Genomic DNA, 421,119 nt, shown 5'->3' on the forward strand with positions numbered 1-421,119 from the left:
AAAGTTTGCCCAGCAGGGCTACCACGTTTGGAGCGATCACAAAAATCACGTTACAGCCTCAGAGAAGCAATGTGTTGGCATCACCAGGCAGCATTTTCGTGTTCACACTGCACCTAAGTTCATGACACGCTGGTGGAATCCTCAATAAATGCCCTGTATGTTAATTTTTTGCAAGTTTGAGAAGGGATGCCCAGCATGGCGTTCTGGGAATGCCAGGAACGTGCCTGTCCCGCTGCTTTCCCAGTACCAATCCTGTGAGACAGCCATGCTGTTAACAGACATCCTTGCAGCCTGTGGCTGACCCCAGAGCCTTTTGAAAAGGAGCCACTTGAAGCTCACATTGCAGTTTACAGGGAGGCTGCAGCTGTTTTTTACCTTTGTAGAGCAGGCACGGAGTGTGTGTGACGGGCAGAAGGTGCAGGGCTCCCACTGGTCACACACAGGACACTGACTGAAACCTGCTAAAACAGCCCTGCAGAAAAGTCTGCAACGAGTAACAGTATCAAACAAAGCCAAAGTCTGAGCAGGTCTTGGTCAAAGAACTGTGAGAATGCAAAAACAAATGTATTTTAGGATATTTTTTCCCCTACACCATTCCACATTGGCTGAAAAATTTCCTCCCCAAAACAGGCTACAAGAAACCCCTTCACACATGCAGAATGTCTTTTCTCTCCAACTCCTTTCCAAATAGCTCTGGCAATATTGTCTAATAAGTGTCTGAGTGCCTGCACAATTGGTAAAATTCAATCACTTTGCAGATGTCTGCACAAAAGCCATAGTCTCCTGAGTGCACTTAAAGATTACCAACTCTTTTCCAATGGAAAAGAAAAATGGGACAAAACATTGCCCCCCAACCCCTATAACACAGATTTTTTTTTTAGTCACTAGGCTTTAAACTCCCTCTGCTATGCTCACTGCAAAAACAGAAATGTGAAATGTCTTTAAATAAATGTGATTTTTTTCCCATAAAGTTTGCAGAGGAAGTACCAAGAATCCTGACTCTTAAATTCTATGCATGTGCAGGGCCCAAAAGGTATCACAGCTCTGTACATGTGGAGGGAGAGCAGCAAATCTTTGGACAATGGATAAGCAGAGTTTGGAAACTTCTTACCTATAGCAGTTCTCACAAATGAAAGTGGTGCAAATTTTGCAAGATCATTTTCTTCTTGTGGAAAAGGAAAAAAAAAAAAAAAGAAGAGGATTGCTTCTGCAGCCACCACTGTGGATGGACACACATCAGACTCAAACAAGGCTGTAGCTGTTTGCTGTATCTGCAGACAGACAGTTCACTTTTGCAATTCAGAATTCAAAAGAATTGTGGGAGAATAATTAAATTTGCCTCATACCTCCATATTTTCCCGTTAACTGCAAGCAGCAGGGAAGGCTCAGGCAATTCTAATTCCCAGGTTCTGAAGTTTTCTGTTAGTGTCCTTCAGAGGAAGAAATTCTCCCGTGGAAGAAAGGCAAAACCAAATGGTGAGGGAAGACCAGAAGCCTTTCACTGGCACAATGTAAAGGTTCATCCACAATCCACAGTTTTCAACTCAGTGCTGGGTCCTGACAACATCTCTCTCGCTCCCAGGCTCTGCATGTAGCAGTGAAACCACCAAACTGAGGCCAGGATGAAGAGCAGACCAGCGTGGTGACTAAACCTCGGCCCTTGAGAAGCACAGCCAGCAAGCTCCAGACAAAACCCGCGTCCTCTGAGCACGGAGGGAGGAAATTCTGCCAAGCATGGATCTCTCTGGCCTCCTGGCTGGTATACCCTGGAGATTATCCTGTCATGCCACACCACAATGGCAGTCACTTCAAAAAACACATACCTGGAATGCCCATGACATTCTGACAGGAAGAAAAAAAGGTGTACTGGGGAGAGAGAGATCTGTGCGTTTTGACAGATGGTAAAGCCAAGGTAAAAGAGCATCAGGATCAGCCAGCCCGTTAGTCCGGCCACTGTCTCCGTGCCAGGGGAGGCTTTGGAGGCCCGGTGGATAAAGAGGGAAAGTACATTGGCAGCACATTCATAGACAGAACTTTGATGAATTGCCTGGCCTCTGTTTATTGATGAATGGCTTCTCCAGGCACACAGGTGCGCTGAGAATTACAAAAGCTGCAGAAAACAAAGGGACATTGGGACAAGCCCAGGCAGGGGCATTTCCTGGGGACAAATGCTTATCTCAGCTAGAAATGAGACATACAAGTGGGGAATATGCAAAAATGTGGTAAGAAAAAGAAAGAATGGGATTCAAGAGACAGTCCAATAAAAGGACTTCAGGGAGAGAGACTGGGGAAAGAGGAAAGACAGAGGAGTGAGGAGAGAAAGTGAGAACAATTTATGAAACCACAGACAGAAGACAGGAAAATTGAAAGGAAGTTTTAAAAGGGTGATAAAAATGGAGAAAGGAAAATCTGAAAAAGAAAAGGAATTGATGGGGCAGAAAGAACAGCTGAAAGGAAACCAGCTGGGAGAGCAAGGGAGACTGTAGTTCAGGAGAAGAAAAAATTGGAAGTAGCAGAAACAGGAGACAACAGTGAGGAAAGGGAATTAGCTTCACCATGGAAGGAGTGAGGTATGGGAGGACAGAAAAAGCAAGCAAAAGAATTAGAGAATAAAGGTCTGCAGCACTATCAAGTCTTGCATTTGTCAGTGAAAGTCTGTTTAGAGTGCAGGTCCTATTGAGTCTGGGGCAGAGGCAAGTGTGAACATGCTTGGAGATAAGGAGGAGGCTGGACTGTGCTTTACATATAGGAACCACTTCTGTCTTTGTTAATGAGACCGCTGATAGCAGGGGGCACTGGGTGCAGGGAACATGACTCACACATTTCAGCCACCCAAAACCAGAGGGTGCTTTTTAGTCTCCAGGAGATGAAACAGCACCCAAAGACACGGGGTTAACAGAATTCCTTGCTTACTCTAGGAATGAGTAAACTCTCATCTGCCTAGAGAGCACTGGCTGATGAAAACAAGATGGACTTTGCAAATTCTAGATCCAGAGCCCATTTTGGACTTTGAATGAACCTGAGAGCTCAACAACACTGGGATTCAGTGTTTTGGTTATAAACACTGCAAGAATTTTAAAACTTTGTTTTTGGACTGCAGTTCAGATTAGGAAAATGCTAATCCCAGGAAGTGCTTAAAGTACTGCATAGATTAGGATTAATCTATAGTGTGCAAAGAATTAAATATCCAAATCAATGTGCTGCTGAACATGCCAACAAAAAAATGCTGTGGGGAGGCTGCAATGTAATGGAACAGAGCTCTCCATATTACAAATCCAGCTGCTGAGCTTTGTAAAGCAGCAGACAGCGTAAAGAATGAAAACAAATAACAATTTAATAATGAATTACAATAATTGAGTCGAGAGGAAGCCAGGACATGAACCACGGCCTCAGAGCCCAGCTGAGTTAAAATAGTACAGAGAGTGGAAATATATAATTTCAGACAATCCTGGGTGCTTATTTCTAAAGGTGAACTGAGAGCTTTTTAAAATGACATGACCAGAGTGCAGGGCTGTGTATTTCTGCCATTGATGAAATAACTAACACCAAAATGGGGTGGCTCTCATCCTGCTTTAGAGAAAACAATGTGGTCACAGCAGTCCCTTCCTTCTCCTGATAGCAATAATTCCCAGTGCCACTGATTGAAACAAATTGCTGTTGAAGCCACTTGTGTTGTTGGGCTTTTAAAAATATATTTTGCACTACAAATTTCATGGTGTCACTGTCCTTTTTTGCTGGGAGAGAAAAAAAAAATGGGGGAAAAAATGCCATTCAAATTCTCAAAGTATCTCTTTGATTATAAAAATTTCAGGTTTATGAGCATTTCTCAGCCTGCTTAATATGCAAATGGCATATTTTGCTCTCTCCCTTCACTTCGGCCTAGATTTCTAATGGTGTTCAGATGTTTGATGTTAGGTGCAGGTATTTTTAATCCTCTTCAGTATGTAAGTACATAATTTATTTTGGTTTCACTGGAGTTTAGGTGGGAATTCTATTCTGGGTATTCTTCGTGCTTATCTAGACGCATGAACAATAATAATAGTACAAATAGCAATAAAAATAACAGTAACAATAATAATTAAGGATAACTTAATGCTTATCTTAACCACTGAGGTACCCTTAGAGGCTTCCTTTGGCTCATGGTTGAAATCTACATCCAAGGAATATTTCAGAGCACTTGAAAGCACCACCTGCTGCAAGATCTGCTGCACAAGGTCACTCCCAAGCATCCCCTTAGCTCACCAAAATGACTCCACAGGTTACTTCTGCAGGCAGGGGCATTCTGCCATCTCAACGCAAGAAATGGAAGATGTTTCACTAGAGAAAGTGCCAGGCAGCCTCACCAGGGACACGATGTGATCCTGTCGCACCAAAAGCAGCAGACACAGACTCCCCTGGCTGCTGCTTCACCTAATCCCTGGAAATGGGAAGGGAGAAGTTGCCATATGTTAGGAAAGGCTACCAACACCAGTGGACCACGAGTGACAGTGTCTAAAGTGGAAACAAACTGTCCCAGACATGAAAGAATTGTTTAACAGAACAGTCCTTATCCATACGAAACCCAAAGTGCCACTGGAAGTTCTGATGAATACAAACCCAAACTTCATGTGAGTGGCAGGGGTACCCAATACATGATCAAGGCAGGTAGGACAGATTGCACACTGGAGGCACAACTAGAATACTGTCCTCCTTATTTTACACTGATTTTTTCCATTTCTCCACTCATGCTGCAGGTAGAACCACACATGGTAAATAAAATTTAGAGAAAACAGAAGTGAGGAGGTCTGAGCTCTGCAGAGGTGTTAAGGGTGATGTTGCTAAGAAGGAAGAAGCCAGAAGATATCTGTCCTCTTGTCACACAGTCTTCTATGCCATCTGCATAATGAGACTTGCAAAAAGTACCCGAGTTTCTCACACTTCACTTTTTTTCTCAGTGTGTTTTCTTCTGCTCTAATAAAATACAAACCTGTTCCAGACACCTGCAAAGTTCAGGGTTTGTTCAGAACAGAGCAGGGGAGCTGAGAGAGCATGGCACCAGTTCTCAGGCAGTACAAAACTAGCAGGACTCTGCCTTTCCACTTTCCAAGGGGGAAAGAGGGAGAGGAGAGGCAAAGGAAAGGGGCTCCTACAAGAATGTGTTCCCATTTCCTGTTAGACTCGACTTTTTAGATGTTCAAGTGAGTATTAAAAGGAAATCCAAAGAGATGTAAGTCATTCCCTACTGCAACTAATCCTTGAAGGCCAGGTTCACATGGCTTTTTTTGGTAGGAAAATTACAAAGAGTAATTTGCAGTTGATTGGTAATGAAAGAAGAAAAAAATTACCTAAAGCTGCTGGAAAATCCTAATGGTGTGTGGGTATGCAGTTAGATGGGCTCACCTCAGAGGGATGAGAACACTGAGCCCAGTTTCTGGAGTGGCTATTACAGAATCTGTAGCAGTAAATATCACCATGTAAATCCCGACCTTTCCTCATCCCTCCCGGGGGGAACCACAACTGCTTTTCATCTTGCCGGTGTTTAGGAAGACAGTTTAGAAGCAGGGGTGAAAAAAGAGTCAGCCGAAGATGTAGGAGCCACTGGGGCTAGCTGAATAGGATCATCAAAAGGGGATCCCCTCTTTTTTACTTCAGCATCAGACTATCTCTTCTCTGACAGCTTCTTCTGTTGTGTTCCAGAAATGACAAACACTAACTGGACTGACAGTGTTACTTGAAATTAAAACAGTTTAATGCATTTAAGAGTCAGAGTTTTGCAGCTTTGTGAGCTCCAGTGGATAGAGTGGCTGCTATGAAGCTTAATCCTGAGTGCAAATGCTCTCTTTGTTCTGGCCTTTCTGCTCCCGTGCTCAAGACGTGTTACATCTCCTCGAGAGCCAGCCAGGACACCCTGCCAGGGCTTGGAGTGGCCCGTGGAAGTGCAGGAGTGCCCCAAAGCAGTGTCCTGCAGCAAGAGCAATGCCCCCAGCCCCGGAGAAGAGCTGTGCAGCCCGGGTGGCCAGGCTTTGCCAGCAGGAGCACAGGGATGGGTCCCACTGCTCTGCGAGCGCTCCCAGCCCAGGGCACAGTGGTGGCACAGGTAAGTGGGGCACACTCACACCTGGCAGTCACAGGCCCTCCAGGTGGTCATTAGAGAGCTGGCAGAGGAGTGCCAAACAGTGAGGTGATGTAATGGACAAATGTTTATCATAAACAGAGAGAATCCTGACCTCGTTTCACATGTGATTTCATCTTAGGTGACCTCACAAGCCCTGTTACTCCACCACCTGCACAGCCTTGTCTGTTTGATGCTTCTTTTACCCTCCAGATCCTGAGGAAATTAATTAATTTGTTATTTTTCATAATCAGTCCCAGATGGATGATAACTGTCAGCATTTTCCAGTTGCATTAACATTTATCATTTTCAAAGCACTCTATTCACACAAAGCAGTTCATCCTCGCACCACCCCTGTGCCCTAAGCATTAGTATTTCCATTTTACCAACTGGAAATTGTAATGGGGAGTCAGAGCAATCCTCACAGTAGCTAAGGTAACAGCAAATTCAGTACCATCCAAATACACCTGTAGCACATCAAACTTTCCTAATGCAAGTACACACACCACACTGTAATTTTTCTTTCTTATTTACATACAAAAATCCTCTCAGCTCTGGTAGTTCTTCCAACTTTCTGGGCTCTGGTAGAGTTGAAGAGCCAAGCTCCCAACCATTCCACAAATCAGGTTCCAAAACACTCTAAATGAGTACAACTTTTTTTGTGCCTTAAGATATTCTATCCCAAATGTATTCCAGGTACAACCAATAGTTTTAAAAAGTAATATTTCTAATTTATTCACTTACTACAAGGTCACAGAGTCATCTGAATTCCTTGTGGGTACAGAACTGAGGTTCACTGAAAATCAGGCCCCAGCTGAGCTTTGGTGAATTTTTAAAGTAAGCAATTAAATGGCTTGTAAAAGAGAGGTATTTCCAAGCTGACATCAGTAACTCCTGGAAAGAACTGAAACTCAGAGGAGCTGTGCTCTCAGTTGCAGTAGAGCATTCAGCAATGTGAAACTCTTTCCAAGCACATGCAGTGGGGAGTAGTTTGATTTATTAATAATAATGGCCTTACATACACAGCTGTAGGCAGCTGAAGGCTTTGGAGTCACTTTCAGCAGCCAAAGGCAAGTAAAGAAGAAACCCTGGCTAGTAGTTAGACAAGATTTGAAGGCTGTAACCCCTTCCTTGGGCAGTGTTTCCTCCTCTAATTTTGTCCAAAGGGCAGTGGTGCCTGGCTGAGCTCTGCCAGAGCACCCCCTGCCACCCCTCAGCACAAAAAGGTCCTGTGACGCCTCTGCTCATGCGAGTCCTTCGCACAAACAATTCCGTGAATAAAACCTCGACACAAGCACCTTTTTTTTTTTTCATGAGAATAACTTTTCCTTCATTGCTTTCAAAACTGTTTTCTCTGCTTGGCCTGTGTGAGCCCGGAGCTGGTGCTCTTTAGGATAAACCTCCCCGGCTCCGGGCGTCGCAGCCCGGCCCGACGCTTTCCAGTGGGACAATGCCTGGGAAGAGGCAGGAGCCCCACAGTGAGACCCAGCACAGGTAAAGGAGAGCTGCAGGGTACCAGCTGAAAGGGAAATCCTGAGCAAAGCAGTTGGAGGCCTGCCTTCTGCCAGCATAAAGACACTAGCGTGGCACAAAGGGAGGTGTTGTGCTGCTGGGACTGGGCCCCGCGGCCTCTGCCGAGGGTGGGGGTCTCTGATCTGCCTTTCAAACTGACAGATGGCTCTGTGCCTCACAGAGGGGAAGAAGGGGACACTGCCATCCGCTTCCTTGCAGCAAGGTAGTTAAGCTTCAGTCCACTCAGCACAGAAGGAAAATCAGGTTTAATGTCCTCCTCTGCCTAAGTCCGCTCCTCCAAGCCCCACGGAGGGAGCGCTGCCTAGCAGGAGGCAGAATAGCAGCTCTCCTTCAGAGATATTAATTGCATTTCACTGCACCCCTGCACAAGAAAGCAGTGGGTTTCTCCCAGAATTTCTGTGCAGGATTAGTATTATACCCAATAGTGGATATTGCCCCTTAAACTGGGACTGAAATGGGATGTAACCTCCCCTTTCCATGGGACCAGGAGCGTGGCCACCAGTGCACCTTTCAGAGAGGTAAGGGGGCTCCATCCATTGTGTGGCCTCAGCACAGCCTGGGTAAAATGTACTTGTTGGCTTCATCTGGACTGGAATTAGGCATTAATGTGCCTCTGCATTGTAACCCCTGCTCATTCTGCTCCTTTTTGCAATAAAAGAATTAAAGGTTGAAAAAGGGCCAGAGGCAATGGGAAATCTAAAGCCATTTGGAAGGAGCCACTGCTCAGAAGGAGCACTCATTGACTTTACCTTCTCAGTCCCTGTGCTGGGCTCCTTCTAACCAGGCATCATGGCAAAACAATGGGGAAAATAAACTTCATGGGATCGAGTTGTTTTAGTAACACATCAACATAAACATCCTACACGTGAAACACTGCCCATACCTCCTTGCTCTGTTTTCTTTTCTCTGGGTGACTGTTGTCTAACCTGCCTCATTAATTCAGGCCAGCAGAAAACAGTAGGTAAAAACAGTTTGTTTGAGACCTGGGCTTGTTCTGCTGCCCAGGTTTGAAGGGTTTGTGACTATTTCCCAACATCTCATGAGCACTGGCTCAGAAATGTGAGCCAGTAGCAGTGGCTTAGCAGGGCAATGCACATCAGCTGAGCTATGGCTGCTCATTATGTCAGAGCTTTCCATGGCATCCACGTGAATCCTGCAAACAGGGAATGAATCTGGCATCCAGGCTGCACCACTGGGGAGGGACTTCTATTTCCGCCTAATTTTTAATCTCCAAAAGCATGAAAAGATCCATTAAAGTGTGGCAAAGGGCCGACACGTGCTGTGCTCTTCTATGGCACCACACTAACAACTGATGGCTTATGTTATTGGGGAGGAGGAGAGCTGAGCTATTAAAAACCTAATTTACGTCTCTGTCTTCAGCATGTGACTCAAACCAGTTTTGCAATCAGTTACAGGTTAACTAGCCAGGGTTAGGCAGGGTGGGGCCTGCAGTAGATTGCAAAACTGGTTTATTCAATTCACAGGACGAGAAAACATCCTTTAAAATAGGCATTCTAGAGGAAGAGCAGATACCTTGCTGTCAGTTACGGCACATGCTGCAGCAAAGCAGATTTTCAGGCGCTGCTGGAGGCACTGCCTGCACCCCTGGGTGCCCCTGCACTGCTGCAGCTGCAGAGCTGCCCTGCCTGCAGCGCGGGGCTGTGCTCAGGGCACACCCTCAGCTGTGCCAGGGCAGCTGGCTAGAGCAGCACACATCACACAGCAGCCTGGCCAGTGCCCTGCCCACGGGCACGGCAGCACGGGGAGCAGCTCTGGAGCTGCCAGGAGATCCGCAGGGAGGGATGCAGGGACATGGGAAAGAGCTGTCCTGTTTTCAGCAGAAGCAGTCTGTTGTCTCCTGCAGGGTTCTGCTCTTTCTGAGAGGCAGAAAGGCAGAAGGTGAGAGCTGCAGGCTGTTTTTACCTGTACAGCCTCACGTGGATGTGGGATGTACCACAGAGCTGGCGTGTCTGAAAGCTTTCCTTAAGTGTTAAACTGAGGAAGATGCAATACAGAAAGCATGGGAAAAAATAATTAAATTGCATCAAAAGTCTCTTGTATATGTGCTAAATATGTGACAGTTTCAGAATCTTGCACCCTCTCTTGCTATCAAGGCAGTTCTTTTTATTGTTTCCAGACAATACAAATGTAGGCATTGTCCAACACTCTCAGAGAAAAGATGAATTACATGGTCTACTTTTCTTTATGCAGCCAATAACGTCATTGTATCTGGGAGTTTTTCCAGTCTATAGCCTTAGAAAAGTCCTCAGAAAATGAGAACCCTGCTTTCATTTGCATTAGTGGGCCTTTCATGTTGCTCCAGCAATGTGAAAAGGTCCTAGGTTTTCACAGGTATCACAGAGTATTCTGAGGTGGAGAGGACTCACAAGGATCACTGAGTCCAACCTCTAAGTGTAACATTGTCACAGCAGTGAACATTTGGTGTAGTGGGACACCAGGACAGACTGATGGCTCAGAGGAGCTTCCTTCTCAGGAAGCTTTTGGGAAGTTAGGATGTGCGTGTGCCAGGGTGGTCTGGGAGCATTTGATCACATTGCAGTGCAGAGCTAGACTGAGTGATTTTCTGAAATCCCTCTCAGTTCTGCAGTTCTAAACATTTCTGGTTTCCTAAGAGACAATTTCTTCATGTGTCAGTCAGTGTGGTCTGGTTCTATCCCCAGAACATTGCTCTATATTTTTGTAAAGGCTATCAGCTTACCCACTGTAGTAGTGAAAATTAAAAACTGCATTCCTGAAATTGGCCTATATCCTAACAACGTACCAAAGAAAATACACAGAAAAGGTATCACACATCACTTAATTAAGATTGTTTCTTCTGTGTTTACTACAGTGTAAACATATTTTCACTTCTTGCTCCCCAAACTGTCCAGCCCAGCTGAGTTGTGAGCTGTGATCCTAAGGACATCCCACTATTGTGCTTTTAAAAAATGCAACTAAAGATTCTTCCTTCCATCTATAGATCCCCCAAAACTGTTTGAAGTCCTGCTCTGTCTACATGGCAGACTGATTTTTTTACTCAGAAGATGTCAGTTTTAAAATGAGGCTGCCACCTTTGGTTCTGAGCACGGAAGCCTCTATTTGTTCCACAGTAACCTCTGTGGGAAGGCACCTTCACAATGCTCCTTAGTGAAACTCCAGATACACCTCCTTCAACACCTAGAAACAAAATCAGGTTAAGTGTTAATCCACAGCTCTCCTGTGCCTTGCCCATGGAAGTGGCCAGTTTTAAACCAAAGTTTTTCAAGTGTCCTCATGCTGCCCCACAGAAAAGGCATGAGAATATCCTCACTGGAACCTGCAGAGCAGCAGAGAGCCAGGAGAGCAATCTGGCTTGGGAGCTCCCTCACTGACCCCACAGAGCTCTTTTGCAGGGTAGCTAGCCCATGTTGTGGTCTGGGTTGCAGTATCTCTTCAGTGCCAGTGCAGCCCAGCTCCCAAATTTCCACGAGGAAAAAGAAACTTCAGCTTGTGTAGACGTGACTGTCAGCATTTTGTAGTGCCTTATTCATGCTAGAGGCATCAGTCCCAAGGGAATCAGACCAGAGCTGGCATTTCCCTGCCTGGAAGGGAAGCAGAGCAGCCCCTGGTCAGAGCTGCACTCGGGGTGACTGGAGTAATGAGGTTCTGCAGTCCATAACTTTTCACTGTGCATTTCCTCCCTAAGGAGTCACAGGCTGGTTTATTGAAATCACACACAAATAGGTCTCAGTGCACTTCTTAGCTGTAGACCTTGGGAAAAAAACCTCAGATAATTGTGAAATGCTCTTGTGGAACCTGCAGAAGTGTGGGCTTTATTCCTGGCTGTGGGAGCAGCTGGAAGATTGACTTCAAAGGAATCTTTTAACCTGTTTGTGTTCCAGTTCCAGAAGAGGGACAGTCACCTGCTCTGTGCTCCTGTCATGCCAGCATGGGCTGAGCTCCTTCTGGGAGCAAGGCTGGCCAAGCCCAGTGTGACCTCCCACCCTGCTCCCTGCTTCAGCTCCAGGGGCAGCCAGGAGCAGACCTTTACCAGCACCCTTATGCACAAAACAAGCAGGTATTTTTATTGTTGTTATGACTGCAGCTGGTTGACAGAAATCCCATAAAGCCTGAGGTTGTAAAAAATAATAAAAACATTTAAGGTTACAGAAAAGTTACTTTGATGCCGAGTGCCAAGTTGGCATGGCCAAAAGTGACTCGTCACAAACGCCAGCACTGCTCCTGCTCCCTGCATTCATGGAGAGGCTTGGGTCACTCTGCACAGACCCCCTGCTCCTGACACTACCTCAGCTCACCCTTCCCAGAGAAATCCTCAGCCAAGCCTTCCTCCACTCAAATCGGGCTGCTTCAGTGGCTGTACAAGTGGCTCTGGGCTGTGCTGCCCAACACCAATTCAGAAACTGCACTTGATGAGGCAAAAGATACTTTGCCAGCATCTCATCCTCTGCACCCTCTGCCCATGTAATGGCTGTATTTGATCATTTCATGGAAGCCAAGCTCCTAATTTTTAAACTGCTGCTCTGCAAGTCATCATTAACTTGAAGATCTGCAGTCATGGCTCATCTTGGAATGCTCTGTCATAGCATGTGATGTATTATGAAAGTCAGCATTTCTCTAGGGCAATAAAATCTGCCTTTCAGAAAATCTATGATGAAGAGATTTATTTAAAAATTAGGTAAAGTTTAGTTTATTTTAATTTTTATGATTCCTCTGGATGGCAGGACAGCTGTATTGGCTGCATGACATATTTTTGAGTAAGAAATATATAGCCATCTGTTCAGCTCATAACATTGTGTTAATAGGAATCTCAAATTTCAAATCAAGAAATAAACATTTTAATAAATAACATAACAGCAAGAAACTTGGGTTAACTGATGGAGACCTAGCTGTAGTAGTAGTGCATCTGTTTGAGTTACTCATTACAGAAATATTCAGGTACAAAGTACTTGTATGAATGGGACCTTTAGCTGAAAAGCATTAAAAGCCTGCATTTCCTGGAAGCTTGTGACACTAAAAAAAAGACCTGGCAAAAAGATTTCCAGGTTTGTGTTGACACTTGGATACATTTTAGAGAGATGAGAGACCTGTAGTAACCATTTACTCACCCAAGCTTCATAAACTTCTCCTACGGTCTTGGTGGGCCGGAGGCGATGCTTTAGAGAACTTCAGACCCAGCTGGATTTGGAGTTCAGGCCCCTAACTCTAGAGAAAGAAAAAAAGCCTTTGCAAAATACAAAAATTTAATGGTTAAGAGCACCATTAAATTAATCCCAAAGTTGTGCAGCCCCTGTAGGACAATATCCTGCTGAAGTGGTCTCAGTGCAGACAACGCTGAGTCAGCTCTGAGTCTGTTCTGAAAGGTGAGTTAGCACTGGGTGAGTGCACTGGGGAACCTTGCACAGGTAAGCATGAAACAACAAAGTAAAAGTGTGGTTTGGGGTTTTTTCTGCTTCGAAAAGCTCTTTTTGGTGCATGGTAAAAAGAAGTGCAAAGAGGTGTAACTCCAGGTCTTTGGTTGCCAAGATGAACAAAATGTCACTCTCAAGCAGATGGTGCTGCTGATGCAGAAGGTCAGAGACTTGGAAATTCATTTAAACAACCCAAAACAAAAGCAAGGGAATGGTAGAGACAGTCAGTTATTATGTTTGAATATTAAAAAGAGGGTTGAGGAAGCACAGCAGAAAATGAAAGCCAGTTTTTCCTTAGATTAGCTGCAGAAAATATATTTGACTTCCTAATAAGAACTCGAGGGAATCATAAGCCACCAAAACAAATCCTGGTCAGATCCTTGGACTGACAGGTGCAGATCTCACCCAAGTATGGGGAACCACAGAGGACACAGCATCACCATAATGAATGGTCTTCACACCAGGTTTCATTGCAGGGATGCATTCCACTTCCCCACCAACCACCTGGGTGCTGGTGCTGCTCCTGGCCCAAGATTTAATTTAAGCACTGGGAAGAACACAGAGCAGCTGGCATCTTCCTCTGCCATCCCCAGACAGCTTCCAACTCCAGCTCAGCAGACTGGTGAATTCCAGTGCTTTGTGGCTAGCACAGGTCAGATGTGACACTGGAGAAGTCACAGGAATATGGCTTTATGATTTCATAAAGTACCTTCACAGGAACTAATTAGGGGGTAAGTTATTAACGGAGAAACCACCAAGTTATGAATGAACTGTCAGTTGCTGTGCCAAGTGGCTTGCATCAGCAATTACAGCCCTAAATGTTCTGGGTAAAAGCACACTTAATAGGACCCTTTCACGGGCTGTGCAGTCTCTGTCACAGGAACAATTTAGTGGTTCCTTTGTCTGTGCCAGCCACAGAACGGCCTGGAAGATCTGTGATCTCTATTCAACTCCTGTGACATAAATTTGCACCCATCTTTGCTACTCATTAACCACTTCCCTCCCCTCCCCCAACTTTTTAGCTCTTATGCCTGGGGAGAAAATGTGATTCAAACATATTTTGGAACAGCAAGACCTCCCTGAGTTTGCAGAGAGCCTAATAAGATGCTTGTGAATGTAAACTGCCCTGTTCACATTGATCAGTGCCTTCACTGGTCTCACAACCACAGAACTGCTCATTTTTCAGCAATACACCAAAGCTGATTGAATTTTTCATGTGGGCTTTCCCAGAGACACAGGACTTTACACTTGGTTTCTGTACTCTGCTGCAATCTCCCAGCAGCAGTTCCTATTTCAGTGGTTTTCCTGGAAGCGGGAATCTGTGGGATTGTGGTCCATCACTCCCACTCCCTCCATTCAGTCAGGCAGCTGCAGAACTCTCCTCTGGCTCAGCCCCTGGTGGTGTGGCCACACAGAGGTGACACCAGGAGCCCACAGCAAAGTGACAGCTCCTGGCACCCACACCCTGCCTCCGGATCTCCAGATTTCCTCAGAAATGGGTATTCCCACGTGACAACCTGCCAGCCCATCGATCTGCAGGAGGAAAACCAAGCAGCGAGCTGTGTTTTTTCATGCTCTCCTTATCCCTAGCACAGCTTGTCAAAATCCAAGCAGCTTTTAACAGTTGCACAGTAAAACAGAAGCATCAACAAGCTTTTGCAAACACACAGCTCCAAACAGAAATAATTCCACACAAATAGCCTGCCATAGCTCAGCAGCACACACAGAGTTTGAAAACTCTTGCAGACAGAAAGAGACGTGGCATCTGACTGGAAAGAACAACTTTCTATCTTGGTTTTAAAATGGAGTTGAAAAAAAAAAATCTTCCATTTTAATTTGTTCCTTATTAAGAATCACATAAAAAAAAAATAAATAATCATCTTAAAGTTTTCTAAGTAAGAAACTGGCTGTTGGTGCAGTACTTCCTATGTGTTAGTATTCAAGTACTTCCAGATTATGATTAAAATATTATGAGCTGCTTTTATGAGAGCTGAAGTCATGTAAGGAGATTTATATAGGCTATTGCAACCTTCCTATCAACTGCAACTTTGCTTAAGGCTACTGTTTATGCTTTCAGAAAATGCTGGAGATATCCAAGGTCTGAGGCACCAGAAAAAAGGAAAAGGAGACAAGCATCTGTCATGCTACATGGAAAATGAATCCTTCTGGCAACTCCTGCCCAGCCCTAGATTAATATGGATTTACAATTAACATCATCAGTGAATCAAGCAGCGTTGTAATTGTTTTTGCAGCTATTCCAAAACTTTCTTCTGCACAGACATAACCTAATTCTAACTTAGTGAGACAGAACAGCTTGACACATTTGTTATCTAAAGACCACTTCAGCCAAAGAACATAATGAAAAAGCATGGGAACTTGACTCAGAAGCAAAGGCTCTTCTTTAATATTGGTTCTAAAAATAAAAAAGCCTCTCCCCCTTACAACTCTCATTATTTCTGATTCTTGAAGGTCTAATTTTGCCCCAAGGACTGCTTCAAAAATACATTCTCTTTGATAGGATTGCTTAATACTGCTCAGTCAACAGGGATTAGAGCCTTCTGAGGAAAAGAACATATTTCTTATTCATTTTCTTGACTAATTAGTAAAGATTACTTTGGGAAACCTTAGCTGTGGATGTATCGCACACCTCTTCTTCACAGTGGGGATTAAGAGGCAGTGGGCTCTTGCCCAGGAGCAGTGGCAGGCAGGGCTGTGGCACCAGAGCCAGGCTGGGGCTGCAGTCCTGCAGCAGCCACCCAGGGGTCCAGCCAAGCTGAACCCCTCTGGAGTCCTGCCTCCAGCCAGTCTCCAGGGAGAGCTGAGGGAACTCTCCTCTTATGCACCAGCTGAGGGTGGGGAAGACCCCTGGGCCCACAGTTCTGCAAGGAAAGTGACAGGAATATGAGCTGACAAGAGCAGACACGATGGCAGAATCAGTTTCATGTCCTTTCTCCTCTGTGCTGTGGCTGGACACAGCTCGTTTGTGAGAATTAATCACATTAATCATATTCCTCCAAGCTTCTTTCCTTAAACTCAGTGAATTTGTACAGACACACAGAGTAAATAAAAATAATGTGCCTGACTTTTTTCAGCTATGAAGCCTAAGAAGCAAACAAGGACTCTCACTTTGTGTGGTGCTGGGTTTTCACTGTGTAGTGCCCCATCAATACATTCAGGTACTGACACTTGAAATAAATTCTGATAAGGCTGAGACAAGACTAAATCAGACCCAGGGATCTGAGTCTGTAGTTCTCATTAAACCAAAAGCAGGACTGTTGTCTACATTTATGCTAAATAATGACTCAGCCCTTAAAAATCCTTGATGTTGACTTACATTTGTGATTTTTTATTTTATATACCTGGCTGTGCTTAGAATTCTATACATAAGACTAGAATAATATTATAACATTATACATTATACAAGATATAACAATAATATAATATAATATAATATAATATAATATAATATATATTATATAATATAATATAATATAATATAATATAATATAATATAATATAATATAATATAATATAACATAATATAATATAATATAATATAATATAATATAATATAATATAATATAATATAATATAATTAATATAATATATATAAAATATATTTAAATATCTATTATATATATTGATATATATACATATAACATTATAATAACATTATACTAGAATAAGACCTGGCCATTGCATTTCCTCAAGTTGATTTGCTGGAGTGTTTTTGTAATCCAGTAGGTAAAACTGTCAGGGCATGAGGCAGAAAAACAGGCTTTAGGAAAAAAGCATGAGACTAAGCTGAATGAACTTGCCAGCACGAGGAGAAAGGGGTTTTTCCTGTTCCTCAGCACCACTGCTCACCAGCTGAGCTGGGACAGCCACCCTGCAAAGAGCCACCTCAGAAGTTTGGTGGAGCCACAGGGCTACAGAAGGTCTCTTGATTATTTTGGAAGGCTGTAGCTCTAAAATTTATTCTCTGGCTTTCTGGTCTAACTGTGGAAACTGTGGGTTTCAGAGAGATGCTCAGAATTAAGAATACAACACAGATCCTGCAGGAGGCATTAATATTTCTTTTTCTTTTTTCCTTGAGAGGGAAAACTGTTCTAGAACAAAATCCCTACATTTAGTGGCACACTTTCCCTCTGAATTTCTGAAGAAAGGATTCCTTCCTTTGCCTGTGTGGTCATTAGAAACACACTGACAAGTGGTCTTTTCTGTGTAGAGACATATGCACCAATGTAGGCAACAACAGGATAACATGCTGGGAATTGTCACTTCCTCATGCCCAAAGAGCATTTTTCACTTGCTGGCAGAGGTCAATATATGCCAAAAAGAAAGAAAAAGAAAGAAAAAAATGGGGAAAAAAAAAGAAGAACCAAAAGAATCCAGGAACGTCATTCTTAAAGCACTGTCAGAGCTTCCACTTAGACAAGAGCAGTTGGGGTTGGGTCTAACACAGCAGGTGATGAAATCCATTTCTCTTCACTTGACAAAATGGAACCTGATCACAGGATTTAACTGCTTGTTTCTCTTTCTTGAAGTTTATCCTAAAAATAATGGTCTCTGAGCTTGACAGCATTAGTGATATTAATTCTGCCTGACAGTATTTTGGGACTTTTGCAAAGATCCCTCAACCAGAGCTGAGCTGTAAAAAAATCCTCTTTTTCCCTAAATGTAGCAGAATGTGATGTGTTGCCATGTCCACCAACTGCAGACATGATTTTTCAACAGCTCCAGGGATTGATGTAACACAGCTGTAACCATGAAGCTTCTGGGAAGCACAAAAGGACCTCTGGGACGCTGCAAGCCTCCCCGACACTTCCAGAGAAGGGTTCTATGTCCAGATTTCTCCCTCAGGGCTAAAACCACCACATCAGGCAGCAGAGAATCTGTGAAGAGCTTCCAAGCCTGAAAGATTGCAATGTAGCACTTTACCTTCCCCCAGAACATCAGAGGGAGTCTGAAGAGGCTGCTGAGCAAGCCCTTCACCAACACATCTGCACAAAGCAAAAGAGCATCCCCCAGGGAGGAAATGGCACAGCTCAGGGTGTGTGATGTCCCTGCAGGAGCCAGCAGCAGTGGGAACGGGCGCCTTTGGCTCTGCTTGGTTGCACACTCACCGTGGATGATGTGAATGGCTCCAGGTTTGCTGCTGTGGGAGCACAACTGGCATCTCTGGAGCTTCTGTGCCAAGGAAGAGGCAGCCCCTTCTCCTTGCCACAGGCTGCTGGGGAGTTTTGCAGGCTGCTGGTCCCTGGGTGTGGATGAACCAGGCTGGGGCAGGAGTAAAGGGCAATGTTTTTGCTGAACATCCTATGAAACTCACAAGGAGTTAAACGTTAGAAGACGTGGATGTTCATAGGAGGCCTTGGCATCCAAAGATGCTGAAGTAACAATCTAGAGGGCTGTGAACAAACAAAAGCCTAGTTCTTCAATTGCATTTGGGCAGCCAATTCCTGCCTGTACTGGCAGGCACTAGGCCACTACATCTAAGGATGTAGGACAGCAGTTCAGATTTCATCAGACCAGTGACCACCCCAGTCCTACTGCTTCAAGCTCCTGCTTGACTCTGCCTTGAAGGCAGACATTAGGGAATGCCTGACACTGGCAGTGAAGTGGGCATATCTGAAAAGCCCAAGAAAATTAGCCATGGTCTGGATGGAAACATGGTGGCAGAATAATGAAAGGAAATAATTTTATTGCTAGAGACATGGTTCAATGCCTAAACTTCAGTATGTACTTCATTTCAGAAGTCATAAGCAGTCATAACAGAATAACTAAACCAATCAAAACCTTTTCAAAATGTTTCACTGATAATAATGTAACTGTCTGGTTCCTTGCTACAACCAGAAACAGATGTAAATAAGAATAGTAATATGATTAATTGTTAATACAAAATGAAGTTAAAACAGTAATTAAACCCAAATCTCTATATAGCAATGTACATTTGGTTATTAATCTTGCTGGGACAATGTTCTGGTTAGGAGGCAGTTAAACTTTTGTATTTTGAATTTGATCTTGTCATGAAACGAATTTGAAAATTCTGTAGGTGGCATCTATTAAAAAAATTCCAGTCTGAAGCACATGCTTAGCACAGGACAAATGTTCTACATTGATATGCGTGAAAGATTTTGCCTCAAAAATTTTCCTTCAATCAGAACACTTTAATAAGCCCATGTTCTCTATGCGCCCGTTGGGAAGCAGGTCCTGTGGTCAGGTAGAGCACTCTGGGCAGTTTCACAGGAAAATGGTTAATGTGCATCACAACAAACTGTCACGCTTTCGGAAAAAGCAGCTCTGCCATGGTGTGCTCTGAATCACAGGCAGGCCTCAAATGGCCTCCAGATGCCAAGACACCAGTTCAGATGTCCCATCTGTCCCAATGTCTATTGCATTTCTTCAGAAATTTGGGCACATTAAAAAAAGGGGTTTTTTGGCGCCTCTCTTTTTCCCTCTCACCCTTCTCTGCCAACATCACGTCCTTTAGGATGTTAGGCCTCCAAATGGCTTCGGGGCAGCTTTTGCAGAGGAGTCCCACTTTGGATGCTGTTCAGAGTCACCACAGTAAAAGAAATAGTCTTTTCTTCTCCTCACACAGTAGTGGGCTCTCCTAATTTTGCAATACAGAACCCCTGATCCACACACATCCCTAATACAACTCTTCTGAAGTGAATTAAATTACTTCAAGAACTGTTTTAGCTGTTGATTTTAACACTGAAAAAAAGTGCTTCATCCAGTGAGAAAGTAGAAACTTAACACAAACCTCAGTGTGTTAGACAGCCTCGTCACCACAGCTCTCTGTTTGCTTTTGAATAGGTTTATTATCCACATCCGTTACTTCTAAATCTGGATATTGCATTTGTTACACAAAAAAAGAGAATTAGCTTAACTGCTCGAGACAGGGAGTGCTGAGACAGCTGAGTTCCAGCATATGTTAACAGCCCAACTGCCCTCATTTAAAGAGATATTCAGACCTCTAATAAAATGTTGGTTTTTGAAGGTTTCCTCTCCTAAAGTACACGTAACTACCATGTACCATTGCCATCTAGTGGAAAGGTAAGTAAGGACACAGGTTTTCTTCACTTCCTAGCTACCCGTGATGATCTCAAGATTATTTTAGTTATTTTGGAAAACCTCTAGGAAGTGTATTGTTGGAGTCCACACGTCTCAGCGCCTGTCCTGCTCCCAGGGAAATCAATACCTTTCCATTTTTCTTATCTTTTGGTACGATAAAGAGAAGTGTTTGGTTGCTGTTAGCAATCTACTGAAAAGATGGGGTTTTATTCCTGAAACAAGGGAAACGTAGCTTGTTTCCTTATCTTGGATTAAAAGTAACATTAATACCTTAACAGAAATACAGCATATTAGTGGATACCCAGGGTCGATGAGGATGTATTTCAGAGACAACTGCTATGACAGGGGAGGTGGTGGAACAGCAGAAATAGAAATAACACTGCAGTAATGCAGCTTCTCCTTGGCTTGTCTAAAGGAACGAAATTATCGCTGCTTTTGGCATTGAAAGAGTATGGAAGTTTTGGGAAGGCTGGCAGATTAAGCAGTAAATTGAGGAGTTTCTATACAAAAACTCGAGTCAGGCTGGAAGACTTATTTCTTGTAGCCATTTGTTTAATGCCTTTACATCTGCTGTAACATTCAAAGAAGTCAGAAGAGCTCAAGTGTTTGACAGCTGCTCTTAAAAACCCCAAGGAGGGTGCACTTTGCTCATCTTCCTCACAGCCTTTAGATAAGGATGAGAAATGTTACACAGACACACTGGAAAGCCTCAAAGGCAAAATACACGATATCTAGTTTTACTAGATTCTTATCATTTACAGTCCACCCTAAAACTCCCACACATTTGTTTCTTAATGTCCCTCATGCTCTGTTAAACCTCACTACAGCAATGTTCCCATAGGAATGTGGCCACTTGCCAGACTCTCTCATGAACATTTCATTAATCTTCTTGGCTCTCATACAAACTACAAAACATTATTTGTTAGTAATTTAACTGTTTTGCTCCCAAATGTGCCAGAAATGTGATCTTTGCTATGCTTGCATTCAAGAATACACAAGGATAATTACAGAGTAAATGAAAAGAGGGTTTTTGTACATTTAGCAAGACACTGTGCCAAGAAAGGTGAACTGATTACATCTTGTTTCTGGAATTAATTCTCATGCTATCCTAGATGCCAAATCACTCTCAAATGTTAAGATCTAACTGAAACTTAGCAAAGTACGTGTTTAGATACAGTTTTATTTCATTGCATTACCCAAATATCTCTGACTTCTTTGAATAATTCAGATCATACCATATAATCTACTAATTTCAGAGGATAATTTAACAGAAAATATAATTTCTGTTTTCCAGAAGTCTGGCCTGACCCATGCCCAGTGGTGTTGAGAAAAGACAATTGCTGGCTTTGCAGCAAGGAGGAAGAGTCTTGGAAAGCCTGCAGAGCTTTCAAAGCACACATGACTTGCTAATGAGAAGGAAAACGATTTAAAGGAGCTTCATCTTCTGCAGAACAGGGGAATTAATTCTAGACATGCAAATACACAACTTTTATTTCATAAAATGGGAAATTTCAGAGTGGGATCTGTGGATAAAGCTGTCCTCAGGTGCATATGACACTGTTAGGAAAGAAGTAAGTTTTATCAGTTTTATGTGGGCTTAAAACCCACAGACAGAAATGCAACTCAACTTCAAGTGAGAAGTCTAACTTCTTAATTTCCTAAGTTCCATTACCATCATATGTGTAAACTCCATGGGGTTTGATTTTTTTTTGTGTGTTTGTTTTGTTTTTTTTTTTAACTAACTTATAAAAAATACAATTAATGTCTCAAATCCCATGTTCACCTTTTAAAAATGGGGCTGTTTTCAATAATGTGCATCCATGGCACTGAATGCAAAGAAATGTGCATCAGCAATGGAGGGGTGAAGAGTAAAGAGAGAATAAGACAGAGAATAAGACTGCAGCCATTTAAATGGACAGGAACAGAGAATTAAAGGGATGGGGATGAACAACAGCACTTTTATGGGTCTGTTTTCTCTTCTGCCTTCTGGAATTGCACACAAGACACCAAAACACTTGGGAGGTATCCAAGCTCAGGCTCCTCTGAGGTTTTCCCAGCACATTTTGGATTTAATATTGTTCTGCAGTGTAATGGGCAGAGACATGGAGCCACACTCTTCATGGTGTGCAGGCACTAAACTTCAGTCTGTGAGAGCAGGCATGTATTTGACCAGCCATGAATGAAGCAATGCCCACAGCCTGTTTGCTGGCTCAGAATTTGGATATTCTCCTTAAAACAATCCTTAGGAGAAAAGAAGAAGGTATTGCAAATTATGTTGCAGGATGTGCTGGGTTGTGGCAAGAAGGGATTGATACAGGCCTTTCAATTCTATCCTTAAAATTATAGCAGGAGGATGAGTGAGAGATTGTCCTGAGTGTGTCCACAGAACGTGAGAGGCTGATGACAGAAATAAGAAGCTCTATCAGTTGTTACATGCAGTCAGAGGAAGAAACCTTTCAGAGTCTTTCATGTGGCCTGGAGAAAAGAAAGAGGAATGGCATGGTGTTCAAGAACAGTTTGGAAAGAATGGGAGTTTGCTGGAATAAGGGCATGATCAGCTGCATGGTTTTGATTGTTTGGATGGTGGGTTCAGCAGCTGCCTTAACCAGGGAGAAGGGACAGCTAGAAAATGAGGAAGGTGGTAAGGAACCAACAGATGAAGGGGGGTTGGGGAGCTGGGAATTTTTGAAGGGTTACAGTAGTGAGGAGAAATTAGGTACAAAGGCTCATACAAGATCTCAGGAGAGTCAGTCAGTCAGGAAATAACCAGTGGCACCCAGGGAAGTAGCTGTGGCTCTCAGATGGTGATGGGAGAGCTGCTGCAGCTCTTCTAGCAGGGGGCTGAGAGCACTCACCTCCAGCGCTGCGAGGGTTAAAAGCAGAGACAAGTCCATGTGGCTTCTGTCCATGTGCACCAGCCCAGGGACAAACACATTTGAAACTTGCCACTTGGAATGAGCACTCCCAGTTTAGATTTCAACCAGTAGCAAAGCCCAGCCAGAGCAGTGAGATGCCCAACGCAAATTTCAGCAAAGCTGTGCTGCTGTGCACTCCTGAAAGCTGCAGGACTAGGAGTCAATAGAGCATAACTGACCTCATTTCTTATTTTGATTTCATAACTAAAAACAACTCCAGGGAACCCTAAGCACAGAGTCTTGCTCAACCCACACCATAATTGGACTGGCTGATTGAACTAGCTGTTTTGCAAAAATTGTGTTCTGATTAAATTGTAAGACCTTTTCTCCAAATGGCAAAGCTCTCCTCCCTGTAATTCCTGAGAGATCTATCTGAGAATTACAATCTAAAGAAGAGAGTGCACAGTGTCAGGCAGCCTCTGTTGTTCCCCTCAGCAAGTTATAAATAAATATAGAATACTTACAGTGCTCTGTACTAGAGAAAGCCAAGATCAAGGCCAAGTGTCACAGTCCTCCCTGAAAATAATTGCAGCATGCAATATAATCCCACATGCTCTAGCAATATGCAGTCTAAATAGAAGTGAACAGCATAGAACTGGATTGTGGGTGGTGGAGTTGTACCAGACCTTGGGAATTTTATGTTAATTAAGAAATGCTGATTAATACAGAATGGTGAGTTTTAATAAGCCAATAATAAAAGAGAAATTGTGTTTAAATAACAGGTGTGTCTTGATTCCTTGAAACAAATCTTCTGATTTTTAATTGGGGGAATTCACCTAGTGGAAAATTTTGTCTGGCTTAAGAGAGCAGTTTTCTGTTGGTGTTTCATTCCCCATCCCAGAGGTCTGCCTGGGTAACTGAGCCATTGGGAAAAAAATCTTAGAAGCAGTAGAAGTTAACAGTCTTGACACCAAAACTAAGGGGTGAAGTTGTGTAACATTAGAGGAGAGAACAGAGACTCACACGACTTCTGGGGTTAAAGTGTTGAAGACCCAGCAGCACAAGATAATTCAGCTTAAATTCCTGTAAGTGCTCAGAAGGCAAATCCCAGGTTTGCTGAGAAATATTCTAATGAAGGTGCTGGGACTGTTGTGCCCAGCAAGATCCATCCTCTTTCTCACACCAGGGTACAAATGATTCTTCCCCCTTCTAGTGGCACAAGTAAACATTCCTTGAGTACAAAGTGAAGGAGAGCCCTGGATCTCTTCCATTTCTGAGCACACATAGTAACAGGAACATCCTGAGGTGTGATGCAGATTTCCTTGTACAAGTATCCCCAAAGGAGGGAGAGGTGACTGAGAAATTTATCCATTACTGTCAAATCATCACATCATTCTCTGCACCCTGGTGCAGATCTATAATGCTTTATAGATTATATGAAGGAGCTCTGTCCAATAGAGGGACATTACTACAAGCATAAAAAGGGAATCTAGACAGGTTTGGTATATCCAATCTCAACAAATGATGGCATAAGAAATCCACTGTAGCAAAGGAAAAATGAAAAGCAAGGTGTAGTGATAAGCAATGGAATTTCGGAAGTTAATGCTCAAAACTTCCAGCTGAGGAATGCACACATCCCTGAAATGCAGCATAACTGTTTACACTATCAACAGATAAATCTGTGCCCTAACTCTGCCTGCTACCACCTGGGTAACTTTCTACAGTGATTGGGAAGTGCAGAATGCAACAATTCACTGCCACACTACCTTGTCTGGCACAGGAGGACAATGTTCCCTCCAAGGCAGAAAAATCTCTGGGTCTGGACATGGAGCTCTGGCTGAATGAAGCTGAGCCTGCTACATGCCTTTAATTTCCTTGCCTTGATGAAAGCCTTAATGTCACCACTTAGGCAAGGAGAAGGTGAGTTAGGCTTTATCAGGACTAACTGGCAGCAGGCAGAGCTGAGGGCAGATCTCCATTAAGTGCTCTAAGCCACTGGAATTAAACTGTGGCACTGCAGACTCTGGGAAGTAGTGGTCCACATGCAAGTTTTCATTTCAGAGCACCCCAAACTCAGCCTCTTTCAAAACCTGACCTTTTCCCTCCAGCTCTCCTCTTCATGCTCCAGGTAACCTGGGCCCTGCCAAAGCACAAACCCAACTTACCATTCAGCAGACAGCTGGTGGCACACAGAGCCCACTCCTGATCCACTGATCACTCTGGGTTAGCTTGTGTCCAGCTGGCCCAGTGTTACATGAGCGTGCTGCAAACTATGGAGTGGTCACAGGAGGATACATTCCTCTCTCTTTCCCCTTCAGCCTCTCTGCTTTTATTCTGTGCTTGTTTCTTCAGACACTTGGTGCAGCCATCCCATCCCACCACAATCTCTGAGTGCCTGCTTCCCATCCGCATTCAGAATCCCTAAAGTGCCACGAGGAAAGTTTAGTGAAAAGTAAGATTCAAGCTTTGATTTCTGTCAGGATTAGAGAGAAGTGGTTTCGTTTCCTTGGTTTTATTTTGATTCTTTTGAACTTGTGTAAATATAATTAGTATCACTTCTGTTTTTACAGTACTCTAAGTAGTAGCTCAGATTACCCACTCTGCAATTTAAATTTGAGGAGTTTATTTGATTTTAATATTGATTTATAAAGAGAAGGCACAATGACCAAATTAGAAATGCTGGTAAGTATACTGACCAAATCTTTACATTTTATCTTAAAAAAGAAAGAAAGGCAAAAATCTCAGGCAGCAAAATTAGGAAAATCACAATGAGAAGTGCCACCTTAAGACTGTACTTCTATTGAAATTCTAATCACCACAAATTTGTTTTCCATTTATCTGAATCAAGACTGGAAATATTTTCCCAACGTACTAGAATTCTGCATTTCTTTCTTTTTTTTTTTTTTTTTGTTCCTACAGCTTTCAAAGCAAACAGTCCAACTAGAAAAATTCTGATACTTTAACAGTCTGTCAAATACAGCAGTTGTGTCACTTACCTTTCAGGCTACTGCATTCATAGGAATTTTTTTTTTGTAGCATTATCTCATAAAAATACACATGTAAGTTTAGCACAAACCATAAAAATGTGTTGTACACTTCAGCTAATCTAGTATCTTTCATTTCTAAGGAGGATTTGGGTGGAGGCCAAGTTAATTAAAACCAGAATAGAAATGGGTTCTATTCACATGAGTCATATACCTCTGACTCACAATGGAGCCTGTGCAGCTAATGGGTTAATTTGAACTGATAACAGAAAAAAATAAGCTGGAGGTTATGACTGTTTGGAGTGAGTGCTGGTTTCAGACAGTAGATGTACAAGGTTTTTATGCCATTGAGAACACAGACCTGCTCTAATGATGTCCTTTCTGTCTATTCAAGTGCTGTGACAAACAGTTCAGAAAGATCTGGAGGTACAGAAGGCTCAGAAAAGCAGGACTGACGCCTTCAAAGCTCTATTATTGTAACAATACGCACATGGAAGTGTTTAAGTTACTGTCACAGAGAGGGAAGTCTGAGCCACATGCAAGCAGCTTGTCATGCAGGCAAGAGGCTGATGGCCCTGCACACTGCAAGGGGAAGGATTCCTCCCCCAGGCCCCTGGGAAATCCACACACTTACCCACCTCTCCACCACAGAAATGTGGAAATCTTCTAAGCTAACAGCTTTCCTACCTCCTCTGGTCCCCGTGCCCCCAGGGACTGGCACCCACCCCAGCCTCACAGGTCACTTTTCAGCTCTTCGTTTTATGCCACAACTTAAAGGTAGAAAAGGGCACTGGGTCCCTAATCCACACCTATTGTTCCTATCATGAGATGGAGAAGTTCACAGCTCTTCTCCTCCTGCATTCCTGCAGGACTGTGGGCCTTTCAAGACAAGTACTTCATCACCATTCCTGTATTCAGGGTATCATTACATATCTACTATGCAGTGTCCTGGCAGAGAGGAGTGAAAGAAGAAGCTCAGCAGGAACCTTGCACTGAAACAGAGGCAAGACAGAGGTCAGTCTGTTTTCTCTTCAAAATTATGTTTGGGAATTTTAACACCTTTTGATTACTGAAATACAGAAGCAGGTCTTACAGGAGGCCCAGAAGACAGGTTCATTCCCCAAATCCTTTTCCACCTTTTCAACAGCTTAATCACCAGCTACACTCCTTCTTCTGCTCTCCTTCTGTCCCAGTTAATGTGGAGTTACTCTACACACTGAGTTCAGCTTAGGCATCAACAGTCCCCCTCCAACAATAGCAAAAACACTGTTTCACCTTCATTTCATACTACAGGTTTCTAAAAAGGAGGAGGAGTAGCTCCCATGGCTGCAGAAGGGTATTAAAGCCAGATCTTTTGCTTTCTGTGTGAACAGCAATGAGAAGATTGAGGCAGCCAGACTGTGACCTTTGTGTTCTACTGCAAGGTTTGAAGAAGAGCAAGTCTGCTTGTTCTTCTGGACAAAACCCACAAATTCAGCACAAAAGATCCAAGTGCCCATGGTGGGGGTTGAGAATGTGGCTCCTAAGCAAGCAGAATTGCTTCTACCCAGCCCTGAGTAACAGACTGGGATTGAAGACTGGCATTAAAACTCACCCTGTCTTTAGTGCTCCCTGTTGATTAGGCAGCTCTGCTTGGTGGTTTCAGCTTTACAAGCAGACCTAAAGATCAAACACCTGCTTCTGGACTCCAGCCAGTAATTCAGTGGCTATAAATGTCGATCTGGAGCACTTTAGATGCCTATATTTTGGACTGGTTCCAAGCTCCTGCATTAAAGGGTAGCAACAAAAACAAGTTTATACAAAAATAGATCTCAAAATCTTCCTAAACGCAATTATTTTCTGACACAAACAATATAATTTCAATGTTTTGCTAACATTTTGTTAGATTCAAAATTAACAAAATTGCTCTGCAGAGAATTGCATTCTATCCAGCTGGGATATCCCCACTGAAGTTCTCAGCACCACAAAGTTAAAAGTAAAGGTGTTCTTTGCTACTTTGAGTCAGAGACAGCATTTTCCTGACCTGCTGCTGTTAATCATTTCAAACATATGTTTACATGATTGCTTTTGCCAACCCACGTTCAGCTGTCACCAGCCCCCACAGAATATAATAATAAACACCTTGCACACCCACAAAGGGGTTACTGGAAAAGGGCTGGGTGCATGGAGAGGTCTGGAAGTTTCGAGAACACAAAACACACAGCTTTCCTCATTTTTCGTCAGACAACTCATCCTTCGACCCAACAACAACATGCAGTGTTGATTTTCAGGTGCAAATTTTATTGTGGATCATAACAAAAGGTTTCAGGAAAAGCACAGAAAAAAAAAGAGTGTGTCTTTTACTTACAGAGTACATATATTCTGTGAAAGCTACTAACTCTGCAGTTGAAGGCAATGCAGCTTAACTTTAACTAATAATTATTAATTTTGGATACATGTTTAGCAAATTTTCAAAATAGTATTTTTTCTCAGTTAGTTTGATACTGAAATTGAGGACTAAATGTTCCAATGACTCTATTTTTGTTGCAGCAGGCATGGTATTAAATTGTTAGACAGAAAAGAAAATCTCATTATTGCAGAAACAATATCAGACAAAATATTTTTAGAATACATTAAATTAGCCCTTGTAAATGTTGAATGACTCAAAACCTCTTTGGAAAAATCCATGGATTCTGAGGTATGCCTAATTTTAAAATTTTGGTGGTGCTATGTCAATTTTTCATGTGACAAATCAAAATAAAATATCTTCAGGCAAGCTAATTGTAACTTTTTACAAAGGATTTCTTCAGTCTGTAATTGTACTTTGACTGTGAAGAGAAAGCCCACACTAATTCTTACAATAAAATGACAGAAGCCTTCTACAGGTAACAGTGTAAAAATCTTGTAATTGGTCTTCAAGGCACTGTTTTCTCTTTGGATGCTTGGCCATTAATGAAGGTTGTTTTGAGAGGGAAACAAGAATAACAAAAACTAGACCTAAGGCTGGCATCTAGTACATTAAATATTACATATATATTTTTCTAATGAAATAAACTCTAAAAGCCATTCTGCTTTATAACACCGTGGCTTGCAGTAAGGTGTCTGCTAAAATAATCTGAAACATGAATTTAAAACCATACTTCCAGAATAATAAGTACAAAAGAACAAGAATAAAATAAAAAGAACAAAAGCCAACCAAGTGCCCCAATCATCATGGTCTGCTTGAATGCAACTTTCCCCAGCACTGCAATGCTCTGTAAGAGAGGCTCTGGTGATTTCCTGCCACTTGTACAATTCACTGCAGTAGATTAGGACCTTATCCAGCTCCTGCTGGTCCACCTGAATTCCTGAGCTATGGAGCTGCAAGGGCTGCTACCCTCTGTAACATGGAGCTACTCCTGACTAGGAAATGTAAAGAACTGCACATTCTGCAGTCAGCACATTTAATAGGAAACTTGGTTCGTCTGGACTCCATCAGAAATACAGAGCAATGCAATTCTGGGCTTTACAAGTGTGTCTTGGGTAAAATTTTGCAAAGGTTCCTTTTTATAGGATTTGTTCCTTATGACAAATAACAGCCAGTCAGCTGAGAAGGAAATCTGAAAGGAGCTGACCTCGAGGTATTAGGATTTTAGGTAATTATTTTCACAACACCTTATTGACACACTATGAAAAATCTGTAGTTCCTCTTTAAAAAAACCCAAACAGTAAGTTCTGTGTTTGAAAGAGCACGCCAGGATCCATCAAGAGGGAAAAGATGCCCATCTCCAGCCACAGAAGAAACCTAGATACCCTATTGCTGGATGTAAATGAGTCAGAAGCCACAGAAAATGGTTCTTTTGGGGGTCTCACCATGCCCCAGCAGCAGCCAAGTTCACTGCTTGACTGCTACTCAAGGCAGGCCAAGAATTGGCCACTTTTTGGTGGGCTCAGCTGCCTGTGGGCCTTTGTGTGCCACAGCACAAGAGACAGGTACATTGGTCTGGTGGGTGAGATCCCAAAACCACCACGAGATCCTCAGGAAGGGTCTTGGATTTACCCTAGCTGGCTTTAGGATCCAAAGTGCTGAGACAGCAGCCCTCAGACCACAGGCTCCCTCTGGGACCAGGAGAGGAACTGGCCTCTCCAGGTCTCACATGAGCCAAATCAATCCATTTGTATCCATTTAATCATTTTAAGTAATTATACATAAAGCTGGTTTGACTAAAATTTAAACAACTTCTATCTCGATATAAAGAGTGAGGAGAGTTCTGCTTTCAGCAGTATGTCAGGGTGCACTGCTGTGTATCAAGAATAAAAGAAATGTAGGTGTGGCAGAATTTGGCCTAGATAATTTTTCCCTTCCCTGGAGGAAAGGGCTGGCCTACACCAACTGCTGAAAAGCAAGCTGTCTATTCTATAGTAGTATTCTATATTTCTCTTATATTCTGAATCAAAGCAATAAATACTAGATATAATCTCTATATTAGATTTTGTATTTATCTGATAGCTATTTAAATCTATACTGTCAAAAATATAAGCAATGACCCACTCCTACAAGGCAGCATATACTATTTGTGTGTAAGTGTTAAAAACTATCACATGGATCTATATTTACATAGGACACTGTTGTTTATATAGCAGACTTTAATTTACATAAATTCTTACCATAGGATAGATAATTGTGGAAAGGTTGGATATTGTTTAAATGCTTCTACGGTTCTGCATAACAGCATTTCAGCATGAGGATTTAATAATTCTGTCTCAGTTTTATATGTTTTATAAGGATGGAAATGGAGGCTGACAGATAAATCTCCAATAATGTTATACCAATATAGCACAAGCAATACTTATTTGCAAGCCCAGGCAAAGAAAACTGCTTCAGTGTTCACTTTACCCATACAAATCTCCTCTTTAAAGAAAGTGCACTCCTGAAAATAAAGGCTGTCAAAATCTTTCATCACTGTTGAAATGTAAAAGTGTTGCAGATGAGCATGTTCTGCATAAAAAACATAATTTGTTTTTTAGTTAGCTATTACAATTACTACTAGGTGTGCAAATGAAAAACTTGCATGTTAAACATTAAAATAAGCTGAAATTGCTCCTGATATGTACATGAGAAGTTCTGCCTCAGTTTGCTCAAAAAAAAGTTTGGTTAATTTCTATTGTTTAGCTTCTCAGATACTAAAGCAATAATGAAAATTTTCATTTTCATTGAGGTCAAAATATCCAGCTATTTCTTCCTGTAAAGGGGAAATAACTGCTGTTTTCTGTACCTCTAGTTTCACAAACTCCGTTAAAAACACACAGGTAAGAAAATATTTTAATAAAGATATTTAGAGTGCTTCTTACAATCAGATAACTTCTGAGATCAGAGAACACCCAGGTATTGTCCTTTGAATTGAATACTGAGACTTTTCCTTGAGAAAGTTTGTATTATTTCTCAGGAAAATAATTTTGCAGCCCCCCCCCAGCAGAAGTCAGTATCACCTTATGACTAAACATCAGCTGGCGTTTAGCAAAGACAGAAAATAACTGCTGGAGTTCCCTCTGTGCTGATGTTGTACTGGAAAGCTCTGCATAAAAGAAAAATAAAAAGCCTGGAAAATGGAAAAATGTAATGCTTTACATCATGAGTAACACCCAGCTGTTACTGAGTGACCTTGCCAGCTCTGCCTTTCTCCTGGTGAGGATTCAAGCACTGACAGATCACTTTTCCTTTGACCTAAGCCAGCTCTGCTGTAATTGGATGGCTGTTAACAAGTCTCCTTCCTGCACTTAAGCACTCCCAAGATTTCTGAAGAGTTATCAAGGAATTTCAGCCTGAGGAATTTTTTTCCTGACTGTGTAAACGAGGATCCCAAGAATTTGTGGTTGCAATGGAACACTTTGTTTCAGAAGTGATCCAGACAGCCTCCACCAGCCTCCTCTGGTGCTTGGTACCAGTCTAAGGGAAGAATCAACTCCTATTTCCTTTTTGTGTCTTTGTTAAAGCTAAAACCAAAGAGATAACAGCTCAATTGGTGGAAATTAAACATAAAAAAAATCTTTGTAGCCATGTAAAGTCACCAAAGAACTTTATACACTAATGGAATCTTTGCAGATGGAAGTAGTTTTGACCATTTCTAGAAAATGAATCTTAATTTTTTGTGTTGAACATTATGCAGCAACATACATTCATCACAAAATCAACCAAAGGGACAATTCTAAATTCTATTTAGCAATCAATCTAAACTTGCAATCTGATAGTCCTGTGGTTAAACTGCAAAAATAAAAACAAGCCATTCTTCTACTTTCTAAAATGATGTAATAATACAAATATTATAGAAAAGCTGTATTATACAGGTGTGTCTTCCTGAAAAGTGTTCTTTGCAAAAAAGATCCCTTCCTTGAAAAAAAACAAGTGACAAGCTGCAAAGTGTGGTTCTGTGGAATGCTCAATAGCACATACTGAAGTCTGAAGGAATGAGTAGCCACTTCAGTTTGTACCCACAAAATTAAAGCCTAATAATAGCACTGGAACTATATATTCAGCAGGTTGTTTCTTCTTCTTAGTTGTCATGTGAGCAAGTGTATTTAACTGTTTCTCCCCATTCACAACTCTCTTCCTCACAATTAGAATGGAACTATCTTATCATGGATGGAAAATACTCTTCCCCTTCCCAGATTAAAAAAAGATATATGTAAAAAATAATTAAGTACTCAGTAAAGAATATTCCTATGATTGGCCCCAAAGGCTGATTTGAATCAAACTTACTACATTTTTTTGCATTGTTGCTTCACCTATTAAAAACAATGCGAAGACAACCAATACATGAATTCTCCCAGAAAATACCCAGATACCTTCCCCAAACCCTTTTTCTTTATAAGTTACATTAGTCTTAAATCTACCGTGAAAATAGCAGTGCCAGAATAATCAACTAATAACCAAAAATTCTTCAGGTAAATGGTTTTGTTCCTTTTAGGACAGAGATGCAGAGGAATACCGACGGAAGATATACAAGTTATGATGTTTTCTTTGTTAACACTGCTTTCTGACTCAAATCAATTCTTCACTCCACATTCCTGTATTTGGAAAACAGATTGTACAGTACTCTCAGCGTGGACTTCAAGTCACAATTTACAATATCTAGAAAAAAGACAAGGGAAGACAAATTAGTTAACTTCATTAGCTCCAAATGTTTTCCAGAGAAAAAGTGCCCATTCTCTACTCCTTTCCCTTGCTCACATTAGTAACTACGAACATTAGATCACAAGGATAGCAAAAAAGAGTAAAAGTATCAGTAAAACACAATTTTCAAACTGGCAACTCAAAATTTGGTGTTTTAACCACTTCTAGTTAGGCATATAAATAGCTATTGCTGCTGCTGACGAAACGTAGCCAAGCTCAGATGCTCCTGAGCCAAAGTGTGCCCAGGATTACAGATACTTCTATGACTTCACCTTCACACAGTTGTGGCTGGAAAGTAATGACTTTGAAAAAAAGTCATCAGTAACCAATGGAACCTTCATGTTATGTAAGAATTGTAGGACTTGGCACATTCTGGGCTGCAACATCCTTCACTAGGCCTAATTTCAGCAAGATAGCTAGAGGCAAGTTTAATTTTCCAGAAGATCTAAAGAAGCTAGGTATACAAGTGCTCCTTGAACAAACATCTGAAAATTCTTTGAGTTAGCTGACATTCATGGCTGAATCAGTCCTCAGAAACTCAACATCTAAAGTAAAGGATTTATATGAAACAAAAAGCTAATGAATACCTTCTGTTTCAAAGAGCAGTTCTTGAGAAAGTCAATATTATTTCACAAGAAATCTATAAAACAAACTGACAAGTACTACTGCAGCAGTCTACACTGAAGTCTACAGTGCTTTACTCAATCTCAAAGAAGGATTCAGAACTGCCCTCAGAAAGAGCAGAGTGGAATCAGAATTGTCCTATCTCTTTCTGCTGAATGCATAGGAACTCAAATTCCTAACTGTGGTTCTTGGAATTGGCCAAAACCTCCAAGTAAGCCCAGTCATCAGAGTTTAGCCATTATATTTATCTACATTAAAGTTTCTCACAGATTGTGAAGGGGTCACATTTAAATAACTAATCCAATAAAACCTATGCATGGTGTCCTAAAGTGGGCTAACTAAAGATATTGAATTTACATCCATGGACAAAGGGTGGAAACACTCAAGGCTAGACTTTATTCTGGGTGTGTGCATGGTCATATAACCAGAGGCAGCACTGATTTGTGGCTCTTGATAAATCATATGAAAAATACTTGGTATAAAATGAAGAGGAAATGCCAAAAGCTGCAGGAAGGGTGCACTGCCACCACAACATCCCACTGCAATCTGTAATACTGTTTGCATGCAACATTGGAAGTTTCCCCTTTCAGGCCAGCAGCAAGGTGCAGAATTATTTTTTTTCCAAATACCGAACTTCTATTATTAAAGAAGTAACTTTGTTAGGTATTGCAAAGACACCACCAAAAAAAAAAAAGATACCACCACCACAGCAAAATCCCACAGAAGGGCTCAAAGTAAAAGAAGCACACTCCCAGGGAAAGATGGATTATTTCCATTGCTACACGGGTTTGACCAACACATGTAACATTTTACCGGTTGCAAGTTTCTAAAAGAGAAACTTGAGTTTGGCTTTGATGTACACATTGCAAGGAGCTCTGAAAAAGCTCAAACTGCAAACGAATTCGTTATAGATTCAGCAGATTAATGTTCCAGCCATTTTTAAAGCAAAAGGTCACAGAAAGCTTTTTAAGACCTTTTTGATTATATTGCAAATAACCCAAATAAACTGTTGACCCCATAAAAATCATTGGTTTTCATACTCATTTATTTAACTGCATTCTTTTTTTTCCCACTAAATATGTTTTTCATATTCTAAAGCACTTTTCAGCATATTTTTTCCTCAAGAACCTCAAAGAAACAGTGTAGGAATTCAAAGAGTATTTAGTGTACACATTTAGGTTAAGATCCTTTTCAATACTCTTTTGCTCACTGGAAATTTTAAGTATGGGCATTGTGCCCAATGTAACAACACATAAAACAGATGTGTTTTTCCATTCACTTTGGGCAGGAAGTTTCATATTAAGCATTTCAATAATTGCACAAGAAATGTCTTATATATGCTGAAATATCCTTATGGCTTGATTTATACTGGAAAAATTAGCTGTCCCCTAGAGCAATAAATACCTGAAAAATTAAATGCCATAAGAATTTTAAACCATCCATGGGGAATAAGGGATCACAGATACTCTGTGTTTTACTTGGATCCCTCCATTTCACTGTTTCCCCATTCTCACTTTGACTGTTTCAGACATAAAGGCTTGTGACACACTCACCAGTGGTACAGTTAAGCATGACTGTGGATAAGAGTTCAAGCAGTCAAAAGAAGTAAAAAACCCAGGCTAGGTAGGTCCAGATTTAATGCACAGGCTCGATCCTGAGATACATTATTTTGTGTGTGTGTGTCTCTGTGGCTGTTATAACCTGGAAGCTGGAAGGGATGGAAAAAGCCCCGAATGGAGCAGAACCTGATTCAGCAACGAGTGCCTGAATCTCCCAGGAGCTCTGACTGTTAGAAGCAACACCCTGACGTGAGCTTATGTCAACTCCTCAGGGAATGACAATCCAATACTGTGGCAGGAAAAGACTGTGAGCACCACAGAATGTAAGCTTGAAATTGGTCTTGAAAAGACACAGCTAGGTTGATTATTGTGGCAGGTAACCAGCAGGAGCCCAGATATCATTCCTGGTGGGAAGAGGGGAAGAGAAGCTGCACACCCAGCTCCTGCAGGGTAAGAAGTAGTAACTCCTCACAGGAGGAGCTACAAGAAATACCCATTACTCTGGTGAGTGTCTCCAGCCTGAAAAGCTGGATTTAAACACTGTATGCATATGAACAAAAAGGAGTGGAATCCCAATGCTCCTAAAGTCAGCAGCAAAACTTTTACCATCCCTGAAGCACATTCTACTGTCAGTCCCCAGCTCTACATCTAATTTAAATATGCATTATTAGGTTCTGCATTCAAAGGCATGCATGGGAACATTTGAAATTCTTCTTCCACAACACCTCCTTCATTTGTGAAAATCTTATAAATTACTGGAATACTCAAGGTTTAGTGTGAAAATGTGAGATGGAGGAAAATTGACCAATTGAAATCTGCCAGTGACACCAATCACAACTGTGTTCCCTTTCTTTCAGGGAATACTGGAGTATTACTGCATATGTTTGGCCAATGAAGAAAGAAAGCATTGCAACCTTTGAAAAAGTGCATTTAAAACACAGAGTTCCTTGAGCACTACAAAATGTACCTTGCCTTTTGCTGCTGGATACCTTCATTTAGCCACCCTGAAACCTTGTAAGATCTGGAGCCAACACAAATTTTTAAGGAGATGCAAAAAAGGTAGAATAGGTACCTTCTGGTCTTGGCTTTGGTTTTTCCAATCCACCATCCTGCATTAGCTCAAATGCAAAGGATACATTGACAACCTGGCAATACAACAAAGGCAGTCACTCTTGTGAACTCTGTACAGTGCAAATGGTCAAGACAAGATGTATTTAAAGTTGCAGACCCAGATATTCAGAAGGAAAAAATAGTCAGGGCTCTGTATATCTGGTCTTTGGAATTCAGACAATTCATTGTTTTGCTGATTCTGTGTGATGGTGGTTGCAGAAAGATAAAGGTAATTGAAAGTTAACATGAACTAACACAACCCTCAATAAAATTACTTGCAAGTAAGCACAGCCCACTTTCTACAAGTTCAAAAATTGGAACATGATGGCCCCTGAAGTTCTCTTGTCTTGAACAGACAGATGAATTGCCTGGATAGCTGCAGACACTGATGTAATGTTGGTCTTAAATTGACACATTGTACATATATGCCTTTATGCTTCCAAAACCCATGAAACCTTTCCAACATTAAATTCTTGGATTTTGGACACACAAAAAAAATCAATTCCGTCATCAGTGCCTGTGTGTAATCCTATATATGTTAATGAACAGTAGGTCTTGTACAATGACAGCACCACACAATGGCTGCCAAAGTCTGTTAATACTTGCTAACCACCCCATCATTAATATAATTTTCTGGATCATTCCAGCTATGTATTAATACTGATTTTTACAATACTTGGAAATGGTTAGCAGTACAGTCCTTTCTTGATTTCAGCTATTAGCATCAAACTTATGCACAAAAGTTTGTGTTATCCTTCTACAACTAGACATAGTTACATGTTTGTTTTTAACAGAAAAATGAAATCTAGTTACCTTTTGCTCAAAACTATCAGGAGTCAAGAAAAAGCTGTGCAGGGGAACAAAATAGCCTTCCAGGAGACCCATTAGCAGGACTAAGTACACTCCATCTGCAAACTGTGAAAAAAAGACATTTCTCAGTACATTTCCTGAAAAATAGCTCACCACTTTTCCTATTGAAGAACGGAGTCCTGGAACAGGATTGCCCAGGGAAGTGGATGCCCCACCCCTGGAACTGACCAAGGCTGGATGGGGCTCTGAGCAACCTGGTCTGATGTGTCCCTGCAGGAGGGGTGGAACTGGATGATCTTTAAGGTCTCCTCTAACCCAAACCATTCCATGTTTCTTTGGTTTTGTCACAGGCCTCTCACTGTGGCATCAGGTCTATAGCAACCCATCAGCTTCCTGAGGCAGGTGATTTTCTTTCAACTGCTGGAAATACCACCTCTCATTTCAGGGAATGCTGTTTCAGATAAATGCTTAAGGAGTTTCTAGGTACCTTTGAATGCTTTCCCCCAAGATAAACAATGCAATGAGCAGAAATAGGGAACGCCCCTTTGAAAGCCTTTACACACAAGTTCCATCTAAATCTTAATTTTACCTTTGAAAAATCTCTATCAGCTTGGTAGGGGTGTAAATAAAGCAGAGATTCTTAATAACATGAATCAAGACATAAAATAAAGCCTGACCTGAAGACACCTGGGGTTTTTTGATAGTGCAGATCCCATCCCTTCCTGCCTGACCCCATAATTTTCTTATGATAACTGCTGCAATTGTTCACATGGGGAGGTATTAATACAGCAGGATTAAGCTTTTCTTTTAGCTTCTTTTCAGCCAATTTAGCAGCTGAGAACAAGACAGAAGAGCATGCAGCACATTATTTCTGTGGTGCAATCAAGCCTGCAGCCCAGCTGTACAGCTGCCTGTACACTTGAGCAGCTTTGCTCCCGAGAATCCCCGAGTTCCCCCTGAATGGAGGCATTGTGATCCCATGTGGCTGCGTGCTTGGGCAAAGGTAGGCAGGAAACAACTGCTCAGCCTGGCACTGGAGCAAACCAAGTGCACACAATTCCTTCCTGACCAAAACAAGCAGGTCCTCCTTACAGCACTTGGCAGCACCCATTGGGTAATTAATTTTTATGCTAATGGAAGTACAAAACTGTTTTAGATGCTTAATTGGTGAGGGTCTTCTTTTAGAATATTTAGAAATGAAGGGTTTCCTGCTGAAATAACATCTTAGAGCTCATTCAATAATAATTCAGTGAAATTTCTGGATAAAGCTGAAGGCATAGTGCACAACATAGTGCAACTACCCCTCCCCTTTAAGAAAGGCTATAAAATCCTACCTGTGTGTCCAGTTCAGTCACCTCTAAATTCAATTTATTCAGATGCTTGTTCACAAAGGTGATGAGAGTCTGAAATATGAAAACAGTGCAGTGAAGGCCTACTCAGCAGCACAGCATTTCAACACCAGCAGTATGAACTCCACTCAGAAGAGAATCCATGTGAGTGAAGAGACTGCAACACAATCTCCACGTTTTGAAATTGAAATGTGACATTAAAAATTGTTTTAAAATTATTTTTACAAGAATTAAGAACAGAAATAAAATTAATGTGAGATATATATATATAAAACCACTGTTAAAACACAGAAAACCCCTAAATTTTTAGCAAACTAGGGAGAAGTGGGTAATTGGACTCCACCCAAATCTGACAGCAGCCAAAATACTCTAGGATCAGACCTCTGGCAGCTGTAAACTGGATATCTCGTTGGCATCAGTATAGTCAATGTACCAGTTGGGTTCTACTCAACACACACTTTGTGAGAACTTTCCTGATGGAAACTTTGATAACTATATGTAGTTCCATGTCCCAAAGTTAAGTTTGTGCTGCTGAACATTAAATAAAAAGTAACATTATAATCATGACTTTGTGTATTTAAGCATAAAGCTTAATTGTATTTCATGTATGCAAAGCATGCCAGTTATACATTATATCCACACTCACCACATCCACACCATCTGATACATGCAAACATGCACATGAACACATTAGGTATTTCAAAAATAAAAAGCCTTCCAACCTTTTTCACTACATTGAGCTTGTCTGGGGCATGGTCAAATAAAGTGTCGAATGCATCTCTTTCTGAAAAACATTCAGGGCCATTAATATACTGAGCAGCAGTTGTTCCAGTGCAGAATAAACACTTCCTGAGACACACATTCATTTGAGACAACACAGTCAGCAAAACAGTTCAATATAGTCTCTGTATCCCAAGTACCAAGTAGTTTGCATACTTCTCTCTTTCTGTGAGCTGCTATTGACTTATTCTCTATTGTTCACAAAAAAGCATCATTTTCAGGTGGGATTTGGATCACCTAAAGACCCTGTTTCTCAAAAATGAGTGAAGAATAGCATCCTTATGCATGAGATCTTAAACAGCCAGATAGAGAGAGCCAAGTAACCAAATAATTTTCTGCAGAAGAACATGACTTTACATTAGTCACTATATCTACAGAGGAAGAATTCCTCCAAGGGCCACTGACTGCATTATTAAGCATCTCAAGCAGGTTTATGACTACACATCTGCAATACAATCCTTTGTACAGATGTTTTTGGCCATTCTCAGATGCAATTTAGGGCACTACCAGCAGGACAACCAACCTAAGGTAGCATGACTAGAGTGCTACTGCAGTCACCTTCCGAAGAAAACAGAAAAATAAATAAAAAAGGCACTAGAGCCTTTTCTGAGCAATTTGTGTTTCAACAGCCACCTGAATAACAGCAAATGACTCAACAAACATTCATATTCCTCAATTTAAGAAAAACTCCAAAAGCCAGAGTACATCCAAAGGCATTTGTAGAAGGCAGACTTTACACCAAGCCAGACTCAGGGGAGTGTTTTCTGTTGGCCAGCCTCAATCCTGGCAGTGAGACACAGGAGGCACAGGACCTTGCATGGCGTGCAGGCCTGCTGAATAATGACTCAACATATTTAAAGTATAAGCAGGTAATGGATGTAGAATGTAAACATTCACCAGCTGGTTCATGATAAGACACCATTTCACATTATGCTGGGAACTCAGGACCATCAATACCACTGCAGTAATGTTCTGGAGGTTAAACCATAAAGCATATGCAAATTAACAGGTGCTGAAAAGCAATGCAATGTATTTTAAAGATGGTCTGAGTGATTTTAATGGTTTTTTTCCCCCTTTTGTTAACTGCCACAACAGCCTGTGGTGCATATTTGCCAGGGCAACTTGAAATCCTTCCCTTTCTTGCCACTTGATCAAAGTGACCATTGGAGAACTCATGTACCCTCTGGCTGCCTCAAGAAAAGAGACAATAATCAAATGAACTTACCATGCCTTCCTGATAATGCCCTGTGGGTTAAAAAAAAAAAAAAAAGGAAAAGAACAAAACGGTTACATACAATTCACCTGCAGATATTGTGCTGCAACAAAGCTCAGCACACATGGTAAGATCTTCAGCTTGGTGAATAATGGAGTAGATCCACAGAATTAGGAGAATTTTATGAATAACTTCACCAAGATAGTCCAGGGTTAGTCTGGAGTCTATCAGTATAATATCTCTTGTCTCCATCAAAGTCTCACAAGAGGCCAGATCTCATATTCCCTACTTTGAACCAAATCAGCACACCTTGCCTGAGTAAAGAAGGCTTTTTCATGTTGATTTTGTGAAAACTTTCCCCTCTGCTTTGAAGATGCATCTACCACACCAACCTCAATGGAAAACCAGCCCAAACAAGGTTTGGGCTGTGGTGTCAAGGACTGCAGGATTTTGCTCCAGCTGATCCTTCATATAACTATCACACACAAATCCACACAGATTAATAATAAGTCCATAGTGCAGCTTCTCTCCATTCAATTAGAAACCTGGATATTCTACTACTGTTCCCTTTTGGTTTGGAATAGCTTTTCTGTTATGAAATGTTCAGTGAGATGGCACATACAAGGCTTACTACCATCATTTTACACACCTAAAGTCCTGCTTTTAGTTCCCCACCTCTCTATTTCCACCCCCTTTTGTATTTTTAGATGCTTGTTTGCAGCTCTTGAAAAGGCTAAAATACAGTCACTGGCTGATGCATCATCTTCCCTGGAACCCCAATACTGAAAGCTAAATATCAGCAAATGTTTGAATTTCTGAGACACATCTGTGTTCAATTACTGAACTGCTGGCAAATGTGGTGTTGACATACTCAGTGTTACCAGTTATTTCCTCTTGGATTTGTCGAGACTGGAGGATTCCTTCTCGTTTCTGGAAAAAGGAAAAAACCGACATTTTTCTCACTAAAGTTTAATGCTTAGGGTACAGTAAAAATTTGTGATCCACAAACATAATTAGATAAGAAACCTGCAAAATAAGAACTTCTCTTACACCAACTTTCAGTAATATATCATTTTACCTTGCAAGTATTTCAGAGAACTCTTTTATACATTACAAGAAACCTGAAACTCCACCTGTAGAAGGAAGCATTTCTTTTCCTTTCTCCATTGTTCTTAATTCACTTTTCTTTTAAAGGTCCCAATTCAGCGAGACATTTGAAACACCCAAACACATATGTAAGTATTTTAGTGGAGATAGGTCTAGGTGAGCCGAATTAAGCCCTGTATTTCAATGAACAGCTTGGCAGATGGTGCCCATGCTTCCCTTTTGCAAAAACCTTGCTCCCAGGCTATTTTTTTTTTTTTCTCAGTGTTTCCTTTCTGTGCAGACAAAGAGCTCTGTTGGCTTCTGACAGAAACCAAAATGGAGCTTCCATTCATACTCCTATCCTGGTCCAGCAGTGCCCTGATGTTTGTCAGATGGCAGAGGCCCTTCGTTGCTTTGTCCAGAGGCTGTGCCCAGCGTGGCAGAAGCCAACTCCAATCTCTGCTGTTTGAGTCAGCTGAAAAATGCAGCACTTGAAGAGTTTGACATTGTTTCAGTTTGCTGATCACACTCATCTAGGGCTGGTGTAAATACCACACATATGTTTTGCCTCTCTTTGTGCTCTCTCTGTCAGTCCTGTTTGCTGGTATCACCAAAAATTTGCAGTACACAGAGAAAAGTCAGGCAAATGCTGACAACAGCATTTCAAGTCTAGACATCAGGCAATTACTCATAATTCTTCACTCCCTGTCATACAAGGAAATGAGAAAAATAGATTTATGCAGGTCCTAGACTCATCTCTGTGGAAAAGACAAAATGAGAATAACCTTTTAGAAAAGTTCTTCATGGCATCTGAATTGGGGCTGCTGCTTTTCCCTTCCTTGGAGAAGACAGCACATCCCTACCTGAAGCAGTCCTCAGTGTGTGATGGGCTGAGGACTGAGACAGGCTTGTCTATTCCTTCCACATGCATTACTAAAATACATTTCTTGATATATTTTTCCTTCTACACTATATTACTAAAATATATAAAGAAATATATTTATTTCTGCAACAAATAAATGGGTCACTCCAGACTGGCACTTGGAGTAATGTGAACTGTCCTTGCAGCTAGATGACAGTTTCAGGGGGTTTCTGTGATATTTTTTAAAGTCCAGCTTCTAAGTATCTTGCACATGGTGAAAAATGCATTCAGGGAGGGCCTTGGAGCACTTAAAAGACAGAGGGGAGTCCAGGGTGCTCCATTGTGGAAGAGGGGGCACACACCAGCTGCAGAGGCATTGCCTGTCACACACCTTCAAAGTCTGGAGAAGAATGACATAGTTTAGGACTAACTCCACTTCCAGCTTGTGCAGACAGCAGTGAGTGCTGTCTCCAGTCCTAACTGAAGCAACTCCAAGTTACTATCTAGTTCATGCTAGCACAACTTGGAATTCCACTCTGTTTGGTATTTTTGTTTATTTTTCCCTTTGCTGCAGGGTGAAAGGAAACCTTTATTTCCTCCTCATGATGACTCTGACATGGCATTGATGCCTTATGCAGCAAGAACCCTGCTGCTCCCATCTCCCACAGGGGCTGAGCACCACAGCAATGCCATCTGTATTTTTCAGTGATCACACTGGGAATATGGGAACAGAAAAAGGTTTCTAATGCTCTACTCCTTCTCTCTGCAAGCACACAAAAACTGCCTGAAATATACTCCAGCACTGATATTAAAAATATTTCCTTTTTTTTATAAACTTCAGCTAATATATTAAAATTTTAAAATCTGCACATTAATCTTGTCGTTGACAATAGCAACAAAAACAAACAAAAAAAACCAAACCAAAATGATCCCAAGCCCTTATTTTGTGTCTGGCACCTGACCACTAACACTGATGGGAATTCCACACTGCCCAAATACAATGTGCATCCCCTGGACACTTATTTGACCAGCACATGTCAAGATAGACTTTCCTGTACTTTTGATTTGTAAAAAACGGGTGAATTCCCAAAGGAATGGACCTTAAAACATTGGTCTGAGCACCTTCTCTGAAGGCTTCCTGCTCCTTAAAAACTCTTCACTCAAAATTGACCCTAACACTGATGTCACCTATTGTGAGGTTTGTTTTATACTAGACAGAGAATGACACAATAGTCCTGAAAACACACAGAGGTGCTGCTGAGGACTGACAGACTGTGCAGCATGTTCCTTAAAGGCAACAGTGGCTAAAATTGAAACAACAAGCCATAAAAATCAACATCAACTATTTGAAAGTCCCTGAGAAAAGAGCTATGAATTAAGATTCCCCATAAAAAAGAAAAGCTGGACATGCATTCCAGTGGTGACAGAAGACCTTAATGAACAGGCTTGGCATTTTCTTCCCTCACAGCTGAAAGACTTCACAGAAGGCCCTGAAGATATTCCTAATCACTTGCCATTTAAAATTGGCAACTCCCTAGAAAAAAAAAAAATAAAAAATAATCTGAAACTAGGGTAGCACATCTGGAAATAGAAAAGATCTCATCTTATCTCCTCTTGTGTCAGCATTTTTATGTAACTGAGGGCCAACTGCTTAATTTCCCCCCAGTGTTCCAGTCTGAAAATCTTGCCATAATTTGGATGGCTTTTTGCCTATGTCTTGTTACAACTCATTTCACCTGGAGGACCATTTTTATAACTGCCCCACCAAAGTGAAATGCAGAATTATTCTGGAGCTTGAAAGACAAATACATTTGTCAGAGGTCCAGAGAAGATTTCATTGGAACCCGTAGGCAATGCTGCTCCCAACCATTTCAGACCTTCCCAGGTAGTGGTACCAATGATCTCTGATTAAGGTTGTGATTTACACACTCATCTCATCTCAGTAATTTCCTAGCTCTGCCTAAGAGGAGTTTATGCACCCCAGAACTGCTGTCCCAGAACATGCTGAAGCCATTCTGGCTGCTCTGCCAGTGCATTCTTACACTCTCCGATTTCCATCTCCTGGACACAAACAATCTGTCATCTAACCATTCGTGGATGGTAGAAATACATAATTTTTAGGAAGAGGCAAAATGATGACAAGACCCAGCTCTCCAAAAAAGCTCTCAGTCATTTCAGTAGATACGATCAAACAAAGCCTGGGTTTTGTTCAAAGTTATTTATTCTACTGTTATGGCAGGAAAAGAAAATAATAGAGTAGCTACAAAAGGTCCAACTATTACATTTTTTCCTAAATCAGCTTAAACCCAGATTTCATATCACTCTCATTGCTAACAGCTTTTGTACAAAACAGCCAAAGGAAACAAGCTTTCATAAGAACTAGGCTGATTACCTGTTGGACATGAGCACATTTTTTGTTTCACAAATATGTTTTTTTCTATTTCAATAAATGACATCCAGCCAACACAGCAACCCTCACGTTTTACGTGTTTCTATGCCTAACAAAATCATGAAATGAATTAAGGGAGTCTTTCTTAAAAGACTTCATAAAAGTACTTTGTTCTTTTACTTCTGTCTCTCCTGTTCTCTTTATCAAACCATGCACAGCAGAATTTTAAAACAGCTACTGCATATATGGTCTGTTAAGCTTCCCTAGGCTTGATCTTTCTTTACAGGATGCTTTGCATCCTGTAAAGAAAGTGTTTAGAATGTTTAGAACATGAGGTGTGCAAATCTGGCCACTAAATTAGGCATTAGGATCTGCTGATGGTTGATTAAAACTTTTGTGAGTTCAAAGGGTACACAATGCATGATACAGAATCAGTCCCACAGGATATCAAAGACAGATTTAAAAAAACCAAAAACGAAACAAAAAAAAAACACAAAAAACCCTCACCCACCATAAAATAAAAAAGAGAAATGTCTCAAACAATTACAGTAATTACAATTACAGTAAATATACTGGCCCCCACCCTCTGTTAATAGGAATCAGCAGAGCTCTGGAGTTCCACTGACTGGCTGTCACCAAGGTCAGGGTCTGCAGGACAAAATCTCCTTCAACATTACTTGGAATATTATTCTGGTGCAACTGCTTCCACTGCAAACCACTGGCGCCTGAGCTGCAGCTGTGTAACTAAGAGTGAGCCAGATTCTCCCACTCCTTATTGTTTTAAATTGGTTTATCTCTACTGACTTCAGTGGATTTGCTGTTGAACTACATTAGCCTGTTTAACAAGAGGACAATTATGCCCACTTATTTCAACTTGTCTGGAGGTATGGAATGACAGCAGAGGTTTTGGTTCTTTTTTTAAGGACTGTGTTATTTTTCTTATTTAGTTTTTCATCATAAAGATGCCCTGCTCACTGTACTCCAGATTTCTTAAGCTGGTTGTGGTGGAACTTTGAGATAAACCAGTGTAAATAATACATTTATAATAGCCAAAGGAACTATGTTTCTTTGAAGCCTTAGTCATGTTAGTGCAGATTCCCAGAGATTCTCCTTCATCATCTGTAGAGAAACCCATGAAGCAGAATCTGAGCCAATGAGTCACTACCAGACATCAGCGACACATTTACCAGAGACTCTCCTTCAGACTTCTCCCTAAGTAACAAAACTTGTCCTATTTGAATTCTAGAAGAGAGAATGTTTACTTTCTCAGATCTGTCTTGCAGATTTTCAGTCACACAAAACTTGAGCAATAGCTCTTTCACCCAGTTACTTCAGGGTAACATCAGTTAAAAGACATAAATAAAGGCAGTTGCAGTGTGAAAAATAAAGGCAAAGTTAATTGAGAGAAAGAAAAGCAGATTAAATGGGAAGAGGACAAATAAGATAAAGAAAGCACAAGTTCAGCTGAAAGAAAAATGATGAACAGAAAAACATGAATTTGAATGGATGAGGCTCTAATAAGGAAACTGACAAAAGATTTAGTTGATGGGGATTTTTTTGCATGCTTTTGAGAAAACCAACACTATAATCAGACTAAATTAGCATGCACAGAGCTGAAAAAGAAGTTAGTCACCTAACATAAATGTGAATGTAATAAACAGTGACAATTCATCATTCAGTGCCAAGAATAATTTGAATCTCTACACAAGTGAGAAGAGCATCAAAAAATGGGGAAAATAATAATTCTAGCGATCATTCTGGGTGATAAACACATTCCAACAATAATAATTCATATATTTTTACTGTCACAGTCTGGCCACTTCACAGTAAAAGTAAGACATTGTGAGCCACAGCTCAATCTGGGAAAGCACTGGTGCCTTTTTCTGGTGGAAGCACGGACAGCAGGGAAGATGCACGTGTACTCCTTGTCAGCCACAGAGACACACGCGTGCCTGCCCAATGCATCTCTCAAGACACCCCTCAGTCAACTTCACAGCACTACCAAGAGCTGTTTAAGGCCCCTCTTACCTGCACAACAACCACCTGAATGGACACATGGTCAGGGAGTCGGATTGGTGCTCGAAAATACTGAGACAATGCAACCAGAAGGTGAAGGATCGCTACGAGACTTTTAGCATGAACAGCTGAAATACACATTGAAAGCACAGGTTACAAACGGCAAAGTAACTAGGGCAGAGATTTTTACTTCTGTTTAGGATGTAGGGATTATGGGACTCTTTTCCTCTTGCCACCTGGAGCCAGGGGGCACCTTTAAAGCACCCCATCTGTAAGTGGTCTCCTGCAAGATGTGTCAGCACCAATGCACTACTCTTTGCAACATCTGAGTGGCACAGGCTCATGGAGATGGAAATCTAAAACTAATCCAAAAGCCAGATTTTATGTACAGCAGTTTAAATGCTGTCTCTTCATTCTCTTTGCCTCTCTTTTATTCTCTTTATTTCAATAAGGATTTATGAACTATCAGAAAGATATTTTTGTACTCATAACATGCACTTATTCATTTTTAAGTGTCACAATGTCTGCAGGATGATAAATGAGCCTGTTTTGGCACAAGCCTTAAGCAATAACTTATTAAACTCAATGACTCAAACATTCCTCATGAAGTTGTTCTAGTTCTGTTATTGAAGCTTTTTTGCAGAAGGTTTCATATATGGGTAGTTAACACTAACACAACTTAAAAGACATCAAAAGCCAAACTGTAGGAAATCCTTGATCAAGTATCAAATCACTGCCATGCATGTGGATAATTTCCAATCCTTATTATTCCCTTTCTTCTTCTATTTTGTTTTTGCACCCCCAAAGTAGTATTCCTAAAAGATCTTTGACACTGCTGCGCACTTAGGTTTTTTGTACTTGAACTGATCATTAAGTACTACCTTACTGCACTGCTGAAACATGATCAGATTCACACAATACCCTTCCTCATCATCTCACAGTGCAAGTCTCAGCTATGCCATGCAGATACACATTCATAGAAAATGTGGCATTGCTGGCAAACGCTGTGGTCAGGGATGAGGTGTTTTAGCAGAACACTACAAAGATGTCTGTCTGCCTACCACCAGTGTGTGCTACAGCTGGACACAGCTGCTGCTCTCTACCTCTACTCCAGCTCTAAAACACATGTAAAACATTACATTAAAAGTAGGAGTTAAATTGTCAGGCCACTCCAAACACCCCACCTCCAGCTGCATAACAGAGAATGGAAAGAAAACTCGGGGCAGGTTGAAAAAGGAAGGGGACAAAAAATTCAGCAGGATCACAGAAAGGGGAAAGTCAAATGGCCAAATGTTCACTCTTCCTCCCTTGAGAGATTTCTCTCCTTCTAACTAATTTGTTGTGAATGGAACAGGATACAAAACTGCTCAGCACAAGTCAGGTACAGGAAACAGGGAAAATGGTCAAGGTATTCACCAGCATGAAATGATTCTGAAAACCAAAATTAAAACAGATTAAGAGGCCTAATTTTTCTAAAACTGATAATCTGCTTTCTGCAATACATATCCACTGAAGTGTCTCGTGTTGGGCCACTGAAGACATTTCTGTTAGATACTTTTATGTTCATTCTTAATACGATAGAACAGGAAGGGTGTAGAATTAGTCTTGATTAGAGTTTTGTAAGCAAAACTAGTGTTCAGACTTTGCCCAAAATGATCAGAAATATTATTGATATCTATGTCATAAATTTCACAGAGAGTTCTAGGACCTAACTGTCCTTATGTCCATCTACTGCATTTCTGCAGGTACTTGCCTGTTTCAACAAACCCATTTACCAATACAAAACTTAAGTTGGCATGAGCCAGCAAAGCCACCACACTTGGACAGACTCTGAGAAGACACCTAACTGAAACTGAAGGCTGAGCACCAGTAAAGAGGACAGAGTGGCACATCTGGAAGTGCCTCTCAGAGCAGCTCCTGCCATAAATCCCAGGTTTCAGCCCTCCCTTACCACTGGGTATTTCAGAACCCCAGATGGCACCTACGACCTCCCAGCTGTCAACAAATGAGAACAGTATAGCAAACACAAAACTTACAGTCAACATTCCACTTAATGCTTCTTGGAGGGAGTTTAAGGGTTTCATTGATCTTTTCAAGCACTGTCTGTAGCTTCTGTTTCTGAGCAATTTCAGACTGAGTAACTTCTGCAACATTCAGCTTCTCACTTTCAAGCTTCTCTGAAGTGATAGAAGAAGGAACAGAGGGAAAAAAATTGTCAGCTCCATGAAGAAGACATTCCATACACCCAGAGCTACATTCAGAAGACATCAGACTTCCTAATTTTGTATCTAAGTTTTTTTCCAGAGCCACTTTCCCTCCACACTTCTGAGCTTCTAAAGATAAATTCACATTTTGCCTTTAGTTACACACTGACAAGGAGAAGGCCAAGTACTGCTCTGTGCTGCACCACTGGCTAACAAACATTTACTGCAACTCCCTTTAGGGAGCACCAGACTTGAAGATAAGGCAAATTACTTCTGTTGCTTCTTCTTGAAGGTTATTCTGCCTGCAAGTGGCTTGTACAGCAGACCATCAAACCTAGGAAACAGACACCAACTTTATTTCACCAGTCTCAGCTTCCCAGCTCCTACCTCAGATACAGGAGATAAAAATTTTACTTGGCCTAGTAGTGATAAAACGGAAGTGATTCCCTATTCATAGAGCAGAGGATGCATCAAAGAAAGGCAAACAAGTTTTCATGAAAACAACTAAAACCTCAGGCAATTTCTCTCCATGAAACCACAGCCATTTTCTGCACTCAAAATTTGCAGTAGATTTTAGAATACTTAATGAATTGGTTTGTTACAATTAGTATAGTTGCTATGTATATACATACATGGTTTATTGTTTACCCTTAAAGAGTAAGCAAAGAAAATATAGCATCTCCCTGGTGACAACACCAGAAACAAAATGCTTGGTCACTTATCAACCTACTTCTACAAGACTATCTTGTGAAGATTTATCTTATGTGGTAAGAGCTGATCTTGCTCCCATCAAAGCCAGCTGAATATCTTCCCAAAGCAAGTGAGCCTAAACCACCATCCTAAGAGACTGCTATCTCCCACTCCTACCTAAGAGACTGCTATCTCCCACTCCTACCTAAGAGACTGCTATCTCCCAATCCTGCCTAAGAGCTGCTATCTCCATAGGTTTCTTGCACCTCCTCAGAAATCAGTTTGTGCATAGTCTCACCACAAGACTGAAGATTTAGTAAGCAGAGACCTGATCCACAAGGAATTAAGGGTAATGGAAAAGATTCCTCTGAAATCAGTAAGTGCTAGATCAGTGTATGCATATTTACAGTCAAGCTGCACCTGATACACATTTTTTGAATTTTAGGTGAAGTCACTGGAGGTCTGCCCATGACAATCCAATTGCTCAGTCTGGGCATATCCAGTCCATCGCAATATATTCAACAGCTTAACCATTCATAGAAGGGAATAGTCTGTGAAGTCTTTATTAGAAGTGCTCACATGATGTTTCAAGATTCATTTAGGATACTGGAAAGAAATTTACTGGAGACTTTATGAGCTGTAATAACTACAAAAATGGCTTTCAAGCCAACAGTGTAAAAAGCACGTGCCAACTCTGCATTAGCAGTTTCTTTTCTCTATCTGTTTCTCAGCTGAAGCTCAGATTGCAGTCCACTGGGCACCATTACCTCAGTCATGTTAAAAGCCAGACATCAAACCAGAAAGAAATTCCAACTTTCCAGAGGAACCTTGCAATGAAGAAACTATAGCACGGAACGAGCAGAGATTAAAAACATCCACCATGGTACTGAGACTGCCCTTGCCTTCAAACTTACTTTCCACTTGTAACATGGTGAAGTTTGTGCAGCCCATATGCAGGTAATAAATTTAATAGGAGTGAAAACTGTTGCCAAGACAAGAGCCCTCCCTCTGCAGCAGCCCAGGTAGGCTTTGTGCTGTTCTCATCAGCTGCAGAGCACCACGCGTTGCACTGCAGCCACGAGGGCTGTGCATACAGCCCATTGCTCAGGGGTCTCATAACACAATGCTATTTTTGTATCACTTAGTGGCATAAATGTAAGGTGATACCAAGGCTCCTGGGCAGGAACAAGACATCCACTTCTTGACAAAGTGCCTCAACACTGTGCACGTGTATTTTTTCTTACCAAATAATTTCTGCAATACTTGTCCATCATACAGGTCTTCAGCCAAGTCTTTCACAATAATCCTCTCTCCTACCAACACATCATTAATCCAGTCAATTAATACCTATGTGGGAAACACAAATTTGGCAGTATTATACACTATTCATTTGCAATTTAAACCACATGTCATTTTTCTTAGCAGAAAGAATACCAAAGCTGCAGTGGCTCAAAATACAGTTTGACCTACCTTCAGGAGCAAACAGGAAAGACTCAGGAAGGACTCACCTGAGGTGGCTGTGCCAATGCACCACAAGGTCTACATAAACACTAATTGATGCAGTATTTTCTGGAGTGAAATCATTCTCTTGCTTTCAGTAGCATTTCAACATCTTATTGTGAAGCAAAAGGTGCTGAAGTTGATTTTAATGAAGCATCCTGCTGCAGTTCTAACTCCAAGAATCAGACAAGTGAAGATCAGCATGATCTTTGATTGGGGGTGGGATGGAACTGAGAGTCTGGACTCAGGATTTTAATAGAAGTTTTTAAGTGTCCCTGTGTCACATCTAGAGAAAGATACTGCCACAAATTACCTCCCCATTTCACTGGGATGCACGCACCACATGGTTCCAACTAATTAATATCTAACTAGTGCTTCCAAGTGTTCAAGTGAAAGAGGCAGGGATGGCATTAAAAATAGTTCCACTTTCCTGACAGGGTTTACATGCTTTCATTACCTTCATTAGTTCTTGCAATTTTGGATCATTTCTTGAATTTGGATCCACCATTGTTCGGACTTCATTTTCCTCTGGAAGGTTTAAAAGAAAAACATTAGAAACTATCCCAGGCACAACACTTCATTTTACATCAAGATTTCATGTTGAGATGTAAAACTTTTGTGAATTACCTAGCATAGTGTCCTCGGGGTCTAGTTCGAATGGAATGGGACTGAGAGGTAAGTTAATGGCATTTATTCCTTCTTCCTGTAATTCAGACACTAGGAAATAAAAAAAGAAAAGCTTGGTCAAAATTCAATTTAATTTTACTTACCATTTCACTCTCACTACAAGTAGCATTAATTGTCTTAGTTTCTTTATAAGAACATGACTCTATTAGATAAGCCACTGCGTGTAATTACAGCAATAAAGTAAAGCTAACAAAAATGGGAGGCCCAGCCAACAAACCTTTACTTGTATGAATACATTTTTCATGGATAATGGTGCTAGAACCAACACAATTACCTCAAATCTCTTCCAGGACATGGCCCATTGTCCTCAAATTTTTAAAAGGCTCACTTGCATGTTAATGGTCCTGACATTTTAACACTAATGAATCATTTCAGCTGAGGGAGCTGGTTATTGCTCTCAGTACACCACTGTGGCTCCGGAGATCCTTCAAGTTTAGCTCCTTGGGAAGAGCTGGTGTGGCTGTGCACCCACCCAGGAGTCACCAGGCTGAGGAACTGTTCTGGGCTGAAGGTGTAGCTGCAGCACATTCCAATGTCCAGGATGCTGATGGGTCTGCACTGGAGCAGGCTGCAGGATGCTTCTGGGCTGTGTTCCTGGCCTTTGCTCAGCAGAAATCACAGCAGCAAGACACAGTGTAGGATGATGAACCCACAGAAGGGTTCCCTTAGTGGACAGTCGAGGTTGAAAAAGAAGTTCACAGAGGAATGGGGAATTGATCTGAGACCCCACAGTCTGGAGATGTTCTCAGGAAATATGGACAAGGTCTTACTCAGCTATAGTCCCCAGATTCTGCAAAAATCAATGTTCTTGAGAAGAAAAGACGAGAAAGATTCAGAGAAGTGGTGTAAAGGGAAGCCTGTCACTTGTTCTGTCTTGTTCTGTACCCGGTACTTTGTTCATTCCTCTGGGTGACCCAGACTTTAACAGGTTGCAAAGACAAACCCCCCTTCACTGCCCAAACATGCCTCCCTAACAGAGGGCAAGAAATACCAAGAGGCCAACACACCATCCTGTGCTGGGCAAGGACTGCCAGCACTGAGCAGGGAGGGAACCAGAGCGGGATCACACGAGTTTGTACCTTGCTTTGTGAACAGTGCAAAGCTGATTTACCAAACCAGGAAAGGGGCTCACTGTCTCATCCATGACCAGGAAGTAATGCTGCTTTGACCACTCAACTTCCAGTGCACACACCCTAAACAGCACCGGTTGTGAGCTCATCTGCTCCAGTCAGAGTTTAAACTTAAATAACTTAATCCAACAATCCCACATATGGCCTAAAGATTCAGGCAGTTGTCCACAGCTTCTGACATGTACTGAAATATCTGACTTATGTGCAGATGCAAGATTCACCATCCAACAATTCAGATTTACCAGCTGATGCTTTCCTCAGTTTATTCTGAAAATCACAGAGACAATTTGGTTTCTAAGAAAACAGAGAACCACTCTAAAGATCTGTTTTGTCTCTGCCCTCATGGCTGCATCATAAGTTAGCTTTACTTCCTTGGTGCAATAAGTATAGCTAAATTCACATGAACACTGTGATCATCAGTCAGCTGGTGCAATAACAGGACTTAGAAATTTACAAGTATTTTCTATGCTTCATGAAATGTTTTGTGCCAGATGAAATGTTTCTACGCATGCTTCAAGGACCTGTGTAGCTGTATTCAAGCATCTATGTAAGACTCACAGCAATAATGGCTGCTAGAATGTTTATTACTTTTAATGGTACAAAAATAATTCTGAAAAATCCACTACCTTCAACACTGGCCCCATAACTTCACTCCATACACTCACCCTGCTTATGTATCTGTAACAGACAAATACTGAGCAGCTCTGAAGAGTCATAAACTGATGCTGACAATAATAGTTCCCTCGATTGTTGTATATTCTCTAAAACTGATGGCTGAAAGCTATGGACAAATTAATCCCTCATGTAACTCCACTGAGTTCTGAGGAGTTATAGCAAGGATGAAGTTGGTCTAGCATGTACAATCTCGGGAACTGCTTGCACATTAAGTAATGGCAATTGTTGAAACTGCTAGCACTCCTTAGAGAAAATCACTGTTGTTTCTTGGTTTCATTAACCTCTTTGATTTTTTTTTTGGGGGGGGTTTCAAAATGATTATGGGCAAATGTCAGTGGGTAGAAAAACTTCCCTGTGGAGGTCCTTCTGCTCTGAAATGTTTAGCTCATGGAGGACTACACACAAAGCTTCCTTTCCTAGGCAGAAAACGTGGGATTTTTTCACATCAGTCCCAAGGGGGAACATAGTAAGTAAAATCTATTCAAGCCAACTGCCTCCACTGAGCTCTCCTGTCCCAAAGGGCTGGATGCTCTGCTTGGGTGAGACACACTGGAGAAAGCAGCCAGCTCATTTTCCAAGTGAAGGACAGTAGTGAAAGCTTTTGGTTCCTCTCTCCAGGGAGCAGCCTGCAGGCAGAGCTTGCTGACAATTCTCCGAGGTGACTGAGTGGACCTTTCAAGGTGGAAGGTTATGTAAGGAATTCTTTATAAGGCCCACTGAACCTTGCCATACCTGTCCTCTAACATGCACAACATTCTACCTTGAATAACATGACCTCCATCATATTCTCAGAGAAAATAAGAGAAAGCAAACAAACTCCCGCCACATCTTTTCGTGAAAAGTGAACATAAAATACAAACACGACAATAAGAAATATACATGGGGAACTGAAACATTGACGTGTTCTAGAATGCAAGTGTTATATTTACTGCCCAGCAGGGGCTCAGCTCTGCTTTCTGTACACAGCTGTAAGCACAGACATTCTGCACACCTGCCAGAGCCATTTGCAGAACCTACCCACCACACCTCCAGATGATCCCAAGAGCCCAAATGGATCCAGTTTTTAGAGAGGACAGCTCCTCATCACCTTTGCTTTCTGCAGTGCACAACCCATGCCCCAGGCTGGTATTATTCCCATAATAAAGGCTCCCCCTGCCCTCCTGTCCCCCGCGAGCAGAAAACAAACCCTGAGACTAACATCATCTTTTTCATTTCTTTCCCAATACTGAAGAGCAGAGATGTAACTGCAGATTAGTAATACTACTAAACAGAGCAGGTAAGCACATGCATTATATCAAGCTGTATGTAAACTGAGAGAAAATGTATTATGTACTATAGCCTCACTTTCTAAGACTTTAAATCAAGAAAATACCATGACAAATCACTGCTATACACTTAGGTGTTTATAGAGCAACCACAAATATATGATTGAGGTTAAGAGTTTGCATACCACAGTTTCAGTAGAGGAGTCCATTTTTCAGCTGCTTTTCATTAATTTGTTTTAATTAATTTTCATGGAAATCACTTCAGCAACTTAGTATTTTACTAAAAAGAAAGAACACAGTATTGGGGCAATTTTTGCAGCAGCAGCAATTAACATAACATAATCTAATTTCTTGAACTACTTTGAGGAGTGGCTTTGGAGCATCATTAAGATCTGCACTCCAAGCCTTACAATGTAAGGCACCAGGAAGGGAGGAGGGGATGGGATGTACCTGCAGCAGCTCACCTCTACCACACAGGCTGCCAGGAGCCAGAGCAGTGCACTGGGAGCTGTGGCAGTTCCTGTGAAGGACAGCATCCAGAGCTGTGTGCTGGACACAGGGTGTGCTTGGCCACTGGACAAGACCAGCAATTGGAGCTCAGACCCCTCTGTGTTCCCACCCTCTGCTGTGACCCAGACCCAGCCCAGTTCACCAGCTACCAAGGGGCTTATGCTCATTGTGCTGGCATTGGGAAGATTAGGAACCTCATCCCTTTGGGCATGACAGCAAAATCCAGTCCTTCAGGGCTTTTTTTCAGTCACCATGCTGAGTGGAACTGGGGGAATGCATTTTTAAAGCAAGACCCTGAAAAGCAAGAGCAACATCTGGGCCAGACAAATCTCTGTGGATTGGCAATGTGGAAGTCCCAGTTTTAACTCTGGATGAGGAATGGACATTTCTGCTCAGACTTCTGATTCAGATCCATGTGCCAAATTTCTTATGATGTAATCAAGTGCAACACCACTGCTATCAGCTGTCAACAGACTTCCTCCCATCATGCCAGCACCAAATTTGGCCCCAGAGCTAGGGAGCCCTCGAGCCTGTATCAACAGCAACTACAGCAGCTATTTTAAGCTGGATGGAATTCTTACTGTTTTAGATGCTCTAGGATTACGAGGTCATAAACCTATGCTATCAAATCCAGGCGTGTGCTCCGAGCCAGAGCCTGCCCTGTGATGTGTGCATCCAACTGCCATTGGAGCTGCACATCTGAGAGTGCAGCACTGCCCATACGGCTCAAATTGCCTTAATTCCTCCAGTACATGCAGCCTGTTGCTCCACATTGTATTTATTAGACAGTTTCATTTGGGTTTTTTACTCATTTATTTTGTGTGCTTGAAGGCTTTTTGCTGCCCTATTTAGTATTCAGGGCTTAGAGTTATTCTGATTTGAATGAAACACATCTCATTATTTAACTGAGCTCAGCAATGCCACATCACCCAGTGCACTCTCTGTGGTTTAGATGTATTTTATATCCATCAGAAGAATCATGAAACAAATACAGCAAGATGCAGAGTAAAACAGCCTCTCCTCTGAGTGCTGCAGCCATGTCTTAGCCATGTAACTGATTCTGTACTTACAAAATTAAAATTACTGAAGTGCTACTTTCAGGAATGGATGAATCCTGAAATCATGCAATTCACTAGAACCAAACCATCATTTTGGAGGAGCACAATGCCACCCTGCTTCTAACCTCAATCTTTCAAATCCAGGAAGTTTAGATAGATGCATATTCACCTACAGACATATATGCATGCATAACATTTCTGCAGGTCTTCAACTGCCTTTCTTTCTCTAGCATAAGGGTTTTCCATTCAAATTCCCCAGCATTTTTTAGGTTTCACGTACATTGGGTTGGGGGTTTTTCTGTTTTGGTTTGGTTGTTGGTTTGGGTTTTTTTTTTTGGTGGTTGCTGACACTCACATGACTCCAAGAGTTTCAGCTTTCTATAAGAAAGTCAAAATCTCCCTGATATTTTAAACTGCTACAGCAGGCAACAGCTTTACATGTCATGTCTCTATCTTAAGCTATTTTTTCCTGGAACAAGCACCTTTTGGAAGGCTAGCTGCAGACACCATATTGCCAGAATAACCCCAGATATTTGCATGTATGCCCACATTCAAACATGCATGCCTATGCTACATACATTTAGATATGTAGCCAGAAATTACAGCCAGTTTAGAAAAATACTTATTTTCAGCACGAAATGTCTTTACTGCTCTTGTATAAGACAAACAATTATAGCTGAGCCAAATTTAGATGAATCAGCTTTGGTTTCACATTGCCTTTATTGGGTGCAAATTTCTGGTAAATACCCATGACCTCGATGGTTTGCTTTTGTAACCACTCGTGCACAACAGCAGCTTTAGTTCTACTGCCTTGATAGCCTGTAATGCAGACTTGAGTGTAAATGACTGTATCCACACAGATCTCAGTGGATTTGTGCTGATTTATACCAGCTCACTGGCTCAGCATGACTCCTGTTCCCCCTCAAATAATCCAGTTCTATAAACTGATATAATTCCAGTGGGATAATTCTGGATTTGTACTGGTAAATTAGAAAACTGACCAAAATTACTTAAGACAGCTAGAGAATGAGCGGGAAAAAAAAACAAAACAAAACCATTTTCAAAACGTCATAGTTCAGGCTTCTATAGAATCATATTATTTAGTCAAGCAAACTTACATAATTGCTTTCTGGGCCATCAATCCAAAATGTTAATTTCTAATACCTGTGCATGTGCATCCAATATGTACACAAAGGGAAAAGAAAATATTAATCTAAAATAGTACTGACTAATTTTCTGCAATACATAATTCATTAAACATGGATTCTGGCAGCTCAACTTTAACTCTGAAACAAAAGAAATCCACACAAAAGACAATAAATCTGCATTACACATGGTACTAAAATGATCCAATGGATTTATAGATGTTTACAAGTTTGCAGAGTGTGACACAGCGTCCACCAGAAATTTGATATTCACAGCACAAAACATCATAAACATATGTCTGCAACTACAAAAGGGCCTTTTTATGTGGGGATCATTGTTAAAATTGTCTTCAGAACATAAACCTTAAGTTGTAAATGCTACTCCCCATTTATTCTCCAAGACATAACAAATGAGGGAAGAAAAGCAGAGATATGTTTGTAATTGAAAATGTTTCTCAGGAAATGATCTGTACAGGAACATCATTCTCATTCCATTAACTGCTGACTCCAAGCCAACCATTTGTAAAAGTAAATAAATATGCAAACTGGCTGACAACAATGTGCCTGCCTTTAATGTTTCTGCATTAGTACTCAGTCTCCAAAAAAGAATCTATTTTCTTTTCTCATTTCTCCATTAAACCAAACATGGCATGCACACAAAAGGAACAGGAGTAATGCTGTTCACAATAAAAGATGGGAGAAATGCTATGATTTGATTTTCATGTATGCAAAACAAATTAAATGCCTTTTGCCTTGAACTTTCTCTGAAGTCCAAAGCCACGCTCAAGTACCTCACTGACTAGTTTGCTGTTCCTTTATTTTTTTTGCAATTGGCAGGGGAAAAAAAACCTCCACAGACAGACAGACGTCTGGTTTGGGTAGGTAAAAAACAATGAACCAGGAAGCAAACTCAGTCCTTTTTCAAAAGAGTACATGTGATTCTCTTTTGCCAGCTTCATTAAGCCTTCCATGCTTTCTCATTTCATTTGGGATGAAGGCTCTTTCTCAGAATGTCCCTCTAGCTTCTAAGAGGTAATAAGCAGTGAAGTGCCAAGCTAACACAGATGCCAATCATTCCATTCATTCCTTCTACATATCCTCTCAACACATCTTTTAAAATACCTAAGCAGTATCTGCAGACATTTTGAAAATCCTGTTACCCTACAGGAGTGTTTAAGACCCTACTGAAAAATCCCAAAAGGCAATTTTGGGAACAAATACAGACAAGAGTTCAATTGATGCTGATTCTTATATTCCCACTGAAGAACAAACCATGCATATGAGAAATGCTGAGACCATTCCAAGTCCTTATCAAAATGTGCTGTGTGGAATCTGATCCCAAAACAAACTCCAAAGAGCATCAGATACTTTGGCAGGGTGTTTGTGCAACAGAAACATGCAGGTTGTTAGCTGGTCTGCACGTGGTATCCCTACATGGAAAATACTTTATTGAAACATATCCTTTGACAGCAAAGTACTGTTTCCATCAAAACCCAAAAAGGATTTGATGGAAACAAATCCCCTGACAGCCAAGATTTCCAGCTTACTGAGATAGGTACGGAGAGATCTCTGAACTGATTTACTGAGGGATCTCAGAATAACACAGAGTACTTGGGGCCATACAGAGAGGAAGGGAAAGCATTTGTATCCTCCTCACTGACATCTTGATATTTCTCAAGTTACAACAAATCTGCAGGTAGCAATACCCAGAAGAGAAGCAGACAGACCTCTTGGTGCAAGTGGAGGCAATGGTTCTTCTTCCATGCTCACCAGCTTGCTGCAACAATTTTTTCCAAACATTATGGAGTGGAGAAGCAGATTTTACAGGGCTGACTTGCCTCATTTTGTGAATCACCAACCAGCTAAGAGCAGCTATTCCAACATCAACAAGAAACATTCATGCAGAGAAGACAAAACCAAGGATCTGTTCCAAGAAGTCTTTCCCAGCTCAACAAGTTCTAGCTATTCCTAAGGGAAAACCCAAAAATAGTTCTCAGGAATGTGAGGGCACACTAGTAGCAGGCTGAGGATTTCCTGAATTTCTTACTCTTTTCTTCTTGTGTATATAAGCCTGGTTTCTGAAGGAGAAAAAGTTAAGAGAGACCCACTGCATCTCAGTGATCTAGATTTCTTGAAAGAAATGGAAAAAAGACTACTTTTACTGGAAAGTTAAAGCTCCTTCTCAGAGACTAGAAACTGGTTTATGGGTCACACATTGTCCCCATTTTCAAACTGCAGTTACTAGAACTACTTGTGTTTTGAGATAAGCATCTCATCATCTTCAAGGAAAGACTCTGTAACAAAGGATTGAAAGATTTTTAATAAGTGGCCAAGCATTTCTACATCTCAGAAGGAAAAAAAACCAAAAACCCAAAACCATGTTAGTATCTTATGAGAGCTTCTCATGCTTCAAGACCTTTCTTTACTATCAAAATCAACCAGGATGAAGTCTGGGGTTGACTCCAAGGCAAAGCAGCAAACACAAGAAAGATGGGATAAGAGTCACCTGAAGAAATTAAAATAATAATGAATTCAAATATGTAGATATATTACTTATTTGCATAACTGGTAGTTTGCAGTCGACTTTTTGCTACCTTCTGTGTCAGTCCTGAGTATCTAACTGTGGTTCTCAGATTCAGCAGCAGAATTGACTTGCAACATCTAATTCTGTTTTTCCCAATGACTTTAAAGATTTTCAATTGCTTGCTATGTTTAATATTTGTGCCTAACACACAGATGGTTTCTTAAAGTCTCTGCAATATGTCCTAGGGAATTGGAGTTTATAGTCAAGGACAGAATCAGGATCTAATTTGGGAATTGGGATCTACAGGCAGGCCTTCAACATGGCAAAAACAGGCTGTGGCTTTGGCTGGATCAACAGAAACCCAGCTACATTCTGAAAGAGAAAGGGGTGGATTTGGTAAAGATTGCAAAATGAAACCTTAAAATGGAAGAAATGTATCTTCCAGCATCCTGAAGGCTAAACTGCCCTTCAGGGCTCTCTGGGCCAATGTAGAGGTTAACATGCCCTTGACAGCAGAAAAGCTTCAGGCTTTGACTGCTACAGCAAGGACCTGAGAAAAGGGAAACTTCCTTATCTCACATGAGTGTGCATTGTCAGGCTGCACACTCATGTGTGGAGCCCCTCTGCTTTTCCCAGGCATACAGCACTAAGAGCTAGTTCAGGGATGAGAAGGACATATTAAGGCTGTCTGTGGAAATCCCTGGCTAGAGGGAGGACTTTGGTCAGCTGGCATAAATCACAGTGTGGTGTGATCAATAGTGTGGCTGTGCTATCCTCCTAAAACACATTTACACAAAAGTGTAAGATGATGATGCAAGACAGGACTTTGGTAGCACAAACTAGAAATTGGGTTGGGCTTAGGAAAGCAGAATTTGTTCTCAATTTGCACAGGAAATAAATCAACACTTTCCAGCCTAGGTTTTCAAATCCCTTAATCAGAATTAATTCATTTAACACAAGAAAACAGCAGTATCCTCATTCTGCTGCATAGGAAAAAACCACAATTCTAGTTTAAGGAATACATCTACATGTTTCCTTTCTGGAGACAAACTGCACTTGTAAAATGGTAGCCTAGCACTTAAAATACAGCCTTAAAAGCTCATCTGTAATGTTACACTAGCTTGACAGAGCAGACAGGAATACCTGTACCTTTTGCTTTCCAAACCACTGTCATGGCAAAGAAAACACCCTTTTTTCCCTATAAACCTGTAGTAATGACTTTCATCCAGCCCTGTGGCTTGCCCTTCATGGCCCTGCCTGGTACCCTCTGTGCATTCCTAATTTTGCTTATTTCCTTATAAAATCAAACAGCTGCTCCAACTTCCAAATGCCCTGTCTGAAACGAACCACCTGCCTGAACTGTCCATCTGATTGAGGTGTTCCTGTGAAGATCAGCATCCTAAGGTAAAGCCCCAGCTCTGAACTGCACATGCACTGCCACTGCCTGCTCCCAGAGATCTCAAACACACGGGAATTTCAGAGCAGCGCCTGGTACACCTGTCAAGAGCTGTCAGACAAGGGAAACATCCCTGTGTGAACTCCTGCCTGCTGCATGCATTTCCTGGGTTGCTGTCATTGTCAGTGTATCAATTCCATCACGAGGAACAATCACAGCAACAGTACCCGTGGCTGTATTTCCTGTCCCACTTTGCAGGTGGGCATACCTAAACCTGCAGCTCAATCATCAACATAAATAACCTCAAATGGGTTTTACTCTACGGCACTAACACATTTGGAGCTTCCCCAAAATAATCTGCAGCCTTCAGCTTTGATGTTGTGAGTTTGTGCTCCTGTTCCTCTTAGAATGTGCATAGTACCATGAAGTTTTCATTTTAATAAGCATGAATATTAGAACTTACTGACTGCATAACACATAGTCCATTTGAAAATTTCTATCCCAAGCATGCATTTGACTACAAATGACACCTCGCCCTGAGTGGAAATTCAGCTGATAAAAATCACTATTTTCACATTGGAGCCAGTGTTAGCCAAAGAGAGTATTTGTACCAAACCAAAGCTAATAGAAACACATAATCTTATGAAACACCACAGGATGAAACAGCTAATTCTATTTCATGTTGCAGAAATACTTTCATGGAATAACATTAAATATTAACAGACTGCTGTATTTTCTTCTTCCTTTACCCAGGAAAAACAAAGTCTGACGCGAGTAACAAGAAAATAAACTCTCATTCTTATCTTCAAAATATTGCAAACCAAAAGTGACTACCATTGTAAAAATACAGGTCAGAAAGCAATAACCAGAAAAGCAAAACAAGCAGATGAGTCGGTCTGGGCTCCTACCTTTAGGGCAAAATGCTCCACAGCCCATCGTAGGGTCGCTGGGCCACCCTCATAGTGCATCCCAGGGGGAACTGCAGTCCTTGAGGTGCTGGAAGCCCCTGGCAGGGCCCTGGGCTGCTGCTCTTCAGAGGAGCTGGTTTACTTTCGAGCCCGTTTTCCACCAGAATGGTCCAAGCACATCACAACTCCTGGCTCAGAGCATCGCTTCAGAACAAGCGACTGACTGCCTATATAATTTAATATGATGCCACATGAGACTCATAGACCATCTGCAAAAGAAACTAAATCTGCTTTTTGCAGCTTGGTGAGTTGCGTTCTGAAGGCTGGGATGCAGTTTTGATTGTGTGCTTTTGTTATCAGTCATACAACTAAACAAAGTGCTCAAAGGGCAAGTGCAAAACACACGTTTTTAGCAATCCCAGTCTGTTTCTCTTCTGGGTAACTTGTACCTTTTCCCCTTGTAACTGAATAAAGTCACAGGTCCCCTCAAAGCACAGGAAAAATCTACGCATAGACACTGCTACATTGGATGGGAATTTCTTTCTCTTTTTTTTGTTTTTGTTTTGTTTAGTTTTCGTTGTTGTGAAACAAAGTCTGATCAACAGGAGTTACTTGAATCCTGTTGTCTGAATTGAGATGCACATATGATATTACCAAATATTACCAAATTCAGATCCTGATCACAGTATTCTTTTCTCTACAAATAATTCCCTACTGAAATAATTAGCAACACTCACATGGAACAAGGACTAAGCCCTGAAACAAACGAAAACATATTAAAAAAGCTAAAAAGCAGAGGAAAGGAGAGGTATGAGCCATCAAAAAAATAATAAACTACTGGTAAGAAATAAACTAGTTTTATGGTCTATGGGCTCTTCCAAAGGGGGACAGTAATGAAAATATAATCTAAAGCAATTACTTACTTGGGCTAAAAATCAAATTCCTATGAAATTTTCTACAGACTAAAACTTTTCAGAAGCTATAAAATGTCTAAGTGCTTGTTTCAACTTGGAGCACGAGGAGGGAACTGACACATCCCTTGCTCATTTCTAAGTCATGGAAAGTAGTTACCTTTCTAATTTCCAATGGAACTCCATTTAAAATACCTGTGCCAAAAGACAAGTATGTTGAACGGAGTGGTGTTTACTGTTTAGGGTATTCAGCTGTGCTACACAACATTCCTCCCCCAGGTTTCCTATCAGATGTGACTCCTTGCAGAAAAAGTCTCAGAGCTCTCATCAGTGTTCTGACACCACATGCCTTGCCAGTTTGAAGGAGTCTCTGATACACACTGGTCTGCAGCTTTTGGGTCACTCCTAAAAGCAGCTTTCCCTTCCAACATTTCTATTTCATGCTGCACTCACAAGTAGTAATGGGGCTCTCCATTCTCACTCCTGGAGTCCCATTGCCTTCTGGCACTGAAAACCTGCAGTGCTGGACTGCTGAATAACAGCATTCAGTTACAGACAATACTGAGCTGGCAGCTCTTTACCAAGCTTTCCTTTCCTTAATTTCTGAATAGAATCATAAGTGTCCCACATACTTTATTATGGCAATCCTCTTTGGGACACAAGTACAGCTAAAGGAAAACAATGCTTCACTTGAAATGTCAAGAAGGATGCTGAAAATTATTATATATTAAGAAAACTGATGAAGTCTGAAGTCACAGCTGTAAGTAACCTGCATCATCAATTAAATAACTTATTTTATAAGTGATTATTTACATCTGTTCATAAAATAGTATTTTTTTTTGCGTGCACAGAAGTAGTTATTTTACAAAAAATAGTAAATGAAATTTGTTTCTTTTATGCTGAGTTTTTATACCTACAGAAGCAGACAAAAGATCATGCCCAGGAAGTAGGTGAGGTTACAGAAGGGTAAGAAGGCTGCAAATTAGCTAAAGCAGAGCTCTTTCCTCAGAGGGTATAACATGGCAAGAAGCTGAAAACTTCAGCAGGTCTGAAGTGCACAGCCCGGGGACCCAGTACAGGAATTTCTACTCCTTCTCTCTGTAATTCATTTTCACTTGCCACAAACATAAACTCAAGCAGGGCTTGATTTCTAATTCCTGTAATATAACAACAACAACATCACCTTTCAAAAAGCCTGTGCACTTCTCCCTTCCTTTAGCAGAGACCACTGCAGGGAGAAAACCCAGCACACTGGCAAGACGCTTTGGGCCTAGAGTTTCCCAAACTGTTCCTAAGGGCTCATTCTCAACCCTGCAATTTTCAGCTTTGTAAAAACAGAAATACAGCCAGGGAGGACTAAAGTCTTATTCAAACCGTTTTGGCCATCAATACAGGAAACAATTCAAAGGCAACATGACACTGATAGCTTAATTTGTGAAAATGGATAAATACTGGATCTGCCACATAGCACATTAACCCATGTAACAAATAAATACAGAAATAGCACTGCAATACTTGGTTAAAAGGTTTTGGTTCACAGAGGAGGAAATTCAATTAAAGCATGTAATGTCAATTACTGTCATTTGTAATTTTATTTTGCTTCCCTAGAAACAATACAGATGCAGGATTCTAAAGTTACCTGCATGTTTGATGCAAATGGGATAAAATTATCTAGGTTCTGAGAAAATCCAGATAGTAGTAGGGAAAAAACCCACAGTTTTACCTAACCTCACTCGTGGATCTTCTTCAGAGTGCTGGCCACATGAGAACTGACAAGCCTTCCATTTAAACACATAAGCCAACAACCCAGACCTGAAACAGGACTTTTATATTTCAAAAATGATGTTAAGTCATCAGAAAGGCTGGGAGGAGAGCAGCTGCTTAATTCTCAGCTACTGCAAAGGGGCACAGCCTTACTAAAGGGTACAGAAGAGCACTGACTGATATCAGAGCGAATTCACCTTACTGTTTACACTGATTGATTCCAATTGGAAAATTACAGGCTCATGTCCTTAATGCTTCTGTCTCCTTCACTCTGCTCTGTGTAAAAGTGACAGAGACTAAAAGCCACGTGGAAGACTCCAAGCATCTCACCAGCACAGAAACAAACATTGCCAAATCTCATCAGTCCCTTTTTCCCTTTGCCATGGGAAATGTGCTGCAGCCTCAGCACCCAGTTCTATTTCACACCAACAGCTGTGCAGCAGCAGAGCTCAGTGCTGCACAGGAGCATCCTACCCACAGCACATTCTGCTGAAGTCAGGAAAGAACATAAAAAATTAATTAATTAAAGTAATGTTGGTGAAATAAATGCCAGGCATCTTTCTACCTTGCAAATGATGATATGAGCTACACCAGAACTAGCAGAAAATCTGCTGTAAAGACCTCCAAGCCATTTTCCTTCAAGCATCACTGCTTCTAAATATGGAAGCATCCTGCCTTTGAAAACCCATACCTTCCTCAATAGTGTAATGCTACAGTAAAATGATGATTAGAATGATAGGAAAGAGCTAACAAAAGAAAGACAAAATCAATCAGATGCTTTCTTATGCCTCTAAATGATACACATAAATCGTGTCTATCAGGTTTCCCCAGGCTATTTCAGGAGCAAGCAGAACACAAAATGATGCAGATTCATTACAAAAAGTCTAAATCTAATCTACCTGAATTTAAAATGCCAGGAATCATGTAAATGGAAGAAAAGATGACAGACTTTGCATGTTATACATAAGGAGAAACAAGATCATATGAACTGGGAGTCACACAAAGTGCTCATTTACCAAGAAATGACAGGTGAGATCCCTGGCAGTGTCAACGTCTACTGGTGTAACTGCAGTGAGAACAGACGTGTCTCCAAACTGCCCTTGTGCCTTCCCATACCTTCCAGAGCATGCCATGGCCCTGGCACTTGGGACTTCAGGGGCAGCACTGAGGGTATGGGTGACATTTAACCTCCCCTCTCCACTCACTAAAATCCAAAAGAGAAGAATTCCAGCACAGGCTGTGTGATGCAAAGAGAGAAAGTAGATACCAGAGTTATGTTTTTAGACATAAATTAAAACTGTGTTCTTCCTAAATAACACATACATGCTGACAAAAGTAATTTAAAAGGGTCAATCCCAACTAGATCTAGGTGGCAAATGCAAGAAAATGACACTCTTGAAAAATAAAATGCTCCTGATGTGACACAGTTAACCTCTAATATAACTGACATATGGCAAAAAATGCATTGACAAGAACCTGAGGAACCCCAGCTTTCCCAGAATGTTAATATTATTTGCAATGCACCTTGCAAGGTCCAAGTGTTACTCAACACAGGCAGGCCCATTGCCTTTTTCCCTAAACACACAGGAGAGTGATGTTATACCTATAAATACACACACTATTCTATGCCTCGTATCATAAACAAAATCTTTACAACAGCCATACATGCACACAAAATTGGATCATTTGGAACACTCCGTGGTACAGCCTCTCTCTCCTAAAAGGCCAGGCTAATTCCCTGCCATTAAATCAAGACACATTCAGGTCTAAAACCTTCACCTGGAGCCAACTTCATGACTTGCCATGTGTTGACATTTTAAACTGAATGCAGGAATAACTCTCCTCTCATTTTCTAAGCTATGCTGGATCAAAATCTAAACATCAGCAACACTCCTGAAAATACAATAAGAACCTCAAAGTCAACAGAATCTCAGCAGCATAAACCCAGTATGCAGATCAGACCTAAATCATAACTCCTGCAGATTTCTCTTGTGGCACAAAAATATTACTCAGCAACAGGCAACAGAATTGATTACCAAATAGTTTACTCAGTTTTATGTCATTATTTTTCAAGTGGAAAAAGTACTGACTTTCAGGGATGCACTAAATTGGCTCAAAGTTTGTGCTAGAGCAAGAGGAAAAAACCCTTGATTTATAGACCTGCACACTAACAAGTGCCTCTTTCTTGTTACTCTCTCTGCCTTCCATTTAGAGTTCAAGTTACTGGAGTTGGATTTCCTCTAGGCCTGGGCCCTATTCAGTGCCTGCATTACTACCCCAATTCCACTGGAGATTCCATTTCCAGAATCCTGCCAAGCTGGCAATATGGTTCCTGAGAGACTACTTTGCCTGACATGCAGTAAGCTATTTATTGACACACCACTGTTCCCATTCAGCTCTGCACCTAAGCACTGAACTGGATAGCAGTTCCATATGTTGGATCTGTTACACTTCTCTGGAAAATTATATTACTTTGGGTAAATAAAAAGCTAAGAGCAGCAGGAAAAATATCATAAAAATGCAGCCGAATTTGTTTCATCCTGCCTCCATCAGCAAATTTGGTCTATGACCTCTGCATATGAGTCATGCAAGTGCTTTAAAACTTGCAGTGATTTATATTTTCAGGATAGGAAGTTCAAGGCTTATATTTCTGCTCCCCTACCATACATTATTATTCTTTATACACAATTTCTTGATAATTATCTATCTAAAATATATAGGCATCTTTTTTTCCTACTTTGTGGTGCACATTAACCAAAACCATTCATCTCAATAACCAGTCTCTGGGTTCTTGGCAGAGCAGAGCTGAATGTGTAGGTTATTCCTGGAACCATCCTAGGCTGATGCTCTCATCACAGTTTTAGTCATGGAAACAGGCATCCACCGAGACAGGCATTGTTTGTTAAAAAGGAAATTCCTGGCATATCTGTGAGAAATGAGGAGTCATACCAGTTAAAAATATAATATTTGCATAGGGGTGTTCATTAGAAGGACGGCTTCAGTCTGCTCTACAAATCAGGTGATGCTTTTTGGAGATTTGGGCTCGTGTCCTGCTGAAAGGCCACTCTGTATTCACAGTCACTCTGCAGCACAGCTTTGGTCCATGAAACTTCCCTTCATACAAGAGCAACAAGTTCTCTTCAAGCTTTGAGGAGATCTAGTAAAAGAGCTGACTTTCCAGTTTCTCTAAGCATTTTTAGTGGGGCTTTTGGATCCACAAATCTGCATTTTCTACAGCCCATTTGACCTTTACCACAACATTTGCGAGGTTATGAGGAGGGTCTCACTGCCTTGAAAGGGAAAACTTGCTCTCCTTGTGATTCAGCCCCATGAGAAGCACAGTGCAGCTCTAGCCATGGATATGTGACTTCACCATGAGGGACCAACTCTGAATTGCTGTAGTGGTGAGCTGCCACTGATTAAGCACTCTTTGCCTGACTTCCTGTAAAATTCAGCAAAGAGTCCCTTCACTCAATAACAATGTAAAAATCAATCTCCACAGATAAATTTTTTGCAGCTCTGTGTCTTCAGCACTTGCCTCTGTAGGATATTTCAAGACAGCAAAAGCAAAGTGTCTCACTCTTGAGAGTCTGGGGAGTTTGTGTGACAATGGTGTTTATCCTCTTTGCTCTCTTGGATGGGTCCTGCCCAGACAATGAAAACCTTTTCATCTCATCTCTCTGGAGTACTAACAGAGATCAATAATTCTGCTTTATCAAATGGAAAATCTCTGGGGTCTTGTGAATCATGTGCTGGCAGCTTTATTTAGATGGAAATCTATGTTCATCCCTGGGAAGCCTTGCTTTATAAAACGATTTTCTGTAACATTCAGACTTCAGTTGATCTTTCAAATAATTTCTAGGCTGAATGAGTTAAAACACAGGTGAAGTTTCCCTGCTGAATGATCAGCTCAAGCACAAAACCTGACCTGACAGATCTGGATCAGTTTTAGAAGTCGGCTGCAAAATGTTACATCAGAGAGCAAGTTAATCCTAACGCAGGACCTGAAAGCTTCTGTTTTTCTTCAAATGTTTCCATTTTCATTAGTACTACAGGGCATGTCAGGCGAATCCTGCCCTTTGTTACTTGTGCAGCCCGATTGCAATTAAGCTAACAAGTCTGCTGTAGTACAGGATGGTGTCCAAACCCTTTTCATAGCTGTGGTAGCTCAGGAAGAAGAAAGCAAACCCTTAATTTGTCACTGAGGTAAGCATTTATCGACTGTGGGACCAAAGCAAGGTCAACACATCTCTGCTGTTTCAGAACTACAATGGCACTTTAAGCCTCCTGATACCACTTTGATGCACACAATGGCCATTATCACTATTTCATGAATATGAGAACAGACACAAAGAAAAAAAATGAAAGAGAATTTGCATGCAGCCTCAGAGCAGAACAGGATTAGTGCTCAGAGGCTGCTGCTCCCAGGCACGGGCTCAGTCCCCACATCCATCACTCTTACCCACATCCCTCTCCCCTCACCCACTGTCCTGATTCAAGCTGATCACCTCCTCAACGCTGCTCTCCCCTCCCAAGGCCCGTGTTTGTTATCTCCTTTCCAATCTCCCACTCTGGTGCTGCTCCTGCCACTTCATCCCCACGGCTTCCCCCTTCTGCGCCCTACTGCTGCAGGCACAGAGCCAGAGCTGTTATGTCCAAGTGATCTTGTTTTCCAGACCCCACAGGGAGCAGAACCAGATAGGTAAATGATGAAAAACAGTGCCCCATGTTGCCAATCTAATTTATCATATTTTGAATGCAGGTATTAAAAATATGAAAATTATTATTGACTCCCTCTTGTCCCATTAAGTGGCACCTTAGACTGATCATTTGAACTTTGCCTTAGAAATCTGTTTCCAGAGTTAACTGCTGATTTTACATTACATCCTAGATTGAGTATTTCTCACCATTATCTCCAGCCCTCTCTGTTCCCTGTGAAACATTGCTTCCTGTCAGCTTCTGAAAAGTCTTTAAACAATATTATGAAGATAATCTGATAGTCTGTGCTTCTAGAAACCAGTGTAGGCAGAACCAAATTCAAAAGCACTCCACAGGCACAAAAAAAAAAAAAAAAAAAAATTAAAAAAAAAATTCCTGGATCAATCAAAGCTTAGTTCAAGAAAGGGAAGATGCTGCCTTCAGTAGTGAGAGGAATCTAGCACCTTGTGAAAGAGCACGGGGCAGGCAAGCCGTGCTGCAGAGCAAAGAGGAGATTCTCAGCTCCCGGCCAGGTTTATACAACTGCAGCCCAGGGCAGGGGAGGCCAGGGCTGTGCCCCACCACAGAGCACCTGCATGCAAATGCAGCAGCCCCAGCTCAGGGGCTCCAAGGGAACCACTTGCCGTAAGTAAATGCACTTTGACAGCAGCTCCTAATAAGAGGAAGGAAATGAGGGAGAGAAAGAAAAGTGATAGGAGACAAAAGGACTTCATAAAACAGGGCTTTATTGCTTTCATTTGCAGCATTTTCCCTTTGTTCTGTTGAGCCTTCCAATTCCAGATACTGCACAAAAGAGATACCTGTCTAAAAAAGTTTATTTCAATCTGAAACTGACTTGTAAGATGCTTCACTAATTCAACAGCCCATTATCAGGAGTAACAATGAGCTACCTCTAATTAATTTGGTGCATCCTTTGCTTCTGATACCAATCAAATCAATATTAATGGGGAGTTTGTGCTCTCTCATTACAGCACAAAAAGGGTACCAATCTTCTCATGAAGATTTTTTGGACCATAAACTGTGTTTGAGGTCAGCATAGCTGGCTTCTTCCCACACCCTTTTTTTCAACCAGGATGGAAAAAATATATAATGACGTGCTATTTAGTACCTGGATAAAAATCTACACTCAGGCTGCCTACACCAAAAGACTGAAACCAGTTCAATATGAAGAAATCTCAGTCTAAGAAAATAAAGACTTTAGTAGCTCGCAGAGCTCAAATTAAACACTTAAATAGGTAACACTAGATATTTCTCATGCTGCCTCACATTTCTCTATTTATTTTTATCTGCAGGATCAGGCGTGTTAGAGAGGGAGCCTGGTAAGAATTGCCTCAGCCATCATTCTTGGTTACTTACATCTGTGGTCAATTTTCCACACTTTCTTCCATAAAAGGTAAACGAGGCACTGTACTTGCAACAGGATAATCTAAACAATATGAACAATGTTACTGTTGAAGACCATCTGGCTCATCAAGCACAGCTCCAGACTTTTAACTCCTTGAATAAAGTGTGGAACCCCGCAGTGGTTTGATTTTTTTTTTATCCAAAATTCATTTTTAAAATGGTAAAAGTTGAGGTCCTGGGGACATGAGGGATTCAGACAGGGAGAAAATTTCAGTTTCTGGTTTTATCCTTTTGGTATCTATGTATGTTGCAATCCAGGCTACATAGAAACACTCAGACGTCAAATTTTTTTATTAAAAAAGCCCTCCACGAGTAACTGGTATGTGTGGGGTTGGTGTTTCAGAGGGGAGGCAAGAGGGTTAAGTATTTCATAATTCACTTCAACTTAATGGCCTGATTCTACCACTTCTTAAAAGGTAATAAAAGTCAAAGAAGGGTCACCAGGAATTAGAGGAAAACAGGGGGGAGGGGTAAGGGTGAATGCGACCAAAGAAGGCTTTTGCTAATTGTACGCACGATTTCTTATCTGTAGATAAATTAACAAGTGGCTGCTCTCTGGGAGAAGAAGGAGAAAGCAGCGCAGGAACAAAACAACCTGGAGGAGGGCGAGCCAGCAGGGAGAACACAGCGATCCCCAAGGTCCAAAGAGCAGAAGAAGCACTGCAGCTGGCTGTGCCCCATCCTCCAGGGGCCAGCCATGGCTCTGTGCCTCAGTTTCCCCAGGCAGACACTCCCAGGGGAGCAGTGCCAGGGCTCAGCTCCGGAAAGGGCAGCCAGCTCGTGGCTTACAGCACAACAGACACACAGGAGTTAAATATTCTTACACTGCCAAAAGGCCACAGACTTCAAAACACGCTTGGTTTTCAACCGAGCAACAGAAAGAATTAGATTTTGTCGTGGGCCTCTGCTCAGTTTTTGCCTAGCTCCCTCATGTCTCAATTCTGTGATTTCTCTGTGCACAGAGTGGGTTAAAAAGCCCTGTAAGCGTTGGCTGTAACAGGGCAGGGCTTTGGTCCTCAAGAGGGTTGTTATCCTCCAAAGAAGTTTTAACGGCATTATAAAAACCAAACCAAAACAAAACAATAAAAACATCCAAAACAAAACCAAAAATCCACAACCAACTGGTTGTTGAAATACTTCAATGCTTTTTATTTAATTTCTAAACATATTTTTGGAAAGGAAAGCAAAGAAAATGAATTAGACCATAGTTGGATTTTTTTCCTTTTGTGTAAACACAAAAATTAATTTTCATATTCAGCGGTTCCTTGCTTTAAATTCTGCATCTTGCTTTAACTAGAAACATCAGCCTATCTGGTTTCTAGGTAGAGCACACACAGGGCTGAACCTTCCCCTACAGTAAGTTCTTCCAGCCACTCCCAAAAACATGTGCCCACAACCCTTTTTCAAAGTCTACTCTAATTTAGATCTAATTTTCATTGAAGCTAATATATCATAAGCCCACTGCAATATGTACTGACATACATATGTCGAATTCTTGACTTACAAAATAATTTTAAGATGCAAGAAGGACTTTTAAAAATTATTTTTAAAGAAATTGTATTTAATATATGCTCATGACTCATCAATTGAAAAGAAAAAGCAATGTTACAGTAAGCAAGATCAGGCAGTTTTATGATTAATGGGGTCAAAAAGTTAGAATTCATGTTTAAAACTTTGGTTACTCACACTGAAACAATTAACCCTATCTACAGAGCATCAGGCCCCAAAAAACAAAGCAAAATTTCAGAAAGAAGAACACTTATTTTGGTGTGTGCTCCTTCCCTTCAAAAACAGAGCAACAGATTTCACCCATTTATCAAGAGATTCTCTGGGTGTAACTCTTCCAAAACAAACGCTGCATGGAAGCCTCAGTGTTCGAGTACAATGTGGAAACTAGGCTTGCCCCAATGGCTATTTTGCTGCAAAAGCATCCTGTTTTCTGTGGTCCCAACTGGAAGTCCCTTTCCTCCTACCTGAGCTAATATTAGGATTTGAAAAATGAAAACAGAAGTCAATTGACCAACGAGGAATCTGCTGCCGAAACCTCCCGTGCACCGGTTACAAAAGCGCCTGCCAACTGCATCGTAGCACAGAGGAAAATCATTCCTTTCAATTTATTTTGCTGCTTACTCGACCGAGTGCTCATGATAGCGAGCATCAAATGCACTGTAAGCAGCTCCTGGATTTTAATTAAGAGCATTCCACAGGAATAATGCTAACACGTGCTGAGTGATAAACATATAAGCACTAATACTGTTCTGTAAAGCCTTAAATTGCACGCTCCGCTGCGCTGGATTTAAATCCTAGAAGACACTGGCACCAATTGCTGGGATTACAACTTTCAATTAAACCTAGAACTAAATTACTGGATTTCAAACCATTTCTTTAATCCACACCTGTCTGCTAAGCCTTTCACCACATTCACACTTAATAACCCTTAACATTTTTCATCAAGAATGCTCAAAGGTCCTTCCAAATTTAATCCCCATCACCGCTCCACTTCACACATCTGGAAACTGAGGCACACAATAATTAAATATCCCAAACTAATGCAGGAACCTGTGCCATGACCACTGCTTTTGAAAGGGGCAACTGCACCTTGTTCCAAACTTGTTGATCAATCTCACTCCCACATGATCACCATCTCTTGTGCAAGTATTCACGTGGCCTTATGGCAAATAATGCCAGGAAAGAGCTTCAGATTAAAACTGAGGGGTAAAAGGAGTTACATGCATGTAAATGAACACAGCTAAGTCTGTAGCCATTATTTATGAGGCACCTCTAGGCTAGGTGGGCACCTTTCTAGACTTTTTCTAGACCTTTCTATATTGACTCAGCACAATGAGAGCCTACAGCTGCCTTTGAAAATCTCAGTCCTGTTCCCATCTATTTGAAAAGAGATAAAAGAAGAAAACAAAACCAAAATATTTTTCCTCCTGATTCAGGACTATTCTCTATTTGAAAAAGTAGTTAATTGCTTTTCTAAATAATGTTAAGGTTATTCAGACTAAATCTCATCAAGCATTTAGCCAACATATGAATTTCATATAGCAAAATACTCAGATTTTCTTAAAACCTCATGCCCATACTCTTGTCCACACCACAGCTGAAGAGCTGCATGGATGCTGTGCATGGTGGAAAACTATGACACTGGGGAGAACTTTGCACCTGCATTTCCACACCTAGAGTGCTGTGCCCAGTTCTGGGCCACAAAGGTGCTTAGGGACCTGGAGCATCTCTCGTGAGGATGAGACCCAAAAGTCCCAAAGCTCTGGTGCACTCAGAGATTCTCCAACTCAGACATGTTGAGATTATTGAGAGAACTGGAGAACAGAAGCACAGAACAGGACAAAGAATCTGCTCAGCCATGCATACCCTCAACTATTCTCTACATGCACAGACATCAAATAACTAATTCAAATTAAAGAAATCTAAGCCAGATGCACATACACAAACACCTCATTCCTTTCCTGCACTCCTACTAGATTCATTTAGTAGCCTGGTAAAAAGTAGTCAATTGAACAAATATGCTCTGTCTTTATCCCGATGTTTGATATATTTAATTAGGTTGAAATCCTTGTAAACACCAGGAAGTAAATGGCCTGAGTATTTTGAGAAGTGTGAAGCTAACAGGCATCACTTCTGAGGAAAAAAATTATCCTCTCCTTTTCTGGTTGTCATTACAAAGTAGGTAGTAGTTTCTTGCAGGTGAAATCCCTGAAACTGCATACTCTAGACTGTACTCTATAGTAACTGCTTTGAAGCAAAAATAAAAATTCTTGGGTTGCAGCTTCTTGTGCTAAGGTTTCCATGTCAGTAACAATGTATGTAACACTTTTAAAGCCTGATGAACTGGAAGACAAGGAGGACTCTGCTAGCAAACACAATATCCCTTACAGTGCCTGGATAAGACAACTGAAGAAAACCACTGCAGCTGCTTATACTGTCTCTAGGTTTTGGCATTCATTATTTAAGTTCAGTGGAAACTGTTCAGCCTTGAAGTAGACTGACTCATGCACTTTAACTTCCAATTTCCTGCAAACAATCCATTAGTTTTTGGCAAGTTTCATACTGCACAGTACTTCCCTGAAAAGGGCAGCTCCCAAACTCTTCTGATTTCAGCAGCGTTTTTTCAGCTTAACGAAAGTAAAATTTGTACTTGTGCCCTCACAATACTGAGTATGATCCCCACCTGAGCATGTCTGACACACTTATCAAAGGCAGATGAATGACTTTGCTCAGAAAGATTATTTTCAAATGTACTTGTATAATCCTACTGGGCTGTACTGATGGGCATTTCTCAGAGCTTAAATGTGCACTGTTAATTTTTACCTGACAAGGAAAGCAAAAGAAATATTTTCACACTACCTACACCTCTCCGAGAAGTGCACTACCTACCCTTACACTTCTCTGCTTTTATAACAGCTGAAATGAGCTACTTGAAAAGTAATGCTAATTCTATCATTTGTAGCTACAACGGTTTTAAAATTTACCATTCCCTTCAAATATTTTGTCCCCAAGTAATATCTGAAATATGTCAGTAACTCAGAATGGAAAATAACTGTGGTATCTCCATCGCCACCAGTTGTTAACTGTATATAAATGTGGTCTAGTAAGCAGGGACTAGTAAAATAATTCTTCCATCCCCAGGATGCAATTATTTAAAAATGAGAAAAGAGATGAAAGAATCAACATAAATACATGTGCATACGGCTTTCAAAGTACTCAGTGGGATTCCAAATCTCCAGTTTAGCTGACACAGTAGAAGAGCTTTCCGTGTTAAAATTAAGTTTTTTTACTCTGTGCACCTTGCAGAGTGTGGTGCTAGAACCTTGCATTTATCCACATTCTAAAAAAGCTACAGTAAACAGCAGCACAGATTTTCTCACCTCAGCATATCAAATCTCCATCTACACAAGGCAAACATAAATAGGCTGCACAGTTCCATAGGTTTCATGCACATTCAGGTCCTCAGCCCTCTCTCCTGGGACTGTCAGCAAGCACAATTTAATAACTGAGATGTGCAAACTGCTCCACTCTTTATAAGAACGGACCCCAGCTCATCCATGGGATTTCACTTCAGCGACACAACCATCAAACGGGGAGTGGCCATCGCGGGAAAGTCCGTACGCAACAATCTAGCCAAGGCGGCCTAGTGACAAAAAAGTTTGCCAAATGTAGAAGTGAGCTCTAGAATGTTTTGAAAGGTTTGTTTGTAAGCATTTAAAAACACATTGTGACTACCAGATTTTACATATTGTGGGAACTTAAGTGGCTATGGCTGTGGAATTTAAGCACCTAGATCTGCTGTGTTATTTGGGTGTTCTAAAAACACCTACCAGTTAAAAATGAACAAGATAATAAAGCTCTACAGGTGCCAGCATTCCAGCTGAGAAAGTCCAACAGGTATTTCATTCCCTACTGCAGTACATGAGCACAGGCATACACCTGACTCAAACAGCAGGAGCTTATTTGCCAGCTTCCTTTCCCCAGCTAGACTGTGCACAGGTATTGCCACTGTAAATAAGATACTCAAAGATGGCAGACAAAAGTTGTAATAATTATTACTTACTGCTGAGGATACCTTCTTTTCTGCACAATTATGTGATGCTTCATAGGAACTCTAAGTTTGTATTATTTCTTGGTATGTGTGTTGCTATCCTCCACCTCTGAAAGAACACTCTCCTACCTTGCTGAAGCCCCTGGGAAGTAGCCCCAAAGACTGGTTAAGAGCTCAGACAATTAGCCAAAGCCTCATCCATCCATCCATCCATCCATCCATCCATCCTTCCTTCCTTCCTTCCTTCCTTCCTTCCTTCCTTCCTTCCTTCCTTCCTTCCTTCCTTCCTTCCTTCCTTCCTTCCTTCCTTCCTTCCTTCCTTCCTTCCTTCCTTCCTTCCTTCCTTCCTTCCTTCCTTCCTTCCTTCCTTCCTTCCTTCCTTCCTTCCTTCCTTCCTTCCTTCCTTCCTTCCTTCCTTCCTTCCTTCCTTCCTTCCTTCCTTCCTTCCTTCCTTCCTTCCTTCCTTCCTTCCTTTTTTGTAACAGACTCACATTTCCCCTCTTTTAAACACGTGCAATTTCTTGCAGCTTTCCTTAAGGCTGTCTGATAGATCCATTCCCTCTTTGCACTACATTTCCAAGCCTTAGCAGAGAATGTGCCTGATTTAGTCCTTAAGCTCTGCCTACTCTGACATGATGCAAGTATGCACCTCTGTGAGCCATGAATGGTTCCTTGACTTTCATCCTTGACTGTCTCCTCGCACGCTCATTGTCAGGGAGGGAATTAAGTGGTTTGTCAGACTGATCCCAAGTGCTCAGCATCTGAACAGCGTGAAGTTTTACTCCACTGAGTAAGAAAACATTTCCCAGAACTTCATCCCTCTAGCCATGATAAGTGCCACTTCCCTGACAAACGAATAAAATTTACAGACATTCTTATCTCCCTGGGATTTATTATTGGAACTGGAGACTGATGGTTTGAACTGGGGAAGAAAATGAAGCAGAGCTGGTACACCAGGCATGCAGGGGTTAAGCTAATTTGTTAGTGCCCTTGCTGTTTCTTGCTGTCAGCCACAGTGCATCCACTCTTTAAATTTTGAAAAGAACACCGACCTTTAATCTGTGGTATTAGTTCCTTTGACAAAATGGAAGATTATGTCTTTCTCCCACAAGCCTTCATGCGAAGCTTAGCCAGCTTCCATCTGGTCTGGCTAATTAAATGTAAGTTAACATTAAGTTAAGAGCCAGCTCCAGCCCACAGACCCTCTATTCTGCAACGGCAGATTTATTAATTGCCCAAACTATTTGAGTATTTAATACCAATTTTTGATTACTTCTATTTTCTTTGCTCTCTCACGAAAACAGGGAAATGTTTGTGAAGACATATTTGCATAATTTCAGTGCAGAAACAGAAAACACCGAGACGTGCTAATAAGATTCTGAGCAGCCGTAACACTGTCAGGTTTTTTTCTTCGGTATTTGACATGTTAATAAAGTACCATCATAACAGTGTGAAGGATCTGCCTATTATGCACAAGACGTGGAATCACTGGAGCTGTACACTTAAAGCTGGCCCTGACCCACAATCTGGCCCTACATGTACTAAAGCTACAGTCAGTTGTTGTATTCCTTATTCAGTCAAAACTTTCTTTGACCCTAATGGGCGTTCTGTCTGAATGAAGAACAAAGGGATTACATCTAATATGGGGAGCTAGTAATTAGAATCATGCCCACAGCTAACTTTTGATTAAAATTAATTTGTAAAGATGAAAATACAAAGAATGTACAAATTCAAAATTGTGCTTTGCACTGTTTTAACATTAACTCTATGTAGGTCTGGTACCTAATCTATTTCACTCTATTTAACATTAGCTGTCAGAGAAAAAAACTATACACTTCAAGAATTTTAAAATAAATAATACAAGGAAGATAGATTTATAATTTTTTTAAACACCTGCTAGTACTTTGAGAAAGACTGTTATTAAGTAAAACATCTTAAACCACTTAACCAAGCCTGCCTTCTTTGGGACAGAGTCAAAGATCACACTAAGAAATGTTATTTCTTCATATATCTATTTAATATAATTCCTGCTGCTACTGTATGTAAAGCATATTTAAAAATTCAAACCCCAGGAAACTTCTATGTACTTCACATATAAAAACCAACCCACAAACAAAGAAACCCAACTGGTAAAAGTTCAGTTTCATATAAAAATCTAAACTGTACCAGGACTCACATCAGAGAGTTCAAAAACCAACAAAAACTGTGAATGGCACAAAGCTGCCTAATGGAGCAAGACTAAACACAGAAATGAGGAGACCACTGCTTCCTTCCACTTCTTTGCCTGCAGAACATCACATGAGTAAATCAATTCACCTTTTCTGCCTCAGTTGCCCAAGCAGATGGTGCAGGGAGAACAAACATTTCTCATTTTCTGATCTCACCTTAAAATTCTCAGGTGTTTCAGTCAGATGAAGACGTTCTGTGTAAGGCCAGACTGTTAGCAGCTACTATGTTGGAAATAGCAATGGACAAGCAATTGCTTCTAAGAGACTCTGAAAACAAAACTGCTATTTTACAGGGTGCAAGGTCAACAACAGACACAAAGCACTTCTGACAGTGTCTGTTTATAATACGGGGTTTTCTTATCGACTTATTCTGTACGCTCATCTCTCCATTAAATTATAATGACCTATTGCCAAAAAGCCCCAAATCAAAAAGCCTCAATCCCTTCTCATTAAGCTTTCATTCTCTATTTTCTTACTTTACATCTGTGTTCTCACTGTGTACACCAACCCTGTTTGTTTCAACAGCTTACCCTGGGAATGCTGCTCTGCACAGAATTGTTACCTTTTACACGGGCAAAAGGAGAATGTCTGATAAAATCCACTGAGGGAACTCCTTCAGAAACGAAATACAAGACCCCAAGTGCAATCTGAATGTACTGCGCTGACTCTAAGGCCAGACACGGCTTTCTGCTAAAGGCCATTAAGATCCAGCTCATTTTCAGAGTAGCAGGCGCGCACACAGGCTCTGCTGAGCTCCATTCTGACACAGCAGCAGCCGATTCCTCTGCACTCATTGCTGGCACTCGGGCTGCTCACGCCAGCTTTCCTCGTCAGCTGGAGCCACCTTGTGCCCTACAGAGCACCTGCACCCAGCTGAGGAAAAACTGTTTACATGCTGGCTTCTTTTGCATGAGACAGCAACTCCTAAAAAACATTTATTCGGATTCTGCATAAACCATTTCATTTGGGAGTAACCGTATCAAATCGGTTAAAGATGATTTATTTGCGGGTAACTATTTCAAGTCAGTTAAAAATGAACAGGATAATAAAGCTGCAGATCAACTGGATGCTGATTATTTTTCTCCAATCCAACCCACCACTGCAGTAAGGATTTAAGAGTCATGCAAGACATTAAGTCACTTGGAACACTTGTGGTACAATGAGGAATACCACCACTGTTTTCCAGTTTATTACGTGTCCTTAGGTACGATCAAGAATTATAACAAAGCAGTGACAAGAATGCGAGACCACGAGCTGCTCTGCTGCCAGCTCTACTTTGCACTCAAACAGCAAAGTCTCTTCCTCTGCAGTAATGAATTTGAGTGCACAGCATAAGAATGTTTAAAAGTGCTGCAATTCAGATTTGGCCTCTAGCCATAAAATTCTAATGCAGCTTTCAAACACGCCTGAAGTCAGAGTTGAATTTTTTTGGTCTCATTATAAAATAGGGATCTCATGAATCAAATAGTTCTGGACAAACTTCCAGCAGCTACAGGGGCAAAGTCTGACCTGGGGCCAAATCTACCATATTCCTGTTCTTTTATTCTGACAGGATCAATATCAAATGTGTTGAGGATCTGAGGATACAGAGCCAATAGATAACTCCTTTCCTTCTCAAAGCAACAGTGATATTCTTTATTCCAAGTGGGCAGGACAAATGTGATCATACCTTCTAATAAAATTAATACTTATCATTTAAACACATGAGACTTGACATTTCTTCTTAAACCTGAAAGCATAGGCCACAAAAACCCCCAAATAAACCACAAAATCCAAACCCCTGAACTACATAGTTACAACAAAAAGTGTTCTGACCTTTTACCATTCTTCTTCTTCATGCACTCTGACGACAAGTTAGGCATATCATCTTTTGAATTCAGCTCTGCAATACATTATACTGCATTTACTCTGAGCACTCTGACATTATCATTATCTTCTTTTGTGCCCAACAGCAACTGCAGCTCCTATAATGCCATTATTGTAATTAAGAACAATCTGAACCATTGACAGCATTGCCTCGTTTGCTCTAGAATCCCCTGTGCATTAGTGTTCTTCTAAACCAATATTTCACTATTAATAGTTTGCTACTTTAGAACTGCCTAAGGTTAAAAAAAAAAAAAAATTAGGCCTCATCCTTACTCAGTGGCCAAAGAAAAAAACTGCTAAGAAAAAATAAATGAAAGGCTGTGCACCGGCAAACTGTTACACTTTTCTTTACATGTGCTGAAAATGGATTCACACCCTGCCAACCTATTCAGGCTGTTACCCAGGTGAGGAAGCTTATTTTGGCTTGCTTCAAAAGGACCACCTGTACAGATAGAAAAGAAAACATCTCTTCTCCCACTAAATGTACCCAAAGTCTAAACTCTAAATGTACTCTGTCTAAACTCTCCCCTTCATTAACCCAGCTCTCAGTTGGCTAAGTAGGGCACGGCAATTTAGGCACTCTTGTCTGGGAAATTCTGACCTTAACTCCCGGCCCTGCAGCACACGTGCTGTGCAGGCTGCCTGCACCCTGTCCATGTGTTTGCTGAGGGTGACACCTGCCTGTCCCTGGGCCAGGACAGTGCTCAGCCACAGCCCTGTGATCACCTAACACCCAGCCTTGCACTACTGCAGTTCCAGGGAAACCACCAAGCGTGGCCTAAAGCTGCAGGTGCAGTGGCAGGACAGCACTGACACATTAACATGCGCCTCCCACAACCCAGAAAGCCCAGAAATGGCCCCGTCATCAGGAGCTACTTCAATTTTCCCTCCACAGTAAATGAGAAGCTAGAGTGCTGAATTCTATCAGAAAAGAACCCAGCAATCATTACCTGCATGCTGTCTGAAAAGGGACCATTGCTGGTAACGTGGAGTTTTAGGTATTTTTAGCAGAGGTAACATAGGAAAGCACAGTATGAAAATGACCAAAGAAACATGGCTAGTGGAAAAGAGCTGGTAACTCCCAAGGAGATTTAGACAGATGGGGTGGCAGACTTTTTCTTCTTGTGAACACATATTCCATTAAAAAATTATCAGCCTTATGTTAAAGGAATATTCAGGAAATTATAATGTTTAGGATACATTTGCAATTTTTTATTCTTTCAAAGATTTTGCAGTGTAAGACTGTATTTTTATGTGCGGGAAATCACTACTGGGCTGGAGCTGCTTCTCTCCCCACCACACCCTTCAACTTCTGCCCAGAGCTTCTGATGGGGAACAGTGCTCACTGGCAATTGTTGCAGCCCCTCTCCTCCTAAAGTCCCTTTTACCAAGTGGGATTTCATAGGTTTCACTATGAATAAAGGCTAATATCACCTACCACTAGATCAGTGTCACAGACTGCTCTACCACTCCACTGGAAGGTCAAAGAACAGGAGCAACTCTATGCTAAGCAGGAATAAGAGAAGCCAGAGGGACTTAACCGTAACTGCAACTCCTGCAAATGACACACAGAAATTCATATTCCAGGTGTTTTCTGTCACAAAAATAATTATCTAAGAAAAAGTAACATATTGTCAACCACAGTACACTGTGTGCTGCTTGACACAAAGATCAGTAAGAAGTCAGGAAGAGAAGTGCAAAGATTAAAAAGGAAAGCAGGATTGCTGAGTCGGGACCTTTTGGATTAAATCCACATATATGATCAGAACATTTCATAGCACCACATGCAATTATTTCCCATGGACTACTACAAAACTGAAAGGAAACCAGAGCATTTGGAAGACTGTAGAGCCTTGTTATTTCAGCCTGCAATTCTTTAATACTTTGAGAAAGATCACTGCTTGATGAACAGTGGCACAGTCTAGAGCCAGGTGCAGGATTTGGGTGAACAGATGGCGGCTAATCTTCCTAATACAGCTCTGCCAGCACAACTCACTCTTGACCAGTCACATCCCTAGGTTTTTTCTGGCCCCTGGTTTTCTCTGGCCTGAGCACAGCTTTCCAAGGGGTAGTTGCAGAGTAGACTAAGGATTCACAAAAGGCTATTGATCTGATTTTGCTTTTGGTCCAAGACATCTTTTGTTTGTATTTCAGTTTGGTCACTAAAGTGAATTAACTCACTGGTGCACTCAACACACACACACACACCCAATTCCAACAGGGACAAGGGTATTCAAGCCAAATAATGTTATCTATCAGTAAGTATTAGCACACCAAGGAGAAAATGCATGATGATACATGTGGAGAGCAAGGCTTTGCTACTCAGTGCTCCAACACAGCCACACACACAAAAGCAGCACAGGAACTCCTACGAGCTGGAGAAGGAACACAGAACACACAGAGAGCAAGCTACACCTTCAGCCCCAGCCCAGCCCCACATTTGGAAGAGCTGCAAGTGAAAATGTGAAGCACTGCAAAATATCCTGCCTCTCTCAAGCAAAATGGAATAACATTGCTTCCAGCACAGCACTGACTGCACCACCTGTAGTGTCAGCTGGCCTCTCAGGATGTCTTCCTGTAGGTTTGCCTGCAGTTTAGCTGATAAAACAGCTTATTGTTAGGGATACAACAACTGTATTTGAATTGGAACTGGTGTGGGGAGGAAAAGGAACAGGACAGAAGAGTAGATGGAAAAGCAACATGATTTCAGGTACACCTCAACCACTGATTTTCTAAAGTTTCACTTCACAAAGAACTATGTCCCTGCAACTGCTGATTTCACCCTCAGCAACACCAGCATTTTGCTGAAAAAGACTGCAGAGCTCTGGATTAAGTTATTAGGAAGCACTCGATCTCAGATGTAGTGACATAACAAACAAACTGGACTGTCCTTATCTTAATCTCTGTGAAAAAGGCAGAGAGGCCAGTACTAAACTATTTGTTCTGCAGGGAGGGCATCATTTAATGGTTGTGAAAGCATAAAAGAAAGAAAATAAAAATTAGGATACATCCCAGAGATTCTGTCCAAAGCACAGACCTGTATGTACTTACAGGAAGCTGCCTTTAAGGTGAGGGGTTTCAGAAGATGTAAATCCAGTGAGAAATTTTCTCTTGGCCACTCTTGGCCTCTAGGCCTTCTCTTACCTTCAGGGCAGAGTCCTTTAAATGCTAAGGGAAACATCAGAGTTCTAAAACTCCAGATGCTCTTGACAGCTCACTCCCTTCACTGAGTATGAAAACTTCATCCTCAGTTGAGTACCTCGCATTTATTCTGCAGCATTACTCCATTATATCCACCTTCACTCTTCACTCAGGAGTGATGTAATTTTTCCTTTACATCTCAATCTGGAGATGTAAAGGAAAAATTAGCACTGAAACAAAAGTGCATCAATCTGAGCTGGTCCCTAGCTGGTTTTGGTTTGGCTTTTTTTTTTTTCTTTTCATGGCTCCATCCTGTAATCTGAAAGCACTGGAGGATCTTCAACCAATTGCTCAATGCATGTTTATTTTTAACTGAAACCTCAGCTCAGATGATGAAGGAATTATTTAAATGGGAGAAAGTCAGGAAATAAAAGGCATACTTCTACAGCAGCTGACTTGCCCACATAATTTAGGCTTTTGCAAGTGAAATGCAAAGACAGAGTTCAATGGCTCTGCTGCCCTCATGCAGGTAGTCAGAGAACAGTAGAATTCATGGCTGCTCTGGGTCACAACAGGGGATCAAAGCCCAGGTCCCTGGTACCTGCCAGAAATGCCTTCTTTACAATACTAACAGGAAAGAGCAAACCAACAGAATTTGGTATAAGCTTCATAACAGCTTCATAATGCTAACAGATGTCACAACAGGTATTTTATCATTTCTGAACACAATGGCACTGGAGACATGTAAGATCCACTCAGACTCACTTTTAGCCCCCACCCCCCCATTCCTTCTAAAAAACATTTCTGGCATCCAAAACACCCCACAGCACTAAGTTTCAGAAAATAATCATTCACAGTGTGGCTCTGTGCTCCATTCACACACATCCCCTCCCTGCATGGCTCCTCCTGCCTCCAGCGAGCCACCACCACGGGCTCCCTTGCCTCCTCCCTGGCACTGCTGTGCTTTGTTCATCTCAGCACTGCCAGCACAGTGTTCACCTGTGTGATCCAGCCCCTCTGCACCTGCTGGGAGGCACTCACACTCAGCTCTACCATGACAGCCTAACTCTGGATATACACTCCATAACGTGTCTGGCAAAAAAGCTGGCACCTGGGACTTGCGTGTTCCTGCAGAGCTGTACGTTAAACACACGGACTGAGCATAACTGGACTGGGCCCTGCATGAATATTTGGTTGAAACAATGAACTTTTAAGAATAATTTTAGGATTATCTTTTACTTCTGAGATTCAGAAACACATTCACAATATTTTCATGTCTTTCTCTGAACCAACTGGAGCCAAATGATATTACAAAAGGGGGAACAAAGAAAGCTCCACCTGGGCAGAGCCTGGCTGGGACAGATGCTGAACAGCCTGAAGCAGGGCAGAGCTGTCATCCACATTTATCCCTGGGAGCTGCATCTGCAGGACCACTGCCATCCCAGCCCAAGCAACAGGAGGGTGTTCAGCTTTCAGAGGTAATTCTCTTCCTTCCCACTGAATCAGTGAAGTGACAACAAACAAAGCAAGTGGACCTCCCCTCTATTTTTCTGTTTGTTGTAGGTCTGCTCCTTCCACAGAACAGAAGTATTTTATCTACTTAAGAGACCCTGCTCCAAGGCAGTAATTCCTTCAATGGTGATGCTAATAGGTTTTGCCCACCATCACTGGGGACACAGAAATGTGCGGCACAGAGTACAGGGCAAAGACTCTGAGCACATTCCAGTTGCTGTGCAGCGAGGTTGGTGGAGAAACACGTTCATGTCAGACAGCAAAACCAGCTGCTCAGCCACTCTGATGGCACTGGAAGGCCTGGGGGTGAGGTACTGTCAAAGGCAGAATGGCAGAAGCATTAATAAGAGTGACAATAAAGCCTTTCCCATGTCTCCCTTTTCACAGGAGACACCACATGCCATCCTCTAAACACCAGTATGAAACTAGCACCCAGTGGTTCATTTTCATCATTCATGCCCTACATCAGCAAACACAGATCAGTTCTTCTAGCACGTGCTTTTAAATACAACATCAGGGAAGAGCAGAGGAAAAGAAAAGCCTGCAGAGTGTTTCAGCCAGCCTGGAATCTCTCACACAAGAAACAGACGAGCACAAACATCTACTGACACAAAAATGAGTCATTTGCAATTGCTGTGCAGTAAGTTGCAGAAACAGGTCCGAAGAAAATGAGTGAATTAAAAATCCAGCAGAACACTTCTTCTATATCAAGAAATAAATTTATTTCATTGGAAAAGGCCCAGAGCAAGATCAAGGTATGATCTTTCTCTCAGTGAGCCACAGAGCAAAGCATTTTACTCACGGATTGCAGAAAGACAAACATTTTACGTGAAGCACCTGAAAAGCTTTCATCAGCCTACACTTACTCTTACTTTGTATTCTTAGATTTTTCTGATTTCATATTATTACATAAAATACATGAAGTAAAGATGAAGAAAGTTAAGGTTATTATCAAAACCCACCAGAATTTACAGTATTTTACACTGCTAACATACTCTTCCCTGAGGCACACAGAGAGGCACACTGCCTACCCCACACACCAAAATTAAGTCAAAACCAAAACAAGACAAACACAAAAAGAAGAAATATCATAAGTGGAGGACAGCAGAAAATTCATTCTTTCTCCTGCCCATCAACCCCAAATAAAGTAGGCAGAAGAGCAGTCAAATTACTGAAATTGATGTCACATCAATTGGAAAACTGACTGAGCCCATACAATTGCTCTCCACCAAATTCACGGGTTCAAGCTGTCTGCTTCCCATCTGCTCCTCTGCAATTTAAGTAATTCTGAACTTCACTCTCTGTACCCAAATGTGTCACAGATTTATCAGCATGTCAGGAGCCAATTCTTTACATTCTACACTAAGGTAAGCTATTAGGGGGAGCAATTTTTCTGTGTTTATAATTGCCAGGCCAGGAAAATTCAAGGGGGACAATCACACACGACCTTACTAAATCCACCATGAAAAATTCATTAGATAACACAGTCCCCCACCCTCCATCTTTTTTAAAAAGGCCATTTTGTTCTATTCTTACATGTGTTTAAAGACATGTTTAGTACACATTACAGAATACTGTAACAAGCTTACAAAAAAAATCTAATTTGTGGGGTTTTTTTTGCTTATATGATGAGCTCCATCATACATCTGAACTCCTGATAGACAAGGACTGGGATCCTTCACCAGCATATATGGGGTGACCAGTCTTTAAATGCTTTTCAGCAATGAAGGGGATGGAACCTTATTAAAAACCACAAACAACTTCTGCACACCGCAGCTCAGTTTGCAGACCGGCTGTCAAGTATTCTAGTCTTTGTTCACAATTCTCTCACTGCCTAAAAAGCTAATTTAATTAATTCCAAACATACTTAATTTGTAATTTTGCTACCTTAACAGAATGTATGCTCCATTTCAAGATGCAGCTGCAGATGCTGTCACAGGGAAGACCAAAGTACAATATTCTCATCCTGAAATTACACCACTGGTGATGAGATGTTGTAAATGAAAACCAGACTATGGCTCTACATGACAGACAACAACATAAACAAATCTGAGCTCCAAATTCCAGATTTTATCAAATACTCTTTAATAGTTAATGGCAACGTATTTTCCATATTAACCTATGTCTTACAGTATGACTAATCCCTGCTTACATCATGTGTGGTATCTCAAGTATCTCAGGTTATTCTTTGTTTTGGTCAATAAATTGTACTCTGATATTAGAGAATTCATTTCACTTGTCTGGACTACCCTCCCCTCTTCCACTGGTGGACCTCTTACCATTGCCAAGAACTTTGAAATGTATAAGCAAAGGTTTGCTATATTATATATATATATATATATTTATGCATATAAATTAATGTCAATACTGATATTGCATTTTATGTTGTATTAGAAACTATTTTTGCTACACCTAAAACTACATAAACTTTCTTCACAAATAATCTGCATTATTCTTCATCATAAAGTCACTTCAGATCCTAAAGGATTTTCATTTGGTGAAGCATTTTGGCACTGTCTCTGTTGTTGGAATATACAAAAATCAAAACACCTGTTGATGACAAAAATACAAAACTCGCAGATGTGTAATTGTGTATCACCTACAACAGTTAACTACATATATAGCAGAGATGGTACTAAAGTGAAACCAGCATAGTCCCTACAAGAGATAAAACATTTTTTGCATTATTAAAAACCAGTTCTTAGCCCTTGTGGTAGAACCCTGGAGTAAATCAGGATTCTTCTGTCCTCTCTGTAACAGCAGAACTTACACCAACTGAAAGACATGGAAATTTTCAGTTGTCCCTCTTTTATCCTGACTTACACTGAACATTTTCCTACACATCCTGTGTGTAAGCAGGTGAATAACGACGTGCACTTCTATGACCAAGACCCACCTCCATAGGAAACCTGCCATAGGTTGGTTAAAGCAGGAAAAAAACACACCAAAGCTCAGATCCTAGATGAACAAGCAATCTGACCTCTGAAATTCCTAGCTAGGCTTCAAAAACACTTGGAGCCCTACAAAAAATAATCAGCACGACTTAAGATGGAACCTACGTGGGCCACAGCCAGCAAGGAACAATGCTCATTAATAGTTTGCAAGCTTATATTTATTTTTAGCAGAGAAAAAATTAGGAAGTAAGCAAGAGGACAGGCTTCACAGTAAGCCTGAAGCCACCTGAATGTGTTAAAACCCATAAATCAATAAAGATAGCATACTATCAGTTTCACCTCTATATATGCTTCCACCAGAGAAATGTCAGTAATACACACTCAAGTAAAAAGGATACTAAGGTGAATTTAACACAATACATTTTTGTCCACCAGCAAGTAACAGTCCTTACCAAGTTAATATAAAAAAACCCAGCTCTCTAAACCAGTTACTTATAGATAGACCTTAGAAAATTGGGAAACACAAAAGACATGGACAACACAGTTTCAAAATTTCAAAAGGATAGACAATATGAAATGGCAGGTGCAGGTTTTTATCAATAAATGTAATACATTAATGAGAAGTATACAGAATACAGATTTTTGGAAGATTGCAAGACAGTGGATAAAAGTAACTGCTGCCTCTAACAGTTTGCTGGAGATTTGTGACTTCAGACATCTGTCACTAAGGAATAAAGCATTTAATAGCAGAAACAGCACTAACAATATAATGGACATACCCAAAGTGCCACAAATAGGCTCACTTAAAGATCTCCAAACATATCTACAATCAGAACTCATCAAAGAAGATTGTTGCTAGTTCCATGTTGCTAATAGTCACAAATACTCTAACAGCATAATTTTAAGAAGTAGGTAATTAATGGAGCTGTCATTCTTTACCATTTCATCTGGTCCATCTACAATGACCAGAAAAAGCCAAATAATGTGAGCACAATCGTGCAACATGGTTTTACTTGAAAAGCAAGGCTGTACATCACAGAAAGATGACGTGAGGGTTACAGAATGAGGAGCTGTGCTCTCCCAAGTGGTGTCATCCGTGTCCGCAGCACTGGAGCTGCTCTGAAACACTGCGTGCCTGGCTCCAGCGCCAGTGCACGCCAGGAGCAAGGGACTGCTGAGCCTCATACCCTTCTTCACACTCACAAGCAATGAATTTTGCTTGAAAAACTCTTTTGAAGTGACTGTTACGCTGGCTCTATTTGCATCATATTTTAATTAAGCTCAGCTGTGAAAACGATGTGTGAGCGAGGTGAAACTCCAATTCTCTCTCAACTCATGGGATTTCACACAGGAAAATTCAGCGGGGGGTGGGTATTAATTCACGCGTACGGACAAAGAACCAGACTGTTGCACATGCTCGGCGTTCCGTAAAGGTTCGCTGCCGGGACGCAAAACTCTTTTGCCCAGCATTAGGACAAACTGCGTTCCGAGCCGCTGAGGAGCGATCGCTGCTATGAATTCGTGTCAGGGGAGCGCACTACAGAGCGCTGCGGGCTGACCCACACACCGCGCTGTGGCCCACACCGCACGGCACCGCGCTCTGCGGTCCGCCCCAACTGCGGAGGCAAATCCCGCTGAGGGGAAAAAAACCCACGGGCGCTCCCAGGCCTGCGGGGCACGCCGGCCGCCCGGCCCGCGGCGGGCAGCGCTCCTGCCTTCCTTCCGTCCGTCCTTCCGCGGCCAGACGGACCGCGGAGCAGCCCCGCACACAGATCCCGCATCCTGACCGGGGGAGCGGCCCCCACACAGATCCCGCATCCTGACCGGGGGAGCGGCCCCCACACAGATCCCGCATCCCGACCCCGGGAGAGGCTCCGCACACACACACTGCCCACAGAGCGGGAGCGACCCCGCACACACACTGCCCGCAGAGCGGGAGCGGCCCCGCACACACACACTGCCAGCACACACACACACACTGCCCGCACACACACACCCGGGAGCGGCCCGCACACGCACACTGCCCGCACACGCACACCCGGGAGCGGCCCGCACAGAAGGCCCCGGCGCGGCCCCCGCGCGGTGCCGGCGGAGCGGCGGGGCCGGGGCGGCTCCTCCCTCGCCGCTCGCCTGCCCACCCCACCCCGCACGTCCTTCCCCGCCAGCCCCTTCCTCCCGCTCCCCAGAGCCTTTTCCTCTCCCCCCGTCTCCTCCCTCCCTCCCCCCACAGTAAGGTAACTCCCAGGAAATATGCAAACCTGTTAATTTTTACCTTCTTTGGCTTTTTTCCTCCTGGCCAGCGTGCCGCCGAGCTTGCCCAGGAAGGAGTCATCCTTCTTTCTGGAGGGGGGAGATTTCGGGGTGGGGGACTTGGGGGAAGAAGGGGACTTCTGCGGGGAGGTTGCCATGCTGGGCCAGCCGCCGCCGGCTGAGGGACGGAGCAGTCGGCTCCGAGGCCGCGGTGCCGTGGGAGGCTGTTCCCGGCTCTGAACGGAAGCGGAATTATTTCAAGCATTTGAGGCAGCTCCTGCTCCGCTCTCCCGGCTCTCCCGCTCCTTCCCTCCCTCCTCCCGCCCTCCCTCCCGCCGGGGAGGGCCCGCTCGCCTCGCTCGGCTGCCGGTGGCCCCGGGCGGTGCGGGAGCCGCTCCGCCGCCGGCTGGGGCCCGGCTGGAGCCGGGGGCACGGGGCAGCGCCTCGGCCCTGCCCTCGCCGAGGGGCCGGGCACATCGGGGGCTGGCTGGGTAGGTGACCCAGGGCAGGGTGATGCAGGAGGGTGCCAGTAACGTGGGTGCCCGAAGGTGGAGGTAGGTGTGCACACAGTGTCACAGCGCTCAGTTCATCCTCAGCTGCCCCACGGTGAAGGGCCTGAAGGGTAGGAGGGTCACAGCTGCCAGCAGATGTTTCTGCATCCTGTGCGCAGCACCGATAGAAAAACAGAATCACGGTCACGGTTGGAAGGGGGCTTAAAGATATTCTAGTTTCCAACATATTGCCATGGGCAGGGACACCTTCAATTAGACTTGATTGTTCAAAGCCCCATTTAACCTGGCCTTGAACACTTCCATGGATGGAGTGTCCAGAGCTGCTATGGAGAGCTTGTTCCAGAGCCTCACCACCCTCCCAATAAAGAGTTTTTCCTAATACCTTGTCTAAACCTACACTTCTTCAGCTTAAGGCTATTTCCCGTTTTTCTGTCACTACCCGACCTGACGTCCCTCTCCAGCTGTCCTGTGACCCCCCCTTTAGGAACTGTAAGGCTGCTAGGTGTTCCTGAAGCATTCTCCAGGCTGAACAACCCCAGCTTTCTCAACCTGTATTCATGGAGAGGTGCTCCAGCCCTCTGAGCACCTTGGTGATCTCCTCTGGACATGCTCCATCAAGTTCATCTCCCTTGTGTTGGAGGCCCCAGATCTGGACACACAAAAGAACTTAGGAAGTAATAAATTGTCCCTAAATATTTTCCTGCAAGTTAAAGTCCAAGCTTACTACAGACATTCCAGTCTGGATAAGATTTTGCAAAGCTCTTCTGCCTGCAGTTTTCAGCTGTGTCTGTGGTGAGAAGCAGCGGGCATCGTCATATCCACTTCTACAAAGCAAAACAACTCTTGTAGTCAGACCAGTATAAAAAGCCTGTGGAAGGAAAGGTGACTGAACATGATAGATTGCCTATACCAACCCTGCTTTGATTTGCAGATGAGCAGCTTAAGGGAGGTTTAAAACAGATAATTTGCTGTGACTGGTTCAGGAGGCATCCAGGAGTGGAACAGCATTAATGTCATCTGGATGCACTACTTTCACTTACCACTTAATCACTTGATTAACAATTCAGGCAAAAAGCCACACACACTTCATGCAAATATCTAGCTATCCATTAGGCATAATAAGTGAAATGAAATTACCGTGAGGATATTTCTAAATCAGCTAATAATTGTTGTGTTTTTACAAGCTGGTAACATTGGTTAGCTGATGAGGGATAGATATCAATGTGTATTTGTTGCATGCAGTCAGTATGTGCCCTGGAAAAAAACCCTCTATTCGTCCATCCTGCCATCAGTTACAAGCAAGAATGAGCCCAAGGCTTAGCACAATCCTTTCCTTACATTTGCTCTCTAGTTCTAGCACCAGTTATTGTCTGGGGCCTCTTGTCTACGAATTTCAGCCCAAATTTCATGCATAATTCTCTTTTTGCAGAAGTGCTGCTTGTACAGTGTATGTCTCATTTTAAAGAACATAATAAAAGACAGTTTCAAAAGGAGAAATACACACATCAAGCACTTTTAAAAATATGCCTGTAAATCTGTGGTATTTACAAACAGAGCAGTGACCCAGCTGAATCTCCATTTGGAGCCAAATGACTATACATGGATGTCAGAATAGGATTTTGTGGGCATAGCAGAAGAGAGAACATTTTGGTAAAGCACAAGTGCACTTGCCTTTGTACCACTGTGTTTGTGGTGAATACAGAAGGAAGAAGCCAGATGCCTCACAAAGAGCAACAGGTGCTGGGCTGTGCAGTACAGGCTAGTCAGAATTCAACATGCATTTGCCAACTCCCTCACAAAACTATTTCTCAACACTCAATATATGTAAATGAATGATAAATACAGTATTACTTATTTGATAGCCTCGTGAACTATGGGAGTTGGACATCACAAGAGGAAAAAAATTAAATTAAACAATGTGTTTAAGATGAACTTTGTCAGATCTGGAAACTCAAATACTGTGTGCATTTAAGTAATGATGCTAAAGCAACAGCGTGATCCTAAGTTTACAGTTTTGATTTTGGGATTTCTTTCAGGATTTATGTGCAATTCTTTGTGTGTAACATTACTGCAGTATTTTTCCAGTTGTGTTGTTTCTCTTTGACGATATTTAAAACATTTTCCCCCTGTATCTCAAATTTAGAATTACATATGCTACCTTTTTTTTTCTTTTTATGTAAGAATATATATGAACATACAGCCTTAAATTAATACTGTATTCATCACAAAAGGCTTTATAGATATTCACAAGGTCTAAGTTATGGCCTTAAATTAAGATTGCATTCATCACTAAAGGCTTTATAGGTATTCACAAGGTATGTATGCTATGGGCATGGAGTTTGCTCTATATTTGACAATAGAATACTTCCAGGATCCTGCTCCACAAGCCCAGCACAGGACACAGCAGTCAGCAGGCTGCTGTTCAGGCTGGGCCTGCTGCACCTGGCATAGAGAAATGTGGAGCAGACCATGAGAGCTCTCACCACGCTCCCTGTCAGCGCCTTGTTCGGCCAGATGAGCCAAACATTACATCAAATTAATTGTATCCTGCTCACATGTGTACTTTTGCCAGGCAATAAAAGGTGGCTAAGTCCCCTCCCCTCCACCCTTCAAATAATTCTCAATCACCTGCATGTCTGTCCATGCACAGCTGGTTTTTATTTCTTTTAATATGAGACTCAGGATGCTCAGGAGCAGTTTTGCTTCCCCAAAGAAACAGAAGAAGCGCGGTATATAATATCCCAACCACGGGCTAAGCTAGCAAGAAAGAGCAGCCAGGATGGTTAAGGCTGTGCAATAAATCATCCTCTTGCCTTTGAGTATTCCCCTGTCATTCTTCTTCTCGGTGTAGCTCTGCTCCAGCCTTTTGACCATTTGGTCATTTAAAGAATGGAAGTGGAATTTTTAAAATGATTTATCAACTTGCTGCTACTGCTGTGCTTGCCTACAGGAACACCCTTTGCTGACTTCAGGAGCAGGAGAGCTAGACCAAAGTCTACACGTTTTATTTTCCTGAGCACTTGCAGGCAGCCTTGTGCTGGCCTGCCAGCTCTGTGTGGTGAACGTGCCCACCCCTCCCTGAGTTAATAGCGCAGTAAAGGGGCCTGCTGAGCAGAGAAGGTGTTTCCACACCATCTCAGCGTGGCTGCCTTGGAACAGCAGAAAGCATCATGTCAAGGATAAAAGGGCTCCAAATTTTCATTGCCAGCATCACCTGAAACTCACACTTGAGGATAAATTTCCAGCTGACAAGGTGAGATTAAGATTGGACATATTTTTGTATGCTGGAATTTAAAGCACAGCTGTGATTTCTGCTCTAACTTCTTTGGTAAAAGAATATTCTCTTTAAATAATATAACAAAAAAAGATTGTTTTATAAAAGTAAGAGAGTATTTCCAAATAGATTCTTAAAACATGCAATGAATTTTTGTTGTGTATCAAGGAGCAAAACAGATAGACTAAGATGTGATGAGGAGAAACGTACATGAAAGATAAAAGAGAACATGTTGTATACAGTCACAGAAGTGAATAATTTGAAAGCTTCAGAGGAAAGAAAGTGGGTTTAAAACTTTTTGGTAAAATGGGAATGTCATCCTGGTATTCCCTACTTTTGGTAACATGTTGTTATATCAATTAGTTATTTACAAAAACTGGGCCAAGTTTACTTGCATTTACAAGTTCTTCTTGAGACAGTTTTAGGAAAAAATCAGTGTTATGATTTGTTTTTCCTTAAGAAGTTTCGGTTGTACCCTTTGTTTGGGTCTGTAGTTACATACAGGTGTGTTACACGAATATTCCAGCAAGCACAATACTGGCATGCAGGGCTATCAGGTCTCTGCATTGCTCATTGGAAGCAACAGAAGAAACCCCAATTTTTCTCATAAACATCAGGCAAAGAGATCTGGGTGAAATCCAGCAAATACCTTGCCCATCATGAAGTGTTTGCCGGGCCCCAGGCTCCTGAGATGTGGCTGCCACGAAGACTGAAGGAACAGTATTTGCATGCTACCATGGCAAACCCATTGTGCTAAACAATGCCAAAATGTGCAGTCCGTGCAAAGCCCAGCAGGGACAGCTCTGGATCTTAACAGCAGCAAAGTGGTAAAAGATACACAGAGTCTCCCATCTGCTATGCCACATCCTGTGACTTGCTCAAGTGTATATTTCTGGAAATTACTAATGTGAAAATCTCAGTTGAAATCAGACCTGCATTGGGCTACAAAGCAGAAGTTTCAAGGCACAAGACCTCTAAATTTGTTTCCTATGGTCAAACACACTGCAAATCAGTCAGGTGTCCCTTTACCTTGGAGGCTGATGGATTGGTCTTGATTCAAACAATGATTTACAAAATTGTTTTCCCAAGATTTTTATAGAATCACAGAATTGTTTATGTTTGAAAAGACCTTTAAGATCAAGTCCAGCTATTAGCCAGTACTGCCAAATCCACACTAAACCACATCCTTAAACACTGAGTTTCTTTGGACCTGTGATCTTTTGAAGAGGGGACAAGGAGGGTGTGTGCATGCACTGTGATTAGAAGAGCCTCAGTAAATTCCTGTGGTGGCATTTCTATTCTGCTCCTGGGACAGAAAAGTCCACAAGATGGAAGGGAAAGGACATGACAGTGAAAGGAAAATCTCAGTTCAAAGCTGCCAGAAATTACATTGACCTCTGAAGAGAAGCAGCTGTCCTGTGAGGAGGAGAGACCTATCAATCAGTCCAGAGTCATTGAGGAGGGGACAATCACGCTGGCCCCAGGCTTGCTTGTCCTCTTCTCTCCTCTGGGCAGCACATTGTCTTGGTCAGTAAGACTTTCCCACTGATAGAAAACAACAAAATTAGATGACCTGATAGAGGGAAAGTTAGTGGCATTTGAAAATTGACAGTTAATGGGCAAGTATGATTTTGATCACCATTTTAACACTTTTCCTTTGATTCTTCAAGGAGCTGTTATAATTTGTGTGTCAAGCCCAAGGAAATCATCTGGTGAATTCCTGTGTAAGCATGTGTGGAGGTTGTTGGTCTCCTGGGGTTTGTAATCTCTTCTGTTAGAGATGCCCCCTAACACCAGAGTATCATTATTTCTGAACTGCAAAAGGAATCTGTGCACTGCAAGATGCTGTGATTTACTTACCAGTACGTGAGTTCAGAAGATGATTTAATTTCTTAGCTAAAGATCTGTCCTCATCACACATTATTGCGCTGTCGGTGTCAGTGGAAAGAAATTTCTATGAAATTATCTGGGGACTTCAAGAGTGAGCCCGAATTTTATTCTTTCAAATAGATAATTTCTCACAACCAACCCATTTAGTCAGTACATTCCAGCACATCACATTATACCCCAAAATAACAGTGCCATGAACTTAAAAATTAATAAAACTGTTATAAATTAGTGAGCCAAGTTACAGAAAATATTGAGGAGCAAGATAACCAAACCAGTGTTTAAATACATTTCTAGTAGAAGCCAACCATATGAAATTGACCTGAGAACAGTGCACATAGCTTCTCTCTTTTTTTAACCCCCTTCTCTACTCTCACAATACACAAAGACCTGCTTTAAATGACTTAGGCGTTTATGATTTTCTAAATCACTTGCACAGTTTATTTTTGGATCTAATCTTGTGAGGTACTTAATATCAGGCAGGGCAGCAGTAGCCTGACAGGTTTTTCCACCCAAGAGCAGCCAGTTTTGGGCAGAACATGTGTAACAACCACAGGGCATCCAGAAAAGTGCTTCTTTAGCAAAGAATATTTTTTGATGTCCATAAAGTTCTGATGGCCCTCAGCTTCTGTAGACTCTGATACTCTCAAGAATGCAAATCTTTGAAGCTCTAGGGAAAGCACCCTTTGGAGTTTGGTTTTAGAGCTGAACAGGTATCCATCTGCTGTAAACTGAAATCTCAGGGCTTATTTGCAACAGCAAACACTATTGTGAATGGACTTCTTAATTGTAAAAGTGAGATGAGAAAACCAATCTTTGATATAACTGGAGATTTCTGCAGAATTCTGTGCAAAGGTCTAAGAATTTTGCTTTCAAACTTCTTAAAAATACCTTGAAATCATTATGACTTTCACAGAAAACTATGACATTTCCTAGGCTGTCTTTTTCTACAGGACTGCATGAGGGAGGATTGGGGACAGTGATAAAACCCAGAAATTTCCTCTGCCATACTGGAAATACCAGCAGATCTCAACAGAGAAAATTAAAATATTTATTTCTGCTCTGCCTCTCCTACTTTGTGTCAGTCTTAAGTAATAGAGTTTTAGTTTAAAAAATCAATCACTGCAATCCATCTCAGTAAAAATGTCATCTGAAGATCAGGTATGCTTAGCCTATGAATGAGAGGGGGGGGAAAAAAAGTCTGGTGCTTATTTTGTAACATATTTAAGGATTTCTTCTATGTCTTTTCACTGTGATGGAAGACAAAATATAAGTTAAAGCCCTGAATGCTGTGTTTTAAAGGTATCCCTTCAAGTTACGGTCACTGAGAATATTGTTTAAAATCTTAATTCATATTTTATTGCTAATTAAGTACCAAATCTATAAAGCTGTCTACTCCACAATGCACAGTCTTGCTGTACATAGCTGTTAGAAATACACATTTTTCAATCAAAATCAGAGAACATCCAAACTGTAAAATGTAACCAGACACTCTTACCCTCTCTAAACCGTCTAATAAATAGATATAAATAAATATTGCAGAGCAATAGTATAAAGCTTGCACCAACAGAGGTATATTATTTATCTGTGACCAATAGCAAAAACTTGCTTTTACCTTTAGAAAGGGTATTTCAAATTTCTTCCAATACAGAAACAAAAAAAAACCCAAAAAAAACAAAACCAAAAAACCCCAACAAAACAACAACAAACCAACCCTGAAGATAACTCAAATATTATTGTGACAGGACACAGTGTGTCTGTTACTTTACCAGTACTCACTAAGTGGTTTTTCAGTTTAAAGCTTTTTTGACAGGAATGCTTCCATCTTTGGCTGTACCACAGGCAGATGCTGCAAATTAGCACCATTCACAAAATAATGAGAACACCAAATCTTTTCAGAGCATGAGGTAAAATTATATTCAAAAAAACCCCAAAAACCCAGTTTTTCAGTTTCCCCTTGTTTTTTCCAGTTTGAAAATCTAGTGCATCACACATACAGTTGGGAATATTACCAATCTTAAATTGCAGAATTATCTCAGATTTAAGAAGTTACTTAAATTAGGAGAATATCTGCATGCTTTTTTGCCAATATCTACAAATGAATGTACAAAAAAGATAGGAGATGGTCCCTTTAGGCAAAAAAAAAGGCATATATTCTCAAGCAGCAGGATAAATGTAATTTAAATACACTCACAATATTTTCCATCGAATGTTGATATTAACAACTCAGCATTTTTTGCAGTCCTTTTATGGGATGATTGTTGGGGAGGTCTTTAACTGCTATACCATTTATCACACCAAACAATACAATTTGTGATGTATTTTATGAAGAAATTATAAAGTCTGCCCTATAGTCCAGTTGGGTCTGAATTACTACTTTTAAATGATCTTTTATCTTATTTTAAAGACCTTAATCTCTGATAAACAGAAACTTTTTTGAGCATGTAACAGCTGTAAGGATAGTCACCCTTTGATAATCCCTTACCATTTTACAAAATGCAGGGATTTAATATTGCTTTAAATTCTTGTTCAAAAATACACAGTGCAATAAAACTCATAAATACCTGAAAAATTAATTTCTGACATTGCATTTACAGTAGTTTTAGTAAGTGCTTATATGTAGTTATTAGTAAAACGACTCTTCCTCCACCAGAAATAACAACTAACCCTATTTTCATGAGATGCTCATTTTCTGACTTTTCTATAGCTGACCATGGCTCGGCTGTGCCAAAATATTAACAAAGCCACACAGAGATCCAGACAAACAGATGGAAAGTAAGGCTGTCTCAGAAATACTAAATGATGTCATCATGTTCCTCAGAAACTCTACTCTCAGCATTAAAATAAAATTCCAAGAGAATAATGGAGCTCTGATTTCCCTTTCACAGACCCTGGTGCCTGTCAGACAGGCACATTCAGTCCAAATCTGTATCCCAGTGATCCTTTGAGCTGACAGTGAAATAACTGTCTCTGGTCTAAGCAAAAGACCTGCTTTAAAGCTTTTGATAACAAAATGACCTGCTTCCCAAATAAGTTGATTTTAAATTTGAATTCCTTCATTTTCCAGAAGAGTGTATCTCCGTGACAGGGAATACTGCTGAAAGGATGTTTATTTGCATGTGGCTGTTTAAATCCTGCTCAGCTGATAACCTGTAGATAAAATAAGGCTTTCAAAGTGCTGGTCTTCTGCTCTTTCTTTCACTCTCTGCTCTTCTAAGGCACATACGAGTCTGTCCCTTTCTTCAACCACTCTCATCATCTCCGTAAAAATTTCATCTTCCTCGTTCAGATCCATCTCATCTTTAAGGCTGTCTAAAAGGTCACAAAAAAGAGCTTAAGAACCAGATCACTGTTTGCATTTTAACTGTTAGTGCACAGCTTGAATTAACATTATCATCAATGACAAATGCAGTCAACAGCAGTTAGTATTGTTAAAGTTACAGTTCAGGGAAATTTTCTCCTGAATTTCTCCCATTTGAAGTTGGCCATTAGGGTTCCTAGGGTCTAGAGTAAATTTTATACACAATTTAGACTGGAAGGGATAGGAAAAGCACTACTTAATTATAGAAGCAATTAAGCTGTAGTTTAAATTTAGCTTATAAGGTAAAAATCCCAACATGAAATGTAGTACCTGTAAGGAAATGGAAAGCATTTTTCAGAAAATGTACTGAAAACTGCCGTCACTTGCAATCCACATGCCTAGAACACAACAGGATATTTTGGGTTGCTCAGTGCTATGGAACCACTCTTCTCCCTGCACTGCTCCTCCCCATGCTCCTTTTCAAATCTCAAATGAAAGGACAAGTCCAAGCTGCAATCCCAAGTACCTCAAAGGAATTCCAAAATACTGTGGTAACCAGCAATGCTGCACAAGAGCAGACAACCTCTTCTGTTTAGGGGACTGAAGAAGTTACTTTCCATTGCTGTCCATCATCAGCTGGACACTGCTGCCTGGAGAGCACAATTAGTGTAATTACACCTGCAGTGCTTCCGATCCAGGTCGGTGTAGAACTGGCCAGGTCAGCTCAGCTGTCTTCACCAGCAGTCAGAGGAGAAGATCTCACATTTTGCTGGCTGAGCTGTGCTCAGAGGGAGCACAGGAGCCTCAGCCACCCTGGTTCTTTTTGGAGCAAACGGGGCTGGCACAGTCTGTCCCTGTGGGCTGGAGCACACTGTCCCCTTTGACTTACCATCAATGGCCATTTTCTCCCTCAGCTTTTGTTCCAGCCTGCTTTGGTGGTCCTCCAATTCCAGCTCTTGGGCTCTGGGTGCAGCAAAAAGTATGTTAAAGAAGCAGCTTTTCTCAGTGAAGACCTCTGTGTTAACATGATTTCAATTACGAGATCCTGTGTTCTGTTTATCTGGTATTTTCTCTTATTGGGCTGCCACAGCTAAAAGGTTTGCCTGTGCCAACATCTCCAGAGCAGCTCCAGGAGTACCACTGTCACCTTTTACATTATGTATGGGGTTAAACTCCCCCATACACAGCAATGCTTAAGGCTTTGGACCATCTGTGCCTTGCTGGTGGCACCCACATTGCAATTCTGCAGAGGGCTGAGCCCACACGTGAAGGGCCTCACCAGGCCTTCTGCACAGGAGCAGGTCCTGAGGCAAAGGAATTAACACGTGAACACATCCAGACAACAACATTTTGTGTCCTGCAGTGCTAAAAGCAGCCCACTGTCGCCTTTTTAACTCTCAGACAGTGTGAGAAAAGCATTGCTGCCACCAGTGACAAGGAGAGGGGCAAGAAAGGGCCAGCCCTGGCAGCACCAGCACAGCTGGGCAGAAACTGGGGTGCAGGGCCGGGCTGAGTGATATGGGAATGATAAATGGCAATGAGCAGCCTGCACAGGAGGGAAACCCAGAGGGGAGTGGGGACTGCGGAGGCTCCCATCACATTCCCACATTGCCCACGAGCACTGGAGGAAAGAGCCGAGAGTCACCTCTGCCTGTCTCGAGGGTGTCTGCAGGTGAGGGAGCTACAGCAAACATTGATTCCATCAGCCACAACAGTGGCACTGAGATGGGTTTTATTTGCTTCTTGTGTTGGTGTATCTGTTTGTTTCATGGCTGTAGTGAATTTCTAGGTCCTTTTTTCCTATGTCCAATAAAACCAGATGGATTTGTCAGACTGTTTTTCTTCCCAGGAGAAGGTGTGTTCATTAGACCACATTATGTGAAGGCAGAGCATCTCTGTGCCACACTGGCTCAGAGTATCATACAGAATTGAAATGTTTGAGCCACTGCGAGAGGGAAGGATGAGGAGGCTTCAGCTGCAAATCTGTGTTCAAAACAGGCTGTAGCTGCCCTGGATTTTGTTCCTCAGCTGTCTCAAATGCAGCACACAGGAAGGTGTTCAGGTGTATTGTGGGTTGTGAGTACATTTTTTCCCTCTCCCCTCCCCATCTTTAATACTTATGCTTGTTCTTACTTACATAATCAGGAGCTCAGACTCGTAACGCATTAATTTATTCTTCTCCATGACCAGCTCCAACCATTCATGTAGCATCTGATTTTCATCCTTTGTGCCTGAATCTGTGTGAAATAGGAGACTTCAGTGTGCTTCACCAGCTTTCTTTCCAATGCTTTTGCCAACTAAGTTGTCCTTCAATAGTCCTCCTGTGTAAGCCCACGTGGCTTCAAATGGAGATGGTTTTGCTGTATGTGACTTACCAAAGTAATGGCTGAGCACAACAGATAGGACATTTTTGTCTATTTTTGATTGAAAGTTGTGGCTCATTGCAGCTAAAGATGCACTGGATTTTAAAACACTTTTGTCCTGAAGTTTTTCCTTTCAAATAATCACATAGACTTTATTGGGCACTATTCCTGTCTCATAGCTTTGTCTTATCACCTCTGATAAGATTGTGGCTCTGTTGAAACTGGGTTTCAGAGCTGAACTGTGTCTAAGTGGATATTCCATTAACACCATCAGCCTTCAGGATGCACACACTGGCAAGGGGCAGCTTAATTCCTGCTTCCAGTGGACATCAGACACACCACCAAATCCTCTGCAAATTTCCCTTCACTTGTCAACTGGCCTCTAAATCTGCATCTGCTTTGAATGACAAATCTGTGATAAGTGGGTGGTTTTATAACACTTTGGGCCAGGGCATCACTGATAGACAGCCTTTCTCCCAAAGAGCTCACAGCTTGACTCTGCCTTGCTGAAGAAAAGGGTGGATCTCTTTCATCGGGTAAGGACCTTTACTCTCCCAAAATACCATCTGTGCAAGCCTCTTTGGCAATGAAGAACCCCTGGGTGTTTTCAAATGGCAAGTCAGAGCACATATGTATTTCTTTTCCTTGCTGTCCTTTTTAACATCCTCATGACTTCACATTTTCCATTCATTTTTTTCACAAAACAAAGCCACCCCACCTCCCTTCGATGGAGAATTACAGCAACGCTGATGGCTCTGCCAACACACCTCCCACATCTGTTCTGCCCATTCCTGCCTGCTGCCACAAAATGGTCATCACTTGTAGGAAGCAAATATCTTACACTACTGCAGGCTGAGGCTACAATCCAAGTGACACTCTGGCACCTTCAGAAGCATAAAGCCAACAGCCAGGCCGTGCTCCCGCCCCAGCCCATGGTATTTCACTCCCCATCACACATGGAAGCAGTGATAGCCAGATTTAGGATGAAGAAAAAGAAGTACTGCCAGCAGGCAGGGAAACAAGCTCTCTCCTCCTCAGTCCTTACATCACAATGCTAGATAACCAGGAATAAAATCCCCACAAACCAGCCTGGCTGTTTTCTGTGGATGGAAGAAATGATGAAATGATATCTTCTACTTGATGATTATATGATGATTATATGATCTACTAAATGATTATATGATTTCTTCTACTTTAAGAGAAACTGCACCTTTATTTCATATGTCTGAGAGCACTGAGACTTAATCCAAAAGATCTTTGGTTAAAGCTGCAGAGATACCAATTACAAGAGTATCATTAAACTGGATTACCAAGGGGAGAGACAGCCAGAGTCCTGGGCAGTTCAGCAGTGTTCCTGATGCTTTTCTGTTGTTATTTTGAAATGTGCTTCAGCGAGTTACCCTCTTGTCTCTGCAGCTCCAGCTGTCCCTCCCTCTAAGGTCACAGCCAGGGTCTGACTCCACTCAGAGCAGCAGTCCAAAGCCCACCTCCTTGGGGCAGCAGTGATATCACCCAGTGGAGCCCTTTCAGCCATCTGCCTAAGCCAAGGGGCATTGCTGGGTGTTTGGGATCACCAGCCCCTTGCATGCCTTCACCAGACACCGTCATCCCAGGGAGCCCAGGTCACCTCCTGCCAGCACCAGAGCAGTTACCTGGGCCCCAGCCAAGGACAGCAGTCATGCTGGCAGTTTGTCATCAGGACTTGACCCCAACTGGAAATTACCATGAAACAGGAGGATAAACAGTAGAAGAAGGCAGAGAAAGCACTCTTCAGTTCCTGCCTGATTCCATTAAAACTTGGCAGTAATGGATGTGTTCCTGTGGGATCTTCCAGGTCAGCAAGTGGTGATAAAAAGTGTCTTCCCAGAGTGACTGCGGGAGTGCTCCTTGCTGGAACATGCCAGCTTCTCACCAGTCCAATTCAGGGATGCAGCATAAGTATTCAGAGCCTTTGATCTTTGAACACCACCATAAGAAATGGTGGCTTCATCAAAATTTGATCTATTTTGCTGTCAGTAGAAGCACTGCAATTGCTGCTATGCATATGTGCTGCACAGACACAAAAGGTTACTGTTCCATTTTTGTTGTTTCCTTGTTTAGGCAAAAATAGTCCTTCTTTTAACGATTCCCCTTTACACTTTAAAAACTCTGTATCTCTAATAAAAGACTGTGTATTGTAGGTTGATTGAGGTAAGCAAAGATAATGCACTTTGCAAAGAAACATTCATTTTCACAAAATCCACAAAAAGATTAAATAAAAGTAGCCCTTGTTTTGCCTCCTCCTCCATCCCACAGAATGCCCCCTTAGTGTTCCCAGTGGCATTTTTTCCTTGAGCTTTTCAAATGTTTGTTACTAGCAATGTTATCAGACTTATTTAAGTCTGATGGAGTGCTTGATGCCTTCCAAGGGCAGAACAAACCAGAGAAGCATTTTGGACTAAGCAGCTTGGAAGATTTTTTAATAGGTTAGAGGGAAAACAGTTTGTGAGTTTGTATTGTGAGCCATCTTTGCTTTCCCCTACAGCATTGCTAAAGCAAACCTGTCCTCCTGGTTTACCCAAGTCTCCTCTGACTGAGATCCATTTGAAAGTCTGACATTCTTCTAATTACATCATAGGTATTTCTATTTTCATCACTTTTGAGGGAATTGTATAGGCTGTTGAGGAGTATTTACTGAACACTCTTTTCAAAACCTGAACCTTCTCAAATCGATGCTTCACTGTCCCTTCTTACAGTCATCACACAGTACAGGGATCTTGGCCAGTTTGCACCTCTTTAGGTACAGTTAAACCTCATGTTCCTTATTTCCACAGGCTTGCAACTGATTTCTTTTGACTCTGTTGAAAATTCCAAGACACCTCAGATATTTTTTTTGTGAAATCAAAAACTATCTACAACATGTGCAGATATTTATTCACCTTTCAAAGCATGGAGACATTTCCTAATGTTCTCTCAATGTAGGTTTTCTTCTTTACCATCATTGTTCATGACTTGTTTAGTCAACTGAGCCCTTATGCTAATTTCAGTGGAAAATGTGTTTTGAGATTTTTATTTCTGTATTTTCTTGTAGGCAGAAGCTCTCCATAAGCCTTTACAAATGTGAGTGGAAAACAAAGCAATGGTACATCAGTGATTTATTATTTGGTATTTTGAAGCAGAATAAAGGAAATAACCACCATGAGAAATTATTCATAGGACTGATATTATTTCTTCTAATTTTTTGGGGTGTTTTTTTGGGGGTTTGTGGGTTTTTTCCTAATGCATGAATTGTTGTCACTACAATTACAAGACCATCAAAACCTCATTTTGCTCATCAGTCTTCATGGCAGTTGTTTCGCACCCACGCATGTTCTCTTGTAATTCAGTTGAGGAGCTAATGAATAACTCCCCCTAACAAAGAGGCCATTCATCCCAGGCTTACAGAATTATTAGAGGAGAGTTGCGTAAATGTCACTGAAAACTGGTGTTTGCAGGCCTGCCTCTAAATTTGGTTATTCACAACCTTTGCAGCTCAATATTATTGCTGAACTGTGATCGTTTTCTAATTACCTTAATAATACCTATTAAATCACTTGAATTGCATAAGCGCAGACCTGCTTAAATACAACTTAACCTAATAAACACTGGTCATTCATTAAAAAGTAATGCTCATTATTTTTAGGAAGCTTGAACAGAATATTAAACTCACTAATTCCTGCATCATTACACATATGTTATTGCGAGCAGCAAAGCACTCACATTTTGTCTGGGAAGCTCACGGCTTCGTGCTTTTGCACCAGAAGAGTTATTGAGAGACAGTAACATCCTACATTTCAGTATCTGCCCTATTTGTAACTGGCCACCTACACACAAACAATCAACAGGGAGAAAAAAACAGTACTTTCACCTTAATGAGGGCAATCCAATTACCAGGGATGGTAAGAGAATGAGAAGCATCGATCTCTTGGCAGGCAGCCTTCTTTAGGAAATGCGATTGTCAAAACAGCAACAACAAGAAGTGGCTCTAGGCCATTTATCCTGGTATTCAGTGTCTACCCCAAGAGCTAGAAGCTTCTCGTCCCTCTATATTTTTGAGGTTTACAAAAAACAACCACCTTTATACAAATCAGAAGAAAAAAGCTCTAAACTCTCTAAATTCTCACAGCCTTTTAAGCAGCCTTTCTCATGGGCAGTAAAGGGGGGTGCTGTTTGACACAGGGTTATGATTTCATTTAAGAAAAATAGATTATAAAATTTAAAATAAAATTTGGAATAGGCTGACACGATAAATTCTAGGAAATTAGTTAATAAATATAAAAGGTTGGGTGACTGCTCTCTTGCTGAACTGATTAGTGCAGTGTCAGAATAGGGGTGAGAGCTGCTATGAAATGTGGCATTAAAAAGGCCAGCATGGAGGGGTTGGACTGGATTGCCTGGTTAAGACAACATCAAGATCAGGTGCCAAAACATATCTGGGTTTTCCATGTTGTGCAACTGCCTGTCAGGAAAACACAAGGCTCAGTTTTCTAAAGCGGAGGTAAATAAAGACACATTTGCATTCAGGCTGTCAATCCCTGCAGCACAGACCCACAGCCCCCTCTGAAGTCCCTTATGGCACGGCTCACACTCCCATCCCGCTGTGAGCCTGGCAGGAGCCCCCGGGGCTCCTGTCCCTCTGCTTCACCCCTTGTGTGCTGGGAGCAGTGCCAAGGCTGGGCCAGGGGCAGGATCCCACAGCCCTGGGTGCTTGGGAGCCCTGAGTGTTGGCTCAGGTGAGGGGAAACCTTTCCTCTGGCTGGGGCCAGGGGGACACCTCTGTCATCATCTGCCCACTAGGGAAAACGACGTGCTGTTGGGGTCTGTGTGTGTGCTGCAGGCTGCTGTTGCTATAGCATGGCCACTGGCTCTAATCATATTAATGGCATTTCACACTCCAGGAAAGTCATTAAAGACTCTGTTACTAGGCACAGGCTGCTGCTGGCTTGGTAACTGAGATACAGCTCCTGGAAACCTCACTGGTTCCCTCCACAAGATGAAATTAAGCTCTGGATGGGACTTAAATTTAAAAAAAAAGGGGGAGGGGTGTGGTGTTGGGGGAAATGTAAATTCACGTTCAATAGCATTGTCAATAATTCCAAATCTGTGATAACCAACAGAAAATTTAAAGCATTCAACGTAAAGGTGCTTGAGCTAACAGAGAGTTTGAGAAAATGGTTTATCAATAATTTTTGTCCTGCCAGTTATTGTTCCTTTTCAGATTTTGCACCAAACTATTTCCATGACAACCATTAAAACCCTCTGCTTTGGAACAGGTTAAAAATCCCACCACTAAACAAGCAAACTGCTTTGTGTACCTGCTTCTCCTCTTAGTTCTTTCTCCAGTTTGACACCAAAAATCTCCAAAGTTCTTTGTCTTTCCTCCAGTTCTTCTAGCTGGCGCTGGATTGCCTGCAAAAATGTAATGATAGGAAAGCTACAGACAAAAAATTCAGAGACAAAAGATGGTCTCAGTGCTTAGAGAAACAGCTTGGAAAGGTCTTGAAGGAGTCGTGGCTCTTGCCAACTCATTGAGTGTACCAGGCACCTAAGCAATTTAAAAATGCCACTAGGTGTTTATGACAATTTTATGTAAGTATCACAGGCACCAAAAGAACCTCAGTTTTTTCTGAGTTTTAGCTCTACCATTGTAAAAAAAAGAGATCATAACGTTTCTGTGTCTCACAAGGTGCAAAAAGCCAATACTTTTATATTCAGAGACATATATTCTGAGATATTACATTAGTAAAGCTCATATAAATAGGGAAGGTTTACAGCTAGAAAGCTCTGCTAGCTATTTTATTTTCCATGGGATTTTGTTTGGTTTGCTTTCACATTTCATCAGCTTTTGACCGAGAAATAAAAGGGTCTAATAGCTGTGACAATTCAGTGGCACTTCAGGAAGGATTTCTACATCCATTGTCCATTCCCTTTGAAACAGAGGTGTGGTGGGGATAAAAAGCATGAAACACCTTAAAAGGTTGAAATGTCAAAGACAGATGCTCAGCAGTTCCCATTTCAGGCTGTGTTAGGGCATTCCAAGCCAAGCCCTCAGCAACAGCCTGACAAATACAAAAGATCATTCCAAAAGTTTGGGCTTCATTGTCTCCACAAAGTATTAAAACAAGAGTAGTCACATATGCATCTAATGTTACCTGGAGATAATTTACAATTCTCAGATAAAAACCTAAAAATAGCTTCTCTTCCTGTGCATTAAGTAGGATACATTTGAGATCAAATTGTGCAGAAGTGCATTTACAAATCTTAAACTGTAATTGGAAATAATAACACACCAGCAGAGTCCAGAGCTTTCCTAGCATTTTCTGAATAGCAGGGCCTGTATAAAATGAAGTGGCTTTCCATCATTAAGGGGAAAAAATTATTCACTTTCATTGTTGTAAGCAGGGAGAGAACAAAAGCCATCACTGTATTTTTGTATCCTCCTGTAATGCACAGAGGTAATGGCTGAGTTTCTTACATTCTACAGGGTTGATGTTGTTTCCCCTTTCTCTCTCTTTCCCTCTTCAGTTCCTTTCTCTTATTGCCAGTCACTATTCCCTCTTGTTCTTCATGCACATTTACAAAATTATGACGGTAATTATGATGATCTCCAGGGACTGACATGGGTTTGTCCCCCAGAGAGATGCAGGGCCCTGGCACACGTACTGGCTGTGGGGATTTCAGCACAGAGGGCAGTGAGCCACACTGAGGAGTGAGGGGAGGTGCAGAGCCAGTTTTGGGTACCCCCATCCTCACAAGTCACTCTTGGGAGACAAAGGGGACATCTGGGAGCTACATTTTCACCTGTGCTTTGTGAAGCCTCTTCAGCTCCTCTTGTTTAATCAACTGCTTTGTCTCCTTCTCCAGCTTCCTTCTCTTTCTGAGAGCCCTTTTTGCCTATAAAAGACACAGAGGGAAAGAAAAAGGCAATCAAAGCACAAGTATGCCATTGCAGCTTTCCTCAAAGCTCCCCCAGAACCACGGAGCCATTGAGGTTGGGACTGACCCCTGGGGACACTCTGACCCCATCCCCTGCCCAGAGCAGCGTGAGCTACTGCAGGTGCTCAGGGCAGAAGGGAAACTGCCATGCAGGATCATTTACATGCATTTGCTATGCTGGCTTTAAAGCATCACAAGCTCCTAAGGTGGCCCTAAGTGGGTGTCAATAAAACATTTCCAAAGCACAAAGCTGACTGTATACCACATGCCACTATACACGGCCATACAGAGGCTGGGAAAAGCACCCATTTAAGGAAATTCAACCCATTTCCACTGCTATAGCTATAAAGTGGTAAATTCACATCATGGGACACTACCTAAGCCCTATGAAACCTTCCCTAATGACATTTCTGTGCTGCATTACAGAGATTTTTGCTTTTCCCCTGGGCACTTGTTGCTGCTGTCGGGAGACCAGGACAGCACATGCTGCAGGGCTGGGCAGGGAATCACCTCCCATTTCTCCATCTTGCCTTTGACCCAAGCTGTCCTGAATTGCTTCAAGGCTGTGCTGTTCCCATTTTTGAGGAGGCAGGATACCTGAGCACCATAGACCAGACAAAATTAAAAAATTAACCAGCCAGGAAGTCACTAAAATTTTTCCCACCAAGTTTTGCCAGATACAAATGGTGGCACTGGCAAAATAGCAGCCAGAACTGGCATGAAAAGGGATGGTAGGAGGCAGCTGAAAGAAGCACCCCGAGAGGGGAATGTGCATCAAAACTGAATCACTGCTAATGCCCATGTGCAACAGCTGATCCTTCTTCCCATTTCTGGCAGCCTTCCTGGAGCTCTGCCTTCTCCCTGCCTGGTCCTGCCCTCCCTGTGACTGCCTGAACTGCTGGGGGTCACTTCTATCCAGTTTGCTCCCATGTCTCCCTTCTTTTATCTGTTTTATTTAAACTTTTTTTTTAAATTCACCATAACATTATTGTACTACAGATTGTCTTTCCTGTAACAGGAAAGATGAATGAAGAATCCTGCCATCTCAGCACATCCTGACACAGAGCCACTGGGGACAAGTGCTGCCACACATCGCTGTGCTTTGGCTCCTCTTTTTCCACTCAAATCCCACTTGGCTTTCATATTTTTCAGTCTTTTTCAGTACTTTGCTTTCCTTCCTCTTCCCCCCACCCCCAAAGGCAGCAAATCAAAAGGCCCCCTCATACTGTAAATCACATTTACTGATACTCCGCACAGGAAAGAGAGAAACACATTTCTGAGGAGCTATTCAGACAACAAAAGCTGTTTCCTCATGTCAGAGCTGGGTGTGGAGGGTTCAGGGTGCTGTAGCCCCCCAGCTCCTGCTGTCAGCCCTTTTGGGGCACAGGGCCTGGGTGTGATTTTATCCCAATTAGCACAAGTGTGTGAGCCACAAACAGAGTGTTTTCCAGGCAAGCTGCCTGCAGCACTTCTCCAACGAATCCGTATTCCCCCAAAGGAAATCTGCATCTGTTTGGTTTATTTTTTTTCAATAGTTTGCTTGTTGGGCTATATATTAAGGCCACTTAAGAATCATCTTCAAAGTGGTTTCAGTGAAACATTTCTGTTTGTCAGATTAAGACCTCCTCTGTCAGCACTGGTATGACCAGGGGAAATTAAAGGTCCAAAGAGAAAACAGAATTGTTGATGTTCATCTGTCCTAATGTATTTTCTCTCCATGGCATGTAACCTCCTATGTTCCAATCCCCACTTGGAGGAGTTGCTGCATGTTTTAGATCAAAATCATATGATGAATTTTAAATACAGCCCAACTAAGGAAATACCTTTCTGTTTCCAGCTCAAATTACCTTGTGTGTTAATGAAGGCTTGGATTCAAATTCCTCATCAGAGGATGAAGTAGAATACTCAGTACCTTGTTTTCTGACAGGTAGGTGTTCATATCCTAAAACACAATAACAAAATGGTCAGTGAAGCAAAAAATACTGTTCTTTAACTTAAACAGACAGTTTGCACCTGCCCTGAGTTCTAATCAGCAGCACCTAGAGCAATTTGGAAATTCAGCTGACAACACTAATTAACATTTTTATCCCTGTCAAAAACTGTCTGGCTATATATTTTATTTTCTTTTTTTCCAGGTACTACGAACAAATAAATTAATTCCTTGAGCTCCCTGCATGTAGCACGCTGTTCTGAATGCACTCAACATTCATTAAAATGTATATCTGAAGTTAGCCATATTACCCAAATGATTGTATAAGGCTCAATATACAGTGTAATTGAATGCACAAAGTCTGAGCCAGCTCTTAAACAAATTACCCTTATGTGGCTTGTAGCATCTGGCACCCATTTTTACTACATGACATCTGCTCAGTGTAAAATAGTTGGCGTCAGAATGTCTGGTCATATAAAAAAATCACAAATGTAATCAGAAGCAAATGGACTAAGAGAACAGGGCTTTATCACACAGCCTCATGCAACATAAATATTTCATTAATTATGTCTAAACAAATGTCACTTATTTTTCTGCTTTAGGAATATTATCACATCATTGGGCTGTTGATTAAAATGCCATAAGAAGTCAGGAAAATCTGTACATCACAACAATACACTCCATAAGGGAAACTCAAAGTCTGCCTTTGGAAGAAACATGCTTTCAGAATTATAAATTAAATTACATTTAATTGCAGCAATTTTATCATGCCTGTTTTTCCAGCATCTTGTTTCAACTGGGTGTAAATATTTGAATTTCTTCTTAATTTGTCTAATGCGTAGCTTCATTCTCTTTAATTCAGAAAATAAAACCTCTTTTGGAACATCTGTCTCTCTGCTTCAACCTGCTACAGGGTTAATGATTAACAGCTGGGCATCTTGGAAATGTACATAATTTAAAGCTAACAGTGTTAGTTTTTCTTTGTATCTACAAGGCAACAGTTGGCTTTCTAGGTGTATTCAGATTAAAGTCTCCTCCCCTTCTCCCAGTGTAGATGTTTCTTCTTAGCCTTGCTCTGGGTCCCAGGGCTGAAGTAGGACTTTTGCCTCCAGCCCTAATTTAAGCTCAGGATCCATGAAACATGTTCATCCCAGACAGGAAAGCAATAAAAGCAAATCCAAGTAATTTGAGGAAGAAATTCTGATTTATTTTTTTTTCCAGTGATCTCAATTTTAGCAGCACCCAGTCCTTGTTCTCAGTGAAGCTGCAAGCTCAGAGGGCTCAATGGAGCAGACTTGGGTCCTGCCATCCTTTTTGGGTGCAGGTCCTTGGGCAGGGAGGTGCAGCAGCCCTCCAGGTGGGTCTCACAGGTCCTGCCCAATATTTATATTTATATATTATCTTGTAGATATTTTATTTATTTATTTATTTATTTATTTATTTATTTATATGTTTTTACACTGCACATTTCTTCCTTCAAAAAGATACATTTCTCTCCAGTTATCTAAACAAATATAAAGGCTGAAAGTCTATATATTTATTATTTATATATAATATATATATATATGTATTTTTATATTATATTATAGATTTTTAAAATACATTTTTATATATTTACACTACACATTTCTTCCTTCAAAAAGATTCATCTATCTCTAGTTATTTAAGCAAATACATGGGCTCCCTTCCCAGGTGTGGGGAGCATCAGCCACTGCTCCTTTTGCTGAGGAAACTCCCCCACCTTGCTTTTCCCTGTGCAACCAGAAGTTGGAGTAACTACCCTGTGGTACCAGTAACTACCCCGTGGTCAGCCCCCCAGAGAAACCAAATTCCACAACAGGCAGAGGGCAAACCTTGCAGCCTGGCAGGGCTGGAAACATGAGCAATTACACACTCCCTTTCTTCTCTCAGCTGGGCTGGGAATAAGTGAGTGCTCCCTCTGTCCTTCCCTTTGGGTGATACCCATAATTTAGGAAGTGTTACAAGGTCTGGAGGAGAAGCAGCCTGCTCCATACAATAAGAAAAACAAACAACAAAAAACCCCAAACCAAAACCCAAAAACCCCTCAAACCAAACAGGGTGGGATAGGCAGAACTGAGCCAACAGCTGTGAGAATTTGGACAAAACAAACACAACAATGTTCAAACTTAGGGACTTCACTGAGTCATTAAAATCTGAAATTTAGGACTGCAGTACCAAAGTCAGATGATAATCATTTACCTCCAAATATGACAAGGCTTAAAGCTTGAGCTGCTGCAGAAATGATCTCAAAAACATAGGTTCTTTTCCAAACACTAACTCAAGTCTTCTAGTCTTGGGCTTTCACTTTCCAGGTATCTCATTCCTTCAGACTGGGAGTTATTTATTACATATTTCTCATTTCCTAAGTACTGTAGCATCTCCCTCATTTCTAAATTAGCATATGTTAGACTAGAGCTTTCCCTCCCCATGGGACTGGATCTCAAATGAAAGTGCAATGCTTTTGAGAACCTCTCCCTTAACATGAACATCCAAGGTACTTGGATGTACTCATTTTCCCAGGAAACCTGAGGTTCTCTGGAAAGCAAGGGAGGTGTGAAGAGGGTAAGGCGCTCCCTTGTGTTAGATGTGGGAGCACCACTGATTGTCCTGGAGATTCCTAGGGAAAGCCCTGGTGCCAATCTGCCTGTCACAGCTCACTTCCCTTGCTTTCCTGGGGTGTTTTTGTGTCATGCAGTTACTGCAGCCTAAATACACAGAATGCCTTGGAGCAGGAGCTGTTCTGATGACATAATGCTGTATTAATCTCTTGGCTTCCTCCATAACTCTCCAAGATTGCATATTTTTGTAAAGTCATGGGATTAATCCTGACCACTGTAAGAACTTCAGTGTTTTTCAAAAGAGAGAGATAAAGTTACGCATATCTCCTGGGGCACTGGTGTCCAAATGAGATGGAAGCTGGTAGGAAATGGAAATGGAAAGGAAATGGAAAGAATGGCCAGTAGAAATCCAGAAGAATGATCAGCAGGAAGAGAGGACTTGGCTGTTTGGTTTCACATCTCTGCTTCTCCACAGATTTCTCATGTGGTCTTATGCAAGTAATTAATTTTCTGGTGCCTCAGCTCCCCTTCTAAAATACAAAATCAGTGCAAAAGCAGTGTCCTCACTGAGACTCTGCTGCAAACACACACTTTCTGGGGCACAACAATGCAGTAATGGGAACCTGAAACATTTACAAGCAACCCCTTCCGAGTCTGAGGGTGCACAAAATCAGCAAAGTGAGTTCACAGCACATTAAATTTTCTCATCAGCTGAATTGGTTATCCTGCTTAAAGTATCAGTAATTAACATGGCACTTCGGCATTTTTTTGAATTTCAAAATGTCAAGTAGGCTTAGGAGAGAACAGATTGAACATCATCTGATTGAACAATTTTATTGATCAGTTTTTTGGGGGGAATTTTACTGCAGGTTGAAACACAAAGGAAGCATCAGAGAAAAAAGACTTAAAGATATTTGTACAGTAAACCAAAAATCTGGAATAGCACTTAGGAAGTCCAGCATGGTTATTTGTGGACAGTTGTATATCCTACAGGCAAACTTTGGATTTATTTTTTTTTAACTAGTCTCTGACTGAAAAGTTTGCATGAACCTCCATTAATTCAGTGAGCTTTCTCTAGGTCTTACACAAGCAGTCTGTGCAGCTGGATTTCTGCACAGCCCCAAATTTCCAAGTGTCTCTGAACACCAGCTGTCATGAAACAGAGGGGAAGTGTTAGGCAGAAAGCCTTGAAATCAGGACATGGGAAACTGGAATGAGCCATATGGAAGGTGCCACTGCAGGTGTAGGTTTGAACCACAGGCAATCTGCTGCTAAGATTCTTCATTTTTGTGAAGATTACTTCTTCATGCTGAGCTTCAGCTGGGGGCTGAGCACGTGGCAGGAAGGGATGGGAGGACAGAACATATTAAATATCAGAAGTGGTTTCTAAGTATTTGGTTACTCCCCGAGGGGTTTTCTCTGTGATGAGCTGGCCCAGGCTCATCTCAAGCCCATGTACTTTTATCACCCAGCTCATTCTCTGGATCCACAAGCCACTGAGGGAGAAAACAGCAGTGCAATGCAATACCTACCATCCCTGCACAGAGCAAGTTTGACCCCAAACAGGATAGGAAAGCCCTACTGCAAAGAACAAAGAGGAGTATTAGGAGGAGTCTCATTAAATTGGTTTCTGCAAGTTGCCAGGAGTATTTTTTTCCCTTAAAGAAATTTTCTGAAATTTGTAGTAAATTTCAAGAGAGGAAAATAATAACAAGAAGCGTGGGCTAAAGCTTGTCATCACTTCATGACTAAAGTTTGCCAAGCCTGGGCCTCTGACAAGTGACTGTATGAGACAGAAATGCCATTTCTGAGACTCAAACAGGACTCAGCTCTTTACTAGCTTTACTATATATAGATTTACTCAAATATGAATGTTTTTAAAACTTCAGAGAGCTACAATGTTCAAGAAGAAGATAATAGATTACTGGGCAAATGACTAGATTAGAGCTTTTTAAATTTTTTTTTCTAAACAGACTTTGCATTGCCTATATTCAATAATTGTAATAATTTAATAATTTCTCTTCTGGCTTGCACAGCAGAGGAATGCAACACGTTACACCAGCATGTTATTTCAAAATATTTTCAGCATAAATAAAGAAGAGCATTATTCAATCTTGCAAGAACTTTTCCCATTTCAATATGAGCACAACATACCAATTACTGCAATGCATTTAGTTAAGAGCAAGTCAGGTTGGCTTAGTTGATGGGCAGTGATGAAGTACAGACACCGAAGAGGCCTCCCATTTAAGAACACAGTGAGATGTGTGAACTCTCTGTGGCTTCAGTGCAGTCCTCAACATCTTCTGGCTCAATGGGAGTGCCTGATTTTGTCAGTTGTTGGATAAAGGATGCTCTAAGGATCCAATCCAAAAACTCAGGAATGAGAGCAGGAGTTATTCTATCAGTTTGAATGAGCTCCAGATCCAGTGGCTTACCTACTGTATCTTTCTCACCGTGTGGCAGCTCTGAAGCAGCAGGGATGCAAAAGGGTCTGGCAGCTCACTGGGAACATTTCAGTGACCCCACATTCTACATACAGGTTTTATTGCTGAGGCACAGCAGCAATTTTGGGGTTACAGTTTGGGTTGCAATTTCATAAAGCAAGAGACAAACAGGCGTGTTGACAAAATTCAATAGTTAAGTTCAATAGTTTAGCAATTCAATAGTTTAGTTAAATAACTGAGACTTTCTGCAGTGGGAAGATGGATCACAGAGAAAGACAGGTGGGTGCAGCTCTCATGCCTCATATTTCACACCTGAATCTGTGCTGCACTTAATTCCTTCTGAGCCTATGCTCAGATCACTCAGATTACTCTTGGTCTGGCATCAATATTTCTTGGACTTGTCTGCAGTTTTAATACTAACTTTGCTCTTGCAAGCAAACGAGAAAATTGATGCCTTTTAATCACTGCCCAGATAGACTCACAAATGGGTCAGAGGAGGTCAATAAGGTGCTCTCTCCTCTCAAATTGAACAACAAGGGGATATTAATGACACTGAAAAGCTCCCAAAAGAATGTCCACAGCGTGGTCAGTCTGACAGCAGAGCTGAGGAGACACGTGCCGAGGAAGCACAAACACAGAGCAAAGCTTCTTGCTACTGCAACCATATTGCTTCACTCTCTGGTTCCTCATGGAGGGAAAACAAATGTACTCTGCACTGCAAAAACTGGAGTTTTTGGTGCTTGTCCTTCTGCTTGCCTGCTCTAGTTCCCCTTCCACAATTCAGTGTCACTGCAGAAGCTGCTCTGCCCAGCATGCCACTCTGCCTTGCCACCCCTTCCACCTCTTGAGGGCAATTCCCTGACCCAAACATGTCCCAACAACAGCCAGCAGCAAACCAAACTTCAGTCCATCAAGCTGGTTCTGCTTGCAAATCCACTCCACTCCTTTAAACCTGTAGCAACTCCTAAGCTTTAGCCACAAAATGTATTTATTAAATCTCCTTTTGTAGAAACTAACTAGAAATTAAACAACACACCACAAGACACTCACAGGTCTTTTAAAGGTTAAGTGCTATTACACAATAATAATAGCAATAGCAATAATAATAGTGATGATTAAAACAGTAATAATAATAATAACAAAGTTATTATTAAATAATAACAAATAATAATAAAAACAAAATTCCACTGTGGTCCTCACCTGTGAAAGGATAACACAACCTCTCTGGAGAATGGTCCTTAATGACAGGCAGAGATGACACCAAGGAATTCCGTTCCCTTTCATGAGCTTTGCTTCTCAGTCTATTGAAGAGTGACCCTTTTTGTGCAGAGTCATTCACACTGTCCTTGGGCTCTGGAGATGAAAGAAGAGTGGACTTTTTCTCATGGATATATATTTCATCCATGGGAGTCCCTAGAGGACTGTCTTCAAAGGTAAACTTTTCTAGGAGTCCTGGGACTTCCTCCATCCTAGTGCAAGCTGATTTCTGAGGCACATGGGCTGTCTTGGAAGGCCTGTGGGATGTGAAGGATACCCCCTCCCTGTAATCCCTTAGAGATGTCCCTTCTGAACCCACAGAAGAATGAGATTGATTTGAGTAAGGGCTCCCATCTCCTACATATTTTCCTGCCCACTCCGTTATTTTAGGGTCCTGTGACTGAGTGTTATTGTTGTTCCTGTTCCTTTGGCTTAGGGAATACCCAGGAGTGCTGGGGAAGCTGAAGAAGGCTTGTTCTGAGGAGGCTTTGGCTTTGCTGTCCAAGTCCTGCTTTAATCCTTCTGGAGCTGAGGTTAGAGGCTCCCAAATGGACCTTTTGATAGCATTGGCTATGAGCCTCAGCGGGGACTTTGGCTGGGTGGTTGCATGCTCCCTGGAAACCACATCTGGAATCCTCAGAGCACCCTTTGTGTCCACTGGTGAAGCTGGTGGAGCACCACCTGCAAATGAGAGAGGCCCAGGACAAGCAGAGTGTTTGAACCCTTCTTCCCTCCAGCCAGCATCCTTTTTCTTCAGAGCCCACGGGGCTCTGCTGTTTCCACACCCTGCACTGCTCCCACCTGGCTCTGACCTGTTAGAGCCATGCAAGGGCTGCTGCTGAGTACGAAGCCCCAGCCTCTGTTTTGCCTCCTTTAATTCTTGCTCAAGCTTTTCTTCTGGGTGCCTGGTATTTTTGCCATCTTTCTCTTTCGAATCCAGAGATGACAGTGCTTTTGCCTTCCTGTTAAAGTGCTCTGGTTCAGAGGTGTGTCTCCGTGTTTTGTCCTTCCAGTCCCAGGCTGAGCATGTCCCAGTGTCACTGTCTGTGTCTTCAGGCTCATAAAAATCAGCATTCCCAAGAGGGGTCTGTGGAAAACACGTGGTGCTGCTCTGAAAAGGACAGTGGGGAACATAGCAATGTGTGTCTTCAGGATTCTCCCTGGCTTTTTCTTTTCTTTGAAATACTGGGCTGCAGGGTTTGCAATGTCCTCTTGGAATTTCTGGTGGCTTCTTGTAAGAGGCCAACTGTGAAGTGCATTAAAAAAATATATATTTTAGGGATATAAAAACACTGGTTTGTGTAGCTTCTATTTCATAAAATATTTTATTCCATTTTAATCTTAACATAATAGTGATGAACATATTTAATTTATACAAATACACATGTAGATGATAATGTGAGAAAAGCTTTTCTCCTAAAGGGCTAATATTTCTTTAGGAGTAGAGATCTAATACTACTGGAAACTTTAATAGTCTGAAAATAATGTTTTTCATGCCAAGAATCTGTCATATCTTTATGAATTACCTTTAATATTTTCTTTAGAAATAAACAGTCCTATCTCTAGGAAAACAGAAGAGCAGATCTGCTCTATTCCCTGTGTGTTCCAGTTGCATCACCTTAGAGTTTTGAGCAAGCAAAAGAGACCATTATCCATCCTCTCCAAATGTTTTTCTAATATTGCATGTTTATGTAGTACAGGTAGGAACAGAAGTAGTGACCCAGGAAAGATTATAAAATGCAAAATTGTAGTTTTAAACAATTAAATTTGTTTCCTCTCATGATTATTTTTCCTTTGGTAAGGGTTTAAATTTATTACTCCAGCCACCAAAATCTTCTGCTGAAGATAGTAACAGGGATAAATACCCACTTTATGTAGCCAGCAGAACAAAACTGGAGTCCTTCCTTCCTTCCTTCTTGAAAGGGAGGCATTTTATCATCAGCACTATGTGATAATGGATGGTGTGAAGATTGAATTCCTGCTTCCACTTATGTGCCAGATACCCAAATTCACATGGGTGAAGCCATTAATCTGTCTGATTTTTCATTTCCCAGAAGCATCAGAAGTAAGGCAATAATGATTGCACTTTGTTTCACGCTTCTGTTTGATGACTAAAGTTGTTACTGGCCAGGATCTTGGATTTAAAAAAAAAAAAAGTAAGAAACACAATAAACAAATAAACACCCTCTGAATCCTTGCTTTTCAGAGTGAGAAAAAGGCCTCTGAGCAGTGCTGGTAGAGCAGGAGCTGAATGGAGTGGCCTCTCCTCGTGGGCAGGCAGTGCTGTGCAGCTCTGCTCCCCTGGGATGTTCCCTTTCCTGCCCCATTGTCCTGCACCGGATTTCAGCCACCACTGTGGATGTGCAAGAGTGGATTTTTTTCCCAGCACAGGCCCAGAGGTCAAGTACTTTTAGTCAAGTTTAACCCAAGGGTGAGGACAACTGACCAGGGCATGGAAGATGTGGGCTGGTCCCTGCTCCACCTGGCTCCAGGGACGTGCTGCTCTTTGCTCAGGATGGTCAGCCACGACTCCACTGCTGCACTCATGGCAGGCCCACCCTTCCTCATTCTTAAAAAATCTAAAAATAAAATCCTTCAGAAAATACCATGGAAATCCGAGGTCCTGAAGGACACAGAAGACGCTCCTGAGCAGTGGGAGATGTGAAATCCTTTTCCAGCCTAAACTATTCTGTGATTTTATGACTGATGCAACAGATTAGTGGCTAACTGCTCGTGATTGAGGCCTGAGTCTCACAGACACTGGATTTGGGAATGATTACATCAAATCCAAGTCTCTTCCCTACATACAGCACAAGTCTAACTCCATCCTCAGTGGTTACTGTGAGGACCCAAACTATTTAAAGGAGCAGAGACAGCCTGCTGAGAGCAGACATGGCCCAGCAGCAGTCACAGTCACTCTGCTCTGCACAATTCTCCTTCGTACCTGTGTTTGGGAGTGCTCCTCTGCAGCTCCGCTCTGGCAGCTGCCTGAGCTGTCCTTCCCGTGTAGCCCAGGTTTCTTGCTTGACAGCAGAGGAAAGCCTGCAAAAGACACAACTTTTACCTTCCCATTGGTATTGGCTCTGTCTAAAATGAAGTCTGCAATTGAAGAAGAAGAGTAGAGGATTAAACAGCCTCCTGAGTAGATTAAAGGTGCAGAACTGACCTGCAGCATTGAAGTTGATGGCCCCGCTCACACATGTGCATGTGTGCTGTGCCAAACACAGTCTGATGTTGTCAGCAGTGGAGCTGAACTGCTTCCACTTCTGGGCTGGATGTAGTGAAGCAGCTTTTGAGTTCTGGGACACTTTCTGGAAAGCCAGTCCTCTTTAGAGGGCCTTCAGGCCTCAGAAGCAGAGGCAGTCATACAACCTGTGACTTTTGAACTTTGGGTAATTCCAAGAAATTAAGAAAAAGGATGACTTCTGAGAGGGCTGTCCATCAGAATGGGGACAAAGTGGGAAATGCATCCACCTGCAGGCAGTAAGGACAGAAAAAAGTCTCCCAAGCCAGGACAACAGGCAGCATGAGGGGGCTCTCTTAGGATGAGGCAAGGTAATTAATTACTAAAGGAGGCAACTTGCACCTGATGGGAGGCAGGAGAACCTTCCACTACTTGTGCCTATGGGAATTTTACATAACAAATAATCTTTGGACAAACAAAAGTATCCCTGATCCAAGATATTATCATGTCCAGCTGTAACACAAGTATATTTACAGCTCAGTTATTAACTGCCAAACCCAACCATTAGGTCTGAAATCCATGCAAACTTTGGTTCTTCTACATGGGGATTAAAAGGTGCATAAGGACAAAAGCAACACGCCAGAGACAGAGAGGAGAGCTGCTGCATGTGGACTTCAGCAAAGCCAGGGAGGGAGCCTGAGTTTCCTCTCATTGTCTCACCTATTTGTATCCAATCTTGATGCAACTTGTTATGTTTGATCAAGACTGGAGAGACACACTGTGCTGGAGCCTGTTAAGGAGCTCCTGCAGGGATGGCAGCCAGGGGCTGACCTTTATATTCTGTAATTGAGCTACAGGAAAACATGAGAATGCACAATTAGGATAAAAAAGCCACTACCACCACCACCTGCATGAGTGAGCTAGGGGGCTTCAGCCTGATCCACTAAAGCCTTGAACCTCCTGGCAGGAGCAAACGTCATGGTTCAGGACACTGAGAGGAAATGCAAGTGCTGCAGCAGCGACAGCCAGAACACTGATGAGGGCACAAAACCCCCAGCCCAGGGGTCTGCTCATGCCCGTGGGGAGAATTTCTGCCCACCCCAGCTCTCGTGGGCAGGCTTACAAGGACAGGCCTGCACACGTGAGAACATCGCTCCACACAAAGCCACAGCTCCCCATCTGTCACAGGGAAAATAGTCTCATTCCCACCAAGATGCTGAACCTGTATTTTCAGCTTTGCTTTCAAAACAGGATTTAAAAAAAAAAAAAAAAAAAAAAAAAGTTCCCTAGGGCGCTATCACGATCTTCTTGGCCCAAAATCCCAAGATAAATTAAGAGCACAGCGTTCCCTGTGGCCATGCGATGGGGATTAAAGGTTTTGAAAGGTAATATCCTGCTCTGAGCCTTTCAGCCAATATAGCCATGACACTGATTTCCTCTCCTTGGCTGCCTACCCTGTGCTGTTTATGAAACATATGTGTTTGGAGAAATATGTCTGAAAAGGAGACAGAGGTTTTTTTCACGTGACTGATGATCATATGAATTCCTTTAATCAAATTGGATTAAATGTAGAAACTATGACTTACAATCTTCCTCCAGAGAGTAAAAAAAGCTTTTATTCTGCTCCCAGTGTATGCTGACTGTGCTTTACACCTCATTTTAACAGCATACTTGAGGTTCAGGCAGACTCATGCTGATTGCTTCCCTCTCAAAGGCTTTTAGCTCCCTCTAGAGCCCTTGAGGTACACAGAAGATTTTAACAATATTATAGAAAAATTACTTGGCAAACCACTAAGTAATGCCCCTGCTGAGAACAAGCTGAAAATCAGTCAGAATTAAGAGGGACACCCTCTCCAGTCTTCTCTGCTTTCCTCTCTAACAATCTTTCTAAGCCCACATGGAAACCTGGATCAAGAATCATTATTGACTGATCTTTTAAAAACTGAGATCAATTAAGGCAAGACTTTAAATCCAAGCCTGTGGTGGAGCCAAACTCTGATGTCTGTGCCAATTCCCACGTATTTACAGTACCCAAGAGGCAGAGCCAAGGCTGACAGGGATGCCAGGAGGCTTGGAGGACACCCTGTTCCACCTTGTCAGCCCAGGCATGGGGGAGCCCCCCCTGGGTGGGACACCCCAGGCAGCCTCTGAGAGCATGGCAAAGCCTCATGGCTCCTGGTGCAGGGAATCCCAGGGAATGCAGCCCTGTCCTGCCTGTCTGTCTGCCACAGCTGCCTCTCCAGGGACAGACTCTCACAGAGCTTGGTGGAGGCCTCCTCTCAGGAGCATGAACTAGCCCTGTGTGTGCTCTACAGAGATTTATCCCACATGTGAGGCACCCGGGGCCTCCAGGGGACTGTGGGTGGGCAGTGACAGTGCTCATGTGCACCTGACTTGAAGGCAAGGCTGATGCGTGGAAGGAGGAGGAAATGCATCTTATCTCATCACTTGAGATATAAAAATTCATCCCACAGTGGGTACTCGCAAAAAATCTCAAAGCTTTCTTGTGCATTCAAAGCAAGCAAGCTGAAATGCCTCTGCTTGAGCACTGGTCCCCTCATGTTTCAGAAGCAGAGCCATAACTACTCTGAAGGCAGCTGGGACACTGAGCAGCAGTAGAAATGTCCCTTGCTGCAGAGGGCAGCTTAGGGCAGGCTTAAAGAGCAGCTTTCCCCACCATTCCCAAATCCTGCTGTCTCTGTGCCCAGAAACTGTGGCCCTCAGTCCCCTGCCGCTGCTGCGCACCCGGGTTCACACTCCAGTGTGCCAACACCCCGGCTCCCAGACACAAGTGCACTTCTGGCAGAGCTCTGAGGGGCTCTGGGGCTGCTGAGCTCCCCCAGCCCCACTGCTGAGGCCAGTCCCAGCAGGAACCTGCCAGTCCTTAGGGCACAGGCAGGAAAGTGTGTGCCCTTGCTGAGGCTGTGCAGGCAGGAGGGAGATCCAGTCCCAAGCAGCAGGGGTGAACCTGGCTGGGTGTCCTGCCTGGGGACCCCAGCCCAGGAGGAAGGTTACCTGTGCAGCCTCAGGTGAGAGGGGTGACCACACACTGTGCTTCAGAAGTGAATAGAGCACAATCTATCAAAATCACTGCATTCCTGTGGGACTTCCACAGGGAAAGACAGGGCAGCCCAAACCAAGGGAAACTGCTGGAGGACAAGAACCACTAACACTTATTTTTACCATGTCACCTCTTGGGATTGTCTTTCTCCCTTTCACCAACCCAGAAATATCACCTGGGGTTTTTTTTTCGTTTTTTTGTGGGTGTTTTTGGTTTTTTTTTTTTTTTCCCAACAGAAAAGAGGTGACAGCACCAGTGGGAGTGTGCCAACAGGCACTTCCAGGAGCACCAGGTCAGACCCAGAGTCCCACCTGATCAAAAGCAATCAGTGCAGGAGGGCCAGAGTCAAAATATTTGGGACAGGAGTGTGTGTTCCCATCTGGAGAGCTGAAGTGGACACCACCTGCTGATGGGTATAGCTACACAGAGAACAGTCACACAGAAAGGGAGTTGGATCTTTTGATAAGAAAATGGAAAGAAACATTTGGTGTGTTTTCGACCTCTGTTTTCTCAACTAGTGACTCAAAATATGAAACTAGTAGGGACTAGTGACTCAAAAATACAAAAATTCTAAAGGAAAGGAGAGAAAACAGACAACTGAAAGACAGGAAAACAGCATGAATAGAAGATACTTCACTTCTCAGGCTCTACTCACTGGTTTGGATTTTTCTCCTCCAATTCTGATATTTATTTAACGCCGTGGACTGAAAACTGTTGGCTCTCTGGAGTGCTGGGCAGAAACAGAAGGGACACAGGGTCAGCTAATGCAGCAAAAGCCAGAGAGCAAAAGTGGAGCTGGGGAAAACAGAGGAGTGGAGGGACAGAAGCCCAGTTTCCCGGCGGCAGGGCTCCGTTTTCCCAGCAGCCTGCAGCCGGGAGAGGGCAGCGCGCACCCGGGATGCGGGAGCAGCTCAGGACCCTGCCACTGATCCCAAACACAGGGCATGGTGGCAGGAACACACCTCGGCAGCCAGGGATGGGGCAGCGTGAAACCGCGGAAGAAAAGGGATGAAATCCTTCAGTGGCTACATGGCTGGGCACGTTTTGGGGTCTGCTGCTGTCCTTTTGCCTTAAACAAGGGCTCCGTTATTCAAGAGCTGATTAAAATTGCTGTAAAAAATCCCCTCTTTTCTGCTTGGATTAAAAATGCATATATGGGTGTGGGGGTGGTGGGAGATGGGAAGAAAAGAATACTGGTGGCCTTTTATTTTCTGCAGAACCATGTCTTTGGCTGTTTTTAGCACATCTTTTAGTTCTGACCAGCTGCAGAAAAAGAGTTTCTTTCCATTTGAAGGCAGATTGTTCCCAAACCTCTCCCCACCTCCCTGCTAGCTATAGCCTTTCCTCCCTGTGCTTTCACTGGCTACAGAACCATGCAGTAGCTCCCTGTGGAAACCCAAATTGTTGCAAGCAGGGCTCTCTAGTGATTCCCAGCCTCGCCCTTGCCCAGGCAGTGCTGCAGATATGGCATTGCCTAACACCATCCTGACACTTTACTGGTGGGAAAACATTCACCCCACTCCTGCAAGCCAAGCACGAGACACAACTCCTCCAGGTTACCCTGCACTATGGAAATGGGGCTTGAGTCACAGCACCAAAAAAGCAGAAAACCCCCCAAAAAGACAACCTGGCCACACTGCAGGGAACACCCTCCACTTTGAAAGGTCTCCCCCAGCCCTACCTGCACCCTGAGAGAAGCTGCTGGAGCACCCCCAGGTCAGGATACTGCTTACCATCAGCGACTTTGGATGTTTTGGAGCTTTCCTCGGGCACCACGGGGCTCCTGAGGAGCGATGCCCACCTCTGGATGGGGCTGGAGCAGGCGGGCGGCGCCGGCAGCCAGCTCTGGCCTTCGCTCGCCTCCGAGTTCGAGGAGTCCCCGTTGAACTCAGACTCCAGCTCAGAGCTACAGGGAAAAGGCAAGATGGAAGTGGGACATTTCAGGGGGTGCCACAAGCACCAGCACAAGCCCTGACAGCAGTGTGGGTGTTTCAGAGGAAGAGGTGCCTGGCAGCCAAAGCTCATGTCCTCATTTTCCTTCTTTCATCACCACTATGACAGGACTGTGGTTTGCTGTAGGTGCTACCCAGCTGAGCTATCCCCGTTCCCATCAGAGTCTGGATTTGCATGCACAGCCACAACGTTCAGCACCTGGAATCAAAGCTCTGCTGAGAGGGACTCGGGGTGAAACCTCTCAAACAATGCACAAGGGTCAGAACTCTACACTTTTCATATTTTTCCTGCAGATTTGTGAAAAGAAAAGGAGAAGGGAGCCTGCAGGAGAGGCATGAGGACAGCCACAGGCCCAGCAAGTAAGGCTGAGCCAAGAAGCTGGAGAAATTGTAAGCATAAGTCTAGAGAGAGAGGATTGAGTGAAGCTACCTAAGCAGCCTTCAAATGTGCAAAAGGTGTCTGTAGGAAAGAAGGAAACAAACTCTCCTCATTCCTAGGAGCCACTGGGCCAGCCCATGTAACACTGAGCACTGCAGGGAGGCACCTGAGCTGCTCACAGAGGCAGATAATGGCATGTCTTTGTGTAAATGTAATTAAAAAGACACCACACAAACACCAGTGTGGATGATATGCACATCCTGACCTTGCCTCAGGGCACAACGACTTTGTCACCGGTTTGAGGTGATTATTAGCCCTTTTTCTAGTATTCAGGCCATTTCTTTCATCTCTGAAGACCAGGCTGTAGGAAATAGACACCGTCAGCCCTTCTGATGTGACCACATTCCCACTGCCACACACGAGTGCAGCAGGATCCCACTCAGCCTCTTTTGCATGCAAACAATACTGCCAACCTAATTCTTAGATTTACTGTGATGATGAACAGCTGTGCCTCAAAAGAAGAGGGGCTCACACCGTCAGCAGTCCTGCTGGCATGGCAGGAGAACGCTGCTCTGTGTTTACACAGAAGAAAGCAGGGTTGTGTTGTCACAGCCCAGGGCACAACCCAGGAGGAAGAAGGGGAAAGGAGAGGCTGCAGGCCTGTATAAAGGCACACTTTTGGGTAGCACCCACCAGTCCTGGCCCCCAGCTTCACCCAGATCCAGCCAGCAGTACTGGAAGGCCAGGGCAGGCAGGACAGCAGGGAAGTGAGCACCTCTCCAGGTGCACTGCTCTGTCAGCAGGCTGAATCAGACTGGCCTTGAATTTCATGCTAAAACACACTTTTTAAGCTGACTTTCAAGCAATGTCAACCATACAGATAGATGTAGCCATATATATGTAAAAGTATAAATACATGAAGGCTTTGATAGCTGAGACCCTGTGTGGATGGAGAGACACCACACTGAGATTGGGCAGAACGCCACACCAAAGGAAAAGAAAAAGCCCTGCCATGAACATTGATTGATATCTTTCTGTTTTAAAGAGCAAAACACGTATTTTCCTTGGCCAGCAAAGAGGTAAGTGCTCTAGTATGAGGTTTCTCCTCTTGTCTCTGCTGGAAAGGGGGTCATTATTCACAGTACCTAAAGCCTGAACTGCAAAGCTGTGTCACTGAGCTGGTCATTTTCCCAGTCCCACAGAGCTCCCTGCAGCCAGCTCAGCAGAGCCATTTGGCACTTGCTGTTTCTCTTTTCCCCCCTCTCAGGCAGGGACTGTCCAGCCAGAGCAGTCCAAGGCAGAGGGGGCAGTGGGACGTTCCCCTGGGAGCCACTGGCACCCGCTGTGCTGTCACCCCCTGTGTCACTGGCACCCACTGTGCCACGTCCTGCTGGCAGGGAGCCAGGGGCACTGCTGTCCAGCCCCAGGGGAAGGAGCTCATCCCTCAGATCAGGGGGATTAGCTGCCTCTCATCACTGCCTGGACACCAGGAGCTGCAGGGTGTTAGCAGGGGATGCGAGCACATGCTCTGCAGGGGCGCTGTCAAACAGGCAGGAAACCTTTCCCTGTGCTCTCCATTTCCTCATGGACAGGTTCATCCTTCCCTGTAAGAGCACACAGCACTCACAGAGCACAAACCCCACTTACAGCCACCTCAGGGACTAGCACAAAGTTGCATTTCTCAGAGCCAGGTTGCTCTCCAAAAGCTGCACACAGCACCACAAGTGGGTGTTTAGAGGATGTCAGGGATCTGAATGAGCTTCCCTGCAGAGCAGCAGTGTTTGCAACAGCTGGTCTCTTGGGTTTGCCTTTTTTTCCTTTTTGTTTTTCACTTCCCCTCTTACTGTTTAGTTCTCAGTAAGGCAAAGTGCTTTAGTCAGAGGATACCAATGTAATCTTTAGATGGAACAAACTGCCACAGAACCCTGCCCAAAAGCAAATATATTCTTGTGAGTATGTAGAATTGGGCTTCCTCTGACAGCTCCCCAAGGTTCATCAAATTTCAGATTTCTCAGGGATGGGCAGGCTCTCAAAACCCAGGAGAGGCCTAGGGTGTGGAGCTGCAGGATGAGGCCCAGGGTGGGAGGTGGCCACATCATAGGATGCACCTTTTGCCACAACACACCCATTGCCCAAATCCCCGTGTAACAAAAACTGTCCATTCCAAGAGCTGACCCCAAGCTGATCACAGCAATGTTTATCCCTCTGATTCAGGCCCCTGTGTGGGATGGGAATGCTTGAACATTTCCTGCAAAGTGATTCATGTGCCTTGTGGGGATTTATGGTTGCGGTTAAGAACAACTGTTCTTCTGAGCATTTGTGGAGGGGGTTTGTTTGTACATACACCCCCCCCCCCCCAAGCTGTACACACATCCAGCACTATATTTTGTCATGATTTTCTTTAGCATTCCAGAGAAAAGCAAGCTGCTCTTGTGGGTTCAGCTGCATTTCAAGTACCTGCTGGCATCGCTGGTGACCATGACTCGAACGGCGAGGAGGTTGTGCTCGGCCATCTCCTCCTCGGGGATCACCCTCACGATGGCCCACTCGGGGGAAGGGGGTGACAACCAGCGCTCCAGCTCCTGCTGCTCAGGGGTGCTCCTCGCCTTCTTGGGGGAGCTGGGCTCACCAGCCACGGGCAGGCAGCAGCCTGGGGAGGCACAAAGGTGACAGCAGGCTGTTAGGGGAGGAGGGAGTCCATGGGGCACCTCGCCCCTGCGCTTGAGTGGTCCTTGCTGGTGGTTTCTGCCTGGGGTCCTGTGCTGTCCCCAAAGGCACAGGCAAAGTGTGTGCACTGGCAGCCTGGCATGGCAGAAACACTCCTCCAGCCCAGTACAGCCCTGTCAGGGCTCCTCAGCTTGGATCCAGAGAGAAGGAACCTCCAGGAGCAGCCTCAGCTTCTGCAGCTGCGGGTCCTGGTGCTGCTCAGTGGGATGGGCATCAGCCTGGTGCCTGGTGGCAGCAGTGCCACACGTGCCAGCCACACAAGTAGGGATTTATGTGCTCTTTTCCAGCCCCTTATGGTTCTGTGTGTGTGGCAGGAGGCAGATGAACCAACCATGCTTAGATGGCTGAACTTTAAGCCTCACACTGCAAGTTTAGGTCAGTTTAGGACAGCGGGAGTGAGCAAAACAAAACCAGACCCTTCAGGTTATTTTTAATTGGGTACAGCAAATACAGACTCTGATTTGTGAAAAGGAGCATTCCAGCAGTTGAACAGCGCTATCCCTGAACTTCACATTCAGGCAGGGGAAACAAAGAATAAAGCCATGTTTCCCTGGCTCACCCCAAGTGATTAAGACAGGCGATCATTTCTCCCTGTGAAATCCTTCATTTCTGAGCAACCTTATCTGCCCACAATCTCCTACTCAAGCAGATGGATACAAACATATCAGCTGCAAAGTTCCCTGGGGCTGGGTGCAGAAGGGCCAAATGACAAGCTCCAGGAGAGTGGCTGTGCTTGGTTCACTGCCCATGTGTGGTGCTTTACCTGCATCCAATTCAACACTGGTGCTTCTAATTTACACCTGTATAACTGGGGGGGAATATCAAACTTGGGACATGGCTTATTTTCTGATCTGCTGGTGCAAACCATCTAGTTAACATCAATTAAACTCCTATTTAACTTGCAGTGCCTCCATTTATTGCAGGAGTGCACTCACCCCACTCCCTCTGAGGAGTGCACTCCCTTTGCAGGAGTTTTTAGCTTCAACATGCTCAGGCCCTGCATCCAGCTCAATTGAGGCACCACAGCAGCCACGTGTTTCTTGACTGCAGAGGTTTCATTTCCTCTGGGAGATGGGAAGAAATTCATACCTCTCTGATTTTTATGTCTGACTTCTATTTTGGCCCAACCAGGCCACCCACCCAAAGATGCTGTGGTTTCCAGCAGCTAAGTAAAATTGAGTGTTTTGAGCCTATTTGTAAACCCCAAATCCTTCAGCTCAACTTTCTCCTTAAAAGATGGTGCATTTTACATGAAAATCAGAGCAAGCAAATGCAAGTAATAGTTTGCCAGCTCTTTCTATAAATTCTGTACCCATGTTGGCAATAAACACTATCCAAGGTCACTTCAGGTGACTGCTAAAGAAAGTCAGTTTTGCCACTGGCTTGCACACTCATTGTGTTTCTTCCCACCTCACTCACTATGCTTTCCCTGCCACGCTCTCAGGAAAGAGGAGAAAACATGTTTATGACTAACAGACACACAGCTGGAGACCATCAAAACCCACAGACAGACAACCTACAGTGATTCCTAGTATGGTTCCTGAATGTGAACACATTTCCAGTCAACATGTCCCTCTGCAATAGCTTGCTGCACATCCAGTTCCCAACCATTAGGGACATGTAACAGTCAGAGCTGGCGAGGGACCTCAGGTGCCATCCAGGACACCAGATGACAGTGATGGATGGCACCATTACCTCTCTAGAGAGGTAAATTTCTGTGCTTGCTTTTTTTATCTTGTAAATTTCTTTCTGGCATCACAATCCCTCCCCTTCTTGAACTCTGCACCCAGGAGCTGACCCCCTCAGAAGGCTGTTAAAACAGCAAAGTCCTTTCTGAGCAAGTTTAGTTTACATCCACAGTAATACCAACCAGGTTCAAGAGCAGCGCTCTTGCCCATGGCAGGGGGTTGGACTAGTTCTCTGTAGGTCCCTTCCCACCCAAACCACTCTAGGATTTGAAGGCAAACCCACTCCTTACTGACATATTTTATCAGTATTTTAGTGAGACATATAAATTGAATAAATTATGTTGCACTCAGCTCCATAAAAGCAGAGACTGGACCATCTTGGTGTTTCAGTGCATGGGACACCCACATGGGCACATGAACTCCAGCACTGCCTTACACATTCTGCAGGGCATTTGGAAAGTTTAATGGCAGAACCTCTGTCCCTCATCACAGGGCTGCACCTTGGCTAACAGGCTCAAACAGAAAGCAGAGATGCTTTTCTTGTAGGCTCTGAGGATGTTTCACCACCTCCTAAGAAGCAGCAGAGTTTTCAATCCCTGAGGACAGCAGGGGTCCGGAGGAGCGAGTTCAGGCAGCAGGGATGTGCTGCTGCCAGCCTTGTGTAAGCACCATGGGGGGAGAGTGTGGCCAATCCAAGCAAAAGCCCAGAGCTCCACAGGCCTGGATCCCCCTGGCAGTCATCACCTGCTCCCCCACAGCAGTGCAGACACATCCAGCCAGCCACCCTGCGACTGTGCCACAGGCCAGCGCTGCCACATTTGAGGAGGATCCAGAAGCAGAAGTTATGTTCTGATACAAACAATGCATCCAAAAAGAAATCTGGGACTTCTTTACAGCTCCTATATTGCACAGTTACAGAAGGGCTGTGAACTAATTTCTGTTGAATGAGCCCAAAGGCTGAGTACTTACACAAAGGTGAGGCACACATTTATGCTCCTGGACAGATGTTAGGCTAAATTAGAAGCAGATCATTCAGAAAGTTTCAGCCTCACAGCACTCCCTGAATCCTGAACAGACACCCATCCTTGCAGCACCAGCAAGGTCTTCAGTGAGATGTCAGCACAGCAAGGCTGAGCAGGAGGACCCTGATTTTCTGGAATTCTGACTTTAGGGTGGAAACCAGACTGTAAACCTCAGTGCTCTGGTTCCCATCATAGTGCAGGTTGAGACTGCCAGGACCTCAGAATGCTAGTGAAGGACTTCAGGCTGCTGCTGCTGCTTGAGTCCTTTCCTAGGTCTGTGCCTGGTTCTTGAGTATCTCCAGTGAGGGACACTCCACACCCTCTCTGGGCAACCTGTCCCTCTGCACAGCCACTGCACAGTGAAGAAGTTCTTCCTCCTGTTCAGGTGGACCTCCTGTGCACCATTTTCTGTCCATTGCCTCTTGTCCTAGTGCTCAGCACCACTGAGCAGAACCAGACTCTGGCCTCTTTTCACCCTCCCTTCAGATACTGATAGACTTTGATGAGGTCCCCTCTCAGTCATCTCTTCTCAAGGCCCAAATCTCTCAGCCTGCCCTCATGAGAGAGATGCTCCAGCACCCTAATTATTTCCTCCCCAGGACAGGAGATTTTTGACTAGAAGCTAAGAGACTGAGTCAGAGGAAGTGAGCTTTATAAAAAGTAAAAGCTGCAGAGGTATCCTGCTGTGTGCAGGATGGAAAAGGCACAGCCCCGTTTCCTGCCTGTGCAGAGTGGTGCCATGCCGCTGACCTCTGCGCGGGGCCTTATCAGAGGAAAGCCCAGGACTCAGGAAGCAGTGCCTCAAAATAGCATTTGCGTAAGGCCTTACTTCATTTCCATCGTGCTCGCTCCACGCTTCCTACTCCCTGGGCCTCAGCACGCTGAAGACTTCCAGCAGGGAACCTGCCTGCTCCACAGCACGCTTTGGCCTGGAGGCCCGGCTAATCCTGGGCCAAAAGACTCAAGTGGCCCGCGGGAGGGGGCTGGAGCAGCAGGACAAGGCTCGCGTGGGAAGGTGCCAGCGCTGTGTCGCGGTCAGAGCAGCTCTGTCACCAGCACACACCACCAGTCCCTCAGCAGTGGCTCAAGTGAAACCTCCTGACAGCAAGTGCTGTGCCCTTTCTGGATGCTGGAGCTCGCCGAGCCAGCCAGGGAGAGCAGAGTGCGCTAATTCCCAAATCCTGGCTCTGCTTTGGGGCTGTGGGGTGCAGGGCTGAGCCTGGGGCTCTGCCTGGCCAGAGCTGCAGCTGCTGAGCCAGCACAGCTCGGGGTGTTCGTGCTGCTTTAGGGGCTGTGTGTACACAGCTCCAGCTTGCTGATAGCATTAAAGGAATTTATGTTTTCCATTCCTTCAGCTGTTGTTAACTCCCACCTTACTGTGCTGTTACCCACATATGATGATCCTTCTCATCCATAACATAATCCATAATTGCCCCAGTCTTTGACTTGCATTTAGAGCAAAGAACATGGCTTTAGAGTTTGTGGGGGTTTTTCGTTTGTTTTTTTGCTTGTTTGTTTGGTGGTTGGGGTTTTAATTATTTTTTTTTATGCAAGCAGTGAAGCTTAGCTGCCTTCAGCTACTTAAGAGCAGCAACACAGCCAGTGAATTGAACAGAACAATCACATATTCATCTGGCCTTCCCACTCAAACACAATGAAAAATGGGGATAAAAACAATTTCTCCTTTGTCTGCATTTCAAAACTCACCTCACCCTCCTCACATGGGCAGAGAAATGACTGTTTTCCTTACAGGGCAAGGATTTAGCTAAGCCCTGTGGTAACTGAGAAGTATTCCTAAGGCTTCAGCTTGCAGGGCTTCTACCTGGGTTGGCTCTCACCCAGAGGTCAGGGCCAGTCAAAACTCACTCCAACCCATGGGCATGGCCAAAGAGCCCCTGCAGACTCCAAGGACAGATACAGATACAAGCCCCTTTCCTTTAAAACATAGTTTTTCTCTCCATTAAGTGTCATGCCAAGTGTTTTAATTCAATGTTGTCCCAGCTCACCTTTGCATTTGAGACAGAAATGTCTGCACCAGGCCTTGAATTAGTCAGAGATGCAGCAGTGAGGGACAAAGACATTATAAAAGACCTTTCCCTCCATCTCTCTGGAGATGCTTTCCCTGGCTGAGCCCTTCAGGAAGCTCACGGGCACAAGGCATTGTCTTGCTAACCAAAAGCAGGCAAATTCAGCACGGCTCTTCTGCTCACTCAAAGTTCAGTGCAACCCTGATTCTCTCAATGACAGGCTTGTAAAATTCACATTGTTTACAGAGTGATAATCCACCATAACCTAAAAAGTATTTTTACCATTTTTCTTTTTTAAATAACTTTTTGTAACGGCAACCCCAGTCTGTATGCATTTCAGCATCTAACAGGACCTTTATGCAGCATCACTGTCCTGCAAAGGCTCAGTGCCCAAGGCAGGAACATGGCAGTGAAACCTGATGTCCCCACAGATGTTGCCTTTTCTAATGGAAATTCTTCTGAAACCGTGCCTTGGATCAACCCATTTGCAGAGCCAAAGTCATCCCAAGGTCCAGAAACAAGAATGGAGAAATCTCCTGGGATGTGGGATCAGGGACTCTGGGATCTCAAGAGGTTTTGCTAATACTTTGGGTTGCCTTTCTTCCTCAGCTACCAGAGCAAAGCTGACAGTGCAGCACAGCAGTGGAGAGATCTTTCTTGTCTGTATCATGCTGCCTGTTACAGACACGAGCTACATGGATATTCCTACAGCCCTGGAAGCTTGCAGTGACACCGTGCTCAGAGGTGAGATTAGAATGGGTTTTGCTGAGCTGATGAAAACACCCCGGGAGTCCCTGGCACGGGTCCCCTTCAGAAATGTGCCCAGCAGCAGCAGCATGCCACTGTAGCTGTGCCAAAGAAGCAGCCCTCTCCAAGGGGCTTAGCTCTACCCACCGGGACACCTCTGATTGCCATGTGTCAGGCGTTGATGGCTGCAGCATCCCAGTGCCCCAGCCTGAGCACCAGGGCCGGCACCAGGCACGAGCAGGAGATGCTGTTTGTGCATGGATGTGACAGCCTGGTCACAGAACAAGAAAACTAGATAAGTTTTCCCAGAATCATCTTGTGAGACTTTAGGGAGTTGAAGATAAACGATGATAGCTTATTATCATAAACAACCTGCAGGTGCTGTTTTCCTACTCTCTGTTTTCTTGTTTTTCTCAAGGACTGTTTATAAGAAAGGTGTCTTGTTAATTAGCCAATCAGGTGAAACGTATTGATTAATTGACCAAGCAGGTCTATCTGTATCGGAACAACGTATAAAAGAGGATCCCAAGTGAAGACGCACGCTCGATGCAAGCCAGCCTTCTGGTGAGTCTGTGTCATTTCTCACTCAACAACAACATTCGTGCAGCCAGTCCTGCCCCACGAGGCAGCCTGACTCCAGCCGGGCTGCTGCTGCTGCTCCTGACTCATCTGCCAAGGCAGATCACACTGCTGTGACCTGGCACGGAGGTGACACGGCCTTGGGAACCCGCCAGCTTCGGGCAGAGCCAAGCTCCTGCTGGGGCAGCTGGACCGGGTCAGCCGCTTCCTCCCCACCTCAGGCAGAGCACGTGCTGCCCACAATGGCACAAAGCCTGGCCTCTGCCAAAAAACATTCCCCTCCCCACCGGCAGCGCCGTGCCAGGCGGCTCGGACACCAGCTGGCCCAGGGCAGCCGGCTTTGATCAGCTCCTCTCAGGAGTGGCTGCTCCCCACGTGCCTCTCTGCAGCATGGACAAAAATGGTCAAAGATGCTCCACTGAAAATCCCCAACCAAGGCAGCTGCAGCCAGCTCCCCATCAAATGGATGCTGCTGGGCCACAAACAGCAGGAAGTGTTCACATTTCTCCTCCCTCCACCTCTTTAGCTGGTTTTAAGTCATGTGATGGGAATTCATTTTTAAGCAAATCCTGTGGGATTTCTTGGCTAAAGTGAGTCAGACCAAATGGGAGCCCCACATAACAAGAAAGGGGGAGTGAACCTTGCCAAGTCAACCAAAGTATGAAAACTCACACAAAGAACATCCCTGCAGGCAGATGAAAAGCATGAACAGAGCCAGAAAACAACAAATTAAAAAATTATATCTTTCTTCTTTGGCTTACAACACACTCAAGGTAGTGGTGGTCAGGAACAAAGTATTTGTGGGGAGGGTGGTCCAGAAAACAACCCCAAGAACTCCTGATCTGCCCAGGCTGGGGGTCCCCACACACCAAACACAAGGTCTGGTGGCTGACCAGGTGGAGACACCCAGCAGGGCCCTCAGAGGGGACAAGAAATTATCCCTCCCTGCTGCTGGCAGTGCAAGGGGACCCTGCCACAGCTGCCCTGCCCCGAGGGCAGACAGCTCCACCCCTGCTCCACAGCTATGGAAGAGCAGACAAGAAACAATTCCTGGTGGGCCCTGTTTGGGGGATAGGGAGGAAGAATGAAACCTCCTGCAATCAGTTGTCCCAACCTGCAGCGAGCATGTGATGTTTTGCCACTTCTGGCACAGCCTGGGGGCTGTGAAGCAGGAACAGTACAACAGTACTTACCCAAAACAGCCCCAGCCACTCCGGACTGGCACAGGGCTTTCTGGTCCTCAGGTGAAAGGCACCGCCAAAATCCAGAGTGCTGCTCTGGTCAGCGGGGTGTGGGTGCCTGGCACCCAGGGCTGGCAGAGGGCTCACCCTCCCTGCTGTGCAGCTGCCCCACACAGCACAGGGCCCCCATTCAAGGCTCCAGCCCAACTGGCATGCTGCATTCCCGGCTGGCAATCCTGAGGCTCTTGGCCTGCCATGACACTGTGTCACCTCATCACTCATTCACAGGGCGAGTGCACCCTGCCTGGCCTTGTATGGAGCTGCTGACTCAGGCTCTGACAGCAGTGGGCAGTTCTAAAGTGGAGTTACTCACAAACGTGGGCAGCTCTGATGGTGAAAGCAAACACCAGCTGGCATCAAAAACCAGCATTAGGAAACTCAGCAGACCACAAATTGATCTGTAGCACACCCAGCCCGCTTTACTGCCTGACTTCTTACTGTGCAACAAAAGAAAAACCAATCTGAGCCCAGCTTACAAAACAGCAGTGCTTGAGGAAAGCTGCGGGGACAGAAGGAAGGTGTGGTAACACCAGACCTGTGCAAGCACAGCTGAAATGAACCCGCTGAGCTCAGGGGTGACATCCCGAGCAGAAAGCACTGTCCAGGAAAGCACAGCCCATGTGAGACTGGCAGAGGGGATGGGAAAACACCTCCAGCTTGGTTAGACCTTGGTGCTGCTGAAATACAGGACTCAGCAGCCCACACGAGTGAAACCCAAGCTCAGACCTGTCAGAGCCTCAGTTGCATCCTGCAGCCTGAGCTCAAAACACACAAGGCTGCATGGGAGCACTGCCTGTGTCAGAGCTGGAAACTGAATGAAGACATGCCACTGAGGTATCCCACAGATCTGCCTTAGGAGCCTATCAGGCATCCAGCAGCATTCCCAAACTGATGTCCTGTCCCAGCATTGACTTTTCATCTCACCTGAGATACCACCAGGTAGGTTTTTGCCCTTGGAAAAGGATTCCTACGAAAGGAATGCATTTTAGTTCTTGCCACATCTCCCCTTCTTCCTCCTCACACTTCTAACAGAAGCAATTTCCACTTCGTTGTGGCTAACGCATGGCAGACACTGAAGGGAATTGCTGCTCCCATTATCCATGGGGTGGCACGAGCTTCCTGGGGCAGCAGGACCGGATCACCTGCCTGGCTTCCAACCACCACTGCCTACAAGGCTTTCCTGCCACCTCTTCTCCATCCCTGATGCAGGGATGAGCCCTGTCCTCCTGTCCCTGTGCCAGGAGACCATCTCCTCCCACTCTCCTGTGGCCCATGCCAGCACCTACACAAGTTCTTCAGCAGCAAAACACGTTCTCCAAATCACCTACTTTGTAAACAAACACTTCTGAATTCTGGCACAAAATAAAACCATGGAATTTGAAGCTCTCAAAGCCAGCCAGAGACTTCCACGATTTTCTAATGGATCTGAGGGGACAGTGCACATTTATGTGCTAATACAAACTGAACAAAAATTAACAAAGGAGAAAAAAAGAAACTTAGAGGAAACCTATTAGATATACTGAATATGTGCCTTTAAGAAAAATTGATTCTCAAACAAAACCTGCTATGATAGCACACTACTTCTATCATTTGAGAGTAAATATATATTTTAATTAGAGCAATCTGTGTTAGTCTGGTATATTAAGGCATGTATTAACTATGATTTTGGAGTGCAGCAACAACACTTTCAGTTTCCAGTGTCTGTCAAAATAGTATTTTTGGACACAGATTCAAAGCACCAAAAACCTTAAAACAAAGATGTGAATGAATGAATACCTGCAGAACAAATGCTGAAAGGGCAAATCCAATACTATAGCAACACGGAAATTTCATCATTTCACATTTCAAAAAAACATTTCAGAAATTCCATCCATTTCAAACAAGTTTGGAGCCCACCACCTGATGAGATTAAAGCCTCCCTTCTTTTTGTGTGAGCACAGTTCATGAAGGAAAGGAAAGAGACTTGGGGAAATATTTACATGACTGATACGTACACTTGCATCAGGCATTAATACATAATGTCTTCTTATCTTCAGTGACATGATCTTTCAGGCAAAAAAAATCAAGTCATCTGCAAACACATAATGTCTTTGAAAACATAAATATTAATGCAGAACTCAGTGCATTTCAAAACTCAGTGTTTTGATTGGAATGTGAGGAATGAGTGAGCCAGAACTGAATTAAAGCAAATTATAGTAACTAACTGCTATAATGCTGTGGAAAAATGCAGATCATAGTCTTTGCTTGAGGTTGGAATACACACCGAAGCAACGTTCACTGGCATTTTACAGCTGTAGCAATTTAGAAGAAACTCAGAGGAACAGAAATTACTCTTCTTGATAGAGTTAATGAAAGGCTGGTGTTTGAGCAATTTTAAGAAGTTTTGTCTGTATTCTTCTATTCAAATCAAGTATGTTTAAAACCTACAAGATCTTTTTAATTTTAAAGGCTTAGCATAATTATAATAAAGGTGGGTTACCTTTAGTGAATGCTGACATGTTTGATTTTCATTAACAGACACCTAGGCAGTTAATGCTGCTTGGCTTTGAGGATGAAAGGTTAGCCTGGCTTTTCAAAAAAAGAAATTTAATAAAGAAAATAGGCACATCTCTGTACTTATTTTCAATCCAAATGGCACTTGTGGCAACAGACAAGCTCAGAACCCATTTGAAGCAGTACAAAGAAGAGGAAAGAGAGCAGTTCCTGAGCCTGCCAGCACCACCTCTGCCCTTTTCATGCTGGAATGGCATCTGTGACATCAGGTCTTAGAGGGCATTAACTGGGCAAAGAGGCATTGGTGTTCCCTGCTCTGAAACCATGGGTTTTGGGGAGGCACCCAGTGCCAGGGCAGGGCGAGCCCAGAGGAGCAGCCTGCCTGCCTCTCATTTCAACAACTGCAGCTCTGCAAAGGGACACAGCACCCAGCTTGGGGGGCACTGCTGACAGAGCCCAGGCCCTGGAGAGAACTCCAGAGCACAGCAGGAGGAAGATCCAGGTCTCCTGCTCACAGGGAGCTCTGCTCACACGACAAGATAAGGAGTCCCAATTCACACATTCACACAGACCTTAACCCACCAGGCTCTCCCTCCAGCAGCACTACCAGCAGCAAAACAGGGAATGTGTGGTTTTATTGTGCAATAATTTTGACCAAGAGTGAGGGAACCAACACAAACTTCCTCCTCTCATGCTGATCTTTCTGTTTTATTTCTTATCCATACACTGTGTCCTGCCCTGTCCACGAGTGCATGGGCTGTCTCCTGCAAGGTATATCCCTCTGCTGACAGGACTGGCTAGTGATGGGACTGCTTGGGCCTTCTGCATCTCTGGGAGAAGTAAATCCAGGCTCAAATGGTACCCCAATTCCAAGTTATTGTACTGATATTTTAGCAGGAATGAGTAAAACTTTGTGAGAACACCATGAACATGCGATGCCTCTCAACACTTCAGTGCCAAACAAATCATCACCTTCTGCAGGCAAAAATACTTTTCTGATGTTTCCCTGTCACTGCCTCGGCCTAAAACTGTAAACTGTGCAAAGAGCAAATTCAGTTTCACCCCAATTGCTTTGTCTGTTACAATTAAGTGCCAAGTATTGTTCTCAGTGGTATTTGTTGCCCATGTTTTCATAATGGATATCATCTCTCCCTCAGACAGCAAACTTTAACTGTGCCTGGTGGCTTTTCCTTTGGCAGGGATTAATTCATTGAGAATAACATTTGCTCCTCTTTGGCAATGATGTCTTTAGCAACAATTTTTTAAAAACTCATTTCTGTCACTCAAACAACCCAAATGAGATTCAGTTTTAATTCATTTAAAAAAATAAAATCACACAATCTTTCTATTAAACTCTTGGGACTATTCTTTCTGGGATTTTTTTTCCTTGAAATGCAAAGGAAGAGATTATAGCTTAAGAATTACAGAGTAAGCAAAAGAAAGAAAATGAAGGGGAGGAGGACTTAGGAAAGCTCTTTTGGAGAAATTGCTGTTTAAAAAGAATTCCACCACCAGCTTAAAATACAAAAATTAAAATAAAATTTTAAAAAGTAATTAAATAAAGCAAGGCAGCTGTTAACAGGCAATGGGTCACCACCAGCTTCAGCTTCCAGGGGTCCATCAGGTACTGGGAATACTCCAGAGCCAGTAGCAAAGGTAAAGATTTATCCTGGGTTATTACCTGCTTTTCCTGAACACAACAAAAAATCCAAAGACATTAACTTATTACCTTTATGACATATGTTAATATGTAAAATAACAGTGTAAGGAAAGGTAGCAGAGGCCAAAGAGAGGAGGACAGTGCTGTTTGTGTGTGCCCCATGCCCACCAACACCAGCTCCTCATCCGCAGGAAGGGTAAATCCCAGCACCAGTCACCCTGGATCTGCAGCAAGGGGACAACTCCTCAGGGACCCTGATGTGCGTCACAAGGGACACGTGTGCAATGACACCACCACAGTGAAACTCTGGGGCCTCTGGCTCAGGCCACAAGCAGGGTAGCACCACAGCATCCACCACAAGAGGAAGGTGCAAAATCAGCGTGAAGTCACTACTAAGTCTCTGTACCCAGGAAATCTTTATAAAAGGAAGAGATGAAACAAGGAGACTTATAAAGAACTACATTTATTTTTGTTTACAGCAGATATCATAAATAAAGCTAAAACAATTTTCACCATGTGCAAAATACAGAATTTCCATGTGAAAATTTAAATACAGAGTTAAAAACTATTTAATAAAAATAATCAGTTAAGATTATAAAGTAAAATGAAGACAGAAGATTTAGGAGGAGAAGGACAGAATCCTCACTGGGCAGGAAGAACAAGGAAGACTCTGCAACAGAGAGTAAAAAACACAGCAGTAGGAAGTGGTTTGAAATGGCAGACCTTTATGTCATGACCTTCATATTAAAGCATGCAGAGCTTTGTAACAACACACTGCAGCCCTGAAATACACTGGGAGTCACATCCCAGCCATTTGTGCAGGAAATGATGTTTGAAACCCAGAGAGATTCTGTGTGGGCACAGCGTGGGGACTTTCAGAGCCATCAAGTCATTTTAGGATACCCACACAAATAAATACAATCGGCTGAGTTGTGCAAATGTACAGACCAGCAAGATAAGGAGCCTGGGGCTCTGGCCCTGCTGCCTTCCACACTCCTGGCTGAGGTATGTGAAACGGGGCAGATGGCAGAGGATGTTTGGCCCCTCCTAAAACGGCTCCTAAGATCCATTCCCAAAGGCCCTTCCCTTTGAGAGGGGTCCTTGGTAGGGACAGCTGGGTCATGACCCCCTCAGCCAGACCTTCAGTGTACTTGCTGGTCAGCCTGAGCCCTTGATTATGCTGGGATTCATTTCCCCTTCTAGACTGTCACCTAGGGATTATGCAAACTGGACCTTATGTAAACAATACATACAAAATAATGTTGGGAGTTGGTCATGGAGAGGGGTGGCAACGTCTCGTGCAGCAAGAGAAACCCAATCATCAGAGTGCCAAGCACGGCCCAGGTAATAAAACCACTCAAACCAAAGCACTCTGGCACGTTGATAGTTCAGCCTGAGAACCACATGCACTTTTAGGCCTGCCTCTGATGTCACTTGGGGTGGAAGGCTAGAACTTGCATAGTTTTGGCTACTTTGTCTACAGAACCTTTCATTCCACACCTTTCCAGTAGGAAAGCAGGGAAGTGCTCACACACTGCTTGCTCACTGCCTGTGTGAGCTCGATGCACATACGTGCTCATGTTAACCCAGAGAATCAGCTGGGTAATCACACCCTGACCTTATTTTAGTTCTTTCCTTCAGTTCTCTGACAGAAATAAGGCTTTAACAAGTTCTTTCAAGAAACCCTTTACTTGCCTGACTTACCTTAAAGGCACAGGGAAGCGCACATGCACAGACACAGAGAGAAAAACATTACGTTTTCTAGAACTGTGAACTCAGCAACAGGTTAAATAATCATGCCAAAGCTCAGTTAATATACCAGACACACAGATTGCTCCAACAGTTAAAAAACCCCCAAAACACACAATGAAATGCTTTCAAACAACAGCGTTAGTCATGTAATTTTGGAACTGGAAAAAAATCACCTGAGAGCAGAAAGGCTTCAGCCAGTGAGCGGGTGCAGCACCGGAATGTTGAATTGGACTAAAAGCAATGAGGGAGATTGGCAGAGAAGACAGCAGGGAAGAAAACACAGAACTTCACTTGGTTATGTAGGAAAGCATCAGGAAGATTACACTGGTAAAATGAATAACTGGCCAAAATGAAACTGCCTTTTTTTCATTCAATTATCCATGAGGACAAGCAGCTATGAGTATTACTAGCAGAACAGTAAGATACAGAAGTCAAAAAATTGACCAGTTGGAGTGATACCAATAAAACAGCCCTCCCAACAGAATTACCTGCAAAACCCCAGTGGAATATGCATGGTAATTAAGATTCCTCAGGAAAACATTTTCATTATGCAAGTTCCTGAATTCTGTTGTGGAAATGTAGGGATTTATGCCCTGTTATACAAATCTATATAAAACCAATACAAATTTTTAAATTTTTTTAATTAAAATTTTATTTTTTTCAATCTTATTTAAAGATTTTTAAATCTTCTTTTTACACTTTTTACTAGGAAGATTAATTTGGTTTATGTTCATTGGCCAGATATTTCCAAGTTTCTTACTACACCACCATTTTCTCTACATTTACCATGATGCTCTCTCTGCCGTAGCAAACATCAGGAGAACACTTAAAGAAGAAGTGTTCCTAAAGACTCTCCTATTGACAAACTGAAACCAAAATTGATGGCAGCCCAAATTTGGAAACTTGACTGCCCAGCAGTTTGCTGTGTTGCAGGATTTACCACACTGCAGACTGCCTCCTTTTGAGGGTGAAACAGTTACCATCATTAGAAAATTATTAAAAATAGTACAGGGTTTCCAAGTCAGGTTTTTAAAATGCTGTAAGGTACAGATACATTACACATATACAGATGGCCACTATGTAACTCTAATTATTGTTGTGTCCACTCAATGTCATAGCAAAGTTTGGCTGAATACATATTTGAGCATTAAAGGCAATTTATGTCAAAGGAATGCTACCTTATATCTAACGATTTTCTTCAAGCACTTTTTCAAGTTCTGTGCATAAAAATAACAAATTTTTCCCCAAAATACATAACCACTCTACAATGTGAAAAGTTCATCCTCATAGTTTAAAGAAAGTCAAACTATCTAGAAGAAAGATCCAGTTTGTCATTTATTTTAAACAGCAGACACATTTCATTTTCATATCTAAGAGGCAAAACAATTCAAATCATCTTTTCCCACATTATATTAAATCAAATCAAAAGAAAACAACAAACCCCAGGACCTGCCAGCCTACAGGCAGCACAGTCATTTGAGACCACTGGCAGGTGACTCTCAATTTTGCTACTAACTGAACGCAACAGTATTTCCTATTCTTTACACCACATTCTCCTGGCTACAAATAAATGCTACAGGTGCTTTTCGTTTTAGGCGACACATACTGGATTACCTATTTCCTCGTAAACTTCTGAATATAAATAAGTACTTGAAAGGCAGGGAGCATGCTTACCTCGCTGGCTAACTAGGCTGAAAGTAATGAGCATTGGGATGTCACTGTGTCCTTGCTGTTTAATAGATTATGGTACACCTTCTGATAAAGGTTGAGGGACATCTGAAAAAAATTTACTCATCTGCTGCTCCAGGTAATAGAATTTCACCTTTCTGCCACCAGCTGCACGCATTGAAATGAATTACCAAAGTAAGAAGTTATCGCCTAAGAATATATTTTTAGGCTTTTAATGTTCCTTTTAAACCTGCATTTTTAAAAAATTCCAAAAGAGACTCGGAGCAGTGCCTGACCAGAGGCACGAAAGGAGTGACTTCAGTTACAGAGGAGTGCTCCATAAATTGATATGCCTCATATCAGCCACCAAATGAGGAAGCCTTGACTTGAGGAATGTCTGGTCTACTTCTTTCTACCAGTTCCTTTGACTTAAAATTTCAATCAAGCCTTCACTCAGCTATCATTTGCTCTTCAAATTTATTGAAAAACTTCAAATAAATTAGAACAGATAATACCCACTATCAACAAAAGGTATCCATCACATGTAAATCAATGTAGAAGGCATGACTACGAGCAATGTGAATTACGTACATGATTTTTTGGAATCACATTCATGCAAGTAAAAATCTCATAACCTAGAGCAAAGATGAAAGCAAGAAAAAAAAAAAAAGCTACATGCCATACTCGGGTTTCAAACCCCAGACATTTGTCAGAAATATTCCTGAAAGAACATACATTTTTTCATGGTCTAACTGAAAAAAGAATAAAACTAGCTGGGGAGAATAGGAAGAAAAATGGTTTCAAAATGTACCATCTTCTCCAATGGTCTGACCACAGAATAAAACAGGTGGGGAAATAATCTAGAAAATATCCTTCATCTGACTCCATGTTCTGGAAATGTGTCTGGACACTGTCCTTCATGCTCTAACATACAGTACATTTTGTTTTGAAAATTTCAACTGTACCTCGCTGCTATGAGAAGGAATCCACCATTCAATGAAGTCATGCGTCACATTGCAGGAAGACCAAAAACAAAGCCCTCCAAACCAAAAATTCCCCTCGAGAAAGCAGCCAGGCCGTTAATTTTGAAAATTTGAAAGGCACAACTGAGCAAGACCCACAGTAGGGTTCAAACCCTACAGGAATCTTTTCACCCATTCAAGCACGTTTTCAAGTGAGAGCTCTGCTTCCCGGTACATGTGAGCGAGTACCTCTAGGAGAGCACAGAGGAGTGGCACCCCAAGGCTCAGGAGTTCGTACAGGTAGGTATAGTTATATGCATTGTCCCTGAAATGGAGGAGGGTAGCGTGCAGGAAACCATGCATCCAGTTAGACAGGCGGCTGGGAATGTCAAGCAGATCCCTGGTCACCCGCAGGGGCCAGCTTAGCGTGCCCCGTAAGAAGGAAGTCAGGATACCTGGGGACCTGTCCTCTGGACTGCTAGCAGTGGACAAACTGCTTTCTGTGGTGATCTCTGTGGGTTTGGCTTCCACTTTCTTCCATGCATCTATCGCCTCCTTAGGAAAAGCATTAAAAAATAAAATGTTAAATGTGATTCTAAAGTGTGTAAGTCCAGTTTCTGCTACCGTCTTCAGTTTTTATATACATTTTCATTTCCAGTTCAACTGGAAATGAAAACTTTATATATATTCAAGTCTTTATATACATTTTGCTAAGTTCAACTGTACTTTGCACAGATTCCATTGAGAACCAGATTATAAATATGCCAAACTCACAGAATGAGGTTTGTATTTTAGCACTGATTTTACTGCACATGAGGTAGAAAACATCCACACACACACAAGTATTTCACCCTGCCCCAGATAAAGCTGCCTCAATATTGCATTGGCAATAAAATCACTCCATACCTTTCCATGGATCTGTATTGTTGCCCTTCTCTTTCTGTGTTTCATACTGGTTTTGCAGTGAGTAAAATGAGGTTTACAGTAAAATTTACCTACAAGAGGAAAAAATCAGTTACAGCATATGTTATTTATTCATATATGGACAGAAAAATCACTGTTGCATCTATTAAAAAAATGAAACCAGGATAATGAACAGTTGGGCAGCAAAAGGAACAGGAAACCTGGCACTCATTCTGACTAACTGCTCTGAATAGGTTTCTTTTACAGATTTGCACATTAGTCCAGTAAAACAAGGTCATTTATCTACCTCTCAGATATAAGATTAATAAACAGCAAGAAAACCAACATCCCATAAATACAAAGTTACAAACCAACAAAAGACATCAAGCAGAAAAAAAAGTCAATAATCTGCTAAAAAATACATCTTTGCAGTTTATCCATACTGAAAAAGAACCAATTTGACCTTGAATCTTTAATATTTTTGCAGAGGGAGATCAGGTTAATACTCTGATCTACTCAAATACTTTGGAAGGGACCAGGGAATTTCAATTTAGTTTGATAATTCCATTCCAAACTAAAAAAAAAAAAAAAAAAAAAGGAAGGAAAACCCCAGAGGATTTAGGTGGGATGAAGCACCCAAGATCTGAACCACTTGTTCTACAGCAGCCTGGAGTCTGAAATAAATCAGACTGTGCTTGGTCAGTCCTACTGCTCTCAGCTCCTGACCATAACATTGTAACAGAAATAACCTACGTTCCCTGCATCCATGTAAATCTGCCACTGCTATGGCTTGATCCTTATAGATCATGTTATTTAATGGCCAGTTTTAAATGGAGATAAGAATAACTCTATATTATTGGAGACACCTCACCCCTTTTTCCCCCCTTACTTCGACCTGTGATTCAACAGAGTGCATTTTGCACACTCAACTTATTTTCCACTGAGGATTTCTTCATTTACAGCTCAGGTCTGTCATAACTCAACTTTTTTGAAAAACTAGGACTGCAAGTACAAGGACTCAAAGATAGCAGGGACACAAACAGCACACTTGGCAGACCTCCTCCTGACCGTGCTACCAGGACAGACCTTTCCCCTTCGCTCCAGTAAGAGCACCAATACTCAGACATTTCAAAATACTCCTAAATAGCTCCTACATTACCTTCTTCAACATCAAAGGCATAAATTCCTAAGCGGAGTGTAGTAGAACATATTTCACACTTGAAGCACTCCCTGTGAAAGAAGTGGCCTTCTGCACTCAGCCGCTCCATGACATAGACCCGTTTCTTGCAGAAATAACAAATGTCACTCCCCCCGATGGACTTGGGGAATTCTTTTCGCAGAGAACCCTGTTCAAAGATAAAAACAGAACATAAAGCTGTGGCTCCACACCCAGATATAAATCCTTATGAAGGGGGCAGCTGCTTGAAGGGTTGCACAGCACCCTCCAAGCAAAATTACAGTAGGCATCAGTCAGCTTTTTAATTACTCATTATTGCAATTCTATAGGTTTATGCAGAAATTAATAAATCAGACATCACAAGGACTTTAAAGGGGTGACTTTGATGCTGGACTTGCATCCAGTTTCCCTCTGGGAGTTCACCAACATTTTGGTTACTCAGGTCCAAGAGCAGCACCATCCCTGAGTGCTCCCTCATCACCCTGCACCATCCTGGCTCCGGGACTCGTGTCTCTCTCAGAAGGTGAAGACAAACCTCACCAGCCTCAAACAGCAGACTTGCATCTGCAGCCAAGCAAAAAAGCACCCTGAACTCTCCGTTCAGACACAATCTGGAGGACAATACAGGCTTGTGCTTTAAGTTCCAGGAGGAAAAGCAGACAGTCAGTCTTCAAAGCTGCTGTCTGAACCACCCTTCCCATTGCCACAGCCGTGCCTCCCCTCTCAGCTGTGTTCCTCCCGAGACTACAGCCCAACCTGGGGCTTGGTTAGCTTTAAAAATCACTTTGTTTCCTACCACGCACATTCAGAACATCTTCAATGCATTCAAAATACAATCCATATTAACCACATGAAACTATTTTCAAAGTCTGTTGAAATTAGGCTGGTAATTAACATTCTTTAATTGCCACGAATCTCATCCCCTCTTACATACACATGCAAGGTACAGAAAAGTGAACTAGAAATTGATTAGATGCCACTGGACTTCCCTTTTCTTATTAGAGGCAGGTTGAGGATGTTACTGTGCATTACTGTATTATGGTTGGTTACAGGTTGGTACAGGTGAGCGTGCTGTGCCCGCCACATCCATCACCACCTCCCTCCCCTGCCACTATCCCTGCTGCCACAGGAGAGGTAGCACACATGGGATGGAGGAGGAAAAGTCCAAGGCACATTCAGACAGTAGCACACAGTCCACACAACTCATCTTTCATTTGTGAGCAAAAGAAAGCCTTGGAACCATTTTTTAATGTTAAGTAGAACTCACAATTGTCATTGTCACATAGTCTTGTGCTCAGAAGTTGAGAATTCTATTCCAGATCTGCCATTAGTAATCAATTTTGCTCCGATGGATCATTTTAGAGCATGAATCTTTCCAAACAAACAACCATGCAAATGGAAAACCACACAGATGTGCTTTTAAAACCATGGTATTAAATAGATCAGATAGTTACAGTGAAGCTGAAACAACTGAGTTTAGTGCTGGCTGGTAAGTAAAGTGTCATCACCACACACAACACCTTACTTGGCTTCCCAGTACCTGACAGCTCTGAGTGGTGGAGGCAGCAGATGGTAACTGAGGAATGGGGCAAGAACCTGCAGCTCTGTCCAGAGACCGCTTCTGAATTCAACACAGAACAGTGTCAGAGTTGAGAAACAGTCCTCTTCAAAAGGAGGCACGGTGATTCAACACTCGAGTGTTAAAAATAACTCCATGAGCATGTACTGCACAAAACTTTCTTTAGAAGCCACCCTAAGTAATAATTGTCTTCTGTTACTAATTCTACAGTGATTACATTTAATAAAAGCCTCCTGAAGTTTTAATTCACACAGTCAAGTAACAGAAATAGAAATAGAAGACGTGGAGAGCAACATTTCCATCAGCACATTGTGCCGATGTGCACTTGATTCTTTCATATAGTGTTAGACCTTTCATAAGGCTTCAAGTGCTCCACAACTGGGCTCTTAAGTCAGGATGGCATTCTGGGAACATTACCCTTAAGTCAAGTTACTGTTTCTTTGTGGGTTTAGTCTTACCAGTTCAAGCTGTGGCTTGGGTCTGTGATCATTCACATACAGATTTACAAGAACTTCAGCCACAGCTCCAATTGCACGTGAGACCTTTCCTACAGTCGTCTAACCAGGAAAGGGAGGAAGATGAAGAATAGAAGGAAGAGCTTTAGTTACCCTTGAAAGAGAATTTAAAGACAAAAAAGGACAAGAATGATTTGGGCATGCAAACATTGATACAGGGAGGCAGGAGAAAGAGCAGAGGGGAAGCCCAGCAGAGCACAAGCATGTTCATGCGTAACCAGCGTGGGGCCACAGAAGGCTTCTGTGCAGCCCACAGACTTTTCCCTGAGGATGACTGAGAAGTTCCTGATGGGAGCAAATGCTTCTCCTCAAGGCTTCTCAGCTCAGAAAGGGCTGAGCTGGGAGCCACTGCCTGGCTATCTGAGCTGGACATTGGACATTAAAAAAAACCCCTATTGTTCACTTCAACTTCTCTGGGACTTGGCTGTTACATTTCAGAACAGGGGTGGGTTTGACCTCCATATTAACACTCCCAAACTGTGACATTTCAGGGAACATTCTATGCAAATGTATGAGCCAAGCCCCACACAGAAATGTTTTGTTGGTGCTCACAGGGCAACCATTTGCCCTCTTCCCAGTGACTCATTGCAATGCCAGAGAGAACTGGAGAAACCACGCTAGTGAGAGGGAAAACTTCTCCTTTAATCTGCCTCATCACACTGCTACAGCCATGAAAGTCAGGCTATTTTTAACCAAACGTATCAATCAGGTCTGCAAGGAGCCAGCAGTGGCTTAGGCTTTGTGGCTCCAAATGCAAGTGGACAGACCAGTGACTGCATGGTCTGTGCTTCCCTGCCCAAACACCTGCCTGGGGACTGGAACAGGGGAAAAGTGTGTGTGCATGAGTGTGTGAGTGGCAGCAAGTAGGGAGGTACTCTGCTCCTGGAAAACAGACAGTGAAGGCTTCACAGATTTACAGAAATATCTTCCACTATAAATCAAATTTCCTGTATTGATTGGGATTTCAGCTTTCTAGTCAATGTAAGATCCCACAGCCTCTCTGGTAGCAAATGCAGCAAGGGCCATCCTGGTCTGGCCAGGGGTCTGGTGCTCTGCTTCTGAACTCAGGGCACTGTTTTTTTCCATTATACGTATGACACATGATATCATAGCTAATACTCCATTTGCCTCTCACAGAGCCCAGATCTCAAGGAAGTCACCCTCTTCTCAGTGAAGTGATTCGTCTACTGCCACCACACCAAGTCCTGCTAATTGAAGGTTTTAATACACCAGAAAGTTGCCATAAACAAAGGAGAAAAATATAAATGCAACGGTATTTGGAATACTTTAAAACAATCTTAAAGCATTTTCCATCAAGTTTAAGAACACTTATAATGCACTGTGGGTGTGTTATCAAAAATTATTATGGATAAAAAAGTTCAAGGGAACATGCTCCCCTTTATAGCTCCCCTTATCTTTTGAGAGTCATCTCATAACTAACCTGATATCCAGGCAGGTACAAGATATACACATTAAAACTACAAAGGCCATTTAAGGGACAAATTTCTATCCTGTTTGGTTTTGTTTAGTATAAAAAGACTTTAAAATATTACTCAATACCTGGACAACTTGTGGGTAATAACTGCAAAGTTATCTGCTGATTACACACCACAACGCTGTCCCAAGTGGCACAGCATTTTATAAACCACTGCAATAAGTGCTACTTGCCACTACAGGAAAACTACATTCCTTTGATTTGTTTAAGAACATGGAACAAAAAAAAAAATTTCCTCCCCAAATTCTGCACCTCTGAATATGCTGGGCAATTTCCAGGCCATGTTGTACACGTACAAGTAATGTACAAGTTCTTGTCCACAAGATCCAAGGTAAAAGATAGTGTTCAAAGTCAGTTGAAGCAGAAAGTTTTCCTTGAACTAGATAAATACTGGAGCAATCAGTTAAATAACAAGGCTGTGCTTAAAGTGCAAGTAGTTGAATTTCAGGAAAAGTATCCTTGAACCTGAACTACACCTTGAAATTCATCAGGTTGGCTGATTTCTGTTCTCCATCCATTGGAACAATCTATGTAAACATTAAAGCAGTCAAAACAAGAAAATTGCATGTTTATACACACTTTAAAAATGTTACTAAAAAGCAAATGTTCCTATAATGAATGCGAATTCACATTCCAAGTAAAAGCAAGTGAGATTTCAATTTAACTTAGCAACAATGCCCTTAAAATCATGCTTTAACTTTTGGTCAGCCCTGACTTGGTCAGGCAAGGGATGTTTGCTGCACATCCCTTCCAAGAGAACCATTCTGTTCTGTTCGAGTGCCACTCAATCACCAGCCAGAAACGTCAGGGCAGGATGAGGATGCGCCAGGGCAGCCCCAAGAGCACCTGCCACCCTCAGAAGCACTGAGACTACTGAGGTTACTGCTCTACTGAAGTCACACACGGCTTTGTAATGCTGGGGCCACTGTCTGCATGTACCAGGCTCACAGTTCAGGCAGCTTTATGCCAGCAGCTTTAAAGCCTTTGCTGAACAGCAATCCTAAACAGTTACCTTACACGGTGAATTTCAGGGAACAACCAGAAAATACTTAAAAATCCCAAGTGTTTGTGATTTCCTCACACTGTTGAGCTGTCAGTGGCACGATGCTTTCCAGCAGGTTGACCAGGGTGGTTATTACCATGGGAAGAGAAAGCTGCCTTCTGTATTTCCCTGTGTTATTATTCAGAGCTGCACAGCCAGCCAAGTAAGCCTCAGTGGCATTCTCATAAAACAAAGGAAACATGCTCTCTGCCTCCAAAAGCATACAATGCTTTCCCTTTGTTCTTTCATATCCTTAATTATTTTCCTGGTCTTATTTTGCTTTGAGGGTGATTTATTTACTTTTCATACAAGCTGCTACGTATATTTTCTCTCTGAGATAAACAACATTTGAGTAATAAGTTACTGTGTGTAGGAAACACCCCAGCCCTGCTTACTGCTGGCAATTAGAGTCACGTCACTGAAGGGAAGCTGTTGGTCCAAGCTCTGCAGGGAGTAAATTGATTGCAAAAACTTCCCAGTTCTTACGACACACGGTGTGGATTCACTCATGCAAAGTTCAGATGAACAGAGTTTTCTGAAGGTTAATCCAACCTTGAGCAGAAAACAGGAATAACCAAAGCCCAGCCTGTAATACAATATATGCTAACTCATAATTCTAGTTATGTGAATTTTGACAGCTGATTGAAGCTAGAAAGTACTTCTGATTATTATTGGTATATTGCACACAGAAGGTAATTCTTACTAAGTTGTAATGACTGCATGTCGTGAAAGAAAGAATATGGACTCACAGCTTTCTTTTCAAGTGTTCCTTGCAGGACTTAGACTTAATAACAAGTTTCTGTAATTAGACAGAATTAATAGCCACCCTTTTCAATAACTGTGTCCCCATAACTAATACTGTTCCAAGCAAAACTCAACAGGTGCAATGGTTTGTCATGTCTGGTAACAGCCTCAGAACTCACCTGAAATTAAAATGACAGCACTAGCTATTTAAAATCATGGGAGGGTGCTGATATTTATAGGTCATATATCATGAAGCCTTACAGAACTCAAAACACTTCTATTACCTTCTGTTTGCTGGGGGAAAAGAAGAAACACTTGACAGCAACACACAGCAGCTCTTCCTGTTGATTTATCAATCCCAAAACACTTTCTGATACTGAAGTCTACACTCAACTAATGATAATTCTCAGAACAGAGAGTAAAATTCAAGTTTTGAGACCCATAACTCCCCTCAAGATAACAGAGACAGAGGCAGTTTCTGGCATATTCACAGCAGAGAGGTCCAAACGTATTGTTGAATAGCACTTGAAAATCCACAATGTGCACCTGAAATACTGTTGAATTTTTATATATATAGCACTACACATTTAGTCACATTTAGTGCTTTACAGAGCAGGATAAAATTTTCACATTCTGAAAGGTGAACAATCTCTAAGAATAAAACACAGGGACAACAATTTGACTGTGATTCTATCACCACCTGTGCCCCTGACAGGAGGAGCAAAGATCACCTGATCATTACCAGACCTGCTGTTTAAAAATTCTCCCAAAAGCCACACAAAATGCACCACATTTACACCTATGAAATGCACAGTGTACAAGAGGCTGGCAGCCTGTACAACACATGGAGCTGGGTATGCAGGCATCAAAATGCTCATGCATGTAGATCTGCCAAAGTGTAAATGTAGTCCTACTTAACTAGCCAAATATTTACCCAGTGAGATGAACATATATTTACTGTGCTGGTGACAGAACTAGATTTTCTTGCTTCAGCTGAGCTGCATTCTGCCAGCATCTCTAGTGAGAGCACTTTTCAGCTGAAGTAAACTCAGCCTGAGTGAAACCAAGTAACAACAAACTATTGCCACACCATTTAAATACAAAGGCAAACCAATCAAGGCTCTCAGTGCCCTTTAAACAAAACCCAGTTTTTAAAATATCCAGAAAAAAAGATTGCTCAGGACAAAGGCTCTCCAAGAAGTGATGTTAAAATCCCAATAAATTATTTCTGACAGAGTTTCCACATGATTAAAAGCCTAGTTCTCATATTCTAAAGGGTTTTTGAGATAGCTTAGGTTTGGGTTTTGGGCTTTTTTTATTCTCTTTGCAGAGTCACAAAGTTCTCCGAATCAAATGAACATTAGCCCCCAATCTTTTGGAAACCATGACTTAGCTTAAAACCCATCACATGTTGTACCTCTTAAGTCAAAAAAGTAAGAGGTAAATCCAGGCAGAGGAATTACTTTGAAGCTGAATGAAGGGAATTAGGGGATTACTGCAGCGAGGCACCTGCTGAGCTTGCAGTGTCCTTGAAGGGCCATGTCCCCTGTATTTCCCTGGGTACTAGGAGTCAGGCACTCATTGCACCACAGCCCATTAGCACCAGCCTCAGCAGTAAGAACTGAGTACCTCTGACCTAAGTGTCATCTCCTTCTTTCCAAGTATGGATGTTTCCTCTCCGTAAGGTCTGCTGTTACAAAGAACTGTATTCTAGCTATTCACATGCAGAAGCAAGTTTAAAGCACAAATAATTAAGCAAACAATAATAAAATGTCTGTATTGATAAATGCTCATACAATTCTAAGGCATGTCCATTCTAAGATGTGGTTAAAATAACCATCATTGTGCAGGTTTTCTCCTGCAGAGCAGACAGATATGCTTACGAAAAGAAACATAAATGCCACCAACCCCACAGCACCCAGTTTGCTTTATAATGTGAAGCTTTCTTCAGCATGCCTGTGGTATCATCCAACAGCAGATCATTCAAAATAAGCAGCAATGCAAAATTTTCAGAATTGAAGTAAAAAAATGTTAGCCATTTGTTTTGTCCTTCAGCTTTCACCTGAGCCATTGCTGATGATGACATTCCTCTTACAAACATGCAGAACTAACAACAGCAAAAAGGGAAATTTTGATTTAAATGTGAACTACAACCTATACAACAGGTCTGCTGGCAGCACCTTCCATCCAAGCCATTTCTCAAGCAGCTTGAGTAAAAGTTTGGGTTTTACATGAAAAATCTCTTAATAGAGTACCTGTTGAGAAGAAACAGCAGAGGAAGCTGAACCAACAGATGATGAAGCAGCAACAGCTGAATGATGAGGTGCAGAGCAAGAGGGAGTTGGGGGCTGAGAATGGGGTAAGCCTTTAGTAGGTAGCTTATTCTGTGTAGAGCAGAAACAGGAGAGTTACCCAAGAGACAGTGACATCAACACAGGTTAAGTTCACAGTCATGCATCAAAAAAACAGAAACACAATGACAGTTCTACTCTTCTTGCTACCTCTGCACAGTCAGGGCCCAAGGAAATCATCATGGCATCTTCATGGTAAATGATATTATTGTACTACTTCTTTAATAGAAATATTCACAGTGTGCAGTAAGGTAAGATAGTGCTGGGAGAAGGCATAATGAAATCCAGCAAAAACCAGAGTGCACCAAGTACCACTGCTCAGCAACTGATTAGAAACTGTGAGCCAGCAGTGTGTGCTTAAGCACAACACATAGCTTATTTGAACACATTTATCTCCTGCTAAAGCACTCTGATTAGCTTTATGATTCAGATTGTTTCACCTCAATTAACAATGCAATAATATTTAAACAACACTTTTTACTAGTTTCAGTGGAATCCACATTACTTTTCAGATCCACACAGAATGAAAGAAAGTTAAAACCAAAACCACTGCAATTTCTTGCCCTTCATGAATTCTTATATATCTTCCAATTCAGCAGTTCTTCAGGTGCAAAACTTAAAATTCACCTTCGGAAACTCCATGTATCCAAACATTGAGGCGAGATGTGCTGCTTTCTCTTTAATGTTCTTTTTATGGAATTCCCTATTTGCTATGGTCTGAGCTCTTTTCTGCAGACAGCCAAGGAAGGACAGCCAAGAAAAGAAAGAGAGAGATTTCAGTTAAAATCACATCCATTAACAAAACACAGAAGTTTGTAGGAAGACTTATTGTCTTAATACAACCTACAGTCAACAGAGAACAAGCCAGCAAAACCACAGTACACAGATTGTCATAGGCATTTAAGAGACAGAAAGGAAAAGAAGTTGCTTGTCACCTGTTTCATTTTTTCCTCCAGGTGCTGAAGACGCTCAAGCACTCCAGAAAGCACAAATGCAGCAGAACAGGCAGACGCGAGATTTTCAGAGGTTTCTGACAGACTGGGCTGGGGATCTGTTTTGCGCACAGTCTTTGCTCTCCTGGCCATATGATCAGAACCATTTAAAGACTGTTTGGGTTCCCTGACCTCGTGTTCACTCCTAGCTACCACCTGAAACTGGGAAACACTTGAAGTGAACAAAACTCTGCTTTCTGCACTACCATGCAGCTTTTAAGGACGCTTCCGAAAGAACGGCACAGTCATGCACATAACCAGAAATCAAATGTTCTCACACCACTCTTTGCACACTGTCTACTGAGCTTCTGGTGCTTGTGCACATGCACTGAAATAAATCCTTGTGCAGGCCTTGACATCCTTCTCTACACTTCTGAGTTTTTGTGAAAAACCTCAGCAGCAGTGCAGAAGAACATCTTTTTCTAGGGTTTACAGCAAAGGTTTTGCGTTGGGGTATTTCAGCAGCACATCTGCCTGAAACTCAGCTTGTAATCAAATTATATTTATGAGGATTTCAACAGTAATTCTTGCCATAGTTCTAGATCTAGTCTGATCCAAATCAGTATACAATGTATTTCAGATTTAAGGCATTTGCTGAGGAGTTCAGAACACATCTCTGAATTTGAGTTTTCATATAAAATAGCTTCTGACCTGCAGATTCTCACATGCAACACAGATCTCATTTCACTGCAGACTGCTCTTAAAGTGCCATTACAGGATGTTTACTTCAATGTGAAACTCTGATGAAAAGTGAATGTCAATACTGTTTGAGATGAGATTGCTTTCAGTGAAAGTACTAAGAGAGAAATTTAGACTACATTGTCAAAAATTTTTCCCCATATATGTGATGCTGCAAAAGAGCTTTCAGCAGAAATTCTTATTACAAGTTCTACTTATAGAAATAAAACACCTGGGCACCAATATCAGCTTTTAAATGCTCAAGCTTTTATCTTATATATTTTTGCCAGGTTTCTCTCTTAGCCTTATCATTACAATAGCCCAAAGCATCAAATTTTGCACAAATATATGCACAAACTTTCAGGTACTGCTGTAGTTTTCTCACATGTTAAATGTAGCTTTGTAAATACATTCATACAATTTGGAGTCTAGATATGGTAACACAGAAATCAACACTTGTGTTTTCAGGGTATTTCCACACTTTCAGAGAGTCTTCTCATTTGGCAAAGCAAGTGTAAAATAGCTTTTTAATGGTGTTTTCACAATTCTCAGCTAAATGCGTCTGTGAACTTGGCAGTTTCCGTCCAAATACTGCTTTGTATCTTACGTAGCTCTGCAATAACAGCAAGTTCCCAGCAGTGAGAGAAATGCTGTGCTTGACAGGTGTTACCTATAGGAGTTTCCTACCTGCCTTTTTGGTTGAGGTGGAAGAAGGCTTGGATCCATAGGTTTAGCAAAGCGAGGATTAGCAGGAGGGTCAGAGGAGAGCAGGGCTGGTCTATCTGTTAGCTCCTTGTAAAGCATTTTTAAAATTGCAAAGACGGAGATAAGGAGGGGAAAAAAAAGGAAGACAGTAAATAGGATTCAAAGAATTTCTGAGGCAGAAAGAAATAAAAGCTTCTTTTAAAGACACATAACTATGAAGCTTAACAACAAATTTTGCATATTTTTGCCACCTACCCATTTTATTAGCAACTTCTACCATCAAAGATATACTTAAAGTTGAACACATTTAGTACTTCTTAACAGAGTTTATGATCAAAATAACTTCCTCCAGCATGGCCAAGGAAATCTCTGGCCACTCACCACACACTGAAAGCTCAGGGTACAGACAAGTAGCCAGGTAGTGTGCAAACAACTTTGGTTCAAGGATAGACAAAGTCACTGGACATCTATAAAGCCTACACTACTGAAGGACCTAAATATTTAAATAAACAAATGGATACATGGATGAAGAATTAAGAAAGCCACCATCTTTCTCAAAACATCCACAACTTGCTTATCCTTCCTTCAGATCTTTCAGATGACAGATCTAAACTCTGCTGATTCCAACTATTTCTGGTTGAAGTGATTTTGAGCTTCTCCCATCTACCTTGGCAGCATGGGATGGTTTTTAAAATACCTGTAGTCACACTAACAACAAACCACGAAAACGCTGTACGATGCACAAATGTATTCCACCCTGCCTAGTTTTGGAATGGAAATGGCAGCCAGACATATCTTGCAAGAGATTAGGTTTCCTTTTGACACTTCCTAGGTTTTCCATAAAGACAGACTCCACAGGATATGCAGTGTCCTTTATTTGAAAAGTATAAGCAACAACAGGCCTTCTGCAATACTGTATGCAGCCACCTTAGACTTCCAAATAACACAACTTCTACAGGCTCACTTCCATGAGATTTCTAGACACTGTAACACAGCAATACATTATTGTTAGACGCCTTAGTCAATCTATATGAGTTGTATTTGTGTACCAAGTATTGAGAGAAATACTTTTAATTTGCATGAAGTATTAAAAAAGACAACCCACTTAAAAGACCCCCTAACAGACTCCTGTCTTCCCTGAGAAATCTGCATCACCTTCACAAGAAGGGACTACAATTCAATTTCAGAGATGGCTTTCATGTTCACCTATGACCTACCTGTCTCTGCAGAATTGTATTTGAAGCATTCTCTTCAAACTTTGCCAGCAGCTGAGTTGCCATTGATTTGACTTTGTTCTGGTTCATTCCTTCTCTGCCATCATTCTGTTCCTTCCCATTGTCTGTCCCCTGGCTTGGAAAGCCTGAAGTCTGCAAGGAAACAACAAACTGTGTTTTTCTTATGTTTCCCACAACACTCATGAAGGGAGAGGAGGAGAAATGCATCGTCCTTTTCAGCAAAGGGTGAAAGGAAATATAGTCTGCAGTATATTAAAATGACATGTTTAGCATGCAAAAAATTGCCAAAAAGTATTTTTGTGGGTCCCAGATCACAGTAAAATGGAACATTAATCAGTGCTGCTATTCATAAAGCAGAGTCACAAAGGTGACTAATCAGAGAAGGGGTAGAAACCAAGCTGCAATGCAAAATCTGCAAATAAAAATTGTCTAAATAGACAATTAGGAAAAGGAAAAAACCCCAATACGTTAAATGTTCCTGTGTCAGTACAAAAACTAGTGCAATTTAGTTAATGCTCCACTCCCTACCAAACGATTAAAATTAATTTAGCACTTCTTTAGTGCACACCACAGTAAATTCAAGGCTTCAAGGGAGAGGTTTTTTCCCTGCCATGCTCCAAAGGCCAAACCTTGGCCCCCTAGCTCCCAGTGCTTCCTTAGCTCTGGTGCCCATCAAGGAGCTGGACACGGGTGGGCACCACTAAACACCAACCTGTTCAAAGACACCAAAGAGTCCTTTCCGACGCCTTTTGTTAGTCTCATTTTCTTCTGTTTTCCCTTCAGCCTGAAAGGGCAAAGCCAAAACAAGTTCTATGAGTTACTGCAGCAATTCCCAAGTCCACCCCATGAGCTCCTCCCAGGAGAAGTTCCATCCCCAGGCAGGTGAGGTCTGGGCTGTGCTCAGCCAGGCACACACAGGTAAGCAGTGCCAGCATCAGGGGGTCTTGCTGCCCCTCGTCAGAGCCCCCAGCTCAGCAGCTATCAGGGCAGGAAGAGCTGCCACACAGCCCCTGACCGGGAGCTCTCACTGGACTCCAGTGCATGAGAACACATGCTTGTACACTGTGCTGAGCAGGCCCTGCAACTTGGTGTTTAATCTTTCCCTCTTTCAGTGCTGAGGAGTTTAGAATTCATAAAGCACTAACACATCCTTGAAGAAAAAGGTTTTACAGCATGAGTTATTCTGTGAATTTTCAGCTAGACCGTACTGTTTTCCAAAGAAGTAACAAAACCCAGAAACCCCTCACTCTTTCACTGTAACCCCCAAGTCTCTCTTGAACCATGTGTCTGCATGCAGATCATGAATTCATAGTAGAGTCATACTTCCTTTTTTGAGCAATTACTGTCTGCCTTAAAGATCTGTCTCCTCATAAGGTTCACCTCCCTGACTATGGCTGAACATTACAATACTTAAGCAACAAAATTGCTTCTTTTGTGTTCAAGACACACACATATTTCATTATTTTATTCAACTAGAGATTACACAAATCAGTAATACTTCATACTCAGTCTGCACAAACTTGAAAAGTAGTCAATGCTGGCAAATTTTTATAACTTCTTATAACATTCAGTCATGAAGATTTGATACAGTGACAATTTATGAACAACAAACTATATTCCACTTATTGGCATTTGCCCACGCTGTAACTTAGTGCCTGCTCAGCCAACTTAAAAAACCCCAAAAAGGAATAAAGAAAGATCAAAGAATGCAGGCTTTCTTTTTACATATAGACTGTTTGCAATAAATCATTATGCAGTGAAGACGAGTAATCCCATACAAGTTGTGGGCAGACACCAAAGGACTCAGATGACAATATTTCAATTACTTTGCTTTGCTACGTTGTCTTTCAAGCATCAGCTCAGCAAAACCCAGCTCTGCACTACCTACAGTCCTCAGTCCACCCAGAAAGGGTGAACACAGAACAGCACAATGTATTCTGCGTAATAGCCTGGGCCACATAAAAGCAGCTTTTGCTTGAGTGAATGGAGCAAAGCAAGATGCTACCTTTCAGAAATCAGACAGAAAGGACTCTCATTAAGATGCTGACAAAGAAGTGAAAGACAAAGCAATTTAATTGCCGAGCAAGACTCCAAAAGGGCTGCGCCCTGCATTGTGTAAACACCTCCATTCATTTATTAGTCTGGAGCACAGGAAATCTCAGTTCCTCTCCAGCCGGGCTGACACTCCGAGGAGAATGGAAAACATGATCCAGCTCAGCACAGGCTGCCAGAACAGCCACAGCCACCCCAGCTCCAGGCCCCCCTTCCTGGTCTCTCACAGCCTGCGCCCAGATAAGGATCCCTCCTCCAGCCCAATCCAAGGACAAACTACATGCCATGGAAGTTCAGTTAGCAACACTCTCTGCTCTCCTAAAGCCTGGACAGAACATTTGATATACATACACCTGGATAATGCCCAGCACCACTTTCTGCACGGGAAAGAACCCTAAAAAAGCTGAAGCCACAGCCAAACCCCAAACTCAAGCAATTGCTTTCCGAGGAGCTTAATTTCCCAGCTAGTTTCAGCTGGTTGTGGCACTCCCAAGTCTGTTCTAATCCAAGTACCCTAACCCACCTTGCTTGGTTTGACAGCCCATGGCAGAGCTGCAAAACCTCGCACAAAATGCCTTGTTTCCCAAGCTGATTTGGGAAATAATACTTCCACTTCTCACTTCCAACGGGCTCCCGTAGTGTGAAACCAGAGGGGCCCTTCAGGCAAATCACCTCGTGCTTTCATGTACTGCCAAGAACTCCAGCTCCTGCTATGACAGAAGGCTTATTTCATGACAGGAGGTTAATCAGAGGCTCTATGGCTCAGTAATGGAAAGCTCTCCCCACTGCTAAAAGTCTCTTTACTTCTGCAAACAACTCACTGAAAAACAACATTGTGGTCATGATAAAGGTTTCCCTTCTAGAGAAGTCACCCACAAGAAAAAGCAAAGTTTATTCTGCCTGTTTGGTTTCTCACAGCTTGGCTATCTGGGAACCATGTCACTTTGTGTATATGTGGGTGGCAGGAAATAATTATTTCCTAACAAGGATATTTGAAGTTACTGGACAATTGACTGTCCACAGGTTTTGAAAAAGGGTTTGCAGATGGAAAAAATTCAAGACAAAAGTCAGTGTAGGAAGTATCTGGAAATTCTGGAGTAATTCTTCAGGTGAAAAAAACAGAAATCACATTTCTACAAGACCAGAGAGCAACAAATTTAAAAAGCAGTATATTAAAATACTGAGAAATGCAGTGGATGTGTACATGTGCAAACTCGGGCCTTTGCAAAGCTTCAAGGCTCTGTAGTCCTTAATCACAGCATGTATGGGCATGGATTTTTTTATAACACAGGGATATAACAGGGCCTGTCAGTAAGTTTTCATTAATAAGTAACCAAGAGAGAAAAGAACATGGGCATGACTAAGAGATTGTTATCCCAAAGTTGCTGATCAACCTGCCCACTGTTTGTCACCACTGCAGGTTTCCTCTGCGGGAGCTGGAAAACTTCTCCTCAAAACCCAGACAGAACCCACAAACTGTGCAAATCACTGCTTTTTTCAAAAAGCAGCACTCCCTCCCAATCAATAAACAGTGCAACATAGCACTGATTATTTGAACTGGTATACAATAAAATGGCTGTATATTTAACTCCAGGAATACAGAGCTACAGGACTCTTTCTTACAGGTAGAAATAGCTCAGTGTATACATAAACCCCTTATTTCTGAGCCTGAAAGTTTTTTTTTCATCTTTTCAGAAAAACAATATTCATATGACAAGTCTTGCTTCACAACTCACCTTTGGTACTCGTTTTCTTGTTAAACTTAAATTGATATAATTATTACAGATGAAATTCGATTTTGGTAAATGAGGATCATTATTTTCTTCATTTTGCTTCTCAACAGCATCTGTTGAAAAAACAACTACTTAGCATATTTATTTACATTTGTTTTTAAATTATTCTGACTAAACCAAAGCTTTCTAGTTGAGCGTTGGTAACATAGGCAAATAAAATGAATACATACAATGTAGGGTGGCTTTTTTAAAAAAGAGGGAGAAAAACACAAGCATGAATGTGCTGTGTGCAGTCATCCCTACCAGGGAATCACACCAACAACTTGATGCATGCCCTTCCTGATGTCAAGCAGCAGTTATCCAGCTGCTCCTACTCCCTGAAACCACCAAGGACCCACAAAACCTTGGTGTTCAATCAAAATGTTCCCCCTTTCCTGTGTTAAGCCCGAGGTAACTCTTGCAGGCCAGAATGGCTCTGCTGGGAAAAGCCTCTTGGCTCAAGAGCAGCGCTCGTCAGCAGCCTGGATGAACGCTGCCCCTTCCCCCTTGCCAAAGCCCAGGGACCGCCGTGCCTCACCCACTGCGCGCAGAGGGGTGCCCCGGAACAGCTCGTAGAACTTGGACAGGTAGAGCACCATGCTGAGCTTGTCGGGCTCCCCGGCCGAGCCCAGCTCCTTGCCCGTGGTCACCGGCGGGATCCCGAACTCCCGCTCGGCCACGTCGAAGGCCAGCTGGTTGTTCCTCACCACGTCCTCTTCGTTCAGGGCCTCGAAGTCGCTGCGGGGACAGCACAGCAGCATCACTCGTTCCCTGCTCCCTTCGGGAACACACAGTGCTCCCGTGCCCGTGGCAGAGCAGCACCGGGAATGAGGGCACAGGCATCTCACTGGGTCAAAGCTACAGAGTCCACACAGTGCCAAAGGTAAGAGGCTCACGCACATGCCGCTATGTGGCCGCATTTCTCTTCACAGAGAAAAGCAAGGCACAATTCTTCCCAAGGATTTCTGAGATTCACATTCTCTGAACCTCAGAGAAAGGAAAAACAATTCTTATCTTATTTGCTGTGCCTGTGTTTGTGCAAAAGCAGAACGAAATACGGAGACTGTTTACCCAAAGTGATGGTGTTTTGTTTCCTTGGCCTATCAGAGCCAAGCGCGTGTGTGTGTCGGGACTGTCAGGGGACAGTCACGAGATGAGTGCAGTTGTGTGCAGAGTTGAGTGCTTGGCAGATTCAGTTTAGATGTAATGTAATATAGTGTAATATAATATAGAATAACATAGTATAAGAAAGTAATTAATTAGCCTTCTGATATCCATGGATTCCTCCTCATCATTTCTCCCTGGCACGGGGGTTGTCCTGTTTCAATACCATTATTACAAATACTGACTTTGCCAGAAACGTAATTTAAAAGCTTTTTCACTGAACTAGACCTTGATGCAGTCCCACAAAAAATATCCTTGTTTACTGGAGAGATGCAATTCTTCCTCAGAAGTGCTAAGAAACCTTTTCCTTCTCCAAACACAGCTGAACTACTACAGACTTCATCCATTAGCAACAGATTACTTAGGTTTAATTAGTTTCATAAATCATCAAAGCCCAGAGGAATAAATTTGGGACAGCATTCTATAGAAGTAGCACATTATACGTGTATGCACACACATGCACAGGCACTACCTTTCCTTTTTTTAAGGTGTTACACACACAGTTTGAGCAGGGACCTCCTGTCCAGGTCACAACTGAATTTAGCAGTGCACTAAATAAGTGCATCACACATCTGGAACTCTGTTATCCACTCTCTAATCCATTTTCTATGGGACCTATTCTAAGACTGATCTTTTGAACAGCTTCCAAAATTCATGATTAAAATAAACATGTGAATAAATTACAAAGCTCCAGGCAGGGTAGTTTCTTTCTCCTCACAGTGGAATGTGAGTTTTTGAATCCCCAAAGAATTTCTCCTCTTCTCTCATCCACCCACTGCCCATTTCTGGAGCTGGGGGCTGTCACTGGCAGCCACCTCTCTTGCCTGCCTAGCTTTCATCCAGCCAAGTCCTTCTGAAGGCTCATTGAATACAAAAAGCCAACAAGATCCAAACACAACATTAATTGAACAGCAGGAGGTCTGTTAGCTCAGGAAGATAAATTTATCGACTTTGCAGAGAGCAGTGTAGAGAACATGTTTTCCACAGGCAGCAAAGATTACTTTGCTTTCTGTACCCTCTCCCCCAAAAACATCCAGAATTCTAATTCTTTTAAACCAACTCAAGGCAAAAAAAAAATTCCTATTCTTAAAATCTTAGCTCTTTCTCTGGCAAAACTGTACAAACAAGCATCCTAGGTACCACTCCTATTTTTTTCCAATTTATCACACCTCATAAAAAAGTTCAATCATTCCTTTCATTTATCCACAATAAAGGGAGGTAGACAGTAATTTATGTGTGACTCCTAAGGCTCTATAGGAAGACAAGAGAATGCATCCACTGCATTTTGGAGACTGGTGAGACAATAGAGTCACCCCACTGACTGCACCCAGCAGGGTCAGCAATTGCCATTTCCTGACACCTGTTACACACTGACCTTCTTGTATCTAACTATGGGACATTACAAAATATTCAGATGCATGGAGTTGGGTCATGCAGCACTAGGACCCCAGAAACTGTGCCAAAAGGGGAATGCTGGCTTACACTCAACCTCTAGGGCAGTTAATTTTCAAGGCCCAGCCCTTGCTTTGCCCACGTGAAACGACTCTGTGCTCTCCTGGACATAGCTGTGCAAAACCTCCATCTCTACGGTCCAACATTTCCCTATTTGACTGTCACAGTAACCAGTACAACACATGGAGGCTGGCTCCTTCAGGCTCACCCAGCATTTCTGTAACTCAGGACTGTGCTTCATGGCCATGGTTTCAAACAGACACCAAAACTTGTCTCCAGGGATCTGGGAACGCAGTTCTACACATTCCCCCAGAACTGTAAATTTCATTTTAAATAGACACATGACTCCCACAAACATGATAAATCATAGGGGTCAAAACCCTCCTAGCTCTTTGAAGGCACATATATTTCATTTTAAACAGCATGCAAGGACACACAGAAGAAACAAAGCAAACCCAACCCCACCCTTCCCCTCTCCAAACCTGGCTATGGTGTGCACTTCCTTGCAGAAAGCAGCCACAGAAGGGGACTGCAGAGTGTCAGGGCTGCTCTGGTCTCATGCTACCCTTTGCAAATGCCTCAGCTGAGGAGCTCCACAGATGTCACTTACATGAGGTCAGGCCTGAAGCGATGGATGATGGCACACAGAGCAAGGCCACTTTTCCAGGAGGTGGTCAGGTCAGTGACATTAACGTTTCGGTATCCCTCTGTCTGCTTCTGGCACCACGTCAAAAGCTTGTTAGGCCGAATATCTGACTCTGCACAAACGGGAAAGCAAACATTTCAGCCAGCTTTTGCATGCTCAGAAGGCTATAAACGTTGAGCCACAGCAAACAGGAGATGTCACTTACCCTGTCTTGTGAGGTTCACTGATCTTCTAATGGAGCTCACTCTCTCAAGGGGACACTGCTGTAGCTCATTGGTAACATATAACTGTCTCACCTACAAGGAAAAGCAATTACCAGCATAACTTCAGACAAAAAACCAGTTTTATTTCCAGGTTAACTTTATCAGCAGCTGGCTCTAAATTAAGGAGTCTCCTGAAGATTTTGTTTACACACTCCTTGCAGCTCTATTTACCCTTGATAAAAAAAGAACTGATTTCACAAGCAAGCCTTTTAAGTACTGACCTGGTGAGGTCGAACACAGCTCGAGTTCAAGTTCGGGTATCTTGTTCCTGGGTCAATGGTGTACTGGTCAAAGTTCTTATTAATATTTTCAGGGGTCGTCTGAGGCAAGAGTCGATAAATGCTCTCTCTTGCAGAGGAAAAAGATGCAAGAGTTACGCATTAAAATAAATATTTATTTATAAGGGATTGGGGCTTTTTGCAGCTGCCTAAACCTTATTTTGGTTCTGCCAGGACAAGTGTTACAGACCAAATGCATAATGCATTCATCCCATTTCTTATCCCCACTCAACAGAAGGATGCCAGACAGAAACAGGACAAGACGGACACGTAGAGCTTATGCCCATATTTTCCTGAGGCAGGAAGTGAGCAAGAAAAAGGAAGAAAAAAAAAGGAGGTTACATCATCCAGTCATCTGGTTTTGCTTTAACATCTACTCAAGAAGTAACTTCTTTACCACATAACAGCACTAAATCCTGTCATCCTGCAATTCCTATAACCACCACAGCTTTTTTTACTATGCTGTTCAATTTTCCATTTGGGACTAGGCCGTGTTTGAGTCATCCCACAGACTTCTATCTTAAAAATTCCCAAAGTGCTGTAGTTAGTAAAGCTCCTGCTTGCATTCCCGCAACCATGACTGTCCCTATTATGTATCCCATAATCCCAAAACAGCCTGGGCAGCTGTAGCAGAGCAGGGACGCTGCCAGCATGACCTAAGTCAGCAACTTCAACCATCAGACCATGGTGACACCAAGACTGCTGCTGTACTTAGCCACAGATTTTCTTGCTCCAGTAAAAAAAAAGTTTCTGGTGCAGCATTATAACAATTCTCCACATACTTATCAGCCTAAAGAGAGCACCACTACACCAAAATGCAGAGTTAAAATCAGAGAGACCAACTCTGAAGTCTGTTACTGTTGAAGAATTTGTTTAGACTCCTTTCAGGATTTTTTTTTTAATGATAAAAAACCAGGTGTTGAGATGGCTGGAGGTTTGGGATTTTTGATAAAATCTATTTTGGTCTATTTCTTTAAGGATCACACTTAAGTGACATAAATCAGTGATTTAAACCCTAAAAATATTTCTCCGGTTAGCATTCTGAAATCCACTGCCTTCTAGCACTGCTGTGGCTCTTTAAAACACTGGAAATGCTGGGGACCAAAGCAGCACTCACCGTTCAGCCAGGATCTCCAGCGGGGGCTTTCCCTGCGCCCAGCTCCGCACCATCCACGCCGTGTCAAAGGCAGCCAGGAAGCCTCTGGCACAGCCAGTGCCCATGGGCCAGAACGGCTGCAAGAAGCACTTACACTTTAATTCTCTGCATTTCTTAAGTTTTTACTACAAAAGTAACTTTCAATTCAAATCTGGAGTCGAGGGTTTCATACTGTCTTGGAAAAATAGCCCAGAAGGAGTCAAAACGCAACACAGGCAGCACTTGCAGGTTTTAAATGTGCCTCTCCTTTAAGTCTCAGGCAGGGAGAAAAGATTACTTTTCTCACTTTTTCCTTTTTTTTAACTTCTATATATAAAAACAAATTTCTTAGACCCAAAAGGTAAGGGCTGAGGAAAAAAAAGAAGACTTAAGAATTATTAAAGGAAAAAGGGAAAAAAAATGCCCTTTTCACCTCCTAAATTTGCTTTGGACTGTTCTTTTCAAATGCCTCAGGCTGTCAGTATGAATTTAAAAAAAAAAAAGTTGCAGCATACACTTTTCACTTCAGAAAGAAAAAAAAAAAAGGGAACACACTAAGGCAAAGAGACTGCAATAATAATTTGGATCAAGTTTTTGTCTATGATGGAATTCAGTAAAATTATGCCATGCACCCAAGCTGAGGACACGGAGCTCACAGTTTTCAGACAGAAACACAACTTGCATAAAGCAAAATGGGATCTCGGCCACAGGCTGTCAGCCAAGCATTAGCTATGACAAACTATGGCATAATAAAGGGGAAAAGAAAAAAGAGGGAGAAAAAATCTATTCCAAAGAAGATACCACTGTTTCAGGACATGTAAAAGAGGACATTTTATACTGGAGGCTAGATTGAATGGTTGGATTAAGGAAATAAAAAACCTGAAAATACTACTTGGAAGGTATTCCAAGATATACCTCAAGCAAACTATCTCCAACAAGAGCCACCAGGAGCTGATGTCTGTGCCTCTCTCTCACCAGCGCAGCGTTTTCAGATGCATACATGGAGGTAAAATCAAACATTGCTACATCTGGTTGGCCATAATGGTTAATTGCAAAATCCAAGGAAGGCAGCTGGTAGTTGGTTGCAAAGTCAGCAGCTTCTCTGGCGTAGGACAGCAAATTGCTCTGGTTCACATTTTCCCCACAGAGCAGCAGCTCGGTATCAATGGAGTCCTGCAAGGAGAAAAGGATGTGGGATAAGAAACTCCAATATTCTCTCTGATTTGGAACATTGCAGTCTCATGGCAGGACTGGGAGCCACACATCTCACAGCAACAAGAAACAAGTGACACTTGTCATCTCCTCCAAAAACCCAATGCACAAACACAGGTACTGCCCCAAACTGAAACTCTCCTTGCCCACACTGAACAAGCACCTTTGTTTGCAATAGAAGGTTATAGCTCCTCCTTGGTTATGTGATGTTTTCAGAGCATTACTTCCCTCACATCAAAAGATGTCAACCACATCACTGCAATGCTTTTCTGCACATGTGCACCCCACATCTAAAACCACAGGAGAGCAGAAACACTGATGCTGTAACATGGGAACTCAGCCTCAAGGCTTGACTCGACATCCCAGTAACAACACCACATTTAAACCTGCACCATAGCAGCTTTTCTGTTCATTTTTGGGCTGGGTTTTTCCTTGGGCACAGTGGTAAAGGACCCTGCCTTTACAGGTCATCCTACTTAAAGGCAGTGATTATTAATGAGGCAGGCTCTGTTTCCAGGCTAATCGTGGATGAGACCCCTAATCACAGCTGATACCACAGAACCGCTATTAGCCCAGTTGCACCAGACACACTGGGGTGGTTGATTTTTTTCCACCAAGAGCTGAGTAGGTCAGGAAAACAGCTCTGATGAGCCACAGCTGCTACTCCTCTGCTCCAAACTCCCCACAGATCCCCTGGGACTGCCCTCACCCACAAACACCAGTCCCACAAGCTCAGCGCCCACCAGCCACTCCCCACAAGAGGTTCCACCCTTCCTCTCTCCCACCCAGGCTGGTCATGGAAAGCAGCTCTGCCCTGGGAGCCTCTGGCCTCCAAAAGGGCAGGGAATCATGGCACTGAGCTGAGTGGTCCCATCAGAAAGCCAAAAGCACTTCTGACAGTTCCCCACAGGTACTTCCTTCAGGAAATTACACTTGGCTGTTTTGGCACTGCCTTACTTTCCAAGAAAAATTGAACAGTTTTGGGTTTCCAGAAAGGGAAACTTAAGTGGTGCCATAACACTTCCTAGAAACAAAAGAAAATAAACCCTATATTTTACAGAAGAAGACCAAAAAAAAAAAAAAAGAAAAAGAAAAAAATACCTCAAAATCACAAGTACCCCTGAAAGATCAGGCCATCATGTTTATAGACTTCTTCTATCATGTTTCACCCACTTTAGAGAATTTGCAATTTAACCTAGGGTAGGTTTTTACACTTTCTTATTTGCCTGATAAAACTGAACATAGCTGTGCTAAGTTCACCCTTAAATAACTGAGGTTTTTATTTTCTGCTCACGTATTTCCAAGGTGAGTCAAGATCCCATTTCAGCCAGGTTCAAAACTGATTAATTTAGGAAGTATTGTTTTCAGTTCTCTATTGAAACTTTGAGCAGACTGAAGGGAAAAGCAAATCCTAAAAATGTCAGAGTAAGATCCAAGTAACCAGAGCTTGAATGAAGTGATTAAGTCTATAAACACCCTCTCTAACATCCAGCAACATTTATGCAGATGTTCACATTTACTCTGGGCCAAGTAAATAAAATAGGGTTTAACCAGCACTTTTACATACGTTAATAATCACTCCTTTGTCCAGAAGACTCTGCTTTTTTGCTGTCATCACAAAATAATGCGTGCTGTCTTTATAGTAAACAATATTCTCCAGGTCAATCCCTGAAAAGAGAGACACATTTGTCACCAAATGCAGCACCCTGCCTATGCCATTTACCAACAGCACAGGATTGACCCCGGCAGGTGCCTTTCCTTCTTGGGATGCATCCACTCTCCCAGCTGGGATGAAGGATCAGTGGGCAGAATGCTAGGAAACAAAACAAGAGAGGAGAGTGGTCTCGCCCGACAGGAGTTTTTCCCAGCACAGTTTGAGGTTATTCAGCATTCTTTCAGGGAACAGCTAGTTAACTGCAGCATTAATAGCTCCTAAGGTAAAACTGGGTGCCAAGGGAGCAAAGTGTTTTTTGGGTTGCTAGGGCTCTGGCATTGGGTCTAATCAGGGAGTTTGGTTTCAATTATAATAGTAATTTTTTTTTTTAAATCAGCTGTAAATCAAGACTAGAGTTGATTGAACTGACAGTGAATGCAACTATTCTGAAATCCCTTTCAATCAAGATGTATTTCATAGTTTATATTTTTAGTATTTATGGCAGATTCTAGGTCTTCTCAGTTTATCAGCTCCACACATCAAAAAGAAAGAATGAACTCCTCCCAGAAGGGCAGAGCCTTTTTCAAAGGGTTTAAGCTGTTCAGCATGTGAACAGATAGAAACAAAACAAATCATGTCTTAAGGGAAAATCTCTGGGCCCTGAAAATGCTCTTACAAATTTGTTCAACATAGCAGACATTTTTGCAGTTGAGAAAAATTTAAAGACTAAAACAAGCCATGATGTGGCAACACCCAAGATAAAAAATATCCCACTGTACCATAAATGGACACCTCCATCTGCAAGCTTCTGACATCAACAATATTTTATCACTTGGAAATTTTTTTACACAGATTATTCAAAACTGATGTTACCAGTAACAAGGGGGTGGCCTGGCACATAGAGTTCCCCTGCTGCCTCTTGTATTTGGTAGTGGAAAAAATGAGAATGCACCCACCCGTTTCCTCTTTCAGGTCCTGGAAGAACTTCTGATTGAAGATGAAAGCAACCCCACTAATTTCTTCTACCTTGGCTTCTGCAGTTGTATTTCTGTTTATAAAATTGGCAGTGATCGCTATAGCCAGCTTTCCACGAAATTCCTTCCTCCTGAACCCTGGTGAGCAAAGACAGGAATTAAAACCACTGCAGACTTCAGACTGGACTTTCAGGGAGGGTCAGCTCAAGGCAGCTCAGTGTCTTCCCTACATTTCATCAAACAACACATCATCTGTAGATTCCACCATGCCTCCAAAATTCCCTTCAATGTAAAGAGTCTTTTCTCCCCATTTTCAGCTGCAAAACTAAAGCTGCACTGCATTCAAGATAAAGTCTCATTAAAAAATGGTTGGGTGGGGAACTAAGGGAAGAAGTTCGGGAAAAACTATAACTAAAGAAAAACATGGAAAAAAATTTTTATGTGTCTGGGAACAGCACAGGTCAATTTCAGTGGAGGGAGACATTTTTAACATGCTAAATGGCAAGTTAGGTATTTGTTATATAGTGGCAAACAGCTCTTGAAAAAAAGATACAAGAGATCAGCAGTCAAAAGCAGCAGAGAATGATGTGAAAAATAAAAACCTGTGTAGCAGTGCTTAGGTGCACACACCTAAGCTAAGGAGAGTTTTCACAGGTATTTGGAATTGAAAAATATTCAGTGGCTTAACTATTATATTTCCAAAGTGAGACCAACTGAGAAGCTCCCACTCCATCTTTGCTTTCACTTTTCAGTGAAAAAAGCCCCCTGAGCCACAATCTTGCAATCATACATTGAAGTTTTTCCATCTGTATGTTCCCCTCATTTGAAATTAAATTATGAAGTAGGACAGAGGATCTTTCGTCTAATTTTGGCCCACTGCAGATGACATCATATGAATATGTTATTTTAGAACAAGAAATAAATTGGTTATGGATTTTTGTCTCTGTGCTTCTTGATATGCTCTTGTTATTTCATTGGGATAGATTTTATATAACAACACCAGCTTCTGTGCATATCTTCAGTGCACCAATCACTCCCCTAAATTCTGGTATGATGATAAACATTAAACCTCTTGATAGGGTCTGCAGGTGAGGTAAGAATAATTAGGTTTTGCTGGTGCCTGACTATTTAAACAGTCTTTTATGAGGGACAGCCAGACAACAGCGTAGGGAAATTTCCAGTAAAGCATTATAAGGAATTAACTGTAAGCACACTGTAGTTGGCAGATAAAAGAATAAGCAGACAAACTATGAAGCTAATAAAAAAAAGGGGGAAGGAGTACTTAGAGAATGGAAACTAGCTTGGATATAATTAGAGTTAAAAGGGAAATACTTAATTAAAGTAAAAGGTTTGTTCCTATGATGCAGGAGCAGCTTAGCCAGTGTCTCTCTAAGAAACACAACTCAGGTGGTTTGAATTCTCAGCAGTGACTCAAGTTCAGAAAACATTTACACCCTCTACTCCCACACATCTTAGAGCTATTTATTATCTTTTGCTATTGTTTCTAAACTAGCTGCTTCTGAAGTTCAGTCTCATTTACAAAGAAGCAAAGCCTCTGTTGCCTTCATTAAATACCTTTTGGTCATGAGTTCAACCACACAGGGCAAATTCACAGCACAACAGCAAAGGCTATGCCACTCCTGACATATATCTTGTCAGCTTCCTTCAAGTTAAATCATCATATAATTACTTAACCTTGAAGCAAGCCCAGTGGCACCACAATGCATTCTGTAGGGAGTGCAAATACACAGAGCTCAGAAGCAGTAATGACATTAAATGTCTTTTATTTTGAGCTATGACTTAACAACAAAACCAAAAAGTACCATATAAAAAAAACAGCTTTCACACAGACTTTTGTGGATTGAAAGATAACCTGCTGCTTTGTGTTCTCCTCTGACTTTCAGATCTTTCAAAGTACCCTAAAGACCACCAGTAAGGCTAAAAACACACATTCACCCACCTTCTAATGTGTTCCTGCGGCCATCTGCACCAATGATAACATCAAATTCATACTCTGACAAAGGGTGATCCATGGGGAGAAATTCAGCCCTCCAACCCATCTCTGAAAACACAAATAATATTTATTAATTCTTCAGCATTACAACAGAGAAGTGATTTTCAGAGTCTGAGGAAAGGGCACTGAGATAAAGGGTGCATTTCTCATTCCCTGGATCACCTAATGCAGTAACTTTCTCTCAGAGCCACACCACAAGAAGATGATCAAGCACTTGATTCTCACAGAAATAACGCCACAGCCACCTTGCCAAGGCAGTACATACATGTGGTTACTGCAAGGAAGAGCTGGCTACTAAAAGAGGAAAAGTAACATTCCATGATCAGTGCTTTTAATTGTCTTCTAAATAGAAATTAAATTTAAGCATACTTAAAAAGCTAAATTTAATCTTTTTACAAAGCTGATTATGTGAAAGTGTTTGTACTGTCCATGTTTTAAAACTATATATACTTTAACTACTTAAACTAAACATCCTGTTCTGCTGTCACTATATGATCCTTTGAAGAGATATCACAGAGTTTAATTAAAATTCTTAAATATTTTAGTGACACTACATCCTAAAAACTAATATTAAAAAAAAAAGAAAGAAAATTAGAAATCTTTTTCTATTGTTTAAAAATCTTGCATAAGAATGCTGATAAGAGTCTGTGTGCCAGTGGGAGTTATATCAAATGAGAACACAAAACGAGGCTCTGGGTACTTAATCCATCTTCAATATTTATATTATCAATCAAAATCTGGTTTTGCAAGAAGATCCTGAGAAGCCACACCAGACTCCCTACAAAGCCTCAAACACATGCCAGAAGGCATAGTGCAAAACCTCAGCTTCTCAGCCTGGGCTGTGTTCTAAGATTTATCAGTGCTCTGTCACACTGATACTTATCATGCCTGTAACTGCACAGAACAAGGCTGGCTGAATGAGAAGGGCAAAAAACTCTTTATTTCCTTAAACAGTGTTTGACTGCCTTGTACAACTTCATGTAACACCTAGCACAAAAAGAAGCTGCTGTGAACAGAACTGTATTATGATAAATAATACTTTGGTTTTCTTGATCCTCAGGAGGCTCCAGGACTTTGACGAATTCCAGGTTCACATGAATTTCCACTCCAAGGATAAGTGCAACTTTGAAGAGGATGAGTTGAAGCTGTCGAATACCTGTGGAGAGCAAGTGACAAAGATGTGTTTGACAAGTAAGCAACCCCAGCTGCCACCAGCCTGCTAGAGACCTGAAATTCATTGCTAACACAAGTGTGTAGCATTTCTATCTCCCATACTATAATGAATGCAAACATAGCAACCACCACAGGATGTTGTTCTCTTCCGCCTCCTTTTCCTCTTGAAGCACAATCTTGTTGGCAAAACTCATTTCAGTTGAGTTTCTTAGAATGCTTTTGTAGAGGTCTGCCTCTTAATGACATTTAAAAGATCTGCTAACCAGCATGTTTTAGAATACAAAATTTTACAGCACATTTCCCTGTAAAATACTCCACTCTGTTATTTGTGTCTACCTTCAACATACTGGAATAAATACCAATATTCTTCATACCTCATAATCAAAACTTGTTGTTTAACCATACCAGACTAACAAAAAAATCTGCTCCATAAGTCTTTAACTTGTTCTATTTCCACCTTGCTTAAATAAACCATTGTTTCCCCTCTCTGAGTGCACAAATGCACTTGCACATGGTTAAGGCAGATGAACTTTCTGCCAAACCAAGAACGTCTCTGCCAATCTTCTGATCCTGCTAACCCCTTATCCAAACAGTGCCCATGCCCTCAGATACTTACTGATGTGATCAATAGATCCTGCACAGAACTTTCCATAAAATTTCTTTGCTCCCAGTCCCCGAAGGTCATGGATGGTAAAGGGCCAGAGATGTAGCACATTGTTCCTTGAGAAAGTGTCCCGCTTCTCCACAACGACAACCTTGGCTCCCAGGAAGGCAAGTTCTATGGCAGTCCGTAGGCCACAAGGGCCACCTCCAATAATTAAACACTGGCAGAGAAAAGGAGGAGTGTGACACAGGGGTTTGTGTTATTTCCACACAGTTTCCTACTTACTCTATTGGCATGACTTGAAATACAACTGGACTTGCATTACTGAGAGAACAAACAAGTAATTTACTTAAAACAACGGAATTTTTTTTTGCATGTGGTGTTCAACCTATTTAGAAAAGAGGATAAACTTTATGCAGACACAAAAGCATCTAATGAAGAGAAGTAAGAGAAAAAACAGCAAAAAGCTGAACTTTTTTGAGCATCTGCTTGCACATTTCTAATCCTCATTTAGCGTTTCTCAAGTGCTTGCAGCTGTTTCTCAACAGCACTGCAGTTGTGTAAAAGGGAGGGGAAAATAAGTAAGTGGTCATAGTGTAGGCTTTTTTTATTTTAAAGAGGAAATGGGTGTACATTTACTAGATTTGTTGAACAAACCGATAAGCCAGTAGCATTATGCTATTAGCTATTCCCTTTGAAGCGAGGGTGGATGTAACAGCCTGGTTCACCTACTGATGTAAGGAGGACATGCCAAGGGAGCTCAGCAGACCTGCCCGCCTCTGCAAGGGCCAGGGAACTGATCCTGTCCTATTCCATTTCACCCAGTGCTAAACATCTTCACTTTCAGGAAAATCACACTTCAGAAGCTTAAATCTAGTTTGGGCACACTTGGAAGAATCGCTTCCAAAACAATTACAGAGGATTCCTGCCCATAGTTGACAGCTGTAATTTTTCATAGACCAACAAGGAAAGCATTTCCAGAAAGCAAACTAATTAAACCCCAAGCATATCTAGTGGTTACATTTCCTTGACTGATTACTAAAAACTGATTAGAAACAGTCTTACAGCTGGACAATGCTGTCGTTCCATACCTCCTACAAACCCCCTCCACCCCTCCAAACCCCCCCAGATTTCACAAAATCCATGCCGTGAGTTCCAGCTCTGCCATGGCTGGAGCAGGGAGAGCTAAGGTGGGTCTGGGAGGACAGGAAAGCTGCAGCACAGCCAAGCTGGGCCGTGCTGCAAATCCAAGACCATTGTGTCAGAGGCCAGACACGCTCCTGTGTGTCCCACACACAGAGCCAGACACTGATTGCAGTTTCAAAGCAAGCACAGGCTCTATCTGCAGCCTTGCTGGATTCCAGTCTGGTTCCCATTACGTTGCAATTTCAGAAAGTAGAGTCATTTATTTATTTTAGTTTGGTCATCATTTGTTTTCAGATCTAACAACTTGAGCAAAAAGTATCTGGTGCTGACTTTTGTCCAACCCAAATCACAGAAATGCAAAAATGTCTTTTTTTCAATTTAATAAATAATTCAAATAAATTCCCATTGAAAGAAAAACTCCTCTGAGGTGCTTTGGCTTCACTTTAGGTGTTTTGTTAACCAGAGATATTAAAGTTAGGCTGTTGCCTTAGCCACTTGGCTTTGTTCCTCTTAAAAGAACATATTTAATGCACAATTTCAGAAGAACATTCCTCACTGCATGATGAATATTTTTTTAAAAAATCAACAGATGTAACAATATAAAGGAAGAAAATAGAGGGCACATGTAGCGCAGCTGAAGAGGATCGCTGGTGGATCTGGGTCAGACTTCTTGCACATGCTTCTTGTGATTAGCATGGGAACTCTGAGCTCTGACAAGTGAGTGACTCAATTGAGCCTTGACAGCTTCCAGTCATGTTGAGCAGGCAGTTAGAAACATTTTACAAATAAAGCCCATACACGGTCTGATAAGGTGAGGCTGTTTTGTTTTCTTTCACCTCCAAGCTGTATTATACATAAATAAATGCAACTTTAAAGAAAATAAAAAAATAAAAAGAAACAGCAGTCTTTGGAGATTTAGTCATAGCAGACCCTGCCAAGTAACAAAACCCACACAGAAATCCTTCATTTCTCCTGGTGCTTTGCAACACACTATGTTAGCATTTTAAGGAGGATTCTGCCCTCTCCCCTCCTCCTATCACATGGACAAAGTATCTTCATAATTGCGTAGAGACACCATGAAAAACAGTTGTATGTTTGCCACCACCCATGGTTACCTCCAGAAACACATTTATCTACATCACAGAGCTATTTGTTCTATGATTTATTGAGGACGCTTCCTGCTGGTGTAGAACTTACTCTTGGCACTTCTTCATTTAATTTTGAAACTTCTGGGGTCAAAACCAGTACAAAATCCTTGCAAAAGTAATTCTTACTACATTTGTGTTCCTATCTTTATTAAGCAAGGGAAGGGCCCACGCCCCTCCCAGGTGGTCTGCCTGCCAACAGACTCCCAGAAGAAACCTTCCTGCAGCCAGACTTTGAATGGCATCCTATTTTCCCCTCCTGTTATCCCAGTCTCCTGGCTCATCAGGGCCTGCTTTTGGAACTAATTTCTTGCAATTTAACACAGATCATGACAGCTGGCATCACATAAGGGAGTCTCAAACAATCAGTCCTGAATGAACAAATGCCAACGGCTTCTTGACATCCCATCACCATTCACACATCAACTGCCTTTTAACAGTGCCAGATCATCCCCTACAAAGCTAAAGGACAACTTGACTTTTCAAAGCGTCTCCTACAAATTATTCCAAGTAACAGTTGCTGAAAAGAACAGACAAAGAGCTTTTGCATATTTCTTGCTCAAGCTGGAAACTAAGGGGGAAAGTCTTATTTAGTTTTACATGGCAGTTTATGAAAGAATAAGATAATGACCAGACTTATGTGACCTGCCTGAAGAATCAGTATCATGTTGGATGCTACATCTTGTTTTACTACTGAGAGTATACCACGTTAGTGCATGATAATAATACCAAGAGAAGACATTTTTCTTGGTGAAAACCTGATAGTGCAAATGCCTGCAGATGCACGTGAACATTTTCTGTCAAAAGAGAAGCTTCGTTGAATTTAACACGTTCCCCAAGAACAGCACCTATGTTAAGGCAAAAGTACAGAAAGAATATGGGTTGCAAAATTCCCATTGAATGAGACTAACGCAAGTTTCCAGGCCAGTAATAGTTGCCTAGTGACTATTACAGTTTGAATTCATACTTAATGAGTAAAGCATGGACATTTTTGCACTTCACAATAAAACACTAATAAGCCCATGCATATTTTATAGAAGTTTATTCAAGTTGCTGAGTAAATAGTCTGTTTCTATGATACTGTTAAAAAGTATTGTACTATTCCCTAAAAGACGTTTTTTTCAGTAAAAATCTTGTCCCACACTACAACCAAGCACAGTACACAATGCATTACTTACCTTCAGACAGAAATAGAACAGAACTTCACTGATTTCTTCTTTGTGTGATTTAAATGTATCAGAAATTTTCACTTATATTTACTAATATAAACACATACAGCATTTGGTAAGTCTCATAAGTTTGATTCCACTCAAGGGTCAGTCTGACTGTAAGGGATGCTACGTTCTCTCTCTGAATATGTTTAGGAATGGCAGTGCCTTGAAAATCTCGAGGAAATATTCCCAGTGCTGAGCTAAATGGCAGCACGGATCACCTCTCCAATAACAGAATGGCTTCTGAGCCAGGCACAGGATTTTGATATCATCTCCTGTATATAATGTAGAAATATATGACTCAAAATAGGAGGGGAGGAAAGGGAGAGGGATACAATGTAGAGGCCTCTTTCAATCTCTCCTTTCCTCTCCCCCTGCTCCGCTATTAAATCAGCAGCCTGTGAATCTAGGCACCCTCATCCCAATCTGGAAAAATCATATGCAGTTTAACAGCTGAACACCACCATTGTGTTTAAAGAAAAAAACCCAAACAAACAACAAAAAAAATCCCAAACCAACAAACAAAAAAATCCCCACCACACCAACAAAACCTACAAAAAACCCTACCTCAAAATAACATTCCACAGCAACCTAGTCACAAAAATCTCATCCACTATAACTGAAAGGCTGAATCTACTCATTGACCTTGAAAAAAGTAAAAAACCATTATCTCTCAGCATTTAGATGCTCAAAGACTCTACCACTTGGTAGTAGCATGGGGGATGCAACAAATAGCATCTCTTGGCACAGCTAAGAGCAGACAAATCCTGTTGTGGCTCAGTGCATTATCCCACTACTGTCATCCCACTCTAAACCCCTCACTCCTCTCCTCAAAGGTACCTAAATATTAAATTAATCTTGGAAAATAAAGGGGTGTTAAATGATGATCACCTCCCTGTATGTCCTTGGGATAAAGACAGAAGCTTCAATCACTCCAGAAATCCAAGATTTCCTCATTTCTGCCTTTCAGCTGTTTTGGACGTGCAAAAGAGAGGATTATTTTTAGCCTCCAGCTCAACAACAGCTGGACAGACACAGGCACACCCTTTGTTGTCCTACTGGCATGCCAAGCCAGAAGCATCACTGCTACTCTACAGTGGAAATGCACACACAGGGTGGTGAAAATCAGCAAAACCCATCTGCCCAGGTTACTGAACTGCCTTTGGCCAAACCATCAACTGGAAGTCAACCTACAGGCATGGATCATGCTCCCAGAAAGGGGTGGCTTTCCCCACAAGCCCCCAGTCAGCTGTGGGCCTCCCCACCCAGCGACAGGAGGCTCTGCCTGTAGGACACAGAGGGACAGTGCTTTGCTTTTCCTTGGCAAAGGTTCATTTCCATAGTCAGCAGATCCGGGACGATGAGAGAAGACAACTTTCACATCAGCCAGGCCTTTGTGCAACACCCAGACCGACAGGGGTGCACCAAGGACTAATTTGACTGATTCCAAAGGGTCACATCCTACATGGATTCGGACAAGTGCTTATTGGTGATAGGGCTTAATGCACTGCAACATGAGACAGGCACCAAACAACACATTTTCTGGAACAGCGGCGACTGTTCCCCTGGAAAGGCTCCAGAGAAAAACAGCTGCATAAGCAGCTAAGGCAGACGGCCACCAGGAGCTTTCTCCACCACGATGCTTTCCAGTTCATCCCCTTTACCAGATATGAAAATGCTTCTGGCAGAAATAGGACTGCTCAGTGGGACATTCCTGACTTACTGACTTACAGTTCATCTCCCATTTGCAGCCCCAGATTTTAGCACATAAATCCACTGACAGCCACCGGATACAACACTGCAGCCAAATGCACCCTGAACCCACTGAACAATCAATTTAAAGTTTGAAACATCATCATGGAAGACACTGAAAAATGAAAATCTATATGGCACTCCAGACAACATTAAAAATGTCACAGGCTGAAGCTTTATTTCTAATAAAAATCAATTCTTCCATCTTCTCCCCCAAAAAATGGGGGGAGAAGGCCTAGGAGCTTATTAAACTTGACTACAAAGATTATGTAATCTTTTAAAAGGTTTTTTTCTCTGTTGTACTGTTTTATGAGCTCCTTACAGAATTAGCAAGGTTAGAAAATGTGTCATTTGACAAAAATAATATTCACTTAGATGTATTTTAATGAGAAATCCTAACTCTCCAAAGGGTTATGTGGACACTTCTTAAATACATTAGAGATAGGTTTAAAAATCTACCTTAAAATGTTATTAAGACTAGCTGGATGTTGCTGAACAGGCATTTTTGGAGAGTGAACACCACATAAATCCCACTGTTGGGGAAGTTCAGAGGTACCTGGGAACAGCGAGGATCACACACCCCTAACTGCAACAAAACTCTGCATCAACACATGAATTCAGTGCCTCACTACGAGTCCACTTCTGCTTTAAATCCCTCCAGTATCTTACCCTTTGTACTCCCAGCTGAGCACCTCAGAGATGTGCAGTTTTGTCCTCTCCCAGATCAGTGATTGGCATAAATGGAGCCACAACTTTGTTTTTTCCCCCCGCCAAAGACTGTCCCATGGATCTGAGGCCACCTAACACAGGGTGACTTTGGCCGCAGCTCTTCCCCCAGCCCCGTGCCCAGCAGCTGCTGCCTCGCAGCTGGACACAGCACAATCCAGGGATCAGAGGATCTATCTTTACTGCCCTCCTGTTTTATTGAGTCAAAATGCCAGAAGTGAAACATTAGTACATTTATTGCATTCATCTGGCTCATCTTTACCGGGATTTTTTTCTCTTTTTTGGAAGATAAGCTTCTGCACGGAAAAAAGTACGTGCCTTCATTTTTCCTGGATGTATTTGGACACACTTGTCCATCCATCCTCTCTGTCACATGGATATATGTACTAATATTAGACCTGTGTATTAAAAAAAAAGCTCTTTCCATAGCTTGAAATTAAAACAATGGTATGAATGATGTCTGTAACTCATATTCTGCTATGCCACACATTAAAGAGGAGCTGTGTGCACAAAGGGTGTTAGAAAGTCAAGAGTGCCTTCCATGATGCATCAGAGCTGCCAGGACTTTGGAGGTTTTCTGAAGAACTCTCTCAGGTGGCATTTGTTGTATTTAAATCTAGTGACTTGATCTCAGATCTTTTAGAACAATTTGCAAAAATACTTATTGAAAAAATTGCAATTGACAGTCATAATACAGCAAAGTATGCCTGGAAACTTTCTGTTGCCCTGCACCAGTTACAGTTATCCAAAAAACCTAGACATTACTAAGAAAAAAATGTTACACTCATTTCAGTAAACATCTCCACCAGAAACCAGGCACGTGCTTTAATCCAAAAATCACCTGAAATAAAGCACAAAATAAGCCCTCCAACACCCTTTGGAATTAAGTGTGTTTGCTGTTTTCTTACCTGCCTTTCATTGTAACCAGAACACAGGGAAGAAAAAAAGAACAAGCCCACACCCAAAACCCAGAAGAGATTGTGTTCTTTTTCTTTTTCTTTTTTTTGGCCAGCTGCTTAAACAATCAAAATGAAAACAAGATAAACCTTGCAGAAAGAATGCTGCCTGACTATCCCAGCCATGAACATGGCTGGCAGCATGCAAGTACCTGGCCTGCCACACTGAGATAGTGCTCTGAGGCTACACTTAAAAACTTAGCAAAAAGAGCCCAAAACAAAACCATGAAACAAAGAATTCATCCAGAAAAAAAAACTGATGAAGAGGGATAAAGGAATAAAGGCATCGAGAGCCTCACCTCTGAGCACAGCAGAGACCAAGCCATGACTCTTGGGAGCTTTGTGAGCAGTGACAGAGAGAAAATGGTTAATCCCCTACACGGTTTCCAGGGGCAGGGGCTTTGCTGGGCAGCCAGCAAAGGACTTGTCTTCGTACCCAGAGGAAAGGATTTCTCATGCTCTATGGCATCTAAAGCATGCAGGCAGGTTGGTCAACAACCATGGCTCCATTACAGCAAGAGCTTGGTAACATGCTTTAAAAATACACCCCTGCTGCTCCAGTCTGGCCCATCTACAGAGAAACCTGGATCTTTTAACCAAACATCACAACAATTTAATAAACGAGCTGAGCTCCCACTTGGAAATTGGCTTTTTCAACTAAGTGGGGAGTTAACTTACTTTGAGGGTATCTCACAGAATATTTCAAAATACGTTCTAAAATTCACTTTTCTATTAGGTGAATTGTTAATCAATATCCATTTAAGAAGTGACTTTTAGAAGCCAGTCCTGAGTAAATAACCTCATATGGAAATAGACATCAGGTCTGAGTCAGAATCCAGATATTTAAATTTTATTTATTTTTAAAGATCTTAATCATTTAATCCCATCATTCCTACCTCTCCTAAGCAGAATGACTGTACAGCAGTGTACATCAGCTATAGAGGAGTTCAAAATGCAATACAGTAACAGAAGGCAACAATTCTGGGCTCTTAGAGTCTTTTTTTTTTTTCCAGTCCAGCATGCAGCCTTCAAAGTCACTGCATTTCCATGCTGACACTCACAGACATTTAACTAGTAAATCTAAATATAGCTCCAAAATGAGTGATAATCTGATTTTTTTCTAGCTTACCAGGTCGCTTGCACAAACCAGTTTACCATAGGTAGACAATGCCTTTATATTTGACACTTTTTCTTACAATTTGAGAACACCAGGAATTACCAACCAGCACTTCTTAGTAACACAGCATCCAAAAGTGCCAGCAAGCAAGATGGACTTGAATTGTTCAAACAACCAGAATTAAAAATATTTACCTTTAGCACATTTTTTTAAGAAGGGTTCTGATAGCGGGGAAAGTTAACAGCATTCACAGAACCCACAAACCACGCGGCTGGCAGCATGTCACACAGTGAAAGTTAAATTTCAGCACCTCTACTTCTTATTTCCAAAACCCTTTTTGGCTGAAAACAAAGGTGGTACATAATAACCCTTATTACTGAGATAAAGAGTCTCAAAAATTAAATATAAAAGTGTGAAAAAATATAAAAAGAAGCATGCTTCAAAAAGAGATCTGGAGACATAAACTTTGGCAGCAAATTGCACATCAGGAGGTGCAATAGTCTCTTTTACACCAACATCCGACACAACAGAAGGGAGATAAACATACACAGAAGGCCAGTGTTTATTTACACGTATTAATGAGTCTGTTTTCGCATTCCAGGCAGGGTGAAATGCAGATGGAGGCACCAGCCACACTTGTTCTGCCACTATCAGGGCTGTACCTGGGTGATAGGCAGTGGACTTCCTAGCCCAGGAGCCTCCAGGCAGGCAGAACCACGGCTGGCCAAGCAGGGACCAGACCCAGCAACAGCCCCACCAGCCAGGAATGGCTTCCCACCCTATCCCATTGTTTCCTACTTCGCTAAAGCACAAGTAAGAGAGAAAGCGGGGAGAAGAAACCTGAGAGAAATATCTTTGCCTTCCACTGAGCGCTTGTTGATCTGCATAACTTGTTATTACTGCTCTGGGTGTGTAGTCCTTGGCAGGAAGCTCACTGCCATCTCCTGCAATGTTTTCTAATCTGCCTTGCAATCTACCCCGGAGCAGTTGTTTTATCTGAATTGTAAATCCTGCAAGGATGGCAGGCAGAGTGCAGGCAGGACAGGACCAGGAGGAAGGATCACTTGCTGTTGCACAGGTCCTCTCAGAGCTGCTCTCATAAACCTTTCAAAGGGGCAGGAGAAGGAAACAACACAAGGCTAACTCACAGCATGGCAGAACCACATGGTTTCTGCTCAGACAGTATTTCAGCCAGATGAACAAATCCAGAGCGTGGTGCAAGACAAGTCAGGCGGTGTCTCTTGGCTGGTTTGTCAACTACAAACAGTGTGTCCTTGGAAAAACAGGAGCAGCAAATGTCCAGGACAAAACGCAGACCTTGAAAAGCTAATCAGAACTGGATCTATCAGCATCAGCAAGATGACAGGAAGATGAAATGCCACAGCAGTTCTGTGTGGCTTGGCACTCCAAGCAACCCCGCGGTGCTCCCCTTGGGCCTTCCCCACCATGGATTAGGTGAAGGTACTGAACATTCTGCTGAGCTCTGACCATTCCTGCTGGTCTGCTCTGGACTTGCTTTATTTGCCAGAATATTTTAGCTGGGGTTTCATCTGAACTAAGGAGGTGGATGGATGTGTGGGTCCTCACAAGCTCCAGATCGTTCTCTGCAGGATATTCCAAATTTTCTCAGAGTATTACACTCCTCCACTGGAAGGTTCATAATCTCCAAGTAGCTTCTAGCATTTTTACCCGGTTGATCTCAGGTTAAGACAAAAATATCCAATGGACCTGACATGCAAACAGTTTGCAGAAACCTGGTTGCTTGTAGAAACAGATTATGTAAGTGCAGACTTGTTAGAGAATGTGGAAATTTCAAGAACTGTCTGACAAAAATAATCCCCTTTTAAACAGTGTAGCAGAGAAAATAAAGCAAATTAAACCAACTTCAAGGGCATTAAAAGGGAATTCCTACTTTTTCTTTTCAACAGATACCAGCTCAACTTCTTTTTGCACCATGAATGCCATCAATATTATGGCTTTTTAGTGAGAAAACACAAATAGAAATTTTCTTGTTTGCTTACAAAATAATCTTCTACTAATATATTTTACATTTTCTCTTCTTATGTAGCATCTTAGAACTGTGGTGTTTTGCATTCTGTGAAAAGAGTATGCAAAGTTATCTGCACTGAGGCCTAAACAGCAGATAATGCAGAATTTTCTCTGTCAGCAGAAAGACAGCAACCACATCCCCAAACCCCCTGTTCTCAGGGCAGACATGGGAACCTCGGGAAGGACCTCAGCTGCAGGAGACAGGAAATTGCCTTATTGTCTGAAATCTGGGGTTTAGCAGCCAAGTGTTGTAATCACTTCTTGGTAGCAAAAGTTATGTATTTCCTCACTTATCAGTACACAAACATTACCAGAGCAAAGCTGGAAGCGTAGCTAATAACAAACCCCTAACGACCACATTTGGCACCAACCCCATAACAACCCCATGGGTCTCTTGGAAGGCAGGAGAAAGAGACCTGACCTGAGCAAAGCATCCTGCCCTGGAGCTCCCCTTGCCTCCTACACCAGCCTTCCTGGTGGATGGACACGGCCCATCTGCTTCAAAGAACCAAACCCCAAAGCCCTACAGAGCCAGGGTCATGGGAACACACCCTGTCGTAACCTTTTGTTTCATTCAGACCTAATTAAGCCACTTGCAGTGACAATAGTGGTGGTTTGTGTGAAAGTAACTGCGTGTCACTCCCTGTGGGAGTCTTCATAAAATATCTAGGAAATCAGGTCAGGGTGGGACAGTTCCCTTCTCTCGATTACTTGCAAAGCCATTAAGTGAGGTACAGAGAAACAGCAGAGTTCTGTTAAAATATAGATGTAAAGCTACTGTTACCTTCCACGCCAAAAAAAAATTTCAATTCCACATGCCTAAAAAGTCTTATCTAGCCTGTCTGATTGCTCTGCTTTGGCCAGGCTTCATTGCTTTTCATGACTGATAAAGCTGAAAAAACTCTGTGTTTGTGGAAGTGTCTCCAAGATAATGAAAATAAAGTGATTTCATTACCAAATCACATGCCAAACATTTGCTTTTGCTGATGTAATTTGTCCCAATCTCAGTTTAAAACACATCACAAAGAGTCAAATACTTTGTTTTGTTTTCAGAGGACTGTCTGCTGTGTGTCCTGTCATCACCCCAGCTTCTCCCTATCCCCTCTGTAAAAATCCTTAGAGAAATGAATGTGAATGCATTGTTCAACAACTGTGGTTTCACTGTGTGTTCATAGGTGATATACTGCTTCTCCACTCATCTCAAGCAAATCTTCCTTGCCACTCATCCTCATTAGTCCCATATTTTCTACAGGTTTGAAATAGAAGTTGCTTATTAAAATCCTTAAAAATAAATCCACAATGGAAATCCAGTGCAAGGCTGTAGAATCCCTGTCCTAAAAGGCAAAAGCAAAGAAGCACCAATATAAAGATAAACACCTTGTCTTTCAAGTATACCAAACACACCTAGGTGCCACTTAAAATGTCAGTAGAACATGTGGCCTTCAATATTCCCAAAAACTACACCAGCTTCTGGATTCTACTATCCAAGCACTGTTTGTTTGTTTTTTTAAAGAAAAAGAACACAACCACACATAGACACAAAGCAGCTGAATGCCTCTTTGTAAAAAGCCACAACCTTTCATTCACTCAGCTTCCTAACTTGGCAGTCATCTTCTGACTGACTAGTTCAAGTTTTGTGGACTTCACAGAAATGTTTTTTTATTAAAATAAGCAAGCTAGCAACGCTATCTAATATATCTGCAACAAGTTTGGTGTGTTCATTATAAACCCTGATTATCAGGTTTGGAAATCTCCCCATTCCAATAATTATTTTGAAGAAATTAGTAAATCCAGCAATAGGGATGAGTATTTACTCTTTTTAAGAGTAAAGAGGTTAAAGTTTTCATTATAATATGGATATTTTTTCCATTGGAGCATAACTGGCTCTGCCATCTTTCATCTCACAGTTCAATTACTCAATTAAAAACCAAATGTTTGTCTTGAGGGATGCAATCAGTCAGGTCAGCTGAACGCTCAAACTCACTGGGCTTCTGAACTAGTATGTACAGCACTGGAAAAACCTGGCTGAAAATCCCCATTGCCTCTGAAGGATCAACAAATGCCAGCTCTTGGGGAGGAAATCTGGCCACTTTACCTGCAGGTTCATACATGCTGGATGATTTGCTTCATCAAGAGACAAGGACTTGTTTAGCAGTACAGAGGAAGGTGGGAAGAGGAATACCTGTGGAATCCAACCTGCCTGATTTACCACGAGGGGCAAGGCTGCAGAATGGGATGTTTGTAAACAACTGAGGACTGGAAGGAAGGCAGTTTGTAGCTAACAACAAGCAGAGAGACCTGGCACCCTCTGCTCGTCCTGCCGATCACCCTATGGCTACGGAACACGGCAGCAGCCATCGGCACCAGGAGCTCCTTTCCCTTTCTCAGCTCTCTGGGAAGGACAGCACCAGCAGAGTAGGTTTGTTAACTCCCAAGGCCTTCATTTGGCAGTCTTCAGAAACGGAGACAATGTGAGAAGGAGTGGAAGAGGTTTGCAAATAAAGCCCATCCCCCATTTCATTGCTCATGGGTACACCAGTGTGATTAGAACAGGGAGACGTGGCTCAGGCTCAGGCTCAGTCAGAAAACCTCCAACCCCAATTCTGACCCAGGGCTCCTCCTCTGCTGACTCACACCCTGGCCAGCTCCCCTGAAACCACAGGCTCCCTGTACTGCTGTGCTGGATAAAGCACCACCATGGAGCCCTCTCTGCAGGAGGGACACCAATGCCACCGAGTCCCGGTCAGCCTGGCAGCACATGACAGTACCAAAAAGAGCCATTCCATCCCTATGTTAGTCCTGGAGACGTGGTTAAACGCAATTTTGGAGTCATTGTCTTGCAATAAGCCTCCCAACAGGAGTTTTTGGAAGGAATCCTCATCTATTGTAAAACAAGATCTGAAAGGCCGAGTTCACGAATGAGTAAAACAGAGGCATCTGAGCACCATGTTTAGTGGTGAACGCAGTGGTGCTGGGTTAACCAGCTGGACTCAATCTTAGAAGCCTTTTCCAACCTAAATGATTCTACAACAGACTTCAAGATCATCGAATTTGGTTTTTAGGATTTTACATGATTCCATATACACATATACCTACAAATGCACACATGTATGGTTTTAAATGCACAGCATTCAAAACTTCTTAGCTTAATTTTATTTCCTTGCTTTGTGCTAGTATTGTTCAGCCTCGAAACAGCAGCTCAGACTGTACAAGTCTCACATCCAGGAACTGTGCCCAAGGTGGGGTCCAAAATATAGACAATGCTCAGAAGACCAAAGACCTCCTCCACTGAGGAGTTTTGTCCCAAAACTCCAACATCCAGAGAGTCTACCAAGGCAGCTGATAATTACAAGACATAACTTCAAGCAAAGTTTTCTTAGTTCTCAAGTGTAAGCATGTATTTTGCAAAAACAGCACCTTTGAAGGGGAAGGCAACAGCACATTTGCATGCGTCAGAGAACCAACACTCCCTCTCAGAAAAAGCCTGGGATACTTCCATGTGCAAAAATTTCTGCTCCCCTGAAGCATGGGAGAGCCTGAATTTCAGGTGCACAGCATGAGCCAGGTGCTACCCCCTGATACATATTCATACCCATCTCAAACATCAGTGGGAGCCTCATTTATATGTGCATGCACAAACCCCTATCATTTACACAGGTAAACTGAAAGCAAATGTAAGTCAAGTGCAAGTGATGAATCTGCTCCATTCACAGATGTCTTAAAAAGGCTAATGAATACACTAACACTAGCTAGATAAATTCCTGTTCATCATTGCATGATGGTTTGCATGTTCAAAAATTTAGACTGATATTCAAACTGCTAACATAGGGAACTATATGCATCAAACCTTTAATGTTCTTTGATTGTCCAGCTTCATCCCCTGAAGAAACAAATAATCACTTCAGAGTCCAACCATGCTCCTCTGCATTAATTAGTAGAAGATGAAAACCAGAGAGAAATTTTGTCAGCATAAAAAAATTGTTCTTTTCCTACACATATTTGCAAAAAACTACAGTGTGATATCTACAGTTTTGCCTGGTTAGTACAAACTTGTGTTTCTCTCTAATGCTGGGGAACTAGGCAGGTGCCAGCTCCAGAAACAAATTTTGAACAGGACTCATTCCCAACTTAGAAGTTCAAGATTGAAGGAAATTTATGTTTTGTGAAGATTTTAACACTTATACAGGTGGACTGCTACAGTTTCAGAAAGTTCATTTCTGCCCCAGTTCTGTTCTTTCTACAGTACTCTGGCTTTATTTTGGGGCAGGTTGTTTCTCCTACAAAGAATTCAGGGAAAACAATGCTCCAAATAAGACAACCCTGAAATAGCAGTGGGTTTGAACTTCTTGAAAATTGCTCAACCAGTTTTTACTCATCCAGCTTAAAACTGTATCATTGTAGAAACTTTGAAAGCCATATTTGGCAATGTTCTTCAAGAGCAGTTAAGACACAGGATTATTGTTATTTAGCTGGAGTGGAACGTTCTGTATGTATAAAACTTGTGTATATTGCAATGAGTAACTCAAGTGTGGCTGAAGAGTTTACAAGCACAAAAATCAACAAGTACAGCATTCAGCTCTTAAATACCATGAAAAAAAAAACACACCCAAAAAAAAAAAAACAAACCAAAAAACCAAAACAAAAAACCCAACAAACCTCCTATGAGTAATTTAGAACCCAACTGCATCTTCTTTATCTCCTCCAAAGATTGGGAAGATTGCAAAGCCATGTCTAAGAACCATGAGCTGCAGGCTCATCTACAGCATTCAAGGCCACAACCTCATTTAAAGCCTTGAAGTCATGTATTTTTTTTTAAATGATGCCTACTAGCAACCTTGGCTCTGTTTACAGAGCTGCAACTGCAAAAATCCACTTAGCTCATTGCCCAAATTGTGATCCAGCTTTAACAAGCAGGGTTTTTACTTGGGGCAGATCTGCCTCAAGCAGCCCATGGAGGTGAGTGCTGGGCACGGCTGCCAGGATGCAGCTGGGAGCTCCTGTTTCACTACTGCAAACAGCACGGGCACAGCACACAAAAAGAAAGAAAGCTAAAATCACCAGTTGCACTGGAGGTAAAGGGTGCTGTGCATACTGCAGCCTGACCTCTCTGCACTGGCTGGGCTGCCAGCATTTCTGAGAACCCCTTATCTGTGAGTGGGGCTGTCAGAGCCCCCCACTGCAGTGGTGGGGGTCCACACTCCTCTCCCAGCACAGCAGCCTCCCCTCCTGCAGGCACAGGCACAGATAGGCTCTGCAGCAGCCTGTGATTCACACCCCAGGAATGTTTGGTAGATATCCCCACCGAGCCCGCTGACTGTGGCTGCTGCTCTCATTCCCAGCAATCTGAAGATTCATGTTTCTCTCGTGAAATCAGCGATGACACACTGAAGCGCAGGTCAGGGCAGGGGCCAGGTTCATGATGAACATCTCCAGGTATTTCACAGAATAGCTATACCCACACTCTTCACATGCAGACATTCTGTAGCCATTTGCAAGTTGGTCGTAAGTGCATCACAGAAATGTCCATTAATTTCTGCAAATACTTACACCATGCCACTAACAATAAATCTTTAATCTCAAGAGGCAGAAAGTACTTTCAACACTGTGGAGGGTGTTGATTAGCTTCCTCCCTGGCAACATTGTAAAGCATTACACAGCCTATATATTTTATGTACCAACCCATTTCCATGAGTCTTCTCGCAAAATAAGTATTAACCACTTTGCTTAGGAAGTTAACAGAACAAAGCCTTGGCTTTGCAATGCCACCATTTGAGAGAAGACTTGGTTTTCACATTTCACATGGGTCTTAAAACCGCTTTTTTGTGTTGCAAACACTTCCTCAAACTTACCAACATGGAAATTTGGACCTGGGGCTGTATGTGGTATGGTGAGGGGCATGTGGAATATTTCCTATAATTTGTTAATCATCAGACACTTTCTCATTCCTTCCCTTTCCTGTCTGTTTTCATCACAAAGATGCTCCATGACATATGTTCAAGGACTTTTCCAAAGAACAAAAAGGGAGGAAGGAAGGACAGGTCAAAAAGGGAAATGAAGGGAAAAAGGAGAGGAGAAAAACAGAGCCTGCCAGGAACACAGTGCAAATAGCTGCAATGACACTCCCTTACTAAATAAAACTGTAATAAGGACCCTTATGATCTTAAAAAAACATGAACAATCATTGACAGCTTATGAAAAGTGAATAAAACCAGAGGACTCTCTATGTACTGAAGGGAACTTGGTGCTCTTCTCACTCAAGGTTTTGACAAGCTTCAGTCAATGATGCAAACCAGAAGAAAAAGACTTTCAACACTGCCTATCTACTGAGTCCATGAAAGAACACTTCAGTAACAGTTTTAATTAAAAAGCCCTCCACATTTTGGTGTCTAGTTATACCCCAGTATGCCCCTCCTCTCTGTTCTACCTCTATACAGTGAAGTAGCTTCTTAAAAGTTACCCTTCTTGGGGCAACATTTAGCCATCACTTGGCAGTAAATGAATGAATTGCTCTTGGGACAAAGCTAGTAGAAATATTCTGTGATAGCCAGATGAAACAACTGGCAGGAGTATTTGGTACAGTTTTGTCAGCAAGATTTACATCAGCAAGATTTAGAGTGCTCAGCAGTGCGCTCTATGAAAATATGTACTGCATGCTCTGTGAAAAGATCATTTCCTGTCCTCTCCACAACCAAGCAGACCATCTCCCTCAGCAACTACCACAGAGCAATTACCCACATTCGGCTTGTGGAAATGCACTACCAGGAAAGGACTTCAATCCGTAAATAGAGTAGGATTGTCTTTTGCTGTTGTACAGCAACTGGAGCCAATGCCAGGTGACAGAGACACATCCCCAGACCTCCAAGCAGCACCTTCAGAGAGCAGCTTAGGAACTGCTGCTGAAACACATTTGGTCCTGGTCTCTTACAGCATACACAAAGCTGAGGAGCCTGCTGAATATGTTACAGTTTGGGCCTTGCAAACCCCTGTTTAATAAAGCAAGTTGTTCTTGAGAGAGTGTAATGAATGCAGCCTACTTCTGAAAATGTTTGCATCTTATACCTATTTGGGGATGAGGTATAAAAAGGACAGAAAGTCTGAGACAGACTGGAAAACAGGATGCTTTAAGCCTCACTCTTATATATTGTGAGTTTCCACACAACTTTCAGAAGAAAAACACCTTAAAATTTGTTGAAAACAGCCAATAACCAGTTTCAGCACATTAAATGAAGGGTAATTGAACGGACACACTGTATGCGATGGTAGAAACCTTGCTTCTGCAGGAAAACATGATTAAACATTCCCAAGCTATGAAATCCAAAACAGAATTCCATTTACCTTAGTGTTCATACAAGACTTTCCACGTTTATACTCTTTGTGACTTGCTCTCTTATCAAGCTTGTTCCACAAAGCTTTGGCTTTCCATGTGGTCACTCTCGATTTCAGTTTGGTGTAGAAGTTTCTATTGTCCGAAGGATCTAATTCAAGTTGGCGAGTGAGAATATTGAAGGCCTGAATGGTGCCTTTGCATGTTGATGCCTGTACAAAGTTTTCAAATATCCGGCCAGCTTGATTGTATTTTTCATCATCATTCTCCCCCATGTTCTGAGAGCAGAGCTCAAGAACGATTAAACTGCAGCTCTTGTGCTGGGTACAGGTGATCAACAATAGCAAGTACTTCCACACATGTTATTCCTAGAAAAGACAAACACAGGTCATTTTAAAGCAGGTTCTGCATGATAAAATTAAATCCACAAACTGCACATACAATATGAACATAAAACCCCAGCATACTAGACAAGCAGGCACAAAAGTTAGTAGTGATACCCAAGTGTTACAAACAAACATAATATATTCATCATGACCTGTACTCACAAAGACTGTTATAAAACCCCTGCTAACTCAAGCCTACTGCTACAAGAAGAACCAGCTTCAATGAGAGCTTGAGGATTTAAATTTTTTTGTTTGGTTGGTTGGGGGTTTTTTTCAGTCCTAGATAACTGATGTACAGACCCCAAAAGTCCTGATTTTTCCCAAGCAGAATTTATGTAACAGCAAGTGTTACAAAAACAGCATTTTGATTTTAAGAATTTATGGAAACCTGCAGCCAAAAGTCAACACAGTTTGATGGATTCTTTTTTTTTTTTTTTGCTCTTGCATAAGTTAGGTGCAGCTTACCCAGAGCAATTTAGAAGGCACAACCACTTGCCACAAGCAAATGCACAAAACAGGCTAAGCAGAAACATCATCACAAGTTACATCAGAACTAAAGGAACCAGAAAACAAGTAATCACAGAGAGCCCCCCTTTTCCTAACATTCTTGCCAAAATGAGAAAGGGTTTGGTGCTCAAGCACATAGAAAGGAATTTTATCTCCACGTCTCCACATGTTCAATGCTGAAGTTATGTGTTTGGAGTCTTACCTTGTCATGTGCTGAATGTATAAGTAATGATGTTTGGCCTGCTAAGCCCACTGGCTTTTCCTAGTAACATGATTACTGTCAAACTGTGCCTGATATTCCAGATAAATACCATATTACATTCTGCAAGAGCATTGCTATTCTAAATTAACACAAGTTTCAAAGAACTAAAATACTTTCATTGCGGCACTCCCTTATCCTTCTTTAACCTTGTTCTTCATCTCTAATGGGGAGCATCTTAGAGTCAGCCAAGGTCCACAGAAAGTATCCAAGTGGCTTTCACATTTTCCAAGAATATTGTTACAGGTTATGTATAAACTTGTCCTCAGAAGAAGGTTTACCTGGACTCAAGTTCAGAAATTTAAGTAATGTATTCTTTTTCTTGCTATTAAAGAATTATCTGCCAGTCCAACAAACCAAAAACTAAATCAATGCTTGCCTAACTCCCCACATAATTAGTTATTTTACTTGGAACATCATCTGTTGGCTGATAGTTTCAGAATAAATTGTTAGAAAGGCCTTTGAAGTCATGCTTCTCAGTTTAACACTGTTCACAAACTATTCATTCTCTGCTTGCATTTCCTTCAAAGAAGAAAAAAGAAAACTTAACCAGCGTATTTAAGTAAAGAAGAGACCCACCATGTCTATCTTACCATTCTCTAATACAGAAAAATATTATGCAACTTATTAAAGAGATCCCATAGGGAGATATAAGGAAACACTTGGAATACTCTCATTCCCTGTCTGTGCTCAAAATAAATAACCTTTGTATGCACATCATCAGTCTGCTGTGGGTTTGTGGGTAAAATGAATTGGCAATGTTGATAGTTTGTACATTTTCTAAAACCAAGTATCATGATTAAACGTTTGATGCCAAGAACAAGTCAGGAAATTTTTGTTTTCCCCTCTGAATACTTCATTTATAGTATGTTTCATGCCCTCTTCTACAGAGCTTTGTGAGGTAAAAGCACAAACGTTTTACATGCCCCGCCTTTGAGAAGATCTAATTTTTCAAGCAGCTGAGTGCCATGAACTCCCAGTGCCTCAGAAGGAGCTCAGGACATGGTGGAGTTTCCCAGGTTGGAGCCCTGGATGCTGAATGAGCAAAGCCCCCAGAGCTGTGGGCCAGCAGGAGCAGCCTGCCTCTGCCAGCCCGGGCCAGGTGCGAGGGAGGCCCGGCATTCCCCTCACCGGGGCTGGCTTTGGGAATGCAGAGCTACGCAACGGGTTTGGGTCAGTCCAAAAAGGATCAACAGATCCAAAAGTTCCACGGGAAAGGCAGGGAACAACCGTGCAACACAGCGCAAGGTGCTGCAGTGAGGCTTGAACAGCTCAGTGTGCATGCGCCTCGGGATTTGAGGCCCACTAAAAACAAATACTTAAAATCAAGGCTAAACACTTACTTTACCCAACCAAAACTGAGATATTTCTCTAACAGAGAAGTGAAAGTATTCATTTTCCTTTTCTCTCAAAACAATTACGAGCGGCTTCTCGTAATTATTTTGAGAGAAAAGGAAGGCGAATGCTGTGAAACAGTGAGACATGCCACTGAGGGAGGGAGCGGCAGCCAGACACGCTCTCCTCTGTCACCAGAAACTCCCATTGTGCTGCCTCCCTCACACCTACCAGAGACTTTGCTGACACCACAGCTATGAAACAGTGCTTCCTCTCCACTGTTTAATTAGCTCACCCCAAGATGGTTGCATTCATAACACACAAATATCTCTGAACGTTAACTCTTGGCATAACTGGTAAGCGAGTGTGATCACAAGCTCTTAGCTCAGTGCCTTTTTCTGCTCACAGAGACGGGTTTTATGGCCTCAGCTGCTGCCGTCCAGCAGGGAAGTGGGGGAAGAGCAGAGCCAAGAGAGGAGAGCAGTATCTGAACCAACCCAAGAAGAAAAGCAAGCTTGAGGCAGTGCTGATAACAGCAGGGACAAGGCAGGACCTGCAGGCAACAGGAAGGGACAAAAACATTTTTAGCACGGAGTGGAAGGAGGTGCTGCACACACACAAGCCTGGCCTAGCCTTCCTCTGCCTTTCCACTGGGGAGGATAGGCAGGATACCTTCTCCAGCCATAAAACCTCCCTTGTTCAACACCACAAAGCCGAGACTGAAACTAATTTTTCTGGGCACAAAATCTTCTCCTCAGGAACTTCCAACACATTCCCTTCTTGCCCATACTGAAAAACTGAGGAGTGGCATCTCAGTAGACATTTGCTCACTAGTGAAGCATTTCTCCTTGCTGTGTCAGAGGTCATATTCTCAAAAAAAGTAACATTTTGTGGTCAAAAAAGCAGGATGAGACAGGAGACTCTGGTTACTAAGGTTTCTGGATTGCTGGAAACACCACTTATTTTCTCCTTTTTTTTTTTTTTGGCATGTACACTGTGCTGACAGATGACAGAGCTGAAGATGGTGCTCTTAAGCATATATATAAGTATATACAGCTGACGGAAAAGTATGCATTTCTTTCTGAGGAGTCACTGATATTTCACTGCACTATTGTATATAACTCACTAGAAGCAATACAATAAGGATAAGAAGTTCAACAGGGTCATTCTTGCCTATGATTAAAGCTTCCTGTTCTGTAACTGTTTCAAAGACTTAAGAAGCAATGCATTAACTGCTTACCTATAGGAGAAAAATTAACAGTGTTTGGCAAAGCACTTGAGTTCTTAGAGTATTATAATTTATCCTTTTACATCCTTCATCATATAGATCATTCTAGGGATGAAATACAGAGCCAAAAGTCTCATCAAGGTGAGTATTGATGTTGAAACTGCAAACCATGCTTTTTAAAGTGACTTTTAAACTTCCTCTAGTAGCACAATCCAAAAATAAAATGCGTTTTATTTTAAACTTCACTGAAGTGGTACAGAGCTAAATAAAAATTTGGGTCAGTGAAAGGAAAAGAACAAGAGAGCAGGAAATAGGCTGGACAAACAGTTCTTTTAAGTCAGAACTGAAGCATTTGTGGGTTAGACACAAGAATTGCCATTTTAGGTCCCCTGCATGATGTATTAAGCACACACAAGATCTTGGCCTTCCGCACAGCTTCCCATGGCATTGCAGGAGTCTCTGGAGGACACTGGGAAGTAGAAGAGTTCCATTTCAATGGTCCCTCCACTGTCAGAAGTTATCCCTGCCTCCTTTTTGCCTCCAGCCAGGGCCAACAGGAACGTCAGATAAGGAAAGCTGAGAAGTGCTGCTCATGCCTGGTGGCTGCCCATGAAGAAAGTGAAGATCTTGTTACAACTAAAAGGAAAGCCGTGCAAGGGAGGCAGAGAGAAAGCAAAAGTTAAAGCAAGGGCACATGCACAGATTATCCATAGGAAAGTTAATGTCTCCAGTCTTGGCTGATATTTCCTGTCAGCAAAACAAGCTCTGCTACTGCAGTCTTGAGAATACTGAAAAAAGCAGCTCCACTGTCCGAGCAATTCCACTAAGTATCTCTAGTCAGATGGATGTATGGAGCTGGTTCACATCTGCACATGGACTCTCTCAACAGCAAGCTGAGCAAGCAGTTAAGTTGACATATATGAGTCATTACAGGAAAATAACATAACTTTTTGACAGCAGCACCATACAAATTGCTTGTCAGCAAGGTCTCAAGGTACTACCCACAAAAATTAAAACCCTCTTTTGGCTTATGTGTCCCACTGGAATGAGAACAACCCTAATTTAATTCAAAATTGAAGCACTTAAGTTCTTCCTTAGTCCCTTAATGCGCTGCTTTTAATACTTGAGAACATGTTCCTTGGGGAGATCGGAAAAGGATTCAATTCCTAGCATTCAATACCACTAATCCTGATTCCACTTTCAATACAACCCTAATTCTGCCATGTTTACCAAGAATAAATTATTTTATTAAGACTCCAGTTTGGCACACAGGATACAATACATTTATTGTTGGCTTAAGGTTAGAAACAAGAACAGAAAAAAAAGACTGCGGCAATCATAGCAGTCATCTATTCTGGCCCTTCCTCATCATCAGTTACAAGTACAATATTTCTGCCCTGATTGAACTAAGATATCAATACCATCAAAAAAGTGAAGTTTGCAAGTGAAACTGGCCGTGCTACAGGACTTCTTGAGTTTTTCAGCTTAGTTTCTACTGTGATGCACTTTGTTTTTGTGGAGACCATTTTAAATGTAAACATTTCTATCTGGAGGAAACACAGCTTTTTGGTGGTTTGGTTTCTTTGCATGTTGTCCTAAAAATGACATAAAAGGAAAAAAGAATTCTGTGTAATTCTGGTACAAGTGAAGCTCTCATTTGCTTTGCTTATAAAACTAGTTAAAAGCATGTTGGCCTGAAATACTAGTCTTGTGCTGGCAACAAACAGACAACCCATTCCTTAAGATGCACAATCCTACGAGAAACATCAGTGAAGGGAAGCTGCCTCTGAACAAAGCCTCACAAACCATCTCTGTAAACAGCCAGATTACTCTTCTGTATTTTTATAAAAAGCCGACTTGCACAGAACTCCTGCAAAATAACTTTTCGGGCCAAGTATGGAATTCAAAACAACTCCTGCTGAGACACTGTGTGCCTGTGAACTTACAAGGTTACCATACACACTATCAGCTTGTTTTGCAGTTGTTATACGAGACATTTCAAACACAGGCCTTCCAACAAGTGCTGCTGTGCCCGTTTAACCTGCTGCAGCTGGAAGCACCCACGATAAAATACAGCTGGAAACATGCGCACAAGAACACTCAGGCTTGGCACTGGGTATTTTAGATACGTTCACAGGAAGCGTAAAATAAAAAGAGCTATCTCTAGGGTTTTATCTGCCACACAGACTGAGTCACATTCCACACATTTTAAAGCTGGAAGCTTTAAAATAGTCGGGTTTGTTTCTTGATGTTACAGATCCGAGCTTTGCTGTGGGAATGCACTAAGACACAGACAAGTAAAATGAAATCAGCCCCGTAAGGCAGCAGCTTGCACGTGTCTCCATTCACAGAAACACAAGGTGCTGGCAGGGGTAAAGCGTGGGAGGCTGCCCTGGGGCCACATGTGCCACCCCAGGGATGGGGGCTCAGACCTCCCCTGGGCCCAAGGACACAGCACTTGCCAGCTTTCAGATAAATCCCAACAGAGAACTGGCAGCCACAGGGCTCACACCGTTCTGCTGCCTGCACAAGAAGTACTGCCCTGTGAGCATCACTAAAACCCTCAGATGCTCATTTTGCAAAGCAAAGGCACAGGTTTTTCAAATGAATGACAGTACATCATTTTGTATGCAGCTTATACTCAAACTACTCATCTACTTATTAGTAATAGTATAATTTCTGAAGAATGAGTTCTAGAAAAAAGACATTTTCTTTTTATTTTTTATTTTAAAGCAATGTTGTTGTAGCTACACCAGTGGAAATTATAACGCTAGACCTTCAAGCCCAGTGGTTTTAAGGAGAAATGTCTCTAGCTCAATTCTTATTCTGTGCAGGTGACAATAAGTACTTAAAAATTATTTTTTACAGGCCTGCTAAAAGCTCTGCTGCAAAGTCCCAAGTTTCCATATAGTCTACATCTTCAAAGGTAACTGTAGATGATTGTACCACAGTCATTTGGGGTTAATGCTATGCATAAACAAGATATTAAAACCTGACTCTTGTTTAGACTGGTTACGAAGAAGAACATTTTTCAGCTCTGTTGCAGTAGATGAGAAACACAATATAAACAACAGTAGAAAGTTTATGCTGATGTTTTCCTAAGTCAGGATCACAAGAACAAAGGAAGACAGTATACCAGAAGGGTAACATCAGCCTACAAGAAAGCTTACCTCCTAAGAAAAAGCACCTCTTATTTAAGCTACAAAGGTGTTATGGATGTAGTCTCAGTGAAAACAATTTAAAGGACAATCTTTAAGCTCTTTGAAACTCCAGTCTTTCTTTTCCTATAGTGACACTTGTAATTTCAAGCTCACAAGCTGGAACAGCATAGATAGTAATCACAGAAGAGGCAGTGCTGGTTGTCCTTTGATCAGCACAAGATTTTCTACTTTCAATAGGATGCTTGGAACACTGAGCCAGACTAACTTGGAGAGCAAGTAATACCCTATTTTCCATTCCCAAAATCACAGCAGCAGGGAGATGGCAGGGCCAGACACACTGAGCAGGGTGGGATGACATGAGAGGATGATGGAGAGGGAACTCTGGCACCACTCCTGCCCAGCTGCCAGTGGGAACTTCAACATCCCACTTCTCTCACAGCCCTGTGTCCTCCTCTCTGTTCCTCATCCTCTGGTCACAGGCAAAACTTTGATGGCACAACTGTGACCATGATGAAGACAAATAAAAGCAGACCCTGTAGCTGACAGAGCCCTGTCAGCAAAATGCCTGGTATATATGAAGTTATACCAACAAAACTGAGCCACATTCAGCAGGGGGTCCTTTACTACAGCTTTCCCTTTGTATGCATGGGGACAATTACGGAGGAAAATACACCATAAAAGAAAACAAACACATGAAGCAGTAAAAAGCAGACTCTCTTAGTCAGCATCACAGAAATGATGCTGGTTTATGGCACATTATAGGAATAATGCAGACGGATGGGGCAGCAATATAGGCCATGAACTGACACAGCACGTGGGACTGCCTGTGCCTCTGGCCGTGCCCAGGAGAGGCCACCTCATTTCTAGTGGACCCCAGCAGGGAGCAAGGGACAAAGAGTACCACCAGTCTGGAATCCTTGAAGCCACCTGATGCCCATATACAGCCTGTCTGTCCCCCCACTGATCTCCCCAGAAAGCAAAAAAGAGCAGCAATGCTGCTTCTGAGAGCTGCCCAAAATATCCGCTGGAGACACCAGAAAGTGCCCTCAGAGAACACTGGATGCCAAAGCAAGGCAGTCTTTTGTTTCTCCTCAGGATTTCTGTGAGAAAGGAAATTAATATTTGTTCAGGGTTTTTTGAAGCAAAACTATGAAATTATGGCTGTGTCGAAGCAAACACTCCAGGTTATGTCTTGGGGAAGAAAAAGAACAGCACCATCATTAGTTTTCATAGATTTGTGCCAAAAGCTCTCAGGAGTTTGTTTCAGATCATCTTTCCAAGCATGGATCTGTAGATCTCTGCTCTCCAGTATGTGTCCCTCTGGTTACTGAGGCTGTGGCAATTACCCAAGAGGAATAAACAGCTGGCACTGGGGCTGCAAGACCCTGAGGGCTCCAGTCCACAATAATTCATTTGGCAGAGCTGCCCTCATCTGTAGACATCAGACTTCCAGATCAGTAGCGAGGATTAATCCATTGAAAACACAGACAGGATTGCTTTGCCAATGATCAAAGAAATGAAATATTCTGGGCAGTATTTCATAGGCATACACACACATTTTTAGGAATCAACACATTCCATTGCTGTAATTTTATTTTTTTATTCCAACTTAAGGTAGGCACACAGTTCTTCCTGTGTTTTACTGGGGCATTAATGTTATCAGGTCACACTAAAATCCAAGGAAACCATAAAGTTAAAGAATCAAAGACACTCAAAAGCAGTTTTGAGTTGTAAATGATAGGTTCCTTGGGTGCAGCAATGCCAATTCACCACCAAAAAACAACCATTGAATGGCAGTGGAGAACTGAGGAGCTGCACCCAGACAAGTCAGCCAGAGGGTGACGGGAAACCAGAAGATTAGGTTAAACACCAAACTCTGCTCCAAGGAGCATTTACATAAAAAGACAAAAACAGAAAGAAAGCTACTCTGTTAGTTTTGTATCTGTCTTATGTTTTTTGTCCTTGTAAATTGGACCCACAGTTACCAGAAGAGATTGGAAAAGACATAGTTTCTGAAAGTAGAAACAGTATTTTTGGAAGAAAATGTGCAGGACAATTTCTACCCTCCCTCTGCCCAGACTTCCCAAAAAATGAAGAAAAACAAAGTATAAAAAAAAAACCCAAATGAAGATGCCAAGAGAGTTACAAAAACATAATCTATTTCTGCTGCAGAAAAATCTTCACAGTCAAGCTACAGAATATATCCTGAAATATTAGTTTTGGGACATCCACCAGAAAAAGGAAAAAAAAAAAAAAAAGACCCATGGGAGTAATAGAGCAATATGCTAGGAAGTAGTCCCATCAAGAAATTAAAAAAAAAAACCTCTGAAGGCAGAACATCATTAACCAACAACAAGAGGGATGACAAATGCATCACTGTTTTCACAAGACAAGCTGAGATATAGTCAGGATTAAATTATGATTCATCTTCTCCAGCACAGCAAAGTTTACTAGAAACTATGAAATACCAAAAAAAACACTTCTTAATCTTCATCACACAGCCTAAGGTTTTTCTCTATGTAAGTCCTATCAACAGTATTGAAGGTCAGAGCTGGTTGCACCTTCTCTGTTGAAGTTTTTATGCAATAATGGCCATTTCCTTCCAGTCATCTCCCAAACTGAATGACCTGTGCTGTAATATGTAGATGTTATCATCATGCTCTTCATTAGTCATCCATTCATTTGGAAAACTTACTTTATCACGTACCTGTATTTCACTGCATGTAAGTGAACAGACATTGCAGGAATGCAAGCACTTTTAAAGTGCCAAGGCAAAGGACAATGTGGATTTTCTAAAAGGTTACTTTTCTCACTGTCATCTAGTCCTAACATTCATTTTACTGTAAGAAGAGTCAAAATCTCTCAGTGAAAGCATGCATGTGTGGCCAGCACCAACACACATGCCTGAAAGGCAACGTGAACAGGGCATCTAAAGAGTTGAGCCTGTGTAAGTGCAAAAACATCACAGGTATGTTACACAGACCCAGGAGGTTTTCAGGCAGCGCTGCCGCTTCATTCCCATATATTGACATGAGGTTACGTGGAGCAGCCACTGCTGATGGGGCACCCTGAAATGCTGCCATGTGTGACTGCACGGTGCTTACTTGAGCGTGGTGTTTTCAGGGTAGAGGAGATAAGAGGCATCACATTTCTTCCTACAGCTACAGGAAGACAGAGCTAAAGCTGCTTTGGTGCCCCAGCTCTCAAACAGCCTGTAATTTTCAGAAAGGGAAGGGATTAACTGGTTCGGGGTTCACAGAGTGCCCAGTACCCAAGGTGCTGATTAGAACTGGCTTTGTAAGAGAAAGCAACAATTTAGGAAGGCAAGTGGTTTGCAGAAATCATCTTGGGTCAAGTTGGTTTTGCTTTAGCTGAGCCCACATCGCTGATCCCCTGGGCATCACGTTCCTCCCTCACTGTGCCTGCTCTGCCAAGAGCAGGGACTGGGGGATGAGGACGGTCAGAACATTGGAAGTTTTTATCCAACTGCAGATCAGGAAACCCAGAATCCGTTCATCCAATGTACCTACACAAAGCAGACCAACTGAAGACACTGAAGATGTGTTTCATTATTATAGTTCCTTAATATATAGTTCAAAGAGCTTTAGTATTCCCCAATTTATAGAGACCAAGAAGGAGAACAGAGAACTGACCTTCAGAAAAAGGATGGAGAGAAAAATGTGTGAATCTAAACTATTCCCAAAATAAATACTGTTCAGTGCTCCACTTCACAATTACAATTTTTTTTAAAAAACCATTTTGTTACTGAGCCCAAGACCTTATGTTGGCTTGGACTTCATTCTCTAGCTATATTAGTACAGATTTCTCCCTCTCTTCTGCATGCAGGTAAACAGTATTGCTTTTATTTCACTGAAATGTGTAACCAGATCTTTATCTATGCTACAGTTATCAAGGTTTAGTTTACTAGGAATAAAGAGTTGGCTAATGCTTTAATACTGTATTACCAGTGTGATTAAACACCAACACAACCAGTGCCCCAAAAGCCATATGCACAGAACAGGCTTTGTTGCAGCATCTTTCAAAAGTAGGACATCCTTGGAGCTTACTACATGGGCTCTGAGGTCACAAACCCATGAAAATAGCAGAGAAACTCAGCTTTTCTACCCCGACAGGAATTTTTTAATATATTTTAGCCCCCCCCCCCACCACCACAACAATTGCTTGGAACTGCTACTTGGATTACCAAAGAGAAAAAGCCAGTGATACACTGCATTAAAAAAGTTTGGGACACCTGGTTGGCACACCAGGTCCAAAAGGATACATTTTACATGCTATGAGCTCACCCGCATCAAGGGGAAAAAAATTTGAATCAACAGAAAATCTAAATCTCAGGTGAAGATGAAAGGCTGTTTATATCAGCTCTGGAAACAAAAATTTCAAGAAACAGTGCTTTATTTCGTGTGCAAGTTATATCACAGCCAGATATGACTTAAAAGAAAACTCACATCAGTAACTGAAGTAAAAAAAATAAAGAAAAAGCTCACATGCCAGGCCAGGTATTTCCATAATGCATTTCTAAATCAGAAAACCTTATGAAAGGAAGTCTGGAAGTGATTGCCACAGTCACTGAGTCAGTCCATTTCCTTAAGGTACAACATGAGAGGTTTTACCCCTGCCCTCATTCCTGCCGGTGCAGAGCACTGTGAAGCACATTAAGTTCAAATCCTCCAGCACCTCCTGTGTGCAGCACAGACTATCCCAGCACAGGCTGGAACATCCCTGTCCCCTTGGTGCTGCCCCTGGTGCAGCTGGGCAGGACTCTCAGCCCTGGTGTTCTACCCAAGCCAGACTGAGCACCACTTCTTCACTAATGCTTATCAACTTCAGGCGATTCCTTCCAAAATGGGCACATGAGACAGACCAGTCTGTGCCTGGGGGAAATGGGCTCCTCTCTGAGCAGATTAACCTGCTACCTCAAACTGCCCGTTTAAAACCACACACACACACAGATCCAGGGAATGTTACAGTGATTTGGCTTGGGAGCACATATTCCAGCGCTCCTGCGGCCACTAACGATGTGGAGCCTTCCACAGGAGAAACTTTTGCTGTATTTCATTTGATGGTTTATCTGTCCTCCATGATCAGAATTCTGCCTCCCTCCACCACACACAGCAGGGGCTCTTCCACCTCTGCCCTTCCCTGACCACCAGTCCTGCCAGAGAACACAACCAGTGACCTTCCCGGGGGAGCAATACAAGGTAACACAGAAAAACCTCAAAAGCCCTGGTGATGAAGGGTTTGCTTACCAGATGCCTAATGCATAAGTCAACAACATCCAGAAAAGTTTATTCCTAGCTTTCTGTGATTGACAGGACAAGCTAATAGTGCTAGAATCCTGTTTTCTTCACTGGACAAAAGATGCCATAGGTTTGCATAAAAGAAGACTAAAAAAATTGCGAAGAGGTAGAGGTTACAGATGTTGAGCTGGCTGCTACAACTCTCCTCATGCTGCCCATGAATATATAAACAGAGTCTAAGGGAGACTGCTAGGAAAAAAGTGCAGAAGGCAGCACTTCACTGGATTCCTAATATCCAGCATATCAACTAATTATGAATCAACTTTTGCAGAGCCCATTTCCCCAAGGCATCTTGGCAGGCAGGGTATGGCAACATATGCGAACAGTTCACCTCGGTATTTTCAGGTCAGTGCAGCAGCAGGCAGAGAGCACCCTTGCTTTCCAAAAACAGAAGTTGGCAGCTTTGCACAGGCCCCTTCCAGCCCAAATTCTTGCTGCTGGGGCAGCTGCACTTCGGTGCTGGCTCCTTTACCTTTCCTGGCAGGGCCACTCCGGAGTCACCCCGTCTCGTCTGGCAGCTCTTAGGCAGAGCTCTGATCATCTCCAGCAGGTTAAAAGGTCAGCTGAGTAAATCTGCTTAAGGCAGAGCCCGGCAGGCAGGGCCAAGGATCACAACAAGGACGTCCAGCATTGCTGCTGCTAATGTGGCTTCACCACCGTGGCTCTGCAAAGCGCTGGAGCCGGAGAGGAAACACCCTGGGCACGGTGGGAAGAGTGCACCCAGCTCTGACAGACTGTGTGACGACGGCACAGGCACAGACACTTCTGGGGTTAAACACAATAAATACAATGTCCTTGCACTCCCAGGCAGAAACCCCAGATTTCAGCAACAGCTACCTACACAATCACCAGGTTGTTTTCTCCCCTTTCTTACCTATGCCCTATTTTTCTGAACCCTGCAAGGCCGCATTCACCAGTGCATCCCACAGCTCAAAGCTGACAATTTTACTGCTGGAAGTTTAGTTAACAGCGATAAGAACATAATCTAGAATACGGGCTTAGAGGAGAAAAGAAACAGGTAAAGGCAAAGAAACTGAATGAGCAATTAAAGTAGAATTTTGGTGGAAGAAAGAACCTTTGGCCCAAGTCTCGCTGCCACTGACACTTTCTGACAGAAGTTCACAACAGCCTTGTAAGTGACACTGCCCAAAACCTCCAAGTCACAGTATCTTTAGTGAAATTTTCCAACATGCTATACAAGCAAAAAGCTCAGCTGTCTCCACCTCTCCTGAGCATTGGCAAGGTTATCATTACAGTGTCACTGCTGTAAAACAAACCCAGTCATCTACAATTGCAGCACGGAGAGGATGGCACTGCTGGGACCAGGGGAGGGACTGCACCTGCCAGGGTGTGCCAAGCGAAACTTGCCATCAGCACTGCACATGACTAAGCACGTATTGGCTATGCCAATACCCAGGCACCCAGCTGAAAGAAAGGTCATTTCTCCTTACCTCCCCCCTCCCACGGAGCAGTGAACACGGGAAAGCCAGAGCATTGCAAATGAAGCTTGAGAAACCTTATGAATAAAAAAAAAAGCCCAACATATCACAAGATGCAAAACAACTCGTCACACAGGACAGTGACTACAAATACTCTTTTTAAGATTAAACTTTATCAAGTAAGAAATATCAGAAATGTGGATCCCGTTGCCAAAAACAGAAAGGAAATGCAGACACACTTAATGGAGACTCTCCATGTGAATACAGATCTGTTTGGCAATTAAACAATTCATGTAAATGTCACCTTTTTTTGCTTCATTCTAATTGTGAGAGGTAGTATTTATGTTGCCAATACTAGTTTCTAGTCATGAGGTCCAAAATAATCTATTAGCTTTCATTTTAAATTCCCCAGACCTGGCAGAAAAGAGACAAGGGCTCACTCCTCCGGATAATTCTTCCCAAAGAAATCAGAATCATCATTATAATCATAATAGAATCATCAGCCAAAAGGAAGAAAACACTGTTTGATTTCACCTCCTCCTCCAAAATTAAAAGAAACACTTATTTCAGCCCTGTGACTGGCAAAATATTCCAGCTAAATATTATACAACAGATAAAACCCAAAAGAAATGTGGAAAATTTGGAATCAAAACATGAGGTGCTTCTTAGTATGACAAAGGTGCATTTTTTTTTTCATTAGAGGAAACAGTCATTAAAAATAAACATACTGATGGCTTCCATGAACTCACCAGAAGCACTGATCACCTTACAATGCCTCTTGAAACCTACCAGTTTTCAAGTTGGGCAAAGTCATGAACTAAGTTGGCTTTGTAGAAGTCCCAGTAACTCTCTCTTGCCCACACTTTCAATCAATTTTGCATGTGGGTTGGCCTACTGGCTGCATAACAACTGATTAGGGAGAGAGGCAAGGAAAACCCTGCCATCCTTTGCTACTCCAGTAGAGCAAATAAAACTGAAAACTAGTGGTTCACATTCTTTGTTCACTAGGACTATTAACGCAAAAAAAAACCTGTGATACATCTGCATTGATATTTACCTCTAAATGAAATCTTGTGTGCAAATGTAAATCTGCTATAGTATGTATGTCATTCCTGCATATATGTTGGAAATTAATGAATTAAGAGAGACACTCAGATAATTACACAGCTGGTTTTCAGAAGCCAGTGGCTGTGGTTCTATTGGCTTGAGATTTCAAACGAGCCAAATCGCATCACAAACATGTATCCTATCAAGTTCTGGGTCAGAATCCACAAAACTGTACGACAAAAGGCAGAAGTTTCATAGTGACACTACTCTGCAGAACCACCTGAAGGATGCATACAGGTGCTGCCTTAGAAAAAGCTGAGCCAAGAAACTCTGTCAAACAGAGCACTAAGTTATTAATGTGTTTTACTGAGTGTCAGGCAGAACCTGGGACTAACCTCTGTAAGGGAAGAGTATTGTGAACAACACACTAAAATAGCTCACCTTGCCATATAGTTCCTTTTGGTCTCTATTAATGCCTGACAAACAAAATAATTGGGAGACATTTGATTCCATAACTGAGTTTCAAGATGCTCTACACACAAGTTACTAATACCATTAATCTTTAAGTCAGGTAGTAGCTGAACAAGTAGCTATAGACAGGTGTGGTGGTCTATATCTAAGTGCATAAATAGGGCCTTAAGATGTCAAGCTTCTCCAGTTGTCATGAAATAGCATCAGAAATTCTGCTGGAACCCTCTAAGTGCAGGCACTCAGCAATCCTGGAGCCCTCTGGGCAAACAATCATAACTCTTTCTTCAGTCAAAAAGAAAACAGAGAGAGAAAATAACACTGCCCTTGGCATTTCTGCATAGCTAAGTGTGAGATAAAAACCTCGTAGCCCTCCTTTCCCACATAAGTACACAGAGGTGAATGCTCCACTGTGACTTTTCATTCCCAGGTGGGAAGGAAATCCAGAGAGGAACCCTTCTGTCAGAGTGAGGGTCCAGCACCCAGCACTGCCAAGCTCCCGGCACCTGACACTGCTCCTGTGCCAGCACCTGCTGCACCACATCTCCCAAAGCCACATCTCCCCTGCAGGGCTGCCAGCCCCAGGACACCCTAACTCTGCCCTGAAGCACAAACCTGCCCTGCCTGAGGTCAGCATCCTCCTGAGCCCTCCTCCAGGGGAGAACTGATGCTCCTGGAGGAATAATGCTGTTCCCCTCTGCTCTGTTCTATCTTTAACCTGAAACTGATATGTGATGTAGTCATCAGAAATACTCCACAAGGGATACTGGATACTAAAGGCAGTCTTTTCCCCATGATCTGCACAAAGCTGACCTGGTGCACATTAACCTATTTTCCCATCTGCTTATCTAAGCATCCCAGCTACAAGTAAGATGTGGCTGAGCTGTGGCCGTGCCTCCCTGCAGCGTGCAGAGCAGCTCTCAGTAGGTGCTGGGGAGGGTTGCATTACCCACCACCCCTGTGCTGCAGCTCAGATACCTACTGCCAGATATATCCCAGGTACCCAGGACAAGGCCCAGCACACCAGAAATATTTGCACATTGTCTCCAATTCCCTCTGCCACACAGGGTTATTTATACACCGTGGCACACGGCTGCCACAGGGCAGCATCACACTGTACTGTGTGCCAGCAGTGCAGGCAACAGATTCCAACCAATCTCTGCTCCTCGACACTTTCACCAGGAAGCAGCTCACAAACAGAGTAACACCAGTTTTGTGCACTGAAAAATGTGTGCTATTCACTCCCAAAAAATAAAGTTAACCACCCTAACCCTTCTTCCCTCTCATACACAGCCCCCCCAACAGAACAGAAAGATGGTTTCTTTTGTCTGAGCAGATTCACTGTGATATATTTAGCTCTTTACACAAGCTTTACTCTTCCTAATACATTTTTGGGACACCTAATGTTGACTTGGTGCAATGGCAGAGTTTCCGAGAGTAAGTACAGTAAGAGGTATTTGATTACATCCACAAACTCAGTTTCTGAATGCACCAATAATTCATATTTATGGAGCTTGTGTCCAAGCCTTAACCATGTGCATGTTTCTGACATTCAGTCAAGCACATTAATGTTCTGAATGCAAATATTGTACACAGAGGTGTCAGCTGTTACTTTTAAAAATCCATCGATAGAAATGGGAGGAATCTACACTCTGCATTCACACTCTGAAATCTTAAAAATGGCTCCATACTTCAATATTCTTCTGTCCCTACAGCCATGTAATTACCGAAACAATTTTCTGAACTGACAGAAACAGTTGGCTGCATAGGTGGCAACCATAGGAATTTGTAGCACTCAGTGAAAGGGGAAAATCAAACACCAAGCAGGCCAGGACATCAGATCTGAATGAGAACTCGTTCACATGAATTATCCAAGCCCAAATATCACATTCCATCAAAGCTCTCTGAGTTCACCTAGGATGGAAATGAGACCTGGAGAAGTAAGCTCTTGTGTCAGCATGCTCACTCCTTTACTGCCTCTGAAAGGAGAAAAGCAATGGCAATTCAAGTGCACAAGCAGATCCTGTGTCTGACCCACAGCTGGGGTGAATGATGACATGGGGGTGATTAGCACTGACTGCATATTTACCACCATGAAGTCAAGCCCAACACAAGCCCATTTTTTCTTCTAATCAGCTCAGTTTGCTATTTTAAATTATTCCCAGATCAGCACAAGGTGCCATAAAGACAATCAATAAAAAACAGCCTGATAACAAGCATGTACAACAGGTGAATCTGTATGAAAGGAGGTAAAACTATGAATAAACAGAACCCAAAAAGTACCCAGTATCTTATAAAGGTCTCCTATAACCAGTGGATTTTCCTCAGCTAGAAAGGGTGTCAGCAGAGAACATTGCATTCCGTTCTGAATTCCTCCCTTGGCTTTTAGCAACTGCCTTCAGAGCCTGCATTTGTTTCTGCAAATCCTCCTGTGCTGCTCCCTGCGTGCAGGAGTTTAGAGGGCAAGGGTATTGCACATCCCTGACACCACTAACAGATGGGGCTCACCTCAGCCAATAACACAGATTATGGTCTTTGCAATACACTCTTATCCGATTACACACAAAAAGAATTCCGCTATCTGCCAAACACAAGTCTTCTCAAAGACAGGGGAAAATTTGTCTTCTGCTCCACCTTCTGCTTTGCTGTTTACAAAATTGTTCTTTTTTGGTTTTTTTTTTGTTTTTTTTTTTTTTCCTGGACTCTATCATACATGATTTGCACATCAAAGGCTAGGAAAAAAAATCTTGGAAGACTTAAAAGCTTTCCAGTTAGCTATGGGAGTCACCTGTTCAGGTATGAAAATGACAAAACGTTACCAGAATCAGGTATTTTAATGTCCTTAGTCTTCTAAAAGTAACACTATATAATAAAAATAGCATGGTTCCAGTGTCTCACCACCCCCACAGCAAAAAATTTCTTCCTGATAGCTAATCTAATCCTGGCCTCTTTCAGTTTAAAGCCATTACCCCTCGTCCTATCACTATCTGTCCCTGTAAAAGGTCCCTCTCCGGCTCTCTTGTAGCCCCTTTTGGTACTGGAAGGGTGGTCTAAGGTCTGTTGAATTACCACAGGACTATTTGAAGTTGATTACAAAGCACCCCTGCTTATTCCCAAGAAAAATTTCACATGGCTTTGGAATTCTATTTTGATGCTTGGCGACGGAAGCAATAGAGAAGGATGAACTGTAGCACCCCTTTGGGCATTACTGAAGTCTAAACAGGCAATAAGCTGCGAGCTTAAAAGGTCTGAGAAGGATTTATGGTGGACTAACAGATCCAAAGAAACGGCTTTTGAGGAAGCTAAAACTCCACAACACACAATGCCAGGCACAGTCATTTTAAAAATGGAATTGATAATGTCCCCATGGCTGGATGCAGCAATTGGAGAAACTGCTGCCATTATTTCTCCAGAGCATGGCAGAGGGGATGCCAGAGCCAAGAACACTAGTCCATGTAACTCCATCACACAATTCCATAAACCACCTGCCTCATCAGGTTTTGCCATCACAACTCTAGGAGGCCAAAAGCAGGAAAAAACAAACCCAAGTTTTGTCCCAATTACATCAGTGCTATGGGGACATTGAAATAAGAACAATTAGAATTTAATTAAATTTAAGCTACAGAAATAGTGTCTTTCTAATTTGTGCTGTGGTACCACCTACCTTTCCTAACACAGGGGTTGCTCTTGTTCCTCTCCCCACACAGTAAATTGCCCACAGAAATTTGGAGGAGATAATAAAACCTCTGAAAACATAACCCCCACTGAACACAGGGTTACCAAGCCAGAGCAGAAAGAAGGCTTGATAGCACACACAGCTCAGATTTAGGGACAAATCTGAATTTTTTTTCCTTTCATGGAACTAGGAGTCTAAAGATAATTTTGGGGAAGTTTTTACTTACTTGTTAACGTAACTATGCATACATGAAAGAGTTAGTCATCTTCTCCAGGTCAAAAATAAACACAGCAATTTTCAGAATGTGTCACAATACAATATTAACTGCGTATCTGCACAGTCACTGAATCAGTGGACACTTAATAGTCTTAATTTAGAATATCTATCTTTTCTCGAATCAGTCTAATGTACCCTGAACTACTAATACCACCTCTGAAAGAGTCAGTTTGCTGTATAAACACCTCTAAAACTGGTCCCAGTGATGAGAAACAAGCAGCGTGCCCTCCCTGCACAGCTGAGCTGCCAGACACAGAGCAGAGGCTGCTCTGTGCAAGTTCATGGGCTCCTCACAGAAAGAGTTTGAACGGGAAAGGTGCAGCCAAGAACTTGCTCACACACAAAACTCACACACCAAATTCCTATGATACAGGTACACATCTATTATAGAGATGCATGCAAGCCAGGCTGCCAGCACAGACACACAAAGCAACCCCTCAGCCTTTCTGCAGCTCCTTGACTCTGGATCCCACACGTGGGCAAGCTGAGAAAACAGAAGGACCATTGGGAGGCAGGTCTTAGTTTCAGACACCTGAAACTGTCTTCATTTTAAGGGAATCAAAACACACCATGCCCTAAAGAAGCAAAGCCTCTTCCACTAGGAAAAGAGAGCTTTTCTGCTGACACCAGGGGAATCAGAGTGAGGCAAAGAAACAGACACAGGTTACCAAGCATTCACAACAAATGTTACAGCCACATGGAAGAGTCCCAATGGGAAACATATAGCATTTCAAAGTTTTCCCTTTTCAAGGTACTAGTTATAAAATACCCGAGCAGTGAGACAGCTGGAGCAGATACAAGGTATGTGCTAAAAGAGTGAAAGACTTAAAGCATAGTCATGAAGAAACTGGAGAGCAATCACCTCTCCTGTTTATGGTTTCTTACACTTAAAGAACATCTCCAGCCAAAACACAGGCTCTCTCACCTCCACAAGGAACGGGATATCGACAGGAGACTAGAAAACCCTGCTTCAGCACATCTTAATAAAAACAAAACCTTTTCAGATCATCCCTCTAGATTCTAGGTGAAACTGAAGGAAATCTGATCTCCCCACAAACAGCACCACCCTGATGTCAGGGATCTGGTAATGCCACACAACTTCAGAGCAACATTGAGGCAGTTAACTAAAAACGAACAAAAAAGAAATTCAGAGTGAAACAGAGACGACTTCCCATTTGTATATGCTTTCCTTTATACTAATTTGTTAAGAAGTCACCTGATTTTGCAGACAGGGCAAGAAAAGTCACATCACTTGCGGCAGACCACACGGCAAGAGGAAGTGGAATGAAGCATGCTTCAGTTTCCCTGCAGAACTTCATTTCTCCACCACACACTCTAAGATGCAGCTGCAGTATTTTTTCCTAGTACCATGAAAAGAACAGCACCAACCAACATCAAACAGCGCTTTAAAAGGCGTGTTTGCCAGGTATCAACGCTGCGGGTCCATTTGGCACGAGAAAGGACAATACTGCAGCCGTAATGGTGAAAAGGAGAACTGAACCAGAGCTATGAGTCAAATGCCGTGTCACAAAGCAGCCTCCCAGCACACAGACCCGCCGTGCACAGGAACCAAGGTGTAGGGAAAGGACTGAGAATTCAGCAACCCCAAGTTTTAGGTGAAGAAGCCCCTGGTGCCGGTGCTGTCAAGGCACGGTGCCCACTGACATCAGCTGATTTATGAACACTGATATCTTCTGGCGTGTGTTAATGGTGACCCCATCATCCCAGGCTCCTGCTATTGCCACTGCAGGCTCGGCTATCTGCCCGAGGGGGAGGCAGCAGCGATAAGGAGGAGCTGCGGCAAGATTCAAGTCACGGGAGTGAAGTGGCTAATTACTCCTGTGAACAGTTTTAAAAGATACATTTTAGACTCTAAAGCTTGTGTTTTCGAGCAGAGAACTGTAAATTTGTATGTCTTCTCTATTTCTAAAGAAGTAAAACGTGACAAAAACTGAGACTAAGGTAAGATTCAGGCGGAGTTAAGATTTAAGAAAAGAGACATGCTGAGAGTTGAGTCAACAGTTTTAATTCTTAAAACCTTTACTGACCTCATAATACACAGAAAAAAAAAATCTCTAGAGTTATAAGCAAAAGTCTGTTGCTGCTTCAGTGCAATTTCTCAGACACATCCTCCAGAACGGATAAACCCTGTTTTTAGAGAAACACCCGGACACCTCAAACTAGGCATAAGTGGGCATACACTCAGAGTGCCTGTGCCAATGATAACAGACATGAATTCCAGTTCGGTTGTCAGACAATCTGTTTTCCTCCCATGTCATATAATTAGCACCCAAAATAAAGTGGCGAAATGAGGGAAGCAAGATGCCCTCTTTTCTGCCAGATCAAGGCACTTCGTGAGCATCAATTAGATGTTAATGTCCCTGGGAGGCAAGCGTGACAAGTCTTATTAAGCCATTTTAAAGATTAGAACACTGAGTCACAGAGAGATTAAGGACTTCCTCAAAACCAAAAGCAGAGTCAGAGATGGGGCAGCTACACCCCAGCTGGAGTGCAGCAGAGGAGTGCACTGCTCCACCTTACCGCAAGGTTCAGAGTGTCCAAAGAGAAAGAAAGGCAGGGGAAAAAAAAAAAAAAAAAAGAAAAAAAAAAAGAGTCCACGCTGCCATGAGGCTTCCTGTCCATGCCAACACGCCTGCGTTTTGACCTGCAAGGGACCATCTTTAGATACAAGAATGCAGTCCCATTTCCACGCTCAGGTCTCATTTTGGCTGAAGGCACCAACAAGGTTGCCAACTGTAAACAGTTTTTAAAGTCAACAGAGACCTCCAGATCTTTTTCAATAAGCTTGAGAGAGAACATAAAACTTTTTGATACTGGCTCAACCTTAGAGGCGTGGGGGCAAATAAACGTACAATCACCACTCCACGAGCCAGCTATCTGAATTCCAGTCACATGCTGAATTTACACGTGAAAAACGGAGTGAACACGACAAGACAATCACTATTAACAAGCACTCCTAAGCGCAAAGAGAAACTCAGCGGATGCCATTCTCAATTAGCCCAAAAGGTGAGCAGAGAAGGATGTTACGCTGATTAACACACTCATTAGAACGCGTCCAAACTAACAGCCCACTCCAGCCTTATAACACGTTCGGAAAGCGCTCGGCTGCCTTAATGGCAGGGTACAGAGCGAAAAGATTAGTTTGACTTTTCCTGCGTGGCCGTCCGAGCCAGCGCCGTGCCCGGACCCGCCAGTGGGGCACGGCTCGGCTCGGTACAGCCCGGCTCGGTACAGCCCGGCTCGGCACAGCCCGGCACACGGCTCGGCACAGCCCGGCTCGGCACAGCCCGGCTCGGCACAGCCCAGCACACGGCTCGGCACAGCCCGGCTCGGCACAGCCCGGCACACGGCTCGGCACAGCCCGGCTCGGCACAGCCCAGCACACGGCTCGGCACAGCCCGGCACACGGCTCGGCACAGCCCGGCTCGGCACAGCCCGGCTCGGCACAGCCCAGCACACGGCTCGGCACAGCCCGGCCGGCCCCGAGCGCCGCCGCCCGCGGAGCAGAGCCCGGCTCGGGGCGCTCCCTCCTGCCGCCCGCCCGCGCAGGGCCCCCCGCGCCCGGCGCCGGCCCGCGGGTCCCGCTCCCTGCCGCGCTCCGCTCCCCGCCCGGCCCCGCCGCACCTGCTCCGCCTGTCCCGCGGACCCAGCGGCTGCAGCGGCGCCGCCGCTCCTCATGCTGCCGGCGCTGGCTCGGCGCGGCTCGCCGGGCTCGGGGCGGGGCCCGCGGCCCGCCCGCCCCAGCCCAGCCCGGCCCGGCCCTGACCCTGGCCCGGCCCTGGCCCCGGGCGTGCCCTGCCGGGCGCTGAGCCCCGGGCAAGGTGCGCGTCCGGCGCCGCCCCGAGCGGGGCTGCCTGCCGCAGCCGTTCCGGTGGGCTCGGGCCCCGGGCGGGACGAAGCGGCCCCACCTGCCGTGGGGGAAGCGCGGCATGGGGACCCCGGGGCGCTGCCCCTCGGCTGCTGAAGGTCTGGTTTTGAGAAAGCGTGAAGGTTGTCACATATTCGGCAGGTTCAAGAAGGTTTCGGTCAGCAGGCAAACAGAACGGCACTAGGGTGAAAGTTCAAGATCAGCTAGCAGCGCTGGCACTGTAACTCCCCGACTCCCATCAGCAGTAACATCTTGCTGACGGCAGATGTGAAGTTATATGAAAAAGGAACAAAGACAAACAATCAGGAATTACTTGAAGTGCTGCAACAGAAAGGGCGAATGAGCTAAAGCCCATATCTGCTAACCTAAAGGCGTGACAAAAGCCCCAGCAGGCCCACTTTGTAGGTAACCTCAGCCAGTCAAATATTTTGACATGTGACTGCACCTAAGAGGTGCTGCAGAAGGCTGTGGCAGAGCAAAGGAGCGGGACCCTTGGCCTGCCGTGACGTGAGCTCTGACCCTTTTCACACTTGAGCCAAATTTGAAGCAGCTTTTGGACAACGTGGAAGGAAAACAAGTGTGAATGTGGCCCTTTTCATCCATGCACAGCTGAATGTAACAAAATCTCTAGTGACCCAAGTGGTTTAGCCAACTCTCTAAAATAATCTGTTGACCTTAAGGCAAGAATTTTGTTGTAGAAAATACCTCTCATTTGGGTTGAAATTTGTCTTCTTGATTTTTGCATTGTGCTTGGCACAGTGCAAAAAGTTTTACTCGGTGATTAACTTTGAGTTGCAATATGTTTGTCTGATGAATGACTTCAAGAGATTAACTGTACTTTTTCCTGCAAGTGATAAAAGCAAGAATATAGAAATAATGGTGCATACCGTTTCTCTGTTATCTAAAAGAGTATCATCTTTATCAGCCTTGGGGAAGGCAAGAACAAGGAATGGGAACATCCTCTTGGCAAACTTCCAGAAAAAAGTGATCTGTAGTTAGCAATGGGGCATGTGTGTGTGAAAGAAATCATATTTATATGATTTTTACAAAGTCTTGCCAGTTTCAGTCCACCACTGAGAGTCAGAGAACCCAGAAAATATAAAGTCTGAAAGACTTTAGCCTCTACTGGGAAATATTCCAAAACTTCTTTCTTTAGGATAGATGTTCCTTTTTGGTTAGGAAAGATGCTTACAGCACCAGTCTCCCACATGTCTGTTCACCTTCTCAACTGTCCTCTTCCCTCCATGCCTCTCAGAAAAATAAATAAGTCCATAAAAAGATAACACTTTCCTGCCAAGTTCTTCCAAAACTTTTCTGCATCATCAGGGGCTGCATGAAGACCAGCAGGATCCTTGCTGTTTATTAACTATAATTAGCGTATTTACTCATTGTCCTTAACTGTTTCATCTTTGAAAGTGGCTGAAAGATGACTGTATCATTCACACTAAACTATTATCACAACCATCTTTGAAAATTATGTTTCATGAGATGTTACTTAACCAGAATGAAGAAATTCTTTATTCACAGTCACACCTACCTCTCTCCAAAGGAAAACATAACTGAGATACTCACTCAAACATAACTGAGATAATCACTCTGGGCTAAGATGAACACATCAGTTAAAGATTAGATTAATAAACATTAATCAGGAGCCACCAATCTGGCATTACATGGGACTCTGTGGGATATCCCAGCCCACCCTCCCTTCTTTGGGGCGTGGGACACACGAGCATAAAGGGAAAGAGCAACCTTCCCGAGACCAGGTTCCTAACCCTTTTTCTAACAGTGTGGCTGCTTTGTAATTGTTTTGTTCAATCCCAGCCTGTTCTCCTCCATTGAAAGGAGAGGGAAAAGGAATAAGAGTGGTCCTTGCAAAAAACAATCCAGCCTTATTAGCTGGTATAAAGCTGTGCCTGCTGATTCTGCTATAGGATATTGATCCCTCTCTGTGGCTGGTGACGTGCAGCCCTCCCTTTCCCGAAGTGTGCAGGCCTGACTATTCAAATTCTTGTAAATGGATTCTTATCTACATATCCAGCACAATAAAAGCCTCTTGTGGTATTCAAACAACTTGTCTGATCTTTTCTGATGAACTGTGGGTGTCTTCAAAGTTAACTGAATTTTTCATACAGGAGGGATGGCCTGGTTGTGGCCTGGCTCTCAGGAGACCATGCTGAGCTCCCTCCTCAATTATTTCTTTTCTTTATGACTTGGAGAATTCATCATGTATCAGTTTGTGATGTGCAGGGTGCAGGTAATAGGACTTCCTTCCCTTATGGAGGTTATGAGGATGAAACCCTCGTATGAGGCTGAAACTTTGATGTTCTGCTGCATTGTGTGAAAGGCCACTGTGGGTATTTTCCTGCTCTTGGTTTGAAGTTGCTCATTGTACTCATCTCTGCTGAGAATCAGTAGTTAAATACAAATTTTCATGTTCTCTTCATTAATGCTTTTTGGTTTATATCAACATAGAAAGCCATTAGGGTGGTTCTTTTAAAGGAATTTTGCTTTATAGAGGAAAAGAAAACAGATCTAAGGAAAGGAAGCCGGATTCTTTACGTGGGAACATGTAATTTTCCTGGGGCCTGGAATAGCTGGATTTTCTTACCACATGTGCAGGAAATAGCCCTTCCTACCCAGTCCTGGGTGTATCAGATAATACCCTTGGCATATAAAGGAACTATTCCAGTGTGAGACACCTTCTAAACAACATTTGTGTTCAAGTTTCCAAGCACATTAACAGATTTATACAGGTCTGTTGGGGCAGAGCTCAAAACACTTTGATTCATTAGAAGAAGCAGACAGAAATACCTGTGAATCATACACAGCTAATTTTGTAGCCTTTTCTAGCCAGGAGGCTCCAAGTTCATTTGTTAGGGAAGTTTGGGGATGGGTCCTTCATCATCCTGCCTTCCTCCTGTGAGCAGTTTCTCACGCGCTCGGTGCTGCTGCTGCAGAAATAGGAGCAGGGCTCTCCTGGCTGCAGGGTTTGCATTTGCTGCCAGGGTTTGTGTTGCCTCTGTCCTTTGGGAGCTCTGACAAACCATCCCTGAGCACACCTGGTCAGTAACACACCCCGGGCTGGTAGCATTAGTCCTTCTTCCCTCCATGCAAGTATTCTTGTTTGGGTTTTGCAAGGGTGGTTTTAGTTTTCCATGTGTATTTTCTCTGCTTTTTTAACAAACAGGAGTTAGAGCTTGTTTGATGCGTGTTACCCACACAAATCTAGGAAATTTCACTCTTTGGATCACAGGTCTTTGCTGGCTAAATCTCCCTGAGGCTAAAAAGGGTTTTGCTGATGTGAAATTTTTAATAATACACCAAATGTGGGCACAGGATGATCTCTTGCTCTTGGTATCATTCAACATTAATCTATTAATTTCCTAAGACACTTTGCTAAATGCAATTTCATAGACAGACAGACCAGCTAGCCAGCACCAGACTCTTCAAAATCTTCAGCTCATGAATAAAAAAAAAATCCTTCTTTGAAGGCAGAAGAAATTAATCTTAGAATCTCTAGGATAGCTTTAATTTTAGTAAGGCATGAAATTATTGTCCCATATTTATTTCTGTAATGGAGTCGTGTCTCAGTGTCATTTTACTTCATTAAGGGATAATGTCAGCTCTGGTGATGTTGTAATTAGAAATCCTGGAAACATTTTTTGAGTTCTGAAAAGCATCAGTCACAATCCTAAGTTTTAAAACTCTCATGGAGCACATATAATCTTGTAAGGTGTATTTGAATTTTGAGAAAATTTGACAGATAATCAAATAAGGTGGACATTATGAGGGGTGGAATAAAGCATTATTAAAAAGAGTTGCATATTTTTCTTTCCTTCTGGTAGCCAGTCTTTTAGTCCGCTCTTAAAAGATTTAGTCTTTCATAAGGATATGTTTTTATTATTACCCTTAGGAATACCACTAAAAGCCTTCATTTTATCAATGTTAAGTTATCAGAGTTTATTCCACAGATATTTTATATTTTCATTTCTGACACTTGGGTTTGTGTGCTTAAAAGAATAAAAAGAGAAGCTTTTGATTCTGCTTTGGTTTGCAGAACTCAGGACTCAGAAATACAGGAGAGGTATCAAAGCCATGGAGCTGCTTCTGTTGAAATAAATGTCAACATCTCACTGCCTTCAGAGAGAAAAGGATCAAGTAATTAAGTGTTGTTTTGCATGGATTCCAGTAGGCTTTGGATCAGGCCTCATTTCCCCAGCCAGTGCTTGCAGCGTTGCTGCTTTGGATTGTGCTGACAAACGACTCTCTGTAAAACTAACCCACCGAGCTCAGCAAAGCTGATAAGATTTCCTTCCTGCTCTGCTGTGCTAACACCTTCCCTGAAAATGTGCTCTGACTTTGGCCATACTCGATTTCAGATTAAGGCTTTGCAGAGAAAAATGAAAATTCGATGTGATAAAGTGATAAAGGAATTTAAGTTAATGCACACTCTTCCAAGCCAAGTGATTCCAGGCTATGTGCAGATGGGAAATAGATTCTGCCTTGCTAGGGTGCTAAAATACCTGCATGAGCCAGTAACTGCCAGCTGCTTGAGGGATTGTCACATTGCAAAACAGGCAGAGAGGGTTCAGATTGTATCAGGAGAAAAACATAGTGCTCTCTGAGAGACATGTTGGGGAAATTTTGTGAGAAAAGATAAAAAAACCCCAAACCCAACCAATAGAAGCAACTCACACACCTGCATGGAAACAGTTCCTAGAATGTGACTGTCAGTGAGTAAGGGGAACATTCTGTAAATATATTCTTAATACAAATTAACTTTTTTGTATGTGTTGTCAGCAAGAATCTAGATTATTTCTTGTCTGTGGGAAACCTTCTGTCAGAGACAAAGATCACTTTCCACATGCTTTGATCTTAGCATATTAAATCTTAGCAGAGACTTTATTTAATTAAATGTTATTTATGTTTTGTGGGTGTTACTGAACAAAGACTTCCCTGAGTGTCATTAATGGAAGAATGACAGAGGGTTTGAACCAGGGAGGACCATCACGATAAGTCTGAATGCAGAGATATTTTAGGGAAATCACCGTTTCTCAGGCAGCTGAACACTCAAACATACTTGCCTAACTCAAGGATGAAACCACAACACTTCTCAGTGCCGTCCTTCCAGTCCCACAGACTCTTCATTGTGAAGTTAAACACTTGTAGTTGGTGTGTGCTGCTGAAATTGTTTCTTTAATTGCTGTGACTCCATACATGTGAGCAAAGCCGTGTTACAAGGTCGGTGCTAAATCTCGGGGAGGGGGTTCTTTCTTTGGCAAATGCCAGAGTTTACTCTGGGAGATTCTGGTGTCTGATCATTTGCTGTGCTGCATTACACCGCGTTAGAGGAGAGGTGGCCTCACTTCTCATGCTCAGCCAGGAAGGAACGGCCAGGAAGAAGATACGTTCTTTTTTTAAAATCATCTAGTACAAATGTTTCTGACTTGCTCTATGGAGATAATAGAAAACAACCAGCAACTGCTGGGCATGAGTTTTGTCTGTTATACATTATTGTCTGTCTTGACAGCATAAAATTAATAAATTACATGTATTCAAACCCCCTTTGTTTAAAAAATAAGGTTGCTAAGATACAAGAGTTATGCACGTTTAATGCCATTTATGGTCAGAGGATCCTGTCAATAGGGAGGGAATAACTGAGGGCCTATAAGTTCCACATAGGTTTTGCTCATTATAGTTGAACATACTTCAGCAAGTAGAGTTGATAATGGTAAAAATTTGGTTTACCTACAGGTTTGCATTTCAGTATGATTTAAATATGTTACAAATAATTGTACATGTAAACTTTGTTCAAAACTGATCAGTTGTCATGGTCCAGGAGGTAAGTGGGTATGCCCAGTGAAATGTGCATATTGATATTTTTCACTACTGTTCTTATTGTTAAGAGAGAAAATTCATCCAGCCTCCTACATTTCACTGGAGTCAATGCTATGCTCATTTAAACCAGTAGACAACTTTTCTTCTGAACTTGCTCACTGCCAAAAAAGAGAAAAAACGAAAGAAAAAAAGAAAAAAGAAAAAAAAAAAAAAGAAAAACAAATGGCAGCACAGCAACCCAACTGCTAAACCTGAAGGTATTCCTGGCACTGCCAGGCTCCCACAGTACAGGCACAGAAGAGACTTTTCCCCAAACCTGGTGTTATAAAACTGAGAGCTATAGGTCTCTATAGGTCTCACTACCTTAAACTTAGGAAAATTAGCCTCAAAAGATTGCACTTCTTGCTGAGTAAAAATATGGCTGTGCTCTCTACCTGCTACTCAGGAATATGCTCTTCAAAGTTTAATTGCTTTTTAACTACTCACTGCAACTCGAGGCTTTTTTCTTTTTTAATTTTCTATCCACCTACAGCAGCACTGAAGATTTCTCTTTCTTATCTGATCACAGGGAAAAAAAATTTTAAAAAGAGCAGCTTATTCCTGCTTCCACCCTTTCATCCCTGGTTTCTTCAGTGGGGCCTAAAGCCATTTACCTGTTTAACCTTGTGGGGTAATTAAGTTGTTCAAGCTTAGTCAGCTTCAGTTTCCCAGCTAAACTGGCCCCCCGCCAGCACTGTCAGTTTTCCATAACCCTGTGGGGAAGGTTTACACAGCAGCTCTGCTCCCAGGGAAGCTCGGTGCTGCCTTGGTGATGTGCACAGACATCGGCACTGCCAGAGCCCCTCTGCCACATTCAGAGGGGTCAGGAGGGGACAGTGCCCTTCAGCAGGGCTAGCGAGAGGGAAAGCCAGTGCCACACCCCCTGGCACAGCCAAACAAGGGCTCTAGAAGCATTAGGACTGTGTGTGGAGTACGGCCACGGCCGTTCTCCTCCCTGCTGTGGTTTTGGGGATGCCGAGGATGCTGCGGCTGCTGCCTCCCCCCGGGATGCAGGACCACATCTCCTGCCACCACCTGGCCATTAGCTCAGTGCTTGGCAAAGTGGTGCCAGCCCACAAGCTGTCACCAGCTCCCAGGGTGTGGCATTCACATTCTCTGAAAAATCCCTTGGCTCAGGATTTTTCTCCTGGGAAGCTGAGAAGCCTCGGAGAAAAGGAAAACAATTTTATCTCATTTGTTTCTCCTGTGTTGTCCTCATGTGGAATGTGTTTGGAGATTGTTTACCCACAGGTGATTGTTCCATTGGGTTCTGCTGGGAGTTGTTTTCACTCTTTGGCCAGTCAGTGCCAAGCTGTGTCAGACTCTGGAGAGAGTCTTGAGTTTTCATTATTCAGTATTTCAAGCATTCTGTAAGTATCCTTTCTGCATTCTTTAGTATAGTGTAGTATAGTTTAGTATTCTTTAATATAATATAGTATTATAAAGTAATAAATTACCCTTCTGAGGACATGGAGTCAGATGCCTCTTTCCTCCCTGCCGTGGGGGTGCTTGTGAATACGATAGCAGGGTGACAGAGGGCTTGTGGAGCAGCCTCCTTTCCCTTCCTGGGCTGTCCTCAGCACACACGGTCTCACCAGCTCGCACCACGAGCAATATTGTTCCTGACAACCTGCAAAATATTTGTATGAACTTCACCGTTTGGTGTTTAAACATGTCACGTTAGCAACTTCAAAGAAACAAGCAGAGCTTATGGGGAGATCTTTTCAGACTTGCACCATCTGCCAGTAGCTTTCCTGTGTCAGTGCCAGCATTTAAAAAAAAAGTATTCTCTAATTAAAAAAAAAAAAAAAAAGGTCTCGTGCATCTGCAAATTTGTCAGCAGGGCAGATGGCATCCCTTCGTGCTCCAGAGTTTGAAATAACAGCTCCCAGCTAGTGGAGGAAGAGCCTGAACACACCGAGAGCAAAACCACTCAGAAGTGCCTGGAATTACCAGCAGCACTTGGGGAGAGAACAAAGCCTGGGCACAAGTGCGCTCCCTCAGCAGCTGCAATGAAGACTGCAATGCCACATTCCCAGGGCAAGTCCTGTTCAGCAGAATCTCTGGCCATCAGCTGGCTGCAGGGTAGCTCCTCGTGGCTCACAGAGCTGGCATTTCTTTAAGTGCCCTTTTTCTGGCAGTATTTGCAATTCACACGGGCGACAGACCTGTGAAACTCAGCACAGCTCCAAAGCCTTCTTTTGCAGTTCAGCCTTCCTGATTTACAAGCGCTTCTTTCTGCATGTGAGTGCTTCTTTTAGCTCCCTATATTGCATCCTTGCAATTCCTTAAATGAGCAGCAATTATGCTGCTCTTTCAAGATATGCATCTGCCATCACCCATTCACCAACACACTGCTTAGCAATGTATAAGATAAAGACTAAAAGGCATTTTCAAAACTAAAAAAAAAAATTCAGTTTGAAATATCTCCACTGGATTCCAATGGTTTATTTACTTCCTGGTGATCAAGAGATCACTGGCCTTTTACTTTCACTCACAGAGACAAATATTTGTTATCAGATGGTAAACAAAAGTTTAGTTGTACGTGGATAATTCATATTGAACTAGAGTACAAAATGAATGCTATCCAAGACTGCTTCAGAGAATGGTTTATTGAGAAACTTCACAGATGAAACTTCCTTATTTAAAAAAAAAAAAAAAAAAAGTTCTGCATTTCGAGCAGGCTCCCATTTCAATGAATTGAGTTAAAGGGCTGGTTTCCTTCATGCCACTTCTCTTGTCATTTACTCCAGGCAGGGACAGAGCAGGATATTTTTCCTAGTGCACAGTGTTTGGATTTTTGCTGGGTGCTCATGGAGACAAGATTTATATTTTTGTATTTTTTTATTTCACAACATATCCAGAATTTGGAAACTTGCCAGGTTTTGCCTTCAGTTTTGCTTAAAACATTAGTCTACAAAGCACCAATAAGCATCTCAAACTAAACTAATATCTGCATGTCATTACTTATAAATGTGTAGCTGCTTGCCTGGAGGCAGAAGAGCCCATGATACTGCTACCATTGGCTGTTATTTATATGTAACCTTTTCTGGTTTAGCGTTTCTGCTGTATTTTTTTTTTTCCAGATTTTGATTTTGCCTGCCCCTATACAGTGTGCAGCCCCACTTTCACCCTGCAGCTCTGGCCAAAGGGGGTGAGCTGAGAACCAGGCCTTGGAGCATCTCCCAGGGCCTGGCTGGGCTCTGTTACCAGCACTTCTGAGCACAAATATGCAAAGTTTAATGAAGTCAGTGGAAAGACTCCTACTGGCTTTGGGTTAGCTTCGCATCCAGCTGTAAATTATGGGAGTGTCATTTTATTTCCATTACTTGCCCACAATATTTTTTTGCCTGTGTTAACAACATAGCTCCTTTTTAAACAATGACAGAATTGGTCTTTCCAGTCAAGTGATCCATAAATTACACTGCAGTATGACCAGATAGGCATCCTAAGATTGCTGCTGGATGGAAAAGGGTGAAAAACCTCTTTCTGGGTTTGGGGGCAGTCACTGGCTTCAGGGGAGTCATCCAGTATCCTGTCATTCTTTGTACTCAGCATTTTGAAGTGGGGGAATGGTTGTTATCCTACCTTTCCAGAAGAACAATGTTATCTTCTTTCTAGAGGATAAATCAGAGCTCTAGGAAATGATAGGAAAACTCTTGTGAGTCCCCAGTTGGCCAGTGGCAGAAGTTATATCAACACAGGAATCTCTAGCTCCTGTCCCATTTCTGCTCTCTCTGTTCATGTGACATCTCCAGACATTTCCAGAAGAAAGCCCATAGGAAGTGCACAGGAAATCAGGATTTTGTCAGTTTAACAAGTTTAAAGAAATACATATTCTTGGTATCAAAAGCACAGGCCCTGAAAACAAAAGGACTGCTATCGAGGCAGTTTATTTTGAAGCCATAAAGTGATTATTCTCCCTACACATTCATTTAAATAAAATAAAGATGTAAAGAAATGGTGGTAAGTAATTAAAGAGATCTAAATTAAAAAAAAAAAAAAGAAAATTTTCATTAAGAATGCTGGTGGTGTACAGCAGACAATATCTGTGCAGTCATGTAGCAACAGACTTCGCTCTCTGAGTAACAGTTTTCCCTCAGAACATGTTCTATTTATAACCCCCCTAAGCCTTTTGCAGTATGTTTCCTGTTCAGACCCCAGAAAATGACTCAGCCAATCAGTCCAGTCACTTCCCAAACATGGGATTCAAACCTAGGGAGAAAATCATGAACATGCTCAAAAGTTGACTGATGAGTCAAAACACTGTTTGAACTGATTTTTTTTTTTTTTTTGGTTGGTTCTAAAGGTACATGTTAGAAATTGTTCACCTTGTCATTTGGGAGCACTTAGGTGCTTGTTCTCCAAGAATGATAATATTTTGTTCATTCATTCACTGTGAAATGCTTTCTGTCTCTGTAATTACTCTATCACTGTATTATATTTCAAAAGCAATAGCCAAAACCTGTAACATGGAGAAGTCTCCAGCTGCTCTTCTTTGGTCTGGGGTGGGCAGTATTATGAAGAAGTACTTTATACTCTTAATTTGCATAAGAAACTATATTAGAGTTACAGACAACTGGTTAAAATTGTAATTTTCAGCTTGTTTACTAACTCACTGCTACTTTTTCAGCTCTAGAATATGAGAGCTGTTGCTACATTTTCTATGCACAAAAGTGAACTCTATTTAAATAACCATCCATAAACCCCCTCCAGCACATTAATCTGCAAAAAAACCTTGGAGATGGAACTGGGATACAGAGCAGAAGCATGCTCAGTTCTCCTTTCAAGAGCAGAAGCATTATCAAAAACTAAGGATGGAATTCCATCCTAAACCAAGACCTGATGCATACCTGCAATCTGCACGATTCATTATGGCTACAACCACAGAAATTCTTCCACACTCCACAGCTTAAAAAGAGAAGTGTTTCCTTTTGTCCAGATGTAAAAGCACCACATTTCTGGCATTTCAGCCATTTAGCTTAACGAGAGCATCACCTGCAAGTCTTGTCCTAATCTGTTTGCACTAAAAAGCCCCAGAATATTCCTGACCCTTTGGAACCTGAATAATGCCTTAAGAGTTTATGAGACCATGGTCTATTAAGCAGAAGAACACACATGATCCACAGCTATAAAATTACCTTCATTTGAAGTCTACTTCAGTTTATTTAGAGTTTATGTTTTGGTTGTGTGTGGGTTTTTTGTTTGTTTGGGTTTTTTTCGGGTTTTTTTGTTGTTGTTGTTGTTGTTTTTTGGGGTTTCTTTTTGGTTTTTTTGTTTGTGGGGTTTTTTGTTTGTTTGTTTTTTGTTGGGTTTTTTTTGGTTTTTTGGTGTTTTTTTTTTTTTTTCCCGAGAGAGACTAAACAGCCTTTCTCTAATGCCACTGACTTTTTTTTCAAGCAGATCCTTAAAACAGGTTGGAAGTGGCAGAGGAACGTGGTAAAGAGCTACAGATGAGAGAGGGGTTTTGAAATGAAACCTTTTCCACGTTAACTGAGCTAAATTCATATTGAGAGTCTTCCCAGGCCATTTACGGGCATATGCCTGGCATGGCCACGGGTGCCCCCATCCTGCACTGCCCTGATTCCGTGCCAGGAGCCTTTGGAAAAACAAGGATGCGGTGTCGGTGTCGCCTCCTGCCAATGTCACTGTGATAACCGGCCGAGGGCACATTCCAGCGCTATCACTGCTGCTCTTCCATCTGCAGGAGCTGCTCTCCTGCCACAGCCAGCCCCAGAGCAGGGCCCCAGAGCACAGGGACAGCTACCAGAGAAACTTCGGGGGGAAAATCAAAACACCGCCAGGTTTTCAGCTGCGAGTGCGGTTTTTAATGTGTTAACGCCTATCTCTGCTCCAAGCTTTGCCCAAGTTCCAACCTCTCCGTGTCACTGCAGCCTCACTGCGGGTTCAGGATGCAAAACTGACAGGTGTGAGCAATGGACTTGCTCTTACCAAAGAGCAGCTGTGTTTCTCACTGTCTTCAGAATGCTGTGGCTTTTCCCATCTCTTGGCATTTCAACTTCCAGTTTTCTGCCTCAGATACCCAGTGATATTTTTATGGTAATGATGAAACTGCTCATTAACTCTAGATGTGCTTTGCTAAGTCTTTTTTCTTAATCAGGAAAAATTATGTTTCTTAGGCAATATATACCCACCATCCCTCTTTTTTCCGAGCCCAAGTTCTTTCAACTGATCCTATATAGGACAAGGTCACCCTGACTTCTTCTGAAAAATAACATTTTTATAGCTTGACATTATGCACTTATTTACTGGGAGTGGACAGAGAGATGGGTCTGCAACATCATCACAAGTTTTGCTGCTGACCCAGGGCAAGCACACGTGACCCTCGCCCTATAGCTGCAAGAAGTTTTTATTTAAAATTTTGTTCTAAAATAGATTTGGACAGCTGCCTAAGTCTGAATGCCTGTGCTTCATTCTGCAACAGAGAGGAAAGAGGCAAAGAAGGTGGAAAGAGGGAAAGGGAGGAAATTGGATTAAAAGAAAACTCCCCAAGAAAACATAGGTGAAATAATTAGAGACCTTGAAAAACTCCATCTACTTTAAAATTCTTAGGAAATAAAGGTTTGGAAATACAAGCAAGTCAGCCAAAATATAATTAAACAGTTCAACAGTGTACCTTATATTTAACAAAAAGTCATTATACAACTGCATTTTTCAGATTAGATGGATCAAAATAAGTTGTGTGCAGAACAAAAAGTAACACTGGGCATCAGTGTTACTTTCCAAGGCCCCTGTTTCTCTTGTGTTCTTAAAAAGTCCTTCACTCTCTTGTGTGCAGGGTAACTTGTCTAGTTGCTCCTCTGCACTTTCCCCATGCCCTGATATGATGAGTTTGGGTGCATGCAAAGAGCAAACCTGCCTGAGTTCAGCTTGGTCACGTCCCCTGCACAGGGAATTCTGTGCTCCTTTCCTGGGAGATCACAGAAGCAAACTTCATTGGGACCAGGCAAACAACAAACTGCTGTTGAAATAAATATTTCCTGTCAGACAAAACAATTAAACACCTCACCAAGGAGCAAGATATCAGCTGGCCTATGGTTAAGGAATGCTTAAGAAGCAGGGATCTGTAAATTATGCCAGAAATAGTTCCAAAAGAAGCACAAACACCACAGGAGAAGAGGCCTTTGCTGAGGTAGTGACAAGTCAGATTTAAGCCTGGTGCCTAACTTGCCCTGAAGGACCCTCGTTGTCCCCTAACCAGCAGGGATGCAGCCTGAGCACGCCTTTGCACACAGGAAAAGTTCACTAAGATTAATTAACACCCATTTAGCCTCATCCCACTTCCGCAGACTTCACTGCTGCAGGACCAGCTCTGCATCTGGGTGATGAGAAAATGACTTGTTTTCTTGCAACAAACTGTAACCATATTCTTCAGTGCCCTTTGGGGAGCTGGTCACATATGACAAAAAGGTGAGGTTGCAGATAGGACAGGCTAAATTATTTCTGAGCTCAGTTATGTCCTGTTGGCTCGGGGCTGCTGCTGCCCAGGTTGCAGCACCTTATCCAACAGTAATGCAATTGTCATGCAAAGTAAATGGAGCATCTTAGGCCATGCTCTTTACTGAAACTGGACATTAAAACACTCAAAGTAGTGGATTGTTTTAAAACAATTCACTGCTTTGCCAGTCCTGATAAAGTTCTGTGTGAATTGTTTTATGTGTGTGTGAAATAGCAAATAATAGGAATGGAGCCATGTCTTCTACCAGTTCCATACAGGTTGAATATACCCCTGATAGCAGAGATTAGTGATAATCAGAAGGAAAATAGGACTCAAAGGAAGATACATGCTGCATAAATGGATACCTGAGGAACTTTATCTTTATTTAATTTGATTTCCTATCTAATGTTAATTTTTAACTATGTACTTTCTGTATATAGCATTCTAGTACCCCTTTTAGAAGTATTTTAGCCTTAATTTAAAAGGCTGAAATATTAAAGAAGCTTCTGAATACCATAGAAAATTGCACCAAGAGCTAGCTTGCCTCAGAATAAAAAAAACTCCGGCTGCTGCAGGTTATTTGTAGCTTGAACATATCTAGTTCCTGCTTCCAAATTTAGGATGTTTCTTCTGCTTGATTATGGAGCTGACAGTCACCTTTCCTTTACTATCATTTAACCAGGTATTTAACATTGCATTTCTCTCTCTCTCTCTCTCTCTTTCTTTTTTAAATCAGAATATTCTTAGGACAATTTAATCATATATTCAATAAACATAGATGTGTTTATAAGCCACACTTACATGGCACATTTCCATTGTCAAGCTCTATCACCCAGAAAACTTTGTCAACTGATGCTGTTTATGTTACCATCAATCATTTGTTTTCCTTTTACAAACTGTCTCGAATTTGGTCTGATTTTGCCTTTGGCAGTCTTAAAGTAACTATTCTGAAGTTCCTTTTCCCACTTTAAATACTGGTATATCATGTGGTTTTAGTCCATTTTATCCTACAATTTGGTAAAAATGCAACTTGGTCAAAAAATTCTTTAATCATTCCAGCTATACCCCTAAAATATTGGACTACAATCAAAGCTGAAAATATGTTTTTGTGTATAAAATGAATTACAAGAGGGACATGTCATCACACAGTGCAAATAATCAATAATAAAGTGACTTGAAAATTAAAAAATACTATAAATTTCTGCTCTCTCTGTGTTGACTGTAGTAAAACCTTCTAACAGCAGTGTCTGAGCAGGAAGTCTGGCAGGGCTCACAGTAATCCAGCCTGAGGTAAATAAAGGTGTGGGCAAGTTTCAAAACATCTCGGGTGGTGACAGGGTCAAAGCCTGGGACTCTCCTACAGGCGGTGAAAAGAAAATGTTCAAATGCTTGAAATACTGTTCCTCAGTGGGAAGATTAAAAAATAGCACAACAGCCTGAGTCCAAAAGGGTACAGTAGCTGAAAAGTAATTCCATATAAAGAAAAAAAAATAAAATCAGTAAACTCAGTAGGTGGCTATATTTAGAAGGCCGCAGTGCCAGTTGGGTTCCTGGCAATGAACTGTGGCCAGCCCTATTCCTTCTGAAGATACCTAATATCAAAGAGGCAGCTTTTGGTCACCAGAAACAAACACAAGGGCCATCAAGGCTTTGCAGAATCAGATAGGGAAAGGCTGCACCGCATCACACACTGTAGCTATGCAGGGATCAAAACCTGATATTGTGGATTTCTGTGGCAGAGTTACATCTATCAGGAGAAATAATTTCATTCACAGCGTTGACACTCTTGGTTCTCACAGAGTAAGTCCACATTTACACTGGCCCTAAGCCCATTCACCCTTGAAGAAAAATGAGTACAACACTAATAATCAGGGCAAAATCAGCACACAGAACATGACAAATAATGTTTGACTTTTAAAAGTCACAGTGGTATTTTATGTTTTATGAAGAGTTTAAATCTTCCAGTAACTTGCAGTTAATATTCTGAAACCTTTTCTGGTTAAGCTCGGCTCCTGTCCCGTTGGTAGATTTTGTTTGTATAATTTATACAGAATGATTCAGTGGATGAAGAGTCACTGGTTATCCACATGGGAGAAGATTCTTCGTCTAGTTAAGACTTATTCTTGTTCCAAACACTGCTGGACTGATATGCCAGAACTGGTAATGCATATTGAACAAACTCCAGCTTGTGAAGAGAGCTGTTTGTGGGACACGCAAACAAGACAGCTGTGGTGACACACGTGACACGACAGAATGGTGTCTCTGCACAGCAACAGACCTGTGTCAGCTGGAGATCCTAAATTTAAACCCAGCAGCATCAGGTTTCAGATATGCACCAAAACCACCTACATGTCAATATTTATTTGGTCTTTTGGATCTGTAGATACATTTGAAAGGAAGAAAAATGCTCAAGGACTGCAGATGCACTGAGTTCTAATCCCAGTTCCTGTCTGAGTAAACTTGGCTTCTCCTCTCATCTTCTACAGGATGTAAAAGGATTTAGAAATGTTTCTTCTCTGTGAGGAAGACTTTACTCATGTGATTAGTAGGTTAAGATTAATGATTGTAAAGTGTTTTGAAATCCAAGATGAAAGGTGAAGGCATTGCGTAAGAATGATTATTTTACACCAGTTAATATAATTTGTTCCTTATGATGTAACATAATGAGAAAGGAAGAATTCTTAAACTAGACACCGAGGTCTGGCAAGGGAACTTGCATTCTGGCTGCCACAAAGTTTTCATGCCCATATGCTCCACAGCTACAACACAGACCCTGACCACAAAAGAGAAGTGATAAAAAGGTTTTTTTCCCCTTAGTGTTCTTAGCAGAACTACTGTGTGTTTGTGATGGGTGTGAAAGTGCTTGGATACACATGCACACCATATAACACATCATAACAGGGCTATCATCATGTCAGACAAGACAACATCATTTCTGTAGGTCTGAAATGAGTGGCAAATCACATGGGGAAAAAGAAATAGCTTTTTTTCCTGCACATAAAGTCTTTCAGTCTAGCATGTTGCTTTCCTTTTCTGGGCCTCCAGCCTTTCTGGTGCAATAGCAGATTTACAACACACAAAAAAGGGACTCACCACAAGAAAAAGAGATTTGGGAGGTTTTTTTGCCTAGTTTTCAGTCACGTGGTTCTTGGACATTCAGGGCATCCCTCTCCCACTGTTGGCTGTATCTCCTGCCATCAAGTGAAAGAAAAAAGAGCCAAATCTCTCCCTGTATAATTTCCCCAGTTCTGCTTGCCACACCTGTGAAACAAAGGGGAGTTTCTCCTGACACAGGGTAAAGTGAAAGGTAAAGTGAGGTAAAGAAAGGTTGCAGCGAGGTAAAGTGAAAGGATACAGGGGGTGGAGGTGGTGCCCTCCCTGTCACTGCAGCAGGTGACCCACTTGTGCCACACAATCCCTGACACTTCTCCAAGGCACGGCCTCACATTCTGTGTAAGTAAATCCATCTCTCTGTGTGCAGCCACACCGAGGAAATATTTACACTGCTAAGCATTTGGATGATGAAAGCATAAACAAAGGGAAGGCTACTGGAGCCACTGTAACCCATCAGAGGGGTGCCAGCCCAAGCAGGGTGAGCTGCTCCACATAATGTGCCCTGGATGTGTCAGACACTGGACTGTGCTTTTAGGCAAACCATACCTTCAGTAAGCACTGGCAGCATTTTAATCCCCTTAGTATGGCTCTGATACACTGATCTCCAAAATCTAGGGCAGGCCTCTGGAGTAGCTGGATCAGGCTCTAATACTCCTTTAGATCATAATCCTGCAAAGATTTAACATTTGCAAATAATTTTATCATGTGAGTGGTTAAATGGGATGTTGGAGGACCTGGGTCAGAACTGGAAAATTCAACAAATTCCAACTATGGTTATATCTACCAAGGATACAGCAGAAACAAGGAAAAATCAGGGTGGCTGCTGAGAGAACCTGACTGTTGGGAATATGCAGCATTTCAGGCCTTAGATATCAGCTTAAATTCTCCCACAAATATTCACAAATATCAGCCTCAAAGGAGCTTAATCAGCATGCAAAGCTTAGTAAAGCTGCAAGAGATAGGGACTGGGCTATAGCAGTCTTTCTTCTGACACAAATATTCTGCACTCTGCCCTGACCCAATGCCTGTTTTAGTGTTTTACCACTTTTGTTGCTAAGCTTCCTTTTTTTCAGCCTTCATCCTCCAAACTGGACACCTCAGCATGCAAATGCTGTGAGGCTTTTACCTGCAACAACCATCAAGATAACACCAGAAACAGGAGAGCTGAAAGAGAGAGGCTGCTCTTTAATTTGAAAGTTGAGCAATGAGTGTTTGCAGCCCTCAGCTGAGCTGGGCTACCCTACCTGAAAAATTCTGGCTGTGGATTTGGCCTCTTGCTTTCTGTGTAAAGCACTGGAAGTTTAATTTAAGGGAAAATGGTTGCATGTCTTGAACAAGTTTCGTGTGGTTATGGAGAGGGGAGAGAGGAGGAAACTGAGCAGAAAAAGGTGTCCAAACAAAATATATTCTAAAAAATTGGGCAGATTATAGATTTCTCATGTGAGAAGTATTTTCTGGTCACTGCTAGGTTTGATATTGAATAATTGAAAAATTTATCTAATTTTCCATGGATATTTCTGCCTGGGGATCTGCTACAGCCCTGCTGTGTTTAGGCATGTATTTGTCATTAGAAAGCCTCTGCCCTGTTGCTTACACATCTTCTCTCACAGGGAGAATAAACACTCACAGAAAAATTAAAAGTGTTCTGGAAATAAAAGAGGAAGAAAACACTTGCTTGGACCTGGAATCTGGTTTATTCAATTTATGCACGAAGGATGAATGCCACTTATTACAATTTTTTTTGTTGTTGTTGTTGGTTTTTTTTTTTTTTTTTTTTTTTGTTTGTTTTTGTTTTTCACTGCAATAAAAATGAGACAAGGAAAAAACCCCAACAGTAATTAGTGCTGGTTTTATAGATCAGTGTGCAATTAAGATTCAGATACTAGAGGAAGAAAACCTGGGTAAGACCAGAGTATGAATAGTAAATTGATAAATTCCTGCCTGTCTGAAAACGATGTGTGATTGCTCAAGCTCTGAACAGTGCAGTATCAAGGAACAAGCTTTAGCATATAATTAAGAATCTAGCTTTGTTCAGACTCCGTCCTTTATTTATAAAATCAATCCATTTTATAAATGACAAGGCAAACATACTTGCCCTGGTGAGGGAAGTATTTGGGGCGGATGTTCCTGCAGAAGACATCACTTCCTGCTGTCCTTCTCAGCTCATTTCCAACCCCTGTGTAATGAGTCAACTCTTCTTTTGCAGACACAGGGTTTGTCAAACTGAGCTCAGGAAATCCAAACTGTTTTATAGGAGCATGTCCCTGCTCCCACAGCAGATTCACAGCTGAATGTGTTGTCTGTGCTGCTTGTGTATTGATTTCAGTCCTGATAAGCAAATAAAATTCCCCCTCTCTCACTGCAGGAGGTTTGGTGCAAAATTCAAGGTTTTGAGCAAACCTTCACATGAAAATAGCTTATTAAAAGCTTCAATCCTAAGGTCTTGAAAAGCTGCATGAGTGAGAAATACAGGGACAGGGGCTAAAATCCAAAATGTCGTAATATAATAAAAGAACTGACCTTGCTAAATTACATCTTAGAGTCCATCAAAATCCCATATGTACTTAATTCCTTGCAGACTGAAGGTCTATAGTAATACCTTCCCAGTCAGTCAAAAAAATTTCTAAAATTTAGTTTAGACAAGTCAAAAATCAAGGCACTAATTGATGTATCTTTCTGTATTTTCTTCCTGAAGAGAAGGAGATGTTACCATTAATTACTGAACAGAATTCTGTGTTAATTAGGTTAGAACTGACAACTTGAGTGCTAAGTTATTTGTTTAAAATAAAGGTGACAGGGTATAAAAATAGGTGGCTGTTTTCAAGCCACAAAACAGTTTGGAAGAAAAAAATTAAAATGCTCATCCAAGCAAAACCTTGAATGGTTGACAAGTTTTTTTACAATTCTACAGCTAAGAAAAAAAAAAATGTAATTTTAAAATGCTATACAAACCCTATTTTTTTCCAGTCATTCTTCAAAATACAGTGTTCACTGTAGGTGCTTCCCAGTAACTAAAGGCCACACTCATTAAGTAGTTTTGGTATTCCTGGTTTAGAAAAACTCATAAGCAGGAGATCGTCTGACCAGCCCATAAATACATTTAAGTTTTATAGTAATTGGCTAAATTATTAGTCACATTTCTAGATATGTTGAAAACTACCATGTGCCTGAGACAGCACAGTCAGTATGTCTAAATAGTCATTAAATTTCTAATCCAAAATGTTTCAGTAATCCTATTTTGTTGCTTGCCTACTAACAAACAACAAGAAACTGTGCATTAAATAAATTGATCCCAAGCATTTCATAATCAAGGCCCTAGTCTGAGGCTTTCTGACAACAAATATACCTGCAATTTGCTTTTCACATAAAACTGAGCCAGTTTTGAAGTTTTTTTCAGCAACCACAGCTTAACAGGTAAGGTATTTTCATATTTATTTTTAGGTAAAAAAATCCAAAAGCTGGAGATCAACAAAGAAAACCCCACCAAAAATCATGACACTCCCATGATATTGTGAAAATCCATTGATGAGACATATGGAAAAATGAACTGATGCAAAGGGTTTAAAAAAGCTGCTTATTTATTTTCATCCTGGCATGGCAAATAGACCTGTCCAACAATTTTAGCAGGCATGGTAAAAGGCTCTTTTATCAAAAGGAATTAAGGTAAGGCTGAAAAACAGAGTCCTGAGACATCAAAAGAAAAAAAAAAAGGAAACTATTTGTTAGTCTGCAGGAAAAGGAAAGCCTCATTTTACTAAGCAGGTAGGGAGCTTGAGAGGTTCCATCCGTGGTACAATCCATCCTCTTGGTTTCATCAAACTGTGTCTGGCTGGACGTACACACGAGGACAGACAGCCACCCCGTGTCCCCTGCTGCAGAGGACAGACAGCCCCCCTCTGTCCCCGGATGAAGAGGACAGACAGCCCCCCTCTGTCCCCGGATGAAGAGGACAGACAGCCACCCCGTGTCCCCTGATGAAGAGGACAGACAGCCCCCCTCTGTCCCCGGATGAAGAGGACAGACAGCCACCCCGTGTCCCCTGATGAAGAGGACAGACAGCCCCCCTCTGTCCCCGGATGAAGAGGACAGACAGCCACCCCGTGTCCCCTGCTGCAGAGGACAGACAGCCACCCCGTGTCCCCTGCTGCAGAGGACAGACAGCCACCCTCTGTCCCCGGATGAAGAGGACAGACAGCCACCCCGTGTCCCCTGATGAAGAGGACAGACAGCCACCCCGTGTCCCCTGCTGCAGAGGACAGACAGCCCCCCTCTGTCCCCGGATGAAGAGGACAGACAGCCACCCTGTGTCCCCGGATGAAGAGGACAGACAGCCACCCCGTGTCCCCGGATGAAGAGGACAGACAGCCCCCCTCTGTCCCCGGATGAAGAGGACAGACAGCCCCCCTCTGTCCCCTGCTGCAGAGGACAGACAGCCACCCCGTGTCCCCTGCTCCAGAGGACAGACAGCCACCCTGTGTCCCCTGCTGCAGAGGACAGACAGCCACCCTGTGTCCCCTGCTGCAGAGGACAGACAGCCACCCTCTGTCCCCTGATGAAGAGGACAGACAGCCACCCCGTGTCCCCGGATGAAGAGGACAGACAGCCACCCCGTGTCCCCGGATGAAGAGGACAGACAGCCACCCTGTGTCCCCGGATGAAGAGGACAGACAGCCACCCCGTGTCCCCTGCTGCAGAGGACAGACAGCCACCCTGTGTCCCCTGCTGCAGAGGACAGACAGCCACCCTGTGTCCCCTGCTGCAGAGGACAGACAGCCACCCCGTGTCCCCTGCTGCAGAGGACAGACAGCCCCCCTCTGTCCCCGGATGAAGAGGACAGACAGCCACCCTGTGTCCCCGGATGAAGAGGACAGACAGCCACCCCGTGTCCCCGGATGAAGAGGACAGACAGCCACCCCGTGTCCCCGGATGAAGAGGACAGACAGCCACCCCGTGTCCCCTGCTGCAGAGGACAGACAGCCACCCTGTGTCCCCTGCTGCAGAGGACAGACAGCCCCCCTCTGTCCCCGGATGAAGAGGACAGACAGCCACCCTGTGTCCCCTGCTGCAGAGGACAGACAGCCACCCTGTGTCCCCGGATGAAGAGGACAGACAGCCACCCTGTGTCCCCTGCTGCAGAGGACAGACAGCCACCCTCTGTCCCCGGATGAAGAGGACAGACAGCCACCCTCTGTCCCCGGATGAAGAGGACAGACAGCCCCCGTCTGTCCCCTGCTGCAGGGACACCGCCTGGGCTGAGCAGCTGAGGCAGAGCCGGCCTGAAGCCGGCGCTGCTGTTTTGCCTCCCTGTTTTTGTGGCTCTGACAGTCCGCGCTGTTTGTCCCGTGCTTCCTCCTTGCTGCATCCCAGGCCATCTCTGTGAGACAGATCCAAGGCTCTGTGGAGGGAAGAACAAGTGATTCTGTGGGGATTTAAATGATCTCCCCAGCTGCCTGAGGAGCTGCTGTGAAGGTGAGCTGAGAGTGCTCATCCAGCTGTGCTCCAGCCCCGTCCTCACACGCTCACCACAGCTGGATTTCACAAGAGCCCCCGGGGCAGAGTGCAGCCGCTGGGTTTCAAAACACTAGCAGAATGTTTGGGCCTAATTCTTTGAGGAGGATTTAATTTTCTTAATGAGTCTGAGTAAAATCATTAGCTTTCAGAGTGGCACAGGGAACACTTTGGGAGATTTTATGAGGTATGCTTCAGCATAGCAAAACAACACAAAGTCACACTAGTTGGACATGTGATCTCAGAAGAGATGGAACTGTTTTTCTGATATCTCTACTGCACAGTGTGTTTTAAAATACTGAGCAAACAAATCACACTGATTGATTTTACTGCACCAGAAATTATACAAAAATTTTTTCTTTACAATATAATTGATATTCCATTTCATGTCATGATTTTACCATAAACACCCATACTGAAGGACCTTTACCCCTGGAATCAAGTAAGGAATTACTTTGGAAAGTGTAAAAGTGAGAATCTTCTGCCTTTGGAGCCAGGTCCTTCTCAGTGTTCACTCAGCATATACCATTTTCTTGCTCTGTTTCAGTGGCCAAAAATAAGGAACCTACTCTCTGGAAAATGACTGTGCCTGCATGAACTGCATCGGCCACGAGTCCAGCACTTCTGGGGTCCAGGTGAAGGCAGCATGACTGGGTTGTGTCACTCTCCACGCCACTCCCTGCCTGTCTCACCCTTGTGACACTTTCCCTGCCCTGACTGGTCACACTCACGCTCTGCCAGCTGCCTGGCCTCTCAGCAGAACGCTGCTCTTGTGCAAGCAGCAGGCTGGTGCAATCTCAGCGGGAAGCAGGAGGCCCATGGGAGCAGTGGCACCCTGCAGAACAGGGTAAAACACTCCCTGAAATAACCCTGAGTATGACCTGCTGTAAAAACCAGCCCTCCTGGAGTTTATTCCTCATTGCCTCGTGCCTGGCAGCAAAGAACACGACCCTTGCAAAATCAGCCCCGACGGAGGTGGCAGGGAGCCACAGGAAAGGTAGCACTTCAGGCTAGCACTCCCTTCCCCCTGCTCTAACCCTTATAATCAAATATCAAAAAGAATGAAAACAAACTGTGGCTGCAGCCAGTGGTGCATTACATTTTCTGTTCTCACCAGCACATTTCATAGGTCACTGTTTGGCCAATGAAACATAACACGGTGTTCCTTCACCACTTCCCCCTTGTGCCTCTGTTTAGATTTGAAAACAGGTATCTTCTCCCAAGTGAAATACTTTTAACTACTGAACTTCACAGAAAAAGAAGGTCACAAGCTGACTCATCAGCAGGCTGGACTCTTAAGGAGCCTGGACAGGACATCAGGGCACGTAAGTTATAAATGCCAGGTACAGAGATACTCACCACCCAGGGAAACAGGTGTGTGTGTTCTTAAGGTTTCCTGTGATTTATGAAGTAACAAACATATTATGCCAGGCCAAAATGTCCTGGGCCTCATCTTCCACTGCTTATGATCTTGTACATGTATATACATCTTCTACAGCCCATGCACAGAGTGAGCTTTCAAATAAATCAGAGTAGAAGGGGTCATGTCCCTTGGTGTGAGGCATAAACACACAACAGTTGACTTTTAGAAGCTGACCTGCTAAGTTCACTGTGAGTGAGAAGGACAGTTGCTAAAAAGAGTCTAAGACTTTATCCAAACAATTTGTATTCCAAGCATTCAAAATACAGAAAAAAATCTCCTTTGCAGTTACTATTTGGCACCACCACCTGGATGCTCTAAGGAACTAAAATTGAGATTTTTTTTTTAAATTTTTTTTTTACTGCTTAAAACTGGAAATACCAGCAGCATGATCCTGTGGTTTATAGTTCTGTGCTTTATTTTGCCTTGCTGGTAATGTATAAATACCTGGTCCCTTCTGCACAAGAAGGGGACCCTGCAAGAAAAACAGGGTATTCTGTTCATACCCTACAAGAACAGAAGAAAGCTGTTAGAAATCAGCATATCAGCTCACAGGATTTTTTACAAAGGCCAAATTTATACTTTTTTACTGTTACAAGTACTTGGCATGTTTCATTTCTTTGGTGTAATATATAAGGTGAGCAAAATATGAGCACAACACATAATTCCATTTCTTTCTGTAAGAGGATGTACTAGAAGTGAGCTCAGGGATGCACAACCTCAGTCCTCAATGAAGAGCAGTACATCACGTGTTCTTCATCATCATCATGTGTTCATCAGTCGCCCAGCAGTGTTCTGCTGCCCTTATCCCTCTGCCAGGGGTGATAAATGCCATGAAAGGAAATTGAAGTGACTTCCTGCAGATTCAGCACAGGTGTGGTGGTGGCAGGAGATTGCATCTCTCCTCCCAGTGCTGGAGCCAAAACTCCTGCACACAGAAGTCCTTTTGTCTGGAACCGGGTCCTCCTCTCTGCTTTGAAAGGTGAAGTGGTTCTGCTGCAAGCACAGCAAGAGAGGGGTAAGCAGCTGCATGAGATGCCAAGTTTTATGCCCAGGGAGCTCAACATCACCATCCCTCCTCGCAGCAACTCTTGGTGTGACCCTAAAGTTTTCAGGATGATTTCCCCTCCTCGGGCTGAGGAGTGTGTGGCAGCCCTGAGGAAGCAGGTCAAGTGGCACTGTGACAAGGACTGGGGATGGAAAAGGATTAGAGAGGCTGAGTCAGTTATCATAAGCAATGATTAACTTCAGGGTTCTCTGCTTTTGGCACTCAGATCATGTAGAATCATGGGATTAGTGCAGGGCCAGCCAGCCTCGTGTCTGGGCCCTTCCCTTCATAGCAGGCAGCAAGGAGGAGACCGACCCAGCCAGCAGAGGAAAACGTGAGAGCTGAAAATGCACAAAAGCTATTCACAATAACTTCTGCCTCACCGCAAGCACTGCTGTAGCTGTAAACAAATAAACTATAAAATTTGGCACAAGAAGGGCCCAGGACTGGACTAGCAGGAATGCAGATCAAGATTAATGCGCACTGGCAGAGCTACCCAGAGAAACATGCATGGCACCTGTCCCTGTGGTGCCTGCCTTGAGCTGGGGACACTAATCCCCTGCTTTCACAGCCACAGAGTTCAAACCTGCAGTTTAAAACAACACCTTGGGCACTGGAAACTGTTTTGAGGGAGACTTTGCTGAAAAGGAAAAACATACATTCACGGGACAAGCCAGCTGAGTAAGAAAGCAATATGTATTCATGAATGTTTGCAGGGGAAGGACCTTACCTGTGCTTTGGAATATATGTGTGTGTATAAGACTAGGTATGTTCTGTGTGTTGATAACAGGATAAGCATTAAAAGATATGACAAGAAAGATAAGGGCTTTTTACAGTTCCAGCCACCTGAGGTGATACATGGTTCATTCCAGAAAACCTTCTCAATTTCTGCCTGGGGTGTGCTGCTGGATTGAGGGCAGAAATACCTCGCCTGGATGGGATGATGGAGGACCTGAAGCCTTGCTGACAAATACCAGCAATAGGCATCTGATTAGTTAGATGCCATTATTCAACCACTCTTAAATAACTATGACACCATTGCAGCCACTAATCCTTTCTGAGAAAGACAAGAAAGCATTAATTGGGTGACTGCTGCTGACTGTACTTTCTTTGGGACTGAATGTACTGCCGTGTTTGTCGTGCTCTTTTCCTTCCTGAAATATTCCTCACTAAGCCCTAACTCTATTAATGTCAAAACTCCTACTAATTTTAGTGGGTCTAGAATAAACCTTTTTTTCCCCCATCAGCTAAGAACAACTCCCTCAAAAGACAGGGGAGGGAACAGATACAGAATTTTGTAGCTATGTCTCACATTAGGATAATACTTTTTTCATCTTTTCACATGAATTTGTCTTGAACACAGTAACAGGTAACTACAAACATAGCAGCTCTCAATCCCTAATAAACTCCATCTTCTTATGTAAAATATATTCTGAGAAAAGCATTAATTGTGGGCAGAGTATGTTAAGCCTGAAAACTTTTCAGTGTTTTTCATTTCTTTTAAAACAGATTCAGAAAATTTCTGGACAAACCATCAGAGATATTTTTGTGGGTTTTGGGGATAATGGACTCTGGAGTGAAAAAAGCAGAGCAGTCTAGAATGGAAAGTCCATAGTAACTACTGTACGTGGTTTTGGAATACCCATGTAAAATTGGAAATAGTTTTAAATACAGTAGGAGGTTCCTAATTTCGTTTCTCTTGAGGAAAATAACAGATGTGCAGCTGCTGTAGAAACAGCGGGCAGCAGTGTCCCGGTGTGTCCACAGCCCGGGGACCCCCACTAGATGGGGACATTTCCACAGGACATTCCTGGCTCCTCGGCAGCGCTCAGAGAGCCACACCTGCACCAACGCCAGCTCATTCACCTTTCCGATTCTCCACTTTTGGACAGGATCGGCGTTAATTTGTTATAAGTACTAATTCAGGGCAGTAACTAATTCAGTTTGGGGCAGGCTTTCTGTTTAAAGAGCAGCCAATCCAAATAATTTTTTTTACATGAGGCCAGATGAGCTGGTCACACACAAGAGCACACACATATTTGCACGTGTGGGTGCATTCAAGAGCCTAAATGGAGTGAAAATCCCACTGCTCCTTAGCTGGAGTAAGTTCTACACCTTTTGAAAGTTAGGCAACTCAGACATGTGAGACTTTGGGCACAGACTAGTTTTTCAATGGTCTTCTGGTTTTCATTAAAACGAGATTTAAACTCAGTTATACATTTCAGAAGAATTTGAATAATACTTCTAAAAGGTTTGCTTGAAAATCAGAAACTTCCATTTTGTGTATGTGTAAAATCCTTTTCTACAGCCCAGTATTTTCCAGTCTGTAAGAATCTGGTCTCTGTGCAATGGTAACAAGGCCTACATGGGGTAGTCACTTATTCTGATAATAAGAAACTACAGAAATGTTGAGTTTTATGAGGTCCTTTTTTGTTCACAGGTGCTAGCATCAGAACATGGAAATATACCTTATTTTCACCCTATGTTTTGATTTGGGGATCTGCTAGAGATCCCTTTCAGTTTGCAAGATTCACAGAACCATTTAGGTTGGAAGATACCTCCAAGATGGTCCGTCTCTTAACCCAGCACTGGCAAATCCCAGTAAACCTTGTCTTTAAGTGCCACATCTACACATCCTCTAAATCCCTTCAGGCATGACAATTCCACCATTTCCCTGGGCGGTCTGACCACCCTTTCAGTGAAGACTTGTTTCCTAATATCCCACCTAAACCTCCTCTGAGGCAGCTTGAGCTCCCATCCCTCCTTGCCTGGGAGGAGAGGCCAATCCCCACCTGGCCACAGCCTCATTTCAGGCAGTTCTAGAGAGTGAGAAGGTCTCCCCTCAGCCCCTTTTCCTCCAGACTGAGCACACATAGTCATGATTTAAAAGATTTCTGTCTTCTCTTACCAGTATTTTATCTGCGCTCTCTCTGCCTTTCTGTCCTCCTGATGTGTCATACCCAAAATAACCGAAGAAGGAATTGTTTGGTATTTCTTGAAGTCACTTTCAATAAAAATTGAAATCTTTCTGTGAGCCTCAGGGAAACCAGGTCGTGCATGAGATCCACAGGTCCTGCATGAATTTCACACACTCCACAGCACAACACAGATTCCAGAGACCTAGGAAGTCATCACAAATACCACTGAGCTGAATCACTGCAGAAATGTTATCTTTGTTAACTATTTATTCCCTAAATAGTCTTTGTTAACTATTTATTCCCTAACTATTTATTCCCTTAACTATTTATTCCCTAAATGTTATCTTTGTTAACTATTTATTCCCTAAATGTTATCTTTGTTAACTATTTATTATTTCCTCACACCTACAAACTGGATAAGAGCACAGGAACCCACACCTCACTATCAACAGGGACACACTGCTCTTTTTTTTGGTCTCACATCTTTTCCATCACACTGATAACTGTGGATTTCTGCCAGCTGCAAGCAGTTCTTGGCTGGCATTTGAGAAATAACTCAGCTGGTGACTGGGAAAAGTATGTAGGGATGATCCATCAGAACAAATTAACTCCTTGGTCTCTGCTGTATTTCTGTGACACTTTTCTTTTAGTATCAGGTGTGATTCAGATTCTCTGAAGTGCTTTCTTTTGTCCCCCTCTTAGTTTATTTATTCAGAAGCATCTCAAACGGCAAATTGGAGGCATGCTTTAAGCTACAGGATGTATAAAACCCCCCAACTTACAACCCCATCTCCTTGTTTGTACACAGCACAAGTAAGAAAACTGACAATGTATCCACAGCCTGCAGTTTTTCTGAAATAAACCATCAGTCAGTAATCCATGCAAGTTTAATTCTGGACAACTTTCCAGTAGCAGTGATATAACCCAGTGGAACTACTAGGAACCATTGTCCAAGACAACCGAAACAAAATTTTTATTTTAAAGCAGGGTGCTCTCTGTAACATCACGTTTTCAGTGAAGTGTTTGCTCAGTCTCTTTTTGTTTTTATCAGCAAACTGCTACTTCTTCAAACTGTAATATCCCATTAACTTAAAATAATTAAAATAGCAAGTGCTGTGGGGAACATCTTATGTCTCAGTTTGACTATACACCATTGGAAGAAAATAATCAGAAGCTCTGTTTTAAAGGTTTCTCTCGATAATTATAATTAATGTAATGAAGTTTCTTGATAATTACATGTTCTTAAAAAAACCCCAAAAAACGAACTAAATTAACTTCATGCATGTGCGATGCTGAGCTTCCTTCTCTGAGACCAAAATACCATGGGTGAAAGCCTGCAGTGAAGTAGGCAGAGGGTATGAGATACAAACTACAAAAAAGAGACCACCATAATCCCAGTCCAGCAGCTGTGACCAAAGTAACAAAGGTCAGCCCAGGGGAGAGGCAGGATGGCAACACGAGGGGTGTACAGTTCAGCAGCCTTTGCATTAAGGCAGGGATGAGTCTGTGGTGCCGCCCTCTGGGACACACTCAGACATCAGGGAGATCAGCTCTGCAGTTCAGCAGAGGTTACAGAACACCCCAGATTAAAAACCACTTTTGTTTTCCAGCCCTGCAGAGCTGGAAAGAGAATGGCGCACAGCAGCTGAGAACTAGCTCAAAGCAGCTCATGAATTATAGACAAGAGTAAAGACAATCATTTGTAATGAGTAATTTTTAACACTGGCATTCACCAAAAAGATATTGCTCAGTAGAAAATGCTTTTGTTACAGCTTTGTTGTGTTCCACACTGCAAGTGTGACCTTCTCTTATCTTTTTACAAAAATGCTACCAGTATCATGGTTTGTGCTGTTCAACAAGTCTCATTCTCACAGCTCCTTATCACACAAGTACATCTTTATCCTTCCACATCATTCCCACCATGGGAGAGAGTGAAACAGTTTTAATCAAATTCCTCAGGGCCTACAACTGTTTTGAATGTCATTTAAAAGCCATTCTCACCAGCTGCATAGCTGTAGAGATACCAGTGATCTCAGACCAGGCTTAGGTCCAGCAATGAGCTGGGTGTGTGGCATGGATCAGCCTTCAGCCACCCCCTACCCTCATTTCAATTATCCCAGAAGAAACCAGAGAGAGACTGTGACTGAAATGGGGAAAAAAAAAAAATCAGAACGGATTCAATATTACAGTGCTGCAAAAGTAGATAACTTAGTGTGAAACCCTTTTTTTTCCATGACTCACCCAGTCCATGCAGCAAATACACACAAATCCACCCACTTCTGTGAATTATGCTGGAAAGAAACATGTGTATCTTAAAATTACATAGGAAAACCTGTCCTTTGAATAGCATATTATTTTGCTAATACAACATTGAGATAGATGGCTTATTAAGCTATCTTTTAGCTTATTAAGCCACCTTTATTGCCCCAAATTGCCCCAATATTGTAGCCTTCTGGGAAATGAGACACAAGTGTGTCTGCCCCTTGCTATTTTGGTACCACATATGCATACCAGAAGGATGAAGGATATAGCAGGATCAGAAATTGGGCTTTGCTTTTGCAGGATTTGACAGGTCAGTGACGGTGAAAGTGTTTGTCTGACTGGAGGCTTGGGAGCAGTTAGTCAGAGATATAAGCAAGGCTGCAGCCTTGTGAAGTGGAGAAGCTCAAGTATTGAATGTTTTATTCCAGCTCAGTGACAGTGACATGTCCCCAGTCAGCTCCTGGCCACAGGGCTGCCTGCCTGAGGCTGTGTCAGCCTAGGAAAAAAGTGAGGACTCAGCTTGCAAATCACAAACATTGAAATATGGAAGGGTATAAAAATCAAAGATTCCTTGCATGCCCAGAGTATTTTTGCTCTGATAAGAAGAAAACAGAAACTTCTGGCTGCAGCATTTACTTTATTACTCATTTATTTCTGCAGCAAGATGTGTTTTCATGGCACAGATACAACAGAATTGTCAGGTGATATAGCCCAGGTTAAGGATTACCAAAGCCCAAATAAATGAAACCTCTTTTTATTTCCTTCCCAGATTTTGTTCAAGTACAGATGATAGGAAAAAAAAAAAAGAAAAAAAAAAGAAAGAAAGAGAGGTCTTTTTCATAAATTTTTTAAAAAAGGGTCTTTACACAAAATTGAATTACATTTCTACAGTGTTTTGTCCTTCTTGTTTCTTACTGCTCTGCAGGAACTACTGTTTCCTGCCACCACCACCATACAAGTCAGACAGCTCTCAGGGGTCTGTGGTTGCTGTCCCCTTTGCTGGTGCCAAACTCCCTGTTGGGTCAGGACAGGCTGTGCACAGTCAATATTCCATGCTGCAGCTGGAGGGGCAACTAAACCCTGAAGCATTCAGGGTTTTGGTGCAGCAAGCATCAAACCTCGTGGTGAATGCAAAGGTTTCACACCAATGTAGGAAACTCTTCCATCAGCATATGAAGCTGACACACCCCACAAGGGGCAAGGATACAACCTGTAATCTGTTGATGTTCAGAAGCCCAGAAAGATGCTCAAAGAACCTGAAATAAAAAGTAGGCTCTTGGAAGACTAACACACCTCCAAAGGCCAGGGAAGTCACACTACTCTAAACCAGAAAGGCTTCATAGGTGAAAAGAATGTGCTTTGAAATGTGCCCAGAAAATGACTCAGTCACCTCAGTGCCATGAGTCCTTCCCTGCACTGCCCCTGAGAAGTTGTCTCACACCTGCTCTGCACCCCTGATCTCATCTCCAGAAAGTTGCCATGATTGATTTTGCTGCAGGCTGACAACTGTGCTGATTCATTGGTTTATTTTGAAGTATGACTGTGTTTGAATCAGTCACTGATTTCCAGGCTGTGTCAGACACGTCATGTTCGCTCAGTTTCCCCAGATTCTCTCTCTTTTGAGAAAATGGTGATTTCTTTTACCCCTATATTCATTTTGGGGAAATCCTGGGTGTTTCTTCCTCTCTTGAATAAGCCCATAATAAAGTGGCCATTGGTAATGCTTTTGAGATATTCTTGATGAATTTTCTTCTCTGATTAATTGCCTTCTCTCCACAACTTGTACTTTTCCTCCCAGTTATTCCCTACAGCTTAAGGGGCATTCTGCTTTTCAGCAGGCATTGTGATTCTATTGCCTTTCCTTTGTTTAAAGCCTAGTCCCATCATCAGCCTTTCTTTTACTCTTTCTGACAGCCTGTTTCTAATGACAAATCCCGTGTTTCGAAGCAAACTCTTTCTACCCATCCTTCCTCTTCCTGTGCTTGCACAAGTGTGATGATCATTTCTAGCAATATTTTAGGGTCAATGACAGCCTCCATGTTCCAGGAGCTTTGGCCAGATGGCTTTCATGGTATCTCTTGTTTATTTTCACGGTTCTTGCAGCAATTCTTGTTGCCGTTGCTACCCACATGCCACTCCTCTAGCACATTTTATCCAGCACATTTTATCTCTCCTTTATGCCATTGTGAAGTCAGTGTCACCTAGGGGTTCTTTTTGCATGAGGTTGGCAGGCCCTGTTCCTTTACTGTGACCACAAAAATTCACTCCACAGTAGCACTTTGGCCCACTTGTATCCAAGCATTTCAAAATAACTTGTTTTAATTTTCACAGTTTTGTTTTGTCCTTGCCTCTGCCCCTGACCCTTCCTGATTCTTAAACTCAGGCCTCCATTGAAAGTGGAATCCTCCCTTGCATTGAACTACCCAGAAGTGTTTGATTTTTTAAAAAAATTAGGATGCTTATGAAAACCTTTCCCTGCAGATGACTCAGTCTCAATTCTGATATCTCAGTAGATTTATGGGTTTTTTACATAAACAACAAAAATTTCACGTCAAAAACTACAAAGGCTACCACAACCCATTACTTTCAATTTTTAAAAATCTTGAATTTAAAAGAAAATTGCTTTAAAATGTTTTTTGTTCACAATGAACTTGTGTTAAAGAAGTATAACAGTTCCAACAGGATGAGATAATTTGAACTTAGAGAGGGATGTGCTTCAGGGTTTGAGTTTTTTTTGCAGATGGTATTCCATATAGATTATGAACTTTCCCCTCCATATTTCAATAGGAACTTATTTAAGCATCTTGCCAGGAAAATATTGGGAAAAAAAAAAAGCTGGAAAAAGGAAACCAAATTCACTGATAAGAGCTAAAGTAAAAAAACCTACTAACGCGAGAAAAATGGATTATATAATGATTCACAAAGTCAAGCAAGTCGAGATGGAGGGGGCACCTAGATTTCCTTAATGAAATGCATTTCTTTGTTCTGAAGCACTCCGTGGCTTTTTCTTGTGTGTTTTGACAAAGACCACGTGCAAGTCAAATATCAGTGTGGCAGTGACTTTGCACTGGCTCTTGCAGCTCTGAAGATTCACAGTCAGCTGAGAGCACTGGCTGGCCCTGCCTTGAGCAAAGGGAATAGACCACCTTTGATTTATGGATTTTAAAAGTCAGATCTTTCCAAATGGAGGATTCATGTGTTTTTGTAGCCTCGGGGAAGCAGCCAGCTGTGAATGGCTAACCTTTATTGTGGGATTTCTGTTCTTCTTCATGTAAGACACAAACTTATTCACCATAACAACCACTACAAACGGTGTGGCATGAAACAGTAAAAATGAAAAAAGGCAGCAATACCCATCTTTGAAGCAATATTAATTCAAGCCAGCTTCAATTCCATAATGGAAAGATGTACAAAATATTGTAATTCATAACGGCAGGCAATTTTAAGCTGGAAATGTTGAAGTTGTTCCTCTTATGTGGGAATAAATAATGGCAAATTATTTATAAAAATAAAAGAAATCTATGAAAGTACAATGCCTGATATTGGCTTGGATTTTGTTCTGGCTTTTGTGACATTAACAATGTGATGTTAGATACACACAGGATGTAAAATAGCAAATGGGAAATCAGAGTATATGAGTGATTTTTTACAAGGTTTTATCACTTTGTTTGCATTTTTCTTTATTTTGAAATGACAATGATATTAAACTAAGTTTTGACTATGTAATAAACAAGAAAATTTGAATAATAACACTCACAGGGTATTAATTAGAATGACCTATTTTTTATGTCTTAATGAATTAAAACTTATGGTTTTGATGATTTAATATATAATTTTGTAGTCCTCCTAACTTCATAAATGTTTATGATATTGCTAAACATCAGGAGGTACAGTATTCCAGTCCCAGTTTTCTTAACCACAAAGTCTTAAAAGCATGAAATACTACCACAGTCCTCACGAGGGTGTTTGTGGCTGTGGATTGTCAGTTGATGCTCTCCCCACTCTCCAGGAAAAACGTGCTCACTTGTGTAAAGAGAATTAACTTTTTCCTTCATCAGACAATATTGTACTTCCTGGGAAGTTGGAAACAAAAAGGCATGCAGGAGTTTTAGAGCATTAACTGATTGCATAGAATCAGAGAACATTGGTAAGGGAAAGCATTCTTACAGCTCCTTAGAGACCTTAACAACTGTTAACCTGCCACTGCCAAACCCACCACTAAATCACATCCCTGAGTGCCACATCTGCATATCTGAGTGCACATGGACAGTATGTTTGAGAAGCAAAAGGATTCCCATCCATCGCCATGGGCTTATGCATTACAAGTAAAAATAAATACTTTCTGAAAACTTTCAGAGCCTTTGTGCCACACAACGTTATTTTAAATGGAGGCAAAGTCTTGGAGAGGCATTTTGGGTGTCTAGGCCAGGTACTAGAGTGCAGCTGCCTGCTTGCAAATATGATGTGCCCTTGTGATAGCAGAAGAGAGCCCTTACCAGGCTGTGCAGTCTGTGTAAGCCAGAGAAAATTCAACATGCTGTATTTCTGTGGGCTGAAAAGCAGATCCAGGTTAGAGGTTTCATCTGGTCTCCTGTTGTCACAGCTCTGATAAGGTCAGGGAGGTGACTCACTGCTCCATCTGCTCTGGTCATGAGGAACCCACACAATGCAAGGCACACTAAGGAAAAAGCACGGGGCATTAGTTGGGTCTTCACCAGTTAAAACCTGGAGTACCTTAAACAGAAAATACACTCCACAAAGCAATACAAATGAGGTCAAAGTATGTTCCTATTTCAGATGTATACCTTCTGCCTTGCTAAACAATGAGCCATTAAATTGAACAATATTTGTATTTGTGTAATTCTGTTTTTCCTGAATAAAGTACAGCTGCCACATGAGGGCTGTGCTTGAGGAAACTGTCAAGAGCATACTGTGTGCTGGTAGGTCAGTGTTTAATGACTCCCTGACATATAATAATCCAACTAGTAGAAAATTTAAAATAATCCAGTAACTTAAAGTTCTTGTCCCAACATTTACAAGTTTCCACACTGCAAAACCTCGTATGAGTGGAAAGGCATTCTTACAACATCTTGCTATTCCTTTTTTCTGCAGCTGACAGATTGTCCACAGTACAATTGTTGGAGAGGGAAGACAGTAATTAAGTAAATTAGTAAATGGACATGCAAAAACCCAGATGTTTGAAACAGGGAAAACATAATATACCGTATCTAAATGAATAAACAATGTGTGGGAAAAAAATAAATCAAAGATGTACTCCCTGCCCTGCTGCTTTCAGGAACGTGGTCTTTTGTCTGCAAGCTCATCCAAGCAGAAGGTGATTTCTATTCTCCAGAATCACTGATTCAGATGATGCCTTTGACAAGAGTGCATTCCCCGTGACAGGGGGCTGGTTTTGCCTCAAATCCATCTCAAGGGGCTTGTATTGACACTGATCTAAGTTTTACAAATTCCTTTCATGCAATAGCTCTGAAATGTGCCTTTTCTAACTATGTGTGTATATATATGCTAAGATTATTCTGGCTAATTATGTTCATTCTAAATTAATAAATTAAGGCTTAAGAATAAATTATACTTTGGCAAAAAGATCATATGTGTTTTTGTGCCATATATGAGATGCTTTTTAGCTGTGTTAGTTCACCTCAGAAAAAGTTTAGCTCTCTGGGCTGCACCTTATAAAAATTTGTTATAGTTCAAAAGATATTCTCTGGCATCCATTACCTAACATCATTTTGGACAAGACTTTGTTCCAGCCCAATATAAGAACCTACTATTTATTGTTTGCTTTTCTACAGAAGCAGTATTTTCAATAAACGTGATTTTTTTTCCCACTGTAAAAAATCAGTAGAGAGAGCCTGGTTACAAGGGCTCCTTTGTATTAAATACAGATGAGTTTGGTTTGTTGCTTTTTTTTTTAATGTTATTTTATTTATTGGAGTGGTTGTCTCTGTCGCTTTAATCAAACAAGATAAAAAGAGTAGAACAAATGACCAGAAGAGATGATCAATATTACAAACTCCTTCTGATCCTCAGTTATTCTGTTTAGAGTGTAAGTCCCTCTGAAATTTATGGGAGTTTGGTTTGAGGTCCAAATTCACAAAGATATTACAAAGAAATATGTAGCTTCAGGTCCATTTCCTTGGAGTCTGATGACCTTTGGGAATTTGGGCCTCAGGCATTTTTTTTAATGTCTTCATTGTACCTAATCTAACATTCAGTTGCTGCTCAAAGCTGAGTTAAAATTCTAGATGTTACCTAAGTGTCACCTGTACACTGTCAATATTATTAAGCTGATTTGAGGCAGTGGATGAACTGGAAACCTTACTACAAAGGCAGAGGTGGAAAAGAGGAATACCTTGTTTAAATATTTCTCTGCCAACACAGTTTCATGTGCCATGCTTCCTGCGATGTGATGGAACACAGCTGAACTCTTAACTGATTCATGATAACTGGTAACATTCTTTATTCCTTACATTGTGTAGTACAAGAGGTTCGCATCCTAAAAAAAAGAAAGAAAATTAAAAAAAGAAAAGTCAGACTGTTGTACCAGTAAGCTGAGATTGATGGTGTGTTCAGAACGAGACCTTCTGTGGCACATGATGTGTGGTGGAAGATGGAGGGAAGGGCTTCCCTGTGGGGACGCAGGGACATCCCCAGCTCTGCTGCATGTCTGCTGGCACTCAGACCTGCCTGAAGCTGCCCTAGCCTGCCAGGAGCACTGGCTTTATACTGGTGATTATTGTAATAATGCACTTGCAGGAAATCTTCAGGACTTTCATAGTTTACCCACCACTACCTCTCACCCAGGCTCCACAATAAAATGAGACTTATAGGCCAGTTCTATCCCGGCACACCAGTGCTGTCCTGGAGCTGTGAGCTGACTGCAGCAAAAAGTGTCCGTGAAATTCTTGGGGCACAGCACAAGGAGGAAAAACGATGTGGAAAACGGGGAAGACACACAGAGATAAAAAAGGTGATACTGCCTGAATGTTTTTTAGAAAAAAAATTGGAGGCAATTAGTCAGAGCGGGGTGCTGGCCAGCCCGATGCAGGTCGTGAGGCGAGAGCATCTCTTGAGAGCCTTCGCTGGAAAGCAAAGCACACGACGGAGCTGCCACGCAGCTCGCACCGTCCCCTTCCTACCAACGGGAGGAAGAAGGTCTCGGCTCTGAAGGGGAAGCTCGCCCTGCTCCTTCCCCTCAGCACCTCTCCCTGCCTGCTCCCCGCTCGCAGGGCGGGGGCTCCGGCGGGGCCTGCGGCTCCGCCCGCCCGGGCCGGGCCCGCCCGCCGGCGCTGAGGGACAGCGGCAGCGCCGAGAGGCAGCGGGGCCAGCGGGGAACTGAGGGACAGCGGGAAGCCGAGAGACAGCGGGGCCAGAGGGGAGCCGAGGGCCAGCGGGATGCGGCGCTGGGCGCTGGTGGCCGCGCTGGTGGCCGCGCTGTGCGGGCCCGCGGCGGGCGGCGGGCGGCGGCGGGCGGCCAGCCTGGGCGAGATGCTGCGGGAGGTGGAGGCGCTGATGGAGGACACGCAGCACAAGCTGCGCAACGCCGTGCAGGAGGTGAGGGGGCGCGGGGGGCTCTCTGCTGCCGTACCGGGGGCAGCCCGGCCGCGCTCCGCATGGCCCGGAGGAGCCGGAGCCCCGGTGCCCGCCCGCCCTCGGGGCTCGCCCGGTGCGCATCCCGGCATGGGCCGGGCCAGCGTGCGGCTGGAGCCCGGAGCGAGGAAGGGACGGTGCGTGGCGGGGGAGGAGCGGAGGGAAGAGGTACGGGAGCGTCTTTGTGCCGCAGGAGCTCAGGGTGTCCCGGGCCGGGATTCAGGGCTGTAAGCGTCCTGAGAATGTGCGGAGAAGCAGCTTGCTTGTGGTGTAATTGCGTGTCTTGGTCTCAAACTGCTGGCCCAGAATTGCCCAGGATCCGTTTCAAAGCCAGAAACTGAGTCCGGACTCCAAGCCATTGTCTCATATGGTTGTCAAAACACCTTGTCTCTGCACTCCTTTCTTGCGTGCTTTTCTTTCCCCTACCTGTTAAGCATCTTCCTTTCAAGTTCTCTTTTCCTCTCATTCAAAAATACTTAGTCTACAAAAACCTGTAACTGACAACCTGCTGCAGAAACCGACCTTGGTTTACTATAATTAAATGATTTCGGACCTTTTCCTGTCCTCTGGATGGTTTCTGAAATCTGCCACTGTTATCCACTTGATTTAGACTGCAAATGCATTGAGACAAACCATTCTTTACAATGCTGCAAAGATGCTTAAGGGTGTAATCAGAATTCCTGCCTGTTTTTCTGTAGTCAGTTCTGGATTGCTGCCTGCATGCAGTGCAAAGTGTGAATTGTTTGAGCAGAGTCTTAGGAGATAAATGGTTTGCACTTAGAAAGATTTGTAGCTGTTATTTAAAATAAACAGACACACACCAGAAGGAGAGATTTTGTCTTGGGTAAAGTCCTGTTGTTCATCCTGGTTGAGCTTTTGCCTCCAGCTCTGTTAGGGTGGTTGCAAATAAAAGGACACAATTTATTCTTGGCTGTTTACAAGATTCACACCCTTCTTCATCCCACAAAGACAGCCGGAACTGAAACAAGGAATTAAATTCTGGATGTGTGCACCCTCAGCCACAGGGCTGCCTCTGGTAACTCCAAGGGGCTTTTGTTTCTCCCTCTTACCAGGATATTTTCTCTTCTTTGTCAGAATGGAAAATCTGCCTCAAGTTTTCAGTGGTTTTCTGTGAAGAGCAGAAAGCTGGGCTCTCGACTGACACCAGCCTGTGCAGATACCAAATTGCCACTGGCCTGTGCACTTTTTCCCCCGCAGGGACTGACTTTGCCTTCAGCAGCCCAGAGCTCAAGGGTTTAGCTCAGCCCTGTTTTTCTGGCCCATGAAAAGAGCAGCTGCAGGCAGTGTCTGGAGCAGGTAGTGTCTGTCACTGCACAGGAGGCGTGGCTTGGTCCTTTTTGTGACATTTCTGCTAATTTTCAGTTGTTTTCAGTATGTTTTTTTCACTGGGCAGATGGAAGCTGAAGAGGAAGGGGCAAGAAAGCTGTCAGAAGTCAGCTTTGAGGACTTGCCTCCCAACTACCATAACGAGTCCAACACGGAAACCAGAGTGGGCAACAGAACTGTTCAGACCCATCAAGAAATTGATAAGGTATGAGAAAACTTGTATATGGTGAGCTCTCTTAAACACATTTTCTTCAAACCTCCCCCTCCCACCCCCAGCCCAGTTTTACGTGTTTATTCACAAAATAATTTGGAGTTAAAATTTTCCTGATGATAATTGCTTTGGGGTTTGATTGGGTCTTCTGTGCTTGGCGTTGTTAAGGACACCTGTCATGAAAAGTTAGTGTGAAGTAGCAATTTATTTTGAAAAAGGGCCTGCTAAAAATAGGATGCAGCTACAGCTATTACATGGGGAAAGAAAACCCAACCATCTCCTGCTCAGTTGGCTCCTTTACAGTGTCATTTTAAATAGACAAGGAGGTAGCTCTGTCATCTGCTTTCCCCCTCAGATTGTGACTTATTAAGAGTGACAGCAAAATGGGAAGAAAAGAGTGGGTGGGAGTGGGTTAATTATTGCAGGATGTAGGATTGAGAGTAACAAAGGACTAATAAAAACTGTAGCTTGATATTTTGTTCTTTTCTGGTGTCAGGTTACAGATAACAAAACTGGATCAACAGTTTTTTCTGAGACAGTTATTACATCTATAAGAGATGGAGAAAACAAAAGGAATCATGTAAGTGAGCACGTTTCTTTCCTTTTGAAAATCAAACAAAACTTTGGGTTCCTTGCTCAGAAGGCTGTGACAGAGCTCACCTTAACAAAATTTTGGAATGTTTTGAAACACGCAAAACTATTGGGGTAAGCAGTCAAAAATGTTTGTGATTTTAATTAGTTTAACTTCGGAATTTTATGACTTGGTAATGGAGTTCCAGTGTTGTGGTTAATAGACATGTTTGACTCTCCAATTTGTCTGTCAAATGTAAATGTTGAATAGCAAAGATAGTTACACAGCCATTTCCAGTGAGTGTAGATAAATCCTTAGCATAACAGTGATCTTGTCTTCCATTAAAATATTGCTTCATCGATTTTAACAGTTGAAAATAACCCCAGATCATTCATTTATGAGGAATCTTTGGGACGACATATGGCTCTGTTTGCTTTTCAAGCATAACACAGTGATGGACAGCTGGTTATGAAATGCCACTTTGAGGAAAAGGGAGAGAGATGGGACAATAAATCCCCCTCCCCTTGTTTAAAGACTCTCAGGGGAGTTTAAAAGACAAGTATATTCTTTACACGAGTCTTGCAAGCACAGGTACATTTGTTAAACATCAGCAATCACATGAGAAATTCAGCACATACCACTGCTTTAAAAAATTGGGTTTTCTTTGGTTATAGTCTTACCAAAATGGATTCTTTTTTGTGCTCTTACTAAGTCTGGGCTTGCCAGGTTTCCTCTGATGGCTGCCTTCATCTGACTAATAGTTTGTGATTTGATTTACTTCAACATACCCTGGCTTTTTTTAGAAGAACTTACCTCCAGTTCTTTCACAGAAGCAACTCTGTAACTATTTTATAAATGGAATTATGGAAATTATTTTTTAGATGTAATTATGGAAAAATTATGTCAGTAGTTCCGATTTTAAGGGATACAGAACCTGCAATTAGTGCCCCTTTTCTAAAGTTTTCCCTCTTGCAAGCTCATGTTTTTAAACTGCTATTTAAGCTTGAAAATGGCAAGTAGCAAAATATAGCACACACAAGCAACTTCACCTTTTTTCTTTTTACTATTTTCCAAAGCTTGTAGCTTAAGTGAAAACTCAAGGTATAAAATAAATTGTAACTATTCTAAACTACATCTGATTCTATACAAAGTATTAACATCCCACACAGTGCTTTTTAATAATGAGATTATGCATAACTAAGACAATCTAAACGTTTTTTTTTTCCCAAGCAAATGTGATCATCTTCAAACCCAGTGTACAAAGGCAAACTTTTTTAACCTTCTTAGCACTGTAACACAACACTTTTTTCTTCTTTCTAGTAATATGATAAATAATTTTAAAAAGCAATACCTTTTTTTGTGGGTTTGTTTGTGTTTTTTTTAATGTTAATAGAAGTATATCTATTAGCTTTCAGTTCTCTTTTTTGAAAGAGATTTTTAATCTGGTGTCTAGGGAGAGTGAACCAGGGAACTGGAAGAATATAGCAACACTAGTGATGTTTCATAATATATTTGGCTTGCCTGTGGTGTCTAATCATTCTCACAGCTGTAAAAATTATTTCTAGATTAACTTTCTCCAGGTTTCATACAAAGTTCCTTATAAGCTTCATATATCAAGGTACAGCTGCATTCTCCATCTGGAAGTTTGCCTCACTGACCAAGCCAGTGCTGCATCCAGAGCTCTCACAGTGCTCAGAGCTCCAGCTGAAGGATGTGAAGGCTGAATACAGATTTTTGTCAGCCTTGGTGTGGCTCTGAAGCAAGAACAACCAGAGCTGGTCCTGCCAGCTCCTCCTCACTTCCATCCTGCACCCCTTGGTCACCAGCACCTTCCTGCAGGCTGCAGGAGCAGAGCAGAGCTGTTAACGCTTATTTTCCCCCTCACACTCATTCTGAACTTTCAGCATGCCCACGGTACAAACACCTTATTTAGAGGTTGCCAACTTAGAGGAAAAGCAGCCTCCAGATGTACTTGGCCCTTGTTTAAGGAGAGCCTGAAATTAATGTGACTAAGAGATGCCTAAAAGGAGTAAATCTGAAAATGCTTTCAAACTTTAGACATGAAGGAGGAATATGAATCACTTTTGCTATTACAAGGGCAAAGAAATATTGTAGGAGTAATGCAATTAAGAATTGGAAGATTTGGGTTACAGCAAGGAAAGAAGTGGTGCTGTGGAGAGATCTGTGAAGTAGAAGAAAAACTTTGTCCAAATTAGAAGGCACTGTTGCTTAGGTGTGTAAACTTAAGGTAAAAGTATTGGGAAATGAGTTACAGAAAACTTTGCACTGGGCCCTTAGATCACTTCTATGTATACAAATTTTCATACCTGAAGTTTTGTGTGACATTGTGACATGTTCTGGTCACTCTCCAGGCCACAGGCTTCACACAGGTGGTGGAAGAGTGATTCCACTGGTTCAGTGGGCTCAGTTTATAGCCTTAACTTATGCAAGTTAGGGATTCCCACAGCTCCTGCTCTTTACGAATTTGGTTGGTAGAAAGAAGAATTTTCCAAGCACTGTCACAAACCACGTGCTCTGAAATTTAAACTCTGTGTAATTCATTACTGTAGTAATTTGTGATAACTGGAACCTTCATTTTATATTTATTTTCTGTGCTGAGTTATAAGCCTCTGAAATCACTGGAAGCTTTTCATGTGATGTTTTTGGACTTTGAGAGATGACACAAGAGCCTCACAAGAAGGCAAAGAAGTGTCTTCGTTACAATAATAAATCCACTTATTGGCTGGAATGAGAAATCCAGCACTGGAGAGGCAGCTTGGTGGAAAGCAGGTTGTGCCTGCATTTTAAATCACAGTGCTTGTGCTCCTGAAGCAGGTACCAATACATACACAAGCAGAGCATGTAAATAAATGTACATAAGCTTGTACACGTACATAAAGTGGAGGTATTAGAGAAACACAGGGAAAATCCTCCACACACAGACTTTTCCTTTCAGACTGTTTCCCCCTGGCTCTGCATCACAGCAGCATTCTCCTCAGACTGCTCTTTGTTAGTGGTGGTTCCTTTGACAGTGCTTTTGTGGCCAGGGGTGTTTGGAGTCTCCAGAAGTGGAGTTGGGCTCGTTGCCATTTCTGGCAATGCAATCCAGTTCCTCAGAGGCACTGCATTACTGGGAGGCCCCATGTACATTCCCAGACTCACATTCACTTTCTCAGATGTCACTGAGGGCTGGCAGTCACCCCTGTGGATGTCAGGCTTCAATCCAGCAGGCTTGTGTCTTTATAGAGGCCAAACACAGGCAAGAGATAGCTGGATGGGCATAAAGTCTGTGGAGGGTTTGACATCCATTTGTTCCTGGATTTAAGTCTCAAATACTCTGTAATTTGCTTCTTCAGGGAGCATTGGGTAGCTTGAAATTTAATAAAGTATTTCCAGTCAAAAGTTCAAGAGCACAGCAAAAAATAACAGCATTCCTCATTATCCTATGAAAATCAAAACCTTTTCTAGCCTGTTGGCTAGGCCTATTTCAGGTGTGATATATTAGCCTGACCAAGGAAAAGCAAGGATGAAAAATAAAAGGAAGCAAAACTGGTACTGGTAAGGTTTGCTACAGAAAGATTAGTTACATTTCTTCTCACTTCTGTTCAGAGCAGTAATTTACTCTCTATTCTGTTATAAGCTCTCTCTTCTAATTCAAAGCTAGTGTATCTGAGCTTTTTTTCTTCTCTCTAGGAATATGATAAATAATTTTAAAAAGCAATACCTCTTTTTGTGGGTTTGTTTGCAGGTTGTTATTTTTTTTTTCAAATTTTAATAGATGTATATCTGTTAGCTTTCAGTTCTCTTTTTTGAAAGAGATTTTTAATGATGCTGGTGTCTAGGGAGAGTGAACCAGGGAACTGGAAGAATATAATGCATTTCTCATTTCACTTTGGCACTGTGGAGCAGATTCTTTTGCTTGCCCCTGGTGGCAGAGGCTCTTGAGGGCAGGGCTGTGCCTCCTCTGTGGTTACACAGCACAGGTCAAAGTTTCTTTGTGGGAGGGTGTTTAGAGCTGCCCTCGGTGTGGTTCTGTGCAGGTTGCTTGCTGTTCCTCCACCAGGCAGGGAGTGCCTGTGTGCACACTTGTACTGGGGCCACACCTGCTGCAAACACAGCAGCTGCTGCCTCAGGGATTTAAACACCAGCACGTTGTTAGAAGGAGACCCTGGCATGCCCAGGCCTCCATTTCCATGATGAAGGCTGCTCTTTGCACTCCTGGAGCTCGGGGCAGGGAGGTGTCACTGTGAAACAGCTTTTACAGGCTGACCTGGCAGGTTCTGGTTTGTCTGTACAGACAGGACAGATGGCATCCCTTCCATAACAGCCTCATTTAAACCTTTTGTCAGCCTTTATCTACTCTAGCAGGAAAGTACTAAAAATAAGGAAAACAGTTCTATTTCCCCTTTTTCTAGAGAAAACCAGTGTTTTAAATGGTTGAGCTGCAACTCTTCAAGCTTCCAGTTCCCTGCTGATATCCAGAGCTGCCAAAGTAACCACTTGGTTTCTCTTTGGGCACCTTCTGTATGATTTCACCAACCATGTTCTCAGCCACATGTACTGGAGCTGCTCTCTTTGAGGCTCTTACTGCTCCAGGGAGAGGAGTTCCTACCAGTGCTCTGTAGAAAGGAAGCTTTGGAAATTGAGAAGGAAAATCGATGGAATGGAAATTGCAATTTTTCCATCAGCAGCACTGCAGGAGAGGAGTCAAAGGCAGAAGTTTGAAAATGCAGAATCTTGGTGTTGACTTCTGCTCCCTAATATCTCAGGGAGGACCCTTGTTTTGGGCAGTCCTACATTTGGATCCAGTTTTTTTGTTGCTTTTTTCACAGAACCTTTAGTCCCTGGTGACTTGCACTCAACAACCTTAAACTATCAATAGACACACTAAGTGCATTCCTGGGTTGAAATCCAGGTCTCTGTCTAGCCAAAAATCACGTAATATCTAAATCTGGTAGGTTTTGTATACTTACTAATTTAATTCCCTAGTACTCTTAAGTCTGCTTTTCTGTTAGCTGTCCAGCCTGCTCTGCTCCATTAATCATTGGGCCAGTGCAGTTCTGTTCTGCACAGCACCCACCCTTTGGGTAATCTTTGGTGGAGGAGCAGATAAGGCAAATTGTACTTGTTTTGGAGAACCATGGCTCCTCAAATAGGCGTGGTTAGACATCTTTAGCCAATTCCTAATGTTTTACTGAACCCTCTTTTTTGGTTTCCTTTCCAGTTTTGGTCTTGGCAATGTAGAATATGAAGCTTTGGGGCAAGTGTTCATGGGGACAAGTAGCCTGTGTTTGTTAGAGTAGAAAATGATGTGGAGGAGGATGCAAAAGAGAAAGAGGATTTAGCTAAAGATGAGAAGAATTGTTCAATTAACATTCTGAGTTGCTCTTATTAATCTGGAGTGTTTTCAGACTGTGAATCTTGTTGTAGAGAAGGACTTATTTTTTTATGGAGGGAGTGATGGACTGTGTGCATATCTGTGAGACTTCACAGATAACTCCATAAGCAGCAAATGCTCCTTAGCGATGCAAAAGCTATTAAGAGATTTAATTTAGGTCATGGATGAGGGGATGGCCTTATTGCCCGTCACAGAGTATCTAAACCCAGTGGTTTAGACAGTCATCTGATGTTCACTGGGCTATGGCCAAAAACCAATCTGAATGTTAGCCTCAGTGAATGGAAAGACCTGACAGGAGGAGTTTGAAATACAAGTGTCAAGTCTGAACCTGGACAAAGAAACTTCTCCGAGGAGGAAGGTGGGAAATCCCTGTAACTACCAGCTGCCTGACACACTCCTCAGGGTCCACATCTTGGTTTGCTAGGCTTGGCCCACCCTGGGCTGGTTTTCTCTCTGGGAAGGCTGTGTGGGAAGCTGTGTGTGCACACAGAGCAGCAGGAGTGGACAGTGAGCACAGACATCAGGGGCTTGTGTGACCCTGCAGGGTGCAGAGGCCACGGTGTGAGCAGTGAGACTCAGTTCCCACTCACTCAGCTCTGGGGCTCACTGACCCTGAGCAAAAAAGCAGTGGGAGCAGCTGCCAGACCTTACCAGGGGCAGGAGAAACAAGGGGCTACTCCTAATTAAAGGTATCAAATCCTGCTCTCCTTTATATCACTGGGAGTCTGAAGCAGTGTAGGTAACTTTAGTAAATTTGCTTGGTTAGTAATGAAAAAAAAGTGCTAAAAGAGTGACTAGGATTTCTCTCATATTTTCTGCTAGTCTACTTTAATTTAAGTTGGTATGTTTTCTGTCGAGTCAAGGAAACAAAACTATGTAGTACTAACAGATATTCCAAAAGTCTTCATTAGCCAATCCAGTCTATGCCTGTGTTTAGAATTGTTAAGAAATTTGCCAGATCCTCATGTGCTGTAATGTGGTATTTCTATTCCAGCTAAACCCCAAAGAAAAAGAATATTTTTATCAGGTTGCCTGAAGAGTCACCTCATCGTTTTTCTCTCCCTGGACTGTTATCCTTTGAGTTACTAAATACTGATGAGAAAAAACTCTTCTTGTGATAGATTTCTCCTCACCAGGAATGCCCTGTCACTGTAAGACAGTGGCAGTGCCTAGAGCTGATTCAATGTTCTGGGCATGGTTGGTGGGAGAAGGTTGGTAAACCAGTGAGTTCTCCTGAAGGGTACAAAACTCCCTCTCCAGCCAGTGCTTCACCAGTGTCCATGCACCCCTTCTGAAGCTCTCAGCATTCTTGTTGGGGTTGTGGGAATAAGTCCTGCCTTGTCTGAAGCTTTCCATGTACAGGGAGGAGTGAAGGTTCCTGCTTCTCCCTTGTTTGCACGCCGCTTGCCACAACTCCTCTGCCAGCAAGCCGTGGTAAGGGAGCAGTGCGAGTCAGAGGGAGGCTGTTTGCCTTTTCCCTGGGTTTGGTTCAGTTTTCCCACTCACAACATGCTGAGTTTGGGGATCCAGGGCTGTGCAATTGCATTTTATAGATCATGTCCAAGGGAGATATAAAAACAAATCACCATTACTGATCTTGCTTTCTGCCGCTCCTAGATCGATCTGTTTATTCTAGGAGAAATGTTTGGGGTTTTCTTCTCTTTTATGGTAACATCCATTCAGAAAAGTGAATCTTTTATGTGGGCTAGTGGCAATTTTGTGATCTCGTGATATATAGGTGCCTTTTGCTGAGAGGTGAGGCAAGCCAGGCAGGTGTTCTGTCTGAAAACACAACCAGCCGTGGTCAGAGAACACAGATCAGTATCACTTTTTTTTTTCTTTTTTTTTTTTCTTTTTTTTCCCTCTTAAATGGTGGCTTAGATTTCCAGGCAAGCAATCTGATGCAACAGCAAAAGGTTACTTTTTATTTGAATTTTGATTTTATTTTGAATTTGATTTTAAGTCGTGTATAGGCATTGTCACTGTATTACAGTGACAGGGCATTTTTGGTGAGGAGAAATCTATCTCCAGAAGAGCTTTCTCTATTCAGTATTTAACCACTCAAAGGATAACAGTCCAGGGAGAGAAAAACGGTGAGGTGACTCTTCAGGCAACCTGATAAAAATATTCTTTTTCTTTGGGGTTTAGCTGGAATAGAAATACCACATTACAGCACATGAGGATCTGGCAAATTTCTTAACAATTCTAAACACAGGCATAGACTGGATTGGCTAATGAAGACTTTTGGAATATCTGTTAGTACTACATAGTTTTGTTTCCCTGACTCACAGAAAACAGAAACCATGATTTCTTTATTGAAGGTTCCTCACCAGTGTTTCTTTCCCCTTGCCATACACATGTAGCAAATTAATCATGAGAGGAAAAGCTTTAAGGCAAATGAGAAATTTTTTTCCACTGGTTGTGATTACATGACTTAATCCATTGTCTCCAGCAGCTGCTTATTTGAGATTTTAACTGAAACCATGTTATCTAATTAAGCAGCAAGCCTTAGCTGGAAGGGTAACCACAGCTGAGTTGTAAGGGTAACAGTAGCTAAGGCTTTAGGAAATACAGGCTACAGCACTGGATGTATTGCAGAGGTATTTTTAAAAAATCTTTTATTTGCATCTGTTACAATCTTGGAATGGTTGAGCTTGATACAGAGGATGCAGATAGATGGGTTAAAGCTGCTTACATCTGTGTTGTCATAGGTAAGGTGGCAGAATTTGCTGTGGCCCAATAGCATGGTTCCATAAATGATGAGCCTAAGTCTTATGTAATCTTTGCCTGGACTTGAGGAGGGTTAGATTCTACAAAATCTGTAAAATGATACTGGTTTTATACCAGTGAGAAGGAGGAGAGAGAATGAATGTGATGGGTGATTGCTCAGCCTTCTGTGCATTTGTGTGGAGTGAGGAAGAGATGTGAGATGCTACCAGTCCAGCTTGATGGTGTTTTGCACTATGATTTATTAAGCTAAACCATGGAAATTGAGGGAAAGTGGTGAATTGAAGTTGTTTCTGTTTAGTTGTGTTTCATGAAAGGTTTGGCAAAAGGGAAGGGAGGGAGGGAGGGAGGGAGGGAGGGAGGAAGGAAGGAAGGAAGGAAGGAAGGAAGGAAGGAAGGAAGGAAGGAAGGAAGGAAGGAAGGAAGGAAGGAAGGAAGGAAGGAAGGAAGGAAGGAAGGAAGGAAGGAAGGAAGGAAGGAAGGAAGGAAGGAAGGAAGGAAGGAAGGAAGGAAGGAAGGAAGGAAGGAAGGAAGGAAGGAAGGAAGGAAGGAAGGAAGGAAGCTCTGTAGAATAGTAGTTTGAAATGCAGTGCCTCAAGAAATGAATTTCTGTGTCAGCTGAATGAGTCTCGACTTTGTCCTCCCATGTGATTCACAAAGAGCATTTTGGCTTCTTTTGTGGAGTGAGTGTCTGGCTGGCCTGTGAGAGGCTGAGTCACTGATAGCACTGAGGGACACCACGCTGGTGATTACATCTCGTGGTCCTTCACCTCTGCAGCTTACACAGAGGGTCCCCCTCCCCTATCCTACCTGAGCTGATCCTCACCTTCATAACAAGTCCCCTTCTCTCTTCCAGCCTTATATATTATAATGCAGCATGATTGTACTAAAGGCACACAGGGTGGGGTGTGAGTTCTGGATCTGTTTACTTGTTATTCTGTGTGGAAATGACTCAGAGCCTCCTTCTGAATTTATATCACATGAGGAATCCCTCAAACTTCTTCCCTTAGAAAGTCCAGGGGGAGAAGCAGTATCTTAGGACATGTAGAGAGTTTGACATCATGGTGTCAGGCAAAGGGGAGCCTTAGTGGTTTTCCTGGGTCCAGGAAATCTGTCAGCAATGGAAAGTTTTGGTCCCCTGGTAGGTGTTTGTCTTGGACTTCATACATGGTGGAAATCTGCAATACATTCATATTCTTATGTTCCTTTTGGAAGGACAAAAAGAGTGTGCTGAAGACTCTTGTGCACAAGAAATGTTTTTTGTTTCTTTCTCATTTGTGTTTGTTTAGGAAATGGAATGAATATTCATGAACAGTCATCATCTCATGTTGTCAATATCCTCTAGGCACATGATTTCAGATGGAAAATTAAATTAAGGGAATAATAAAATAAAAGAGGCTCTTTTGTAATCCCAACAATTGCCCCAAAGAGGAGGTCTTGACAAAGCTTCAAAGAGTCAACACCTATGACCCAAATGCCTATTTCATCCTTAGGCAGACATGGATCTCTTGTTCCCAAAATCCTTGTGTGCTGGAGATGATTTATTTCACTGCTGTTTCTGTAATTCAAACCCCTTCTTCTTCCATCTACGGCTCATAAAATAAACTATTCCATTTCTTCTATAGTAAAAGCAGTCTCCTACACTGTCAGCTCTGACATGGGAAAAATCCATTGAATGTGGATCCTTACCAATGTACTTCTGTTCCAGTATTATTATCTTTGGCTGGTACCTTAAACAGAATTAGTAAGTCTGTTGAAACTGTAGACTACAAAAAAAGTTTATTATAAAGGAACAAAGCCCATAAAATTCAGGATTTGAAATCAGTTCGGTGAGGGATGGGGCACAGGTCAACATCTTACTCTCAGTGTGCTACACTTAATTTGGTGGTGAAGATTAGCCAGCAGCTATTAAGTACAGAAATCTTGTTTTCAAAGGCTTTTCTTTTCATCCAGCTGTTTCACATCCTCACTGTGTACAGCTAGTCTGCGTTGTTTTGCTTTTACAGATTTGCAAAACTGCCATAGTTCAGTAGTGAATCACAGAGACTTTTTAGCTGCCAGTTGCAGAGACAAGAGCAGCCTGCATTCAAACTCAGCTCCTGGGGAGCATCACTGTCTCAAAGCTGTGTTCTGTGTGGTCACTGCTGCTCACAGAAAGTGGCACTTCAGAGCTTTGTGGCACAGCCCCACAGTGGCTTCACAACTGCTGCTGGAGCTCAGGACATTTGGAATAAAACCCAGGGTCTCTCACACCACGAGTGTTTAGACACATCTCCTGGTTATCAAAGAGTTGTTGTTCTCCCATCAACAGATCCACAGGTAGATGCATTTCTCACTTAGGACCATTAATTGCAAACTCATTAGGAAAACTTTATTTATAAACATGTATTTTGACCTCACATACACATAAATATATATATATATATATATATACACACACACAGACACAGTCCTTTTCTTCTTTCCATGTTAGATAGCTCTTAGTTTCCAGACTAAGTTAATTACCTGACCAATATATGATTTATGAGGGTTTTCTACTAAATTAGGATAGTTCTCATGTGCCCTCTTTGATACCATTGCAAAATAGATTGAAATGAGTACTTGGCTCTGTGTTTCCTACACGAGAGCATTTGCAGAAGCTGGTAGTCCTGCCAAGATCAGTTTGTTATTACTGAGGGAAAAAAGGTGAGGGAAGAAAATTAAGTGGCTGCTTCTGCAGAGTGACCTGCTATTAAATTATTACAAGGCATTCAGAGAGATTTTGGCCAAGAGTGAACAGAGCATGATCTGAGAGCACCTAGGCACCATTTTTCTCACTATTCTGAGGCATTTGCCAGGAATATTTTGGCTTTGTTTCTTTGGGTTGTAGTTTCTTCTTTCATTGGAGTCAATTCCTTGAAGCTGTGGATAAGATTATATTTTATTTTTTTTTTTCCTCTTTGGACATTGAGCATTAGCTGCATAAGGGTCTGATCAGTGACAGGATCGCTGTTTGTGTGGTGGGAATAAGCAGGTAGTGTAGAAAGGGATGCAGTTCTTACACTGGTGGTGGGCAGTTTATTGGGGATCACAGCCTGCCTCAATAATTCCCTTTTTGACAGCATGTTAAGGCTAACGTGGCTGTGTTGCTTTTGGTACCTAAGGCCAAGCTCAGGTGCCTTCAGGCCACTTTCAGTTATGTCATGTAGACATACTTTGCCTCCATTTATATTGTGGCATGTGGAGAACCCGCAATGAAGTTTTTCCAAATAAAATGTTTCTGGGAAATGGGGGAGAAGGAATCGGATGAGATTAGCTCTATGGGGAAGTTCAAGACAAAGCCTAGGGATTTGTTTTCTGTTGTTTATTGGTTTTGAGCTCAGCAGTCACATTCCTGTTGAGCAGCCACCCAAAGAGCTGGCTTTCCCCACAGCACTGACCCCCAACACAGCTTGCAGCTCATGTCTGCTCTTTTTAGGACGTCTGTTTTTTTACAGAAGTTCCTAGTTTTATGAGTGTTGTGTGCTTGGCAGGACAGCAGTGAAAGACTTGCACTGCTGGAAAGTATTACAGAGGTTTTGAGGTATTTCAAGGCAAATGAATACGTATCTCATTAAAGACAAATGTATTATGTGCCCTGTCTAGACAACTGAGAGATTAGGAACCGGAATGCTACTGCATTTCAAATTAAGGTAGTAATTTTCATAAAACAATATTCCATTATATGTAATTCTGCCTTTTTTAAAAATACATGTAGGATATAAAACAGGTTTTATGCTTCTTTTTTTTCCTTACTACTCAGCAGTTTTTTGCCATCTGCTGCAGTAATGGAGAGCAGCCCTGCGTGAAACAACTTGCAGAAATTGAAACAAAACCTGGAAGGGGATTTGTAAACACAGAAATGTTAACTCTTCGAAGGACTCACCTCTGAGAGATGTCAGTTCCACTGTGAACATGGCACTGCAGCCACAGCTGGAATTGTTGCTGTCTCACGGGTGCGGTTGGGTGAGCTCTGGCATGTTTGGGAAGGATCTGTAGCTGTGGTTTATGGAGGCTAACACTCAGTTTTTCCTGAGTTGTAGGTTTTTTGAAAAAGGAATTGCTTTGTATTTATATATTTAATAAACTTGTAAAGGGGCTTTTGTTCAGAGAAGCTTTTGGAGGACAGTTGTCCTGAAATACAGTGAGAGGGTGCTCCCATGCGTTTCCAAGGTTGTTACTAAAACTCATTTTCTAATTGCCACAATTGCTCTAGTGGCATTGCTTCCTGTGTTGTGTTTCTGATGGCAGAACTTCTTCAGCTCTCCAAAATTATTGATTATTGCCTCTACACTTCATGGCTTGGGCACCTGAAACACATGGAGGGTTAGGAATGAACGCTTTGGAAGGGCTGTTTTGGCTTACCAGCTGTGCAGAAAACAATCCTGCCTCTCTCCTCAGCTCCTGCAGAAGTTTATAGGCACAAATTTTACCTGGATCACAGTATGCCAGCAAACTGAGCCATGTAGATTACACTGGGAGGGGAAAAGGGGTTCTCTTGCTTGATTCTCAGTGTTCCCATGCCAGAGAACCACAGAAACATATTAAGTCATGGTCATGCCTTCCTCTGCTTTCTTGGGTTCTAAACTAAAGAGTAAAGATCCCAGGAGAGATAGTCTCACTCAAGACAGTCCCTGACAAATATTAGCTGAAGAAATTAATAGTGAAGAGCTTTGTTTAAAGTTATCTTTGAAGAAGAACTTTCTGAGCATGTGGAGGCAGGGTGAGTGTGAGTGGGGAGAGGGAATGGACAAATCAAATGCCAGTTGTGAATTTAAAATCAATGAGTCAATTTTGAAGGTTAGACATTATCAGAATACTTTTTAGTCTACAATTAGGGTTTTAATTAAGAATTAAGGGGGAAAAGATCAAAGCAAAATGAGTGTTATTTCAGTACATACTGTATCACCAGCAAAACAGCATTAAATGTACTGCCATAGTGAGGCACAGAAGCCAGATGAACACTGCCAAAGACAGTGGGTTTCTGTATGAAAGCTGGTTAACTCTGGCCTTTGTGTCTTGCTTTCATGACTTGAAATGAGAAATTGTTGGCTTGTCCCTGTTGATCCTCCTTGGTGTGGGCAGAGGGTGATGTGATCCACCCCGGGGTGGGGTGGATGCAGTCCAGCAGCCAGCCCAGTCTGCAGAGCTGCCTGCAGCACCTTCCAGCCCAGTGCTGCAGGTTGGTACATCACACAGAGAAAATTATTTTATTTTGTGCCTTTCCACGTGTGTGCAAGGGCCTGAGAGAAAGTGTTCCTGTCAAAGCTTGTCCCAGCAGCTCTGGCCTGCACACTCAGACCTGCCCCAGTTTCAGCGTCTGCGAGCTGCCACGTTCAGCTATCACCAACATCACTTACTGCTTTATTTTCAAATAAAATGGACACTGACCTTTCTTTAGGAAAGAAATAATCTTTGACATGATCTACCAAAGACAAGAAACCATAAGTTTCTTTCAGCAGCAATTGTTTGAGACGACTTAGGAACCTTTTCCATGATTTTCATTTTTTTGGTGGGTTTTTTTGTTGGTTTTTTTTTTTTCCCCTGTTGATTTTGGAACAGATCGTAGTGCCCAAATAGCTTCCAGGTGCTGCAGGATATTCACTGCAGAGAACAATATTATAATAAGAATCCACAGAATGCTGAGTGTGCCCTTACAGGTACATGGCATGGGATTCTCCATCCTGGCCTCTGTTGTTGGTGGGTCCCAGTACACCCATTAATAAATAGGCAGTGCTGCTTCCACTCTGTATTACTCCCAAACAGCCTATTCCTTTGCCACAGCATTAACTGTTAGTACACCAAACTGGATTTCAGAGAGATGTACATCATTATCAGTGTGCCTAACTCTGTCTGTAAGTTATCTGCCCAACTTGTATGTTCTGCTGCACATCAGAAGCCAGCACTCCCTCTCTCAGTTTACCCAGTTGCTCCTGCAATGACAAAATATTCTGAGAGATAATTTAGTTTTGCAATTCCAGGAAAAAATGGATTGTTCAGAATCTGCTGCAGCTGATGAAGGAGTTCAGATTTGCTCCTTGTCCAGCAACTATTCTGTCTAAAGGTAGCTGAATCAGAAAAGGTCCTTGCCTGATTAAATAAGGAAAAATAAATAATTAAAAGAGGATATGGTCACACATCTGCATGTAAGCACAACTGAGCTCTGCATTAACTCTGGGTGTCTGGGTGGGGTAAATTGGTGTGGAGTGTGGCACACAACTTCACAGAGCACACATGAAGTGCCTTTGCCATGCCAGAAAGAAAACCACAAAGAGATTTTTTTTCCTTGACTGGAAACTCTCATAAAACTGAATGTCTGAAGTGGTGGGACGCAATTCAGTAAGGGGAAAAAGTTTTTTGGTGTGGGACTCATTAATTCAGGAGAAAGCAGCAGCTGGAGAATTGCAGCTTTAGTGTTAGGTGTTTTAGAGCTAGAATTATTCCATGAGCTTAGAGCAATCATGGCAAGATTTCTCCTTTGTAGAGAAGGACAGTGGAAAACCTGACTACAGTGAGACCTGGTTGTTTGCCTGAAAGGGGATGGAACAGGAGTGAAACAGTCTGTTCTGGGTATGGTTTATACAGGGCATTCATAAAAGCAGCTGACAAAGCAACAAACACAAAGCTGGCCTAGAAGGGCATAGCTGCTGAAGAGAGGAGGCTGGCTGCTCACTTGGAGCCACAAAACCTCCAACATACTGCATAGCATTTGGATGTTTGCATTTTGGTCCACCTGATTATGTAGCAACAGAAAAGAAAACAAACAAACAAACAAACAACAACAACAAAAACCACCACCAAAAAAACCCAACCACACACAGTATTGGGATAATGAAGTAGAAAAACATTGCAATAATTTATAGCAGCATAGACCTGGTTATACTAATTCCTTCAAACAGCTAAAATTACTCCTTCTGAATTATAAACACATAACCTGAATGTTGAGTTGTGGACTGGAAAAGAGTCAGGCCCCAGACTGTTTATCTTCTGTTCTGTGTTCTGAGTAATCAAACAGTCTCAAGTTGTGTCAAGGGAAATATAGGTTGGATATTAGGGAAAAGTTTTTTACAGGAAGGGTGATAAAGCTCTGGAATGGCTGCCCAGGGAGGTGGTGCAGTCCCCATCCCTGGGTGTGTTTAACAAAGCCTGGATGTGGCACTGGGTGCCAGGGCTTAGTTGAGGTGTTGGGGCTGGGTTGGACTCGATGATCTTGAAGGTCTCTTCCACCCCAGTGATTCTGTGAATTTGCACATAAATGAACGTAGTAATCTCTTGGAAAACATCTGAGGTGGCCAGAATGGGTAACTTAGACAAGGCTGATTCCTGCAGAGCAGCCTTGCCTCTCACAGGGCAAGAACCCCCCTAAAGGCTGAATCTGGAAGAGATCTGAAGAAAAGGAGAAGCTTAGTGGGAACTTTCAGTAGAGGTTGCACAGGTGATTTGCTTCAGCAAGTGAGATTAGTGTCTGCCAAAGAGCAGTCAAGTGCTTACTTCAGAGAATTCAGGGATTTTTGTGTAATCCCTTTTTCTTTTTTTCCTTTTTCCTTTTCACTAAGAGTGGTACAAACCAGTGCTGGACAGGTCACAAACAGGTGACTCGGAACAGTGCTATGAGTTATTCTTTTGTTGACTAAATTGTTTCCATCCTGGAGGAAAAAAAAATAGAGAAGAGGGTTAATCAAAAAGTTTTTGAGAGGTAACCATTAGATGGGAAAACACCCCCTCCCTGTGAACCAGACATGAGGATGCAAAAATATATCACTCTCACTCTCTGTGTTCTCCTCACTGCCAGGGGCTCAGGAAGTGAAGCCACCCAGCAATTTGAGGCCAGAGGGTTTAGATAAGCCAGGGAGAGGGCACTGGTCTGTTACAGAGCTGTGAATGAACAAAGAACCCCAGCAAGCTTCTTGTCTTGATTCCCAAATAAGAAATATAATCAATGAAGAGCTTTTTTGGTAAATCACTCTTTTATCCTTTTCTCCAGGAGTGTATCATTGATGAAGACTGTGAACCAGGGAAGTATTGCCAGTTCTCCACCTTGGAATACAAATGTCAGCTCTGCAAGCCCCAGCACACAGTAAGTACTGAATGAGATGGGATTTCATGTGATCTTTAGAAACTCAGGAATTTATTGTTGCTGATGTCAGCAAGTCAAAATTGACAGGAAAGAAGCTTCAAAGCTTTCTGCATGAGGGTAAAAAAATTTCCTGTTAATAGCAAGTAATTAAAAATCAAGATTGTGATGGCCCAACACCTATCCCCCTCCCCACCTTTTCTTTTCAGTTCTCAGCAGAACACTTGTAGGATAGAGAAAGTAAAAACTGGATCCTAGCTACTCTTGTGTTGGAAAGTGAGCTCAGGCTGAAGGAGGTGGGATCAATTCCCTGACCTAGAACCTTGACAGCTACAGAGCATTTTTCTCTTTAATTAGCAGGTCTTAGTAGTGCCAGTGTAGTCCTGCTCTTTGCCCTGTGTTAAGCACTTCCTGTGGGATCCACTGGAAAAGAAATACAGGTTTTGTATGGCTGCCCAGATGGGGCTTTACACAGACGGGAAAAAGCTGCAGAAATGCTGACCTGCTAGGACTATTTAAGACTGTTAATCAGACTACCTAAAAAAGGAAACAAAGTGACACACATGGCTTTTATTACGTTGATTTCTTAGGCGTGTGTAGTTGAAACACTGGGCAATTGTCATACAAAGCAACCTTTAGCTAGAAATTCACAAAGAGATTTTTTTCAGAGAGATTTTTTTCAAAGATTCTTGGTTACCAATGAGGTCTGGTTCTTACTACAACTGAAAAACAGATTTTAGTAAGACTTTTTTTTTTTTGCTTTGCTCTTTGAAAACAATTCTTCTGAAAAAATTGTAAATTCCTGACTGCATTTGACAATGGGAAAAAAATCAGTAATGTTCTCCATTGATGACGTTTCATTTATTAATTTTTTGTTTCCCTTGACTGCAGAAGAGAGGAGCCCAGGGAGAGCTTAGAGCAGCATTTCAGTACCTAAAGGGGCTACAAGAGAGCTGGAGAGGGACATTTTGCAGGTGCATGAAGTGACAGATAAGGGGGAATGGCTGTAAATTGTAAGAGAGCAGGGATGGATGGGGTATTGGGCAGGAATTGTTCCCTGTGAGGGTGGGCAGGCCCTGGCACAGGGTGCCCAGAGCAGCTGGGGCTGCCCCTGGATCCCTGGCAGTGCCCAAGGCCAGGCTGGATGGAGTGCTGCTACTCTGCTGTGGAGGTTCCTGTCTGGCAGTAGTTCCAGGTGTGCTTCAGTTGAGAAATTGAGCAGTTCTGCTTAAACAGTGGCAATATGAGATCTATTTAAAGTACTCACTGTGGTGCTCAGGCCCAGGGCCCAGTTCTGAGCGCAGCTGTGTGAGGTGCCATGTGCTGAGTGCTGAAGTGCCAGGTTTATCCCATGCCTTTGCCCTTGGCAGCCCTGCTCACGGGATGTGGAGTGCTGTGGGGAGCAGCTCTGCGTGTGGGGCCAGTGCAGGAGATCCTCTTCCAGAGGGGAGAACGGCACCATCTGTGAGACCCAGCACGACTGCAACCCTGGCACGTGCTGTGCTTTTCACAAAGGTAACTGGCCTCTGTCCTGTCATCTCAGCCTGCAGGAGCCTTGGTATTTGGCTCTTTTTAGCCCGGGGGAAGTGGTTAAATCTCTGCAGAATCAGCAGGTTGTTATCCCTTGGCCTGTGGAATGCACTGAAAGAAGAAAACTTTGATAGAATTAGGAGTGAGAAACAGCCTGATGGGATGCATGCTGGTGAAAGCAAAGCCTGTTGCACACTAGAGATGAGGCCAGCAGCAGAAGCACAAAAATGCACATTTCTAAAGGGGAGTTCTGTGTCAAATTTACACACAATTGAGCAAAAATGATAGAATTACAAATGTGCAGAAGTTAATGAGCTGGCTGAAAGTGGCTTCACCTTCCTCTCAGCAGGCAGCCCATCAGAATCAGGCTGCAGATACATTTCATACTCCGAGTTTCATGTGGGCCTTCCAGGGCATCACACCATGCAGTGGTGACCAGGCAGCCAGATACACTGAGGAATGATGTCCCAGATCATGTTGTCAGTCCACATGGGAATGGGAAACTTCATTTACAGGAGGGAGCACAGAGGACAAGGATCAGTCCCCAATCCTGTTTGATTTGGGTCCAGTTTCTTCTGCTGTTTTATACCCACCAGCTCTCACTGCATTTATCACAGTTTACTTACTTTATTCTTTATTTATTTATTTGTTTATTTTTAAATTGTATTTCTTTATTTTATTATTTTATTCACTTTTTAAATCTATTTATTTATTTTATTTCTCATTTTATTTCTTTATTTTTAATTTATTATTTAATTAATTTATCACAGTTATTTTAGTAGTGACAGGACACAATTCCAGCCAGCTCCCTACACCAGGTACACACTTCCCTAGCTTTTTTCCTTGCTGTGAGCCAGAGCACACCTTGGGTTGGGCCTGTCCCACTCTCCACCCTGCTGCTGGATCAGGCTGCAGGGCATTCCAGGAAAACAAAGGAGAAAGCTCCAGCACCATTTAAAAGTGAAGAGGATCTGCTCAGCTTCCCCATGTTGATGTTGAGTATTACATAGTGGACCTTCAGTGCTAAGTAAGTTTGGTTAGGAAGGAACAAAATACATAGTTATTGAGAAAAATTTATATATATATATATCTCAGTAGGTAAGAATATTGATGAATATTGATAGAACACACTTGTTAGAACATAAAATAATGCTATTGATTAATAACAATGAATTTTTATTCCCCGTGGCTGTCTGCTTTAGCAGGGCAGGGTTTTTCAGGTTAGGCCTAACCTCAAGGCCTTTCTCCATCACTAGAGAGTTGCAAATGATTGTTCTAATAAAGATGTGCATTTTTATATAAAACTGTAGCAAACTGTGGAGTATTTGCTGCTCAGTATATAATGTTTTGAAACTGGGAACTGATAGGTCATGTACATTAAAGCACATGTGTCTCTGCATGCATACACATATATGTGGGTTTTGACCCAATCTGATTTAAAAACTTAGAGTTTGAATTCTTCTCATGTTTCATCCTGCCATATGAAGTGACTGAAGACAAGAGGAAGAAGGGAGGTTTTCTAGGAACATCTGGAAGAGCTGAATTCCAGACTGAGACTAGGAGCTACTGACATGAGGAAACCCAAAGGACACAGCCTTCTTAATAATTTCTTACATAGGCTGAAATTCAGCCCTGTGTAGAAATGAGGGTGCCGAGGCCCAGATGCCATCAGACAGCTTTGCCCACAGCAGAACTGATAAAATAAATATCTCAGTTGTAGTTTTTGTGATCTCATTAGTTTCTAACAGTTGCCGTGTATTTGCAGCCTCTGCAAAGAAATAGAAAAAAATAACAGAGTTTAAGATAGAGATGTCTCTATTCAGATTTCAGACCATTAGTGCTACTCATTGCAAAGGATTCCCTGTAATGTTAGTTTTCTTGGGATTACAAGAGTTTGGAATCTCCAAGGGATGGAGCTGTGCTGTACTGCCTTGACAGCAGTCTCTGAGTCAAGCTGATCTTGCTCATTAAGGATGAACTTCAAATGTCTCACTCCCCCTTGGTGGAAAAAACATGGTTATGGCTCCCTGTCACGTAAGGGAACTTGAAAAGAGGTTGAGCCTGTCTTTTTATATCTTGCATGCAGAATTAAACATGGGGTCACCCCAGTTTAGCAGACAGCTAAGGACTTCTCCTAAAATGCCTTTCCCTTGGCCTGCAGAGCTTCTGTTTCCTGTGTGCACACCCTTACCTGAGGAAGGTGAGCCCTGCCATGATCCTTCAAACAGACTTCTCAACCTCATCACCTGGGACCTGGAGCCCGATGGAGTGCTGGAGCAGTGCCCCTGTGCCAGTGGCTTGAGCTGCCAGCCTCAGAGGTGAGCACAAAGCTGGGCAAACAAGTTGCTTGGCACTTTAGAGGGGCCTGTTTCTGTGCTCAATAGCTACAGAACTCGCAGGTTCTGCCTCGCTAGAAAAAGTTTTGACAGTTTTTCTCATCAGTAACATTGAAACCTTTTGCTTTGTCCCACACAGATGTGCCTAATTGAGTTTGGCAACACATTAATCCAGTGTGAATTAAGTGTGTGAATTAATGAGGCTGGTACTGCTTTTTAATCAGTCAGTGCTACCAGCTGTTGAAATGCATCATTCCAATTTCATTCTTTGCATACAGTCCCTGTCCACCAATTCTCTATGTGAGACTGGGCTTCTGTCAGATTTTTGCTTGTTTTAGAAAGTAAGATATGTTACAGGAATTTTAATACAAATTTTTCATAGGTCATGCTTTTAATATTTCTTTAAAAGGAGTTATTTGTATTGTCAGCAACTTCTTTTTCAGAAAGTGAGATCATCTCAGTTTTGCTAAAAGCATTTTTAGAAAACCAATGTTTTCTGTGAAATAAACTCTCCAAGTTTTCTCCTACACTTCCAGCACCATATTAACTTCCAACAAGGCATCATAGCTGGGATAGAGATGCAGATTAATATTTCTCTCTTCTCTGTCCAACTCTATGTTTTTTCATGCATGAAAAGGAATTGGGTAACATTTTGTTTCATAAATGTCATCTAAAGAAGCAAGCAGAGCTGATCCCATCCTATCAGCACCAAAATTTTTGTTACTGCACCATTAACCTCAGGGAAGGTCTGTCAGCAAATATCAGGTCTAGTAAGAACAATGTTTCAGATGAGGATACAGAAACACAGAAATTAATTGGGGTGTGAACATAGCTGAACTGTCCAGAAGTTTCTATCTGAATTTGAAGATTCAAGTGACTTTTTTTTTGTTACCTGTTTATTTTGAGGTAAACACTGCTGTTGTTTACCAGGATCAAACATTTTGTGCTGTTAGGATTTCTGTTTGTGGAAATCACATTTATAACTCACCAGCTGTCAAGCGTGTAACAATCAGGTGCTTGTGAAGCCAGCTAGGGTAGATGCATTGTGCATTTAGCATGTTTTCATATGGAGGGAATGGAGAATTTCACAGAGTAGCAGAACACAAACTGCTGTACTGTGTGACCAGATGTGCCTTTCCCCAACAGCCACAGCACTACATCTGTGTGTCAGCTGTCTGCCAATGAAACGCAGCGCACTGAAAAAGAAGATCCCTTAGTCATGGATGAGATGCCCTTTCTCAGCCTGATCCCTCAAGATCTCCTCTCTGATTATGAGGAGAGCAGTGTCATCCAGGAAGTGCGCAGAGAATTAGAAAGCCTGGAGGACCAAGCAGGTTTGAAACTTGAGCCTGAGTCAGCTCAAGAGCTGGTTTTGGGAGATGAAATCTAAAACCCAAAGCACCCGGTTTAGTTAGTTATTTCTAGATTTTTTTTTTGTTTAGTATATTGCTTGTATGAATCCTGAACACACACTACTGGATAGAAGTGCAATAAAGAAGGTCTTCAAGGAGCATTCTTCTCTGTGCACCAAACCTGCATGTCCCTGTGGAATTCATGCTACTGTGGAATTCATTCAGTCCCTGCCTTCAAACCTTCTGCCAAATGGGAACCATAGGAGTGCTCCTCTGGATTTGTACTTTCCTCTTGTATGTCAGAAATAAACTTCTTCGTACTTGTACTCATTAAAAAATACGCACAAGCATAAATCATTTTAAGTTGCTAGTAACTATAGAAGTGATTATTTTTACCATCTTAAAAGGTCATTGATTTAAAAAATCAATAGCAAGCTAAGAGTAAAATCTGATCCCCAAACTCCCCAGCTACCAGCTGTCTCACCAGTTTGGTACCATGGCTCCTCCACTATTAATGGTTTTCTGATAGATTTCACCATCTGTTCTTGCACATGGTTAAACAAGATGTGCGGTTCCAGCCAAGGAACTTCTCATGGTGCTTCTTCCCAAATAATCCCAATTGCTCCTGTCTAGTTAGGAACAGCAGACCACCAATAACAAGAGCAGGTGTAAGACTGTGCTACCAATCTGCACACCTTTCCCCACTTCTGGTGTAAGAAGGCTTTTCAATAAATTCCTTGGGTACCAGAATTAATAATTAATAGCCATTATTGCTATAAACAGGGAGGATAATATTTCATTGTTCAAAACGATCTTAGTTTTGGTTTATGGATTCTACAACCCATTCTCACACCAACACACACACACAGACATCGTCTCTAAGAGTTCACTGGGTCTACCCTCCCTTTCTATCCCAAATACAATAAATGTGCTTTAGACAGCCCCATCTATACAAAGAGAAGGAATTAAATGCCACTCTTACTTTCCTATTTAAAAACATATCCATGAGAGCAGTTAACTCTCTGTAAATACTGCCCTCTTAAGGACAGTATTCTCAAGTTCTTGGTGCTGCCATCCCCGGATTTAATCTCTACATTTCTGCCTTTCCAAATACCCTAGTGTGAGGAAAATTCACGATTCATTTCTCTTCCAGAAGATCTAAGGATGCTTTAGCAGTCTCTATCTGTGGTAAGTGGCAGTTCAATGAAGTAGCCTACCTAGGGGATGGTATTTCCCTCTCTGCTCCCTTTGCACCCACTTCCAACCTCACACACATCGGCCAAGAGGCAGCACAGGACAGTGGGAGGAGGAATAACGAGGGAATGCCTCTGTGCAGTGCCTGCTTCTCAAGCTGCCAGATTCCTCAGCATTTTCAGGTTGCCAGCATGCAAGGAAGAACTCAAGGTTCTGTTACTGAACACCCCTTTCCCTCTGAAGCAGAATTTAGCTGTCAGTCATACTTGGAACTTGGAGGTTTCACTGGTGAGAAATTCAGTCCTGGAAAAGGAAACCCACAGTTGAAGAAAAAATTGGTGTGAATGTAAAGAGGAGCAGCAGCCAGGCTATAAACCAGTTCCTGCAACACTCTGAACATGGAGGGGGGTGTGCACATACACACAAACACACAGCCTTGCAATTCCAGCACTGCCTTGGGGAAGTCTGTATTTCCATGAAACAATTCCATAGTATTTTTAATAAAAAACACAGCATTTAATGATTAAAGAACACAACAGAATGAACAAATGTTTTATTGGCATGTTCATTGTTGTAAACAGCATCTGGCATGAAAAAGTTTACCAAAATCTTTTGATTGTTATAAATTAGGTGGTTTTTCCAAAAACTATGGAGAATTGTTCTCTATTGATCTTTATGGACCAAAGCAAAAAATTGCTGTTCCTAGGCTTTGCAATGAAATCATGTTGACTGCATCAGTCTCTGCACCACAGCCTGAACTACCGAGCTTGTACGTTGAGGTGTTAAGAGGTTGCCCCAATATTTGACTACATACAGCTATGGAATCAACTCTGGGAAAAAATAAACTGACTTTCAGCAGGTGGAGAAGATGCAAACTTGTAATAGTTTTGAAAACAAAATGTACAAAAAGTAGCAGAACAGAACAAAAACTTCATTAACAAGGGGAAGTACAACCCTAAAGTACCCAGCATCGTCAAACATAAAATGAATACAAATTTAAATAGGCAACTATACTTCCAAATGTACACAATGAATGTTGATATGTGTAAAGAATAGCATGGTAAATAGCTGAACTGCAGGTTCTGGTAAATGGATAGGGCAGATTTTATTTACACATTGAATGCAATACACTAGAGCTGCTCATCGGTAACCTATTAAAAACCACTTTACCTTACAACAGCACTTTGCAAACAAACAAGGCCTGCCAGCACCTTCCTGCAGACACCTCTCAGACCCCCTGTTTTATGGAAGAATATTCTAAAATCTGACACTTGCAGCACTCCCACGCCCGGCCCTTCCCCGCTGCTTTCCTAGAACCAATGTGTTAATATTTACTCCAGACTCTCTGATGAGGTAATGCGTGTATCAGTGAAACAAACAGAGAAAAGGATTCTTTCATGGCCTTTGCACAGCTTTTATTATTAAGCTATGAGTATCCTGTTGGAGGCTAGTTTCACTAGCTACTATGTGCACACCGTCCTCAACAATTTCCACTCGTTTCCCTCCCCGCCCACTTTTGAGTTCTAATCTTTTATTTGCACATCCCTTTTAGCTTTACAGTACATTTGACTATAGTGCACAACATGATTCCAAGTCCCACAGTGCCCAGCGGGGCCCTGCCTGCGGCCGGCACCGCCCGGCTGTGCTGGTGTCAGCGCGTTACACCTAATGAATGTCCTGCCGTAATGGCACTACACAGTAGTAGTGAACCTTTTGATTGGAAACAAAAAAAATTCCCCAGGGAAAATGCTATAGCAAGTATCAGTCTTGAGTCAAATCTTTATTTGGTGCTCCATCCAGATAAATTTTTAGTGCTTTTTCTTTACGGGGAGAGTAGGTTACCCGGTGTCCAGTTTTCTGGAGTCTGCTGCTTTCTTTTTTCATCAGTTCATTTCTTTGCTCATCTGTTAATTCCATTAAGTCTTCAGTTTTATCCCTAAAACATAAACATATGTTCAAATTCAGATCAATACAGTAACCACAAGTAGACTTCTGCTTTTTTTTCGGCTTGGAGCAACTTAGTAAAAACCACAACTAAGCATAATACTTCTCAGGGATTGGTTCATTTTGCAGGAACAAGCAATGTGTCTAAACCTGCTTTTCCAGCAGAAACATTCCGTGTTCTGCCTGAATACAGACCAGGGCAAGAAACAAGCCCATACTCCTCCACCTCTCTTACTCCTATTCCTTACAGACAACCACAGCTCTGCTCTGCTTTTGGTCTCAGTGCCAACAGCTGGAAGCAGTGTGCCAGCCAGTCCTCACCAGATGTTCTCCCGAGTCACTTTCATCAGGACCAGCACATCATTAACCAGCTGTTTCTCCCCAGCTCACATGCAATTATGCAAATTGCAACAGCAATGTGTCCATCAGGTTGCCCCGCCAAGTTGAGGAGAAATGACAATATTCAAGCTCTCAGTCCTCAGCTCCTGCCCCACGCTACTGCCACCAGCTGATCAACATTTCCCACATTAACAGAATTTTGAGCATAACAGGCTTTTAAAAAAGAATCCGTACTAATTTCTCAAAGGAGTAAACTCAGACAATAAAATCCTTGCTCTCCAAAATCTGCAGCAAGACTCTCACTAACTCGCATGGGATATGGTTCTATTTTAAGAAATTAAATCCAAAAACACACTCAAGCATAGCAACTAGCTTTGATTTCAGTGGTTCAGGAGGGAGGATTGAGTAAAAAGATGCAGTGCTTGTTTTCTTAACCTTAATTAATATTCAGGCTTTTAGGAAGCTGAGAAGCACAAATGTTTCAGCTGAATGTTTCAAACCTTTTCTTTAAGGTAACAAAAAGTGTTTTATGTTCCTGTCCATTACATCACCCCACAAATGTTAACCACAGGGGTTTTCTGTGTTGTTTATTATACTGTAATGAAATACATACCTATAAAATATTACTGCACCATCATCACAAATGTACAGGGGCCAGACATTCAATGTAGATACTTTCGGATTCCAGTCCAAGTCTTGATGAATCTCTAGTATGGAAATGTCGCAGGGAAAGGTTCCTCTACCCTGAAAAAAGTAATTACTTAGTGAATACAACACAACTCATAATCACACATCTGTGCCATTAAAAGGTAAAAAACCATAAAATCTTACTTACCTTTGCAAATTCAATGTTTTCTAAGGGTATTCCACTTATTTCACTTAGCTGTGAAGAGAAATGGTGGATTTAATACTATTCCAAAGCAACATTACACAGTGTCTACATGAAGTGAATAACTGCCAAATCTAAAAGTCGAATTATCTGCAAGTCCTCCAATGTACAAAATTAAAATGACAAGTACGCATTCTTAACATTTCTGAAGTTACCAGTGTGTGTCACAAGTGACGCTTGCTGTGACAGCATTTCATCACACTTCTCTTAATACTGAAGGGGAGACAAAAAAAAGTTCATAGAAACAATTAATTAATAACATTCAAGTTCCAAGATTCAAAGAGACCAAGTGCCTCACGGTGAACCCTGTGTGACATGGAAGGTGTTATCCAGTCAATCTGGGAGCAGGCACAGCTGGAAAATATGCATGACTAAGACCCACCTCCACACACCTGCACTTCCTACCAGAACTTTAAGAAATAAAATTACTCCCTGCACATCAATTCTTAAGGCAAGAAAACAAAGACAGCCAACTCTTTCTCAAGGCACAAGTGAGGAGGAATTCTTGACTGCATGCAAGAACCTGTAGTCATGACTTCATTTCCACCTGAGGAATGCAGGAAGCAGCCCATAGCTTAACCTGTGTACAACACAAACCCAGCCTGAACTAACACCCCTCGTTTATGAATTCTCGGGGTCACTGACACCAGCATGTTTACTGGCCTCAACATCCAAGCTGGCCTCCTAACAACTGGGTATTGCCACGTATAAATAAACATTTCTCCAAGCATGGTACTCTGTGATACACTGGAAACAGCCTCAACAGGAGACACTCCTACTCCAGATTTCTGCTGGGATGACACAGGTCTGCTGTGACAGGTCTGCTTACCTGTTAGAGCATCCTGGCCATACCACAGCCATACCAAAACCAAACCATACCACAGCCATACTTCTTTCCAACCAAAACATAGTTCAGCCTACTTGATACAGCAATGCCATCCCTCAGCAACAGCTGTCAAATTCAAATATGAGGAGGCTGAAAGGTTTGGTATTTTGGAATAACAAAACATTAGCTTGAAAAAACACCAAGAGGCAACAGCTCAGCTTTTCTTTCATATGTGTTTTTTGATGAAAAGGGACAAAGGTACTATTAAGCTGCTTAAACTTCAAGATGTGACTTCTTTTTTTGCATGTATTCACTTGAATACTTTCAGACCAGACCATTATGTGAAACTAAGAAGTAAATTGATAATTCATGTGGTTTGGTAATGGGATGGAATACATTATCAGGTCCTGGAGAAAAATAACCACCATGCAACAAGTTCATGGAGCTATGACATCCCTGTGCTTCCCAATGGAGAATATCAATAAGTCTCTTGGTCATCACAAGAAACTTGCATTGTATTACACATTTTACCTTCTCTTTTAATTCTTCAACACTGCTGCTTTCTAGTACCACTTCCTGGAAAGAATCTAATTTCATCTCTGATGGCCTCCATCGTCTCGATAAAACAGCAAGTTGTGACATGGACTTCATCTTTTCTACTCCTAGCAAAGAAAGAGAAATTTTTTGTATTAATATTGCAAAATATCCTATTTTAAATTAGGGTTTGTCCATAACTTAAAGATACTCAATATGGAAGACTGCCCTAGAGATACATGCACAAATTAAGTAACCTAGTGTTCTGCAAGCAGTTCACTTGTAAAAAAGGGAAAGAGGAAAGGACTATGATTTAGTTGAAGCTTTCTGTTATCACCTCCTATAAATGAATTTTTCATGGGCAGAATCTCCTTGAAGCCATAAGGCACAGTTTTCCATAACACCCAGCTCAGTTATCCATGGCAGATCTATCCACCTAACCAGAGGCTGACTCCAGATCCAGCATCGGCACGAGACCTTCCTCAGCTATCTGCTCTCTATTCATGTGCTTCACCTCCTTTACCAAAATAAGCTTTTCCCTTTTAACTTCTAGATTTCCCCCACCAACTCCACACTTGTTACTGAAATCTTGTTTCCACCCACCACCTTCAAGAGTTTTAGTATCTGCTGCCTCCAGCCTTTTTATACCTTGTTCCAGGTTTCAGAGCTGTCTCTGGCTGACGGAACAGTACTGTTTATATTAGATAAGCAGAAGTGATATCCAAGGGCTGATTTTTTTAAATTAGTCTATAATTTTATCATCTAGCATGCAGAACATGAGGCTTCGACATTTATGTCTCACGTGACAAGCTTGTTTTGTGTGAAACTCTTGCAGAACACTTGGAAGCCCTGTAATCTACAATCTGCCTGTGAGTTAGGTGGGCTGCAGTGTCTAAAGCTGTATCTCCAAGACCTACTCACTACAGAAACACTACAGAATCATTTATCTAAATCTAATAAAAATGTTGAACTGTAAAGTTTGAACTGCAGCAGGAGCTGATACTTATGTCCATAGGAATCTGCAGGCTTTCTCAATCTCCCACTTTCATTTCAAATTTTGATACTTTCACTGGCATAATTTTGTTAAAACTGAAAATACCAGAATTGAACACAGCTCCCAAAATACTTGACTAACAACTAAGTGAGACTTCTTAAAGCAGGTATGCTTAGGAAGAAATTTCCTGAGTGAATGGAATTCACGTTCCTCATCTATACATTAACTGCAGTATCTGTTAATCTAGAGGCCAAAGAGCATGGCCTACTTTTCTTACCCTTAAATTACACTTTTAAATTCAGAATCAAAATTTTAAGTATATATACAAAGGAACGCTTAAGAAATGGCATAATTTAAATGACAGCTAAGCAGAATTTCAGAAACATTCTGCTCTCTAATATTTGATTTCAAAATTGTTTTGATGAACAGAAATTTTGGTTCCAAATTTCTTCATGATAGAATTATTTTTCAATGCTGTCTGAAAACTACTAAAAGACTGAGCTGTTGTGCCAACTTAAATTATATGCATGCATCTGCATGCACATATTTCAGCTACCTAGTCATCACCAAATACTAATTTAAAAATAAATCATTACCATCAAGTATTTCTAAGAAGACCTCCCAGTTGCTGGAAATATTGATATCTTCTTCATAGATATGATAATCCAGAAACACAGTGCCTGGATTCTTCCAGGTTTTCTTTCGTAGGCGAAACCTAAAATATATCACAAAAAACCCCAGTGAGTTTCTATCTGCTCATGAGCACTTAACACTACCAGAGATCAAAACTGAGTATTTTCTGACAAAACTGAAATACTGCAATTCATTGATTCTTGGTGAAGTTTAACAGGAACAAGTTTAATATTCAGAAACAGTCCTGACAGCAGAGCGTCACTGCTAGCTTAGTGCTGAATCATTCAATAACACAAGGGAAACACATCTGTATTCCACTTGTTCAATGCAGGAAATACATAGGGATTTAAAGGAAAAAAACTGTTTCCTAATTAGGGATTACCCAATTATGTTACAGGGCAGACAGCCCAGATCAGTGCTGTACACACATACGATGATGCTGCACAAGCAGTTTGCTGCAGTGCTGGGCTTGCATGTAGAGAGCAGGTGGCTCTTTTAAGAACTGATTCACTTAATGTTCCCCTTCCTGAAGGAAATCATCATTAGAGAGATCTAAAGCTGCAGACATGTTGCACACAGGCAATTCTGTGTAAATATTATCCCCTATAGAATTCATTCCGTGTGAGACGAACGCCAAGAATTGCTGAATTAGTGTTTGTATTCACAAACTGCTTCAAAGACCACAGCAATTTATTTCTGCTTCTTTCATTACTTTCTTTCTCCACAAGAGGAAAGAAATCCCCAAACACATTTTAAAATGATATTTCATCAGGGTTACCTGTCAATTGTCAAGTCTAGGCCACATTGTTCTCGAAGCTGAGGAAGCAGCTCCTCTTTGGACTGTCGGACAGTCATTCCTTTAGCAAAAACTGCATCCAGAAGAAACTTGCACGGCTGTGAACATAAATAAAAAAATATAAACCACAGAATTCTACTGGAACAGAAAACTGTACCTCTGTTTATGCTTTGTGACCAGTCCCATCCACCTGGCAAAAAGATCAGTAGGCTTCTTGTTAACAAGGCAGGCAATGAATTAATTAAAACGGGGTGTAACTAATTAGTGCAGCAGCAGCCCTTTGGCAGGGCACTCCAGCCCTCTGACTGCCTGTGCTGTGCTGCTAACTGCTACCATTACATTCACATTCCACACAATGGCAAAGGAGCTTTCAAATTAAATAAGCCACGTCATCATAAAAATGCCACTTTCTTGGCTTTCATGATCACACACAGCTCCATCCATGGAAGATGCTTTTGAATTGATCTTATTCTGCTTTAGCAGTTCAGCTTAGTCTCTTATCCATTATTAATACATATTCTGCAGTTTTGTCCAAAAATAAAATTAAAGTGCATAAAAAGTCAACTTCTAAAGGCTGCAATCTATCCAGTCTACAGTCTATATAACCACTTCTGCATTTTTCATGTCGCAGCAGATGTAACAAGCTTATGAGCTGCTTTAGTGCAAGAGAGGCACTTTTGTTTCAGGCTTGCCTTATGCAGAGGGGACCATTACCCAGACAGCCCCCCTGACAAGCACTACCTGCAGCACATGAATGGGATGAATTAGATCAGTTCAGCACCACTGAAAACCACAGCCAAAAGTGAACACTTCTTCAGAGTTTCTTCTTCAAAGAGAATGCTACGTGACTGCCACACATTTAAGGGAAACAAAGAAACAATTCCCTTATACTCCATTTATACTACAGAAATAAAGACACTTGAGAGATAGTGTAAATCACATTCCAACTGCTTATTTGGAACAGAAATAATCTCAAACTTCCCTTCTAAATCCCTTGCAGAGAAATATGAAGAAAAGGAGTTTCATTTTTTTTTCCACGATTTCAAAGCAAAACCTTGGCCAAGGCACATATTAATATTTTCATGACTCAGCCTTGAAACATTCAATGCCTTACCTCAGGCTCATTTACCAAGAGCTGATAGACTTTAACTCTGTATTCACCCTTCTTAAGGGCTCTTCCAAGTCTAATAGTTATCTAGAATGCAAAAGGAGTATCTGTTAGAACTGGTATCAAAATCAGAATTGTGTTCTGTAACATGCTACCAAGACCAAAATAATTATTTCACTTGTTGTAAATTAACTTTATCTATATTGTACCAATATACTTTCAGTGATTCAAAGTAACTTCTAAATAACCTTATTATCATCAGAAAATGACGAAAGGGTCTCATTCAGCCGAACACTCTCAAACTCTTGATTGCTGGCATAGACTCTAAAGACTTTGAAGTGAGAAGATGGAACTCCAACAAAAGGCTCCAAATGTTGCTTGAAGGCAGACAGTGTAATTCTTTTATCAACATGCACCATCAGCCCTGAGCAAAAATAAAAGATAAAAATGGTATGAAACACCTTGCTACCAAAAAAAAAAACCCACTCTCACGTACAATTTCCATGTATTCAGAGTTAGCACTTGCAGCAAAACAGTACTGAAAAGCCTGAATTATGGTTCGTGGCTACATTTACATTTTATCTAATGATGTCATCATAACCTTCAAAGGCTTTGCTGTATTTTAAGTGCTTATGGGCAGATATTTCTGGGGGACACGGCAGTTCCAAACTGCCCTGGTATGCATTCAGCAAAGCAGTATCTTGTCTGTTCAGAAAGGAAACAGACAGAATTCCATGGAGCAACTGCTAAATCCTCCTACAGCGTTCTCTGCCTCAAAGGACAGGGAACTACTCTGGAGCTGGGACCAGTGGGACACAAGCCACCCAACCCCTTCTATTTTCCTTCCTGGCTTTCAGCATTAAAAGGTAAATTCTGTGTTCTGGAAGGCCACAGGGTATCACAAGACAAGCTCAAATCCAGATTAAGAGACTTTTTCATAGACTAATGTTGTAATTAAGGAAAAATTGTAGTAACATGAAATTGTGGAACACAAAGGGAATAGTTTAGAGTACCTTTAGAAATTGTGTTGCTTAATACATGCAATTTGTACTACACTACAAACTATATCATGATTGTGTAACATCACAACATTCTAGAATAAACTATTCAGAATACTGAAGTGGACAAAAAATTATTTGAATGATACTAAAAATAAATAAAAGCTTTCCCCTCAGGATAATCATTTATGTAGTGTATTATGATAACATCAAAATTACTGCAAACAAGTAGTTCCTGAATCCAACTAGACCAACCAAAACAAAACAGGGATAAATGAAAGCAGTTTATAATTGGCCCCAAAGAAAGACCATTCCAAGCTAAAGGAGTAATTTTATCAAAGCTTTACCAGATGCAAATCAATTTCTCTGTGAGAAATTCTTCCTTATCTATTACTATTACAATCAGTTTTCTGGATTGACATGAAATCCTTTGTCTTTCAAAATATTTATCTTACATCCTGCTATTCTTTTATTATTATTCTGTTAGTTATAAAGCACATGCAGGTACAGAGCACTGTTGAAATTATTTATTTTTATGACAATTATATACCACTTAGGCTCTTATACTTTAACTTGTTTGGACACTTTCATGTCAGCCATATGCCTCAATGTATTTCAGTTAGTGAATTAAATTGTCAATATCAAGTATATTTGAATTTTCTTTACAGTCAGATGACTAAGACTTTTCAGGTTTGTTAATTTAAATGATAACAGAAAATGCTGGTTCAACCACATTAAATAAGTGCATTCTGAAACAGGTGAATCATCAGCAGCAGATGCAACTATGATCCTTTCACTAAAAGACAACTCAGCTTGCTCTTCAGGGAACACTATCAACACACTTAAGTAGAGGTTCATTTTCTTAGAAACAAAGGAGCAAGACACTTTTCAAATATGTAATCACTTATTACAAGATCAAAATAGATTTCTGCTGAACATCACATCCTGTCTGCACTTCCATTAGCTTTAATTTGACATTATAATTAAGTTTTTCAATACACAGCATATGAATTAAGTAGTAAAACCCACAGAATTATTTTAAGACACTTAAGAAAGAATACATACATTTTTGCCCTTCTCCTGAACCCTCCTCTGCAGTGTAGGGCTCTGATTTAAAGTACATATATTGTGCTTCTCCTCTGCTCTTGCCACTTTCATCATATTCACTGTCTGTTCCAGAATCCTCTTCTGCTGTGTCCCAGGTTTCCTTCTTGCCCTGATTGGCTTTTGATCGCCTGCTACTCGTGATGCTGTGAGAATCCAGCCCATTGGCCAGGGGGAGGGGGGCATTGTCCACGTTGCACAGAGTGTCACTGCTGTGGCTGGAGCTGAGGATGTCACTGTCCACTGAACTCGTACTCCTGTCGTTATTGACATCCGAGTCAGACCGCTCCTCGGACTGCAGGTTCTCTGCATCAGAAATCTGAATTTGGTTCTCAAGTTCTCTGTTTTCTGCTGATGCTGAAGAGTCTACTTCATTTAAAGGTGACTCAATGTTTTCAAAATCACTAGCTTCTGTGCTTTTGCTGCTGTCTCCATTGTCTCCCTCCTGCTGCTGCTGTTGCTGCAGAGACAAGCTTTTAAGTTTTTCAGTGCTTTCTTCCAAAATTGCCTCCACGGACTTCATATTACCTACAGGTCCTTTTACTCTTTCACAAGATTCATCCAAGTTGCCTGCACCCCCACCAGCCTTCTGATAAAGTGCCCGTCTGAGCTGAGATCCAGGAGCTTGCTCTGGCAATGAAACGTAGAGTCTGATGGTGTTTGCATGGCGATCCAGAAGTTTCCACAGCTGAGAGTCTGTGTACGTCGCATGACGGTCCAAAGACTCTGAGCTTTCAATGAACACCTGAACAGGAAAGAAGTGTTGTACCATGTAGTGCTATTTTAAATAAATGCAACGACAGCAAACACAGGGTTGAGCATTTTGATAAAATGTCATGTTTCTTGATGGCATTATTTCTAATGTGTATTAGAAATAATTCTATCAAGAAACATCACCTTTTATCAAAATATTAAAATACATGCTTAGAAAAAGACAGACCAAGGAGTCTGTAGTACAATAATTATTTCATTTTTCCTTGTTTTCATAACCATGTTAAGACTGGAGTGAACTGTAAGCAGACTGAGCAGCTGCAGGAAACACATTCGGAGTGGATTCATAAATCACTCATGTGCACCCTTCACCTGTGCACAGCACTGTTTTGGCAGCAATGAGACCCACCACTGCAGCAGACTGTGCCTTTACTTTCCAGTACAGTGTCATATGGAAGTTTTAAATGTATACATGTTCAAGCAATAGTGCAAATTAAATCTCTCTTCCCTTTGTCAAAGGGCTCCATGTCATAGTGACACTGATTTTGAAAGGCCTCTAAGTAACTGAATAACAACTCAGCGCCACTGTACTGCTCAGCTGTGAGCCATCAAAGCCTTCCTTAATCATTCTTCATCAAGAAGATTTCACATTGAGCTTCAACATCAGAGACAGAGAATGTACAAAATGTGCTAAAAGATGGGCTATTTCTACTGCAGTAAAAAAGGGCAATGTATGCATTTAAAATGTTATTTGAGTACTAAGTTTCTCTTCTTCTGACTGCATTACACAATTATTATTGGAAATATTTATTAGAAGACTTTTTTTAAAAAATACTGTAAATTGTCTAGGGGGAATCTTCATAGTGAAGACTACTGAATTTAAGACAGAAACCCACCAAAAACTTGCTTTTAGTTTTGGTATTTGTTTTTTAAGAAGTTTAATAATACTAAGAGCAGGTACAGTTGTTCAGGTGTTTTAACCAAACACATCCAGCAGGCTTCATAGCAATATATCAATCTTTGCTCCCTAAGTATGCTTGACTTTTAACAGTCTTCTTTGTAGGGCTGTTAAGCTCAGCATCATCTGAACAGAGTAACAGCCAGATGTCTGATTCTCAGTCCACTCTCTCCTATGTACACTTGGTTTCATACATAGCCTGGAGTATTCACCGGCACCACTGTACCAGGCACAGAAACCCCACACACTACAGAGCAAAATACAGGACAGTTACCCATTATCAATTCCATACATACTTCCATGCCTTTTACAACACAACAGGTAAACATAAACCCAAGGAATGAACAATTTAAAAACCAGAGCATGTACCTTGTTGCTTCTGAAAAAGCCTTCAGCTTTCAGTGTTTTGCTGGACACGTTCAGCAGACGCAGGTCGTTGTAGCACCGCTCCAGCACCACTCGCATGGTTTCAGCAGGCAGGTGTGTGGCCTGGGACAGGACGTGGACAGGGAGAGAACATGGGCATCACACATACCTTCAAAACTGAAAAAGGTGCTTCATTTCTGGCATTATTCACTGGGAAAGGAGCAGGTTTGTTTTCAACTTTGAAATTGCAAAAGAGAACATGGAGGGAAACCTCCCAAACCTGTTCAGTCCCAGTGCCTTTCCTCCACCCTTTAATATGTAGCAAGTGTCAGTTTTTCCATAAGGTCAGAAGCATAAAATGGCCTGGCTTTGCAGAGAACTGGAAAATCATTCATGACAATGGTCTTTAACATATGAACCAACTGAAAATTAAAAATACTCTCGAACAACAGGTTTTGTACAGTGTTCACAATTCTTACACTGAACTCAAATTTCTGGAATCACATTTTATAACAAATATTATGAAGTTACACCAATTACTGAATAATTTCACACAGAAATGAGCAAATGCAATCTCTGTCTTCCAATGCAATGGAAGCAGTAATATCCCTTGGTTTCAAACCACATAAAAGTCAATCTGCATCTTGGTAACAAGTGGCTGTTGGGATGAAAAGGAGAGATTGCATGGAGAACATGGACAGCTTTGGATGTTAGGTGTCAAATACTAAAGCTGGATGGAAGTTACACTTCGGTTCAGTTGTGTGGTAAGAGTTCATTAGTTGTGTCACCAGCTGGACTCTCAGTGAGGTTGTTAAAGGTACTAACTCTGCATGGAAGCAAGAAGCAGCCTGCTGCTTTCAGCAGGAGTGAGCAGGTGGACAAACTCAGCTGTAGCATCTAACTGAACCCTGCTGGACACAATTCACAGCATGATCTGCAAAAGATGCAGGCTCTCATTTTACGTATGGAAATTATGACACGTCACAGTCACAATGAATGAAAACTCTTTAATACAAGTCCATAAAGACTGTAAATTACCTTTGAAATTAGTTGTTTAAACTCTGAAACTGTTTGATTTAAATAAGCTCGCACACTTATTGGAGGAGCAACAGATTCAGTCTTCAGGTCCACTACATGAACCTTTACCATGACCTCTGCAGGGAGGAGAAAAAAGAAAACAAAGTCACATATATACACAGAGAAAATTCAACAAAGGAAACACACGTGTACTTGTCTGATGTAATGATTAAGGGGCTGCATTAAATACAAACAGTAAGAACTTGAAATGCAGTCCAACATATTCTGATCAAATTTAATGCTAAAAAAGAAAACACCTTCCAGTTTGACAAATTTTAGAGTACCTTAGACCTGCCTCAACTAGAAGCAAGTCAGCAGCACAGCACATTATGTAGTTCTGAATATTGACTGTAAAATTTAGGTTTTCTTCTTGCAACACCTCATACTGAAGCTGTTTTGCAGCTCTGTGCTTGTGCCACCACACAGTACAGACAAGGAGAGACTAAAAGCATATATGTCATTACGTATCTTACCACCAGGTTTATAGCACTGGAAAACTTGGTCAGGCCTTCTTGTTTCCAACAGTAAGTCAAACATGTAGGTTGACTTGACCCCTCCAAGTAACAAACCCATTGGGGTATCCTCTTCTCCTTCGTAGGAGCGCTCCAAGTAGTCATGGAACTCATCGTATTTGACAAGGCGACAGCAGCTCAGGGGAACAGCCTCTTCTAAATCCATTAACTACAAGGTGCACACACAGAACCCCCAAACATTAGTAACAGCTTACTTGTGAGCTTAGTTCTTAACTTGCCAGCTAGAAATACCTCACTGGGCGCACATCCAGGAATCCCTTGAATTCACAACAGTCAATGTGGTTTCAGAAAACACATCATAGATATTTTGCATTATAGATACATGTTATATATGCATATATACATACAATATATATACATGTTTCCAAATTCAAATAGAAGCCTGCATGAAAATGCAGAAAAGAGGGAATTTAGAAAAGTATGTACAGAGGCACATGAAGACAGGCCCCACAAGTATTTTCAGAGGAATACATTGCCTATCGCTTATACCAGATGGCATCTTACAGGCCTGAGGGAGTCACATCTACTAATTACTCTCTGTGCATCTCAAGGAGATGTTAGCACATCCCAAATATTTAAGTGCCTTGTTGGTGCTCTCCTAGCCAAAAACATACACAGCAAGAACCAAACAGTGCAAGTAGGTGAGCAAAAATTGATGCCTTCAGCTCCCACCTGTCTGAGGAAGGCAGAGATCAACAGATGCCTTGGTGTTCACTCCTGTTACTGAATTAGCTACCCAGGAAGATTCTCAAGAACTCTGTTATTATGTATCTAATACAAGGTTTTTACTGAAATACCAATAGAAGTGTTCAGAAGTCTTTCAATTTGCTGAGGCCATGGTGAGCCTAACAGCAGCTCTCACTGTCTGATTTTAAAATAAGGGTATGCCAGATCGTACTGCCTTTTACAAGGGCAGGCTGCATCACTCCAATCAGCAATCAGCTGGTGGCTACTGGCAGAAAACTTAGTCAAAAATGGCAAACTAGAACACCTTTAAAAAAAACAGAACAAAAAAACCCATCATACAGAACTTCTCAAGAACCATCCCCCAAAACAACCCCACTGCCAAACCCTCTCAAACACTCCACAGTATTAAAAATTTAAATTTGAAGACACTAAGCAGAAAACACTACATCAAACAATTTAACTATTCTGTTGCACATGGCATACCTTGTAAGCTATTTCCACAGCTTCCTTCAGTGTTCTGTCCTTGTGAACTTCCAATTTGTTCTCCATCATTATTTGCTTTGTAGGATGCATGCAGAATAATTTAATCTTTGAAATACAAAAGGAAGAAAATTTATCATGAAGGCATTTTCAAATATCTTTCCATTTAAGTTGAAAACACCATATTCAAGCAACCTAATATGAAATACACCTTTAGCTCTGCTTCAGCTGTGGCATGGTTTCCTTTCAGGTGGTTACACAACTGCAGACAGAATATGTCAAAGGCACACGAGGTATATGTGTGCATCTGAATCTTTCTCCCAGCTAGGGTACAGCTTCTATAACAAGAACATCTTGCAGCCACGGGCTACAAGTGAGCAAATGTTCCAAAGCCAAATGCACATATGAACAATGAATGTGAAATTCCTTTTTCACAATAGAGAGTTACACATTTTGCAATGAGAGAACTTCCTCAAAAAACAATCACTTGATTCATACATAGAGCAGCTGACTGCCATGCTTCTAAGGCACTGAGGTCCTATTTTGTTTGTTACTATTAAATCTAGGGTTGGAAAAATTCTGCTCTTTCTGCCAAGTAACTATTTAGAATTAGTTTAAGAAATACCATTGCACAAAGTCAAGAGTCACAATATGAAAAGATTTAACAGTAGAAAATACAATGTGCAGCATTACACATTCTTTGGAAGCAATTTTGCTTAAAATAAGTGATAAGTTGTTTTGGGTTTAATATCAATTCAAATCCACATACAATACATGAATTCAACAAAAATGTCTGGTGAATACCTCCAACAGATGCCTGCACTATGTAGAGCTCTCTAACAGGTGTGCAATTCATTTAAAAGAATTGTTAGTGCAAACATTTATCACAAAGGAGTCCTTGTACTGTAGTAAAAAACACTGTTTACTGTAGAAACATTTCCCACTAGCTATGTATTGTTACTCAGTGCAGCAGAAATTCTAACCTTGCACGTGTTGCGTTCAATTTCACGTTGCCTCTTTTCTTGTTCTTCTAATTCTCTCTCTTTCTGTACCAATTGTTTAATGTGCTCTGGATATTCATGCGCTTCAAGAAACTCTGCCAGTAAAAACAAAGCATGAGTTTTTAAAAAATACAGTTTTCCCACAGGAGGCATTACCTTTCCACCTTTAGGCATTACAGGTATATTTGAGTTATCTTTCTTGCCTTTTCACCCCATTCTTTTTCCACACAAACTTCCCACTATACCATGCCCTGTTCTCTTTTACATTATTTTAATTAAACTGAAGTCAGCCTCTTATTTCCCTTGCTTATGTTATCAGCAACACAAGAAAGTGATAGTAGCAAAAGATTCCAGTTGATTCCATTCAGTATGCAAAGCTTTTGTAGTAGTGGAGAAATACACTAAAGCTAATGACTGCACTTAATCCCGTTTTTACAATAAATGCAAGTACTCTTCCAGAAAGTGAATTACTTGATAATAAAAGTCTCAAGATATCACCTACATTGTGATAAAATAAATATTGCACTTCTGCAGATTAGTGTACTTTATGACATTGTTTCATCACAACAAACAAAACCACAACATGCAACACTTCAGTTTTAAAAAAAAACAACTTTTGCAAATACAGCTTTCAAACTTACTTGCATTTCTTGTTGGATCTTTCAATCTGTATATCAGCATGTAAGCATTTGTGGAGCTGGGGGAAGAGAAGAGACAGCTGAATTTATCACTCAGGAGACAATACTGGCTTCAGAAGCTGCTCTGGTTTCTTTATCTTTCAGTAGGGAGCTGTATCATATCTAAGTAATATACTAACCAAGAAGGATTTTAAAAAATAAATATCACATTATTTTAATGATCTGAAACAGCAATCAGGATAGTTCTTACAACTATCAGAAGCATCTGCTAATAATTTTAAGGTAACATGTTAGACATGCACCGTGGCCATTCATTTCATTACACTAAAACACTACCAGAAAGAAAAGTAACATTACAGTAATACTAACCTAGCAAAAGCACTGGAATAATATCCTCTGCTTCCAGAAGATCCTCCATATGTTTTCTTAATATCTTCCTGAGTTATCTAACAGAAAATCAATGTAATGATTATTTGAGAAACTTGCACTAATAGAGATGCATTTATTCTCACTAGGAAACATGGCATCACACAACACACTATATTAATAATTCCAATTATAAAAATATTTCTGCTTATTTGCTAACTTCCAAAAACAATTTCATAGTGATTTGCTTCTCCATTTCACAATGGATGCTAACATACTTTTTAGTTTTTCAAGTAGGAACTTGTTAGAGAAAAAGATAGGTTCCTGATAGCAATAGCACCTATGGATGATAGCTGGAACACCTCCATGAGCTGGACAGGTTTAACAGCACACTCTGGACTGTGACAGATCTATAATCACTTCTCTAAGCAAGAAATGCTCTTCACACGTACAGAAATTTGAAATACAGCCAGGTCTGTACATGAATGAAGGCTTCATTATGAACCCTCCCACTATCACTGCCAAGGAGAAACACTCCTTTCCCCACCACACAGAAATACACAGATGCATAAATAAACACTTTCCAAACCCCTAGAAATGAGTAAAGCTAATGAGTGAAACATATGTATATGGCAGGACATTAGGATGAGATGATGAAATCAAGGAAATACTTGAAATACATATAATGAAACTGGTTTTATGGGCAGCTAAGTGGAAAATCACAAAACAGGAACTTATTGGTCCACTTATGAGTAGAAAACATAACTAAAAATACTATTTTTACCTTGCTAACATGCTGATCATTGAAGCTGTACCACTGATCATCACTAAAAGATTTTATACAGGCATAATAATGGCCACCAGCAGCACTTCCAGAATGAACCATGACAGAAAAGAGCTCATACAATAAAGAACTCTGTGGAGAGAAGAAAAAGGTGTGAAATGCATCCAGTGAAGAAAACCTAGGCAAACGGTAATTTTAAAAAGTTTTAAAATAAGGACACAAACCCAGGTATGTAAACAGTTTGAGGCAAAGAGTGGATTTGTGTAATAGAAATTAATTAATGCAATAGGCACTGAACAAAACCAGAACTCTACTATGCTAAACTTTACTCAGCAGTTTGTATCTACAAAGCTTAGGTCTATTTGCTATCACCTCTCTCCACACATGATGTTATACACTTTTTTTTTCATAGATAAATGGATGGAAATACAGGGCACTAAGCACATGCCTTCAGTGCTGCACATGAATTAAAAAATAAAACTGAACCATACTGACTCAGAAGTGTTACAAGGGTATTTTTGGACTATGTAGAAGAAACACTGTATGTCCTCAGTATATCCCACATCCATTATTAAGACAGCCAAACCAAAAAGCCTGGCTTGACAGCTTGTCTGCCTTGAGAACAAGTAGTATGAAATAGCTGGCCAAAGCTACTGTCAATACTTGGATGTCCCACTTGCATTACAGACACATTAAAATATTCTGGTCTTGTTCCAGTCAAGTGACTAGAATTAATTTTTTCATCATTTCCAACTAAGACTGACAGTATTCAGAACATGTACCAAAAAAACCCTCTCAAATGGTTCAAGGTAAATACAAGCGGGTCCAGATGTGCAGTTAACATGCAAGTCAGCCTTTAAAACTGTTACTTTACAAGAGTACCAGCTGAAGCCAAACAGCTTTCTACCAAGGCTGAATGAAAGCTACTGGTCTGATTTCAGATGAGTTCACTGAACAATACATGAAGCACATATTGTAGACATCACCATAAAGTTCAAAATTTTCAATGAAAACTCAACCATGTCTACCAGAGATCTCTGCCACCCCTGATGTCCCACAGCAGGATGGCTGCTATCCTGGACTGACTTGCTATTTAATTCCTTTATATTAACATGACTGAAGGAATATTTAACATTTGGACCCTTGGCTTCATCTGTAACACTGATCAAAACTTCCCAGTCTTCTCCTACTACTCTGCAAGATGCTCTTGTGCAGCTAAATCTGGTAGACCTTGGACAGCTGGCCACAAGTAAAACCACTGCTGACAAGGCAAAACAGGTCTTCAGTTTAAGGGTCTGCTGCCAAAACAAGCGACTGGCAATTCTCAGTCTGACAAGCTGGGAAGACCTTTATGTATCTCAGGTGACCTCCAAATCAGCTGAATTCTTTCTTTTGTTGTAATGTCAATTTTTGAAAATTCAAATAAACTCACACACTCCCAACGTCTCACCTCACCTTCAATGGCAGAATTATATTTTTATCATTTACATTTGTGGTGGGTAGACCCTAGTCAAGAACAAAGCATCCCTCCAGCCAGTCAGTCACTACTCCCCTCAAGAGGGATGGTGGAGAAAACCAGAAAAGTAAAAGTGAGAACTTTTTAATAGATAAAGGAAACACAAAAAAAAATTAATAATGCAGTGATGCAAAGGCATTACTCAGCACATCCCCCCCTTCCCCCCAGCAGAGCAATGCCCAGCCAGTCTCTGAACAACAGCAACCTTGGAAAGCCCCCAGTTTTTCCTGCTGAGCATGATGGTGCACAGCAGGGAATCTGGCATGGAATATCCTGGTGGTGAATCCAGGTCAGCCTTTCCAGCTGTGTCCCCCCTTCCAGCCTCCTGCCCACCCTTCTAACACCCCAGTGCCATCATACCTTTTCACTGCCAGCTTTAGAGATCCTCTCTGCTGCACTATTGCTTTCAAGGCAGATTCCTTCATCAACTCCATCATCATTAGAAAAATCATTGCTCATCTGATCACTGTGACAACTGCCTTCATTTTCAGCTCCACTATCAGTGCAACTCTCAGTCTGAGGAGACTTCTTAAAAATAAGACATACACACTAACATTATACAACATTAAAAGCTACATGGAACAGGAAATAAGAGTGTGAAATGAAAAAATCCACTCTATGAAGCAATTAAATTCCTCAAAAAACTAGAGACCTCTCCAATTCAGCACCAAGAACAGACTTGTTTCTGCTGGTGTCTTCGGTCCACCTCTTCAGTATTCCTGGGCTTTGTGCGCAACTGAACAGTAATCAGGAGCTTTTAGACCTGGCAAGGTTATATTTGTTACTAGCCTATTCCATGCACTAGCTATCCCAATTCAGTACCTGGAAGTCTGATACCAAAAACATATCTGTTGTAATGTGGCCCTGTTAATCAGAACTGACTGAAAATATTTTCAATCACAATCAAAGATTTTTTTTCCCTTTCAACTCACTGGACCAAGCCAAGGTATTACAGTAAGACTGATTAGTGTTCTGCTAGCTTAACAGAATGGTGTCACCAACACTGAATGCAGCTCACTCAGTATACTCATCTCTTACCTGATCATCTTGATCTGGATAATTGTTTTGATTTGCTGACAGTCATTAACTTTATCTGAGTTCTATTCTCTCAGATCAATCTTCATTGTTATTTATCCCACTCTGAGAGGTATCAAATTCTCTACATGGAATCCTTCCTAAGACAAGGGTTTGCAGAGAGCCAGAAAAGCCTCCCCATATGCATATCCAGGCAGTATTTATCTTATACCAGTGCAAGCCAACAAATGTTTCCAGGAATGAAATTAGAGGAATTACTTTGGTCTTCAATGCAAAATGCACAGTAAATACTTCTTGGTGAACGTAACTCCACAACATAAATTTTGGTTAAAACCCGAAAAGCAAAAAGCCAGAAGACTGATGGGGGGAAAAAAATTTAAAAATCTTATTTCTACAGTATACACTACATGGTGATTCAGAGGGAAGAAGTTCATTACTAATGATTTCTGGACTAACTTCAGTATTCAGTTTTGAAAATTTACATCATCTTTATGACCAACATGATTCAGACACAAGCTTCAGATAAATCTTCCCTTCTGGAATTGTAGTATATATGTAGAAGCCCTGAGACTCATGTCTTTAAATCTGTTGATTGAAGATGAAAGAAATCTGAAACAGCTTTTTTATGGAAGCTGGAACACCAACTACAGAGAACATGTTTGTTTGCAATACTAAAAAAAAAATCCATATGGACAGATTTAAAACCTTCAAATTACAGCACTAGTATGGCTAAAGAACATTTTATGTAGATGAATAATGCTATTAAAATGGGTTTATCAGACTGGAATTTTGATTTTCTGAATGAGAAATTTGAAGGAAGCTAAATGCTTTTCTCTGAAACCAAATACTTTACCTCATCTTCAACATCAATAAAGACACTCATGTCCAACTCCTCTGGAAAAGTCATGCGATCGTTGAGTTTAATTCTGTGCATCGTGGTATAATCAAAGTCAAATCTCTTCAGCTGTAATGTCAGCAGGTACGGGAAGTGCAAGAACCGCAGACCCTAAATGAAACAAGGACAAGATTATGCCCCTGTTGTCAGGATTGGTGTTTATTAAAAGTAATTTTTGCAAATCGTTTGACCAGTCTTTACCTTTCTTGCATCACATTTCTTCTTACATCGCTCACAGAAGTACTGATTTGGGCCATCAAGGATCTCAGGCTGAATGAAAGCATGCAGTGCTTCTTCCTAAGAATAAAAACATGTTACCCCATTTTTACAGAGTGTTTACTATGCACGTATAAATTTACCATGAGATTGCAAACACATACAAATAATTAATTTAAATCTACCACCAAAATTTGATTGACAAACTTTGGGACAGACATAATATTTAGGTGAACATGACCAGAAATCAATCTTTCTACCCAGCAAAACCACAATTACTGTTAACTTGTATCTTGTTCAGCATTTGATGAATCCCAACTCTCTTTGGTTCAATAGTTACATTTACTCCTGTTACCTTGCACATCACATTTAGTCATGTCTTTAAAGTCAACTGCTGTGAAAATGAGCTTTTTAAACCCTGCCTTGTCCTTGCTCTCCCAGAATTTTGAGATGGTTCTTCTGTGTTTCTAAAGGAGTTTTTCTCAAAAGATTCAATCTGCTATTTAGAGGGGGAAAGAGGAAACAGCAGTAAAAAAAAGTTTACTCAGTTTGTCAGTGCCCTGCACAAAGACAGCCTTAGTCCTGTTCTACCAAGGGTCTTAGGAAACTACATTTTTAAGTGAAAGCTGGGGAAAGGACAGAGGGAAGAGTATTTGAGTTTTGCTCCTGAAGGAATGAGAATCAGATACAGCCATCTCCTATAAAGACATAAGTAGTTTCCTCGCTAAACCTTATGAGGCAACTAAGCAGTAACTGGAATTTTGTCTTCTGACAGCTGCCTAGTTTGGGGTAGCTCAAAAAACACCACAAATTTTGTAACTGATACTTACACCCAGGACTTCAATGATTTCTACCTTGCTCCTCACTACAGCAATCAATATTCAAAATACAACCAAACTGATCATTATTCCTCTCCCTAACACAATTTGCAGCAATGACACTGCACATTAAGGTGTACATACTTGAGAATAAACTTGTTCAAACAGAGTTCATTATAAGTATTGAGATGGGTTCACTGAAGAATTTTACCCAGAGATTTTCAAAGTTAAAACCTATAACCCAGTCAGCTTGCAAGCCAATAGGCTCTGAGTTTCTGAACTCCAAGCAGAAGCCAAAAGTTCTCTGCTTACCCATGAAGGTGAAAACAAATACAACTTGCAACAACATTTTAAAATCATCATCTGTTAATGAAGGTCTGTGGCTGTTCCCCTGAAGTCTGAATAAGTAAGAAGGGGCTAAACTGGGCAGAGTAAACTCAGCAGTCATAACATGGCTGGCAAAGAACCTACTAAATCGTGTTGTTCGGCAAATCCCACTTTGGGAACAAATCAAGGATGTGCCAAGTTCTTCCCAAAAGCCCCCAGCTCTTCCCTCCTCCCTTCTTTCTTTCCAAGAATGGAGGCAATTAGCAAGAACAACAAAGCAAGTATTTTCTAAAAGCTCTGTTGTTATTCTAGTAGAAAGGACTTTTAAAAAATGGACTGTATTCCAGGTGACAACTATTCACAAATTAAAGACCTGCCAAACTCCATAAAACAACTGTACAGAGAAGGCAGTCATCTCAATTTCCCATTTTTGAGCCAGCCAGAAGGGCCTTTGAACAGCCCTGAAATCACAGCTCTTGGCCAGAGACTCTCCAGACATGTGAAAACCTTTTAGAGTCTGAACTGAACTGCTGTCTATGTCTTTTATTTCCTAAATGCTACAGAGGCTGAGTTGCTTTGTACTCCAGGGCCACATACAGCTAGTGTTTAGTAAGATTATGTCCTGAAATGTGAGGAATCTCATTCTAAGATGTAAGAAAAGAGACCAAACAAATTAGAACCTGCTTAAAAAGAAAGCAGAAAAAATGCATTGTTGTATTTTGACTATTATTCACAATTATTTCAGTGAAAGCAAAAAAGTTAATGACAGATACAGAAAACATGAATTAGAAAACATCACATAATGACATCATAATCAGTGACAGAACTCTCTTGTGAGCCAAATGCCAGTTAAGGCAAGAAAAATATATTTGAAGTGTAAGAAAAATGTTGCAGCTCCTGCATCAACATGAATATAAATGGGAATATATGGAGGATGGGACATAAATTATTGTGTAATGCTTATGTACACTCATGTGATGTGCAATTTAACCAGGAAACACCCTACAAATTTCTACATAAGGCAAGAAGTGATGATGCTTTAGACCCCTGAGAAGGCAATGAAGCATTATTACATACTCTTGAGGTTTCACTGCTTAGCACTCATAGTGAGCTGTGCTTTGAAAGGCCTGATTGAAGCTCCTGGGACCTCCATTACTTTGGAGCTATATATATAGCCATGTATTTTTCAATCCTTGGATAATGACCATTGCTGCTCCCCAGGCTGACTCTCTTGCCTCTTACATAATCTTTACACCAAGGTTAGTTCTGCTGATTAGGAGGTTTCTTAATACAATTCCTACTCTAGAGTAGTTCACTGCTCTCTGCTCTGACAGTTTACTCAGCAAAACCGGGACCAAGCTGCCAAGCCTATCACAGCACACACCCCCAGCCCTGCAGCGCCACCAGAAGCCACTGTCACCTTAGGAGTTACCTTCAAATTGGCAGCTGTTCTCTACCCCTGGAGTTACTGAGCATTTCCAAAATCCCCTACACACACACTTCAAAATAAAGCCTAAGTGATCAAGCTACAGATTAGGATGACAAAAGCGATTTAAACTTCTTTCTAGTTGAAAGAATCAAAAGAACAATACAGGCTGAAAGAAATTTCTGGAGATCATCTGATCTTAATCTCTTGCTAGAATCAGGTCAAACTTTAAGCATATTGCTCAGAGCCTTGCCCAGCCAAGTTCTGAGTGTATTCAGTTTTTAATATTCTGAGATTTCTATCACTTAGCACACTAATATGCTGTAACAATTCAACCTAATTATTGTATGGCTCAAGTGAGGCACTGCAGAGAACTTTCCCCACCATAAAAATGCATTATGATCTAGTCAGTAGTTTGACAAGTGCCATAGTGCAAGCATTTGTAAATGTGTAAATTTCTAAAACCTGTGAATAGGAGCAGTAGGACCTCTATGAAGCCTTACACAACTAATGGCATTTAGGCAAAACTGCTGCTGGAAAAAGCTACAAACTAAGTGCCATCTGAGAACCTGAGTTTTCAGAGCTCATCAGTTTTCCTGTGCTCCAAGAGTACATTCAATGAAAAATACAAGACCTTGTTGTTACTGATCTAGCCTTAAAAACAAAAAGGAATTATCACATCATCCATATTCTGCCTTCATCAGTTTGGCAAGGACACCACAAAGAAAGTTCACATAAAGTTCAAAGTAATTGCTGCCCTAAGAAGGAGTACTTGCACACATAATTACACTCTCAAAAGAAAAGCTATGGTACAAAAGATTTTGAAAACTAACAATACTCAACAAAACACAACTGCATTTGCTACACCTCCAGAATACTTGGATCATTACTAGTTTCCTGGTACTACAAATCAACTCTCACTGTGTTAGTATCATAATTTCAGCATCACTGCTAGTTTCCAGTTGCATCTTTCTCTCCACTGCTCATCTTGCAAAATATATTTTTTTTTACTCCAAAACATTTCAGTTTATGCCTAGTGCTGTTAAATTTAAAAAGACACTAGTACCTACAAAAATCAGAATGTGAATTGTTGCTCCCTGAAATATGCGAAATGTTTTTGTGTCTGGATTTCTACTGACCTCAAGAAAAGCCTGATTCAGGGTTTTTTTGACACCATACCCTTGACCAGTGCAGATAACATAAGTGCTTTTCCAGAAACCTTCTTGAGCCACACACTGACAACATCTCAATGCCCCAGAGCTTCCCTAGTGAGTTTGCAGCTATGCTACATGGAGTTGGGGGATAGAGTGGGGAATCAGAAAAATTCCAAATGCAAACTTAAGACCACACTGAAGAATTTCAGAATTAGTTCAAAGTAGGAAATAAAGAAAGCATGACATTATCCTTCCCAGTTCTTCAATGTCCCAATGCATTGAGAGGTAATACACATATAAATTAATGCAACATTTCAAGTATCTGCATTTCTTTGGTAATACACAATGTCAAACAGTGGGATAATGCTCGTTAAATGGCATTCTACAGATTAACCATATTCAAGGCTCATCCATCCATTCTCTCTTATTTGAAAGTAATGGAAAATCACTTACCTCTAACTAGAGTTCTTTGAAGGTAGTATCCTCCTTAGATCCCCTATCTTGGGTTGTGTCGCCTGCTGCAAGTTCCCTCAGGAGCTGACTAGCAAGGTCCAAAAAGTTTTACATTCCCTTCCATAAGCCCTATTAGCGCATGTGTGAAGTTTTGGATCTCTCAGGCCCCTTCACCTACACCTACTAAATCACATCATCTATGGATCAATGGAGGATACTACCTTCAGAGAATTCCATTTAGAAACAGGCGATTTTTCCCTTCTCCAAAAGCAAGTATCCTCCATATCTCCCCACTGCTGAAGACTACAGAACTAAAAATTACATCTGCTATTGATCATACATATGCAGGGAGGAGAATCAACTGAATATAATCAGAATAGGAATTGAAAAAGCTCAAAAATTTAAGCATCGATACAAGTTGCAACCATGTTAAGTTTGTGTAACAAAAATCTTAAAACTACTTTCCTCAATGTAGTAAACCCCGTAAATGCTGACTGAAAGGAAGACTATCATATACTATTAGAAGTAATCTGATCTTTCAGTCCTCATTCATTCAAGTTTTGTTTTTACGAATAGACAGTCTGTTTTTAGCATTACACCACAGACTTGTCCACTAAAGAAAAAACCTTTCCATTTGAGACGTACGAACAATGCATTATTAAATGCAGAATTAAACTACATGAACTGAATCGTTTTAATTATTTTTAACAGATCATAAAAATCTAATTATTGAATAAAAATTACAACAAATAAAATTTAGGTCAGGGAATACTGCTAGAAATTAGGATTAAAAGGTGAAAAGGGAAGCCACCTGTATAAAACATCAATCTGTATTAAGACAGCTTCAATAGCTGGACAGTTCCAGAAAATTTTAATGCAATCTTAAAAAGAATTCAAAGGACGTTACTAACTTGAATTCTTTTTCCAAGATCAATGTCCCTCACCTTTACTACTTCTCAAGATTGGTATTTAAAGTTACAAAGTGTGAAGTACTTTGAAGTTATACTGGAGTTTAAATTAATTCTAACAATTCTTAACAGAATTACTGTTAAGAATTATGGACTATTAGTCCTTTAAAAGTATTGCCAGCACACTAAATACAGAAGGAAAAATACTTTATGTTTAATAAACAAGCCAATTACACAAGTGTTTGTTTAAAACAACCTTTACTGAAAGACTTGTTTGATTTATTCTTATTCTTTCTCACAACTCCATCCATAGCATACTGTGGAATTTCACAGTCTGTAGTATTTTTTTTTCAGGGTGGAAAAACTCAAACAAAAGAACTTCCACAGTTTTACTAAGCAACAGTTATGCTTGCCAGCATCAGTAAAGCTGGATCAAAAGAGACTACAAACATTAATGTAGAACAAAATTTTTGAATCATCATCAAATTAATTAAAAGGATATGGTATCTAAGTGACCTTTAAAAAGCACAGCAACAACATGGCAATTAAAGTAAAAAATTGATGTCAATGTTCTGTTCTTTCACTAACACTTTCAATAACACTATGAAAATTTAGCAGATGCGCCAGTAAAAAAAACAACCCAAATAAAACTATGTAATCTCATAAAAATCTCTCAAGTAAATGCTGAAGATTTTATCAGGAAGAAAATAACTGATTACTGCAGCCCTAAGGCAATAAAGTTGCATTTCCCCTCCCCTTGTACATGCACCAGTAGGACTCATTGAAGGGCAAAAGAAAAAAAAAAAACCAAAACAAAAAATAAACCAAAAAGCCAAAAAAAAGAAAAATCTTCTAGAACTTGCTAGCTGGTTCACTGCACAAAGACGAACACCCCAAGATGGAGTATCTAGGATGATACTTACCAGGGAACCAATTCTACCACTGGGGCATTATGTATTCTATGTGTGTATGATGCACTATTAGGACCATAATAGTACACACCACGCTAGCAAACGCCTGGCTGGAGCCATAGGGCCGGATGACCAGAGGGATATCCAGGTACGTGTCGATCCTCCAGCCTTCATAGCCACACTCTAGGCACCTCACATAGTCCTTCAGTTTGCCTTGGTACAGTTGATTTATAAGATCAGCCTGAAACAAACAGATGCAGCAACAGGGATTTTTTAAAAATGACCAATATCATACTTCTTTGGTTTTATAAGAAAATACCTTTTTGTCAATTAAGTCTTAATTGCATGGCTACACATTTAAAATACCATTCCCCAGCAGGACAACCATCTCCTGATTTCTTACTTTCCTCTGCCCAAAACATGTATCAAGCTTCTCAAATCATGTTACAGAAGTTTCAGTGTCCTTTACAGTCATGTCTTAAGTGACTACAAAAGCACCAAACTGAATTTTAAAACAAGCCTGATCTTGCAGACTGATCCTGCAGTCCTTTCCTGTGTTTCCAGAGACAATTTACCAATTACTCCTATTTGCCAAAACTGGCCTGCAAGAAGGTGGCCATTTATCAGAATGTATCCTGTGCCAGGAATATATTCCTAACTTTCTCCTGCATTAAGAAGGGAGAGCTTGAGCTTCAAGTGGCCACAATAAAGCCTAATAAATACTGACAGCAAGGAAGTTATTGTGGAAGTTACACAATCACTTTCTGTGCATCAAATAAAGACCGAGTATAATATTCCAGAGTGCAGAATATTCCACTTTTAACTGGGGGAGGAAAACAGATGCAACACACTCTTGAAAGTCATACATCACAGTAGCTTAACTATCGCACCGAACCAGAAAACTGGAAACTACTACAAATTTTCAGTAAGCTGATATTTAAAATTTAGTAAATTATTTTTACAATCATTAGAAAATCCAAACACCCACAATACTACATCACTGAATAAAGACAGTTTTTCCAAGCTTACCTGCTCCGTTTGCTTCCATTTCTGCTCCAAAGCATCAAACATGACTCTACAAAGCTCCTGCACATCATGCTGCTGCCATGCTGTTAAAAATTGAAGTTATTATTAGTTACAATAGGAGATGTTGTTAGTCCCAATACTGACTGTAGCCTGAGAATGCTTCCTAAGAAACTACTCACTGGTTCAAGTGTGTACCTACACTCCTACCTATTCACTGTTCAATTCCACAGGCAGCTGCCTCTCAATGTAGCAAGAAAAATAAGCAGCCAGCTTGCTCACTTTGTTTATACATAAACAAGAACTGTGTACACAAGCAAGAATATGTGAAAATACAGAAGTGCTAATGTACTCTAAATAGATAAAACAAACTGCTGCTGATTTCTGTCCAACTTTGTGCTGATTCTCCAAAACCCAACTTCTAACTTCTCATTATCATGTGGTAATGGAAAAACCAACAGGTTATGGGGGCAAAATTATAGCACACAAGTGTAAAAAAGGCACACATAGTGCTTGATTTGAAGTTGACAATAATATGGGTAATTCCATAAATGCAACATGGGCATTTGACACTTGTGATTCAAAACAGAAGCAAGTTTCCTATAAAGAATTACTTTTTTAGAAACAATTAACATGTGCAATGACAGTTTAATTACAAAAATTTGTGCTTTCTACTTTAACAGCCTAAAACTCACAAATGCCATTTCTTCAACAACCAAACACAGTGCACAAAAAAGTATCCATGTAGGCGATTTTGTTTCCACTGAAAAAGTAGATTCTATTAATCACTCTTAATTATTCTGGTATTTCCCCCATGAACAGCAGTTTAGCCCCTAGCAGGCAGCAGCTGAAGCAAACCACAGCAGTTTAACAGCTGCACATTACCTTCACTACTGTCCCATCCAAAACTCCGTGTAACGTCAGTTGTTTCAATTGCCCTTTTTTTGCTGGTCTGCAGTAAAACAAACAGTCTTTGAAGCTGGTAGGGAATACTCCTCTCAGGATCCTCTTCAGATTCCTCAAATTCCCACCTATTTGGAACACAAGATATTCGACAAATAAAACTGCTTTGAAAACATTAATCATAAAGGCATTAAATCAACATCTACTACGTTTCAGGTCTGCCATGTCACAGGTTAACTGCAGCTCTGTCTCTTGGGAGAAGTCAAATGCAGTTGCTTTTCATTTCTGCAGTAAATGGCAATGAAACTCTTCAAATGTACAAACATAAAAACAAAAATTTTGAAGACATTCACTGTACAGACATGAACTGCACTTAGCATCAAATTTAACTTTCAGTTTGATGTTCTCAAGATTCTTTAAAAAGCGTCCATGCCACAACCAGTAACTTGTATTTTACTGAAAAGCTGAAGCTTTTAAGCAGATATAATTTCTAAGTCTATCCAGCTTGACTTTCATTATCATTTCCAGTATCCAAACAAGGAAATTTTGACAGGTGAAATTCCAAAGGATCTCCTACCAATACGAACCAGCACAAATTTAAGAAGTTTTTTGATTCTATATACTCACTTATACAATGCATTTCTAAATTCAGGAGTCATGAAAAGTGTTTGCAGAAGGCTGTTCAAGTAGCAAGTCATTGCTTGATTTACCAGCCCCACATAACCTAAAAATATGAGAATAATGAGATGGAAATAATGCAAAAAGATGGCACATCAATTTAAGAGTTAAAACACTTGACAAGAAAACAATTCTGTGATAGTGTTCAAGAACTGCATTTGTCTGTTGTCATTTATTGCTATTTACACTATAAATGAAGGGAATGTTATAATTTCTGAGAACAACAGAGAATAATAGTTTATATAACAAAAATAATTCTCCTGAATGACATGAAGCTAGTTTTTTGATCACAATAAAAGTAATATTTAAGGCTGAATACTACACTTATGGGGATGTATGTAACTCTAAATAATAGCAGATTTAAATATTTTACAGAATAAACTAGAATTTTCTAAGAAACAATTGTGTATCTTGAAGCTTGCTGATTACTTTATGTCTGCTAAAAATATCCTAGCAATAATGTTATTATAATTTGTAGCTGCACTGCTTTTATTATTGTTTTCAAATCAGAAATAAAAAAAAAATCCCAGGTGCTCACACAACACTACTATTCTAAACCCTTCCCCCTTACAGAACTAATTAAAAAACTAACTGAACTACTAAAACAGTCATTTTTTACTAGCTGAAGATTATTTACTTATATTAATCTAAGCTGTAATTTTAAGATTTTCACCAAAATATCCAATATTAGCAACAACTGATAAGCAAGGAGCATATACTGAAGCATCATATATTACAGGAATTAAAAATGCCTGTTTATACTCTGAAAATTCTTGAAAAAAAAATAATCTCAGTACCATACTAGTAATGAAAAGGCAGCTACTTCACACACAGGCATTTTTTGTGAAGAGACTGAATCAGAACATTTGTACTTTATTTATTACTCTACACTAGATAAATCATCTTTTCAGTTTTATTAAATGAAAAAAAGGCAGATAAACTTTCTTATTTGCCAAAAAGCCTTAACCAGGTGAGTAGTGCAACACGAGTGCCAGCTTTGTGGCTGCTCAGTACCTTTACCCTCCCCACACTGTAATTTGCTGTCCCCTCCTGCCCTGCTGAGCAGCCTCCCAGAACCCCGGGCACTCCCCTCCCCAGGGTGTCTGCTGGCTGGGGGATGCAGGAGGAGCCTCCTGGGGAATCCTCCTGGAGGCAGAGAACCCTGCAGCCCCTGGCAGGAATTCCCAGGCCAAGCAGAGAGAGAAGTGGCAGGAGCCCGTCCAGTATCCAGCTGGAGTGAACACAGCTGGAGCTGGGCACTCTGCTGATCCAGCCCTGCTATGAACTAGGGATGAGCAGCACACCAACACTGCAAAGGAGGACCCTGACAGTCTGAATTACTCTGTTCCAAGTAAGGAAAGGATGGAACACAGTTCTTCCATTTCTAAAGTGATGGGAGAATATCATAAAAACCATGAATAAAAAAAATGTAACAGTGATGTGGGTATTTTTAAAATAAATTGCAATTTATTAAAAAAAATCTGAAGGTGCTGCTATTTGAAAATGTGCTAAAATTTTTACAAACTAGCATTGCCTTTACAAGAGAGAACAAAATACCTGTCTCTGATTTGCTCAGGACTGAAGAGTAAGAATAGCTTTGACTGACATAGTCATGGGTACATCCAATGGAGCCCTCTCTTGGAAGGGGGCCTATAAATCTCTCCTGTGCACCATCCTCTGCTGTACCTGACTCCTCCTGGAAACACAAACACACCCAGCATGAGCACAAGTTAGACAACACATTTTTACTGAAGTACCTATGAGATCCACTTTTCTCCCATGGCTAAGAAACCAGTTTTGCTAGGCACATCACACAATATTTTCAACATTGCAGATACACAGTGTAACTTTAGTTCTGCCTTTCAAATTCTCAAGCCCTTGACACATTGTTCTTTAGCACTGGCAGAAAGACAGGTCCTTTGGAACACTGCACAACCAAATACACTGTTACAATGGACACAACAAGCAAGCAAGTTGGCAATTCAGCATCTCGTGTGACTCAAGTTTTCTGCACTGCAATACAGAATAATATTTTTTCCAGACATACAAATTTCACTCCATTACTCTATCAGAACCAGTCTTAAATTCTGATCTTGAGCACAATTATTTACACATGGGTTTTTTTCCCCCTTTTTCAGGTAATTAAACTCCACAACAAAGGCTAAGTAAGCCACCATTAAGCTGATACAAGAGCTAAGTAATAAATATTAATATATCACTAGTCTATCCAATCTTTGATTTGAGTATACTGCAGCTGTGTGCATCATGTATTTGAGAAACAGAATATTTCAAATATTTGTTAAGGCAAACAGCGGCCTCTAGCAACACTTCCAACTCTTCTTTTGTATTTATGTATTTATTCATTTTTCCATAAAAATAAATGTGGAAGCAGCTCACTGCTGTCAGTGCAAGGCTGCCATTTCGGAGAATTCTGCCAGAAAGGCCTAACATTGTTTTCAACACCCAGAGGAAAGGGATTGGATATATGATTAAATATGTATTGTTAAGATTTAGCTCTGAATGTGTCAAAGATTAATTAATTATATAACCTTAGAAAATTGCTTGCAGCAAACATCACATAAATATCGATGAGCATGAACAGTGACAGCAAATCATTACTAAGGGAACTGGTCCCACTCAGGAGAAATGTGAACATAGATGTAAATACAGCCAAAGTCCGTTGAGAAGGTTCCCAAAGAAGCTTAGGATGCAATACCCAGCCCAGTTTTTTTTCATGTTCTGATCTTACACAAGCACTACAAAGAATATACACCTCTCCCACAACACTGGCTTGTGTAGCTGAGTGGAGATTTTACCTGCATTATGTGAGGCTGCTCGCCATCCTTGTCTGTCAAATGCAGAAAGTTCTTCTTCCCTGGCTCAAAACCAGCATCCAGAATGGTTTTGTCACTGTTCTGATCTATTGGAGTCTGCTAAAAAAGAGTAAAACAACAGAAACAACACTTGTTAGAAACAGATCTATATGCAATTAACAGATTCCATCCAAGTACATTGCTTGATGTGGTAGCTGACACAGTAAGACTACATGAAAATAAAAAATTATCCAGTAAACAAAACATACATCATCAGTACTGAAATAACCTGGGAACAGTTTAAGAAACACTACATTCTAATGCAGTTAGTTAATCTTAACACTTGGTTAATCTATTCAGGAGCCAAACACCATAAGTTTCTTGAGAACATCACATTATTCAGTGTCTTCCATAGCATGCAAACACTTTTCTTCTTTAAAAGAAGAAAAAAAAATTTACTTTCAGCAGGCATAAACATGACCTGAAATAAACTAATGACTACTTCTTAACAAATTTTAGAAAGTTTTCTATGTGCATCTATAGAAATAATATTAATTAAAATCAACACTGATTTACAATAAAGCGTAGGAGTGATACAAATAATTTTAAAAAAATATAATATATTCAAATAGGTCTAAGAAAGATCAGGACTCACTACACAACATGCTGCTGCTAAGAAGAAAACATTTCTCAAACAAGACCACAGGAAATTGAGATGGGTATTATTATTAAAAATACATACTGATAACAAAAACTAATATTGTATCTGAATGATCATATTAGTTTCTGTTTAATGATTAAACAGATGTATCATTAAAGAGCACACTTTGAGACTAAAATCCAGCCAAATCAACACAGTGGCATCAGCCTGCTGTGGCGCACCCAGTACAAAATGTAACAGGAATTAAACAGCACCATGCAAGACAGAAGGAGGTTTTCTGTACTGTGAAGTGCTGGCTAGGCAGAGGAAGCAGAAAGCTCAGCTGCCCTACCGTGTCGGCGACGCTGTCCCCATTGCCCCACACCAAATCAAAGGAGCCGGTGACGTAGCCCACTTTGGCAGCCACGTCCTCAAAGAGGCGCCTGAGCGGGGTGGAGGCTGGCAGGTTCAGGGTGACCCGCTCGTTCACCGTCTTGCAATTCGTGGTGTCCTGGATTATGCACAGCACCCTGGGCTCCTCAGCAGCACATTCTGCCTGCAATGACAGCACACAACAATTCAGGAGAAAAAGTAGGAACATTTAGGAGTTTAACTGAAAAATCAAAACAAGACTTCACCAATAAAATGCAGTATACTTTTAAAAACTAAGGTTCCTAAAACTGGACTTTATTTTCTGAAGTGAACATGAGAAAATGAAGAACCTTCCAGTTTTGAAAAATCTATTAAAAAAGCTTCATTTTCATAGAACAAGAAGGAATTTGTTCCAGTGTGGGGACAGAGAAACCACTCAGGTTCCACGCAGAATTCCAGCCAGCAACCGCATAGGAGACTCCTTCAAAATCAGGAACAGGCTTCTAAATCATCACTTCCAGCTTTGACACAATCATAAATCCTGCTGAGGCAGAATACACCTTTTGTGACTTTGAGGAATGCAATCCAGAAAATTTGCAAGCTTCCAAGCAACCCTGGAAGCTGACCACTAAACAAAAAGTTTCATAATCAAGCCACCTGATTATGAGTTGCAGGAGGTATTTTTCTGCCTGAACAAAGTAAGAAAATTAGCACTGACAAATGGCTACTGGACAAAGTAAAGAGTGTTTATATAAAAACTTCAATGTATCTGAAATCAGAACAATGATCTTGGATGAAAGTGATAATGGAATAATAATGAAAGTTTCTGGACCCAGGTAAGCCAAAAAACCCAGCATTTTCCAACACTAAAAACCTAGGAAGTCAAAAATCTAAGCATAATCAATTAATTATCTTAATTATCCAAAACTGTAGAACAAGAATAACTGATATTTAAATACACATCTCATAGGTAAGTAAAAGGAATTAGTCCTTCAGGCACTCAGCCCTTTCAAGCTGTAACACACAGAAGCATTAGTAATGCATTGCCAGAGTGCCCAAATCTCAGTCCATGGCTAAAGGCACAGCATCCAAAAAGGCAAAAATCCACATGCAGCGCTATCACAATTCTCAGTGGATAAGAACAACAAATGGCAATAATTACATTCATGCCCAGACTCTCAGCCACATCACAAGCAGCTTCTAGAGAATAGAGAACTACAAAGAAGACCTGAACATCTTCAGTTTTGTAGAATCCCCCGTATTTGTACACAACCAGCCTCACAACACAGATGAGCACCACCGAAGTGGTACAGCCCCTTTTGAGAGCTCTTACATCACCAAACCCTTGGAAAAGGAACACAGACATTCCAGCTGATGCTGCATGCCTTCATTACAGGGGATTGCAAGATCTGCTGGCAGTGTTCACACAGGGATAGAACAAAATGTGAGCTGACTACATCATCTATTCCTATCAGCGTCACAAAAAAGTTCTTAGAGGACGGCAAATAAAACCACCCTTGACCCAATCTGTGTGATGTTAGTTTGCTTTTGACTGGGATTTTTTTCAAGACTTTGGAGTCCAATTTCTTTAGGTTTATCAAATGAAATATCCTGTGTGGAAGCCTTCATTAACTGCATGCTCAAAAAGATTCAAAGTGTTATTTGAAGCAAATCTGTAACAATTCATACATTTAATCTTTATGGGAGAATTTTACGTTTACGAATTACTTCCCAAGAAGACACACAAAACTATTCCTGAAACATTAACTATACATTAAGAAGAAAACAGAGTTTGGAAGTGAAAGTAATTTTGACATATTATATCCTCACTTTCATCTACAGCACCCACAGAGACATACAGGGCTGTATTTAAGTAGACTAAAATTAAATTTCACCAGTGATTTCTTTTCTCGGGCTCTTCCCTTGAAATTTCCCAGCACAGCATTTTTTTTTTTCTTTGTTTGGGTTTTTTGTTTTTTGTTTTGTTTTTGGTTGTTGTTGTTTTTTGGGGGTTTTTTTCCCTTTTTTTCTGAAGAAGCACGTTCTCACTTTCACTGTGTGGTTAGGAAAGAGAAGGTAAAGCTTGTTCAGTGGTCTTCTTTTTTGATTTTTCTTTGAGAAGGTGAGCAGCAGCGAAGACCCAACAAACCTGTAAGATCAACCCATATCTACATGCAGGTGTCTCAGCAATGGTAAAGGCTTGCTCTGGGTGGGAGCCCACCCTCCTCTACAGAACACTGCAGGGGGGTTAAGAGACATTTACTACTATTCATACAGGATCATCTCAGAAAACAGAAGTTAATTCGGATGTAATTATCCCCACACTGATTTTGTATTGATGCTGTAACCTGATGGCTACTGTGTATAATCATGTCATGAGCAGTTCTCCACTGGAGACTCAATTCCTTGTGCTACTGCCTTTACATAACCAACACTGACTCTCTCCTCCCTGCAGGAGTTCCCTGGGAAGTGAACTCCTCCCACTCCCACTTTTCCTGGTACCCTGGATGGTGAATCAGTTGTGACTCGCATTAAAGTTGCTACTGGAAATAATTAGGCACACAGTATCTGAGGGATGGAAATAACATTAAGGGAACAAATTACAGATGATTACAGAAGATTTGCTGGTTGGGTTGCTGGATGTTGCACGTCACACAAATCCTCTCCTTGTTCACAGATGTAATTCTGACAGACTGAACTGGTTTAACGCAGGGTCAGTATAGCAAAGGGTATTAAGCTGTCATTCATTCACACTGTCACCACTTCAAGGCGTTAGTAGTAAATAGATAAAGCAAAAATAACCTCAGCCCAACTCTACTCACGAAGAGCATTCACACACACCAGCTGAACTAGGAGACAACAATCCAACACCTTGTCTGGGGCTACTTTACTACAGAAATAGCGTGAAAAGCACGACTGGCCAGTGATAGATCCCTCAGCTATTCTGACAGGCTGTTATCAAACCAAATCCACAACAGAAACACAGAAATTAATTTAAACCATTACATAATCTGATATATTACAAGAGCAAAACAACTCCTTTTTTAATGCAGAGATACAGAGAGCCAAAGCCTCACACACCAGGGTAAAAGCATATCAATACATAACTCAGTTTGAAGCTACCATTAAGACTGAATTTAATATGTACATCATCTTTGTATTCAAGAACATGCACCGAGTTCAGTGTCAATAGCTCATGCTTATGTTAAAATAAATAGAAGCTACAGCGTCATGCTGTTACTATGTTTCTTGGTTATCATTTTATAAAGCTGATTTCATCTGTCTACCTGTGAAAACTTCTTCTTCATTTCAGCAAAGATACTTTGTCTGCAACTCCAAAACATATCCTACAGTACATAAAAACAAAATTAACAAGTCATAATAACTGAAAGTTGTAAATTAACTTTTACTTTATACTATAAAAATATCATTACTGAGTTTGGAAACACCATTCACCAAATAACTCAAGAACCAATAGCCTATTTTAATATTTAAATTATCACAGGAGCAGTGTTAGAGAATGTCAGTTAAGTTATAATACACAGACTACATCTCATAAAGAAAGAGGTGAATGGATATGAAAATGTAAATTACAATTCAAGATACAGAATCATATTAACATGTTCCTTGATTATCTTTAAAACATGACACAGACATAGGAAAATATTTAACCTCAAATGGTTCAAGGGTAGAATTAGCATATAACCCTGTAATTCAGTTTATTAATGTATTTATAAATTATAAAGCTGCCTAGTTTCATATGAAACTGTTCTTTTCTACCTGAATTATTTCCTGTAGGGAAGTTTTATTATTATGAGCCCATTTTTAAGTATGCAGCTGAAGGTAGCAAAGAGATGAAGTTACTGACTTTATTCCTACCACTCTTAAAGAAAGCCTGCCCTGGTATCTCTGATGTATCGTCAAAAATTCAACAACAAACATTAACTGCACAAAACTGTCTTCTGACTAAACATCCAATTAACCAGTTTCTGAATCTCAAATGGTGTACTTTGTATTTCTCCAGAAAGGAAAAACAGGAAGTGAGAATGAAGATGCTCAAAACATCACTGATCTCCAAATTCCTTCAATTGTGCCCTCGGTAAAGATTATCAAAACAAAAAGCACTGACACGATCTTTACTGACATGCCCTATTTGCCCCACCAAATGACCTACAAAAAGAGCCCAAATTAGACTACTGCATTTAATTTCCCAGCAGGATGACACATAAGGCAGGATTTTTTTCTTAATGTACTGAAGATCCAATTTGGAAGTTTTTATATGACAAGACTGTGTCTAGCAGTTTCCTTTACACACCAGTCTGTAATTTCAGATTTGAGAGATTTCAGATTTAAATCACACAATTTAAATGTTTTGCTGCCTTCTGGTTTTACCTGCTCTTAATCAAAAGACATATACGTTTTGTTAAAATGACCCAAATGTTAATGGAGTCCCAGAACCACAAATCTGAAACTGGTTTGTAGTATTTTCATTGTTATCAAATACATTACCCTGTGTCAAGGACTTAATTAAGACTTCCAATTTTCCTCCTAATCAGGGACTCCAAAAAACCCTGACTTCAGCCTGAATTCCTTCTCTCCAGAGACAGGCAAGCTTAGTCTGGTACACACAGGGGCACATGTAATTTTGTAGTGTGCTATTGACTTGGTGCACACAGTGGAGGGTGGAAGGGAAGGACGGGCTCCAGGTATCACCTGCACAGAACTATCAACAGATTGCTTATTTTATAAAAATATTCTTGTGCTGGGTTCTCAGTTCTTGTTTTTTCAGTTAAGGTCTGCTGTAAGATGTTCAAGAGCTACTTCACTAAACAAATTCCATGTAACAGATCAAACAAATCAGATTTACAAATTATACTGTTTATATGATGTTCAGAAATTTTAGAAATAACTGAGAGCTTCTCTGAAAAGACAAATCACAAGTCACAGAATCACAAAACCATTTAGGTTGGAAAAGATTTCGATGATCACTGAGTCTAGCCTTTAACTGACCATTACCATGTCAACTAGACCAGGGCACAAAGCACCACATCCAGTTGTTTCATGAACATCTCCAGAGATGGGGACTCCACCACCTCCCTGAGCAGCCCTTTCCAATGCTTAACAATCCCTTCTGTGAAGAAATTCCTGCTGCTGTCCAAGCTGAACCTCCCCTGGTGCAGCTTGAGGCCGTGTCCTCTCATCCTGTCACTGGCTGCCTGGGAGGAGAGGCCGATCCCCACCTGGCTCCAGCCTCCTGTCAGGCATTCTAGAGAGTGGTGAGGTCTCCCTGAGCCTCCTTTTCTCCAGGCTGAACACCCCCAGCTCCCTCAACTGCTTCTGACAGGGCTTTTACCCTCCAGACCCTCCCAGCTCCACTGCCCTTCTCTGGATCCACTCCAGCCCCTCAATGTCCTTGTGGAACTGAGGGACCCAGAACTGGACACAGCACTGGAGGTGTGGGCTCACCAGTGCCCAGTGCAGGGGGACAGCCACTGCCCTGCCCCTGCTGGCCACACTACTGCTGATACAGGCCAGGGTGTCATGGGCCTCCGTGGCCACCTTCAGCTGCTGTCAATGAGCACCCCCAGGTCCTTTTCCACGGGGCCCCATTTCAGCCAGTCTCCCCAAAGCCTGCAGCAAAGCATGGGGTTGTGACCCAAGTGCAGGACACAGCACCTGCCTTGTTGAAATCACAAGGATGTGTCCAGCTCTCAAATGCAGCATTCTCTACTTTTCAATTAAAGTGTTCACTCAAACACTCTGATAAACTTTATGATAACCACTAGGTCAATTCTACATTTTACAAAAAAGCTCCTCTCAGCATGGAAATGTATTTCAGGTACAATTAAGAGACCAAAGGTCTTCTATAGACTTGCTTAATTTCACCCTGATAAAAGTTACTCTGGAATGCACCAAGCCAATTACTTATTACACCTCACAAAATCAACAGGCAATTAACTACACAGTTCAAGGCTTTCAGATTAACATACACGCTATTCACAGGCAAATCAGAAACACCTCACTGCCTTTCCTAGTAAGAAGCAAGAGCAACTACTCAGGTAGCAAGCACATCTATGTAGTACTTGGGAGAAGTCCTCAGAGCTTTATACTCAAAGCTCCATGCTGCTACTTTGCCAAAGTGTGACACAGTCACCAGTGGCTTAGGAAAACAAATTGCAGACCCTCAACTGCATAATTACCTAAAAGGCAAATGCAGACTGTTAATTAAGGCTATAATTCATAAAATCATCCTACAATTATTTTAGCACAGAAGTCTTCTCAGGCTAATATGTTGGTCAACAAATATTTGAAATTGTAATTTCAACTGTTAACTGTAGTTTAAAAAAAATATTGAAACACCGACACTTTCATCCCAAGTCACTCCACCTTGCTGAGGGTGGGAATCCTGTGGGATGGAGAGCATCCTCAGCAAGTCTGCTGATGACAATAAGCTGTTGGTGCTGTCAACATGTTGGATGGAAAAGATGACATCCTGAGGGACACTGACAGCTGGAGAGGTGTGGCTGTGTGACCTCATGAAGTTCAACAAAGCAAAGTGCAAGGTCCTACATCTGAGTTGAGGCAATGCCAAACACACCTAGAGGCTGTGCAGAGGTGATTGAGAGCAGCCCTGAGAAGTACTTGGGGGTGATGGCTGATGAAAAACTTACTATGAGCCAGCAGTGCGAGCTAGCAGCCCAGAAAGCCAAATGTATCCTGGGCTGCATCAAATGGAGTGCAACCAGCAGGTTAGGGGACTCCACTCTGCCCTCATGAGCCCCCACCCCAAGTGCTGGGGACATTTCTGGTGCCCACAGCATAAGGAGGACATGGAACTGCTGGAGCAAGTCCAGAGCAGGGACATGAAGTTGATAAGGGGTCTGGGTACCTCCTCTACAAAAACAGGCTGACAGAGCTGGGGCTGTTCAGCCTGGAGAAGAGCAAGCTGCACGAAGACCTCATAGCAGCAGTATCTGAAGGGCACACAAGGAAGCCAGAGAGAACTGCTCAGCAGGAACCGTAGTGGCAAGACAAGGACTAATAGGTTCACACTTAAAGGGTACATTTAGACTAGATATATGGAAGGAATTGTTTACATGATGGTGGCAAGGCACTGGCACAGTTCACCCGGGGAAGTTGTGAAATGCCCCATCCTGGAAGTGTTCACAGCCAGGCTGGATGGGGCCCTGAGTGACCAGCTCTTGTGGAAGGTGTCCTTGTTCATGGCAGGAGTGTGGAACTAGAGGATATTAAAGGTCCCTCCCAACCCACCCCATTCTATGGCCCTTTACACTGCTCCATTTCTAGAAAGGTGATGATGATAAAACTGCATGTAGAAGATTTCTGACTATTAGACCAGGCCTACAACAGGAACATGCAATCAACACACAGGTCTGACCTGGGTGGACATTCTAGAGGGCCATGCTACACAAAACTCACACCCCATGTACCTTCTAAAACGTATTTAATCTTTTTTCCAAGAAAGATCTGCACCTGTAAGATGCAGAGCATAAAGCATGTTGTTGCACTGAAGCAATTCAAGCTGTATTTCTGTATATACAAAGGCAGCATTGTTATTAGTGCCATCTGCAAGACAGACATTTGCTTTGACCATATAGGTTCTGTATTTGTTGAAAATAAAGGAACAATAAAAATAGAGTGTTACTAGATCTGTCACAACAATATTCAAATGTACAACTGCAGTGGTTTTAACACTGCATTTAGATGTGGCTTGCTATTTTTCAGCTTTGAATCACTGAGCTAATTAAACTTCTATAGCAGCATTTCACTATTTTAACTCCAGCTTCATTTTTATAAAATTACTTCCAGAGACTGAAAGCAAAAACTAAAACTAAGGTCAAACTTCATACAGATTCTACCCAATATTTCCAAATTCCAGGTCAAGAGTTGAACCAATAGATGTGTGAGGTTTTACTGCCAAGTAAATTTAATGGCCTATTGAGACTTAAAAGGATCACCACTGGAGAAGACTCTACATGTCCACACCCCGTAAATAATTCTCACAAATCACTGCAGTACAAAGGAAAGACAAAGAGATCAGTAGCAAGCAGCAGACATCAAGCTCACATTCACAGAATTATTTGGATGATTAAGCCTAAAACAGCAATTCTCAAACCTAATGTAGCTTCAGCAACTTCAGACTCCCCTATTAAATGCACATAAGTGACTACTGCCAGTCACATCACTGCTGGGCAAACTCTAGGGTGCACATTCCTGGTCTGTGTAAATGACTGGATGCACACTTCTAGCAATTACAAGGATAAGTGAAATCTGGGACCTTCAATGACACACAAGCAGTCTGCATCTGCACCTTTTACTTCTGAAGTATAATCACATAGTTGAAACAAGCTCCTGTTCAGCTGAACCATTGCTAGTGTCTGAATGTTTCTCTCTCAGCAATGACCAAATACTATCAAATCAGCTCCCTGAGAACCCACAACCACAATTTAGGCATTCTTCTACCTATTTCGAGAGGTCCAGTCCATTACGCTACACTGGATACATGTTGACAGCACTGCTTCCTGCAGAAAATGCAAGATCAAAGAGCCTTCCAACACACAGCAAATAAGGGGAGAACACTCAGTGAGCACTGCGGTATCATTTCCACCCATTCCCACCATTTCTCCTCTTTGCACCCTGTGCTTTTGAACCACAGACTCCAGAGAGTCCTTACAACCCAACACCCCCTTCTACCCCCAGCAGAGAAACTCACGCTCCATGTTTTTTTCCAAGCCCAAGGAAGCTCTTTTTAGAGGCCAACTTGCCTGGTGCAGCCAGGTAAGAAGGGTCTCTCCCCTGGCAGGTGAACACAGGGTAATAAAGGTCCTCATAATGAAGGAAGCATTGAGCAGGTGGTCTCAGACTCACATCGGGCTTTATTTGAGAGGAAAGAAGCACCTTCTTTTTGAAATACACGTTACTAAACCAATCCTGTCAGAGCACAGAGATGTTTGTTACTCAGCACAGGCGCTGTGCTGCAGCCCAGTCTGAGTTAAAGAGAGAACAGTGCACTTAGAATCCTGTTACGAACGCCTGAACCAAAACAATTAAAAAGACCTATTTTATAGCACACTTGTGGCAAACTGAATACACTTTTTAAAACACAGATCCCAGAAGGTCTTAAACAGAGTAATTTTGAGCCGTTAGCTTGATATGTTGTGTGTTGGAACATTTTCTGAAGCAAAAAAAAATTCTGAACAACCTTTAAACACAATTGTTTAATCTTGAACCTGACTGATTTTAAAGTATCAGGTTTGTGAGTACCTCAACAACATACTTCATCCTCACCTTTGAATTCTTCATTATACCTGGAGTATTTCAGGCAAAACCCAAAAAGAATGTTTTGAAGCTAGTGAAACTAAAGAGACACCTTCTGTCTCTTTATAAGTAAGGGAAAAAACTGCTTCACAACCAGCCTAAAATACATCAAAATTCAAGAATATACATCCTGACTCTGACCATTTTCCTAATAATTGGACCTTTACCGCCTTCCTGGTTTGCTGGGGGGTTTTCAGGGGAGTTAACAGTACCAGCAGAGAAGTAGTAGCAATATTTTAAATGCATATATTATATGCAATAGTGCTTACATCACTAAATACCAACGCCACCTGGACATAACTACAGCTTTCTGTGGTATCCTAAGAGACTGCAATGAGACCCTCCATCCTTACGTAGGGTCTGAGTCTGTAAATGGCAGTGCTGCTCACAGGACAAGAGGAGTAACTCCCCCTTCTCTTTGGAAAGGCCTAGAAGAGCAAAAAATGTCACTGCTGTGGCAATGCCATTGCTCCTGCCTGCATGCCCAGCTCGCTGTGTCTGCCAGCTGCCGCGGGTACAGCTGTGGTAACGCTGCAGATCCCAGAGGGCAGGTGGGCCACACGGACACCCACGGCCAATCCCGGGGGGCCACACGGACACCCACGGCCATGGCCAATCCCAGGGGGGCCACACGGACACCCACGGCCATGGCCAATCCCAGGGGGGCCACACGGACACCCACGGCCATGGCCAACCCTGGTGGGCCACACGGACACCCACGGCCATGGCCAATCCCAGGGGGGCCACACTGACACCCACGGCCATGGCCAATCCCGGGGGGCCACACGGATACCCACGGCCAATCCCGGGGGGCCACACGGACACCCACGGCCATGGCCAATCCCGGGGGGCCACACGGATACCCACGGCCAATCCCGGGGGGCCACACGGACACCCACGGCCAATCCCGGGGGGCCACACGGACACCCACGGCCATGGCCAATCCCGGGGGGCCACACGGATACCCACGGCCAATCCCGGGGGGCCACACGGACACCCACGGCCATGGCCAATCCCGGGGGGCCACACGGACACCCACGGCCATGGCCAATCCCGGGGGGCCACACGGACACCCATGCTAAGTGAACCCTACAATGTGCTCTCCCTATGAGGGATGATCTGATTAAGGAAGGAGGTACAAAATCAGTTCTGTAACTGAGCCTCTGTGATCTTGTTCCCTTTGGAAAACAGGGTGTATGTTTTACTCTCTTCTCTGTCTTGTGTAGATTATTATTGTTTTCAAAGGCACGTTCTCAGAAATGCTTCCTTATTAACAAAATTTTAGTTAAAAAGAATTGGAAGTGCTACCTCACTGAATCAGCTGCATGCCAGCTGTCAACTGTCACTCCTGGAAAATGCACAGGGACAAATTATTTTTATAATACATATACACTTCAAAGTCTACTATTTCCAACTTTCCAAACATGTCCAAAAATAACCCTATGCTTCAGAAATAAAGAGTGTGTTATGAGGCTAGTGTTTCCCTTTGAGAGTTTGTTCCTACTGCTGTGTATTACCGGGTCATTTGTAAAAAACACTAACAAAAGAATAGAATGACAAAAAAAGTCGGGATGGGGCCACAAATAAGTACAAGCCTGGAGGTTGTTCCAAAGACTATAGAAAAAGAGATAGTGTAAGGGGATACACATCTGGGGAGAGCTGAACTAGAGACCCAAAGATCCACTTTTCAGTTTTACAGAAGGTATTTTTCATATTTAAAGTAAGACTGGAATATGTCTTACTAAGGACATCCTGAAGAACCAGTCTTGTTACACTTATCGCCTTATGGTCTTTTAAATATGGTAAATTAAGGTGATTAAAGATTAATTACTTCCCTTAAAAAAAGTCAAATAAAGCAGCTGTCAATAACAAAAGTGTGCAAGTATTTCCTGGTCATACCTGCACATCACACAAGAACAAAGTTTTCTTCAGGGGTAACAAAGAATAGTTTAAATATCTGTACCTATCTCACTAGATGTTGTATTTCACTCTCTTACTCTTAAAAGCTTTAATTTCAGCTGATCCTATTTTTTTTCCTCTGGCCCAAACTGTTGAACTTGTAAAGTTTTAACTTCGTGAACTTAATTCTCACACTAAAACAATTGTGAGAATTAAATGTCAATGAAGTTCTCTACATTCACAATTTATCTGCCAGGCTCTCTACATTTATTACAGTATAACCTTTACACTCAGATCTGAAACAACCTCATTTTTATACAGCTTCCTTTGCTTGTAACTTCCCTCCACCCTCCTAATCAGCATGCTCCTTGACTTTCCTTAAAAAACAAAACCTATAAAAGCTAAAAAAAGGGATATGAGAACACCACAAGACACTTACTACACTTTTATATATTATTCGGTATTGCAACATTTGTCTCCTACTGAGAGTTGCAGAATAATGGCAGAATTCACCCTTCATTTCTTCAAGTATGAATTTTATGGAAACATTTTCCTTTGCTGCTCCTATTCTGAAGAACTTTCTGCTGGATTGAATTACAAATACAACATTAGCATAAAAACAAATTAAGAGTCTGAGCAAAACCAGTACTCAGAAGAATTTTCTCTTCACGGAGAATTTTGAAATGAAGGTTTACTTCCCTACAAAATCACCAACAGACATGGACGCTAAAAAATGAAAATCCTGTACAGTTCAGACATTAAAACAGGACTATAGGCATAGTTTTTAATTCTTTAACAGCTCTCTAATTTTAAGCTGTCCAGATGCTGTTGGGGAAGGAAAGGTAGAAAGCGAACAGTGAGGTGTGTTAGCAGGCATTCTTTGTGCAGCTCTCCGGGAATTCTGCACAGAATGAAGGGTCCAGCTCAGAATGGAAGCACTTGGACATAAACTCTGCCTGCTGCCACTGCCACCAAGGGCTCCAGGGAGAACACAGGACTCCAGAGCAATGTCCCCACAGAAGGAACAGGGATGACAATGTCTATGTGAGAAAGGACCTAGACAATTTTTCCATATATAAACTGACGAACAAAAAAAAATAAGGCACTACATAAGAGTTTCTGTACCTGCTATTTTTTCTTTTCCTTCACTGTTGCTGATCTCAACCCAATACCCACACAAATCAGTGAGCATGGCTGCCTTCCATTCCTTTGGCTCCTGTAGTACGCTGCCAAACTTCAGAAAATGCTATTTACATGTTCAGACATTATTTACTGGGAAAACTTTCACACTGTACCAAACATATTTCTCCTGAAGCTCCAAAACCAGAGCATTCACCAATCCTCAGGAATTCAGGCACACTTGCTCATGTTACTGAGGCAGCTTTCATCACATGTGCTTATTGAGAAGCTACACCTGAACTGCAGCACGATACCCAGCTCTAAGCTATTCACAGAAATGCCAATCTAAAAATAATCTGTTGCCATTTTTTAGAAGCACCTAAAGCATCCTTGTGATCACAATCTCAACAATTATATTGAATCAAATGATCTGTACCAATTTCACCCCTCAGTATTTTTAGAACATGCACAACATCCTTTTTAGAAATTATTTCATCTGCCAATGCTGTGCAAGAGCATTTGCTCAGCGCAAGCTGACTACATGCCAAGCATTGCAAAAACCAAAGAAAATAAAAATCCCAGCAGTTCACAGTGGCTAAAACTGTGGTCAAGTTCATTGTTATTCTATCAGAGCTCCACAAAAAAATTCTGTGACTTACTAGAAGTTCACAATTATCAGTTCTTTAGTAACTAGTGGCATTGTTTTGCAAATATTTAATTCAAGACAAGAAAAATAACAAGATGCTAAATAGCAGCCCACCCAAAGGTACACCGCATTAAATCTTAAAGGGCAAAGTATAAAATAGCAGCTTTAAATGTTCACAAAGGAATTAAAAACTTTATCAAACTGGATAAAAAGGCTGAATATGTACATGTAACTCCATCACTCCATTTTCTACAGATGTAACTTTCACCTTTATTCTCTTAGATAAAACCCAACAAATTTTCAAACACAACAAAAAGAGTGAAGCTGTGAACATTTATGAACAGATGAACATTTATGAATATATATGAACATTTGTACATAATATAGTGTATTACAGTACCAGTTGTAACGTACTGGGGGGGAAGATTTAAAACAAAACCCTTCCCCCACTCCCGTTTAATTCTGACAAGACTGAAACATGTCATTCAAAGGTAGCACAAATACAAGGTACTGGTTTATTTCAGTAAATCACCACAAGTTTTAACCTTATATTGATATTGCTACATTCTATCAGAAAAAGAGGCAGCACAATAATAATTTTAATCAGTATGTGTGTGTGTTTGTACAACTAACATTTTAAAACTATAATGCAGGTCTGCCTTGATTATATCCACAGGTTTTAAAAAGAAGAGAAAATGGCACCAAAAAATATGGTTTTCTTTCACTACTGATGCTTTTGATTCTGAAATTTTAATCACCAGTGACGCACAAAACAGTAATGACATAAAATGGCATTTATTGTTTGTGGTGGTGTTCAAAAGTATCACTGCAGGAAAAACAAAGAAGCATTTAGTTATTTAGCTGTCAGATTATTCTCCTGAGTAGTAACTTCCACCAGCAGCATTCACAGTCTGAGGCTCCAGTACCAAGTGGTGCCCACCAGGCAGCTGGTACCTCTCAGGCAAAAACATTTCATCAGATGATCTGGAGGTGCTGATACTTCATTATCCTGATCATCTTTCTCTGCTGCAGATGAAATACCCAGATGATAGCAAGGGAAAGTAAACACTAACTGGGAAGCCCAATAGCTGGTAAAAAGCAGGGAAAGCGCTTGAATTCTACTCCAAGCTTTATTCACCAAACTCAATAACTACAAGAACATCACTCAGAAAGTGCCTGTTTGCAAGAAACAGAATTATTTGGTGGACTTCCATGTGGATTTTCTGTTCGTTTCCTAAATTTGATTTCCAAAATACCTTCTCAGTCAATGAATTAGTCAGTTTCTCTAGTTGTCACATTCATTCCTTTATGTTTTCTAATGGAGCAAACAAGAAGGAAAGCAGGAGAAACTGATAAATTATGCAAGCTGTAACCACTTGTAGACTCTTTTGATACATGGGAATGAAAAACACAAGGATGTCATCAGCATTGAAAAGAACAGCATCCCTTTACCAAAGAGAATTGCAAAATATCTTAATCAGATTCCCACTCTTCTAATGAGGAAGTCAGAATGATATCCATCAAGAGACACATTTGATTTGTTCAGGGCAGAAGACTAAAATGGATTCATTAGGGTAGGGATGAAAAGACTCACATTAGTGAGCTGAGAAAGAACTCACACCACCTTGCTCAATTTAATGGCAGCAAGAATATATAATACATCTATATATTTATTTATTCTGACAGGTGTACTTTAGGTAGTTCATGCTGGAACATGTTGGAAAAGTATCTGCACAGCATTTATTTAATCAGTAGCACAGACACTTCAAAAACCTCATAGCAGAACACACTTCTCATATTTTGACCAATACTCACTAAGTTCTCATGCATCTTGATTTTCAAGATAAATCTTTGTAAAGTTCACTTATATTACCAGTAAACACACATATGCATCTTTCTCACCAACTGTGTTGATAAGAATAGTTTGTTATTTTCTATTTGAGGTAGATTTTCCCAAAATAAGTTTCAAGTCATTTTTTCCTGTAAGAAACACTGAGAGCCACAGAAATGTTTTCCCTTCTGATAGCATCATTTTCTTATTTCCATATTTATCTTATTCATACTATTCACCCTCCCTTCCCAGGGTTACTGGGTAAAAACACACACCTATTAATACAGCAATTTTTACAGAATATACTCAAATTCTGCTACCAGGATACAGCAATGTACTCAGTGTCTTCTGTTTATTGGATACAACAGAACACTGAATTGAATCTTTTCATCTTATAAGTGAAGAAAACAAAAGTAATTGAGCATTAGGAAAAGGAAGGAAGGAAAAGGAAGGAAGGAAAAGGAAGGAAAGAAAAGGAAGGAAGGAAAAGGAAGGAAGGAAAAGGAAGGAAGGAAAAGGAAGGAAGGAAGGAAAAGGAAGGAAGGAAGGAAAAGGAAGGAAGGAAAAGGAAGGAAGGAAAAGGAAGGAAGGAAAAGGAAGGAAGGAAAAGGAAGGAAGGAAAAGGAAGGAAGGAAAAGGAACAGGAACCAGTTCACACTGGTTCCCAGATGCAGTGAACAGGGATTCTTCCATTAGGAATTATGGGTCACACTACTACAGGAACAGCTGGGAAAGCTTTAGGCAGCAGTAGGGACACAAGAATGAACTTACTAAGAACCTGCCTAGCCCAGGCAAAAATCTTTATGCAAAAAGAAATCCCAACACTGGTTTATTATAAACTGCTTTCATACATCTCTTCCAAAGGAAAACGAACTTTGTCCCAAAGTTATGAGCAAGAGAAAACAACAAGGCCCTGATTACTTGGACTTCAGAGATGCAGCTGAAGCTATGCAATGTCCAAAAGAAAATTGTCATAAGAGACTAATAAAGACGAACCTTTGTATCCACTTTGTATCCATGAAAACATAGCAGTACTTACAAAACCTAATGAAAAAATCCTAGCAATTCTTCTTTGCAAACAGTAATGTGAACTCCTGTTAATACACAAAATATGGATAAAAACACAAATTGAAGACTCATAATCAACTTAATACCCATCCTTCCACTCTACCACACACAGACTGGTAGTGTCAGAGACACCTCCTACCACTTATCTACCAAGGCATCACTAACTCGTAGACAAGAACCAAAATCCTTTCCCATCCACTGCTTTGGATGATTAGTCATTCCCTAAACCAGCCTAAAGCAAACATCATTACATTTCTGCTCGTTCTTTCACACTGGAATGCCAAGGCAAATCTGGTTACGTGCTCATCTTTAGCAGATGCTGGTTCAGAGCCCAGCTGAAATCTCTGAAGCAGCACAGACAGTGAGCTGCACGAGTGATGCCACCCAGCCCACCAGGAAGGGACACAACCATGAACTGTGATCCTCTATCCATCCCTGGAGGGCACAGCTGAAACTCCAAACGATCTGCTTTGCCTCCAACTGCTCCTAGGGGCATAATAGGAATATTTAGGAGCAGGCTGTTGAGAACTCAGAGACTTGGAGAATGCTGTTTACCCATAACTCAGTGTTCTCTGCAATGGGACTATTAATGAATCTCAGAAGGACTTAATGGGAATGCTGCAGTGTAACATTTGTTAAAACTCCCTGTCACTAAAAAAAATTAGGATATACTGAAAAACACTGGAAAAGTTGAAGACAAACCTTTGTTACAACATATATATAAATATGACCTGATGGGCTTAACGCAAATAGTTCGTCTGTTTTCTTTCTCAATTTGATTTCATTAATATTCTGTTCAGTTTCATTTACCTTAAAAACACAAAGAGACACGACAAAGAACTTGACAATACTTGCTGAGAAAAAACAACTCCTCCTGCTAGCACTATCAATGTACAAAGTTTATAGATTTCACAGTTTGTTTAAGATACCCATGTCTATAATCACATATATTCATCTTCCTTTCCCCATACTTCCCCCCCCTGCAGATAAAAGTGCATTCAAAAGCCTCCTCCAATGAGTCAGTTAAAAATACACATCTGAATCATAAGTATATTCTGAATACAACTCTAAAGCCAAGGGGGATACTATTAATACATATAACTAAAGACACAGCCTTGGCTAGCTACTTTTATTAATATCTTGTCTATTCCACTTAACTACAGCTACTGCCACAATGTTTCTCTTGCCACTATTCATTATCTGTTTCTTTGGTTCCAAAACGAAACCTTTAAGTAAATCAGCTACTCTGTCTTCTGATGCTGGTTTTATATTTTCGAAGATTTTCGTTAAAAGCTAATATTTAAGTATATTAGCTACTACATTCCATCTCTTTTTTAAAGTTTCTGGAGATTCACTTTCCTGTAAAAAGACAAAATGTAGTCCTTTAAACCTCAGTACTTTATGAAAGTAAACAAAGTAAAGTTACCCTTTTCCTACATATATCCTGTGTTTACATGCACAATTGCTTGCACAAAAAATTGTTTCTAATATTCAGTGCTGTTATTTGCTTCCCAGATCTACTCAAGAATACCATGTAAGGATCAGCACCCCATTTTGCTAAGCTCCACGAAAACGAAGGCCTTGCCCGACAAAGCTTCCCGTAAGAACACAGGACGGAACAGGTAAACGTAACCAGCACTGACGTCGGACGAAAACTTCGGGAAGGGTTGGAGTCATTTATCAGAACTGCAAAACTGTCCGAAAAGTTGGCAAAATGTATACCTGCTCACGAAACTGAGCTTCTGCTGATACTACCCTACCAGTAGCTGTTTCCAAACATTTCACGCCATCACTCGAACTCCTTCCTCTGCACAGTATCGCTCCAACTTGACACGTGTCATTCGCCTATCGCTGCAGGACAGAGGCTTCGCCTTCCTCTTTCACTCGGGCTCTTATCTCTAGCCTATGGCCAAAACCAAGCCTTTCCCTTCTCCCTACAGCAGGGGAGAGATGAGGGGCCCAGAAGAGAGGAAACAAGCCGCTGCTCAACCCGTTCCATCGGGCAGGCACCGCGGGCACGGCCGCCCGCTCTGCCCCGCTCCAGGAGCGCGGAGCCGCGCCTCGGCCGAGTCCCGCCTGGCTGCCGGGGCCGGCTGCCGGCTCTGCCGCTCGGCGCGGGGCCCGCAGCCGCAGCCCCGTGACACCGGCCCGGCCCGGCCCCGCAGGCCGGGCTCCGGCACGCCGCGGCACGGACAGGTGCAGCCCCGGGCCGCCCTGCGCAGCGCGGGCTCAGCCCAGCCTCCTCCTCCTTCCCTGGCCAGCCCCTTCAGCCGCGCACCACCATCACCCCCGGCCCGGCACAAAGACAGGCCCGCGCCCGCCGGGCCGCGCCGGGAGGGAGCCGAGCCGAGCCGAGCCAGGCCGGGCCGGGCCGGGCCTCCTCCGCTCCCTCCTCGGGCGGCGCCGCTGCCCGGGCCCCCCGCCCGCCGCCTCCATGTGCCGCCTCACCTCTTTGGGGACGAGCTGGTTCTCCTCGCTGGGCACCATGGCCGGTGGCGCGGCGCGGAGCCCGCAGCAGGCTGAACCGAGCGCCGTCGTCAGCAGCAGCGGGAGGCGGGGGGACGCCCGCGGCTCATCCTCCCCCTTCTTCTCCTCCTCCTGCTCCTCTTCTTCTTCTTCCTCCTCTTCTTCCTCTTCTTCTTCCACCTCCTCCTCCTCTTCCTCCGCTTCCAGCTCCTCCGCTCCCGCGGGCAGCGCCGCGGCCCCGCCCCGCCGCCAATCCATGGCAAAATGGCCGCCGGCGCGGTTCTCGCGAGAGCCGCCCCACCCCGGGCTCGCCGCGTTCCGCCGCGCTCATGGCCCCGGCGCGGCCGAGCCCCGGGCGCTCGCTGGGCGCGAGGGGCGGTGTCGGAGCCGCAGCGCGGAGCCTCCGCGGGCGGCCGGGCCAGCGCTGCCCCGCGACGGCTTGTCAATGGCGCCGGGCCGCCGCGGCTGCCCCGTTACGTTATGGTGCCCTGGCGAGCGGCGTGGGGCGCCCGGGCCTGCGGGGGAGCAGGGAGTGAATAAATGGAGTGGGAGCTGTCTGGGGAGAGAGTGCACGGGCCACGGTGGTGCTCGGTCCTGGGGGGGACTGGATGACTCAGAGCTGTTTCCTAAGCTCATCGAGTCCGCGCAAATGGAGCTGTCGGAGGAGAGCCGGGGCCACTGCCCCAGGTGCGCCTCGGGGCTCGTTGGCACACGGCCGAGGGCGCGCTCGGAGCGGGGCTCGGAGCCGGGCCGGCCGGGGTGTTCAGGGAGCGGGGCTCGGAGCCGGGCCGGCTGTGGGTGCACTCGGAGCTCGTTCCCAGCCGGCCGTGGGTGCGCTCGGAGCTCGTTCCCAGCCGGCCATGGGTGCGCTCGGAGCGGGGCTCGGAGCTCGTTCGCAGCCGGCCATGGGTGCGCTCGGAGCGGGGCTCGGAGCTCGTTCGCAGCCGGCCGTGGGTGCGCTCGGAGCGGGGCTCGGAGCTCGTTCGCAGCCGGCCGTGGGTGCGCTCGGAGCGGGGCTCGGAGCTCGTTCGCAGCCGGCCGTGGGTGCGCTCGGAGCGGGGCTCGGAGCTCGTTCGCAGCCGGCCGTGGGTGCGCTCGGAGCGGGGCTCGGAGCTCGTTCGCAGCCGGCCGTGGGTGCGCTCGGAGCCCCAGGCCCCGCCACACGAGCTCCGTGCCCTCGCAGCGCTGCCCCCGCGGCCCTGCGGAGCCCCGGGCTGCAGGACACGGGGTCGCTTTTCAGCGTGATTCCCTCGCTCCGTTACGGTGTTGGTGCCGGGCTGGAGCGGACGCGTAAGCACAGCCTGGTCCCGCTGGCATGTGGGCCCTGACTGGTGCCCAGAAGTTGTTCCTTGAAGCCATGCGGTGCCGTTCAGCGTGCGCTCGCTGTAAATCCAGGGTTGATAGCTCGTTTTCAAACGGAGTGCAAGGCTCTTTCTGTGGCGTTGCTTAATTGTTGGGTTTTGTCCACAACAAGCTGAACTATATCTGCTTTTTGTGCCACCCGAAACGCACTAAAAGCCAAATCACTAGAATGACTAAAACACACACTTAGAAGGAAAGTAGTTGATGTCTACTTCACTGCAAACTAGTTTGTAAGTGAAAAGCATTCTGGCTTGGCTAATGAGCAGCGCTATATGGTAGCTGTACATTTCTGCACTACTCTTTTTCTTATTATTTTAGTGTCCTCTTGTGGAAAAATGCAGTACTGAGGATAGTTTTTGGTTTTGTGTCCATGAAGGTTTGGGGTAATTTTTGAAACCCATTGTACAGGAGGCTGCTGAAGATTTGATAAAGTTGAATGATCTCATCTCCCCTTTCATGTTCCTTAGTATGTAACTTAGGTTCCTCTCTGCTTTCTCAGAGATAAGTGGCAGCTTTTACAATCAGGATATGTTACTAGTGTTTCTATTTGTATGGTATATTAATGCTTTAAAAAAAGGTTTCAAGACAGTAATTTCTCTAAATCATATCAGTGGTTTTATTTTCATCTTTCAAGTATGCTGTGGAAATGCTGTTTCTGGCTTTGTTGTGGTTTGGTTTTGTTTTTTCTTAAATTTTTCCTCCTTGAATTAAGCACAGAGATCTTCTCATTGAAAAACTTAAAGCAGTTTTTAAGTATATTTCTAACCCGTTTTGCATTATATAACTTAATGGGTTCAAGTTGTTTATCTTGTAAAGGTCAGAGGGTTCTTTGGCACAGGAGCTCTTGCCCTGTGGGTTTGAAATATGTTGGACCTGAAAGCCCCTCATCTTAGACCTTTGAGCTCTATTATGATAAAATAAAGTACTGAGACAGGAACCTGAGAGTCCTGTGCTGTTAATGTTACTTCATGTTAGCACGGGGTTTTGTAGAGCAAAACCCTCTACAAGAGGAAGAAAAATATCTAAAATAGTGGGGGTTTTAATAGGAAAGGCAGTATGAAATTAATGAACTCGTTTCATTCTGAAAAAAGGTGTTTTACTGCTGCTTATCAGCTGTGTTGTGCATTAAAAGGTTTGGGATTTAGTTGGGGTTTTATTTGAGGGGGACTTCTGTAAGCATCTAGGTATGAGAAAAGGTATAACTGCAGAAGAAGTGAGAAGTGATGTCAGGATCTGTAGCTGCTTGAAGGAGCACAGCTGCCTGGTGATCTCCAGTTGTCCAGAGGTGTCCAAAGATCCAGGAGACCAGCGAGCAGGTGCTTGAGTTGAAGAGCCAGAGCAGAGCCAAGCTTCCAGTGCAAGGGATGCAACCACTGAAGCAAAACTCTGTGTGACTGACTGCCCTGCTGTAATTTCCCCTCTCCCCCCACTCTGGGGACACACCCCACAGAACTTCTCAGACTGGGAGGATTCTTCCTCTGGGTTATAAGGAATCCAGAATTCAGGGACAAGAAGCTTTCAGTGATGTTGCTTTGGAAAGTTCTTTTGACTCTCTAAAACGTGATGTTCTTAGAGGTTATTTTTTCTGCCGTTTGTGCATAACAAGGGAAAAAACTACAGAACTGAATGACTTTATTTGAAATATATTGTTATATTAGAATAAAGAGGTAGGTACCACAAATATGTGCCTGCCAGATAAGAATCAGGAGTTGTTCTTTTAAGAAATGCTTTGTTAGATCCTCCTGTCAACCTTTAAAACTGTGCAAACATCCAGTGTAGCATGTGTGCATAAAACATCTTTAATGGAGTAATAATCTCTAGTTAATAATTAAATCTCCAGGAGCTTTTGTAATTTGTGGATGCTACAACATTTAATCTCTTTATGTGAGACTTCTTAAAGAGGAATATTCAGTATTTAATTTTCATGAAGGGAATCCTGGCCTTACATAAATGCTGATTTAATATAGCACAGGTTTAAGTTGCTATTAGGGTGAAGGAGAAGAACTGATGTCTCAGACTGCAGTTGATGCTGGATTTGCAGGTACAGGTAAATTGGTTGGGCTGTTGCTTGTCAGACTTGCTCAGAGACACATTAATGAGAGTCACAAGTGCTGCATTGTGTCAGTTTTCAGTCAGTGCAATGCTTGTCACACTAATGTGTGCACTGGATTAATGGACGTGCTGTCAGTGTGCTAAAGTAAATGGCAAACCTCTGTTTTAAAGGATGCTGAACTTGTAAATTAGTCTGTAGGAATGGGATATCTCTTTAAAGATTGTGCTCTTATCATTCCTCCTTCTCTGTAAGGAGTCACTGACTCTTGTCCCAAGATTTGACAAGTAATTAATAAAGTTTTGAAGAAAGTTCTAAGAACAAAATGGAGTGCTGCCATCTAGCTCTTTCATATGTGCAGTTAGATGCTGTAAACTGATTTCTTTCCCAAAGCAATGTTAGCCTACCTCTTTGAAATGGAAAGCCTATGGAAAGAGGATTGTGTAGATTAATGCCATGGATTTGGGATGTCTTCTCTGAAAACACCTGTTTTTGATTTTTCAAATAGGCTGTCAGTGGGAGATCCACGTCCTGTTTCAGAGGTAGAACCAACTTGCTTGGTTTTTCCTGTATTGTCCTGTTAAAAACACCCAACAAACAAAACCACAAAAAAACCCCAAAACAAAACACCAAAAAACCTCCTTCCCACCAGCTAACTAAAAAACCCAAAAAATCCCCAAACCCTCAAAACCCCCTAAACCTGAAGTTTGCGGTCCTTGGCGAGTTGCTGCCATTTTACCCAAATGTCCCAGGCATTGTGTGTTTGCCAGCAGTGGCAGTGTTCCCTCGGAGCTCTTCTGCACTGTCAGCACTCTCAGAAAATACAGCCTCTTCCCTTTTCAATTTTTGGCAATTCCACATCTGCTGATAGAAGGGGAGGTGTGTGAAAGTTCAGGATATCACAGTCCAGCAGGTCATTGCACTGCTGGTTACTTTGCTGTTTGAGCCTCAAGTAACTTTTCCCCAGATACACAGCAAAATCTGGGGTGTTTCTCTGAAAATCTGCCTGCACCATCCAGTCTTTTCAATAAAGAAAGTTTAAAAAAAAAAAAATCAGTAAGTTCAGTCCTTATATGGATGGAGGGGAGAACTAATAGGAAGAACAAATAGAATCAGTAGAAGTAAAAAAGAGAAAATTATAGAATCCTGCATCTTTAAATGTCCTTTTTACTAGATAATAATTTATTTTAGCTCCTTAAGTATGAAATAGATCAATAAAAGGCTAAAGAGCAAATTAAGGTCTTTGAAAAAAGAACACTGATTATTTTTAATTCTTCTACATCTGTTAAGAGGCTTTTATATTTTAGTATTTTAGGCTGTTTTTGAATGTGTTAAACACTTGAATCAAGACACTCATTTAAAGATAAAACATTTGTATTTTAAAACATATGTATTTTAAAACCCCCATATAGACTTTTGTGTCTGCAGATGTATATGTTGAAGCAGAATTTTAGAAAGTAAAGAATTCATTTGAAACAGTAGAGAATGGTATGGAAAATTAAAACATTAAATGGGAAATATACTATGGAAATTTTCCTGTGGTTGTAATAGGTCAATAAGCAACCCTTTGAAATTAAACGTCACGAGATTAAGGAAAAAAATTGTTTATGTTCAGTGCTAAACATTGTGTTCTGCATTACTTAAGCAGTGTTTTCTGCCATAATCTTTATGAACAGGCAAGTGCTTTTCTCTCCTCTGACATGGTATTTCATGCCAAGATCTTTTTGATCAAAACCAGTAGGGGATTATTTTAATTAATTATAAATCAGCAGCCTAGATTCATTAACATTTTTGTTAAAGATTATCTTATTACTCTAGTTTTGAGACACTGGGTGTTCAGATACTAGCTTAGGAAGTTAGTTGTCTTTTCCATGATAGCATTAATCTTATGTTTGAATTCCCACAAGAGTTTGGAAGTCAAGTTACAGTTATAAAGAGAAGTAGAAATACTGCAGAGAGTTTTGCAGGACCAGGCAAAACTCTCTGCATGGTCCTGCAAAACTCCATGTATTCCTCTATTAAAACTGAATTCTTTCACCAGCTTGCCTTAAAATTTTCAGCATTGTGTGCTTGTGACTACAGAGCAGTTTCTGGCATTAGGAGCCTAAACAAAACCCAGTGCCAGGGTGTTTGACCTCTTGGTGCACTTGTCAAAACCTTCCTGGTGTCGCTGGGGGTGAAATATGTTTGGTAGCAGGCCAACTCCCACTTTGTGTGGTGAGAGTTTGGAAAGAGGTGTGGGCTGGGATCAGCTGGAGTTTGTGAGCTCCAAGTGGATCTCACACGGAGTTTGGTCACGGGGCCAGGCTGGCTCTGCTGGATATAAAACGTGCAGCAGCTTGGAAATCTGCTGTCTTTTTAAATGTGCAGCCTGGTGGAGTGCATGCATCCTTTCTGGAATGTGGGCTCCCATGTTATCCAACTCTCCAAGGCTGGGAGGTGGCAGCAGGGTGAGGAGTCTCCGTGCACAGGAAAGGCTTGCCTATGGGAAAGCAAGAAGGAAGGAGAGCTGCCTTGAATTCATACCATGACAATGATTAAGTCATCAGCATGGTTCAGTTACTTTGAGGTTCAAAAAGAGCTCACTGTGACATAGGCAGTGTATTTAAAAGCACTGAGCTAACACTTCCTGCATGTGAGGAATTGCTGTTGCATAGTCAGCCTGGAGCACAAAGGCAGCAGTAAACAGGAGGCTGTCCTGTGCCTGGGTTCAGTATGCCCTCAGTGCTCAGGAGCTCTCAGTAGGGACAGTCAAGGTCTTATTTATAGCTGCCCTTGGCTCCTGGGGAATTTAATAGCTCGGGTTTGCACTAGGGGTTCCCAGTGACCCTTCAGACTGCATCTGGTGACGTTTAATACTCCGAGTGAGTGCTAATTATGCTGCTTGCAGCTCTTTGGACAGGCAGGAAGTGGTTTCCCATCCTCAGCATGCCCTAGCACATAGAGAACATTCCATCCTCCCAGAGTTAGGTTCCTAGGTGGCCTTCCCCTGGATGAAAGGTGTTTTCTTCAACTTTTCTTTGTAAGGTGTCATGATAATCAGTGTAAAGAGGTATTTGCAGCTGCCTGGGCTCCACCCCATCCCCTCACTGAGAGAAGGGAGGAAAAGCCATCTTTTGAATGTCTCAAGTCCCATGGCATGGAGTACCAGGACAGTAGCTGCAGCAGGATCTTGATGTGATCCCCCTTTGGCCTTGGCAGTGCCCAGCAGTGCAGACCTGCCAGCCTTTTCACTGGACAGGGCTGGGAAGCAGGAAGGGACTGTCACCATCTCCCCATTGCTGCTTGATGGGTGCTTCCTCTCAGTGCTTGACACCACTCTCTGCTTTGCACTGCACTCTCAGATAACTTTCTGCCACTGGTGATGGGAGGAACTTCGTATTTCACAGAGTACTGGGCTGGACCTGGTTATTTTATAGCTGGTTTAGGACCTCTGAGGGGAGGGAAGGTGCTTTTCATCTGCCCTCATTCCTCACGCCAGGGCTTGGAGCAGGCTGTGCTGAGACCTTTCTAAAGCAGCTTTTAGGCATTCTGTGCATAGCTGGTGGGAGGCTTGGTCTAAAACCAGCTGCTTGCTGCGTGGTTCTCCAAGCTCAACCTTGTCCTTGTTTTGCAATGTGCTGTGTCCTGAACATCTGCAGCCTTTGGGGCTTTAAGGGCCACTCTGCTGTGGGGGTTGCTGAGCTCTTTCTTGCATTAATTAATGTAGCTTTACCTTTGGCAGCAGCGAAGGGAGCTGCCAGAGGTCTTACGTAGCATTTAAAATGTCAGCTGCCAGTCCACAGCAGCTGCCAGCACTGGAGCTCTGGCAGGGGAATGTTGTCACAGGACAAATGCAGGGAATGTCAGTGTGGACACAGCGTGAGTCAGTCAGGGCAGGACTTTGTGTACAGAGTATCCTGACGTTGGTGAATGCCCTCTGAAATCTCCCAGCAGGCTGGCTCCCGTGTTGCTTTGGTCATACTCAGGGAAATGCTGCTGGCTCCTGGCTGCTGTGGTTTGTATTCAGCCCTGAGTGTAAGTAGTTGTCAGAGAGTGGGGTGTGCACTGATAAAGTAATCCCGTGGTGCTGGGAGTCTCTTCTGTGTGAAAGAGTAGGACAAAGCATGGGTGGTAAGAGTGTTGAGAGAATGTAATTTCTGAAAGCAATAATTTTTGTCACTTGTATCTGAATTTTAATTCTTTTTAATGGACTTTTTCTTTCAAATGTTTGTAATTTATCTGTTGATTGAACTAACATGGGATAAATAATAAAAAAATTGTAATAACTGTTCTTGCTTGTCATCATTGCCTTTGTGAATAGATGTGTCTGGAGAGCAGTTGTTTCTTCAACATTTAGATTAGAAGGCTTGGCTGCAGAATTGGAATCTTGTATTTGCTGTTAGTATGGGAAATAGATTTCTTTCAATATTGTTATTTCTTTGCAATGAATTGTGCTGGCTGTTTTAAGTTAGATGCATACCCATTTACCTCTCACCTGTGATTTAAACCAGCCTTCTTATTTGGGCCTGTTGGATGTAAGCACATCTTCCAAAGGTGTCCACATAGGTTCCAGATAATCTGGACTGAATCCAAATCCTTTCCCGAGTCTTAAGTCTTCAGCAGAGCATTCTTTTCTGTGCAGTTGTTAAAGGAAGAGGGCTCCTTGGGGTTGTGGGGGTGGCTGGTTACTCATGTAGAGTGAATCCTTGGAATGCAGGGGTGCACGAATCAGCAGGATCTCAATGCCAGGCCCAGAGATATAATCATAGGCTGGCTACTGCAGTATTTACCACAGTGCTTTACATATGGAATTAATCTGTGCCCTTCCTCCATGCTGGAAATGTGTGCCTTTGCATAGGTGCTGGCTTTGTGTTCCTTATGGGAACAAAAGATTTATGTTAAGCAGCTCAGACCAATTTTAAATTTTTACAGGCACCTAGAGCTGTGCTTTTGATACCACCAGCAATGCAAATACCTACAGGAAACCAAATTCCAGACTTGCTAACGGAATGCTCTTTACTAGGATTAGAGTCATCCAGCAACTTTTTGATGTTCTAGGTTTGTTTCTACCTACAAGAAAACTTGCAGACACAATAAAGCTCCTGTCCTGCTCTGCATCCCAGATCTGGGCTGTATGGCAGATTTGTCCTTTTTCAGTCTAGGAGGGTTTCTCAAATGGGAAAATGCAAGCCTCAGACTGTCAGAGGCTTATTGTCCCTACTGCCCACGAAGGTATAAACAAAGATAATCAAAGCAGTTGTATTTGTCTTTTAGGGTTTTTATCTCTTCTGGCCTCTGAATTCTAAGAAAAATAAAAGCATGATGAGAATATACTTTTCTAACTGCAAATTTTCTGCTAAAACCCTGATCATTCTTCAGTCTGTTCTTCCTTATTTTATGGCTATTTCCTTAGCCTCTTCCTTCAGAGACAGGCTGAAACTGTAGTTTGTCTTTTGTTAATCTGTTTTTTGTATCCCCATGCTATTTATTTTCATGTATTTGAATTTACCCAGGATGGCACTAATGTAGTACACGTTTCAGGCATGAAGAGGTTAATGAAACTTTAACTGACTGCCTCATGATAGCATCCAAGTTCTTGGCAACCTCAGATGGTGGTTCCTGCCACATACAAGGACTTTTATCCTCTTTGATTGCCACATTTCTATACAGCCAAAGTAGATTTAACAGGATCTTTAGGGGAGTCCTTTATACAGTCCTTGGCTGTAACAGCACTTTTGTAGTGCCTCTTGAAAACTGAAAGGGCAGCTTTTCGTGAGCAGGTAATGAAACCAAGAATTCCTATGTTGAAATGAGCAAAAATAATGTTCATATGAAGGTGTTTTGAAGATGCTTTTGTGATTTAATTTTTGGAAATAAATTTATGACATAAGAAATTATTCTCAAAGCCTCACTGCTAGTCTGATTCTGGTCCTTTGGCTGCTTAAACCACAGGATGAAATATTTAGCTGTTTTTTTTCTTTTTAATTGAGGAAGGGGGAAAACTGAAAGAACTAAGAATGAAAGTGGTTGTGTGCAATCTTTAATCAAAGTGATTATTTACGGAGATTTCAGAGTAGTTACTAGTGCTGCTCTGGCTATTTAAAATCCATCATATGACTGAGAATGGTGCCACTCAGTTCACTTGGATTGTTTAATGCCTTTTTTCTGGGCACTGTTGTGCTGTAAAACAGTAGTTAGGTAAGGTAGTGTTTCAACCAGAGTTAGTTTGGTACTAATATGCAGTGAAGAAATCTGGTTAAAACTGTAATAGCTGGGGGACATTCACAGGCAGAACTAAAGAGAGAGATATGAAATACAAACCCAAGGCACTTTCTTCTGCAGTACTTGCCTCATCTGTCTAAAGCCTTGAGGCTTGAGTGTGAGAAGTTTGATTTTGAATACAAGGTTATGTTTAGTCCTGTTGTTCCCTTGCCTGTTTGTTTCAGTACATCACAGCAGTCTGTAATTTATTGTTTAGGTACATGAGATGTTCAGTGTATCTGAGTGTTGCTGCAGCTTTGAATCTTTGAAATAGCTGAGGTTTATGATTTGGAATATCCATTTACATTTCATTAGGAATTTTGCATTTTCTTACATTTCTAAAAGGGAAGTCCCTTTACCTATTTGCATTATTTATTTCCACTTAGCAACCATCTAAGTCCACACCGTCACAGCTGGAATAGTTGAGCTTAGAGTTTTGTATCAAGCATACAAATCCTGAGATAATTAGAGTAGTGACGAGTGCTGCTATTTTGAACCCAGAGAAGGAAATTTCTGGTTTTCAAAACTGCAAGTAACTCAGGCAATCTCTTCTGCTGTAAACTGGATGTATCTGTACATTAGAAGAAGTTGGATATTAGAATCCTTTAGTGAAATGTTAACTGCAGCAGGTTTTTCTTCTTTGAATTTATAACATGCCTTAATTTCTTTCAAAAAACCAGCAACTCAAGGTTTTCTTGAGAGCACAATTATTTATCACTATGCTAAGGGGTTTGATGTGAACAGATTCACATCTCTTAGGGTCTGCAGGGAGACCATTTTTAATTTAATAGTATGCTCCAACAGCATATTAGCTATGTTTCCTTGTGCTCAGTGATCCTATAGTCAGAGAGCACGTGAAAAGAATATGGAAATTTCAAGTGTGGGAAGTGTGGGAGCAGCATGGCATAGCTGCATGTGGACATTAGTCTTTACCATGCGTGATGTCACTTGTGACGCTTCAAATTTTGCAAATTACTGTATATACTAGTTTTTTTTTTTTTTCACAATAATTTCAAGACTTCTCTCTTTTCCTAAGCTCTCCCAGTAAAACCTGGAAGAAAGAACTAAACTTGCTTAAGTTATGTCAATTTGAAGGTTAACGTGATGATAAAGAACTGCCCAGAAATAGACATGGCAAGGTAAAAGGCAAATCCAAAAGGTTTGGAAAATAATCAGAGACGAAGTGAGAAAAAGAGAAAATGAAAGGTGATCTCTACAAATGCAATCTGTGTGCCTGGGAAAATGCATGGATAGCCATGGTGCTCATCATAAAAGGAATAAGGATCTTCAAAAGAACAAGGACACTGTCCAGCTGCTTTTTTATATTGTTTTTGTACCCAAAGACATTCTGGGAAGAACCAAAACATGTCCCCAGCTGCTTTTATTGGACAGAAGGCAAATGCAATAAAGCTACTTCCTGATACTGCACTAGACAGTGATAGTTGAGAAAGCTTGATTAAAAAAATCTATTATAAAACCACTAAAACATTATTATCAAGTGGAAAAAAATCAATCTCTGTGTCCTTTCTATCTCACAATAGTCTTGTTGCTGAAAAGCTGAGCCTAATGTATGGAACACAGAGGCAGCTGTAGGTGTGAGACACCTTGAGCCAGGAGCTCTGTGGCTCTGCTGGGAGCTGCTTTGGGGGTGGAATTAGGGGGAGGTTTGAGGAGAACAGGGAATTGCATAAGGACGGCTCTGTTGGTTGTTTACTGGCAGCCAGGGGCACTGGAATAAACGGCTGTGCAGCAGCACAGTGTCTCTTTTGTCATCCAGCCTGACAGGACTGGGAGTGGAAGCTTGCAGCTCAGGCCCTGCATTCAGGGAGGGAAGCCCACGGGATAAGGGAGCTTGTCACAGACCCTTGGGACTGGGTAATATGGGGTGCTTTTACCAGAGAGCAGAGCTTTTTGAGGGCAGAAGCTGTTTCTGCCAGTATTGCTCAGTGAGCTGGCCTGAGCAGACACACACAGAAGCTGAAAGCCTTGCCCACTGCCCTCACCTCTCCCTTCCCCGGTGATGCAGAGGTATTCCACAGTTTTCTGAAGGTTCTTTGAGCAGGGAAATGTGTGCTGAAGAGAGCCAGGTTTGTCCCTGCAGCCTGACAGTGAGGTGGGGAAGAGAAGTTGCTCAGCGAGAGGGTGAGCAATGCAAACAGAGACCATGCACAGCTCTTCAGCCTCAGGCTCCTCCTCATCCAGCAGGGAAATACCTGCAGGCTGACTCAGGAGCACGCCTCCGTTTGCCCTGCAGAATTAGAAGTGATGATTATGAGTGCTTTCCTCCCTAGAAGCTACTGGTGACATTTCCACGTATTTTCTAAGCATATGTAAATATTTGGATCGATTAAACATCTTTCTGCAGGTGTAGTATTTTCACAGGAAAAGGAAAATCGTCATTTCACCAAGCAATAAATATGTAATATTATGATCAGATGCTGCTACATTAATCTTGTTTCTTTACAGTCAAAAGTGATTCAGATGCTGAGTTTTCCAGAACAGAAGACATGAATCCAGTGCCAGAAAACAGGTGAAAAAACCCCAAACCCAGCAGGAGTTTATTAAGACTAAAACATCTTTGTGTTCCACTGCAGAGCAGACTACAAGGAATGTATTTACATGGGCTCACTGGCAGTTGTTAGGGCTGATTTATTTCAGTATAGTAGAATGTAGTGAGTGGATTGTAAAGAAGTGTGCCCTTATATTGAAATTATTACACCTCTAGCAGAGATAAAGAATGTTTGATTTATCTTACTGAGATCTGTGTTCTCCCCAAGCCTTCTGCACAGTAACATCCAGACACCTCTGTGCTCCATTGTACAACATCAGCCAGTTAGCATGTCTTACAAGAATATACCTTTTTCTAATTTCTGAGCTGGGAATAGTTTAATTAGGTTCTAGCTGAATAACTCAAGCTCAACAACCATATATGTTTCAATGTTAATGTTAGGTTCTGTAATTGGAAAGAAAGGTCAGCTAAACAGGGAAGGATTTTGTCAGCATTACAGAAAAAACTTTGTGCTGTTTTTTTCAGATACTGTAGGAATTGTCCTTGGTACCATGACATGTGTTCATCCTGGGCATCTGTGAAGTCCTACAGTAACTCACCGTAGGTTATATTCAGACTGTTTTTAAAATGTATTTGTTTTCAAGGAATACCTAGCAAATCTCTGTTTGTGCAGTTGGTTGTGTTGGGAAACAAGAAAAAGAGAGGCAGAAGGTTGAACTGAATGTTGGATTTGGGTCTATCAAATTGAAAGGAGCTCATAGTATGTCAAAGAAATGCTGAGTGTTCTGGCTATTAAAAAAACTAGTCCAAAAATAACATAAGTGTTAGGAAAATATTTTACTTGTCTTGTTAATCTTTTATGGCAAATTAGTTTCTTATTCATCAAAAGAATTCCTACTCGGTTTTGATTTAAATAATGCAATTATTTAAATAAAGTTCTTTAGTGCTGCTTGTATATTTTCTAGAAAGCCCTATATTAATGTAAAATTCAGTATTGCATTTGTATGCAGGGAACGTGATGATTCTCCTTCATCTAGCAATCTGCACCACTCCTATATTCTTTTTTACACCTTCAGATGTAACCTCCTTAAAATATTTAAGGTGTAGCCCCAGCAGAACAGTGGTAGGCTGCCCTTCTCTTAATCTTGCCCTCTCTTTTCACCTAAGAACTTGTTATTCCAGAACTTGTTAATCATTCTAGAAAACACAGGAGGATTTCAGCACCACTGCTTTGGCTTTTGGACTTTCTGCTGGATGGGTTACACTTGTTGAAGGTTTCCTGCTGTTATAGAGATGTTCTGCAAGTGATATCCTGCATTCCCCAAAATTCCAAGTAATTTGGGATTCCTTTTTCCTTTACTTCTGTGGTGAAAAGCTTAATTAATTTTTGGCTCCTCTGTGATTATTTCACTGTGTGTATTGTTGTGTGTTTATTTGCTGTGCAGAAATAATTACTGCAGCCAGGAATGATAACCAAAGAAGAAATTAATAAAGAGAAAGTTGTTTAATATCCAGTACAAGCTTAAGTATGATGAATAGTTCAGGTGAAGATAATTTATTCTAGAAATTAATGTTTCTGAGCAGCCTAGTGATTAAAAAAATGTCTTTCTTTGGTAACTTTTCTTTGTATTTTGTTTCCTTTAATGTCTGTTGCTTTTCTTAAATCTCCTTTTGGACAACAATATTCTTTTAAGTAGTGATATTGGTTTTGTGTAGCATTGACAATTTTGGACATTATAAAGGAAAATATCTCTCTTAAAGCCTCAATTTAGGTAAGTAGTCATTCTTTAATTGATGTTTGCAATATATTAAACTATACCTGCAAGGTGAAGCACTTAGTATTTTGGTTTCATTTTTTGAGGGAGGGCCAGCTGTACCCTGAATTAGTCTGAATCCTTAGCTGTTGATTCAGGAAATAATCTTTTTTCCCAAAAACTATCCTGGAGATTTTTAGAATTCTGCATCCCTTACCATACTTGTATAAACAGCTAAAAACAGTTTCATCACATATAATTCATCAGATAATAAATGCATAAAAAGTTTTCACCACACTGTTCTCAAGATGTACTCTGTGAATCAGAGGGAACAAGATGTCTCCTATTTAGTCGTGGTTTGTCTGAGTAGGGAGCTGTATCTTAACTTCTATGGATATTTTAAGTTGCTGAATTGCATTACTGAAAAATGCTCAGAAACATTCTCATTCTAAACTTTTTTTTTTTTTGTAAGAACTCCTCAAGTTTGAGAAAGTGATCTTTAATTTTGCTGACAGAACTTTTCTCTAAAGAAGTCCATTCAGAATAAGAGGCCCAGGCAGTTAAAATCTGAATATTCATGATGGCTGCAGGTACTGATAATGATCATCTCCCTGCAGGTGTCTTGGATACTTGGCTCAGCTCAGATGGAGATACTTTTGTACATCTTCCCCATGACCGTGTAGCCATGAGTGACACTCCTTCAAAAGAAGAAAGGAGAAAAAGGCTTTAAAGAAAAAAGAAAACGGAAGTAGAATTTTGCCACTCTGGAAGTACCTTAAGTCTTTTCAGCTCCTTTGCACTTCAAGTAGAGTTGTGAATGTTCACTGCTTGCCAAGAAAAGGTTTTTCTGACATGAGAATTCTTGTAGGAAGCTCATCAGCTCAGGGGAGCTCAGGGATTCAAGAACCTCTTAGTTCTTGTTCTGGTTCCCAAACTTCTGGAATTGTCTGGAGCAGAATCTGGGTTGTCCGCGTCCCCAGAGCTGTTCCTGGCCCCTGTGGGAGGCTGCTGGCTGTGGCTGTCGGGGTGGCAGGGCTGCAGAGGGAGTGTGAGCACACAGGGACCCCCAGACTCTGCCACCGAGTCCCACCAGGCGTTTGCTGACTCGGGAGATGTCCTCGCTTGCTCTGCTGGGTGGGCTTCATGGCTTTTCATGGTTTGGAGGAAGAACAGGGTGTACACACCATCCTTGCAAGCATGTGCTCTGTATTCCACGGCTCTAATGCATCTGGTTTGTTGTTTCGTTTTTTAAAATTTATTTCATTTTAATAGGTTCAAACCAGCAAAGTAAGTTCAGGTGTGTAGGAGAGGCAAAAGACTTGAGGGCAGACTGACATTCTGAGGTGAGATACAGAGATAAATCACATTAAAACCAAAGCCCCTTAGCTTTGAAGGGACACTTGAGTGCTGGCAGTGTAAGGTTGCTTTTCAAGTGAAGTAGGTGCATCTCCTGAGTCCATTTTTTCAGAGAGTTCTCAGACTCCAGCAAATTAAAAAGCTCCATTTGTCAGCTGGGTAACCAGTTCCAGGAAATGCAGTGAGAAGGTTTTGCTTGTAAATGTGGGTCACATCACCCTTTCCCCTTACCTGCTCCCCTCTCAGGCCAGAAACATTCATATTTACAGGAATGAACATGGGCATGTGGAGCACCAAAGCATTCAGAGGCTGTTGCCCACAAATTCACAACAGTTTTGCAGATGGAGGAGAAGTACAACATATTCTAATATCTGATTAACACAGTTTATTTTGGGCTATGATTTCAAATTAAATAACTGAATGTAGGGTTTGAAGACTCCAGATTCACTAAGTATATTGAATTAAAAATAAAATTTCAGGCCATTGTTGTAGTGAATAAAAGCAATGTGTTTTACAGAGGAGGCAGTAGCACATATCTCTTGATTCAGTCCTCTTCCAAGTAATTGCAAAGAGCAGATCTTGCTGTTAAGTGAAGCAACAAAAACATTTTATAATTATGTAGGGCCAGATTGTCTGGTTTACAGTTTCCCAGTGAAGAACTGTTCTTTGGAGAGCCTGGGGTAGCCAGGCAAAGAGAAAAAGGTGTTCTTGGCTCACCCCATGCATGCTGGGGTGGTGATGCAAGCTAATGAATACATTACACATAGTTTGCAACTGGTTAGTGCCAAAATGTCTGATAATTGAGGCTGTAGTCCTTTCTTTCAGAGACACCAAAACATTTTACTTCTGTGTGAATAGCTGTGCTGTTCAAAGACAGGGCACGATGGTGGCTTATACTCTTTTTCCGAAGGAATAAATGAAGACCCAGAGCTGTAACAGACTGTGTCAGAGCAAGAACAAAATCTAACAGCAGTGGTGGGCACTGTCTCCTCACCAGCTGCTCCAACTGCAAAGTGACAGATTCATTTCGGTAACACCTGTGAGGGATTATTAAAATAACTTCTTGCAACATAACAAATTTGCATGTTGGGAGAGCAGAGAGGTCACTGCTTGTGGCTACAACTCTAAACCCAAATAGCAGAAAGCTGTTTCTGTTTTGAGGGGCTTGCAGGAAGAGATGGATTTTGCAGCCAGGAAGAGCAGGTGATTTTTTTTTCTAGCAACAGTAAACCTTCAGGCGTGCTGATAAAATTAATTTTAGGACATTTCTCTGTACTCCCATGTGAAAACTGAATGTACATAAACTGTGGTGTATGGTGTCTAGAATATCATACATTTTCTAGTTGCTTTCAAGAAATGAAACATTATAAAATTGTATTTTCTGCATTACATATTATAAACGTGGAAATAGAAGATTTAAATACTCCATTCACAAATATGGAGTCAGAATATTTTGATCATACTGAAGCTACTTTATTTCTTTATAAAAATAGATTCATGCTGAGTGCATGCAACACTTAAAGGGGCATTTTCAGCTGTAAAAGCATTGTTGGAAAATTTCACTCTAGATTTAATAGCAGTCAGTGTTTCTTTAGCCCATGCTATGAAATTCTGTCCAGCTGTAGGTGCTCCCAGTACTTGTCTTGAAATCTGGTGTGTGTGCCTTTGGATGAGAGTATGGAGAATTAGAATACAGAGATTTAGAAAAATGTAAGATACTATATTAGAATTAGAATAACAATGGTGTGTTATTTGGTGAAAAACTCGAGAAATTACTTTGTTCAGTTTAGCTGTTCTTGATCCCTAATGTCAAGGACTGCTGGATGGATGGAATATCTGCCCATGCAAAAGGCATTTAAAAAAATTTGCTTGGGTTTCCCACTCTTGGAATTTAGAAGAAAGGAAGTGGAGTTCAGCAACTTTTAGCATGAACTGCCTGTGGTTCCTTTGCTTTAATTTCCACCTGAAATACAAGTTCCCTTAGTTTTGAATGCCCCCCTGCAATTTAAATTTTCTGCTCCACCAGGGGTGAGCTTGCTTTGAAGAATTCTCAATTCCTGGACAGTGTTGCCTGTCCTCTCCACTCTGTGTCCTAAGAGCTGGTTTTGGGGAGGGAGAGTGTCGGAACCCAGGACATCTCTCTGGATGCCCTGGATGTCTCAAAGCCCTGGCAGGGGCTCGGAAACCCTGGCAGGAAGCCAAAGACACCTGGAAATTTGATCTCAACTCATGGAGCAAATTACCAACCTTATATGAAGAATTACAGGCCACAAAAGTTTAAGTAGCATAGTAGTAGCAATCACAGGGTGAAGGGGAAAATTTTGAAGCACTGTACAGGGGGGTTTTGTATGTTGTACAGGGGGTTTGGAATTCTGTACGTGGGGGTCAGGAGTCCCAAGATGGAGGGATTTGGGCATGCCCTGTCCTTCTTCTTTCTTCTCCTTGGCATCCATGTTCAGGATGATGTTGGCATGTGTGGATTGGTTCATGGTGAAGGTGCACTTGTCAACAAGGGCGAAAAGTATTGGGAATTAAAGGTAAATATCTAATACATAGTTTTTACTATAAAAGAGACAACTGCCCCGTGGGCGGGAGAGAGTGCCTTTGGCTGTCTTGCTGATCAGACCTCGGCTGGACAGACAGAAAAACTTTGTAGATAAGGAACAATAAACTCAACTGAAGACCAAAAGCAAGAGTCCAGACTCCTTCTTCGAAAGCGCGGCCTGCCCAGAAACACTTTTTCCGTGCTGGGGCAGAGACAACTGACAGCCGACCCCGACAGGAGAGCAAATGTCCAGCTTCCATCCCTGGCAGTTCCTGACCTGTGTGTCCCAGATCTCCAGTCACTGTGGGTACATCTCAGGAATGAAAATAAAAGTGGATTTAAGCCTTCCCCTCACAAGATGGCAGCATCACTTCAGGGAATAACTTCACCTGCACCAGTCAGGCCCTGGACATTTGAATATTTCCATTTTATCCAGTATGTGAAAAAAAACTCTGATAGCTGTGCTCATTTTTGTTACCTGAACTTGTAGATCAGCATCAGGCACAGGACTGGACGGGTTTCATTCATTTGCTGCTGTGTTTATGGTGAAAATTAAGAATTGTGTTGAAACTATGTCATTATTGTTGTGACTCCAGTTAATACTGCAGCTGCATTCCTGAGATTTCAGCAGCAACATTTGATTGTTTCACATGCACCAAGCAGAATTATCTTACAGAAATTTAGTTTTACAGAAATTTAGTTTCAGATTCACACATATTTCCCTCCATGTCCACTGAGTACTTTTATTAATTCAAGGCTTGATCCTACTCTCCCTGAAGTCAATAGCTGAGTCAGAATTTTAGGGTAAGAACGTAAAAACAGTAGAAAAGAAAGGTCATTAAAGTTGGGGTTTTAATGGGTTTTTTAATATTTTTCCCTCTCTATATAAATAATGAGGAATGATGAAAGAGCTGCTGTTTGAGCCATTAGAATCATTGACCTTCAGTTAACTCTGGGCAACACCTTTATTTTATTTCAGGGCAGCATTGATCAACTTCTAAAAGAATTAGGTTGATTTTGTTTCTGATTCTAAAAATGGGTTTATCAATCTGGCCTTACCCATTAGTAACAAAAAGCTTGGAAATACAGGAATCCTCACTGTGTTTTTTAAATGAAGTTGAGCTTCCCAAGACTACAAATACTTTTTTTTTTTTTTTTAATTACCATTTTGATTTTGATTTTACAGCATGAGTTGTCAGCTGAAGAATAATACTTTCTAATTCATATGGTTGTTTTATAACTTTCTTCAGATATTCCACTAACAAGACCATTTTCATTTTTAGATCAGGAAAGCATTTTTCATGACGGCCTGGAAAAATGCCTCTTTTATAGTAATGAAGAGGTACTTTGCTATTCTGGATAGCAACTGTTATTATTTCAAATATTGGCTGATGTGCAATAATACTTTAACAAGAAAATATTTAAAGTCTTGTATTTTCATTTTCTTGAAAGCTTTTATGCTGAGCACAAAAGGAAATTCTTAGCTTTTCTTTAAATTTCTCAAAATCCACCATGCTTAAGATATGGTTTTACTGACAGATGGTCACTTTGTTTGCACTTCTAGGATTAGGGCAGGTTTAGTCTGCAAGTATAACTTTCTAACAGCTTAAAGTGTTGGACTTACTATTCAGAGATATCAAAATTCATATGTTTAAACTTTACCAAACTGGATGCATGACCAGAGTCTTTAATTTGTTCTTTAATGTACCTGGGGATTTTTATTGGTGCAGTTCTCCTCGTCTTCAGCAATTCACAGTTCAGCAGCCCAAAAACAAACTTACCATCAAGATTGTTTACTTTTTTGGCTTTGAACACATTTTCTAAAATTGCTGAAGGAAGGAGGCCGTGGATATAAAGATATTGGGAAAATAAAGTCAGGTCCTTGGGTGATAATGATTGCTGAATTCTGCTCTCTCCTCCCTACCCAGCATGGATCGTAGGGAAACAAAAGAAATGCACCTGATATCTTCATTTACGGAGCCTGGCATCTCCACTCTAACATACATGCTGAGATGTTGTGAGGACTGAACTGCAACACACAGGCAGCAGTGTGGGAGAGCTTCAGAAAGGCAGCTTCAAACACTGGAGGTTGTTTTGGCTGCTGCAGGTCAGCACACCTCCACCATTCCCCCTCTCCTTGCTTAAAAAAGAGACAGAGCATGGATCTAACCTCCTGGTCACACAAAGCCTGTGATATTCCCCAGGAGCCTCCTCCCTCACTCATCCTGGCAGCAGGACAAGTATAGCATTTAAAGAAAATTGAAAGAAGTCCTGCTTTAAAGAGGAAGATAATTCAAGGGCTAGCCTGTAGGAGAAAGTTGAGAGATTGTTTAAGGAAGTGAAAAAATTGAGGTTATTTGTGATGAAATGCACTATTGATCACATTCACATCCCACCCATGCTGGTAAAAGTCAGAAGGTATTTTTCACTAGGCTGCATGAAATTAATTTCTCCTCTTCCTAGTGGATGAGAATTCTGCTTATAAGTGGGTCTCACTGGTTTAGTCAGCAGTGATCCTCTTTGTGGGTCTCTTTCTTTTAACCTAGAAGTGTTAACGCTCATGTTTAAGTCAATTTATTTTTCCAGAAAGCATTTAAAAAATGTTTAGCTTTAACTGTGTTTTCAGGGCTAGCTGGAAACACACTTGAAAGACACAGGACAATGAGGTGTTTCTAACCTTGGCACTTGTAAGACAAGTGCAAAACTTCCATGATGCAGCTTTTATCACGTGTTAATTCCAGAAGCATTTGTGTCTACCTGACCCACAAACAAATAGATCTTATTTTTAAGGACTTGAAAGTCAGTACTTTCCACATATGCTAAGTACAGAGCACTAAAAGAAAGGGCAGGTATCATTTTTCTCTCTGGTTATTCAGAGGATGTAATACAAAAGCAGGTAAAGAGGACAATACAGATCTCAGATTATTTAAGGAAATGCTGAATTTTTGCTTTATACTTGTTTATAGTAGAAAAAAGTATGTATTTTCATTGCTAGAAGAATACTAACCCAAGTCTATATTATGATCCATGTGTGCAATTTTCATAGAATACCTTGGTAGTTGCTTGACTCTTGAAAGCCATGTTGATTGACTAGAAATTGTCAGAAGAAACATAGAAATAATTAGGAGCATTTCCTTTTTCAATACCTCACTTCAGTCATGAAAGTATTTGCAAAGACACTGTTGACTATTACCAGATTACAAAATTTACTTCTTTCTCAAAACCAGTGGAATTTTCTGCTTCAAATTCCCATCCCACTTTACTTCTCCATGCTTTAAGGATTTATGCTGGAATTACAAGGATAGACAGAGGTGAACATTAAAAATTCTGTTTGTTCAAATCCTGATAAAGGTGCACCATTGGAAAATAGATTCTTCAAAACTCTACGTAATGTTAGAATGTTGGAAAATCATAAAAATGATTTGGGGTAGCTGAGTACTGCTCAAAATCATTGGATGGGTCTGCATTCGGCTTCTATTTTACTGCAAATAAGAGATACTGAAATCCCAAACTTTTAATTAAAGTTTCTTACCATTTTATAATGCAAATGTGTCAAAAATCCCCAGATTTACTCTGAGAAGGATAATTAGACATATGACCAAAATGTCATTAATACTTTTGCTCAAAAACATAATTAGAGGAACATATGCTGTATGGTGAATTACATTGTTTCAACTAATAAAGTAAAGGATTTATTAGAAGTAGTCCTTGGGCCAGATCTCACTTTCTGCTATGACAGATGTGGAATAAACTTAAAGCTGAAAAATGCCAGGAAAACACAAGCTATTGTTTGCAGAGATTTTATACTGGCATGTTTGAGATGAGTGTCTGTTCTGTTTGCTGTATATGAATTTTTAAGTGGTAATATGTATGGTAACTACAATACATATTGCTTAGTCCCAAGCATTGGCTATTATATTGGCTTGTCTGGAAAGTAGCAATTACAAAATTAACAATAAATTAATAAATGTTATGCTTTACACAGTATTGCTAAGAAGAATTTTGGTAATATACTGCCATTTGTAGATGGGGGAGAGTGAAATAAAGCCCAAAAACAGTGGTATTAAAGTAAAATGCTCAGCTATTAATGTAGAAGAATATGTAAATAAATCCCCTTTGTAAGTCCTCAGATCTTTGGGGTGATTTTTCAGGAACAACTTGTAACAAATTAAGCAAAGCAGAGGTTTTTGGGCTATGCAAGACCTTTTCAGGAAATGTGAGCTGTTACATGGTACAGCAGATCCAAGCCTTGCTGATGGACCAACTTCGTTATGGTACACGCCTTGCTATATCAGAGCTGCAAAAACAGACATCATTTAAGCTTACAAATGATACATTTGATATAAAATTATATATTAAATATTTATTTAGAGTTCATCATGCCTGACAGGTGAAAGATTGTAGGTGCACGCATTCCACTGAATAGTGGAATAAGAAGTTGAAGAAGATGTAGGAAAGAGAAAATAAAAAACTGATTATGAACTACAATGAGTTCAGAGATGTTGGAGAAGAAGCTGAAGGGTCTTTGAATAAAAAGGAAGGTAGATTAATAATTGTAAAGGAGTTTGCAGGTAAAAATGAAGCCAGGAGAAAGGCTGAGTGAAGACAGGAGCTTCTGCAGAAATCCCAAGTAATGGAAAGAGTGGACAGAATATATGGGAATAAGGGACTGGAAATGCAGGAAGCTTTCAGTCTTTAAAATGTGAACTTACCTGGGAGAAGTGTTAACATCCCCTAATCCATCCAGGGTGTTGAGGACTCCATACAGTCCTGGGGAAGAGCAGATTATTTTGTTCCATTGCGTGCAGGCCTCTGTGGAAGCTGTGCAGGGAGGAACTGCAGGAGGGTCCTCAGCAGGCTTGGAGCAGGAATAGGAGCTGCACATTTGAATGCAATGGTTTCATTGCTATGGCTGGGCTGTTACAGAAATCCAGGATTATAAATATACCTCTCAGGGAAAGATCCTTGTAATGAATTTTCTCACAGGTAACAAAATGGAGATAAAACACCTGACAGTATCCTAACACTTCATATAAGTAGGCTGAAAAAAGAATGTGCATTTCAATGCTCTGGGGGCAGTTGTTTCTTTGTTTCCCTTTGAAAGCCCTGTGCAAGAGTAAAAGCTGAAAAGCAGAACTGTCTTGGAGTGTTTGCAGCAGAAGGAGCAGCTGGAAGAGAAAAGGATGCTTGTGTCCTGCACTGAGTATGGAAAGCTGTGTTATTTCCACTTCCAACAGCAAGCTTATGTGGTGAAAATTATTGAAGCCAAAGTGAGGTGTGGGCTCTGAGAACTTCTCTGCAAGACACAGAGAAATATGTGCTACATATGCAGGAAGAGCTTTTGTAATTCCAGTCTCAGAGGGGAAGAGAGACGTGTACAAGTGATGTATATTGATGGCACTGCCAGCAACTAAAGTTAGTAGGTTTTGTGGAGAATATTTGGGGTAAGATTGGAAGAACAATCTACTGAGAAACAGAAACTTTGACTGTGTTTTAAAAACAAGCACTAACAGCTGCTGCAAGCCTAAAGTCCTTAATTGTGTTTTTCTGAAAACTGAAAACTCCCCAAACCATGCAGTATCTGAAATTACTTCCACGTAAACAGATACCCCTCCCTTACAAATTGCCTTCAGGGCTTTGAGCAACGTTGCTGCAGAGCTTTTGGGTGCATGGTACAATGCAGGCTTGTAACAACCTCTGTGACATGCTAATCCCTTGCTAAAAAATGAATGGGTGTAAGACTGCAGCACGTTAGGATTTCTCTTGGATGAGTAACATGCATCAGTGAAAGGTATGGATGGCATTAGCTCAGAGATTGCTCAAGGAAATCCCCAATACCTTTTGCAATATAATAACCTGAAATTCTGTTTTAATGCCACCATACTGAGTTAGGATTTACTAGCAGGGTCCCGACAAAAGGCACTTGATATTTATATGGAGTACAAAGTGGTGCTTTTAGCCATTCATTGCTCCTGAAAATCATTTCCATGTGTTTCCCATGTTAGTTCAGTTCTGAAATGTGCTGCTCAGTGGCACTGGACTGTTCTGATTGTTCCTTTGCAGGTGAAATACACTTTCAAACTAACCAGAAATGCTGTGGTAGAGCCAAAAACTCAACTTAGCTCTTTTAAATTTGTTTCAAGGTCTTTGAAGACTGCATTCTGCCTTCATAGCAAATCTTGCTTTTTGCAAATCTTGTTGTCTAACTTTAGCTGAGTAACACAATATTTGCTAAGCATTTGAAATGAGCAGGAAAGGGGTTTTGAAGGAAATGCCACGTGTATTGCAGAGTTTATGTTTCTAACTGTGGAGACAGTAGCTTATCAAATATTGTGTGAGTATTTCTGGTTTCGTTGAGACCAGCTGCAGATGAGACACCATCAAATGTATTGTTTAAACAGGCTATAAAAACAGCCTTGCTAAATCTGAGTAGTGTGATGATTCCAGCAAGCTCGCTGAAATGAGTTATTTTTGGCAGGAAAGAAAGAAGATAGGATTTGGGATGTGCACTGAGAACCTAATTTTCTCTTCATTTAGGGAACAGGAAATGAGAAGCAACACCACAGCTAAAGATAAGCTAGCATAAAACAATGAGAATGAAAAACTAAGATAAAACTGACCACTTCAGGGGAAGAAGTCAGGCTGAGAGCTGTGTCTGCCTGGCCTGGTAGTGAAGACATGATGGGAAAGTTTGGGGCTATTTGGGTTGGACTGATGTCTGAAAAAGGCAGCCAGTGAGGTTCTTGAGAAGGAAGGGGGGAGTTTTGTTTAACTCTTATATATATTTCCTATATAACACTCTGTGCTTTCTGAGGTGCCTTTTTGGAGTATTTTTCCAGATAACATTTTTAGTCCTGTCACTTTGTGTTTGGAAGCCATGTGTGAAATCCTGATGGCAATGAAATGCCTCTTGTTAATTTGAAAAACGATGATAATAAAGTTTATAGATTTCCACTATTCTCTGCTATTGAATGTTCTTAAACGAAGCCATTAGTAAGGATGCCAGAGCTGGGATTCTGTGCTCTGCCCAGTGTTTTCATGGCTAGCTCACCACTGCAACTGAATTTGCAAACAACTGAAGTTATGAAATGAACTTTGAAGTAGAGCAGAAGGCTAAAGAGCACAGGGTTTGAAAATAGATCTTGATGTATTCAAGGAAGGAGCTGTATGATTCCCTTGGAGGTTCTTGAATATTTAAATGGATTAGGAAGAGTTGCTAAACTTTTGGATTTTCTCCTGTCTTTCCACTATACATTCTTTTTTTTTTTTTTCATCATTACATTTGTTTGTTTGTTTCTTTGCTAGGAACTAAAGATGGGAGTCTGAACATGCCATACTGTTATTCCTATGGGAAATATAATGATCCTGTTTATGTTTTCCACCCATGCTTGGCAATGCCATCTGGTGTGCAGTTGGCAGATTTGGGGGGAGTAAGGAATTATTCCCTCTCTCCCACTCTCTCATCCTTGTTTACACTGGCAGAGCCTGTTGGGATCTTAATTTTTCCATGCTCTTCTGTTTTATGGAGTAAAGTTCACTTCCTGGACTTAGTTCAGCTGCTTCCCCGTGGCTGCCTGGCTGTGTGAGGCCTATAGTGCTGCTAAATATATTTGTTCTTTATTTCTGTGGGATGTCTGAAGGGGTTTTTATCTTTTGAGTTACAGATATACATTACAGGCTGTGAGTGTGTTTCAGCTGCTGCGTGTGTATGTATGGAGAGAATGGGTGTTGTTCTCCAATTTAACAAATACTGCATAGGTTGGCTCTCCAGGGGGATCAAGGTAGTTCCCCTCCCATCATTTGCACCCCTGTTCTGCCAGGAAATGTCTCTGCTACAATCACACAAGCAGCAAAATCAACATTATGCTTTAACCCTGAATGTATTTAAAGTCTTGTTTTGAAAACTCAATAATTTCAAACTATTTCTTTGCTATGTAGCACTCTAGGCTATACACCCTCAATCTAGTTCCTAGGGCTGCATCTGGAATAGAATCAAACTGTTTCAAGTCCCAGTTCTCACTGAAGGATCTAGAGTTTTCATGGGAGAAAAAAGAAAGAGGATCAGTGATCTTAGAACCATTGGCCAAAAGGTGTTGAAAATCTAATAATTCTAACACTTATTTTTCAACAGGATCAGAGCCCAGCCTTTCAAATACCTTTCCATGTGACTTAGAAAGCAAAGATTAATATGCAAATTTAAGGCTTTGAGCTGCTTGAATATTAATCTGAAATCTGCTTCTATTGAGATGTTTGAAAATTAAGGACAGTGAGCATTACATAAATGGTAAGAATGGCTCATTAATTAAAGCAGAGTTTGTGTGACTGTTGATGAATGGCTTGAAGTCCTATTAATTTGTTAATGGTCTGTGTCAGTACACAGTTACTTTTTGAAGTGTGAAGTGGTATTTGAGTGTTGGATAGGAGATTGCAGAACACTGATAGGGCAATACCAGCTCTGCCAGTGTTGCTACCTTCAAGCATGGTGTAATTTAGGCAGATGGGGGAAAGCAATGGTTTTTTGTGCTCTCGGCAGTTCTATATCTGTTTCTATACTTTGCATTCATTATCTTTATAAAAATTATAAATGGTATGGTCTGAGAAACTTCTAATGTGCAGCTGTGCCTGCTTGGGGAGCATGCTGAGACCATGAATGGGAGACACCAGCAGTGCCATGGAGCTCTGAACAGGACACAAGGCTGGGTTTGTTCATGCATGCCATGAAATCCTAACGCTGCTCTGGCTCCCTGCAGCCACCCTGTGAGACCTGGAGCCTGAGCAGAGCCTGTGCTGCAGCAGCAGCAAAAATGTCTCCCTTCCAAAACTTAGAGTAATTGCTGTTGGAAAGAGTGCCTGGAATGTGAGGATTAGCAAGCTCCTCTCTAAAGAGCTGTCAGATGTAGGGGAAGTAAGAATGTGGCTGATGGCAGAGTGAGGAGGTAACTGCTGTCACTGGCGAGAGGGAAGTGGCCCAGAGGGGCCTTCTTAATGTGAAATATATGTACACAGGGTGCTTCTGAGCAGCAATGCATTTGGAAGAGAAAACTATTAAATCACAAATCCATTAGGTGAGTCAGATCCGTTGGTGGGCACCAGCAGGGAATAAAGGAACTAGGGATACCCAGGACCTGAGGAAGTGATGAGCAGCCACCAGGGCAGAGCCCATTGTACGTGAAGCAGGTGCATAAACTAAAACCTGCACTGTCAGAAGTTTGGGATCAAATTACTGGATCCTGTGGGAGTGCACAGGGGTGTGGTGTGAGAGCACAGACAGCAGAAATCAGTGTGGAACACCTGCTGCTGAAGTGGTGGGAGGGCAAAGCAGCACCAAAGCCCACCTGAGAGAGATCACAGGGAGGCAGAAGTTGCTTCCTTCAGTGCCATCAGAAGACATGGATTATAGGCAGGAAAGAAGCAAATGTTTCTCAGCCAGCTCCCTGGCAAACCAGAGAAGTTGTTTTATTTCACTTACCTACCAAACCCCCATACCTGAGAATGAATAGGTTGTTACTTTAAACATGTTTGAACTGCATCACTGCAATTCATTTTGAACGTGCAGCTTGCAGCAATCTCTGTAGAGATGCAGGAAAAGATTCAATTCTTGAGCCTGTTTATTGCTTTTATCTGAGGCGTTCCATTAGAAAGAAATAGGATAGCGTAGAAATGCTTTTGCAATAAATGACTACATCAGAAGTATAAGGTAAAGCTGGGAGATAACATGAGGATTCAGAGCAGGAAGACTCAGAAAAATGCATAGCAGATGTGTAGTGCATACTGTGAGGGGATGCCGGGGTCGGCTGTCACTTGTCTCTGCCCCAGCACGGAAAAGGTGGTTCTGGGCAGGCCACGCTCTGAAGAAGGAGTCTGGACTCTTGCTTTTGGTCTTCAGTTGAGTTTATTGTTGCTTATCTACAAAGTTTTTCTGTCTGTCCAGCCGAGGTCTGATCAGCAAGACAGCCAAGGGCACTCTCTCCCGCTCATGGGCCGGTTGTCTCTTTTATAGTAGAAACTATGTATAAGATATTTACCTTCAATTTCCAATACTTTTCACCCTTGTTGGCAAGTGCACCTTCACCATGAACCAATCCACACGTGCCAACATCATCCTGAACATGGATACCAAGGAGAAGAAAGAAGAAGGACAGGGCACGCCCAAATCCCTCCATCTTGGGACTCCTGACCCCCACGTACAGGATTCCAAACCCGCCTGTACAAGGTTCAAAACCCCCCTGTACAGTGCTCCAAAATTTTTTCCTTCACCCTGTGATTGCTACTACTATGCTACTTAAACTTTTGTGGCCTGTAATTCTTTATATAAGGTTGGCAATTTGCTCCATGAGTTGAGATCAAATTTCCAGGTGTCTTTGGCTTCCTGACAGGGTCTCCGAGCCCCTGCCAGGGCTTTGAGACATCCAGGGCATCCAGAGAGATGTCCTGGGTTCCGACAAGGGGACTCAGATGTTTTCCTTGCTTCCTATTTCAAACTAAATGAACTAAAAATCAAACTCTGAATCAGGTAAGAACAAAGTGCTAATGCTGTGCAGCTGTCCTTGCTGAAGGATGGCCTTTGTCTCACACAATTATGCTCACAGCTGTATTAAATAGAGCTGTGAGCTAATGGGATGCTTTGGCCATAAACCCAAAAGCCACATTGAGGCCATTGGAATGTTGGGGGTGTCCTGTGTGAACCTCTCTGTGCACCTCCTGGTCACCAGCTGGATGCAAATCACCTTTTGTGGGAAGATAAGAGCCTAAGCCGTAAGGGTCACACTGTAATGTAAAATATGCATGGATTTATCCTGGGGAGTCATTACCAACACACCTTAGTGCTGCTCTTTGCCTCAGTGTGTACACCAGCTCAAGTGGAAAATCAAATGACAGGTTAATGCTATGCCTTTGCAAAACCCCTCTGAGAGGAGCAGACACTGTTGCCCATAAATATAAACCTTTTAAGAGGTTAACATGGGTGAAGGTGAAACAAATATTATCGTGCTTAACAACAAACTCCTCTTCTCCCTGGAAGTCAATTGCAAGGCTTCTGTTGGCATTAATGGGAGCTGGCTGGGCCTGTAGAGGGGCTGCACAAAGAGCTCTTCAGTGTTTTGGTTAGGTACAGAAATAAAAATTAAAAATTTGAAAAAAAAAAAATTTAACCCCCCCCCAAAAAACAACAAACCAAAAAAAACCCCAAAAAGCCCCAAAACAAACAAACAAAAAAAACCCAAAAAAACAAACCATAAAAACAAAACAAACCAAACAAAAATCCACCACCCCAAAAAAACCCAACAAAAACCCAACAACAAAATACTACAAATTACCTCCACACCATTTCCAAAGCATGGTAATGACATCTGTATTAGAATCAAAAGGTAGGTGGGGAAGGGGTTGTTGATACTCTGTTTATTCCTGCAGGAGAAATCATTTAGTGGAGAGGGGTGAATTTTGATAGCTGGCCTTGGTGCACTGTTACCATGGTGAGTTGCAGACAATTCCCCTCTGGATTCTGGTGGATTTGAGCATTTGCTGAAGTTAAAATTGTTACTGAGTGAATTACTGAGTTCAGAATTCCTGGCTTATACTTTGTTGGTAGCAGAATTCTGGGACTAAAGTCTCAGTCTCTGAATGGTTGGCTCCTGATAAAGCAGTTTGAGGTGATGTCTTATGCTTAAATAAGCATCCTCTGGAAGGTGTGAAATGTACCAAATACAGGAAATGGAAAAGAGCCTCTGGCATTCTATGAGATTTTTGTGTTCCTGACTGTTTGCCAAGGCTCATTCAAAGTAAATTGCCAGGGTTACTTCTTAATAGTTCATGGGCAGTGACCCATATAAGAAAAACTTCTGCAACTTCACTTGCTTTACTTATCGAAAAGAATTTTTGGAAAAGGGCCTGCTAGAAACAGATTATGCACATTGTATTTATATTTGCTGCCTTCTTTCTATAACTCTTTCAGGTGGGAGTGACTGACCAGATAAGGTTTGAGCTTCTGTTGCTGGAGAGAGGAACCAGGAGAGCTGAGCTGGAGAGCATTAATCCACAATGATGCAATTAAAGGTAGAAAACAGGAGCTGTTCATACAGGGAAGAGAAAGAAATGGAAGCAATGAACAATAATGTTGATCTGTTCTACGACTGCAAGGCTGACAGATGAAAATCCAATTTGGAAAACAGCTGGACACATTTCAGACTCTGGGTAAAGGCACAGACTTTAATCCCTGGGAGAAATATAACTTCCTTCAGGAAGCTGAAGGCAGCTGTCCAGAATGGCTGGACATCCAGTCTGTAAATGCAATGGAGCTGCAAATAATGGTAAACTTCATAGAGCTGTTCAGTTTGGGTTTATTGTGGGGGGATCTTCTGCTGTCCTTACAGATGCAAGAACAATTCATATGTCCTTCTGCTCCTTACACAGGATATTGTGTCACTTGGACTTGGAGAAGCACTGAATTTATGACAGATCTTTGGAAGGATGTGCTGTGCTCCCGTTGCCTGGTACTGTGGAAAAAATGAGTTCTGACTCAGATGTTTGTGTGGCACAGGTTGGAAATGAATTAATAACATGCTGCAGTAATTGGCTCTTTAGGGCTTGAAAGCGGGAAGAAAAGAGCAGGTTTTGGCTAAGTATGCTCTTGATATGGTGAGGAAGCAGATATGTAAGGGAAAGAATACCTCCTTGCTGTATAGAACTTTGTCTGGACACATAGCTCTTTAATTATATGTTCTACATGATTGTAGGCAAGGAAGTCCTGAATTCAGCTTTTCATTTCTTTACACAGTGGTGCTGGGTTTTTTCTTACCTTTTTCCTAGGCAAAAGGGCACATTTCTTTCATAGTAAAACATTTAGGACATTATAAATAACTTCTCAGCAATGCATAGTTGTCTGCATTAAAATGGAATTATGTCAGTAATGAATGTTGACTTGGAATTACAGCCAGTATGGTAATGAAATATAGCCCCATTGGATTTAAGTAATTTGCAAATTGAGGCTGTTATCAGTTAATAATGATACTCCTGGCTGATGTGAGAAAAGGGTCGTGCTACTCAATTGAATAGGAAATAGGACTTGTAAACAGATGCAAACTAGCATAAATGTTAAGTTGTGGATTAATTCCATGCATACATTGCAGCAAATCCCCACTAGTAGACAGCTGTCAAGACTGCCTAGAAAACTTGACTACATTTGTTTTCAATGTGATTCTCCTGCTCTTGTTCTCCTTCTAGAAAATCTCTAAGCAATTATTTTTGTGTGAATTCCAACAGTACATCAGTTTATCACAGTGCTTGTGTTAGTCACACATGTTTGTAATTAACCACAACTTATTCAGGTGCTAAACAGGTGCACCAGCTTCTAGGTCACTTTTGACTGTCTTAACTAGACCCTTTCAAAAGAGTAGGCATAATAAAGAATGTTTGAAAGAAGATTCATCCAGGGTATCTCTGGAGTTTTTAGTAAACGTGTGTTTTTACCTGAAGGAGCTGCCAGGGAATCAAACTGCATCTCAAACCCCAGTGAACCCAGAGTGTTTCACTCCCTCTGTATAATTCTAGTTGTGTGCTGCTCAACTTGAGGCCAAGGTTTTGTTGCCACAGGCTTTACTCTGACACAAGATTTGACCAGGGACCTGTGTGACTACAGAGCATCTGGGCTGTTTCTTTACTTCCCATAATTAAAATCATATCTATTTGTTGGGAAACATTGTAGAAAGCCTAGAGGCACCAAGAGGGAGCCTCCAGAAGGGAAACTCACTGCAGCCCTCTGGAAACTTCGAAGCTCAGAGCAGTGAAAATCTCTGCAGTTGTGGCAAAGCAGAGTATGAAAGAACAACAAAGTCACCCTGACTGGTCAGTAATTTGCAAGCAGATACAAATAAAACCTGAATTCTCTTACTGTGTCAACTGGGGTCCAGTGAAGCATTTTATTTTCCTGATAGAAATTGATCCTATAGAATGATTAAATATACCAGTCAAATAGTTAGATATTAGGAAAAAATTTTTCACTGAAAGAATAATAAAGCACTGGAATTGTCTTCCCAGGGAGGTGGTGGAATCACCATCTCTGGATGTGTTTAAAAAAAGACTGGACATGGCACTTGGTGCTATAGTCTAGTTGAGATGTTAGGGCATAGGTTGGACTTGATGATCTTAGAGGTCTCTTCCAACCTCATTAGTCTGTGATTCTGTGATTCTGTGAATAGCTTCTCAAAAAAGAAATAGTTAATTATTTTTTGTCTCATTCAGTAGCTGTGAAAAGTTTAGAAAAGTTTTTTGGCTCTGTCTACATTTTCCCCGAAGAACTACATGATATTAATGGTAAAAGGTTTGGCTGAATGAGAGTGCTACAAATCTGTCTGAGGATATGGTGTGGGTGACATAAAGGCTCCCTGCTGCTGTACCAGTCTCTGTAACTGCAGAAATGCTTACAGGAATTTGCTACCCTCGACTTTTCACTGCCTCCCTGTTTGTGGACTCACTTGGGCCTCCAAGCAGAGTGTTTAAAATGCTGCTAAATCAGAACACCTCTTCCTGAGTGTCTTTACAGGTGTGACAACGGGCTGTAATCCTTTTATTCAGTAAAGATGAGCCATTGTAGAATTGCCTGTGAGTTACCGGAATGTGGTTTAACATTGTCTCTTCTTGTCTGAAGTCAGATATCTGGCACTGACTGGCTGTAAACAGAACGTGGTGTTTCTTCAGTCACACACCTTTTCTCTTGGCACTGAACACTGTAGCTGGGAAGTGCAGGCAGAAGAGGAATTTGCTTCTTGCCAGAGGAAGCTGCAAAGTGGAAAAGGCTGAGCCAGGTGATTCACGGGGGTTTGGTTTGGTTTGGTTTTGTTAGCTTGTTTCCCCTAAAGGGCTGTCATTATCATCTGAGGGCACAGGGTGTCCCCTGTCCTGGGGGACACCAGTTCTGCTTAAAACTATTTTTTCTCTCTGCATATGAATGTACATATTATTTAAAGATTAACAACATGCTCCATATTATAATAGTCAAGGATGACTGCTGCTAACCATTCGTCTTATGCTTCCTTTCATATAGAAAAGCTTGTTAAAACTCTATTTTAAATTATTAATATGAGATTAGATGGCCAAGCAGTTCCTCCTTTTCTCTCATGCCTGAGCTTCCTAACCTGACAGCAAGACAGGTGGCCTAGAATGCTGTGATGAGGAAGCTTGATCAGGGTCAGGGGGTAGCTGGAGTAAAATTATACAAAGAACCAGGGTTCAAGGATATCCTGAAATGAACAGCATAGTTTGCACTATCTGTTGGCAGTTATTTTAAGACTCGTAAAGCATGGAGTCCACAATGTCCTAATTTTGCAGGGATGGGCTGTAAAGATCATAAATTATGTGAAAGGGGTCAGACTCTAATTTACAGGTCTGATTCAAAGCTTGCTGAGGTCAATGAAAACCTCTTCTATTAAGTATAGTAGGGTTTGGATCATATGTTAAGGGAAAAAAGGTGTATTGAGAGAGTGCTAAGATTAAATGAGAGTAGTAAAAGTTTTCCCAGGATAAATGCACTTTTAATCTATCATTGAAACAGGAAAAAGCTGTTTATAAGACTCTCACAGTTCCATTAAAATTTATTTCAAAATACAAAATTATTTCAAAATACGTGAGCCTAATGAGTGAAGAGGGAGATTATTCATTACCTGCTGTTATACAGAAAATGGAAATGCACCTTTGCCTAAGGGATCCAGGTGAATAGTGGATTTGGGAAGATGTCTCCTGCCAGAATGTCCTTTTCAGTACAGAATGAACCAGAAATACTGTTGGAATTATTTAGCCCATTGAACACACAGTCCTGGAGCTATCCTCTGGCTAAAAGCACAGGACTGCATTTTCTGCTGATGAAGTGAGAGCTGCTCCACTGGCACTTGGAGCCACATCACCACGTTCTGTGAAGAACTCGGTCTGGTTTTCTCTGCTGCTGCTGTTTGGTTGTAAAGGTCCCACTCAGGACTTGGGCTGTTTGTCACACAGACCCCTGGTGACATGGCTGTGAGGAAAGGCACTGTGCCAGTCATTAATGCTGCTCTGCATCAGCTGCCTTACAGCAGAGGAGTGGGCCCTAAATCAAACACCAAGATCCTTTTAAAAAGAAGGAAAACATAGTCAATTTTGAGTTTGGTTTTTTTTTTTTTTCCCAGCAAAACAGAAATTTCAATGCTCCTACAATCTTAGGCCAGGCCAGGCTTTGGTGAGGATAATGGGACATAAGTGCCTTTTGTCTTCTGTTAGGGAGGGTAAATTGTATAGCTGTCAAGTTGTGGCATCTCTGTAAGTGCTGAGTGAAATCTTTGCTGGGAGTGATAAAATCTGTGCCAAAGGAGAGGGAAAGATGCACATCCATCAAGGGAACCTGTTAGAATCCGGAAGCAGGTTTAATTCAATACAGATGCCATATCTGCTGAGGACATGTGTGGACCTAATTGCACAGAACAGCTATGTCTTGGTTTGAAAAGACAGGTGTCTGCTAAGGAAGGCAGGAGCCTCCCCTGAAATGGAAAAATGTAAACCCCCTCCCTCAAAATTGTTACAAATTTGAAATTAAGGGGTTCTCAGGCAAAAATATGGGAGCAGGAATAACAGTTCTTTATTAGGGAAGAAAATTAAAAAATAAACAATGAAGTAAACAAAAAAACACTGACAGAGTCAGAACACAGCCTGACACCCACTTGGTCAGGGTGTTGGTAGCAGTCCCATTGGAATGGTGGCTGCAGCCCTCCTGGAGTGTCAGGTGTGGTTCTGCTGGAGCAGGGATCCTGTAGAAGGGTGCAGTCTTCCTCTGAAGATCCAGTGGAAGGGTCAGCTGTTCCTCTGGGAGATCCAGTGGAGAAGCCGTGCTGGTGTTCCAGAATCTCAGATTATATCCGGGTAGGAATGCTTGGCTCCTCCCTATGGGCAGAGCATCTCCCAATGGGATGCTGTAGCTCTTATCAGTGACATTCCACAGCCTGTTGCCAGCAGATGTCTGCCTGGAGGGAGGAGTGGGTGTGGAAGAGATAAGGAAAACTGCCCACTGAACAGAAGACAACTGCCACAGAGATGGCAAATAGAATACAATTTGCTTGGCAATCCAGGGCAAACTGTAATTTCATTTTTTACAAAAACACCTTAGTTTGCAGGATGTTTGCAGCCAAAGTGAGCAGCTGCACACTCCCTCCAAAGGAGCAGCTTCTCCCTCCAAACCCACGTTCTTGAAAAAGCTTTCTGGTTTTTTTTAGTGCTCAGATTCAAACAACCTGGCTTATTTGAGGCTCTCCCATTGTAACAAGTTCCATCCTGCAGAGGAAGCTGGACCCCCAGCAGTTTAGCATTGCTGATGTACCTCAGAGTTTGTCATACAAGTACCAAGATACTCTGAGCTGTGAGGATGCTCCCAGAGCTTTGTTCTTGTGGTTTATATCACTGGAAGCTATGGGAGGAAAATATCTCCATCTTCTGGCTGCCTGTCCATTATTTTTATTACAGAGAAAGGGAGTGTTGCTGCTCCTTCTAGTGCATGTCGGGGCTGCAGAAGCCACAGAGATGCATGTGCAAATAGATAAGATTTAACAGAACCTAATGAAGGACATTTTTGTGTGCTCAAATATACCTTAATGGATGATTTATGAAGTATTTAAATGCACAAGTGGAGTAAATTTCATTCATCATTTTAAAGCAGGGATCTTTTCACTCCAGCTTCCTAAGCACAGACAGAGTTTTACGTAGAAGCTCAGTTTCATCTGGTAGGAATAAAAAGTAAATATCCTATGCCTGGTCTCTGTCAAATGATTGGCTGTTCCTGAGCATGAAGTATTTGGAAATTATTCCCAGTTGCTGGTTTTGTCACAGTGTCTTTGCTTATTTGTGATTTGTATAATGAAAAAATAAACTAGAGAGACGAGGGTAAACAAGTATTGTTTATCTCACACACTTTTACATCTACATTTCACATTTCTGTTACTTGGGTGATGAGCTTTAGTCTGTTTTTCTTTCTTTTGGAGTAGAATACATATTTGCAGAGGTGGAGGTTTTTCAAAAGCAGATCCATTGTAACTACAGGAAATCTATAAAAAAAAATTATAGAAAAAAAAAGATATGGCTGGAGAAAATGTCTGGGATCACTCTGGGATAAATGTTATGAGGTTTTCTATTTTACTGTCTTAGCAGGTTTTGTTAGTGTTACTTTATCTTTAAGCCATATGATTATAGCAATTTAGCTTGCTAAAATGGTAATATAGATGCACAAATTCTAAATTCATCAAACCATTTCTCCCAAGATTCAAAAGTGAGTCAAGAAGGCAATGACCTAAGACTCCTTTTTTTTAATAGGTTTCTTTTTATTTTCCTGACATTTTTTGTTCGAGATTTCACAAGAAGCAGTTCTCCCAGTTCTTGAGCTCCAAATACCACATTTGCACTTCATAACAAACCTGGGTTGTAGGGAAATGTGCTTCATGCTTGACATACTCTGTCACCATGTGCAGAGTCCCTGTCAGAATGGGAAAATACATCCCCATCTCTGGATCCTCTGCTGTGAGCACAGGCTGTGCTGGATGGGAAGGAGAGGGCGGAAAGTTTGCCTGGAGCTCCTTTGGTAAGACCCTTCCTGATTGTATTGCTCAGTCATGGCCAGGTTGGAGACACATTTATGACCTCCAGACTGCATCTTGTTTTTTTTAAATACTCAGGCAGTTCATATTTTATAGCTTTTCTTTTTCATTCACTTTCTTTCTGGAAACCCTTCCAGATGTAAAAATGAACCAAATTCTGATTCCAGTCCTGTTCTTTAGATTCTCAGAAGAATAAATTCTTCTTTATTAAAATCCAGGAAATACACTCTGGAAAGGTTTGCCCTGATTCTTAGGGGCACAGATCTCTTATGCAGGCTGATTGTCAACTGCTTAGTAAGGACCTCTTTCTTCTACCACCTCCAGAATATTATTTGCTGTTTGCCCTTGGAGATGCTGCACCACTTGACTGTAATTCAAGAGTTGTACACAGAGTGGTTTCTCCTTCCAGTACGCACTTGCTAATTGTTCTATTATTGGTATAGAAACAGGGAGGAAGCCTTTTAGTCTGACCCAACCTGATTTAAATATAAAAATAAAAGTATTTCACCAGTCACTGTCTAGAATTATTTCAGTTTTCTTGGCCCTCCTGATGGTGACCAAAATCTTCGTCAAGACTTGCCTTTCTTTTCCACTCTGATTAAAGCTGTATTTAAAACCCATGTTAACACACCAGCATGTTCTGTATTTATAGCTATTAACTATGGCATCATTCCAAGTTCTATTTTAAGACAGCTTTTGTTCAGTGTTTGTGTGATGCTCCAATTTCTGTATCCTCCCAGTGCAATAGGGCTTCTGTTCCTCTGCTATATTGCAAGTTTTATTTTAAGCTCCTTGTTAAAGCTCAGAAGATGTATATTTATCATCTGGGTGATTATCTGACATTGTTGAATAATTGCATCTTTCAGTGTTTAGAAGTAAAGCTGCTCATCAGGCTTTTTGGTATTACCCTCCCTCTTGCTGGTCCTTTAAGAAACAATGCTTGCTTCTCCAATGTTTCTAGTGCTTTGGTATTTGGGTTCTTTTATTTTTCATCTCAGGTTTCCCAGGAGATAAAGATGGCATATTTTTCTCTAAAATATATTCCAGAAACTTGCTGATGAGGTTGTGGTATGTATGTTTGTGCCTTCACACAGGGACTATTTTTGAGCTAGAGGTTTCCAGATCAGCTTACAGAATAGACTCCAGATGGTCTGGAATCCTTCTTTAGTGATCTATAGCTAATCAAACATTCAGCACAAACAATTCTGTTCTTAAAGCTGAGCACAGTCTTTCAGAAAAGCAGCATATTGATCTCTAGCTTTACTTTTCATAATTTCTTTTGTTTCATTACTGAGTGTTTTTCATTGCTGGTCCTCACGCTTATTTTTCTATGTAGCTCAGGAGCTGTGAGGCACCTTGTGTCTTACATTTCAATCAATAAAGGAAATTAATAAGGCCTTTGTGGGCCATAGCTTTTTGTTTTTTTGAATTACTGTGAAGGGAAGAAAATAAGGTTGTGCTCTGGTCTGTATTTGTAGCAACCCCTACTTGCCAATTGATCTCATGGAACAAGGCAAAGGGAGGTGAAGTGGGCTGGGAGAACAGCTTTCCTTTGTTTTTGTGGGGCTGATTTCAGGTGAAATATAAACGAGCTGCATGCTGGCAGTGTTATTTTTGTGTCTGAGTGCAAACAGCACAGCACAGTTAGTGCAGAGACTATTCCTGGCCACCTGTAGTCAGAGAGACACATCGAGGAACAAACCAATCTCTAAGGAGAGCAGATTCTGCTCCTTAATGAACAGCATCAAACTGGGGCTCCCATGAGATTTTTCTGTCGTGCATTCAAACCAGGATTAAGAGTCATCCATTGTTTATTAAATGGTGGGAATTATTAAATGCTGAGCATTATTCATTCCATTCTGGAAGCATTGTTACAGGAATGTTTCCTTACTATTCTAGAGCTGAGGGGCCATGACACTGCATATTTTTACAGAGCAAAAACAGGGAAATATCAGTTTAAGGTAACAAAAACATTTTCTGCTTCTTATATACCCAAAGATTATCATTATTGTAAATCCTTGAATAAAGTTTGGCTCAGATTAACTCTACATTTGATTCATTAAAACAGTTTTAGACTTATTGAACAAAGTTAGGACCATGTTTATTAAATATTTTGCTGATTAAAGCCAGCATATGTTATTGTTGCATGTATATTTACTCAATATTCAAGATGATATAAGTTGGATTTTGAAAAATACGTACAAATTACCTTTAAAAGGCCTTAATATATGAAAAAATATATCCCTTATCAATGTGAAAATTAAATCATGGGGGTTTTATGTTTGTTTAATAAAACTTTGTTTCTAGAGGCCTATGGGCCACTCTAGTGACAAATGAAGTTATCTATCAACACAGGCTCTCCCAGGATCTGCTGCAAAAAGTATTAAAGGCAGAGGGAGGCCCCTGGCCCTGGGAGTTCAGAGGCTACATGCTCTTCTGGGACTTCTTTCAGGTTTGAATGGGAGAGTGAATTTACTTAACTGGAAAAAAAGAGAAGTCTGAGAGTAACTGGAGGCAAATTCAGACATATACAGAAAAATGTAGTGCTCTGGTTTTAGTATAAAAATAGTATACATATTATGTTTTTAGTATAAGTGAATGCAAGCTGGCCTTCGTAAGTTTCTGGACATTTCAAGTTATGACATTGCAGTTGAGTTACTTTTCAATTAAAAATTTAATGTACATAACATCTTAAAACTCATTGGATGAGATCTGAAAATTTATGACCTTAGCCTACAGCATATTTTAGTCACTAGTCTCTGGAACAAATTCTGCTGTAAATAAAGCATTAGAGTGTTATATTATGAAGGCAGAAAAACTTTTTTGCTGTGGCACTTCACTACTGAAACTTAAATAATCCTTTTTTTTATTATTATTGAATTGTGTTTTCTGTGTACTCGGGAAATGTGTGAAGAACTTCTCACTGGATCACAGAGTACAGTCCATAAAGGATTCTCTGGGGTATCAAGTGCTGGAAAAACACTGTGTACAGACAAGCAAGGAAGAGTTCCCAGTTAACCTCTGTGGGTGTCAGGAGCCAGTGCCCAGGATTTACTGCATCAAATACGTGGCAAACACAGAGGACCAGCAGCACAATGTATTGGCTCAGGTGGAGCTGTCCAACTGCTTTGGGTTTAGGAACCAGAAAGGGGATTTGAGGGCAGGCAGAAAGGGGACATTTCTCTTTTGTAATCTATCTTCTTTCCATAATGTCCACACATGTTAAGAAAAATGCAGTATTTTGTGGGACAAAAAAAAAATAAAATCCCAGCAATTGAAGCATGTTTCCATCTCCAGGACCCAGAAAGGCCAGAGATGAAGCTAGGAGAGCTAGAACAACAGTTTTAAAATGAAATGGGGACAGATAAGGTTCTCAAATTGCTTCAGAGAAGTCTGCTTCAATGTGCTGCATTGCATATCCAGTCCAGACCTAATTTACTGTTCATATTGCTTGCAGAAATCAATCAGCATCCTGTATGTCTATGTGCAGGTAATAACTAATTCCTAAATGAAGGCTTGCTTTTTATGTACATCTGCAGGTACACAAATATACTTTAGGTGTATGGTGAAAGCTGATGTCTCAACTCACAAATGGGATGCCTCCAGGGTTTATTTTTCACTTTTATGAAGAAAGGAGAATTACAAGAGATGTGGACAAGTGAGTTAGGTAAATGCCTTCAAAAGGAAAGCAGAAATAAAGCAAGTTCTTCCATTAGTGCCTAAATTAATTTTGCTTTCCAGAAGCCTGTACTTGCACTGGACTTTGATATCAGGTGGTCCACTTCTGCATCATGTTCATATTTCTGCTATGTCTGTGTGCAAGGAAAAAGCCTTAGTATTAGACATGCAATGTGTAATGCTGATGAGTCTCGTGAGGAAAAATGTTATAAGTTTACATCATATTGGTTGACATGATGGGTCTTGGGATTTACTGGTGAAAATTGCAGACTGGGATGTTTGTCAGTAAAACTTCCCTGCCTGTGGGTGCTGGGCTATTGGTGTATGGGCTGGGGTATTCCAGTAAACCTTAGTGAGCCTGAAAATCAGCAGCTCAGTGTGGTGTGATGTGTTTGCAATGAATCTTGTCATCTGTAAATCCCAGTTCCCTCTCCTAAAGGTCACAACTGCCAGGACTTGCTGGTGCACCTGCTATTACCATTCATTATTTCCATTGGCATTGAAAGAGGATACAAATCATGAAGGGTTTCCAAAATTAGACACAGTATTACAATTTCTCCCAGGTCCTTGAGCCTCTCCTATGAGTCATTTCTTTAGTGTACGTTTCAGTTCACGTTAGTACAAATAGAGCCTGTGCTTGTATCCCCTTCCTGATGAGATTTACAAACTGAATTAGGCACAAAGGGTGTATTTTCAGTCTGGGCATCTTCATCCCCTCAGCCCTGTTGTTGGGGGAGCAGTGGCTCTGCAGAATTCCCTCTGACAGACCATCAAATACGTGCTTCTCACGCGCAGTGGGGCTGAGCTGTTTTGGCTTAGCTGTAACTTCATCCCAGTGATTAGAATTATGTCCTCCTCACTTAGCATAAAAAAGCTTAATCACCAGGAAATTCCACTCTTATGAAGTTGAATTGCCACTGAAAATCCCAACTTCTTCCCTACTTCAGTAGGCTTCAACTCTTAATATTGTTTCTGTGATTTTTCAAAACCTAAAGACAAAGTTGGCCTCCTCATGTGAATCCTGAGGTACGGCCTGGTGTGGCACAGACCACTTGTGAAAGCACCACTGTTGTCATTTGTGTGTGGCTAGCAACTCATGGATAACAAATGCATTGTTTTAATTGATATGTTCATTTGAATAATTATCAGCTTAAAGCTCGGTGATTAAATAAAAAGTAAAAGGAGCATCACGAGTGCTGTTTTGCAGGTTAATATAGCTTGGTTCTACAGAAAGTTTTTAAGAAGTTTTTTCCTTTGCACACCACCCACAGGATTTTGTGGTATTATTCTGATTTGATTGTGGGATTTTTGGAGCATACTGGGCAAAATAAGATGTACACAATGGTCTCTATAATGTTGCTGATTGGGTGAGGCAAAAGCACTGTCACTGATGCATGGAAACATATTGCTGTTCTGCACTTGTAGTTAATACTTAAAGGTTCACAGAGTTGTTTCATAGAATGATTTGGGTCATGATAGAATGAGTTTTTTCATAGAATGACTTTAAAGGTCATCTAGTTCTAACACACTGCCCCCTTTCATTAGCCCCATCCAAACTGGCCATGAATACTTCCAGGGATGGGGCATCCACGACTTCTCTGAACAACCTGTGCCAGTGGCTCACCACCCACACAGGGAAGAATTTCTTCCTAATACCCAATCCAACCCTGCTCTCTCTCAGTTTGAAGCCATCCCTCCTAGTTCTACCACCACCCGTCCTTTTCAAAAGTGCCTCTCCAGCTCTCTTGCAGCCCCTTGAAGTACCAGAAGGCATTACAAGGTTTCCCTGGAGCATTTTCTGGTCCAGGCTGAACACCCCCAGCTCCTGATGCTGGTGTGGATGGGCTGCCAAGTCTCTCAGGGCCAGCAGTGAACATCAGGGAAATACTACTGTAGGGGTGTAAAAGTGGCTTGTACATGCAGCACCTGTGACCACACGATCCTGAAGAAAACATAAACACCCTTGTGAGGCTTTTAGGGCAGGAAGCTGATCAGGACTTGAAGTATTTACATAACCATTGGAAATAGGACAGTTTTCTCTGGGTGTCTTAAAAGCTGAAGCAATATCTCTGATGTTTCTAGGAAGTGTAACTCTACCCTGTATGCCCAGAACTATGAGGCAGTGAAAGAACAGAGGGCCCCAAAGGCTCTCCTGTAAATGGATGTGGGTGTTACAACCAGAGCATAGCTGGGGCTGCCCAGGATCTCTGATGCAAAAGTTCTCCACTGAGTGTTCTTACCCTGTGTACCAACTGCTTCAGCTTGTCCAGAAACTTAGCAAAAATACAGCAATTTCACTCACTCTGGTGAAGGCTGGGGAAAAAGCATATGGCTGCTTTTCCCAACAATATCCCTTCTGCAGTTGTTAGGGTGGAAACCCAACAAATCCCAATGCTGTCTCTTTATGGGATTTTCATATAACTTTATGTTAATAATTCCTATTCTTCCCTAGGCATTAACACCTATTTGGCTTTTATGAGCCAAATAATTGAACATAAAAATGAGCTCAAGTTGCTGAACTTTGCTTGCCCTGGACCTGACTTCACTGATTATCATTAGGCTGAATATTTTCTGCTTCTGAGAATGTTAAATTACTTCTGAGCTTGCCCAAGCGATGCTCACTGGGATGACCCTGAGACTTTGCATTGGATGAAATGAACAGACCAAACAGCTTTAGCTGGTTCTTTTCCAGGTCTTGAGGAACCCCAAACTTTCAGCAGTGCAGAGGTACATTGATGGAGCAGTCTGTTACAGATGCCCCAGTCTGAAATGGCAATACATTAATTACCTTACATCCTTTTGTATGGTCTGAAGTGCACGCCAAGTCACAGCTCTTTTAAGAATCTGTTCCAGCACATTACCTAGAAAATGTAAAACCTTGACCATGTAAAACCAGCATTTTTGGGGTGTTCATTTCTTGATGTCTTTTTTTTTTTTTTTTTAAATCAGGATTACCTTTCCGTTCCCTGCAGTTTAGAGAATAAATCAACCCCCAGTATTGGTGATAATCCTAGAGTGAGAGGGGAGTTTTTGGAGGCAGCTCTAATCTTAAAAGCTAAACAAAGTAGGAAAGAGTTGTAATGAAAAAAATGACCCTTTAGCTGAGACCTTTTTATACTGGGCTTTAGCCTGGAGCACATTTTTATAGGCAAGTTATAAACCTGTTAAACAATGTTTCTTGTAAAGCAGAGCCAATGATCTATGACAGTTGAAAGCAGACTTTATGGTCTAAAACATCCCAGAAATTGTTTGAAATACTTAATGCATCCTTCAAACACATAAATTCTAGAGCTATGTGAAGTTTTGCTGGCTGTTTGATTCTCTGGGGGACATGTTTTGGGTGACTGATGACTATTCGTTAAGGTCAGCAAAAATTAATTCAGCTCATAAGAAACACATTTCTGGTGAGAGACTCTGGAATCACCTTTAAAGAAGCATTGCTCTTTAAAACAAAAGGGGAATCTTTTATTTAAAATACACGCTAGTCACAAACCATCTTACTATCACATCACAGAAATTTTGGACTTGGAGAGGTCCTTGTCTGCCATGCAGCTCATATTCTTCCTTGTTCATCTTTCAGTTATATTTATTAGTTTTAATATAATTGTGTTTTTTATTTAAAAGCTTCTGATATTTCAATCACTGTTAATTTTTAATCACCATTAATTAAAAAGTAGCTTGAACTGAATTGAATGTGTAAACCAAGGCCTCATTCTACTTTAGCTTAGACAGCTTCTTCCCTTGGGCAGATATCCCAGCAAAAATCAGCTCAGATGTGCCATGCTCAGCTCAAAATCAGGTCAGCTTGAATAGTGAGAGCAAACCTGTCGCATTCACATCTTCTGAAAAATCCCTTCACCCAGGATTTTTCTTCTGGGAAGCTGAGAAGCCTCAGAGAAAAAGGAAAACAATTATTATCTCATGTGCTTCTCCTGTGTTTTGCTCATGTGGAATGTGTTTGGAGATTGTTTACCCACAGGTGATTGTTTCATTGGGTTCTGCTGTGAGTTGTTCTGACTCAATGGCCAGCTGGGGCCAAGCTGTGTTGGGACTCTGGAGCGAGTCATGAGTTTCATTATTATCTTTTTAGCATTTTGTAAGTATCCTTTCTGCATTCTTTAGTATAGTATAGTTTAGTATGCTTTAATATAATATAGTATCATAAAATAATAAATTAGCCTTCTGAGAACATGGAGTCAGATTCATCGTTCCTTCCTTCATCTGGCGCCCCACAAATACAACACAAACCCATGTTCTGCCTTAGGAAAGCTGCTTTCCTGCTCCATAATGACGTTGATTGGCAAAGACTGGGAAGCCAAAATCCCACTTGTCTTTTAGCTGGGAAAAAAGAAGGGGCAGGGAACCTTTCCTCCTACTTGCCTACCCAAGACAGGAAGGAACATGGAGGACATGTTTCTCCACTGAATTTCTTAGATTTGTGACCAATGAGGACAGGAGGGGATAGGACAGCTCCATACCAAAATCCATCTGGGCAGTTGCCAGCGAGCCCAGGCTGGGTGCTGCCAGCCAGTGCCACGCTGGTCCTGCTGAAGGAGAGGAGCATTCCCTGCTGGAGCGTGGCTGGGAGCAGAGAGGGTGCAAGCCTAAGCCAGCCCTTGGGCTATGACCCCTCACTGGGGTTATTTCAGCAAGGGGTGAACAGGCCTGAAATTGTACATTTTGGCTTGATGCTGTGGTTCCTGTAAGGGGTTGCTCAGAGGCAGTGAGGGGGAGCAGGAGGAGGAGAGGTGTGGGCAGCACTTGCCGGGGTCAGCTGTCAGTTGTCTCTGCCCCAGCACGGGAAAAGGTGGTTCTGGGCAGGCTGTACTTTGAAGAAGGAGTCTGGACTCTTGCTTTTGGTCTTCAGTTGAGTTTATTGTTCCTTATCTACAAAGCTTTTTTGTCTGCCCAGCCGAGGTCTGATCAGCAAGACAGCCAAGGGCACTCTCTCCCGCCCATGGGGCAGTTGTCTCTTTTATAGTAAAAACTACATATTAGATATTTACCTTCAATTTCCAATACTTTTCACCCTTGTTGGCAAGTGTACCTTCACCATGAACCAATCCACACATGCCAACATCATCCTGAACATGGATGCCAAGGAGAAGAAAGAAGAAGGACAGGGCATGCCCAAATCCCTCCATCTTAGAACCCTTGACCCTCATGTACAGGATTCTAAACCCTCCTGTACAACATACAAAACCCCCCTGTACAGTGCTCTAATTTTTTTTCCTTCACCCTATGATTCCTACTACTGTGCTACTTAAACTTTTGTGGCCTGTAATTCTTTATATAAGGCTGTCGATTTGCTCCATGAATTAAGGTCGAATTTCCAGGTGTCTTTGGCTTCCTGCCATGGTCTCCGAGCCCCTGCCAGGGCTTTGAGACATCCAGGGCATCCAGAGATGTCCTGGGTCCCGACAGCACTGGTGCAGCTCTCTTCCTTGGAAAGCACTGTCCCAGGTGAGATGGTGTCCGTGTGTTTGTAACAGACACGGATTCAGGCTGAGGTGGTGACAAGGAAGGGAATGATGCTGTCAGCTACTTTTAATAAAGCTTTTCTTCAGCGTTAGATTAGAGCTATGAAGCCATAAATGAGACTGCTGGCTGACAGGGCTTTGCCTCCAAATGCAATGTTATTAAGGTGAGTTTTCAGTGGCATTCCCTACCTCAGGCTACTGGCAGATTAAGCAGCCCATCTCTAGTGCTGTTGGCACTGATGCAGTATTGTTTCTTCCTCACATCTTCTCTTGTGCCTTGTCAGTAAAAACTGTGATAATTCCCGCCACAGTCACCAGACAAGGCATGAGAGGATGCTGAGTCACTTTTCCTGCTCTCAGGGACCAGGGTATCACTCATGTACTGCCACGGAGGGCTGTCAGGCTCTGCCTGGGGTACACACAGCTGAAACAGCAGAGGATAGCAGGCAAAAATCCACCTTCCCATCTGGACTCTTTACACAATGTATTAGCCAAATGCCCACAAGCCTGTAAATTTTGTTTCTAAAGTGCTCTTCTTTCCACTTTGTGATAAATGAAGAGAAGCTTAAGTGAGGAGGATTTTTGAGCATTTTTAAAGAAGTTTCAGTGAGCAGCAGGGGGAAAATGAGATCTTGACATAATCAATACCAAGGAACATTCTCTAGAAATTAAACAGAAAGGACTTGTATGTGAAATTCCCAGCTCAAGCAGTATGAAAGAGTCTTTAGGAAGAAGAAACAGTTCAAGATACATCCTTGCCCATGGCTGTTTCTCAAAGACTCAAGAGGATAACTCATGCAATGGCTCACACCTGCCCTAATTCTAGCCCTGACGTGAGGAACATATGGCAGCGTAGGAGAAATGGAAGTTTACGGGTGAGATGGGGCTGCTGCTGGAATGCTCTGTTCCACAGCTGCTTCCCAGGGCCAGGAAAGGGGTGCTGGGAAGAAAAGTGTGAGCCTGTGCCAGAGTCTTGGGGGAAACACAGCCTGAGGAGCTCAAAGAGAGTTCCAGAATCTCTTCTCTCCTGCTCGGTGTCGGTGCTGGGATACAACCAATATCTTACCCAACTGTAACTGCAAACTGAGCTTCTTTAATTGACAGCTGAAAGCTAATTTTGCTCATTTCTAGTGGCACAAAGAGTTTTCAAGATGGGTAACACGGACGGATAAATGTGCTATTTTTGTGCTCTGCTTTAAAGGTTTCCAGTTCCTCTGTGTTCCAGCCTGCTGCAGCCACTGCACTCTCCAGACAAAACCTGGGAGAATGAATCTGTCATAAGGTGACATGACAGGCCCCTGGCATCTGTGTCTGAGCATTATTCTCCAAGAAAAAGAGAGTGCATTAAAGAAGCCTTGTTCGTGGGGGGTACCAGTCACTCCCTGCCAGCCTCCCTCTTACTTCATAAAGACACCATTAGGGATGGTGATGAGCCATGCTCGTCCATTTACCAGCATAACAGGAATTATTGGCTCTAATAAATATATTATTATGTGGCCATTAGGTATCAGTTATAAAACTGCTTAATGTCTGCATGATTACTTGTAAATGGATTTGGAAAGCAGCTAAATTGGTTATTTATTTCCCATACTGAACAGCATTATTTATTGGCTTGGCTCAGCAAGTTTGATTTTCAAGCTGAAATGGGATTTTATGTTTGCGATGACCTAACCAGGGTATAAGTCAATTCAGGAAAACTATATTTTTCTGAACAGTATTGAATTTAATGGTAAATATGATTCTAGAATTATCTGGAATTACCTCTTTCCTTTCAAGTTCATTAACTAATTACTTTTAAATGTGCTCCTGAGATGAAAGTCTGAAAAACTAGGGAATTTAACACAAGTTACATTGAGATTCTGATTCCAAGTGGCCCTGTGAGCCAGCAGCTCCCTGCCTGGCAGATCATTTGCTGTACCAACCCTTCAAAATCTGCTGCTACAATACTTTAAAAGACTGAAGCAAGTAAATAAGTTTAATTTCATGGGATGTAGTCTTCTCACTGAAGTTGATCCTATTTATGTCCCCTGTGTAAAAACTAATTTTAGCTGGTTTTTTCCTAACAAAGAAAGGCTGGATGTATAGCTTTCTGACTGAGTTCTAACAAAGCAAGGCAAGGCAAGAAAAACACTGAGGCAAAGTCAGCAAGTGCCAGGGTGCAGTGTTTTCTCCTCCAGTAATATTTAATGCATGTTAAAGACTTATCCCATAAACAGACATTGCACATAGGTAAGTTCCTAGACCATCAGAAGAAGAAAGAAAGAAGCACTTTAGCACTTCTGAAATACATTGGATTGCTTTTAAATACAGAAGGCTGCTGACTTCCATGGGTGTAAGAGGCACTTGGGAAGCTCTTGCATTTGTTTGTTCAGTAGTGGAAAGAAATTCCTGTGAAGCAGATCAGTGCTATTTGATCAGTATTATTTGATCAGTATTTCTGGTGAGTACAGAGCTCAGACTTCTAATTAAATATAGTCTAAAAATATCTCCAGATTGTGGTAGGAGGGACAGGGAGGTTGGAGCCACAGTGAAAAGGTCGCAGTGGCCACAGCTGAGCATATTAAAGCCCTCCAAGAGGTTCAGGGGAGATGCCAAAGCTAATGGAGGCCAGCGTGGAAAAGGCACTGTGGGATTCCAACAGGCTGTTGTGTGGATGTGCTGGCAGGGGGAAGCCACTTTCCCCTCACTACATTTCCCTGGCGTTTTTTGTCTCCTTGCTCCTGCCCTGCAGCAGGAGTGGGGCCGAGGCAGCGAGCTCTTGATGCTTCCAACAGGGACAGGGAAGACAACCACTGCTTTTGGAACAAAAGCAGCCAGGAGAACAAAAGACCTATGCTATGAGGCCAGTCCCATGTGATTGGTGTCTTTTTATTTCCCCTGGGCTGCAGACAAGGTTGCAGAAGATGTGCCTGAGTTGTTTGCAAAGGCACAAAAGCTCCCTGGGAAGGGTTTGAGGATCTCCAGAGACATTGCTGAACCTCTGAGAGTATTTGGTCTTTTGCTGGCTGCATTTGCCAGTATTTAGTGAAAGATGGAATACATGTCTGCTGTTCCAGTTGTATAAACTTAGAACAATTAGCTTTTTACACAACAGAATTAGTTACAACCACCAAAAAAAAAAAAATTTAACTGTCTTTGTGTTGAAATCCCCCCCCTACCTTCTTTAATGAAAACTTACTATTACTTCCAATAAAAAAAACGTATTTGTCTCAGTGTTGAAGCAAACCTGGAGGAAAAAAATACATAAAACCATGTTTTTAGGTAATTGAAACAGAATATTTGTCTAAAACTGAACTCTTCCCACCTCAGCATCTATCTTCAAAATGCTTGAATTATCCAATTTTAAGACCTTTTAAAAACAGAATCTCAGTTACTTAGGCCATGGCTGAAGTTTTGAGGTTTTTCTTATAAACTGTTTTTTGCACTACAAAGAAATGACTGACCATGAGTGAGAACTGCATTTCTGACAGGCAGACCTTTCCTCCCGTGCAGATGTTTGCAGGCTCAGGGCTGAGTGCAGCTGGCAGCTCTCCTTTCCCAGGATAACATCTCTCCTTTCCCAGGATAACATCTCTCCTTTCCCAGCACAGCCTGCTCGCTCCATCTCACAGCACAGCAGAGTTAAGTAGCAAACGTCCTGTGAAATTTGCAAAAATGGGAAGAAGGAAGGGGAAATTCTAGACAGAAATGGCAGGATATGCCAGAAATGGTATTTTGCAAAGGGGAAAAAAAGGCAGGTGGTATGACATTGATGTATTTAGATGGAGTGAGAACAGTACTTAAGGAATCTTTTGGGAATTATACACATTGCCAGCATTTTACATCTTGTACAAACAATTACAGACATTAGAAATTTGCTTGATTCTGTAAATATAAAAGCACTAAGTGATTGCAAAGAATATTGGCTTTGCTTTATGGCTGGAGATTCCTTGCTAGGTTCAGTGTATTGTAGTGCTGTTTTTAGCTCCTTTGTACTGGCTTCTTTCTCTTTTAAATTGAACAAAATGTAATAAAACCCACGTGGGTACTCCCTGCAGATGAAAGCAAGGGCATCCAACATTAATGCTGTGAGGCTCTGCCACCAGAATTCAAGGGCAGAGTCACTGTAGCTGGAAATCAGAGTGGTCAGATTTTCCATGGGCTCCTGACAGGAAAATGTAACATATGCTGTATATCACAAGTACTTACATTTTCAATTCTGCATCACAGCTTGTTGCCCATTATTTCCTTGTGGCTCACTGTTCAGGCTTGAGGAACATTTTTCTCGATTTACAGCTCTATTAAACTGATAAATCAATCACTTGTGCGAGGGGAGGCAGTTTGCTGACATTTGCTTTGCCAACACACTGCCACCCACAACAGCATTCACAGCTCCTCAAGGATATGGTAAGAGGGAGGAATCTTTCCCTGTAACTTAATTTTCAAAACATGAAACCTGATTCTGGTGCTCTGAGCAACTTCAATGAGAATATTTTTGAAGAGCTGTCACTTGCTAATCCAATATTTAACTTGTTTGTTTGGGTTTTTTTACATTGCTGTATAACAAAATAACTGCAGTATTGTTCAAGATGTAAAAGCCACCTTTTTTTTTTTTTTAAATGACAATCTTAGGCTTTTAAAATTTTAATTACCAAAAGGAAAGAAAATGGAAAACAAATATTTTGAGGAGCTACACAGAGTATTTTTACCAATGTTTAAATTGTCTGACAGCTGTACTCTGGGATTTGCTTTTCTTTCCTTGAGTGCACACTTACTCCTGAAACAAAAGTGTCAAGGCAATTCTGTTCAGAATTGTCTTGAGACTTCTGTGTGTGGTGCATAAGTTGCTCTGTTATGTGACCATTGGTTTAAGCAGTGATAGACATTTTTTTTCCTAAACCAGACAGTAGTGAGGTTACCTGAATGCTGTAGGTGGAATTCACTGCACCATACAACAGAGTTCCAGCCTTTAATTATGAGCTGCAGAACAGAGCCAGGGTCTGAGAAAGGGGGTGGGAAAGCAAAGTTCTTGTTGGAGCTTGGTTTCAAACAGGGGACAGCACAGATACAGCAGGACAAAGATCCCTTTTTGTTGTCTTCAACTGAACAAACACAGCCAGATTCCTCCTGTTAACACAAGTGATTTTGCACAGACAAGTAGAAAGAATCATATACACTGTGCTATCTGTTTTCAGACTAGTAGTCTTCTCCTTAGGCAACAGAAATATGTTTGGGGTTAAATTTTATTATTCTGAGCTAGTGGTTTTGTCAAAATGAGCTTATTAATACATATTGCCTCTTTGTTAGGATGATGAATTTATACAAGCTTTATTGAAGTTATTCTTCTTTTGTATGGGTGTAATTGATGGGAGAACTGGCTGAGTGTCTTGGAAAGAGGGAACGTGAAAAAATAAAATGAAGAAGCATGTACTCTGTCAGCAGTGCTCCTCATATAAATAAGTTTATGCTAATTTTATGTTTCATCATTTATCATAATGCCAGGATGAATCCTTTCATGCCTACATAGGATTTAAAATAAATTAGTAAGAACTTTTGTTTAACTTTTGCAGTAGCACTGAAGGGAACAAATCAACATAATGTGCATAACTACTTTCCTGGTTTTACAGTGAGAGCCTTAGTTGTTGGTCTTTCATTTACATTTGCCACATAATTCTCTTCCCTAATATTTTCCTGTGCCATTCTCCTGGTGTTCATTCTTAGACAAATCTGCATCTTCAGGTGAGTGCTGTTTCCAGCAGTGCAGCTGGGATATTGCAGAGGGCAAGCAGGAGCATCTCCTGGTGTCCAGGCACGTTGGGCTGTGTCAACTGCAGTTTCCTTGTCTAGGCAGCCATTCAAGACACTGGTATTGTGCCTGTTTGCTCTTTGTAAGATGAAAGCAGATTCTGATAAAAATTTAGGTGTTTCAAGATGCACTCTGTATGTGCACACTGACAAATGAGAAAGATGGAAGAGAAGAAAAGCAGCTCGAGGAGGAAAAGTAAAGTCTGGGGGGAATAAAGTGATGTTTTGTACTGCTATACCTGTTAACAAGACTTGCTTGGCTTTCAGATCCAGCTCAATCATGTCCCTATCTAGAGAAACTCTTTTGGGGATAGCAGTAAAATTCCCAGCACTTTTGAAAATCAGGAACATAAATAAAATTTTGTCTAACATAGAGTAGCCAATTCTGAACAATAAAACAATCTGTGCTGCCATGGTATTCTGAAGTATTTGTTCTCTGGACTTCTGTCTCTCTGTTGAAGAGATATGGATTTGATGGATGGACTGTTGTGGGGATGAGGAACTGGTTGGATGAATGCATCCAGATGGCAAGAAGTGTCTGTCAGGGGTCTGTACTGGCACCAGTGTGTTTGATATCTTCACCAAGGACTCAGCCTGTGGGATCCAGTGCAGGTTGGAGGCCTGGGAGACCTCAGCAGCAAGCTGAGTGGGGCAGTTGGAATGCCTGAGGGACGGGATGCCCTCCACAGGGACTTGGACTCTCAGGTTTCTGTGGTTGAGATAACCCCGAGGTGTTAGAAAGTTGTTTTTTTTTTTCCCCAGCTCCATGACAGAAGAAGAAGTCGAGATTCGTTGGTTCTGCTTTTCAAGGTTGTTTATTTTTTCTTATCTATTACATTCTTTCTCTGACCGGCTGAGATCTGTCCTGCAGGTCGGGCTGAGGCACAGCCACTGCCCTTGGGGTGGTGTTAACATTTCATACTAAGAACTATGTGTACTTTATTTACAATAATTTTCCAATACCTATCACCTCTACTCTAAACCAATCAAGAAGTGTCACTATCCCAGCAGAAGATGGTGGACAAGCAGAAGAAGAAGATGGACAGGACATGCCCAGACTCCTCCATCTTGCCTCTTAAACCCCCATTCTAAAATCCCAAAATTCTACTTTTTCACCCTGTGACAATTTAACTATCATTCTACTCAAACTTTTGTGGCTTGTAAATCTTCACACAAAGTAGGTAATTTTTTTCCATGGGCTAAAATTGTTTTTGACTCCGTGCCAAGGTCTCTGAGCCCCTTGCCAGGGACTCAAATCACCCAGGGCAGCCAGAGGAATGTCCTGGGTCCTGACACTGGACAAGATCCTCATCACGGGAAAGACGTGGACCTGCTGGAGTGGGTCCAAGGAGGGCCACAGAAATGATCAGAGGCTGGAGCACCTCTTCTGTGAGGAAAGGCTGAGAGGGCTGGGGTTGTTCAGCCTGGGGAAGGGAAGGCTCTTGGGAGACCTCATTGCACCTTTCAATACTTACAGAGGGCCTATAAGGACAATGGGGACAGACTTTTAATTAGGGTCTATAGTGACAGGACATGGGAAATTTTGTACAAGGAGGGTATTGAGACACTGACAGGGGTGGCACAGAGAGGTGGGGGATGCCCCATCCCTAGAAACACTCAAGGCCAGGTTGGAAGGGACTCTGAGCAATCTGACCTAATTGAAGATGTCCCTGCTCATTGCAGGGGTGTAGACTAGATGAAGGACCCCTTTAAAGGTCCCTTCTAACACAAAGTGTTCTGTGATTCAATGGTTATGAATTCTGAACGTGTCTCATTTCACCACATCAAAATGCATCTTTAGAGAAAGTTGTTTTTAAACCCTCTTCTGTTCTGCCTCTCCACTCGGTTGCTCTCTGTCCTAAGCTGACTCTCTGTACACTGTGAAGTGAATTATATAATTGTTCCTTTTCACTAAATATCAAACATAAGAAGCCCTATTCTACTATATTTTAAAAATCTGCCAGGTGCCTTTGCAACCACATCACCAGTGAAACTGTCAGAAGACCATGGTGTGTGAAGAACTGCATCTTTTGCCATCTATTCTACTATGAAAACAAAACCTTTTACCTTCTTAGCGTTACTGGATATCCCATTTCCACAGGCGAGATCTTAACACTGTCCAATCATAAGACCTCCATTTATATATTATTTGCTCTCATTAAATATTTAGGCCCACCTCTTTGTCATAATTTCTCTGGACTGAAAGAATTTAGCCTTGTCAACTTCATTTCTGTTGCTTTCTTTGTGCTGGCCTCAGCTTATGTGCTATATGTACTGTGCAGATTAAAGAAAAATTTGAAAAATCAGTTGAGCTATTTGGATGTTTAATTGGCTTGAGCTCACCTCCCTGTTGTGGGAATGCTGGAGAGAGAGAAGGTGATGGGACTGAGGCAAAGGGCAAGTGGTGGGATCTTGCTGCTGGAATTGTGTCACTGTGGATAAAAAATTATAGTGTTTGGCTGGGAAAAGAAAGATGTTGTGAAGATATATGTGAAAAAGCCCAGGGTAGTGAATATCAGTGGTTCTTTAGGCCACTAACAGTTTCAGGGCAGAGAGCATGCACACCATGCTTGGATTTTGAGGGATATGCAAGAGACCTAAATCTGGGTAGATTGACTTAATTTTGAGAGACTGAGAGTCGCTAATTGAGCATAAAATGGATATTGTAGAATGACTGAAAACTGCGCTGAAACCTTCAGCTCATTAAAGTCTAAGATATTAATTTCATTCTTTGAATCAATATGTGCACATCCAAGGAAATCCTCCCTTTCTGAAGTACGGGTGTGATGCTGAAGTCAGGCCTGCTGTGTGCAGGCCATACAGAACTGAGAAATGACAGACTCACCAAGCTCCTCTTTTATTACATGTGTGCTGCTGGAAGGGAAGGGGCTCAGGCTATGACTGTTTTAATGTTCTGGATCTGTTTCCCTGCTGCACAACAAGCATTTCCAAACTGATCGCTCTTCCTGTGCTCCAGGTTTCACACCCACCACTGCTCAGTGCACCCAGCACTGCTGGCAGTCACCAGCCTGGAAAAGGCCACTTTTCACAGACATTGTCCCATCTCGGGTTCCCTACTGTCGCGATGACCCAAGAGTCCCTTTTTCCCAGCCCAACGGCCGAAGAAAGAGTCAGGATTCTTCAGCTCTGGTTCACAAGGTTGTTTATTGTCTATTATCTAAAATATTTTCTTTCAGACCCACAGAGGTCTGCTCTGCAGGTCTGTCAAGGGCACACTCCCGGCCCCTGGGCTGGCATTGGCTTTTTATATTAAAAACTACATGTATTTATTTACAAATTTTTACCAATACCTATCACCTATGTTAGACTGTCTACTTCTACTCTAAACCAATCTAAATGTGCCAGCATCACCAAGAAGATGGAGGCTAGGAAGAAGAAAGGACAGGGAACACCCAAATTCCTCCATCTTGGGACTCCAAACCCCCGTTCCAAAAATCCCAAAATTCCACCTTTCACCCTGTGACAACTACTACTATGCTACTTAAACTTTAGTGACTTGTGATTCTTCATACAAGGTTGGTAATTTGCTCCATGGGTTAAGATCAAAATCCCAAGTGTCTTCGGCTTCCTGCCAGGACTCTGAGCCCCTGCCAGGGGCACGTGTCATCCAGGGCACCCAGAGGGGTGTCCTGGGTTCTGACAGTCCCATTGCAGCTCACACATGAATCAAAGCACTCCTAATCCCTTAAACACCTGAGGTGCCTCTGCACAAAGCTTTTTGGAATTGTCCTTGGCCTGTGAATGCAAACTGTGGCATTAAGACAGAGGCTTGCTTTCAAAGTTATAAATATCTTAGTTCTTTTTGTTGTCATGGAATCTGTGGAATAATCCTGTGAGGAGTAATGCGCTTGTCATACCAGGCAGTGCAATCGGTGTTTTGTTTACCCTTTCCCCATTCTGATTCTCAGTTTATAGCACTGCCAGCTGCAGGTGTGATGGAGGCTTTATGACATTTCTCTGACATGAAGCTGAGACCATTAACTCTGACCCCTCTTTCGGAGTACTTTCTGCAGCTCTGCTTTACTTGTTTCCATTGATTGTATCTGGCTGCTATGGAAATCCTTTTTATATTGCAACATATCTTGAAACCACAAATGGTGCAGATGTGGATCATGAATTTATTCATTCCTTGTGTTCATCCAGCCCATGGCAGTTACCATGTGACTGAGCAGCTCTGGGAGGTGCCTGGACATTTTGGAATGCTGTACTTTCTGTTGAATAGGTGATTTTTACCAGATACCTTTCACATCATAAATATGCCACTGTACATGGTTTGGTGAACAACTGCACAAAACAAAGTGAAGTGAGGCAAAATGACTTGCCTGTTCCAGCCATAGGAGGGGTCATTCTTTCAAGAGGTGCAGATATAGGATTTTTGTTTTAAAGTCAAATTACCGCTGACTACATGCCATTACTGTTTGTGGCCTGCCTTTGTATAGATGCTATACCTTAACAGGCTTCCCTCTGCTCAGCATGCCTGTGAGTTCAGAACTCAGGGTCGAAATGAGAATGGGAATGTACAGCAGGTCAAAATGTATCTGCTCTGCTCTTAACAAACCATTTCTGGGATAGGATGCTCTTCTTTTTCGTCCACTTCAGGCCATTTCTTTGAGTCCTGTCACTGGTGAAGAGATCAGTGCCTGCCACTCCTCTTCCCCTCGTGAGGATATTGAAGAGCACCATGAGGTCTCCCCTCAGTCTTCTCCAGGCTCAACAAGCCCAGAGACCTCAGCTTTTCCTCACAAGGCTTCTCCTCCAGACCCTTCTCCATCCTTGTGGCCTCCTTTGGACATTCTCTAATACATTAATGTCTTTTCTATACTGTGGCACCCCAAAAGTGCCCCCAGGAGTCAAGGTGAGGCTGCCCCAGTGCAGAGCAGAGCTGAACTTGCCCCTGTACACACATGCTGCCTGTGTTTGGCACTGCAGGGTGAAGCAGAACTGCCAGGGAATATGGTTTTTGCCTGGTATTTATCTGAACTTTGCAAACAGGCACTGGTGGTTTAACACCCTATTATTCACCAGCTTCTGGATGCTGCCCCATATCCTTTTCTCCCTCTCTGAATCATTATCTGTAACAGCTTGGCATGAATGAGGCTTCATGAAACTCATTACAATCCCTTTTCCCTATTGGAATTTCTCCTGGGCTTGATGGAAATAAATAAATGGGACTACATGGGAGAAGCTTGCACTACAGTGTTGATGCTGTTATTGTCTGGATAAATATAATACTTGAGCTGCCTGCTAATAGTCTAGCAGCTGCCTGTTAATAACCTTTCATAAAATAAAAACATTTTAGAAATTCTGTGCTCTGGTAGCAGTCTAATCTGTAATAGAAAGGGGAGTTCTTAAGAAGATGATGATCAGTTGATGTTCATGAACAGAAAATAACATAATATTCAGTTAGAAATTGTTTCGTTTAGATACTGGCATAAGAGATTTACATACATTAAAAATGGGAATATTTCAGAAGAGGGAGAACAGGAAGGAAGGGTTGAAACCTTGGCTAGAAAAGAGCCAGGCTGATGACCCTGAAAACATAAAAAACTGCTATGAAGAGTGAGGAAGCTGACAGATGCAGAGGAGCACAGTTGCCAGAGGGCTGTGATCCCCAAAATCCCCCTGGATAATGTTCAGTGCATGTCTAAAAAGATGCAAAGAAAGCACCACAAGTGCAGTGAGTAGGGAAGGCAAATCAGGCTCCTTCCTATGGCAGCTGACAGTGTCCAATGCAGGGGACAACAAACCTTGCCAGTGCTGGAAGCATGAAATGGGAGAACCAGGATGCTTGGCTTCAGGTGGTGGGAGAGGCATCTCAGAACCTTACAGAAAGAGAATAATTAGTGGATGGGATGTTCCCAAAAAAACAACAACAAAAAAAAACCAAACAAAAAACCCCAAAACAAACAAACAACAACAACAACAAAACAAACAAACAAACAAACAAACAAAACAACAAAAAAAACCCCCAAACAAACAACAACAACAAAAAAACAACAACCAAAAAAACCCCCCAAAAACAGTCTGAGGTCCCTCTGGTTGGAAGTATCCCACTGTAACAATAAAAATGTAATGATTGTACAATTACCCCCACTCTCAGTCACAATATAGATAGAGGATAGAGTTTAGAGCACCTGCAAAGTCAGAGCAGCTATTAATATGGGGATGTATCAGCTACCAACAGAATAAATGCCTCATCACCTATGACAGGACATAGAAATACAAAATGCAATTTTTGGAGCTCCTTTCCTGAATAACTGATTTTCTGCAATCCCAGAAAATCTCTGCCCTGATTTTCATCCTGAGTGGTGCACAGGACCAGCTTGAGAAGCACATGGGAGAGCTGATCTAATAGCAATTGCAGGAGGATCAGGCTTAACCCTGCAGCAGGAGACACTAAACAAACAAATCCGGAGCACAAGTGTTCAATCTAAAGAAAGGGAACTATCCGGAGCACAAGTGTTCAATCTAAAGAAAGGGAACTGCATACTAATATGGCAAGTGGTTAAAATGAAGAAAAAAGGATTAAGGAGGGAGCAGGCTAAAGAGCAAGGTAGCCAAGACACTTCTGAGAAATCCTGTATTAGCATTCAAGACAAACTGTGCTGAAATTTGGAAAGAAATCACAATGGTCCAGCAAAAGCCCTACAGGACTAAATAGAAAATGAGGGTGATTTTCACTTAGGAAGGACTGGCATTTGTAATGGGAATTTTGTCCTTCAGAATAGAGCAGGAAGCTCCATGTGGCAGATCAAATGTAACCAGGACATTAGGAGGCTTAAGAGAGGGTTTGAGGACCACCCTGCAGAGGCTGGGGAAGAAAAATAATTTTAAAAGGTAAACATTATTTCAGTATGACAAAAGCAGGAATATTGCACAAATCTGTCCTGTCCATAGAAATGGCTCTAGAAAGATGCTGGAAACAATGGACCATGAGTCTGAGTGCCATCCTTCAAGAGATGACAAACCTGGCAAAGAAGATTAAGATCATTGAACATGTAGATAAAGCGTTGGAGAAAATTATCTCCATCAGAAGTGGAGAAACATGGGAAATCAGAGAAATCTGAGTTTGGCAGCCACTCTTTCAGTTACCTGAACTGGCCTGATGTGGCTGTGACTGCCACACCAGGGACTCACAGCTGCTGTGGTGAGAAAGGGCTGGGTGGCCACAGACAGACAGCAAAGGGATTTTAGTGAATGTCCCCTACTCAGGAGGCAGCAAAACAGCTGGAAGGGTGGTTGGGGACAGAACTGGGGCTGTATGAAGTGCACGTGGCACGTGCAGGAGCAGAGAGTGTGTGCAACACAGGAAGGAAACGATTCCTCTGTGGGGCTGTCGGGACTGTCCTTCCTACACACAGCTGTCCACCTGGCTTCCCAGGGTATTAAAGTGCAGCCTGCTTCTTTCCCATCTAACTCCAAATCCTTGTTACTGCACACATGCAGGAAGCACAGAGGATGGGCAAAAGGGATGGGAACATGAAGCATAGATTGAAGATTGAACGTGACTTCACATACATGGACGAGAAGAGCTCTGTGTTCTTGGATCTTGGGTATTTCCTGCTTTGGACTTAGGAATAATGATTTCCAAAACTGAGAAAGAAGCTCTTTAAGAGAGAACATTTTAACTTTTGTAACTGTAGAGGCTGCTGTAGTAACTAAATATACAATGAGGTCATAAGGTCTAAACAGAGCTCAAAATCTCAGTAAAGATGATAAATTTAAAGGAAGCATAATTGTGCAGTGTTTGAACAAACAACTCAAATATTACACTACAGTTATTAGGGTATCATCTCTGGTATTCCAAAATGTGCTCTTCCAATAGCTGTTATTCCTCAGGAGGGCTGAACAGAGAATTCATTTGTGACTGTGACCACAAGCCTTCCAGGAAGCCTGGATGTTTTTCAATTGTCTGCATTATTATTCTTATCTAAACAGATCCATTGATCATTAATGATCTAGAAATGCTGAAGGCATGACAGGTGACTGAGGAAAATCCAATAAGCTCTCCACCCCTGCAGAATACCAAGAAGTGAGAATACTCCTGTTGTGTCCTTCTGGCATGCTGTGAAACACTCCATGAATTAGTAAACAGGATTGTCTGGATGCTCCAGGCTGACCCTCAGTTCTGAGTGTACACAGAGATCTACTGAGCACAGCCTTTTGTGCAAACAGAACGCACTTCCAAACAGTGTCTTATAAATTAAAAATAGGTTTTTGAAGACAATGGAGTGTGCAGCACCTACAAACATGCTGATTGTTATTTAGGGCCGTATGAATATATTTAACATGGACACAACACACCCAACACGACATTCTTATTCATTATTAGTAGTAGTAGTAGTAGTAGTAGTACCCCATCAAGCATTTTTAACAAACAGATATGTACACTATGTACATTTTTGTTAAATAAAGACATTGCCAATGAAGACAGAGCTGAATGTCAGAGTTATTTTCCATGTCTTACTGAGATAAAAATCCTGGTGTGTGACCCTTACTATGTGGCAAAGATGAGAAAAACCGGATTTGATTTTTTCATCACATGTCACCAAAGATGGTAATTTTCTATTGGCTTTCAGACATTTAAGCATGTTTGTTTATTTAGAAGTAAGAGTTTCCTGGCTTAAGAAAGTGAATGAGTGAGAGCATGAATAAAAGGATCTCTTAGATTTCTTAGTAAAAGTCTGGTATTATACCATAAATTGTAAAACCAAGAGGGATTGCTGGTCAAGCGTATCTGGTGCCAGTCACTCAAGGCTTAATTCAGACAAAGAGCCTTAGCTACTGTCGTGTGTGTCCAGTAATTTTTAATGTATTTTAGAGCAATAGTCTGGTTCTAGCGCTCTTCTGGAAAGTGTCACCTCTGTGGCATCACTTCCACCAGAAATGTTTGCGCACTATGTAATTTTAATTAAAACACAGTAATGTTGGTATCTTCCTTAAATAATGCTCTTTCTTTTCTGGAAGATTCTTCTCTGTAGGTATCAACAGTGTATCAGTCAGTCATAGAGATTTAGATTTCATTCTCCTTATAATAGGCAGACATGAGGCAGAGCCCATCAGCTGTGCCTGTGTTGTGGCAGCCCAGCAGACATTTCTCAGCCTCTCTGGCACTGCAGGCAGCACAGATGTCAGCTCTGATTAGCTTTCCTGGGAGCCAAGGGGTTTAGCATGGACATGGTGCTTATCTAACCTGCTTTTGTTACCCTCTGCAGCAGGATCTGTGTTTGCCAGGGAGGTACTGAACAGCCACATTTGCCCTTCTCCACTGCCCGGCACAGACGTGCCCTCTGCTGTGACATCAGCTTCATGTGGGAGGAGAGGGGGCAAGATTCACGCCCACTGAAGGCCAATATTGCTCCTTTAAAGCAGTAATGGAACAGTGTGTGCTGAGTACAGGGCTGGCTTTTGCCCAGTGAACGAGTAAGAACAAAATCAAATAGTGGTGAGCAGGTCAATAAGAGAGCAATCTGAAGAAAGCACAGCTCAGGTAGGAGAAATAGTACCTGTGCATGCAGTAAAGTTGTAGATAATAATGAATTTGTGCAGTTTGAATCCTGGTATCTCCTAATTCATTAATTCTTGGCTGTACTTTTCATACCCTTGTAAATTGCTCTTACAAGTAATATATAAATATGTTTTAAAAATCTTAGCCTAACAGTACTGTATTGTTCATAATGTTTTAGCTTTTAAAAATGTTTGAATAGTAATTTGCATGGTTTTTTCTTATACTCAGGTGCATATATGTTTTTATAGTATATGAAATAACAGATCAATGTAATTTTGGCATACAGCTGTGTTTGGCTTTGGTTACTTATTGATTTATCCAACATAAAGAGTGTTTTTCAGGATTGCATGCCCCAAATAAACTTGCCAGATACCTTTGAGACATCAGATTAGAAAGAAGACTTGTGACTACAAGTTAACTGTATTTTATCAAGCTAACATAATGTTAAGTATAGTATAGAATAAAGGAATTTAAGAAATTGCCAGGAGTTTAAAAATGAAACAAAACAGAGAAAGGAAACTGGTCAGATGGCACAAGGAGCAAGAAATAAGGCTTGGTGCCAAGGTGGATGTGACAGAATTCTGGACTGGACAGAGGAAACAGATTGTGCACTGTAACGTAGGTCAGTGAACAATGATGAGGGAGTTGAAGAGAACGGGGAGGAAAGAAGATCCTGATCTAACAGCATCAGGAAGCAGCACAAGAACTGAGCATCCCTGCCGACTCCTGTAGCTGTTCAATTAAGTTGGTTCAATTAAGTGTACCCCATACTTTTGATAATTGTCACTCACTAAGGGTTCTGGTGCCTTACTCATTCCAGGGGCTCCAGGCAAGCCATGTCAGTGATCACTCTGCTATCAGAACTCTTTTCCATGCTGTAAGAACCAGGTGGTGACTGGACCAAAAATGGTCGTTCCCTCCCAAAAAAAACCCACCAAAATTGGTGGTTGTGGCTGGTGAATATTCCTTTCTTCAGCTGGCCAAGTTGGTGGGTGGCTGTGCTAATTATCTGGCATGCCACACAAGTCTAAAGAGGCCTTTTGTTTTATTTTGGGCAATAATGAAGCATTCCCTTTGATTAAAGCATGTTACGAGTTAATTAATGTTCATCTATTGTTGTATTTTAACAAAAGTGTATGACACATCAGGATTTCTGCTTCTTGGAAAAAAACCCAACAATTTCCTTTCTTTACTATTTCCTGGTAAATTAATAATGAGCCTTTTGCTGCCTCTTTGATGTTGCTGGGATCACAGTGTGTGGCTTTCACTGGGACCACTATATTTCAGGTCAGCTCATACTGTTTTGTCTGATTCTGATATAATACAAATGTTTTCACTTCTAGTCCTCTCGTAAGTTGTTATTTTAGGCCATCATATTTTTCCTGCTTGCATTAGGATAGAAATGCTGCATTTTATGAAATCCACACCTTTCTGCAAGTGGCTCATTATAATGTTACAATGCAATATTAATTCAGTGCTTAGCAGATTAAGATAAATCATACACTGGGTATTATGAGGAAGCTTCAGGATTTGAGGATGTAAAGTGAGGCTGGCACCTCCTTAGGAGGAGTTATGAGGCTAGAGGGGGTTTGACTACTAGAGATCTTCAAGGAATCTGCCTGGGGCCAAACACGTGAGACTTTCATTAATGACCTCTCTGAAATAATGAAGAGTTTGCTAATGAAACCCCCTGTTGGAATACAGCTGGGAAACATTGTTACTGTACAAGAGAATTGCAGTATGATAAAGAGGAGCTGGATAACCTTGAGGACAGCAAGAGATAAAACAGAAGGAATTCAGCATCTGAGAGAATAGGCTCGTGCACTCAGAGGCTTTTCATGAGAGCTTTCTCCTGTGAGACTGGAGCTGCCACCCAACCCAGTCCCAGTCAGGACTCACTGAAGCTTCAGCCATTGTCCATGTGAAAAACTCTTGTAGCTTAAACACCAAGGCACTCCTACCAAGTCAAAGATGATGCAAAATTTTATATTTTCCTGTTTTTCCCAGTGGCACAGCCCTCCAGAAGCACAAGGGAGGTGGGCAGCACCAGACTCTGAGGAGCACAGGCTTTTTTCACTCTTAATTCACTTGTCCATCCAGTTTGAAGGCAGAACCTGAGTCTCCCAGGAGAGTGTGTTAGCAAGTAGGATCAAGAATATTCAGTTTCAAGTTTTCTGCATTCTCCAGTTGAAATATTTACTATCCCGCTCATCTCCTGTAGGCTACTTCTGCCATTTGCACTGCATTGTGATGAAATTTGACCAAATAAAAAGTTTCTGCCAGGTCAGTTGACAAATGTTGATCTTAGAACTAGAGCAGGGGTGGCAATGTCTTGCAGGCACAATGTCTTGTGGCACTACCCCGTGGGCCAGCACTGGCCTCCCTTAAGGATGGGATGAAATTGCCCCAAAGATCCCAGTTCATCATTAATATATAAGTGCTGTACTGTTTATGTTCCTGTTGAATTTGGACCACAGCCTTTGCACACCAACTTTAATTTAGAAGGAAAGACTGATGAAAATGCCTTTAAGGTGTCCATATAACAGCATCAGTGGTAACTCATAATCACTGCCAACAATAAATGTTCTATTGATCCAAAAGGATGGGACCCTGGGAACAAAATGCTTCCCAAAAACTGAGCACTCACTCTTCTGATGCTCTCTTAAATGTCTTCCAGCAGTGGTCCTGCAGTGGCATCTCTCATTATTTGTCACAGTTGAAAGGCTGCTTCTGCTTCTCATTAAATGTTTTGTGCTGCACAACAGGTCTCAGGTTTACTGTTGCTTGAATTTCCCTCATGGATTTTTTTTTCCTTTTCAAAGACTTTCAAAGTAGTCCTTCTTTACTGATCTTTTACAATCACTGAAACATTGGAAAAGCATACACACTGTGACAGAAAACAATAAAGTTCAGGCAATTCCCAGCTGAGGGTGATATGGCACCATATATCCATCACATAGATTTAGGCATCAGAGAGAAAATTAAGCAGCTTGTTGAAGCTGTGGCACTGTGCCTGGGTGTTGGAAAGAAACACAACACTTCCCATCATTAAATGAGGATTTAATGTTCAGGGTGCTCAAATGTTTCTCATTTTTTCTAAAGCAAACCTTCATTAGCACATTTGTTTAAGCAGTACAAACTGTCCTGTCCTGGTGGCCACGAGGCTTTGGCTGCAGCTGCCAATCCTTTCTAATGGGCACTTGGACATCATCTGCATGCATCTACTTTGTTTTGCACTGAGAAAATATGAGCTTTAAAGGGTCAGATTGCTGACTGGTGAAAAGTGAAAACAGGTTCATAAAACCACTGTTAGTAGGTGCAAAACTGTGTCACTGTTTTTGTTTTTTAATATTTTAGTTCTTCTAATTTTTTTTTTTCCACAAAGCTTTATTTCTGCTTGCAGGACATTTTTATGCAAGGGTAGTAAGATTCCAGAAACCAGTGTTTGTAATGTAAATTGTGACCTGACTTCAATATTAGCCTTGATCACTGTCAGCTGAAACAGCTGTGCCTTAAGAAATACTGACTATGATAAATCCACCTCTACAGTGAAACAAAAAAGAGAAATACACAGACAATTATTTATAGAGTCTGGTATGGGACTAGAACAGCAGGAAACTCGAGGAGGAAAACCTGAAAACTCTCCTGGAAGTCAGAAGCAGTGCTACCATGTTGCTGAGTCCCCACAGGCAGGCTCTGTGGTCTCTACAGCACCATTTGTGGGGTGCTCACAGCTCTGGCCTCCACAACTGCCCATGAGAAAAAAATCACCTTATTAAACAACTTGGTATTTGCTTTGCTTTCCCTTGCAACTCATTAAATTGCAAGCTGTGCCTGATTGGAGTCATCCAGCTGAGTGCCAGCACCTGTGTCAGGGAGCGCCGGCAGCTGGGCCAAGGGCTGAGCCCATCTGGCCAGAACCTTCTGGAAGAAGAGCTGGGCTCAGCTGCTTCTTGGTTTTGCTCCAAAAGGAAGTGTGGCCTTGGGAAAGATGGTTGCTGGAGGTGTTGCTTTGGGGAATGTTTTTGACCCAGAATACGGAGCTACACGTGTTTCCTAGGAGAGATGGCAGGGGCACCACCAGGGAAGTTGCTGGTAGGTGAAGGATGAATTATGGGGTGGTGAGATCAGTCCCAGAGGGGAGTTGTTTTGCTTTTAAATTCTGTTCTTGGTTCACTGGTAGCCAGGATTTTTCCATGTGTGAGGGGCAGCAGGGCGAGGCTCTGTGTTCCTGGCAAACCGGCCTGAGCTCCTGCCTCCGGCTCCTGCCTTTCATTCCCTGAGTTCTTCTTCCCCTGGAGCTGTGAGCAAGCTGCTTTGGGAGGGATTGATAACACAAGTGCTTCATTTCCTCTGAGCCATGAGGTGCCCTGGCTTGCTGCTTCAAAGCAAGGCTTTCCTGTGTTGCTTGTCCTTCCACAAGGGCGTGGGAACAGCAGTGTGCCCAGGGTGGCTTTTGGAGTATACTGGATTTGTCTGGTGGTAGTATAGGGGGAAAAGCATTTCCTGGAGGACAAAAGAACATCTGTTATGTTTGCTTTTAATTCTTGAACAGGCTTAGGAGAGAAGAAAGGTATGGAAAGGGAGGTTCTTCCCCTCACTCCCAAAACTGGTTTGTTTCTCTCAGGAAAGCAAAAAAACTGGGTGCAGTGTGAATCAGTGGTTCAGCATAAGCAGGAAGCCTATAGGGAATTTGGCTTCATTCAGTCTGCCAAGGACACTAACCCCAAGGATTTTAGTCCTTTTCCTTTTAATTAATGTAGCTATGACCTAAGAGGGAAAATAAAGCACCTTAGTCTCTGTGAGGGAATTTGCTCCCCAATGTAAGGACCCACAGCAGAGAGGTAACAAGGTTATGAAGTTACTGCATCTGAAGTACAACCAACTTCAGGGCTGAATGACAGCAGGAGGATGTAAGGAGTTCTTTCAAGCCTGGCAGAAGTGAGAATACCTTAAAAATAAAAGTTCCAATTTATGACTGCCAGAGGAACCCCTAGAACAGCCCTCTGATGCAAGGAGAATATAGAAAACTGCAGCTGGCTAATAATGTCCACTCAATTTCTGACAATAATCTGAGTTCCTGTGTCTGAACCAAGTTTTCTGGATCTCTAGAGAATTCTATTTCAACTCTAAAGCCTTATTTTAAGAATTAGCATTTCAAAACAAGCTGTTGGAATTTCAGTGGTGCTGCAATTTGCCATCTGCTATTTTTCTAATTCTAGCTTATGCTCAGATAAATTTGGCTCATTTTCACAAAAGTATGTTCTGGGACTGCATGATCCTCTTGAGTTTATTCATGGATTGCGTGGGTTTGGGGATGGGGTCTCACAACTGAAGAGGGTTCTGACATCTGTTCTTAACCTTCCTTTTCTCAAATCTAAGAAATGGTTCTAAACAACACAGATTTTATTATTCTGAAAGGGAAGTGAGAGGAGGATCAGTCATTGTAGTCTCTGCTTGATTTGGTGCAGTTTTTGGCGATTTGACTTCCAGGAAGAGTGCTTTGCTATCACTAACACACTGCTCTAAATAAAAGATATGCTTAGGGTTTGCTTTCTCTCTTCTTTTAGATGTTGTTGCTGTTATGAAAGCATTAACTCCATAACTGATGGGCAGATTTCCAATATGTGTGAGGGCTCAGCAAGGGTAACATTCCAGAGGAATAACAATATAGAACATGTTTTGATTCTGGTTAACCTAGCAGTTGTCAAGGGCTGGGCCTTCTCTGCATTCCAGGCTACTGTAATAATTTCCTGTATTTCTGGGACATTTGCACATCCCATCTTTTAAGTCTGTTTTCCAGTTACCATATCCAATTATATATAGGCTTACATTCTAATAGTTTCACTATTAGAAGTGAAAGTTTCATGCAAAAAGTATGGATGCTTGGATCAGAATTCTTCCTTGGTGTGTTATATCCACTCCTGTGGCATCAAGTTCCAGGTGACTCCTGTCCCTCTCTTTTGGGTCCCCTGCTCTTAGTGTAACTTAATAGTATCATAGTGTCACCTGCACTTTACCAGTAAGAGCTTTATGAAATACTGCATGAAGGACATGCTTTTATTGGTTTATGGGCAGAACACCTAATCCTGTTTTCAGTCACACAGCTAATGTACTTTGGGCTGCCTGGGAAGTGAATCACAGCCAACAGAGAGCCAGGAAGAAGCTCTGTTTCTACTGCTGTACTGTTAAACACTAGGTGTTTAACACTATTATATGGGAATGCTAGTAATAGTTAAAAAGCAGTTTAAGAGTAAACTTTGTTGTACAACAAAGCAAAACAAACATGCTTTCTTCCTCCTTTCACAAACCAAAGCTGGCTATCTGGAGGCTTCGGAAATGAGATGGTATTAGCAAGTTTCTTGAAGAAAAATTAAATGTGGGGTAACTAATAGAATTTGTTGAAACTTGGGAAATTATATTGCCTGTTTCCAAGCACAGTAAGCTGTAATATTCCATAAGAGGGTCCTAAAATCACTTGACTGTTACAGGCTTGTGTGATAGATGAACATGATGAGTGCACTTTTTTTCTTGCTGCAAAACCATAGCTGACTCTGTACCTGTAAACCCAGACTTTTTCACAGCCAAAAAGGTCAACCATTAGATTTATTTGTAAGGCAGCCCCTGACATCACCTGTGATTTATACCCACCCATGCATGGGGTGAGCTTGTTTTCTTCATAGGAAAACATGAGGAAACATTACAGAGCAGTCCTGTCTGCAGAGTTCCAAAGAAGCTGAGTGGCTTTTATTGCTGCTCAGCACAACACAGTCTCACCCTCTCCTGTGCTCTGGCTCCCATGCATTGTCCACTCAGAGCTGAACTGTCTGCCAGGAGCCCTCCTGAGCTCACTGCTTGTTGGGTTAGACAGGTGCTAGCTCTAGAAAAAGAGCTGCATGCATGGCCTGAAGTAGGCAGTTCTTCCATTCAGCCACATGTGTCTGCCCTAGACCCTGTCCTCTGAACAAGGGATAATTAGATAATCTAAAATGGAAGAGAGGTGACTGAGGTGGTCAGTCAGACTTTTCTTCTGACTGTCCTTTAACAGAGCCAGAGGCATCAAATGGTGGAAGGTTGGAAAAAAGAAATGGAACTAAGGAGGAAAACCACTCTGTGCATGTTCCTCTGTTCATTTGTCCAGGTTTGGGGCATGTCTACCTTCCAGGTTGCTTTAACAATTCCCTGTATTTCTGGGAGATTCAGTCAGGGTTGTAGGACACTGGAACACAGCCTTTGACTCGGGAACTCGGCTGACCCTAAAATCTCTGTAGGCTGCAAGAATATTGTGGAGGAAGAAAACCTCTGTGTTCCACACATGCTCTCTCTGGGTTATTTGCTGTTGGCTGCTGCAGAGGGCAGCTACTAAATCAAAGACTTGCTCAGACGCAGCATGTTAAACACTTAGTGGGCTCAGGGAAGGAGTCAGACTGCCAGGAGCTCCACTGCCCTGCTCAGTCTCTTGCAGTAGGCTGGCTGTGTGCAGGGGAAATGCAAGGGGCTCCTTTTGTACCCTGCTGCAGTTAACATCTGCTGGGCTTTAATCCTCTGAAGTGCTGAGTGTGCTTTATCCTGGGATAGTTAACCTCTGTACTTCAGGCATCCCAAATAAAGCAGGTGGCTGTAGGTGCTGCAAAGGAAGCAGACCTTGGCAACAAGAAGGAAATGGATTCAGTATGTGCCTTTCTTCCTCCACAATACTACAGTCCTCATTTTTTTTGAGGTTCATATGTAACACAGTGTGTGCTGTACGTATGAATGGATGTGCATGAGGCATGGATGTGCATATGGAGGCATGCATGTGACCTCTGTGGGGTCATGGAAAACAAAATTTTGAAGTTCATGTCTCAGTAATTCTCAGTACCCAGACAGAATGGTGCAAAACCTAAAAAATTAAAAAAGAAATTAGGCTAGCAGCCTACTAAATGCTGCTCAATTGTGTTCTTTGTCAGGGTGATTTCTTTAGATGTTGACCTGTCAGCAGCTATTTTGAAAGAAGCCAAGATTTTGGTTAGCAAATGCAAGACCTAATGCTTGCAGTCAGCAGAAGGTTTTCAGTGTCACTCTACTGAGGAACAAAGCTTTCAGTGCTATTTATATTCCTTTTTAACTATGAATTTTCAAGTACTTTACATCATTTAAGTCTGAATATTGACAGATGTTGAATGTTTTCAACTAGCAGTGAAGTCACAAGGATTTGAGGTCAAATTCCACATAATGAACTGAGTTCATAAGGCCAGCCCTATTCCAATTATTTGAGGTGATTTTACTGAAACAGTCATGTTAGTTTAGTCCTCATGTTCTCCCATATTTATTAAAAAGACTACTACCTAAGCAGAGAAAATCTCTACAGGTGTTAGGCCAGGGAGAATGGTTATTAAAGAGTGGTTATTGTAGTGTTGTCTTGGGCACCAGCATGGTCTGGATCAGCATAGTTGTGTTGTGATTAATGGCCTTATCAAAACGCAGAAAAATTACAGAACTTGCACAAAGGAATGCAATATCCGCTACCAGCACAGAACTTAATAACGAGGCAAAGCATGAAACCGTTTGATGTCATTAATAAAATCTATCATGGGATGCAGGAAAGTATTTGCAATTGCATCAGTCCTTGAGAAAAAGGCAGACAAGACAGCTGTGGTGATGGAAAAGATAATACATTAAAGAAAAATTAACATATCTTTGGGGATGTTTTTAGCAGGAGGTGAGAGGAAGCTTTTCTTCATTAAAGGAAACTGCAGTTGTCTGAAAGCATGGAGAACACCACGGATAGAAATCTTCACTTTTAGACCAAGCATTCTTAAAGTGGACCCCCTTATAGGTGCCTGGGTGTTTTATATAACCAGTACTGTTTCTTCAAGTGGAAGTTTCAGCTGCAGTTGTGTTTTACCCTTGTGTCAGCTAATGAGTCCTTCTGGAGAATGCACCCACTGTTTCTGTCATTTCAGCTAATAATAACAATGAAAATGCAGTGAGCATTAAGGTTCTTAGTTTTAGCTAAGTCATACTATAAAACTCCTTAAATTTTTAGAACCTGGAGTTATTGTATTCTTTGCTTGCCAAAATTCTTGCCTGGCTATGCCTTTCCTTGAGCACTGAAATCTGCTGTTCATTCCATGCTGGCTTCATCCCCTTAAAAGATGGGGATGTTTTTATCATTGTATGCTCCTGTGAAATAGAAGACAATAGGCTTCAAGTCACCAGATTAGGTAATGAGGCACAAGATGCAAACACTACATCTAGGAATCACCTAAGAGTCTTTCTGGAAGGTGGCTAATTTTGTATCCCTCTCCTTTACAACTCAGAGGAGCAGGTGTGGGAGCTGGGCTTATTTAATCTGGAGAAAAGGAGGCTCAGGGGAGACCATATGATCCTCTACAGGAGGATGGAGCCAGGTGGGTTAGTCTTTCCTCCCAGGTAACAAGTTATATGGGATGAGAGGAAATGGCCTCAAGTTGTGCCAGGGAAAGTTTAGGTTGGATATTAGAGAAAGTTTCTTCAACAAAAGGGTTGTCAGGTATTGCAACAGGCTGCCCAAGGAATTGGTGGAATCACCAGCCCTGGAAGTTCTAAAAAAATGTGTGGATGTGTACCTGGTGAACATGGCAGTGCTGGATTAGCAGTTGGACCCAATCTTCTCTGAGGTCTTCTTCAAACTTAATTGTTCTATGATGCTACACAGTCACTTGCCAAATAAATTGTGCCCAAACTTGAGGAGAAGGAATCCTGTGTTGCCACTGGCATTTGGTCATTTGAAATCTGGCACAAAACAGAGAGGCAGAGTTGAGAGAAGCAGGAAGGTCTGCAATATGCAAAATATGTACAGATTTTTAACCACCCAACACTGGTACAAAATACCAAGCATGAACAAATTCCAGGATTCCCTGTGAGAGATTCCCGCTCTTGCCCAAGTTCTCAGTGAATTGCTCTCCATCTGTTAGCTCTGCTGACAGTGATGGTCACCAGGCATTGCAGGAAGTCTCATTCTCTGAGTTCTGGGTATAGATGAGATAATCTTGATTGTGCTCAGAGGAGGAGCAAAGGCCAGATTCCAGGTTTTATTTCTGTCAGCAAACTGGAGATATTCTGTCCTTCGTAACACTGTAAACTGGCACTTAAACACCTAGCTCTTATTAATGAGGAGGTATTTTCATTGCTGTGGCTGAATGACTTAAAATAATTAAGAGCTCACTGGGCACATGGCCAAAGCTCTGAGCTAGAAAAATCAAATAATTTATGGATTTTTCTCCTTATTCAGCCTACTTGAACCAGCTCCTGATACAAGGCCTGGAGGTCACAGTTTGTCATAAAGCTTAAGGGAGATTATTTTAAATGAATCTCATTGAATTGGCTTAGATTCATATAAGACTGAGGTATATTCATTTACCCCAGCTAAGCTCATCTTTTTACAGGGATTTCTCAGCTCACCTTTCTTTTTTCTGCTTTCAAATTTTTGTCAGTCTGAACTATCCAGTTGCAGAGGACTTGCAAAAGGATCACTCAATGAGTTGTATTTTGAACAAGAAGCCTACAAACTTGGTAGCAGTCAAGGATGCTCTCTCAAGGTGTCAGCTACATCTGTTGCTTGCTTCTTGAAGCGTTTCTTCAGCTGCAACTTGGTCACTTGATGCTTGCCAGAAAAAAAACCTGACAGATGCCTCTAAACATCCTGAAGAATGCACGTGGACTACTTCTGACAGGATTTATTTCACTGCATGCTTGAAGGAGGAACATCTGTCTGATGGTAGCGGTGTTCCTCCAGGCAGTGAAGTCTTCCACCTGTGTTACCCTGGCTTCAGAAGATCTCTGCAGCCAGGAGCTGGTTCTAGCTGGGGTGGTGAGTGACACCAAGGTTGCTTCAACTCTTGCTCGATTACCATTAGCACAGGGAGGAGCAGAGGATGGGAGCTGTGTGCTGACCTGAAAAGGAAATGCATGGATGTTCTCACCTGATTCACTTGCTCTGCCATAAGTGTGGGTTTAGTGCTTTTTTTAGCATGGCACTGTTCTTGGGCGCTGTTAAACACAGCGCATATGCCTGTCAGCAGAATTCTAGTTTGCTCCCTTTCAATCTTCCTGATTATTTTTCAGGAGGTTATTTAAGAAAATCTGAAAGGAAAACACACCTGCTAGGTGAAGACAGATTATTCAAGTGTCAGGAGAAAACCTCCTCCATATGCACTGTAATAAAAGCAAAGACTCTTAAAATAGACTTCCGTGGCTTGCATAATAATTGGAACACAATTTACTGAAGAGACAGCATCAGTGTAACTAAGGCAACTTTCCTGTCTGATGGTGGAGGATGAGGAAATGGTATATCAAAGTGCTTCAATCATTGCTTTGAAACTATAATCTATATCAGTCAGATTGGGAACACATTATGTGTTCTTTCGCACCATCTGCCCAACAATCAGTTGAACTTAGTCTGAAAGTGATGGAAAAGCAGCCCTCAGTAACTTGAGAATATGACATTTGTCACTTTTAGTACCTGCTGAAGAAGATGTCTATTAATAAAAGGGTGTGCTAAAATAATAATGGAGAATTTCTTTGAGTTTCTGTTTTCATTTTTTTATAAAAGTGACAATGAAATGCTACCAACTTGCTTGTCAGTGTGTAATTGTCTTTTAATAGTTGGCTGCTAAGTAGTAATTTTTTTTCCATTTACTGGTTTCAAAGGCAAAATCTTCTGATAAGACTTTCCCAGCCTGGAGGAGGGGAAACTGTATCACTGTCTTTAATTGTAGATGTATCTTAGATGCATCCTATGCTTAGGTAAACCTCTCCTATCCCATCACATCCACCCTATCCTATGAAGAGGTGGCTTTTGTCTAAGCTCACCACAGTGAACTTAATTATGTGTTGCTTGATGATGAGTGAAGGTGCATGCATAGACCTTGGTCATTACCGTATCATAATGCCAACACCTGAATAATTCAGGGTGTGAGGGAAGGGTGAGGCAGCAACCCATGGTGATTTTGCATTTGTCAGCTGTGCCTGTCTTGCCAAGAGTTGAACTTGCCTGAAACCTTCTTTCTGAAGCAGTAGCACAACACAGAAATGGCTTTTGTGGATGGAAGCCTTTGGGAAAGCAGGGGCTTGTCCTGTCTCTTGCCTTTCTAAAGACTGGTGTGGTGACATCCTCTGTATGACAAAAGGCAGATGTGTACATTGCTCTGGACTCTGAATGCCAGTCAGGAATTAAGAAAGGCATTGACATTGAATATGTGTCGATGCCATTCTGTGCTTTTCTGAGTGGTTGGTAGGGGTTTTTTTGGTTTTTGTTTTGGTTTGGTTTTTTTTTTTTTTTTTGTTGTTTTTTTTTTTTTAATTTATTTTTCCCATTTTATTTCAGGGGATAAATTTCAGATATTTTCTATAAGCTAGGTTTTTCTCGGCAGGTTCAGAGATGAAACGGAGTCCTGATGGCTAGTATCAAATCCCCTTAGATACATAAACACAAAATTACGTTCTAGAGAGTGGAGAAGTTGGGCTATTCTATCCCATTATTGCAAGGAAGGTGTCTCAATGACTTTTTGTATTAAAAATTACAGAAGAGAAATAATTTTTTTTTCCTAAAATCTTAATAAGATAGCAACACTAACAGGTCAAACCCTGAAATTATGCTAATGAGACCATGGACAAATATTCCATATGGTGATCAGTGCATTTATAAATCACTCACTAAAACTAGCAAAGTGCAAGTCACGGAATCCTGTGCTTGCACACAATAACGTTGACTGGAGACACTGAAGTGGTCCTCTGCACAATGGAAATTTTCTGTTAGAGAAAATCTCTTTGCAATTCTTCTTGTGTTACAGGTCATCTCCATATCACAGTGACTTCACAATATTGAAAAAAAGACAGTATTTTTTTTCTTGTCCTGTGAATCTGACATCCTTAACTTTTTTCTTTGCCCGTGATGCCTGTCAAAAAATAAACTGCAAAGGGAAGGGGTGGGGGAAATTTTAAATATTGAGAGAAATCTAACATGACTGAAATCTTCTCTGAGTGACATGCTGTCTTGGTTTACAAGACAGATGTTCTGCCAGGGAAGGCAGAAAAGCCACCCTTGGAATGGAGACTGTAAACCCCCTCCCTCCGAATTATTAGAGTTTTGAAATGACGGGGCTCTCAGGCAAAGGTAAGGGAAGAGCAGCAGCAGTTCTTTACTCGTGTGTATCTCAGGGCAGAGAAAGAGCAGCTTCGGCCCTGACCCCGCACAGGGCCCGAGCCCAGGCCCAGTCACTCTCGGGTATCAAAACTCCACGGCAATAGCTGGAAGCTGTGGGGTGCCCTGGCAGGGCAGGGGGTGCGGGGCCCAGCAGCAGAAGCAAGGGTCCCCGCTGGGTTATGGTGGTTGTTATGAATAGAAAGTTGTATTTTTTTTAGAGTTTCAGAGTTAAAAAACAAGTCAGACCAGTCAGACCTCTTTGGTTTCGCTGCAGGAGAGGGGCTCCTTAATTACCCATTAATGGCCGGTGATTAACTATTGTTTCCCTGATGCTAGCTGCTTGCCAGGGACGGACATGGGGACAGACCCCAGAATAGGAGTGACATCACAGCCAGTATGCAGATGAGAAATGCATTGCGCCCCGAATTTTTACAGTTTTTACAAGAAAAACCCCTAAAATCACGAGCCAACAAGTGACTTAAGTGACGTCTAAGGATGGGAGCGTAGTCCCGTACCTGCTTGGACCTTTTTGCTTCTCACCCTAACCTGAAAAGATACTGATTAAAGAGACACCCCGGGGTGTTAAACAAACAAGCCAGAAATCTGCTACTCTCCCGTGAGGACGGAATCCCCAGCTCTGCCTGCAGACCAGCGGACAAAGCTGCATCACCCTCCTTCTCCGTGCCACGCCTGGGAGCAGTGGCGGCGTGGGCGCGACCCGTCAACTTCTCCCCACCTGAGCTGATTCTTCTTAATAAAGGCATTAAAAAGGAGAAAGATCTCCTGCCCATTTATTTCAGCGGTGGCAGCAAATTCCCTTCCCCAAGCCGCATGTCCGACCATCCTCCTATGAAGCCCAGCAGCATGAGAGCAGCTGCCCCCAACCCTTTTTCTTCTTACCTGCCCCCATTCTCTCAGTATCTCTGCCCCCCCAGAGAAACTCCCAAAAACCCAAAGGAGTTCCCCCTCCCAGCCTGTTCAAGCACCCAGCCATCAGTGCTTCTTAGCAAGTCAATGTGAAGAAATTCTACAGGTAATAAGGAAAGAACAGAAAAAACCCAACCCCAATACATGTTCATCTTCCTATTTCTTTTATATAAGGAGGGCAAAGTTATTCTTTTGCAAGTTCTCCTGCAAGTGAAGAAAACTGAGTTAAGTTATGCTGGTTTGTCAGCCAGGGTAAGCCCTTAGTGTGCGTCTGAAACTGGTTCAAGGAATGTAAAGCTGGATATTCTGAATCCTCTGGCCATGTTCTTCAGTGTGGGTGCTCAAACCACAAGTATTCTCTGGGGCAGACAAAAGTAAAAATGGCTGCATTGTTGCCCGAATGTGTAGAATACTAAATGCAATAAAAGATAGGAGAAGCTGCTTTTAATTTTGCAACTTAAATGTCAACCTTTAAAGTTCTGTAAGTTCTCATTTTTGTACTTGAGGGGGAGTAATAACTGTGGAAGGTGTTCATGTCACAAAAGGAAGATGGAAATCGTGCCTTAGCTTCTTATGTACTGTGTATGACGTGAAAGGCTTGCTACGAAAGGGCATTTTGCTAAAATAGGTTCTTGGTGTTTCTGAGCAACCTCAGGTTTAACAATATTGCAGTTCTCTAACTATCTAACAATCATATTAGTCTGCAATAAGAAAACTTTCCAGTTCTAGGAGTAACTAAGAGAGAAAAGTAACAGTGTTTGCAGCCAGTGCTCATGGGCTTCATGTTTACACGCGGTTAGTGGAAACTGCCCTCTGGGAAAGATAAGCCTTCACCTTTTTACACTATCTCATAACCACTGGAGGACAAACATGTCCTGAATAAAACTTTTCCAGCTTAGTAATTGCAGAACTAATTTCTTCATACTTGATCTGTCAGCTAACTGTGTCTGAATTTTCTTTTTCTTTACCTGATGTAATAAAATTTACTGCCCATTAAGTTTCTTTATGAATGAGCTCTGCTTCTCTCAAAGAAAAATGTGTAAATATACACCCCCTAATTTACAGTTTTGCCGACTATTTCATGTTCCAAAGCAGCCAGCTTTGACCAGTTAATGAAACTGCTGGTCTCTGATGCAGATTCATTCAAAGAAAGCAGTCTAGTGAAATGCAAAGGCAAAGCCCAGCAGCAGTGATTCATGAATTAGTAGTGTTAAGCCTCCTTTAGCCTCCATCTGTGTTCTTTTTCAGCTCTGCTAGATATTTACTTATCAGGATGGAGAAAAGAAAAACAAAACCAACAGCTTTTGGCAATGGCATCGAGCAGGACTTCAGTCAGGTTCTAGATTTCTCCTGCCAGTGACAGAGGTTACGATGTGATATTTGTGGTAAACCAGTGGTTCTCCCACCTTATGAATTAAAAGAGAGAGATAATTGCAGTTGCAGAGTTTGAGAGGTTTTCCCTGGTTTTATTATTTGTCTTCACTTGGCGTAGTATTTTATTACAATTAGGTTTAATCTGATTTAGCTGCCTAGCGAACTCATTAAAAGTTGTAAAACGTTGCAGGAATTCTTAATGGTGATGGTGGGTAAAATGGACAATGGAAATGAGAGAGAGGAGAACTTTGAGGGGAAATCCTCCTCTTCTTGAAGGACAACTAAAAACCGAATCTCTAAGCACAATTTTTTTTTTTGCCAATTCTAAAACTTTAGATTTTTGGTGTCAGAACTCTCTTTTCTGTAAAAAAAATTCCTAACATTTAATACTTCCACTGTAGCATGCATTAATCTGAGCTATCACTCCTATGGTAAGTGGAATGAGCCAAAAATTTATTTATGTAGGAAATAGTCAAATTCATGGTCTCTGATATATGTGAGGCTATAAAGCCTTCTATGGCAGATGACAGAAACCTTCACTCTTGACATTAGAACTAAAAATGTATAAAATAAATTGTGACACCAGCTCCCCCTCCCTTCCCCAAGGACGAGCCCCTCTTGGTAACACAGGGTTTCTGTGCAGGTGGTGGCTGAGGCTGGACCATGGGCAGCCCTCACCCCTGTTCTTTGAGAGTGCTCTCAGATTGTGTCAGAATGCTTGGTGGTGCAGCTGGTGTGAGCTGCTCCCTGTGATCTCAGCAATCCGGGATGTTTCAGCTGCTGCTCTTCCCAGCCTTCCATGAAAGCTTGCAGAGGGGAAAGGAATCCATTGCTTAAATTCTATTCAGGTTAACAGCTGTGTCAGCCTCATGAACTGTTCAGTCTTACCCTCTCTGCCTGGGGTTTCACATTTTTTTGAAAATTATGTGCCTACTGATGTTTTTTTTATTTTTTATTTTCTCCCTGCACCATCAAGCTTCAGTGTTTCCTAAATTCTGGTCTAAAACCTGGTGAAGCTTTGCTTTTTTGTTTTTTCAATTTCTTCTTACCTTATGGAGGAACACCTGCTGTCTTAGGTGACCCCATGTATGGACTGGAGTCTGTATTGCCATAAAGGAATCCATAATTCAGCTCCTTATCCAAGAAACAAAGCATGGAAATACAAGATGTGTTCAATTTGGTAATGTTCTCTAACAGGGCAAGAACTTTTTAACTGATCTGTAGGAAAGACTCTCTCCTTTTAGTTCTTTAAGATGGACATGAATTATGTGATGTCTTATGTCTTGATTTAAGGTATTTATTAAATCTGGTTTAAAGTTTGAAAGTAAATGTTTCAGTTCTTTTCTAAAAGTTGGGCTTTGAGCTACAGGAAAGTGTGGGAGTTCTTCGCCTTTCTGACCATGTTGCTTACTTTCGTTTTTAAAAGAATGACATATTTATTGTGGTTTCAAAAAGTCTCGTTAATATCCTACAGGGTAGTGAACAGACTCTCAGATTATTTTTTTCTAAATTAGTCCACAGAGTCTCTCTTTTTTACCGGAAGTATATATGGTTTTTTGATTGGTTTCTTTTTATTTCACTCTAAGAATGTCAAGAATTTAGAATTAACTCAGCATTAGAAGTACCACATCATTAGAATGAACTCTAAGTTACAACAGTAATCAAATAATATATAGATTTTTTCTTTAAATAAAAGTGCTTTTTTTCCACAAAAAGAGCCTTTCTGTGCAACAACTTGGAGAGAAGGGGAAACATATTTAGGTTTTAGGCAAAGGCTTTAAACTCAGGTTAGAGACGAATGCTTTTCATCTTTGTTGAAAGGAAACAAATTAGTATTTTTCAATGAGTTATAAATTTTATTTGTGTTGATGTTGCCCAAAGGTAATGGTTTTTACGGAAATAATGTGATTATTTTTAGTCATATTTGTATCTCTACATTTAAAAAAACCCAAACATTATTTGTATAAATTGGTATCTTTATGGTAGACATGAATTAGCTTGAAATATTTTCTGCACCCTATTGTACAATCATTCTCTAGCCTTTGACCAACAATTGATGTTTTGTCTCTCTGTGATGGAGATAAAATTTGAATCTGTGAACTAATGGAAGTTATTTGCTGCACATACCCTCACTGCAGCAAAAAAACCTTTTCTTGCTGCTGGATTGGTGTGTGCCGCCTCATTTAAACGAAACAAAATAATGCAGCACTGCTGGATTGTAGAGCTATTCCTGGACTCTTTTACCAGACACAGTGAAGTGGAAAACACACTTTAATGAAGGAAGCTGGTCGTGCTTTACTTTTACTCCTCCTTTTGTGTTTGTCACAGCCATTAAGTTAGTTTGCTTTAAGAAAATAACAAAAACAACAAACACCTCCCCCCCAAATCAAGGGAAGTTATTTCCTGCAACTCTCAATAACAAAGAAAGAAAAAAAAAGTCCAGGAGGACTGGCTCACTTTTTAGAACAAAATTCTTAGGGGCTTGGCATTTATTTCTTTGAAGGTTTAGCGACATTGAACTTTTCTGTTCAGGCCCTGTAAAAAGAACCTTAAAATGGAATTTTCATTATGGTACATGATATCAGTTTGACTTTTCTGAAAAATAGAAGAAATTTAAGTTGCTAGGACAGTAAGGGAATCATTGCCTATTTCATGAGTTCTTCTCTTTGCCACAAACTGGCCGTAAAAGATGTACCCAAACAGATGTCCCATTTCAAACCACCAAACTCACCTTATTGCTGTGTGCCATTTAATTATCAGAAAGTGTCAGAGTGCACTTACAAGCATGAAAACTTCTACTGGTAGAAATGGTTAATGATGAGCTTGTTCAGAGTTTGCATAGCAGAAACAGGAGGTCCTGTTTAATGAATATCCCAATGGAAATAACTCCCAAATTATGCCTGCCTGTTTTTCCTATAATCAAAAACTGCAACTGGAATTAATTAGTACTGCTCTTAACAGCTAGCAGTGTGTTCTGCAGCCTGGCATTGTTGAGCTCTGCAGATATTTCACAGAAATATTATTTGACGGATGAGTCATCCTCAGAACACAGCATTGTAATGAAATTATGCTTGGCATGTGATAGATAAATCTAAGTTAAAACTGGTAGAAATTGCTTGAGCTGCAGGAAGAATTACATTGAAACACGTTTGGGGTTTTTTCCCCAAGTCTTTTACAGCAAGAAGCAAAATAAATAAATATCACCAGGAAACAAACATCAGATTAGATGCGTCTCTTTAGTCCTACTTGTGGTCCTTCCTTCCCCTTAGAGCAAAAACCAAAGCATAGAGTTGTGTGTTGTGCCACAGGTGAACACTTAATACTAAATGTATAATTTTTATTGTACCTTGTTTTTCCCCTTTGCTTACAGGTTGTTTTCCTATCTTTTCCCAAAAACCTCCACCTTCAGTCTACCCTTTCCTCTTTCAATTTCACTGCAAAAAGTTCCAATGTTGTTTTTATGGGTTGCTTACTGTACAAATCAGTATGTGAATCCTGGTTCTGCGCCATTTTTTCCTGGGAGACTAGAGCTGAGAAGTCCCGATGCAGGAGGAGGACCTGCTGGAAATTGACATAAATTCTCAGAGTTAAAAACTTTGTTTCTGAAACATTTGCAGCAGAACCTTCTAACGCCCTGGTGAAAAATACAGAAGCTTGTTAAGGCAGGCCCTGCAGGGAAAAGTGTGAGGTTGCTGTAAATAACATGAGCCTTGGGCAGAATTTCTGTTGCTAAAATAATTGTATTATTTACAATCTACAGAGAAACAGTGTCTGCTGTGATTTCCACACTTTACACTCTATATTGCACATTTTTATAAACAATTAGGTAGAAACAACATCCAAGTAATATTTAGTGAAATTTGTGTTTAGCACAGTGCTGTTCATAGATGTCAGACTGCAGTTGCCTGAAGATGTATGTCAGCTACATTGTCCTGTTGATGGCTGAAGATTTCATCTCTTCTAGTCTGAATGTTTTTAGCAAGAGGCCAGTGGAATGTAATCCTATAGAGGAAATTATCTAACAAAACCAAGGCCATAAAACTGGGTAGGTGAAAATGAGCAACTGAAATGTTCTGAGGGAGAGGCATGGTACAGTTTAAACAGATTGTGCCTTACTCTTAAGCCCGTGCGGTCTTGTAACTTTTCTGAACTATGTAGGTTCAATGGGATAAACTAGGACTTTTGAATATCTTTTATTAATGAAATTTCCACAGTAAAGCCATCCTGCAGTTGACTTTATCATTTAAACATGTGGTGTTCAGTATTTCAATAACAGCAAGAATTCCAAAAGTTTTCTTGAGCTCACACATTCTATTCTAGACTCCAGGACACAGTCATGTTTTTAAGGAAGTTTTCTGTGGGGCAGAAGAGACTGTTCCAGCAATTATAAAGCAAATAGCATAAAGAACAGGAAGATAAAATGAAATATCTACATAGGGCAATTCAGCTGCATGCTTTTTTTAGATGGTCTTGAAGTTTTTCTGCCTGGTGGTTATTATTCTGTGAGTGAACATGCTCTGTGTTGAACTTAGGGAAATAGAAATTCATACCATTTCCTGTCTTCAACTGTATATAAGTAGGTGATTTTATTAAAAAAAAAAAAAAAAGGAAAAAAAAAGATTGTTTTTTAGTGTGCAGGCCACTTAAGACAAAAAAAGGAATAAGCAATTTGGTATTTTTCTGGCATCCAGTATTGAAATTTACAATGAACAAAAGGATAGCAGTAATGACCATGTAAGTCCTGTTTATTCTTGACTAGAAAATACAATACAAGGAAGGGTGAAACCACTTGAGCAAATTAAAAAAAGTTCTCCTTTGCAGTCCTCTTGTCAAAAAAAGCCTCGGCATTTTTAGAATCTTGTCATGTGATCATTAGAGTGAAAGCTGTGGCTTAGTGAATTGTTGGGTACCTGTGAAAAATGCATTTTGTAGCTTTTCTTTGGCCTAAAGAAGCTGTGGATTGTGTGTATGTGTGTTGTGATGATAAAAATTCAAGCTCTAAATTAAACTGTAAATAATGTTGCAGCTGGAGCCTAGACCTGGCTGTGTGTGAAGCCAGTTCCTAGACTGGAAATCTTCCAAATGATGTAACAGCATCTTGTTTCTAACTCCTTAGTGCTTGATATGTTCTGCACAAGACCAAAAAGCTAGACCGCACCACAAAAAAAAAAAAAACTGAAGGACAATGGGAGTTGCACAGGAGAAAAATATGTGTCTTTGACTACAATGTACAGCACAAGGAATGAAATTCCTTAAAAAGGAAAAGAGACAGGTTGGGATTTCTTGGGAGTTGTCAAAAATATTTCCCCATTATTTTTTTCTTTTCCAAGAAAGTTTTGATATAAAAATAAATTTTACACATACCTCAAAGCTTAGGCTTTGAGATGTTCTCCTCAGCAGTTGTAAAACCTGGAGTTCCACCCACTTCAAGACATTCCCAGATATCTGTGAATTCCAAATGCGGCGATCTCCACTTGCTGGTACCACATTGGTTTTGGAAAAAACTCTTGGTTCTCATCCAAGGCTTCCTCGGAGGGCTTTCCTTTCTCTTCCTCTGAGAATGTCTATAAGCATGTCTCATTTTCTAAACCAAAGCAAGGTCTTTTGGAAGTAGCAGTATGTGGATGAATGAGTGCTGGTGTGGAGCTCCCGTGCAAACCCATGCATCGCTGCATCCCGTCTTGTGTGGAACAGCAAAAGACCACGGCAATGTATGGGAAGCCAGAGCTTTATTGAACTTTAAGACTCTTCAAACTGCAACTAATGAAGGACCCATTTGCCTAACTACTAGGACTCCATTGTCAAAAACCCATCACCTTTCTTAAACTTGAAACACTACAACTTCTAAGTAAACCCTTTCCTAAAAACAACAGCTAAAACTGAGGGGCTTTAGCAGAGCTATGGTCGGGAACGTCCCAGTGCCTGCTCTGGGCACTGGTCATGCATTCCCCCCCACGTGCCGCTAGCCCAGAGCGGGGCTGGGGCCTGAGAGACACCTTTGAGGGGAGAAGTAGACTCTCCTCCTCTTCCAAAGGCCACATCTCCTTTGGCTCCTCTCTCTGGGCAGAGCCGTGTGCGCAGAGCGCTGCTGCAGACACAGCTCCATCAGGGCCCGGTTGTCCCTGAGCAGCCGCAGCAGCCGCTGGCAGCAGCAGCAGCGGTGCCGGCAGCAATTGCCTGCAGAGGCTGAGGCTCCGCGGCGCTTCTCCTGCAAAGGCACAGAACAAGGAGGGCAGGGCGTGAGCCCCGTGGCTCTGGCTGCGGCCTCTGCGGGAGAGACGCGCGCCTGGCCGGGCCGGCCCGGGCAGAGGCTGCCGGAACCAGAGGTGCGCCCTGGGCTCCCTGGGGCTCCGTGTGGGCCCCGTTGCTGCCCCGGGGCTGAGCCCCCTGTGCCTCGGGGCCTTGGCCACAGGGCTGGGCAGGGGCCCAGGAGCCCTGGGGCCTGCCCGGCCTTGCTGCCCCGTGCCGGCTCTCAGGCCTGGCCCGACACCCCCTTGGCCCAAGGCGCTGGGGGCTGCTGGCCCCACGTGGCCGAGCCCGTCGCTCACCTGTCCCCAGCGTCTCCTGAGCCTCCTGCCAGCCAGCGTGCCAGGAACACGGCACTCAGCAGCATGTTCAGGGCTGAGCAGGCGCAGCAGAGCAGCTGCAGGCCAACCCAGGGGCTGGACTCTGGGCCCGTCAGCTGCTGCTCCAGCTCCTCGGGAAGGACAGCGTCCCCCTCGAGACGGCTGGAAGGGTCGAGTCTTCCCGCCAGGATCAGGAGCAGGGAGAGCTGCAGGAGCGTGGGGAAGCCTCAGCCGGCCATGCTGCTGCTGTGGCACCAGCTGCCGCCTCTGCACACGCCGGGCACGTCGCAGCCACACCAGTTCAGCCCGCGCTCTGGCCTTGGTCTCGGGCCCGCCGAGAGTTGCCGGCCGCCGCGCTGGGCCCAGAGGCTGTGATGTCACATAAGCACCCCATCCCTGGGCTTGCAGGGCCTTCTGAGGGCACAGATCCCAGCCTGGGGCCCATGCCCAGCACAGCGCCTGGAGCAGAGCACTGAGTGCCTCTACCAGGCTTGCCTTGAGCACCTGCCCCTGACATGGGTGGCCTATTCCAAAACCTAATCGCTTTTTTGGAGAAAAAGGCCTTCCTAATGTCCAACCAAAAGATCCCTTGGCACACCTTAACACCCTTTGCTTTGCACCTGCTGTCCCGTGTCATTGCCCACCTTGAAGAAGTGTGGCACTGACGTGCCGGCAGCAGCGGAGGCCGTGCCAAGGAGTGCTGCTCAACCTTTAGGACATTCAGAGGGGCTCCTCTCCTCATCTTTCTATCTGTCCATTAAAGGAGAAAGCAGCAGCTCAGGAAAGACCTGCTGGTTCATGTCACACAGAATTGGTACAAGGGGAACGGACAAGAAATAGAGGGGGAAAAGGACTGAGGCTGGAAAGGAGAAGTTGATTTGTTCTAGAAGTGCTTTCCAGGAAGCCCAGCCTGCCCTTTGAAGATGCACTCATAGCAGCACACGAAGGCACTTCTAGGTGGGGGCTGCTGTGGCAGCAGGACAGTCTGCAGGCCCCCTCCAGTCCTAGAGCCCTCAAAGCGGATGAGAATGGCACTGAAAGCAGACAGAACTTAGACAGATCAGTAGTTATGGGCCAAGATGTAGGAATTGTTGCTTAGTGAAGTGTAGGCATGCCTGAATCTACCCAGTAATGGCAGTGATGTTACCAGTGCTTGTGCATCAAATGCTGGAGCAAATGTTGCTGGCACAGGAGGACCCCTGAGCTGGACACAGAACCCAGTGGGAGAGATAGAGCTGCCCAAGTCTGGGGCTGTATGGAGGACATCCCATGTTTGTGGCACTGAGGCAGGAATGGAGCAGGCTGTGGAGCTCTGGGAAACTGGCCCGAATCTAATTTGAGTGGTATGTGAATACATGTGAAGTCCACACCTGCCAGCTCCCTGATCCGAAGGCGAGCCTTACGGATCAATTCCGACACCAGCTCTTGTGGCCTCGTCATTCTTTTGGACCTTTGGTGACTAAGGAACACCCACTCTATAATCAAGAGAGGGTCCCTAGCCCCTTGGTCCTTTTGGGTGTTTTTGGTGTCCTCCCACTGGAAGATCATCCCATGGAGGTGTGGCAATTTCCCGAGAATAATGAATTTGAAGGGCAGGCCCGGCTGGTAACGATGGGCTTGCCTCTCCGAGATGGACTTTTGGATCCTTTCCAACGCAGCCTGTACCTCTTGGGTGAGCGACCTAGGAGAATTGAGCTCCTCTCCCCCTTTCAACAAATTGAAAAGGGGGGCCAGGTCTTCGGTGGGAATGCCTAGCCAAGCCCTCACCCAATTCAGAGACCCACACAGCTGCTGGGCATCAGAAAGCGTTTGAATGGAATTCCGAATTTTAATTTTTTGTGGTGTGATAGTTGTTTTGCTAATTGTAAGACCTAGATACTTCCAGGGTGGCATTCTTTGAATTTTGTCCTGCTGCAACTCGAACCCTGCAGCAACCAATGCACTGATTGTTAGGTCAAGACTGTGAGCAAGTTCGTCATCAGTTGGAGCACAGACGAGGATGTCATCCACGTAATGAAAAATTGTAGCGTTGGTTGCCTTTGCCCTGACTGATGAGAGCAAGGAAGAGACATACCACTGGCATATAACTGGACTGTTCTTCATGCCCTGGGGCAAAACTGTCCAGTGGTAGCGCCTCCTAGGGGCCTCTCGGTTGATGGTAGGAACCGAGAAAGCAAAACGCGGAGCATCGTCGGGGTGTAGGGGAATTTGGAAAAAGCAGTCTTTTATGTCAATTACAGCTAAATTCCAATTTTGGGGAAGCATTGTCGGGGAGGGCATCCCTGGTTGGAGGGGACCCATGTCTTTGATGACGTTGTTAATTTGTCGAAGGTCGTGAAGGAGCCGCCACTTCTCTTTATTAGGTTTCTTTATGACAAACACTGGGGAGTTCCATGGAGACGTGGTCTCCACCAGGTGGCCTCGCTGCAGCTGTTCCTCCACGAGCTCCTCGAGCGCCTTTAATTTCTGTTTTGAAAGCGGCCACTGTTCTACCCAGACAGGTGTGTCAGTCAGCCAATTCAGTTTCTGGGTTGGGCGCTCCTCAGTGACCGCTGCCCCAAAAACCTGGGGAGCCGCTGGTAGGTCAATTCGGGCTCCCCATTGGGCGAGCAGGTCCCTTCCCCACAGGGGCTCTGTGTAATCTAAAACGAATGGACGTACAGACGCTAATTGTCCATCCGGCCCCAAAATTTGCACAATGCTCTTAGATTGTTTCGCCAATTGGATCCCTCCTACACCTCGGATCCGTTCTGCTGCGTCCTGCAACTCCCAATGTGACGGCCAATCCTGTGAGGGAATGACTGTGACATCTGCTCCAGTGTCCAGAAGCCCGTGAACGAGCTTCTGGTCTCCACCTTTCTGTAGGCTGCAGGTGATTCTTGGTTTTTCTTTGCCTAGGGCCTGAGCCCAAGCCACCGATGGGAGGTGTGAGGATGTGGATGTTTTGGGTGGCTCGGAGTCCCAGGGCCCCTCAGGGATAGGAATGGCTTGCGCCACAACTTGGCCCCGAGGCAGAAAGGTGGGAGGGCTGGCACAATACATGGCTACTGCGAATGTTCCCGGGTCTGATGATATGAGACCCGGGATGATGTGAATGTCTTGTGGTGTTGATTTGGAATCTCCAACCGTGACGAACCTACCCTTGGTCCGATGCCAGGTACCTGGGCACTCCGGGCTGACGGAGACGAGGTGGATATTTGAGTCAATAAGATGGAGTGGCTCCGTCAACTGCAACCGAAAGGGGATCGTCCTGGAGGTGGTTGTTAGGACTGGCCGAGGCACCTCCTGAAAAAGATCAGAAATAGGTTCATGAGAAGTTGAGTTTGGTAAAGTTTTAGAGTCTGTGGCAACAGGCAGGTCCTGTTGGAGGTCTCCCTTCCCTCCCCTTTCCCCGCGTGGTGGAATGGTGGCACCTGCCCTATTTTTATCGTGGCGCGGGGAGGAGGCGCGCTTGCAATTTAGTTTTTTGGTTGGTGTTGTGGGGTCCCCTGAGGCCGCTGTTTCTTTTTAAATTTGTAAAACTCCCGCCTCAGGGGACAGTCCGGCATCCAATGCCCGGATTGGTTGCACAGGTGGCATGGTGCATCCGTCCGGGGCTGCAGCTTTGGCGTGGTGGACTGTCGGGACGGGGCAGCAGCAGCAGCTGCGGTGACTTCCTCCAGGTCTGTCGCAGCTACCCTCCGAGCCGGAGCCCTGGGTTGCTTGTCGAGCTCCTCTGCGATGATTGCGACTTTGCGGTCGCAGACGTCTAGCATCTGATCCAGCGTGGGAGGAGGATCTAGCGGCAGACTGAGGATGGCGGCCTTGCAGGATGGATTTGCATTTGTTGCTGCCATCTCAGTGAGGATCCCTCTTTTAGTTGACTCATCATGGACCTGCGTCTCGACCGCCCTGTGGAGGCGCTCAACAAAGCTTAAAAAGGGTTCATTAGGTTCTTGCACAATTTTTACAAATGGTATCAAGGGGGTAGCAGGAGACCGCAAGGTAAGGAAAGCTCGCTCGGCTGCTTTGGCTCCCTCCCTTAAAGCCTCCACTGGGACATACCACGCTTGAGTCTGCCCATCCTCCCATGCCCCTGTCCCACACAAGTGGTTGGTTGATAACACACCCCCCTGCAGATCTGGGGCTGTGGCTTGGTTCTCCCACAGCGAGGGTAAGATGTTACTAATTTCTCTTCGCCAATGTTTCTCCCAAACAAGGAATTCTGTGGGGTTTAAAAGGCAGGAGAACAGCCGCCTTAAATCTGCAGGGGTGACCACTGTTTCAGAGAGTGTGGCTCTCAGAATCCCCCGGAAATATTCACTCTCCCGGGAGAAATCTTTTTGGGCTTTGCACAGCTCCTTTATCGAATGATGTGGGAATGGTGTCCAATGGGGCTGGGTCCTCCCCCCCCCCCCCCCCCGGGATGGTAAGTGACCGGGGCCGCCGAGAGGACTGGCGGCTCCGGGTTCCGGCCCTCAGCCCCCCCACCACCTCCGGACGGAGCGTGGGAATTGGAGCCGAGAGGGGAAGGGGGAGGGGGAGAGCTAAGGATGGGGGCGGAGACGGATGACGACTTTGTCCCCGCCTGGGAGACGTGGCATGGGGGAGGAACCGACGCTGGAGTGGGAGTGCCGCGGGGTGTAGAATCGGGAGGAGGGAGGGGAGGGGCGGAAGGAGGAGCAGTGGGAGGGGAAACCGGATAAAGGAAAGGGTCGTGGCGAGAAAGAAGTGGGTTTTGGGAAGAAGAAGGAATGCCGGCGGGAAGCGCCACGCGGTGTCCGCCATTTCGGGCTCCTTGTGAGCTATCCTGGAAGAGTGGGGTAGACGGCGGGGAAGGAGGAGGGGGGGGGGGAGTATTAAAACGAACTGAACGTTTACAACTGGGAGTGGTCTTAACTGGGTGAGAAGGGGGACGGGGAGAGCCCCGGGAAGTTTGGCCAGAACTTTTCGGGCGGGGGGACTGGGATTCCCGAAAGGGGCCGGAGCGCTGACTTAAGCTCCGCGCGGTGCCATCGCGGGCTGCCGCTTTCAGGTTTCCGCGCTTGGGGGTAGCGGGGGAAGGAACAGAACAAAGGGAACAAGGTGAACTGGGAACAAAACGCAAGTCAGATGGCTGTTTGTTCAGTTTCTTCTGGGACTTTAGAACTTTCCTAATTTGGGAAGCCCAGAAAGCAGTCTGCGAAAGTGAAGAGTTCCCCGCTCTAGTCAATTCTCCTAATTTAGTGCAAACTTGTCCCCAAAAACGCCAATCGTGAATTTGTTCAGGGGAAACCTCTGGGAACTGAGCAGAAAGCCAAATGACTAGTTTTTGAACCTCTTTCTTTTCTATTTTTTCAAAACCCCCCTGAGAAAGGATAACAGAAACAAAGTTAAAGTGTCTTTTTTGAGCTTTGGTAAAATGAGCACCCATAATGAGATGGTAAAAAGCTCAAACCACCAACCCTGGAAAACGCGAGAGAAAGGACCTTTGGAGCAGCCCCCCACCGCCGGACAAAGCCGGCAAGACGCTGGCCAGCTAGGGAAAACGAGAAACCCGGGCGAAACCGGGGAGCCGGACGAAACCGGCACAAGTTAAAGAAGTGGGGGGGGGGGAAAGAAAGGAAGAGAAAAGAACTCACATTCCAGGAAAGGCGACTCCTGCGGAAGGATCGACTCCGGAGTGCACGGAGCTACCGATCCCGGTCCCTGGGGGAGCGCTACCCATGAAAATGGGTCCGCTATCCCACAGGGTAGGTTAACGTCCCATGAGAAACTTTCCGGTAATCCAACGGGTCGAGCCCGACGGCTCCGGGATTTCTCTGCCGTGGGGTCCGCGGTGGTTTCGGACTGCCCCACGTTGGGCGCCACCCTGCAGCGACAGCGGCTGGCCTCTGGGTCTCTGACTCTCCCAGCTAGCTGCGGCCAGCACCGCCGGCAGCACAGAGGGGGAAGGGCACCCTCCTGCTGGAAGACTTCCTGGGGAGAGTGCTTAAGGCAAAATGCCTTCAGAAGAGCGAGAATCCCCGGAGCTATTTGAAGAGGAGCTGGGCTGCGACCCACAGGAGAAAGACCGGACCGCGCCGACAGGGAAAACGGGAGGGTTTATTGAAAGTGCGTCGGGCGCGGACAAAAATGCTTGCCCGGCAGGGCCTTATAAACAGAATACAATGACCAATCTAAATTTTTGAGAGGAGGGAATAACGCGTAACAAACATCTCGGATCTCCAGTGGGAATAAACTGAGGGTTGAACCCTGACCTCTGGTCCAATCACTCAGTGTCCAAGACAGAAGGTTCTGGATGGAAGGGCATGGACACTGAATAACAGACAGGCAGCCAGGGAGGGATTAGGAGAGATAACTCGTAGGGAAAGGGAGTGGAAAAAGTGCAACTGACGGGACAATCAAGAAAAGGGAGAGAGAGAGAGAGCCCGGGCAGAACCATAAACAGGAATGGGGGGTACAGGAATAAACCAACTTAAAACTAATGCACCCCTACATGAAGGCACTCGGTCTGTTCTGCTAGAGGAGAGGAAACTGAGGGGAGACCGCATTGTACGTGTACCTTTTTCTTAAAGTCTGCAGCAACTTGAGGCCAAACTAATTCCACAAACCCATGAGGTGAAGGGGTCTAGTCACTTGACCTTGGCTGGATGCCAGGTGCCAACAAAGACACTCTATCATTCCCTTTTCCAATGGGACAGAGGAGAGAATAAGACGAAGGACAAGCAGCAGGGTGAGATAAGGCAGTTTTATTAGAGAAAGAAAGCAATTAGCAAGAAGCTGTGCGTGCATGAACTAATGAAAAAAAGGTCAATCTTCCCATTGGCAGCGATGTTTGTACCCTTCCCAGTAAGCAGTGCCCCAGCATGTGTAATGGTTTCTCTGGGAGGCAAAGGCTGAGGAATCATGAATGCCCCCTCTTCCTCTTCTCTCTCATAGGTTATATATCTGAGCTGAAATCACAGGATATGGAATATCCCTTTGGCTAAATTGGGTCAGCGCTGTTCGGCAGTAGCCAAAACACTGGTCTGTCATCAATACCTGTCCAGCTACCAATGCAAAGCACAGCACTGAGAGGGCTGTGAGCTTTATCTCAGTCAGAGCCAGTCCAAGGGGTTATATAAACCTGAATTGTCAGTATTAGAAGACCATTCCCTGTGCAGTTCATCAGAGCAATTCTGCAGTGCAGGGCACAGGTGTTTTGTTAGACATTGTGGAGCAGTGTGATATATTCCAGGCCAAACCAAATAAAGCCTTCAATCTCCTCTCATACTATGAGAGCTGTTAAAATACCAAACTGGACTGGAAGTTTTCTTGCTGTGGAGTCAGTTTTGCTTAAAAATGGCACATGGGCTTTCTTTTGTGTTTCAGGATGGTGGTAGTGGTTGTGGATTTTATGCAGTGAACAGTTCAGAGAAAAGATAGCTTCTGTATGTCACCAAATCCTTTAAAAACCAACCAACCAAAAACACATCCAAAGCCTTTTCATCTACCTAAGAAAAATAATTAATTACTAACATACTGTAGGTATTTCAAGGTAAATTGTTCGTTTGCTTAATCTGTGGCTGGAGTATCTGACAAAAAGTGTCATACAGAAAATCATTCCAGCAGTCTCAAATTGTAGAAACTCATGTTTCAGCTAAATTACATTACAAATTTACATTTGGATGTAAATTTGGCAAAAGAACATTAACAGAGGCTTTTGTGCATTTACTCTAACCACTGGCTGAGGGACAGCTGGCCAAATCTCATCTTTAAAATTATTTGGATAATTTTGATTGGTAAATGGAAGAGTTAAATCAATTGATTTCATCAGCACTGTCCTTCAATGGTGTCTGTCCTACCTTACATTAAATCAGTAAAGCAGAATTATACAGCTTTTTATAATTTCTGGTTGACAATAAACTGACAATAAACTGAACCTACAGAAGTAATTAATTCTTTCTAACCATCAATTTGAATTGAAAAGGACAATTACTTTTATGTTCCATTTTCTCTGATCTCTGTTTTGAATTTACAGTCACTTTCTAATCCTCAGTAGTGGTTTCATTAACTCTCTTTACTCTGGCATAATGCTCTTGAATACTTCAGTGTCAATTCTTCTGAAACACTATGAAGATCCAAGCCTTTAGAAAAGAAAGAATTTGGAAGAAATAATCACCCCCTGTCTTGCAAGAATGGGAGGAAAAGGAGTATTGAAAATTCTTAGGCTTCTTTTAAGGAATTTCTGTCTAGAAAATTAATTATCTAATGAGCAATTGAAGGAAGTCACTTTCCACCTATTTATGGATTTTTTTAATACATCAGAGAACATGGATAATGATGACAGTTGATGCTGGATTTAATTGGTACTTGGGCTGCAAAGCCTTCCTAGGAGTTTGTTCTCCATTATGCTTAAGAAGAAGCTCCATTCATGCATTAAAAACTGATTAAGACAGAAACGACAAAGAATAAGAAGAAATCATCAGTTTCCAAAGAGAAGACAGTCATGAGCAGGAGAGGTTGGGATCTGCATTGTTCAGGATACGTAGATGTGATCAGACAAGCATGTAAATAGTGAGGGTACCATAGCCTTAGTAACCTCTAAAGCCAGCTGAAAAAGGTGGGAGAAGCCATGACCCTGAATGACAAGTTGATGAAACAGCAAAATTACAAAAATTAATTGAAGTATGGAGTTCCGGTCATGTGAGAAGGGGCTGCATATATGAGACTCACATTGACCAAGAGGCATCTAAGAAAGGGTTCTGTGATAGGCCTGCATAATATGTTCATGTTTCTTTGGAATATGAGAAAATACCAGTTCAGAACTTTGTGAATTTGTGATTGCTTGCACAGCCAGTGTAAGCAATCACTTGCAACCACTGACACAGCCTTTAAGCCATTAAATTTGTTGAAGCTTTTCCAGGCAAAGCCTGGCAAGAGGACTATGCTTGTCCCTCAATATTCAGAGTCTGATGGTATTTAGAAATAGGATATTTGGCTGCCTCAGTTCTTGTTTGACGTAGTACAATGATTTGTATTTCTACAGTTAAAGACAGAAATAAAACAGCATTGAGGAATTGTATGAGAAAGCCAAGATTTCTAGATGGCAAAAATTATTTTGCATTTACTGGTTTGGTTTTTTTTTTTTTTTTTAATCTGAATATAGAAAGATTCAGAAATTGAGTGGGCTGCAATCTCTGGAGATCTGTTTCAGTTGTTTCCAAAGTTTAACACCCCAAAATGAAGAGACTTAAAGTTGCTTAGGGACCAGGTTGTCATTGGAGGTGTAGGGTGTAGACATATGACAGCTTTGAAGAGAACGGAACATAATGCTTCGCTGAGAAACTGTAGACATGCCACTCACAAAGG

The 421,119-nt window shown here is 42.1% G+C and overlaps 4 protein-coding genes and 5 long non-coding RNA genes across 39 annotated transcripts; 3 read left to right on the forward strand and 6 right to left on the reverse strand.

Annotated features, from left to right (window-relative positions):
• Positions 1 to 4,261: 4,261 nt before the first annotated feature.
• LOC135302201 (uncharacterized) lies at positions 4,262 to 18,195 on the reverse strand. The gene is made up of 3 exons (XR_010363901.1): positions 18,159 to 18,195; positions 12,730 to 12,826; positions 4,262 to 4,417 (listed from the first exon to the last, which is right to left on the reverse strand). It is a non-coding gene; the product is annotated as an uncharacterized LOC135302201 (long non-coding RNA).
• Positions 18,196 to 28,210: 10,015 nt separating this feature from the next.
• PARVA (parvin alpha) lies at positions 28,211 to 91,123 on the reverse strand. Of its 3 annotated transcripts, none has more exons than XM_064426165.1 (13): positions 90,842 to 91,123; positions 51,900 to 51,989; positions 51,730 to 51,800; positions 51,017 to 51,119; positions 48,915 to 49,055; positions 46,891 to 47,006; positions 41,397 to 41,455; positions 40,538 to 40,557; positions 39,255 to 39,316; positions 38,518 to 38,586; positions 37,187 to 37,288; positions 36,336 to 36,408; positions 28,211 to 33,038 (listed from the first exon to the last, which is right to left on the reverse strand). In XM_064426165.1, exons 1-13 carry the CDS (start codon positions 90,975 to 90,977, stop codon positions 32,962 to 32,964), a joined length of 1,119 nt encoding a protein of 372 aa, XP_064282235.1. In that variant the 5' UTR covers positions 90,978 to 91,123; the 3' UTR covers positions 28,211 to 32,961. The 3 variants fall into 3 exon arrangements, with proteins under 3 accessions (XP_064282235.1, XP_064282237.1, XP_064282236.1); XM_064426167.1 differs by lacking the exon at positions 90,842 to 91,123 and adding an exon at positions 79,313 to 79,427; XM_064426166.1 differs by lacking the exon at positions 90,842 to 91,123 and adding an exon at positions 62,571 to 62,613.
• A 5,456-nt stretch (positions 91,124 to 96,579) lies between these two features.
• Positions 96,580 to 214,537, reverse strand: MICAL2 (microtubule associated monooxygenase, calponin and LIM domain containing 2). 11 transcript variants are annotated; one of them, XM_064426180.1, is made up of 36 exons: positions 214,443 to 214,537; positions 191,709 to 192,065; positions 174,284 to 174,491; positions 173,534 to 173,650; positions 172,441 to 172,542; positions 170,463 to 170,618; positions 169,420 to 169,520; positions 167,556 to 167,813; positions 166,623 to 166,738; positions 165,449 to 165,575; positions 165,170 to 165,260; positions 164,929 to 165,076; positions 162,241 to 162,440; positions 161,667 to 161,776; positions 158,591 to 158,662; positions 157,861 to 158,010; positions 156,626 to 156,730; positions 155,204 to 155,422; positions 154,896 to 154,997; positions 154,173 to 154,301; positions 148,580 to 148,678; positions 148,083 to 148,163; positions 146,525 to 146,711; positions 145,369 to 145,457; positions 144,918 to 145,017; positions 128,354 to 128,546; positions 125,299 to 125,471; positions 124,221 to 124,295; positions 120,265 to 120,362; positions 117,264 to 118,566; positions 110,958 to 111,052; positions 108,976 to 109,068; positions 107,490 to 107,583; positions 101,931 to 102,030; positions 100,683 to 100,756; positions 96,580 to 99,804 (listed from the first exon to the last, which is right to left on the reverse strand). In XM_064426180.1, exons 2-36 carry the CDS (start codon positions 191,970 to 191,972, stop codon positions 99,620 to 99,622), a joined length of 5,814 nt encoding a protein of 1,937 aa, XP_064282250.1. In that variant the 5' UTR covers positions 191,973 to 192,065; positions 214,443 to 214,537; the 3' UTR covers positions 96,580 to 99,619. The 11 variants fall into 11 exon arrangements, with proteins under 11 accessions (XP_064282250.1, XP_064282240.1, XP_064282239.1 ...); XM_064426173.1 differs by lacking the exons at positions 148,083 to 148,163; positions 148,580 to 148,678 and adding an exon at positions 100,124 to 100,191 and having other exon boundaries at positions 99,668 to 99,804; XM_064426170.1 differs by lacking the exons at positions 148,083 to 148,163; positions 148,580 to 148,678 and having other exon boundaries at positions 155,204 to 155,416.
• Positions 214,538 to 236,336: 21,799 nt separating this feature from the next.
• Positions 236,337 to 251,559, reverse strand: LOC135303906 (uncharacterized). 9 transcript variants are annotated; one of them, XR_010365319.1, is made up of 7 exons: positions 251,453 to 251,559; positions 250,666 to 250,809; positions 248,789 to 248,970; positions 248,239 to 248,365; positions 244,272 to 244,321; positions 242,021 to 242,232; positions 236,337 to 236,531 (listed from the first exon to the last, which is right to left on the reverse strand). It is a non-coding gene; the product is annotated as an uncharacterized LOC135303906 (long non-coding RNA). The 9 variants fall into 9 exon arrangements; XR_010365315.1 differs by lacking the exon at positions 251,453 to 251,559 and adding an exon at positions 251,114 to 251,295; XR_010365316.1 differs by lacking the exon at positions 251,453 to 251,559 and having other exon boundaries at positions 248,789 to 248,844; positions 248,924 to 248,970; positions 250,666 to 251,295.
• A 149-nt stretch (positions 251,560 to 251,708) lies between these two features.
• Positions 251,709 to 275,805, forward strand: DKK3 (dickkopf WNT signaling pathway inhibitor 3). Its single transcript, XM_064426184.1, has 7 exons — positions 251,709 to 251,867; positions 253,318 to 253,455; positions 253,958 to 254,041; positions 270,160 to 270,252; positions 271,620 to 271,764; positions 273,941 to 274,097; positions 275,262 to 275,805. Exons 1-7 carry the CDS (start codon positions 251,709 to 251,711, stop codon positions 275,503 to 275,505), a joined length of 1,020 nt encoding a protein of 339 aa, XP_064282254.1. The 3' UTR covers positions 275,506 to 275,805.
• A 1,379-nt stretch (positions 275,806 to 277,184) lies between these two features.
• On the reverse strand, positions 277,185 to 329,130 carry USP47 (ubiquitin specific peptidase 47). Of its 3 annotated transcripts, none has more exons than XM_064426182.1 (28): positions 328,866 to 329,130; positions 310,496 to 310,699; positions 309,507 to 309,620; positions 308,248 to 308,386; positions 306,640 to 306,736; positions 305,995 to 306,140; positions 305,116 to 305,195; positions 304,178 to 304,327; positions 298,075 to 298,170; positions 297,832 to 297,984; positions 296,304 to 296,471; positions 294,428 to 294,559; positions 293,647 to 293,723; positions 293,281 to 293,336; positions 292,622 to 292,734; positions 291,642 to 291,746; positions 290,412 to 290,619; positions 289,900 to 290,015; positions 288,865 to 288,984; positions 286,788 to 287,571; positions 284,973 to 285,148; positions 284,731 to 284,811; positions 283,599 to 283,714; positions 282,784 to 282,902; positions 281,191 to 281,321; positions 279,780 to 279,827; positions 279,558 to 279,688; positions 277,185 to 278,597 (listed from the first exon to the last, which is right to left on the reverse strand). In XM_064426182.1, exons 1-28 carry the CDS (start codon positions 328,902 to 328,904, stop codon positions 278,423 to 278,425), a joined length of 4,074 nt encoding a protein of 1,357 aa, XP_064282252.1. In that variant the 5' UTR covers positions 328,905 to 329,130; the 3' UTR covers positions 277,185 to 278,422. The 3 variants fall into 3 exon arrangements, with proteins under 3 accessions (XP_064282252.1, XP_064282253.1, XP_064282251.1); XM_064426183.1 differs by having other exon boundaries at positions 296,304 to 296,468; positions 309,507 to 309,623; XM_064426181.1 differs by having other exon boundaries at positions 309,507 to 309,623.
• Positions 329,131 to 329,929: 799 nt separating this feature from the next.
• On the forward strand, positions 329,930 to 350,746 carry LOC135303907 (uncharacterized). Of its 3 annotated transcripts, XR_010365321.1 has the most exons (5): positions 329,930 to 336,312; positions 341,005 to 341,068; positions 341,573 to 341,647; positions 342,249 to 342,380; positions 343,419 to 350,746. It is a non-coding gene; the product is annotated as an uncharacterized LOC135303907 (long non-coding RNA). The 3 variants fall into 3 exon arrangements; XR_010365322.1 differs by lacking the exon at positions 342,249 to 342,380 and having other exon boundaries at positions 329,930 to 338,057; XR_010365320.1 differs by lacking the exon at positions 342,249 to 342,380.
• A 32,761-nt stretch (positions 350,747 to 383,507) lies between these two features.
• Positions 383,508 to 411,362, reverse strand: LOC135303911 (uncharacterized). 4 transcript variants are annotated; one of them, XR_010365331.1, is made up of 7 exons: positions 410,606 to 411,362; positions 408,715 to 408,802; positions 400,198 to 400,689; positions 399,363 to 399,528; positions 389,458 to 398,937; positions 386,012 to 386,086; positions 383,508 to 384,548 (listed from the first exon to the last, which is right to left on the reverse strand). It is a non-coding gene; the product is annotated as an uncharacterized LOC135303911 (long non-coding RNA). The 4 variants fall into 4 exon arrangements; XR_010365328.1 differs by lacking the exons at positions 383,508 to 384,548; positions 386,012 to 386,086 and having other exon boundaries at positions 393,731 to 394,278; positions 398,804 to 398,937; XR_010365330.1 differs by lacking the exons at positions 383,508 to 384,548; positions 386,012 to 386,086 and adding an exon at positions 406,291 to 406,375 and having other exon boundaries at positions 393,859 to 398,937.
• A 2,060-nt stretch (positions 411,363 to 413,422) lies between these two features.
• On the forward strand, positions 413,423 to 415,559 carry LOC135303908 (uncharacterized). 4 transcript variants are annotated; one of them, XR_010365324.1, is made up of 4 exons: positions 413,423 to 414,386; positions 414,516 to 414,826; positions 414,965 to 415,112; positions 415,470 to 415,559. It is a non-coding gene; the product is annotated as an uncharacterized LOC135303908 (long non-coding RNA). The 4 variants fall into 4 exon arrangements; XR_010365325.1 differs by having other exon boundaries at positions 414,516 to 414,679; XR_010365323.1 differs by having other exon boundaries at positions 414,516 to 415,112.
• The last annotated feature ends 5,560 nt before the right edge of the window (positions 415,560 to 421,119 follow it).

The sequence above is a fragment of the Passer domesticus genome, chromosome 6, assembly GCF_036417665.1.
Source record: "Passer domesticus isolate bPasDom1 chromosome 6, bPasDom1.hap1, whole genome shotgun sequence".
In the NCBI taxonomy this organism is placed as follows: domain Eukaryota; kingdom Metazoa; phylum Chordata; class Aves; order Passeriformes; family Passeridae; genus Passer; species Passer domesticus.

Coding starts and splice junctions, on each gene's coding strand:
- PARVA (XM_064426165.1), bottom strand. CDS start 90,977: ATGGCAACCTCCCCGCAGAAGTCCCCTTCTTCCCCCAAGTCCCCCACC. Junction 51,801..51,899: donor CCCCGAGGACACTATGCTAG/GTAATTCACAAA, acceptor TAAACCTTCCAG/AGGAAAATGAAGTCCGAACA. Junction 39,317..40,537: donor GGCATTATCAGGAAGGCATG/GTAAGTTCATTT, acceptor AATGTTTTTCAG/AAAGAGATGCATTCGACACT.
- MICAL2 (XM_064426180.1), bottom strand. CDS start 191,972: ATGGGGGAGAATGATGATGAAAAATACAATCAAGCTGGCCGGATATTT. Junction 118,567..120,264: donor AGGAGCACTCCCAAACACAG/GTACGAAGGAGA, acceptor TGCACTTCACAG/TTGGCCTCTTACAAGAAGCC. Junction 100,757..101,930: donor GAGTCTGAGCTCCTGATTAT/GTAAGTAAGAAC, acceptor TGCTGCACCCAG/AGCCCAAGAGCTGGAATTGG.
- DKK3 (XM_064426184.1), top strand. CDS start 251,709: ATGCGGCGCTGGGCGCTGGTGGCCGCGCTGGTGGCCGCGCTGTGCGGG. Junction 253,456..253,957: donor CCCATCAAGAAATTGATAAG/GTATGAGAAAAC, acceptor TTCTGGTGTCAG/GTTACAGATAACAAAACTGG. Junction 254,042..270,159: donor GAGAAAACAAAAGGAATCAT/GTAAGTGAGCAC, acceptor CCTTTTCTCCAG/GAGTGTATCATTGATGAAGA.
- USP47 (XM_064426181.1), bottom strand. CDS start 328,904: ATGGTGCCCAGCGAGGAGAACCAGCTCGTCCCCAAAGAG. Junction 309,624..310,495: donor GGGACAGCGTCGCCGACACG/GTAGGGCAGCTG, acceptor ACTCTTTTTTAG/CAGACTCCAATAGATCAGAA. Junction 308,387..309,506: donor AGCAGCCTCACATAATGCAG/GTAAAATCTCCA, acceptor TTGTGTTTCCAG/GAGGAGTCAGGTACAGCAGA.